The 462,922-nt window shown below is 34.8% G+C and overlaps 77 protein-coding genes, 5 long non-coding RNA genes, 3 other non-coding genes and 8 pseudogenes across 123 annotated transcripts; 44 read left to right on the top strand and 49 right to left on the bottom strand.

Annotated features, from left to right (window-relative positions):
- Positions 1-5,271: 5,271 nt before the first annotated feature.
- On the bottom strand, positions 5,272-7,928 carry LOC111211403. 3 transcript variants are annotated; one of them, XR_007329206.1, is made up of 4 exons: positions 6,929-7,928; positions 6,425-6,532; positions 6,253-6,351; positions 5,272-6,163 (listed from the first exon to the last, which is right to left on the bottom strand). It is a non-coding gene; the product is annotated as an uncharacterized LOC111211403 (long non-coding RNA). The 3 variants fall into 3 exon arrangements; XR_002662454.2 differs by having other exon boundaries at positions 5,272-6,351; positions 6,929-7,201; positions 7,358-7,928; XR_007329205.1 differs by having other exon boundaries at positions 5,272-6,351.
- Positions 7,929-13,653: 5,725 nt separating this feature from the next.
- LOC111211965 (glutathione synthetase, chloroplastic) lies at positions 13,654-16,204 on the top strand. The gene is made up of 9 exons (XM_022713317.2): positions 13,654-14,005; positions 14,160-14,329; positions 14,406-14,612; positions 14,680-14,802; positions 14,891-14,971; positions 15,056-15,136; positions 15,215-15,284; positions 15,372-15,826; positions 15,925-16,204. Exons 1-9 carry the CDS (start codon positions 13,724-13,726, stop codon positions 16,046-16,048), a joined length of 1,593 nt encoding a protein of 530 aa, XP_022569038.1. The 5' UTR covers positions 13,654-13,723; the 3' UTR covers positions 16,049-16,204.
- Positions 16,205-27,344: 11,140 nt separating this feature from the next.
- On the top strand, positions 27,345-29,044 carry LOC125574957. Of its 2 annotated transcripts, none has more exons than XM_048769698.1 (7): positions 27,345-27,765; positions 27,853-28,071; positions 28,145-28,231; positions 28,301-28,447; positions 28,539-28,565; positions 28,652-28,747; positions 28,827-29,044. In XM_048769698.1, the coding sequence occupies exons 1-7, from the start codon at positions 27,517-27,519 to the stop codon at positions 28,836-28,838; spliced, it is 837 nt and encodes a 278-aa protein (XP_048625655.1). In that variant the 5' UTR covers positions 27,345-27,516; the 3' UTR covers positions 28,839-29,044. The 2 variants fall into 2 exon arrangements, with proteins under 2 accessions (XP_048625655.1, XP_048625654.1); XM_048769697.1 differs by having other exon boundaries at positions 28,823-29,044.
- Positions 29,045-29,270: 226 nt separating this feature from the next.
- Positions 29,271-32,452, top strand: LOC125593281 (probable protein S-acyltransferase 17). Of its 2 annotated transcripts, XM_048769695.1 has the most exons (10): positions 29,271-30,334; positions 30,418-30,511; positions 30,745-30,839; positions 30,926-31,093; positions 31,169-31,241; positions 31,331-31,383; positions 31,482-31,573; positions 31,665-31,717; positions 31,803-31,928; positions 32,023-32,452. In XM_048769695.1, exons 1-10 carry the CDS (start codon positions 30,186-30,188, stop codon positions 32,296-32,298), a joined length of 1,179 nt encoding a protein of 392 aa, XP_048625652.1. In that variant the 5' UTR covers positions 29,271-30,185; the 3' UTR covers positions 32,299-32,452. The 2 variants fall into 2 exon arrangements, with proteins under 2 accessions (XP_048625652.1, XP_048625653.1); XM_048769696.1 differs by lacking the exons at positions 31,169-31,241; positions 31,331-31,383.
- A 1,795-nt stretch (positions 32,453-34,247) lies between these two features.
- Positions 34,248-38,257, bottom strand: LOC111200876. Of its 2 annotated transcripts, none has more exons than XM_022692313.2 (3): positions 38,110-38,257; positions 37,700-37,773; positions 34,248-37,604 (listed from the first exon to the last, which is right to left on the bottom strand). In XM_022692313.2, exon 3 carries the CDS (start codon positions 37,601-37,603, stop codon positions 34,385-34,387), a length of 3,219 nt encoding a protein of 1,072 aa, XP_022548034.2. In that variant the 5' UTR covers position 37,604; positions 37,700-37,773; positions 38,110-38,257; the 3' UTR covers positions 34,248-34,384. The 2 variants fall into 2 exon arrangements, with proteins under 2 accessions (XP_022548034.2, XP_048625651.1); XM_048769694.1 differs by lacking the exon at positions 38,110-38,257 and adding an exon at positions 37,973-38,089.
- A 4,875-nt stretch (positions 38,258-43,132) lies between these two features.
- Positions 43,133-46,608, bottom strand: LOC125593280 (annotated as a pseudogene).
- A 1,023-nt stretch (positions 46,609-47,631) lies between these two features.
- On the bottom strand, positions 47,632-52,865 carry LOC111200873. The gene is made up of 5 exons (XM_048769693.1): positions 52,477-52,865; positions 49,445-51,145; positions 48,621-49,184; positions 48,391-48,551; positions 47,632-48,302 (listed from the first exon to the last, which is right to left on the bottom strand). The coding sequence occupies exons 2-5, from the start codon at positions 50,082-50,084 to the stop codon at positions 47,925-47,927; spliced, it is 1,743 nt and encodes a 580-aa protein (XP_048625650.1). The 5' UTR covers positions 50,085-51,145; positions 52,477-52,865; the 3' UTR covers positions 47,632-47,924.
- A 4,391-nt stretch (positions 52,866-57,256) lies between these two features.
- On the bottom strand, positions 57,257-61,941 carry LOC111207761 (hyaluronan mediated motility receptor). 3 transcript variants are annotated; one of them, XM_048769689.1, is made up of 5 exons: positions 61,613-61,941; positions 58,887-61,463; positions 58,213-58,743; positions 57,980-58,113; positions 57,257-57,894 (listed from the first exon to the last, which is right to left on the bottom strand). In XM_048769689.1, the coding sequence occupies exons 2-5, from the start codon at positions 61,330-61,332 to the stop codon at positions 57,487-57,489; spliced, it is 3,519 nt and encodes a 1,172-aa protein (XP_048625646.1). In that variant the 5' UTR covers positions 61,333-61,463; positions 61,613-61,941; the 3' UTR covers positions 57,257-57,486. The 3 variants fall into 3 exon arrangements, with proteins under 3 accessions (XP_048625646.1, XP_048625647.1, XP_022561817.2); XM_048769690.1 differs by having other exon boundaries at positions 58,887-61,408; XM_022706096.2 differs by lacking the exon at positions 61,613-61,941 and having other exon boundaries at positions 58,887-61,604.
- An 891-nt stretch (positions 61,942-62,832) lies between these two features.
- Positions 62,833-67,326, bottom strand: LOC111208020 (CAP-Gly domain-containing linker protein 1). Of its 2 annotated transcripts, none has more exons than XM_048769691.1 (5): positions 67,185-67,326; positions 64,517-67,054; positions 63,770-64,348; positions 63,510-63,673; positions 62,833-63,426 (listed from the first exon to the last, which is right to left on the bottom strand). In XM_048769691.1, the coding sequence occupies exons 2-5, from the start codon at positions 66,891-66,893 to the stop codon at positions 63,052-63,054; spliced, it is 3,495 nt and encodes a 1,164-aa protein (XP_048625648.1). In that variant the 5' UTR covers positions 66,894-67,054; positions 67,185-67,326; the 3' UTR covers positions 62,833-63,051. The 2 variants fall into 2 exon arrangements, with proteins under 2 accessions (XP_048625648.1, XP_048625649.1); XM_048769692.1 differs by having other exon boundaries at positions 64,517-66,929; positions 67,185-67,257.
- A 2,788-nt stretch (positions 67,327-70,114) lies between these two features.
- On the bottom strand, positions 70,115-72,966 carry LOC111207762 (FRIGIDA-like protein 5). Of its 2 annotated transcripts, XM_048769688.1 has the most exons (4): positions 72,670-72,966; positions 71,729-72,560; positions 70,965-71,646; positions 70,115-70,882 (listed from the first exon to the last, which is right to left on the bottom strand). In XM_048769688.1, exons 2-3 carry the CDS (start codon positions 71,847-71,849, stop codon positions 71,135-71,137), a joined length of 633 nt encoding a protein of 210 aa, XP_048625645.1. In that variant the 5' UTR covers positions 71,850-72,560; positions 72,670-72,966; the 3' UTR covers positions 70,115-70,882; positions 70,965-71,134. The 2 variants fall into 2 exon arrangements, with proteins under 2 accessions (XP_048625645.1, XP_022561818.1); XM_022706097.2 differs by having other exon boundaries at positions 71,729-72,966.
- A 1,749-nt stretch (positions 72,967-74,715) lies between these two features.
- On the top strand, positions 74,716-77,113 carry LOC111207763 (protein CANDIDATE G-PROTEIN COUPLED RECEPTOR 8). The gene is made up of 6 exons (XM_022706098.2): positions 74,716-75,183; positions 75,903-76,094; positions 76,205-76,367; positions 76,468-76,570; positions 76,664-76,745; positions 76,819-77,113. Exons 1-6 carry the CDS (start codon positions 74,902-74,904, stop codon positions 76,894-76,896), a joined length of 900 nt encoding a protein of 299 aa, XP_022561819.1. The 5' UTR covers positions 74,716-74,901; the 3' UTR covers positions 76,897-77,113.
- LOC111207764 lies at positions 76,816-78,184 on the bottom strand (annotated as a pseudogene).
- Positions 78,185-78,305: 121 nt separating this feature from the next.
- On the bottom strand, positions 78,306-82,574 carry LOC111207876 (sodium/hydrogen exchanger 1). Of its 4 annotated transcripts, XM_048769687.1 has the most exons (15): positions 82,288-82,537; positions 81,838-81,945; positions 81,555-81,752; positions 81,344-81,462; positions 80,873-80,970; positions 80,693-80,752; positions 80,559-80,605; positions 80,279-80,473; positions 80,152-80,198; positions 79,989-80,055; positions 79,812-79,912; positions 79,490-79,730; positions 79,352-79,414; positions 78,922-79,005; positions 78,306-78,833 (listed from the first exon to the last, which is right to left on the bottom strand). In XM_048769687.1, the coding sequence occupies exons 3-15, from the start codon at positions 81,705-81,707 to the stop codon at positions 78,501-78,503; spliced, it is 1,608 nt and encodes a 535-aa protein (XP_048625644.1). In that variant the 5' UTR covers positions 81,708-81,752; positions 81,838-81,945; positions 82,288-82,537; the 3' UTR covers positions 78,306-78,500. The 4 variants fall into 4 exon arrangements, with proteins under 4 accessions (XP_048625644.1, XP_022562059.1, XP_022562061.1 ...); XM_022706338.2 differs by lacking the exon at positions 81,838-81,945 and having other exon boundaries at positions 81,555-81,837; positions 82,288-82,574; XM_022706340.2 differs by lacking the exon at positions 81,838-81,945 and having other exon boundaries at positions 82,288-82,569.
- Positions 82,575-88,018: 5,444 nt separating this feature from the next.
- LOC125593276 (probable nucleolar protein 5-1) lies at positions 88,019-91,102 on the bottom strand. Its single transcript, XM_048769682.1, has 8 exons — positions 90,956-91,102; positions 90,173-90,272; positions 90,047-90,088; positions 89,780-89,959; positions 89,338-89,703; positions 88,773-89,270; positions 88,567-88,701; positions 88,019-88,482 (listed from the first exon to the last, which is right to left on the bottom strand). Exons 2-8 carry the CDS (start codon positions 90,248-90,250, stop codon positions 88,171-88,173), a joined length of 1,611 nt encoding a protein of 536 aa, XP_048625639.1. The 5' UTR covers positions 90,251-90,272; positions 90,956-91,102; the 3' UTR covers positions 88,019-88,170.
- Positions 91,103-91,798: 696 nt separating this feature from the next.
- Positions 91,799-93,693, bottom strand: LOC125593279 (late embryogenesis abundant protein 47-like). The gene is made up of 2 exons (XM_048769685.1): positions 93,181-93,693; positions 91,799-92,899 (listed from the first exon to the last, which is right to left on the bottom strand). Exons 1-2 carry the CDS (start codon positions 93,547-93,549, stop codon positions 92,759-92,761), a joined length of 510 nt encoding a protein of 169 aa, XP_048625642.1. The 5' UTR covers positions 93,550-93,693; the 3' UTR covers positions 91,799-92,758.
- Positions 93,694-93,831: 138 nt separating this feature from the next.
- LOC125593278 (pre-rRNA-processing protein TSR2 homolog) lies at positions 93,832-95,275 on the top strand. Its single transcript, XM_048769684.1, has 5 exons — positions 93,832-93,959; positions 94,037-94,252; positions 94,394-94,485; positions 94,574-94,681; positions 94,928-95,275. Exons 2-5 carry the CDS (start codon positions 94,057-94,059, stop codon positions 95,150-95,152), a joined length of 621 nt encoding a protein of 206 aa, XP_048625641.1. The 5' UTR covers positions 93,832-93,959; positions 94,037-94,056; the 3' UTR covers positions 95,153-95,275.
- A 111-nt stretch (positions 95,276-95,386) lies between these two features.
- Positions 95,387-97,536, bottom strand: LOC125593277 (bifunctional L-3-cyanoalanine synthase/cysteine synthase D2-like). Its single transcript, XM_048769683.1, has 10 exons — positions 97,437-97,536; positions 97,233-97,293; positions 96,961-97,128; positions 96,597-96,860; positions 96,366-96,503; positions 96,228-96,279; positions 96,069-96,148; positions 95,908-95,967; positions 95,743-95,823; positions 95,387-95,659 (listed from the first exon to the last, which is right to left on the bottom strand). The coding sequence occupies exons 2-10, from the start codon at positions 97,269-97,271 to the stop codon at positions 95,570-95,572; spliced, it is 972 nt and encodes a 323-aa protein (XP_048625640.1). The 5' UTR covers positions 97,272-97,293; positions 97,437-97,536; the 3' UTR covers positions 95,387-95,569.
- Positions 97,537-99,448: 1,912 nt separating this feature from the next.
- Positions 99,449-102,254, bottom strand: LOC125593275 (bifunctional cystathionine gamma-lyase/cysteine synthase-like). 4 transcript variants are annotated; one of them, XM_048769679.1, is made up of 10 exons: positions 102,225-102,254; positions 101,549-101,608; positions 101,287-101,454; positions 100,852-101,115; positions 100,626-100,763; positions 100,495-100,546; positions 100,151-100,230; positions 100,018-100,077; positions 99,848-99,928; positions 99,449-99,715 (listed from the first exon to the last, which is right to left on the bottom strand). In XM_048769679.1, the coding sequence occupies exons 1-10, from the start codon at positions 102,237-102,239 to the stop codon at positions 99,626-99,628; spliced, it is 1,008 nt and encodes a 335-aa protein (XP_048625636.1). In that variant the 5' UTR covers positions 102,240-102,254; the 3' UTR covers positions 99,449-99,625. The 4 variants fall into 4 exon arrangements, with proteins under 4 accessions (XP_048625636.1, XP_048625637.1, XP_048625638.1 ...); XM_048769680.1 differs by lacking the exon at positions 102,225-102,254 and adding an exon at positions 101,881-102,079; XM_048769681.1 differs by lacking the exon at positions 102,225-102,254 and adding an exon at positions 101,957-102,078.
- Positions 102,255-103,099: 845 nt separating this feature from the next.
- Positions 103,100-105,184, bottom strand: LOC125593274 (probable transcription factor At5g28040). The gene has a single exon (XM_048769677.1). The coding sequence runs from the start codon at positions 104,596-104,598 to the stop codon at positions 103,414-103,416; it is 1,185 nt and encodes a 394-aa protein (XP_048625634.1). The 5' UTR covers positions 104,599-105,184; the 3' UTR covers positions 103,100-103,413.
- A 177-nt stretch (positions 105,185-105,361) lies between these two features.
- On the bottom strand, positions 105,362-106,609 carry LOC111211530 (40S ribosomal protein S24-1). The gene is made up of 5 exons (XM_022712696.2): positions 106,442-106,609; positions 106,219-106,260; positions 105,962-106,132; positions 105,644-105,730; positions 105,362-105,571 (listed from the first exon to the last, which is right to left on the bottom strand). The coding sequence occupies exons 1-5, from the start codon at positions 106,511-106,513 to the stop codon at positions 105,542-105,544; spliced, it is 402 nt and encodes a 133-aa protein (XP_022568417.1). The 5' UTR covers positions 106,514-106,609; the 3' UTR covers positions 105,362-105,541.
- Positions 106,610-107,290: 681 nt separating this feature from the next.
- LOC111211558 (probable serine/threonine-protein kinase WNK9) lies at positions 107,291-110,080 on the bottom strand. Of its 2 annotated transcripts, XM_048769675.1 has the most exons (8): positions 109,805-110,080; positions 109,669-109,706; positions 109,320-109,547; positions 109,029-109,249; positions 108,788-108,945; positions 108,172-108,577; positions 107,745-108,044; positions 107,291-107,650 (listed from the first exon to the last, which is right to left on the bottom strand). In XM_048769675.1, the coding sequence occupies exons 1-8, from the start codon at positions 109,880-109,882 to the stop codon at positions 107,607-107,609; spliced, it is 1,473 nt and encodes a 490-aa protein (XP_048625632.1). In that variant the 5' UTR covers positions 109,883-110,080; the 3' UTR covers positions 107,291-107,606. The 2 variants fall into 2 exon arrangements, with proteins under 2 accessions (XP_048625632.1, XP_048625633.1); XM_048769676.1 differs by lacking the exons at positions 109,669-109,706; positions 109,805-110,080 and having other exon boundaries at positions 109,333-109,473.
- A 10,613-nt stretch (positions 110,081-120,693) lies between these two features.
- On the top strand, positions 120,694-122,160 carry LOC111211547. Of its 3 annotated transcripts, none has more exons than XM_022712716.2 (2): positions 120,694-120,950; positions 121,094-122,160. In XM_022712716.2, exon 2 carries the CDS (start codon positions 121,098-121,100, stop codon positions 121,983-121,985), a length of 888 nt encoding a protein of 295 aa, XP_022568437.1. In that variant the 5' UTR covers positions 120,694-120,950; positions 121,094-121,097; the 3' UTR covers positions 121,986-122,160. The 3 variants fall into 3 exon arrangements, with proteins under 3 accessions (XP_022568437.1, XP_022568435.1, XP_022568436.1); XM_022712714.2 differs by having other exon boundaries at positions 121,061-122,160; XM_022712715.2 differs by having other exon boundaries at positions 121,044-122,160.
- Positions 122,161-122,532: 372 nt separating this feature from the next.
- On the top strand, positions 122,533-125,133 carry LOC111211543 (30S ribosomal protein S1, chloroplastic). Its single transcript, XM_022712711.2, has 7 exons — positions 122,533-122,905; positions 123,593-123,868; positions 123,937-124,017; positions 124,098-124,379; positions 124,464-124,574; positions 124,660-124,746; positions 124,918-125,133. Exons 1-7 carry the CDS (start codon positions 122,603-122,605, stop codon positions 125,026-125,028), a joined length of 1,251 nt encoding a protein of 416 aa, XP_022568432.1. The 5' UTR covers positions 122,533-122,602; the 3' UTR covers positions 125,029-125,133.
- Positions 125,087-126,680, bottom strand: LOC111211544 (craniofacial development protein 1). Its single transcript, XM_022712712.2, has 3 exons — positions 126,405-126,680; positions 126,148-126,321; positions 125,087-125,706 (listed from the first exon to the last, which is right to left on the bottom strand). Exons 1-3 carry the CDS (start codon positions 126,570-126,572, stop codon positions 125,347-125,349), a joined length of 702 nt encoding a protein of 233 aa, XP_022568433.1. The 5' UTR covers positions 126,573-126,680; the 3' UTR covers positions 125,087-125,346.
- Positions 126,681-126,888: 208 nt separating this feature from the next.
- Positions 126,889-128,452, bottom strand: LOC111211535 (rRNA-processing protein fcf2-like). Its single transcript, XM_022712702.2, has 6 exons — positions 128,304-128,452; positions 127,862-128,120; positions 127,722-127,782; positions 127,571-127,648; positions 127,354-127,466; positions 126,889-127,157 (listed from the first exon to the last, which is right to left on the bottom strand). Exons 2-6 carry the CDS (start codon positions 128,086-128,088, stop codon positions 127,052-127,054), a joined length of 585 nt encoding a protein of 194 aa, XP_022568423.1. The 5' UTR covers positions 128,089-128,120; positions 128,304-128,452; the 3' UTR covers positions 126,889-127,051.
- Positions 128,453-128,649: 197 nt separating this feature from the next.
- LOC111211536 lies at positions 128,650-129,179 on the top strand. The gene is made up of 2 exons (XR_002662529.2): positions 128,650-128,876; positions 128,966-129,179. It is a non-coding gene; the product is annotated as an uncharacterized LOC111211536 (long non-coding RNA).
- A 1,257-nt stretch (positions 129,180-130,436) lies between these two features.
- On the top strand, positions 130,437-133,297 carry LOC111211533 (protein PHR1-LIKE 1-like). Of its 5 annotated transcripts, XM_048769671.1 has the most exons (8): positions 130,908-131,059; positions 131,134-131,228; positions 131,374-132,078; positions 132,177-132,253; positions 132,340-132,385; positions 132,518-132,578; positions 132,663-132,732; positions 132,831-133,297. In XM_048769671.1, exons 3-8 carry the CDS (start codon positions 131,448-131,450, stop codon positions 133,050-133,052), a joined length of 1,107 nt encoding a protein of 368 aa, XP_048625628.1. In that variant the 5' UTR covers positions 130,908-131,059; positions 131,134-131,228; positions 131,374-131,447; the 3' UTR covers positions 133,053-133,297. The 5 variants fall into 5 exon arrangements, with proteins under 5 accessions (XP_048625629.1, XP_048625631.1, XP_048625628.1 ...); XM_048769672.1 differs by lacking the exons at positions 130,908-131,059; positions 131,134-131,228 and adding an exon at positions 130,437-130,818; XM_048769674.1 differs by lacking the exons at positions 130,908-131,059; positions 131,134-131,228 and adding an exon at positions 130,456-130,557.
- A 1,514-nt stretch (positions 133,298-134,811) lies between these two features.
- LOC111211548 lies at positions 134,812-137,383 on the top strand. 2 transcript variants are annotated; one of them, XM_048769668.1, is made up of 4 exons: positions 134,812-135,211; positions 135,299-135,555; positions 135,638-135,887; positions 136,370-137,383. In XM_048769668.1, exons 1-4 carry the CDS (start codon positions 134,977-134,979, stop codon positions 137,254-137,256), a joined length of 1,629 nt encoding a protein of 542 aa, XP_048625625.1. In that variant the 5' UTR covers positions 134,812-134,976; the 3' UTR covers positions 137,257-137,383. The 2 variants fall into 2 exon arrangements, with proteins under 2 accessions (XP_048625625.1, XP_048625626.1); XM_048769669.1 differs by lacking the exon at positions 134,812-135,211 and having other exon boundaries at positions 135,458-135,559.
- A 754-nt stretch (positions 137,384-138,137) lies between these two features.
- LOC111211539 (ankyrin repeat domain-containing protein 13C-like) lies at positions 138,138-140,857 on the bottom strand. The gene is made up of 3 exons (XM_022712706.2): positions 140,617-140,857; positions 138,750-140,360; positions 138,138-138,679 (listed from the first exon to the last, which is right to left on the bottom strand). Exons 2-3 carry the CDS (start codon positions 140,229-140,231, stop codon positions 138,302-138,304), a joined length of 1,860 nt encoding a protein of 619 aa, XP_022568427.1. The 5' UTR covers positions 140,232-140,360; positions 140,617-140,857; the 3' UTR covers positions 138,138-138,301.
- Positions 140,858-141,230: 373 nt separating this feature from the next.
- LOC111211540 (serine/threonine protein phosphatase 2A regulatory subunit B''beta) lies at positions 141,231-144,674 on the bottom strand. Of its 2 annotated transcripts, none has more exons than XM_022712707.2 (13): positions 144,279-144,674; positions 143,857-144,093; positions 143,656-143,761; positions 143,327-143,426; positions 143,118-143,223; positions 142,936-143,026; positions 142,720-142,861; positions 142,465-142,612; positions 142,289-142,398; positions 142,053-142,209; positions 141,844-141,969; positions 141,602-141,753; positions 141,231-141,532 (listed from the first exon to the last, which is right to left on the bottom strand). In XM_022712707.2, the coding sequence occupies exons 1-12, from the start codon at positions 144,438-144,440 to the stop codon at positions 141,613-141,615; spliced, it is 1,626 nt and encodes a 541-aa protein (XP_022568428.1). In that variant the 5' UTR covers positions 144,441-144,674; the 3' UTR covers positions 141,231-141,532; positions 141,602-141,612. The 2 variants fall into 2 exon arrangements, with proteins under 2 accessions (XP_022568428.1, XP_022568429.1); XM_022712708.2 differs by having other exon boundaries at positions 141,231-141,527.
- Positions 144,675-147,764: 3,090 nt separating this feature from the next.
- On the top strand, positions 147,765-149,206 carry LOC111211537. 2 transcript variants are annotated; one of them, XR_002662531.2, is made up of 4 exons: positions 147,765-148,229; positions 148,347-148,805; positions 148,894-149,019; positions 149,130-149,206. It is a non-coding gene; the product is annotated as an uncharacterized LOC111211537 (long non-coding RNA). The 2 variants fall into 2 exon arrangements; XR_002662530.2 differs by lacking the exon at positions 147,765-148,229 and having other exon boundaries at positions 148,236-148,805.
- Positions 149,207-150,248: 1,042 nt separating this feature from the next.
- LOC111211553 lies at positions 150,249-152,640 on the bottom strand. Its single transcript, XM_022712723.2, has 4 exons — positions 152,242-152,640; positions 151,327-151,521; positions 150,814-150,995; positions 150,249-150,740 (listed from the first exon to the last, which is right to left on the bottom strand). Exons 1-4 carry the CDS (start codon positions 152,528-152,530, stop codon positions 150,432-150,434), a joined length of 975 nt encoding a protein of 324 aa, XP_022568444.1. The 5' UTR covers positions 152,531-152,640; the 3' UTR covers positions 150,249-150,431.
- Positions 152,641-153,134: 494 nt separating this feature from the next.
- On the top strand, positions 153,135-154,099 carry LOC111211534 (sec-independent protein translocase protein TATA, chloroplastic-like). The gene is made up of 2 exons (XM_022712701.2): positions 153,135-153,528; positions 153,779-154,099. Exons 1-2 carry the CDS (start codon positions 153,232-153,234, stop codon positions 153,908-153,910), a joined length of 429 nt encoding a protein of 142 aa, XP_022568422.1. The 5' UTR covers positions 153,135-153,231; the 3' UTR covers positions 153,911-154,099.
- A 1,525-nt stretch (positions 154,100-155,624) lies between these two features.
- Positions 155,625-156,992, top strand: LOC111211531 (uncharacterized protein At2g34160). 2 transcript variants are annotated; one of them, XM_022712698.2, is made up of 5 exons: positions 155,625-155,960; positions 156,084-156,126; positions 156,381-156,443; positions 156,536-156,600; positions 156,693-156,992. In XM_022712698.2, the coding sequence occupies exons 1-5, from the start codon at positions 155,802-155,804 to the stop codon at positions 156,819-156,821; spliced, it is 459 nt and encodes a 152-aa protein (XP_022568419.1). In that variant the 5' UTR covers positions 155,625-155,801; the 3' UTR covers positions 156,822-156,992. The 2 variants fall into 2 exon arrangements, with proteins under 2 accessions (XP_022568419.1, XP_022568418.1); XM_022712697.2 differs by having other exon boundaries at positions 155,647-155,960; positions 156,084-156,132.
- Positions 156,993-161,417: 4,425 nt separating this feature from the next.
- On the top strand, positions 161,418-163,823 carry LOC111211538 (GRF1-interacting factor 1-like). Of its 3 annotated transcripts, none has more exons than XM_022712704.2 (4): positions 161,418-161,881; positions 162,888-162,964; positions 163,045-163,129; positions 163,211-163,823. In XM_022712704.2, the coding sequence occupies exons 1-4, from the start codon at positions 161,801-161,803 to the stop codon at positions 163,574-163,576; spliced, it is 609 nt and encodes a 202-aa protein (XP_022568425.1). In that variant the 5' UTR covers positions 161,418-161,800; the 3' UTR covers positions 163,577-163,823. The 3 variants fall into 3 exon arrangements, with proteins under 3 accessions (XP_022568425.1, XP_022568426.1, XP_022568424.1); XM_022712705.2 differs by having other exon boundaries at positions 161,450-161,881; positions 163,241-163,823; XM_022712703.2 differs by having other exon boundaries at positions 161,452-161,881; positions 163,208-163,823.
- A 3,390-nt stretch (positions 163,824-167,213) lies between these two features.
- LOC111211552 (glutamic acid-rich protein) lies at positions 167,214-168,322 on the bottom strand. Its single transcript, XM_022712722.2, has one exon. It carries the CDS (start codon positions 168,253-168,255, stop codon positions 167,842-167,844), a length of 414 nt encoding a protein of 137 aa, XP_022568443.1. The 5' UTR covers positions 168,256-168,322; the 3' UTR covers positions 167,214-167,841.
- Positions 168,323-171,183: 2,861 nt separating this feature from the next.
- Positions 171,184-172,365, bottom strand: LOC111211556 (annotated as a pseudogene).
- Positions 172,366-172,761: 396 nt separating this feature from the next.
- Positions 172,762-174,258, bottom strand: LOC111211555. Its single transcript, XM_022712725.2, has 4 exons — positions 174,120-174,258; positions 173,540-173,623; positions 173,380-173,456; positions 172,762-173,292 (listed from the first exon to the last, which is right to left on the bottom strand). Exons 1-4 carry the CDS (start codon positions 174,256-174,258, stop codon positions 173,083-173,085), a joined length of 510 nt encoding a protein of 169 aa, XP_022568446.1. The 3' UTR covers positions 172,762-173,082.
- On the top strand, positions 174,250-176,264 carry LOC111211557 (AT-hook motif nuclear-localized protein 14-like). Of its 2 annotated transcripts, none has more exons than XM_048769667.1 (4): positions 174,250-174,413; positions 175,082-175,219; positions 175,456-175,711; positions 175,831-176,264. In XM_048769667.1, exons 2-4 carry the CDS (start codon positions 175,127-175,129, stop codon positions 175,863-175,865), a joined length of 384 nt encoding a protein of 127 aa, XP_048625624.1. In that variant the 5' UTR covers positions 174,250-174,413; positions 175,082-175,126; the 3' UTR covers positions 175,866-176,264. The 2 variants fall into 2 exon arrangements, with proteins under 2 accessions (XP_048625624.1, XP_022568448.1); XM_022712727.2 differs by lacking the exon at positions 174,250-174,413 and adding an exon at positions 174,737-174,928.
- Positions 176,265-193,273: 17,009 nt separating this feature from the next.
- Positions 193,274-193,873, top strand: LOC111211550 (annotated as a pseudogene).
- On the top strand, positions 193,684-194,934 carry LOC111211549 (protein LIGHT-DEPENDENT SHORT HYPOCOTYLS 1-like). Its single transcript, XM_022712720.2, has one exon. It carries the CDS (start codon positions 194,204-194,206, stop codon positions 194,780-194,782), a length of 579 nt encoding a protein of 192 aa, XP_022568441.1. The 5' UTR covers positions 193,684-194,203; the 3' UTR covers positions 194,783-194,934.
- Positions 194,935-198,760: 3,826 nt separating this feature from the next.
- LOC111211551 (biogenesis of lysosome-related organelles complex 1 subunit 2) lies at positions 198,761-199,458 on the top strand. Its single transcript, XM_022712721.2, has 2 exons — positions 198,761-198,936; positions 199,023-199,458. Exons 1-2 carry the CDS (start codon positions 198,850-198,852, stop codon positions 199,314-199,316), a joined length of 381 nt encoding a protein of 126 aa, XP_022568442.1. The 5' UTR covers positions 198,761-198,849; the 3' UTR covers positions 199,317-199,458.
- Positions 199,459-200,403: 945 nt separating this feature from the next.
- LOC111211554 (kunitz trypsin inhibitor 6) lies at positions 200,404-201,226 on the top strand. The gene has a single exon (XM_022712724.2). It carries the CDS (start codon positions 200,503-200,505, stop codon positions 201,127-201,129), a length of 627 nt encoding a protein of 208 aa, XP_022568445.1. The 5' UTR covers positions 200,404-200,502; the 3' UTR covers positions 201,130-201,226.
- A 1,538-nt stretch (positions 201,227-202,764) lies between these two features.
- On the top strand, positions 202,765-203,599 carry LOC111211559 (kunitz trypsin inhibitor 6-like). Its single transcript, XM_022712731.2, has one exon. It carries the CDS (start codon positions 202,841-202,843, stop codon positions 203,447-203,449), a length of 609 nt encoding a protein of 202 aa, XP_022568452.1. The 5' UTR covers positions 202,765-202,840; the 3' UTR covers positions 203,450-203,599.
- A 1,675-nt stretch (positions 203,600-205,274) lies between these two features.
- LOC111211560 (ER membrane protein complex subunit 6) lies at positions 205,275-206,780 on the top strand. Of its 2 annotated transcripts, XM_048769666.1 has the most exons (6): positions 205,298-205,421; positions 205,599-205,604; positions 205,783-205,881; positions 205,975-206,170; positions 206,278-206,297; positions 206,554-206,780. In XM_048769666.1, exons 3-6 carry the CDS (start codon positions 205,784-205,786, stop codon positions 206,582-206,584), a joined length of 345 nt encoding a protein of 114 aa, XP_048625623.1. In that variant the 5' UTR covers positions 205,298-205,421; positions 205,599-205,604; position 205,783; the 3' UTR covers positions 206,585-206,780. The 2 variants fall into 2 exon arrangements, with proteins under 2 accessions (XP_022568453.1, XP_048625623.1); XM_022712732.2 differs by lacking the exon at positions 205,599-205,604 and having other exon boundaries at positions 205,275-205,421; positions 205,777-205,881.
- A 2,392-nt stretch (positions 206,781-209,172) lies between these two features.
- On the bottom strand, positions 209,173-211,418 carry LOC111211541 (probable WRKY transcription factor 48). The gene is made up of 3 exons (XM_022712709.2): positions 210,694-211,418; positions 210,448-210,591; positions 209,173-209,847 (listed from the first exon to the last, which is right to left on the bottom strand). The coding sequence occupies exons 1-3, from the start codon at positions 211,278-211,280 to the stop codon at positions 209,376-209,378; spliced, it is 1,203 nt and encodes a 400-aa protein (XP_022568430.1). The 5' UTR covers positions 211,281-211,418; the 3' UTR covers positions 209,173-209,375.
- Positions 211,419-213,079: 1,661 nt separating this feature from the next.
- On the bottom strand, positions 213,080-215,425 carry LOC106349470 (annotated as a pseudogene).
- Positions 215,426-220,505: 5,080 nt separating this feature from the next.
- LOC111211532 (probable prefoldin subunit 3) lies at positions 220,506-222,588 on the bottom strand. The gene is made up of 6 exons (XM_022712699.2): positions 222,325-222,588; positions 222,183-222,240; positions 221,992-222,063; positions 221,247-221,366; positions 221,043-221,144; positions 220,506-220,881 (listed from the first exon to the last, which is right to left on the bottom strand). The coding sequence occupies exons 1-6, from the start codon at positions 222,471-222,473 to the stop codon at positions 220,792-220,794; spliced, it is 591 nt and encodes a 196-aa protein (XP_022568420.1). The 5' UTR covers positions 222,474-222,588; the 3' UTR covers positions 220,506-220,791.
- Positions 222,589-228,698: 6,110 nt separating this feature from the next.
- LOC106365853 (calcium-binding protein CP1) lies at positions 228,699-229,715 on the bottom strand. The gene has a single exon (XM_013805359.3). It carries the CDS (start codon positions 229,547-229,549, stop codon positions 228,923-228,925), a length of 627 nt encoding a protein of 208 aa, XP_013660813.2. The 5' UTR covers positions 229,550-229,715; the 3' UTR covers positions 228,699-228,922.
- A 9,233-nt stretch (positions 229,716-238,948) lies between these two features.
- On the top strand, positions 238,949-239,650 carry LOC111206506. The gene is made up of 3 exons (XR_002658772.2): positions 238,949-239,157; positions 239,247-239,287; positions 239,415-239,650. It is a non-coding gene; the product is annotated as an uncharacterized LOC111206506 (long non-coding RNA).
- On the bottom strand, positions 239,557-244,738 carry LOC111206505 (probable serine/threonine-protein kinase SIS8). 2 transcript variants are annotated; one of them, XM_022703524.2, is made up of 13 exons: positions 244,196-244,738; positions 243,102-243,540; positions 242,097-242,712; positions 241,983-242,023; positions 241,839-241,907; positions 241,672-241,772; positions 241,480-241,558; positions 241,245-241,343; positions 240,741-240,809; positions 240,589-240,638; positions 240,417-240,498; positions 240,183-240,277; positions 239,557-239,986 (listed from the first exon to the last, which is right to left on the bottom strand). In XM_022703524.2, exons 1-13 carry the CDS (start codon positions 244,576-244,578, stop codon positions 239,857-239,859), a joined length of 2,253 nt encoding a protein of 750 aa, XP_022559245.2. In that variant the 5' UTR covers positions 244,579-244,738; the 3' UTR covers positions 239,557-239,856. The 2 variants fall into 2 exon arrangements, 1 of the variants encoding a protein (XP_022559245.2); XR_002658771.2 differs by having other exon boundaries at positions 239,810-239,986; positions 240,183-240,288.
- Positions 244,739-247,999: 3,261 nt separating this feature from the next.
- Positions 248,000-251,587, bottom strand: LOC111197906 (ATP-citrate synthase beta chain protein 2). Of its 2 annotated transcripts, none has more exons than XM_022703194.2 (16): positions 251,384-251,587; positions 251,003-251,113; positions 250,823-250,925; positions 250,678-250,743; positions 250,474-250,597; positions 250,259-250,393; positions 250,109-250,169; positions 249,951-250,027; positions 249,718-249,873; positions 249,518-249,646; positions 249,304-249,436; positions 249,100-249,227; positions 248,911-249,016; positions 248,751-248,827; positions 248,608-248,678; positions 248,000-248,525 (listed from the first exon to the last, which is right to left on the bottom strand). In XM_022703194.2, the coding sequence occupies exons 2-16, from the start codon at positions 251,100-251,102 to the stop codon at positions 248,165-248,167; spliced, it is 1,827 nt and encodes a 608-aa protein (XP_022558915.1). In that variant the 5' UTR covers positions 251,103-251,113; positions 251,384-251,587; the 3' UTR covers positions 248,000-248,164. The 2 variants fall into 2 exon arrangements, with proteins under 2 accessions (XP_022558915.1, XP_022558916.1); XM_022703195.2 differs by having other exon boundaries at positions 251,264-251,498.
- Positions 251,588-254,435: 2,848 nt separating this feature from the next.
- Positions 254,436-254,504, top strand: TRNAK-UUU. Its single transcript has one exon. It is a non-coding gene; the product is annotated as a tRNA-Lys (tRNA).
- A 38-nt stretch (positions 254,505-254,542) lies between these two features.
- LOC111206364 (basic leucine zipper 1-like) lies at positions 254,543-255,398 on the bottom strand. The gene has a single exon (XM_022703023.2). The coding sequence runs from the start codon at positions 255,064-255,066 to the stop codon at positions 254,647-254,649; it is 420 nt and encodes a 139-aa protein (XP_022558744.1). The 5' UTR covers positions 255,067-255,398; the 3' UTR covers positions 254,543-254,646.
- Positions 255,399-256,229: 831 nt separating this feature from the next.
- LOC125592290 lies at positions 256,230-256,823 on the bottom strand. Its single transcript, XM_048767080.1, has 2 exons — positions 256,685-256,823; positions 256,230-256,540 (listed from the first exon to the last, which is right to left on the bottom strand). Exons 1-2 carry the CDS (start codon positions 256,821-256,823, stop codon positions 256,230-256,232), a joined length of 450 nt encoding a protein of 149 aa, XP_048623037.1.
- A 20,863-nt stretch (positions 256,824-277,686) lies between these two features.
- Positions 277,687-282,476, top strand: LOC106365857 (beta-D-xylosidase 1). The gene is made up of 7 exons (XM_013805364.3): positions 277,687-278,307; positions 278,905-279,183; positions 280,036-280,205; positions 280,291-280,388; positions 280,619-280,963; positions 281,049-281,462; positions 281,571-282,476. Exons 1-7 carry the CDS (start codon positions 277,840-277,842, stop codon positions 282,158-282,160), a joined length of 2,364 nt encoding a protein of 787 aa, XP_013660818.3. The 5' UTR covers positions 277,687-277,839; the 3' UTR covers positions 282,161-282,476.
- Positions 282,477-282,671: 195 nt separating this feature from the next.
- On the top strand, positions 282,672-284,765 carry LOC106362608 (protein trichome birefringence-like 4). The gene is given in 6 exon segments (XM_013802481.3): positions 282,672-282,979; positions 282,981-283,316; positions 283,462-283,657; positions 283,725-283,921; positions 283,993-284,151; positions 284,343-284,765. Coding segments are annotated over 6 exon segments (1,344 nt in total). The 5' UTR covers positions 282,672-282,884; the 3' UTR covers positions 284,704-284,765.
- A 147-nt stretch (positions 284,766-284,912) lies between these two features.
- Positions 284,913-286,519, bottom strand: LOC106390016 (cysteine--tRNA ligase 2, cytoplasmic). Its single transcript, XM_013830386.3, has 5 exons — positions 286,289-286,519; positions 286,094-286,148; positions 285,644-285,761; positions 285,372-285,469; positions 284,913-285,302 (listed from the first exon to the last, which is right to left on the bottom strand). Exons 1-5 carry the CDS (start codon positions 286,309-286,311, stop codon positions 285,135-285,137), a joined length of 462 nt encoding a protein of 153 aa, XP_013685840.2. The 5' UTR covers positions 286,312-286,519; the 3' UTR covers positions 284,913-285,134.
- Positions 286,520-302,281: 15,762 nt separating this feature from the next.
- On the top strand, positions 302,282-303,173 carry LOC111206255 (splicing factor 3B subunit 4). Its single transcript, XM_022702737.2, has one exon. It carries the CDS (start codon positions 302,399-302,401, stop codon positions 302,918-302,920), a length of 522 nt encoding a protein of 173 aa, XP_022558458.2. The 5' UTR covers positions 302,282-302,398; the 3' UTR covers positions 302,921-303,173.
- Positions 303,174-306,969: 3,796 nt separating this feature from the next.
- On the top strand, positions 306,970-309,728 carry LOC111206125 (COBRA-like protein 9). The gene is made up of 2 exons (XM_048769664.1): positions 306,970-307,767; positions 308,244-309,728. Exons 1-2 carry the CDS (start codon positions 307,212-307,214, stop codon positions 309,674-309,676), a joined length of 1,989 nt encoding a protein of 662 aa, XP_048625621.1. The 5' UTR covers positions 306,970-307,211; the 3' UTR covers positions 309,677-309,728.
- Positions 309,729-311,573: 1,845 nt separating this feature from the next.
- Positions 311,574-313,026, top strand: LOC111200447 (protein DEHYDRATION-INDUCED 19 homolog 7-like). Its single transcript, XM_048769665.1, has 4 exons — positions 311,574-311,745; positions 311,839-311,978; positions 312,379-312,456; positions 312,568-313,026. The coding sequence occupies exons 1-4, from the start codon at positions 311,706-311,708 to the stop codon at positions 312,889-312,891; spliced, it is 582 nt and encodes a 193-aa protein (XP_048625622.1). The 5' UTR covers positions 311,574-311,705; the 3' UTR covers positions 312,892-313,026.
- Positions 313,027-318,258: 5,232 nt separating this feature from the next.
- LOC111206387 lies at positions 318,259-318,857 on the bottom strand. Its single transcript, XM_048767079.1, has 2 exons — positions 318,434-318,857; positions 318,259-318,373 (listed from the first exon to the last, which is right to left on the bottom strand). The coding sequence occupies exons 1-2, from the start codon at positions 318,745-318,747 to the stop codon at positions 318,259-318,261; spliced, it is 429 nt and encodes a 142-aa protein (XP_048623036.1). The 5' UTR covers positions 318,748-318,857.
- A 164-nt stretch (positions 318,858-319,021) lies between these two features.
- On the top strand, positions 319,022-320,075 carry LOC125592289 (annotated as a pseudogene).
- A 3,328-nt stretch (positions 320,076-323,403) lies between these two features.
- Positions 323,404-325,244, bottom strand: LOC111197957 (protein DETOXIFICATION 55-like). Its single transcript, XM_022703106.2, has 2 exons — positions 325,097-325,244; positions 323,404-324,987 (listed from the first exon to the last, which is right to left on the bottom strand). Exons 1-2 carry the CDS (start codon positions 325,160-325,162, stop codon positions 323,557-323,559), a joined length of 1,497 nt encoding a protein of 498 aa, XP_022558827.2. The 5' UTR covers positions 325,163-325,244; the 3' UTR covers positions 323,404-323,556.
- Positions 325,245-336,879: 11,635 nt separating this feature from the next.
- On the top strand, positions 336,880-337,663 carry BNAANNG33040D (FCS-Like Zinc finger 15). Its single transcript, XM_013863257.3, has 2 exons — positions 336,880-337,173; positions 337,258-337,663. Exons 1-2 carry the CDS (start codon positions 336,959-336,961, stop codon positions 337,445-337,447), a joined length of 405 nt encoding a protein of 134 aa, XP_013718711.2. The 5' UTR covers positions 336,880-336,958; the 3' UTR covers positions 337,448-337,663.
- Positions 337,664-341,919: 4,256 nt separating this feature from the next.
- Positions 341,920-342,563, bottom strand: LOC106435588. Its single transcript, XR_007329204.1, has 3 exons — positions 342,506-342,563; positions 342,356-342,420; positions 341,920-342,222 (listed from the first exon to the last, which is right to left on the bottom strand). It is a non-coding gene; the product is annotated as an uncharacterized LOC106435588 (long non-coding RNA).
- Positions 342,564-350,999: 8,436 nt separating this feature from the next.
- Positions 351,000-353,260, top strand: LOC111213901 (mitochondrial thiamine diphosphate carrier 2). The gene is made up of 6 exons (XM_022715736.2): positions 351,000-351,523; positions 351,733-351,849; positions 351,948-352,059; positions 352,149-352,276; positions 352,362-352,514; positions 352,595-353,260. Exons 1-6 carry the CDS (start codon positions 351,383-351,385, stop codon positions 352,961-352,963), a joined length of 1,020 nt encoding a protein of 339 aa, XP_022571457.1. The 5' UTR covers positions 351,000-351,382; the 3' UTR covers positions 352,964-353,260.
- Positions 353,261-354,535: 1,275 nt separating this feature from the next.
- LOC111213902 (LRR receptor-like serine/threonine-protein kinase RGI2) lies at positions 354,536-358,696 on the bottom strand. Its single transcript, XM_022715737.2, has 2 exons — positions 355,681-358,696; positions 354,536-355,167 (listed from the first exon to the last, which is right to left on the bottom strand). The coding sequence occupies exons 1-2, from the start codon at positions 358,547-358,549 to the stop codon at positions 354,653-354,655; spliced, it is 3,384 nt and encodes a 1,127-aa protein (XP_022571458.2). The 5' UTR covers positions 358,550-358,696; the 3' UTR covers positions 354,536-354,652.
- A 1,091-nt stretch (positions 358,697-359,787) lies between these two features.
- On the bottom strand, positions 359,788-360,735 carry LOC111200465 (putative defensin-like protein 165). Its single transcript, XM_022691669.2, has 2 exons — positions 360,615-360,735; positions 359,788-360,531 (listed from the first exon to the last, which is right to left on the bottom strand). The coding sequence occupies exons 1-2, from the start codon at positions 360,664-360,666 to the stop codon at positions 360,338-360,340; spliced, it is 246 nt and encodes an 81-aa protein (XP_022547390.2). The 5' UTR covers positions 360,667-360,735; the 3' UTR covers positions 359,788-360,337.
- Positions 360,736-362,934: 2,199 nt separating this feature from the next.
- LOC125593272 (probable pectate lyase 20) lies at positions 362,935-367,030 on the bottom strand. Its single transcript, XM_048769663.1, has 6 exons — positions 366,779-367,030; positions 366,310-366,375; positions 364,234-364,876; positions 363,693-363,796; positions 363,448-363,586; positions 362,935-363,348 (listed from the first exon to the last, which is right to left on the bottom strand). The coding sequence occupies exons 1-6, from the start codon at positions 366,859-366,861 to the stop codon at positions 363,127-363,129; spliced, it is 1,257 nt and encodes a 418-aa protein (XP_048625620.1). The 5' UTR covers positions 366,862-367,030; the 3' UTR covers positions 362,935-363,126.
- Positions 367,031-378,149: 11,119 nt separating this feature from the next.
- Positions 378,150-379,880, bottom strand: LOC106428121 (protein LATE FLOWERING). The gene is made up of 2 exons (XM_013868869.3): positions 378,993-379,880; positions 378,150-378,895 (listed from the first exon to the last, which is right to left on the bottom strand). Exon 2 carries the CDS (start codon positions 378,863-378,865, stop codon positions 378,326-378,328), a length of 540 nt encoding a protein of 179 aa, XP_013724323.1. The 5' UTR covers positions 378,866-378,895; positions 378,993-379,880; the 3' UTR covers positions 378,150-378,325.
- A 182-nt stretch (positions 379,881-380,062) lies between these two features.
- Positions 380,063-380,959, bottom strand: LOC106428135 (sm-like protein LSM5). 2 transcript variants are annotated; one of them, XM_048769662.1, is made up of 5 exons: positions 380,779-380,959; positions 380,542-380,665; positions 380,352-380,424; positions 380,216-380,252; positions 380,063-380,185 (listed from the first exon to the last, which is right to left on the bottom strand). In XM_048769662.1, exons 1-4 carry the CDS (start codon positions 380,813-380,815, stop codon positions 380,217-380,219), a joined length of 270 nt encoding a protein of 89 aa, XP_048625619.1. In that variant the 5' UTR covers positions 380,816-380,959; the 3' UTR covers positions 380,063-380,185; position 380,216. The 2 variants fall into 2 exon arrangements, with proteins under 2 accessions (XP_048625619.1, XP_013724335.1); XM_013868881.3 differs by having other exon boundaries at positions 380,063-380,252; positions 380,779-380,949.
- Positions 380,960-384,195: 3,236 nt separating this feature from the next.
- Positions 384,196-386,551, top strand: LOC106428143 (protein SULFUR DEFICIENCY-INDUCED 1). The gene is made up of 4 exons (XM_013868888.3): positions 384,196-385,219; positions 385,362-385,574; positions 385,770-385,925; positions 386,024-386,551. The coding sequence occupies exons 1-4, from the start codon at positions 385,079-385,081 to the stop codon at positions 386,432-386,434; spliced, it is 921 nt and encodes a 306-aa protein (XP_013724342.1). The 5' UTR covers positions 384,196-385,078; the 3' UTR covers positions 386,435-386,551.
- A 2,722-nt stretch (positions 386,552-389,273) lies between these two features.
- On the top strand, positions 389,274-391,133 carry LOC106428132 (cyclin-dependent kinase inhibitor 3). Its single transcript, XM_013868879.3, has 3 exons — positions 389,274-389,738; positions 390,578-390,754; positions 390,841-391,133. Exons 1-3 carry the CDS (start codon positions 389,407-389,409, stop codon positions 390,908-390,910), a joined length of 579 nt encoding a protein of 192 aa, XP_013724333.1. The 5' UTR covers positions 389,274-389,406; the 3' UTR covers positions 390,911-391,133.
- A 3,286-nt stretch (positions 391,134-394,419) lies between these two features.
- LOC106428129 (cytochrome B5) lies at positions 394,420-395,473 on the bottom strand. Its single transcript, XM_048769661.1, has 3 exons — positions 395,241-395,473; positions 394,944-395,010; positions 394,420-394,850 (listed from the first exon to the last, which is right to left on the bottom strand). The coding sequence occupies exons 1-3, from the start codon at positions 395,325-395,327 to the stop codon at positions 394,582-394,584; spliced, it is 423 nt and encodes a 140-aa protein (XP_048625618.1). The 5' UTR covers positions 395,328-395,473; the 3' UTR covers positions 394,420-394,581.
- Positions 395,474-396,108: 635 nt separating this feature from the next.
- LOC106428188 (60S ribosomal protein L13a-4) lies at positions 396,109-397,839 on the top strand. Its single transcript, XM_013868944.3, has 4 exons — positions 396,109-396,478; positions 397,151-397,267; positions 397,358-397,445; positions 397,542-397,839. Exons 1-4 carry the CDS (start codon positions 396,207-396,209, stop codon positions 397,683-397,685), a joined length of 621 nt encoding a protein of 206 aa, XP_013724398.2. The 5' UTR covers positions 396,109-396,206; the 3' UTR covers positions 397,686-397,839.
- A 235-nt stretch (positions 397,840-398,074) lies between these two features.
- On the bottom strand, positions 398,075-400,520 carry LOC106428112 (protein XRI1). Of its 5 annotated transcripts, XM_013868861.3 has the most exons (10): positions 400,432-400,520; positions 400,308-400,341; positions 400,166-400,193; positions 399,678-399,736; positions 399,499-399,612; positions 399,265-399,407; positions 399,016-399,182; positions 398,894-398,931; positions 398,737-398,820; positions 398,075-398,662 (listed from the first exon to the last, which is right to left on the bottom strand). In XM_013868861.3, exons 3-10 carry the CDS (start codon positions 400,183-400,185, stop codon positions 398,388-398,390), a joined length of 900 nt encoding a protein of 299 aa, XP_013724315.1. In that variant the 5' UTR covers positions 400,186-400,193; positions 400,308-400,341; positions 400,432-400,520; the 3' UTR covers positions 398,075-398,387. The 5 variants fall into 5 exon arrangements, with proteins under 5 accessions (XP_013724315.1, XP_048625615.1, XP_013724317.1 ...); XM_048769658.1 differs by having other exon boundaries at positions 400,308-400,485; XM_013868863.3 differs by having other exon boundaries at positions 398,075-398,659; positions 400,308-400,485.
- A 3,328-nt stretch (positions 400,521-403,848) lies between these two features.
- LOC106428145 (retrovirus-related Pol polyprotein from transposon RE1) lies at positions 403,849-405,120 on the top strand. Its single transcript, XM_013868891.3, has 3 exons — positions 403,849-404,655; positions 404,735-404,890; positions 404,979-405,120. Exons 1-3 carry the CDS (start codon positions 403,924-403,926, stop codon positions 405,063-405,065), a joined length of 975 nt encoding a protein of 324 aa, XP_013724345.2. The 5' UTR covers positions 403,849-403,923; the 3' UTR covers positions 405,066-405,120.
- On the top strand, positions 405,101-406,767 carry LOC125592288 (annotated as a pseudogene).
- Positions 406,768-406,937: 170 nt separating this feature from the next.
- TRNAK-UUU lies at positions 406,938-407,009 on the top strand. The gene has a single exon. It is a non-coding gene; the product is annotated as a tRNA-Lys (tRNA).
- A 591-nt stretch (positions 407,010-407,600) lies between these two features.
- On the top strand, positions 407,601-409,853 carry LOC106428144 (RPM1-interacting protein 4-like). The gene is made up of 4 exons (XM_013868890.3): positions 407,601-407,863; positions 408,240-408,659; positions 409,029-409,211; positions 409,588-409,853. The coding sequence occupies exons 1-4, from the start codon at positions 407,654-407,656 to the stop codon at positions 409,618-409,620; spliced, it is 846 nt and encodes a 281-aa protein (XP_013724344.2). The 5' UTR covers positions 407,601-407,653; the 3' UTR covers positions 409,621-409,853.
- Positions 409,854-411,934: 2,081 nt separating this feature from the next.
- On the top strand, positions 411,935-414,514 carry LOC106428104 (E3 ubiquitin-protein ligase COP1). Of its 2 annotated transcripts, XR_007329203.1 has the most exons (5): positions 411,935-412,171; positions 412,270-412,668; positions 412,762-412,902; positions 413,049-413,827; positions 413,933-414,514. XR_007329203.1 is itself a non-coding variant. In XM_013868850.3 (3 exons), exons 1-2 carry the CDS (start codon positions 411,935-411,937, stop codon positions 412,648-412,650), a joined length of 618 nt encoding a protein of 205 aa, XP_013724304.2. In that variant the 3' UTR covers positions 412,651-412,668; positions 412,762-413,033. The 2 variants fall into 2 exon arrangements, 1 of the variants encoding a protein (XP_013724304.2); XM_013868850.3 differs by lacking the exons at positions 413,049-413,827; positions 413,933-414,514 and having other exon boundaries at positions 412,762-413,033.
- Positions 414,515-418,118: 3,604 nt separating this feature from the next.
- On the top strand, positions 418,119-420,618 carry LOC106428087 (FHA domain-containing protein FHA2). The gene is made up of 3 exons (XM_013868833.3): positions 418,119-419,112; positions 419,887-420,044; positions 420,238-420,618. The coding sequence occupies exons 1-3, from the start codon at positions 418,566-418,568 to the stop codon at positions 420,445-420,447; spliced, it is 915 nt and encodes a 304-aa protein (XP_013724287.2). The 5' UTR covers positions 418,119-418,565; the 3' UTR covers positions 420,448-420,618.
- LOC106428088 (retrovirus-related Pol polyprotein from transposon RE1) lies at positions 420,535-426,237 on the bottom strand. The gene is made up of 10 exons (XM_048767077.1): positions 425,464-426,237; positions 424,728-425,402; positions 422,370-424,478; positions 421,886-422,038; positions 421,754-421,809; positions 421,404-421,494; positions 421,195-421,261; positions 421,056-421,111; positions 420,908-420,961; positions 420,535-420,820 (listed from the first exon to the last, which is right to left on the bottom strand). Exons 1-10 carry the CDS (start codon positions 426,235-426,237, stop codon positions 420,707-420,709), a joined length of 4,149 nt encoding a protein of 1,382 aa, XP_048623034.1. The 3' UTR covers positions 420,535-420,706.
- A 2,630-nt stretch (positions 426,238-428,867) lies between these two features.
- On the top strand, positions 428,868-429,454 carry LOC106428120 (annotated as a pseudogene).
- A 1,600-nt stretch (positions 429,455-431,054) lies between these two features.
- BNAC09G02470D lies at positions 431,055-432,232 on the bottom strand. The gene is made up of 4 exons (XM_013868883.3): positions 431,993-432,232; positions 431,684-431,923; positions 431,425-431,598; positions 431,055-431,325 (listed from the first exon to the last, which is right to left on the bottom strand). Exons 1-4 carry the CDS (start codon positions 431,999-432,001, stop codon positions 431,263-431,265), a joined length of 486 nt encoding a protein of 161 aa, XP_013724337.2. The 5' UTR covers positions 432,002-432,232; the 3' UTR covers positions 431,055-431,262.
- A 4,576-nt stretch (positions 432,233-436,808) lies between these two features.
- On the bottom strand, positions 436,809-437,860 carry LOC106428089 (uncharacterized protein At5g48480). The gene is made up of 2 exons (XM_013868837.3): positions 437,384-437,860; positions 436,809-437,269 (listed from the first exon to the last, which is right to left on the bottom strand). The coding sequence occupies exons 1-2, from the start codon at positions 437,671-437,673 to the stop codon at positions 437,056-437,058; spliced, it is 504 nt and encodes a 167-aa protein (XP_013724291.1). The 5' UTR covers positions 437,674-437,860; the 3' UTR covers positions 436,809-437,055.
- Positions 437,861-438,168: 308 nt separating this feature from the next.
- On the bottom strand, positions 438,169-440,617 carry BNAC09G02460D (protein PEP-RELATED DEVELOPMENT ARRESTED 1, chloroplastic). The gene is made up of 9 exons (XM_013868840.3): positions 440,216-440,617; positions 439,619-439,774; positions 439,477-439,545; positions 439,227-439,397; positions 439,011-439,154; positions 438,774-438,932; positions 438,623-438,688; positions 438,476-438,535; positions 438,169-438,377 (listed from the first exon to the last, which is right to left on the bottom strand). Exons 1-9 carry the CDS (start codon positions 440,534-440,536, stop codon positions 438,333-438,335), a joined length of 1,191 nt encoding a protein of 396 aa, XP_013724294.1. The 5' UTR covers positions 440,537-440,617; the 3' UTR covers positions 438,169-438,332.
- Positions 440,618-440,653: 36 nt separating this feature from the next.
- Positions 440,654-440,725, bottom strand: TRNAK-UUU. The gene has a single exon. It is a non-coding gene; the product is annotated as a tRNA-Lys (tRNA).
- Positions 440,726-442,309: 1,584 nt separating this feature from the next.
- LOC106428167 (fimbrin-2) lies at positions 442,310-446,452 on the top strand. The gene is made up of 14 exons (XM_013868916.3): positions 442,310-442,566; positions 442,679-442,852; positions 443,681-443,922; positions 444,004-444,175; positions 444,260-444,298; positions 444,381-444,449; positions 444,534-444,650; positions 444,778-444,989; positions 445,085-445,231; positions 445,298-445,497; positions 445,578-445,735; positions 445,818-445,914; positions 445,994-446,085; positions 446,177-446,452. Exons 1-14 carry the CDS (start codon positions 442,480-442,482, stop codon positions 446,330-446,332), a joined length of 1,962 nt encoding a protein of 653 aa, XP_013724370.1. The 5' UTR covers positions 442,310-442,479; the 3' UTR covers positions 446,333-446,452.
- A 143-nt stretch (positions 446,453-446,595) lies between these two features.
- Positions 446,596-447,510, bottom strand: BNAC09G02440D. Its single transcript, XM_013868917.3, has one exon. It carries the CDS (start codon positions 447,294-447,296, stop codon positions 446,802-446,804), a length of 495 nt encoding a protein of 164 aa, XP_013724371.1. The 5' UTR covers positions 447,297-447,510; the 3' UTR covers positions 446,596-446,801.
- Positions 447,511-454,700: 7,190 nt separating this feature from the next.
- Positions 454,701-457,405, top strand: LOC106428141 (probable aspartic proteinase GIP2). Its single transcript, XM_013868886.3, has one exon. The coding sequence runs from the start codon at positions 454,778-454,780 to the stop codon at positions 455,987-455,989; it is 1,212 nt and encodes a 403-aa protein (XP_013724340.1). The 5' UTR covers positions 454,701-454,777; the 3' UTR covers positions 455,990-457,405.
- Positions 457,406-459,567: 2,162 nt separating this feature from the next.
- Positions 459,568-461,642, top strand: BNAC09G02420D. Its single transcript, XM_013868899.3, has one exon. It carries the CDS (start codon positions 459,770-459,772, stop codon positions 461,480-461,482), a length of 1,713 nt encoding a protein of 570 aa, XP_013724353.1. The 5' UTR covers positions 459,568-459,769; the 3' UTR covers positions 461,483-461,642.
- Positions 461,643-462,922: the final 1,280 nt, after the last annotated feature.

Below are 462,922 nucleotides of genomic sequence, written 5' to 3'. Positions count from 1 at the left end.
TAGAAACACATTATATCTGGAGGATGCTGAAAAGATCCTGACGCTTAAGCGGCCATACGAATGCATATACGGCAATAGCTCGAAGTAAAGCATAAGTTTTCTCGACGTCGAAGTTTTCCTTTTAATGATATTAGAAAGTATTCTGGCATTGGCCTTTAGATTATGCTATGTGATCATTAGCGAGAATAAGCAGTGGCCTCGATGCGAGCATTATCGCTCATGCCTGTGGAACAAGAGTAGAGGAACCATGTTTGTCTTAAGCAACCTGTGGAACTTGTCTCATTTCTTTGTCTTGACTTCCCAATGTGATTTTGTCTTCAGATGCTAATGGCAGAACCGATTTGAACATTGACCATGTTGCAGTTCTTGAATGAGATAATTACAATTATGATGCAACTATAATTGTACTGAAGGGTTGTCAATGCAAATTCTGTTGTAACTATCTATGATGATGTAACTAAACATATATATTCAATATTTTCAGCTTTGTTTTTATTCCTCGTACTTAAACTGGTATAGGAACAAAAGTAAACCAACGTGACTATTAGTAAAGCTTCTAGCTTCCTTGAATGCTTGAGCTTATTCCAGGAGGTCAAATTCAGACACATACACAAAGCCATGCAGACAAGCTGTAAGAGATGCTATGTTGTGATCTTATAACTGATAACAGCTTAAGATTCACAGTGATATGGTGTTCTTTATTTGGATACAGTGGGGAAAAAAATCAAGGAGGTTCTTGAGATCAAGCAATGAAATTTTGCATGTCCAATTGACAAGATGGAGATGCCCCAAATTGATCTGGAAGTGTTAACACTTAGTTTGATTTATTAGGGATATGCAAATACAAATTCACGTTTCCAGAAGTCTTGAAGATAAGAGACGACATCAATGGGTTGAAGGTGATTAAAAGCAGTTTCTATTATTTTCGTAAAGGTCCATCAGAGCACTCCCATCAATGAACTTAGAGCATCTGCATCAGTGAATTCCATGGGGAATTCACACAGTTTTCGAAAAAAAAATATTAAAATAAACAAAAGAAGTGAACTTGTCTCTGAACCCGGATCATCACTGTAGCGCGGGTCCTACGGCACGTGGCGATCCGCGATTGGTCCGATTAATTATTTTTTTTTAAAACAAAAATCAAACAGAAAAAAATAATAAAAAATACTTTGTGAACCCCTTCTATGGGTTCACTGATGCAGATGCCCTTATCGGGGGGGGTTCACACAGATTCCAAAAAAAAAAGTATTAAAATAATGTACAGTGATGAACCTGCCTCTTCCCAGTTCTCTCCAGTGAATCTGCGTCCCGCGAGTTCATCACTATTTTGCGGGGTCCATGACACGTGACGGTCCGCGATTCGTTCGATTTTTTTTTTTTAAATCAAACAAAAAAATTAATAATAAAAAATTATAAACTTGAACCCGAAAAAGGGTTCACTAATGCATCTTAGCTACCTAGCAAATTAAATTAAAAATCGTTTTAAAAAATACTCACTAGTTTTAGAAGCATACAAATTCCGTAATAGTTATTAAATGAATTACAACTAAATCCACTTGCATTATAGTGGAATTTGATGTACAATCAAACTCTAATTTTTTTTGTCATCAAGAAACAAACTCTAATTCATCTATTTTATTACAATAACAACATGACCAGTTAAAAAAAGTATTAAAATAATGTACAGTGAACCTGCCTCTTCCCAGTTCTCTCCAGTGAATCTGCGTCCCGCGAGTTCATCACTATTTTGCGGGGTCCATGACACGTGACGGTCCGCGATTCGTTCGATTTTTTTTTAAATCAAACAAAAAAATTAATAATAAAAAATTATAAACTTGAACCCGAAAAAGGGTTCACTAATGCATCTTAGCTACCTAGCAAATTAAATTAAAAATCGTTTTAAAAAAAACTCACTAGTTTTAGAAGCATACAAATTCCGTAATAGTTATTAAATGAATTACAACTAAATCCACTTGCATTATAGTGGAATTTGATGTACAATCAAACTCTAATTTTTTTTGTCATCAAGAATCAAACTCTAATTCATCTATTTTATTACAATAACAACATGACCAGTTAATAAAAGGATGTGTCCAACTAATTATTATTTTTTATTTAAAGATAAAACAAAATATATCTAATTAATTAACAGTTTGCTCCTATTACAATATTATACATTTTCGTTTGATTGTGGACATAATGTGTTTAGTGGCTGCCATACTTTCGTTGATAATTTCTAATATAACCGCCTGTTCATATAACCTAATATAATAATCCTATTAATAATTAAATGATCATGTGACTTTTCATTCACATTAGATTTTTTTATTTACATTCGGTCAAAATTTACAAAACTCATTTTTATTTGCACGACAAATTATTATGTGTAATAATAACGTTATATAAATCATTATATATGATCAAATCATGAAAATTTAATAAAAACATATAATTTTATCTATTTAATTACTATAAACAAAATTGTAACTAAACTTTGTTATTTTTTTAAAAACATATTAATAACTGTATAGAAATAAAGTATAAAATTAATGTGTGAAATAACTATGGCACAAGTGTATAGCTATACAATATCACAAATTCAGTACAATTATCAAAACCTCTTACTATAATTTTTTTGTAATAGACGAGGGCACTCGGATCCTCGAGCCGGGTCTTGTCGGGTACGGATCCTTTGGGTCTTGTATATTTAGACCCAATAGGATAACTAGAATTTGTCGGTTCGGTTTTTTTTCTGGATCGGGTTCAGTCCTCGTCCTGTCGGGTTCGGCCAAAAGAAAACCCAAAAACACAAAAAAAAACCAGAAAATATTTAAATACCCTGGATTTTTCTGTTATCCGAGTTATATTTTTGAAAATCTAAAATTTAGCCGAAATCCAAACCATTACCCGAAAACCAATATCTGGAAATATTCAAATACCTGAAAATATCTGAAATTTTACCCAAAAATTTGACCCAAAGACATGAAAAATACCTGAAATCTTATCTGCTATCCGAATTTATTTTAAAAAACCTAAAATTTTACCCTAAATCCAAAACCATTCCCGAAAACCCATATTCGATACTTAAAAAATACATGATACCAAAAAATACTGAAACACTCATATATACCTAATATATACTAGAAGTTTCGGGCCCTCTTCGGGTCTTGGGTCTCGGATTCGGATCGGTTCGGATCCAAGAACCGCGGGTCCTCCACAGCAAGATCCAATAGGATTAAAAAATCGGTTCGATTCCTATTCGAACTGGAATTTTTCGAGTCGGTTTCGGATCTGATCCTCGAGTCCGGATAAAACGTCCAGACATAACAAAAAAAATACAAATATAAAAATTAATTTAAAAAAAAAGTAAACAAAAAATATACCCGTCCTAGTTATGTAATTAAAATTCTCTATTAAATAATACCTCCATAGTCTCTCTTTCCTCAAGTTTTATCAACTCCTCTCTACATTTTGATCATCTTTATCTGTTTTGTGATTTTTTTTTAATATGCGAAAAAGTCTGGATTATCCATGATATAAGAATACATCAAATGAGTCATCAAAAATTATTATTCATACTAGGTTATTTTACCGCGCTACGCGCGGATTTGGTTGATCAAATTAAATAGGTACATATATAATATGCTTAAGAAAATTATGTTTAAAAGTAATAAATTAAGAGTCATATTTTGATTTTCTTAGTGATCTTCACGTATTTGTATCTTTAGATATTGTGTTATGTTGTTGCTAAAAAAAGGTTTTGTGTTGTTTTTTGTTCTTAGAGACAAAAAAAAACTTAGTCAATTATTTTGTGGTAAATAATTTACATAAAGATTATTTTAAGGGAAAATTCTACAAAATACTTCAACTAAATTTCATTAATTGGTTTAATTATTTTTGTACTATTAGTTTAATACTTCAAATATTTTTTTTGGTTCATATATATATTCATTAATTTTTAATATTGTGCTCATTTTAATATTCAAACTATGTTACTTGAATAAAAAATATTAATAAGTTTCAAATGAAATTTATAAAATTTTCTAAATTCAAACCAAATATTAAAAAAATTCTATTTTGAATTTTAGCAATAAAATCAACTAAATTTGGATAAATTTAAGAAAAATTAGAAAAAAAATATTTTGATTGGAAAATAAATGAATAATATTCATTTTTTAAGTTTCAGTATACACATTAAAGTTGATATTAACTAAAATTAAAAAAGTATAAGATTATCCTCAATTTAGTTTATTTTCCTATAAATTAACATAAAATTACAAATTTTAAGATTTGGTTTTGAATTTTGTAGAGTTTTTTTTTTTAGTTTTGTTTGAGACTTTTTAATAATTTTCTTTAAAATGAGCATATCTTGAATATTAAAGTGGACATAATTTTAAAGTTAGTGTATTAAAATGAACAAAATAATTAATTGAAGTATTAAACTTGGTTGAAAATAATTCGAGTATTAAAAATGTAACAAAGTTTACTTAAGATACTTTTATAGAATTTCTCTTATTTTAAATCTTTTACAGTTGCAGACTTACATTTTAGTCTTTACGATCAAAATAGAAATTAAAATTTATGAGAACAGTAATCAAAATATATAGTTGTGGATACAGGAATTCGTTTTATGTAAATTTTTTTTATAGAAATATAAAATTATATATATTTTCCGTGCAGATAATATTTTATTTAAATCATTTAAAAATTGAAAATCTGTGAATGTTTTGTATTTAAATTCTGTCAATCAAAATTATGTTTTCTCATTTTTGATATATAAAAGCCAATTATATTAATAGTTTTGATATTTCTAGAAGATTGACTTTTCTTTTGGTAAAAAAAAATGAAGAAATGTATTTAAAGCATCTTATTCTAAACAGTATATATTAGTTTTATGAAGGTTTTGTTAGCTAGCTAGTTATTGTAATCTTCCTAACCACATAACTATAACACTTAGAAGATAAGTGATAATATAAGATGCTATTAGAATCCTCAGGTTCATCGAAGGTTTTCTTTTAAGAAACGAACCTTGAAAGTGTAAAATATAAATGAACATTTGATCTAATAAAGTTCCATTACTAATTTTGTTTAGGGTAATAATTGTAAATTACAATAAAATAGAAAAGTTTAATGTTCGTAGTATTTTGTAGTTATAGGATATTAATTGCTAATAAGGCTAAAAGAAAAATAAAATTAAACTAATATCTCTAAGCATTACATATTGCAGTATAATGATAATAGATTCATACTGTTTTTTTTTTCTTATTAAGATAAGCCATAAACTGTATTAATTAGCCAACACATATATGATCCTAGAAAGCACATACAATAAACGATATATGATTGTTGTAAAAATAATGCATAAGTGTATTAAAATCATTAGAATCTTGTTTTACATTCACCAAGCTTTATCTTACATCCACCAAGCCTCTCAAATCTCAGTGCATCAGTTGAACAACATTCTCCAGACTTCATCATATTCCCAATCTCCCGCCTCGGTTCACCACTCTCCAGATGTCGATACCCCTCTGTATATATACTGCCAAAAAGACTGGTTTCAGCCCCTTTCAAGCATCGCTTGTAACTGAGTTCGAGCTTCAGCAGAAACACAAAACCTTCACCATCCTCTGAGGTTGTTGAGGTCTGTCGGAACTGAGGAGAAGCAGATGACCACAATGTCACAGTGTTTGATAAATTGAGCCACGTGCTTCTTTCCCAAGTTCCATCACACTCACTGCATTCTGAGTAAAACCATATCTCAACCAACACCACTGACTAATATCTATACTGGTCTTGGAGATATGAATCGTACTCCGTGTTGTTGCTTCCACTATGAGCCACCAAAAATCAGCCTATAGAGACTCACTTGTTTTCAAGGAGGGAAGCATGTTAAACTTGAGAAAGATTGTGTTCAACTCCAATGTCATTATGTCAAGAAGATGATCCAAAGAGTGCGTGCTTGAATAAAACGCCAAGCGCCTTGCAGTGGATGCCACTCATCTTTGTCTCAATGAGTTGGTGTGAACGGTGCCAATGCCCTTTCCATCTTAAAAAAGTTCAGTACTCGCATCAAACGTACGATAGCTAGGTCATGTGTGAACACAAACTCGTATGTTTGACCATCACATTGGCGTGGTCTAGCTATACATGACAACCCAAATCCCTACATTAAAAAGGTATAAGATATAACTCAGTTCTATATAACAACTTAGATTTAAGACATAGAATGGCAAGGTTTTTCAAGGATCATACCAAATCAATTGCATATCAATATATCCAGAACAATACTCTCTCACCAGAATTCGTGAAAATTTGGAAACATTATCTGCTCAATTGATCAAAACAGGTCCGCTGCAAAATATTGATATTGACGGGTTAAGAGAAGCTCAAAGAAGTGGTGTCTAAGAAATAAGAAAACACATACTCATGCGATTGCACATGAACCAAAAGATGCCGCATAGTTGCTATCTCCGCTTCGTTAAGGATGGGACGCTCTCATGTCCATTGACCAGCTTCATGTGTCCAACAACATCTATTACATTGTTCACAAAGAGTATAAGTTAGATGGCTCCAAAATAAAATGTCTAAGTTTTTATCATCACATGAAATTGAAACAGAAATCCTATTTATGCTAAGCTACGCTTTGATGCTCGACAAAATCAAAGGGTGAAGGTTAATAAGTTGTGTTAGTTAACAATACAAACCATACTTCATTCATCGACAGGTTTCTCTTCCAAGAGTTACTTCAGAGAATGATTATAAATAATATTAAGACAAACCAAAACTCTTTAAAAACTTGAACAAATTACTTCACTCTACTTTAAAAAGAATAGAGATTTAATTATATAAGCAGGAAGAAAAGCTAAAAACTGCACCCAATCATAAAACCATGGAACTCAGAGATGTATTGAAAATTTAGAGATCTCACCGTAGAGGTCACATTTGAGATCACATTTAGCTTCAAAATCCTCATATGAATGGAAGCGTAAACGGTCTTCGTCAAAGGGGACGGGACTGTCATTAAGAACCGACATGATAGAGTTCTATGAGAAAGAAACGGTTACGCTATAATAAGCAACCCGGTGCACCGTTTTGTTTTTGGATCCGTAGAAGGTCAAGAGACTGTAAACTGATCCTTGTTTCATGTCAGGCAAATATTTTTTAACACATCCTGATGGAATGAATCCTTGAATAACAGTTCCTTGAAGAAGATGTAAAAATTAACATAACACAGAAGGAAAATATATAAGACAACCATGTTTAACAATATATTAAATCAGTGGAAACACGACCATGTTTAACGATATATAAAATCAGTGGAAAATATAGGAAACTAAATTTTGGAGGATTCACGAACCTGTTCGTCGATGAGGAGAATTTCCAGACCAATAAATGTTTTTTTTTCAGTGGGTTTCGGAGCTCCCAGAAATGGATTAGACGGTAGCATATCTGGGTTTCGTGGGGACCTAGTGATATAGCTCTGAAGAACATAACTTCCTGATCATTGGCCATGCTAGAGCTTGAGATCGATTTGAGGAGATTTGAGTGTTTTGGTTTGTAGCAAAAGAAAGAAAAAACAGTAGTATATAAAGAATGAGAAAGGGAGGGATGCGAAACGAAATCATAAAGAGTGAAGTTAACAAAACTATTGATTGATAAGAAGTGAGATTGCGGTAACGGAGGTCGCAAGAACTCGAAGCGGAGAAGACGAAGTGTCTGAGGGGAAGGCGATAGAAGCTATCATCGTTTCAGAAGTTAGGGCTATTGAAGTGGGCTCTTTTTTGGGCCAGAGCTAAGTAGTTTAAAGCCATAGAAGAAACTCAGAATTGAATAAACAATGTGTAAAATAGCTTATCCCTAATTGGATGATTTTTTAAGCTTACGTGTCATAGCTCTCCTTTGAGCTTATTTTGCTTTTAATATTGTAAGATTCTCTGACAAAATATTTAATGTTTCTGACTGTCTATCTAAATGATTTTATAGACATATGGGTATCAGTGTTACAAAGAAAAAGTGTTACAAAAAAAACATATGGGTATCATGTTTCCGAAACTAATAATTATATTATTGAGGAATTCACATTATTAACTAAAGATAATGAGTGATCAATCAGGAGCGGATCTAGAAACATTTTCTGTCGGGGTCACAGTGCTAAAAACAACAATAATTAAATTAGATTGGAGGCACCTTTTAAATTTTTCCATAAGAATAGTTTTGTAGATAAACTAAGTTATTTAAGCAAAAATAAAGAAAGAATAGGGGGCACATGACCCCATACCCATCCACTTCCGTCCGCCACTGTGATCAATGTAAATTTGGATTAATTCTACCATATAACAATGACACTAATGCAAGCACACTAATGAAAACACATGTAAATTTGGGATTTGTTACTTACATATTTGAGGTTTTTTCTTTAAATACCAGAATTGGACATATATTTTCTGTTAGATTCATTACTTTTGTATTCTGAAATTTAATTTTAATTTTATCATCATATTGACGTAAATGTTAATTTTTGCTATTTTATAAGCATCCTTTTTCTAGTTCTTATTCGCAACTAATGATTTCAAACTATGTTATCAAACTAGTATTGTTATCATTTTGTTTTTTTTCTTATATTTTACTCGGATATTGCTTATTTTTTGCTTATATTGTGATTATTTTATTATTTAGTCTTATGTGAAATTTTAAACAGAAAATAATGAATAACATTCATAAGTTCTTCCATTAAATTTATAAATTTTGTTGAGTACTTTATATTTTACATATTATATTGAAATTTGTTGGGTACTTCATATATACTAGTTTCTCCCTCGAGTTTTTTTCCTCATATATTAATTTTTGGGGAATTGCATCATACATCCATCAAACAAATTATAATTCACCCACTACCTAAAAACCTTGTTTTTTTCAATATACACTGCACACATTATAGATTATTGACATATTACCCTTCTCAATCAACTGATGAAATCTACTAACAAAAATAATTAAAAAATATATAACAAACTCTTAGCCACATCTTTTAATCCATCACCACCACCGCCACGTCTCTACTCCACTGTCTCTCTTTCTTCTTCAGATTATCAACAAAATCATACATTTTCTTCTGTCACATAATTCATCTCTTTCAATACTTCACCAAAAGAACAATCAATTGTTCTAAAGAAGAGACAACGATGAAGTCATAGACGGTGAGCACACACAATACCTCTTTCATTTCATTTCTTTTTTTAAAAAAAATCTATTGATTCTCACAATCATGCTTTTGTTTTCGTTTCTGTTTTTGTTTTTGTTTTTGTTTTAAAGATCTACTGGTGAAGAACAAACAACAATGAAAGCGTAGATGGTGAGCACACACAACAACTCTTTCATTTTTCTTCTTCTTTTTTTTCTTAAATCAATTGATTTTCACAATCATGCTTTTGTTTACATACTTTGTTTTCGTTTCTGTTTCTGTTTTACAGATCCAGTGGTGAAGAACAACAACGGTGAGTCAGTAAAAGCATCATCGTGTCGGAAAAAAGAGAGGAGATGAAGACGATCTCTATATGGTAGTGAAGAATAATGATGGTGAACGAAATGAATGTGTATCAGCCTGTCTAAAAGAAAGAATTGAAGAAGATGAACTCGCCGTCTATACTATATTTGGTGAAATGAATAGGATAGTATATATTCTTAAGTATAGCTACCTATGTACGGTTACCATACTATTTGAGACATATTTCTATACTACTCCTTAAAAATGTAATAATATGTCATGTTTTTAAATTTGATAGGTCTCTTCTTTATCATTTTGTGTGATTGATTGTAATATGAAATTCATTTTTCGAGTGTTGGACAAATTTTATTATTTGGAACATTCGTTTACTATACTACTTAGACTATATGGAATATAAGATATGCAACATGCTAACCAAGTAAATGTGCTTTCAAATGTTTAATATTGAAAAACAAATTATAAATTGTATTTGGATTTATAGGTTACTGCCTAGGGTTTAGATTTACTAAGTACAGGTTTGGGTATAGTAAACCATATTATATACATTCTATTTGGGTTTATACTTCCTTGATTATGGTTTAGCTTAATCTATTTATTTAGGTTTAGGGTATATTTGGATTAGGGTTTAGTTGCTAGAATTTAGGGTTTAGTATTTAGAAGGTGAAGGGGTATGGTTGGAGTCAACATTAACTTCTTTCATGCAATCATAGACATTTTATAGTTTCACCAATATGTACTATGTTATTTATTTTGTTCCATTCTATTTGGGTTTTGTGTTTATATTTGGGTTTAGGGTTTATATTTGAGTTAGGGTTTAGTGATTAGAGTTTAGGGTTTAATATTTGGAAATTTATGTTTGGGTTTTGTGTTTATATTTGGTTTTAGGGTTTATACACTTTTTATTTTTTTTAAAATTATGTTTCTATCCACTCATTCTACTGCATATAGTAAATAAATATGTTGTAAATAAATTTGTGACATGAGTTCTTTTACGTGATGTGTTTGTAAATAATAGTGATTCATTATTGACCGGCAATAAAAAAAATTTGGATGGATTAAATTAGTACGTGGCTGCACGTGTTTCTATCAAATAAAGTAGTATTAATTTAATCTTCACCCTATGTTATTTTGACCAAGTCATATCTAACAATACAATACAGGAAGAAGGGGCATAACCGGATAATAATTGGCATAAATGATAGCTATTACATTACGTCAAAATCAATGCCACTCACTTAATTTTGATGCCAAAGTTTGTTATTCAGCTAATTCACCCTTAATTTTTTTTCCACCTTATCAGTTATCAGTGGACAAAAACTTGTTGACAAAGAACAATAGTGGCATGACAACTCTTGTGTTATTTAATCAGACGTTATTTTATTTGTATAATATATGAACAAACGAATTCACAATTCATTGTAACGCCAATATTCTAGCTTTTTATACAGCAGCGTCCTGGAACGCGATTTTGTTGTCTCGTAGTTGCGGTTTGGTCATTAAAGCCTGTGATTAGTCAGTCAATCGTTTGAAACTTGCATCTGCGTTTCAGAAGCTTATTATGACACGTTTACAGACCAAAACAGAAGCAGAAGCACATTGAGATACAGTGCTCCGCGAAACAGGGAATCTTATCCGCCTTAAACCCCTCTCGACCGAAGTCGACGAACAGACAAAAGATCCTCAGATGGAGTTTGAGATCAATCAAAGCTAGTTTTTTTTTTCTTTTTCTTTCTGTGCGACATCTTCTTGGTTATCGAGAATGGCGCTCGTGAGGAGGCTTCACACAGTTCCTTCCTTCTTTGTTGAGAGCAGCTGGATCAAGAGAATCTTCTTCCCTTCTTCTTCCTTTAAATGCGTTTCAGGAAGATTCATGGTTCCATTGCTTCGCTTTGACTTAGAACTATGAATCATTGGCAAAGTTTCAATTTAACGCAAAAAGATTCAATCTTTAAGCTTCTTTCTCCTTTTGATTTAGCTTCCATTGCTTGGCTTTGGTTTGGTAATAACTTAGCTTAGCTGAAAAAAAGGAATCAACTTTTATCTTCTTCACATTTGATTGAGCTAAAAAGGAATCAACTTTGATCTTCTTCATCGTTTGTTTTCCAGTTTTCGAAGTGGAAGTGAGTTGTATTGGATTCAGAGTGGAGATGATATCAAATTAGCATTCTTCGCTTTGTCACGCTTACGTTTCTCATTTTTGTGAATCCTTTCTCCATTGGTTTGACTATGATGTAGTGCTTTTGATTAATGTAATTGACATGTTTCAGTTCCTGACACTTATGGAAAAAACGTTTATTCACGCTTTATATGAGCGCTACAACACGCATTTTCTTTTGAATTGTAGATGTTTCACAAGGAGCGGTTGGAAAAGAACAAAAGAGGATTTTATACGAGAGGATGGAAAAGAACAAAATAACATGTCAAAACTCTAAATTTCAGCTAAGAAGTGCCTATGCTACCGCTAAGTTAAGAAAGACTGGTTATTCTAAGAACATATTCTATATAGAAGCACTAGAGTTATACAAAGAGATATTTACTTCTCCACTTGGTTGTGGTTCTTATATGTGAATATTTGTACAAAATCATCTTGAGTTAGGTACACATGTTTTTCATCAGATTAACATTATGATGGCCAATGGTGACAATAAGGAAAAACGTAACGGAAAGGATGTATTCAGTAAGCTTTCGAACGAAATGATCATCAGTTTTTAGTATTATAAGAGACTGTGGTCAAGTATTGTTCAATGTTTGGTTTCTTTTTCACTGTAGGCATTGAAGAACGAAATTAAACAAAGAGAAGCAATGTGGGGTACTGTTTACGGGGAAATGGTTGAGGTGGTGATCAAAATCAAGACTTTACAAGCTAGACTGGTAAGTGTTTATACAATACAGTTGTTGAATCTGAAGCTAGACTGGTAAGTGTTTATACAATACAGTTGATAAAATCCAGCCTGCCCTTTGATTTTTTTTGCTAGTCAGTATTCTCTATACAAATTGGCTTTCTTCTACTCTTCTCTTGCAATGTAAGACTGAATGTTATCTGATTAGGCCCTAGAGCTGCGAGGTAAATCATTAATAAGTTCAAAGACAATCAGAAAGAAAAAAAAAACAGTTTTCTGTTTTTTTTTTTTGTAGTTCCATTAACAGAGAAAGGTTTTTGTTTCTATCGCTTACATTTGATCTCTTCTACTACATTTGATCAGGCAACAAGTGTAACATACTGTCTTTAAGTAGTGGGACCTTTTAAAAGATAAGAGTTGTGATGTGGAGGAAAACTAAAAGACAAATTTTCTTAATATCCAAAATGTCCCCAGCACTTCAATATTTTTTGTCTGGCATCATTGCGTAGTTTATACCCCCAAATTCAATTTGTATACAACTAAGAATCCTACAGATAAGAAGACAAATTTGCTCTTACCTACATAACCACCATGAAAAATAAAGGTTTTAAATGTTGCCAAAACAGTAGTTCGGTTCTTTAGTAGATGTGGTTGGAGAACAGAATTTTCTTTTGAGTTTATTATTTATTTAAACAAATGGACAGTATTGAAAAAGCATCTCTAACGTGACAAATTTTATTATACTATTTTTTGTCGATTCATTTTATTATATTCTAACATTGTATTGCATGCAGAGATCCGTAGAGGCTTATCCGGAAGGTTGGCCGCCTATCCTAGATCTTCCTTCGAGACCTCTATCAACGACCAACCAAACCACCCGCTTGTAGGAAAATACTTTTAATGCACACAAATAAATAATTTTATAAAATACTCAATTTATTTAAATAATATATACTATACATAATTATTACATACATTAATAAATATAATAAATTTTGATTAGAACTATATTATTTTTTTGTGATTAATTATTTTTCATAATTTTTATCCAATCTAAATTTAGTAAACATAATTAAAAAAAATTTAAAATTCACAATATATCTTTATTACCTAGTAAAAGTGTATCGAAAATGTGAAGTGTGTCTTTTCAAAATAAATTTTTAAGAAAATTGATAATTTTAAAAATGAAGGAAATACATACCTTTAAAAAATTAAAATCAATTAGTCAAAGAATTTGTTCTCAAATTGATTTATTTGACAGATTGAAAGAGATCTCATATATTATGTTATTCGTCGAAGAATAAAAAAAGGGGGAAAAAGTCATAAGTGATCTTAGTTTGACGGAGATGTGATCTCATCTTCCAAAAAGCTTTTGCAAATGGTCGGTGGCTGCTCTTCCCTGTCTTATTCTTCCTCTTCCACTTTCATTGCCACTACTACTTTGTCTTCTTCCCTTAAACTCAATCCACAAAGTTTCATTTTCCATTTAAATCTGAGAAAGCCTGCGCCTTTAAGGTGTGCGAGCTCACTAATGATGGAATCACCGAAACCCATTCTCGATTTCGAAAAGTTCGACGATGGGTTTGTTCAGAAACTGGTCTACGATGCTCTCGTTTGGTCTTCCCTTCACGGCCTTGTCGTCGGTGACAAAACTCATCAGGTAAAGTTCCTGTCTTTTGATGTTGGGTCTTGTGTTCCGACAACGTTTGATGTAAAAGTCAAAATCTTTGAATCTCTACGAGTCGTTTTGTAGCTGATTGATTGATTGATTCTTCTTGATCTGAATCAAGCTTATAGATAGTTTTGATTTACAGAGATCAGGAACAGTTCCAGGGGTTGGGATGATGCACGCGCCCATCGCATTGCTACCGACTCCATTCCCTGAAAGTTACTGGAACCAAGCCTGCGAAGTTGCTCCCGTCTTCAACGAGTTGGTTGATCGTATCAGCTTGGATGGCAAGTTCATACAAGATAGTCTCTCCAGGTTTTAGCATTTGCATTTAAAAAGTAGCTGTCTTTGTACAAACCATCTTGATTGATTTCTCTTTATGTTGTTGTAGAACGAAAAAAGCTGATGTCTTTACATCTAGACTTCTTGAGATACACTCCAAGATGCTGGAGAGGAACAAGAGAGAGGACATTCGTTTGGGTTTACACCGGTCAGATTATATGCTTGACGAGGAAACAAAGTCGCTTCTTCAGATAGAGATGAACACTATCTCGTGTTCCTTTCCAGGCTTTGGTCGTCTTGTTACCGAGCTACACCAGTATGTCTCCATCTTCTGACTGCATCAAGTTAGGTAAAAGGTTACATTTTTTTTTCTTTGTTTGCAGGTCATTGCTTAGATCTCATGGGGATCATCTTGGGCTTGACTCTGAACGTGTACCTAGAAATGGATCAACGTTCCAGTTCGCTGACGCAATGGCTAAAGCTTGGTTGGAGTACAATAACCCAAGGTTAGATCCTTAACCAAAGAACCAAGAACCAACTAACTAGTTTCCAATGGTTTTTATGTTTAAAAGATTGAATTTTTCTTTGCTTCAGAGCGGTAGTTATGGTCGTTGTGCAGCCGGATGAACGCAACATGTACGATCAACATTGGCTAAGCAGTGTCTTAAGAGAAAAATATCCTTTTTTAATCAACTTAAAGACTTTTTAATACTCTATGTTTGTGCCTGTGTTGGTAGTTCTTCCTTAACTTCAGAACACGCACAATATTGTAACTATCAGGAAGAGTTTAGCAGAAGTTGAAACTGAAGGGCGTGTACATGAGGATGGAACCCTTACTGTGTAAGTAGTTTGTCTGTTTTCAAAAGCATTGATTCTTGAGAAAACTATGTTTACATATAGTCTTTTTGTTGTTGGCAGTGGCGGCCAAGCAGTCTCGGTGGTTTATTACAGATCAGGCTATACTCCCAGAGATTATCCGTCTGAATCAGTAAGTGAACTATCTCCTCTCTCTCATCTTGTCGCTTGACCTTTTTGTTAAGGAAGTTCTGAATTGATATTGTGATTTTTTTTGAAGGAGTGGAATGCTAGGTTGCTTATAGAGCAGTCCTCAGCTGTTAAGTGCCCTTCTATAGCTTATCACTTAGCTGGCACCAAGAAAATCCAGCAAGAACTCGCAAAACCAGGTGTTCTTGAGAGGTTTATGGACAACAAAGATGACGTTGCTAAGCTGAGGAAATGCTTTGCTGGGCTATGGAGCTTGGACGATTCAGAAATCATCAAGAAAGCTATTGAGAAACCTGAGTTGTTTGTTATGAAGCCTCAGAGAGAAGGGGGAGGTAACAACATATATGGAGACGATGTGAGGGAGAATCTTCTGAGGTTGCAGAGAGAAGGAGAGGAAGAAAACGCTGCGTATATCTTAATGCAGAGGATATTCCCAAAAGTGTCAAACGTGTTCTTGCTGCGAGACGGCGTTTACCATAAAGATCAAGCTATATCAGAACTTGGAGTCTATGGAGCTTACCTCAGGTACAGAGTAGAAAGAATAACACTTTTGGTCATGTTTAAGTTCAGTCTCTACTTGAATCTGTAGTGGCTTAATCTTTTGAGCAAATGAAACTGTGTAGGAACAAGGAGAGAGTTATAATAAACGAGCAGAGTGGTTATCTGATGCGCACAAAGGTCTCGTCATCAGATGAAGGTGGTGTTGCTGCTGGTTACGCCGTCTTGGACAGCATTTATTTGAATTGAGACTTGGATCATCACATTCAACAATTGTCCTGATTAATTCATGTTTATGCTGGTTCATTTCCTTTTTTCTTTAGTCTTCTTGCATGCTTGTTAAAGATTTGTGTATTGATTCATGAAGATCTCTATAAGACAAGAGTAGACAAAGCTCTTCTACCATTCTTCTTAAGATTTGTTAGATGGTATATGTTTGTAAACTAGTTTACTTATGTATCCACTGCATACTAGTTTACAAACATCTACACACAAATACTTTACTTTTAATAGAGAACTAAAATGTTATATTTCCAAATTTTCCTAGTTATTTTTTTTAAACGACGTATTCGACCAAATCAGTTAAAAATATTTCATCAAACGTTTGTGAATGACTGATTAGGGTAAAATTTCCCGTTTTTTTTTCTGTTAATATTCCTTAATGACACATGCATAATTTACAAATTTTGCCAAATTATTAAAAAAGCCAAAGACTTTCAAGAGATTTAGAATATTTCATTTGTTGAAATTTTTAGAACTTATTCATTTTTCATGTCTATCTTTTTTTCCTATTTCTAATAAGGTTAGCCATATATATAGATAAGCTTAGTTCTATCTTGAACTTAGAAAAAGAAAGTCAGAAAGAACAAGTTTTTCGGTTTTGTGAAGAAACAATATGAACAATTGCATATATGGTGCCATGGCGTTTGGTATAACGTTTGGTATAGGCAGCTTGATCGTTCTCTTGTATTGTGGAATTAGGACATGGATTCGGCGTCGAGGCAACCGTCTACAACAAGTTACGCGCTATTCTGATGGTGATGCATAACTATTGTTTTATTTTAAATGATTTTATATTTTTTTAGATTATTAATCCATCGAATCGCATATCGATAATGCAATGCTGCAATATGTATCACTGAACAGTGAAGATTTTCAGTTTATTTAATAAAATTATATCTTTGTGTTTACATACGTTTGCAGTGTGATACTACATGATTACTAGTGTTTTTTTTTTGAGCAATTACTAGTGTATATATTGGTGAATGTCATTAGTAAAGAAGTTTGTGAAACTTTGAGATAAAGAAGAAAGCTTGTTTTACTGAATTTTCATTTCATGCTTTTTCCTCTTTTTCATAAACGATTACATATGAGTTTATTTATACAAGAAGAGGAAACCCTAAAGGTTCAATCCACATGGCATGATCCTATTCTTCTTGTGCATCTAAGGCTGAGAATTGGTTGTACAGTTTTAACCCATTCTCCCTTCTGACCTCTTGCGTCATCTGTACTTTGCTTTCTCTTCTCTTCTTATCTTCAACTTCAAAATCCGACCGTTGCGCGGGTAAAGCTTCCTCTCTTGGGCCTGCGTTCCTTGTCTTGGGTCCTATCTCCTCAAGGCCCACTTTAACTTTCCCTTTTATATCCATTACTGCAACTCTGTCGTTTTGTACCTCATGACTCTTAATAGTCCCCCTCAAACTTGGTATAGGTGGAGAACATATGCCAAGTTTGAAACGCAAGTTATCGAAGGCATGATATGGGAGCGACTTTGTGAAGATGTCGGCCAGTTGCTGAGATGCAGGCACATGCTTGACCAGAAGGACTCCCATTGCTACTCGCTCCCGCACATAGTGATAGTCAAGCTCAAAGTGCTTTGATCGTTTATGAAAGTGTGGGTTAGCTGTGAGATGCACCGATGACAGGTTATCACAGTAGAGCTCTGGTGTTTGGAGAACTGGAACTCCAAGCTCACGCATAGCAGAGCATACCCAACTAAACTCTGCAGCTGTTTCCGACAAAGATCTGTATTCAGCTTCAGTTGAGCTTCTGGAGACCGTGGGTTGTTTCTTGGAAGACCAAGAAATGATGTTGTTGCCAAGGAATGTGCAGAAACCCCCTGTTGATCTTCTTGTGCTTGAACAGCCAGCCCAGTCACTGTCACTATATGCCCTTATTGTGAAGTCTGTGTCTTGACTTAAGTTAATGCCGAGCTTGACAGTTCCTTTCACATACCTCAGCACTCGTTTGAGCAGATTAAAGTCAGAGACCGTTGGAGCATGCATCTTCTGGCAAACATATTTGACAGAGAACTGAATATCTGGTCTTGTTAGAGTAAGATACTGCAGCTTTCCTGCAAGACTCCTGAAGTAATGAGGGTTCTCAAACAATCTGTTTTGATCTGGAACTTTGTTTAGTTGTATTGGCAAAGGAGTTGCCACCGCATTGCATTCACTCATCCCTGCAACAGCCAGAAGATCCAATGCATATCTTTCCTGAGATAGAAACAGTCCTGCGTCATGAAACATTGCCTGAATTCCCAAGAAGTAACGCATTTGTCCAAGATCTTTCATGCGAAACTGCTTGTGAATATCTTCAAGGAACCTTTGCTGCGCTTCTGAGTTATTTCCTGTAAGAAGCATGTCGTCTACGTAGAGGAGGAGCATCATGACGTCTTTTCCCTTCGAGTAGACAAACAGAGACAGGTCCTTTATACTGCAACGAAACCCAAACTCCAATAGATATGAACTGAACTTGTCGAACCACGCTCTGGGTGACTGTTTAAGACCATATAGGGATTTATGGAGAAGACATACATGCTTTGGGTTATCTTTGTCTACAAATCCCGCAGGTTGTTTCATGTAGACCGTTTCAGTTAGCTCTCCATGAAGAAAAGCGTTGGATACATCCATCTGTTTGATGTTCCATTTCATCACAGTTGCTGTGTGCAGTACTAATCGAACTGTTGCAGTCCTCACTACTGGGCTGTAGGTTTCCCAGTAGTCCACTCCTTCTTCTTGACCACAACCTTGAACTACTAGTCTTGATCTCAGCTTTTCTACTTCTCCTTCTGCATTCATCTTGATTCGATAGATCCACTTGCTCCCTAAGACGTTCATCTCAGGCTTGTAAGGAACCAAAGACCATGTTTTAGTAATCATGCAGTTATCATACTCTTCTGTCATGGAACTGTTCCATCCTGGATGCTGTAGCGCCTCTGCCACAGTCTTAGGCTCCTCACACTTCACTTTCGAAGTAAGGAGAGCATATCTAGGATTCGGCTTGGTTATACCGGCTTTAGATCTCGTTACCATGTTGTGCCTTGATCCAGTGGGATTCTCTGTCTGAGACCCGCTTTCTGTAGGTTGAGCCGTTGGTGATAACTCTGAGGTTGATCCAGACCTTGAGCTCTCTTCTGTTTCTGATGGTGATCTTGGCTCATTACCCACATTGATTGGTGATGATCGTGTTTCAGATGTTTGATTCTGCATTCGTCCAGTAGAAGGTAACATTCTTGTGACCACTATACTTGGTTGATGAGTTGAAGTGGTTTCTGAATGTTCAGTCTGTGTTGGTTGAGAAATATCAGACGTGTTGAAGCTTTTATACCAAGCTCCCATCAGAGGAGTGATGTGTGGTGGTTGCAGATGCTTGTATGTGTTTGAAAATGGGAAATCCATTTCATCAAACGTAACATGTCTACTAAGGTAGACTCTTCCTGTTGACGGCATCAAGCAACGATACCCTTTGAACTTGTCGCTATAGCCAAGAAACACACACTTCAAGGAACGAGGATCAAATTTGTTTTTGGCATAGTCCCGTAACGTTGGATAGCACGCACACCCAAACACCTTCAGAGCTGAGTACACAGGAGCTCTCTTGTATAAAACTTCAGATGGACTTCTGGATTCTGACAATGCACTGTGAGGTAGCAAATTGCTCAGGAAGTTGGCTGTGAAGAAGCTCTCAACCCAGTACTTGTGAGGAAATTTGCTTTGAAATATCAGAGACAAGCCGACTTCAACGATTTGCCTATGTTTCCTCTCTGCTAAGCCATTTTGTTGTGGTGTGTGTGGACAAGACATGAGTTGTTGGATACCATTTTCTCGCAGATGAAGAAGGAATTGGTTACTTATAAACTCACCACCCTCATCACATTGAAAAGAACCAATTGTAGTACATAGCTGATTCTGAACTAAGGCTTGAAAAGCAACAAAAACATAGAAGAAGTCTGATTTCTTCTTTAAAGGAAACATCCAACTAAATCTAGAGTAGTTGTCCACAAACACTACATAATACTGAAACCCTTGGACAGAGGTAACAGGTGCAGGTCCCCATAGGTCGCAGTGGATCCGTTCAAGAGGTCTTGAGGCAGTGTACGTTGATGCAGGGAACGGAAGTCTTGCACTCTTGCCCAGCTTGCACGCTTCACACTGTGACTTGGAGGCTTTATTTATTGAGATAGTCCTAGTAGATGATAGATGCTGGAGGAGGTGAGGGTTGGGATGCCCCAGACGTTGGTGCCACACTTCATCACTTGCCGCAACTTGCTTGGTAGTGTAGAAAGCCTGGACCGCTGGAGCTCTCAGTCTGTATAACCCGTTAGTGTTTCCTCCCCTGAGTAGAACCTTCTTGGTTCCCTTATCATAAACAAGGACATTGTCACAGTCGAAGTTAAAACCACAAGGAAAGTCCTTGGTGAATTTGGATACAGATAGTAAAGGTTTTGCTATCGTCGGACAAACCAAGACATCATTCGTTGGAATGTTACCTGAGGAGGAAGCGATACTTCTGGATCCGGTATGAGTGATTGGGAGGAACTCCCCATTGCCTACCATAACTGAGTCTGATCCATAGTATGGCTGAGAGTTCTGAAGATGTCTTGGAGAGTTTGTGACATGTGCTGAAGCTCCTGTGTCTGGAAACCACTCATGGCCCGTCGCCTCTGTGAAATCTGATAGTCTGAGCGCTGCAAGGGCTTGATGAGCGTCCTCCGTTTGGTATGAGTTATCGAATCTGTGCCAGCATCTTATGGCTGCGTGTCCTGGCTTGCCACAGATTTGACACACTGGTCTGGAGTCACTATCTGCAGAGACAGAAGATCTTGAAGATGATGCTGACGAAATATGCTGAGGGAAGCCTCTTCCTCTTGTTGAGAAGAAGTTGTGTCCTCTGTTCCGACCTCTGTTTCTTCCAAAGAAGGGTCTTCCTCTAGTAGTATTAAACGCCAGGTGGGGTGTAACTTCAGTATCCTTTTGATAACTTTGGAGTCTGTCATCAAAGGCTATCAGACGAGGGACTATATCGTCAAAAGTAGGAGTGTTCTGAACATCCATTGAGCCTTCAATACTAGTCTTGATGGGTTCGTAGTCTCTTCCAAGCCCTAACAACGCCGCAAATATCATCATACGCTCAGGAACCGGACTTCCTATGGCATAGAGTTGGTCGTAAATGTTTTTAATCTCTCGCAGATACTCAACCATGGGAGTCTGCTTCTTTACGGTTGTCTGAAGCTTACGTTGTAGTTCAAAGAGACGAGACGAAGAAGCCCTGTTGAAGTGACTGTCCAACGTACACCAGATCTCTTGAGAGGTGGTGCAGTGAAGCACTATGCTTTGGATCTCCTCAGAGAACGACCCCAAAAGCCATGACTGCACCACTTGGTCTGTCTGAAACCAGAGACTATGGTCTGGATTTGGTACTGGAGTGGTGTTGCCGTTGATGGTCGGAGCCATGATGGTCTGAACCGGAGACGGGAGAGAGCCGGTGACGAAACCCAGGAGACTTTGGCCATTGAGAAACGCTTCAAATTGCCTCTTCCAAAGGATGTAGTTCTTGTCTGTGAGTTTTACCGTAACGGAGTTGGTGATCTTTAACGAGGGTGGATTGTAAGGGTCCATGGATCTAGAGTCCTAGTGCTCTGATACCATAAAGAAGTTTGTGAAACTTTGAGATAAAGAAGAAAGCTTGTTTTACTGAATTTTCATTTCATGCTTTTTCCTCTTTTTCATAAACGATTACATATGAGTTTATTTATACAAGAAGAGGAAACCCTAAAGGTTCAATCCACATGGCATGATCCTATTCTTCTTGTGCATCTAAGGCTGAGAATTGGTTGTACAGTTTTAACCCATTCTCCCTTCTGACCTCTTGCGTCATCTGTACTTTGCTTTCTCTTCTCTTCTTATCTTCAACTTCAAAATCCGACCGTTGCGCGGGTAAAGCTTCCTCTCTTGGGCCTGCGTTCCTTGTCTTGGGTCCTATCTTCTCAAGGCCCACTTTAGCTTTCCCTTTTATATCCATTACTGCAACTCTGTCGTTTTGTACCTCATGACTCTTAATAATTAGTTTATGTGTACTGAAAGCAGGGCAAGCATAGCAGTTATTATTAACGAATTAACTGAAAACTTTACGAACACCCGAATAGTTCCAGTAACCAATGGTTGATATGTTACTCAACCAAAGTTGTTTCATCCAGAACCAATGGTTCATATTCGCTGCTGCTAATAACCAAAAAAAAAGTCTCTAACTTTTGAGTCCCATTTGATGAATACTTCATCTGAATCAGTATTAGCTTTACAGATTTGTTGCTGAATGGTTATGTTGTTTCATAGTGTGGGACTAGCTCAATGTTCACACCCGCAAAAGTATATAGTCTTCTCTGGCTATTACAGATGCATAGATTTTTAAGTAGTTTTTGTCAAATTTTTTAGTTTTAAAAAACTAGATCTTGATAAGTGCATCCGCAAATGTTATTTTTATATAAAATATTTATGTTTACATCCTAATTTTTTTTGATTAAGTTGTAAATATTTTGATGTCATTCTTAACTTTATAATATTTATGTTTATGTGATTTATTTAATATTATTAAAATGTTTTTGATACAAAAAAATATTATAGATGTTATTCCACATATTTGATAAAAATATATAGAACTCTAAATATTAGGATAAACATGTTGAGAAGTATGAGTGTGAGAATATGGTGTTTCGTACCTTTAGTTGAATGTGTATATATATAGTTTTCATTTTAGGTTTTATGCTCTACATAAATTATAATGTATTAGATTTTGTTTTATGATTTCAGTTAATCTGATAGATATTATTATAGTATATGCTTAGAATATCTAAATAATAACCGATTTGTTAGAGCTTAAATTAATTGGTTGTAAATAAATATTTTCCTTTAAAACTATAAAAACGATATATTACATGATTTTAAACGTTCTAAATATATTCAATTTCCCATTATTATTATTATTCGGTTTGTATTGTTTATAAAGAATATAATAATTATAGATGATTTAATAAATATTTTTGCTTCAAATATATAAAACAACCGATTATGATTATTTTGATAAAGATTCCATACAAGATATGATTTTAAAATTTTGATTGTCACACATACTAATCAATAAATTTGGTTTAACTATTGAATGAACATGTATTTTTAATCTAGAATTATATAGACCATATGAATGGTTGATTCTAAAAAATATATTGAGAGGTTGTACTAATTTTGTCATTAACATACATGAGAGACAAATCATTGATATGGAACTTATCAGATTCATCATCTTATAAATGTTATCTAATGTGAATTATAATGGTCTTGGTTTGTTTATTAGAAAATGAAATGACCGGTTGAATGACTAAGTTGTATATCTTACGCTATGTATGATAGATGAATGACTTGATAAAATACAATAATTGGTTTACATTTTGGTTTAATAAATTAAAAGAAGCAGTCATTCTAAATGTCATAAACGGATCATATGTTAATGAGTAAAGGATTTAAAGCACATAGAGTCATATTTAAGTTTTGTTGTTGAACCCTATAGCAGATAATATATCTATTAAATCTTTTAAATTAACATTGTAATATTTCAAGTTTAAATTTTGTATTTAAGTTTTGTGTAATATCCTCATTTATATTATAAGTTTAGTTAAATATGAATTTTTTTGTTAAGATATTATTAGGTAAATAAAAACAAACATTTAATAAATTATGGAATGATTCAAATAAAAAATTCACACATAAAATAAGTCATGATTTTTATTTTAATATTTTCTGAAAATCATAAACATACTAAATATTGTAGTCACTTAAATAATAAACTCAAGTACATTCAATATTGTATAAGGATGATGTCTGTTAAATTATAAAATATGTATAGTCTCAAATCATGAATCATAATTTTTATTAATGTAAAATATACATCTACATTTACATTTGATGATTCTAAATACATTGCAACTAAAATTTCTGAACGCTTGACACGTTAAAATGGATCACAACAGGATATTCTCGAAATATTCTATTAGGTGTTATACGTATAAAAAAATGAGTAAACATAATAATATAATTAAACTAAATTAAGCTAGATCAAAATATATTAGTTAAACTTTGTATGGAATGTACAAATTAAAAAATCATACATAAAGAGTCATGATTTCTATTTTAATAGTATAGTTTTGATATAAAAAATATTATATATGTTATTCCACATCATCTAATAAATTGAAATATAAAACTCTAAATATTAGGATAAACATATTGAGAAGTATAAGTGTGAGTACAGTATTTTGTACTTTTAGTTGAATGTGTATGTGTATATATATATATATATATATGTATAATATTTAGTTTTCATTTTAGGTTTTATGCTCTAATTTTTTTTTTAATGTATTAGATTTTGTTTTATGATTTCAGTTAGTATGATAGATATTATTATTATAGATACTATTATTATTATAGTATGTGTCTAGATAGCAGCCGATTTGTTAGATAATAAACTAATTGGTTGTACATATTTTCCTTTAAAGCTATAAAAACAATTTTGTATTAGATATTCCATGATTTTAAGCGTTCTAAATATAATAAATTTCCCATAATTTTTATTTGGTTTGTTTGTATTGTTTATAATCAAACAATAATTATAGATGATTTAATAATTATTTTTGCCTCAAATATATAAGATAAACGATCTTATGATTATTTTGATATAGATTCCATAAAAGATTTGATTTTAAAATTTTGATTGCTACACATACTAACCAATAAATTTGGTTTAAATATTGAATGAACCGTTCTTTTTTTAAATCTAGGATTATATAGACCATATGAATGGTTGATTCCAAAGAAAAAGATTGAGAGCTTGCACTAATTTGGCCATTAACATCCATGAGATACAAATGATTGATATAGAATTTCTCTGATTAATCATATTATAAATGTTATATAATGTGAATTATAATGGTCTTGGTTTGTTTATTAGAAAATGTAATAACCGGTTCAATTACTAATTTTTATATATTATGTTCTATATAATAGATAGATATTTGATAAGATATAATAATATAATATATATAGTTTTTATTTTAGTTTTATGCTCTAAATCAATTTTAATGTATTAGATTTTATTCTATGATTTCAGTTAATCTGGTAGATATTATTATAGTATATGCTTAGAATATCTAGATAGCAACCGATTTGTTAGAGAATAAACTAAATGGTTGTAAATATTTTCCTTTAAAACTATAAAAACATTTGTATTATATATTACATTATTTTAGCTAGGTGTTCTAAATATATTCAATTTCCCATAACTATTATTTGGTTTGTTTGTATTGTTTATAAACAATATAATAATTAAAGATGATTTAATAATTATTTTTGCCTCACATATAAACACAACCAATATTACAATTATTTTAATATAGATTCCATAAAATATTTGCTTTTAAAATTTTGATTGCCATACGTACTAATCGATAAATTTGGTTTAAATACTGAATCAATCGGTCTTTTTAATCTTGAATTGTATAGACCATATGAATGGTTGATTCCAAAGAAAAATATCAAGAGGTTGTACTAATTTTATCTTTAACATCAATGAGAGACAAGTGATTGATATGGTACTTATCAAATTTATCATCTTATAAATGTTTTATCGTGTGAATTATAATGGTCTTGTTTTTTTTTAATCTGACGTGGCATACCTATCCATTGAGGATATTCAAACTTTTACTATTGGAAAATAATAAATTTTTCATTAAATTCTTTCAAATAAAATTACCATGAAATCCACCAAAACTTTAAAAATATTTAATAGAATTAGTAGATATACTTTTTAGTTAGTTAATCTATTAGAAATTAATTAATTTACAAATTTCCTATTCTTTAAGAAGTAAAGTATCTCTACAAATGTTGTATTCTCTAAAAAGTAAAGGAAGAAAAAATGTTAATTCGAGTCGAGTGAATACAACATTTGTTTTATTTTCTAATTTTTTGTTGGTAAAGGAAGGACAATGGCTTCTATCTCTTCTTATTTAGTTTAAGTAGATTAATTAATTTTTAATAGATGTACTAAATATTTTAAGTACATTAAGTAGATTAGATAACTAAAAGTATCTCTATAAATATATTTTAAACATTGGTTATAATTAGAGTTGAACTGATAAGTTTATGCTCAAAATATATTTGAGCGATTTTTGAGCGATTTCTATCAAAAATGGATGAATAAATTGAGTATTAGAGATCCTCTCTATATTTTAACGCCAGTCACGACACTATACCAAAAGTTGAGTTTGAGCCAGAGCTTCTAACCAATAGTTTCAGATCTTTTCAACCTCCCTGGTACAACCATGCTGATGAGTCGAAGTGTTTGAGGGGGTCAAAGAATGGCTGCAGACACTGAGAAATCTTGGAACACCACTTGCATGCCTGAAGAACGACAAAGGAAATTCCATTCTTCATCTTGGTGCTAACTGGAATGATCTTGAACTGGCGAAGAGCATTCTCTCTGAATAATCCATGCCTTTTATTGACTTCAAACTCAAAGGAGCAACTTTAGATTCATGTGGCGGCATGTGTTGGTCATTTAGCTGTTTTTAAGGTTCTTGTTGCGATATTAACTTTTATTTCGGCTAAAGTGTCTGATGAAGAGAGGAGGAGACTGAAAGGACATAGATATACACGAACCATTGTCCCTTCGGCCATTCATTACCAATGAGTGGGGATAAATATTTTGATATATAATATATTTTTGTATAGAACCTAACTCTTTTTCAATATATTTGGTACTAAAGTTTATTTTCTCCTTTAGCTTCTAATATATTATCATATTAGAATCATGTACTCCTTCCATTTTTTTTATTTGTTTCAACATATTAAAAACATTAAAAATTATCATAAATACATTACTTTAAGGTTTATCGATTTTCAATAAAACCAAATAAATAATAGTTCTTTGTATTTATAATTTATTTTATTTAAATTTATAATTATTTTCTTTAAATTTATAATTTATCACTGATTCACTATTGTTTTCAAAACATTTATTTTATACAATTAATAAAGGACATCCATTCAGGTTGTTGATAAACGTTGCTGGGTTGTAATATATAGGGTTTTCACATGGGCCAAGCTACGTTTTTACCGGGCTTTAAAACTTTATCATGGCCCGATCAAATTCGTTTTTGTACTGAAGGAGGCTAGCATGTTACATGTAGCAGTTATTAACGATTAACTGAGAACATCTGAATAGTTCCAGTACCAATGGTTGATATGATACTCAACGAAAGTTGTTTTATCCAGAACCAATGGTTCATATTCGCTGCTGCTAATAACCCAAAATAAAAAGTCCCTAACTCTGAGTCCCATTTGATGAATACTTCATCTGAATCAGTATTAGCTTTACAGATTTGTTGCTGAATGGTTATGTTGTTTCATAGTGTGGGACTAGCTCAGTGTTCACAACCGCACAAGTATATAGTCTTCCCTAGGGGTTGTTACAGATGCATAGTTGTTGGTTCATCTGAAACAGCGTTGTCAAGAAGAAGACAAGTTTTGGAGCTAGTGGATTCAGAGTTGTCTAGCGGAAACGAGAGAGCTGCTTTGTCACTTGTCAAAGATCTCCAAGGAACACCTGGTGGGCTTCGTTGTTTTGGAGCAGCAAGGCAGGTATATACTATGTAATATTAATGTGATTCCCCCTTCTATGGATCTTGGTCCCTTTGGAATGCATCATTTAGTTTCTTAAGCTTCTAGGTGCCTCAGAGACTCTACACATTGGATGAGCTGAAACTGAATGGCATCAACGCAGCTTCACTACTCTCCCCAACAGATGCAACACTTGGTTCCATTGAAAGAAACCTTCAGATAGCTGGTGTCTCAGGAGGGATAGTTGCATGGAGAGCCTTAGACTTGAGCTCTCAACAGCTTTTCTACATCTCTCTTGGTCTCTTGTTCCTGTGGACTTTGGATTTGGTAACTCAACTCAAAACTCTCACACACTTTGTCTCTTCATAGACCATTAATGATGCAAGCCTCTTATCTATAGGTCTCGTTTAATGGCGGAATCGGTAGTTTGGTTCTTGATACAATTGGTCACACGTTCAGCCAAAGATACCATAACAGAGTTGTTCAAGTAAGACCTACATTTTCACTCTACTTATCAATCAGTTCTCATTGAACTGAGAATCTTCTACAATGCCAGCATGAAGCAGGTCATTTCTTGGTGGCCTACTTAGTCGGTATCCTCCCACGAGGATACACGCTCTCAAGTCTTGAAGCTTTACAGAAAGAAGGTTCTCTCAACATTCAAGCTGGCTCAGCCTTTGTAGACTTTGAGTTCCTTGAAGAAGTACACACACAACCTCTCTCTTTCTCTTTCTCATTCTCATTCAAAAATCCAAAGCTTTAAATACTTTGTTTCTCAAACCTGAAAACCGCAGGTTAATGCTGGCAAAGTCTCAGCCACAGTATGTTTTTTTCTTTTGCTTTTGCTTAGTTATATATACACTTTTCTGAACTCCACAGCGCTCTAACAAAACGAGTTTGTAACCAGATGCTGAACAGATTCTCATGCATTGCACTTGCTGGTGTAGCAACTGAGTATCTCCTCTATGGTTATGCTGAAGGTGGTCTTGATGACATTAGCAAGGTCCCATTTCTTTTTACCCAACTCTTTTGATATCATGAAGAAAAGTGTACATGCTAAATGGTATTTGTGGTGTAGTTAGATGGTTTGGTGAAGAGTTTGGGGTTCACACAGAAGAAAGCAGACTCGCAGGTGAGGTGGTCAGTACTCAACACTATACTGCTTCTACGTCGCCACGAGGTGGCTCGATCCAAGCTTGCTGAGGCTATGTCCAAGGGAGAATCTGTTGGCTCTTGTATCCAAATCATCGAAGATTCTATTGACCCTTCTGATATCTAGAAAACTTTTTTTTTTTTTTTACCATCTGAGTATTATTATTTAATGGACAAAATCCTGAAAGCAAGGCCATACAAAAAGCCAACAGAACAAGTCCAAAGCCCAACCGAAAAAACCAAAAAACAAGGGAAAAACATAAGGGCAAAGCCCAAAAACGAAACCCACCCAGGCTGCACCAATTCACCCAACACGTCGAAAGACACTTGTTAGAACCTCAACAACAAGGTAACACGTGTCGCCATTTCCCTTCGTCTTGTCCACCTCCGGAGAAACACGAATTGTTTCGCCGGAACCTCGCCGGGAAACACATGCAACTTCCCATCGTCTTTACCGACCGAACGTCTCCACCGGACTAAACTTCTCGAAACCACCGGAATCACCTGGGACCACCACGACGAAAGAAACCTCCAACGACTATGTTGGAAGGTAGGGAAAATCCATCGTCTTCAACACATACCTTTGTGCTCGTTCTTCAGAGAGCTTCAATCGATCTAAATCGAGATTTCTTCCAGGAGCCAAACCACTGAACACAAGGCATAAACTTCTACCGCTTCAGATCTGAACCCTAAGCTATTCAAAACCACAACCCTGGTTTCAGCCGACATCACCAGAGTGAAAAGTGAGTCGCTGGAATTAACAAGCCAGCTATATCGTGTCGTGGGAATCACTATATGCCGGAACCAAAGCCTGAATCTAGGGAAACCTTCACCGGAACTATAGACCGGTGAGATAAAGGAATGAAACTCTTTCTCTCAAAGAATCATCTCAAATTGATCAGAAAATCAAAAAGAGAGATTGAGTTTTCTCATCATCTGTTTAGTGAAAGATTTTAGATAGAGAACGGAGTCTGATATCTAGAAAACATAAGGTAAAGAAAGCATTTTTTGGTTCTTTTTAATACACATTAATAAAGGTTCAGACAACATTCATTAAGACATAAAAGCAAAAAAAGTCTTGCAATAGTGTTCTTTAAGATTCTATTCAATATCTACAAAATTAAATAAAAAAGTAACCTTTTTCCCCAAAACTCAAATCCCTAGATTATTGGAGAAAATTTCCCTAGAGAGAGGGATAAAAAGATTTCGACTTTCTGATTCGAATCCACAAATAGATCAAAACCCACATCGGAGATTTCTTGTTTTCTCGGAGAAAGTTGAAGAATTCTATGGAGGTACAATGGGTTTTGGTGTGTCACGGGATGGTGACGTTAACGGTGGTCGTCTCCTTCCTCTGTGGCCATTCGCCTGTCTTCAAAGGCACTCCCATTGGATGGATTCACTACTTCCTCACTTTCGGCGCTTGGGATTACTTACTGTACATCTCCTTTTACTGCAACTATGTTTTGTGTTGTGAATAGGGATTGGTGATCGTGCTGTGTTGTTGTTGTCTTGATGTAGGAGGTTTGTTGAGTTTGTGTTTGGTTCCAAGGGTACGGACGCGGTTCTATCGGTTGAGGGTTTCTGCTGTGACCGGCCTAATCCTTTCCTGCAAGTTAGTGTACTTCTGATCTTCTTGCTTGGTTTATTAGTGAGCACATTGAAAGCTATTGTTTTTTTTTTGGATTAGGATCAGTTGAGTGATACAAGTAGCTAATTTATTGGTGAAAGATTTGATTTTGATTTGAGTTCCTAGCTCTGAACTAGTCTTATAAGCAATGTGGAATGCAAGGTTGAGTTTTTAAGCTTTGGAAACATAGCTAACTAGTCTTGTTTCACATGTTGCAGATCATATACCTGTTGATTCTTGGATCAACATACTTTATAACTGTGAAATCTTCATTTGCCTATATACCTGGATATTACATCGGCGAAGTTCACAAGTAAGTCATTTGGTTTCTCTTTGTTATCTTCTTAAAACTTTGTATGATAACACCAATAGACTCATTCAGATTTTGTTTCTTTGTAGGTATATGAGCTTTGGGGCTGTTATGATTGGCGTCCTGCTTTTCCTGTTGACAAGCTTTTGTGATCCAGGGACTGTTAACGCTAAGAATGTTTCGCAGTATGTTTCCGCTTACCCTTATGATGATATCATTTACTCGGAGAAAGAATGTCCAACGTGTAAAATACCAAAGTGAGTACATTCAAAACCCTCTAGGCTCCCTTGCTTCGAGTTATGTTGTCTCTGGACAGTTTGTTTCTCATTCAGACCAGCTAGATCCAAGCACTGCAGCATCTGCAACCGTTGTGTGGCGCGGTTTGATCATCATTGTGGTTGGATGGTTTGTACAACAGCCCCAAAGCTTTAAAATGAATCTCTCTTTAACTCTACTTGTTGATAATGTGATTGATACCAAGCTTCATGTTACAGAATAACTGTATTGGCGAAAAGAATACCAAATATTTCATGGCCTTTCTCTTATGGTGAGCTCTCATTCTAATACTAAACCAGCCTTTAATTGGATACTACTTTGTAATAGTTTATATTTCTTAAAATTAAATGTTTCTTTAGTGTTTTGTAGGCATTTTCTTCTCTGTCTCTACGGAGCTGTAGCCATTGGGTTTATTCTTGCTGGGCGAGTAAAAGAACTTCGCATTGTACATATTTTAACCAGTAAGTATCATACCAGACCCTTGTCCTCAACTAGTATCTTAAAGCTTTTGATATCTGAAGCTGTTTGAATATGGATCCTCTCTCTTTACAGCCTATTACGGGATAAAGAACTCTTTCCGCAGCTTAGCTCCACGTGTTTTACAGGTAAGTATCAACTTAATCTTTGTCTCTTTTGTTGCCTACTTACAGAGTAATCTAATTTTGCTTGTGTGGTTTGTATTCGAAACAGTGGCTAGTTGGTACATACAACACCCAAATACTTTTATTGGTGTTTTTCGCCCTTATTTCTCTCCTCCTTGCTGGCTTCTTCGGCTACCACCTCAATCTCTGCTTAACCAACACAACAACTAATGAGGTAAAGTTTGTCACCTCTTGGAGAATTATCAAATCTTGCCCATAGTCATCACTCTATGATATCTTCCTTTTTGGTTTTGTTTGTGTGATGACAGAAATTCAAATGGAGAGAGTACACAAGTTTGCAGAAGAAGATAAGCGAAGCAAAGGCAAGTGCTGCTGCTCTCAAGGCAGGCATGAGCAACACCGAGCTGGAACGTCCAGCAATGAGCAAATGGAGGGGACTTTGGAGAAGATCTGAGGCCAAAGCTGAGTCCATCGTTGCCAAACGGAATATGTATGATAAAGGAAACTTTCAGAACATTTCTGAGATTGTTTTCCCATTATCTTCAAGACAAGGTTTCCAGAAACCATATCATAAATCTGAATAGCTTTAGTCTGTATGTAGTTGAGATCGGTCCCAGTTTAAAACGTTTTACACATCTACTCAACTTCGAGAAAAAAGGTTTATTGAAACTATTGTTGGTTATACAGATCTTTGACAATCATCTTCCACATAGTTTCTTATATTCTTTCATACAACAATACTCCCTTCTCAATCTGTTTTACATGCTTCTAGTATTCACCTTGATCAGAGTATTATAGCCTAGTGTCAATATCCATAGTATCCAACCATATATTAATTATTTTCCAGTTTATGATTGATTGATTATTTGTTTCGGTTACATTTCTTGATCTCTTTCGCAAGGATTAAATATCACTTGATTTATTCGATTGATCAAACACTTTTATCTCTTGATTATATTATATATTCAGTATGTTCTTCATGTTTTTAATTTAGCATCATGCTAGAGTGAATCCATGATTATAATATTCCAAGAGGTCCAGAGTTAAATCTGTGATCTTAAGAGTATGATTAGTAGGCATGTGCATATAAATCGAGATTCAACATCAAATAGAAAAAATCGAATCCAAAATTGAATCGATGTTAACAAGTATCTAAACCGTTGCTATTTTTTTGGAATCCGGAAAATAAACCGAATAAGAATTGAATCGAAAATCAAATGAGTATCTGAATATCCACTAATTAGCAGTATATGTGTTTAAAAGTAACATATTCTAATATATAATTTTCTGCTGAAGAAATCAATATTAAAATAACAATAATATATAATCTCTTATTTTTTAGGTCGATCTTTTTTATTTATGAGTAAATTCATTATTTCTTAAAAAGATTTATAACTTTGTGACGAAGAAGACGGGATGAGGCAGCTCACTTGGTAAGGATCCTGTGGGCCAATTGTCATGCTCACGGGTTCGACGCCAGGCGGAGGCGAACTGCCTATTCTGTCACCAAATGCGGTACTGGGTGTTGGGCCTTGTCTCCAGCCCAGGTAAAGCCCTCCCGGGTGAAGTGGACCGCTGCTTAACCGGGCGCAGGGGAATGATCCACGTAAGTGGAGAACCCCTGGATTATTCAAAAAAAAAAAAAAACTTTGTGACGGAGAATGAAATACTAGTCTTTCATTTGGAGCGTCCATAGGATAATATGAAAGAGTGTGCAATCCGTTAAATCGATCAACGAATGCTGTTTTTGTATGTGACCATGATGGATCATATCCTCTCCATATGGCAGTAGAAAATAGTCATATATACGTTGTTAGAGAGATTTTATAAGGCTGTCCATTTTCAAAGCACATGCTCAACAAAAAAGGTTAGAACATTCTTAATGTTACAGTTAATAAAGACGAATTTAAAATTCTAAGTCATTTGATAACGTATGAACAAGCAAACTATATATCTGGCTAACGAGCAAGATTTGAATGGGAACACACATCTGTATCGTCACATTCTAAACTAGACAAAATATGTTTTGGTAACGTACTTTTTAATCATAACGATGTTTGCTCTCATTAAATCAATTACTCGATTTGATAAAAAAAAAAAAAATTCTCTCTTGATTTTATTATATTCAGTTTCTTCTTCATGTTTTAATTTAGCATCGCATTCTAAACTAGACAAGATATGTTTTGGCAACGTACTGTTTAATCATAAGATGATTGCTCTCATTAGATGAATGGTTGGATTATTTGTTTCAGTTTCTTGGTCTCTTTCTCAATGATCATCTCATTTGATTTACTCGATTTTGATCAAACATTTTTTCTCTCTTGATTATATTATATTCAGTCTCTTCTTCATGTTTTAATTTAGCTTCACATTCTAAACTAAACAAGATATGTTTTGGCAACGTATTGTTTAATCATAAGATTATTGCTCTCCTTGGATGAATGGTTGGATTATTTGTTTCAGTTACCTTTCTTGGTCTCTTTTTCAGTGATTCCACCTCATTTGATTTACTTGATTACTTGATTCCATCTCATTTGATTAGATAAAACATTCTTCTCTCTTGTTTTTATTATATTCAGTCTCTTCTTCATGTTTTTAATTTACCATTACATCTAAACTAGACAAGAAATGCAAGATTAACAAAAAGAAAGAGACTTCAGCTTCTTTGAGTTAAAGACCAATTAGTGCTTTAGAGTCAAGCTCCCACCATTGGTAGTCTCCACTTCTCTCACGTCTGAACGCTGGAACCTGATGTGAGAATCTATTCACTTCCGTCTTTGGAATGTCTACACAACCCGCCACTGTCTCCACACACCTTCCGTAGAGAAGCTTGTTACACACTTTAGCAGTCAATAGCACCACTCGTATGCTCTGCTCGTTGGTTTCAACAACTTCCACAATCTCAAGTTCTTCTTCTTCAGTCTCAGAACAATCTGTAGTGTTCCAGTTCTTGTATAAAGCCCATACCTCACCTTTTCCTGGATACACTTCGTATCTGTTTATACCTTTCTTCACAGCTTTAGTCTGATGTGAGAAGCTGCTAGGTACAAGGACATCTGCTGTACCTGTTTTCAACTTAAAAGTGCCACAGCACAGGGGATGTGTCATGAGATTTGGAGGACGGCACAGCTCTAGAGGTGCTACGTGTAGCTTGAACTCAGGACTTGTGTCGATTCTCTTAACCTGAGCATACTTTCTTGGCATCATCCCTTTGTAATCATTGCAGTAAATAGCCCATATCTGACCAATCTGAAATTTGTCCTCGGATCTCTGGTTCTCAAAGTTATAAGTGTTTTCTTGCCTGGTTGTGCATCTGGATGGCCCATGAGTCTCTGAAACTGAGGATTTTTCAGCACGATTCAACAAACCATTACCTCTGGACTGAGACAATGACTCATCATTTCTCCCACGCTTCTTTGAGTTCCCTGTGGCTTTGTGTGTTTTCCTGATTCTCGAGGAATCAGCTGCAGTCACGACCTTTGCAGGTTTCTTCGGTGTAGTCATCGTCTCATCAGAGAAACAAAACACATCTGGCTGTCCGCAGGACACATCATCGTTAGCAATCTTCTTCTCAGCTTTCTCTTGACCTGGACTTGAAGTTGCTTGGTTGTTTGTTTCACTCAGACCACAAGGGTCTTTTCGCAGTTTCAAGCCATCCACTGCTTTGACACTCTTCTTGGACTTCTTCACTGAGTTCATTTGATGAGTCAAGCAGATTCCTTCAGATGCTTTGGAGGATGAACTGTGATTGTCATTGATTTTTTGACGTTTCTTTGCCTGCGCTTCAACCTTGGAAGCCTCATGAATAGAACCACCGGATTTACCATTCGCCATTTTTCTATCCAACTCCACATCAACTTTAGACTTTACAACCTGGAACATCTCTTTTGGTAAAGCAGCAGTGTCTAATTCGAAGCACCCAGGAGGAACACCTTCTCTCTCCCTTCCAGTCAATTTGAATGAAGGGACTTTGTGAGAAAATCTTAGCATCTCGTTTGGTGGAATCTGAAGTTGGAGAAATCCATACTTCACATTTCGTCGAAACAGGGAAACAAATCCTTCCACTTTTCCCAAGTAAGCCACTTCAACGCCATCCACATTATTAAAATCACACAAAACTTCAACTAAGTCATATTCATAAGTTCCTTTATCTGAGCTACCATTCCAACTGCTATCCCAGCCTCTGAAAACTGCCCAAACCTCTCCTGCTCTTGGATAAATAGCGGTGTTACTGTCACCAGGTACATGAAGCATCTGACAAGAGAATATCAAACGGTCGTCTACCTCCTGTGACTCCCTATCTTGGAAAACTCCACAAGCAATGGGAACAGAGTTATCGTTATTATCTTCTAAGGGGTCAAGCCACGTAATACACACCTTGAACTCAGCTTCAGTCACTTTTGTAATACGAGCATAAGACCGAGGCATACCATCAGTGGGATCATACAGAGACCACACCTGGTTGACTGCAAAGGAGCTTGTTGCCAGTTCAAAATTATGAAAGTCTGGATCAGGTGAATCATGCGTAACAGGCTTGTGGTTGTTGTCTTCCGTTGACAAGCTTTCTTGATATCCAGAATCCACACTTTTATTAGGCTTTCCATTAAAAACACATGAAGGCACAGAAGAACCACCAGAATCAAGACGTTTGGATGATCCAACGCCTAACTTTTGTTTTTTGGTAGTTCGCTCAGATTTTAATCCAACTTTTGAGCTTGACCTGTTTCTGTGAGGGCTTAAAACACCATTACTTCTTCCCTTCTCTCCGCCAGAAACCTGCTGCCTTTTCCTTGAAGATGTCCTCCTACTATTATCCTTTGAATCTGTTCTAACCTCAGTCGGCTCCTCAACAATCTCTCTCCTCTTTCTTTTGCCCTTGTTCACTGAGGGTGCTTGACTAGTCCTTGAAACTGATTCATCAGGGACAGATCTTGATGCAACCTTTTCCGGTTCTGTAACCTCAGGTTGCGGCTTCAAACCATCAGCTTTGGGTAGATCAGCTGTCTGGTCCATCTTCTCCTCACCTTCCTCGGATTTACTTGGTTCAGTATCATTCTTCATCGATTCATCCTCTATTTTGGGTTTCCTTACTTCAGCATTTTTCTCACCTCCTCCATTCTTCTCGTTGAATTTCTCTTTGGCAGATTCTTTCTTATCAACCTTACCTGCTACACTTCCTGGTTGAACACCAGTAAACTCCACGTTTTCACTCACAGGTGTGTTACAAGTCCCCTGATTTTGAACTTCTTTCTGACTAGCGCTCGGTTTAGGCGGCACTCCATTAAACCCAACGTCGTAAGCCATGAATGATCTTTGACAACGGGAACAATACATTTTGGAGTTCACATACTGTCCCAAGTACTTATACTTATAGCCACAATGCTCGCAACACGTCCAAAACGTTTCCTTCCTAACAGTACTGTCACCACCACTCTTTGCAGTTCCAAAGTTTGCACTCCACTGTCTGCTAGCAACCTGTGAATTGATTCTGCGCTTGATATCATACTGACTCCGTTTCTCCTTGTCGGCAAGCAACCTGTTAGCTTCCCCAACCAGCTTGAAAGCAGCCTCAGCGCCAGCGAACTGGTTTTTGTCAGGATGGAGAAGCAAGGCGAGCTTCCTGTACTGCTTCTTGATTGCAGCATCGTCGGAAAATTGCTTGACTTGAAGAATACCGTACCAGTTCTCAAGACCGTTGATTTTCTTGTCGGCGGAGCAATGTACATCACACACGGCTAACATTTGTGGTAAGCTCTCAAGACCTGAGAAGAGCCTCTGAGCCTTCACTACAAGCTTCTGAGCCTTGGGGAAGTCACCTCTCAGCATCATATTCTCTGCTAAGGCCTTTGCCCTAGAGGCCTCTTCCTTGTTACACTCCATTATAAGCATTCTGCAAACAAACAAAACCATTGCAATGTCAATTCCTGAATCCTGATCTGCCATTACAAAAAAAAATAGAGACTGTGAAGACAGAACTCAGCTGACCAGATAAGAGACAAGAAGTGAGAGATTTTTAAACAATGTACTCCACCCTTCATAATACAAACAAACCTCTGGACCTGCAAACAGAAACTCAGCAAGTAAGAAGAAGAAGGAGAAAGCATAAGTCATGTCTGGTTTAATTGCAATGCTGAGATCTTAAAATAAAGTTTTGATTTTTTTTTTCTTTTTTCTTCAAAGCAGAGCAGATATCATCAATAGAATCTAAGCAGAGCAGAGGGTTTCGTTCTCTAAGAAGCCCAGATTGAAAGCTAAAACCTTTTTGCATCGACGACGATGACACACAACAACAACAACAACAACTGTGAAACGAGAATTTTCCTAATTTCCAGTGATAGGCCGCAAAGATAAACCCTAATACGAGGGGAAACAAGAAACCCATAAGTTTAACATACCTAAAGGCTTGAAGCTCGAAAGGCGGATTGCTCAGGAGAAGATTAAAAGAACCTAAATTTCGAGTGAAGAGGACAAATCGAGATAATGACAGAGAGAGAGAGAGGGAACTTAAGACGAAAGAGTTTAAAGGTCGTCGCTCTCTGTTTTTTTTTTTTATGGAAATAAATCATTTTTTACCTTTTTACCTCCTACATTTACTTTACTTTTTTCTTGACACGGTTGTAAGATCTTTTATTATCCAACTAGTTTTAATGAAATTCTATTTTTGATAGTATTACAGTAGAAACTAGTTGGATAATAAAAGAATCAAACTGGTAAAGTCAAAAGAATTAAACTGGTACACTAGATCCTGATTTTGAAGCAAATTGGGAGTAAGGGGGCAGCCATCAAATAGATGAAGAGATTGAAGACCATGAAGATGCACAAATGGTCGATTCTCGGCAATACATGGAAGACTTTCGAGATGAGATTGCAATGAATTTATGGAATTCTCGTAGATAAAATTTATTATTATTTAGATGGTGGTTTTCCTTTGACTATTTTTTTTTATTTTAGATGGTTTTCTTTGTTTTGGATAAATTTTATAAATTGTTATACTTTTAAATTAACATAAATTTTTTTTTACAGCTACAACACATTTTATTCAATCATGTTTTATTTTACAAAAGTACAACCAATAATTTACAGCTACATTTATCATAATTACAGCAAAAATCTCTACAGAAAAATATACTTTAGTAAATGTACAGCTACAGCCTAAACACTTATAATATAAATTTTACAGTAAATTTTTTACAGTACAGTCCAACCAATCACTTCCTATAATTGTTTACTAAAACTTCTTTAAACATGTAGCATATAAACTATGAGCGTATAAATACCGTATAACACTGTATAAACGATGTATTTGCACCCATCCAAACCATCACTGTATTATTCTACCGTACACTAAAAACCAGTACAATGTACTACTGTATAGTATATATACACTGTATATACGGCGGTACCAACCATATTTTAGAACACTGATTTGAATAGATGAAAAAATGGCAAGCCCAATCGGAGACTATATAAAATGACGAAGATGAAAAAGTGGCAAGCCCAATCGGAGACTGTATAAAATGATGAATAAACAACCCCCTATCCTTCATTGGATTTTGGAAGAAGCGGAAGAAATTTTTTTTTTGGGTCAAACCGGAAGAATTTTTTTGTTATGCGACAATAGTAACGATGGTTAAGGGAAGTATATACAAAGGTGTAATCAAAATCGTAGCTTATATTGATCGATAAATAGCCAGCATTGTCTTACGAATTCGGCTGCATTAAATTCCAAAATCTCTTGAAATTTTTGTGTTTAAATACATAAATATACATACATTTCAGTTTCTATATTGAGTGTATTTATTTTGATTAAATAATAGTTGACTTGGCGTAAATGATACACCATCTTTTCCGTCTAAAAACCACCATTATTGACTTTCAATGCTCTTCATAATCTAAAGTTCGGTTAGTAATCAACATTATCGACATTCTTTTTTGTTCAACATGATTCTTTTGTTGCCTAAGAAATTGTTTACTCTCCATAAACTCTGTAAAGGTTCTGATTTGCATGCAATCGAAAAATCTTGACAAGTAACTGAAATGGCTCCTCTTCTAAGACTTGTATATGGTAGAGCATATAAAACACAAAGATACTTAGGTATATGAAGGAGTGCTGAACGCTTTAAAAACACATTACATTGACGACAACAACAACAAAACTGAACTGAACACTAAAGTATCTATGTCAAACAGTAAAGAACATGGTTTCTATATAACGATGATGGCAATGTCAGACACTGAAAAATCATGATTAGTGAATTCTCTTGATGGTGGCGTAAAGAGCTTAGGATGGTCTCAAACTTGCTTTGGCAACGATTCTTTATAATGGACTATGATGGCATTTGAATCTAGAGATTCCATGAACAAAACTATGGCATGAAGAGATTTCATAACTAAATTTTGAAGACATTAGCTCATCTCAACAACAAATTAGTTTGTTGTAAACCACTTATGGGTGCATATGAAGTGCAGTTTCTCTTAGAAAGGTAAATTTAGTCGGTCTTTATAAAACATTGAACAAAAAAATAATTGATCAGATTTTTTTGTTATTTCTAGTATTGATTTTTTCAATAGAAATTATTGCTAGTACTCTTAGAGTGAGTACATCTCTGCAAAGCTCAAGTCCAAGCAAGATGCGCAAATAAGCAATGTAGATGTTGTGCATTAGTGATTAGGAAACTCCTTAACTATTAAACTTTGAAGCAATTGTGTTAAAATTAAAGAAGATTTATATACCGGTTGATGCATAATGGTATCAATGAAACTATGAAACCAAGATACACAATGAATCAGATATTAACGAAACTATGAAAATGATGAAACACAATGAAAGGACGATACAAACCTCCTTTGTCAACGATCCTTTTTTTTGTCAACGGTTTCATTTCATAAACTCAAAACAGAATACTTCAAGACCACCAAAGTTTGGAGACAGCACACATTGCATAAACAACAACAACTAAAACGAAGATTGTGCAAAGATTAAAAGAACATGATAGCGGAGTGACGAGATGGACAAGGTTCCTGACGAAGTAACCTGTAATCTCAATCAAATCCAACCCTGTGCGCAGGGCAAAGAAGGGGACGATGAAGTCCGAAAGAATCTGAAGACTTGAGGGTCCAGATGATAATGTTGAGTGAGGAGCTTCCTGCGGCATTCCATCCTTGGCTCGTAATGCAGAATTCACAATTCATGTTCCATTAGCCGAACAATTCAGGAAGTTCTCAGCCAACTCAGAGGCGCCCAAACACCTCTTCCAAAAGATTGATTGTTGTGAGGTGAACCACCATCGCCAAATAGACAAGCCTGAAACAACATAATCCATAGCCACAAAGACAGAAGTCCAGATAACAGCCTCATAATGAGGTAATAACCTGGTTCTATAAAGAGTAGCATCCTCATACTGAGGTAAAGGGAGCTTAAACCTGAAGCTCAAAGGGTTTGTAACATCCTCACTACAAGGTAAAGAGCCATTCAAAAGCAGCATAATCTCTTGTGACAGCAGGAAGCAAGGGGAGATGGGTCTAACAACATGTAACCAAGGTTTCAAATGAAGGATAGGCGTTGACTTAGAACTGCACATAGCAGTAGAGAACTGCACTCCAAGAGGTTGCGCTGAGGTAATAATAACTGCATACAAAATACACACCACCGCCAATATTTTAACTTTCGAAGTCCAGTCCTCGAGGACTTGAAATGATGAGCCATGAAGGGAGGTAAGCTTGCAATCAGTTAATGTCAGTAACCCCAAAAACCTTGCAACTAATATCTCAACAACCTCTTGTTGATAATATGGCAAATCCCGTAAGGGTGACTTTAACGAATCATGTTCCACACAAGAAACCAAGTTTCTCGGTTTTGACACCGGAATTAGTTGGAGGAAGGAGGAGACCTGGCTAGTGGTGAGAGAGCTGGAGAGAGCGACTTCAGCCAGTAAAGGATTCATCAACAGAGGCTGAACAGATAGCATACCTGCATATGAGCAGAGAAGCTTGAGCGAGAAACTGGTAGAAGCACAGAGAAACCATGGCATCAGAGCTTTCGGATCTCTCCGATGGTGAGGAGTGGTGAAGGACGACGAGATATGGTGGAGAAACGCACAAACTAGGAGAACCGGTGGAGGGTCGGGAGGGACTGGAGGGACAGAAGGATTCACCGGAAGCATCACGTCGAGATCCGGATCTGGTGGTTCAGTCGGCAGGAGAGGAAAACCAGATGAAACAGCTTCAGGAGACTTCATTGACAGAGAAGGGGAAAAGCTTCGCGGAAGAACGCGAGGCGTCGACATCAACGGAGGATAGGCTCGTGGTTAAGAGACAGATGAGCAAGCATAATCCTCAGAGAAGAGGTAGAAACTGTAATCGACAGTATAAACCTAGCGACGAGGAAATGGAGAAAATTTTCGGTCAAAGTCACCCGTGAAGAATTTTAGATCCAAGATCTAGCACAGATGAAACACCTCACACGAACACTGACACCGTGAACCAGTAGCCCTCAACATCAGGATTCCAAAAGCAGAAGAAAATTCTGGTCGGGAAGTTGAAACGGTGGCCGCCGGTATAGAGTCGCGGTGGGGACACGGCTGAGCTGCGGAGGAAACTAAAGCCTCACAGGAGTCTTTCTCTCTATTTATTTCCTCTTCTTTTTAAGTTTCGTTTTTGTCAACGATCCTTTATAATTGATTATATATGCAAACATTTGTATCCAGAGATTCGATGAACAAATTCATGGCATAAAGAGATTTCAGAACTAAATTTTAAAGATAACAGCCCATATCGACAACAAATTACTTTGTTGTAAGCCACTTATTGGTGTATAGGAAACACAATTATTCTTATAAAAAACTAGTCAGACTTTACAAAACATTGACCAAAAAACATAATATAGCATATTTTTGTTATTTCTAATATTGATTTTTTCAACAGAAATTAGTATGTGTTACTATTAAAAATAAGTACCGCTAATATTCCATAAAATTATTATTATTGACGATTTTTTTAATTGATCTAATATTAAAATCATAACAATTTATATAATTTAATTATGAAACTAAAATTTAGTGGTAAAAAATATATCAATCATTAAAAAAAATGACAAAAAATTCTCTCATTTGAAAAACTTTTTGTGAAAAATCATTTCTCTTTTTCTTTCTTATTTTACCCTTTTTGTGAGACTATTTAGTGATTAGTAATGCTAATGTTCTAAGATCAGGGATTAAACTCTGGACGTCTTGGAAACTCTAGTCATGGATTGACTCTAGCGTGACTGCGTGAGCTTACTGACTTGAACGTCAGAATGTTACTTTATGACCATTTGGTATCTATGCAACATCAGTGTTACATTATCATGTCAACTAGAAAGATCTGTTGCAATGATTACAACATAAAATGTCTGATTAGAAAGAAAAAAAAAACTGATGCAGTGATTAGTACATAAAATGTCTGATAAGAAAAATCTGCTGCAAACAACAAAAAGAAAGCACCCACAAAGCTATAATACATTTAGAAATGATTCCTGTGATAAGGATCATACTGTTGATAATATTGTTGATACTGAGGAGGTCCCTCCGGTCGTGTCCACTGGTTATGATTGTAGTCAGAGTTGAAACCTCTGCTGTAATGATCCACCGGCGGCCAAGTCAATCTTTGATTCAGGGAAGAGCCATGTTCAGGAAAGTGATTGCTTGTGTAAGAAGCAACATGTACTGAGCTCTGACTTCGCTTTTGTCCTCTCGAACCCGGTTTGCTAGCAGAGGAGGAAACAGCCGTCGTTGAATGTTCCAAACGTGTGTTGTTGCTGCTGACAGAACCAACCTCTCCTAAACTTGGTGGTTCTGCCGTATCAGACACGTTTCTTCTAAGCTTCAAAAGCGACTTGATCCTCTCCTCGAGGTCTTCGAGCTGAAACTCTGATTCGAGTTTGTGACACGTTATGCATTTGATGCCGGCTCTTAAGGACCTGATCTGCCTGTCTATTGCGGCAACCTGTAAAGTCTCCACTGTTATTACAACATAACTCTCTTTTGAGTTGAGAAAAAACAAAGAAAGGACATGAATCTTTTACCTGTGATGCAGGTTCATTCTCTGCGTCTCTAAACGCCTTCTCTGCAGCCTCCTTTGTAATCCTCAATGAATCGTTTATAATAGCAGAAACAGGATGGAACTTATGTAACATACCAAATGAGTATATGTAGTTAACTGCCTTGAGACGATGCCCAGTCTTTATGAGGTCTTGAATGAAACCTGTTCACAAAGTTCATGCATGTTTAATACTACCTCATGTTCTTTAAAGATAATGCATCATTTTTTTACAATTATCAGTTTTCAATAATGTTTTAACCAACAGTAGTTCAACCAATTCAATTAATTTTTTTGAAGTCTACAATTTCTTCTAGAAAACATAAAACATATATCTTTGCGAAACAATTTTTCTTTTTAAAACATCTATCTTAATAGAACGGAAGGAGTACTATATATTTTTCACAATTGTGGGAGAGTAAAGAGAAGAGAATCACCTGTAATGGCGTTGTCTAAACCAAGAAACTGGCAAAGATCAGGACATGCAGTGTGCCAATAAGAGGTGTCCAGTAGAGTTAGAAGGTCACTGGTCTTGAACTCTGACACTATCCCATAGATACCTAGAAACTTTAGGAAACAAACTACTTCTAACTCATCACTCTTATTCTTTGTAATCTTTTCTCTCCAGTAAACAGCAAGTTTCTTTGCATCCCCTTTTACTGGATGTCCTATTTGAACAGGGAGCTTCTTCAGCTGGTCCAACAATAAGTTGCAGCTATCTGAAGTAATCAGCAGCTTGAATTGGTAGCTCCCTTCAAGGTTTGTAGGACATAGAGACATGGATGTGTCTAGAACTAGCTTTGCTGGATTTGATGTGCATCTGAAAGCATTGGAGAGTTCATGCTCTAGAGGTCTCTTTTCTAGTTATAGAGATGGAGCCACAGAGATTGTTTGGCTTAGCTTTATAGAGATGGAGCCACAGAGATTGTTTGGCTTAGCTTCAGTGCTTAAAGGATGAGTTTGATTGGCATCTCCTGATTCACCAATCTTATCCCCTGAAGGAGTTATAGGCTCAGTTAATCTTTGTCGTTTGGCTTCATGCTGCTTCTGTTCATAAGGAGTGACAGATTCAGCTTTAAGTTTCTCTACAGCATTGGTTGTGTTCTGTCTCCCCTCAAGACTTTTATGAACTGGTTCCATTGCTCTCTTGGCTGCTGATTCGCCGTTCTTTAATAGACTCAGCTTATTAAGAATCTTAGGAGGGAACATATGCTCAGCTTTCCTCTCTTGGATGCACTCAAGTGCCATGGTTGCATCAGCTTTAATCTTCTCCCTCCTCGCTTTCTACAACAAGTCAACAAAGCTTGATCAACTTACACATCATAAGCCATAGAGAAATAAAGAGAGAGAGAGAGAGAGAGAGTTTAGCTTCTTTACCTGCGCCTCCATTAAGTTTACAGTTCCAAAAGGAACTCTAGCAGCTCTATCTGATGAAATCAAGTACTCATGCAAAAGGGCTCCTGGTCTCCCTCTTGGACAAAGCTTGTATAACCTGAACTCACATATGAATCTCAGTACTGCTAAGTACTCTTCCTTGTTCTTTAGAGTTTCAACCACACCTATTCACAAAAACGTTTCAGCTTTTTGGGAAACAACTAAAAAAAGTAGTCAAAAGTCAAGTAAGCATTACCATAAACACTATGTTCTAACTCCAGAAGCCGAAACAGTCTCGGCGCTTGATCATACAGAAGGAAACGCTCCAAAAGGTTTAACAGCACTTCACGAGTAGTCACAGAGGCCAAACCATAAGCAGCCAGAAACAACAAGCAACATAGCACCAAAGATTCATTGTTTGTGTTAGATTTTGCCATGCTTATCCAGTTAATACCAAGCTGAGTCGCTTCCTGGTCCACCTCCCATGTGATAGGTAGATTCATCTCTATCAGTTTCTCCAACAAAACGATGCAACTTTTAACAACAACACTATCATTAAAATCTTTAAGAGACGCTTGTATAGCATCCAAAACAATCTTTGCCGGGTCCAAACATGGAATCAATCTCGCCAAGGCTTGGTTTCTCTTGACCAAATCGTTTGTAGACATTGCAACACTTGAGCAGCCAGTGTCTTTACCCAACAGTGAAACAAGTGGCTCAAACTCATGTCTCAGATCTCTCTGTTGCTCTAGTTCCTTCTCCATGGACTCGATTCTCTTTGTAAACCCTTCAAACTCTGCCTTCCTTGTCTCCAAAGCTTCCTTGCATTCCGAGTGAAACCTCACCTCCATCTTCTCAAACTCATCCACTTTGGCTTCGAACGAGTCGTGAACCGAAGAAAGCTCCTTCTCCTTGCTCTCGAGTTCCATGGCTCGGCCATTGAGTGATTCCTCACGTGCTTGTAGCTCTTTGGCTCGCCCTTCGAGAAGGCTTTTCGTGGAATCGAAGTGCCCTTCGATCTCCTTCCATTGAAAGGAAAGGAGAAGAAGAGAATGAGCGCTTTCCTGGAGAGAATCTAGGGTTCGGTGAAAGTTGTGTTTGCTTAGATCAACAAGCCCTAGACTACTCCTTGCCTTCTCCATCAAGTCACCCATAAAAAAAAAAAACAAATCAAAAGAAACGAAACCTAAAAACTCACAACACGAACGAACTTGATGATATGAATCTTCACGTCTGCTTTTGAGTTTTTAACTGCTGTTCTGTCTTGTGGCTTCTGTGTGTAGATAATGATGAAAAGAAGCTAGATAATATATTTGTTTGGATTTCCAAATCAATTTAGTACGTATTATATTTCCAAAATCAGTGATTTTTAGTAATTCATTTATTTTGTTGACTTACTAGAGTATCCCGGTTAACTTAGATTAATTATCGGTTAAACTTCCTTTTACTAAACCGTGTGTATGAATACAGATTAGGGCCGGCTGTTCAATATGGCAAAACGAACCATACCAAACCGAACCAAACCGAAATAGATAATATGGTTTGGATTTGGTATATACCATACAAACCGAATGAATATGATTTTTAAAAAACCGTATGATTTGGATATGGTTCGGTATATAACCGATAAAACCGAATAAACCGAATAAAACAGATCAAAAAATATAAACATGTAAATATGTATATATTTTTTTCTAATAACTATTACCATAATTTTTACAGTAATAAAAAAGTCCTGATTTGTAAAACACTTGAACTATAATTAAATAACAATTCATCGCAAACATGTTTTTTATTTTCTTAGTCTTCTTTTGATCTTTTTGCTTTAATTTAGCATTGACTAAATTGAAATAAAGATTATAAATTTGATGATAATAATTAGTGGAAATTCTTCACAATTTTTTTTTATCTATAAACGAATAGAGTTTCGTGTTTAATAGAAGAAACATGACTTTGATGAACGCTAACTATGAAAGAATAGAAAAACTTTTCTTCTGTGCTTCGTGCTTCTGTTTTATTTTTTGTTTTTTATTTTTATTATCATAATTTTGAGCTTTGATTTTAATTATAGATTTGATTATCTTATTAGATGATAGAAATATTTTTTATTTTTGTTCTTTTATTTAAACTTATAATATTTTTTAATAAATGAATGTGTTGACAACATGACTCTAAAATTCATATAATATGATCCCAAAATAAAGAATTATGTTTTTTTGGTATAAAACTGAATAAATAAAAAACCGACGGTATATAAACCGACCGAAGTAAATATGGATTTAGAATGGTAGTTGTATTTTACTAACCGAAATACCGAAAAACCGAAAAAACCGAACCGATATCCGGATTGAACATATTACAGATCGTAAACTGTGAAGTAATGAGAGAGTATTTCAGTTGTATAACAACTTCTTTAATAATTCGTGTTAGCCACTGGTTTGATTTGAATTAATCCAAGTATCCGCACACTGAGATTTATGTTTCAAAAAGTTTACAGATCATAATAATATGAAGGAGACGACATCAATGTAATACACAACTTTTCGAAAGAGCTTTTGTTGCATTTTAATAATTAAAATTCAAGATCTTAACTGCCTCCCAAATTCCATAACAAAAAACAAGTGTATTGTAGTGGATTCATCAAATTCCATTAAGAGAGAAACCATGGAGCTACTACTAACCAATAGCTGAAACCTATCAAGCCTAAAAAACAAAAGATCGTTCTAGCTAGCTTTATAGCTTAAACTTGATACAGAGAGCACTAGAATCTGCCAAAGCCTGGTGGTCGATTGAAGCAAGGTCTAATCACCGGCCTAGAACCCTCAGGATCCTCCACCACCCTTGGACGTTTAGAACCAGCTTGATGTGAAGATTGACCTTGGAACTCAGTTGAACCACCAGCTTGATACGTTTCTAACGGTTGATCTGGTGCCGCATCAAAGCTTGTTGGAAGGCTAGGGTTTGAGCCATCAGTGGCAATGCATGAGCTTTGAAAGACTGTGTCTGAAGGTGATTGAACTGGAAGGTTTTGAATTTCTCTAGGAACCATAAATTTGAAGATAAGATCCACAGGAATGTCAATTTCAAGCTTGAAGTCTTCAATGAGTTCCATTATGTCCCTCATTGTAGCAGCATCAGCCTATAAGCCAACATAGGTTACAAATTTAACCATCAAAGACAATAATATACAGTTTGACAAGAAGAGATGGATTGAAGGAAGCTTTAACCTGTGATTCATATCTTCTATTTTCCTTGGCTGAGAGTCTGAGATTGATGATCTGTTCCTTCAAGAACTCCAGTGGAGAAGAGTTGTTCTCCACCTTGAAGTAAAGCATAAACCTGATTGCAGGAATATGCATGGCTTTGTTTAGTAGCTCTGTGACAAAATCTGTGGAGATATAAAGAGTACATCATAATCGTTAGTGGTAAGTTAACAATTTGTAGAAGTACAACTTACTTGGGATGGCATGAGTGAGACCAAGAGATTCAAAGAGTTTTGGAGCATGTTTGAAGTGAGCAACACGCGAGGCAAGCTGTAAATTTTGATCTGGTGTAGTTAGTTTCACCAGTCCAAACGCCACGATGAACTGCAGAAAAGCCCAAGCCTCGAGCTGCGACTTTTCAACGCTACTTCCCATCATCCTAGCCCATTGAAGTGCTACTCTTGTTGCATCATGCTGTAGACCAGGATCAGTAGAGGGTGCAACACGTGCCAGCTCCTCCAAAAGGGGAACCAAAGTCTTAACTATAGGCTCTGCTAAACTCAACTCCCCTCTCTCACTAGCACCCGTGAGTGCCTTCTCGACAGAAGTTAGAACAAACCTGCCTGGATCTTTAAACATTGGAAGTTCAGTAGAGACTTCATTCAGCGAAAAAGAAGTTGAGTCCTCAATGTCCCTAAGAACATCATCATTAAGCAAATGAGATGAAGCTATGATCTGTTGGACATCCGGGGAGCAAGGATCACTACTATGGATGATTGGTGCTTCAGGCCTAGCATCCAATGATAGCACATTGTTGACTGCAAAGAGAAAAAAAAAAACATCAATAAGCATCATAAGACTAAAATAGAACTCAACTGTTATTTTTTCAAAAAGGTCTAAAGTTTTGGTATTGTTTTGCTTGTACCAGAATCAGATATCTAGATTATATGGGATCAGGTATAAAGAATACAACAAACACAAAATCGAGAAAGTATCTCTATGTTACTACTAGAGACACAATTGATTTTCAGAGATGTTACTTGAACAGACATAGAGGGACAATCTAGGAAAAACATACCAGGTTTCTCTGGTGACCTCTCTCCACTTGCTGTAGGAGGCACACACAATTCTTGCCGAGCAGAATCCCCATTTGGACTACCATCTTGTGTTTCCTCCGTATGCCTTGTACCATTTGTGGGACCACCTTCACTAATCCTTCCATCATTAGGCTTTGCTGCGGAAGGCGCAGTAGATGTTGTAATGGCGCCATCCGCATTGTCATGTCGAAGCATCCTCTTAAGTTCGGCTAACTCGGCCCCAACCAATTCCTTGAGAGAGGAAGTCACTTGGTCAAAATGGTCTTTAACACTTAGGGTATATCCTGCAAACATTGACACAGCACGTTCCTCAAAAGCATCCGTCGCAAGTCGTAGGAGGCTTTCAACATCCATTGTAGAACCACCACTACCACCATCACCACTAGGCGCATGGGTTGGTTGACTTCCACGCGGTCCGTCCAAACAATCTTCAACACCCATTGTAGAGCCACCACCATCACCACTAGGCGCAATGGTTGGTTGACTCCCGGCTGGTGGGAAGGTCGGTCCGTCCAAACAGTCTTCCAAGGGATACTTAGGTTTCTTAGCTTCGTTTGCCTTAACACCCCCAAGCCAACTGTTAATCTCGAAGGGGAAGTCCTCCTTGATAAGTGAGACCATTTGAGAGACAGATAAATCGTCAACTTCATCGTCAAACCGTTCTATGTCATGGTCTGGACACAGTATAGACCGCACTGATGCCTGCACATTTTAAAGTGGGTCAGCAGTTAAAAAAAAAATGTAACACAGCAACATAACATGAGGGTAGTGCTAACGATACCTGGCCAGTTAATTCCAAATTTTTGGTGGTAACAACATTGATTTTTAAACTGCTACCACACACTCCTTTGACAATCTCTTCAATAGTTAGCTCTTCATCCCCAAGTTCAGAGTCCCCTCCAGGTTCAGCTACAATCTGTGGGCAGCAGCAAGCAGTAACAAGGATAATGGCATGGGCAAACCCCTGAACTGCGGTCGTGTCGTTCGTATACTGCGCAGGCGTCCGAGCCTTCACGCTACGAACTGTTAATATAAACGATTCTCGACCCCATGGGTATTTAAGAAACGCGTCAATGTCCCCGACCAACTCCACAACCTCCGGTCTCACCGGGGTTGCCATACATGTCGGGCAGAGAATGCCTTCCACCAAAAGCAACAATGCAAGACGCAACCGCGTGTCAGCGTCTTTGTATTTCTCACCCATAGCAAGACGGTTTATAATCCACTCAGGGGTAATCTTATCCTCGCTTCCGAACAAGGATCTCCAAACCGCTCCATCACATGGGACACATTTGCCCTTCTTCTTTCGGTGTACCCCCATTGAGTTTCCAAGGCATGTGTTGTTAGTAGCCTTGTAACAATTAAGCCCTGTGACTAATGCATACTCTCCTATTCCAAAACGGATGGGCTTCCCTGCAAACGTCCACCACAGTTCGTATAGTTTGCGCGTTACCAACTGCCTGCATAGAAGCTGGTGGACGAACATAACGGAGAATGTATGCTGTCTCATATGAAGTATTTGGCGGAACTGTGAGTCAGCCAACATCTCCTTCTGCTCTGTGGATATGCATTGGTTAATCACCTCGATCCATCTCAAGTTGAAATAGCTGTTAATTCGCTTGCGCCCACTCGGTTCAAAACCTGTGTGAAACAGTCTTTCCGGTAATTTTAACTCTTCCATCCTACGAAATAATACAACAAGATTAGTAGGGGTTTAAACGTGCATAGTTCAATAGGACATGCAAGTATCATTTTTTTTGTTCTATTGGACATGCATAATAAAAATATAGGGCAATACAAGTATACAACCATGGTAATTCAAATAACAGTTTCACATGCAGCTAAAGACTTATAGTATCTTCCATATAACTTATAGACGAACAATTTCAACTCACAGAAGATATATAGACCACCAACCATACCGATCATTCCATTATATATTACATAATATGGCATGCAAATCACTTTCGTAAAGTAAATTGGACGGGTTTGCAGGAACAATGCAATACAAATTAAGCATGCATAATAAAATATAGGGCAATACAACAATGGCAGTACAAACCTCAATCCAAAAGATACTGTACAAAACCCACTGTACAAAACCCAATGCAACTTTGCATGCATTACAAAGTACTCTATAAATTAATATTCAATCAATTATTAAACACAACACTAATAATTTTTTTTCGATCTCAAGTTGGACCGGTTCAAAATGACATAAATCGATAAGATAATAAAATTATATTTTTAAATTTTTTTATGTTACTATAAGTTTCCATTAAAATCATAAATTAATAATTTATATAGATATATACATTTTATATATGTACGAACAAATATTCACAACAAAAAATTATATTTTCTTAACAATTTGATATATTTTAATAATATTTAGTGACATTATATTTAAAAACCATATTTAAGTTCTATAACACATATTTTATATACATCAAATACTACAATAAAATAATATAAAAATTCAATATTTTAATATTTAATTAATATATACGGTAAAATAAATTATTATTTTTATTTTATAAAAATATTCTGAAAAAAATCTAATTTTAAAAAAAAAAAAAATTTATAAATTAATAAAATATTATAATTTTAACATTATTAACTTATAAAGTTTTAAGGTATTTCATTGGGTCTATAGCATAGAATCCTATATGTGCGTAATGCCTAAATAACAGTTCCACATGCATCCGAAGACTACTATCTTCAATATATATAACTTATAGACGACCAATTTCAACTCACATAAGATATATAGACCACCAAACATACAGAGTGTCATGACTCCATGCTATATTACATAATATAGCATGCAAATCACTTTCGTAAAGTAAATTGGATGGGTTTGCATGGACAATATAATACAAACCAATGGTTACGCCGAATTCTATTCTACGTTATCTAACTTACATAGTATATACTAGGGTTCAGTTAAAGGAAGTTATGGCTACACGTCACCCCACTTTTGTAAGTAAATTCACCTGACGATGTTGCTAACCTTTTTTCGCAGAAAATCTTTTATTTGATCCGGTTCCGTTGTTGTTCGGCGAGATCCAGATCTGACTGTAACGCTAGGTCTCCTCCTCTGTCTATCTCCGATTCTGAACTCGAAACCAGTTGAGAGCACAATGTTCCTTCAGCAACCCTTAGACGGAGCCGATATCTATCCCGCAACCTCCGTCGACCTTCCCGTCGCCTTCGGTTTCCACTCCTCCGCGCTTTCGATTTCAACAAGTTAAACCTAAAAGTCTTCTTAAGCTCTTCGCGCTTCGTGCCTTTCTCTCTCTCCTGTCTTTTCGTATTCTTTTCAACACGGTTTCAGTTCTAGCTCCAATCAGCGTGCGAGTGGGCAGTAGAGAAAGAAAGGGTAAAATAGGCAGTTTCTTCTGAAATATATATCATACTAGGATTATCTCCCGTGCTATGATATTATTTTTATGTAAATATTTATTTATAAAAATTATAATGTATTTATAGAAATTATAATGAAAAAAGTAAATATATTTTCTTTCTTTGAATTATCACCACACAAATAATAAACACCTTCGAGCAAATGGAGATTTGATTTAGTCCATTATGAATATGTTATTGACATATTTTTATTTAAGTTTACCTTTTTCTTTTTTTGACCATATGAGTTTTCCAATATCTAAAGAAAAAATATTAAGTAGGTTAGGAGAGAATTTTTTCATTAAAAAGAAATTTAACATGATGCAATTTTAATTTGAGCATTGAAGAGTTTGACTCTTTTTAGTTTCACTAACCCTTTAAAAAAAGTTCTAATTTTACTAAACTGGATTTCTAAGCTTCATTTGCCGAATAAGTTCCACTCAATCGTAAATTTGTTTCTTTCTTTTCTCAATACACTAAAGGAATCAAATAAATTTAGCTTAAATATATTTTCTTATCTCCACTTTTGTTTTAAATTTTTTTTTATCTTCGTTAATGACAAAGCTTTGATTTGATATTCTTTTATTATAAGTTCTGAAAACACTCAAGGGCTATTTCTAATCTAAAATATGCAAAAAAAAAATTATTTATTTAGAATAGGAAGAAACTGAACTAAATTAAGAGTAATCATAAACATTTTTATTTTGCATTAGTCAAAAATCTCAATCCAAAAAACGAAGAATATGAAGTGATGAATTTAAAACTATTTTGTTATTTTCTCTTTTACTTTGGCTGGCTTTCCATTTCATGTATCCCTCTTTTTGTGTCTGTACATGTTTTCTTCTTCCTTTTTAATCTGTAAAGTTTCCTTTTATCTTTTTAATATGAATTCCTTTTAAAAAAATGAATCTATGGAGAAGAAGAATGAGATAACGTAGCAGAGGAGGAGATCAAACAAATAGTAAATAGTAAAATTAATAGATGGAAGGTTATATGGAAGATACAACAGTTTTGAATCATGATCAATACTTTTGAACGTGGTGTTTATGGTTTTTCTGAATGTGGTATTGATAATCCGAATTTTTTTTTGGGATTTAATTATTGGAAGTTGAGAAAAATTGGAATCGAATTTTTTATTTTTGTATTGACATTATTAATTTTTTTATACATATTTCACATGTCACTTTTTGATTCGCCAAACGACTTGCGTTTTATTATATAATAGATACTACCTATTGGCTTCCTATGTACGCTCAATTATAGTTTTTGGGTTATACAACCCTTATGAAATGCTAGTTTCAATAGTATAACTAAGAAAAATTAACCAATTGTGCTTTGTTTGTCAACTATTGGAGATATATTGGAGAGCAAGATGTGTATCTTGCGAACCAATTGTTATGGACCGTTGAGGTCCAATTATGAAGTGAAGCCCAAAAAGTCAATGAAATCCAAACCGAAGAATATTATATAAATACACTTATGATAAGGATTAGTTATTTTATATATATATATATCATAAGATTTAGATAAGTTCTATTCTTAGTTGAGATAGGTCTAAGTCTTGTGTATATATATACAACTCTCTTGTAAGTCACTAAGACACAACACAATAATATATCTATTCTATTCTACTTTACATCAACCATATCTTCGAAGTTACAATTTAGATACCAATAATAAATTTGATTATATTAGTGAACGATAACAAAATATTTTACATATATCACAAAGTTAGAGATATTTTGAAAGTATAAATTTAGTAGACTTAAACCAAATATTGACAAAAAATAATATATTATATTTTTGTTATTTGTAATATTGATTTATTCAACAGAAAAATATATATTTACATGTTACTCTTAAACACAAGTAACGCTGTAATATTCTTAAGATCACAAATTAAAGTCTAACATGGATTCACTCTGGCGTGATCAGTAAACTTACTTACTTGAACGTAATTACGTAAAGAGTGTTACTTCATGACCATTTGGTATCTTACGCACCATCAATGGTTACATAAAATGTTGATTAGAAAGAACTTGCAATGATTAAGTCATAAAATGTCTGGTTAGAAAGATCTGATGCAAACATACTGGGATTTTAGGTATTCAGATCAGTTTCGGATATGACCCATTCGGTTCCGGATAAATCGAATATAGAAAAATTATATCCATATAGGACCCAGTAATGTTTTGGTGCAGATTCGGGTCAGTTCCAACCAATTTTGGGTAGGTTCAGATAAACCCATAATTTATTTATTTATTTATTTTATTTATTATTATTCTATTTTCTTAACAACTATTGTATATATATAGTTAAATTGAAATGAATAAAAAACAAATCGAAGAAACTATAAGTTTGCCATTCAAACCTGAGTTCGGGACTCAGAATGTGGAAAACCATGCTTTTAAACATAAAACTCGGTTAAAGTGGCTACTTGGTTTTACCCGGAATCAAAGCAGTACCCATGAATAATCATGACATTACATGTTGGGTAAATTTACTATATCTGAAACCGATCCGAACTGGTCCATTTTGGGTCGATTCGGATAACGGATAATGGGTTCCGGTTAAAAAGTCCTTGTGATGAGGATCATATATTCATATTGTTGATAAAAACAGGTGATATTGAGGAGGTCCTTCTGGCTGTGTCCACTGGTTATGGTTGTAGTCAGAGTTGAAACCTCTGCTGCAATGATCAACCGGCCAACTCAGCCTTTTATTCAGGGAACATCCATGCTCAGGAAAGTGGTTGCTTGTGTCTGAAGCAACGTGTACTGAGCTCTGACTTCGTTTTTGTCCTCTATTCTTCTTCTTTATAGTCGAACCTGGTTTGCTCGCAGAGGAGGAAACAGCTGTCCTTGAATGTTCCAAACGTATGTTGCTGCTGGTGACAGAACCAACCTCTGCTACACTTGGTGGTTCTGCCGTTTGGGATTGCTTGACTTTCAAGTCAGGTTTTGATCCATCAGATCAGGCAAGTAAAACATTTGCTTTAAGCCACAAGATCTATTTCAAAGTTTGAAGGCCACGTTACAAGGAATATTAGTTTGGTCAAAACGTTAACTAGTTTGATTTGAGTTAACAAACCATTGTTTTATACCCTTCTTGTCCAACATAGTTTTTTACTTCAACCACACTCGATGGTTTCTTATGCACTTTTGTATCAGTAATATACTGTGTATTACTATATATTATTGGTATTTATATAAAAGTCCACATCATTTTAATTATGCTTTAAAAGTGACTTGATCCTCTCCTCGAGGTCTCCGAGCTGGAACTCTGATTCAAGTTTGTGACACATTGTGCATCTAATGCCGGCTCTTAAGGACCTGATCTGCCTGTCTATTGCAGCAACCTGTAAAGTCTCCACTGTTATTACAACATAACTCTCTTTTGAGTTGAGAAAAAACAAAGAAAGGACATGAATCTTTTACCTGTGATGCAGGTTCATTCTCTGCGTCTCTAAACGCCTTCTCTGCAGCCTCCTTTGTAATCCTCAAGGAATCGTTTATAATAGCAGAAACAGGATGAAACTTATGGACCAAACTGGCAAAGATCAGGACATAGAGTTTGCAGATCATTATAATATGAAGGAGACGACATCAATGTATTCACAATGATTCAAAAGAGCTTTTGTTGCATCTTATATATTAAATCAGAAGTCACAACTTTGATTCATGTACGATTTTTAAAAAAATAGATCTAATGAACATATTCCTAAAAAGTCATGTTACATTTAATCTATAATCTTATCGCTTAAATTTTGGGCCTACCAGAAATTTTTATTAAGCTATCAATAATTAGATTTAAATAATAGATGATCCATTGGATTATAGATAGTATAAATTAAATAGATATAATTTAATATTGTAATATTATACCTCCATATGTTAAATATTTAAACATTTGTCTATGTTAACTTTTAAAATTATAAAAAAAAAATTTAAATAAAAAAAAATCATATTATCTAACAATGATTAATTTTTACTATCTTAAACCAATGAAAACAAATTTTAAACTATATAGTTTATTTTAAAAATTAAACAAAAACTAAATGTTTAATTATTTATTCGATAACATAAATCTATGAAGCGAAAAGTTTAATTTTTAAAAAACTTTATAAATTTGTGAAATGTTACAATATCTGTGAATATGACAATAAAAACATATTTTACTAATCTTTATATATATAGTTACGATTTTAATAATGAAATAATAATCCGAAAATATATATATAGAAGAAGATACAAACACATGTGAAAGTTTAAAACAATCTATTTAATGAAATATACCGTACACTTATTATGTTTTAAAAATTGATAGACACATATATTATAATATATACCATTTTAGAATTGAAAACAAAATATTTATATAAAAATAAATGAAAACAAAAACCCGTGCGGTTGCACGGATCGAGATCTAGTTAATAATTAAAATTCAAGATCATAACAGCCTCCAAAATTCCATAACAAAATCCATTAAGTGAGAAACCATGGAGCTTACTAAACCACAATAGCTGAGAGTTATCAAGCCCAAAGAAACAAAAGATCTTTCTAGTTAGTTACTTCCTACTACTTAGCTAGTTATAGCCATAAACTTGGGACAGAGAACACTAGAATCTGCCAAAACCTGGTGGTCGATTGATGCAGGGTCTAATCACCGGGCTAGAACCCTCAGGATCCTCCACCCCCCTTGGACGTTTAAAACCAGCTTGATGTGAAGATTGACCTTGGAACTCAGTTGAACCACCAGCTTGATACGTTTCTACCGGTTGATTTGGCGCAGAACTAAAGCTTGTTGGTAGGCTTGGGTTTGAGACATCAGTGGCAATGCATGAGTTTTGAAAAACTGTGTTTGAAGCCTGCATATGCGCTGATTGAACACGTTGGTTCAGAATTTGAAAATCCCGAGGTACCATGAATTTGAAGATAAGATCCACAGGTATGTCAATTTCAAATTTGAAGTCTTCAATGAGTTCCATTATATCCCTCAGTGTAGCAGCATCTCTGTTAGCTTCAGCCTATAAGCAAACATAGGCTACAAAGTTAACCATCAAAGACAATATAGAGTTTGACAAGAAGAGATGGATTGCAGAAGGCTTTAACCTGTGAGAGTCTGAGATTGTTGATCTGTTCCTTCAACAACTCCAGGGGAGAAAAGTTGTTCTCCACCTTGAAGTAAAACATAAACCGGGCTGCAGGAATACACATGGCTTTGTTTAGGAGCTCTGTGACAAAGCCTGCGGAGATTAAAAAAAGAGTTTGATCTTTGTTAGAGCAGAGAGAGAGTTAAAAAAAAAACACAAAGATGACAGATGTATTGTAGAAGTAATACTTACTTGGGATGGCATGAGTGAGACCAAGGGACTCGAAGAGCTTTGGAGCCTGTCTGAAATGAGCAACATGCGAGGCAAGTTGTAAAGTCTCATCTTGTTTAATCCCTTTCACCAATCCAAACGCCAGGATGAACTGCAGAAAACCCCAAGCCTCAAGCTGCGACTTTTCAACACTAGCTTCCATCATCCTAACCCATTCACGTGCCACTTTGGTTGCATCAGACTGTAGACCAGGATCAGTAGAGATACCAACACGTGTCAGCTCCTCCAGAAGGGGAACCAAAGCCATTAGTATAGGCTCTTTTAAACTCAACTCCCGTCTCTCGCTAGCATCCGTGAGTGCTTTCTCGACAGAAGTTAGAATAAACCTGCCTGGATCTTTAAACATTGGAAGTTCAGTAGAGACTTCGTTCAGCGATAGAGATGTTGAGTCCTCAATGTCCCTAAGAAGAGCATCTTCATTAGGTAAATGAGAAGCCACACTATTGTTGATTGGTTCTTCAGGCTTCACATCCAACGATAGCACATTGTTGACTGCAAAACAAAAAAAACAATTCAATAAGAATCACAGGACTCAAAATAGACCTTTACTGTTATATTATATGGGATCAGGTTATAAAGACAACACACACAAAACTAAAAATGTTATCTTTATGTTACTAGAGAGACAATTGTACCAGGTGTTAGAGCAGACGCAATCTCAGCTGAAGCAAGTTTTTCATTGTGTTTCTCAATCAACATCATGAGTGACTCACAATGCACACTCCTTTCCTTAATTTGCCTTTGAATGTTCTCCAACTCCTTGTGTTTTGTTTCCATCCGTTGGCAAGCCTCCATCATGTCGTTATTCACGGACATGACCGCCTGTTCCCTCAAGTCAATTTTCTGACTAAGCACTTCCAACTCTTTCTCTTTGGACACAAGCTCAGATGACCGTGTCTCAAACATCTTCTCACATTCCGCAATCTTGTCTTGAACCAGCGTGAGATCTTTCAACTTCCTCTCAGCTTCCTCATCCAACTTCCTCAGAGTCTCCATCTCTGCGCTGACCTGAGCATGATATCTCTCAAGCTCAACAAGAGTCTGTCTCCACGTTTCCATTATCACACTAAGCTCATTTTCCTTTAATATTTTCTCAGCCTCACACTCTTCCACCAATCTCCTAAGCTCAGATAGACTCACTTCCTCTGCATTGGACTCGGCTAGAGAAACCTCAACCTGGTTCTTGATAAAGTTTAGTTCTTTCCTCTTTGCTTCAACTTTCATCTGAAGCCCATAAGACTTCCTCTCTAAATCAACAAGCCGAGCTTCAGCTTCTTCAACCTTTTTAGCTCTTTCCTCAAATGCAAAGCTTTTATCTTTCAACTCAACCTCTTTAGATTGCAAGTCTTTCAAGCTGTCTTGAATCTTTTTCTTGACAGAACTGAGCTCAGCAATAAGATCAGTAAGTGAGCTCTGAACCTGATCACGTTGTTTCATCTTAGCCTTCAACTCACCTGAGCATTCCGTGATCGTCTGGTTGATTGAACAAACCTCTTCTTGTTTCAACTTGAGTTGTCCCATAAGTTCCTCAATGGAGCTACTCAAATGTTGCATCATCTTCTCTCCTTCCTCAACTTGTTTATCTCTCTCAGTGAGTATTGATTCTACAGACTTCAACTCCTTCTCTTTGATATCCAGATCTTCGAGGCAATCTCTGTATCTATCCTTCACAGAGCGAAGCTCTTTCTTCTTTGACTTATGCTTAGCAATGCATCTTTCTAGATGTCTTCTAGTCGAATTCAGGTTTTTCTCTGTCCAATCCACTTTGCTCTCTGCTGAATCTTGTTTCTCAGAGAGCTTTTTAATAAAAGCTTGAGCTCTTCCCAATGTCTTCTCTTGAAAGACAATCTCCAAGGATAGCTTACGGATAGCATCCGTTATCTCATCATGTCGCTTCTCCTTAGAAACAAGTTCTTCACTATGCTCCTCAATCAACAACTTGAATGACTCACAATGTGCACTCCTTTCCTCAATTAGCTTTTGAACGTTCTCCAACTCCTTGGCTTTTGATTCCATGTCATTATTTAGGGATATGACCGTCTGTTCCCTCAAGTCAATGTCCAGACTAAGTGCTTGCAACTCCTTCTCTTTAGAGACAAGCTCAGATGACTGTGTCTCAAGCAGCTTCCGCTGGGAATCTAATTGCTCTTCCACTGATTCTAGCTGCCTCCCACATTCCTCAATTTTATCAAGAACCATTGTAAGATCCTTCCTCTTTCTCTCTATCTCCTCTTCCAATTCTCTACTGTGAGTTTGAGTCCTTTCCCAAAGCTCCTTTTCTGCGCTGACCTTAACATGATGCCTCTGAAAATCAGCTTCCATCTCTCCTAAATCTTCTCGTTTACATTCAAGCTCATCCTGAGTCTTAACCAGCTCTGAGGTGCTTGTTTCAAACAGCTTCTCACATTCCACAAGCTTCGTCTGAACCAACGTGAGATCTTTTGTCTTCCTCTCAACTTCCTCATCCAACTGTCTCCTGTGAGTTTGAGTTCTACTCAAAACCTCCATCTCTGCGCTGACATCAACATGGCATTTCTCAAGACCAGTCTCCATCTTTGCTAGCTCTTCACCTTTCAAACCAAGCTCAACATGAGTCTTTCTCCAAGATTCCACCATCTCATTAAGCTGACTTTCCTTTACCATCTTCTCTGCCTCACACTCTTCCACCAATGTCCTAAGCCGAAACAGTCTCGCTTCCTCCGCATTAGACTTGCCTAGAGAAATCTCCACCTGTTCCTTAAGAAAGCTAAGCTCTTTCTTCATTGCTTCAACATCCATCCGAAACCCATCAGATTTCATCTCCAAATCAGCAACCTTAGCTTCAGCTTCCTCAACCACTTTAGCCCTCTCTTCAAGTGCAAAGCTTTGACCTTTCAACTCAACCTCCTTGGACTCTAACTCCCTAAACCTCTCCTTTACTTTCCCTTGGACTGATTCAAGATACTCATTCAAGTCTTTCCACTGAACATTAAAGACAAGTACGTCGGAAACATGAGCGTTAACCTTGTCCAACGCCTTACGAAGACCCTCACCCCTCACCCTAAACTCGTTCACCACGTTCTCCTCCTTGATCTCCTCCATCGTTTTACACTTTCTTCAAACCCACGGAAGAGTTTCCAAAAATAGCAAAAAAAATCGGACGAGAACCGAACAAACCCTACAAGCCAAAGCTCCAAACTTGAGAAAAGGGAGAAGCAGAAACAACACAAACCCTAAAATTCCGTAGAAAACAGAGGAGGGTTAGTGAAAATGAGTTATAAAGGAAACAACTTTAATCGAGAAAACGAGTTTGAACCAACAATGGGAAGAGAAATTGTATCGTCAGTAAAGCTTCTGAGGAGAGTGAAGAGAAAGGAGAGACCTTTTGTTTAGTTGTGCGAAGACGACGACTAGAATCAACGAACGGTGTTGTGTCTTCTCTTCTTCCTTCTCTTACAGTTTTTTGACAGAGACAGAGTAATTATCAATCGGTTCAATTTCTACTTAACCAAATTGACAAAGAAGCAAACTTTATACATTTCCATTTAATCAACAAATTTAAACAAAATTTATTAATAATCAACTCATTGATTAAATTATGTATAAATTTATTTTGTCTTGACATGTCATATGAGATAAGTTACAAACATGACATGCAGCATTTTCCAATACATCTAAAGTATAAAGTTGCTTAGAATTAAAGAAAAAACCAAAATTATTTTGTATATTTATATTCATTCATGATTTTTCAAAATTTTATCGGTAATGTTCATTTATAAAACTTTGTACTTATCATCATATCAATTTTTCCTACTACATTTATAAATCCACAAAATCAAATTATACAAGAAAACTATGAAAGTATATATACATATTTAAGATGAAAAACTGAACTAATGCAATATGTATAATTCAGTATAATCCAAAAATGATATCATGAACAATCTAAATTAGTATGCCAAAAATCAAAAGCATAAATTCAAAAAAAAAAATCAATATATTATTTTGCTTCAGCACGAAAATACTATGGTTAGACTTGGAGAAGTAAATAAAATCCATTATACCTAAGCAATAATAAATCATACATGTAAATTACAAAATAGTTAAAATTAAAGTTAGAATATTAATAATTTTATAATATATTTATTCTGGTCGACCATTTCGATCTTTTACTAAAATCAAGTTAATATATCTTTATTAGCTTCAGTTCACTTAGCAAGTTTTTTTTGTTTCAAAACCCAAAACTATATCATGTGCATTATGATAACGATATTTAAACTTTTTTACATATAAATGACTTGTATTTCCTATTAAATGTCATAGTGAGCAAGAGAATACTAATGTCCTTAATGTGGTATGTTATGTCATCATGTTTACTTTACATAATGGTGGGAGAGAGAGTAAAGAACAAGGAATCATCACCTGTAATGGCAAAGATCAGGACATAAAGTTTGCCAATAAGAGGTGTCTAGTAGCGTTAGAAAGTCACTGGTCTTGAACTCTCTTGCAACAAACGACTTCAAGTTCTAATCACCGGTCTAGAAGTCCCTCAGGTTTGCAGATCATAATATGAAGGAGACGACATCAATGTATTCACAACGATTCAAAAGAGCTTTTGTTGCATTAATAATTAAAAATTCAAGATCTTAACTGCCTCCCAAATGCCATAACAAAATACAAGTGTATTATACAAGAGAGAAACCATGGAGCTACTAACCACAATAGATGAGACCTACCAAGCCCAAAAAACAAAAGATCTTTCTAGTTAGTTACTTCCTACGAAGCTAGTTATAGCCTTAAACTTGATACAGATAACTAGAATCAGCCAGATCCTGGTGGTCGATTGAAGCAAGGTCTAATCACCGGTCTAGAACCCTCAGGATCCTCCACCACCCTTTGACGTTTAGAACCAGCTTGATGTGAAGATTGACCTTGGAACTCAGTTGAACCACCAGCTTCATATGTTTCCACGTTAACAGGTTGATCTGGTGCCGCATCAAAGCTTGTTGGATGGCTCGGGTTTGAGCCATCAGTGGCAATGCATGAGCTTTGAAAGACTGTGTCTGAAGCCTGAACTGGAAGGTTATGAATGTCCCGAGGAACCATGAATCTGAGGATAAGAGCCACAGGAATGTCAATTTCCAGCTGGAAGTCTTCAATGAGTTCCATTATGTCCCTCATTGTAGCAGCATCAGCCTATAAGCCAACATTGGTTACAAAATTTAACAGTTGGTGACAATATACATTTTGACAAGAGATGGATCAAAGCAAACTATAACCTGTGATTCATGTGTTGTTCTCTTTTCCTTGGCTGAACGTCTGAGACTGATGATCTGTTCCTTCAAGAACTCCAGCGGAGAAAAGTTGTTTGTCACGTTGAAGTAAATCATAAACCGGATTGCCGGAATATAGATGGCTTTGTCAAGGAGCTGTGTGACAAAATCTGTGGAGATATAAAGAGTACACAGCATAATCATTAGTGGTAAACTCACACACACACACACAAAGGAAACAAATGCATTGTAGAAGTTCAACTTACTTGGGATGGAATCACTGAGACCAAGAGACTGGAAGAGTCTTGGAGCCTGTTTGAAGTGAGTAACACGCGAAGCGAGTTGTAAATTCTGATCTGGTTGAATCCGCAATCCAAACGCAACAATGAATTGCAGAAAAGCCCAAACCTCAAGCTCTGACTTTTCAACACTAGCTCCCATCATACTCACCCATTCACGTGCCACTTTGGTTGCATCAGAGTGTAGACCAGGAGGATCAGTAGAGACTACACCACGTGCCAGCTCCTCCAAAAGGGGAATAAAAGTCTTGACTATAGGCTCTGCTAAACTCAATTCCCCTCTCCTACGAGCGCCAATGAGTGCATCATCGAGACAAGTTAGAACAAACCTGCCTGGATATTTAAGCATTCGAAGTTTAGTTGAGACTTCATTCGGTGAAAAAGAAGCTGAGTCCTCAATGTCCCTAAGAGAATCTTCATCAGGCAAATGAGGTGAAGCTATGCTTTGTTGGACATCCAAGGAGCAGGGATCACTACTATTGATGACTGGTCCTTCAGGGGGCTGCTCTTCAGGCTTATCTTCCAATGATAGCACATTATTGTTGACTGCAAACAAAATTCAAAAAACCATGACAAGATTAAAAATACTTGATGGCACATTATTAAATGTGTTGTAGTGTTTTGCTTGTAACAGTATCACATATGAGACCAGGTTTGAAGAACAATTTAACCACAACACACATTGATTTTTGAGACATTAGTGAGAGAACATACCAGGTGGTGCTAGAGCTGATACTCCAAGAGCTTTGCATAGACTAAGACCATATTTGCAAAGGAAGTCCACATCAAAAAGACTTTGGACTTGGTCAGCATCAAAAGCATATGCCAAACTGAATGCAGCAAGAAAGTTTAGAAACTCCAACACCTCCACTGGATTCTCTGCCTCAACCAGAGTTATGTTCTTCCATTCAGTGGCAAACTTGAAAGCTTCTCCTTTTACTTCGGTCGTGGGGTTTGGTGACATATCCATCAAGCATTCCAGCAAGCAGATGCTACTCCTTTGAACATTCTTTGGATCAAGATTTGTTGTAGCTGATGTCCTTTGGTGAGAAGCGTAGAGCCTATTTACTGTGTCTAGCACAAGCTTTGCCGGGTCAGAATATCTTTTAACAGAAGACAAGACATCGAGATGAAGCTGATCACGTTTCTTCAGATGCCCACGTAAGAGTAACTGCAAAGTTTTCTCGTCGCATACGTTAGCGTCTCGTACAAGGTCAACTCGTTGAACCGTGTTGCCGTGTTTCTTTGCTTTCAGCTCAGTTTTCTTAGAGGATTTTGCCAACTTCTGTTCTGTTGATTTCAGTTTCTGAGCCTTGTGATCAATCCTTGCCTCCCGAGCACTAAGCTCTTTCTCTTTCAGTTCAAGCCCTTGAAAGTCTTTCAAGCTGTCTTGAATCTTTTGTTTGACAGAGTTAAGTTGGCTTTCTGTTGACTTGAGCTTAGCAATAAGATCACTAAGTGTGCTTTGAACCTTATCACGGTGTTTCCTCTTAGCCTTCAACTCACGGGAGCATTCCTTGATGGTCTTTTTGATTGAACAAACCTCTTCTTGTTTCAACTTGAGCTGTCCCATAAGTTCCTCAATGGAGCTATTCAAATGTTGCATCCTCTTCTCTCCTTCCTCAACTTGTTTATTTCTCTCAGTGAGTATTGATTCTGCAGACTTCAACTCCTTCTCTTTGATATCCAGATCCTCGAGGCACTCACTATATCTATCCTTCACAGAGATAAGATCTCTCTCCATTGACTCATGCTCGTCAATGCAACTTGCTAGATGTCTTCTAGTCGAATCCAGTTTTTCCTCTGCCGAATCTTGTTTCTGAGAGAGCTGCTGGATAAAAACTTCAGCTCTTTTCAGTGTCTTCTCTTTAAAGACAATCTCCAAGGATAACTTCCGAATACCATCTGTTATCTCATCCTGTTGCTTCACTTTAGAAACAAGCTCTTCACTGCGTTCCTCAATCAACAGCTTGAGTGACTCACAATGCACACTCCTTTCCTTAATTAGCCTTTGAACATTCTCCAGCTCCTTGGCTTTTGATTCCACTCGTTGGCAAATCTCCTTCATGTCGTTATTTAGGGACATGACCTTCTGCTCACTCAATCCAATGTCCAGACTAAGAGCTTCCAACTCTCTCTCCTTAGAGACAAGTTCAGATGACTGTGTCTCAAGCAGCTTCTGCTTGGAATCTAGTTTTTTTATCACCGATTCAAGCTCCTTCTTCTTTCTTGATACCTCCTCTTCCAGTTCTCTACTGTGATCTCGCGTCCTTTCCCAATGCTCCTTCTCTGTGATGGCCTTAACGCGATGCCTCTCAAGCTCGGCTTCCATCTGTCCTAAATCTTCTCGCTTACATTCAAGCTCATCCTGAGTCTCAACCAGCTCTGAGGAGCTTGTCTTAAACAGCTTCTCACATTCCTCAAGCTTGCTCTGAACCAATGTGAGATCTTTTGTCTTCCTCTCAACTTCCTCATCCAACTGTCTCCTGTGAGTTTGAGCTCCACGCAAACTCTCCATCTCTGCGCTGACCTCAGCACAACACCTCTCAATATCAGTCTCCAACTTTGCTAGCTCTTCACCTTTCAAACCAAGCTCAACATGAGTCTTTCTCCAAGATTCCACCATCTCACTAATCTGACTCTCCTTCAACATTCTCTCTGCCTCACACTCTTCCACCAATCTCCTAAGCTGAGACAGTCTCGCTTCCTCCGCATTGGACTCGCCAACAGAAACTTCAACCTGTTTAGTAAAAAAGTTAAGTTCATTCTTCCTTGCTTCGACTTCTAACCGAATCCCATCAGATTTCATCTCCAAATCAGCAACCTTAGCTTCAGCTTCTTCAACCACTTTAGCCCTCTCTTCAAGTGCAAAGCTTTGACCTTTCAACTCAACCTCCTTGGACTCTAACTCCCTAAACCTCTCCTTTAATTTACCTTTGACTGATTCCAGATACTCATTCAAGTCTTTCCACTGAACACTGAAGACAAGCACGTCGGAAGCATGAGCGTTAACCTTGTCCAACGCGCTATGCAGACACTCACCCCTCACCCTAAACTCGTTCACCACGTTCTCCTCCTTAATCTCCTCCATGGCTTTACCCTTTCTTCAAACCCACGGAAGAGTTTCCTAAAATAGCAAAAAATAATCGGACGAGAACCGAACAAACCCTACAACCCAAATCTCAGCCAAAGCTCTGAACTTTTGAGAAAGAGAGAAGCAGAAGCAACACAAACCCTGAGATGGCGAAGTTTCTGAACAAAACAGAGAAGGGTTAGTGAAAATGAGTTAAAAAGGAAACAACTTTAGCTTTGAAACAACAACGGGAAGAGAAATTGTATCAAACATTCAAGCATCTGAGAAGAGTAAAGAGAAAGGAGATACCTTTTGTTAGTTGAACGAAGAAGACGAGCAGCATCAACGACTGTGTGTCTTCTCTTCTTCCTTCTCTTACAACTTTTGACAGAGAGAGTAATTATCTTCTCTTACACGTTCAGATTAAATTTCCCTTTTTTTCAATTATTAGAGAAAGTGTGAGTGTGTGTATGTGTGAGATAAACCGAATAATCTCTGTTTTTACTTTATCGGTTCGATTCTACTAAACCAAATTGACAAAGAATAAATGAACTTTATTGATTCATCGACTAAACCAGCAGCAGTTTATTCTATTTGGGTTTTTTGGCCACATAACCATTTTCCTCAGATATTTTAAATGTAATATTGTAATCAATATATATATATATATATATGTGTGTAATTTATTAATCAACATATTAATTAAATGTAGGATGTATAATTTTTTTTTTCTGACATGTCATATTAGATAAGTAATAATCATGACATGCATGCTTCTCTAATATCAAATCGGTCGACCATGGTGATCTTCTAGTAAAATCAGATCTCGGCAAGCTTTCCTTTGTTTCAAAACCCAAAACTTAGAACATGCAAGTGCATTATGATAACGATATATAAACTCTTTTTTTTTTTTTTGGTAAAAGGATATAACGATATATAAACTCTTTCACATATAAATGACTTGTATTTCCTATTACTAATGTCCCAATTAATAATGTGGTATGTGGTATGTTATGTCATCATGTTCACTTTACACACCTCGGGAACTGTTAAGAGTTTTTATTGACCAAAGTTGTAATGATGGACATTCATTTTTTTTGTTTGAGAATGGCTTTTTTCTTGAATACTTTTCCCTATTTTCTATGTTTAGTGATTAAAAGACAAAAATATATGTATTTAATATGATTTTAAATATATTTACAAAAAGTTGATTTAGTCATGAAAGTGCATTTAATTAACCACAAGTTTGACTATAATCTATTAATGTTCTTCATCATTGTAGGAAATCTGATTTATTATCATTTATGAAAATGATTTATTATCATTTATGTAAATGATTGAAAATTAATTTACAAAAACTTAGCATATTGCAAATGGAACAATTTAATTTAAAATTTTATAAGAAAGTAGAATTTGTTGTTATAAATTCGTTTATATAACGGTTTTTCATATTACAACATAATTAACAAGTGCTAAAATCAATAATCAATTTGATATTGAAAAATGTATAACTAACTCTAGAATCGAACAAAAAAAATGCTCAACAAGAGGAGCTAATGATTTACCAAAAAAACAAACAAACAAGAGGAGCTAATAAGGGTCGACGATATATAGCAGCAACGAGAATGTTTGGCCGAATAATACCAAGCACATGTTGAAGTGGACATATATTAATGTCACATAACATGTCTATTTTCCCCCACATTATTGTCTAAATGAGTTTTTTTGTACGTGTATGTGTGAATTTATCTTTCCTCACGTTTTGACATTTATGTCTTACATAAGCATATGGTTTCCAAGCTTCGAATGCTCACATGTCTTAGCAACATCATAGGTAGGCTCCATACTCTATTGCTTCCTCCTCCAAAGCCATTCATAAATTCAAAGCTTTCTTTTTAATAAATTACCATGTATAATTTTTTTCTGAAAGCACACTTAATTTCTACAACGGATATATGTATGTTTCAAAAATAAATTACAGAAACAATTTAAAAACTATAAAATGAGAACGAGTAAAACTCTTTGGCACCTGTCAGAAGTGACGACCATTTTATACATGAAAACTGGAAAATTCCAAGACACATCCAGAGCCTGCAGTGAACATATCACTTGCATGTATTTGACTTAGTTGGCTTTTAAGCCAAATTATGTTTTTGTTTGAATTATCGTTTGAATGGGTCTGGTGCAGCATAGCTCATGCATAGTCACATGCATAGCTCAAGCCTCATGTACAGTTTCTATTAAATTATTGCTATACAAAATTTTCTTTCAAAAGTAGAATAAAAAGCCTTATAATGAATGTGGCGTGTAGACAAAAGAAAAAAAAACATTTACATATAAAAAATCACTGGCATCACGAGGTAACCTAGTCGTCATTAGTCAATCCCAATTTTCATTGATTTATGTCTAGGATACAGTGTATCATCATTGGGGTCGAGTGATTTTGTTAAGGTATCTGATTAGAAAATGCTATAGTATAAAGGGAAGTGGCAAACTGATCATATAGTATAACTACCTCTAGACAAATTAAAACCATATTAGAGCATCTGCATCAGTGGACCTTGAAGGGGATCATAATTTTAATTTTTTATTATTTTTTTATTATTTTTTTCGTTTGATTTTTTTTTTTTTAAATAAAAAATAAATAAGCGGACCAATCGCGGACCGCCACGTAGCGTGGGGCCCACGTTACAGGGGTGAACTCGTATCAGTGGAGAGAGCTCACACGAGCTGGGTTCACAATTTGTAGATTATTATAATAGTTTTTTTTTTTTTGGAATTCTGTGAACTTTATACATGATCCCTTAATGCTGATGCTCTAAAATATACATAGAACAGAGTTATGGCATCTCGTATCTGCAATCTCAAGCTTTACAAGCTCCTGGAGATGTAGATTGTTACCAAGGTCAAGAAGTGTACTGTATTTTTGAAAATGGCATCCAAAAGAAGAGGAGATCTATATACAAAATAGTATGTAATCACACATTTCATGTTACTTGCACCTCACGTCACTTGCTGCGTATTCCTCAATGTTTTATTTGCTACAAAGAGGCTCCCTGTCATATTATATTCTTTTTTTTTGCTCCTCAAGATGTTATCATGATCACATTAAGGCCTATTAACTACCATAAAGGTCTAATTAAACCTCATTGTTTCACCTAGACAGATTACTATCTCAACCTTCAAGAAAAACTCTCACAGGTTAGTGTGTGTTCATGATGGAGCAAAGAGTTATGAGATAAGGACAAAAGGACAAAAATACAGTCTCAGACACTTTCTCCACTGTCTCTTGCTTGGCCTTGAACCACATACATACCTCACGTTACATTATCAAGTCTCTGTAACGCAAAATTCAAAACAGGCTAAAAATCTCAATGAAAAACGAAGTTCAAAATCAAACGTACTGCACAAGATATCGCAAGGCGAGCGTGGATTGAATCATAAGCTAGATATTTATGATTCAAGGTCACTGACAGGTTTCAAATCCAAGCGTGTCTGATGATCATAGTATCAGAAAACATAGACAGCATTGTGTTACACGTTAGCTACAACGTGAAGACAAGTTACAATAATAAAAAGCTGTTACTTCTTAGTTACTTCCTACTACTTAGCTACCTAGCTTTATAGGCCATAGACTTGAGACAGAGAGCACTAGAATCCGCCAAAGCCTGATGGTGGATTGAAGCAAGGTCTAATCACCGGTCTAGGACCCTCAGCATCCACCGTTGGACGTTTAGAACCAGCCTTGCAACAAAGCAGTTGAACCACCAGCTTGATACGGTTCCGTACCAAAGCTTGTTGGAAGGCTAGGGTTTGAGCCCTGAGTGGCAATGCATGAGCTTTGAATGACTGTGTCTGAAGGTGATTGAACTGGAAGGTTTTGAATTTCTCTAGGAACCATGAATTTGAAGATAAGATCCACAGGAATGTCAATTTTCAAGCTTGAAGTCTTCAATGAGTTCCATTATGTCCCACATTGTAGCAGCATCTCTGTTAGCTTCTTCAGCCTATAAGACACAACATAGCTTACAAATTTAACAACTGATGACAGTATACAGTTTGAATGGAATGGAGCAAGCTTTAAATAACCTGTGATTCATATCTTCTATTTTCCTTGGCTGAGAGTCTGAGATTGATAATCTGTTCCTTCAACAACTCCAGTGGAGAAAAGTTGTTCTTCACATTGAAGGAAAGCATAAACGGGATTGCCGCAATATATAAGCCTTTATCAAAGAGCTGTGTGACAAAATCTGCAGAGATTAAAAAAGCTTTGGAGCGTGTTTGAAGTGAGCAACATAAGAAGCAAGCTGTAGAGTTTGATCCGGTTGAGTTTGTTTCACCAACCCAAACGCAACAATGAACTGCAGAACAGCCCAAGCCTCCAGCTGCGACTTCTCAACGCTAGCTCCCATCATCTTGACCCACCAATGTGCCACTCTTGTTGCATCAGACTGTAGATCAGGATCAGTAGAGATTACAACAACACGCGCCCGCTCCTCCAAGAGGGGAACCAAAGACATTAGTATAGGCTCTTCTAAACTCAACTCCCCTCTCTCGCTAGCATCCGTGAGCGCTTTCTCGACGGAAGTTAGAACAAACCTGCCTGGATCTTTAAACATTGGAAGTTCAGTACAGACTTCGTTCGGAGATAAAGATGTTGAGCACTCAATGTCCCTAAGAAGACCATCTTCATTAGGCAAATGAGATAAAGAAGACACACTAATGTTGATTGTTTCTTCAGGCTTAACATCAAATGATATCACATTGTTGACTGCAAAGAAAAACAAACTTCAATAAGCACATCACATGACTCAAAATAGACCTCTACTGTTACTAGAGACACAGAACTGTACCAGGTGCTAGAGCAGGCGCAATCTCAGCTGAAGCAAGTTGTTCATTGTGTTTCTCGATTGGCTTTTGAATGTTCTCCAACTCCTTGCGTTTTGTTTCCATCCGTTGGCAAGCCTCCATCATGTCGTTATTCACGGAAATGACCGCCTGTTCCCTCAAGTCAATTTTCTTACAAACCACTTCCAACTCTTTCTCTTTGGAGACAACCTCAGACGACACCTTCTCACATCCCTCAATCTTGTCTTGAACCAACGTGAGATCTTTCAACTTCCTCTCAGCTTCCTCAGAGTCTCCATCTCGGCCCTCACCTGAGCATGATACCTCTCAAGCTCAGTCTTCATCGAATCAAGCTCAACCTGAGTCTCACTAAGGTGACTCGCCTTTAAAACTCTCTCTGCCTCACACTCTTCCACCAATCTCCTAACCTCGGAGAGTCTCACTCCCTCTGCATTGGACTCACCTCGAGAAATCTCCACCTGATACCTAAGAAAGTTTAGTTCTTTCCTCTTCGCTTCAACTTCCACACGAAACCCATCAGCCTTCCTCTCTAAAGCAACAACCTTTTTAGCTCTTTCCTCAAGTGCAAAGCTTTTGTCTTTCAGCTCCACCTCCTTGGACTGTAATGCCAAGATCCTCGCCTCGGCGTAAGCGTAAGCGTAAACCTCATCCAACGCTCTACGCAGACCCTCGCCTCTCTCCCTACAGATGTTCAGCTCATCCATCGCCTTACAGTTTCTTCAACTCCACGGAAAGAAGTTTCTATAAATAGTAAAAAAGGAGGAGAAAACCCCAAATACCTTTCCGAGCAAAGAGAGAAGCAGAAGATCATAAACCCTGAAAACAGCAAAAGGGTTAGTGAAAAATGAGTTTTTTTTGTGTAAAGGAAACAACTTTAATGTTGAAGAAACGATTAGAAGTGAAGCGAGTGAGAGAAAGGAAAGACCTTTTCTGTTTGTGCGACGAGCATCAACGACGGTGGGATTCTTCTTCCTTCTTTTACAGGTTTTGAGAGAGACGACGAATAAGTGTGTCACTGTGTCTGTGTGAGCACCAAACCGAATCAACTAAACCGGCATCGGTTATTTCCATTTGTGTTTTTGGTTAATGCAATTGACACATTTTTTAATTTGTCTGACATGTAATAATCATGACATGCAGCCGGTCTAATCTCAAATGTCAATTCAATCTTTCTTGTAATATCAGATCATATAAAAGCTTCGCTTATATCATATATAATATTTGTCTTTCTTGTAGGTTCACTAAAAACTTTTCTTTGTTTCAAAACCCAAAACTAGATCATATATGCAGTATGATAACGATATTTTAACTCCTTTTTACATATAAATAACTTGATTTTCTTATTGGTGGATGGTAGAGTGTCATGCTGGGTAGAAATTTCTAACCAATAATAGTATGGAATATTATCATGTTTACTTTAAGCTACCCTGAGAACTGTTCAAAAAAATTTGTCGAACATGCATTTTCTTGAAACTATTCCTTTTTTTTAGAACTCCTTATTTTACTATGTTTAGTGATCAAAACAGAAAAATATATGTATTATAATGGTTTAGAAAAACGAGAGTAATCATAGCTATACAATGTTATAAACCTCTTATATACAGAGAACAGACGTATAAAATGTTGCCAAACATTAATTTTAGATCAATAATTTATGAACGTCCATTTAGCCAACAAATAATAAAGAAAAATCTTATAAAGCTTGGAGTGAAGAATTAAAAAAAGTTGATTTACTATCCTTTATGTAGATCACGGAAAACAAATTTACAAAATATTAGCATGTTGCAGATATAACCATTATAGAACTTTTTTATAAAATAATAAAAATTAGTTATAACAATTTTTATATTACAACAACTCCATAACAGCATTGTTGTGAACACAGTCTATTTTCTACAGTAGTGAAGCAAATGCATAAGAAACACAACTCAAAATAAGTCATAACAATGAAAATATACAAATAGAATAAACTATGTTTAGTTGGAGCTCTCTTCGCCATATGTATAAAAAGGAGAGGAAAAGAGGAAGATTTGTTAATCTTTTACCATATGCATAAAAAGTATGTTTAGTTGTTGTGGTTAACCATCTTAACCTTAATATTATTAAAAAAAAATTGATACAAAACATTGGAATATAATATAGTTATACGAACTTAGGTGGTGGATTAGGTATTGCGGTTGATCATCATGATGCCGCTTGTGGAGGAATCACATCTTTAAACTTGATAGGAGCTGAGCTCAGCTACCGCTGTGTCAGGTGCAAAAACATTACAGCGTATAAATATGAGCAAGGCAACAATCCACATAACTACTGCTAATTAATTGATATATAAGACGCACAATATTAGAGAGATGATAACATGAATGTATATATACCTTGATGGCGACTGAGGCATGGTGGTGGTGGTAGTAGTGACATCGTGAGGTGATGACATTTTCTGTAATTAAGAATCAAATCAATGAATAACAAAAGGCATTTAAGATGCCATATAAATTTCTCAATTCTTAAGTAAATAAACTTTACCAAAGGAGCATCAAGACAGGGCATGGTGGAAGTAGTAGCAAGTGATGACATTTTCTGTAATTAAGAAACAAATCAATGAATAACAATAATTTAAGAATCAAAATCCATGAATAACAAAAAGCCGTAGATGACATATAAATTTCTCAATACTAAAGTAAATAACTTTCACCATAGGAGCATCCAGACAGGGCATGGTGGAATTGGTAGTAGCAAGTTGTAACTCTCTCTGTAATTAAGTATCAAAATCAATGAATAACAAAACCCGAAATTTTTTTTGCATAACGCAAGCCTCAAGTACCGTTTGTATTAAATTGTTACTACTACTACAAAAAAAAAAAAATCAAAAGTAAAAAATGCGGCGTGTAAAGAATTTAACACCAATGTCTTATTTGATACAAAATAGTAACTTTCTGCGTATTCACCAACACCAATGTCTTAATTATATTCTGTTTTCTCCTCTATGTTTTCATAATTACGTTAATGCCCAATAACTATCATAGTGTTATAATTTAAACCTCATTGCTTCGCTCTCTGGTAAAAAATAAATTATAAGTTGCAATCACATCCAAGATTCCACCAAAATTTCCAAAACCACTCACTCTTCTTCTGATTCATACACCCACCCGTTGATGAGATGCGATTCCTCGAGGAACTACCGCTGTCTCCTTCTCTGATTTCACACCTAAACCCTAATTCAACCGCCAAAGGCTACGGCGGCGGATGGGTCGATAGGTGCCATGGGTTTCTCCACAACACGGTTCTCGTCGCTGCTTCTCTCTTCTTCGTGGCGTACCTAGCTTACGAGGCGAGGAAGAGCTTCTCCAAGCTCTCGAATCGGAGATCTTTCATCATGATCGGTTACTACGGCTCTCTTTGGCTCGTTAGCTTGCTCAATCTTGCTTGGTGCTGCCTCCAGGTTCGTTTGGTTTTCGGATTCAGTTGTTGGGTAGTGAAAAAGATCAGAACTTTGATTGAAATTGGATGAGATTGTTCGAGAGTAGTTTAGGGTTGGTGGAATTCAAATTTAGAAACTTTTTGGTCTTCAGTTGTTCATGGGCACTGGTCTTAGCATGAAGAATAGTATGTAATCATTTGATAGTATTTGGATTGATGTTTGTTAGTTGAATGAAAAGACCAGAACTTTGATTGAATTGGGTTATGACGACTATTTTAAGGTTGGTGAGACACAAATTTAGAAACTTTTTGGTCTTGAGCTGTTCTTGGGCACTGATCTTAAGATGAAAGTGTACTACTTTGAAGGAATATACCTGTGATCATTTGATAGTTCTTGGATTGGGAGGATCATATGTTGTTATATCCTTTGAGCTTTTGATTTAATTATATCACGTGTATTGTGTTTCCTGTTTGGTTTTTTGCATGTTGTAGGGGTGGGAGTGTACTGAGTTTAGGATGAAGTTCTATTACTTGGAAGGAATATACATGTAATCATTTGATAGTAACTGGATTTGTGTTTGTTAGGAAGATCATAACTGGAGCCATACATGTAATCATTTAATAGTAACTGGATTAGTAACATTTGCTAGTAAATGTTATACGCACAGTTTTTGATTTGGTTATATCATCTGTATGGTGTTTCCTCCTGTTTGGTTAATCTGATTATTTTGCATGTTATAGGGTTGGGAATGCACTCCTGGGAAGGAAGTAGCTTGGAACCTGTTGACTTTGTTCACAACATCTGGAATGCTGTTCCTGGAAGTAAGCTTGGTGGCGTTTCTCTTCCAAGGAAACTATGCAAGCGGCGCAGAAGCGTTAACTAGAACTTTCCTTATCTCAGGGTTCGTTATAGCTCTCGATTTGCTTCTCAAGGTATCACATCTTGTCTACTCTGATACCTTCTGAAATCGTTGACTTGTTATAGCTGAAGTTGGTTCTGTCATCATCTCCTTAATCCTTCCGGTTATTATGCTTTTTCTCAGGCGATTTATGTCTTTGGATTTGGTGTGTCATTGTTCATTGACAACAATGAGAATGTACAAAAGTACAAATGGGGATTATGGGTCATTCACAAGCTTTTACTCACTGGCGTTTATGGGATGATATTTTCGATGTACAACTCTAGCTGGAGAGAAAGATTACCTGGTAAGTTACTTCATCAGACGCTTACATCTTCACTAGCCCATAATTGCCTCTCACTGGTCGCTTATTGTTTCTCATCCTTTGTATCTTCTTGATTTGACAGCAAGGCCTGCATTTTACAAGTACATAACCATCATGTTCGCCTTGTATGGACTCTACCTAGTTGCATCAGCGTTTTCTGCAAACGGCGCTCATTTTGGATTCTGGTAAAACCTATCTATTACCATGCTAACAGAGAACACTGTCTTGCTTTTAACACCAAAGAAAGATAAACAATAAAAACTCAAAACTGAATGCAGGCTGTATGGGGTCATGAGTGTCTGCTACCACGCGTTATACCTTCCTCTTCTTTACGTTACTTTTCTCGCAGATTTTTTCCAGGTAAAAACCTCACCATCCCATTCATTCATCTTCTCTCTTGCTCTCATTCTGATGTGAATGGCTTTTGGTGCAGGAAGAAGATCTAAACTTGGAGAATGTATACTACTCAGAGATGAAGGATGCTGGCTTTTTCGATGCTGATTGGGAATAGAACTTAGAGTAGTTTCTTGATCTTCCGAAACTGTGAATAGAAGTTTGGTACGAACGCGTAGGAGTCAAGGTACTGCCGCTTTTTTTCAAGGCTTTAGTTTTCACTTGTGCGTTTATGAAACTGTAGTATGTGTGCGTTTGTACTCTTGAATAAAACATATAACATCAAGGTTCTTTGTTTCTCAAACTGAATAATCTAAAAGAAAGCATTTGTAGTAGTCGTCCAAAGATTGACACAGTAAACCACTAAAGCAAAGACATACAAGCATGCACACTTGAGAAAAGACGAGAACAAAGACACACTTAAGCGGTTTTCTGTTGGATGAGTTCTTCAATTAGTTCAGCAGCGTGCTGGACTGTTGCAATCTCCTTTGCTCTTTCTTCCGCCATTGTTATCCCGAACTCTTCCTCCAAACCCATCACTATCTCAACCTGCAAAAAAAAAAACTCTCACAGATCAGAGTGTGTTCATGATTGAGCAATGAGTTATGAGGTAAAGAAAAAAAAAGACAAATGGATGGAGCAGTTTAGTGGGTACGGTGTCAAGAGAATCAGCAATCAGCTCCAAGTTCGGTAAACTTGGTTCCTGCTGTTACTTTTTGATCCTCGGCGAGAGACAATTGCTTCTTCACAATCTCAAGACACTTTCTCCACTGTCTCTTGCTTCACCTTGAACAACATAAACACCCCAAGTTACATTATCAAGTCTGTAATGCAAATATCAAAACAGGGCTCCAGAACTCAATGAAAGGTGACGTACTGAACAAGATAACACAAGGCGAGCAGGGATGGAACGTTGTAGAGTGAATGAGAGATTAGTCTTTCCATTGTTGAAAATGGAACCCGGTTTCTGAAGACAGAATCTTCTTGTTGTAGCCTGTTTAGTTCAGAGAACAAGAAGCAATGATGGAGTTTCAAGACTATAAGTACAACTATATAAGCTAGAGATTTGTGATTAAAGTCATTGACAGATTCAAATGCAAGTGTGTCTGATTGATCATAGTATCAAAAAACGTGACACCATTGTGTGTGTTACAAGTTACAACAGTGAAAACTAGAAGAAGAATAAAAAAAAGAGAGAGAGAAAGAGATGTACCGAGACACGAGCTTGCATAGAGATTGAGGAGCTCAAACTTGTAGCCATTATCGATCTTCACGCCTGATCTGATCAAGAGAGAGAGAGATGGCGGATTGTACAAGGGAGTGTGAATGCAGTGGTAGCTGTGTACTATACTCGGATGTATTTATACAAAGTTGGTCCACCAAAAACGACAACGTATTAATGCAATCACTGATTTGGACTCTTGTAGTGGTAGTTATTCGGACAACAAAGAAAAGCCTTCATCTTTTTATTCCAATTGGCGAACTAAACCGGTCCGGTCAAGTTCGAATCAGTAACAAGATTTCAAACACACATCAACGAATGTATAGTTTTGTTCCATCTTACAAGTAAACAAATACATTGAATATATACATTGGCAATCATAACCCTTTCAAAGAGTTTGCTTACTGCTCTCAAAACGTAGGTGACAGCTCAGCTCTCTGTCCTCACAAAACAATATTACAAATAAATAATTTACATACTTTGAATCACACACACTTCTCTCAAGCTCTACTGAGATCAGTAGGAGGTTCTCTCTCAGTCGGAGAGCCAGGGACGAAGGGGACAAAGCCACGGCCTCCAAACACAGGCCTCATGAAGGAGTCATCAAACTGTCTCCAGTAGTAATGCACTGTCCTAGTGGGCCGTGTCAAGAAGCCACGTATACTATCTGGCCTAGGCACGTTGTGGTTCCCTGCAAACTCAATGAACGAGTCTTGGTCTATCAAAGGGATCTGGATGGACTTTGGCGTGTTGCCATCAGATAAAAAGCTCGTGGTCGCTTTCTGGTGCGGCAATAGGAATCTTATTAGCGGTTTTGTCAACATACCAAACACCTGTAAACAAACAGTTCAAAGAGAATCATATTTAAACCAAATCAAATTAAGGATGTATGTTAACATCTAGACTCTAGAGATAACTTACCACAGTGCTAAAGAGACAGACGGTTATAGTACTGGTGATCATGATTGCATTCCCTCGCAAATCCGTTTTCCCAGCCCTTGTAAACTGCAATGTGAAGCAAGCAAGTGTTATAACTCATGATTTGTGCCACTGAAAGCTTCATAGAGTATTAGAGTTGTTGTATTCAAATGTGTATAGTCTCCGGTTTACTATAAAACGAGTCTAATTAACATGGCTATGTTTCATGCCAGATTCTCCCTCCTACATATAAAAGGAGGTTTATGTAACTGATTCTGTTGAGAGATGAATAACAGACTTTTTCTCACATTTCATAAGAGTGATTTTCGTCTGTAACCAGGTTAATTAGACTCGGTTTATAGTAAACCGGGCTATACACATTTGAATACAACAACTCTAGTATAGAGAGCAAGTAAATAGATAAAACTTATACCTTGTTGTATGCAAGAGCCATTGATACAGCACCTCTCATGAGACCAGACCACCAAATCACAACCTGGAGGCGATATAAACAGATGAGATTCAGAAGAGTTATTTGAATCCATTAGTATCAAGTAGGAATGATTCATACTTGCATCTTGAAGTCTATTTTTTCGCTTTGGTTCTTCTTAGCTAAGTTTGAAAGAAACGACAAGGGAAAGACAAACGCTGCTCTTCCAAGCATGAGCAAACCTATTAGGATTGAGCTCACTGCCACCGATGTTCCCGGGCTGTCACTCACGGATCTCCACTTGTCAATGTCCAACGCATCCATTCCCACATACAAGAAGATAAACGTCTCCGCAAGAAACGACAACGTTGCGAAGGCGTGCCTGTGTCATGTAAAATGCAATCAAATAAGCATTGAGAGGTACACTACAAAGTGTTTTTGAACTTAGTGGAGGCTTTAATACTTGGTAGTGATTCTTGAGCTCTCGGTGACGTTGTGCCAGGTGTAATGAGACATGACAATCCCGCAGAAAAACACAGTGAGAATACCACTCAAGTCGAAAAGCTGCAACCCCAAAACAATATAAGATCAGTATACTTTTGTCTTTGAATGAAATTCGTGTTTGGAACTAGAATCAAACCTCAGCAAGCATGTAAGAAAGATACGCCATAAGCATCATGAGAGCAACCTCTCGGTCAGTGGAGTGTCTGAGACATGCCATGTGGGAGACATCTACTTTAGACCAAACATGGAGAAATAAAATAAAATAAACAGTCGCATATATTAAGCTGAATGTTTTTTACCTTCCGAAGTATAGCTTTTTGATGACATATGCACTTATCAGACCAGTCTGTAAAATGAAATCACGAAGGTTGTAGATGGTGTGAACACAAGAAAGAATGATAGAGAAGAAGAAGAAAATGGACTTACCGCAACACCAAGCAAGGTGCTGAGGAGAAACAGATAGAAAAAGTTCCCAAGAAGTCGAAAAGCAGCTTCATGGTTAAGGTGGGTGAGGTCAAAGCTCTGAATCGCGTTGAAGACAACAACTGATGTGGCGTCATTCACAACACCTTCTCCGAATACAAGACTGTAAAGCAGAGGTGTCTCATCTTGGTTCAGAACCTATAGTCACAACACGAGAGGAAACGAGAACTAATTGGTCCACTTTGTGTTATGAGGTTTGTGAGTAGTTTCAGCAACACATTACCTGCAGTGTGCAAACGGAATCTGTTGCAGCAAATATAGCACCGATTGCTGCAAATCAAAACACCAACAAGAAACAAACTTAAGTCCCCTGGAGTGAAAACCGATAAAGCAAAGCCACTGGTTCAGAGATGTTACCAAGATAATCACCCAAGTCAAAGGTCCCAATGTCCAGTTTCTTAAAGAACTGTGTTACACCTGTTTCACACACCACCATATACAATCACTAGATATACAGCAACAAAACAGACTGATGATCAACAGGATCTAATCCGTAAGCAGCTTTCAACGGCCGAACAAAATGGGAAGTAAGGTTACCTAGTGTTATGACAGTGCAAGAGACAACAGTTCCAATAGCACCAAAGAGCATAATAGTCACAAAGTTGCGGAAAAACTGTTTCTTTTTCACTTGAAATCTGAAACAGACAACAATAGAGATAAAGTTATCTTTCTGACAAATATCTAGAAAGGGCTTAGGGAAAATGAAGCTGAAAAAAGTAAACCTATGACAATGACAAAGGTAGGACCATCAACGTGCACGTGAATATATCTAACTAATTGACCGTACTACAAAAGTTGATGTATGACATGTGCTCATATAGAAGCAGAACCTAAACTTTCTAATTAACACCTGTTTCCATTAACTAATTTTGGTGTAAAGTCATGTCTTTTTGAGTAATACTCGTGTTAGTTATTCATATACCTCAATCAGAATTCTATTGCACAAAACCATACCAAAGAAGTTCATACATTACAAAAAGATTAAAATGGATGCAAAAAGAAACTGACCCAGCATTGAATATAATGGGTGGCAAAAGATATATGAAGAAAAGATCTTCACTGAAGACCAGAAGATGTGAGCTTTTGCCATTACTAATCAACAAAATGACAACACCAGTAGCCAGCCCCTGCAACCAAAAAAACGTCATACAAGATGATTAATCATTCAGCTACCTGAAGTTTAATGAATCATATATATAATACGCAGTGGAACACTTACAATCAATAAGGCGGTGATGGATTCGTTCATCCATCGGTTCTCTTCCAGAAGATGGCCAAGGACAATACAAGCACAAAGAAGTGCAACAAAGAGATTGAGTGAGACCACAGAGGCGTGATCAGAGGCCGACAACGAATCCAAAAGTGGTGTCATCTTATAGATATAGATCCACCAACTTCTTTTTGCACTCCCAGATTACTATCGCCGATCAAGTAGACAACAAAAGTTATCCACAGACATGAACAGATTACAAGTCCAAGATTCAGATATGGATCAGCAAAACCTTTGAAACAAAGTCCGGTGTGTTAGTGTAATGAAATCAATCCATGTGGATTATGCTAGTCAATTACTCTATTTGAAATCACTCTAGATTATCATCTTCCCCTGTATACTACTCATAATTTATCAAGAAAAGAACAAGCTTTGTTTAGACAAAGGAAGAAACAGAGGTGAGACTAAAAGCAGAGATCAGTGAATAGCTGTAATAATGAATCAGCTTTGAGTAGAGCTTCTTTTATAGTACATTAAAAACATTATTAAAAAAAAAAACGCAAAGGGTGTTCAAGAAAGGCTAATCTATTAACGGGGTATGCCAAAAGTTTCCATTTTTGGTAAGAACCCATCTAAGCATGACATGAATTAGGTTGAAAGCTCAGATCTTTTTTATTTCTTGTTTCCCAGCAACAAACAAACACACAGCTTTAGAAATAATAAGAGAGATAGATTGCTTTACCTCAAAGCTTTTTTGGAGATCGAAACTGAATTTTTCGAAGCTCCGAAGCTAAAAAGCCTGAGGAGATTCTTAAACGATTGGAAGGAGATATAGAGAGAGAGAGAGAGAGAGAGAGAGAGAGAGAGTCAAAATGGAATCAGAGCACAAAAAAAAACAGGACACAAAATTACGTACGCGACTGTGAGATTTTTTATACGAATCAAAATTTCAAATAGAGACTAGAGAGAAACGTGTACGGTCCTGCTTCGAGCTGCTAGATAGAGAGAATTTTCTAATTTCTTATTAACACAGTAGAGAGAGAGAGAGAGAAACAGAGTATTATTCTCTTCAGGTCAAACTAGCACAAATGATCGAATCTTGACCGTCGATTTAAACTACTTTCTCTGATCTAAAGAGCTCTTAGATGTATGGGGTTTATTATGGAACTTACTGTAGGTGATAGGCTCTCATTACTATATATTTTTCTCTTTAGTGTATAATATGCATGAATTTTTAGTAAGATTAGTTGTAACTTGTAACTCATAGTTTATCAAATAAGTTTAGTGCACTTTTTTTATTAAAATAAAAATATTGCATTTTATTTTTCATAAATATTAAATCAAACAAGGAAACATGAAACCTATGAAAAAATGAGATGATTTCTCCTTTTTAATATTTATTTTAGTAATATATATATATATATATATATATATATATATATGTGTTTTAATATAAGAAAGTAGAATTTTTGTACACAACAGAATGGAATGAAACTTTTTTTACTATTAAAGGTTACTTAATATTTTTTTACAATTTTATGGCATCATCTTCTTAACATCTCTGATGACGCTACCCACTTGTTCAATAATGACGTTATCAAATATGCTCCACCCACTAACCACGCTTGGTTATAAACTGATTGCATAGCTTGTTTATAGTATAATCAGTGAATTTGTTCATTTTCTTTTATTGAATAAACTGTTTTGAAATCAAATTTTCATATTTGATATATATTCTCGGGGTTAATATGAAGTAATTGATTCTTTGATATTTCTTGATTAAAAGTTGTTATTTTAGTCATTATTTCTCTTGAGTTAATAGTTGAATAAGACGATGAAGTTGACGCGATTTTTGGTTTAAAGAACTTTCTAATCGAAGTTGCCATGATTTTAATCTCATTTTAAACTTATAAAATTTACTAACCGTTTTAGTTCGACTCAACTGCTGGCTTGCCAACGGTCTTACTGCCACTTTCGGATTTGCTGCCTGAAACACATGTAGTAACAGAGTTTCTTTAGACGGCGATGTCGTTTTAGTAGGTTTAAAATATATTAAATTCAGATATCTTGATTATTAAATTTTTTAGAACAAGTTGCATCGTTTGGCTCTGATACCAGTTTTAACTTGTTAATTGTTTTGATTTTATTTAATAATAGGATTTAATGGAAAACTTATGTTGGCTTATGATAACAAGATTGTGATTAAAACTTACTTTATTGATCTTGATATTACAACCTTTGATTACAGAGTTGTGAGGCTTAATAAAAACTTAAACTTTTAGGGATTTCTAGAGAGAAGGAAGAGCGTTTTTAGAGTGAGAAAGATCTCGTAGAAAATGCTTGTGCTCTCGTTGTTCCTTATGGCTTCGTTTTTATAGGCGAGGCTTGCATACTGGTTGCTTGCTACGTGTCGTCGTCTGATTGTGCCGACACTTGGTTGAATACGTGTCATGTCTTGGGTGACTGATGGAGACTTTTTCCGCGTAGCTTCAAAGTCTTCATGTGGATCCCATGCTTGTCTAGCGTGCTTGATTAGTCTTGATGTGGGTTCCTTTTGATGGTGATGTCTTGGATGATTATACAGATATACTATGTATTATTTTGTGCCTAATACAAAATTATACAAAGTCGAAAAGAAAATAATTTACAGAGTCTACTAGGATATTTTTAGAACAAAATTTTAAGCTATAGACAAATTATTGTTACAATTTGGGTCTTATAGAGATCCATTACTACCTAGAATAAGTCCTTATCACTCGAGGGCTTCGTTTTCTGAATACCGCACTGGTCGATCCAGTACGAACTCAGAAAAAGAAAGCATAAATCAAAATATTAGGCAAGAAGAACCAATTAAATTTAAAGCTCCAATAGCCGAGCCTCATCAAGATATGTATCCAACTTCACCAACTTTATCAGACTTTAAATCAATAAATGTTATAACCAAAACATGTGAAATAAACAAACAATATATAAAGGAAGACATTTATTCAAAACAAAATGAAGAAAAAAGGAAATGGTATTTTAATACATTCCCTAAAAAAGAAACTATATTATATCGAGAAAATTAGTATAATTTTATGATATTCAAAGAAACAGACATTCCATTTTTCAAATGGTTTGAAAGTTATGCAAATGCCAACAATATAAATTATCCATTCAAATCAATTAATGTAAATTCAACATTGAGCCAAGTTTGGGAACAAACGGATGGAAAAAATATAAGATCAATCCATCCACCTCTGAAAGATATAAAAATAAATATTGCAAATAGACAAGTTATTGCAACCCTGTTTAAGACTGGAGCTAATAAAGATGATAAAGATTCAATTCATATGCAAGATTTAAAATCAATATATCAACAAAACAATTATCAAAGCCAAATATTACACATAATATCTAGACAAATAAATGAAATAGATATAAAAATAAATAATAACGAGACTAATAAACAAGAACAACATCCATTCTCATCCATAACTCCACCAATCTTTAAACCAATGAATATGCAAGTAAAATTACCAAATAATCCAATTTTAACATCAATTGCAGCTAAACTAGATAAACTAGACAAAGACAAAAATATAAATATCATAGATGAAGATGATAATGAATCAACTTCAACCACAGTATCCGAAGACAAACCAATAATAAATCGAATAAAAAATAAATCAACGAAACCATATTACAAGAGAAATACTCCACCAGATTTATTATTTGAAGAACACAATAAATATTCCGCAAACATGTATTCTGGAGACGGAATATATGAATGGAATATTGATGGAAGATCAGAATACGAAATAATGAATTTATTGCAAGAAATGGGAATGGCCAATATGGCCTATAAAGCAAAAGGAAATGATGATAAGCAATCATGTGTTTTATCAATAGTAGGATTTAATGGAGCATTAAGATACTGGTGGAATAACTCACTAGACAATGTTACTCGAGAAGCAATTATTAATCATACTGATACTAAAACAGTAGAAAATAATGAAGGAGAAATAGAAGAAGTAGAAATACAAAACGCAGTAGAAGTATTAATACATACTATAACTATGCACTTTATAGGAAATCCAAAAGAAGAATTAGAAAGCAAGAAAATAATCCTAACCAATTTAAGATGTCCAACATTAGGAGATTTTAAATGGTATAAAGATGTGTTTATAATAAACATATTTCAAAGAAATGATATTGTACTCAAGCCTTCTGAAAAGAAAGATTTATATCTGGATTACCAACTTATTTCGCAGAAAGAATAACAAACAAATTAAAAAAATACTCAGGAAGACATCCAATCCCTTGGAATTCAATAACTTATGGGCAGTTATTTGCATTTATTAAAAAAGAAGGATTAGCAATATGCCAAGACCACAAAGATAAGAAGAGAAATGAAAAATTCAAATGTAAAACTAATATGGGATCATTTTGTAAACAATATGGATATAATCAGCTCAATCCCCCATCAAGATCTAAAAGAATTAAATATAAAAATAATCAAAATAATTATAGAAGACCTTATCAAAAACATAACAGTCACAATAAAAAATTTAATAAAAAATCTAATGATCAATATTATTCCAAAAAACAGAAAACCTTATAAACCAAATGATAAACAAAAAAATGTATGTTGGAACTATAAAAGACGAGGACATAAGTCCTCAGAATGTAAAATGAAAAGAAAATTAATGAAATATTTCATGACCAACCTGATATTCAAGAAAAATTAATAAAATTATTAATATCAGAGTCAGAGTCGTCCGACGAATCAAATAGTGAAACCTCAGTAAATGAGATTGATAATATAAGTAATTCTTCAGAAGAATCACATGAATTATCTGACAATTTATGCAACTGCAAATTAATTAATGTCACATAGGACAACGATAAACAATTCTTATTAGAAATAATTGATAAAATAGACAACCCCGATATCAAAAGAGATTATTTAATAAAACTAAAAGAAATAATTAGTAGGAAAAATGAATTACTGACTTGTAAAATCATTAGATTAATAATGCCGAGTTTGCTCATATATGGCTAGGAAATATGTCACAGCCATATACGACTTATGGTGGTTCTACTTCTACCATATTCATTTATCAATCATGTATATTCAGAAACAAACATAACAATCTAATATCTTCTCGTGATTTTTTTTTCTCGTGTCTAATTCACCTAACAATTGTCGTAATGCTGTTCTTTGATCTAAACAAATTGAAGAGGGGATCCTTCAACCAAACAAAGAAATATAAAGAGAGATCATTGATCCGCAATTATTGAGTCATTATTTTTACTGTTAAAGAAAAACATATTATAATCAGACCAAGATTCAATCTACGTGAGGATAACATAAAATGGTCTTAATCCAATCATACGAAACTCCAAAATCTGTCCACGTCGTAGAAATGGTCTTTTAAAACGTTAAAATATATATTTTTCGTTAAAATATAAAATATATATTGGATTTTGATTCCTAGTTTAATTATACAGTTGTTCAATATTTAACGTGCAAATTAGTGCCAAGCAAGAAAGATGATTTATAACGTAGGCAAAAATATGGATATATTAACATACTTAATTATACAGTTGCAAATTAGTGACAAACAAATTGTTTTCATTATAAAAAAAAAAAAATTTCATTATCACGGTTATCATACACAAATGAATTGACTCTTCCAGTATTTGAAGGTCATGTGGTTGACAAAAAAAAGGTCATGTGAAATTTATGTAAGAAAAATATATGATGTCAAATAAAGCAGGGCCAAGCATAAAGTGTTCAGTTCTTTTCGGAATTACAGATCATGAAAATGCATCATCTACACATTCAAATAGACGATGATTTTACCTATTGATGATTTTTTTTGGACAACTACCTATTGATGATAATCCTAGTCTTTCTGTAGTTATACTGTATACTTATACTTATAATATGTCCACAATAATACATAATATAACTATTTATAACTTGTTGAGGGAAAATTAAAACTAAAAAGGCTGCTGTATACTATGGTATAGTGGCGAAGTAATTTAGAAAAATGAGAACCAAGTGGTCTTGACCTAGTGGTAAAGGACTCACAGCTATGAATACCGTCTTAGGTTCGATTCCTCTTGGTCACCCGGGACGTCTTAAATGGTAAAAAAACGCGGATCCTGCGAGTACCGTCTTGTGTTCGATTCTCCTTGGCCACCCGGGACGTCTTAAGTGGTAAGAAAAAACGGATCATGCGGACTTCGCAGTTATTAGTCCTTGGACCTAGAAAGCCTTTGGACTAATGCGGAAAAATGAGAATGATTTTATGAACCCTTCTATCCTGAATTTTGATTCTTGTTGGGAACAAAGTTTTGACACATCCTGGTAGTTGGGGTCGATGGTCTTATCTCAATTGGTCCATGCGGAAACATGTTGAAACTAGGTATACAAACCTAACTCCATGGCCATGTCTAACCTACTTTTATTAAACCTTGTTAGATACTTTAATAAAATTCATTAGAAATGCAAGTTTCTGGGGAAAATGACTAAGCCTTACACAAATAGATGATCAGTTCTTAAAAGTTTCAAATAACACCTAAGGCAGAAACAAAAAGACAATAAACGCACTCAAAAAAAAAATTTAAACTCTCTTCAAGCCTCACTCTTCTTTTTCTTCTTATCCTTCTTCTCTTTCTTCTTAGCAGGCATTTCGGATTCTTCTTCCTCGTGCTTCCTCTTCTTCTTCTTCTTTGAAGGCTCCTCGGTTTTGGGCTCTTCGGTCTCAGGCTCTACTTCAGCCTTCTTCTTCTTAGACTTCTTCTTTGATGGCTCCTCAGTCTTGGCTTCTTCTTCCTCCTCTGCATCAGCCTTCTTCTTCTTCTTCTTTTTATCCTTCTTCTCTTTCACACTCTCCTCAGCTTTGGAAGTTTGTCCAATAAGAGAATCCGCAGCAGTGTTGTAAGTCTGCAACCAAAAACAACAATCCAACTCAGCTTCACATCCACAGCTTCAGACATTTACATAAAACAAAGTTCAAATCAATCTCACCTTAGCAGGAGTGATCAGACCACCAGATCCACTCTTCTTATCCTTATCATAAACCTCAACCTTTGGTTTGCCCTTAGCTGAGCCAGAGAGACGTCCTAGATCTTTCCCTTCAAGACTTCTCAACCTCGCTTCAAGCTGTGTCCAAAAACAACACACAACATGGTCAATAAGGTTGTTCAGATCAACAAGACAGAAGAAAACGTTACCTTCAAACGGTTCTCAACTCCCATACTGTTGTCCTCACCATCACCAAGCGCATCACAACGGATAGCAAGCGCAGCTTTCGCAGCAAGCGACCGCGAGATTTTACCCTTGTGCTTAGGCGCAGCCTGACCAACCACAGAGGCATGGTAGATCAAACCATACTTAGGAGTGGCGTGTTTGGTCTTTAGCGCTCTGAACAAAGCCTTCTCAGCTCCAAGAATCTGAATAGTGCTCCCAGGCTGCTTCGAGAGGTTCAACAAACTCCCACCGTGAGAGATTAAACGAGCACCAACAAGCTCACCGACAAGACTAGTCAGGTTCGGAGCGATAGTGTTCATCCTGCTCTTCAAGTAGTCATAAAGCTGAGCTCTGTACTCAGCAAGAGACAGAACCTGATCACAAAGCTCCCTGATGTGCATCAAATCAAGGTCGCTGACTTCAGTTCCCATGGAGATCACAGCAGCCTCTTTAAGCTCAGCTTCAACCTCATCAGCCAGTATCTGCCATAAGTGTTAAAGGCTTAGGATTCATTGAAACCAAAAATAATAGACAAAGGCTTGAACAAACCTCAGAGAAGTCTAGCTTCGCTGCATTGATTCTGTTCCCCATTAGCTTCACAGACTTGGCATAGAGGATGTTGTCGCTGATGATCTTGGCGAGCTCTGGGAAATGCCAGCCGTACCATTCACGAACCCTCATAGCGTAAGTGTTGAGCTCCTTGTCAAGGTCGTCAAGCAGACCAATCGCTTGGATGATCATGGTATCAACCTTGTCGGAGCTGAACTTTAGCTTGTATCTCGCGAGGCTGTGAGACAGCCCCAGGCTCATCGGAGCCAAGTCTTGGTCTCCCAGTCCGGAGATGAGTTCGGTGAGCTGGCTTCTCACTCCTCTTAACAACTCCATGACAGCATTGTTGTGGACACAGTCTATTTTCTAGAGGAGTGAGAGCAACTGCGTCAGAAACACAAACTCATATAACAATGAAAGTATACAAATAGAATACACTAACAAGTTTCTCCTTGATGATGTTTCCGAGCTTTGAATCAGCAACGGCTAAGGTTTCACCTTCGCAGTTGGCTTTCAGAAACTTGCGGAGACCCTTGCTGGGAGTTCCTTCAAGGAGCTTGGCAACGGCCTCAAGAGCTTCGGAGGTGTTGTCAAACTTGTCAAAAGCCTTGAGCTTTACCATCTGTAACCAACAACACCAAAGCGTTAGTTACTACACAGAAGATAAGAGCCAAAGAACTATATATATCCAAAAACAGAAGAATCACACCTTTCGGGCAGACTCTGCAGACGAGAACACATTACCCAAATCCTACAAAACACGAATAGTTTTAGATAAACAAAGACGGTATAACAAAAAAGAAAAGAAACTTGAGAAGGTGGAGATGGTAATAACCTCAACGTTAGAGAGCTTTCCTTCATCTAATACTTTAAATACAGCGAAACCAGCTGGCGTCTCAAACAGTAGGAGCATTGTCGCAAGCTGGACTCAACACCTGAAGAAAATAAGATTGAAAGCAAACAAATTATATCAGCTAAACGTACTCTTATAACTAACATTTTGGGAACTAGAGCTAATGAGCCAATAAGAAACAACTTTTAAAGATAAAACTCTTTTAGTCCCTTTTCTTAGTTTACATGCTATAATCTTCGGAAAAAAAAAAAGATAAGTTCACTTAAAATTATAAATAGATAATGTTATGGGAGCTAAAGCTAATGAGCTAGGTAGAATTTTTTTTAAAGAGGGAAATTTTTTTATTATTTTTCTTAGTTTGCAGATTATAAACTTCATGAAAATACAGGAAAAAAAACAAGATAAGACAGGACACGAGTTCAATTAGAACTACAGAAAAAAAAAAAAAAAAAAAAGACAATGGTTTGGGAGCTAAAGCTAATGAACTAGTAAGAAAAAAAAAATTAAGTTGGGAGCTAAAGCTAATGAACTAGTAAGAAAAAAAAAATTAAGGGAGAAAGTCTTTTAATCCATTTTCTTTGTTTACATGTTATAATCTGAAAAATACAGGAACAGCAAGTCAGAGACAGAACACGAGTTAAGACAGATGATGTGATTCAAAATCTCTAAAACACCAAACCATGACCCCAGTAGAACTATACTAAGACAAAGACCAATAACTTGAAGCCATGTAGGAGTACATACAGGGTGAGAAAGATTGAATACCTGGGAGGATTTAGGAACAGCGGAGAGACAGCGAATGAGAGAGAGAGAGAGAGAGAGAAACTAGGAGCCGCGAGTTACCTAGGGTTTAAGATGTTCTTATAGTGGATGAAGAAAGGGTATGAGTTACTCAGTACGCTGCGTTTTAATGCCAAGTGCCGTTTTTATTTTTGTAACCTAGGGTTTTTATAAAATCCAGCGTGTTTGGGCTCAAACCTCGGCCCATTAAGTGGAATCCTGTCGAGTTAGTTAATCCGATAAATGAAAATGCAGGCCCATTTTTATATAGTCAACGGATGAAAACTTTTGAATAAGATTATAGACACTAGAGGTTGTAACTCAACAATGTTTCTTTGGTTCCAGGTTTGATTCTTATCTTAAGTCTCAAGTTTTGACATGGTCTACCAGGGATCAATCAAGAAATAGGTCTTGATTATAGGGTGGTTGTTTAGTTTCTAGCATTTTGCACTTGTGGATGTTGCAGTTCTGGTTTTAAAGGGACACAACACTCAAGTTACATTATCTTAAAACATCTAAGAACTTTGCCTACATGTTTTTGTGTGTGACTATTATTATTACTTGTTTGTTTAGTTATATTCCTGTGTTCTGTAATTCTGTTTGTAATGCGAGTTACATTTTTTTAATAAAATATCTGAATTTAAAGCTTAAAAAAGTTTAATCTTCGACAGGAGAGAGATGATATCATAACATTTTAACCAAAAACAAAAAAACAAAAGATTTAATCTTCGACCTTTGTAACTTATTATGCACTTCATTCTGATCTTCTTAGATACTTGTTGGCATTAATGTGGCTTACTTCTAGTTCAGCTAGGTACAATTAAAAAGAAGTTTCAAAATCTTATATTATTATACACATCAACATATATACAAATAAGCTAGTTTACATACTTGACAACTCGATACCATTAGTCACGTGAGTCTCAAGAAAGAAAAGAATGGGTATCACTTGGCTTGATTAATCCGAGCAGCTGCAGCTACAGAGGCGGCCACACCGGTTGGGTATGTTGGGGAAAGTCACACGGCGCAGCGGAAATACTAATGGTCGTGTTCCCCTGACCTTGTGTGAACCTGTGAAGAAAATACTTCGACGATGGCAGAATATAGTATAAGCGGAAACGTAAATGAGACAATCACTTTTACGTGGAAAACCTCCTCGATGTGAGAAGGAAAAACCACGGGACCGTAGTCCACTCAACAATCCACTATATAAATATGTGTGAGTACAACCACGTCCTCCCTGTTCAACAACCAGAACATAACAGAGACACTAGCTTCAAAGAGCTATCTCCAACACAAACAACAACAAGAAGAGAGCAACACAAAGCTTCAAAACCGGCAGCAACCAAACGACCTCAGCTCACAAGGATTCCGGCATCCAGAGACTAATCCAACCGTACAAATCCAATATAAACAAGTCAACAATACCTCCGCCAAATTTCAGCTCAAGAAGAGAAGATCTCACCGTCGGATTTACCAAACACCCAAGACTGTTCCGTTGAAGAACTGTGACGACCAGCTTCACTAAAACTCCGACAACAGAAGATCCAACCGTTGAAATCCAAATCCCTTCGGTGAATCTCTAACCCACTAACTGAAGAAGCTTCCCACAAAATATCAGCCCGATCAAATTCCGTTTGATCCTCCAAAACCAGTCTTGAAATAGCCTGACGAGTTTTCTCCTCCTTCTCTCTTCTTTCTCTCTTTTGTCTCTCTTTCTAAACTCTATTATTGTGAGTATACAGTGCAAAGGGGAACATCACTAGTTACTTAAGGTCATGAAAATTATTATGTCTCATGCCCACTTGGTTCTCTCCATCTAGGAGGGACCCAACAGGGTAAATAGTGAGGTGAGGATCGTTCCTCATCTCCGCACCTGTCACTCCCTCTGCGTCCTTCCTCGTGGCGGGTTTGTCTGATAGTAACTTGCTTCTTGCCCCCCCCCCCCCAAAAAAAAGGACAAACATGGTTAGAGCTCGGACACAAACTGTAGACACTGTACACAATCTATCAAGACATTGGCAAGATTAGTTCTAAGATTTAGGACTTAGGAGACCGTAAATATTTTTTAATGTTAACTCTTAATAATAATTTTTTTTGATAATTTGGGGGATATATAATTACTTTTTAACATTTGTAGCCAAGATAAATGTTTCATCCGGTTGTACCCATAACGGGTCATGAACATTAGATTCTAGCATTATACTCACAGTGAGAACAACCGCGAGCGTAGTCTTGTCGTCCTCGGAGTTAGCTCTAGCATTGAGAGTGGCAGCAGATTGAGCCGAGGCGGCAACACCACCGGGCATGATGTTGGTCCTTCCCGTGGCTCTAACCTCAGCCGCTTGTATCGCGGCTGCATCACTCCACTCTACCGGTTTATTCCCTGCCGTGAGAACCGTCGCGTCTAGAGCCTCTCCGATCGTTATGGTTACTTCCGATGCCGGTGGATTTGCTACCACCTTTTCCTTTCTTACTTCTCCCTCCGCCGCTTCACTGCTTTTCTCCGTCGCCGGAATCTTCTCGGCCTCTTGTTTTACGTCATAAGTTATAGGTTTCTCAAGCTGCTCTACGCACATTTCTTCTTCCTTTATGAGGTCAAACCTAAATTCTCTCTGTTCCTTGTATACCACGCAAACACATATATGTAATGTTTAAAAACTTTATATAGTTTTTGCACGAGCCATTCAATTCTGTGATCCTTTTACACAATCAGAACAAAGGGTTCTCCTTGACTTCCTCTCCTCAAATTTTCCCTCCCAACAAGCCAATAGAAAACTGACACGTGTACAGTTTAATAACACTTGGTTCGGTTTAGACTAAACCGACAATATGCTTATCCGCCGGTTAAGCTTAGTCGATCAGTTGGTTAGGGTATTAACTAGGGTTCCAAAGTTTCAGCTTCATTAGAAACAATCACTTCATTTACTCCGCCGTGACGTCGCCGATCCCAACCTGCTTAGCTCACCGTCTCGCCGGCGTTTAACAGGTGTTTCTTTTAATTCTCAAAGCTTCCACCTTTCCTTGTCTCGTTTGAATCTGTTGTCTGAATTTGGAATTTGCTAGCTCATTACTGATCTCGGAGAATGGAATCGAGACCTAGTGGACCAGTGGTGTTGACGGCGGAGGAGAAGGCCGTTCTGAACGAAGGAATTGGTTTGATACTTTCACGGTGGACAGCCATGAGAGCCGCCGTCGATAACGGCTGGGGCGGCCGAGATTCTCATCTGAAAGCTGAACGCACCGTTTCCAATGTTCTCGATTACTTCATCCGTTTAAAAGGTTTCATCTTTTATAAAAATTCTCAAATTAAAAGTTTCGGTTTTTAACCAATCAATGCAAACTCGGTGTGTTGTGTTCTCTATTAAAGATGATGATGACTTTCTGATTACTCCGCTCTTGTGTGTTCCTTCTTTCTTGTAGATCCAACGATGGGCTTTGATGGGTTAGCTGATATTCTAGAGAGTGGTCTTAATGAGCTTAACACTGTGGCTGATGATGGAAGCCTTGAGGAGGTATAGATTGGTTTTTTGGATATTGATGTTAGTTTCTTGTTTTTTTTGGGTACTGATGGTGTTTATTTTCTTGTGTTGCTACTGATAGGTGACAGAGACGTTGCTAGATTTGTATTATGAATGCCTCGAAGGCAACTACCAAAGGGTTGAGAAACTGAGGGTGACTAGCTCTCAGACTAGTGCAAAAGTTGTCAAGGTTTGTAACTGTATTTTCTCAGACATTCTATCTAGCTTTATATTGTGTATATATGAATCTGAGGGGGTTGACTCACCAATCCTTAAGCTCATGTCAGAGCCACACATGAGATTTATATTATTAGATTCCATAAATATTGAGTAGTCCTTTGGGTGATCCATGTCTTTTTCACTTCGTTATTTATAGAGTTTTGGTGATTGTGAAAGTATTTCAAATTATATAAATGAGGCTTTCTTGGTATTGCAGGTTTCAAACGGTAACGATGAGGATGGGGATGATGAGGAGAGCGATGATGAAGATGATGATGATGAGGATACACAGATGAGCAATGATCAAAGCACAGACATGATGGTGGATGCAGCTGAGGACTGCTCAAACGGGAAACCAGAAGCCATGCCGGTTGATGAACCAAAAGCTGATGATGGCTGGACGGTTGTTCCAAGTAGAAAAAACAAGGGCAAGAGGAATTAAACAGTTTCAATGGTGTTATGTGTAATGTTAACAGTTTTGGCTTGTTTTGTTTTTAAACTAAAATATATATAATATATTGTTACTTTATAAACAAATTCACAAGGTTGTGTTATTGTTTTCACATACTGATTTGCTTTAGGTTCATTGTTGAAGACACTAGAGAAGGTCACTTTATAACCTTTCTGGGAGTAACCAATCCATCTCAAATCTTGAAAGCAATAGTTTCTTTCACAATTTGGTATCAAAACGTTATACTTTCTTTCGTGCTATTTATTCTGTTTTATTGATGTTCATTTATAGGATGAAGATAAACATAAAGTATGCACATGAATATGCAACTTCATAGATTTTACAAATGATCAGGAATAATCAGACTGTAATCTTGTACTACAACCAAACCGAGTCACAAATGGCCACTCATTCAACCGGCAAATTCTCTGCTTCAAATCTAACAGAATCAAACAGTTTGGTTGATAAATAACGTTCTCCTCCACTGGGAAAAAGCACCTGCAAAAACCAGACAAGAACCGGAACATTTAATAATCTAACTCAAACGTTTATGGTAAGTCAAGAGACAACAAAACCTTTACCGCAATGAGTTTCCCTGCGTTTTCTGGCCGCTTTGCAACCTTCAACGCAGCAGCAGCTGCTGCTCCAGAGGATATTCCCACCTGCCAGATTATCTCACTGATCACAATAAACTCCTAATGTTTCATAGTTTCATACACCGAGAAAAGAACGTTAGCGGAACATACCAACAATCCTTCTTTGAGAGCAAGAAGCTTTGCTGTTTCAATAGCTTCCTCACCAGTCACCTGAATCAGAAAAAAAAAAAAAAAAAAAAAAAAAGAGATTGCAAGTCTCAGAAACATTGTTTCAAGATTCAAGAAAGTGTTGATAAATCTTGGCTACTTACTTGAATGATTTCATCAACAATGCTTAAATCCAAATTGGCTGGGATGATACCAGCACCAATCCCTTGGATCAAATGTCGACCTGGTTCAAATGCATTATGATTAGAAATGCAAAAGCTCTTGGGAAATGAAGACAAAGGAAACAATGTTTCTTGTCTCACCTGGTTCTCCTCCACTGAGTACTGGACTCTCTGTAGGTTCCACAGCAAAAACCTGTTGCTCAAGAATGTAACAAAACATTATTATACTTTTCTTGAAAACCGTCATATTTAAGGTTAATTTTCAAGAAGTTCTTGCACCTTAATGTCTTTATTCATCTCCTTGAGGAACCTCCCTACACCAGTAACCGTTCCACCAGTTCCAACACCAGCAATGAAAATATCTACTTTCCCTGCTGAGTCTCTCCATATCTCCGGACCAGTGGTTTGGTAATGAATCTGCAAGAAACAAATCATTAGAGCGAGAGAAAGAGAGAGAGAGAGAGAGAGAGAAGACTCAAAGAACATGGACTTGATGTTATATAATAAAACCTCAGGGTTTGCAGGATTTTCAAACTGTTGTGGAACAAAACCACCAGGAGTTTTGTTTAGTATCTCTTCAGTTTTCTCCAACAGTCCTTTAATGCCTATGCTCATGTCTGTGAGATGAAGCTCTGCACCTAATGCTTTTAGAATGATTCTCCTCTCTAAGCTCATCGTTGAAGGCATCAGGAGAGTTACTTTATAGCCTCTTGCTGCTCCTATGCATGCTAAACCGATCCCAGTGTTACCAGCCGTTGGCTCTATCAATGTACTCTTAATCAAGAAAAACAATGAACTATATTAATGATATATGGACATAGAGAGAGAGAGAGAGGTTATATTATATTGTTTCTTTAAGTTGTTTTAAATCAACCTCTCCAGGCTTAATCAAGCCTTTGTCTTCTGCATCTTTTATCATACTATAAGCGATTCGGTCTTTGACGCTAGAGCAAGGCTGCATCATCTCAAGCTTAGCAGCTATTCGGGCTACGCAACCGTCAACAATTCTGTTCAGATACACCATTGGTGTGTAACCAATCAACTGTACAAAATGGAAAGAAACACACAGAAAATGCTTTTAGACATGTTCTTTATTGCAAGAAAGCAGATTGATTCAGAGGAAGAAAAACAAAACTAGAGAGTTACTTCAGTGACATCTTTTTTTATCATGCAACCATCTTCCATGTTGGTCCCTCTTTGATTTGACCTGAGATTCAAAGAAGAAGACACACAATCCCCAAAAACTTAACTTCTATGTTCTCTAAACAAACTCAAAGTAGCAGGAACAGAGCATAGCTACTTCATGTTTCAATGGATTAAACGAAAAATAACCCAAAAATAGAGTCTTACCGAAAAAAAAGAAGTCAACCCTTTTATAGTTTGAAGGATAGAATCAGTGATGAAGAGAAAATCAGCCGATGATTCTCTAAATCCACACCAGACTGTATATATATTACAGACATATTCAAATAGTAGGCCTGGGCATTTCGGGTATGAGTTCGGTTCGGTTCGGGTACTTCGGGTTTCGGGTAGTTCGGATAGGGGCTAGAGGATCCATTTAGTACTTGACCTAATTTCGGTTCGGTTCAGTTCGGATAGTTTCGGGTTCGGTTCGGTTCGGATAGTAAATGTAGGAACCGGAAAATATCCGTAAAAAGTTCGGTTCTCATTTGGATCCAGTTCGGGTTCGGATAGTTTGGGTAGTTCGGATAATTTAGATAAAATATTGGTTATTTAAGGTAAAATATCAAATAATTAGGATGATTTAGATAAAAAAATTGGATATTTCGAATTACTTTAGATATTTCGGATAAAACTATCAGGATAATTTTGGATACTTTCGAGTAGTTTGGATACTTTATAATAATTTAGTTATCCTCAACTATTTTCAAATATTTTTAATAGAATTTTAAATTAAAAATATATATTTAGTGATGTTATATGTATATATAATTAATATTTTTATATATTCGGATATCCGTTCGGTTCTCAGTTCGGTTCCGGTTCGGTTCGGTTATTTCGGATATAAAAATTTAGGAACCGTTCGTATATTTGAAGGTATTGGTCTGGTTCCGGTTTCGGGTATTTCGGTTTTGTTCCGGTTCGGTTCTTCGGTTCCTGTTATTCTGCCCAGACCTATCAAATAGTATGGAGTGGTTGTACATTCAATATAATAATTATGTGTATATAATATGGTTAAATGATTTGTTAGTGATACGTCACATGTGACCTGTGGTGCACACTGCAGGATGTCAATGAAGTATTAATAAGACGAGTTTGGCACGCATAATTTTGAGTGATAAAATAATAACGTCCAAAAGTCTAAACAGTCAACATGTGTTTGTTTAATGTCAAGATAATATCTCACACTATTATTTAAAATTTTATTGGCATTATGGTCTTTCTAATACTAATAAAATCACTAATCTTATGTAATCCAGTTTGGATTCTAATCAACTCGGATAATAAAACATAAATGGTCAACTATACCAGCTATAAGCAATCACATGGCTTCAATCGGTGACCGTGAAAATGAAAAAAATATACAGAAAAAAAATGAACAAATTTTCATTTAAATAATTGAATTGAAAAACAAAATCAACATCGAGGAACAAACGTTACTTATCAATTTTAGAAGAGGAAAATACTTCTTCATTGATTCATCTATTTACGAGGAACATAGAAGAATGTGGTGGGGTCCATATATAATAATTTGACAAAAAAAAACAATTTAATTGATATCAATTTTGAGAAACAATAAATTCATCATAATTTTTTTTCATAAAAAGTGGTCACCAATTAAAATCTATGTCGCACATCTACACAATATTAAGTACACAAACTATATAGTTAACGTAAAATGTGTTATATAATTATATTTTTATTGCTAGAAAAGTGGACCTAATATTTGGAACTCAACAAGATCAATCTGAACCAAATAAAAATGGATTATAGTCAATTTAACCAATTAAAATCAACAAAAAAAAAACATTTTCTATTTGAAAGGGGTCAGTTTTCTGTTTAAAAGTGGCTGAGTTTAGGCTAGATTATCGAATTAGAATGTCCAGTCTATTTTTCCAACAGCAACAAAATATAGTTATGATGTTAAGTACATAACGCGTAGTTACATGTATGTTATTTTAAATATATAATTCATGTAATTATTGATACGAATATGTGTGACTGAACTGTGATGATTTATTCCTACAATAAATCTGTAACAAATTAAAAAAAAAAGTTCTTAGCTCAAGATGTGCATATTTTCTTTTTCAAAAAAAAAAAAAAAAAAAAAAGATGTGCATATTCTTTTCGTTTGATTAGATTTATGCGATACGAGATGAAGCTACTTAGGTAGATTAGGATCATCTTTAAACAGTTTTAGACCGGGGGGACTACAGTGGGAAGAGTTAATGAAGAACAACTATAATGATTCATCATCTAATATGTAACTATTACAGATTTTACAATGATCTGCAGTCAAACCGTAATATCGTTACCAACATCTCTCACCAAAACAAACCAAACCACACATTTGGCACTCAATCGATCGACAAATGCTCTGCTTCATATCTGACCGCCTCGAACAGTTCTGTTGATAAATAACGCTCTCCTCCACTGGGAAAAATCACCTGCAAGCAAATCGATAACCGGGATAGTTAACTCGGTTCAATTTCGGTTTAGAGGACCTATTTTAATCAGTTTATTAAATGGGTCCATTAAACTTTGGGCCCATGTGGTTGAGGGCCGACAGTTCTGCTTACCACGATAAGTTTGCCTGCGTTTTCTGGCCGTTTAGCAACCTTTAATGCAGCGGCTGCTGCAGCCCCTGACGATATTCCCACCTACAAAATAAATAATCATTGCGTTTATCATAAACTCCGGTTTGTTGTCAATTTCCGGTTTATAGTGACAAACGTTAAACCAATTGTACCAATAATCCTTCTTTAAGAGCAAGAAGCTTGGCTGTTTCAATAGCTTCTTCACTTGTCACCTGAATACAAAAAATATTGCAGTTCTCAAAATATTGTTTCATGATTTAGAAGTAGATAACCTATTCTACTTACCTGAATGACTTCATCAACAATGCTTAAATCCAAATTGGTTGGAATTACACCAGGACCAATCCCCTGGATCAAATGTGGACCTACAAATTATGAAACCAATTCATATTATTATGTTAGAGATAATCAAGAACTCGAACTTCTGACAAGAGAGCAGTGCCGGTTTTGCGCATAGCAAATAAAACATTTGTCTAAGTCTCCAAAATTGAAGTAGCTAATATCTATAAATTATTCTGTCTTCAAATATTAATAAATACATGTATTGATCATTTAGCTTTCATTTTATAATTTATTTAAAAAATTCCTAGAATCTCAGGGCTAGCAGTTATGTTTTCTTGTTTCCTCACCTGGTTCTCCTCCGCTAAGTACTGCACTTTCTGTAGGTTCCACCACACAAACCTATTGTTCAAGAATGTAACAAAGTTAACAAACGGTTTTTACAGTTGTTTCCATTAGATTTAGTAAAGTTTTTTTGCACCTTAATGTTTTTGTTCATCTTCTTAAGAAACCTTCCTGTTCCACTAACCGTTCCACCAGTTCCAGCACCAGCTACCAAAATATCTACTTCCCCTGCTGAATCTCTCCATATCTCTGGACCCGTTGTTCTGTAATGAATCTGCAAGAAAACAATAGTTGGATTCTCAAAACAGAAAGAGACAAACAAAGAGATTTGAAAGAAGAGAGGATGATATTGTATATAGAACCTCAGGGTTCTCAGGATTTAGAAACTGGTGTGGTATGTAACCACCAGGAGTTTTGCTTAATATCTCTTCAGCTTTCTCCAACATTCCTTTAATGCCTATGTTCATATCTGTAAGATGAACCTCTGCACCTAATGCTCTCAAAATGATTCTCCTCTCTAAGCTCATCGTTGAAGGCATCAAAAGTATCACTCTGTAGCCTCTTGCAGCTCCTATGCTGGCTAAACCAATCCCAGTATTACCGCCGGTTGCCTCAATCAATGTACTCTAGAAAATGGAGAGATTATAATGGTTATTTTGACCATAATTTGTAACCACAAGTGTTTAAGTACAGGAGAGTGTGTGAGTAAATTGTATAAAAAAAGAAAAGAAATAAGATTAATAGTGTTTATATATATATATATATTTAATAATAAATTAATAGTGTTTATATTAAACCTTTCCGGGAGTAATCAATCCTTTGTCTTCTGCATCTTTGATCATACTATAAGCGATTCTGTCTTTTATGCTAGAGCAAGGCTCCATCATCTCAAGCTTGGCGGCAACACGTGCGACGCAACCGTCAACAATTTTATTTAGGTACACCATTGGTGTGTTACCAATCAACTGCACAAAATGCAAAAACATATACATAGCTGTTTAGATATATTCTTAATTCAAAGAAACAAAAATGATATAGAAGAAACTGGAGACTATTTACTTCAGTGACATCGTTCTTGATCATGTACCGTTCTTCCATGCTGGTCTGTCTTGAGAACTCCTGCAAGAATTGTAACAATGTCTAAGCGTAAAGCAGAGTAAGTATTGTGTCAGAACTATTATAAGTTCCAACTTGGAACCCCAAAAGTAGATGAGAGACAAAGAAACTACATAGAGAGACGTTATTTCTTGAGTAACAAAGAACATAACAAGCTCTGAGCTCTTTAAAAGCAACGATGAACATTGAAAACCAGATAATTTGATACCAAATATCAACAAAATGGAAGTGAGATGTTACTAGTGTGCCTAAAACAAATCAAACATATCACTTACAGAGCAGAGCTAAATGATACTTTTATGGGTAACGGATAAACCAGAAAGAAGCAAGAAATATGTAAACAGGTGGAACCTTTCAAAGTTCTAACGAATGTATCAATGAAAGATGAGACAAAAGACCGCAAAGTCTAAGACCACATACATACATATATATATATGTGTGTGTGTAGATTAGTATTGAGTGGTTGTACAATGGAATAGTATTATCTTATGTATGGTTTAAAACTTTGATAATGAAGGGAGAAAAAAACACAATCAAGTCTCAATCTAAATAATTATTTTTGTAATACAATCTTTAAACTAACTCTTGACCTCACATACAAACAGGAAAAAAACATTACCAACAGTGTTAACATATTCTTTTGTAGTTAGCTCTGAAATTTGTTACTTTCTAGTTTTGTTTTATTATAAATGAAATAATCTAAAATTCTAGGAATCCGTTTATAAAGAAAAACCACTCATAATTCTAATTTTGAGATGGACATGAATTGTCATTGAAGATTTCTTTTATTTTGTTCTTTTCAGTTCAATTATTGAGGAGAACTGAAAAATGGAGGTATGTTGTAATGCTAAGAACCCATGTGGTGAAGACCACTCGTATGTGAATAGTGAAGCATGAAGACAAGTTTGTGCCCATTACGAAGTTCGAAACTGACATCTAAGGCGTAAGTTTGAAACTGACATCTAAGGCTATGCTTCAATGGAGACAACATCTACTTAAGGTTGTCCTTGAATGGAGACAACATATATGACTGTGTTTGAGTGGGTACAAAGCTGCGAGGCAACCGCCTTTATGTCACGAGCCACGCTTTTTTTTCTATTTGTTTTTAGAGAGAATAAAAACAACAAGAACGAAACAAAAGTCGTTTCAAACATTCTTTCTTTATTGTCAAGATTGCATCTAAGTTTATCCACCCTTTCTCGTTCTTTAGGAGCTATGCAAACGTAATCTTTCTTCTGGATACTCAAAAAGTGTGAATGTATTTCTATTTACACCACAAACACAATACAGATACAGTCTCTTTAACGTCAACCACTAAAAGAAAATCTAAAGAATCGCTCTATTGACAGAGATAGGGCATAGGTCCCAAGTTCGAGTGTAAGGCCACACCAGTCACCAGCATAAGGTGATTAGGATTTTGGAGCCTCGGTTCAAAACCTTCTCAAATACATATAACAAAAGAATACTACTAGACTAGCAACTGCAACACAGATCAAATCCCAAGAAAGATGTGTCAATTGTCCATTAGATATTACATTCATACATGCATCACACAAACATTATTTGCTTATTTTCTTTAATTTAAATAGCTAAAGAGATTTTTTGTTTTTATTGAACTAGTGACTCTACCAACAAAAAAACTATAATCTAATAGACTAATACAAAGCTTATGCACAACCCCACCATCATTCACCCCTCGTGGACAAAGATCCAATCAAGAAAGAAAAAAAAGCCTAGAGAGATCTCATCATCATCAGAAATTTACTCAGATTATATTACAAGAACTCATTACAGTCTTCCTTATGCATTCATCTTCCACTGGGCATTGTCTTTAACTCATGCAGTGTGGCTCTAATCTGCTCTTGAACCAATTCTAATCTCCTCGAGTAAACTTCCAACTCAAGAATCTGCTGTCTCCTCCACCGTTCGTCCCCTAGATTCGGCATTAGCATTGGGCTTAAAACACCCATACCATGACCACCACCACCTCCTGGATACACTCCCACCGCAGCCATCATCATCCCCGTTGCTCCATTCATCATCTCCTTGATCAACGGCGACACACAACTCTTCACCGTCTCTTCTATCAATCCCCCTAGACTCCTCCCATCACTAAACTCACCAAAGGCAGCTACATTCTCATTGGCACCAGCTCCACTCGCCGTCGGCCCATCAGACAGAGAGATGGGCTTGTTGTCTTCATCGATCCTCCCTATCCTTGACCGCGATCGTTTCCTACTCACCGCCACTTTCTTCTCCAACACGTTATCAGAATCAACGTCCACATTGGTGCTACTAGGTTGTTCCTCTAAATCTATCACATTGTTATCTTCGAACCCTATGATCTTCCCGGTTTGGTTCCAAATCTTCCTAGAGATATCAAACGTGGCTTGATCATGAGGGCTCTTAAAGAACACATCTTTCCCCGAACCGATCTTACTCATCACGTTCCTATACTTCTTCTTCAGCCGACGAAGCTTCTCCACGAGCTGGTTCTTGCTGAACTCGACCCGGAGCTTCGACTTGATCAGCTCGTAAAACGGCGCCGTATCGGGGGGATGCGAGCTGGTGCTGCTGCTGCTGCCGCGGTGGCACGTGACGTAGTCGAGGAAGCCGCGGAGAAGCTCTATCTCGTCCTCGTCGGTCCACAGCCTCTGGAAGAGGCGCCTGGAGTCGTCGATCGGCGGCGGCGGTGGTCTCAGGTGGACGACGATCTCCGTCGCGCGGCGCCGCTTCGGATCGGAATCGACGGGAAACGCGGCGGCGGGTAGGGTGGATCCGGAGGGGATAGCGACGGTTACGGTGTCCTCCGCCGTCGCGGAAAGTAACGGAGAATTGAGGTCGGCGGCGGCGGAGACGGCGGCGACGTCTGGCTCAGGCATGAGCTGCTGATCATCGTCGGAATCAGACTCTCCGGCTATTCCTCCGCCGCCGGCGCTGCCGTCTTCCTCCATCTCCGGCGATTCAACGGCGTCGCGTTCGTCGGATGCCATCTCCGGAAGATCGCAAACGCTTTGTTTGTAGGTGAGATCGAATCAGGAGAAGAACCAGATCCAAGATGTAGGAAGAGGAATTGGGTTCACGAGGAAGGAATCTACGACACTGGCGAGGGTAGTTTCGGTATTTAGGGAATGATTATGACTGGGCGTTGCAGACAAGTGGTCCAGAGACACTCGTTCCCGTGCTGTTGTGGTTTAGTTGAACCCCACTTTGATCCTAAAAGTCAAAACTCAACCGCACACTCAGCTCACATAAAAAAGCGATCTTCAAACGTGATTCTGTATTTGAATGTTCACAAACAGTTCTAATGTTCTATTGTGATAAAATGGTTCTTCAATCCGGCTCACCTTAAATAAAGAGTGTTCGTACTCTCAACCTTCTTCAAATCAGCTTTAAGCAGAAGTACTTGCTAAGCGAGTGGCACTACACTAGACCATGCTTCATATTTCTTTCCTAAAGTGGTATGAAAACTTGTTGCAGGCTCATAACTATGGATGGTGTTTACCATTTTCTTGTCATATGACATTTTCAAGTTAGCTAATCACATAGGTCGTTTAACATTTTGTCTACACAACAAATAATATCCCAAAATGTTTTCTATTGGGAAACTCTTGTAATCAGAACAAACATTATGTGTCTTCAAACATCATATATAAACAATTCAAGGCTATTTTGCTTTAAGCCCCTATGGAGCAAATTATGCTGGTGTGCTTGGCTATGGGAATTTTGAGAGGAATTAGCCCAAGGAGACACAAGAGTTTTCAAACAAAATGTATTCAGCAAAATCTTTAGCACATATGATTCTCTAAAGCTTTAACGCATAATGCAAACCGAGACAGAACAAGTGTGACAATGAGTAGCACAACAAAATCGAAATAAAGAAGGGATGATGCACAGAACAAAACCCAAAATGCTGCCGTTGTGTCTTCTAACAACTCACTTCTTCTTGGGGTCACCAGCCTTGGTCTACACACACAAACAGAACCGTTAATAAAAAGGGCAATAAACAAACAACTGCAAAAGTTTAAGCTACCTCACCTTCTTAACACCACGGATTTTCTTGGCCCTGTTCTTCCTCTCCTTAATCTGTTTCCTCGATTTCTCAATCTTGGTGTCAAGTCCATTCTGTCAAATACAATTGACAATCATTTTAGTATGAAATCGCAACATGTCTCAATGAAAATTCCAAAAAAAAAGATCTCTGTATTGCCCACATCTTCCCACAACAAAACCATTATAGTTTTATTAGCAAAGCAGGCAAAATGAAGCACCAAGAGCATGCTAGACTAAAAGCTAGACCAAGAGCCTTAAGGAACAGTGCTATCAAAGATGGTAAGATGAGGAATTAGTACTCACCCTGATGAGCCTGTACTTGGGCTCGAACTTCTTGGCACTCTCGACATTGTCATAGATCAAACCAAATCCAGAAGATTTGCCACCTCCAAAGTGGGTCCTGAACTTGAAAACAAAGATTGCGTTTGGGTCCTTAACCTCGTACATCCTTGCCAACTTCTCCTTCAGCTCAGCCTTCAACAAAAACAAAATCATAAAGCTTCTCAACGCTCCATGAACTGCATAGCTGACACGACCATGGAAACGTAAAAAGAGCATACCTTTGAAACATTGGCTCTCCCTGGGTGAAGAACATCAATGACCTAACATTCATATAAGCCACCATCACTAACTTGTAACACAATCAAATGAGTAAAAATGGATCAACTTTCAATAGCTTTCTGTGTTTAGAGTTTGTGCATTTGTTGAAATGTAAGCAACATGGAAGATTCAGGTTGTTACAATACTAAAACATTAGACCTATGTAAGGGATGTGAGACTCACAAACTGCTTCCTGGAGAGAAGCCTGTTGGTCATGAACTTCCTGGTCCTGATGGTGACTGCTTTCTCCGCCATGGCTGCTGCGATTCCTCCGAGCTGATGGTGACTCTCGCTGCGGCTTCTGAAGCATCAGTCAAAACCCTAGCTGATGATATATAAGCTCTCATTTTCATTTTTTTTTTTTTTTTTTTAGATTTTGTTTTCTTACTGGGCTCTTGTCTGATGGGCCTTATTCTTTCTAATGGGTCTTCTTAAGTCCAATGCGTGGAAGAAAAATTAAAGTTGTTTGGGTACATACAGATAAAACTGATGATTAAGCCCATTGGGCCTAAACAGAACTACTCTATTTTACTTGAAAATTTTAGTTTTGTTTAAATCTGTGTTGCACGTGTAAATCCTATTATGATTTCTGTTATGTTAAAAGATAAGTTTTGTCTCAAGCATAGGTTAACTTATTAACATCAAATGCATTTGCGTTACGAATTTATAAAAATAATTTAAGATAGACTGGAGATGTATTGAATTTGCAGACGTTATCGTTTGGCGGGTGTGAGCATCGGCGATAAGTGTGAGCATCGGCGATAAGTCGTGGTGCAATGGTGTAGGAGGTGGATATTGTCGTACTATGGGCAGCTCAGCAGCGAAAATTCCCGATCATTGGACACTACTTGGATTTACATGTGTGCTTATTCAACTTGATTAGTCGTGCATATTACTTTGTTTGTTGTCGTAGGTTGTCCTGGAGTAGGCTCTAGTTGCCGCTTTCATGTGGGTTCTTGTGTTTGGAGATTGTAATATCATCCGCCAGTTTATATATTAAAACATGTATGTTTCTTTGAAATAAAATCGTAATTTTCATGTAAAAAGGAAAAAGACTGGAGATGTATTTTTTTTCAATATAATGCAGTCATGACTTAATGAGTTACTGTAATTTCATTGTTTGTCAACATTAATGTAAATATTCAGTAAGAAGCATTATTGTAAACATTTCTACATATATATTAACCCAGAAAGCTTATGAAAAAGCATCAAGAAGGGTAGATATATATATGTCTCTTGTTGTTTCTTGTGAGTAAAGCTTTTCCAACGTTCGATGCTCATCTTGTTTAACATCTCCTCCCGCTAGATTTTTAAGGTCTTGATCCTTGAGTCTCCCGTACTTCATTTTTCAGCAGCTGAATCCGATTGTTTCATAGGGTAGCGAGTCCTGGTCTATGAAAGGTGTCAAAAGAGAAAGGATCTGGATCCTGGAACCACACACACACATATATATATATATATATATATAGTTAGTGTATCACGTTACTTGCCCTACAAGAAAACGCCTCTTCTTCATCAGTGTGTTTTAGCTCAGAAGTAATCTCATCAAACCGTCCATGCTGCATCACGTTAAAGTCCATGACCGAGGCGCAGTTGCAGAAGATGCTCTCAACTTCGAGGCCTGATCTCCAACCCGGTATCAAAGAAGCAATCTCTCCATCGATCATGTCGGCTATATTTGTCACATCACAATCGTCCATCTCCAGCTCTTCAACCATCTCTCTTGCAACGCTTATTGCTGTGTCAGTTTCCATGTCAAAAGGGAAGTATATGTTCCTCACAAGCCCTGCAAAAATTGTAAATGAAATGAAACTCTTTTTAGTCTCTAATAAAGCATGAAAACTTCCAGCTAGTCTCCTCTGTTCAAGAACCGACAAAGATTGTGTCCTTTTGGTTTATAGAGTGTGACAAACCTTCCTTGTCAGCGATTCTGAGTCGGAGGAACAGTCCATCACCGTTGTCTCTTCTCTTCCCTGTTATACTTATATGGACATTGTCAAACTTCTTATTATACTCTTCTGCACAGTCTTCATGATCACCTTCTTGAAACTCGAAGACCTCTGTTCCATGTAACTCCACCGTCTCATTTCCATTATAAGCCCATTGGTTTACATTATTGTGGATGTAGTAACCGTTTGAGTAGTGAGTATGATCAAAATAGTTTTCTTTGGTTTTGGATTCACTTTCATCACTACAAAGAAAATGGTCGTTTAGTAGTTCACGAGCTGAGAGCCTAAGGGAGGCACTGGCCAAGCACTTCTCTATAAACCCTCTAACCTCGTGATCCTTCACCTTGTCTAATGAGTCTGGTTTCTTGCCCTGAGAAAGAGAATGTTAACAGTCTTTAAACTCAACAAAGTCTTGTGACAGAAAATATTTAATCCCAGATGATAGCGGGTTGATTCTAAGGACATCGACCCACATCAAAAGTTATAAGGGATCTTAAGTAATATATAATAGAGATAAATCAATCCACTTATCGCTAAATGGTTCTAAGTTGTAAGTCCATCTAAATTAATCGATTCTCACCGATATAACTCTCTTGTAAATCTGAGCAGGGTGAGTACACTCACTGTACGGGTAATCAAACGTTACCATCTCCAAAACGCACATACCAAACGAGTATATATCGACTAACTCGTTGTATTCTTCTTCATAGACTTCAGGAGCCATGAACTCTGGTGTCCCTAAGAGGGTAGGAAAAGACTTTCAGCATCACAATCTTGTTATAAAGTTAGTAAAGCACACGCAATGAAGTATTATTGCATACCAACACAACGAGCAGCGTGGGAGTTTTGTAAGATAGCAGCAAGACCAAGATCACCAATCTTGACTTCTCCTTGGTTACCGTTAACAAAAATGTTGTCACACTTGAGATCTCTGTGAATCACTGGAGGGTCATGTGTATGTAGATAGTGTAAGCCTCTCAGGATTTGTCTACACCAATGCTTCACCGCTCTTATGTTCACTCTCTTGTGCTTTAGCCTATACCTGCACTCACCGGAGTTTATGAAACCAATAACATGTGTTATGATTCAGTAATCAAGAGAACATAACTTACTGTCTTAGGTTACCAGAAGTGAACATTTCAGTGATAAAGTTAATGTTTCGATTCTTGGTATCAACCCAAGAAGTGTAGAATTTCATGATGCTCTTGTGTTTTAAGGTTTTGAGGAGATGTATCTCACAGTACAGCCTCTCCAGTTCCTGAGGACTCTGCAAGAAGTCATAGAGCTTTACTTGGTTCCATGCTACTTCTATACCTTCATACTCATCAAATCCTCTGTAACTGCAAACCCCAAATAACAAAACCCCCAAAAAAAAAAACAGTTCTCATCTATGAACTGAATCTAAACTAGTTTAAGCCAACAGAGAATAAAAAATTTAATATAGAGAGCTTGGACTCTTACACTGTCTTTGAAGACCCTTTACCAAGAACTTCACTGTACTGCAACAACAAGAACACACAAGAACCTCAGCAAAACAAAAGAGATCGATGATCAACTTATTGAGACTGACAGATTAGAGAGAGAGAGAGAAAGTTACTCTGCCATATCTTCCACTAGGATCATATTCAACAAACTCAGAGTAATCTTGTTCAAGATGACTGAGATGGTTCATCATTTCCCTAGGCAGAATATAAAAAAGAGCTATACATAAATGAAAAATATAAGGAAAACCCCACAAAGATAAAAGAGAAATATTTGTAGTAATGTTTTCTGTTAGTTATAATCATCTTTGTTCCTCTGAGATAATAATTAGTTAATTAAGCAAATAAACATTAAACTCGTGTAAATAAGATTCTTTTCTTTCTTCTTTTCCTCTTTTGCTTTATTATATTTTTTTCTTCAGTTGTTCTTATAGAGAAACATAACTATCTCATGAATGCTGTAGGTAAGCAAAGGCAGTTGCAAGAAGCACAGAGCGTGGTCCAAACGTGAAACTAATGCTTTATCTTTTTCTTTCTTTCTTTAATCTTCAAGGAATAAATGTTGGATTAAACTATATTTCCTCAAGATGTACATCTACCCATCTTTATATATATTAAAATACATTTTCCTAAGATATCTACCCAGCTTTATATCAAAAGATATACTGTATGAAATAAACGAAGGATACATGAAATATCAGTGCACAGAAAAAAGGATACATGAAATATTAATTTTTTTTATGTTATTATGCCTATTAATAACTACTATTAATGCAAAATGGTTTGTATTAGTGTGTTGTATTATCACTCAGATTTAAACTCGTATATTGCATATTATTGATCAAAAATATATCTGTCTTAACTAGAAAATTATATTATGAGGTTAGTATATAATTAATGAACTTTTAACATTAATGAAACTTTGATGTAAATATCAGATAAATAATACCAAAAATATAGAATTTATAAAACCATCTCTCAATTTTTATTAGATAGCATTTTAAAAATTGTACATATAAATTAAGAACCATTTTATTATTCACATTTTCTAAACAAAAATTCATTGATTACTCCTAATTACAATTCGACAAATAATGATTTTGACAGAAGAATACCAATGATCATATAACATAAAATTAATAAATTTAACACTAAAATTAAAAACTTCATCTAATTTTGGAAAAAAATGTCTCTAAATTAAACATCAAGTAGTAAAAAAGAAGGAACAGTTTTCGAATCCACATTATAGAAAGATGGTTACGAATTAACAGTGTAATTATTCACTTTTCTAAATGTCCTTCACTAAATGATATAATTTGTAACTCTATGTTGTTACAAAGTATAGGTTAACATATTTTACCAAAAAAAAAAAGGTTAACATGTTCTCGAAAAAATATTATAGGTTAACTTAATTAAAAGATATATGCATAATATAAGTTTCTACTTTCTACGGAACATTATGCAGCTAAGTTTTTTTTTTTTTTTTTGATAATCCAGGGGTTCCCCACTTACGTGGATCATTTCCCTGGGTCCGATTAGGCAGCGGTCCACTTCATCCGGGAGGGCTTTACCTGGGCTGGGGACAAGGTCCAACATCCAGTACCGCATTTGATGACAGGATGGGCAGTTCCCCTCCACCTGGCGTCGAACCCGGGAACATCACAATTGGCCTCCAAGTTTCTTATATGAGTTTAAAAAGATGGCAAGTAAGTAAAATCTTAGAAAGTTTTTGTTAGATATATTTACGATTAATTACCTTTTAGTGAAATGCGATAATGGAATCACGTCGGTAACACGCTCTGTCCAACTACTACGAGATGTTTTTGTAAATTGTTTGTTTATATTAGTTCATTCTTGTCAATGCTAAACTTTATCGTAAATGACAAAGTAAATATGATTAAGATAAGCATCAAGATGAAGAAGACACTTTAGACTTTACAGATAATGATAAATTAAACAAGCAATTTATTTTGATGATACAATTTTATAAAAATGTTATTCCCTCTGTTCCACGGAACAAAGATAGACTTTTTAATATTTTCACGCATATTAAGAAAACACATTAAACTGCCATAATAAATTTATCGTTTTCTATAATTTTCAATTTTCAATAATTTTTAACCAATAGTAATTCAATAAAATCAATTAATTTTCTTGAAATTTACAATTTCTTCATAAAAAACACAAAAAATACATCTTTCTAAAACAAACTTAAAAAAATAAAAAATCTGTGGAGTACTATAGTTTGTTCGGGCTTTGTTTCGTGACTCCGTTGGCGATTCCATGGTTGTCTGCGTACGGAAATAAGTAGTCATATAGTATGAAATGACCAAAAGCAATCAAACCACTACCACCAACCCCTTTGTCACCACAATCATACTACTTATGGGTTTATTAATCATCAAGGTTACATTAGATCTATTGGGAATGGTAAAGACTAAAAACTCAAATATACACTATCGTATAGAAATCTCATTTATTTTACCAAAAAAAAATACATATAAATCTCATTTCATTGACTGGGTCTTAAAAAAACTTCCAATAAAGCCGTTGTGGATGTGGAAATTCACATCAAGTAAGACTTCTTCCCTCTTTAGCGATAAATTCGGTCATTAAACTTGTCTAACGTAAAAGTGCAACCTGTATGTTTACTTCCAATTATTCAATATGTCAATTAATACTTCAAGCAGCGTCGAGGGAATTGACCCATTAAACAAACAGAAATCTCTTTGTCTGTAAACATTTTCACCTGAATCTTCATCATTTATTATACTATTAACATGTCGTGGTGATCAAGCATGGAAGAGTACAAAAAAAAAGCATGTCACAACTAAGAAGCATTGAGCGACGACTTGTAAACTTAGGATCACTACTCCTAATTGACTTTTTTTTTTTTGTCACGCATGTGCGTTTGAATATTAATGTTGATAGCAAAGACAGTATTAGTATAAATCACTTATAATAGTATCATTTTATCTTGCTTGTTTTTTTTGTGAAACTTATTATCTTACTTGTTGATGAAATATTCGCAAAGTGGGTGGGACAAGAGATGAGTCGTTAAAAATTATAAATCAACAAAAGGAAATGAAATCACAAGAAAATCAGATCCCCATTAGGTTAATACTTTAGTACAAAATCAGGACCTTAAATTTCACGTTAATGTCGGTCGATCGGTTCTAAAGCATATTGATAACGTGTATTAAGCAGATACAAGAGTTTATCATCGATGCAATATCACAATATGACCTGCCATATGTGTCTAGATTTTCACGTAAACCAATCAACGCATGTGCCTAAATCTTATGAAAGGTTCGTTCGTTATTGTTAATTTTTTTCTTACTGATTAATATATTTCATGCAGTATGGAATCAGCTACCGGGTGAAATTATTATTTCAAACATGTAGATATTTAACGGTGTTATGAAAAGAACTGGAATTTTATTATATCGCAGGAATTTAAATAAAGCAAAATTTTATACCCGTAGATAGGAGATAACACTGATAACAATAGAGAATTTGTTATTAAGAAAGGAGAAGAGATGGTGTAATCGTGTTTTTCAAATGATCGAAAAACTTCGTATTTATAGAAGAAAAATCACTGTGCAAATAGTGACAGTGGGACCCACATCTTTTATTATTTCAACATATGTGTGCGCCTCTTTGTTTGAAATTAAGTTTTCGTAACACTCCCCCTTGGGGACCAGTGTCACTCTCCGCTCTCGCTTAACGTCTTTGTTGCCTCGTTAAAAACCTTTCCAGGAAAAACCCAATGGGAAAAACCATAGTAAGGTAAAAAGAGTACAACTACGTAAGCTCCCCCTCGAATGAACAGTCATAGATCCTTCTGATGGCGCATCCCAATGTTATGGATGTGTTTTCTGAATACCGAGGTAGGGAGTGATTTTGTGAAGAGGTCGGCTGCATTGTCGCATGATCGAACATATCTTACTTCAATCTCTTTATTCTTCTCGAGCTCTTGAGTGTATGAGAAGAACTTCGGATGTATATGCTTCGTTCTATCGCTTTTGATATATCCTTCATTCGTTTGAGCAACACATGCCGCGTTATCTTCATATAGAATAGTTGGCTCCGTATTTTCGCCAATCCCGCTGCTTGAACAGATGTGTCGGCTCATTGATCTCAGCCATACACATTCTCTACTTGTTTCATGGAGTGCAATGATCTCAACATGATTTGAAGAAGTAGCCACAAGCGTTTGTTTCTGAGAACGCCAAGATATAGCAGTGCCTCCGATCGTAAAAACGTATCCTGTTTGCGATCGGGCTTTGTGTGGATCTGAAAGATATCCTGCATCTGCAAAACCAACCATTTGACCTTTTGAACTTTTAGGATAAAACAAGCCTAAATCAATGGTCCCTTGGAGGTAACGAAAAACATGTTTAATCCCATTCCAATGTCTTCGAGTTGGAGATGAGCTGAATCTTGCCAAAAGATTCACAGCAAATGATATATCAGGCCGTGTACAATTTGCAAGGTACATCAGCGCTCCAATTGCACTTAGATATGGTACTTCCGGACCAAGTATCTCTTCTTTCTCCTCAGGTGGTCGAAATGGATCACTTTCAATATTAAGTGACCTAACAACCATCGGGGTGCTAAGAGGAGTTGATTTATCCATGTTAAATCGTTTCAACACTCTTTTAGTGTATGTGGATTGATGCACAAATATACCATTTTGTGAATGTTCTATTTGTAGGCCAAGACAATACTGTGTCTGTCGTAGATCTTTCATCTCAAATTCTCCTTTGAGATAGTCTGATGCCTTTTGTATTTCCTTTTGAGTTCCGATAATGTTAAGATCATCAACATATACCGCGATTATTACAAATCCGGATATTGTTTTCTTGATGAAAACACATGGGCATATAGGATCATTCACATATCTTTCTTTTATTAAATGATCACTGAGACGATTATACCACATACGTCCAGATTGCTTTAACCCATATAATGATCTTTGCAATTTTATTGCACATAACTCTTTAGGTTTGGAACTTAATGCTTCTGGCATTTTAAATCCATCAGGAACTTTCATGTAGATATCAGTATCTAATGATCCATATAGATAAGCTGTAACAACATCCATGAGACGCATCTCTAGATTTTTATCAGCTGCTAGACTCATCAGGAATCTAAATGTAATGGCATCCATAACTGGAGAATACGTTTCTTCATAATCGATTCCAGGTCTTTGAGAAAAACCTTGAGCCACTAGACGAGCTTTGTATCTCGTAATCTCATTTTTCTCATTTCGCTTTCGAACGAAAACCCATTTGTACCCAACTGGTCTCACATCTGCAGGTGTGAGCACAATAGATCCAAATACTTTTCGTTTATTAAGCGAATCAAGTTCAGCTTGTATTGCATTTTTCCATTGTTCCCAATCATGTCTCTTTTGACATTCATAGACAGATTTTGGTTCTGGATCATCGATTTCTTCATTTATTTCACTTGACACAATATATGAGAAAGCATCATCAAGGTCATTTTGTTCATTTCTATTCCATATCCTTTTATTATGGATGTAATTAATAGAAATCTCATGATTATCTTTCGATTCATGATGCTCTGATTCATGATGCTCTGATTCATCAGAATCCTTATCATTTATTTCCTCCAAAATATTTTCTGCTATTTTGGGTGCATCATATATTTCAGCTTTCTTCTGTTTCCTAGGATTCTTATCCTTAGAACCAACAGGTCTACCACGCTTCAGGCGTGTTTTTGGCTCTCGTGTGTCATCCTCCTTTTCTTGTTCATTTGGCATTTTGATACGAGCAGGAGCATTTGCAGCTGGTATATGAGATTTAGTTACCGTCTTGGTATCTACAAATGCATCAGGTAGCTGGTTAGCTATACTCTGTAAATGCATAATTCGTCGAACTTCTAGTTCTGACTCTTTAGTGGGAGGATCAAGATATAACAATGATGGTACACTCCATTTTATATCACTTCCAACATTTTTGTTTTCTCCCCCTAGAACTGGGAATACATTTTCGTCAAAATGACAATCAGCAAAACGTGCTGTAAAGACGTCACCAGTCTGTGGTTCTAGGTATCTTATAATTGATGGGGAATCAAAACCAACATATATTCCCAATCTTCTTTGTGGTCCCATCTTTGTACGTTGTGGTGGTGCTACAGGCACATATACCGCACAACCAAAGATTCTAAAGTGGGAAATGTTTGGTTCTCGACCAAACGCTAACTGTAGTGGGGAATACTTATGGTATGCACTCGGTCTGATCCGAATGAGTGCTTCTGCATGCAAAATGGCATGTCCCCATACAGAGGTTGGAAGTTTTGATCTCATGATCAATGGTCTTGCAATCAATTGCAGACGCTTAATTAAAGATTCAGCCAAACCATTTTGCGTATGAACATGAGCAACCGAATGTTCAACTTCAATTCCCATTACCATACAATAGTCATTGAATGCTTGGGATGTGAATTCACCAGCGTTGTCTAGTCTAACTCTTTTAATAGTATAATCAGGAAACTGTGTCGCAGTTTGATTATCTGAGTTAGAAATCTCGCAAATGCCACATTTCGAGATGATAATAGACAAACGTGTGACCATCTACTGGATGCGTCAATTAATACCATAAAATAGTGGAATGGTCCACAAGGTGGGTGTATAGGTCCACATATATCGCCTTGAATTCTTTCAAGGAACTTTGGTGATTCTTTATCGATTTTGGTTGGCGATGGCCTTACGATCAATTTTCCTAGAGAACATGCAACACATGTCATTTTATTCCCTTGAGAAATCTCCTGGATTTTCAGTGGATGACCATGTGAACTTTCTATGATTTTACGCATCATTGTAGTGCCTGGATGGCCAAGGCGATCATGCCATAATGTGAACTCTTCTGGGTTCTGTTTTACTAAAAGATTTGATTCGGTCTCATCGATATAAGTATGATGTAGTCCCGAAGGAAGTTCTGGAAACTTTTCAAATATGTGTTTTCTGCCACATTTCTCAGAAGTTACATACATGTATTTCTTTCCATCCTCAGTTGCAGACTGAGTATCATATCCGTGAAGATATATGTCTTTAAAACTCAACAAATTCCTTTTAGAACTTGGAGAATATAGAGCATTATTTATGGAAAATTTTGTTCCATTCGGTATAGTAAAGTTTGCTTTACCAGTTCCTTCAATCACGTCTGCAGGACCTGATATTGTATTGACGACAATTCTTGTCGGTTTTATATTAGAGAAATATCTCTTTTGTCTCAGAATAGTGTGCGTTGTTCCACTATCTGGTATGCATATTTCACGAATCCGTTTCTTGGATTTTGCTCCATTAGCATTATGATCCATTTCTGAAATTGTCATAAATATAAAAGAAACATAAAATTCATTCATATAAAGAAAAAGACACAATAATTATACAATAAGATGACGTTAAAAACATCATTATTTGTTTAAAACATGAAATATAATAATTATACATGGTAATACTAAAATTATTCAATACTCTTATCATAGGCATTTCGATTCTCTTCAGGAGTAATCTAGTCCAGATCATTAGCGAAGTCGGAGGATTCAAGGTATGAGGTCCCTTCAACATTTTCCGTGAGGTTCACCTCTTTAGCCTTTCCTTTCGTGGACTCTTGATATAACTTACAGAGATGTGAAGGAGTACGACAGGTACGGGACCAATGTCCTTTACAACCACATCTGTAACACACTGTCTCACGCTTCTGGGTGGTATCCTCTTGAGTTTCTTTACCCTTGGAAACTTGCCCGGGTCTAACCCACTTATTAGATCCCCTCCATTTGGGATTGTAATTTTTTCCACGTTTGTTGTTGAAACGGCGGCCATGACCTCGATTGGCATGGTTTCTTCTTTCCGAATTTTCTATCGCCGTAGCATTCACTTCAGGGAATGCTTTGGCTCCCGTAGGCCGGGAATTGTGGTTTTTGATTAAGAGCTCATTGTTCTTTTCAGCTAACATGAGCGCAACCATCAATTCAGAAAATCTCGTGTACCCGCATTTTCTGTAAATTTCGGGTAAGAAGTGAAGCTGTTTGTGGAAAGTGATGTATGTTTTATTCATCATTTCTGCCTCAGAGACAGGATTACCACAATACTTCAGGAGTGCAACTATCCGCAGGACAGCGGAATTGTAATCCTCAACCTTTTGAAAATCTTGGAACCTCAGATTTTTCCACTCTTCTAGAGCGTGAGGAAGGTTGATTTGTCTCTGGTTATCGAACCTTTCTTTTAAAGTTTGCCACAGTTCAGCTGGGTCCTCGACGTTTGCATAGTCGTGCGTTAGACTTTCATCTAAATGCTTCTTCAGGAAGATTATCGCTTCGGCTATATGTTCGGGTGGTGATTTGTTACCGATTACAATTGTTTCGGTTATCTTTTTCATCACCAGATATGGTTTCACTTTTGTGACCCACCCGACGTAATTTTCGCCAGTTATTTTCAGGGCCGGGAACTGGAGTTTCTCGATGTTTGCCATTTGTAATTCTAAAACACAAAATAATAATTTTATTAGAACTTCATAATTAAAAACCGTTTACATTAATCATACAAGCAATTACAAGGAGAAGCGATGTAAAGAAAATTAAACCGATATTCATCTTAAATTCACTCGGAGTAAATTCTCCAACGAATAAACCATAAATAGAAACACAAATAAAAATGGCACATAAAAACAAAAGTGCGCGAATCATTTTCTTGAAATGAAAAATCGGAGGAGAGCGATTTGAAATTTTTGAGAGAAGATGAAATGTTTTGGATGATGAAATGGAGTGAAAATGAGTTGTATTTATAGGTGAAAAATACTGTTCATAACCGTTGGAGAAAGGGGAAATTTTTGAAAAAAATTCTTTGTGACCGTTGGGGTTAAATCGAGTGCACCAAAAATTAGTCTGAAAATATCGTATTAAACGGTCAATCAAATCTATAAAATTTCATAAAAGTGAAAAATTATGACAATAAAATATTTATGTTATGACAACAAATCATGCGACGGCTCAGCCGATCAATGCAGAGTAATAAATAAATTATACGGCGGCTCGGCCGACCAATTAATAATAAACAGAATATAAGGCGGCTCAGCCGACCAATAAATAATAAACAGAATATAAGGCGGCTCGGCCGACCAATAAATAATAAACAGGATATAAGGCGGCTCGGCCGACCATTAAATTACTAATAAATAATATAGGCGGTATTCCGGCCATTATAACATGATATAAATAATAGTAGAGGCGGTATACCGACCATTATAACAGGGTATAAATGATACAAATAAATTTTACCGAATCGAAGAGTGATCGTGCTGATAACGTGTTATGAAAAGAACTGGAATTTTATTATATCGCAGGAATTTAAATAAAGCAAAATTTTATACCCGTAGATAGGAGATAACACTGATAACAATAGAGAATTTGTTATTAAGAAAGGAGAAGAGATGGTGTAATCGTGTTTTTCAAATGATCAAAAAACTTCGTATTTATAGAAGAAAAATCACTGTGTAAATAGTGACAGTGGAACCCACATCTTTTATTATTTCAACATATGTATGCGCCTCTTTGTTTGAAATTAAGTTTTCGTAACAAACGGTAACTACAAAAAGTTATAATTAATTTATTTTTTCAGTCACCAAAAATATTTGGTTTTCCAGTAATAAAAAATATTTTATTTTAATTATGTTATTCATGTGCACCACTTTACATGTAAAAGGAATTAAAACAAAGGTATACAAGAAAAGGCCCAGAAAGTCCAAGAAAGATGACCCCAAAATTGGGTTGTAACGCATGACAACTACTCTATAGACAAGAATACACGTGAATACCATTTCCTTCCATACTTATAAAACCAAAATTACTTTCTTAGACATTTTTGATAAATAGGTTCATGGAAATGGCTTGGTCAGAAATTTTGTTTATTTATGTTATCGGTTTACAAATTAATGGATTTGGATCTATCGACATAAACATGGTAATTAAGGCAAACAATATAGTTTTGGTTTGAAAGCCAGTTCTCAAAAGAAAACAACATAGTTTTGGAGTTTTGTAACTAAAACACATTATTCTAAATCGGAAACACATTAAACTATTCACCATACGATCTCTGGACTCCGGATCCAACCAAATGACAACGACATAGCTTTTTATTAAAATATTAACAAAAAAAAAAAACAACAACTAGAGAGAGATAGAATTAAAGGGGCTAAATTGAGAGAGAGATGATGGTTACTATCAATAGTGTTTTCTTATAAATATCATTTATGTACGTAGATGGAAGATGGAAACCCTATGTATGCTTGTATTTATTAATAAAACTTATAATAAATGATGCCTAGTGTCTTAAAGTAATGCATATGCGCAATGGCCAAAATTACAAGACCAAAATATGTTTTTTGAAAAACTAATGTAATGGCGTCGTAGACTTACATTTATAGAAATCGTGCTTGCATTTTTGTATGTTCGATTGACTCATTCCAACTCTGAAGTTATTAATTATTTAATTTGCCTCAGTACCATATCTTGGATCTTTTTGCCAAGACAGCAATCTCAGAGCTGCCTAACCATTGCTGTCAAACTCATTTTATACGTTGTGATCTAACTAATTTGGAAAGAAAGGAATAGTTTTTTTTTTCAAAACTCTTCATTCCTTCTTAGATTAAAACTTCTGTTTAAGTGTTGTCTTTATTCTAGTTTCAAATATTTTTTCTTTAATTTTATGTAACTGGTTGTTTAATCTGAATAACTAAAAACAGAAAAAAACAGTATAAATCTTAACATTTTTATCCCAAAAAAGTGTGCCAAGAAAATTCAAAAATCACACACAAATACAATATCTGATCTTCAAAGATATGTGAACCCAAATTATCAAAAAATAAATAATTCATACAAAAATAGCAAAGTCTTCATTGTCAATATTCAATTCTATTTGTTTGTTTGGTACAGTTCTCTCTGGATGTCAATTTATGCCCGACTCAATTCTAGTTAGGTTTTTATTACACGGTAATAATAGCACTGAGAGTGAAAGGAGTCTCCTTTTTGTCTCTATCAGTCGTCTCCATTTTCAGTTTTTATCGAAGAAAAAAATATTCTTCCTTTACTTTGGCGATTTGCTTCCTCCTCTCTCTCTCTCCTTACTCTCCGGCTTTATCAAAATCTCTTTTCCTTGGAGACAACGGATCCAATCAACGAGACTCGTATGAGGATTCTTCAGATTCCGACGCGTTCTTGATTCATCCGTCTCTTCAGGTAAACAAAAGTTCACTTTTTTCCTTCTGGGTTTCTTCCTCTCGACCTTATAGCTCCCGTCATTGTCTCAATCAAGTTCATCTGTGTTAAAAGTCCTGAGCTTTACGCAGTTTGCCCACCAAGTGTTCGTTGAAATTCCGCAGAGAGATGAAGGATTTTCCTTCTTGCTTTGGTGAAAATGGAGTCCAAGTTGCGGATTCATCGTCTTCAAACTCCGGGAAGAACGCTCAGAATCTGGTCACTTGCATCTACCAGTGCCGTATTCGAGGAAGGACTTGTTTGATCACTGTGACGTGGGCCAAGACTCTGATGGGTCAGAGTGTGACCGTTGGTGTTGATGATTCTTGTAACCAGAGCCTCTGTAAAGTCGAGATTAAGCCCTGGCTTTTCACTAAACGAAAAGGGTCCAAGAGCTTAGAGGTTTATTCCTGTAGCATCGATGTTGTTTGGGATCTGGCGTCTGCGAAGTTTGGATCAGGACCTGAAGCTTTGGGAGGATTCTACGTGGGCGTTGTTGTAGACAAGGAGATGGTTCTGCTTCTCGGTGATATGAAGAAAGAAGCTTTCAAGAAGACGAACGCTTCGCCTTCCTCTAGAGGTGCGGTGTTCGTCGCCAAGAAAGAGCATGTCTTTGGTAAGAGAGAGTTCGCAACGAAGGCTCAGCTTTGTTCAGATGGGGTTAGAATACATGATCTTGTGATTGAGTGTGACACGAGCGTCACTGATCCTTGTCTCGTTGTTCGTGTGGATGGGAAGACGTTGTTGCAGGTGAAGCGTCTTAAGTGGAAGTTTCGTGGGAACGATACAATAGTTGTTAATAGAATGGCTGTGGAAGTTCTGTGGGATGTTCATAGTTGGTTATTTGGGATGCCTTCTTCAGCGGGAAACGCAGTGTTCATGTTCAGGACTTGTCAATCTTCTTCGGATAAGAGCTTGTCTTTCTCACAGGACATCATAGCAACAACAACAACAACGAACTCCAAGTCTCAAAGTTCTGTTTTTTCGTTGATTCTGTATGCTTGGAAGAACGAGTAGAAAAAACCTTCAAAGCCTGTTTGTTGATTCCTTATCAACATTTGTTATTTATATCATGATTAATGAGTTGATTCATAATTGTTTTCTGCAAATATAATCTTCCTTGCACAATGCTGGAACATGATCTCTGTATACATGAGTTACTTATGTCATATAGAAACTGTTTCATTCTTCAGGTTGATAGTGCGTATACAAGAAAGCTGTATATTTTATTATCAATCTTTCTTGTATATATTTCCAAATATGTTTATTTGTTTGAAAATATAAACAACTATGCATTATTTGAAAACATATTAGTATGTAGTATTTTTTCTATAACTATTCTTAGTAACATATACTACGATAAATATTATTTTCAAATAGTTTTTAAATAAGATAAATATTAATTATTCAGTTCTCAATTTTTCCTCTGGCCCATGGCATAAACGTCGCGCTGTTTAGATGGTTAATAAACGTCACGTAGTTTACTCCAACGTGGCAGTTGTTTCGACCGTTCGATCAAACTGAGATAGACCAAGTCCAGATCATCATCTCTCTTATCTAACTCGCACGATAAAACGCAGGAAGAGCCATAGAAGACGAAACAGACAACCCTCTGAGTGGAGTGAAAAAAAGCTATGGCGTCTTTGGCTCATCAATTCACGGGTCTGAGATGCTCTCCACTCTCTTCCTCTTCTAGGCTAACGAGAAGAGCCGCCAAGAACTTCCCGCAGAACAAATCCGCCTCTGTTTCTCCAACGATCGTCGCAGCGGTTGCGATGTCAAGCGGGCAGACGAGAGAGAGGCTCGAGCTTAAGAAGATGTTCGAAGACGCTTACGAGCGTTGCAGAACTGCTCCCATGGAAGGCGTCGCCTTCACCGTCGACGATTTCGCAGCTGCTATCGAACAATACGACTTCAATTCCGAAATCGGCACTAGGGTTTGTCTCTCTCTCCTTTGCAATATCTTTTGTGGGGTTTGAGAAAAGTTTCGAGCTTTGAATTGTAATCGTTGATTGAGTTCGAGCTGTTGTTCTTGACCAAACTAGTTCAGTTATGTTCTACTTTACAATATCTTTTGTGGGGTTTAAGAAAAGTTTCGAACTTTAAGCTGTAATCGTTGCTTGAGTTGGAGCTGTTGTTGTATAGACCAGACCAAACTAGTTCAGTTATGTTCTCCTTTACAATATCTTTGTGGGTTTTGTCAAAAGTTTCGAACTTTGAGTGTAATTGTTATTTGAGTTCGCGTTGTTGTTGTATAGACCAAACTAGTTCAGTTATGTTCTACTTTACAAAATCTTTGTGGGTTTTGAGAAAAGTTTCGAACTTTGAGCTGTTGTTGTATAGACCAAACTAGTTCAGTTATGTTCTCCTTTACAATATCTTTGTGGGTTTTGAGTAAAGTTTCGAACTTTGAGCTGCAATCGTTGCTTGAGCTCGAGCTGTTGTTGTATAGACCAAACTAGTTCAGTTATGTTCTCCTTCACAAAATCTTTGTGGGTTTTGAGAAAAGTTTCAAACTTTGAGCTTTAATCGTTGCTTTAAGTTTGAGAAAAACTAAGATGATAAAACGACAGCGTTTGGTTCTGTTTGTGTGATCATTTTGTGGTTGTGTGGCATTGTTTCAGGTGAAAGGGACGGTGTTCAAGACCGATGCAAACGGTGCATTAGTCGACATTTCTGCGAAATCGTCGGCTTACTTGTCGGTTGAGCAGGCTTGCATTCACAGAATCAAGCATGTGGAGGAAGCTGGTATAGTTCCCGGTATGGTGGAGGAGTTTGTCATCATTGGTGAGAACGAGAGTGACGACAGTTTGCTATTGAGCTTAAGGATGATTCAGTATGAACTCGCTTGGGAACGATGCAGGCAGCTTCAGGCTGAGGATGTTGTTGTTAAAGCTAAGGTACGGTTTTGGAACTTCTTTGCTTCTCCTTTGATCTCTCTGGTTAACAATGTCTAGCGATTGGATAGGTTATTGGTGCTAACAAAGGTGGATTGGTGGCTATGGTGGAGGGTCTTCGTGGGTTTGTGCCGTTTTCTCAAATATCATCGGTTAGTACTTTGTCTCAGAGCTTTTAAGTCAAAACACACAAAACCTGATTAACGATGTGTGTTCTTCTACATTTTATTAGAAAGCAGCAGCTGAAGAGCTACTTGAGAAAGAGATACCTCTCAAGTTTGTGGAGGTTGATGAGGAACAAACAAAGCTTGTTCTCAGCAACCGTAAAGCTGTAGCAGACAGCCAGGCTCAGCTTGGAATCGGATCTGTGGTCCTCGGAGTTGTTCAGAGCTTGAAACCCTATGGTGCATTCATTGACATTGGCGGAATCAATGGGCTTCTCCATGTCAGTCAGATCAGTCATGACCGTGTCTCGGATATCGCCACTGTTCTTCAACCCGGTGACACTCTTAAGGTCTCTTTCTACCATAAATGTTCTTAAAACTCTATTTGATTTGAATGTAAGTGCAATGATACATAACTTTATAATGTTTAACAGGTTATGATACTGAGCCATGACCGTGACAGGGGAAGAGTAAGTCTTTCCACAAAGAAGCTGGAGCCAACACCTGGTGATATGATTCGCAACCCAAAACTTGTTTTCGAGAAGGTAAACACTATTTACCACTGAAGTACTCTCTGAGTTCCCTCTATCTCTCAATCCATTTTACTAATTTTTCTGTTGTTGTCTCAAGGCTGAGGAGATGGCTCAGACGTTCAGACAGAGAATTGCCCAAGCAGAAGCTATGGCACGTGCAGACATGCTTCGCTTCCAACCTGAGGTATGACTCTATCCACTGGCCTTGCCTCGTTTACAGCATTGGTTCATTTGCAAGAACTATGTTGTTGGGTTTGGTTTGTTCACTAAATTGGATTGTGATCAATAACCGGAGAAGCTTTGGTTTTGGTTGAGGATAGTGATAAGTTAATGTTGTTGGTGTATGTTTGAGCAGAGTGGACTGACGCTGAGTTCTGAAGGGATACTAGGACCACTCGGATCTGACTTACCAGATGATGGAGTCGATCTCACCGTTGGCGACATTCCTCCTGCCGTTGATCTTTAGATCCAAATGCTTTTTTTCTTTCTTTAGACAAAAACACATCTTCGAGCTTAATGTAATATGTATGTTTCATCGACATTTCTATTGCAATGTTCAAAAAGTTGATTAGAAAGCTTTTTGCTCGAGCTGAACTGACCACAACCCGGCCTCAGTTGTATAGCAACAACAAAAGTTGTGTGAAAATGATTGGTAAAGCTGGTCAAGGTAAAGTCTATCGATGGATGGTTTTGTAAAGATGCATGATGTAGTTCATGTGGATATCATCCACTACATCAAGAAAACAAGAATATTTACAGCCGAGGACGAAGAGTCTTCACATTTTTAGACATCATCGAGTCTTCGCTTGGACTGAAGAGCTAAACGAGCGTCTCTCTCTTTCTCAAACTGTCTGTAATCAGCTCTCTCCAAGAAAGAAACTTTGTCAAGATACTTGTCAGAGCTCTTCTTGTACTTATCCAGCTCATCTTCAACACCTTTGTTCTCCTCCTTGTACTCTCCCCAGTCTTTCTTCGTCTTGTCCAAAACGCTCAGCTTCTGTTTCTTTTTAATCTGCTCAAGAACCGCATCAACCCCTGAAGTCGCCCCCGCAGAGGATGAGGAGGAGGAGGCTTCCTTTGAACCCGCTTCCACTAATCTCTTCACTTCGATTTCTTGACCAGCAAAGTCTTTGACCTCAGTTATCTGCAATTCACAAGATAACACAAACATTGTAGTTGATACACCATCCACTTCCTTAATACTAACTCAAACTCAAACAAAAACAAGCTTTAACTAAGGTTTCAATCGAGTACTAACGTAAAGACCGAGACTTTAATCATACACAGTCCACCCTCTTAGCTCAAAACAGCTGAGAGAACTTAGATTCTAACGTTACCGAGACAAAGCAGAGTCATATTAACTTAAAGACAGAGACTTTAACCATTACACAACCCATCCTCTTAGCTCAAAACAGCTGAGAGAACTTAGATTCTAAAGTTACCCGAGGCAAAGCACAGTCATATTAACTTAAAGACAGAGACTTTAATCACACACACTTCACCCTCTTAGTTCCAAACAGCTGAGAGATCTTAGATTCTAACCACACAGAGTCAAACACACACAAAAAGGTCATTTTGTTCTGACCTCAATCTTGCCACGGCTCGAAGCAGCAGCAGCGGTTGCGGTTGCGTTTCTCACAGCAACTAGAGCGGCAGCAGCAATGCGCTTAGCCTCCTCGCCACTAACCGAAACGCTATCTTCCTTTTGTACAGCTTTGTCCCTCTCCCTCGCGTCAATACCAAGATAGCTTTTCCAGTTCTGTGAGTCGAAAGGATCAAACTTTTGAAATCTAAGACGATAGTGTGTGATAAAAAGAAGAGTGCAGGAGAGAAGAGTCTCACGCTGTTAGGTGATTTTTTAGCGGGAGGCGAAGAGGTTGAGGTCTTTGAGACGAAATTGAATCGCTTGTTTGGCACTCCTTCGTTCATTCGCTCCCAGATCTCCGAAACTTTCTTGGATACACTGCTCGAACCAGTAGAGTTTCTCTCTGATTGCTCAGGAGACGCCATGCCTAGATTCGTTACAGGGAAACGAGTTGAATGTTAAAGTGTTCGTATCTCTCACGATAGGGCTCTTGATAGAAGTGGAGAAAAGATGAGAAGAAGAAGAAACAGAGGAGAAGAAGAGAGAAGATAATGGGCTTAATGATAAATAATAGTGAAACGGCCCAACAAGGCCCATATTGATACTGATTTTCCTGTGTGATATTACACAGCTATTGCACCTCAAAACAGTAATCAACGAGCAGATTCCTATGCGACCCCAAGGCCATGGGTGTTTTATTCTCTTGTACTAGACAATAATGTTTAGTTAAGTTAACCACCAGATCAAAATACTCTTTTATGATCTATTCAATTTCCATCAACGCTGTTTAATCATCCGACAGGTAGACAAACAAAACCAATCCTTCAAACCAAGGCTGTAAAACAACAACAGTATGTCATTACAAGGTAAAGAGATCATATTATTCTCTGATAAATGCAGCAATTCAGTGCCTTCTATGTTTTGTTTTCTTGGAGTCGCTTCCCTTTCTCTTCCACTTCTTATCCTGATTAGATCTGTTCTTCTCTTCAATCTCCCTCACTTTACGCTTCCTGTGAATACAACCAACACAAAATCACTTATAAACTAAATGAATCACAGCGAGGTTTACATGGATTTAACTAGATGAATAACAAACTAAACGTTATTCAATCAATTAGCCTAAGACATGCAGTTTTTTTTGTAATTCTTATGATATAGAATCTAAGCAACACACAGTTTCTTAATAGAACAATGGAAGTAACTTGCCTGTACTGAGAAAATTTGGGGTCTGACACCAAGTCCTCAGCAAGAGTTGTTTTCCTATTCTTCTTTGTGACTCTATCAAAGTACTCTTGTGCTGGTTCAATTACTGTACCAACCTGGTTTTTAAAACAAGAGTTGGTGTTAAGACAAAAAGAACAAGACCAAAAAAAAAAAAAAAAAAGGTTATTGTCTTGATAAAGTTTGGAGCTCAGAGACTTGCCTGGAAATACTTTTCAGCTAGTTTCGAAGAGGAAGCAACTCTCTTGTAATGTTTCTTAGGATCCATTACATTCCTCAACTGCACGCAAAAAAAAAAGAAGATCAAAATTAGAATTCAAGTTTTGAAAACCATAATCAGAGAAACACATTACCTTGAGTAACTGAAGGTCTCTTTTCAACTCAGGAGTCATTGTAGGTGCAGGCATATCAAACCTATCCACAACAGCAAGTAACAACGTGAACCTCTAACCAAAATGATTTCATATAAAAAAAAGGGTAAGCAAAGATTTACCAGTTAGAACCAGTGGTGTCTTTGAGTTGCTTTCTCATCATCTTGTTGACTTTCTTTGGATCAGTAGGCGGGAGACAAAGACCATCAACGAGCTCAGACTTTGACGTCCAGAGAGAAGAACCACTCTCAGCAACTTTACTCGAGCTGGAGCCAGTTTTGGAGTCTAAAGCTAAGCATGGAAGCTTTGGTTCCCATTTAAGACCAATCAATGGTTTAACCTCCGACATTATTATCTAAACTGCAGTTGGTGGTCTGACCACTAGAAACAAAAACACGACACTTGTTCAGAATCGATCCAAAGGACAAGCGTATACCATTATTACACACGATTAACGATTTGTATATATAATCAAATCGAATAAAAGTAAAAAAAAAAAAAAAGAAGAATCCAAAACAGAGAGTTCAGAGTAATCACACAGGAGTATGAAAGAGAAACACGTACAAGAAGCAGGTTCGGAGAAGTCGTCTGTAGAATGCTACTTCGGTTTGAGAAAGAGGATAGAGCACGAAGAACAAAAAAGCTTCTGACGCCGGTAAAAGCTTCACCGCCGCCTAATATGTTGGGGAAAAAAATAGGGTTTAAGCCTTGAGGTTTAGTAGTTTTATTGTTGGGCCAATTAGTGGGCTTGAGTCATTTTGTTCTGGGCTGTGAATCCTAAATATAATTATCCATCGACATCACCTAAGCTATTTATTCCAGCATCTTTATCGGTGTCTCTTAAGTTCATCTGTGAGATAAAAACATATTTAAAATAAATCAAAAATAGGAAAAAAAAGAAGGAACGTGTTTTATTTAAGGACAATAAGAGACGTTTTTTACTGCCACATGTTTGATATTTATTGGTTTAAAAAATATGTTGTTTTTTTTATTTTATTTTCGTTTTAAGTAAAAAAATGGATTTCTTCTTCCTCTCAAAATCGACGCTCTAGACAGTATTCTCTGTAAATTTGGGTTTGATTTTCGCAGTTGCAGACTTTTGTGGTGTTTTCAATCTGAACCAGACCTGTTCTTCAAGTGTTTTATTTTATCTCTGTTTCTGATTGATTGAATAAAGCTTCTGGTCGTTTTGATCAGATTTTGTTTTCTGATTTGTTAAAAATCAGAGTTTAAAGGAGTTCGCGGTGAAGATTGAAGTTGTGAAAGGATGGTGATCGAGGAAGGAGTGCTCGAATTGGTACAAGATGTTTGAAGCTCAATGTCACGATGAAGACGAAGGAGATGTGGTTAAGAGACCCCAATAGGATTGTACCAATATAGGATAGAAAATTACATGTTTCCAATTACGTCAATTATATAATATTGGTTAAGAGACCCCAATAGGGTTGTACCAATAAACATGCCCTTAGACCATGTCCAACGGCGGATTTCACCCGGTCCATAAGACAAATCCTTAAGCATAATTGTAATTAAATACTATTATTACCGATAAATTGACGAAGGATTGGTCCGTCGCAGCGGACTTAAGGATTCAATCCTTAGCAACGTGTCACGTGGTGAGTGGGTCGATTTTGTCTTTGGTTTGTGTAGGGTCGAAAAAAAAATCATTCTCGAGCCAAACCGAAAAAAAAAATTCTTCTCGAGAGAAAGGTGATTTCGAGACGATTTTGCTCGATCTCTCTTCCTCGGCTCGTGTAAGGTAAATCGAAGCTTTAACTCGTAGATTTATCGATTAGAGATCACTCTCCATCTTGTTGGTTCTCGGATTTCGACCGATTTGAGAAAAATTTCAAATTAGGGTTTCAAAAATATTTGGGGATAAATCGATTTCGGGATTCTTTGGGGGTTTAGATAGGGTTTCGAGAAGGAGAATCTTCCAGAACCTCGGAGGTCCTAAACGAAATTCTTACATTGTTCAATGATACATTTTCCGACCGCAATGATCTTCGTGATAGGCAAACTCATGATCGATTGAAAATATTTGGAATAAATTTGGTAATCAAGATTAATAATTAGTTCTCTTTGGAATAGTATTCAATCATTGTATCTTTTTTTTTTAATAAATTAATAAAATTTCAATTTTAATTTTTTTTAAAAAATATATTATTTTATTCCTAAGGACTCTTTATTCAGGATCACCATTGGACGAATATTTTAGATCCGAATCCTTAACTATTGAAAAAAAAAAAAGCTTAAAATATGATTAAGGACTCATGTGGGAGTATCACCATTGTATTTGGTCTTAGGATGTCTGCATCAGTGGAAGAAATTCAATAATCATTGTTGATGGCCGCCTTATTTTTCCATCTTCTGGAATTTCAGTTAAACTATTGAGTTTTAAATCATTATCATTGACATCTTCTTCTTTAAAAAAAAAGAGTCTAATTGAGCAGAGCTTTCATAACCAGAATCATTCAGTGCTTGAGAAAAACAGAATGAAAGTTAATTATTAAACGATTAAGTGGGGCCCGTCTACAACAGGGATAAAATAGTCCTCGTACTCCACTAAAATCTCAGCCGTTTGATAGATTCACGAGTGCAATCCTGCGGTGATAAGTAAACCAAAAAAAAAAGAACTGGGGACAACAAAAGACATAAAGCAGAAGAAGCAAAGTACTTCTCCTCCTGATGGTTTAGAGAAAAAAAAAGGAGTTCTTTTTTTTTTTGTCAAATACTAATACTACTAATAAAACATTAAAGGGCCCCTTGTGTTTTTTTTATTCCGTTTCGATTTTCGTGCAGCCTTTGCTCACTTCGAGTAAGATTCTCCTAAAAAAATGTTTGGTTTTTTTTGTGTTACCTTTGTTATGATTCAAGGAAGAGAGTCTATGTTAAACTTATCTATAGCTTTAAGTCCTCTAGATTTGTAAATCTTTTGATTTAAGTGAATTTGATTTTGAATGTCTTTTTAGTAAATGAAACCATTCTCTTAGATTGTGTTCTTTGAGTTTACAATATTGCTCATGTTGGCTCCTTCTTACACGTCTCTCTGCCTCCTCAAAAGCCTTTACCTCTTTGTGTAAGTGGGGCGTAGATTTCATTCCCTAAGCACTGATTCCATATCTTATGTAATGTCTTTTCACTATCTTGATGTAGATGCCTCATCATCTCCATGATCATATATCTCTTAGGTTCATAGGTTTCTGAATAAAGAAAAAAAGCACATTAGACTTGTCCTCTCGTTTCTTTCTTCTTTTCATTTTAGTGGGTGTTTGTTTGATGATTGAATGAAAATTCTCAGTTTCTAAGGGTAGAACAAGGTGAGAAAATGGTCTAAATCAAAATAAATAGTTGAGAATATTCCTGAGAGATTTTTTTTTTTTTTTTTGACTAGGGAAAAATAGATAGAATCAGAATTGTTATGCGAAAGGAATTGGATTCAATGGTTCATGTCCTCATTACATAAGAGTTATATTTAACTTGCTGAATGTGAGTCTCATACTCTCCTTATTATTCATTGCAAAGCTACTTTACACCTTCTGAACTTAGGCTACTTTGTGGTGTTGTGCTCTTTTTTCAATGACTCTGGCTAATGATTTTGGATACTCAACCGCTATGTCTTCATCTTTCTCAGCTCTACATGCCACTGTAGAAGACAGATACCGCAAGTTTCACAGCTCTTTCTGGGGTTCATCAGGGCAGGAGCTGATGAACAACCCTGTGCCCTGTCATGTGGACAACTCTGGTGGTGGATATTTGTTTTCATCTTCCTCTGGATATTGCAATGTTTCAGCCGTCTCAGCTCATGGAAGGACTTCCCAAACCCACCCACCTGTCTCCACCATGCCAAGTGACAGATTGGCTATGCAGTCTTCATTGATTAATAATCATCAGCCTCAGGAGTTTTCAGATCCACTTGACGAGTTCTTTGATTTCTCTGACCATGTTTCTGCTCCTAATCCACAAGAAGATGGTAGTGGAGTAAAGTTGGTTTCATCCTTGGAGCTTCGAGAGAAAAGCGAATGGCAAACTTGGGCAGATCAGTTGATGTCTGTTGACAATGGTTCAGAACCGAACTGGTCTGAACTTCTTGGAGAACCAAGTCCACACAATCCAAACTCACAGGTTCCTCAGCGTTCACATGATTTGCAACAGATACTGACACCACCAAGGCAAGAGGTAATAGCTAACCAGCAGCATCAGGCGGTTTCCTCGGAAGAGCAGCTCAGCGGTAGAAACTCATCAGCTAGTGGAGCAACATCTAAACAGCGCATGCGTTGGACACCAGAGCTTCATGAGGCGTTTGTTGAAGCTGTTAATCAGCTTGGTGGTAGTGAACGTGCGTGAGCTTTCTTCTTCTCTTTGTTCCTCAAAATAATATCTCAAGGCTGTTAACTCTAAACAGTGGAACTTATTATTTTCTTGACTCCACCATAGGAGCCACGCCTAAGGCTGTTTTGAAGCTCTTGAAGAACCCTGGCTTGACCATTTATCATGTTAAAAGCCATCTGCAGGTTTGTTTCTTAACCATATGTTCATTTTTTATTTATTTTTGCTTCTCTGCTAAGCTTAGCTTCTTTCTCATTTGCTACCCTCACAGAAATACAGAACAGCTAGGTATAAACCTGAGACTTCAGAAGCTACAGGTAATATATACTTTTACAGAATACTTGAGCTATAAACCACCTAGTCTTTAGAGAGAAGGCTATAGTGTTAAAGGCTAACATGTTACAAAGTGGGTGCGTATCTTTGTATAATTGTGTTTCTTTCTTTCACAGGAGAGCCTCAAGAGAAGAAGATCACATCCATTGAAGATATCAAATCCCTTGACATGAAGACGTAAGTTTCAGTTTTCTAATTCTGAATGTTACAGGGTTAATTAAGTACTTATATGTTTAATTTTGTCACTCTTTTCTTTACTAGGAGCGTTGAGATCACACAAGCTCTAAGGTTACAGATGGAAGTTCAGAAACGTCTCCATGAGCAGCTCGAGGTAATGGTTTTCACCTGCCTAGCTGCTATAAAACTAGAGTCATGGTCCTATATATAGCATGACTATTGTCTGATGTTGTGTAATTTATATGCCCTCAGATCCAACGGTCCCTGCAGTTACAGATCGAAAAACAAGGCCGATACCTTCAGATGATGTTTGAGAAACAACAAAAGTTGCAAGAGAACAATGGCTCTTCCTCAGAGCTATCACCAAAGCAATGTAATGGCACATCTGCTGAAGTCGAGTTTGGTCTCGAGGCACAAGCAGTGAACCAAACTGAACCTGCTTCATCATCAAGGAAACGGACCAGAGAAGATTAGTAGATTAAAAATATGCTTAAAGTTGATTTGTGGAAAACCAAGAGATGCAATAACTCCAATTTTGTTATAAGAACAATTGTTTCTTCTTAGCTCTGTGTTTTGTTCTGTTTAGGAACACAAGTGAAGTGGTTAAGATGATTACAGATGGCTCTCTTGTACATAAAAAATGTTGTATTTGAAATCTAGCACTATGGATTAATCTGATCTGATCTGAGAAGATGCTATACATAATTATGGTTCACTTATCAGCAGGTTTGTTTGGTTTGTCCTATCATCCTATGTGTATACAATGTGCTTAGGATAAGCTATCACACCTTTGCCCAAATGTGTTTATGTTCTCTGGGTTGTAAAGATCATTATGGTATAGAATAGTTCTTGAAGCTTCATTGAATTATGTAGAAATTAGACATACAAGTTGTGTAACAACACCGTTCGTTCGCATGATTGACTTTGTAATTTGTATATTACCAACAAAAAGAAAGAACACATGTACACTTGTCAGTATTTTAAAATTTTGTTTCGTTATATTTTTTTGGCGTTTGGTGAAGCAACTAACTACGTACGATTACTTCAGTAGTTGGCAAAGTAGAAAATGATTTGAATATAAAGTTTGATGTAACAAGAAATTATAATTTATAATCCCGTGTTTCATACTAAATATATATATATTTTTTTTTTGACAAATACTAAATATTAAAGTTATATTTAGGGCAAAGAAGACATGCTTATCATACATTTATTATATTTAAAATTTAGTTTGTTATTAATTTTGTTTTGGCGTTTGGTGAACTAATTAATTACAAATGATTAGTAGTATAAAGTACGAAATTTACTAATCTTATTATTAACATGTGTTTTATACTAAATTTTAAACTGAAGTCATAGTAAAAATACTTATAATACAACAAAATGTTGTGTGTTTATACTAAATTTTAAATTCAAGTCAAGTAAAAAAAAGCTTATAATAAAACAAATTGTTTTTAAAAACAGACCAAGCTTTAATCAGTGTGGTGATATATTTCTAATAGTAGTACTTTAATAACACAACACAACCTCGCACACATTGTTTAAGAAACCGCACTTTGAGGTTAGGCTTTTTTAATTATCCATGAAAATGTCATGTCTACACATATTATCTTTCTTGGTGTATATTCTTGGCTTGTACTGAGTGGTTTTGTGTTATGATTCTCCGCCTCTTTTTCGGACCAGCTGGTAAACAATGCATTTGGTTCTTTCTTTCTTCATAATCCAAGTGTCGTTTGTATTCATCTTTCTTATCGAAATTCATATTTTCATAGTCTTTTTTTCTTATAAGAAAATTGCTTTTCTCAGTTCAAACATTGTGTTAAAAGATAATTGAATTTAGATACGATCAACGGTTATGCTCTTCTCTCCTTTAATATCTCCATAATTGTTGTAACAAATCCGTTTCATGTGTTTATTTATTTCATTTTCTTATATCTCTTCCTCATTTCTTTAGTTTCTGATTAAGTAATTTTCAGTTTGAGCTTATTCAGCTCATTTTCAGGCAGACTGGATATTTCCAGAGAGGTTCATCATCATGTTTTTTCTTTTCATTTGGTTTGAGAATTCTAATTGTTTTAATTTTGTTGTTTTCTATGTTGCAGAGAGATAGCAAATGGACCACTTGATGAAGGAGGAAACAAACATGTTTTGATCAAAGCATCTTGATCTCTATCTCTTTTCTTTTCCACACAATATTATCTTAGAAAAGTAAAAAGAAAATATCATGTGATTTGTGGTTGATAGTTGACAAGTGTGGCTATAAAAGAAAGTAGTTTCCAGAGAAACTTAAATATAGTTAGGAAGAAAGTAGGATTTTCTTGGGAAAAGGTTTCAGTTACAAAGAGAAGTAAGTAAAAGACAAAGAGAAAGAACAACAAGTGGGTTTTGGAAAAATCAAATGGTAGCAAAAGAAAGTAGTATAAGCATGAAGTCATTAGAGAGACTGGTTTCAGATAAAGCATCAAAGCTTGGAAACTCATTTCCATGTCAAATCTGTGTTGTTGGGTTTCTCTGTGGAATCTGTCTCACTTCACTCTTCTTAGCTGCTCTCACTTCCCTTGGCACCTTTGGGCTCACTGCCTTCTCCTTCTCCTCTGTTTTTCCTCCTTGCAATTCCACTTCTCAAGTTACCAGTAAGCTTCAAAAATGTTTGGTTTTGGTTAGGTAACAACTACTTGTGTGTGTGTTTTCATGTAATGACAAATTGTTGTTACATGCAGATATGGATGCAGTCATAGACAGGAAAGTCAAATGGAAGAACAAAGCTGAGGCAGAAGAAGACAATGATGATGATCAGATGAAACTTTTGGTCTCTGCTTGGGACAACTTATTACTAAACAATGAAGACTACTTCAAGAAACAAGGGATAAACAAATCTGATGTCCCAAACGCTCCACATTTGGAGAATTGTAAGGAGAGGACAGGAGTTAGGGAGCGTTTGGATACACCAATGGCCAATCAGACATTTCCTTCTTGGGTATGCTTTCTTCTTCCTCTTCTTTGTCATCTTCAAGAAACTACTATGATGAATGAATGATCACGAAGGAACCTTGTTTCAGATCAATGGAGGAGATGAAGAGAATTATCCATTAACAAGGAGAGTCCAAAGAGATATATGGTATCATCAGCATCCTCAGGACTGTGCAAACAAGAGTCTCAAGTTCCTTGTAGCTGACTGGGAAACGCTTCCTGGTTTTGGAATAGGAGCTCAGATCGCTGGAATGACAGGTCTTCTCGCAATAGCTATAAACGAAAACCGAGTTCTTGTTACTAATTACTATAACCGAGCAGATCATGATGGTTGCAAAGGTATGTTCTTACATGTCAAAGATAGCAACACCTAGGCTTGGAGGTTCGGATAGTTAAATCTTACCGAGTTAAAATCCGAAATAAAGTTTGGTTCGATATTCGGTTAGTTCGTTTTCTGAAATCTTACCGAAGTTTTTGATTTCAATTATATTTTGGTTTAATTTTGTTAAAATCTAGAATAAGTTTGGTTAATTTCGGTAGGATTAAGTTATTTTGATTAATTCGATTTAAAATTTGGTTAGTTCAGGTAGTTTGGTTCGGGTTTTTGGTATGGTTTGTTTATAATTTTTTTTTAAAAAAAAACTAAAGTAACCTATTACCGACCCTAACCAAAAACCGAACATTTTTTTAGAAAACCTACCAAATCGAACCGAACTAAACGAAAATTTTGGTTCGGTTGGGCGGTTCAGTTCGGTTCAAAATCCCAGCCCTAGCAACACCCTAGGCAACCTCTTCTTGATCCATTTCCTATTTGGTTGCAGGTTCTTCTCGGGGAAGCTGGTCTTGTTATTTTCTACCGGAAACATCGAAAGAGTGTAGACAACGTGCGTTGGAAGTAATGAAAAAGAAAGAAGCGTGGGACAGTGGGCTTGTTACAGGGAAACAAAACTACAGCAGCAAGGAGATTTGGTCAGGGCGCATACCAAAGCTATGGGGTCAGCCTTGGAGTTATATGAAGCCTACTACAGAGATCAACGGGACTTTGATCTCAAGTCACAGGAAAATGGATAGGAGATGGTGGAGAGCACAGGCGGTGAGATACTTGATGAGGTTTCAAACTGAATATACTTGCGGTTTGATGAACTCTGCTAGACATTCCGCGTTTGGAAAAGAAGCTGCTGAGATTGTTCTCTCTGCAGGAGACTGGAGAAAGAACAAGAAGAAGCAGATTAGGTCAGAGATTGAAGAAGAAGTGTGGTCTAATCACAAGCCGTGGGTTCCAAGGCCACTGCTGAGCGTGCATGTGAGAATGGGAGATAAAGCTTGTGAGATGAGAGTTGCTGCTTTAGAAGAGTACATGCATTTAGCTGACCGGATCAGAGATAGGTTTCCAGAGCTCAACAGGATTTGGCTATCTACAGAGATGAAGGAGGTTGTGGAGAGAAGTAAAGATTATGCTCACTGGAGATTCTATTACACGGAAGTGGCGAGACAGGTTGGTAATACATCCATGGCTGACTATGAAGGTAGCCTTGGGAGAGAGATGAGCACTAACTATCCTCTTGTTAACTTCTTGATGGCATCAGAAGCTGATTTCTTTGTTGGAGCATTAGGCTCCACTTGGTGTTTCCTCATTGATGGTATGAGGAATACCGGTGGTAAGGTCATGTCCGGTTATCTCAGTGTCAATAAAGACCGGTTCTGGTAACTTCATAGGATCCATTATGTACATATTACATAACTGATACCAGCTTTAAGACTCCTACAATCCTTGTTTCTTCATCTGTTTGTACAAAGAGTTTTCAGTGTATAATAAAGGTTTAGTTTACAAACAATTCAGAGCAACTGCGAACCAACTGAACCTATTCTTAACTGGCTACAACATGTGAAGTAGGAATGAGAGTTCGAATATTCAGTTTGAGTTTGTTTGGATCATTCTTTGTTTCTTAGAGATTTGGGTCTTAAAGATTTGGATCCATCTAGATATTTGTAAATTTTTTGTTTGGTTTCTCGTCGGTTCCTTCGGTTTATGTCCGGTTCAGTTTTAAATATTTTTACTTATAAATACTCGGAATTTTTTTGTGAATAATTCGGTTCTAGTGCAGTCTTCTTTCTTTTTTATTGATCAACAGCGGTTCTAGTATAATCTTTTTTATTCAAAATCCGTCAAAATTTAACCAAAATCGTTATATTTATTACAAAAATGCTAGTGGAGATTGCAAACAAAAATTCATTACAACTAAATCATAAATTAGAATATAAAAAATAGAATACGTGACATCATCACCTTGGATATTCATGTTTTTATGTTGAATATAATTGTTTTTTATTGGTCGGATCCATTCAGATCATTTATTTTTAGGTTTTTTATTGGTCGGATCCATTCAGATCATTTATTTTTAGGTCCGGATATCAGTTCTTTTCGGTTTAGTTTCGTATTTTTGGACATAAGAATTTTAGACCAATCTAAGTAGTTGTAAAGTTTCTGTTCGGTTTCGGTCAAATATTTTTACGTCTGTTTTGGTTGAATATTTTTGGATTGGTTCTAATTTGGATTTTTGGATCTAGGTAAAATGTGCAGCCATAATGTGAAGTGAAACTTGAAGATTAACTGAACAGTGCAAAATGGCTGTTCCTTATATCAAAACACGTTCCTTAAAAAAAAATTCACAAACAATTGCATACTACAAACAATAATACAACCAACCTCTTCTCATCTAAGTTTTACACCCTGTTTCTTCAGGAATGTGCAATTATGCATCCGCTTCTTGATTGGAACGGGAACTCGAGGAGCCAGGTTTTGGAGCACCGTGCTTCCTGTTCTTCCTGATCCTAGCTTTCTTGGCTTTCATCCTGCGTTTCTTCTCAGCTGAGTCTACCCATGTGTAATCCGACGGTATGAGGAAAGGGTCCACTTCATCGTCCCTGTACTTGTTACTCTCGCAGTCACTTGCTTGGCCTCCACCGCGAGCACCTTTCATCCACGACACCCATGACGAATTATCTGATGACTTTGCATCATGAAAAACGGGACTAGAAGGAGGCGTTGAGAATTCCTCAGATGGTTGGAGCTCTTCAAATTTAGTAAAAGTGACAAGAACACGGACTGTTGGTATAATGGGGATTGCAATCTGCACAATCAGCAGAAACATAAGATAGGCTTCAAAGGGAATCCATAAAAGGGGTCAAAAGAGATTTTACCTTAACAGGGAATGTTCCTGTTGGTAGTTTTGTGGTGAGAAGCTCTCTGAGCCTCCTCACTGCTTTCACCTTATTAGCTAATATGTCAAGAAGAGGAAGAAGCTCTTCTGTCTTCAGAGGGAAGTCAGGTGTTAACCACAGCACAGGTCTTAACCCTTTCTTGTACTCACTTTCACTCTTCTTCTTCTTGGCATTGCCTTTGTTGTCCTTTGTGGTATCATCACATCTCTGGCTTTTCCCTTTCTCTGATCCCAACTTTGAGCCTTTCTTAACCTTTGTTGCTGTATTATCTTCACTACCACCATCATAACCAGGTTTTGAGCCTTTCTTATTCCAACCAAACCACCCTTTCTTCTCCTTGAGAGAACCACCATTCTCCTGGTGATGATCATTCTCTTCATCTACCTCCATCAGCAAAGCAGAATCCAACTGCTTTCTCTCCTCAGAGGTCAACACATCCTCAAACCCATCGTTCTCTCCACCATTCTCCATTCTATCCCCATCCCTATCAACAGCAAACATCTCCTCATCACTCATAGCACCCGGAACGCTTCTCGACTTCACGCTCACCATCACATGCATCATGTCATACACTTTAGCTTTCCAGCTCCCAACGCTCTCCGTCCTCTCCTGCCGTCTCCAGTTCGCTTGAGGAACCAACTCAGCTTGCGTCACATCAATGCCAGGCCTATACATGTTAGTCTGAGACATCTGTTTCACCTCGTTAGCAACTTCCGCTTCCGTCGGCTGGGCCCCCGCCCCTTCCAGGGCGTTGGTCACTTCTTTCTCCTTGTGAGAAAGAACAATCAACGCCCCGGGAGGCAGCGACACCTTCCCGTCACAGGAAGCGTAACCGTCTCCCAAGAAAAGGAACGTCTGGTCTGATCTTTGGATACGGAACCCATCAAAACCTGCTAGAGTCATGTCAGCGCGGAGGTTGCACCCGCGCTTCCATATCCTGTAAGTATCCGAAGGAGCTATACGGCCAACAAAAGGAATCACTGAGCTTTCGAAATGGAACGTGATCTCCATGTAGAAGTCACGGATCCTAGAAGCAGAAGCCGTTATCCTGGGGAGCCTCCTGCACCATTTGGCCCACGCTAGAGGCTGGTAATGCCTTGCAATGATCATTGCAATGGCCTCCTCTCTAGTGCACACTGCTTCCTGCAACGCGCTCCAGCCGTTCTCGTTCTGCAGGCTCCAGTCTGCGCCGGCTGACATTAGAATCTCGGCGCAGACTGGATCACGGAGACGGACCGCCAGGTGGAGAGGGGTTTCACGGTTAGGGACGTCGCGGCGATCAATCACTGCAGTTATGGAATCAGCATTGGACTCGGCTTGTAAAGACTCTGCCTCGCTGGTGACTTCGCCGGGTTTGGATAAGGTGGGGAGGTTTGTGACAATTCGTTTAAGAGCAGTATGGTCATGAAGGACAACAGCTAGGTGGGCAGGACTGTGAGTGTATTTAGAGTAATCTTCCATCTTTATATCTACACACTCAAGAGAGGTTGTTGCTACACTTTGTTGTTCTCATCTATTCTCCTTCAACTACTAACATGTAAAGTTTTGACCTTTAACCAATGAGCTCCACACCAAGCTAACCTATAGACTCTGGAGAAAAGAACCCATCAGTATAATTTGCAAGATTGAATTGAAAGTCTTCAACTTTAGCTGAAACAAATCTCAAAAAGTAATGCCCTACATAAGCTAGCTGTTCCAGTGTTTGATATCTTATAGCAAAAAAAAAAAAAAAAAAAAAGCTTAAGTCTTTATGAGAGATTCAAGAGAAGCATTCATGCCTCTACTTTTTCCCTTTTCTACATATTCTAATTCATTTGATTCTTGGTGAAGGTCACAAGATAAGAACCTGAGGAGAGAGAAGGGCTTGAGGAATCCGAAACTGGAGCCGCTTGACTCCAGAGGAAGAGAATGTGAACGGTTGATAATGATCGTCCAGCGGCAGTTCGATCTAGCGACCATATAAGCTTTACTCAGATCTCTCTCTCTCTGTTTGGAACTTGGTTGGTGCCATTTGGTTTATGCTTTACGGTTCTGTCATCTGTGGAGGGAGGGAGTAGTGATTACCCTCGGATTCGGAGTTTATTTACGACTTTGCCATCTGATTTTAGATTTACATTTACAGGGTGGCTGTTTCAGCTTTCTATGTTCCAATAATAGCTTAAGCATTAAGCCCATCACTCACTTTTAGTATAAGTGAATCTGAAAAAATGGTTAGGATTGTAATTGCTGACTAAATAATGCATTCAGTTACAACAGATCTCAAGAGACAAAAGATAGGTTGTACGGTTTTGGACCGGTTCTCTAGAGAGTTAGGACAAAGATCCTTGTGGTTCCCTTCATTGTCTTGTGAAATAAAATCATACTCTTAACCAAATATGAGCACATGTGATAACACTATAAAACAACTAAAACCTGAAACTACTTTCTTGGATTCCCCTCAAGACAGAACCAACCAACAAAGAACAAAAAAAAAAAAACATTGCATTATTGGTTGGTTTCCACATTGTCTCAACTGGAAAAAAATGATGAAAAATTAACACATCTACAAAGTATAGACAAAATCCATAATATAGAAACGTCAGCACAGTGAAGATGTAAAACAAACCCCATGAGCTAAAGGATTATTAATAAATAGAGAACTATGTATAGTTTTAGATAGAAATTATAGAAAATAAAAACTATGGTTTCAAGTTTCAACATAGAGGATGATCTCCAAAGATACTTCCCACTGTTGAGGAGGCAATGACTTTGTATCTTCTGTTCTGCATGATTTAACCAATCAACATTTGCACAACCTTTAACTTCAAGAGCGAGAGAGAAGAACCCTTTACCTCTTATGAACTCAGAAGGGAGACTCCAGGGACTCATCCCAAGCCTCAGCACTTCCATTGGATGCATCTTCAACATCTTCTTCCATCGAAAGCCTTACGTACTCTCTATGTGCAAAACGGTCCCACTCTGTCAATGTTGGGTTCTCACGCTCCTGTTTCCATTTCACCATTTTTGAAAAAATATTATAAGTTCCCCCGGATCAAGCAAGCAACAATGTTTTAATATCAGACAAGACTAGTACCTGACGAATGAGGAATGGATCCCGTGTTTCAAACGCCATAAACTTGTTAAGATTAAACAGGATGTTGAATACGTTTCCAGAGAGCTTGGAGCCCTTCAGGTCTTGCAGCGTTACATGGCTCTCGTTCTGTGGAATGAAAACAAGAAACAGTCAAGCATAAGAAATATAATAAACCACACTATCATCATCAAAAGACATATTGTTTGAACCTCTGGTCCGATCATATCAATCATCTGACATAAGATATCCTCAAAAAGAACAGCCTCTTGCGCCATACACTCCATTCGACGCAACTGCTCCTCATAAAAGAACTGCATCTCATTTCGCGTAATGATCCCATTCCCATCCAAGTCTATGCAGTTAAACCTGATACAGTCTATATGTCAGATAAAAAAAAGAAAACACTCTAAATGCTATCTGTCTAGCACATTACGCCACAGCTTACCAGTATTCAAGGCTAGGCTCTGACGACTTATCTTCTTCCGCAAGTATGAAATACACAAAATCCTCATACCCCATTTTCCCTTCAACTTTGCTAGTAAACTTCCTTCCAACCTGAGTAGAAAACCAATTCATTATCCATGAAGCTCTTTTAAAGGATCAAGATCTTTTAGACAAAACCTGGGAGAATATTCTGTCAACAATCCGGAAAGTAAGAGCATGGTTTCCATATCTCATAAGGTTTTCTTTGTCAATAAGGAAATCATGATCCGTATCCAGCTCCCAGAACTTGCAGTATATGACATAGAAATGCTCATATGAGAAGTACCTAGTTGCCAAAGTTAATAGAAAAAGTGTTTAAATGTCAAAATGAAGTGAAACAAAACCATATATACAACAATAGCACAAACTGTTTTTTTTTTTTGTTTCCAGTACCTCAATACTTTGTTGATGTCTTCTTCTTGATCAGCATGAATCATTGCATCAATTAAGTTTCCTCTTCTAAGCTCCCTAAAAGTAAGTCTCCCATTTCCAGATCGATTTATGTAGTAAAATATTCTGTAGGTGACAGTTTCAGCTGCTCCAGCAAAATACAAGAAAAAATGAGATAAAAGGATACTAACTAAAGTGTATACTAAGTTGAGACTTAACCATATCTTTCTTGGAACTCAGGTGTGGTTTGCAGGAACTCTAACCCAGGATGTGTAGCCAATAGTTCTTTAAGTAGTGGTTTGAAATCATCCTGCTCCAGAAAAAAGAAACAAAAGTTAAAGAAAATGCAAACTTATGAGCATTGGCAAATTAACTCGCTAAATATGCCACTAAAAAATTACCTTAACAATGTAATTCTGATTTTGCTGCTTTAGTATCTTAAAGATTTGTGTAGTTGTGTCCATTATCAGCATGTTCCCGTTAACCCAATAATCAATAAATGCTTCTCTGCAATAATCAAACATTAAGAGACAGTTATACTCGGTTGTTACAATGACCATCAAACTCATGAGCCAGGAGGCTTAAAGTGAAACCATATAGAAGCACATACCTAGTAACAAAACCAGTGTTGTTGACATCGATCTTCCTGAAAAGTGAAGTGGAGAAGAAAGATGGGAGCTTGCAGATTTCTCGAGTGACTAACTTGAACTCTGAGTATGACAAAAAGTATTTAGAGTATATAAAGCAGGCCCGTGTAAATGTTACCTTTCAATATTATCAATGTTTAGATGCTTTATATGGAATTATTGATTAGGCGCTTTATATGGAATTATTGATTAGGCGGACGCCTAAACCATTTTTTGAGCTACTAAATCGGTTTTGGACACTTAGACCAATATTTAGAACACTGAATATTATTAATGATGACATAAGAGTTACCTTGTATCTGCAATCCATCAATGTGACCATAGAAAAAGTGGTTGATTCTAAACATACACTGCTCTTTCATCTCACTTGGTGGTGGGCGACCATTTTCAAAATAAAACTGCATTCACGTTTCTTACTTGCATTAGTTTACATTAAACAGACTAATCAAATTCTTTTTTTTTTGAAGAAGAAGAAGCAGAGTCAAAAAAAAACCTGAGGCATAGGCTCTTTAGCAGGCTCTATGGTTGTTGGTTTCAGCGAAGAGCCTAAGTTAGAAAGGCCAGCTCTCTGCCTCGTCATACGAGGTGAACCGCAGCTCCTCGGCGAAAGCGGAGGAGCAGCACTTCCCGCAGGAAACATTGATGGTATAGAATTGCTGGCGGCAGAACTCGAACCAGTTGCAACATTCAAAGTAGATCCAGCCAACGCATCATGAAGCAATGATGCAATCTAAGAAAGAAAAAAAAAAAAGCAAAAAACACACAAAAAGTTTGAGACTTTGAGATTCAAGTGAATGAAAGAATCAAACTTTAAAAAAAAAGAATCAAACTTTACATTAATCTCCAATTTAACAAAGGCAGTTAAGGCAGAACAGAGTTGAGAGAGAGACAAGAAGTGGAAATGTCTGTCTGTACCTGTTGATGAGCTTGGGGAAGAGAGAGCCACTGGTCGAAGAGGCTCTGTGTGAATCCAGGTTTTGAGGTCAGGACGAAGGAAGACATCTCTTGTAGCTGAAGCAAATCGGCGTCAACGCGAGACATGTCTGCTCCGGGAACAATCGCATCAACCATACTCATTTTGATTATTCTCAATCGAATTAAACACACTACGAAAATAAGAAAGAAAATTAAACTGAATCGAGCGAGCTGCAGATCTTCTCGAGTGATCGGGTATGCAACAGAAAAGGTAACAATCGTTCGTTGTTCGCCGTGTGGAAAGAGAGCGATCCCAAAAAATAGAAATAAAATAATGTTTCGTTGACTTTTAAAAATAAAATAAAAATCATACAAGATGGGATGATCTATTCATTCAGTTTGATGTTAGATCTGTTCCGGTTCTTTGTATAGTGTAGTTAGGGCTAAGATTTTTAACCGAACCGAACTGAACTAAAATTTTGGTTAGTTCGGTGAGACGTTCGGTTCGATTCGGTAGGTGTACAAAAAAAAATTTGGTTTCTGGTTTGGTTCAGTTTGATAATTGGTTAGTTCAGTTTTTCAAAAAAAAAAATGAAAACCAAATTTCAAACCGGATCAACCAAATTCACCAAAATTTTGAATCGAATTAGCCAAAATAACCCGCATTTAGCCGACTTCGAAATATAATCAAAACAAAAAATTTGGTTAGTTTCGGTAAAAAAATTAAAAACCAAATTACTATCAGTATACCAAAACCAAACAATTTTTTTACGGTTCAATTCGGCAAGATTTTAATCGAACCGAGCTTCCCAAAAACTATATTACCCGAACTACCCAGACCTGCAGGCCCAAGGGTAGTAGACGTCGTCTTAGTTCATTATGTTACGAATGCAAGCAAATATCAATAGGCATGGGCAAGGAGCGGATATCCGGAAAATTTGCAGTATCAGTGATCCGCATCGTTCCTGATGAATATCTATGTTTGTGATTTGCTTCGATCCAGAAAATTCTGGATATCCGGAGTATACCAAAACCAAAAAATTAAAAACCAAATTACTATCAGTATACCAAAACCAAACAATTTTTTTACGGTTCAATTCGGCAAGATTTTAATCGAACCGAGCTTCCCAAAAACTATATTACCCGAACTACCCAGACCTGCAGGCCCAAGGGTAGTAGACGTCGTCTTAGTTCATTATGTTACGAATGCAAGCAAATATCAATAGGCATGGGCAAGGAGCGGATATCCGGAAAATTTGCAGTATCAGTGATCCGCATCGTTCCTGATGAATATCTATGTTTGTGATTTGCTTCGATCCAGAAAATTCTGGATATCCGGAGTATACCAAAACCAAAAAATTAAAAACCAAATTACTATCAGTATACCAAAACCAAACAATTTTTTTACGGTTCAATTCGGCAAGATTTTAATCGAACCGAGCTTCCCAAAAACTATATTACCCGAACTACCCAGACCTGCAGGCCCAAGGGTAGTAGACGTCGTCTTAGTTCATTATGTTACGAATGCAAGCAAATATCAATAGGCATGGGCAAGGAGCGGATATCCGGAAAATTTGCAGTATCAGTGATCCGCATCGTTCCTGATGAATATCTATGTTTGTGATTTGCTTCGATCCAGAAAATTCTGGATATCCGGAGTATTTTAAAATATTCAAGGATTATTTGTTTCGATCTGCCAATTATATTAATTTTTTTTAAAAATAATATATATAAAATTAAAATTAAATAAAATACTTTTAAAATATCAATTTAAAACAAAATAATAATAATATCATACTAACAAACTAACAACTTTTAACAGATTTTAAAGCTGAATTCAACATTAACAAGTCTAATAAGAAAACTCATATGTTAACATTTGATTCGACATAAAAATTAAATTGGATATGCAATAACCCAAAATAATTTTTTAACACAACTTAAAATTAAAAAATAACCAAATTATATCATAAAATATGTATATATAATATTTTATATATACATTTACATTACATATCTATAAATATATGAATCTGGCTTTTCCAAAAATAATATTTGTGATTTGCTTCTTTTTTACAGATATCTCATTTTGTTATTTGCTTTGATTTGAAGCTTTATGAATATCCTGATTTTTCGGGTCGAATCGAAATAAATAACACACCTGATCAAAATTTATCAAATCATATGAAGTCACAAAACGACAGTCTTGGTAATTACGTAACAAAGACTTTGCTTTTTATTCTCATATTGTTATTAGTTCAAACCTTCATGAATAACAAATCATTTTGTACAACAACAATACTTGGAAGTAGGGGGGATTCCAAAACCAATACACGAACCATCTTTGTATGCCTTATTCAAACAAATGGTTTTGCACTCTTTGTCTCCAAGTTTATCACTGCAAGGATTGAAGCAAAGTGTACTCGAGGGTTCGTCCTGTGCAAATGTGCCTATTTGAAAGAAAAAAATAATTCCTTGATAAAGTCGGATATTAACACAACAAACACAATTATTTATGATGTATTTCATAGCCATTGTTCTATACAATCGAATATTCAGAAAGCTTTTATGAAAACACTAGGATTTGTATCATAGATTCATAGTAGAAAATATATGCTCAGTAATGTAATTTTTTTGCAAATATGTATAAATACCGGGGGTGATATCAATTGTTTGACAATGAATGGAAGAAACCACCATGAGAACGGTGAGGGTGAATGCAATCAACATTGTTGAAAAATTCATCTTCATGTAATATAATTAGATTTCTAACACGGCTTATATAATTCTTGTTATGTTTTTTTCTTCTTTTCTGCTTATTAATTCGAAAGAATGTGTTAGTCTATTTATAATTGTACCAAATTGGTTTTGGTCATCAATCATGTTTATAACCATTAATTATGTATATACTCATACAATATATATAAGGTATGGTCAATTGACCATATATTTTCAGATGACCACAAAGTTTTGTGATATAATTATTGATTATGAATCTAAATTTAAAATGTTTCCTTTTATGTTTTGTGATATAATTATTGACAAACAAGTCAGGTTGCTGATTTGGTGAGAAGCACGTTCCTGCTATGTTTTCGTCATAGAAAGCTTTTTTAAAAACCTAAATTAATATTGTGGAATTAGATATATCAAATTTACTTCGTATGTATAAGTTCAATTTTGTTTTTTGTTTTTTCTGAATAACTGCCATTGAGATGTGGCTCCACAATTGCTCAAAAGTCAAAACAGGGCACATCAACTATACAATGGTATTTCTCCCATTCTCAGCTTTTAACTTATAGATCAAAACATGATAGAGCTTGTAAGGATGATGGGTGACTATGAAATAGAGCCAAAACTCAGTTATCTCACAACACCTTTCGATTTCGACCAAGCAAATCCTATGTTACGCTTTAAATAGCTTTCCTCTCGCTGGTTCCATTTACTTTTGCTGGTTTGTATAGTAGTACTCGCTTTCGTCTCTGTTTTTTTGGGCTATCAGCGAATATTGTACATCATCATCATAACCTTTTTTTACTATTTCGTTTTACATCAGTTTTATACCTTCAAATAGACATTTGTTTCCGTTCTTCCTAATATCTATAGAATCCAAGGTGTCACTGATCTGATTTCTTTTAGGACATCGATTTGTTTTGACATTTCTGTAAGTGAAACATATTCTCGTGTATAGAACTATAGAAACCTATAGCCGGTAACTGAACATGCTGAAGTGCCCACACTTGTTGAGCCATAGAACATTAAAAGTGTTTTCTTGACCTTCCGTTTTGTTTTTTTTGTGTGCACATTACAAGGGAAGTGGACAAAGATATCATAAGAAGATAGCGTTTTGGATGTGAATGCTATAATTGATACAACATTCAGTTTAAGATAGCTTTTCAAAATACCCATGCTATCTTTGTATTTTCGGATTCTAAAAACTTTGATTTAGATAGCGTAAGTATCACTGAAATGCTGTGTTTAATTTAAGGGGAATTTTTTTTTCATTTCCCGGTTACTCTCCCTCCCAAACTTTCCAGATTCACTCTCAAATTTTGATCTCTCTTGTTTCAGATCTATTATCTTCCCCGGAGTATCTTCTCTCTACATATTCATGTTATCTTTCAGAGTTCCAAGCAGGCTAAGATTAAACTCTTCATCGTTCTATTTCTCCTTCTTTCAATACAAAACCCTAATCTCAATCTCACCATCTCTCCTTCTATCCGCGTCTCATATCCTCTCCTTTTCTTTTTCTCAAATCAATTGAAAATCCAAAGGTTCGTACTATAACCCGAATTTCACTTCTCTCTACACTCTTTACTCAAATGGTGTCCGCCACTCTATCCAGAACCAGCCTTGAACATCGCCGAGAAAGGCTTCCCAATCTCTGCCTATAACCGAACAACATCCAAAGTCGACGAAACCCTAGAACGCGCCGCCGTCGAAGGAAACCTCCCGGTCTCCGGCCAATACTCCACACGCGACTTCGTCTTCTCGCTCCGAGTTCATTAGCAGATCTAAAGTTTCCAGATTGTAATGTTATCTGATCTGTTATTCATGGATGCTTCTTCTTCTCCCAATTGTACTGTGTGTAAAAAATGTCTTTTTGTGAAATGTGCAGGTCCTTTTATGAAGGGTCGTGGTGTGGGTGCTTCTGGAGTGGGCAGAACAAGATTCCTATTGCTGCAGCATCGAAAGGCAACTGCGAAGGGGCCCTGCCAAAACGTTGGCAACGCTTCAAAAACAAGTAAGTACAGACCCCTTTTAATTTTTCTCAATTTCGTTAGTACCTTTGTCTAGTATTTTTATCTTTGAGTTGTTTTCTACTTTGATATTTGTTTCTGTTATTTTCTTCAGGATGGAGATGATTTCAAGGAGAGTGTTGAAGGAGACTGACTTTAGCTGTTCTGATGGCATAGCCCAAAACAAGGCAAGAAGTTGTTTTGTTTGTTATATTTTCTTTTTATTACTTTTGTAGCGAGTGACAACACAATAAGATTGTTAGTTGCTGTATTTAGAATCTCCAATTATGTATCTTGCAGGAAACAACCGTGACGAAAGCTAGGCACTAGCTTGCAAACTGGCTTGGGAATTGACACTGCGGTGGAGATGCGAGCAGCATGGTCGTGGTTTGGAGCAGCGCTAGGAGATAGAACTTTAGGTTTAGATGCTTGTGAAAGTGGTGATGGAACCGTTGAAGGACTTGGAAGTGCAAAGCCAAAAGAAATAAGAAACTCCTCAAGCTTAGTTTCGATATCAAATACAATTTTGGTTTATTTTTTGTTGAGGTTTGCTTATTTTGTAAAAAAATTTGATATTAAAATATTTTTATTTTGTAAACAATTTCTATATATATAATTTTTAATAATTTTATTATAGCAATTATTATCCGCTATTATAAGTTATATAATTGCATAACTAATAAACACTATCAAACTAATATTTTAATATTGCATACAGAAAAAAGCTATCTAAAATGCCCGAAAAAAGATTGCGGGGTGGGGGGGGGGGGAAGATACATCGTTCGCCATAACGCTGCGCTATCTTGTAGTGGTGTAAACAGAGTTAAATGATTGGAACTTTTCGCTGTGTGTGTTTCAGGTTCTTCTATGCTTCTAGTGCATGTATGTATCCAGAGTTCAAGCAGCTGGAAACTACCAATATGAGCTTGAAGAAATCAGATGTCTTGGCCTTTAGGGTTCAAGTGTTTTTGATTTGAGTAGCCTCTTATGCTATTGATCTTATAGTGGTCCTTTCACAATATTTTCACCACAATCATCTTGATGTTGTGGTATCATTTCTTCACATTACTATCAATAAACAATAGGCAACTGGACATTGTTAAATATTAAGAATCCTACACTGATTAAGAATAAGATTTTAACTATAGAAGTCACATGGCACACTCTCCTTTACAAACTAGTTTTTGTGGTACTTTCTTTCTGGAAGGTTTATTCGGTTTGGTTGCGCGTCTTATTATGACATACCTTCAATATATACATCTAAAGAGATTCCAAAAGTAACCAACACATAGCTGCTGAAATCATCATGTATCATCCATATTCAGCAATAATTTCAATAAGACCAAATAGCAGAGACAACTGGTATGCGACTGAAATTCTCAGATATACAATAATTTAACTCAAACATTATGTGAATCTAGAGAGTGGTCGCAGAATATACCGGCGTGGATTCGAGCAACTCCGCAAATCTCCCGAGTATATCTTGTAAAGCATCCATAAACTCCTCTTCTGCGGATGCTTCAGAGGTTTCTTTATCTCTCTTAGTCAACTGAGATTGTATTGTCTCGTAGAGAAGAGCTACTGATTCGTTCTCTGAAGATAACGGAGGCAATCCCAACTCCTTTCCGTTCTCTATCATCAAGTTCTTTATAAGATCTGCTCGTCCTTGGTTGTCTTTCACCATTTTCTCCACGAGACACTTGAGTGTCTTCTCGTCTGCTAGAATCTGAGAATATAATTTGATCGAGCTAGTCAAAGATCCATGCTATGTTATAAGCAAGGGAGAGCGTGTGGCTAACCTTACGAAGCTTTGACCCATTGAAGATCTCGACGTTCTGGACGATGGTGATTGGTTTCTCATGAAGGACGTCTGCTATTTCTTGTAGAATTGGTTGTAGTAGTTCTGCAAACTGTGCTTGTCCTAGCTCTTCATCGCCATCAGCATCGTGCTTCTTAATGATGTTTTCTAAGATGGGAAAGTCTGTTCCAAACAAACTTAACGGAGTTAAAACACCAGAATGGGAATGAACGAAACGATTCAAAGGGCAAAGGAATTGCTGGAGAATGGAGAATCAAAAATACATCATGACATACTATATGAGAGTTGACTTTGATCACTTGAGAAGGAGGAAACTACAGAATAAATAAATACATGAAAACTAAAATTTTGTAAATGATTTACGAGGTTGATTTTGCATTAGACTAAAACACCAATAGTCACTGCTATAAACTGGTTTCAAAAGGCTGCTCACATAATAAATCCATGAACTTGCTCAAGATGGTAAGTGTAAAAGGCAAAAGAAAGAAGAAACCTGAGAGTGGAGGGACACCCATCTCAGCACCCATGAGCGAAAGAGCTTTTCGAATCTGTCTCTTGGGAAGCTTTCCTTTATCTTCTTCATCCAAATCAGTGAAGAGATTCTCTGCCAACATTGCAAAATCATCCTCATCTTCCAAAATCAGCTTCAACGTGCTCCCATCCAGAATTGAAACCACAACTGGAGTATCTGTAAGAAAAAAATAAACTCTACAATCAAAATTGAGATCACAACTAGAACATCTATAATAAAAAAATATCACTCTACAATCACAACTGAGACCGAGCATTTGATTCAATCAATCTATAAACAAAGCCTATTCTCTTTTTTTTTTAAATGACTAGGAGGTTCTGTGCTCGTAGACATCGTACATCCTCCTCTAGGGTGAGATCCAAATCATCTTAAATTCACTCTCCTTTGGAGAAGAGACTTCTCCCAATGGTACTTGAACCTATGACACCTTAGACACCTACTAGATAATCTAATATTCTAACCACTAGGCCGACTCCTTGTTGGTAACAAAGCCTATTCTCATTCTTACAACAAAAAACGTAGGCTAAAACCAAGCGAGTACGGCCCAGTGGTCTTGAGGGAGCTTCGGCCCCAATACAGTTCGAATCCCGCTGGCCACTGGGGGCAAAAATTAACATCCAGGCTTCCTGGCAACCGAGGTGTACTCCGTAGGCTGCCACAGACACTCGCCGCTAGTCTGGATCCACCTCACTGGGGGGCCAGGATACATCGGGTTACTCGAAAAAAAAAGAACTTAAGCTAAACTCTATGATCAACATCAATCAACGCACACATGATCCATTCCGGCTTAAATCTATTTGACCAGATACGATTTGCGGAGTGAATTCAATCGCTGAAACACAATAGCGTGAAGGGGGGAAGGGATGATCCGGTTACCTGTAAGAGCATCGGCGACGGCTGAGACGAAGACTCCGAGTTTCTCACTCGCTTGCTCACGGTTAAACTCCGTAATTCGGAAGCTGACGTCATCTCCCGCGGAGACTCGGGAGATCGCAGCGTCTTTGATGTGCGGCGGCAGTGAGAGCCCCGAGAGAGATTCAGAGACCTTGGATTCGGAGATTTCGAGAAGCTGAGCTCCGGTGACGCCGTGCTCGAGCTCCGGAAGGTTGAGATCGATGGATCTGAGCACCGCACCGTCGAAGATCGTCACTCCCGCGTTCGACATTTTGCTCAGAGAGAGAGAGAGAGAGAGAGAGAGAGAGAGATCACCTGTGACTTGAGAGGCTAGGCGACGGTGAAAGACCGTTTTTAAAAACTTTTTTTTTTTTAATTTAGTCAACGGAAACGCTGACTCGCTGTTCTTAACCTTATAGATAAGGCCCGATATTACGGAAATATTACGTTATTGCCATTATGGGCCTGTTATAATGGGCTGCTACACAGCTCATTATGTGAAAGATGAAGAGCATGTTTCTCAACAACATATTTTAGTATCTTAAAATTATTGATCAAAATCTCACAAATATTGCAATTTGTTTTTAAAACTATTATTTTCTTTCTTCACTTTTTTTTTTGTTTTTTACAATTTTAATTTTTTTTTATTAATGAAAATTTCCCTTAGAAATTCACCAGTGATGCTCTAAAAATTCTCAATATTCTTCATGTAAACAAAACAAAATAAAACATTGTGTCTAATTTGAAATTTTATATTTTCTCTTAAAAAGGAGTTTTTGAGTTTTAATCTGATGTCAAATTTTATAGCATTATTAGAAGAAGGAAAAAACTTATGTTTAAAAAATCAGACTTTATTTTTTATTCTTATTTATTTTAGATGAGAATCTGAATATCTGGATAAAATGAAAAAAAAAACAGATAAGCATTTAGAACCAGAAGAAAAAAAGAAAAAAAAAATAGTTTAGAGCAGTTATGGCGACATCTGTTGCGACTCTATCTTCTCCTCCACCAGTTTCTCTGCCTCTCTCGTCATCTCGCTCTTCCTTATTCTCCAACTGCTTCACAGTAACGACCCGACCAAAGACCCGTTCTCTGGTGGCCCGAATCCGACCGGAGCAGAGGAGAAAGGCACTCACTTGCAATGCCCTGTTTGGTCTCGGTGTCCCTGAGCTTGCCGTGATTGCTGGCGTCGCTGCGTTGCTTTTCGGACCCAAGAAGCTTCCTGAGATTGGTAAAAGTATTGGCAAAACCGTCAAAAGCTTTCAACAGGTTTGGTCATTCCATAAACTGATCCAGTTTTATGTTTCAAGTTCTTAGTTAATTGTTATGGGTTCTGTCTGAACTGATGTCAACGTTCGGAAAGATTGGAACTTGAATAGAAAATTGCTGGTTATTGTTATGGCTCTTGGTTTCTTCTCAAGATACTTAGCTTCTGCTTGTATGTTTTGTGTTCCTTTTAGCTTTTGTCTTGCATTGATGAAGAACTTGTGGTGTTTTTGTTTGTTTGTAATGGATGCAGGCTGCAAAAGAGTTTGAGTCTGAGCTTAAGACGGAGCCTGAAGATTCTGTTGCTGGCTCATCTCCGGTGGCAATGAGCAACAAGGCAGAGGAGAAAACTGAGGTTTTGTCAAGCTCCAAGGAGAATGTATGAAGAATGATGAGGCTTTAGGATTTGCTTCTTTTTTTTTCATGTAGCTACAACGGTTTATGAAATGATTTTAGATCAAATACTCTTGTTGAAGGAAGCAGAGTAGTCTTCCTGTAAGAATTGGCTCCATGGTGGTGTTTGAATCTGTAAACCTCTTCTTCTCAAGAAGGCAGAAAAACTTGCAAACCAGTACAGAGAACTCTCAGTAAACCAACACGCTAGAACTGAGACAAAAACTAAAACAAAAACAAAAACTCAGGACACTCTAAGATCTTGTTCTGGAGATTACAATTCCAATCTGTAGAACAAGAGTAATTTTGTCTACATGATTTATTCACTGAGGTAGCTTTTATCCCTCTCTAACCCACCACTACGTCTTGCCTGCACCATTTTCACCGCCTTTACTCAGCTTCTTTACTGTCTTCCTCTCTCTTTCTGGCAAGTCCTCCCAAACACAGCAGCAGAGACTTCTTTTTGAGCGATCTCTACTTTGTCTTCGCCATCAGCCTCATCATCTTCACTCTCTTGCTGTCTTTTGGAAGCTCATCATTACTCTCTTGTTTGAGAGACTCCTCTTTTTCTTTGAGACTCATTTGGTTAATCCTATTTTAATATTAACATTTTTGTTTGAGAGCCTCAATGGATCCTTCACCAATGCAGTGATTGCTCTAAGGCTACTCTCTTGTTTGAGAGACTCCTCTTGTTCCCTCTGCACAAGTATGTAGAGAGAGCCATTACTCTCTCTATGTTTCATTTTACTTTTCTATCTATTTTGTTCTTCCCTCTTCAGAGAGATCCTACTTGGTAGGATTCTATATCTCTGTCCTATCTCACCAACTAAAATAAAATAAAACAAGTGTTTCAAGTTGAAACTTAAGAGTCACAACGTATACACACTCATTAATGAGACTGCATCACAGAACATGCAACAGCTTGTGCCCAATGCCTTAATCTTTGTTTCACTTGTTGAGGTTTGTCCCCTGCACAACTCAAATTCACAATGATTGCTCTATGTATATTTCTATTAACCATGGGAATATAAATCAACATTTAAAAGTAGGTAATGGAATAGCTCTTTTACCTGAATCGGTTTTTGGGCTACAAGGTATGCTGCTTGAGGAAGCATAAGTAGAAGACAATGAGCCATCTCCTCCATCACTGCTACGCCTGCTACTAGGTGAAGGGGGAGGGGAAAGCTGCCTATTCATTTATACAACACTTGTGAAGTATTTTTTTTTTTAAATTCTAAAATAGTCTTGAATCACAACAAAGATTTGAGATTTTTTTTTTTATATAAAATGATTTAATGCCATGGTAAATGGTATAAATAAAAGAAAATATTTGAAAATAATAGATTTATTTTCTTCATTTATTAAAATTAACAAAAATGTTTAGGAAATTTTTTTGTATTTTATTAATGGATTTTCCGTTCAAAAAAAATACCATTTATTTGAGTGGAATGGAATGGTTATTCCATCAATTATACACAAATACAAACAAATTAGAAGAAAAAAATTCCTAAACATTTTTGTTAATTTTAATAAGAAATGAAGAAAATAAATTTATTCTTTTTATGTACTTCATTCATCTTTTCACATCCACTTTTATTTTATTTCACTAATTTTATTTTATGCTTACCATTTTTATAGTTTTGTAAATAATTATATTTATGGAATCCTCAAAAGTATATTGTGAGAAATGCAAAGCATATACTTGGAACTTGGAAGCGAGATGATCCGTTTTAATCTCGTATACTCGGTCAACGAACAAACCGGCAACGAACACTCTTCAGCTCTCTTACAATCGCCTCGAAGCGCTATTTACAATGCTTGCACGTACCAAGAAAAAGAAAGTTTAGTTAAATCAAAAAGATCGTGATCCCAATTGAGATTAAATGGCGATGGAAATAGCAACTCCGATTCATGCACCGGTTACATCTCCGGCCAGCAACCTCATCATATCAGCAACAACGGCCGTGGAAACTCAGAAGAAGAACAGGATTCAAGTTTCCAACACCAAGAAACCCTTATTCTTCTACGTTAACCTCGCCAAGGTAGTGCAAAAATATCCGTTAATTTATCACAACAACGGTTTCTTGATGTCCAAGCAACCATATTTTATATATGAATCTCGTGAGTGTAAAAACTGATCATTTATTCATGTGTATCTGATGCAGCGGTACATTCAACAGCACAACGAGGTTGAGCTTTCTGCACTTGGTATGGGTAGGTGTCAACATGGCCGGATTTAAATATATATATGCATTTTAAGTCGATCTTAACAAAACTCTTTTTCGACAATTGTATAATAGTTTTTTGAAATTTAGTGGCGTCTCATATAGTTGTGCTCAGAACCGACATTGGGTTTCAATTAGAATCATTCAATCTTTAGTCTCCCTTTGTTTGTTTTTTTTTGGACAAAATGTATCCCTTTGTTTATGTGTGTGTTTAAAATACTTTTTGAGTATTTGCAGCGATCACAACAGTGGTTACTATCTCAGAAATTTTGAAGAACAATGGACTTGCAACCGAGAAGAGTAATTAAGATTTCTCTTATTTTTCATTAACATTGTTTCATCCTTCTTTTTTTGTTTCTTGAAATTTTCATTTGTGTGAAACAAACAAACAGAAGTTCTGACATCGACAGTCGGAATAAAAGACGAGAGCAAAGGGAAGATAGTTCAGAAGACAAAGGCCAGTTTTTCTTTCTTTCTCCAATTGCTAAGCTAAGATTTTAAGTATTGTATTGTCGGTTTCATTCTTTTGCTTCTGACGTATACGTACAGATTGAGATTGTGTTGGCGAAATCAGACAAATTTGATTCTCTGATGACTCCAGCGCCGGAGGAGGAGGCGGTGGCGAATATGGGAGAGAAACCAATAGAAACTGAAGCTCGTGAAGGCAAGAAGGAGTGACCACCTAAACAAATTTCGAGGATTAGTATCATTTTCTTTATAACTATAACAAGGAAACTGTTTGTGCGACGACACATAAAAAAGAATGCTTTCTTATTAACTCAAAAGTGAAATTTTATGGAAAGACAATGAAATGTTATGTTGATCATATTTCATATACTTATTTGCGAAGTGAATTTGGCCTTAGTTGATAGGTGAATATTGTTGTACTTGTACTTCGTAAATATTCAGTCTCTTTTAGTTCATAGCTTACTTCTAATTAATTATTTTGTCTTTTTTATTTAGTTTATATTTTTCTTCAAAAAAGTTTACACGAGTTACATTTGTTGAACAATGTAGAAATTTGAAATTTTATAACAAATGAATATAATTTTAAATCTTATGAACTAAAGATTGTTATTAGTAATAAAAAATTAAGAAACAAATGTATTAAAAATTAATGGAAAATGAGAAAAGATATTGGAGTAAAATACATACTTATTTTGAGTTTATTTTCTTTTAAAAAGAAAATTGACGGAAATCACTAGAAATAGTGTAATGGTCCTTCATCTTCAATGGACTTTTATTTTAAAGAAAAATATAAAAAATGAGGGAGAACCATGTTCCTATGGTACTTCATTTTGAAAAAGAAAATAAGTTTAAAAGTAGTATTGTCTAACATTTGAGGAATAGTATTCGCAATTTTGTTTTAATGTCAAATCTTTTTATTTATAAATAAATCCTTACACTTTATATAGTTTTATTTTATATCTAAAATTTAATATTTGTATTTATATTTTAACAAATTATTAATACTTTCATAATACAATTATAAATTAATATAAATCATGGTATACTCTTTTAATATTTGAGTAAAATTTGTATAAATATAACGAATTTTATTAAAATTATTAATAATATAACGTATTTAGAATATTATTTTGAGAAAAAAAATAAACGTAACTATTGAAGATGTTCAATGCATTTCTAAATACTATAAAACATTAACTTGGTATACAAAAGAAAAGAGTGAGGAAATTAGGTTAAGTGGTTCTTGTTTTTATTAGAACTCAATAGTACTGTCACTTGCCTTTAAGCATTTCTCATTATTTTAAAAAACCGACAGTTAACATTTAACAATGCTTACCAAATTTTCGGCGAGAAAAGATATAAATTATACGTGGACATCAAATGTTTGACACATCGGAGTTATGTTGTTATGGACTTTTGCAGTAAAATGTGTCTTTCTCATCTATTTTCCGTGCTCACCTTTAACTATATTCTAAGGATTTTATTTGCTGTTGATAAAACGGTAGTTTTTCATGTAGTTTTAATAAATAATAAATATTTATATATTAATTGCTATCAAGAAAAATACGAAAATATTTTTTTGGTAAATACGGTTAAATATCAGTAGAACATTTCTTTTCCTATAAGACTATTAAATACTATTCTCTATGTTCTTTAAAGTTACATATTCTAAATTTTTCACACGTTTTAATAAAACACATTAAATTTACATATTTTTTTGTGTTTATCTTTTTTTCATAATTTTAAGCCAATAAAAATTAAACTAGAATAATTAAGTTTTTTGAAGTTTGTAATTAGTTAATAAAATATGCATAGGAAATGTAAAAAATAGATTTTTTTTTAAACAAATATTTTCTTTAGAATATGTAACTTTAAGTAAGTTACGGTTGAAACTTGAAAGCAGGTCTAATCTATTAGGGGGCTCGCCTTCGAGCATCTCTCAATAGTACTGTCACTTGCATTTAAGCATTTCTCATTTATTTTCACTATATATTGCAAAGCATGTCAAATCTTGATATGACGTCATAAATCTGCACAACTGACAAGAAGTGTCATTTGGATGGAAGCGGTCTTAAAAGACCGACGCGCTGATATTCTTCCTCAACGTGGTTCCCACCTTACACGTTCAACGTTCATTTATTGTTAGTGGTAAATTGTGGCAGGTACATGTTTTCTGACCACAAAATCTCTCTCGGCTCAATAGCTTACTTTTCAACTTTTCATTACTTATCTTATTCTCCAATATTTTGGTTTTTTTTTTGTCCACTGATATTTTGGTAATTAATCGTTTAAATATAGTAAAACAAGTTGCAAAAAAAAAAAAATATAATAATTTTTGCTATATAGTAAGCGTGGAAACACCACTACTTATTATCTATGAGGCACAATTAATCGAAAAAAAAAACAATTCATTTATCCCTGCAGATTAATTTAATTTTAATTGGTAATACTATAGTTTTGGCTACTAATATTTAATCAGGTAAACACTAAAAGTAGAGCCTCCGTGGTTCATATATGCAGAAGGAATATCTCGGATCCTTATTTTGGTATAAACGAATAAGATAATTTTGTTTTTAGCTACATCTACTAGGGGGGCTTAACGTGGAATTAATATAAGCACGTAAAGATCATTTAGCTGTTAAATCTTTTTATTTTGACAATTTCCGACCATCGAAACGTACTTCAAGAACTCGAGTTAAAGATAATGCGAGAAATTTTTATACTCCAAAGCATTTTAAAACTTTAGAGATCATTTGGCCAAACGTCATTAATACCTAAATTTCAAACCAAGGAATTCGGTTAGGTTTTCTTGCTTTTCCTAAATTATAAATTAAGACAACTCAGTTACAAAAAAAAAACGCCCTCTAAAAAATAAATTATATTTTTGTTCAGTTTTAAATTTAGTAATATAAAATTAGCCTATTATTAGGAAATTTTATATACATTCTATGACTCACTGACTAAAATTTTTAATAACTAGATTTATATTTTATTATAAATTGTATCTTTATATTCACAATGTTGAGATCATCCATATTGAAACAGATGAAATAGTATAATTATTTAGCGCTAACACAAGTTTATAACATTAAAATACAGTTTAAGAAAAACAAAATTAAAATATATTTTAATATAAAAGGGAGAACATGCATATTTTAAAAACCTAAGACAGTTGAAATAAACCGACAGTAAATTTAAAAAGGGAAATTTTCGAAAATAGAACAAAAAAATAGCATGGTTGTCCACTCAATATAATACCATCATTAAGTTGTCTTTTTAGTATAATTTTTTTTATAATACCAAAACTAACCATTGATTAATCAAAGTAAATACATTAAACATAATTTAAAAGCTTAAATGAATTTTAAAAAGTTTAATGAAAAGGAAAACAATGTTTTAATTCAAAAGTTTATATTTTTATTAAAAAATTTAGTAAAACTAAAAAGTTCACAAACGTTTTAAATTTTTATAAAAACAAAACTATGTAAAACGTTTTTATAATGTTTATTTAACTTTTTATTAAAAACTTTCTTAGAAAGCTTTATTTTTATTTTTATAAAGTTTATTTTTATTAAAGTTTATTAAAAACGTTTTACAAAGTTTTATTTTATTTTTCTGTTTTAAAAACGTTAAAATTAAAAAATTTATTTTTTATTAAAAGTTTTAACAAAAAAGAGAAAAACATTTTTAAAAAAAAAGTTTAATAAAAAGGAAAAAACGTTTTTGACAAGGTAAATCGACCTATACACATTTTAAGGAAGTTCGAATATTTTTAGAATATTTTCTTAGTTGAAATTTCCTTAATTTTCGCAAAAAACATGTTTTCTTATCTGTAGAAGACACATTCTACATTGTGTAGAACAATGACAAAAGTTCAGAATGCAATTTCTACCTCATGTAGATGTACGAGTAGTGTTTAGATTTTCCATTCCGAGAATTTTAGAATATTTCATAAAGTAGAAACTGCATTCTGGAGAAAAGTAGATATCTTTACAATTAGTAGAATTTGGATTCCTCATATTTAGAATTTTAATTAAAAGTAGATTGTTCGTTCTAAAAAAAGTAGATGAACTTGTATAATCTAGAATTTGTTTTCTACTAACTCGTTTTCTGTAGAAGACAAAATATACTTTTGGTAGAACATAATTTAAAAATTTTATTTATTAAGTTTTTCATCTAAACAAAAATATCATTTTGCTGCGCGAATGTTTTATTAATTGTTTATATTTTTAATAATTTTTTTGATTCATGAAACTATTTATTTCATTAAGTTTCAGAAATAGAAAGAGTAAAAGGAAGAAAGAATAAACAAAAAATGATTTTATACCAAATAGACAACCATGTTATTTTTTTTTTTTCTGTTTTGACTTCAAACTTCAAACCTCAGAGTAATAAAAGAATTAAATGATACACATATATGGAGATTGGAACGTAAGCAAAGGTCTCATAGATATGTTTATTGCAGGTCTATTAGGTTGAGGTTCTTATCAGTCTTTTAGTTTTTAACTAAAAAAACTAAAAGACATCTCTTATATCTTTTATTTAAGAGACGTCCTTTATCTTTTTAATTGTAACTAAGAAAAACTAAAAACTGTCTATTAAATAAAAAATATTAGAGTCGGCTCTTATCCGAAAGTGAAAAAAAAAACAAAACAAAAAACAAAAAAAATGTCAAATCATGAATTAAAAACCCCAAATTAAGAATACCCTTTAATCATGGTACAAGAGAATTGCAGTAAAGATGTTCTCACTTTCTCTATAATAAGCATGATTCGTCACGTGATCTCCTCTTCTTTCACAGGGACACAGAAAGGATGAGACAGAAAGAAACCAACAAAACCAAACCCCAAACCCAAGAAAAGGAGAAACAAGACTCTCTCTCTCTTAAGAGACTTCACTGTCTCTCTGTCTTTTAACGCAAAACGACTTTTTGTGGAGGAGAGAAAGCGAGGTATAACACACACAAGATGCACATCTTCAATACTTGAAGAGTTTTCTATATACACAACGAGTGTGTGAAAAAGACACAATACAAAAAGCTTATATCTCCCCTCTCTCTTTCTCTGTCTGTGGGTGGCTCTTCTTTTACCTTTGGGTTTAGTGGTGGGGGTTTACTCTATAAAACATTTTGCAACATATAAATATAAATAAATAAGAGCAATCAGGTTTTATATATAATAGCAAAAGAAATGCAACAGCACCTGATGCAGATGCAGCCCATGATGGCTGGTTACTACCCCAGCAATGTCACCTCTGATCATATCCAGCAGGTTTTCTTCTTCTTCCCATTCGTCTGCTACTTCTATTATATTATCTTTTCCTTGTATCTATGCTGCTTCTATTATATTTATCTATTATCTATGTTGTTTTTTGAAACTTTTATCCATGTTTCTTTGTATTTTAAAAGAACCAGAGTGATGAAATTCTCGCTTGTAAGAGCCCCAGAGACCCCTTTATTTTGCTTTCTCAGACTCTCACAACATATTTAAACGATGGTTTTCTCAAAAAAAAAAAACTAAACTCATATTTTGATTATTGGGTTCTTTGCCATGTATTTTATATTGATAAATTAGTTTTAGTTATACTATTTCTGTTTTGTAATGTTTCTATCTTCTGTATTGTGCATAGCTTCTCTTTCTTTTAGCATGTCACTAAATGATTATTTCAAGTTTTTCTTCTTGTCCAGAGAGCTTCGTTGTATCAATTTTACATCATTTTTGCCGGTTTAGTTAGAAATCATTAGTCTAAACCGAACAAGCTTGAAAACTTTTATGTAAATATAAGATTTTTTAGGCCTATATGTCTTTCCAAAGGTTGAAGAGATTCTTTCTACTGAAAAAAAAGTTTTAGGGTCCATCTGTTTGCGTTCTTGAAACATGTAATGAAAATAATGCGCCAGAACAGACAAATCTAGGGAACAGAAGCTTTTTCACATTTCATGCTTTCTTTCTTTGTCGTGTTTTTCGTGGAAGTTTCATAGATGGCAAAAACCACAAAGCCATTTATGTGAATGCGGTGGTCCTGTTTAGATTTTTATCATTAGATCTATCTATGTGTTGTATTTGCAGTCCAAGTGTTCCTTTTCTTGCTTACATGACCAGATATACTTTGTGGTCCGAACTACATCTGGTCCTAATCTCACTTTTGTGGTCATCCTCAAATCTTTTCTAAAGAAAATCTTTCATACGCTTTTGTCTTTTCATATATGTCTTTATTCCAACAGTTAAATAACTCTCTACTGATTAGTGAGGTGATGATATTATTATTAAACTATAGTACTTGGACGAGAACAAATCGTTGATTCTGAAGATAGTTGAGTCTCAAAACTCGGGAAAGCTCAGCGAGTGTGCCGAGTAAGAGCAAAACAAATCTCCTTTGATTTCATTTGTGTTATATAAGGAAATGATCTAATGGTAAAACCTAATGATTACAGGAACCAGGCAAGGCTTCAACGCAACTTAATGTACTTAGCTGCTATTGCAGATTCTCAGCCTCAACCTCCAAGCGTGCTTAGCCAGGTAAATCATAATAGTTTTCAAATTTTATTGTTTTGAAATTGAAACAAACTCATTGGTATTGTTGGATTACATACATAGCAGTATGGATCTGCTGATGGTGGGTTGATTCAGGGAGAAGGAGGGTCACACTATTTGCAGCAGCAGCAACAGGCAACTCAGATGTCTCGGCAGTCTTTAATGGCGGCTCGATCTTCCATGCTGTATGCTCAGCAGCAACAGCCTTATGCATCTCTTCAGCATCAGCAGTTGCACCATAGCCAGCTAGGGATGAGCTCAAGCACCGGAGGAGGAAGCAGCGGTTTTCATATCCTTCAGGGAGAGGCTGGTGGTGGGTTTAATGAATTTGGCCGTGGGAAGCCGGAAATGGGAAGTGGTGACGGCAGAGGAGGAAGCTCCGGGGATGGTGGAGAAACCCTTTACTTGAAATCATCAGATGATGGGAACTGAAAGATTGTGAAGTTAGTGTGTGTTTTGGCTAAGTTGCTTGTTGAAGAAGCAAAGAACTCTTATCTACTGTGGTTTTTAATTTTCTCAATGTTTGTGCCCTAAAAAGTGAACTCTTCGTGGTAGTGTACCGTGTAAATCTGCTCGCTCTAAGTTGTGTTCGTAATCTAGTATGTTTTTCTCAAAAAAAAAACAAACTCATTGGTATTGTTGGTTTATATACATAACATAATAAAAATATTTAATTTTAGTGTATAAAAAATAATTATTATTTTTTGAAATTTGATATTTATATTAATTTTATTATATTATTTGGTGTATCCAATATATATTGCATAGAACTTAAATGTGGTTTTAGATATAATATTACTAAATCTCATCAAAAATATATTAAATGTAAGAAAATATAAAGATAATTCCATTGTGAATAGAAAACAAATAATATAATAATAGGTTATTACTTATATAAAATATGTTTACAGATATATTATTAAATTATAATTTTAATGGGACCATATATTTACATAGAATTTTCCAAAAAAATATTATTTTATTATTTTATCGATTTGTGTCAAATTTTGTACCGGTCTAAATTGGGTTCGGCGAAATTTATTAATTTATAGAGATTATTAATTTACCGTGTATTAATTTATAGACGTTCTACTGTAGTACTTCGGATTTTAGAAATCCGAAAACTCAGAAAATGATTAAGAGAACATTTAGAAAAAATGAAAGATGTATCAGACTCATTAAGACATCTCCCAGCCCACTCTATTTTTTACTCTAAAATAGAGTTTAAAATAAAAATGTTCCAATGAAATTAAATTTTTTTACTATATACACTACAAGAAAACAGCGGTATTCTGACGGACATTCCGACGGAAAATGAAATCCTCGGAATTTTCCTCGGAATTTCCTCGGAATATACCGACGGAATTCCGAGGAAACATCAATCCGTCGGAATATTCCGAGGAAATTCCGAGGAAAAATGTGTTCCTCGGAAAAAACCGACGGAATTCCGAGGAAACATCAATCCGTCGGAAAATTCCGAGGAAATTCCGAGGAAATATTATAGGGATTTTACAAAATTCCGAGGAAATTCCGACGAACTAGTGATCGATCGATGCGTTTTTGGACATATACCCATCGATCGATCACATTGTTACGCTTTGGTCCATCTTAGTGATCGATCGATGCGTTTTTGGACATAAATCCATCGATCGATCCGTTTATAAAAAAACATTCGAGATTTTGAAACCCCAAACACTAGTTCCTCGGAATTTCCTCGGAATATTCCGAGGAAATTCCGAGGAACACTTGATATCCTCAATCGATCGATGGGATAATCTCATCGATCGATCACATTCTTACGGCCCGATGCATCTACGTGATCGATCGATGCGTTTTTGAATATATATACATCGATCGATGCGTTTATAAAAAAAAATTGACGTTTTGAAACCCCAAACACTAGTTCCTCGGAATTTCGTCGGAATATTCCGAGGAAATTCCGAGGAAGAAGAGGGTTTCCTCGGAATTCCCTCGGAATATTCCGAGGAAATTCCGAGGAAATAGGGTTTTTAAACCGCAAAACACCTATATAACCCTTATTAAGGGTCTTACGTTCATTATGAAGTCAAAAATTTGTTCCTTACCCTATAATAAACACTTTTCCGATTGTATGAACGAAATCCCCACAACATAAGAGAAACACTTATACACTTTAATGAACGGTAAAGGGAATACTTACAATTCGTTTTGAAATTTTTTATTCCATGGTTTATGCTCATCTATACAAAGAATCCTCAATGGTATGCATTACAATTGTATAAGAAATGAAATACGGCAAAAAAAATTGATGTTTTGAAACCCCAAACACTAGTTCCTCGGTATTTCCTCGGAATATTCCGAGGAAATTCCGAGGAACACTTGATATCCTCAATCGATCGATGGGATAATCTCATCGATCGATCACATTCTTACGGCCCGGTACATCTACGTGATCGATCGATGCGTTTTTGAATATATATACATCGATCGATGCGTTTATAAAAAAAAATTGACGTTTTGAAACCCCAAACACTAGTTCCTCGGAATTTCCTCGGAATATTCCGAGGAAATTCCGAGGAACAATATAAATTAATAGAAATACATGCACAGGATATTTTTTTCCTCGAATTAATGAAAATATTCCGAGGAAATTCCGACGGATATTTAAGTGGCCGTCGGAATTTCCTCGGAATATTTTCATTTAACCGGGCAAACAAGCCGCCAAATATTTAGCGAAAATTGAAATTGAAATACTGAGGGAATTCCGACGGAAAATATCCGTCGGACCCAAGGTTTTATAAACTTGAAACGCATCTTCTTCCCCATTTCTCTCTTCTTCCCCATTTCTCTCTTCTTCCTCTCCGGCGATCTCTCTCTCCTTCCGGCGTTCTCCACCTTCTCTCGCGACGATCTCTCCGGCGAATCCTTTCCATTCCCTTGCAAATCATGTAAGGACCCTATCCCACTCTCTTAGGTCCTATTTGTTAGGTTTTTAAGTAGATTTGATGATTTTAGAAGGTTTTTGATATATTTTTGTTAGGGTGATTGGTTAGGATTGTGATTTGTTGTGTAATAGGTTTAGAATTGTGATTTGGTTGTGTTGAATTGATTTAGAACTTTTTTTATAAATTGTTCATTATTTTTGTATTTACAAAACGTTTTTTCTATATAAATTCGATTTTACAAAACGTTTTTTGTATATAAATTCGATTTTTGGATTTATAAAAGATGATTTCATATTTATTAAAATATTTATATTTATTAAAACTAATTTTGTATTTATAAAACATTTTTTTGATTTATAAACACTATTTTTTTTATTTTTGTATTTATAAAAACTATTTTTAAATATACAAACCGTTCTTTGTATATAAATTCGATTTTTGGATTTATAAAAGATGATTTCATATTTTAAAATTAATTTTGTATTTATAAAATATTTTTTTGATTTAAAAACACTATTTTATTGTTTTTTGTATTTATAAAAACTATTTTGTATTTATAAAAAGATGATTTCATATCTATAAAAATATTTATATTTATAAAACTAATTTTGTATTTATAAAACATTTTTTGATTTATAAACACTCTTTTATTATTTTTTGTATTTATAAAAACTATTTTGTATTTATAAAAAGATGATTTCATATTTATTAAAACTAATTTTGTATTTATAAAACATTTTTTTATTTATAAAAACTATTTTATTATTTTTTGTATTTTAAATATGTTTTCTATTTCAATTTTAATTTTATATTTTCGAATTTCAATTTAAAAAAATAAATTTATAATTTTTTTTTTTAATTTTGGAAATATTCCGAGGAAGTTTATCCCTCGGAATATTCCGACGACATCTTCCTCGGAATATTCCGAGGAATTTCCGACGAACTTGTGGTCCTCGGAAATTCCGAGGAAATAGGGTTTCCTCGGAAATCCGTCGGAAATTTCCGAGGGATTTCCGAGGAAATATGAATTTCCGAGGAGTTATTTCCGAGGATTTTTTTCGTCGGTATGTCGTCGGAATAGCGTTATTCCGACGACATACCGACGATTTTTTCCCTCAGTATGCCGTTGTTTTCTTGTAGTGATAATAAAGTAAAAAATATCTATATATAGAGTAAATTGTTTATTTTTTGTTCATCAATCTATTTTTCACTTTAAAATAGAGTACTATAACTCAACTCTATTATAGAATCACTATATTTTAAAGTGAAAATAAGATAAACTATTAGAGATGATCTTGGGTTGCTCAGATATTCAAGTTTGAAGTTACAGATCATACAAATGCGATCTCTTATGACTCAAGAGCTGAGTTTAGTGTTTCTTTTTTTTTTGCAAATTAAAGGTTGGAAATTGACTAGCTAATGCATATGAACACTTAATTGTCTCCATTTAGTAATTCAACATCACATTTAAAACTTATGAAATAATAGAAAAAAATGATAATGGTAAATGTAATAGCAAGTTTTTTTTTTTTTTTTTTTTTTTTTTGATTAACCTGGAGGGACTTCCACCCCCAGGGGCCAACCCCTCGGCGCGAGGCGGACCATTTGGTACTATTGGGAATTAGATACCCAATTGTCTGGCCAGCGCATCGAACCCGCATGTTCCGTATTGGGGTTTTTTATTTCCCCTCAAGACCATCTGGGCCAGCTACGCTGGTTATGTAATAGCAAGTTCAAATCAGAAATACAACAAAGTGATCAGAAGATAAAATCTTATTCTTCAAATGCTTCAGCGATCATGGAAATGAAGGCACTAAACTTACCTCCCCCTTCTTCGTCCCCACCATCATCTCCTTCTTCCTCCTCCTCCTCCTCCTCTTGTTCTTGTTCTTCTTCTTCCTCCTCCTCCTCCTCCTCCTCCTCCTCCTCGTTTCCACCGCCTCCGTGGTGACCCTTAGGCTTAATCTTCTTGAGGGTGGCTCCAAGACCAACCATGGCTGCAGCTATCTTCTCTCTCTTTGATCCCTCTTTCTTCTTGTCTTCGTCTTTCTCATCTTTTGAGTGATGGTGGAGGTGGAATATTCCTCTATGTTTATGGGATTTTTCTTTCTTTTTTTCGGGTGATGACTCTCGGATGCCTCGTTCGACATGAGCAGTCTCCACGGTTTCATGCAACTGTTTCTCCATTTCTCTTACTCTTTTTGCCTTTGTGTATTTTTTGTTCTTCTGAATCGTGGGTTGAGGTCTCTTGTGTTTAACATGCGCACTTATAATAAGCACAGTTCATGGTCCACTACTTGATAATTTATTATGATGTCAACCACTCTAGTGGGTAATGATTAATGAATGCAATGTTGGCACCAACGCTTTGACTTCCATCCAATCTTGACCGAGCAAAAAGACTACAACAATAGTTAGTGTTTTTTTATATTTGAACATGAGTTGAATTAGTCTTTTAAAACAAGCTAGAGATTACCTGCACGCCCGCGCGGGTGTTAATTTTTATTTTTATAAATTTATATTCTTTTTTCATGATAAGTATTATATATTTATATGTGTTATAATATAGTTAATTGTATAAGTATTTAAATATTTTAGGTTTTTATACATCCGAATCGAACTCGAATCAAATAGAGTAATATGATTACTTTTGGTTATTTGGTTATTTTAGGTTAAGTTTAGTTTAAATTCAAAATACCCGAACTGAATCAGTTAATATTGTTACTTTTGGTACAAATATCCGAACTGATCTTAGATACATTAGATTTTGGATATTTGTAGGTTTCTATATATCAAAACTAAATTCATCTTTACTTGGGAAGACCCGATTCGAAGCCCACATGAAAATTTATAATACCGGAATGAAGCATAGTTTCAAAACTCAAAAAATCTGATACCAAAAAGAAATAAGTCGTAGCTGAATAGGTACCCGAATGTCTATGTCTAATTGATTATGTAAACATAAAAAAACCAAATTTGTTAACCATTTTGAATTTTTGTCACAAATAAAATATTTTCATTCAAATATGTCAAACTATTATAGTTAATATGTAAAATAAATGCTGTCAAAATATTAGAGTAAATATAATTAATGAAGTATAATTAAAAAGTAAGAAAATAAATGCAAGATAAAAAAAAAATTGAAAACAAAACTAGTAAATGATTTCAATTTATTTAGTAAATATAATAAATGAAGTGGTTATAATTGATTAAAATATAATGAAAATCTATTAAAAAAATCACTTAAAAATAGGCAAATATCATTTGTAGTATGATATCACTTTGATTGATTTCATACCTAAAAAATATGAATTGCATTTCGAGTATCCTTGATTGTAGGTATAAGAAAATCGGTTGAACATAGCATTCAAAATGTTTTAGCTATATTTTGTTAACGTTATTAATATAATATTTGTCATTAATGGCAAACCATGTTTTAGTATGTAATTTATTCTGGAAATATTAAACAGAAAACATGTTTCATATTCCACATTTGTAATCTATACAAACCGACATGACATTTGATTGTATGTACACATATAAAATTATATATATGATCAACAGTTCCATGTTAGTATTTATGTTAGTATATAATCTATTGTTGTTGGTTGAACAAAAAAATAATAATCTATTGTTGTTAGTACCTAAACTATTTAATATTTTTTTCAAATTCAACGTAATTTTAACTCGAGTACAATAATTTAATTCAATTTGTGATGAATTAGAGTTGTCTAGTTTTCTGATAAGTTATAATTTAGGTTTACATATGTTTTTTCTTTGGTAAAATAAATTCAGTTGACCAGACAATTGATTGGCGTTGGTTAAAGTTTTCGAAGATGGTTTAATCGTAATATATGGTTCAGTAGTTAAATAAAAATTGAAATGGTTTATTTTAAGTATTAATCATGGTTTAGGCCAGTGGCATTAAAATGTAAATATTCAAGAAAAATCAGGGTTAAGATTTATTTGTATTCCTGTTTTAATAGTTTAGATGGTGTTTTTTTTTTTTCATTTCTTGCTTGCTAGCATTATTTTAACTCAGAGGCGGCTATGAAAATTTAAAGGCTCCAAACAGTTGACAAAAAAAAAAAAAAAGGCTCCAAACAAAGCTGACCTTTTCATTAATAGTTGTAACATCTGAACAAATAAAAATAAAATGAGTGTAGACCGGTGGTGAATGACTTGGTTCTCTAGCAGCAATAGATGACTTAGTTTGACTCAAAGTAACGAGATTTTCTTACAAAAAAATGGCCTCAAAGTATTTTTCGTATGTGAAAGTCCTCTTGGACTCTGCCTTTCATTCCAAATCTAAAGACCCAGTTCTAAATGGGAAATGAGACTTGGTCAAGACCCAGTTCTAAATGGGAAATGAGACTTGGTCAAGCAAGCATAACTATTGAATTAATATTAAATATGATAATGATGACCTTCATCCACTTGGATTTGGATATATGGCTCTGACTATAAAACACTTGTGGGGATAATATATTAGAGTAAAACAAATTTTCAGCTGTATTACGCTGATATCATCCGATCAAGAGAAAAATGTTTTTAGTCAATTTAGAGCAAGTCAATCCATTTGAACTTCTAATGGACTTTTATGATTAAATTAGTAGTTAAAAAATGATTTGAAAAGTTAAGAACTTTTGTTAGTGCAAATAATTTTTTTTTTCTCCAATAGAAAAACTTGTAAGAATTCTTAAATAATTTTTTTTTTAATAAGTAGAATGACTTAAAATAAAAACATACATAAATTTTTTAATAAAAATAAAACACAAATATTATCAATCCTGCAACAAGTCAATTCTTGCTCTAGTCATGCAGTTTATGTTGCCTGCATGCTGATATGTTCTATTTCTTCAGATATCATCAATGATGCATGATGACTTAATTGCAGAGTGCAGGAACAGATGCAGTAAGGCAAGATGATGAAGCAAAGTTTTTTTCTTTTAACTATGTAAAGAATCTCAAATGACTCAAATGACAGTAAATGGAGTCATGTTTCATCTTAGTCATACGATTTACTTATAACCTTCACGATTTTCCAGTAGGACGTGAATAGTTCAGTTCCAAATTCAAGCTTTCTTTCTTTTATTGATGTTTGCAAGACAATAATTCACACACCAAACTCTTTACCAAGTTTTTCATTAACCTCTGTGTTCAAGAACCATACAAAAACAGTGAAGAGGTTTACAAAAGCATCCACAAGAGTACATACCCCTGATGATGATGATATAATGTGCACCAAAACCCAAGATCAACATAATGTATCTCTACTACCGGTAGGTAAACACCAAACTTGCAACTGTCATAAGATAAACATATAATCTCCCACCTTTTCAACATTTCGCCCGATACATACCACAAAACAAAACCCATTGTGGCGATTGATACATACCCTTATCAGACAGAGACCATTCCTCGACATTAACCAGTTCATACTCCACAAGAGACAGATTGTTATCCTCTTTCAACAGGTTCAGTAACCTCAACACGACCCCATTTTGTCAACAACAAGCCTCATCGACCCCTTGAACATATCAATCTTCACAGTAGTCCCTGGCTTCATCAAGTCCACTAAACAAACCCAAACACACAGAAACTTTTTAAGTATCAAAAAAATAGTTAAAGTCATCAACTTTAAGTAAACCCATCTAACATCACATCCTAAAGATTCAATCTTTATTTCACAACGACTCAAAAGATTCAATCAAAAGGTCTCACCTTGATCGTTGCGAGCGGTGAAGAGGATGGAAGCAGTCTCGTCTCCGACCAGACACTTGGCGATCCGATTGGGTCGGAGGTGAGAAGAAGCGGCGTTTGGTTTCTGAGGAACGGAGGTTTGGCCGACGACTTTGACGGTCAGGGTATGTCCGCTCGTGCCTAGTTTGAGCTGATCGACCTTGAGGAAGACGGGAATCGAAAGCATGAACAGTTTGTGCCATAGACTGCAAATACTGTTTATCAGTGAACTTCCCAGACGATCGTCGCCGCCAGGACCTCCACCTACTCCGGATTAATCATGTTCTTACTCCACAATAGCTTAAAACTGAGTAATACATTACTCTATTTTTGGTTTCACTTTTCTCTTTCCTCTATTTTCCACCTTGTGTTTTCCTCCCATTAACTCCACTTATATTTACTCTCATTTACTCTATTTTAACCGGTCACACTCTATGTTTGGTAGTGATAATTAATAGTTGTTGGTGAGTGATATAGTAAATGACTATATACACAGTTGGACAAAAAGACTATATAAACATAAATGCATTGTATTCGTTTTAATGCATATACTGGTTTTGTTCTCTAACAAGAAAACTGAAATACTTTTTGAACAAATTAAAAAAAAATGTGGTTTATGCAAAATCAAAAAATGGTAAGAACGGAAAAACAGCAAAAGCAACAGTATTTTTTTTTTTTTGTAAATGCCACAAAGCTATAAACCCATCTTATTCAAAATTTTGAAATCATGATCACGAAATAGTCTCTAGTCACTTAATTTCACAGCCTTGCTCTCCAATCGCATACTATGCATGAGCTAACAAATTGCTAAATAATAGTAATTAATGTCTCACTTTTCCTTTTGTATTTGTGGATTTGACTGTTAGTTAGAACATAAACATGCCTCTTTCACTGCTCTTGTCTTAGCCGCTGAGAAGATGATTAACCCACAAACCCATTAGAATCTCTTAATGAATATTTTAATAATTAAATGTAACTAAGAGCTCTAGTTAAGAGACACAATAATTTTTCACTTCAATGCTAGTTTCTTATTTAGGGGTTCTTAGAAACAAAAAACAGACAAGAAAGCAAATTAGAAACAAAGAAGTTGCAGAAACAATCCCAAATGAAGTTACTGCAGCTGAGAATTGCAGGAAAGAGTATCCTAACATTTTACCGTAGGTTAATGATTAATCGTCTCTACATCCTAGCTCCATAAAACTAATTGAATCTACTGGAATTACTTCTTATTATAACTATGTTATGATGGAACTACTAATCTAGATGATGATTCTAAACTCTAATGAGAAAGACCAGTGCTCTCTGTAAACAAGATAAGTACGAGAGCAAACATAATAACTCAAGATACCTTTTATCGATACAATCTACACAAAAGAACTCTCTTCCACAACTCAAACAGCTAACCAAATCCTCACATCCTCTGGTTCCACACCAATGGCACCTCTTCTTGGCCTTAACCAATTTTTCATTGAAAGGAACCACCTTTACAGAAAATCACACAAAAACAAAATTAAGAAACTAAATGTGTATACAGAAAAGTGTAAAGCTTTAAGTTATTTTCTCAATTACCTGCATTTTCCAAAAAGGTATAGGTTCAATATTCTTAGACCTGAATCTTCTCTTAGTCAAAGAAACAGGTTCTTCACCTGCTTTAACATCACAAGGAGAAGGAGATGACACATTGCTTGTAGTCGGAGAAGGTGGAGAAATAGCCAAATTAAATCCCTACCCTTTAAAGCCATTGGCCATCCCTGAGCTTGTATTGGTGTTGGCTCAGTAAATCCCAGCTTAGCAATTGCGTTGAAAATGTTATCTATCAAACAGATAATCAAAGAGATAAGTCCACAAAATTAAACCACTAAACCAAAAAAAAATAATCATAACTAGAGAATGTTAGGTGAACAAAGCAGCATACTTGCACTCACTAGAGGGAAATAGCATCGAGAATCTTATCTATCAAACATATAATAAAAGAGATAAGTCTACAAAACACAACCACTAAACCCACAAGACATGAACTGAGAAAAAGTGTTAAACAAAGAAGTCTATATGTATGATAAAACAAAGCTACCAGCTCGGATAATCCATGAAAAGATACAATCTTTACACAAAACCCTAGCTTAATACTGATAAAACATGCAATCTATGAAACTATGAGATCCGAAACAAGAGAAAATTTTCCCAGATTGGAAAATCAACGATCCAATCAAAATTCTCCAGAAAATAAAAAATCAATTAAAGTCAGGATTTGAGGATATATAAACAAAAAGATCTCACAAAGAATATACAAAATCAAAATCGGTACTGACCAGTTTGGCGTTGATATTCTTGTTTCCAGTGGTGGCCATGTTTGTTAATCTGAAGCTCGGGAAATCGAAAAAGGGAGAAGATAGAGCTCACAAGAGACGTCACAAGAGAAGATAGCTTATGTTTATTGCCATTTTTCATTTTTTTTTTTTAATTCTTATTAAACTAAGAAAAGCTCTTAAGAGCTCCGGATAATCATGGTCTAAGAAGCTGACATCTTCTGCTACCAATTCCACCGCCAGAGAACGGAGACGCCGTCGCCGGCGTCTCGCCTCCGTCTAAATCCGGCTCTTTCGGTGCGCAAGTCTCTCACTTTCGGGACGATACAAAAACCCTTTACGATTTTATATCAAAATCCGATGCAAAGTATTGAACTTTGTGTAATTTTGATTCATTGATCACTTGTTTGATCTTACTTAGCTTCTAACTCCTTTCTAGGGATGATCTGCAAATGATATTACAAATTTTGGTATATTACTCTTTCTTTTTATGTATGTACCTTTCTTACTCTTTGAGTTCCCATAGACACTCTCTGTACTTTCAAATGTGTCATATCTTGGAGCAAAGACCTTGTTTTGAGGATACAGTGAAGAATGTGTAGATTCTTGTTTTATAAGACTGCATATTTTTCTCTCTTTTTTTTGCTGGAAGTTGTCTCTCTGATTGATGGCCTTTGTTTTCATGAGTACAATGACAATGATCTGGTATTGGCTGATGCTTGCATGTTAAAGATTCAAATCAGTTTCTTTGATCATTTGGTTACCCTCTAGTGTAGAGTGGGCAGAGTTTTGTTAATATAACTCCTGGTGAGGTGAGTATTTTTTTTCTCTCTGTAATACTATTTTAAAGGCCTGCTTTTGAGGTTATGATTTGGTTAGGACTGTGAATTTATTGGTTTAGAAACGCAATCTAACGTCACTTGAATTCGAGTGTTCTTATGTAATTTTTGGATTTAATTTGATAGGATGTGGCCCAGAAAATTATATTTTTTTCGCTGAGCAAAGCAAGCATGAGTTATGCGTTCTTTCGGCATCTGGTGCCATCTCTAGACTCTAGTGCATCCTTGTCTAGCCTAGCAACAGGAACCAGTGTATCTGATCAGGTGATTCTCTTGTTTGCTGTCTATTCCCTCTAAACTTGTCTTATAAGTTTAATTTACATGTTTGCTAGCTATCACTAAGTTTAAAAACTTCTTCTTTTTTTCTAGTTTAAAAAAACTTTTTTTTAGTTTAAAAACATTTGCATGTGAATAGAACGTTTTGCCCATTGCTTAATACCACAAAATTTGTCTAAGCTTGTCTCTGGTTTTCCTTAAAAGTGATTCTGGGTACATTTCAGCTTGAGAGAAAGAAAGATGGAAGAAGAAATGGTGTGAAAGGAGATGATGCGTCGAGAACTGGAAACTTGTTACCTTCTCCTACTGGCGCAGAATTTTTGCATGGCTACCATCCTGTTATGGAACATCCAAACGAAGAGCATCATACTATGACTAGTGGCGGTGCATTGGGTGGTGGAGCTCATTTCATGAGGCGACCACCTCAGGTAATGCACATGACACCTGCCCGGCCTTCTGAATGGGGCTATGATTTGTCAGGTAAAGAAAAGCTAATTATGTATATTGTTTTCTCGTTTGTATTATTTGGGCATCTTTGGTTACTTGTATTCTTAGCTTACTAGTTTGGACTATTATGGTGGGGATGTTATGTTGTGCAGGAATGAGAGGAAATGGGTTATCAGAAAATGGTTGATTAGTAATGATTCAAGTTTCTGAAGAAAGCTGTTAATGAAAGTTTAAGCATGAATCAAGGTGAGAGTGGACTTATCATATCATATAGTGGCCTTAAGGGTTTTTTTCATTGCAAAGGCAGAGAAGAAAACAGTGATGCTTTTTGTTCTTTGTTCAGTGTTAAATATTATAGTAACTTCACATCCTTTTCTGGATTCTATTTCCTTTCAATCTTTTTTGGCTCTTTTTCCCCTGTAATCAGTTTTTTTTTACAAAAGGAATTGCTCATTTTATGAAATACTGTATAGACAATTTGTTTTGATAAGTGGCTTTTTAAGTTTATGCCTATTCTTGCTTGTAGCAACAGATGTGGCGGCAAAGGGTATTTGATATGCCGAATGTCCAAATTGTTGTTTCACTATCCACAATAGGCATATGTCAGTTTTTTTCTTCTTTTTTTTTTCTTTCGAGGATATTTCTATAAGTTCTTCATGTATCTCAGTCTTATAATTGAGCACTGGATGATTACTATGGATATTAATAATACTTCATGTTTTTACACGGCACCTGATGTTCTCGTTAAGTACATGATCTGTTTTATGTAAACGCTTAAGTTTATTCTATGTCAAGCTTTATACTTGTAGAAACGTGTGATTTACAGATCAGGTTTTAAGTGTTGATAATGACAAGTTTGATTGACCAAAACATATTTTACGGGCAAGGTTTGATAAAATTCTAGTAACACAGTAAAAATGGTGGATCTAAAAAAAAAAAATCTTAAAACGTTCTTATCATATTTCGTTATCATTTTCTTGTTTGTCAACAATATTGTGCTACTTGAAACATTTGTTTGTCGTGCGGATAGGTCGTCTTTGTTACGCCTGCGTGTAACATCTTTTCTCGCGTTTCTGTCATACGTTGTTTGTTGCTTCCTTCTTTCGCAAATGTATAGATAGGGTACACATGTGATGTGAGCATAAAAGTTACTTCCATGTCAAAGTTACACATGTAAGTGAACCACATATGGAAGTTTAATAGACCATTTATCCTAAAGGCATAGATCCGAGTTCGAATACTAAAATCAAAGATCCAAATACTCTAAATTTTTCGGATATCCGGATCTGTCACAGACCTTAAAAAAATATATCACTAATTAAAAATAATATATTTTATAAAAAAATTAGAACAAACACCCAGGTAAGTAGGTCAAGCTCTAGTTTATGCTTACATGCGTATCTATCTATAGAATTTATTAAACACCTTAACCGCCCGACGATGAGTACATATATTTCTACGTAACTCTCGTTCAATGGTGTTACACTACTGCATTTATATGTACGGGACTCGGGAGTGTCAAGTATGTAATTATGTATATGTGATGTGTACAAATACTTTTGTTTTGGCTGGGAAAATGTCGGTATGTCTTTAACATACAAAAATCTAAGCTTAATTTATTAAATAGTACTACTAAAAACAATCAAGTGATTAATGCACCCTGAGAGGGAAACAAGAAGGGATGAAGAGAATCATTATGCCATGTGAAGAGTCTATAAATATGCTTCTCTTTTACCAAATATGGATCAATGGTATTTTGCTACAAATAGGAACGACAATTCTGAATATTGAAGAATAATGGTCTTGGTTTAACCAAGAAAGGTCTTAAAAGCTTAACCCTATATAGATCCATGGTAGTATGACATTAAAAGGGCTTTAGTTTCCAAATGCTGGAACTCTGTTCCCCGTACAATGTTCTATCTAAAGGAAAAAAAAATTATTTAAAATCTATATTATAATAGTTGAGTTTTTGTTCGCGTCAGTGTTTTGTGAGCCTCATTTTTAAAAAGTGTGAAAAAGTGTCAAGCCCATGACTCGAACCCGGGTTATTGAGATATAAACACCAATATTTATACCACTAAATTAAATGATACTTTGTACATTGAAGGCCGAACCTGATATATATTTATGAAAGTTGGAAGCCCTTGCTTCTTCGGCTTCCTCTGAGGGTCGGGCCTACAAGTGTATTATGGGTTTCATTTTTAAATGAGATTCATCACGTTATATGAAAAAAGCTCAAGTTTGCAACATATTGTAAACTGTTGTCGTTTAACATGAGTTTGAGCTCTTTTCATCACTGTCTCAAACAAGTCTGAGATACAGAGTTGCGCCGCGTGTCTGTTCGTAATCTATTTTTTCACCGGTGAAATCTTCATGTCTCCATCCTAAATCGCTTGATCATAAATGTTTCTGATTTGTAGCCCCTCTGTAAACCCTATATATATGATTCTCATCTTTGATGAACCAAATCTGCATATCCACAAAACTCATTGATTCTTCTTAGCTTTAACCATCTTCTAGAAAATATTTCTCTCTGCCTCTCCAGTTTCTCAAACCGGCGTCCCGGCGTCCGTCACTCAACCTTCGAGTCTCTCCGTCTTGGTCGTAGTAGTCAAAGCATAGCCTCTGGCTTCCTCCGCCTTTGGGATTCCCTGAACTTCAAGAAAGACAGAGAGTTTGTGGGAATCACAGTTCTCTTCCTTGATGAAAAGGTAAGTTAATTTTCGATCTATCACACTTATTTAACATAATTATTTTAATTGATTTCCTGATTCTTTGTTGAATAATACTATTTGCAGATTTCTTGATTCATGGGTTTACTCCCGTCGGACGTGCTAATCATTACATGCCATCTTTGAAAGCAGATTCTATTCTGAAAGTTGATCGTTTTGAGGTTGCTATGTGCTCAAGCATGTACAAGATAACTGATCATCGATTCCTCGTTCGTTTCATCTCACTAACCATTATTGATGAAGTAATCACGGGTGCTCCCGAGATCAATCTCCAGTCAAGATTAGACTGTTTGGAATCTCCAAGTGATTGCGAACACAAACCTAGAACTTTCAGGTATATTATCATATTGCATCTGAGTTTATATTATGTTTCGATATCATAACTGATATTTAAACTCGCAGATGTGGTTGGGAAAATCCGTTATGTCCAGGGCTCTGACCTCACCAAAGAAACAACTCGAGTAGTCATCCATCTCCTCATTGATCCGTAAGAAACAATCAACACATAATTCCCTTTATATTTGTTGTCTATATTGTGCTAACATCAATAATCTAAAATATTTTCTACCCAAGATTTGTGGTCGTCTATTTATCTTTCTTACTTATCAATCTAATTTTATACAAATCTTTATTTTACAGTGTAAAAGAAACCACAATAACCCAAACAATCAAAACACCAAAAACTAGAATCCCAAAAAAGACGAATAATTAATGATCACCTCTTTTTTTTCTAATCTTACAAATAAACTTCAAAACAAATATACCAAACCAATCAACTCAACTAAAACTCAACGACACATACATTGAGCCAGCTAAACAAATACAAACTACACAGCCAGATATTTAACAATTTACAAACTTACTTTCGCAGATGCTTACGAAGAAGAAGAAGACGAAGGCGACAACCAACATCAGTGAAATTACCTAAACAAAAAAGCAGAGTAAGTTACAAACTCTGATAAATACAACTAACAATGATTTTTGTTTACATATTATCCATTAAATAAAAGAGAAAGAAACACAATACCAGGAGATACAAGAGACAATCCCAACAGACACAAAGGCGGCAACAACATCTCCACCTGCTCACTCTTCTTGTCTTATGAAAATAGCTTACATGCTTAATGTCAACAGGCCAATGCTATTGTCTTCTTATAAGAAATACATATATTCGTTCAAGGCCCAAATACTAATTGTCACTAATTTTATAGTTATTTTTACAAGTCTTCATGTATTTGTTTTAATGGTTCGGTAAAAACAACAAGTTTAAAAATAAAAAAACATATAACCAACATAATAAGAATACAAAAAATTATTACTTAGTACACACGACTTACACAACTAAGTTGGAGAAAAAAATCCAGAAACAAAAGGTACTCTCAACAACCTTAATATAATGTGTGTAATCTCAACAGTACAAGTAACAAATTAAAAAGACAAGCAAACAATAAGTCTCAGTGACATAACAAGCAACACCACGAACTATATCAATCACATTACTAACACAGTTTAGTCCTTCATAAATGGAGAACAGTGCATACACAGTTCATCATCACAACTCTAACCCTATAACAATAAAAAAATTGAAAAACAATGATCAACCTAAAACGTAAAATTCACAACTACAATAACCCTAACAAATATTGAGATGAAACAAGAATTCTGGCCAAGCGCGGAAGCAATACCTCTAGTAATGGTACAATAATTCACTTAAAATAATAGTACATTAATATATGACAATCTGATTATAATTTCTAGTAATTAATTGAGGGTTTAGTGTATTTACACATTATATATGCAATAATTAGCATTTGAATTCATATTTTAGACCTAAAGTAGAAACACTAGAAGAATCGAGATTAACGGTGGTATCTTCAACAAAACTGAAACATGGTTAAGGAGCAACACATTTAGCCAACAATTCACATGTATGAAGAATCGAGATTAACGGAGTTTGTATACGGCAAACCAATAAACGTCGACGTTGGTGTCAAATCAAACCACTGTTGCTTCTTGCTTTCCACTGACAGAGATGGATTCCTAATTGCGTAGTTTCTCACGCGCTATTTTATGGCTCTACCTTTCGTTTAAAAGGCGCCCATGTTTGATGTTTATTTTATTATTATTATGATTTTTTTTTTGATTAACCTCGGGTATCCCAGGCCCATGGAGAGGCCCAGACTAATCCTCAAGAGGAGGTGCAGCCCACGGATAGACCCTTTTTCCGGGTATTCAAATGGGCTCTAAAGCATAGGTCCATATCCGTGTTAGGTGACCAGGATAATTGTGACTTAGTTTCGTGCAGCAGGTGAATCGAACCTGAAACGTGTTGGCGTCTCAGTCCCGTCTCTTACCACTCGACCGCGATCACCCCGGTCTATTATGATATTGTTATTGAGGTTTGAGGTTAGCGATTGACAATTCCATTTTGATCATTCGACTCTGATCTTGTATGCCAAACTTTTCTTGGATGATGGTAGTATCTTTGTAAATTATTTGAAAACGTAACATTTTTTTCAATACGTTTATTTGTTAGAGATGTCTCACACATGTAAGATGAGATGAAAGTTCGTAAACCTAATTCACAAACATGAATGACTCCATTTCTTACTAAATAATATCAGATTAAAAGCCTCTTTATAATCTAATCTTGTACAAGTAACTGTAGAAAAAACATAGACCAGTTCAATTTACATTAAATTGATCCAACTAAAAAAGTATAGTTAATTCAATTTACTAAGTATATATCGAATATCATTTAAGTATATATCGCATACGAATCATTGATTCAACTGTTTACAAAAAAAAAATCATTGATTCAACTTAATTCCATGCAACTCATATTTAATATATATCTCTGTGTTCTTTTTCACATTTTTTTAATTATGAAGTTTTCTACCCGAAACTATAACATATAGAATTTAAATGGTAAATATATATAGAAATTTTGTTATTATCAACTAGCGGTTTTAATCGTTATCATTTTTAAATTTTATATATTAAAACAGAAGTCATAACCTTGATTCATATATGATTTTTAAAAAAATGGACCTAATGAACTTATTTCTATAAAGTCATGTTTAGGGGTGTCAAAATGGGCCATGACCCATGGGTTGATCCAACCCAAGTTGACCCATTAACCCAAATGAACTGTTTATTTTTGATCCAATGGGTTAATAAGTTAATAGGTTAATGGGTTAATAGGTTAATGGGTTAACATGTTAAATATGTCTATTGGGTTGGATCAACTATGACTCATTTAGTTTTCAATTAAAAAATCATTAATAAACCCAATTCTCTTCCAAACCCAAGATTCAATTTTACTTTCTCTATCGTTGCATCGAACTGATTTCGTTTTTTCCGCCAAAATCACAAAAACGCGTTTTCTCGCCAAAATCGCAAAAACACGTTTTCCCGCCAAAACCAAAAAACATGTTTTCCCGCCAAAATCGCAAAACACGTTTTTTCCGCCAAAACATCAAAACGTGTTTTCCCGCCAAAACCCAAAAATGTGTTTTCCCGCCAAAACCACAAAACGCGTTTTTCTCGCCAAAATCACAAAACGCGTTTTTCCTCCAAAACCGAAAAACGCGTTTTCCCGCCAAAATCGCAAAACGCGTTTTCCTGCCAAAATCGCAAAACGCGTTTTTCCGCCAAAACCGCAAAAACGTGTTCTCCCGCTACAATCACAAAACACGTTTTCCCGCCAAAATTGCCAAACCCCGTTTTCCCGCAAAAATTGTGTTTCCACCTAAATCGCAAAAACGCGTTTTCCCGTCAAAACCGCCAACTTGGCCTTAACTTAAAAATGGTTCATTATAAAGATGTTGGGTTGATGGGTCAACCATTAACCCATCTGACCCATTTAATTTAATGGATCATGGGTCAATCCAATCCATTTATTGAATGGGTTAAGTTGACCCATGAACCATTAACAATAAACCCATTTGGGTTATGGGTTGGGTTGACCCGTTTGACCCGTTTTGACGCTCCTAATCATGTTACATTTAATCTCTAATCTTATCATTTAAATTTTGGGCATACCAGAAATTTTTATTGGACTATCAATAATTAGATTTAAACAATAGATGATCTATTGGATTTATAGATAATATAAATTAAATTGATATAATTTAATGTTGTAATACTATACTTCCATATGTTAATTATTTAAATATTTGTCGATGTTAACTTTTAAAATGATTAAGATTTTTTTAAAAATAACAAAAATCATATTATCTAACAATGATTAATCTTTACTATCTTAAACCAATGAAAAAAAAAATTAAACTATATAGTTTATTTTAAACATTAAACAAAAACTAAATGTTTAATTATTTACTCGATAATATAAATCTATGAAGGGAAAAATTTAATTTTTTAAAAACTTTCTAAATTTGTGAAATGTTACAATATCTTTGAATATGACAAGAAAACAATATTTTACTAATCTTTATATATATAGTTACGATTTTAATAATGAAATAATAATCCGAAAATATATATATATATAGAAGAAAATACAAATACATGTGAAAATTTGAAAACATTTATTCAATGAAAAAAATATACCGTAAACTTATTATGTTTTAAAAATTGATAGATACATATATATTATAATATATACCAATTTAGAATTGAAAACAAAATGTTTATATAAAAATAAATAAAAACAAAAACCGCGTGGTTGTGCGGATCGAGATCCAGTATCACTTAAAGCCTTATGTTTAGGTTTTGTTTTAAAAATAGAATTTCTTAAACGTTTTAAAATCAGCTAGCAACTTTTATTCTTTATTATTTTCTGTACAAACATGTGCAAATACTAAATCTCAATATAACATATCCTCTACAAATCTAGAGCATAATAAATATTATAGAAACAATTCATGCCATCAAGTCTGATAGAAAACTGCTAGTTTAACTTTCCCCGCGTAATATGTCGAGTTAAGCTTTCATTCGTAAATCTTCTAAACTTTGGCTGGAATATAAGCAAAATGTTATAAGATAAACTTTGAAATGATCCTCCACCCCTTTACCAACTTAAGCACTATGATCATCTACTCATCAAGCACTATGATCACCCACTCATTTACCAAATCAAGCACCATCTTTGATATTTTATGCATTGTTGTTCACTATAAATACCATCACTCATCTCACTCTTTTGTACACCAAAAAAAAAACAAGAACAAGAGTTTATAATCAAAGAACCATTACATCTTCTTCTTCTTACTTATAATAAACTCTCTCACTCATAGTAGTGTTATTTGCTTCCTACGGGTATTAAATTCTACTCTTATTTAAATTTCTCGATACTATAAATTATAAGTTATTTCATAACACGTTATCAGCACGATCACTCTGCGATTCGGTAAAATTTATTTGTATCATTTATACCCTGTTATAATGGTCGGTATACCGCCTCTACTATTATTTATATCATGTTATAATGGCCGGAATACCGCCTATATTATTTACTAGTAATTTAATTTATTTATTGGTCGGCCGAGCCGCCTTATATCCTGTTTATTATTTATTGGTCGGCCGAGCCGCCTTATATCCTGTTTATTATTTATTGGTCGGCCGAGCCGCCTTATATCCTGTTTATTATTTATTGGTCGGCCGAGCCGCCTTATATCTTGTTTATTATTTATTGGTCGGCTGAGCCGCCTTATATTATGTTTATTATTAATTGGTCGGCCGAGCCGCCGTATAATTTATTTATTATTCTGCATTGATCGGCTGAGCCGTCGCATGATTTGTTGTCATATAACATAAATATTTCATTGTCATAATTTTTCACTTTTATGAAATTTTATAGATTTGATTGACCGTTTAATACGATATTTTCAGACTAATTTTTGGTGCACTCGATTTAACCCAACGGTCACAAAGAAAATTTTTCAAAAAATTTCCCCTTTCTCCAACGGTCATGAACAGTAATTTTCATCTATAAATACAACTCATTTTCACTTCATTTCATCATCCAAAACATCTCATCTTCTCTCAAAAATTTCAAATCGCTCTCCTCCGATTTTTCAAGAAAGATGATTCGCGCACTTTTGTTTTTATGTGCCATTTTTATTTGTGTTTCTATTTATGGTTTATTCGATGGAGAATTTACTCCGAGTGAATTTAAGATGATTATCGGTTTAATTTTATTTACATCGCTTCTCCTTGTAATTGCTTGTATGGTTAATGTAAACGGTTTTTAAATTATGAAGTTCTAATAAAATTATTATTTTGCGTTTTACAAATGGCAAACGTCGAGAAACTCCAGTTCCCGGCTCTGAAAAAAAAAACCGGCGAAAATTATGTCAGATGGGTCACAAATGTGAAACCTTATCTTGTAATAAAAAAAAAAATATAACCGAAGCGATAATAGTCGGCAACAAATCGCCACCCGAGCATATAGCCGAAGCGATAATCTTCCTGAAGAAGCATTTAGATGAGAATCTAACTCACGACTATGGAGACGTTGAGGATCCAGCCGTATTATGGCAAGCCTTGAAAGACAGATTTGATCATCAGAAGGAAATCAATCTCCCTCACGCTCTTGAAGAGTGGAAATGTTACAAATGTGGATGTAAAGGACATTGGTCCCGTACATGTCGTACTCCCCCACATTTGTGCAAGTTATATCAAGAATCCATAAAAGGAAAGGCTAAAGAGATGAACCTCACGAAAAACGTTGAAGGGACCTCATACCTTGAATCCTCTGATTTCGCAAATGAGCTGGACTAGAATACTCTTGAAGAGTACGGAAATGTTTCTAATAAGACTGCTGAATAGTCCTCATTTCTAATATATAATAATTATGTTTTTCAAAGAATAATGTTGTTTTAACAAAAATATATGTATAATTATTGTGTGTTTTCTTTATATAATCAATGAATAAATTTCACGTTTCACTTTTATTTAATGTTTATGATAATTTCAGAAATGGATCAAAATACTAATGGAGCAAAATCCAAGAAACGGATTCGTGAAATATGCATACCAGATAGTGGAACAACGCACACTATTCTGAGACAAAAGAGATATTTCTCTGATATAAAACCGACAAGAATTGTCGTCAATACAATATCAGGTCCTGCAGACGTGATTGAAGGAACTGGTAAAGCAAACTTTACTTTGCCGAATGGAACAAAATTTTCCATAAATAATGCTTTATATTCTCCGAGTTCTAAAAGGAATTTGTTGAGTTTTAAAGACATATATCTTCACGGATATGATACTCAGTCTGCAACTGAGGATGGAAAGAAATACATGTATGTAATTTCTGAAAAATGTGGCAGAAAACACATATTGGAAAAGTTTCCAGAACTTCCTTCGGGATTACATCATACTTATATCGATGAGATCGAATCAAATCTTGTAGTAAAACGGAACCCAGAAGAGTTCACGTTATGGCATGATCGCCTTGGCCATCCAGGCAGTACAATGATGCGTAGAATCATAGAGAGCTCACATGGTCATTCACTGAAAATCCAGGAGATTTCTCAAGGGAATAAAATGACATGTGTTGCATGTTCTCTAGGAAAATTGATCGTAAGGCCATCGCCAACCAAAATCGAGAAAGAATCACCAAAGTTCCTTGAAAGAATTCAAGGTGATATATGTGGACCGATACATCCACCATGTGGACCATTCCACTATTTTATGGTATTAATTGACGCATCCAGTAGATGGTCACACATTTGTCTATTATCATCTCGAAATGTGGCATTTGCGAGATTTCTAACTCAGATAATCAAACTGCGAGCACAGTTTCCTGATTATACTATTAAAAGAGTTAGACTAGACAACGCTGGTGAATTCACATCCCAAGCATTCAATGACTATTGTATGGTAATGGGAATTGAAGTTGAACATTCGGTTGCTCATGTTCATACGCAAAATGGTTTGGCTGAATCTTTAATTAAGCGTCTGCAATTGATTGCAAGACCATTGATCATGAGATCAAAACTTCCAACCTCTGTATGGGGACATGCCATTTTGCATGCAGAAGCACTCATTCGGATCAGACCGAGTGCATACCATAAGTATTCCCCACTTCAGTTAGCGTTTGGTCGAGAACCAAACATTTCCCACTTTAGAATCTTTGGTTGTGCGGTATATGTGCCTGTAGCACCACCACAACGAACAAAGATGGGACCACAAAGAAGGTTGGGAATATATGTTGGTTGTGATTCTCCATCAATTATAAGATACCTAGAACCACAGACTGGTGACGTATTTACAGCACGTTTTGCTGATTGTCATTTTGACGAAAATGTATTCCCAGTTCTAGGGGGAGAAAACAAAAATGTTGGAAGTGATATAAAATGGAGTGTACCATCATTGTTATATCTTGATCCTCCTACTAAAGAGTCAGAACTAGAAGTTCGGCGAATTATGCATTTACAGAGTATAGCTAACCAGCTACCTGATGCATTTGCAGATACCAAGACGGTAACTAAATCTCATATACCAGCTGCAAATGCTCCTGCTCGTATCAAAATGCCAAATGAACAAGAAAAGGAGGATGACACACGAGAGCCAAAAACACGCCTGAAGCGTGGTAGACCTGCTGGTTCTAAGGATAAGAATCCTAGGAAACAGAAGAAAGCTGAAATATATGATGCACCCAAAATAGCAGAAAATATTTTGGGAGAAATAAATGATAAGGACTCTGATGAATCAGAGCATCATGAATCGAAAGATAATCATGAGATTTCTATTAATTACATCCATAATAAAAGGATATGGAATAGAAATGAACAAAATGATCTTGATGATGCTTTCTCATATATCGTGTCAGGTGAGGTAAATGAAGATACCGATGATCCAGAACCGAAATCCATATATGAATGTCAAAAGAGACATGATTGGAATAAATGGAAAGAAGCAATACAAATCGAACTTGATTCGCTTAACAAACGAAAAGTGTTTGGATCTATTGTACTCACACCTGAAGATGTGAGACCAGTTGGGTACAGATGGATTTTCGTTCGAAAACGAAATGAGAAAAATGAGATTACAAGGTATAAAGCTCGCCTTGTAGCCCAAGGATTTTCTCAAAGACCTGGTATTGATTATGAGGAAACATATTCTCCTGTAATGGATGCGATCACATTTAGATTCTTGATGAGTCTAGCCGCTGATAAAAATCTTGAGATGCGTCTCATGGATGTTGTTACAGCTTATCTATACGGATCATTAGATACTGATATCTACATGAAAATCCCTGATGGATTTAAAATGCCAGAAGCATTAAGTTTCAAACCTAAAGAGTTATGTGCAATAAAATTGCAAAGATCATTATATGGGTTAAAACAATCTGGACGTATGTGGTACAATCGTCTCAGTGAACATTTAACAAAAGAAGGATATGTGAATGATCCTATATGCCCATGTGTTTTCATCAAGAAAACAACATCCGGATTTGTGATAATCGCGGTATATGTTGATGATCTAAATATTATTGGAACTCAAAAAGAAATACAAAAGGCATCAGACTATCTCAAAGGAGAATTTGAGATGAAAGATCTTGGACAGACACAGTATTGTCTTGGCCTACAAATAGAACATTCACAAAATGGTATATTTGTGCATCAATCCACATACACTAAAAGAGTGTTGAAACGATTTAACATGGATAAATCAACTCCTCTTAGCACCCCGATGGTCGTTAGATCACTTAACATTGAAAGTGATCCATTTCGACCACCTGAGGAAAAAGAAGAGATACTTGGTCCGGAAGTACCATATCTAAGTGCAATTGGAGCGTTGATGTACCTTGCAAATTGTACACGGCCTGATATATCATTCGCTGTTAATCTTCTAGCAAGATTTAGCTCATCTCCAACACGAAGACATTGGAATGGAATTAAACATGTCTTTCGTTACCTACAAGGGACTATTGATTTAGGCTTATTTTACCCTAAGGATTCAAATGGTCAAATGGTTGGTTTTGCAGATGCAGGATATCTTTCAGATCCACACAAAGCCCGATCGCAAACAGGATATGTTTTTACTATCGGAGGCACTGCTATATCTTGGCGTTCTCAGAAACAAACGCTTGTGGCTACCTCTTCAAATCATGCTGAGATCATCGCACTCCATGAAGCAAGTAAAGAATGTGTATGGCTAAGATCTATAAGCCAACACATTTGTTCAAGTAGTGGGATTGACAAAAGTACGGGGCCAACTATTCTATATGAAGATAACGCGGCATGTGTTGCTCAAACGAAGGAAGGATATATCAAAAGCGATAGAACCAAACATATACCTCCGAAGTTCTTCTCATATACTCAAGAGCTCGAGAAGAATAAAGAGATTGAAGTAAGATATGTTCGATCATGCGACAATGCAGCCGACCTCTTCACAAAATCACTTTCTACTTCGGTATTCAGAAAACATGTCCATAACATTGGAATGCGTCATCAGAAGGATCTATGATTGCTCAATCGAGGGGGAGCTTACGTAGTTGTACTCTTTTTACCTAACTATGGTTTTTCCCATTGGGTTTTCCTAGAAAGGTTTTTAACGAGGCAACAAAGACGTTGAGCGAGAGCGGAGAGTGACACCGGTTCCCAAGGGGAGTATTACGAAACTTAATTTAATACAAGATGGATGATCAAGGGGGAGTGTTATAAGATAAACTTTGAAATGATCCTCCACCCCTTTACCAACTTAAGCACTATGATCATCTACTCATCAAGCACTATGATCACCCACTCATTTACCAAATCAAGCACCATCTTTGATATTTTATGCATTGTTGTTCACTATAAATACCATCACTCATCTCACTCTTTTGTACACCAAAAAAAAAGCAAGAACAAGAGTTTATAATCAAAGAACCATTACATCTTCTTCTTCTTACTTATAATAAACTCTCTCACTCATAGTAGTGTTATTTGCTTCCTACGGGTATTAAATTCTACTCTTATTTAAATTTCTCGATACTATAAATTATAAGTTATTTCATAACACAAAAATCATTTTGCCAACAATGATTATATGCAAAACTAGGCTGATTAGACTTGTAATCGATATACAACACATCTTTTCAAAATTACTAATTTTCCTAACTATTAGTTTTATACAAACTCAGACTTTTTTTTTTTTTTTTTTTGTCAGCTACCCATCTAAGCTAGATCAAGTGGAGGCAGACAAGCCGATCCTCCGAAGAGCACCTCTGTCTGACCGGGTCTGATCTATATGGGAGAAAATATAGCCTATGTTCCTTGCTTCCTTTGCTAGTGCGTCTGCCCGACCATTCCTACTCCAAAGAATATGAAACAGGCTCACATCCTCGAAGTCTTCCTGTAATCTTTGGTACATCTCAATCTCTGTCGCGAATGTAGGCCAGTCCATCGGGTTAGTAGTCATGTCCACTAGATCCGAGCAATCTGTCTCGAACCGTATCGAGGTTATCCTCATGTCTCTCATACATGAGGTTGCCCAAAGTAAACCTTCCATCTCAGCATGCAAAGCTGAGATGCTCCTACTGCATGCCCGCAGTCCAAAGTACTCAGAACCCATTTGATCCTTAAGACTCCACCCTAAGCCACTAACATTGCCATTACTGATCCATGACGCATCAATTTGACATGTAGGGATTCGGGGTATCCAAGGGGGCACTGGGGAATCCTCCATAGTAGGAGGATCGCCATGATCTTCGTTAGCTTCCTCCTTCTCATTAGCATTCCTCCAACATTCGGCTTTGAGGGACGCGTGTTGGAGAGTGTCAATCGGGGATACGACTTTCCCATTAAAGAGTTTGTCGTTCCTTGCCTTCCAAATGTACCAACAGATCCATGGGAAGGTATCGAATTGTGGTCTCGATGGAGCCACCTCTTTTCTCCTCCAAAACAAAAAGTTCATGTTTTGGTATATAGATGTACTCGGGAAGTAACCCGGAAGGGACGGATAGTCCGATAAAGCCCAGACCTGCAGGGCTGGGGGACATTCAAAAAGAAGATGATTAATCGACTCCACTGGGCCATCACATCTAAGACAACTCCTATCGGTGCCCAGGTGTCTATAAGTGAGCCTCTCTGCTGTCGCCACACATCCCGAGATAGCTTGCCACAAGAAATGCTTCATCTTACTCGGGGCCTTTATCTTCCACACATGGCTCTGAATGCTCGTGATACTCGGTTCTATAGCCCTTTCATGAGTAAGACTCAGCTTGGTTGATCGGAGTAGGTCGTAACCGGTTTTAACTGAATACACTCCTGATTTTGTGTAGTTCCAAACATATCCATCCAGAGCAAAAGAACGAGAGGGTTTTAACCCGAGTACCAATGGAATATCGTCTGGCTGGAAGAATTCTCGTAAAAGCTGGATATCCCACTCCTTGGTATCATTCCTAATAAAGGACTGAACAAGAAGCTGGGGAAGTCTGTATACAATGTGGTCAGCAGGTCTAAGTGGTCGAGCCACTGAGTCTGGAACCCAAGGCTCACTCCAAACTCTCGTATCTCGAACCGTGCCGATTGTTTTTCGTAAACCCGAAATGAGTAGAGGTTTGGCTGCCATAATACTACGCCACCCATAAGATAGTGAGTATATTCGTCGATCTTCCAAGGGGGATGAGTGATTGTAGTATCTTCCTTTTAAAACACGTGCCAGTAAGGAGTTCGGGTAATGGATAAGTCTCCATAATTGCTTTGCAAGAAGTGCTATATTGAAGTCATGGAGATCTCGAAAACCTAGTCCCCCCGAATCTTTGGGGGTACAGATCTCGTCCCATGCTATCCAATGTAAACCTCTGCTGTTTTGTTTTGAACTCCACCAAAAGTTGGAAGTTATGCTCTTTAGTTTATCAATAATGCCTTGTGGAAGGAAGTAACTCGACATTACAAATGTCGGAACTGCTTGAGCCACCGATTTAATTTGAACTTCTTTTCCTCCTTTGGAAAGGAGTCTCGATGACCAAGTGTTGGTTCGTCCATTAAGCTGATCTTGTACAAAGGAGAACACTTTCATCTTCGAGCCACATATTTGTTCTGGTAATCCAAGGTACATTCTCATGCCTCCTTCAGAGGAGAAGCCTAAGACATCTTTTATATCTTGTTTCCGAGAATACTCTACTCGGTTTCCAAAAAACATCGAAGATTTAGACGCATTTAGTCTTTGTCCTGATGCCTTCCCATATATGTCTAGAATGTCCATGATCTCTTTGCATTGGCTTAATTCCGCCTTGCAAAAGAAAAGACTATCATCTGCGAAAAGAAGATGAGAGATTCTCGGGCTCGCCCTCGCAACACGGAGGCCTACATTCTTCGTCTCCGCTTCTGCTCCGTTTAAGAGCGAGATCAACGCCTCCGTACACAAGATGAACAAAAAGGAGAAAGGGGGTCTCCCTGTCTCAAGCCTCTCCTCGGTAAGATTTGCCCTCTTGGTTGTCCATTAACTAAGACTTGATATGTGACCGACGTGACACAACACATAATGAGGTCAACCAGTCTCTCATCAAAGCCCATCTTCAACATCAAGGCTGCTATAAAGCTCCATTCCACTCTATCGTAAGCTTTGCTCATGTCTGTTTTAATAGCCATAAATTCTTCTCTACATCTCTGGTTCGTCCGTAGGGCGTGAAAGTTTTCTTGTGCTACCAGGATGTTATCAGTAATCAATCTTTTAGTTACAAAAGCGGATTGTGTCTCTGAGATCAATCGCGGAATAACCCTCTTAAGTCTCTTGCATAGTAGCTTAGATATAATCTTGTAGCTAACATTACAAAGACTAATAGGTCTGAACTCAGTCATGTCCCGAGGTTTCTTCTTTTTAGGAACGAGGCAGATATTAGTCTGGTTCAATAATGGGTCGAAACTGCCTGTCGCAAAGAAATCTTGTACAAGTCTAATAATATCTTGATGCATCTCACGCCAAAATTTTTGAAACAAATTACTAGTCATGCCATCCGGGCCGGGTGCTTTATTTGGGTTGATGTCAAAGAGAGCTCTCCTAATTTCATGTTCCGACGGTTCCTCTAAAAGTAACCTATTATCAGCATATGACAACAAACTCCGACTTAATCATGTATTATACACTTACTTTAAAATTGTCAAGTATATAACCATAAGGGATAGGACTTTCGTCGTTTAAAATAAATTGTTGATAATCAGTCTCTTGAAAACCAATCTTGTAAATGCAGTTTGAGAAAACCAGCTACAAAAAGAAATACACTTCGAGAATCGAGAACACGAAGGTTTAGCAAATATTCACTCAAGATAAATTTCTGTAGAAGAGACGAGCGCGGCGATCAAACAAAACTGTAGACTACTGATTCGTCGCTACCAAACACTAATAACTAAAGATCTCGGCAATGATTTTTCCAACAACCAAGTTTTCTAAGGTCGAAGAACTTCGATATTAAACGCCAAATATCTTCACTAGCCACCGCATTTCAATTTATTGTTGTTCAGACATTTTTTAATAATTTTCTCTATGAAATATATACGTAGTTTGGTGCTAAAAATTACTGTCGGTTTATTGGAAAATTTAACAAGATTACTAATACCGCTGCTCAACTGGAAGCTTTTACCATTGAGAAGAAGGTTTACACTGTTGAACTTGTTAAAATCTATGTCCAACTCTATATTCTCCGATTAGTATGATATTTGTTCATTTTGGGTCTAATTGGCAAGTTCGCATGAATTTACTTTTGGTTTTCTTCCCAAAATATTTAGTACTATTAGAGCTAGAGATCTCTTTATATATTAAACATTCTTTGTCTAATTTTCTAATGAGCGATTTAGTTTGTTTTCTCGAGTATATATAAAACTTTACTCGGCTCGAGGCAAACAACATACAAATTTAATTACGTGGCCATGGACACCAACGCGTCTTGGATTGTCAACAAGGAGGTGTTGTTTGTTTTCCTTTCTGAATAAATCTAATCGAAGAAACGATCAAGTTAAAAAAAAAAGTGATTCTGAGTTTATAACCCATAATTACCGGAAAAGAAAATACAGTATATATTTGTTAATGAGGTCGTTTTCAATTAAAAATAATAAAAGCGATGGAAGTAAACAAGAATAATGCGAAAACAAAGTAAATAAACGCAACGCAATGCATAAAGTAATGAATAAAATTAACAATAATAAAAAAATGAAAATGTGGCTGCAAATTGCTGGCAAAGAACACAGACTCTTCCTCCTCATGTCATGTCAATGTTCAACTTCAAGTTCCCCACTTGACCCATTGGTCACTCTCTGTCTCTCTCTTTACCTATGAAATTACTCTTTTCCCCGCTGTGTAACACTCATCCCCCCTTTCTCCTTCTCTCTCATAGGTTGTACTCTGCTCAGTCTTTCTCTCTCTAGATGACCTTCTATAATGCTTCTGCTTCTGAGTCTTGAAGCTACTTAACACACTCTTGATTCTTCTTGACAAATGTGATTTTGTGTATCACCTGTCTCTCCATCGACTCCCAAAGTAGAAAAACTGGAAAAATAATAAAATGGAAAAAAAATCCCACTTTTGATCTCTTCCACTTATTATTATATACCCACTTCTCTCCTCTTCTATAAGCAGCAACAAACTTCACTTCTCTCTCTTTCCTTTTTCAGTTTATTCTCTCTTTGCCTCACTATTTCTACTCATGTGTTTGCTAGATTTGATTTACCAAAGTTGAATATATTCCTTATATAGTATCATTCTCACCATGACAAGCAGCTAAGTCCCTCTTTCTCCCTTTCTCTCTGGTTTATTAATGATCTAAAGAGCCCTAATAATCTCTTTGATCCATATAAGAAAAGCAAAAACCCTAGTAAACAAGAAACAAAGATAAGCTATGGAATTGATCTCTCACCAAGCAAACAGGAACCCTAATACCTCCACACAATCGACACCTCCTGCCTCAAGCCGCTACGAGAACCAGAAACGCCGTGACTGGAACACGTTCTGTCAATACCTCCGGAACCACCGTCCTCCGCTCTCTCTCCCTTCATGCAGCGGGGCGCACGTGCTAGAGTTCCTCCGCTACCTCGACCAGTTCGGGAAAACAAAGGTTCACCACCAAAACTGCGCCTTCTTCGGCCTCTCTAACCCTCCCGCACCTTGTCCTTGCCCTCTCCGACAAGCCTGGGGCTCACTCGACGCCCTCATCGGACGTCTCCGTGCCGCTTACGAGGAGAACGGTGGCCCTCCCGAGGCAAACCCTTTTGGCTCACGCGCCGTCAGGTTATACCTCCGTGAAGTCAGAGACTTCCAGGCCAAAGCTCGCGGCGTTAGCTACGATAAGAAGAGGAAGAGAGTCAACAGGCAGAAAACGCAAACGTTACCGCAAACGCAGCCGCCTCTGCCGCTACAGCAACAGCAACCACATCAAGGTCAGTCTGTGATGGCTAATTACTCGGGTGCAACTGTATGATCATATATATATATATATCGATAAGTCTCTCTACTTTTAATGTATTGTTTCGTATTTGCTTATATATGTGTGTTAATGTAATGACTTCTCTACGTTATCCACAGATGATGTTGTCGTTTATGAATACGATAAATTAAGATCAGTCACGCTAATGTGTTTGATCCTTTATGTTTTGAAGATTTATTTTTACTACCATCAACTTATTAAGGATTATAGGTTGTTTGCTACCTGGTACAGTTAGGGTTCATATGTATTATGTTGATATTTTTTATGATCACTGCAGCTGCCTTTATATATAATTCTGCTGGACTTTAGGGGATATGTTAATAATCATTTATTTTCCATGCGATGATTGGAAACATTTGTATATGCTCATATCATTTCAATAATTTAGATATGAATCTGTATATGAAAGACATAGATGCTATATATTTACCTGAATGTGTTATGTACAAGATTACTTAATGTTACTCAGTGTGGTATATATATACTAATAATGCGTCTGATTGTTAGAATCAAAATCCTGATATGATGGCAATAACATTGTGAGTGAAACAACTTTGTAAATGTAGCATGATTATCCTCGGTCTTTTAACTGGGGTTTTTAGCTTCGAATAAGAGACGGTTCTTAGTTTTTCTTAGATTTTAACTAAGAAAGTCTAAAAACCGTCTCTTAAACACGAGGCCGAAAAATGTTAAAAAAATGTCAAATCATGAGTTAAAAACTCCGTCTAAGAGCTTAGACTAGGGTTAATCATGTTTCCAGATACTGTCATATGAGAATATCAGATTGGTTGTTGCTAGATATTGCCTATTGTAGTCCCAAAAATTGATGAGCAAAGCCATCTCACATGTTTTCTCATTAAATTCGTACTATTGTTTTCTTTGTCTTGAGTATGGATTCACTGTTTTGACTTTCAAGGTCACCTTATAAATTATTGATTCTACTTCTTTCAATGGATTAATTCATGTATAATTTTTTTTTTTTTAAATGATTTCACTCAAGATAGAACATTAATTAGGAGAATAAAAATCATGACTTAAGTGACAAGGTAATGTGTTAGAATATTGGCCTAAATGACTATTAAGATAAATTTCATTAGAAAGTTTTCTTCTAAACCCACATTTACGAACCATTGTCTGCAAGCTTAGCTTTCATTTCATCTATACGCGGAACCCAAAGTCAGCAAGCCTAACTTTCATTTCATCTATACCCGAAATGTAATTGTATCTCCGCTTGTCTCACTTGTCAATAGTCATGACCAAATAATATTTTACAGATTAAAGATAAACTAAATAAACACAAAAAGATAAACTAAAATTATTAAATTTTAGTATATAATTAAAACGATAAAATATTTGGTAATATCATCAAAACATATAAACTAGCCTAATATAAACTATAGTGGTCAAAGTTCTTACATATGTTTTCAAATATACTACTTAAATGTTAAAATGGTTAAAGTGCACTATAAAATTGGCAAACTCTTACTTTAAAATGAAACTGTTCAAAATATGCCTTACTGGACTGAAATTCTTTGTTTTGTTACTTTTGCATATGCTTTTTCCAGACGCAGGAATTTAATTGGTTTGTCAGATGTAGATGTATATAATTATCAAAAAGAAAAACCGTAATAAAATTTGTTTGAGAATGTGATAACCTAAACCTAAAATGGATCTATATTTAAAAGTAAACAATAAACAAACAAAAAAACAAGAAACCATGCACCCAAAGATTTTTGGGATTGGATTTCTTTTCACGTGACATATTTAAAGAATCAGTTTTTTGTGCATAGAGGAATATGAAGTTTCACCTACCATATAGAAATACAGATAGATATCAATAATTAAAAAAATAATTATCCTAATAAATTATCCTTAGAATTTACATATTTAGGGAAAATCAAACCTCTTCGATAGACACAAATAGGAATTCCCAAACAGCAGACAGGTTGGTACGATGTTCTCACACTTCACTGAAGTGAACGGTTTCGATTAAACATACTATCAAAGAAGTGCGCCCGATGCTTACCACGTCTTCACCGGCTTTACTCCAACAGTGGTCCCGGTTAGAAAGCCAATCGCACGTGGAACCGAGTAAGTTCTGTCCGGCTCACTGTACAATAAGATCGTCTGGACCCACTTTTATTTTTACTTATTTTACTTAATTTTATATTTTACAGAAACAAAACTTTGATTAGAAAGATTTGTCATCGCTCACTCACCACCACCTCTTTTACTTTCCCAGATTTGGGAAGGGGCCTAGGTATAGCCTTTTAGACCTACTGATAATTCGATTAGTTTCATCCATGTCAGTAGATGAAATTAATGCATCATACTTGTATTTTATTATTAGTAGTGGCAAGAACATATATACAAGACTACTACTATGGTTATATAATAGTATTATTTATGCTACTTCATACATTTTTTAACAATCCATATAATAACTCAGCACTATAATTAAAATTTACTTCCAAAACTCAAAAATGATCAAAGATCCTTCAGGTTTTTCTAAGCTCCATTTTCCTTGTCTTTTAGGACTTCTTATATTATCACCTACATATTCCAAAAGTGCAAAGTTGTTAATATATATTTTGGCACAGTAGTTGCTAAGAGCATCCGCAACGGTCCATTTAGACGAATCCTTAGCGCTATATCCTAGGCGAATCCAGATAAAATAATATTATCAAAGCCCAATTCGGTAAGGAGCAATCCTTAGACAAGGAGTTTAAGGATCAAGTCCTTAGTGACGTGGCCGCGTCTCATTGGATGGAGGGAAATATGTATATATGTGTAAAGACTCCTAATCGGAAATCACTATTGGACACACTATTTTTACTAGAATATTTAACTATTCAAACAAAAAAAAAAAACTAAAATAGTGGTAAGGACTCCAAGAAGGAGTCCACTGTTGCATATGCTCTAATTAGAGCCTCTTCTTCTGTTGTTGCCTGCATGATAATGCAAGATGGGTCAATGAACCTTCTAGTGACTACTGGGGTAAAAAACCATAGGCCAGGGGAGGGAAACCCACTTCCCTCAGAGCTTGCTTATGGAGCAAATCGAGTTGAACTATACCGGTACGTAAATTACTTTCTTCTTTTTTTTGAACACGTACTCTTTTGTGCACGTAAATTACTTTCTATTATTGTTTCTTTTGTGCACGAAATGTACCAATATCATATGTATTCTGAAGTCACGGCCTTTATATTTCCAGGAGAAAATTGTAGTACTGTAAAAGGCTAAAAGCTTAATCAGTCACATTTTATCAAATGTATCGGGTTGAGATCAAGAATTACTCCACTCGTACAGCACTAAATTGACCTACTGTTTTGTTGTTTCACTATAACATACACAGGTGTAACTTCTGTCCAGCAATAACTCGATTCCCTTGGCACAATGATCCACTTAAGGTAACTAAATAGCTTGTACAAGCAAACTTTTCAGGTATTTGAAGAGCGGTTCCAACGCAAATCCTACAAAATAACATCCCCAGGATTCCAAGCAAATCTCTTCAGGTAATATTAAGTATCTTTTCTCTGATGTACACTACACAGACTGTGTTTTGAACTGGATGAATGTTTATGTTGGTAGGTACAACTAGGGAGCATTGATCTGTACAGGATCCACCATTTGTGAGAGACGGAATGTTACATCATACATACTTGATACTGTATGTATAACTATCACATAATCATCACCATTCGTGAGAGAATTAGCCTTTGTTGTATAAATGTGCACGTGAAAAATATTGTAATTTTCAAGGAGAAACTTCATGAGACCAAACAACAGCTCTATCTATCTCTTGTCCCTTTGTGTCTTGTATATGTTTCTGTCAATAAACCATATTTTGAGCGGCAAAGCAAGTCAAGATGGTGAAGAAGCGTATTCTCTTTTAAAAAAAAAAAATATTTGAGCTATATAATGGGCTTTTTGTTTGTTAAAAAGCTCTTAATGGGCTTCTTGTTCTTATTGGGCTTTAGAGAAGTCATGAGACTGTTTCTTCTTCTTCGACGACAACGGAAGAGCCCTTTCTGTGTGTTCGAGAAGAAGCATCTCTCTCTATGGCGGATACGCGCGGCGATGATCTAGCTGAATCGCTACAGAATCTCTTCACGAGTGTATCATCCATGGTGAAATCCGAGCTCCAGGTGATGAAAAAAGATCCGAACTTTACAGATTATAAGTAATCCGATTGCAGATCTGAAATTGAGTCTCGTGGTTCGTTTGGAGTCAGGGAACGAATAATCAGCTGGATCTGTTGGAGAAGATGAACCTGAGAGTCGCCGCGGAGTACGATGATTTGGGTGACGTGGCGGCTGGGCTGAGAGTTTTCGCGGAGCAGATGAAGTCGAAAAGTGGAGGCTTGGATGAGTTCGTGGGACAGATGGACGCGATCGAGAAACAGGTGTCGGAGTTTGAAGCTGTCATCTCTGTTCTCGATCGTTATGTCTCTGTCCTAGAATCCAAAGTCCGAGCTGAGTGTCGTCATCATCAACATCGTCGGTCTAACGAGACTGTTACGGAATGATTCACCATTATAATAATTAAGAGTTATCTGAAACGTTACTGAAACTTTGTCTCCTTTCAGTTTTTAAGTTTAACCAAACTGTAATTGGATTGACCAAACTCGTTTCATTGTGTCTGAACCAAACTATAGTTGTTGCTTCTTATGACCCAACCAAAGAACAGCTCTATCTGCCGTCTCTTGTCTCTGTTGCTGTCTCGTTGAGTAGCTCAACCACGGGCCATTTTTCAATCGAGTAGCAAAGTAGCTTATGGGTCTATAATCAGGTGGGACAAAAGATAAATCAACTAAAGCTAGTTTTGCTTAAGCTAATAATAATATAACAGAAGCTAGGATCTATTACTCAATGGATTCCAATTTTGTGTTTCTTGAATGTAATTTAAAAATTGTTTATCAGTTTATAAATAGCTTTGTGACTCTGTTCTATATTGTGTTTTATTTTAATATCATAAAACATGCAGTCATTATTCTACAAAATGTCTTCTTTTTTTTTTCGTTTACAAAAGAGACGACAATCAAAGATGGTATTCTACACGTGTCATCATGTCTTAATTTGTGGTTATCCTTTTTTTTTTGAGCAACTTTCGTGGTTATCCTTCTAATGGAGAAATACACTTAAAACATAGTATCTTAATATTGTTATTTTATCTTTGGTCAATTAGAAAGTCTACTCGCTCCATCTCCTTAAGCGTGTTTATTTCTCAATTAGTGACTTTGACAGAAACTCATGTCCTTGTTATCAGTTTTGGACTAATTTCTAACGATAGACTGAAAAAAGTCTCAGGAAGATATATAAGTAAATATTCAAAAGATGAGTACTAGTTAAGACATTCAAAAGATGAGTACTAGTTAAGACAAAATCCACCCGTATTCTAAGGCGAAAATATTTTCTTACGAGTGGCATTCAAACCCTTATCTTCATAAATGCTAGTACGTAACTATTTAGTATTTAATAAATTATCTTAAACTGGGAGTAAAGTGAAAACAATACTTCGAATGATATATAAAAGATAAGATATTAAGTGTTGACCCGTATTGTAAGGAGAAAAAATAAATAAAGGTTTGCAAGCCTAAGAAGCAAGTTCAACACGCATGTTACTGGTGATGTATTTGAAACTTATTTTTCTCTCTATATAAAGGAACTCAATATATACGAGAATATATAAAAAAGCAATAAAAATCATAAAACATGATGAAAACATCTCGATTGATAATGATATCTTTCTTGCTCGTTGCCATAACAACATCATATGGTGTTGTTGGCGAAGGGACCGACGTAGTTTATGATGCGGATGCGCAGCCTGTTATGGCCAACGTTCCCTATTACATCAGCTTCATGACGTACGATTACAAGATGTGGATTTGCCGTGTGAATATGGGATCTAATGATCCCAAGTCATGCCCACAACAACCGGTAATGATCACTAACCCACCTGCAGATCTTCCCACACAAGTTATGTTTCTATTACCATCATCAGCATCAAATAACACCGTTCACGAATCAACCGAACTTAATATTAAGTTCATAAGTCCCGGTCAATGCGGTGAATCCGGGTTTTGGAGAGTAGTTCAGAATAGCACAACTTTAGAAGGTGAAGTTGTCCTGAACGGGTGTAAGTCAAATAATGATAGTAAGTTCTTTATACATAAAACTAATGAATATTACGAATTTACTGTCGGAGACAACGACAATGTAGATCCAACCACTATCAGTTTATCTAACGAACCAGTTGGTAGACAAAAGCTGTTAGCGAAGAGGTTTGCTGGAGTGATGGAGGTTTACTTCTACCGGAATATGCCTAAGGAACAAGTTTAGTTTTTTTTCATGTAATGTTTATTTCAGTAACAAATAAAACTTGTTGTAAAACATGATATATTGTACGTGAAAGTGATGTAACTTTATATATACACAATTTTCGAAATATATATTACTCAAATTTATCTATTTTTTGGAAGTTACTAGATGCAATTTCTAGATAAATTTAACTGACGAGTGAATTAAAACTTCTTCTAAATAGTAATTTTTTTTGGAATGTTACTAATTAATGCAATTTCCAAATAAATTTAGTCTGTAACTGGTAAATCAAGAAAGGAATACGTGGAATAAAAAGGAATGGAATAAGATGAATGTAATGCAGTAGAAAAATGGAATGGATTCATTCCATTTGTTCCTTATCAAAATTGTTTTGGAATGTTTTGCTTTATATTTTGATTAAATTTTTTTGGAATTGATGAAATTAGCATTCCATTTCATTCATGTTAAATGGTAAAAAAATTTATGGAATTAATGGAATTGATCATTCCAAAGCATTCCATTCCAAATATGGTCAATCCAGTTGCAGCCTTAATTGACAGAGTAAATTATAACTTGTTGTAAAACATGATATGGATTACGAATCTACGAGTACGTATCTACATGATGAACAAGCCAACTGCAGTAACATTTTACTCATCCGTTGACCATCACTTACCATGATTATTTAGAAAGAACAATGACTACTTGATATAGCGGAAGCTTTATAGGATAGTACTAGAGATTCGTTGATTCTTAGAATATCCGGAAAACTAGGATAATCACAAGGATCTTATTTAGTCTAAGAATGCCTAACATCAATATCTTCTTAAATTCGTTGAGATCACCTATGATCTACCGAAAACAAGGAACAAAAGAGAAAACTCTCAACTTTTATTAATAATCAATCAACTGCATACAAACTTAAGCCTAAACGACTATATATAAGAAAACCATAAAATCCTAAAATAATAAAGATAATTATCTAAAAAACTAATAAAATAAAAAATAAATATTTGGAAATACTGCATCACTACTTAACCCCAAATACAATTATTCATCGGCACCGCACCTGTTGGTTTAAAATTTGAAAATCACGAAACTTAGCATTTGTAAAGTTGTCTGAAGCGTATTTAATCATTTCTTAATCAGTTGGTAGCTTTGACGAAAAGTATCCACTGATCCATAACCAGATGGCGAATCCAAGTGGTTTTTCTTTATGCACAAGTGGTAAAAAAATACGAGTGGACGATATACCATAAAAATACAAAGTATACACATAGGTTTTTAATATTTTAAGAATTAGAACAACTTCAATAAGAATATTTAGGGGAATATCTCATTCTTACAAAAATATGAGAAAGAATAAGATAATATCTCGTTTTAATACTCTATTGTCATGTGTTGCTATATATATAATCTAATATTTTATAAATTATCAAAGGTGAGAAACACAAATTAAAACCTCATGAATGATCCGCATTGCAAGGAAAAGTCAACGTTTATAATATTTATCCATAGTACATTCGCCCATGATCCAGATCCATATTGTAAGGAAAAGTCAACGTTTATAACTTAAGATAGCAAGTTCGAAATGCGCAAGTGGACTAGTATTGAATTCCATCATTTCCCTAACCTCTTTCTATAAAAGGAACTTAAAAATCAAAACAATATCACACACACACACACACACACACAAAAGAAGCAAGAAAGTGAGAAATAAACAAACACAAATATGACAACATCACGATTGATCATGATCACTTTCTTGGTCGTTTTAACAACAACATCATCTGGTGTTATTGGAGAAGGGAACGACGTAGTTTATTCCGCAGACGCAGGGCCAGTCTTGCCCAACGTTACCTATTACATCAGCTTCATGTCGTCCGACTACAACATGTGGATTTGCCGAATGAATGCGAGATCAACAGATCCCAGAACATGCCCACACCAACCGGTAATGTTCACTAGACCAACCATAACACCAACGCCTGTTATGTTTATATTACCATCATCAACACCAGACAGTACTGTCATACGTGAATCAACTAAACTTAGCATCAAGTTCGCAAATCCAAGCCAATGCGGTGAATCAGGGGTTTGGAGAGTAGCAAATGGTGAAGTAGTCCTTAACGGAGTTGAGTCAAGGGAAGATAGTTTGTTCTCAATCCACATGACTGACTCATATTACAAGTTTACTATCGGTGAGAGTGTCTATCCAGACGTTTATGCAACGAGTATCAGTTTATCTAACGATAGATATGGTAAAGATAGGTTGATAGCGAAGCAGCCTTCTGGAGAGATGGAGGTTCTTTTCTACCAAAATTATCCACCTGAATATTAAGTCACATATTTTATTTTTACCTGGGGCTTTATTATGTAATATGTTTTCATTTCAAAACTAAATAAAACTTTTTGTAACCATATGATGAATACCCATGTAATGTTTTCATTTAAAAACAAAATAAAAACATGTTGTTAAAACATGGTCTAGCTAGTTTTTCTTATCACCAGCATGAATACGTGATAAATGAAGTACCGCATAATTTCAAATTAGCACGATTTAACCCATCAAATGTTTACACCAGGAAAATTAATGAAAATATACACTTTTTCTCGTCGCAGAACTGAATGACTAAACCATTCGTCCTCAGCACTAACCAAAGAACAGCTCTCTCTCTCTCTGCTGTCTATTGTCTCTGTTGCAGTCTCTTCGAGTAGCTCAACCATGGGCCAGTTTTAAATTGTGTCGTAGCAAAGTAGCTTATGGTTCAGTAATCACTAATCAGATGGACAAAAGACAAGTCAGCTAAAAGACAAGGATATATTACTCAATGGATTCCAATTTTATGTTTAGTGAAGGTAAATAGGTAATTAGAAAATCTATTCATCTATATTATTAAAATAAAAGTACAAAAATAAATTACCCCTTAGTTTTCCAACTTATTTACAATTATATGCCACTGAAGTAATAAATTTATCTACATTATAGTATTCTTGTCTTTTACAGTTTAATTAATGCATTTTCCTAAATTGAACTACAATAAATTAAGTAAAATTTAGTTAAAGAATATTTCCTATAATCTAGCTAGAAAATAAATTATAATTAATCAATTTTAAAAATGTATATTATTATGGGTTGTTTATTTATTTTTGGTATATTAACTATGTCAAAAAGACACCATAAAATATTATAAAGATACATAATATGAAACACAAAAATGTAAATAATATATTGAATTATTTGATTTAATAAATCAAATATAGCCATTGATAACAATTTGTTTTATAGTTTTTAACAAGATAAATTGAACAAAACAATTATTATAAAATTAATTAAGCTATATAAAAAGGAGTAATATGATCAAGACATATTTATAGTTGTTAATTATTTTATATCTATCATTTTCCTATCAAAATTTTTTAGAAACGTCATAATTTCATAAAATTGTAAAACAATAAACTTTAAAAATTTGGATTAAAAGGTGACAAATTATGAAACTATAACAATTTAAATCAAATTGGATTATATATCGGTCATCCATCAGTTCAATCGGTTAGTCTCAGGTTTTAGTGATTTTTAAATATGATTATTTTAAAAAACCTATATCGAATTGTCGGATCACCTGATTAACCGATTAGACCGTGGGTGGGTTCGTATCGAATTCAAAATCATTGATTTAAATGCAAAAATATAATAAATACACAAAATTCTTCCAAATTAACAAAATATTTGTTCAGTTATAAGTGAAATTTTTCGTCATAAAATAATCCCCGCTTACAAAGCGCGGATCAAAATCTAGTATTCATTAATTTTACAGTCTATTTATAATAGTTTTGTGATTTTTTTTTTATTTCTCATCTGGCAAAGCATGTTTTAGTGCTATCATTAATTTGTATATATTTTTTTGCATTCTAATTTTTTTTTAATTAAAAGCAAAAACATGTACTGATAATGTTCTACAAATTAAAATGTCTCTAACTTTTTCACAACAAATTTTATATCAATTAGAATTTAGAACAAATTAAAAAAAATATAAACAACTTATTAGATCAAAGTTTGCAATTCTATTCAGTTTTTTTTTTATTCTCTTACTAATTATCTGTAAATCCGACTATGTTAGACAAAGTATTTATTTATAAGAATCTTTTTTAACAAATAAGTTATATTTTCTCTGTTAAGAGGCTTTGAATGGGCTTTTAGAAGATAGCTCTCGTCTTGTTCTTCTTCCTCGCCCTCTCTCAAATTCGCTCATACTCTCTCCTCCAAAGAAAGCAAGCTACTTTGATCCATCTTCCTGATCTCGTTTCTAACTGTAAGTTTTGTTATCCCCTTCTTCAATCTTTGTATAGATCTCAGAATAGATCAGAATAGAGTTAAGAAGAGATCGGTTGACCACAGTTGCATCGACGATGAGATCGATAAACTAGATCTGTTTGTTGTAAGAATCTTACATAGATTATTATGTGGGTTTTGTTCGTAAAGTCTTTAGATTTGCTGGGATGTTATGGAACCGTTACATCGATTAGAAAGTCCTAATCTTTCAGCTCAGTTCAATACAAATTAGGTTTTCGTGTTATGGATTTGTCAGAAAAACAAGTAAAGCTCTTTCCTTTCTACAGACATTAGGTGTAATTTGAAGTTTTTGTTGTCTGATTTGTGTTGCTTAGCTCTCAAATGGGTTCATCTGAGAAGAGGTCAAAGGATGTCATGAGTGACATACCAACCTTCAGTGGAGAGAATCTGCAGAAGAATTTGAAAGTTATACAGAACAGGTCTCTGATTCTCATTACCGCAACTCTCTCTAGTTTTTTTCAAAAAGATGATGATCATTCTTGATTTGACTATGCTGTGTGTCTTGTGTGCAGCCGGACGTTTCTGTCTATCATAGCTGGAGTCCTTGCAGGGATAATTGGATTCACAGGGTTGACTGGTTTTGTGTTTTACTTTGTGGTGATGTTGATTACATCTGTTGGACTCATGGCTAAGGCAGGATTCTCTGCAGACTTGTACTTTGATTCATGGAACCGTGTCCTTTTTGACGGTTTTCTTGGTGGACTCATGGTATGCCATCATTTTCTTTTCTGACGTATTCTCAGTTATACGTGCTTTCTATCAACATGTCAAGCTCATACTAATGACTGTCTTGCTTTTATCTTCTTTTTTTGCAGTCGTTTGTGCTGTTCTGGACGTATCCTTTTAATCGCAATCTCTGGTGGTGTTTTTATGAAAATGTGAAAACGTTGATCCTGGTTTGATTAGCTTTATGAATGGTATAGTGTAGGTGAAAGATGATAAGCTTCTTAAAAGCTTGGGATTAGTCTCTAGGTGGCCTTTATGGTTTTAGTAAGCTTTAGCTTTGTTTGGAGAAAATGATAAGGCTTAATATGCACATTTTGAAAACAGCTCTCTGTTTCTCTCAGTATGTTTCCTTAATGATGGAGTAGATTTGCTTATGACTTGGTGCACATATTCTGAGGGATCTTCAGCTGGAAATGAAGATGGTGAAACAACACACATGAGTTTGGTACCTGCAGAAGATTGGACAATGTTTCTCTGCCTCTCTTTTTGAACAAACAGATTATGAGTCTAGTACTTTGCCTTTGTTTCAGTTATACTTGACATCACATTAATTGTGAAACCTTTGGATTGACTAGTTAAAGTATTTTAATCACCCTTTCTTCAAATTCAAAGTTCTTGAATTTTTTTTTTTATCGAAAGTTGCATATCTGCCTGCTACAAATACAAAAGCATGTTTCTCGATGGCTAAGTAGACAAAATAGGCGGCTAAATAACACTTCATCATAAAAGTTCCATATCCATAAGAAGATAGAGAGAGTCATTCTTCTTCACTTTTTAAGGCACATCCGCACATTTATCAAATCAAAAATCAAAAACTATTACACAGCTTTCAGCTTTGTTGGAAATCAAATTAAATTCCAAGTTATGATTTTCTTAACAAGTTCCCTTAGGAAGCAAAGGAACGCAACTATTTAATAATTCCAAAATCATTTAGTTAAATTCTCACTAGGCCGAAGTTTTAATAATCTCAAATAAAATTGTTTTGCTTGTTCATTAGATTAATTCTCCATTTCTGACTTCTTTTCATGACGATGATTTGGGCTTGGTCCATACCAATACATATGATTCTTGGGGCTATTTTGAAAAGTTTTTTTTTCATGAAATTTCAAATTTATTGAACTATCAAAATGTTATTTACATATCAACACTGTATGAACTGAAGCGCTATGCTAAATGAAGTCTACTGCTATGGGTTAACTTCAAACCATTTTCTCATTAATCCCTCTAACTTATGATTATATCTATATTTGAGTGAGCTGATTCTGTTCTTCATCGCCTTGTAGATAAGCTTCCTCATGTTATCTGTAGAAACTCGTGGTTGTTGATGCCTTCTAGCGTTCCTCTCTCTCCAAATATGATAAACCGTAATCTGGAACAATAGTCTGGCCAGACATGAGTCCAAACTTTTCACTCCAAGTCTCTGCAACCTTTGTATCGTCCACTGCCAGTCCGGATTGATCCTTGCACCTATAAGCTGCCGAGCCAAACTCTCCCAGATCGTATACGAATAAGGGCACGCGAAGAAGAGATGATCTCTCGTTTCATCTCTCTCCACATTTTGAAAAGTTTTTATAGGTCGATAAATCAAAAATACGAGGCTCGGGTTCGAACATTAAGTCTGGCTCAACTTGTTCAACTTATTTTACTGTCAACATTTAAGATCGAACACAACCGGCAGCAATAATAGACTAATGTGTATGTATGTACAAGTATATGTGTCATGTTGCAGCTTGACGTATTAAAGAAACGTATTGATTAGTATTAACTCTCCATAATATACAAAGCATGCTTTGTTTTTATACTTAGTTGGTGATGGAGTAGAGTTGATGACTAGCCTGTTAGAACTCCTCCTGTTTCTATTTTTTAGTGTTTAAACGACAGTACATTATGGACATTACTAACTCTATGCTTTTTGCATTTACTTTTATAGTATTTAATATCGGCCATACATCACTTGCGTAGCTATCGCCTTCCGGAAAAAGACCTAAAGCACATATGCACGCATATATAGCTATATGCACGCATATATAGCTATATGCACGCATATATAGCTTCATGCAGAAACTTGATGATATATATATTTGTACATATAGGTGTGTGGGTTTAGGTTTGCGGTTTGTTAATTAATGTCAAAGGATGACTTACACAAAACGGGTATAAGAAATATAAAGACATTAATATAATTATATATAAACAATTCAGTTTCTTATTTTGTATGTAAATACTTTTTAGAAGAAAACTTATGCTAGATACAAATACTACTTGCATTTGGTTAAGGGAAAGGAGAACTAAATGAATAATGTTGATTATGTTAAAATATGGTCCATAGGGCCATATCTCCAGCAAATGGTGGGTCAAGCACGCATGTACACAAAAATGGTGTGCTTATCAATCCTAGTAGTCTTTTTGAATATTATTTGTGATCATGGAAGACTAACATAAAAGTCGCCGCGAAGAAAACTATAAAAGAGACTTTGAGTTTTAAGGCCAAAAGACCTCTCTTGAGTCTTATATAGAGATGAATATGAATTTACATTTATCTGTATACCAAAAGCTAATATGTAGCGTTCATGTGACCAAAGCTATTTATGGTGTAAGCTATTTCTCGTAATTGTTGAAACTGTAGTGCATATTCGTTGGGGATAAATTGTGTGTGTGTGTGTGAATAAGTAAGGGGATAGTATAATCGTTATGAAACTTGAAAATTGAGCATATATATGAACATTCAATTATTATGAAACTTAAAAATTGATAGAACAATTAACTGTAAACTTGAATAAAAATGAAAGCCGGAATAGTTGATAGCATGATTACAAATTGAATGGTATGAAAGGTCTATATAATTTAACCGAACTCCAAAGGCATACTCATACTCCTAGATACATAACCATAGAAAATGTATTTATTTTATTTTTAGATTTACACCCTCCTCTCTCCATATATATATAGTCTTCAAAGAAATTGTACATTTTTGTTAAAACTCAAAAAAAAAATATATATATACACTTTATCACATATGCTACAAACGTCTGTTCCTAGTTAGCATAGGTTATTCGATACTAGATATTGATGACGAAAGCCAGCCAGCAATATCGGTGTAATTATCTATACCGGCCAAAAATTCCCCAAAAACATATCAACCGATTCCGGCCAAAAAAAACAATTGCCCCGGCAAAAAAAACGTTGTTCATATTCTATCCTTTTCATTGGTTCTGGTGTCAATAGTATTCGACATGATCTGCGAAGGAAGAATATCTTGAAGTAATCCATGATCTCTAATGGCCGAAGTAGTTGAAGTAGAAGCTAGTGACACATCATAACTAAATACAGGGAATGATGATGATCCTGGATTTGCGAAAGTGCCATCTGAGGAGCTTTGATTGATCATGCTTAGAGAGTTGTTGTACATGCTACTGTAGGGTTGATGATGCTGCGTCAGCAAGTAGCGTGGCTGAGGGATAGAGAATGATGATGATGACGCCGTGGTTGCACCATGGTTGAGGATTGGTGACGTAAACATTGCTATGTGTCCACGTGTCATGGGGAAAGGGTGAGTGTGTTGACCTTCGTAGGTTGTCATGACGATGTAAGGATCATCAGACGATCTCTCCACTCGCTTCTTCACTCCACAACCCACTGTGGTGCAACGGTAATAGCTTCTACACATTAAAAGACTTGATATTAAATAATTATATATATATAAATTAAACGTGTTTACTATAAAATTTGGGGGAAAATGAAATTTGGACGATATGAGGAACAAACAATTAATCTCGAGATCTAAGATGAAGTTTGGAACAAGTAACACAAATCAAGGGGAGAAAAGAACACAGAAACCTCATGTAGTGGAATAAAAGAAAAAATATTTTTTTTTTGGTAACTTAAGTAAAGATATTCTTGGAAAAGAAAATTAAAACATTTTGGACCTTACACACGCGTATTAGGTATATATAAGTCGTCTTTATATATTATCATAGTGAAAATTCATATAATATGAATTTAGAGTCATGTGATATGCATATAGACACATAGACCCGGCATGTATAGAGCACATTGAATCTAGGGCTCATACAACATCTGGCAGATGCTATATGAAACAAAAAACGAAATTCATGTAGAAATTGTAGATGATTCTTATCAATAGGAAAACTGGATCTTGTAAAGTATATTACTTATGTATATCAAGTATATGTAAACATAGATGCATGAACATATACGGATCTAGCTAGGGCACATGTATACAGAGTAATATATATTACCTGGGATAAGGACTGTTTTTTACAGCTTTCTGGCCGTACTTTCTCCACCTATAACCATCGTCAAGATTATCAATATCGCTCCTCGTCAGAAACGCAAACCTGGCCTCTCTTGCCTTCTTTTGGTTCTTCGTCTTTGCCTTCAACCTAGTTCAAAACATAATGTTCACACAAAAATTTAACAAAATCCAAACCCGATCCAAACATAAATAATCAGTTAATAAAATGGAAAGTTAATTGTTTACTTACTGGGGCTTAGTATCCTTTTGCTCTTGTTGATCTCCTTCTTCTGGATCTTTAAGAGTAACCTCCTTATCAGTATTATCGTTTACAGCTTCCTTGGATGAAGAGGAGACTGAGGTTGAGTTTGGAGATGTCGTTGCTGTATTCACAACTTCTGATGACGTAGCCTTTGTTGTTGAAGGTTGAGACAAGGGTAAATCCGTATTAAAGAGGTTGGTATTGTTGTTTTCGAGAGGAAAGGCATCGAATGAAAAAGAAGAAGAGTTAGAGGATGAAGCAAATTGATGGTGGTCTTGTGAGAGCAAGTCAAGAAAAGGATTGGGTTCTTCTAAATAAGAATAAGGAAAAGGTGATGAAAGTGGAGCATCGAAGATGCTTGAGAGATTGATGTTGTTAGCTAGCTCCAACTGATGATGATGATGATCTGATGACGTATCTAGATTCGCCATGTGTGATGATGGTGCTCCTTGTAAGATTTGTTGCTGTTGTTCTTCTTGGTGCTGGATCTTAGTCTCTGTGTTCTTGGAACTGTTGAGCAGCTCCTTTTGTTGTTGTTGTTGATGATGCTGATCCTCTTCTATCTTTTTCTCCATGCAATAGAAAAGATGGAATCTCTAAGAGGATACTTTATAGAGTTATCATCATCATTGTCATCTTCAAATGAGAGAATTTCCCTTTAGGTTTTTAGGTGATTTGATGATATGTTTTTCATTTTGTAATGTGATTTGAGATAAGAAGGGGGGGGGGGGGGGGGGGGGGGGAGAGAGAGAGAGAGAGAGAGAGGTGTGAATATAGCTTTTGTGGAGTTTGGGTTCTTCTGGAAAACAGGTTGAAATCAGGAGGTTTCCCATTAGTTTTGTATTATTATTTTACGTCCTCTCATTTACCCGGGCAAGAATATTTAAAAAGTAATTAAAATGATACAAAAATATATATAATAAAAAATTTAAAATTTTTGGTACCGGTAAACGCCAGTCATGGAAGACGTACGGTCATGAACGGCATCGTGACGGTGCCGTCCTTCGCCGGAAATTTAATTTTTGTCCCTTCATTTCAGTTAATTTCTTCTTTACTCGCACATTGTTTCGTGTCTCCTCGGCATAGTTACAGTTTGGTCTCTCATTTTATTATGGTCCAAATATTATTCGGAGTTTACATTTCTTTTTTACTACGAGCGTAAAAAATGTAACTCTTTGCAAATGGTTGGTGATGGGCTATAAGTATGTGGATTTTGAAGGTAACAATTCAATATCAGCTGGATTCTTAACGTGAAGATCAAAAATGTGAAGCTTCAACGGTATATTTACAAAATTAGAAACCGAAGAAACATATTTAACTCTACTTTTGCAATTACAGGAGTAATTTGTGTGCAGTGGGGATATATGCTAGCAAGGGGGCTAAAACAGTGGACCGAAAGATATGAGTGGCGCGTGATAGAAGATACTTACTCACTCCATTTTCTTAATATAAATCGTTTTAGAATTGTGCACATGAATTAAGAAAATCATTAAATTTTTATATTTTCTAAACGAAAACATCATTAATTATTTATTTTACCACAAATTAACCAATAATAAAATAGAAGTTATATTATCAATGGTCATATAACATTAAGTGTTAATAAATTTTACATAGAAAACCGAAAACATCATATAATTTGTAACATAATTTCTTTTTAAAAACGATTTATATTAAAAAAAGTAGGGAGTAGAATATAAAACGAAAAAGGTGTGCCACATGTGATTCATTGCACCATTAATTTTTCAATTTTATTTTAAGCTCCGGGCCGCTTTCCTTGATTTGAACTTTTAACGGCAAGTTGTCTTTTCCATTAAAACGTTTTTTACGAGAAAATAAAATAGTATGTCATTCTGACATATAAAATTACTTGACATATTGTCGCCGATTGCACACATTAACTTTTTTCTGAAAAAGTTGCACAAGTTAATTGAATATATTTGTTTTTTTACTGAAATTGAATATATTTGTTTGTTAATTTTCCATTAACTTTAGTAAAAATATCAAAGGTTAATTTAAAGATCAAAAGTAAAGGCACTACTACTACTATAATTAAATAAACATGATCACTAGTATAAACGCCCATTTAATAATTTTTTAGTGTATTTAAATTATTTCTAACATATTTTGCTATATTCTTCTAAAAACAGGAATTTAAAAAACACAGTTACAATAAAGGAAAGCTGACACAAAACATACGTCAGCAGAGAGTTTGCTTCTTCTCCGACAAGTCACCAGTCACCAAATCCTCTTTAACTATTTATTGAACCATGCCTCCACCATTTAAAGCCAGTTATAATTTTATTGTTAGCATAAGAAAATAAATCGCAGCATCACTTTTAATTTTTTTTCTTGGTTACAATTTCATTTTCATTTCTCTATCTCAAGTTCCGTTTCGTTTAAAAATAAAAATTTATGACACTTTTGTTGGGCGGTGGGTTACACGCTTTTTTCATTACACTACCTTTCGTGTGTGATGGGAATGAAGTGTCATGGTCATGGACCCGAGCCATCTCTTGTGAGCCAAAGCAGTAAGAGCATCATTATCCCTAAGAGACACTTAGAAGCTCTTATTCATTTTTTTAATATTTTTAAGTTAGAAAAGTGAATTTAAGAGATTAATTAAGAGATGAGAATATTTGTGTGGTCCAATGCAAGCTTTTTATTCAAAAGTTCTTAAAAAAAATATTAAGAACAAATTGTTTTAGAGCAAAGGAAGGACAAAGGAGAGGGAAAAACAAATTGTTTTAGAACACTTTCATCACGAAGGAGAAGGATAACAAATTTGTTATAGAACACACATATACACAGAGAAGAATCAGTTGAACCTGCTGAATGAGAAGGAAGGAGATGGTCCAGACGATCTGTAATGGTTCCAGAGCTAGAGCAAGAAGGATCCAACAATATAGCTCGAACCTGAGATAATCAACCACACGCAACCAGTAATCAAGCTCGGATTTTGCAATATGAGTTCACGAAAGAATGATGAAGAGACAAAGGGATATATATCCATACCTCAAGAGATCTGCAGCTTCTTCTGCATTTGGATTGGTTGCAGTAGATATTCGCTTTCCACCATTCTCTTAAGAAGGTTGTGCATCAATATTGTTTCTGACTCTCTCATGGATCCCCACAAGCTGAGGTTTTGCTTCCATGACAACACCTATAAACCAGCCGAAACAGTAAGTATGAAGTAGCCTTCATAAGCAGAACTGAGAGACCAAATTAAATAGATACAACAACTCAGTTCCTGGTTCTCTAATTCACAATGTGTATGCTTTAAAGTACCCTAAACCAAGCTTCTACAAAAGTTAACCTTTCGCGTACAACTCTTTAATCATGTGAACCTAAACATGAGGATAAGAATGGCACTGGCTGCAGGACTTTCTTTTGTTGATACACAATTAACATCATCAAAAGGTGAACCTTTCATTCTTGAGATCAACCAAAATGCTACAAAGATGCAAACAAGTTGTGGATAGAGTACCTTTAGGTTTAGCTTTCTTCTTTTTACTGGGTCATACGCTTAGCATGCTCAGCATCTCTAGCAGTGGCTTCTTCATCAGCTTCTGTATGGTTGTTTAGAAACTCTGGTGGCCCTGATATCTGCAAATATTTACACAGAAGTAAAGCAAACCAGTTCACAGACTTGCAAGGCCAATGAACTCTAGCAAGTTTTCACTAAAAAGTTCAACTTTATGGATCCATCTAACAAATTTTAATCCAAAATAAGAAATCATTCAGTTCCTGCAGCGAATCTAGTCAATAACTCCTCGAAATTTGATATGGATTCTGAGAAAGAGAGTGATGATAACCTGAGAGAAAACGCCATTAGCTGAAGGAAGGCCAGAGTCTCTAGCGGAGTGGGATGCATAGAAATCGAACACTGAAGAAGAAGAAGATCCGTATCTCTCAACGCCATGGTTCCCATCTTCTTCGTCGGAGTTCTCGTAATCCTTCTCCTCGACATCTTCTTCTTCTGGGTCGACAGATTTTATATTTTTGTTCGAGAATGGCAGGGAACTGCATCTTGAGATAATTGCAAGTGCAGATCACAAGCAGCACCACCGTCAAAAATGAATGGAATTTGGTCTGAGAAATTCGAAATTCTCTGTGGGGAAAGGAAGAGAGAGAGAGACGAAGAGACGAGCAAGAGGCGCCTCCTCCGTAAGGTTTCCAGGAACCGACCTCTTAGCCCAATTCTTTTATTTTTAATTTTTTAAATAAATTTGGGCTTAAGAGTTCACATTAGAACCAGCGTTAAAGATGGTCTAACACCGTAAAATTGTATATCAAGCAGCTGTTGATATGACGGCACATGGTTTATCGAAAGGCCAAAATATCAGAAAGGAGAAGGTTATCATAGGCATGTGTGTGTGTTTTACGCGGTATTAGCTGTTTTATTATCCCTACCCTCATGTCGGTTGCTTCTGTATCAAGCCACTCTCCTTTCTAGTATTGTTTTGCCCCCTCGCAACACTTTTTCAGTAAGTACGTTACTTTTTTAACCTACCATAGGTTAATGATAATGGACCGTTGATAACTTTATATGAATGATTAATTATACTAATTTATAACACTCGGAGAAAGTTATGAAAACGCGTGATCAAATCCTACGATGCTAGTGCTTACCCCCAAAAGAATGCTACAGTGATACGTACTTACCAAATTCCAATTAATATGTAGACTATACCCATACGTACCATATGCACGTCGGCATGTGTGAGGTTTTCGTGAATGTGCAATGTTTTCCAGTACGAAATAATATAGTGTAATGCAATGTAGTGTACCGTCCTAAGAAGATGATATATATATATACACGTATAAAAATGAAGATGATATATGTAGGTATTAAAAAAACATAATGGAAACCTAATCGCACTAATATAAAAACTGGGTTTGACATGGTCAACTTGTAAAAAGTGTAGTAGCCGCAAACTGAGGAAGTACATCCATACAGTCGCACTTTCCTACGTTTTCGTTAACAACAAAAAACAAAACAAATTGCGAATACAAATACTTTAATTGGGACATAACTAATTACATACTCCATCTATTTTAAAAATAATTGTATTAGTTAAAAGCTAATACTTATTTATTGTCGATTATTCTTTCTCGCAAGGCGGTATGTTAAAGTGTTTTACGAAGGAAGTATATTCATTAATATTTTAGCTTTACACGCATATATATATATATGTAAGCATATTGCATTAGTTAGACTAAATGGTCTAGTCCGGTATGATATCTTCAAAATTTTAGTGCTAACTGTTTAGAACTATGTTTGTGTATATATTTATGCTAGACATGTAGCATTTGTGCGGTATACATGCAAGTGTTGTGCACATGGTTGAGATCGGGTTTTGTTAAATTTGAATTGTAGAGTTATTATATCGCCGAGAATAAAATTATTGCTTCTATAGCTAAAAACAAATAAGTAAATAGATATGATTGACCACGAGACCAGATCTAAGAAAATGTATATTTTAATATGGGTTGCTAGTTAGAGTATGATTATTGAGAAGTTATTAGGGTGGGTTCTTAGGTTGAAGTTCTCAACGGAATATAAGAAACCGTCTCTTAACTTTTAACTAAAAAAGTTAAGAACCGACTCTTAATTATTTAAGAACCCTAACCTAAAAACCCCTAATAAACATGCTCTTAACACGAAGTGGTCAAAGGTCAAAGATGATCAATTGTTCAACCAAGCTTTACGCTTATGGCTGTGATATAAACTTACACTAGCTGATATGTAATAAACCAATATACTTATTGCCAATTAATCTTAAATTTAAAATTATGACAAACTTAAATTTAACATCACATCAGTCTTATTTTTATATCTAATTAAAATGATCTAAAAATTTATTATATGTTTAAAGTGAGATTCCGTTTGAAATGTACCGATCAAAATTATCATTTTGAAAAAATATTAAAATCTACATTAAAAATTTAAAGGTACTGTAAAAAGCTTATACCAATCTAATTATCGATACTTGATTTTAAGTTACAAATACATGATAAATCTGAATTTTAAAAAATTATCATTAATCAGTCAATTTCATAGTCGGATTTAGAGTGCAATGTTCTAACCTATAACCTATTCATAGGTATCTTTCAAGAAATTAATATTATTTTTTTTATCTTTCTCCTTTTTGAATATTTTGATTATTTTCTTTATCATTCAACGTTATAATAACATGTTTTAACGTTATGTAAAATAATTAAATTTGTAGATTAATAGGTCGTAAACGCCTACAAATTGTATTATTTTAAACCATACTTAAAAGTAGTGAAAGGTGGTGTGCCATATAGTGTTGACACCTGATGTTTTAGGGTTATTAATTACAATCCCATCAAGAACAAAAATTATTATTCTAAATTCTTGTTCACTTAACCTTTTCAATATTCTTTTTATTTTTCTTTATTTCTATTGTTATTATCATTTAACGAGGAAACATTATATTCCAAGTTTCTCTCAAGTCTACTCGAAAGTAATAGTTTAATTAACTGTGTATGTCTCTGCTTAAAAATTTAATTGGTTTACAGCTAAGTATGTTTACTTTCCGACGTTAACATATTATACATATATGTAGAGATATTGTCCATCTGACTTAATACATTGATAGAATATCCTTTGACATTAATAATATTCAAAACTCAAATGCTGAACTGAAAGATTAAACTTGGAAAGTCTTGAACGTATTATGCCACTTGTCAATGCTGAAAAGTAAGAGTTAGCTATCGTCGGTCGAAGCCAAATGAGGCAGGCGTACGTCTGTATGATTACAAGGTGCATACAGGGCCGGCTGAGGAGGGGATAAGCGGTGCGACCGCCTCGGACCCAAACCCGTGTCCTTCCGTATATTAATAGTTAAGGGGCCCAACTTTTTTAAGAAGTCTATATTTTTATATAAAAAATTATAAATATAATAAATAAAATTGAAAATGGTCCAAAAATATTTAATATGCATATAGTTTTATTTTCATCAAAATATACAAAATATTACTGATTAAATTTTAAAAACATGTTAAACATTATCTGAATATAAATCTTAGAGGGTAAATTTTTTTTTTTTTTGCCCTAGGATCTATAACAATGTTAAGCCGCCCTAGGTGCATATATAAAGATGTATTCATTTGATTTGAAGCTTGATGTATTTTCTACAAGTCGGTGATATTATATGAAACTCGCATCGGAGCAACCTCTACTTAAGAGTTATAGAGAGACTGGCGACGCTCAAATTTAGAATAGCATATGAATGAGACCAAAACATTATATGAATTGAGAAAAATATTATTGTTAGTGTTAGTGGAACATCTGAGAGAAACTTAGATACCAACCTACATCAAACGAGACAACAAATTAAACTAAAATAAATTGATTCCCTCTGATCCGATTTATTTTTAATAAAAAAGTGTAATCTTTGTATATGATTTTGGTATATATATCAAGTATCTAGGTTAATGATAGACTATAAGAATGAATATACTATATATAGGTCTTTAATCGATTATTGTAAACTAAAAGGTATATGGAGAGGGAGAAGAATAAAGGTCAAGATCCGTTCTGCGTGAAACGCAGGAGGGAAAACAACATGTTGACGAGAGAAACAGAGATTTCTCACGTCGAGTGAGAACATATGCCGATGATAGCGGCTTTGGTGATTTTGAGTTTTTAATAAGTTATATGTATTCCCTATTTAAATAGCACTATTAGTTTAATTGTGATAGGGCGTCCAAGATCAAGAATATCACAAGAATAAAAAGTCAAATTTAAGAGAGATGAGATGATAATAAAATGAAATATTGTAACGTTAAACCCTAAAACGCGTTTTTTGGTCACAAACAGACAAACTCACTTTAGTTGAGGGGACAGACAGCTACTTCTCCAAACAAAAATAAAAAAAAGAATCGCCCTCGTTTTCCGTGTACATTTCTCCATCTCTCCTATTTTTAGATAGCGAAATATTATCGACATTTATTTTCTTACAATTCTACAATCTATTTAAAAGAATATAATCTTAGACATAATTATTGCTACCTTTTATTTTTTAGATTTCTTCTTCTTAGTTTTTAAATAAAGTCACTGAAAATATTACAAATCTCTTGCATAATCTTAAGCTTATCGCTATTAGAATAATGCTATCATATCTTGATTCGATTTTATATATACATAATATAGTAGTCTCATAATAATATTAATTATGAACATATGTATTATAGTGGATCGTATAAGTCTATAAGGAAGTCAATTTGAGTCAATTCGAATCCTATATACGAACACGGAACATCTAATGTATTCAACGTTTGAATAATAAAATCACAAATTCTTTGAAACGAAAAGAGGGTATGAAAATTCATGGCCCCTATATAAATGAAGGTTGTTAAACCAAAAAAATTGTCTTTTGTGGGACACCTATAAATGCATTTACATCTCATTATCAACATAAACATAACCTAAATCTTAGTATTAACAAAAATATAATCACGTTACACAAAGACCGATATACATCACTTTTGGGACCAATACTAACAAAAATATTATACTCCCAAACTATTCTTTTTGTAACCAATTACCAATATACATCAATGTTGGTATCGTTTATAATCATTAGAAGAACAGGGTTTTTCGAATTTTAAATCTACACCATATACTATAGATGTATATTGCTATGTAATAGTATCGTTGGCATAGAATGTGGTTTCAAGAGGAAATAAATATATTTTGGAGGTAACCAAGAAACGAAATGAACATACATGCAAAAGAAAGTGAAATGTGGACCATCATTACATGACATGATATTACTTACATTACATCTGACTAAAAAAGCGCTGAACAATTTATATATATATATCAGTGAGACAGGGACAAGAATAAACGTTATTATGAGAAAAATGAAATCTTAATTTTTCTCATTTCCATTTTTTTGCTGACGCTCTTAGCTAAGACTAGTTACAATGGGCTCGTTGAAAGTTTTTTTCAACGGTTGAATAGCCACAATGAACCTGTTGAAAAACGAAATTTGGGCTCACCAGATTAGTTTGGCTCATTCTCATCCACACAAAAATGAGAAAATTTGTCGATGCTGATTTTTTTTTTGGTTTTAAAAACAATAAACATGATTGGTGCAAATGTCCGCAAACTATTAGTTGTTCAGATTGCATAGATTTTTTATCTCATCAAAATGTTTGAGATCAATTATTTTATATTATATAATATTTTTTTACAAAAAGTTATATATTAAAATTTATAATTTTTCGTACTCTATAAATAGATACTTGATTTAATAGATTTCGTCATAGAAAAACAAAATCTGTTTTGACTATAATATTATTATTATTCTATTTTGTGTCAAAAATGAATCAAAACAATAACTCTTTCGCAAAACTCCACAAATTATCTTTCTAATTACCAAAATCCTAACAATTATCAATTTCAAAATCAAAATTTTATTGTGAGTATTTGAAATTTTGCAATGTAATTTGTTTTAATAATATTTGTTTAAGTATTATTTTAAAAATAATTATTTATGAACATAAATTAAAAATTATGTCATTTATTTTTTTAAAGTTAACCACAGTCAAAATTATTATTAATATGTAGTTATTAATTTAAAAATGAATTAGAAAAGTGGGATAGGGTGTTGAATTTTACTAAAAAAAACTATTGTAGAGATGAAAAATAAAATGGTGTTGAATAATTACGTGGAAAAAGAGAATGACATTTCCACGTAATAATGGTGTTAAAAGTAGAAAATTAGGGTGTTGAAAGTTTTAGATAGTCTAAGATGGAACTTACATTTCCAAGAAAACATATCTTATTAGTAACACTTCTAAGTTAAGTAGAACATGATCAAGACCACCAGACTCTGCAAATAGTTTGACATACACAAATAGGTCTCAAAACACTCCAAAAACACAAGAGAAACGATGATCACAAGGCTAATGTTCTATTCATATGTTCATCGCAGAAACAAAACTTCATATGGGTAGCAAAAATCACAGTTACAAACAACCGGTTAAGTCAAACCGTGCTGCATATATCATAATACCTCCAATTTAACGATTGTAATTTGAAACTGTGATTCATGCGTCTGCAGCAGCAATAGCAGTAGGGGTAACTTGTTTAACCCTCCTTTGATGAACATCATAGTTATAAATACGCGCTATAGTTACCTGTCCAAGTCACAAAAAAAAAAAGAAAATCCAAGTCAAAAAATATTCTAATCTTTACTCAATCTCTATTGTATCTACGTTGACAGTTACATAAAAGTCAATCCAGACCTTATAAAAATTAGACGCTGACTCAAACTTGAAAGAGATAAAATATAATGTACCTGAGTAACTGTGACTTGATCCCTCAAGAACTGTAAATCAGCTACAAGAACCTCCAGGCTGGCTTTAGCATTTTCCAGATTGTTTCTCAGAAGGGCTGTAGCCTGTGGGAACAACAATAGATTATAAGAACTTATTCTAGGGTCCCTAGTGCAAGAAGAAACTTATAACGTGGAAGAGAATGTGTTTTCAGAGTAGTAATGGACCTCTTCACAGGAATATTCCAGCATTACATTTGCTCCTAACCACAAACAGACTGAGTCTGTGTCCTCGATACAGGCCCGTGAATATATTCCTTCAGACACTTCAAAATCGGCTAAAAGCGACTGCATTGTAAGAAAATAAATCCATGTGAGAACAAAAAAATGATGAAGAGCACAAGAATCAGTACTAAGTGAGTATTTTCATATAAAAAGCTGAAACATCTTGCATATATCTATGTCTCCGTTGACAGTGAAGATATAACTATGTTCCGAGACACAACATGTTCTGCTGTCACAATCAAACAACTCTTAAAAGATGTCTCAGTTGATTCTTCCAGCGAAGCTAAAACTATGTTCTGCGACACAACATGTTCTACTGTCACAATCAAACAAGACTTAAAGACATAAACCACAGGGCCCATAAGCACAAGAAAACTGATTGGTTATTTAGCAGCAATCAACCTCAATCTAAGAAAACAAACTTTCGCATGCAAGCATGCTTATCAGGACTTTCAAAGAAAATGTTTTCAAGTATGCGGCAAGAATCAAAGCACAACCAAGTTCAACCTTATGAAATTAAAAAGTCAGTATCCAGGATTCAGAAATTCAAGTAACATTTACATTCATTCACCATTAAAATAGCAGCAAGACACTGATCACAGAATCAAAATCAAACGTAGAAACAGACAAGCATTTATACAAAACCAGTAAAGAAAGGCTAGATTGTTGCAAAAATTAAACAACGAACCTCACCAGTACCCTTCCTTGCTTCTAAAGTGGCAACGACCTCTAAGCACTTCTCAATATCTGGGATCTTAGCCTGCCAATAGATCAAAACTGTTACGATAGCACAAAGTGTAAAGATTAAGAACACAACTTGTATCATCATACATAAATAAACACACTTATATACTTAGAAAATGACAAGAACATGCATACTTGAAGATCCCTTTGCTGGGCAAGAAGCTTCATCTCAACAACTTTATATTGCTGAAGCCTAAACAGAGGGGAAACAAATCACTATAAGCTCAATCACCTAAAGGGCACAAAGCTCGATCACTGAAAATGAGAAAGGAGTAACCTTTCTTGATGGAAGGCGAGAGCAGAGTTCGAATCGAAGCCTGACTGAGAGAGATAAGTCTCCACATCTTGGATGAATTTCGCGGCGGGAATCCCTCTTCTCTCACTCAAATCATCGCCACCGCTACCACTCGGAGAAGACGAAGACATCTGCGCCAGCGGAATCGAATCGAATCGATATCTCCGTTTCTGATTTGGGGATTTAGGGTTTTCTCAGGAAAGCCTACGAATCGAATCAGAATCGAATCGAACTGGAAGTAGCAAAACGACATCGTATTAATAATTTTGAAGTGGGCTTAAGGCCTCGCTCGTAAATCATGATGAAGTAATACCCACTAATATTAAAGACGAGAAGTCCATACAAATCAAATCCTTGTTGTTTGACAGTTTTCTAATAATCCACGAACCGGGCCGGTTTAAATCTGGGAACCCATAAATTCTTACACCATGACTACCCGTGGTTTTTAAAGGGGTACTCAAGGGAAAATGGTGAATTAATTAAATCCAAGCAATATTAAAGGGGAGTTATCTATCTTTAATGGGGCACTTTGACAACCGATTTTAAGCGTGGGTTTTGAACCACCTGTCAGCCCCACAGAATTTTTAATTTTTTTTTCTTTTCTCGCCGTTTCGTCTCTTCTTGTTTACTCCGTCACATGCGAATGATCGAAACAGACGACGAACGACGACTCTCTCGGTTGAGTCTCCTCCATATTCTCCGTGAGAAGATGGATCGACACCCAGCACCGACGACGGCTCCCTCGGTCCTCACCGCTCTCCTCCGTTTTGTCGTGCTTTCTCCGCCAGAGGAAGGATCGAAGTCCACCACAATCGACGATTCTCTCTGTCCTGATGGCGTATACTCCGTCTGCTCTTGTCTTCTCCCTCATAAGAACGATCTAAAACCACCACAATCGACGACTCTCTCGGTTCTGATTGTGTCGCTTCCGTCATCTCTTGTCTTCTTTCGGTCCTTATGGCGGCTCCTTCGTCGGTTCTCGTCTTCTCAGAGTGAAGAATGATGAAAACCCACCACTGACGAGGACTCAATCGATATTCAAAGCGTCTCCTCCGTCGGTCTTTCAGCTCTCGCTCACGATGTCTTCAGTTTGGAGATCACTTCCCGCGTATGTATCTTTCTCACCTCATCGTTCTGCTTTCAATTTCATTGTTCCATAATCAATGTTTTAAAAGTTGTTTAAGCTAGCAAACTGGTAAAGACGATCATATTGTTTGTCATAGTATAAAGATTTTAAATTTGCCTCTGTAATTTGGGTCTGTATTTAAGCTAAGAGATTGTGTTGAAGTTGAGAAGAGATCTAATTCAATAAGTTCATTGTCTTGCTAATATTGACAGGGACTTTGAGCTCTCCTCCTACTGAAGTCACAACCCGCAGGAGTGGTTATTGAATTTGGTGGTTGAAGACGATGTGAAGAGGCTAACACTCTATGAGCTCTCGACAGCCAAACACTTCTTTAGACTCTCGGTAAGTATGCAAAACGTGATATCAGTTTGGATAGTAGTTAGGTTAATAAATGCTTGTTAGGTTGTGGTTAGTGTAAATGCGTGTGTTGAATGCTTGTTAGGAGTGTGTGCTTAGGGTAGTAAAGAAGTTAGATATATGTCTTCTCATCTCAACTCAACTCAAAGAGTTGAATGTGTGTGTTGAATGCTTCTTCTCTTTTCATGTATAATACCCGGTGCTTTCTCTCTTTCTTTTCATCTTCTAACATAATCTCCCTCTTTATTCTTCTTCAAACACGTTTCTGCTTCTTTCTCTCTTCTCTGGTATTGTAGAATATGGATTCTACGAATCCATATACTCAACCCTTCAATTTTGTTGATCTGTTACACAGTCAACAAGACAGTGTACCATTTCCTTATGAGGGTTTTTCAGAGGGTGGGGATCTTAGATCATCACAACTCCCTGTGTTCAGTACTCAAGCAACTGAAACTTCAAGTTCTGCGAAGACTCAACTACACAGCGCAGAGAAAGAAAGAAATGGTCTCACTCTGATGATGTAGTGCTTATTAGCGTCTAGTTAAACACCAGTAAGGATCCGGTAGTAGGCAATGAACAGAAGGCAGGTGCATTTTGGAAGCGCATAGCAGACTACTTCGCAGCTAGTCCGAAGGTGGAAATAAGTGGAGCACGAGAGGCTATTCAGTGTAAGCAAAGGTGGCAGAAGATGAACGACCTCGTGTGCAAGTTCTGTGGAGCCTATGCCGCTGCAACAAGACAGAAAACGAGTGGTCAGAGTGAGGATGATGTTGTTAAAATGGCCCACGTGATCTTCTACAACGACCATAAGATTAAGTTTAATCTTCATCATGCTTGGGAGGAGCTGAAAAACGACCAGAAATGGTGTGCTCTTGCGAGTAGTAAGATAGATGGACCACAATCATCAAGCGCTAAGAAGAGAAAGTGTGAGGATGGAGGGGAAGAGGCAAGCTCTCAAGCAACTACGAATGGTGATCACCCAACCAAACGGCCTCCTGGTGTATAAGGCTGCGAAATGAGTAGGTGGTAAGAGAAGCAAAGTTGATGAACTGGGTGTCTCCGAGTTTAAGGGAATGTGGTCTATCAAAGAAAAAGACTTGGCTGCTAAAGAAATACTTAAAAAGATGGGTCTACTCGAGAGTCTCATTTCAAAAAAAGAGCCCCTAACTCAGTTTGAAGAAGCTCTAAAGGAGAAACTAATTACAGAGATGTTGGGTAATTAGTGTGAACTTGTGTGTTCTGTAATGTGTGTTCAGTCTTTAGATGTTTGAACTCTATTTGTTTCTTTGGTCTATGTTCCTCGGTTATGTGTCTTCAGTCAATGTATGATATTGGTTGTTTCAATGTTAAGTGTTTCTATGTTCTTGTTAAAGCTTACTTATATTGTTAAAGCTTACTTGTTCGAAATGCTCTGTCTTTAAAGCTTAGTTGTGTTGTTGATAAAGCTTACTTGCTTACGATGCTCTGTCTTTAAAGCTTAGTTGTGTTGTTGTTAAAGTTTACTTATTCACGTGTGCAGGGAGACAATGAGACAATGAGAGAAAGAGAGAATGAGACAAACGACACTGACAAGAGTAGTCACGATATGAAGAGTAGTCACGAGGTGCAAGAGGTCACAAGATGAAGAGTAGTCACGAAATGCAAGAGGTCACAGGAGATGGCCGTATGTGTCACACGCCATTGTCCGTATGTGTCACAAGATGTATTTATAAAGTCTATTTTGTAAAGTCAGAAGAGTGAAAACAATGAGTTTGTTGTCTATATAAAGTCTATGCTTGTTATTCACCAAGTTAAACACAAACGATTCATGTAAAGTCTATGCTTGTTATTCTTTCTTTCTATTATCTCATTCTCTCTTTCTCTCATTGTCTCATTGTCGCAAACACACAAAGCCTCCTTGATCATTCTCTCATTGTCTCATTGTCGCAAAACACAAAACAGAAAACCAAAACCAAAACATTTTCTCATTCGCAAGCTATCACATTCTTAATATCTCATTCTCTAATTCTCTCATTCTCACCATACAAAAACCAAAACATTTCTCATTCTCACCAAGAAAAAACCAAAACATTTTCTAAACTCTCATTGTCGCCTTCTCACCAAAAAAAAAACCAAAACATTTTCTTAACTCTCATTGTCTCATTCTCACCAAAAAAAAAACCAAAATATTTTCTAAATTTTGATCACATATATGGCATCTTCTTCTCATGACACCTTTGAGGGAGCAGATGATGAAACTTTTGATGAATATTTTGATCAATATTTTGATCAAACATTCGAGAATTTAGCCAATCATTATGGTGATCAAGAAGTCGAAAGAAAAAAAATAAAAAAAAGAGTTCATATCGAAAGAATCGTGAAGAAGGCGATCGACGTTTATGGAATGATTATTTCAGTGAAACTCCGACATATCCTGAAAATCTCTTCCGACGACGATTTAGAATGAACAAATCATTGTTCATTCGTATTGTTGATCGACTCTCCAATGAAGTTGAATTCTTTCGACAAAAGAAAGATGCTCTCGGAAGGCTTAGTCCCTCTCCACTTCAGAAGTGTACGGCAACCATTCGTGTCTTGGCCTATGGTTCTGCGGCTGATGTTGTTGACGAATACCTACGACTCGGTGCAACAACAGCTCGGTTATGTGTGGAACATTTTGTGGAAGGAATAATATATTTATTCGGTGATGAGTACCTAAGAAGACCATCACCGGCTGATCTTCAACGTCTACTTTATATTGGGGAGCAACGTGGCTTTCCCGGGATGAAAGGGAGCATCGATTGTATGCATTGGGAGTGGAAGAATTGTCCCACCACTTGGAAAGGTCAATATTCACGTGGTTCGGGTAAACCCACAATCGTGTTAGAGGCGGTTGCTTCGTATGATTTATGGATATGACATGCGTTTTTTGGACCTCCTGGTACCTTAAATGATATCAATGTTCCCTTTATCGCTCACATGTTTTTGATGACATAATAAAAGGTCAAGCTCCGCAAGTTACTTTCTCTGTCAATAAAAGAGAGTATCATTTGATTTACTATCTCACCGATGGTATTTATCCGAAATGGGCAACTTTTATCCAATCTATTCCAATACCACAAGGTCCGAAAGCTGCTTTATTTGCCTAACATCAAGAAGCTGTCCGAAAAGATGTCGAACGTGCTTTTGGAGTCTTGCAAGCTCGATTCGCCATTGTTAAAAATCCAGCACTTTTTGGGGATAAAGCTAAAATTGGGAAGATTATGCGAGCATGTATCCTACTCCATAATATGATAGTAAAAGACAAACGAGATGGATACACTCATTTTGATGTTTCAGAGTTCCAACAAGGAGAAGACACCGGAACTTCACATGTCGATCTCACGTATTCTACAGATATCCCTTCAAATATCGCCAATATGATGGGTGTTCGAACAAGAATTCGTGATAGAAAAATGCATCAACAGCTCAAAGCTGATTTGGTTGAACATATTTGGCGTAAATTTAGACGTGATGGAGACAACTACTAAGCTCGGATGTTTTTCTAAATTAATCTCGATTATTGTACTAGTCTTTATTTTTATCTTTTTTTTTAATATCTATGTTTTAAATGTTATCTTTTAATATGTTTGAATTAATAAATAATTTTATCTTAAAAAAAATTAATTTTTTTTCCTTAAAAACCTCTAATTAAGAAACTCCCATTGGACCGTTCCAAATGGAAGTTTCTTAACTATGGTTCTTAACCCCACTTAAGTACAGTTAAAGTATTAAATAATCACTAAGAAATACACTTTAAGTATCAAGGGATAAACATGCTCTTACCATTCGACAGTTTGGTTCGCTTTGATTCGGAGGCTATACCGGCGCAAAATTTAAAAAATTATGTTTGGCAGTAAGAGCAGCACCGACAGTGAATTTCTAAAAGTTACTATCTAAAATCATAAGAATTCGGAGTAATGTTTAACATAATAAAATTTTCAACTAAAATTTATTTTGTTTGTAAATTATAAACCATTTATATCATGATATATGATAACACAGGTTCTAAAAGAGCTTTCGCGAGTTCTATTTTGAGAATTTTACCTGACACTCTATGTCTTTTTGTTTTTATTTAACTATTTAAAAATTCTAATAACCCTATGAAAAAGTTGCCGTTACGCATGTTCGAACCGGTTCTTAAATTACGGTAAGTCCCTCACCCCTAAGAACCTCTATTAATCATCATGGTCTAATAATAAGGAAATAAACCCACGAACCGGCCGGTTTACATCCCAAAGGCCAGAAATTGTTACAATTACTTGAAACAACTATATATATATTCACGTTGTCGCTTTCAGATCCCAATCCTCATAGGATGTTAGGTAGTGGCTAAGAACTGATCCACGCACACTCTTACTTTTTCACAGAGAGGGGCGTTACTGCTAGGCTAGCAAAACTATGTGTGTATCAAACAAATGGGTGAGAAGATCCGGTCGTATGCATTTAGAAGAGCAAAGCACGAATAATAGTTTGACTACTAATCAATAGTATATAAAAAATTTATATCTTAAAATTTATATATAAACTTCATACAAATGTTGGCATTTACGGCGGATGTTTCTGAGCTTTTAGCTCATGGACAACTAATACTCTGGCGTTTAAAGATATAGGATATGAATGGTGACCAAGGAACAGAGATAAATTATCCATTCCTTAATGTTTCTGAAAAAAATCACCATTCACAACGAATAGTTTTTCGTTCTCATTTCCTACCATTTTTTTTTGTAGAAAAATAAAAAACAAAATTGTTCCTTCTTAAATTTGAGAAAAAACAACTATTTTCTTTCATTCATGCAATTTTATTCCTCTATGTTTCTTTCATATTCGTTCCTCTTATTTTCCGAATAGTCACTAGTCGAATCCATAGTACAGCATTTTTTATTAATGTGTCAACTAGAGGAGCTCCTCAATCGCAAAACCACAGATATACCAATTGTTACAACAATTTTTTTTTTTGTTTTTTTAATTCATAAAGACAAAAATATGGACGGACACAAACACCCCGGCAAACAGACAAAACTGAATTACTGACAAAAGTTCTGAAACACGAGTGGTGGAAAAAAAAAAACAGAGGTTTCAACACCCGAAAATCTTTAACAAACCGTCGTACGAAACGCCACCGTTTGAATCGCCACCGCCCAATCTAATCATGGCCTTGATCTCTTCGTCGTTAGCAGCCAAACCAGCCGACTCCATGTAACTCTTCAAATCTCCATAGCTCAACCTCCCATCACCGTCCTTATCCATCACCTTGAACACATCCCTCATCAACCCGTCACCAGATCTGCACCCATGCGGCGCCGTTTCAAGAACTTTCTCGAACTCATCGAACTCCACGAACCCGTCCTTGTTCGCGTCCGCCACTGATATCATCGTCCCGATCATCATCATCTCGTCTTCGTCCTTGTCGGAAGAAGATCTCGGGATCCCGGCGTAAAATGCTCGGAGATCGTCGCTGCTGATCTTGCCGTCGCGGTCCGCGTCGATGATCTCGAACGCCGGTCGGAAATCGGGGTTCGCGGCGGTTGAGGAACTCGCAAGCCTACCAGAAGGACACATCTCTCTCTCTCTTGCTCGCTCGTCTCTCTTCTCTCTGTCGTTTGAAACTTGTCGTTTGAGATTGTGAAAGAAGCTTTGAGCGTTAGAGACGTGTGGGAGCGTAGGGGGGTTATATAAGGGGACAAGGCTGGAATGTGAAGGCATAAGTTTGACTTTGACTCTTTAACTAAAGCTTGCATTGAAAGTTTTGTTTCCCTTTTCTTTTCTTTATTCTTTGATTGTTTAGTTATTATAATATAGCCAGAGGTACATTTAAATGTATTATAACCACAGATATTACATTTATATATAATGTAGCCATAGATATTATTTATTTATCATATACTGTATAATAAAGCCATAAATATAAATATAGTAGAAGTGAGGGTATAGCCAGAGTCCAGAGATAATATATTATTTATCAATATATAGTATAGCCAATAATAAAGTAGAAGTAATGGCGTACAGATACTTTTGTATAAATTATTTTGACAAGTTTGTTAAAATAGATATATTCAGATTTGGGCTAAGTGCCATAGATATTACTATTAGAAAACAAATCCGGCAGTTAAAATCTTTATTAAAAACTAAATTATTTAGTATTCATAAAATTTATATTTTAATAACTACATATTTTTATTTAATATTTCCATTTTTTATTTAAGTAGTTAAAATAATATTATGGGTAAGTAAAAATACTTATTAGGAATAACTGGTTGAAACGCAGCAGTTAAAATCTTTATTAAAAACTAAATTATTTAATATTCATAAAATCTATATTTTAATAACTATATATCTTTATTTAATATTTCCATTTTTTATTTAAGTATTTAAAATAATATTATGGGTAAGTAAATATACATTTTTATTAGGAATAACTGGTTGAGACAATGACAAAGATCGAAGAAGCTCGGTATCAGGGACACCAACCTTTTTGATTAGTCTTTGTGAATTTCTTAATCTGCGGGATAGCTGTCTCGACACGAGATATTTTCTACCTTTTTATTATGTAGGGATTAGAATTAATACCTCTCTTGCATGTCTACCATATCACCGAACGTATTCTATAAATATGACAAAGCAGAGGGTGTAGAATCATCCACTAAAGCAAGCTATGAAAAGAATTGCTTACAGACAGTCAATATATAGTACTTATGAAATCGATGATATTGATGAAGTTTATTTTCATATATTTCTTCTTATAGTTTGGGAGTCTTCGTGAAACAAGTATTTTAGATTAAGGAATCCGCTAAAATGGATTCAGTTTCTATCTTTTACCCATCTTGGTATCTTTAGCACATTCAACCATCGAACCAGAGACCAAAACACGACAACAAAACATAATCCCCTTAACTAATACTCCCTCCGTTTCATATTGTAAGTAGTTTTAGAAAAATAATTTTGTTTCAAAATGTAAATAGTTTTCGTATTTTTAGGTAACTTTTACATTTATTGAATACAGTGTGACCAATCAAATTAAATAGACTTATTTTTTATTGGTTAAATTATATATAACCTTTTTATTATAAAATACCTTTTAAAAACATAATAATTTTTTTTAATCTTCGTGATTTTAACCAAAACTACTTATATTATGAAACGGAAAGAGTAGATCCTAGTTGGGGTCCCTCGACTTGTTGCACAGTGTAATGTTCCTTGCCAACCATTCAATTCAAAATATGTTATCATCTATGTATAATTATTTTGTGCCTAATACAAAATTATACAAAGTCGAAAAGAAAATAATTTACAGAATCTACTAGGATGAATCCCAGATTATTTTTTTTTCGACTTTGTAAATTATTTTCTTTTCGACTTTGTATAATTTTGTATTATGCACAAAATAATTATACAGAGTATATCTGTATAATCATCTCACACATCAACCATCAAAAAAGACCCACATCAAGACTAATCAAGCACGCTAGTCAAGCATGGGATCCACATGAAGACTTTGAAGCTACGCGGCAAAAGTCTCCATCAGTCACCCAAGACCTAACACGTATTCAACCAAGTGTCGGCACAATCAGACAACGACACATAGCAAGGAACCAGTATGCAAGCCTCACCTATAAAAACGAACCCATAAGGAACAACGAGGGCACGAGCATTTTCTACGAGATCTTTCTCACTCTAAAAACGCTCTCCCTTCTCTCTAGAAATCCCTAAAAGTTTAAGTTTTTAAGCCCCACAACTTTATAATCAAAGGTTTTAATATCAAGATCAATAAAGTAAGTTTTAATCACAATCTTGTTATCATAAGCCATAATAAGCTTGTTATTAATTCAACTATTAAATAAAATTAAAACAATTAAGAAATAAAAACTGGTATCAGAGCATTAAGATGATTAGGATACAAATCTTAGATATTTCAGATTACTTTGGATATTTCGGATAAAAATATCATGATACTTCCGAATAGTTTGGAAACTTTGTAATAATTTAGTTTCCTTAAAATATTTTTAGATACTTTTCATATATATTTAAATTATAAATATAATAGTTATGTTTTATGCATATATAATTTATATTTTTATATGTTCGGATATCCGTTCGGTTCTTGGTTTGGTTTCGATTTGGTTAGTTATTTCGGATATAGAAATATATGAATTATTTGGGTATTAATTTGAGGATTTTAATCCGGTTTGGTTTTGGGTATTTCGGTTCCGTTTTTTGGTTCCAATTTTTTTGCTCATGCCTACTAGAAGTAATGGTATACAAATACTTCTGTGTAAATTATTTTGACTAGATTAAAACAGACATATGTATTCAGATTTGGGCTAGAGGCCCTAGAGTGCCATAGGTATTAATATTTAATATTAGTATATTATATTTCTAAAAAATAGGGAAACAAGTAAATAATGAGAATCTTTTTAAAGAGACGGTTACGAATAAATAAAATTAATGTTCAGAGAAATTGAGTGGCATGTTTGGATTCTGTAAGAGAAAGTACGTAGTGCATGACATCACCGAATTTGGAAGCGAAGTTGAATTCCAAAAGTCTCTCCTGATTCGAGGAGAGAGTTGATTGTTCTTTTTCGTCTTACGATGATTGGGCCTCGAAAAGTTGAAAATGTGCGAGCAATTGCAGCCGCTGTTTAATGGACCCACACCAAGAAGGCATCTATCTTCCTTTTCCATCACTAGAATCTTTTTATTATGCTGAGTGGAGGACCAAAACTTGCATAATACTTCTCTTAATGTATTCTTATAAATTTAATTACATGTCATTGACCAAAAAAAAAATACATGTCAATATCTTTAGGTTTCTACTTCTCTACCATACGCACGATCATTTGTCTTTTTAACCCATAAGGATCCTTACATATTATTGCTCCTGGTCAAATATACTTCTTTTCTTTCTTAGAACCACACAACTAGGTCTGGGCGTTCGGATATCCGTTCGGGTTCGGGTCGGATGCTTCGGATTTTCGAGTTTTCGGATGGAGAGGTACAGAACCCGTTTGGGTCATTTTATACTTCGGATCGGGTTTACATTTTTAAGATTCAGGTTATTTCGGGTATAACCGGACTGTGTAACAAATAATAATAAAAATTCCATGTATCCTTGATTTGACCATGTGAGACTAGAAACAATACTGTTGAAGTTAAAAGATTGAACAACTTAATAGAAGATTTATAATCTTTCTGATTTGTTATTACGTTGAGGAACACGAGCATGTATTCTTTTTCTTCGTGTATTTTCTATTTGTATTATCTTGAATAGAAAATGGTAAAAAAATCATCTATTCATAAATCAAAATCAAACAGAAATCAAACACGGATAATCATGAATGTTTGAGCTCATGTCTGTGTCAAGAGCAAAGATAAAACAAATCGCAAATCCTACTTGTAATTAAACATAAATCAAAATCGCAAAGTATAGTGATTCATACATGTAATCGGTCATAAAATGAGTTTAAGTATGTACTGAACATATACGTTGAAAAAAGAGAAGACAAAAAGATGAATGAGAATGGAAGATGTAAAATTAAGGTTAGTAATATATATATATATATATTTGGGTACTTCGGATAATTGGTTCGGGTATCGGATATAACCAATCGGATACGGGTATCCGGACTGGTTGAATCCTAAACTCGTTCGTCTTTTTTTAATTCGATTCTGTTTTCGGTTCGGGTTTTTCGGATCGGTTCGGGTTTGGGTTTCGGTTAATATGCCCACACCTACGCACAACCATGTGAGTTAGACGATATCACAAATAAATGTATTCTCATTTAACTTATCGTAGAAACGTGTCACAAAAAGAATCACAAGGTTTACATGCTTTCCAATATCCTGTCTTTTAAACCAAGCTTTCTTAGTTTTTTTTTCTCCATAAATTTTTTTGGAAGGTCGATCTATTTTTTATACTGTTTAGTTTTAATTCATAAGAAGACAAAGTTCAAATAATCATCTTTGAAAAAAAAAAACTAAAAAAAATCACGAATAAATGACATAAGCTCAAAATAGCATATACATAAAAGTAGAACCTGCCAAAGATTGAGATAATATCGACTAACAGACTAGTTTTTGTACTAATTCTCAAAGCGTAAACCTTACTGACCATGCTCCTCATTGAGTAGTTGTTGTGGCTAAGGGGAACATGACGAGCCAGAGGACTATGATATCTGATCTCTTACGAGTGGACAGAGCCATAAATATTTTTTACTGGGGTCAAAAATAAATAAATAAATAGTTTATAAATTTCAAAATTATATTATACTTTACAATACACATATATTATTTCAATTTTATTATATTGTAGATATTTTATTTTACTAAACAAATAATATAACCACCTAAAACCAAACATCACTATAATTTTTAATAACATTTAGATAATAGTATTATTTTCGAAATTGATGCATTATCAAGTAAAAATAAAATAAAATTAGCTATTGTATTCAAATTATGAATATATATATATATATATATATATATCTTAAACATAACATATCTAATTAAATATAAACATACAAATATGATTATAGGGATATTTTTTTTCGAAAAAGGGCTTTGATTGGAGGGACTTAAGTAAATTGGAACATATAAAGAACTCTAATATAAATATGTTTTATTTTTTTAGTTTGCAGTGACTAATAAAAAAAACTGAAAACAAATAAAGAACTAGCAAACAAATAAAACAAGTAATGTAAAATAGGGGTGGACACTTTACCCGATATCTGAAGCCACACCCGAACCCGATCCGAAAAAACTGAACTGAAATCTGAACTGAAGTAGCAAAATATCGAAACGGGTATTGTATTTCCTTTCTTTAGTCTTTACATTATTCAATGACGGTGTAATTCCCTATATATAAAGGCTCCATATGTTTATGAATAAGACATAAACATACATATTCTATTCTTTTGTTTCACAACAATATTTTCATTTTCATATTTTTGAACATAATTTCTTTAATAAGACCATAAAATGAATTGTAAATTCATGTAAGAATAAAACGAATACCACTAGTCATCCAATAAAATGTAACAAAATTTACTTCCAAATCTTCCAAAACGTAAAATGCAACAAGCTATTCACATTGTTGAAATCACAACAATAACAAAGGTATCATTCTCGTTTTCAAGGACAAAGAACTGGGTCTGCCTCGGGCACAATTTTATATATCCTCTCTAGCTCAGCTCGCTAAGCACATGACATGACGTATTCAAAACGAATTATGACCTTTCGTAATGAGAGAGAGAGAGAGAGATTATCGATCGAGCTTAGCAGCTTACCAAAGCTTCTTCTTGTTAATATTCCATCTCACAATCCTTTGTATTCTTTCATATTCAGATTTCAACTACAGCATACTATACAAAAGATATGTGAATATTACAAGATTAGGTATTTAGGAACATTCTCATTTAACTTCCTGTGAATAAAATAAAATAATATGGTTGAGAGACGACTATAACGAGCGCAGAGTTGTTTCAACTAGAGGACTGTGTACCTTGTGATACATTTTTGAGGTCGTGTTGAGGTTTTATTACGCGTTTTGAGCAAGAAACAAACACAACATCCTTGACTCTAAACACACCTGCACAAAATCATCCAATAAAATGTGAACTAACTATCAATGATCTAGAACAATATCACGTGTTTAACTAATACTCACAATGTCCCATGCCACTGCATATATTGTTTTAATAGATTGAATCAGAATTTTGGTCCCCGAGTTCAAAGGAAGTGTAGTATTAGCCGAAGAGATAAGACCTGTTTGAACCGAAAATGGTATGTTTGTCGGATTCATACAATGAAGAATTTAAGAAATAGATTTCTTAGATTCTTGAGGGTAAAGAGAAATCAATATAGAAATCAAATGGAGAAAGAACATCAAAAAGAATTTATTGATTAAAGATTATATTACATGTATGATTACTAGTGTAAATAAATCTAAGAATCAATAAGTTCTTTGTATGAAGTGTTTAATATGTAAAATGAGAGAAAAAAGATCATTTGCTAAAGAGATGTGTCCCTTTATTTATACAAAGATATGTCTAGGGTTTTATAACCAAATGGGCCTAGTTCCTTGTCTTATGGGCCTTGCTAGAGGATCAAGATCCACCCCCAACAATAAGCCCCCCAAAGTTCGTTGAGAGAGACGAAGTCGATCTCTGTGAACTTTATGAATAGGGTTTATTAGACAATGAACTAGACACATTCATGCCTATGACGGTTTAGGCGAGTTTATTTCGAACTTGTGCCTAATAAAAGGCGAATTTGCTTTAAACTCGTGCTTAGCGAAAGACGAGTTTACTAAACTCATGCTAAGACGAAGGCGAGTTTACTGAGAGCTCGTACCTTGTAGAAGGAGAGTTTCTGTAAACTCATGCCTTGCCAAAGACGAGTTTTTGTAAACTCGTGTCTAGCGATAAGCGAATCGACTGCAAATTCATGCCTAATAAAAAGCAAGTTTAATTTAAACTCGTGCCTAAAATCATGTTTACCGAACTATTGCTGACCCGAAGTCTCACGTTGAGATCGTGTGTGTCGAGCAGGTTGTTGGCGTGTAAGTTCGTCATGCTGTAATAACATTGATGAACGCGCTGTGGAGTTGCGAGGTCTGTAATGAGCTCGTGATTGGCGGCGATAAAATCAGCAGGAGTTGTGCGGACTGTGATCACATCAGCTAGAGCTTGTACCAGAGTCTGAGCTTGTCAGTCTGTCTCACAATCGATTTTGGGTTACAAAGAAAAATATGACGATTATCAGATTTTCTATGACCATAAAAATAATATGATCAAAATGTGGAATACGTGTGTATCTCGTAGTGTTTGATATGTATATAAAAGCTAGAAAAATAAACACGTTACATGTGTATCTCGTACTTTCTAAACACGTTACAAAATACGTTACGAGACACTTATCTTTGGCATGGAGAAAACGTGTTTCGAGGTGAGCCCGGTGTTGTGGTCGTGTCTCTTGGGAGAGCTTTCTTGAAGTAGAATCAAGAAGTTGATGCCATAACTCCACTGCAGTTCACTTCAGTCTTTGATCTCCTTGGATACTGATTCTGTTGAAGCAACGCCTCTTGATGGCTATCACGCCAACCACAATGGCTGCAGCGGCGCTTACGGCTATCAAGGAAGAGATACTAAGGAGTATTCTTTCATGACCCCGTTGGAGAGCTGGTAGTCGGCAAGGCAATGACGGGTTGAATCTGAACTGAGTTTAAGGCGTCTCGTTTCCATCCGAGTGATGATCAGAAGCTAAGCTCGTTGGTGGAGGTCTCGCCATGACAAAGAACAGAGCTCATGTCGTAAATAGCATCCTCAGAAGCAATTTGGAGATCATCGCTTGATTCTATCGCTTCCATTCCAGCCAACGGTAAGGCTTTAACCTCCTTCAGAAGTTTGGTGATATCTTTGAAACGCGAGGCAAGGAACTGCTTGGCTCCATCAGTTAGAGGCTGCACTGCTTCAGCCATTAAGACGCTGGAGAGAGCTCCACGATCATCATCCCGTTCATCACTGCATCACCAGTGATTCAAAGATCTCAGGTTTGATGGCGAGGCAAAGGCTGAAACAGCTTTCTCTTCCTGTGCCTGAGCAATTCGTTTCACAGAACCTGTAACTGAGCCTTGCACTTTGCAGAAACCTGAATCTCCTCTAACGCAAGCTGAGTTTAAAGCAGATAAGCATGAAGCTTCTCTTGTTCACACACTGGTGCCTTCTCTTCTGGTAACCGTAACACGGAACAAGTCAACAAAGAGAAGCAAAAGGATGAGAGTTGGGCTTCTGCTCCTTTGGGTGGAAGACTAGGCTTCTGCTCGTTTGGTGGAGGATTGGGCTTGTGGGCCCAACACATGCTTGACCGGAGTTTACGGTGAACCAAAGCAGAATCACGACTGCTTCGATGAACCGAGAACGCTGAGATCACACCTGATAGAGCCTGAAAGGTCGCGTCTCCCTTTCCCTTTGACGAGAAGCTCGATGCCTTTGAAGAATGGAGAGCTCAAGCTCGATGCTCTCTCCTGACGAGCTTTTCTTGGATATAAAGCTCGTACCTTTAAAGCTCTGGTCAGGAGATGAGGGACTCTTTTGGAACACACACAGAAGCGGCGGCTCTGGGTCGTCACTTTTGCGCAGATGCGGGCGAGATGCTGTCACTTTCACCGGCGGATCCCGGAAGCTTCACCGGCGGATCGAGGCGGAAGCTTCACCGACGGATAGAGACGGAGCTTCGCCGGCGGATCGAGACGGGAACTTCATCGGCACGTCTATGAGGATCGAGATTACAAGCTCTACGAGGATCTTTGGTGGGTACGTCCAAAGCAAAGCTTTGTGGTTGGTGAAGAAAGCTTTGATCTTTGACCGATCAATCTCCTCTCCTCCGTAGAACCAAAGCATCTCCTCTCCTCCGTAGAACCAAAGCCGTGTTGGTGAAAGAAACAAGACGACATTGTTGTTTCATCTTTTTTTTTTTTTTTTTTTTTAAGATCTAGATCTAAAATTTTTCAAGTTTGATATGCTATCAAGATAGTTCTCTTTGGCCCCCTCCTTCTAGCGCCAACTGTTTGAACCGAAAATGGTGTGTTTGTCGGATTCATACAATGAAGAATTTAAGAAATAGATTTCTTAGATTCTTGAGACTAAAGAGAAATCAACATAGAAATCAAATGGAGAAAGAACATCAAAAAGAATTTATTGATTAAAGATTATATTACATGTATGATTACAAGTGTAAATAAATCTAAGAATCAATAAGTTCTTTGTATGAAGTGTTTAATATGTCAAAATGGAAGAAGAGAGATCCCTTGCTCAAGAGAGATATCTCTTTATTTATACAAATATATGTCTAGGATTTTCTAACCAAATGGGCTTAGTACATTGTCTAATGGGCCTTGAGGGAGGATGTAAATCCACCCCCAACAAGACCGTGGAAGGAACTCGGTCACGATACAGAGACGCTGAGGAGATGTCACAGCTCCCATAAACAGTAGAACATTTGGATAGTCTTTTAATCAACGACGATACCTTCAGAATAAAGCAAGTACAGCAGCATAGTTACTTTCATATAATAACAGAAAGGGCCGGATGAGGAGTTGAAGATTATAAACATTGATTTAGGCCCAGCCCTTGTATATATACGTAGCTAGGGACTTATTCAAAAAAAAAAAAAAAAGGCTTCAACGTAAAAAAGTGTTTTGGGAGGAGCTAGGCACAGCAATGAAACGAAGAAGACGTTTCGGTGAACGTTTCCCTAGACGGAATACGATTGCGGCTGCTTATAGGCCCTGTTCTGATACTGAACCGTTGGAAAAGGTTAATTTGCTTTGCTTTTATATAAATAAATATTTACATATAGCGATGGAGGAATTTCAGCTTTTGTTATTTAATTCTCAAATTTACAGGAAATTTTACCGAAAAGTCATGTTACTACGCCTTCATCTAGGTACTCTCTCTATCTCTAATATCTGTGTATATAATCAGTCCTGTATATAATATCTGTGTAGCTATTCTGAATTGTTGGTTGCTGCTCATATATGTTTGGAATGTTTTTTGTTTGTGCCTGACCACAGCATAGCTAAGCAAGAAGAAGAAGAAGAAGAAGCTCGCGATGATCAACCACAGCCTAATACATAAAATTTTTTAAAAAAAAAACTTTTTATTTATGTTATATGTGATTTTGAGAACAATAACAAAGGCATAGGCATCATCCAATAAAATGTAACAAAATTTACTTCCAAATCTTTTGATTCATCCTCGTTCTTTTCATCTGTACAAGCAATTCTTTCAAGGAAAAAGAACTGGGTCTGCCTCATGCATAACTATATATATCCTCTCTAGCTCAGCTCGCAAGCACATGACACATTTGAAACGAACTTACCTCTCGTAATGAGAGAGAGATTATCAATCGAGTTTAGCAGCTTACCAAAGCTTCTTCTTGCTGCTTTCTCTTCATTCACCTTTCTTCTGTAGCTAAGCTTCTTCTTCAACGCCAATCAGATCCTGCTCAGGGTTTTATTTTTCCTTGAGGGAAGAGTTGTCTATGGATGCAGCACGGGTTGCCTGAAACTGCATAGTGTATTTCCTTTGAAGCTCTCTTAGTTTCTCCATAACTTGTTGGAACGTCGGTCTGCACTGTGGTTCACTGCACAAAATATCTTACTTGCGTTAGCTACTGCTTCAAAGACGTATTAGTCTAAAATAAAAATACAACTGTGAAAGAACATTAGAACCTCTATCAGCTAACTGTTTTGGCAATCAAAGTTAAAAACTATTCAACCACAATCAAAACCAAACACAACTTATAAAAGTTTTTGAATGTGCAATGTTATATTACGAACCTATGCCAGCAGCTTTCCATAAGAGAAATCCACTGAGGATCAACATCCTTTGGAACTTCGAGTCTCTGGTTCATAAACCCCACAGCTCCAATCACCTGCAAGTATTCTAAATAAACATCTCTTTATAAAATGGCCTTGTATAGCTTTAAGATATGGCCAAACTATAGTATTTGCTAACTCTCATTTGGGAACAATTCTTTTGAATTTTCTTTTTCCTAATTTCGGAAGTTATACCTGCATAGCATTTAGATTTTCCCACGGAATCTTCTCAGTCACAAGCTCCCATAGTACTACTCCGAAGCTGTAAACGTCAGACCTGAGTTTAAAGAGAAGAAGCATTGTTAGAGAAGAAAGGTAGAAACTAATGAGCAAAGGAACTTAACCAAGCACCAAAATGAGAGTCTACTTTTCATCAGCAGCTTCATTTCGAAGAACCTCTGGTGCCATCCATTGAGGCTGCAAAACAGGTAAAAAAAAGGCAATTGAATTCATAATGAGAAGAATTATCTTCACCAAGAAAAAGAGGAATCATTTTGGTAAGAGACTTATGTTGAATACCGTTCCTCTTCCTGTCTTCGTAGTGAGGTATGTCTCATGCTTAATACGCGAGAGACCAAAGTCAGCAACCTATTTGAGATGATACGGTAAGTTAGCTATGCAAACAGAGCCATATTAAGTTCAATACTAGTTTCTACTTCTGCTATTAAAAATGCGGTTTATGAGTTTATATTGAACACAAGTTAAATCAAATACCCGCGGGTCAAGTTCTAGTTAAAAATTAAAATCATAGCCTCTCTTTACATTTTGCTTTATGTTAGAACTTTCCAATTCTGACACAATGGAATTACTAGACCAAATAACATTATTGTTGTACCTAAGCTAATATTATCAAATAAATAAAATGAAATAAAATCGAAATTCCATTAGACATGCATGTCCTATCATTCACTGACAGCATTTGTACGTAACCTCCATAAAGTTACCAAAGACATGATGGATACCTATTACTTGTCAGGACTCAGGATTAAAGGAACTATATGGATTTAATATTGGAAACAATACCTTCACTGTCCAGTTTCGATCAACCAGTAGATTTGATGACTTCAGGTCGCGGTGAATGATGGGTGGACTACAATGGTGAAGATAGTTCATGCCACGAGCCTGTGGGAGTAAGTACGTAAATAAAGTATGCAACATGTTGGATGAGATGTACGGTGACAGAACCAAAGAGTTGAAAAAGAACGATATGCACAACAATGTGGGCATACAACTATCAATGATCTAGAAAATTACTCACAATGTCCGATGCCATATGGATACGTCGCCTCCAGTCCAGTTTTGATGTGTTCCTCTGCAGCAAACGGAATAGACTTCCACTGCATATATAGTTTTAATAGATTTTTGAGTGAGTCAGCATTTTGGTCTCGGAGTTTAAAAAGAAAAAGCATAAAAGGAAGTGTAGTATTTAGCCAAAGAGATGAGACCGAACCGTGGAAGGAACTCTGTCACGATACAGAGACGCTGGGGTGATGTCACAGCTCCCATAAACAGTAGCACATTTGGATGTCTAAGTCTTTTCATCAACGACACCTTCAGAATAATACAAGTAAAGCATAAGTACTTCAAAATCATAATAAAGCAAGTACAACATAATACCTCTTGTCTAAAAGATGTAATGATCTCTTCAGAATATTCTTGTTTGGAGAACACCTTTACAGCCACATCCTGCAGTAACATTAGCAACTCTCATAAGAATCAACAATGCAGATTCTACATCATCAACAGAAGGCAAGAACGTACAGATCCAAACCATAGACCGTGGTAGACAGTTCCACATGAACCTGTACACATAAAGAGAAATTGTTACAGAATGTTATTACCATTGCAAAATGTCTTGAAGGATAGATTCATCACCTTGCCCAATTTGTTCTCCGATTGTCAAATCCTCCCACAAGATTTCATAGTCCAAGCAGTCACTATCCATATCAACCTTGTTCATAACGCTGCTGCTAGTACTTCCACAGCTGCTAGCACTGCTCGTGCTGTTCACATTAACAGGGGAAGACCAATACCCGCCCACAGCCTCATTACTAGCAGCCTTATTACTCTGATGACCTTCTTCCTTCTGCGGTTCGTTCTGCACCCAAGGCCACACCGAATGACCACGCCTCCCTTCCAAACCCTCTTGCTCGTTCCCTTTCCATGGCCATGACAACCCTTTCTTCGCCATCCACTCTTCAGCTTTTGACGCAAGCGTCTTAGGAATCTCGTTTTCATCGCTTGAATCTCTGAAGGGCTTTGAAGAAGAAGACTTGTCATCGCTGCGTAGGAACACACCGAAAGGAGACTGGATAAAATCTCCCCTCGCTGTGCTAGTGCTAGCGCCTGCATCCTCCTTACGTTCAAACAAAGCAGCTTCGAAGAAGCCTTGATCTGAATGATGACTGTCCCCACTTCCACCTTCATGGTGTGCAGAACTATTATCACCTGCTTGCATCTTTGACCTGACCTTGTTCCCCACCTTGGACGCCTGTTATTTCAACAACACTGTTCAAACGATTGCAACCAAGTTTCTAAAAATCAGTCTAGGCGGCAACTCAGTCCTATCCGAAACGATTTTCTTAAAATCCGATTTATACCGATTTATACGATTCAAATTGGTTTAAACTGTCCTATATCGATTAAAATCGGTTTAAAGTTGTCTAAATATGTGAAATTAAGCAATAATATTGCTATAAATCTACAAATTTGTCTAATTTCTTCTGTTTTGTATATCTAATTTTCATAATTCTTCATACTAATTTTATAACTCAACTTAAAAACTAAAATATGTCATATAATGTATTATATATAAATCAATAATTTGCTAACGGTATAAATAAATAAATAAATATGAGAATATTCAAATTAAAAACTAACCAAATCTGATATCTTGGATTTAATAGCAACTTGTATAGGCTGCTGAGAGTCAAGCCCAAGTTTCGACGCAACAGCCTCTTTGGAGTCGAGACCAAGCTTAGATGCAACTCGGCTAAAGCTTGTTCCCTCTTCTTGCCCTCTTGTCTTGGCTTGAGAGACTCTCGGGTCTTGAAAAAGAGCCGCGTCGTTTGTGATGCATATGATCCCAATAAGAGAGCCATCGTCATCGTAGAAAGGAGACATTGTGGTCACTACCGAAAACCTGTCTCCTGCTTTGTTCTTGACGGGAAACTCGCCGGTCCAGCTCTCTCCGCAGCCGCAGCGGCGAGTGATGTTCTGTGCAACCGCGGCGTCTTGGTCATCTACGAGAATATCGATCGGGTCCTTCCCGAGTGCTTCTGCTGCTGAGAAGCCGTAAAGCTTTTCCGCCATTGCGTTCCTGGAACAAAACCGTGCAGTAGAATTTTGAATCTGAATATCAGTTAGGACACATGAGGTACACAGACGCTAAATCGTTTCTATTACAGAAGCAACGAGTTATGAATCTGAATATCAACTGGGACACATGGGATAGACTTACACTGGATTGTTTCTATTACAAAAGAAACGAGTTATGAATATGAATATCAGTTGGGAGTCTTGGGACACATAAGACAGACAGATGCAAGATTGTTTCTATTACAAAAGAATCGAACTCAGCAAAAAAAAAAAAAATTATCATAATGTAACTAATTTAAAGAGTTCATAAACTATATGAATCAAATCCACAATCATCTCTGACACATCAGATCGTCCCAGACACTAGATTGTTTCTAATTACAAAAGAATCGAGTTCAGCCACAAACCACCATAGTCTAACTGCTTCAAGAGTTCCCAAACTATAGGAATCAAATCCACAGTAATTTCGGACACATGAGATATAGACAAACACTAGAGTGTTTCTATTACATAAGCATCATAGTCTAACTACTTCAAGAGTTCCCCAATTATAGGAATCAAATCCACAATCATTTCGGACAGATGAGATAGACAGAACATTTATATTGTTTATTGTTTCTATTACATAAAGCATCATAGTGTTCAAGTACACTCACCAAAAGATGATTTGTCCGTTAAGATCAAAGACATGAACAGCTTGCGCCATAGACTGCAGAATATTCAAATACTGTTTCTCCGTAAACTTCCCTCCTCCACCAGATCTTCCCTCCTCGCCGCCGCCGCCACCGCGGCTCTCCTTACGCAGCGGGGAAGCGTGGCGAAACGACGCCGTCCCGCTCTTCCTCCACCTCGGGGCAGCACCTCCTTCGCCGCCACTGTTTCTCCTCCGCTGCGGAGACACTGAATGCGAGCGCTGCTGCTGCTGCTTAACCTCGGCGGCCGAGACCTTGAGCCTAGACATCTCGCGCTTCAGATGCTCCTGGCTCTCCTCCAGCTCGCGTATCTTCTTGAGAAGCTCCTCCGCGGGTGGAGTCTCCATTTTGGGGACGGAGATCGAAATCTGAAGTCAAAGAGAGAGAGAGAGAGAGAGAGAGAGAGAGAGTTGAATCGGAGGAGATGATGATGAATCACGGCGAGATGGTTTGTTGTTTGTTATTATTATTATTATTTTTTTAATGTTTGATCGCTTACTATGCTTTCTTTCTGAGACATTATAAAACTATATACTATTTATTTAGATTTATGGAGGCTGCTTTTCTATTAGTGGGGTGATAAATGATCAGTTTCGAATTGATTTAAGTTTGGCTGCTTTCTTATTTTTCTCTACCAAATAAAGAAAAATACCAGATTAGATGGAAATGGATTTATTTGTTATACCGAAGAAAAAAGGGCCTAACTTTAATAATAAATAATTAATTTTTCGTATAAAATAAAATGAATAAGAATATTTTTAAATTTTTTGAAATTAAAAAGACAAACTGTTGTTGAACCAAAAAAAAAAAGACAAACTGTAAAAATTTGATTAAAACATTTAAATTTTTCTTGGCTGTCCATTTATCTAAACCTTTTGTATTTTTTGTTACCCATGAAGAAATAGTAATTTAATAATTTGAATATCCACTATCATTTTTTTGTTTAAGTTTACAATATCTACTAGTATTTGTTAAAACAAGGTATATTTAAAATTAAAAAAAAATTATTGTATTTTTATTGGGGAGTAATTTCTTTTAAACATACACTATTTATTTCTTTTTTTCCAAAAAAATTAGTTATAATTTGTATATATCAGGAGTTTCCTATGCAAAATTTCCAAGTGTATTTTTAATACTATTTTTTTTGTAAAAGATATATTATATATATTGAATTGAAAGAGCAATCACTACATGTAAGTTCTCTCTATCAATACAGACCCCACGCAATTTATTTTACATGCAAACCCATTCCATTAATTTCTCAAGAAAAAGGTTATCTTTTTGGTAAGGTCAATTTAAAGTCTCCTATTGGTTGGACTTTGGTTCATTATGGGTTCTATGACCGGTACCATCATATCATCGATGAGAAGTTACTTTTTCTTTTCCTTGTTTATGTCATTTCATAACCACTTCCGTTTAATAAACTTTTAGACCATGCTAACTTATATAGTAAAAAAATAGACTCTCGTTAAAAGATAGCATAGTTAGATTTACTGTAAATATACTTACTAACTAGGTGTTGTAAGAAATTTTTTAAATCAAATTTATATTTAAAAATAAAATTTATTAAATATTATAGATTTTACTATTTTTTTAATAATATTTAATATAGATTTGATATGTATTAAATCAATTTGTATAAAACTAATAAAAATGATATAAAATTGTATAATTATCAAAAATTTAGCCTCAACAATATTTATAAATTTTGTAGATATATAAGAAACTAATGATCTTACGATTAGATATTTAATTTTTTAAAAAAATTGTAGAAATTTTTGAAAGCTTTGGTAATACAAATTGTATAATTATACAAAAGTAATAATATTTCAAAATTTGAAATGTTATATATGAATATATTTATTTATAGATGATGTATGAGCTATTACCATATTAAAAAAAGTTTACCAAAAAAAAATATCAATATTAAATGTAATATATGAATTATTACCATATTCTAATAAGTTTGCCAAAAATATAAATCAACATTAAATAAAATTATTCAAATCATATTTTTTCGGAAGTCATGTCATCGATTTTAGTAGCCATGTCATATTTGTTTTGTGAAATTGTTTGTATAGATGACATGTGGCAAAATCACTTCGCAAATATAGTACAGGAGATTAATGCAAACAATATACTCATAGGTAAATATGTAGGACATATTCTAAGTTTTTCTTTATTTTTTATTTTTATAAACTTGATTAAATATCGATTCGTCTTAATGTTGTTCAATCTCGATTGGTGACCCAGCAACATTATCGAGGTTAGCTTTCATATGCACGTTAACGTCGTTGTCACTACAACGAACATGCTTGATTCACACAAAGAATACACCTAAATTAATCAAAATCTCGTGATCGCGGTGCATCTGAGCCCCTGTTGGTTCCAAATGTCAACTCTTTCTCTCACTCTCTCCTTTTTAAAATAATAGTAATTATAATACATAATATTAATTTGATCCAAACTGGTTATAATTATAAACCGAAATGGTTAAAAGTTACATGGTACAAACTGAATAAAACAGAACCGATAACCTTTTTACCAGCTACCTTATGTAAAAATGGAAACTTAAAAGGCATGGCAGCAAACAAATCGTCGTTACGTGTCTTAAAATAGAAACTTGGACGGAGTTCTTAACCTAATAAAAGATAAGGTTGGATGTTTGTTTTCTTCATATAATGTTTAATTTAGACAGGCAAAATAAAAACCTAAACACTTCAAAAATCAGAACATTAAATATCAAAAGTTGTTTCATGGTTCATGGTTGTAATACAGCCACATGTTTGTTAGATATAAATAATCACGTCGACGCATCTATATCCATAAATAGAGGAGAGGTTATAGATTCTTTGAGTTGGTATTGGACTGCAAGTTGAGTTGGTAGATAACCAACCATTCGAACAAACAAAAAAACGAATAAGATATAGAAGTCATGAGTCATAATATCAAGTTTTGATACACTTCCAGATTATTATATAAACTTTATCTTGCTTACACACGAGGAGTAATATCTAGTATACAATAACCATAGGTTTTATATTTTGCTACAATACAACCAAATAAACATGTTTTAGCTAAGCTATCCGTATGTGTTCAAAAAAAAAAAAAAAAAAAGCTAAGCTATCCGTGTAAAAGAAGTAACATCCAACTCCGCTGAATTAATTGTTTAGTGTTCTTAATGTTAGCTGTTTTGGACCGACCTCACATCGCAGCTCACTACATAGTATATGATCAGCTGCAAAATAATAAACTACTCATTTGATGCATCTCCAACTTTTCATCGAGTAATGAATAGGGCACATGGGTCAGAGCACCAGCATTAATGAACCCCCGGCTGGGGTTCATAATTTGAATTTTTTTTTTTTTGATTTTTTTTTTTTTTTAAAATAAAAATAAAAATAAATTGACCAATAGCGGACCGCCACGGAGCGTGGGACCCGTTGAACAGTGACGACTCGGGTTCATACGGAAGGAGCGTGGCGAGACAAGATCATTACTGTAACATATTATAATATATATTTTTTCTGGAGAAGCTTGTGAACTCCACCGAACCTCCAATGCTGGTGATCTTAGTACTTAGTAATACGTTTTCCATTAAATAATAATGAAATATAAACATTAATTTCTTATATTTAATTAATGGAAGGATAACTTGTCATGTAAGTCCAACAAGGCTAGCTAGCTAGCTACCAAATTTCATATGGAAGATCGTCATAACATCCCTATCCAGACACTACATAGAATTATAGAAAGTAAGAAGACCAATTGATAAAAGTTCAGATAAATGGAAAACAAAATAAAAGTAAACATAACATCACAACAAAAGAAACAGAAGAGCATAGATATGCATTTTTGGTAACATCTCTCATAGAAGAATGTAAAAGCTAATTATTTGGAATTAACAACAAAAGAACAAAGCTGAGATGAGTTTCACTTGGTGTACAACACATCTTCCCATGGGTGACGGTACAATGGCTGCTTCAACCTCTTCTGATCAAAGGTGTGTCCAATCAAACCGATGGAGCGAGCAAGAACAAAGAGACCGTTGAGATAACCAATCTGAACAATCTCATCGATCTCTTGCTTAGTAAACATCCCACTTCCAGCTAAAAGGTCCAAGAAAAGAGATCCAATGGCTCCATCAACGTTGAGGACGAGGTTGTTCGCCTTTGAGAGCGTGTAGCTTTCCACTGTTACTGCGTACTCCATGTACTTCACTGATGGGAAGTTAGACCTAGCAAATTTCTGAAGCAGCTCCACTCTCTTGTCTCTGTTGTCTCTGCTCTTGATCCTATTCAAAAACAAGTTTCAGACAAGAGATTCAGTGGGGACTGGGGAGATTCTTTTCTTTATTACAAGAAGTGATGTTTTACCTGTGTCCGATCCCAGGGACTCTGATTCCCTTCTTCTTCATCCCCTCAACGAACTCATAAGGTGTGAGATTCTGAAACAATTAACTAGTTAGAGATCAGATTCATGCGAGTTGCAGTTGGTGAAAAAAATGAGAGTCTTTTACCCTGTCACAAGCGTCCTTGAAGTATCTAGCAGCATCATCAATGGCACCACCAAATCTAGGGCCAATGGTTAATAAACCTGTTGAAAAGCTTTTAACAGTCTTAGAGATTGTTGCACAGTTAAAGAAAATATGGAGGTGGGAGAGATGTTGAGTGACTAACCAGAGACAAGACTTGAGACAAGGTCTTTGCCTGCTCTTGCTGTCACAATGGTGTTGTGAGCGCCCGAGACGCAAGGACCATGATCAGCACACAGCATTATGCATATCTAAATTTTTGTGACAGAGAAACAAAGTTAATCTCACTACGCAATAGTATGAGGGAGATAGATTGAGATGAGAACGCTGATACCTCAATGAACTTTGTACAGTAGCGTGGAAGACTACGCTTGAACCATAGAAGGGAAATGACATCGCCCACTCCTAAGCCTTGTTCGATGATTGAAGACATTGGAACACCAGCATAGCATGGTTCCTCCCCTACAAATTAATGTCAAGTATCAGAAACATTGGTTTCAACTCAGTAGACTATATGGTTTTGTTTCCATGACAATACCTCTGTCATCAGAAATGGTGGAGATGATGTGAGTAGGAGCCCTGACTTTCCCACTCTTGATTGCAGAGCTGAGATCCTCAGGGATCTGTGGAGGAGTGACTTCCTTTATAGGAGAGACCTTTCCTTCTTCAACCTTTTTACAAGGATTTGGAATGTAACACATAAGATTCCAACAGATGCGAGCTAGCTAAGAACAATAGAAGGGGAAACTGACCAGTTTCTCAAAAGTCTCTTTGATTGCAGATTCGAGAGCTTCGAATGAAGTTGGAACAATGGCTCCAGCATCCATGAGAGCTTGGTTCTTGGCTTGTGCAGACTCCATCTCCCCACCACTTTTGGCACCCTATTCACAATCATGTTTAATGAACAATTTTGATTTGAACAACAGACAAAGAGTCATTTCATGCTACTTACTGCGTGACCGAACTGTACTTCAGACTTGAAGAGCCGTGCACAAGTCCCACTGACCCAAGCAACAACAGGTTTATTCACTTTCCCCTGTTTCAAAGCCTCAACAAGAGAGTATTCATCTCTTCCTCCAAGCTCTCCAAGTACAACCATCATTTTTATCTGCAACATAGCTCTTTTAATTAAGAAGGAGAGTTCCAGCGAGCAACATGTTAAACAGTTCTAAGTATATAATATACCTGTGGAATGTTGTTAAACCTTAGGATGTGGTCAGACAAAGTGGATCCTGGGAACACGTCTCCACCAATAGCAATACCTATTAACAACAACATCCCATAAAACAAAATCTTCAGTTTCATATCTCATTAGCAGATTATTTAACATTTGCAAAACTCACCTTCATAGATCCCATCAGTCACACGAGCAACAGTATTGTACATTTCATTAGACATTCCACCCTGCAAGAAAAAGAAAGACTGATGAATCAAAAAACTCTCAACCATCACATTGAGAGCTTTAGACACAGATTAGAAGATCAAGCACATACAGATTTGGAGACAAAGCCAACAGATCCAGGTCTGTACAGCTTGCACTGGATAATGTTATCAATAGTTCCTGCAGTGTCACCAATCTTAAATGCACCAGCTTGAATACCTCCAACAGTAGCCGGTCCAATAACAACCTGCAAACAAAACCCAAATCAGTCTCACAAGACCAGTTTACAAATGAAATCTACTCATTAAACCCACAACAGTAACACACCTTGTTGTTTGCACGAGCATAAGCAATCAGCTGCTTGGTGTCTGACTCCGGAACACCTTCTGCTATAATCGCCACAACTTTAATAGTTGGCTGCTTCAAAGCAGCCATGGATGACGCAGCAGCACTATGAAGGAGAAACCAATTAAAACAAAACCATCACAAAAGAGACAAACGCTAAGTTTATGAAGACAAAACAACACAAACCTCCTGAAAGACGCAAAGTTGATGAATACATCTGCAGTTGGATGCGCAGCACAAGCTGCCTCAATACTGTATAAAAAAAAAAAAAAAAAAAACAAGTTAGAAACTTTTTGCAAGCTTCTCTCAGATTCTATATGATGGTACTTACGCGGCGTGAACGGGGATAGCTATCTCCTCCTGTCCGAAGAAGAGCTTCTGAAACCCTTCAGAGCCAGGGTTGATGATCCCAGCAACAGAAGGCGTTTCACGTCCTGTTAAAAAAAAAAAAGCAAATGATCTCATTGATCCAAAACCAAAACCAATGTAGAGTGATCTGATGATTTTTTACCACAGAGGAAGTCGAAGTCGAGCATTCGTTGGACAGGAAGCTGCTTGTAGTTGTAGAACAAAGCTTGCGTTGTCCGAGAAAAAAGCTGTCCCGTTGCCATTTTCGAAAGATCTGAAACAGAGTACCCAAAACAGAGCACCAAAACAGAGCAATGGTCAGATCCAGAGTTTGGTTACATGAATCAATGCAGATCTCACACTCGTTTGCTACATTAACGAATCTAGAATTGAAAAGACATCGAAAGTTTCGAGCTTTACGCACTTTCCTCGTAAATATCGAAACTTTGGAATCAGATCAGAATCGACACAGATCTAAAAAAAAGGTCACGACTTGTTCGATCCAGAGGAGGAAGAGAAGGTTTAGGTAGTTAGGAGAACGAACCTGGTGACGACCCGAGTCGAGTGAGTGGGGGAAAGAAGCTAATAAATGGTGGTAAGGGAGAGGAATGGTTAGAAGACCATTATTATAGAAGGATGGTCTCTCTCTCTCTCTTTCTCTCTATGCGATCATGTGGTGGTCTTATTGGTGGGTAGTTGGATCACAACTTCTTCTTACCCAAACATTGATTTTTATCTCTTCTTGACCAATACTTAATGTGTTATTAGTAGCGGTGAATATAAATTAATTTGTTTGTTAATTAATTACAGAACATATTAAAATTGTTGAGGAAAGACTTCTTGGATCACGTGATGGTCGTTATAGTGTCGCCGTTCTTGTTAAGCATGGCTTACCCACCTTGCTGGTGGTATAGGGCTGTTTCGGATCTTGTCTTTAAGACTCAGCAACGTTTGATTCAGCTTCAAGAATACTTACTATTTTGATTTGGAATACATTTGAGTGTACATTATCCAATGAAGGCTGTAAATGGTAACCATGGATGGAATTAATGAAATCAAAATAGATGGAATGAAATTAGTTTAAAAATAGAATAATTTCATTCCGTTCATTCAAAATCAAAATTTCAGAGGAAAGTTTAAGAATATTTTTCTTTGTATATTTTTTAGAATATGTGAAATTGATGAAATGAATATTATATTCTATTCATGTCAAATGGTGAAATTTTTTATAGAATTAATGTCATTCCAAAAATCAACTATCCATTTGCACCCAAAAAGTTATCTCTAGTATCAACTTTACAGTTACATTTTTAACAAAGTCAATCAACTTTATAATTTCATTCCTCAGTTGATATATAACCATTTTACTATGGCTTGTTGTTAACCATTACCAATTATGTATGTTCTTGCCGAGTCTCACGAGACCATCTGACCGTCAATATGAAAGGTGTTGACTCTCAAATAGACCGACTTTAGAAACAGAATATTTTATTGAGAAGTTATGATATGAAGGTTTGTTTTACTAATCAGAAGCGTCAAATTCTAATTCTATTAACATGGCATAAAAAATTTTTCCAACAAAACTAAACTAGAAACATAAGAGCACCTCCAATAAGGTTCTACCCATTAGAGTTCTTAAAATGTATATGTGTATATGTATATGTTATATATGTATATATGGTAGAATCTCCGTTGGAGATGCTCTAAGACATCTCCAACGAGAAGTTTTCACCGTTAAACAAAAAAATTAAGAGAAAGACGAAAATGGAATTCTCAAATGAGAATTTTTTGAAAGTCTCTATATAACTCCATCAAGAACTTATATCAATTCTGGTTCAATTTTTATTTCTAAAATAAACTATTTTTCACATTATATAAGAATATTAATTTTTTTTGTTTTGTTCAGGCATCCCAAAAAAGTATCTAATGGATGAGGATGCCTAATATAACCCTTTGTGCTAAACCAATAGTTATTCCAACGTATTATGCGATGAAGTTTCTCTAAGTAAGAGCATCTCCAAAAAGAAACTCTATTTTGAAGTTTCCAAAACTCTATATTTGAAGTTTAAAGTTGTTCTTCTCCAAAATCAAAACTTCAAACTCAACTTCAAAACTATTTGTATTTTATAACAGAGTCTTTATATTTGTCATAACTAATTTGAATTTATAAAACTTTTGTAAATAACTAGCACATATATAAACATATCACAACAATATTAATTAATGAAATATTCTATTAAAATATAAAAATTTAAATAAAAATAACTTAATTAATATTAAACTTCAAACAAAATACCATATTATTCCATAAATGATTTTCGTAATGCATATATGATTTATTAGTGCATTTCGAAGTAAAAATGACTCTCCTCATTTTTACTTTGTTGAAATCGGGTGATATTGATACTTGTAAATATATCAGATCAGAACAAGAACGTAAAAGAAAAACATAAAATATTGCTAAAAGACTAATTTTTTTCGATGATATTAATACTCATGAATATATTCGATATGAACAAGAAAGAATTGTACGAAAAAGACATAAAAACAACAACAACAACCATCTTCAGTTACACAAAAAAAACTGAACAATATTTGAAAATTTTGAAAGTTCCAGATCAAACTTATCTGACTACTAGTGTTGTTGTAATATTTAAATTTGTGTAATAGTTATGTCTTCATGTAATTTTTAAAAATATTTTTTGTTAAGTTTCTTTTGTATATTATTGTTTTCCTAGTTAAAATATTTTAAATCTTATTTTAAAGTTTTATTTAATTTTACGTGTAAAATTTAAATTTTGTAAAAAATTTTAAAATATTTATGAGATATAATTTTTTTAAGGATTAAAACAATAAACAAGAAAATATTTATGAAACATAAAGGTGATGTGTGATTGTAGGGACCAATATGCAAATAAAAATATGAAACTTCAAATTTGAAGTTTTGAGTAGTGAAACTTCAAATATAGAGTTTCACTTTTGAAGTTCTTGTTTGGAGAGCAAAAAACTTCATATTTAAAGTTATAGAGTGTCTTTTGGAGATGCTCTAAGTACACAAAACAAATTTGTTTTTGTTTGAGTTTGATCGAGTGGTTGAAAGGAGTAAAGTGCGCGACAATGTGAGAAGGTTTCTGGTAGTTTTCTGGGACCAGTCATGCTCAGGGGCGGATCTTGGATATATAAATAACATGGGGCACAAGGTACTAAATAGCAAAACTACAATAGTTATAGTTGATTTTCAACCAAAGGTGCATGGGGCAATGAAGACTAAACCACCTAAATTTCTAGGTTTTTCAAGTGAAACTAATGAAAATTAAAATTTCTGTACGTGGCACTTGCCCCACCTAGTTGTAACCTAACCTGGTCATGCTTGGACGTAGTTATACCATTTGTCCATTTCTATAGAATTTTATCAACAAAAGTTTTGAGAAACAAGAGAACGTAAAGCTGGGCTATTTCTCAAGTTAGATTGAAACTACATTCCCTATGGTGGCATTCAAACATGATCCCGATACCCGATCAATATGTCTCCTAGTTCATTATGCTTGCAACTTTACTTTGAAACATTTAAATTTAAAGAAATGCTTAGAACAACAGCCGACTTAGCTCAGTGGTAGAGCGCGTGACTTTTAATCCCGTGGCCGTGGGTTCGCCCACAGTCGGCGTTTTATAATCTTTTTTTTACCCAAAAAGATGTCTAGAATAAAGTAAAAACAATTGTATCTCCACGAAGAGGAGAATATTGTTCAATATGAAAGATACAAATCATAAAATGGTCACAAAAAGCACAAACTAAACACGCGAAGCTCATGTCTTGAAGGACGCAACTGGTTGCAGAGAATCAGAACCATACTGCTGCCATGGTCTACGCCTACAGTCTCCATCCGCGTTTGCCTCCTGTTCATCGCCGCCACTCTGCGTCAGCGTTAAGGAGGTCGTGGCCATCATATTCTCTAAATCTCTAACGTAGCTTAAAAGCCACGTCTTCTCCGATCTCAAACCCGCGTTTTCCGACTCTAGCGAGTCAAGCCTCCGTCTCGCCACTTTGCATCTCTCGCTGTACTCTTTGATTCGTCTCTCAAGAGTCGAGATCTCGTGGATCGTGTCTTCCATCATCTTCTGTTTCTTGAGACGTGATCTCCTAGCAGATTCGCGGTTTGACAACTTGCGTTTCCTCTTCTTCTCGTCTATGTCGGAACCTGAACTTGTCTTCTCAGCGTTTGCCATGTTTTGTCCTAATACTTTGCGAGAGAAAAAAAAAACAAGAAATAGAGAAAAGTGTTCAAGAAAATACGTAAAACCAGTGAAGAATCACGACAGATACGGAATGATAAACGAGGAAACGAGAGAATTGGTTGAGATTTCTCATTTCATCATGACTTTGTCCATTGACATTTATCGTTGGTCAATTAGTATTAACTCTAGAATTATCAGACAAAGATCTCAAGAACTTAAACAAGAAGATGTAGGACGACTTTAGAGAGAAATTAGAAGCGAAATAGAACAAGGAAGAAGATAAGGATAAGATCGAGGAGATGTTGTTCGTCTTAGGTTGCCCGTATTTATAGATTAATACTATATATTAAAATATATATATAATTTCGAAAGGTCTCTCTGTTAATTTCAAAAGATTATCCTATAAAAAGGTTAGAAAATTAAATGGATATAGGAGATTCTGGTCAATAACATAACAATTTTGCTCTTTACCTTTTTGGATATAACAGCTAAATATGTGTTGGTGTTGTTCCTTATAGGGCGAACCAGTAACTACCATTTTTAGCTTTTGCATTTAGACTATTTTTGTCACAAGTCGTATGGTAACTCTAGATATATCCAAGAAAGCTGGATTCTGTAACATTCCATATCCTTTGTCCAGATTTAATACAAGTTACTTTTCTGCAACTCCAATGAAAATGGAACACGGTTAACTAATCTCTGAACTAAAGAAAGGTTTGGAACTGTAAAGTACATGTCAGTGGGTGTGTAGTAAACGGCAAAAGTACAAATATTATGCTGTGAAACAGTACTTTTTCTTTTCTCATCAAATACTTTCATTCACCAGCAAAGTTCTGGTACACAGTTTTATTTTCTTCAATCTGGTACCTTAGCCACATTGGCACTACAAAATATAACTTAGGAACGCTAGACACAAAAGTGAAAGACTCCTTTGCTATTCTGTCAGCTGCTTTATTCCTACCTCTAGGATAGTACTTCACTTCAAAACTCTGAATCTACAACAGAGACAAGTGGATCACCTCAATGATTGGCTGCAGAACCGGCCGTACTTCCTCACTCCCATTTATCATCTTCACCAAAGGGAGGGAGTCAGATTCAAAAATGATGCTCTTATAACCGAAACCCGCCATTATTTATGCGCCCCATTTAAGTGCTTATGCTTCTGCAAGAATGGCTGATGCCGCTCTTGTCACATCTCTCGCCCCTGCCCACAAAACATTACCATTCTCATCCCTGCATATCCAACCTAAGCCGCTGATTTCTCTGTCTTTATGCCACGCGCCGTCGCTATTACACTTCAGCCAACTCTTAGGAGGAGGAACCCTACGCTTATCTTGGTTAATGTTTATGGGCCGCTTAACCTCAGTTCTTTCAGCCTCACTTCTTTCTACCGTTTTCCTTCCCTGCCATTCCTCAGCATCCTCACTTGCCTTTGTTAGGACACTTCTCGCCTCATACTCCTTCCCTTTAAAGAACAGCTCATTCCGAGATTTCCACAACCGCCACAACAACCATGGAACTATGGCTTATTGCACATCATCTATAGGGTATGCTTTTTGGATACTGAGTACGTGATAGATATTAGAGCATAGAGACTGATTCTGTATACCTTCAGGAGGAGCTGGAATTGGAGAGATAGCCCACACTAGTCGAGCAAAAGGGCACCGAAAGAGCACATGATTTACTGTTTCATCTTCATTTCCACATCTGAGACACCCAGCTTCTTTTGATATATGCTTGCGCGCCATGTTCCCTGCCACAGGCAGAGAGTTGCTTATGCATCTCCACAGGAAATGATGGATCTTCAGGCTCGTGTCAGTGCCCCATGCTAGTTGATAAAGGCGGTCCAGGCTCGGTTGGTCCTCCTCTACTGAGGTCAGCTTGTTTAACACATTTGTCTAAACCCAATACCCGGACTTCACCGTGTAGGAGCCCGTCTTGTTGTAGTCCCATATGTAAACGTCCTTGCTGCCCTTTCCACAAGTCTTGATCCTCATGATTCTCCGCATTTCCTGCTCCGGAAATATGCTTGACAGCAGCTCCTGATTCCATTCTCTCCCTTGATTAATCAACAGGGCGTTAACTTTTAGATTATGAGAGGACCGATGTCTCAAATGAACGCTGTCCCGTCTTATTGCTTGAGCTCTTCTTGCCGGTTGTTGATCAATCCAGGAATCTTGGAACATCTTAGTATCTTATCCATTGTCAATCAAGACCTTGGCCCCTTGTTCAGTTTTTGCGCAGCATGGATGCTTCTCCATGCATAGGAAGATCTCGAATCTAAACTCACACTGAGAGGTTCTGACTTGGCAAAATACCAGTTTTTAAAGATCCTTGTAAGAAGAGAGTCCCTATGAGATAGCATCCTCCAGAACTGCTTCCCTAGAAGTGCCAGGTTGAAAGCTTCAATATCTCTAAATCCAAAGCCTCCTCTATCTTTTGGTTTGCTCAATTGATCCCAACTTTTCCAGTAAATTCTTCTAGACTCTTTCTTATTCCTCCACCGGAACTCTGACATGATTGAGACGATCTTCTTACATACTGTTTTGGGAAGAAGAAAGCACGACATCGTATATGTGGGTAGAGCAAGAGCAACCGCTTTTAGCATAACCTCTTTCCCTGCTGGAGATAGGAAACGTGCTGTGAAACAGTACTATATTTGCAAAATTTTATTATTCTATTTTGTTATATATTTAATTACTTTTAGTTATTTAATTTTAGCCTTTATATGAAATAATCGTTGCTAAATCATTAGCCAAGCTACAAGCTACCACATAAATACTGGTTAGAACATACATCCTAGTCCTACATCTCGTTTACTTACTTTTTTTGTCATCCTCGTTTACTCAATTGATAATAGATTGTATGAACTAAATTCTTGGGATTCTTTTTTTTTTTTTTTATCTACGGATTCTTGTATTTATATGTATCATTTTATCAACATTAAAGAACGGCAAAACCATCTTAATTGTTAATGGAACAAAAATTATCACATTCAGAAAGAACACACGTAAGCTATATCGTTAAAATACCATTCGTATTTGAGAGTTAGCACGTGGATCAGTGACGACTATTCTCAATGCTTAAAATGGTTGACAATTTTATTAAAAAAGAAAATTATCAATCTTAAAAGCATATTTTGTAATGTTCCATTTGATTTTTCTTTTGTGCGTGTCTTATCTCATATGACTTTCAAATGGAAAACAAATTAAGAATGTGAAGCAGTGTTTTTAAAACCGGATCGACCCGATGGTTGGACCGGATTCAACCATGAACCGGATATATAACCGAGTTGAGTCTAATAATCGGTTCAACCATAAACCGATCACGTAGTCGGATTGGATCTTAAAGTTATTAAACTACTAAAACTATCAAAAATCTATAAATCATCCATATGAACATAAAATTAATTTATATTTATAATGTTTTATGTTTAAAAATTATTTATATTTAATTATGTATCATATTTACTAACATTATTTTAAATTTATATACTGAAAGTATATTAAACCAGATTATTGAACTAGATTTGAGTCAAACCATATTGAACCGTGGCTTAAAAATTTTCTGGTTCAGTTCCCGATCCGGTTTTAAAAACACTTATGTAAAGTAACCAGGTCTCATATATCCGTAAGTTTGTTCGCAAGCCAGCCTACTTTTTCGAATGAAAATAATAAATAAATATATTATTATATAGTTCAAAATGCATCATTCTTATCTGCTCACAGATGAAACAAAATATCTTTAGATGCGAACGTACTCTCTCAACTAACATTTTGAATATATACATGCACTTATTGGTTTACTTGTTTATGATTTTTAGGTCTTCAAATTTTGGTTTCCATCATCTTTAAAAATTAAAATAGCAGATATGCACCCATTTTTTTGCTTTTGCTGACTACGCTTATTTTTACTCAATTGTATGCAAGTTTTTTTTTAATTCGCAAGTTGCAACCATGCAACCACATATGGATAAAAGGCATACGTTTTTTTGTTAATAAAGGTTTTGGATAGTATTATTTTTTGTTTGGCATTTTTGTTTCCTGTCAATGTTTTTCATTCTTTTTTCTATAGACTTAACCGAAACTTGTATCTTAGCAAAAAAAAAAAAAAACCTGTAATATATTCTACATATAATAGAATATATTATGATTGAAGGCATTAATGCAAATCAAAGGAAAAAGAAGAGAATAACAAATATATAAAATATAGAGAGTGAGTGGACTAAAACTCACGAAATAGTAAAATTTATTATAGTAAAAACGTGCATCATTTACGTCACTCCTGTGGATCATACCACTTATTTAGAAAGCCTGATTACTTATATCTTCCATTATCCATCCATATCTTTCTCGGTTACGATCACTTAACATATCTTTTAGTTGTTTTTTACATAGAGAAGCTTGTGAATATGGAAGGAGTTGAGGTTTTCTCTGAGGCTGCTAAGGGTGAGGTCGCGGTTGAATTCTTTACCAATCTTTTCAGATCCTCCAATCCCGCACCGTTCACAGATTGGTTTAATGGTATGCAGCCTAGAGTTTCTTGTATGATGAATGAAGATATTACCCGCCCTGTTTCAAGGCTGGAAATTAAAGAAGCGGCCTCTCAATTAATCCTCAAAAAGCTCTGGGGCCGGATGGTATGACAGGGCTTTTTTTCAAGAAATTTTGGGGGGGTGATTGAAGGCCAGGTGATAAGAGAGGTTCAACGGTTTTTCGAAGAGGGTAGACTTTCTAAAGATTGGAATTATACCCATTTGTGTCTGATACCGAAAATTCCATACCCGGAAGTTATCTCTGACTTAAGACCCATTAGTCTTTGCTCGGTGGCGTATAAAATAGTTTCCAAGATTCTGGTTTCAAGACTCCAACCGTGGCTTCATGATCTGGTCTCACCAACTCAATCTGCTTTTGTTTCGGAAAGACTTCTATCGGATAATATAACTATAGCTCAGGAGTTGGTTCATTCTCTAGGTGATTCAAAAGGGGATGCTGCAGAGTATATGGTGGTAAAGACTGACATGTCAAAGGCTTACGATAGAGTTGAATGGGGATACTTAAGATCACTTCTGCTGGCTTTGGGTTTTGATCTGAAATGGGTCAAATGGGTGATGAAATGTGTTTCTACGGTTACTTATTCGGTGCTCATTAATGATCAACCTCATGGAATGATTACTCCGCAACGAGGACTGAGACAAGGAGATCCTTTATCACCTTTTTTGTTTGTCCTTTGTACGGAGGGATTAATCCATTTGATGTCTAAAGCAGATCGAGAGGAAGGTCTATCAGGTTTAAGATTTGGCGTGCAGGGGCCTTCGATTAATCATCTACTCTATGCAGATGATTGTCTCTTCTCGTGTAGAGCTAATAAGGAAGAAAGTGTGATATTATTAAGGATCCTCAAACGCTATGGAGAGGCCACGGGTCAACTCATTAACCCGGTTAAATCGTCCATCATGTTTGGTAAATGTGTTTCAACTGAGGAGAAAACAAGAGTAAAGCTGATATTGGGTATTTGTGTAGAAGGAGGGGAGGCAAAATATCTTGGACTTCCTGAAAGTATGAAAGGATCTAAAGTTAAATTGTTTTCCTATGTTAAGGAAAGGATGTGTAGAAAGGTTTCAGGATGGTATGCAAGGACTTTATCCCAAGGAGGTAAAGAAGTTATGATTAAGGCTGTTGCTTCTGCCTTACCTGTTTCAGCCATGTCTGTGTATAAGATGCCTAAAAGCCTTATCTCGAGTATGCATGGACTTTTGGCAAATTTTTGGTGGAGCTCTGACGAGCAGAGAAGGAAGATACATTGGTTGAGTTGGGAGAAGATGTGCCTACCAAAAGAGAATGGTGGAATGGGCTTCAAAGATCTGGAATGTTTTAACCAGACTTTATTGGCTAAACAGGCTTGGAGGCTAACTCATGATATCGACTGTCTGATGTCTAGAGTTATGAAAGGGAAATATTATGAAGATATTGACTTTATGGAGGCTAAGTTGGGTGGAAGGCCTTCATATGCTTGGAGAAGTATTATTTACGGTAGAGATCTGTTAAAACATGGCATTAAGAGATCGGTGGGGAACGGCCAGAGCATTCGCGTTTGGTCTGAACCATGGTTAGAAGATAATGACGGTGTATGCAGAGCTCCGATAAGAAGACAAAGACAATTGGATGTGAACTTACGGGTCGCAGATATTATTGATCATCCTTCAGGAAGATGGGATAGCAGAAAATTGAAAGATTTGTTTGTTCCTCGAGATGTTAGGATTCTGTAACGACATCAACCTGTTCTGTCAGAGCCTGATTCATGGATTTGGAGATTTTCAAGAACTGGTATTTATTCGGTTAAGACTGGATATGATCTAGCTTTTTCGAAAAATCATCAGGAGCTGTTAACAATACAGAATATGAAACCGTCTTTAATTCCTCTCAAGATGGAGGTGTGGCGGTTCCTAGCACCTCCCAAACTCAAAGTCTTCATCTGGAAAGCCTTGTCAGGAGCAGTTTCAGTATCGGACAGTCTGGAAGACAGAGGTATGAAATGCGATAAAGTGTGTCAAACCTGTGGCAAGGATGGAGAGTCAATTAATCATGTCTTGTTTGATTGCACTTTTGCAAGAAAAGTATGGGCATGTTCTGGCTTTCCACACCCAAATCAAGGTTTTCATGATTTATCTCTCTTTGCAAACTTGAACTACTTGATCTTGACTTGGAAAAGAATGAGTGGGATGATAGATATCACACGTTGTTTTCCATGGATTCTTTGGTATCTATGGAAGAAGAGGAATTTATTGATCTTTGAGGGGACTCTGTTCCAGAGTGATCAGCTCTGCAATAAGGCCAAGGAGGAGGCAGATCTGTGGTATGAAGCGCAAGATTTAGAAGATACTGGTGAAGCGACTCGTTGGGAGTCAGTGGTGCAAACAAGTGTGGAGAGGAGATCTCCCTCAAATAACATGGATAAGTGTGAAATTAGTATTGTCTGGGGGAAGAAGAAACAAGTTGCTGGGGCTGCTTGGGTTTTGAGTGATTCTAGTGGGCATGTCCTGCTTCACAGTCGACGCTCTTTTGGACTTGTGAAATCAAAAGATGATGCTCATTTCTTGGGTATGCTCTGGGCGGTTGAAAGTATGATCAGTCATAGACGCCTAAAGGTCTACTTTACATTTGAAGGAGGTGTTCTTGTTAAGGCAATTAACAGGCCAAAAGCGTGGCCCTCTTTCAAGTCTAAAGTTATGGATATTAGGGGTCTTCTTATGAATTTTTTGAGATGGCAGGTTGTCTTTGAGCCTCATACTGCGAATAGTGGAGTTCGACTTATAGCGGAGAGTGCTCTAGCAGATAGAAGATTTCAATCTTACGTTGCCATTGGGTATCCTAGTTGGTGTCCTTAAGCTTTCGTTTTTGGTATTGGATCTTAGTATCGGTTTTTGTTAAAAATGATTCAGTTCTGAGTTGCTTGTATCTGTGGTTGGATCTTTGTAACTATTTGGATATATAAATCAATGGAAATCTTTTAGAGAAAAAAAAAAAAATCTTTTAGTTGTTTTTTTTAATATATATTTTGATGGTCTTTTTTATTTTTCTGGTTACTTACTTTTCATGGTTGATTCACAATTTCAGAAGCAGCAGATAGCATAAACTATTATTCTGCTTGTCCTCGTTCATACGTGTACTAAAAGTTATTTAGGAGTATGCCACTCGTCATTTATTCGTAAGAATTATCGTCTTCGTCAGAGTTTTGTATACGTACCATGTCCAATTGTCCACTACTCATTGTTTGTCCGACATCATCCAAATTTGCTTAAATAATTTGGCATCCGCTATTCCGTTGATGCCACATGACAAATAGAGTAGGTTGCTTGACGCTTACGTATCTTTCTTTAATTAGTATATTTTCATATTTCTGACAAAGTTAAGACATATTTTTTCCCAATACTGTCCTGTGTTATTTGTAACCATTTAAATCTGTACTAATAAATCTTGAAATCAAAGAAAATAAGATCAAATGTTAAAAATTTGAATACTGCAAAGCTGCCAAATATTCATTGACGTCTGGATACATTTCCAAATGACCAGCGTCCAGCGATATTAATTCTTGTCAATATGTTGCAAAACTATTTTGACATGTATTAAGCATTAGTAAAACTTTGCAATAGTATGTTTGTGTCAATAGAAAAACTTCCTCCAATTTATTTGAAAAATTCCGTGCTCTTAACTCTCTATTTTAAGAAAGAAAAAATTAAATAATGTTACCAAAATGAAAAGAAACATTGTTCAGTCTTGCGTAATCTCTCCAATTCGAGCCACTCTACATTATACAATAGGAAATTATGGATGCAAACTACATCATTGCGTCCATAAAAGGATATAATAGAATTTTATGTCATTGTGCATATCGCTCAAATTAGTTAGGCTAACTATATTTATACATAATATTCTTGAACTGATCCACTTGACCAAGCCTATATCGCATTAAATATTATATGATTTTCTACAAAAAAGTTACTCATTCCGTTTCATTTTAATTATCGTTTTAGGTTTATATACATATTAAGAAAACATATAATTTTGTATATTTCTAAAATAAAAACACAATTACATGTACACCTAACCATATTTTAAACAATAGAAAAATAAATTGGATAATCTTATTAATAAATTTTGCATTGAAACTTTCAAACAACACTTATTTTGAAACAATTTTTTTTCACTACAACGACAATTAAATCGAAATGGAGGGAGTATATGATTTTTTCAAAAAAGAAGATTGTGACAAGAATTGTAGAGAAAGTTAAAGTTGGTGACTTGAATTACTTTAGTGCTGGAATTTTTTACCCTGAACCGAGTTCTTCAGATCCGACTCGAAATGAACCGGTTCAGATTGGTCTCGGAAATATCCAATTTACTACAGATCCAATCGGATACCTGTTTAAACTGAAACTCATGTTTAAAAAATACAAAATTGTATTTCTTGAAAGTGTAGAATCCATGTTCGAGAAGCAAAGTAACACATAGATTGCCACTCGACTATTTTAACTATGTTGTAAGTTTTTCATATTATAAATATATATATGATATTAGATTAATTTTGTATAACAAAAAATAATTATAAATAAATAAATATATATATATATAAAAATATGTTTGCCTCCCTCCTGTTGCGCCACCCCAGCGCCAGGTAAGAAAGTCGACTTCTGTGCTATCGACACGTGTCCCTTTATTAATACTCACAGTTTCATTAAAGCTGTATCAATATATATGAGCTTCGTGATGTTTTCCTTTGGGCCTGAGCTTTTGTTTGTCAACATATGTCGATCTCAGCTTTTGTTCGTCTTGGTCACTCTGCTGTCTACGAAACCTTCCCCAACCCTAAGTCCTCATTTTGTTCGTCTTTAACCTAGCTTGCATCGCCCCACCACCACTGCACCGCCGCACCACCGTCCCACCACCGCTGCACCGCGCTTGACATCACACCACCACTTATCCTTCCCGTTTCATCATTATCTTGGTAGATCTGTAAATAAAACAAAAAATCAAATACAAATATTACAACGAGAAGAAGAGAAAGAGAGACTAGATAAGAGGAAGGGAAGCGAGATGACATGTGGTAGTGAGGTGGTAAATCCAACGCAAAGCTTGACCAGAGACGAGTCTGTCGCACCTCCTCCGTAGCTCATGCGCTTCACCTCCTCCGCCGTGGGTCCTCTTCACCGTCTCCGTCGTGGGTCCTCTTCACTCTGACTCGCGTCAAGCTTCGTCGACGAGGCCTTCATCATGGTCGAGACAGGGAGACTTGAATCTAACATGAGTTGGGCTCTGTCAATTTGCTCTTGTGTTTCTACTGAATTAAGCGAGAGAGAGAGTTGAATTGTGAGACATAAATGACTTAGATGAGAAAGATTGACTTAAGCCATAAGATTAAAAATATCAATGGCCAGAAATAACAATTTTAATTTTGATAGATTGACCAATGAAAAAGAAGGTAGAGGATTCACAAAATAATGATCTATATAGCTTTTAGATTAAAAACAATCAATTATTTAATAATAGTTTTAGATTTTATATTTAGGAGGGAAATGAGAAAATGAAGGCAATTATAGTGGAGCCAAAAATACTTATGAGAGAATGAATGGAGTCAAAATAATTAATGAAAAAAAAAGATTTTACAGTAACCAAATTTATACATTTTTAATAGTCTAATATAAATTTCTAACCAATTATAATTACTAACCAATTTTTTATATTTTTAACAACTTCTTACCTATATACTCTTTATCATAAACCACAATCTCTAAAATCTAAACCATATACCATAATTCATAACTAAAATAGTAACCCAATATTTTCATTTTAACATCACAAATTTATACACTTTTCTTAATCTTATGTAAATTTCTAACAAATTATAATTTACTAGAAAAAAACTGACATATAAGAAATTCCAGTTATAACAAACAATGTCGGTCTACTATATTAGGATGCCCTAAGCTAATTTCTTAAAAAGAAAATTCATACAATATTAGATATTTTTGATGTTTTGGTTTAACGAATGGAGATATGTAAAAAATGCAAGAAAACAAATAAACAAAGAAAAAAAACTAAATCAAAGTGACTACAATATATTCAGACCAAATAGATTTGAAACCAGAAACCAATTTATATAATATCTACGACATGTATTTTTATATTTTATCTAAAACCATACATATATTTTTTAATATAAATCATATTAAATTGTATAAACTAATTTATTTTCATTAATGATTGATGAATATAATTTTATTCTTCTTTCTTTGATTTCTCTGAAACAGAGTCAAGTGAAAAAGATAAGACAAGTGCATCAGCCATATACTTACTGATCCCGACATGTTTTTTTTTTAACTAATGATCCTATCATGTTCATAATCAACAAGCAACAAAGAAGGCACGCCTTGCATAGGTTGAAGAGGATAGATTCTTAGTGTCGTCTCCTATGGTAATGCTTAGGCATAATTGTTGCTTTTTATTTACTTCATCTGCTGCTAACTATTTTCAACGGACTATAAAGACAATCGTATTTTGGAATTCATTATCATCTTTGGCCACACGTCCGTGAACTATTATGTTTGCATTTTATTTTTGCATGTCAACATTACAAACTAAAATCGTTAACCATAGTAGCTACTGAGATGTCATCTATAATATGTGTGGCCTCGGTTACGTTTACGACTGTCTCAAGTTTTGTCCGACCAAAGGTTGAGACCATAGAGGAACATGTTTAAATTAAACATAGAAATAATTAAAATCATCTAAATTTCATACATGCAACTTTTACATAGCTAAAAAACACTTTCTATTTTTTTGCCCAAAAAAACACTTTCTCAATTTTCTTTTAAAATAGCTTAAGATGATCTAAAATTACATCTAAATGGTACGAAGTATTAAATAAATATATAATGCTAAATAAAGTTATAAAAACATTAAAAGATGTTTAGTAAGGAAATGTATCTCTTTGAAATTTCCCAAGTAAATTATAAATAATTATATAATCTATAGTGGAGCAAAAATTGAAATATGTAAGGAAGTTGGAGACATTCATGCACATCATTTAAACAAATAAAATCACCACCAACACACAGACCATAGTAGTCTAAACACTTTTCGTTTTTCATGGTTTTTTGCCTTGCTTTATTTCAGTTTTCTGTTAGAAGAAATAAACTACATTCACATAAAATGAAAATGTGTTCTTACTAAACAAAAACCACAATAGAAAAAGTTAAATGGTACAATATCTTAAAATATATTTAACTACAATTACAAATCAAAAAAGTTAAATTGAGAAACATGAACAAATGCCAATCATAAATTTAGAATTATAAAAAGGGGTTTTTGCCAAAACTAACCCACAACTTGATTTTAACTCCAAACCTATACCCAAACTTGAATCAAATGCAAAACTAACCTAAAAGCCTAGTGAAATTACAGCTCAGCCCCTTGTGACCAAACAAAAAAACAGAAGCCATTTTTACGAATATAGCCCTAGTAAATCGTCTGAGTCGTCTGAGATGTTGGAAGTCGTCTGGACGACTGAAGTGTAAGTCGTCTGGTACCGGTTTATTTTAAAAATAATTTATAAATCTTGTAAAAAAATATTTTGATGCGTGAAAAATAAAAATCAAGTAATTATAAACAGTTTTAAGTGATATAAATTAAGATATGATAAAATTGATTTGTTTTGAAGATAGATGAGTGGAAGTAGTGAATCATGAAATACTTTGGTTTAGGAGTTTGGCAAACATATGTTGTAGTATTGTATGTATTGTTAGGGTTAGATTTTGGAAAACTAAAATGTTTTTTTCAAAAATTAGTTTTCACCTATATGTGTTTATTTATGTGTATAGTAAACACTTTTCAAGTTTGATTTGATTTTATGAAGTCTTTAATTAGATAATTAAGTTTAGGGGTTATGTTTAGGGTGTGGACGACTTATATTTCAGTCATCTGTTGAATAATTTACTCGGACGACGTATATTTCAGTCGTCTGTTGAATAATTTACTCGGACGACTTACATTTCAGTCGTCTGGTGAAGAAATTAAAACAGATGACTTACATGTAAGTCGTCCAAATATTCCCGCCTAAATTTTTTTAAAAAAAATATTTTCCCGCTTAAATAATTTAAACCAGACGACTTACTTGTAAGTCGTCTAGAAAGTCTTTTATTTTAGTTTCCCGCTAAAAATATTTAATTTCCCGCTAAAAATATTAAACTCTTCTGGAGGACTTACATGTAAGTCTTCTGTTTTAATTTCTTCACCAGACGACTGAAATGTAAGTCGTCCAGGAAGTCGTCTGAGTCAAAAATATTTAACCTAATTGGATTTTTTGTCTCCCTATATAAAGAAAAATTTACACATTCTCTCTCCTCCTCTCAAATGGCTGCAACAAAAATGTAATGCTCATCATTCTAAAACTCTCCAACCTCTCTCTAATCTCTTTGACTTGAAAACACCAAACTTTATATGAATTTTTCAGTTTTGTCTCATGTATTTCTTACTAATCTATCTCTTTTGCAGGTTTTTAATCAAATGGTACTCATCTTCCACTAATTTAAAGGTAAATCTATTAATTTTAGATATGTATTTTTGTGTGTTCTATAAATGTAGATTTATCTAATCTTCCACTCATTTTCTCTATTTTTAAGTCATTTAAACGTTTTTGGATATGCAGGTTTTTCAGATCTGGATTTGATATGCAGGTTTTTCAGATCTGGAAGACTTCTTGGACGACTTACCTGTTAGTCGTCTGGAAGTCGTCTGGACTTCTTGGAAGTCTTCTGACAAAGTCGTCTGGACTTCTAGAAAGTCGTCTGGACTTCCAGGAAGTCGTCTGGACTTCCAGGAAGTCGTCTGGACTTCATGGAAGTCTTCTGACGAAGTCTCCCTTTCATAATAGATCTGAGCGTTTTGGTAAGTTCTTATGTTTGATTTTTCTTTATTTGGTAACTTCTTGTTGTATAAAGTTCTTACTTTTTTCCCAAACTAAAACTCTCCAAACCCACTCTAATCTCTTTGACTTGAAAACACCAAACTTTATATGAATTTTCCAATTTTGTCTCATGTCTTTCTTACTAATCTATCTTTTTTGCAGGTTTTTAATTAGATGGTACTCATCTTCCACTAATTTAAAGGTAGATCTATTATTTTTAGATATGTATTTTTGTGTGTTCTGTAAATGTAGATTTATCTAATCTTTCACTCATTTTTTCTGTTTTTAAGCCATTTGAACGTTTTTGGATATGCAGGTTTTTCAGATCTGGATTTAATATCCAGGTTTTTCAAATCTTGAAGACTTCTGGGACGACTTACCTGTTAGTCGTCTGGAAGTCGTCTGGACTTCTTGGAAGTCTTCTGACAAAGTCGTCTGGACTTCCTGTAAAGTCGTCTCGACTTCCTGTAAAGTCGTCTGGAAGTCGTCTGAACTTCCTAAAAGTCTTCTGACAAAGTCGTCTGAACTTCCTGGAAGTCGTCTGGACTTCTTAGAAGTCGTCTGGACTTCTTAAAAGTCGTGTGGTCTTGTCTACTCAAGTGGAATCCAAGCTTGTCTTTGTAGAGGAATGATCTATAATAGTTTTGTTTGTGGTCTGTTTTGTGAATTGCATGTCTACTCTTTTAGTTGTGAATTTTTTGTAAAATCAGTAATAATGTTTTCCAAGATGTATTAAATGTGCTAACAATGTGTTTACACATTTACAAATCAATGAAATAATAGACTTCAGTAGCCTTTTTCTTATCTTTGGATCTCTCATATGCAATAATAAACTCCAATGGCCTTTTTCTCATCGTAATAAACAAGAATGTTGGTAGCTTTATATTGATACAACATTTTAAGAAGCATTTTAACCCTTCTTCCAACTCATAACAATAGTCATCATTATTGTCTATAACAATAATACTTAAGAGATGGAAACAAACAATAGTAACTAGTCAAAGCATATCATATTTTATTATAAGTTTACGTTGAAAAACTTAGTCAAATTTAGTAAAACTAAAGGAGAGAACATATTTTGTAAATATGAGTTTTACATATCTTGAAGTTACTTATCACTCTTAAAAATACAAGTTATTCAAAAACTAACGTAGAAGACTTAAAAACTAGCTGAGAAGACGCAGACGACTTCAATCTAAGTTGTCCAGACAACTAAACTATACGTCGTCTGGTCAACGCAGAGGTTATTTTTGCAATTGACTTTGAAATCTGTTATTTCGGACGACTGAAAAATAAGTCGTCTACTATTGTTTGGCTAAAAAAAAACTCCAAAAAAGCTAGACGACTTACATTTCAGTCGTCATAGGTTAGTTTTGCATTTGACTGGATTATTTCAGAAGTTTGACTTTTCTGGACGACTGACATTTCAGTCATCTAGTGAAAATTAAAATAATAATATTTTTAAAAAAGTAGACGACTTACAGTTAAGTCGTCATTGGTTAGTTTTGCAATTGAAAAAAAAAACTTCAAGATTTAATTATATACAGACGACTTATAATTCAGTCGTCCACGAGACGACTGAAATGTAAGCCGTCCAGGATTTACGAGGTTTGACCAGAATCTCGAAAAAAAATCCTGGATGACTTACAAGTAAGTCTCTTGTGGACGACTGAATTATAAGTCGTCTGTGTATAATTAAATTTTGAAGTTTTTTTTTTCAATTGCAAAACTAACCTATGACGACTTAACTGTAAGTCGTCTACTTTTAAAAAATATTATTATTTTAATTTTCGTCAGTCGACTGAAATGTAAGTCGTCTGGGGAAGTCAAACTTCTGAAATTATCCAGTCAAATGCAAAACTAACCTATGACGACTGAAATGTAAGTCGTCTAGGTTCTTTGGAAATTTTTTTGAAACCAAACAAAAACAGACAACTTAACTTTCAGTCGTCTCAGGTTACAGATTTCAAAGTCAATTGCAAAAATAACCTCTGCGTTGACCAGACGACTTCCAGGTAAGTTGTCTACAGCCAGACGACTTCCCAAGTAAGTCGTCTGACGAACAGATCTGGAAAAAAACTTGATGTCATACCTTAAATTGGTGAGATAAGTTCCTTAGCATACATAAGGCTTCTCCAAGCATACAGAATCACAAACGAAAGTAACCCACCCAGAATCGTTAGCTTCTATGACTCTATGAACCATAAAAAATTTAGAATCAAAATCTTGGGTTTTTTTAGCTCATTGTGGAGAGAAAGTGAGAGATATGTTGTGTTTAGTTCACAAGAATGGAAAAAAAAAGAAGGGTAAATCAATTTTGGGAGCATTAAGAGCTTCAAGTTGGTTGTTCATGGTGGTTGTGGTATTGATGACAATGGCAATCTTGTAATTACTTGAAAATGATGAGGGTGAGAGAGTAAAAATGTCATTTTCGAAAAAAAAAAAAAAAAAATTGATGGCATTTTCGTAAATTATATGAACTTGTGGGGTGAATAGGGCAAAACCAATTTAAAAAAAAAAAAGGTTAGTTTTGTGTTTGACTTTAAGTTATAGGTCAATTCTGCAAAAAACCCTTATAAAAACATACAACCAAAAAATTATGTAAACCACATCCAACATATATAATATGTTATACGCCACAATCTTTTAACATCGACATAACCATCAAAATCAAACATAATAAATCTTAACATACATAATCCCTCAACGCTCAAACATTCTTACAAACCATACATATTTTAGATACTTCTCTTACAAATGCTAACATAAAACACATGCAATAAAACTATATAATAATATACTTATATATCACACGTAAAATATATTCCGACCGTAGGGCGGGCCATCCCTAGTAATATAATATAATATTTCAGATTTAAAATTGCATATCCTAACCATTAGATTCGGTTGGAGCTGATACGCATACGAATTGAAACATTACTGGATCCTATATACAATAGATATAATTTCTCTATATCTAATTTACCCAGAACTAAACATATCCTAACCGACATCGATCCAAATACCTAAAATTCATCCCTAACTTGAATTTAAAAGATTATCATATGTTTCATGTTTACTAATAATTAATCGCCCAATGGGTAACTCATAAGAAATGAATTTCGTAAGTGATTGCATAAGTGGCGAGATAAACTCAAGATCTTTAGCAATAGCGTGAGAAAACAAACTCGTTATTAGCAATTTTTCTAGGTCGAGTCTCAGTTAGACATTTAGATGGAACACCTTAAGTACAGTATAAGGTTTGTCGTGTATTGAACCACATAAATTATTCAGAGATATAGAACTCAACAAGATGAACACATTGTGAAGCAGCCGAGTTCCATATATATATGTCTTTGGGGAAGGAGACTGGAGTAAAGAGAGCTTAGAGTCTTTAGTAGTCGAACTCCATATGTAAAGATAAAACATGCATCATGTATGGATATTTGCAAAACAAGCCTCTGACTTTACTTAAAGTTTGTCTATCTCTGGACTTAACATGATTGATAGACTTGTAAAAGTGGATACTTTTGGAATTTTCTTGTGGGTTTTACAACCTTCTCCAAGAGCTATTGAGCTCTGAACACTAAAGGAGATTCTCAAATTCATCATTGTGTTACAACACAAAGCCAACAATGGCTGAGATAAAGAAAAAAAGAAACAGTGTGAGTTTACTAAAACCATTTCAACGATGTTTATTGTTGTTGTGCCTCTTGCTGTTCTTTCTACTGCCTCTGTCCATCAGAATCCTCAGATGAAGAAGGCTCCCTATACCCATTAAACAATGTGCCTTCTACAATTGATGGGATAGTATGGGCTTTTGATGGAGGCCGGTTCCTAAAAGCCCAGTAATGTCATCAACAGCCGATTCTATTTAATGAGGAAGCAAGCTTAGAAACTAATTTTCATTTTGTAAATAATTTACATGTGATGTCATTCTTACCTTTTTCTAAATTTGTTTTCATATTCTAGACTTTTTGTCGGCACTCTAGACTTGTTATCACAGTAGGCTCTCGGGCCCAGCCGTGGCCTCGTCATTGTCTTCCAAACTTTTTCTTCTAAAATATGTATTAAATTATAATTTATAGCCTACTAATATCGAAATTAAAGTGGGAAAAGATACTGCCTTCTAGAGATCAAAGTCCACACTGATCGGTAGTCTTTATATAAAAATATAACTCATCCTATGATCTTGATAGTTCAATTTTTCTACAAGTTCTTATTAGAAAATTCTAAAAATTTATACATATATACAGAATATGATTAGTTGAGATGAGTTGTGCGGATAGAGTAGAGTGAAAGACAATCCGGAAAAAGGGAATGTGTAATTTTTTTTTTTTTGATAAAAGGGGAATGTGTAGTTGCTAGTTAGACATAGCTGTCTAATATAATTGGAAGGTTGGAAACATAAGACGCATTCTTGCATCAAAATCACCTACGTTGGCAAGCTAATCAACACATTAATTGTATATAATAACTAATATTAGTACATACCTAAAAATGTATGCATTCATTCATTTTCTTTTGAATAAATTTAAAATTCATTCAAAAAAATATATGCATATACGAGTATATGAATAAGGATACATTGAGACAGATATTGTTAGTTGGCGATGCCTCCAAGCAAACCACAAACCTTTTTATCCTTAAACTATAGCTTTTCCTTTCTCCGTTATTTAGTGATATATATCTTAGTATAAATTTCTTTCAACTCTTTTTTTTTGTGGGTAAAAAAAAATTCGTTTAACTTGTATATGTATGTCTAGAGATATTACTCATTCATCATTAATGCGATTGTTTTGTTTATTGATAAAGATGAGTTGTATATCCGCCACATCTATATCGCTCGTTGCATAATTTTTTTTCTCTACATTTCGGGTTGCATATCTTGCAATATGCATCACTCTATGATACGAATTCAGATTCAATAATCGAATCTTGAGAAAAATTATATGCTCAAGCATATTTTATGATTCTATGTGCAACCATAGATTTATTGGTTGGTCAGATAGATTCAAAGTATTTTTTGACTTGTTCGCTTAATTTTCCAAAGCTTTTTATTGTTATAAAATTGTAGTCAGTCTAACATATTCAAAATATAAACGAATCATTTGTTCAAAGTGTTACCAATTGTCGTTTGTTTCCATGTTTTTTTTTACTTTTTTTTTTGCCGTGGAGTAGAACTAATTGTTTAGGTTTTGCAAATTGTCACAAACTCTTTGTAAAACCTTTTGTTCGTTTTTTTGAAATGATATTTATATACGTACAGGGCCTGCTTAGACAGGGGGCAGCGGTGCGACCGTCCCGGACCCAATCCGTTGTCCTCCTATTTCTTAATAGATAAGAGCCCGATTTTTTAAAAAAATATATGTATTCTTATATTAAAAATAAAAAAAGGGTCCATAATTTTTTTATATGAAAGTATTTTTTTATTTCCATAGATTTATTTTTTTAAAAACATATAACTATCTGGTTTTTTAAATAAAAATAATAGTTTGGAAATTAAATTTTTTTTTTTTTACTCTATAACTCATGACACCATTGAACCGGCCCTGCTGTATATGTAGCAAAAAAAACTAAGCATTTGTCTCACCAGATGAAATAGATACGAATACATCGACAGTACTATTTTCTGAAAGAAAATGATCTATTTGGTAGATTAACACGAACTGACGTGGATTGTGGGTGCTGACATGCATGGCAAAAAATTTCTTAATCAATTTGACCCCCAAAAGATCAATTACAGAAAACGAAGTTAACGGAAATAGACACATCGAATCATATATATAAACTCTCCAAAAACATTTAACAACACCCAATAGCCAACTTATATATAACAGTTATATTTGAACAAAAAAAATAAATATAACAGTTATATAAATATATATTTGAACCATATTGCTACCAAGATGTTGGACGTCTAGTGTTAGTGTAAGAAGCCAAGAAGGCTGGATCCTTTGTGATTCCAGATCTGAGAAAGATTGTGATACTAAAACTCAGAACTTCCACTATTAATTTTAAAAGAACTATATTTTTCGTTAGTTTTTAAATGTACGTACGCTCATATATCATTTGCTAGAAAAACAATTAAATACTTATTTAGAACCCTAGTGTTATTTTATTGGTTCAAATGTACGTTTACTTAAACTGCATGCTGTTCAATGTTCACAGGATCGAACTGATTTGTTTTGTGCAAAGAATTATTACAAGCCAACTTTAGATAGAATACCAGAAAGTATCTTGTTCCAAAGTTCTTATACGTCTTAGATCTGTCTATCCAAAATTTTACCTTACTACTTTTTACGAGTTCGTATAAACTGAAAATATGTTTAATACTTATAATAGATTTTATGATAAAGAAGACATATATACTTACACGAGACTTCCATGTAAAATAATCAATGCGTATGCGTTATACCCAAACTTCAATCATCTTAGACTGTAATTAATTTTCCATATCATTAAACAATTCAATTTGCGTATCAAACAACATATAATAACTTTAATAACCATGTAACTGTGAAATTAAAGCTTGTAAGTTTAATTTTATGTAAACACAAGAACTAATAGTAATATTAGACAAACCAAACATTAAATGAAAATTTAAATGATGCTGATCGTCGGTTTTTATGATCGATGTCTAAACCCATTTAAGATGATGGTGTATTGATGTTCAATATGACAACTGTCTAACCCACTTTTTCGAATACTGATTTTTTTAAAAAAAAATTACAGTGATTTTTTTTTCTTATTTGCACGTATCAATTGCTAAATCACCAGCGCATTCCCTTTAGTCTTTAGATATCTTTAGATAATTACTTGGTTTGCATATATATTTTATGGATTTTTATTTATTATCTACCATTACGTTAAATGAATTTTGTTAACTAGAAACTTAAATACTTTTCAAAAAACAGAAGAATATACGAAGTTGAACGACTTATAATACGTAGTTCAACTATATTTCATTGGGGTTTACAGTCCAAAATGTTAGTATAATAATTAGTATACGGTGTGGAGAGTCATACTGGAATAATGTTAGTGCATTTTTATTTTTCAAAAATAGTTAAAAATATATATCTGTAAAAAATAACAAATTGCTGATTTGTACATATAGACAAAAATATTAACTGCTACATCTGGAAGAAAAGAAGTAACCAAAGTGAAATAATGAAGACTCACGAGAGTATTTTTTTTCGTTGGCCATCACGTGTCTGCAAACTTTTTTGGTTGCTCAGACCACTTGTTTAATCATTCGACCAATCCCATTTCAGATTCCTATTTTCATTATTTATTTTATGAAGTTTTTACTAAAACATAATTATATTTTTTTGTAAAATAAAATAATTATAATTGTTTCCTCCCCCTAGTTTTTTTCGTTTTGGCTTTGTTTGATTCAACCTTACCAACCGTGTGTGTGATATGTTGTTTTGTCTTAATTAGGTAAACTAATATTCTGGAGGTAAAATAGTTCAGAAGCAAAAATATGATACACACATATGAGGAGTGGAATCTATAAAAAAGGAGAAGTACAATACTATTTGTCTCCATTTACTTATCAGATTATATACCCTATACTATATATAAAAATAAATTGTTCCTATCTTCTTAATTAAAAATTGTATATCATGTATTCACAAATAATAGGTTGCTATATTACGTTCATCACAACAGCAGTACCTAGCTGGTTGTATTGGACCACGACTATGTAAAATAATCCAAGAAACAAAAACAAACGTAGTTTAAGTTCATGGGTCACTGTTTAATTATTGACGTATGTATAAAAATGTTCAATAATCAATAACCATCCGGAAAGAGAAGTGTGGGTAACATGACTGGACGTTGAATGACTATAAATAATTAGGTGGAGAGTCGAGAGTCGACACCCGTGATAACCTTCTCTCTTTGTCTCTCAGCTTTATAAGGTCTTACGTTTCATTTTTCATGCATATATGTATAAGGTTGTATACATATAATGTTATAATGTTATGATATTCTTCGTTCTGTTTATTTATTTCTTCATCTTTTCTGACTATGAACTTGTTCGCGTTGCTTTTGTTCCCATGCCTGTGCAGCAAATATATTATTAGATGTTACCAAAAAAATATGTTTTCTTTTTATTTCTAATTCTACCTAATTAAAATCCTCATAAAATTTCATTTGACTATGAATAGAGCAAATAACGAAGATTTTTTTTTTTCGTTTTGTGTTTAGTTATTGCCGGCACCGTGAAAGAGTTTTTTTCTTCTTATTTTCGTCTCTTGTTTTTATTTATAGATTTGTTGATTTTTTGAACATTTTAAGTGACTAAACACAAGGTGATAGTGGTGTAACGGTGGCTTTTCTACGGATCTACCGTGTTGCAACTTTTATTAATCTAGAGATATGTTAGGACCGAATTTGGTGAGCCGTACTTAGAGCATCCGCAATGGGAGTTCTTGGAAGTTTTTAGGTAAAAAATAATTAAATAATCAGTGGATCTTACCAAAAACTAAAGATTTACATTTGGCGATCCGCGATTGGTTGATATATTTTTTTTTTATCTGAAAAAAAAATAATACTTAAAAAATCAAAATACACGTTTTCTAAGGACTCCTCTTTGGGTAACACCATTGCGGGTGCTCTTAGGACATGTGCATCGGGGGTTTTTAACAGTTTCTTATGGGGGAAACCACAAAAACATAAAAATCGGTAACTAAAAGCGTCAGTTAAGGATTGATGTTTGAGTGATCCTTGTACTGTTTTGCGGGCCCTACGACACGTGGCAGTGCGCGATTAGTTCCGGGTTTTTTTTTTTTTATAAATCAGATAAGACAGAAAAAAAAAATTAGAAACCTATTTTGAATTTCACCCGATAATCATGGTCTTAAATCTACATCCTAGTTTCTTTGGACTACCAAAGTCCTTTATAAATTATTACCTTTAAGATATGTATGTAGTGGATGTGATATCTGATTTCTCCAAGTTACGATGAAACTGAAGTTATAATTCTACCATCATTAGTATTTTTTAGTGGACTGTTTAGAAAGGAAAAAGAAACTCACGTTTTAGAAAAAAGAGGAAAACAACCTATTAAATATTTTTAATCATTTTTTACCTCCCCCCCCCAAAAAAAAAACTCATCTCTTTTCCGTAACCTGTTCAACTTGATTTTTTGTATCTTTATCTAATTCTTTGTTCACAGCAAGAGTCTCTTATCCTTTGTAATCAATTTGGCTAAGAAGACTTAACTTAAAAAAGACTTATCTATAAATACCCCATTCGCTTTCTTTCCCACGAAAACTATAATAACAAACATCACATATGTTACATATAATCAACACACGCATACACAAAACACAAATATATAAGATGTCTTGTAATAACAGAGAATTATTAATCGGCAACAAAGTCGTAGTTACATTTGTATTTCTCTTATGTTTGGTTCACTCATCAGAATCACTTCGGCCACTGTTTGCATGCGACTCGGCAAATGAGTTAACCCGGACACTCCGGTTCTGTCAGGTCAATATACCGGTCCGCGTGAGGGTTCAAGACTTGATCGGACGGCTCACCTTGCAGGAGAAGATCCGCCTCCTCGTCAACAATGCCGCCGCTGTGCCACGCCTCGGTATTGGAGGCTATGAGTGGTGGTCCGAGGCTCTCCACGGCGTTTCTGACGTTGGTCCCGGAGCTAAGTTCGGTGGTGCGTTTCCCGGTGCCACCAGCTTTCCTCAGGTCATCACCACCGCATCTTCCTTCAACCAGTCTCTATGGGAAGAGATAGGACGGGTGAGAATAAACTAGGAATATTATTTAAATTATTAATTTTTTATATTATGTAAATTATAGAATATACATTTTAGAAAAATGAGAATTATAAATTTTGTGAGTTCTTTACGCGAAAAAACGAAAACGACATTGACACTTTTTCACAAAAAAAACGACATTGACATCGCCATCGTAGCTGGCAGTACACTAGAGTATGATTAGCGGGATGCTCTATATTCGTGTATTTTATTTATTTCCATGAAATTTATAATTCAGATGATTTTTTATCAGACTACGACATGAATATAAGTCAGACATGTATTGTACGCTAGAAAAATGGATAGATATGATTATGTTCCTTACAGGTTTCATAGATTATACGCCATGGATAATACGTAATATATATGTTACACTGTCTGCAATATTTAGTAAGTAATACGATTATGGGCAAGTTAGCTATAACCACACCAGTGAATAAAAAATATATTCTATATACGGACTGGAGAATATATATTTCTTTTCAACAAAAACAAAGGTGTATGAAGAAATATACTAATTAGAATTGTCATGGTTTTTTTTTTTGAACAACGAATTGTCATGGTTTAAAATAAATAAAAGGTGGTGTCCGATGAGGCAAGAGCTATGTACAACGGAGGCGTTGCCGGTTTGACGTATTGGAGCCCAAATGTGAATATACTGAGGGACCCACGGTGGGGCCGTGGCCAGGAAACTCCAGGAGAAGATCCTGTTGTCGTCGGAAAATACGCCGCCAGCTACGTCCGGGGACTTCAGGGAAACGGCCCCAACCGCCTCAAAGTCGCTGCATGTTGCAAGCATTACACTGCTTATGATCTTGATAACTGGAATGGCGTCGACCGTTTCCATTTCAACGCAAAGGTAACCTTAAAGACATTTGTATATATTTATATCTAACAATATTCATGTGCGTTTTGAAGTTTTGACTTAATGTTTAATTTTCAATTTTGTAATTGATGAGAATTTAGAAAGAAGTGCTTAATTTTGCTTCTTTGTTGGTCAAAGAAAGCCAAACTTCTTAAAATTAGTATTTAGACATTATAAGGCTTATAATTGTCTGGATATAAAAGAGTACCGTGAGTCTCTGTTTTTCTTGCATCTTATTGGTTTTAAGTTAATAGTGTTTCTGTTTAGAAAAAATAGAAAAGATGAAAATAAATTGTATTTTCTGCTGAAACATATAAGTTTATATATTTCCTCAAATTCGCAAGCTATTTTCTATTTTATGTTATTTATAGCTCCACGTTATAAGATGCGACTCGATTCGTTTTCTTGCAAGGCTTATCGTCTTTTATCTCGTTTCATGTTCAGATTCGTTCAGTTCCGAATATAGATCATATCTACGGAACTATAAATAACTAACGACTAACGATTGACACAAACAAAACACTTGCCTAATATTATATACCAGCTAATAAGCCAATAGGCAGCGTGACTTTGACCGATGTGGCATATGCGTAGTCTTATGTTACAGTAGTTGAGAATCTTATCCTCATTGGTCATGTGGACCTAGGACAAACCTACTTGTCTTTTATCTTGTTCTTCAAATTAATATATACTTTAAATTATATCATACCAAAATAAAAGATTCGTTTCTTTAGCTAATAAACTCAAAACATAATATAATCTAAAAGAAAACTCATATGAATGATGTGTATAACTTGAGGTATATAATATGTTTATGTTTATTTAATAAGTTTATGATGGATATAGGTCACCCAACAAGATTTAGAAGACACATACAATGTACCATTCAGAGCTTGTGTTTACGACGGAAATGTCGCGAGTGTTATGTGTTCGTACAATCAAGTCAATGGAAAGCCAACTTGTGCTGATGAAAATCTCTTAAAGAACACTATTCGTGGTCAGTGGCAACTCAACGGGTAAGATGATCAATAGTTATCATAGTCAATGATTCATATTCATTTGATAACTTCTCACACATCAGCTTAATATCACTGCATGCAGGTACATTGTATCAGATTGTGACTCCGTCGATGTTTTCTTCAATCAGCAACACTACACGGCAACTCCGGAAGAAGCCGCTGCTGCCTCAATCAAAGCTGGTAAGTTATTTTTTCCACCGTTGATGTTAGAATTCAGTGACCTCTTGGGGCCATAAATAATTTAGTAGAAGTTTTCATAATATTCTTATAACAATTTAGGAGTCTATATTCATATATATATTAAATTAAACAAATTTGGGGGTTCAAGACCAATGTTTATGTGTCTAGAACCGGTTATGTGCACAATGATTGTTGATCATTTTGATAAAGAAACATCATATCATTTGTAGGTCTGGATTTGGATTGTGGGCCGTTTTTGGCAATCTTCACTGAAGGAGCTGTGAAAAAAGGATTGTTGACAGAGAACGACATTAATTTAGCACTTACCAATACTATAACGGTCCAGATGAGGCTTGGTATGTTTGATGGTAATCTTGGCCCTTACGCTAATCTTGGGCCTAGAGATGTTTGTACTCCAATCCATCAACATTTAGCCCTTGAAGCGGCTCATCAAGGAATTGTTCTTCTCAAAAATGATGGCCGTTCTCTTCCACTCTCTCCTACGCGCCACCGTACCGTTGCCGTGATTGGACCTAACTCTGATGTCACTGAGACCATGATCGGAAACTATGCAGGTTGTTAAGATAATTCATTTTAAAGCAATATTATTATCAGTTACATAATACTAACATTGTTTTATTACAATTTTTGTTTTGTAAGGGAAAGCTTGCGCTTATACGACACCATTACAAGGAATCTCAAAATACGCGAGGACACTTCACCAAGCTGGTTGTTCTGGCGTGGCTTGTGCAGGAAACCAAGGGTTTGGTGCAGCGGAGATGGCGGCACGTGAAGCAGACGCAACGGTTCTTGTAATGGGATTGGACCAGTCCATAGAGGCAGAGACAAGAGATCGAACCGGGCTGCTCTTACCGGGTTACCAACAAGACCTTGTGACCCGTGTGGCTCAAGCTTCTAAAGGTCCAGTCATTCTAGTCCTTTTGAGTGGTGGACCCATCGATGTATCATTGGCTAAGAACAATCCACGTGTCGCTGCCATTATTTGGGCCGGGTATCCGGGTCAAGCCGGTGGAGCTGCCATTGCTGATATAATATTTGGTGCTGTTAGCCCTGGTACATTCTTGATCTAGTTACATATTTCTTGGGTTTTGCTTAGTATCATTTAGAATCAATATTGAAATCATAATTGATATACTGAATATTTTGTGTATCTTATGATAGGAGGAAAACTACCAATGACATGGTATCCACAAGACTACGTGGTAAAAGTTCCAATGACGTTAATGGCCATGAGAGCATCTGGAGATTACCCAGGAAGGACCTACAGATTCTATAAAGGTCCAGTGGTATTTCCATTTGGTTTCGGTTTAAGTTACACTACCTTCACTCACAGTTTAGCCCAAAACCCACTAGCCCAATTATCAGTTTCACCTTACAAACTCAACTCTGCCATTTTCAACTCCTCATCTAACTCCATCAAAGTGTCTCATGCCAACTGCGAAACGTTTCCAAAAATGCCTATCCATGTTGAAGTATCAAACACAGGTGAATTCGACGGAACACACACGGTGTTCGTCTTTGCCGAGGCTCCGAGAAACGGGATAAAAGGACTGGGTGTGAACAAACAATTGATAGCGTTTGAGAAAGTTCATGTCACGGCAGGTGCAAAACGGACTGTTCAAGTCGATGTTGATGCTTGCAAGCATCTTGGTGTAGTGGATGAGTATGGTAAGAGGAGAATCCCAATGGGTGAACATAAGTTACACATTGGAGACCTTAAACATACTATTTTGGTCAAACCACAACTTTGACGGAGACATATAAAAAGAAAGCAACAAATAAGGAGAACCTCTTAACAAAGTGTCTCTCTCTCTCTCTTTTGTTTTTTGGGTGAAAGTGAGTGTCTCCCCCTTATTTATATTATAGATTGCTTAATTACTACAGAGAAGTTTCAATCTGTATAGAAGCACCAAAGGTCGCTTCTTGAATTTGCGTTTTTCTTGAATTTTATTTTCGTGTCAATTGCCAAAGATATTGTAACTTGTGGGACGTGTGGCTCCCAATATATAAAAGGAGCCCTTGTAAGAAGTTCAAAACTAAAGAAAAATGAAATGAATGACAAATTTGATACATACCCTATTTATATTTCTCTCAATCTTTTTTTTGGTTTGTTTTATGCATGGAGTTATGGAATCTTTGTATTATATAACATGTATTGATAATAAGTTTGGATAGAGTGATATTATTTGTAAAATGTTGAAAGTAAAGAAAAAAAAAAGATAAATTTAATATATACAGAAAATGAAGATAAATAACAAAATTTAATATGTACAGAATTGTATTTCAGAACTATAATTTTAGTGGACAGTATATTTAGTACAGACGTAAAAATTTAAAGGAATATGATTATGAGTGAAAAGCTGTTTAATTTCCAACCGTTGGGATCTTCCTTTTCCCTCCAAAAAGATCAGATCATATTGCCTTTTCCTCGGAAACAGAGGAAAAAGAGAAAAAAAAAACAGAGGAGACGTTTCAATGGCGGATCTAAAGAACCTCTTCCTCATCACGAAGCACCAGATTTTTCTAACTTCACTCTTCTTTCTCTCCCTCTTCCTCCTCCCTTCTCCCAGTTCTCTCTCCTTCGCTGATCGTCTCCAGCTTCACCTCTCGTCTTCTCACGGCCGCTAACTTCTTCTCCTCACCTTCTTCCACTTCAGCTTCTTCAGACACAGCCACTCTATACACCGTCTCTCCAAGAAGAATCCGAGTCAAGAACGAGTTCAAGAAGATAGAACTAACTTCTTGCGACATATTCGACGGAAGCTGGGTCTTTGACGATACTAAACCGGTTTACTCTCCCGGTTACTGCCCTTTCGTTGAAGATAAGTTCAACTGCTTCAAGAACGGTAGACCCGACTCGGGCTTTCTCCGTTATCGTTGGCAGCCTGACGGATGCTCGATTCCAAGGTCGGTTTTATTAGACTAAATAGATAAACCGGTTAACTAAATAGATAAACCGGTTAATAGTCTAATAGGTTTCTTGATTTCAAAGTTTAATTACGATTCTGCCACTCCCTTGTGACTCATGTTTTGTTATTGAGTGTGTGTGTAGATTCGATGGGAAGAAGATGCTGAAGATTCTGAGAGGGAAGAGGCTTGTTTTCGTTGGAGATTCGTTGAATAGAAACATGTGGGAGTCTCTGGTTTGTTCACTTAGGTCAGCGTTGGAGGACAAGAACAGAGTTTCAAAGGTTTCTTGGAGAAGAAGTAATCTTCAGAACGAAGGGTTTTACGGTTTTAGATTCAAAGTAAGTAATGTCAACTCTCTGTTATGGTTTTGGATTAGTTGATAGAGTTTATGTTTTTTTGGTGAAGGACTTTGGATGCTCTGTAGACTTCATCAAGTCACCGTTCCTCGTTCAAGAATCAGAGGTTTTAGATGGTTACGGGAAGAGGAAAGAGACGTTGAGGCTTGACGTGATCCAAGGATCGATCAAGAAGATATACAAAGACGCAGATATTATTGTGTTCAACACTGGTCACTGGTGGACTCACCAAAAAACATATGAAGGGTATGAACAACATAAAGGTTAACTTTCTTTCTATTTTAGTCATATCTCTGAAACGAGTTTTTAATCTTCAGGAAAGATTATTACCAGGAGGGGAATCGAGTTTACGAGAAGTTAGGAGTGAAAGAAGCTTACACGAAAGCTCTTCATACGTGGGCTAATTGGGTTGATTCCAATATCAACATGACAAAAACTAGAGTCTTCTTCGTTGGTTACTCCTCTTCACATTTTAGGTAAGTTTAGTTTCTTGGACCACAAGCAAATATCGTTTTAAGGTTTTAGTGTGTGGAATAGTTTTATTTTAGCGCAAGCAAACTCGGTTTAGGGTTTCGTATGTGTAAGAGTTTTAATTTAAACAATCTTTGTTTAGTGTGTGGAAGAGTTTTTTTATTTTAGCTCAAGCAATCTTGCTTTTAAACTGTAGAAAAGGGACGTGGAACGCAGGAGGGCAATGCGATGGAGAAACAAGACCGATACAAAACAAGACGTATACAGGAGGGTATCCATGGATGATGAAAGTGGTGGAATCAGTGATCTCGGACATGAAAACGCCTGTGTTTTACATGAACATCACGAAGATGACTTGGTACCGAACCGATGGTCACCCTTCGGTTTACAGACAGCCTGTGGAGGTACGAGGAAGTTCTCCAGCAACTGGAATGTTCCAAGATTGTAGCCACTGGTGTCTACCCGGAGTTCCAGACTCATGGAACCAGCTTCTTTATGCTACTCTGCTAGTTTCACGTGGTTCCTTGCCTTACAAGTCGCTTGGGACTCTCTTGTGAGATGGTATGAATATAGTTTAACTCCACTAACAAAAATAGCGACGGAATTAAATAGTTCTAGCTAGGTTTTTGTTTGTTTTGTGTGTAAGAGCATCTTTATCCATAGAACCCATTAGAGTCTCTTAATCATTTTTTTAGTAATAAATTTGTGTTAAGAACTTTAGTCAAGAGACATATAAATTTTTGTCCTCCATTGCAAGTTTCTTAAATAAAAGTTCTTAAAAAAAATTGAAACAACTTGAGAAGTAACATTTGATCTTGTGAATACACTTTCATTAAAAACAAGGAAATGAAAAACATGATTAATGCATAATTGATGGTATCTCTTGCTCTCAGACTATGATCAATACTCAAACCCTGCTACAAAGGCTGATGTCTCAAACTCAACATACAAAGGCTATACATATCACGTAACTTAAAAGTTCTGCAATTCACCAAAGAAAATTCTTCATCCCAAGGCCATAGTCTAGTGATTCTCGCTCACTAGCCCGTGTATGTTCCATCCGCTGACCTGACAACTTACCATAGTCTAGTGATTTGTCGACAGAGAAGAACACATCGCCTCCTTCCATAACATACCCACAATCATTCTCAATAATCTGTAACAGGAAAGAAATCATATACATAATTGCTGATTCCAACTCCATGTTGTATCAAACGAAACATACCTTTTCAATCATCTTAATGATGTCATCCATATGTTCGCTGAGTCGAGGCTGGTCGGTGGGAAGGAGGCAGTTGAGAGCACCCATATCAACCAAATACTCTGCCACAGAAGCGTTTACTCAACTCTAGCGGGTTGGCAATAGACATATAAGTATATGTCTTCCCCCACACAAAAAAAATGATAAGACTACATAAAACTTATAACATATAAATGTGAAACAATGAACTATCAGAGAATACTTTTGTGAATTTTATCCGAAAAGCCAAACTTTACCCTCTTGGTCAGTCACTTGCAATGTTGAAGCCGCAGAATGATCCTTGAGGTCTAAGAGAGTGCTGTTGATACGTAAAGTTCCCATAGAATGTCGAGCACTAGCTAGATCAAACCATCCCTGCCAAAAGAAGACATTTTTCAACAAGTTTATTAAGGAAGAGTCTCTAATCATAACAGTGAAGTAGATACATTCTAAAGTTATTTCTCATGGCTTCCTAAGCTATCTAATCAACCAGAGCACAAGAATCTGCCAAGTGTAGCCAACTCATACAAAAAGCTAAACTTTGAAATGATAATGAGAACCAGTTAGCCCACTAAACGCAGCCTAAGTAGCATCTTGTTTAGATAGTAATCATCGAGAGTAGACAATAGAGAAACGATCACAATCCAATCATGTAGGTAACAGAGTCTAAGAGGCAGATAGTTTTAAAAACAAGGAAAGGTACTTACTTTCTTCATCATCAACGAACTCAGGAAGAAGATCACCTTCCTCATCGATCTTCTTCTGCAAAACCCAATTCATATAAACAAAAAAAGCACAAAACTTTCAGCATCAAATGATTGGACCAGAAACAGAGGATAACAGAGTAACCAATTGCTATCTTCTTCATTCTCATGAGCTAACTGAGAGAGAGAAAGCTAAACCTCTTTGAGAAGAATGGATTCATGAAACAGGTCGGTGGCTTCGTCAGGTCTCGCGGAGAAGCTGTTCATCAGTCTATTCTGAGCCTGAGAGATAATTGAGACGAAAACGTGTGGAGAAGTGACTCCATTTTGGAGGAATCACGGAATCACGAGAGGAGAAGAAGCTACAGCAGAAGGAGAAGAAGCTACAGCAGAAGGAGAAGAAGAGCCGTCTCTTGTGTATCCTGATTAAGAGATGTTTCTTATGATAATTGCTATTTTTCTTTTTTTTTATTCCTAATTAAATTAAGAGACTCTGTTAAGAGCCTTGGATAATGATGTTCTTATAAAAGCTTATTTCTTTCGGACGCATATTCGTTTGTATTAAGTTAACGTACACTTTTTTTTTTGGTAAAAAAGTTAACGTACACTTGATTGGCAATGAGTTAAAGTTCCAGCTTGTGCCATGTGCACCTGTAGATACACATGATCTTGATGGGGGTTCGCACCCATTCCGATTATACCAACATTTTCTCTCGTTTTCACTGGTAAATCGCGTGACCAGTATTTTTTCAAAGCTAATCGTGTAAATATTTTTGTGAGTAAATATCCTAGCTTGTTTTATCACTCTCTTCTTAACTTATATTCCTATAATCGTATTAATTCATATCAAACTACGATGTTTTAAGTACGTTGTGACAACGGTCCACGATACAAAACAAATTTCTTGATTTCATATCCTTTGGACTTTCGCATTTGTGATTTGTTTTTGGAGGATTTATCAAAACTTATTGTTTTTTTTGCAATTGTTTGTGTACATATTTACATTACATTATTACTAATTTGTATTTCTCTATAAAAATGCAAACCAAAGGAATCCATACTTTGTGAATTCGAATGTTCTCATCAGTTTAAACAAATCCGCATAAATGTTAGTTTTGAAGGATATACAATTAATGAAATCAGAAGGTCAAGTTGATTATTATGTGTAAAAATGGCTTAGAATTCTGATCTCATCAACTTGTATATCCCGCAAAACTTTTGTTCATGGTTGATCTTCGAGGGTATTTATTCCTGACGTGTAATTTCCCTACGGCCATAGTCAGTCTGTTCTCATAGCCGCTTTTAGCCTGTGTTCTCATTTTAAGAATCACTAGATTTTGACCCGCGCCTCCGCGCGGGTGCTGGATTTAAATTTTGTTCAATATAATTTATAAACCATTTATTTTATAAAATGTCCATTTATATTTTTATGTTTTGTAAATTCCATTTAGAGTAATATATATGATTTATAATGTAAAAATGTTATATTAAGAGCTTTTTCAATCTCTACATAATATTATATCTATAATTCTATAACTTGATGCAGTTTGATATAAGTGTAAGATTCATATATTAACTTACTGGGTTTTTTTTGTTTATTTATTTAAAAAATGTTTAATTTTTTTTTGTTGTAGTTGATCATGAATTATTATTAGTTTTATGATATTTTATTTTCTTGAAAATTGTATTGTAGCAGATTAGAATCTATATTATCTATTATATATTATAGTTTCTGTTTTTATTTTCACCACAAAGAAACAACAACCATAAATCTACTTTATTTTATTTCAATAATTAATATGTCAATTATTTTTAAATAATGGCTTAAACTAAATAATAAAGTGAATTGGGTCATAAAATTGGGCTAGAGTATATAAAAAATTAGTCTATCAATTATTTAAAGAATTGGGCTGGTCCAACTAATCCAACTAATTACTCCGGGAAAAAAACGTATATGCTAAAAGCTCAACTACTTTTTTGCTTTCTCCTAAACTTCTCCGTCGCCCCTTCACTGTCTCTCTCTTTGACACATGCAAACTGATGTTGCCTCTCTCTTTGATCTGATCTCCGTCTCGATTATGACTCAAAAAACTGATCAAATACAAAATCGGAGGAATCCTAATCCATAATCATCAGATTGTTCATCGATTTATTCAAAAAAAGGTTAGACTGTTTATATTCTTTTTATTTAATTGACATTGTGAACGATTAGGTGTTTTTAATCATAAAAATTGTTCAAATCTTTTTTAGATTTGGCATCTCTAATAGTAGATTGGCCATCTCCGTTAAAATCTTTGAAGATTAGCATGTAATAGATAAAGTCAGTGTTAATTTGGAATCTTTGTGTACATCGAAACTCAATTATATGATGACAAGATATTGGAATCATTGCAAGGTACCGTAAAGAAGAAAAAGGAGATGATTTGATTAAACGCTTTCTATCGAATTATGACAGAAGCAAAGCTGGGTTTCTATTTCTCTTAAACGATTTCTGTTTGGTAGGTTCTTTTTTTTCTAGTTTCTATTTTGAATATTCATTGGTTGTTCTGTCACTTCTATAACTCACAAAAGAAAAAGGCAACTTTGATTATTTATAGTTGATAATGTTTTTGTTTTTTTTACTTGTGTTCCAGAGATGATCCTAACGAAGCATTATTCTCTATTCATAATTTTACTAAGAGCATAAGCAGCGGGTGATAGTTCAGGTTTACATCTCTTAAAACTCTTTCTTTGTTCTTTTGAAATTATTATGTGTTTACTAAAAGCATGTCTTATCCTTTACACGGTTGATATGAGACACATAGTAAAGGAAAACAAAGACTGAAACAAACGAATGAAAAGCATAAACAACTTGTCTTGCATATCAGGTAGTGTATCTTCACTTTCGTTTAGTAATTATTTGTGAAAAAACTGACATGTTTGACTACAAAAGATTCAATGATCAATCTATTTTTTCTATGTTTTTGTATGCTTTCAGGTGATGAAGGTATCATTGATAAGAATTGGTCATGTTGGAGAAGAAAGATCAGTAACCGTTGGATCACAAATATCAAATAGAATTGCCAACCTTGCGAACAAACCAAGGTTAGTATAATTTAAAAATGAGTAGTTCATACATTAATCAAGAAATAGAATCGTTTAGGATTGTGGTAGATGTACGGGTGATTGCTGATGGCATGTACTTCTTATTTGCCTTACGCTTGTTTGTTTCATTTCTTGATTGACTTGAATGGTTGTGTTTGATGTAGTATTTCTGAAATATTTTAATTTATATCAATGCATAATTTTGATTGTTAAAGTTCCAGCTTGTGCCATGTGCACCTGTAGATACACATGATCTTGATGGGGGTTCGCACCCATTCCGATTATACCAACATTTTCTCTCGTTTTCACTGGTAAATCGTGTGACCAGTATTTTTTCAAAGCTAATCGTGTAAATATTTTTGTGAGTAAATATCCTAGCTTGTTTTATCACTCTCTTCTTAACTTATATTCCTATAATCGTATTAATTCATATCAAACTACGATGTTTTAAGTACGTTGTGACAACGGTCCACGATACAAAACAAATTTCTTGATTTCATATCCTTTGGACTTTCGCATTTGTGATTTGTTTTTGGAGGATTTATCAAAACTTATTGTTTTTTTTGCAATTGTTTGTGTACATATTTACATTACATTATTACTAATTTGTATTTCTCTATAAAAATGCAAACCAAAGGAATCCATACTTTGTGAATTCGAATGTTCTCATCAGTTTAAACAAATCCGCATAAATGTTAGTTTTGAAGGATATACAATTAATGAAATCAGAAGGTCAAGTTGATTATTATGTGTAAAAATGGCTTAGAATTCTGATCTCATCAACTTGTATATCCCGCAAAACTTTTGTTCATGGTTGATCTTCGAGGGTATTTATTCCTGACGTGTAATTTTCCTACGGTCATAGTCAGTCTGTTCTCATAGCCGCTTTTAGCCTGTGTTCTCATTTTAAGAATCATTAATTCAAAAGACCAATCATACCCTTTGTTCGTCACTGAAAAACATTATTAAGACAAAAAATGTACTGCTCGCTATAGGTACGGAGTTCAAGTGTATATGATATTAGTTAGATGCAGGACATGCCGGTGATTGATTTCTCAAGTGCTCATATGCAAAACAAAGTGTATTTATGTCAAAAGGTCAGATTTAAGTAAGTTGGTGAGAGGACCGCAGGATCCTTTTTTTTTTTTTAATGTACCCTGCATGGCCATTATAATAAGAGCATGATTAACCCGGGGTTCTTAGAGTAGGATTTTTAGCGGAAGTTAAGAAACTGTTTCTTAACTTTTAACTAAAAAAGCTAATAACCGGTTCTTAAAGTCCTTATTTAAGAACCGGTTCTTTATTTTTTTAGTTAAAAATTAAGAAACAATTTATTAATTTTTTTCTTTTTGGTCGAATATAATAACTTACCTCTTTATACGTTTTATTTATATCAACGGACCCTTACCCGTGGACCCAAATTAAATATATAATATTTTTCAATCAATATAGTTCAAAATAATGACAAAAAGTACTTTAATACATATGGTGAGCTTTTGTTAAAGTATATGCGTATATTAATACCATGATAATCTGTTCCGGAAAATTATTTAACAAAAAGTCACCATAAAAAGAGGAAAAGGGTTTCTCAAAAAAGAGGAATTTTTTTCAAGTATTATATATTTCCTCTGAACTTTTAAAAGATTGATATTTAAGAATTTGCACACCTATTAATACAAATTAAATACATACTTTTATTTCTTGGTTTTTGTTAGTTTTATTTCATTCTCAATAAAGTTCTACCATTCTTGAAGATTTTAATTTATGTTTTAGTTTTAAGAAAAACATTAATTAAAAGTTGAACATCAATTCTTTGAATACAAGAAAGAGAAAACTAAAACATTAATCTATATTATTAAAATAAAAGTACAAATATAAATTAACCTTTAATTTTTCAAATTATTTACAATCATATGCCATTGAAGTAATAAATTTACCTACCTTTTAATATTTTTGTCTTTTATAGTTTAATTAATGCATTTTCCTAAAATAAAGTATAACAAATTATGTTTACTTATTTAAAAGAATTTCCTATAATCTAGCTAAACAATAAATTATACTTAATCAATGTAAAAAATGTAACAAAATTTAATTATTACGGGATGGTTATTTTTATTTTGGTATATTAACTATGTTTAAAAAACATAAAAGTGTTATAAAATACATAATACAAACCACAAAATTGTAAATAATATATTGAATTATTTAATCGTATAAATAAAATATAAAAATAGATAACTATTTTATTTTACATTAAACTTTTGATCCATAAAAAATACATTTGCACAAACACACGGGTTATATTTTTAAAATATGGTTGTAACAGTTGACGGATCAAAAAATAAAATAAATTATTCATTATAAATTATAAAATGATTGTGTTTAAAAATATATTAAATAATTATTTAATATATATGAATTTTAAAAATGTATATTACCATTTATATAAGATAATTTTTTTTTTGCTAAGCAAAAACGAATATCCGTGCATCCGCACAGATCAAGCTCTAGTTGTTTTTATATTAGATGAGTATAATCCTTATACTCATCATTATACTCATCTAATTAATAAAACTAACAAAAACTAATATTAGATGAGTATAACGCTGAGATTTGCCTAAGATATAACACGACAGTAAATATGCTCAATGAAAATCGGTGAACATTTAATAGATTGTTCGTGAGAGACAAGAGGACAAAAAGAATTTAGAGCAGTGCTTTAAATGGCAAAGCTTTTGCTCGTTGTTACTAAAGAGACTCGTGATATCTACGTGACTGGCTCATATATAAATGTAATGTCATCTTTTTGCCCTTCATTTTCTACATTCAATATTCTCTGCATTAAAAAAAAACAGTTTAAAAATATTTCAAAAGAGATACTTTTAGATTTTCAATCTATTTTTTATTACATAATCGTGAACTAAACATTTCAAAAAATTAATTGTAATCATTGAATTTTATTGGGTAACAACTGTATGAAATAATTAATTATAAAATAATATATTTATAATTTAAATATAATATATTTTCTTATTATGGGTAAAAACTCCAAACATAAATCTTTTTGAAGTAGAAAATGTATTTATTTATAATCTTTGATATCAAAATTTATTTTTTTCTATGCGTATGAGCCCAACACAGTGATTTTATTTTTTCAAAGTTACAGAGTTTTTTTAATATGACGAGAAAAATGAAAATGGAAGGTGTAAACTATAGTCAAATCACAGTTTAAATGTAACTATTCGATTAAACTATGGAAATAATATATGATTTAGAATTTCGCAGATATTGTGTTATAGTTTACAGTTTACATTCTAATATATATATTAATGTAGTATATATGAACATATATACTCATATATATAAATGTTCATCTCATATACATATGTATATACAATCTATCACAGGGACCTCGGCTGAGGTGCCCGCCATCACGACTTCGAGCCCCGGCCACAGCGGATTTAACATCTCTTCCGTTGGGGCGCTGGACCCCCTACGGGGGATAGTTGAGAATGTTGCTGCCCAGATACCAGAGTTATAAAAAAAAAAAAAAAAAAAAAAAAAAAATCTATCACAGGGACATTTATTTCTACTTTATGTATTTTCATATGTATGAGCAAGTGGAAGGTGTCAGCGTTCATATTATATTCTTATTAATTAATTAACACAAACATAAGCATGAGCCAAAGTATTATTTAATTTAATTATGATTTAATTTAATTTTATGTTCATTGTATTTTAATGTTGTTTTTATTTGCTGACATTTCTCAATATTTTATTTTATTTTCAAAAAAAACATTCAATTTAAAAAACAAAAACAAAATACAAGATATGATTTGTTAGATCACTTAGTTTGATAAAGTTGGATATGTGAAATAAGCAATGAAAGAGCTCTAAATCCTAAGGAGAACTTTGTACAACTCTTTAGCATTACCAAAATAAGGATGATATTGATTTAGGAACATCAACCCCTAGCTTCCCTTTCCCGCGAACATCTTCCAATCCATTTCTTGGTATTTCGGAGTAGGCTTGATCATCCTACCTTCTCTTCTGACACTAAGATTGCCGAAAACAATCTCATTTCTTGGTACATTTTTTCAATAGTTAACCCTTATATATACACATTCTATTCACCTAATGGTCTTTTATACCTTCTTCCACACCTTTATTGTTTGTTTCCAAGTCTGTAAGCTGAGCTGCTACGGAAAGAACCAATGGAAGAAAAAAAAATCGGATAAATATAGCAAGACGCACGATTAGCACCAAACTAAAGTATTAGTAGTACATTGGACGAAAAGCTCATGAAAGTCGTTGGAATTCTGGATGGTACAGGAATTAACCGATCCATATATGGCTATTATTCAACAATTAAACCAACAAACAATTATATATGGCCAGGCCTACCACAGATGAATACATGCCCACTTGTGAATATGGTCCAAGATCTTCCACATAAACGTATCATATTTAACATGTTGCCCAAAAAAACGACTCATATTAACATATATAGTCATTGCCGCCGAGCACTCTACTATTCATAAGACGTGTTCGTTTCATTGACTCATGTTCATTTTTCATACGAAGTTGCACTAATGTTCTTTTCCCTACCAATTTCTTATTTGAGTCCGTATAAGCAGTCTTATAATTGTACATTGCTCTTCAATAGAAAGTGTATACACAATAATTTGTTAATTATACCCCAATGCCGGCTTAGCACATGTGCTCAAGGCACATTTGCACAGGGTCCTTTGTTTTACCTTAATAAATTAGGGTCTTATTAGCTAAAAACTATAAATATTAGGGCCTAATTTTTAGAGTTACTGCAATATAGCTAAAGTCTGGAATTTTTTTTTTTTAATTTAGCACAAGGTCTTAGCACTATTTGGGCAGGGCCTGTTATACCCTTGAACTCTATTTAACCTAATTAAGACCTCTTGAAGAGATTTGTACTTAGCGATCAAGATACATTCATTAAATACATATACAAGTTGGTATATATGTGTACAGCTACATTACATTTACATGTATATATGCAAGTACGTATGTAGGTATAACAGTATACATAGTAATAAATATCTTGTAAGGCACGGAAAAGGGTGGAGAGAGCGGCCAAATGTTAGAAGGAGCTGTACGTGGAGTGTCTATTGTGCGATGGTTTTGAGTAGGCCTGGGCGTTCGGGTACCCGTTGGCGTTCGGATCGGGTTTTTCGGGTTTTTGGATTTTCGGGTTTACGCTCCTAAATCCCATACTAAAATTTTATTAATACGGACCGGGTTCGGATAATAACACTTCGGGTTCGGTTCAAAATTGTATTGCGTCACAAAACCCATAAAGTAATCATATATCATCGTACGAATTCGGGTTATATCGGTTCGGTTATAACTGAAGTAAAAAATAAAATTTTTGAAGCAAAACATAAAGAAAAACATCTAAATTAAATAAAAATTAATCTATCACACATAAAATTGATAAAATAACAATAAAATGTTAAATCAAGAATCAAAACAAACATCATTTATAAACAATAAGTATGTATGAGTAGACTTTTTATTTCAATGAGCAAATTATAAAATATTATTTATAACTAATTGTGTACTTAAATAATTTATTATAATTTTAATATTTATTATTATATCATATTACCACAAATATTGAATTTAATAATTAGAATACTTATATATATTTCAAAATATTTATATTGACTATTAATTTCGGATTTTTCGGGTTACCCGTTCGGGTTCGGTTAATAACATTTCGGATTCAGATATTTTTTGTACCACCCTACAAGACCCGTTCGGATATTTTTACATTTCGGGTTGGATAACGGGTCGGACTTTTTGGTTCGGGTTCGGTTCGGATTTCGGGTTCCGGATTTTATGCCGAGGCCTAGTTTTGAGGATGGACACAATACATAAATTTTAATCTGCAACGTGGTTTCATTCATTCACCTATCCTACGTCGTTTTCAAACCTTAAATCTCTCTTTTCCCTTTTGTCCCCTCTCTCTATATTAATCACCTGGATGGTTTCTTCTATTCACTCGTCACCTTTTCTCGTGTAGCTCACCCAAGGGTCCAAAAAGTGTCTTTTTAATTATTTCTCCTTTCTCGTTTTCGAGAGAAGAGATTGATAAGAGATGGGAAGGGCTCCGTGTTGTGAGAAAATAGGACTCAAGAGAGGGAGACCGCCGAGGAAGATGAGACCCTAACTAACTATATTCAAATCAATGGTGAAGGTTCTTGGCGGTCTTTGCCTAAGAAAGCTGGTATGTGTATTTTTAAATATCCACATTTTATCCGCTAATTAATTCTTATCTGATCCATATATATATATTATTAAAAGAGAAGTACCCATTTGAAAATGTTCTTACTTCATTAATTAAACTACCTATTTTTTTGCTTGTTTTTTTCAGTTGCATTTATGAAATATTCTAAAACGAATAAAACTACCTAATTTATTACTTTTCTTTTCAGTTAAATTAATGAAATCTATATTATTAAAAGAGAAGTATCCATTTGAAAATGTTCTTACTTTATTAATTAAACTCCCTATTTTTTGCTTGTTTTTTTAGTTGCATTTATGAAATATCATAAAACGAATAAAACTACCTAATTTATTACTTATCTTTTCAGTTAAATTAATGAAATATACTTAAATGAATTTAAACTTCCTATTTTATTGTTTGTCTTTTTCAGTTACCTTAATGAAATATCTTTAAATAAATTTGGACATAATGTCATTTTATCAACCAAGTAAACTCATGAGTTATCCTTACGTGCATAATTTTAATAATAGAGATTTTCAAAAACGTGCATCAGTAAAATGTTAACTAAAACATGCAGCACTAATATATAACATGCATCAATAAAAATAGAATTTGACTCATACAATTGTACGGATATTATTTTCAGTTGATTAAATTTAAAAATAATTATTTATTCAAAAAATATTTAAGAATGGGTATGCTTTAGAAAAAAAATGGTTTTATTTGCTCATAACTCATTTGTCATTTGCTAAATTGTTAGAAATTTTTTTTTAGCATAATATAACTCAGTTGTCATTTGCTAAATTTATGGTTTTTATTTATATTTTTTATTAATTAATTATAATATTTTCATTTTATATTTGAAACATAAATGAATTAATTATATTATTAAAAGAGAAGTACCCATTTGAAAATGTTCTTACTTCATTAATTAAACTCCCTATTTTTTTGCTTGTTTTTTTTTCAGTTGCATTTATGAAATATTCTAAAACGAATAAAACTACCTAATTTATTACTTATCTTTTCAGTTAAATTAATGAAATCTATATTATTAAAAGAGAAGTATCCATTTGAAAATGTTCTTACTTCATTAATTAAACTCCCTATTTTTTTGCTTGTTTTTTTTAGTTGCATTTATGAAATATCCTAAAACGAATAATATACAGGGGATATGGTTTTGAAAGCTCTCAAATCAACCATCGAACTGATACATGTCATTTTAATGTTTTTAGTCGTATACTTAATGAAAACTTACATTTTTGTAATTTAAAGTCGTTTTAAAAAATTCAAAATATAACATATAAGAAAAAATCTAACATATAAGAAAAATATAACATATAAGGTGTCCTCATTTTTCTATTTTAAAGTCGTTTTAGAAAAAAAAAATATAACATATAAGGTTTCCTCATTTTTGTAATTTAAAGTCATTTTAAAAAATTCAAAATATAACATATAAGAAAAAATCTAATTTTTTAATTATATGGTTAATGTGATTGTTTATTTTTTTAATAATATAAAATTAAACAAAAATGAAGATGGATGCAAAAATTGTTATCAAATCTTTATTATTCATAATCATTAATTTTCATATATATGTAAATCATATTAGGTAATTCTGTAGCTTTTATTTAAGGAAAGAATACACACTTCTTATATTTTAGGTTAATATAATTTTCATATATATGTAAATCATATTAGGTAATTCTGTAGCTTTTATTTAAGGAAAGAATACACACTTCTTATATTTTAGGTTAATATAATGTTCTCTAGTGGGACATTAAACAAATTATGATATAAAAACCTTATTTTTTTCATCGAACACATTCTTGAAAAAAATGAACAATATTGTTTCCGCAGTTAAATTATTTTGACTTTTATCTTCCATATGGTTTTGAAAGCTTTCAAATCAACCATCGAATTGATACATGTCATTTTAATGTTTTTAGTCGTATACTTAATGAAAACTTACATTTTTGTAATTTAAAGTCGTTTAAAAAAAATTCAAAATATAAAATATAAGAAATTCTAACATATAAGAAAAATATAACATATAAAGTGTCCTCATTTTTGTATTTTAAAGTCATTTAAAAAATATATATAACATATAAGGTTTCCTCATTTTTGTAATTTAAAGTCATTTTAAAAAATTCAAAATATAACATATATGAAAAAATCTATTTTTTTATTATATGGTTAATGTGATTGTTTAATTTTTTTTAATAATATAAATTTAAACAAAAATGAAGAAGGATGCAAAAATTGTTATCAAATCTTTATTATTCATAATCATTAATTGTCATATATATGTAAATCATATTAGGTAATTCCGTAGCTTTTATTTAAGGAAAGAATACACACTTCCTATATTTTAGGTTAATATAATGTTCTCTAGTGTTATATAATTATGAAATAATGTGACACCATTAGATTAAACTATATTTTATATTAGATGCTCTAGAATTCTTTGAAATGAAATTTAGAAGGCATTTAGAGTGCCACCTAAGATTTGAGGTTTTTTTTAATTAATACAAAATTAAGGTTCTAATTTTTCAAATGCTTCTCAATTAATATATAGGGGATATGGTTTTGAAAGCTCTCAAATCAACCATCAAACTGATACATGTTATTTCAATGTTTTTAGTCGTATACTTAAGGAAAACTTACATTTTTGTAATTTAAAGTCGTTTTAAAAAATTCAAAATATAACATATAAGAAAAAATCTAACATATAAGAAAAATATAACATATAAGGTGTCCACATTTTTCTATTTTAAAGTCGTTTTTAAAAAAAAAAATATAACATATAAGGTTTCCTCATTTTTGTAATTTAAAGTCATTTTAAAAAATTCAAAATATAACATATAAGAAAAAATCTAATTTTTTAATTATATGGTTAATGTGATTGTTTATTTTTTTTAATAATATAAAATTAAACAAAAATGAAGATGAATGCAAAAATTGTTATCAAATCTTTATTATTCATAATCATTAATTTTCATATATATGTAAATCATATTAGATAATTCTGTAGCTTTTATTTAAGGAAAGAATACACACTTCTTATATTTTAGGTTGATATAATGTTCTCTAGTGGGACATTAAACAAATTATGACATAAAAACCTTATTTTTTTCATCGAACACATTCTTGAAAAAAATGAACAATATTGTTTACACAGTTAAATTATTTTGACTTTTATCTTCCATATGGTTTTGAAAGCTTTCAAATCAACTATCGAATTGATACATGTCATTTTAATGTTTTTAGTCGTATACTTAAGGAAAACTTACATTTTTGTAATTTAAAAAAAAATTAAAATATAACATATAAGAAATTCTAACATATAAGAAAAATATAACATATAAGGTGTCCTCATTTTTGTATTTTAAAGTCATTTAAAAAATATATATAACATATAAGGTTTCCTCATTTTTGTAATTTAAAGTCATTTTAAAAAATTTAAAATATAACATATAAGAAAAAATCTAATTTTTTATTATATGGTTAATGTGATTGTTTAATTTTTTTTAATAATATAAATTTAAACAAAAATGAAGAATGATGCAAAAATTGTTATCAAATCTTTATTATTGATAATCATTAATTGTCATATATATGTAAATCATATTAGGTAATTCCGTAGCTTTTATTTAAGGAAAGAATACACACTTCCTATATTTTAGGTTAATATAATTTTCTCTAGTGTTATATAATTATGAAATAATGTGACACCATTAGATTAAACTATACTTTATATTAGATGCTCAAGAATTCTTTGAAATGAAATTTAGAAGGCATTTAGAATGCCACCTAGGATTTGGAGTTTTTTTAATTAATACAAAATTAAGGTTCTAATTTTTCAAATTCTTCTCAATTAATATATAGGGGATATGATTTTGAAAGCTCTCAAATCAACAATCGAACTGATACATGTCATTTTAATGTTTTTAGTCGTATACTTAAGGAAAACTTACATTTTTGTAATTTAAAGTCGTTTTAAAAAATTCAAAATATAACATATAAGAAAAAATCTAACATATAAGAAAAATATAACATATAAGGTGTCCTCATTTTTCTATTTTAAAGTCGTTTTAAAAAAAAATATAACATATAAGGTTTCCTCATTTTTGTAATTTAAAGTCATTTGAAAAAATTCAAAATATAACATATAAGAAAAAATCTAATTTTTTAATTATATGGTTAATGTGATTGTTTATTTTTTTTAATAATATAAAATTAAACAAAAATGAAGATGGATGCAAAAATTGTTATCAAATCTTTATTATTCATAATCATTAATTTTCATATATATGTAAATCATATTAGGTAATTCTGTAGCTTTTATTTAAGGAAAGAATACACACTTCTTATATTTTAGGTTAATATAATGTTCTCTAGTGGGACATTAAACAAATTATGACATAAAAATTTTATTTTTTTCATCGAACACATTCTTGAAAAAAATGAACAATATTGTTTCCACAGTTAAATTATTTTGACTTTTATCTTCCATATGGTTTTGAAAGCTTTCAAATCAACTATCGAATTGATACATGTCATTTTAATGTTTTTAGTCGTATACTTAAGGAAAACTTACATTTTTGTAATTTAAAGAAAAATTAAAATATAACATATAAGAAATTCTAACATATAAGAAAAATATAACATATAAGGTGTTCTCATTTTTGTATTTTAAAGTCATTTAAAATATATATATAACATATAAGGTTTCCTCATTTTTGTAATTTAAAGTCATTTTAAAAAATTTAAAATATAACATATAAGAAAAAATCTAATTTTTTATTATATGGTTAATGTGATTGTTTAATTTTTTTTAATAATATAAATTTAAACAAAAATGAAGAATGATGCAAAAATTGTTATCAAATCTTTATTATTCATAATCATTAATTGTCATATATATGTAAATCATATTAGGTAATTCCGTAGCTTTTATTTAAGGAAAGAATACACACTTCCTATATTTTAGGTTAATATAATGTTCTCTAGTGTTATATAATTATGAAATAATGTGACACCATTAGATTAAACTATACTTTATATTAGATGCTCTAGAATTCTTTGAAATGAAATTTAGAAGGCATTTAGAATGCCACCTAGGATTTGGGATTTTTTTAATTAATACAAAATTAAAGTTCTAATTTTTCAAATGCTTCTCAATTAATATACAGGGGATGTGCATCAAACTTTTGTTTTACCTTAGATAATGATCATGCGAAAAGAAAACTTTCAGACTTGAAATCCAATAAGACGGTATAAATGGGTTCATTGTTGAATTATGTATACATACAAATGTACACTTCAGAGGGCCTAGCCCAAAATAATGTGTCAAAAAAAAAACTTTTCAACCAGAGAATCTAGACAGTCTTGAATCTTGTTGGTACAATTCTGTAAATTGGGCCGATCACCAATATTAGGACTTGACAATAGTAGGATCTTTATCCAACTTCGATCCCTACTTATTACTTAGTCAGGACTTCCGTCATCTTCACGTCTACACTTGGAAAGTTGCCATGTCACAAAGCAACAAAGAAATGCAAATACATTGACGTGTGGAGGCTTGCAAAAGACTCAAGCCCCACTATAACGACTACCACCTTGTCTTTTATCGTTGAAAGATTCTCTTTTACTTCCCCCAAACCTACTTGCTGCTCCGTTGCTCGTCGACGTGGCCGCTATGAGATGGCTCGCAGTTAAACCGGGACCAGGGATATTACTGTCGTTTCCATAATCTTTAAAATTAAAATGACGCATTTGCCCCCACATCTGCGTATTTTCGGTGCTTTTATTACAAGACCTTCAGTTAAAAAATTAACGTGTCGGCGTCATCTTTTTTTTTTCTTTTCAGTTTTCAGGGTGTTCAATCCGGATATCGGTTCGGTTTTTTTCGGTTTTCGATATTTCGGTTAGTAAAATATAACTACCATTCTAAATCCATATTTACTTCGGTTCGGTTCGGTTTATATACCGTCGGTTTTCGGTTTATTCGGTTTTATACCAAAAAAATAATTATTTAGTTTGAGATCATATTATATGAATTTTAGATTCATATTGTCAACACAGTCATTTATTAAAAATATATTACATGTTCAAATAAATGAATAAAAAAGTAAAAATGCTTCTACCATCAAATAAAATAATCAAATCTATAACTAAAATCAAATCTTGAAATTTTGAAAATAAAAATATGAAACAAAACAGACACATGAAAGAAAAGTTTTACCACTCTTCTATATTTAGTGTTCATTAAAATTATGCTTTTTCAATTGAACACGAAACTCTGTTTGTTTACAGATAAGAAAAAAGTTGTGAAAATTTTTCATTAATTATTGTCCATGAAATTTATAATCTTCGTATTAATTTAGTGAAGACTAAAATAAAGAAAAAAGATCAAAAGAAGACTTAGAAAATAAGATGTCTGAATTGCGATGTATTGTTATTTAATTATAGTTCAAGTGTTTTACAAATTAATGTTCTTTATTACTATAAAATTATAGTAATAGTTATTAACACAAATTTAACTTATGTAACAAATAGATTTTCATGTATTGTTATAAAATAGATACATATTTACATGTTTCTACTGTTAATCGGTTTTGTTCGGTTTATTCGGTTTAATCGGTTATATACCAAACCATATTCAAATCCTACGGTTTTTATAAAATTATATCTATTCGGTTTATATGGTATATACCAAAACCAAACCATATTGTCTATTTCGGTTCGGTTCGGTTCGATACAGTTCGGTTTTACCATATTGAACAGCCCTATTTTCACTATTTATTTTATTATTTATTTGAGCCACCTTTTTCTGCTGAATAAAAAAAAATACATATTTAAAAAATTTCTTGATAAAAAGAAGAACACTCCTCCTCTGAAAGTGCTTCTTCGTTCTTTCTCACGCTCTCTCATCTTCTTAACTCTGTAGATTTCTGACAATGGAAGCAAACCAAGTATACGGTTTCTCTACACTTGTTGTTATTCTGCTACTGTCACTGACTTTGACAGTGACATCAACGGACGAGGTTGTTTCCTGTACAATGTGTTCTTCCTGCGACAATCCTTGTAATCCCGTCCCATCATATCCTCCTCCTCCGCCTCCTTCTCGTCCACCACCGTCACCATCCACTACTACCGCATGTCCTCCGCCTCCTTCTCCTCCCAGCTCCGGTGGTGGTGGCTCTTACTATTACCCTCCTCCTTCTCAGTCCGGTGGCGGAAAATACCCTCCTCCTTACGGTGACGGAAAATACCCTCCTCCTTACGGTGACGGCGGTCAAGGTTACTACTATCCTCCGCCGTATTCAGGAAACTATCCCACGCCGCCTCCGCCGAATCCCATCGTCCCTTATTTCCCGTTTTACTATCATACGCCACCACCAGGTTCTGGTTCAGATCGGTTTATGGGTTCTAGTTCTATTATGTTTGCTCTTTTAGCCATGTTCCTCTGTTTAGCATAACGGTAAAATCGTCGGAGTTCGCCGGAAAATACGAAGAAGTCGGAACAATGTGGCAGATCGGTAGATCTACCATAGCTCTTTGAAGGTTGTAGATATAATTGATCATGAAAACCAGATGTTGGATCAAATGATTGATTATCTTTTACTTTCTTGAATCTGTATAACTCTTTTTCTTGAAAATTTGTATTTAAAAGTTTATTGTTAATTAACTTTTTAATTACTGGATATTCAGAAATAAATAAGTGTTACTTTCTATGCCTCTTTTCTTATAAACTGTATGATTGATTGGTTAGTTGTTCTTCTAGTGGTTCACACTCAATTAGTTCATCTTAACGCTATTTTTGTCGGTTGAGCTTAATTGCTCTTTAATTAACCACTTCCGTCGTCTTTTTATGACTAATAGAAGTATAGTCAAACAAATTACTGTAACAATACTAAAATTAATCAGCGAATTGACGGCCAGTAGTATTTGTATATGTTTAATCATTGTATTAGTTTATAATATTTCACATTTGATTGGCGTCAAAACAGAATATATTACAATAACTGTGAAATCGCACCGTTGGAAATTCGTAGTACACATGCGGAAAAATCTTATAGCCAGCTTTACTCCAACACATATCTTTACGTATCTAAATAAATAATACGTTTCCCCTTTGTTTGGCTGACAACGGGACATTTATAAATTATAACTACATCACCTTCGTTTTGAACTTATTAAATTAAGCAGTAAAACCTACAAAATAATTTTAAAAATATGAATACCATTATAATAGAATTTAAGAGAGATACTGTATAGGTAGTTAGATCTATAGGTAATAAACTATAGTTCTAAAACCCCATTGAACCAAATAATAACATTTACACCAAAACAAACAAGAAGTTAGAATAAATATTCTGTTACAAAAAAAAAGTTAGAATAAATATTTTTGTATAGGTAGTGGCAATTAACCAAAAAGAAAATGATTGATGCAGTCAGACAAAGATCAATGGTCTGTCTCTACAATTATTGTGGTTTCTTGTTTAGTATTGTTGAGTTGAGTGTAGGCTTGAGTTAGGGGATGATAACTGGTATAATGTTGCAGACATGCTGATGCGGTTAAAGTAGGTCAAACGGAAGCATGCGAGGGTAAACTAATTCAGAGATATAGCTCCAATTGGTTAATGTAGTTGTCAGAACGTTAACTAGGTGAGGTGCTGTTGTTTGGTTCAAGTTTTAAAACAAGACCTTATATATATTCCTTGTTAAGATGATATATAAACGTTTGATCTTGCATTCTTTTTGTGTTCAAATGAAATTTTACGTGGGAGTTTTTGCGGACAGGTACGCTGGATCTACACTGAATCTAAGCAACAAATATTTGGGTTTGACACCTCATAATATATCCAAAATTTTAAATATTTGGGGAAATATAACATTACATCTGTTCGGAAGGAGCTGTGAGAATTCAAATCCTTTCTGCTTCAATTTTTCAATTTACTTTATAAATGAAACAGCATTGATTTATGAGTTTGGAGCAATATTTATTGATAAACTATAATTACTGTATGTCAAAACTCAAAACTATTAAGAATATTATTCTATGTGCAATATTTATTGATAAACTATTATTACTGTTTGATCAAAAAAAAAAACTATTATTACTGTATGTCAAAACTCAAAACTATTAAGAATATTATTGTACTAGGATAAGATCCGCGCCTTGCGCGGGATTAAGTTATTATTTTTATTATATTTTGGAGAATGAAACAATAGTTTGGCTTCATTTGGATTACGGGTGTTCAACCCGGATATCGGGTTAGTTTCGGTTCGGTTCGGTTTTTTTCGGTATTTGGTTAGTAAAATATAACTACTATTCTAAATCAATATTTACTTTGACTTTAGTCTTTCACATACTTTTGAAAGATTTCAACTGGACGACTAAATTGATCAGCCAATCTTGTTGCTTTAAATCATTAGTGTTTATATATATATATTATTTAGTTTGAATATTTATTAAATAAAAATTCATATGCGTTATGTTTTATGATCATTTGTAACTTATTATAACAAAAAAATAATCTATTGATCACAAAATTTTCAGAGTGGGAATATTCAAATTTCTAATAATATATAGACATTTTGAAAAATTCAAATATAACATATAAGAAAAAATATAAATGTTTTTATATATTTAATGTGATTTTTAATATCTTTCAATAATATAAAATTAAAAAAAAGAACTAAGACACAAAAATTGTTATCAAATATTTATTATTCATAATAATTAATTTTCATATATACGTTAATCATATTAGGTAATTTCGTAGCTTCTAATTAAGGAAAGTGCAAAAAAAATTTTGGTAGATTATTTATCAATTAGATAGTTAGTTTAATAAAAAATATAATGTAAGTCAAGATGGACCAACCTATTTTTCTAAGAATAGTATATTTTATATAGTCATTTATTAAATGAGAATTTATAATCATACAGTTCTATGATCATTCATATCATTTTATAACTGAATATTTAAATAATCGATAACAAAAATTTCAATGTGAAATCTTTAATAAGTTTATAATTTATAAATGTTTTTGAAAATTCATTGAAAGTTTTAATATTAAAATATTTATGTAATCTTATGGTATATAGTATAATCTATATATATATATATATAAATATATATGTTTTATTATTAAATGATATTTTTTACTCATATGGTTTTAAAATAATGTGTATCTTCTTATAATATTAAATAAAAGTTCATATTAATACAATTTTATGATCATTTGTAACTTATTATGACAAAAAAAATAATCTATTGATCACAAAATTTTCAGAGTGGGGATATTCAAATTTCTAATAATTTATAGACGTTTTGAAAAATTCATAATATAACATATAAGAAAAATTATAAATATTTTTATTATATATTTAACGTGATTTTTAAATATATTTTAATAATATAAAATTAAAAAAAGAACTAAGATACAAAAATTGTTATCAAATATTTATTATTCATTATAATTAATTTTCACATATACGTTAATCATATTAGGTAATTTCGTAGCTTTTATTTAAGGAAAGTGCAAAATATTTTTTGGTACGTTATTTATCAATTCGATAGTTAGTTTAATAAAAAGTGTAATATAAGTTAAGATGAACCAACCTATTTTTCTAGGAATAGTATATTTTGTATAGTTATTTATTAAATAAGAATTTATAATCATACAGTTCTATGATCGTTCATATCGTTTTATAACAAAATATTTAAATCATCGATAACAAAATTTTCAATCTGAAATCTTTAATAAATTTATAATTTATAAATGTTCTTGAAAATTCATTGAAAGTTTTAATATTAAAATATTTATGTAATCTTATGGTATATAGTGTTTAATATATATATATATATTTATTTATTTTATTATTAAATGATATTTTTTACTCATATGGTTTTAAAATCATGTGTATCTTCTTATAATAAAAATGTTAAACCAATTGATCATTAATTTTTAACATAATAATTTTAATAGTTTTAGTCATTTATTGTCGTTTTTAAAAATTCAAAATATAACATATACGAAAAAATCTAAATTTTATTTTTATAGCTAATTTGATTGTTTAATTTATTTTAATAATATAAAATTAAACAAAAAATGATGGAGGAGATATACATTGTTATCAAATCTTTATTATTAAACTCATTAATTGTCATATATATATTAGTCATTTATGGTAATTCCGTAGGTTTTATTTAAGGAAAGAAAATATCATATCATATCATTATATCATATAGTTTGACCAACTTATGTATCTAACAACATATAAAAATCGAATGTGAACCTACTTATTTTTCAATTGAATGTAATTGACTACCTAATTGAGTGCCACCTATGCATTGAGGCATCTTTTAATTAATACAAAATTGAGGTTACATCTTTTCAAATGTTCCTCAATTAATATATAAGGGATGTTAAATTAAACTAGCTAGAATGACACCCCTAGCCCATAGTATTTAAACTCTATTGAATAGATGTTGGCGTATTGTTGGAATGATCAAGTCATGCTAATATTGTGAAAACCAATAATTTTTAATTTGCGTCCACGACTACACTATTCTCTACAAAACCAACCTACCAACGTGCCTCGCACGAGTTCCAGACTTAAAACATATCTCGACGTGCGTCCTTGTATCCTACAACGTTATAACATAATCTCCTAAAGATTATAGACTCGTTACACCATTTGCCTTCAAATAAACATTTTCTTTCTCAAAGAGAATCACGCTTACCATTGGAGAAAGCACAATGGGGTTTCTCCTTCCGATCTTATTAGGAGTTTTCCTCTTATTCACCGCTACACCACCGTCCTTGTCTCAGCTCCCTCCGGAGATAGACCCTCCGGCTCCGGCGCCGATTTCACCCTCAGAACTTTGTAACGGAATATTCCTCTCCTACACATTCATTCTCGGCCGTCAGATCCCTCCAAACGACACAACCGATCAGCCTTATCGTTTCGAGTCAGTACTAACGGTTCTCAACAACGGCCGTGAAGAGCTCAAAGAGTGGAGAGTGTTCGTTGGTTTCCAACATCACGAGATCCTTACTTCCGCCACCGATGCGATCATCGTCAACGGGACAGATCTTCCTGCTCCGGTAGGAAACGGCACCATCTTCGCTGGCTATCCTGTTTCTGACCTCAAAACGGCCATTCAAACGGCTGGAGACTTAAAACAGATGACGGCTACGATTGAGCTCGTAGGGACTCAATTCATGGTAGCTCCTCCGGCCATTCCACTGCCATCCAATATATCGCTTGTTAACGATGGTTGGAGCTGTCCTGAGCCTACCGCTACTCCTCTAAGTAATTGCTCCAACCAATTCCATTCTTTCTTACGTTTTTCTTTTGATATTTTATATAATATTCTGTTACTTTGAATGTCTTTCTAACATAACTCACCTGTTAGGTTCGTTTTAAAGATGTTTTACCTTTTTCTACTTTTATTTTCGTTTAGATTATTTTAATGCTTTTTCAGTCCATTATGCCAATATTTAAGTTTATATTAATTGACTACACAATAGTTTTGAAATATTATAGTCAAAAAAATATTTCTGTTTTGTTGACAAAAAACATATATACTGTATATATAGATCGGTTTTATACATTATTTTAGTCTTTTCGAATTTACTTACATTATTGAAACTTTCTTTACCGCGATTTTTAACGATATGATCATCTAAAGACCATTGCTTTTTAAAAAAGAAAATTTGGTAGTATGCTGTAAAAATTATACTGAAAAGATTAATTTTCTGATTGTAACAAAATTTATTGCCCATTAGGTAAAAGACAGATAACGACATGCTGCATAAGAGACCCAACATTTGAAGTCAACACAACAACCATCACGGACAAGTTCCTTCCACGACAACCCGGAGACTTGACCATAATGTACGACGTGATCCGAGCCTACGACCAGAACTACCTAGCCGAAGTAACCATGGAGAACCACAATCCACTAGGCCGGCTCGACCATTGGGAACTAAGTTTCGACTGGATGCGAGAAGAGTTCATACAAAAAATGCAAGGAGCGTATCCAACGGTCGTGGATGCCACAAAATGCATCTTCGGTCCACAGTCCCAAATCTACACAGGACTAGATTTTGCCGACGTTCTCACATGTGAGAGACGGCCCATCATTGTGGACTTACCTCCCACCAAAGCAGAGGACCCGGTTCTAGGTAAAATCCCTTCTTGTTGTAGAAATGGTACGATCTTACCACGTACCATGGACCCTTCAAAATCAGCATCAGTCTTCACCATGCAAGTCGCCAAAATGCCTCCTGATTTTAACCGGTCCGCGCTATCCCCGCCTCAAAACTGGAGGATCAAAGGAACGCTCAACCCGGATTACTCATGCGGGCCACCTGTTCGGGTCAGCCCGACTTTGTATCCGGATCCGAGCGGTATGCCCACCAACAAAACGTCTTTTGCCAGCTGGCAAATAGTATGCAACATCACACATGCCAAAACGGAAACACCAAAATGCTGCGTTTCCTACTCAGCTTTCTTTAATGACTCGATCATCCCTTGTAACACATGCGCTTGTGGTTGTGTTTCGGAGACGCGACGCACGTGCAGCGCCGAGACTCCCTCCTTACTCATCCCTCCAGATGCTCTTCTCGTACCTTTCGAGAACAGAACATCTCTTACAGTTGCGTGGAACGCACTCAAACACAAAACCATCCCTAATCCAATGCCGTGTGGTGACAACTGTGGCGTCTCGATAAACTGGCACATAGCGACAGACTACAGAGGTGGCTGGACCGCGAGGATCACCATTTTCAACTGGGGAGAAATCGATTTCCCTGACTGGTTTCTAGCGGTTCAGATGAAGAAACCAGCCATTCGTGGATTCGAGAAAGCGTATTCGTTCAACGCGAGTCTCTTGAGTATAGAAGGAGGTGTTAACAACACCATTTTCATGGAAGGTCTTCCCGGTTTGGAGTATCTTGTGGCTGAACGTGATGAGTTAGATCCAAAGAAGAATCTTAGGGTTCCTGGTAAGCAACAGTCTGTGATACAGTTCAGTAAGAAACTTACACCGGGGATTAATGTGCCGGAACGTGACGGATTTCCGGCGAAAGTTATATTCAACGGTGAGGAATGTTTGCTTCCCGATGTGCTTCCACTTCCAAGTGGTGGAAGAAGAAATGGGTTTGATACTATGGTTTTGTTGTGTATGGTGATTTTTGTTGTGGCGTTGGTAATTTAATTGTGATCTTTCTAGAATTTATATAATGTGATTTTCTTGATTGATTAGTTTGTTTTGTAAAATAAAATTGTTCAGTTGACAAAAAAAGAAAAGTAAAAATAAAATTGTTCTTTTACTCAGTGTGGCTTTGAAAATCAATATTGTAGATTTTAAGTTTTGCTTCTTCTTTTTTTATTAGTACAACATTTGACTCGCTCACTCTTTTGTTATTATATTTCTTATCGATAAAAGATTTTTGGTTTACTGATTCGATTTCAGGAAATATTATTGGTTTGGAATTTTTTTTTTGATTACCCATTCATCTTCTATTAAAATATTATAACTATTTTAAAATTAAATAGTTCTATAAAAATTATGATGACTATTAACTTTTGTTTCTTAGAAAACCCATGTTATAAAAGTTCTCAACTTATTTTTTTTCACAAATTTGTTTTAAAGAAAATATTGAAAAGAATGGATACTCATCTAAAATTCGTTCAGAGTATCCCATATGAGATTTTTGTGGATGAGTATTTGTGATACTCATTCTTTTAAATACTATTGTTATCTTAAATTTTGAGAAAAAAAAACTCTTTTTTGTGCACAAGTTTTGTTAGAAACTCAAAGTTGAAAACTCATGCAAAGTGGTTGCTCTTAACCACTAAAAATTACGGCCATGTTATGGGCCAAACAAGCTACAATCAGCCACTGATTTTAGCCATCATATGATATCAACACGTAGTCAGGCAAATTTGCATCCGGTAGGATGCTTACCCCTTTAAAAAAAAAAAAATTGATATTATTGTTAGATTACAAGACTAATACAAAGAACTTAGACTATATTATGAGACTCCATACAAAATCTTCGATTGTATTGTGAGATTCCGTATAAAATGTTATATTGCAAGATTACCTACACAGTTGTACATTTAAGATAAATATTGTAACTGTTTAAACATTAGACGATAAAAATGCAACAAATTAATCATTTCATAATATTCATAAACGCTCCATCGCCATATAATAAAGACTAGAAATAAGCATACTGGTTCGATTAGTTTACCTTTTGATAAATGAAAAAACTGCCAATTTGAACTAAAATAAATTACGCCTCTGTTCGATTTATTTAAGTTTTTTTTTAAATATAATTTAGTTATCGATTTGGACCGAGTAAACGAGTTTTTAAAATTTTCAGTTATTCAATTAGCTCTTTCAAAATATTGGTAGAAATTAAAATAAACAAACTAACTTAACAAATGAGTGAATCAAACAACTATTTCTAAAATCTTTCGAACTGAACTAAAAACAAATTTTATTGGTTCGACAAATTCAATTTGGTTTATTTCCGCATACCTAGCTAATATCATCTAAAATGTTATTATTAATATATATATCAATGAAACATTGGTGAAAGTATAATAAAATAAAAATATTTTTTTAGGATAGAACAATTGTTGAAAACCAACAACAGAAAAATCAGAGCAAAGTAAAAAAAAGTCAAATCTTGAAAATCAGGGGAAAATCTACACAAATTTCTTGACACAGAAACAAAAAGGGGAAAAATGAAAAAAAAAATGCACACAACTAAGGTGAAACACTAATTCGATCAGATTTTTATTATTAATCAATTAGAATTATTAATATTGTACCATTAATTCTAAAAACCTCAAAATCATTTTGTAAGAGTTGAAAATCTTTCATTCCAAGAAGAAATATGCATTTTCCCCTTATTCATGACATATAGCCTCTATAATTTATGTAATTATAGAGAAACTAATAATATACACAAATTGGATAAAAAGGTATTACCAAAAAAATAACTTGGATAAAAAGACAAAAGGTCACACACGAGCCACAAAAGGCACATGTGTGAAACTGAATCGCAACAAAGCCACTTGTTAGTGTGTTTGGTCAACACTGTAAATACTAATAAAACCGAATCCACCCACGAGTTATCTCATCTCACAGCTCTTCCTTCCACTCTCTCTTTCACTCATTCTTCTAGGGTTAGCTAATCTATCTTCAATTCTTTAATTTCTTTTAACAAAAAATGGAGTCTAATTCGTTGATCAATTACCCCTCTCGATCAGGTTTTATTCTGTTTTGGCTTAATTAAAAGTACATGGGTTACATATATGTAAAGTTACCTTCTTTCTTTTGACTAATTTAACAAATGGTGGCAGATTTGTGTTTGGAAGAAGATGTGAAAGGAGAAGAAAATGTGAAAGCAGAGTTTATCTGCCCGTTCTGTGCAGATGAGTTTGATATTCTTGGCCTTTGTTGTCACATTGATGAAGAGCATCCTGTTGAGGCCAAGAACGGGGTAAATCATCTTCACACTTTACATGGTTGGTTCTTACATTGATTAGGGTTTGTGTCTGAAACTTGCCTGAAATAGAAAGGTTACCTTTTTAACGCTTTACTTAGCTTAATTAAGTGAGAATTGAGCTCCGTTTAGTAACTTAGGTTCCTCTTATGTGTTATCTTTGATATAAGAACAGAGTGTTCAAATGATTAGATGAAACTTGGTTCTTATTTTCATTTGGTTTTAGTCTGAAACTTACCTGAAATAGAAAGGTTTCTTTTTTATTCACTGCTTAGCTTAATTAAGTGAGCATTGAGCAAAATTATCACACCATTAGTATGGTAATAACTTTGGTTCTCTTATGTGTCTATCGTTGATGTAAGAACAGAGTGTTCAAATGGTTTTGTCTTTTGACTAGGTTTGTCCTGTCTGCTCAAAGAAGGTGGGATTAGACATCGTTGGCCATATTACAACGCAACACTGCAACGTTTTCAAGATATCCTTTTTGAAGTTTGGATACTATGTTTTTTGTTTTGTTCTTGTTCTTACCATCATTGCTGGAGTTTGGAGGGTCGTTTTGGTACTCCTTGATGTGTTAAGAGTTTACGTGCAGCGAAGGAGAAGGTTGCGTAGAGGTGGATATAGCTCTAACTATCTTACACTAAGAAAGTCTCTCGGAGTTGGAGGAGCTTCCACTTTCATTCCCTCATCCAATCTAGATTCTGATCCTTTGCTCTCATCCTTTATGTTTCGTCCTCCTTTGGCTAATGAACTTGTCATACCCATCACGGAAGGAGACTCTGTAACAAAAGTCTCACCTAAGGACACCTCTCAAAGGTTATCACTTTCGAATGAAGATCAAGAGAAGGCAAGAAAGAGTGAGTTTGTGCGAGATTTGTTGTGGTCAACCATGCTTGAAGACAAGTTTTAATCTCTTACTAGTAATGGTGAATCAAGAGATGTATGTAGCAGAGCGTAGTAGCTTATGAGTGTATGTACGTTGTCAGAATGTACTTGTTGGAGGAACCTTAATGTGCATATTCAAGAAATGGAACTTCTTCCTCTACTCAAGACTCAAAACTAGTCAAAGCTAAAAACTTTTTATTACTAAAACATGTTAAAGATTGATATATATTATATATAAGCCGTTGACAAAAAAATATATTATATATAAGCCAAGCTGTGTTTCAGTTCAGCAATCAAACTCTTATCACAAAACGTGTTGCATCTCAAGCCATTTGTCAGCAGCTTGTTGGAAAGAAGACATCTTTTGGCACTCTTGAGCTTTGTTTTGGTTCCATACCGATACTTTGAGCTTATAAGATGCAAGTCCAAAAGTAGGCAACGGTAGCTTTATGGATAGTTCCATCTCACTACAACCCATAGAACCTGCGCAATACAATCACAGACTGTGTAAGATACACTATCTTGTTAACATCAAAAGCATAGGTTACTAACTTCTGAGGAGATGGTGTCGAGAGAGAAAAAAAACTTAGTTACAAAGTTCCATTATACGAGCATCTCTTTAATTATCTAATTTTCAGAATCTTCTAAAAAGTGATTCTATTAAGATTCCAGTACTTCTATAAATAGAAATTCTCATACATACTAATAATATTTAGAACCTTCAACAATTATTATGCAGTAATCAAGAAAATGTGTTTTCTTATAGAGAAGAATGAAGAAATGTGTTTTCTTGTTTGATTCATGATGAAAAGTAAAATATTTTAGAAGAAAAAAATATGGCCAATAGGTGGGAGAAGTGTCATTCAAACCAGATCTCCGCATGTTTGGTATGACCAAGTAGGATAAGAATATCATTGTTGTTCTGAGTTCCATGGTTTTATAGTTTGCGGGAAATTTTGGAGATGATGTGAGAGTAAAGCTTAATGAGAAACACATTGAATTAGCATAATTCTAGGCTTATGTTGGTATATGTACCCTTCAATTCCACCAAGGTATGTATGTACTCTATGGAATTTTTATTTGATTATCTATAGGAATGATATCATTTGAGTCTTATGTGTTAGTTTAGAGTAATTAAGAAATTCAAAACAAAAGAGCAAGTCCCACTGAGGATGAAAACTATGTGTGAACTTAAGTAAGGGTCGGTTTGAACATGTAATGTGTATTTGACTTGATATAATCCTTCTAAATCTCAAGAAGAATGAATAAAATAATTTTGTTTTTCTTCTACTACTAGATCAGTTTTGTCAACTCAATTGCCACAGTCAATGGTGGTGTACACATGTTAATCATGTGGTTATAAAGGCCACATAGCGTATTAAGGATATCATGAAAGAAAAGCACAATGACAAGAGTGTTGTTGATGTGAAAAGTCATCTATATATATTTGTCAATGTCCTGATTGGCAATTCAAATTTTGATTCTCAAGAAAAATAAAAGACAAACTGATTCATAAAGCGAAAAGTTTTGGATCTAAATTCAAAATTTCAGAAGAAAGCTAGTATGTGTGATTCATCTATCTTATTGTCTATTGTTTCTAGAAAAAGTACTTAAATTTGTTTGTGTATCTAATTTTGTTTCACAAGTGACAATTCATAGTCATACAGAGCTGTTTTCACCAAAAAATTCTATGTAAAGCAAAGAATAGATGTTTTAATTGAGAAACTGCATGATGCGGATGCTAGGGAAATATTGTACATTGATAGTGCAAACTACTTTGTTGTAAGTTTATCCGCAAACATATATCTTTACATCACATCAACTCGACGTTTGAAATTGAGAGAGAACTATTATCACACAAAATTGAAAAGCTTTTACTTGATGTTTAGATGAAAACACTAATTCGATCCAAATTTTTATTATTAGAATAATTAATTTTGTGACATTAATTCTTAAAGCCTCAGAATCATTTTGTAAGAGATTGAAACTTTAATTCCAAGAAAAATATTGACCTATCCATCAGATCTATTTAAATTTGTATCATAAAAACTTTCAATTTCGCTAATGTGGCATGTAAATGAGGTGACATGTCAGTTTCTTTCTTTATTAAAAAATATTATTTATTTATTTATTTATTTATTTAATATAAGTAATTAATAAGAAATAAAATAGGAAACATAAATTAAAAATTAGAAAATAATAGAAAATTTAAAAAATCAATTTTTTATAAGAAATTAATTTCGAACATATGACCCCACTAAAAGTAACACTTTCGTCATATCACTATTAATAATTAAATTTTATTAATTTTAAAATATTTTAATTTTGATATGTTCAAAATGGTGATATGTTCGAAACAATGGCAATTTTTGACATGTGGATGATAATGGATTTGACGTCATCGTCATTGGAAAATGTTACTCTTAGTCGACAGAAAATGTTATTGTCAATATTGATATGTTCAAAATTATTTATTTTTTGAAAAACAATTAGAGCTTTTATATAATTTTACAAAACTTTGCAAAATTTTCATTTTTAAAAAAATGAATAACTTTTAAATTTTAAGATTTTTTTTAAAAAATCGATTTGTAAGATTTTCTGTAGTTTTTCTAATTTTAATTTATGTTTCTTATTTTATTTCTTATTAATTAAAAAATTAAAAAAAAAACTAACACATCACTTCATTTACATGTCAACATGTCACATTTTTGATTTGGTGAATAAATAAGCCAGTTTGAAAGTTTTTTATGACACAAAAACCAATTTGAAAGTTTAATATACTAGCGAAATAACTTAAAGTTTAAAGTATTAGTATGTGTCACTTTAAAAAAAATTATGCGATTTTTCCCATTTTATTTTATTCATGACATAGCGTCTATATTTTGTGTAATTATAGAGAAACTGGACATTATAGATGAAGAGAAGACTAGAAAGAGAGCTTTTCTTTTTTTTTTTTTTCATACGAAAAGCTCATTGTAAATGAAGAGAAGACTAGAAAGAGAGCTTGTGCGGGACTTGTTATGGTCAACCATGCTTGAAGACAAGTTAATCTGGTGAAACAAGAGATCATTACACTAGTCTTGATGTATGTAGCAAAGCCTCTTAGCTTGTGAGTGTATGTATATTGTAATAGAATGTACTTGCAGAAGCTTGATGTGCATATTCAAGAAGTGGAACTACTTTTTTCTCCACTCAGCACTCAAAACTAGTCAAAGCTAAAAAAACTGCTCATCATAAAAAAACTGTTAAAGATTTTTATATAAGCCATTATGTGCTTTCAGTTCAGTACTCAAATTGTATTGCAAAAAGTGTTGCATCTCAGCATTACAACATCACTCGCAAATTTCACTATATGAGCTCCTCAAATCCTTGGTCAAGGTAAAGCAAAATGGGAAGATTAGGCTACAATTCACAAAGCATCTTCAGGAAATGAAACAGCAGACTTCAGTGTAAGACCAGTTTTTGAACTTAATCTTACCAAGACTCCTTATGTGCTTAATGCAAAAAAAAAAGGCCATCAACGTCTTTGCTTTCTTTCTCTATTTGAAGAAGAAGAGAGAGAGACACTGCCGTGCGACAGTAGTAATAAAAGAAACCTTCGCTTATGGCAGCGAAAAAAATTTAAGATTGAGGGCATCATTTACTATATCATAGACATAAACCATAAAAATTTGAGTTTATACGATGAAAGTACTATAATAGTTTGGATTAAAAAAACATGAGCTTATAATTAACAAATACATAGGTTTCCTAAGTAACAAACAATGTAAGCAATTGTTAAAGAACTAGAATAATTAGATATTGGTGATTATAGTTGTGACTGTATTTTTGAAATATTTAAAAAAGTAGGTAAAATTGTATTTTTGTCCGATTATGACATAAAGCATTGAACAATTGAATTATTTTATCTTAAAATTAGTTATAAAATTCAATGATAAATACTTGATTAATATTTTTAATAAATATAATTTTTTTATAATTACTATTTTTGTTTATTAGTTTAGTTACTTATATGTTTTTCTTCTATTATAAATTATTTTTATTGTACGATTTTTTATGGTTTGCTTATGGCAACCATAAATGCTCACGGCTCTGGAGAGAGGGAGTAGTCTCAAACAAAATCCCTAAAGTGATTGGTTTAGAGAGGAGTGGAGTCAACCAGGGCTTCCGTAATCTTTTTCTCCAGTTCTTTGGGCTTAATCCACAATAAACTCTGCTCATACAGCAGCTTCTTCCTCGCTTTCTTCTCATCTTCCTTTTTCTCAGCATTTTCCTGAACTCTTCCTGGAAGATTTTGCGTTCCTCAGCTATAACTTTAGCCGCTTCTGTAATTCTGTCAAAAACGAAAATTGGTAATAATATCTTTACATTTTACCAAAATTTTTTTTCCAATCATCTCTCTCCACCTTATCTCTTGAAGACGACTCAGTGAGATCTGATTCCCCCGGAACTCGGACGGCGCGTGACAGCGCATACCGGCGTCCGGAGGGCCCTCCTTCTATTGCCCTTCTCGCTTTGCTGCCGCCACTTCACCAATCTTCTTACCTTCGATATGCACGGAGTCGTGGGCTAGGGTCTGCACCGGTGAGTGCTCTGCTGCAGAGGCGCTTCTTCTCCGGTGTCTCTCCATCTCTATGTGGCTTCGGCGAGTGGGTTGAGAGTTTGGTGGTGGCTGTAGTCGGGTTTTTGGGTTGGTTCGAGATTGATTTTTCACGGTTTGATCTCGTATAGCTTCCCTCTGTCTTCGAGTGGGAGGGTCGGCGTGGCTTCTCCGGGCAATGGCGGTTCGCCATTACAGGTCCAAGGGGTCGTTCGGCTCGGGATTGAGTTTCTCGGCTCTCGTTGTTTCGTCGAGCTCGGGTTCTCTTTCTATTGGCGTGGTGTGTGCCGGTGGATCCTTCTACCACGGCGGCGGGTTGTGGGTTTGAACACGCAGTAGGGTTGGTGCTCAAGCTCAGTGGCTGGCTCGCGCAAGGTCTAGCTCGCGGTTTAAAGGATGGTCGTCTATGTCGTCTCAGTGGCCGTGTGCTCTTCCTCCTCACCTCGAACCTCCTCTTCGCGGTTCATGATCTGTTTTCCCGGCTTGATTCTATCGGAAGTCGGCACCTCTTGTAGTGTTGTCGAATTAAGTGGGTTTCGGTTGGAAATTAGCCTTGTTCTTCATTCCATACTTGCATCCGGGCAAAATAAAAGCTCGGTTTAGTTGTTGAAGCTGTGTTAGGTCGCTGTTATTGCTGTTTGTTTTGTGGTCAGGTGATTTGACGCTATCGGCGAGCTGTTCTCAGGTAGGTCATTATCTTTAAGAGCGGATTCATCGGGGAGGCCAAAATTACCGGGTTCCGACTATCGGTTGAACTTGGTTCATCTTTTTGCGGCAAGTTGTTGGTGTGGATTATTCGTCTCTGAGACTGCAGTTGTGGTAGTGTGTTTGTCTGGCTTTTGCTTCTATATTGAGTCGTTGTTTAGTTTTTTTTCTTGTTTTCTGTTTCGCGTTATTCTCTGTAATTCTGTCAAAAACGAAAATTGGTAATAATATCTTTACATTTTACCAACCAAAAAAAAAAAACCTTAACCGCCTCTCCTCGTTAGCAGCTCGTTCAACCAGCAACCTCGCCTCATCCTTACGCTGCTTCTCAACACGAAGCATCTCAATCTCGTGAATGTAGTCTTTACGGTACAGACTCACTTTCTTGGCGTAGTCTCTCCTGAGCTGCGCAAGCTTCCTCTCAGCCTCTCTGGGGTCTTTCGGGGGTATTGATATAGCTCTCTGGCTCGAAGAAGCTGTGCGTCTCCTGGTGGTGACTGTGGTAAGTCGCTTCCGCAGAGAAAGACCTGAAGGGAGGGAGAGAGTAGCCCCTTGTCTCATCACGAGGAGCGACATTTTAGTGAGTTTTAGAGAGAGACAGCGCAACAAAACAGACGTGATTAGGCAGCGTATCGAACCGATATAGTTAACCGGTTGTTATGAGAAAATTATTTTAGTTTTTTTGTTGAAAAATAACATTAATTTAGAGAAAGATTTAAAAATATTTTAGTAAGGGCCCATTTAACAGTTTACTTTTAAAAGTAACAACCAAACTATTTTTTATCCTAACGACTTGTTTGTATACAAAAAACTCAACCTAAAGCGATTTCTTTTGGATTCAAGACCCTTAAAAGAGCTTTACAAGACCCGGTCACTCTTGGGATTCACAGAGACTTGCCTCTACGTGTGCTTACAAAGTCATCGTGATGAGGCTACCTGGTTCACCCTCTGCCGGAGGCCTGATAAAACACTAAAAACCGGATCAAGTGGGTACGCAGTTGGCAGTTGGTGGCAGTTGGTTCTAATATCTACAATATCGCCTTGCCCCCGTCCCTCAACTCCTTACCTAGAGTCTCGATACTGGATTGCAAGTCTCATACGTGGGTAGAGGCTCCAAGTTTGCCGGTTGAACTCTCTTCACTTTCCACCAGCGTCCTTGGTGATATATGTAGCAGGTATCGATTCCAGTTTGAAGAACTCTTTCGAGGTGTTCGATACAGAAACCCAAAGTTGGGATTCTGTGTCGGGATTCTGTGTCGACAAAAAGAAAAGAGATTTTTATTTTTAAGGAAAAAACTGTATCTATTGAGGGAAAGTTCCATGCGGTGTCTAACGAAGAGGTGGTTGCTTACGATCCCAAGGAAGGTAGATGGGAAATGGTCGGGGAACGGATGGGTTGGTGTATGTTTTCTGATGCTTATTGCGTGATAGGGAACGTTTTGTACTCTGCTTATGACGGAGTGTTCAGATGGTATGATACTGAGGAAAGAATGTGGAGCTTTTTGCACGTTTGGTTGGACTACCTAGGATCACTCGTGATAGAGGGATTCGATTGGGTGATTAGGGTGGAAAGATGATGGTTGTGTGAGATCAATTTGGTTACCATAGAAGCCGTTACAAGGAGATTTGGTGTGCGGAGATTGCGCTTGAAAGGCGGCACGACGACTTTAAATTTGGGGGAAAGTTGAGTGGTTCGATCGACTGCTTAAAATCAAAATCCACACATATTATCAGGTTGAGAAGGTTCTTTCTACTACCGTCTGATGAATGAGCGGAACGCCTCTTCTTTTAGTTTGATACTATCTGTGTTATTTGTGTTAAGCTTATCTATTCGACTGTGATCAGTGTACTTATTTATTTATGCTTTTGTGACCAAAACTTAATTAATAAACGTCTTTGGAGCACATGCTTCTTGTGATTGACTTGTGGTCCTTCACACTCGTTTTAAACATTAATTTATTGGATATGTCAATTTGCACACACCACGCAGATCAAACCCTGCGAGCTTCTATGCTAAGGTTGAAGTATGTATTTAGCCAATTCTGCCAAATGTTCATTGTTTTGAGTCAGAATAATATGATTGAAAACCTCTGTTCATATGATTCAAATTCCCGTTGATAACCCGCCAAAGTTATCAAGCTTTACCTCAGCGTTTCACCAAAGAACCTATAAGGCTGCCTTTAAAGTAGATGAACAATTAATGAAGGTCTAAGGGTATGAAGACAACTCAGTTTTAGAAAACCTAGCATTAGTCTTGTTGGTCGGTAACTTTTTAGTAAGATCTGAAAGTCTCTTAATAAAGGAAAACAATTAGCTGCACTTCTCGAATGCATCTATGGGTAGAACTGAAGAAGGATAACTTCAGCACCATTTCATATTCTTAACAAGTGACATAATTTGAGATCACACATTTTATTTTGTTTAAAACCTTCAAATTATCAAAACCTTTGTCACGGAACCAGGATCATAGCAGCACTTAAGTAATTTGTTTACAACAAAGGAAACAAAACATGATGTGTCACCCTCCTGGGCCCCCACCCATCTCCTTTTAGCTTTTCTCCACTACACCTAAATAGATTGTTCGCTAATACATTTAAGCTTACCTTTTCTCCTCTTCCTTTTCTATAAAATATTTAAACTTATGATACGAATGGTGACCGATGAATAAAAAAAAACAATTCATTTTTATAACATTTTTAAAAGATTTTACCAGTCATAAAAAATAGTTTTTTCATTTTTTTTATTCATTTTATTGTAGAGAAATATAGAACAAATTTGTTCTTCATTAGATATGATAAGGAATCATTATTCTTCGTCATTCGTATATTTTTATTCATTTGTGTTCTTTTCTTATCCGTTCTCGAAATTCTTGTGATGATTACCAATTAGACCCTTAGTTGAAGTTACCATTGCATGCATCTTCATTAATTAACTTTCTCGGCTTCTCATCTAATTGAGGAAGTGCTTTGAGTCTAGTTTTAAACATTCAATATTTTCTCATACATATGATCTCTAACCACGAGTTTTTCTTTGCTAACAATTTGTTCTTCTATCACACAATTTATATTTTTTATATATCTTCATGATAATATTGCCTTATACTATTTGAAAGTGCTTAAAAAATATGGGAATGTGATATTTGTGCGTTTTACCGCACTAACCTACTAACTTGAATAATTTCGCTTTGATCGGACAGACGAACACAGTTTATTCCCCCTACCAACTTGTACATGAACTTTAGTTTGGATTTAATTAAAAGAAAATGAAAATAATATATTTCCATTTAAAGATATTGCAAGTCGAATAAGAACTTAAAGCTTTAGTTGTTGTGAAAGATTATTAAGGTGAAGAAAAGAAGCGAGAAGCCAGAAGGACACTATATGATTCCTATTTTGGTATGACTACACATGCACATGTGTTCAGGCCAATTAGTTCTTGTTTTCCATGTGGTTCGGTATCTCTATATACACTCACGCACCCAATATATATTCACGTCATGGTCATTGCCAATCGAATTCATTAAAGTCCTCATCATGCAATCCATGATCCACCCACTTCAATAATGCAAAATCTTCAGCAATTTTTGTTTCCATAAAGTTTTACATTCTCTATTTTCCAATAATGACACATAAACGTATATAGGATATCACGTGGGATATGAATATTTTCGAGACAAATTATGTAAATAACTGTAAATAACAATGTTCTAAATTGGAGATGTAAAAAAAAAAACAATATGTTTTAAATTGGTATATATGTAGCATAGGCTAAGAGCCGGCATTGGAAGGAAGCCAAAGAAGCTTAGCTTCAAGTCACCAAAAGATTAACCATTTTAAGGGTTTTATATGGACAGAATGTTCTCACGCATAGTGGTTTGGATGGTGTTGTAAGGGTTACTCTAAGAAGTTTATAGGCCACATTTTTAAGTATCTTTCTAGCCATATAATAATTGAAGCGGCTCTGTATAAATATATGTTCAGGCGGAAAATCAAATTATAAACGAAACGATTTTTCTAAAATATTGTTTTTCATTGATAAACTGTATGATGCAGAGTCTTTAGAGAAATATTGTACACTGGTAGTACAAAACACATTGTTGTCAGTTTATCCTCAAGCATTTCTCTTTGCGATACAACTCAACGTTTGAAATTGAGAAATATAACTATTTTCACATAAAGTTAAAAAGCTTTTACTCTTCCTTGATGTTCAGATGGATGAGATCTCTGTTTTGGGGGAGTCAGAAAGAGAAACTTACGGTGTATATCATCTGCAAAGTAAGTTACTAAATGTGAAGAAATCAATCAAGGATAAGATCAACAAAATTAGAGAACTTCAGAACATAAAAACCGCTATCGGATGGAGATTAAAACATGTCATGATCATGCCAGATCAAGATGAAGATGGTGCCCATATCAAGGGGCTCTTGATCCATTTCTTTCACCGCAGTTGGCCCTAATTGTTAGAGCTCAATCCCCATTTCCTAACTGAATTTAGGACACTTATTGTTAAGGTAATTGAACTTCTTTCTATATTCTTGTAGTGTGATTGACATAGTAGAAAAACGAGTGTTAACAACTTCACTCCCTAATTATATTGTACTCAGCTTAAGCCCATGCATAGAGATGGAATTGGAGCTAAGTCGCTTTACTTAATGTTCGAGTACGGTGAATGGAAAAACCAAACATCTAATCAAATCTTCAATCCATGATTGTTTTTCTCTTTCTTATATATATGTTTGATACTTTGGTTTTCTGGTACTCCAACGTGTAAGTTCTCATCTCACAGGTGAGCATAAGATTCATTTTTTCTTAACCTTCTCAAGGAGAAATACATTTGATAATCTAATAAATCATTTTCAGCACTAGTACATTCCCAGTGACTTCTTCAGTATCAAGCACACAAACTCCAAACCTAGGAAACTTCTTGTGGGGTCTTGGATTCACATATCTGGCTTACATTGCTGCGTGGATAGCTTGACCACTGAAGAAACCTATCAAATATGACCATCAGATGTAGTTTTCAAAAAACAGATCTTTCCTATGATTAACAACAATACAATAAGCTATCAAAATACCTAAACTAATCCTTGGATACATCCTCTGAACTGTATAGCTGCTTATTTCTCTGTTAAGCCCATTTTATACTTAGCGGTAACAAACTTCTAATTTAATTGCGCAACTATTCTGATTTAAAACACCTAATAAACCATAAATCTCTTGGAAAATAACAATAAATGAGTAGTAAAGTAATTTTGTCCAATTAACACAGTCAAGTGTTTTATATATGTATCATGTAGATGTGTTTTAATATATATGTGGAAAGTTTTAGAAAAAGAAATCAATGAAACAGAAATAGAGATAGTATGAACAACAACTGAATATTCTGTTAGTGTAGACCTTCTTCGCATTTGACGATAACTTGATCGACATCAGGTAAGATGACGTTTTTGCCCACCAAGTCATGAGCCTTTAAGGACTCTTTGTTCCAATCTGTCTTATACACAACGGTCAAAATGGAAATTGCACAAACAATCTGGGCCCCAAGTAAGCCATAGCATAGGCCCATGAAGTCTAAGCCCCACCTAAAGGCTAAAACAACAGCCACTGGTGCTCCAACAACATAAAAGGCGTAGAAGTTAATCTTGGCTCCTACACGTGGCCTCGCACTGCCACGTAGGATCCCGCAGCTTGTGGTCTGAGGACAGTTGGCAAGCTCACAAGCTCCTATCACCGGAAGAACCGCCGCCGTTAGCTCGAGGACAACTCCGTCCGACGTGAAAACTCTCCCCCAAGCCTTTCTCCCCATGGTAGTCCCCACAAGCCCAAACACCGAAACGGCCACGGCGGCTCCGATGGCTACTGCCGACGCCGTCTTTGCCTTCTCCGGACGTCCTGCTCCCAACTCGTTGCTCACCCTCGTGGAAACTGCGGCGGAGAGCGCCGTCGGGAGTGTATACATCAGTGACGTTGTCTGGATCACGATGGCGGCCGCTGCTAGCGCCACCTTTGGCTCCGGGAGATAGCCGGCGAGGATTGTCATAAACTCGTACCACCACCACTCCAAACAAACCGCTATACAGCTCGGGACCGCAAGTTTGACCAGCGTTGACCACACCTCATCATTACCGAAGTCACTCGAACCAGACATGTGTACCAACGGCGTTTTAAGACTGGTTTCGTCGTTGTTATGTTCTTCAAAGTATATGTAGCAAAGGAGAAGCGACAAGGAGATGAAGTTGGTGAGAAAAGATGAGGCCGCGACTCCAGCGACGCCGAGAGAGATGTAAAACGTGAAGAAAGCGGTAACGGGGAGATGAAGAAGGACGGAGACTAACGTGCACCACATCAAAGGCCACGTGTTGCCTTTACAACGCAGGTAGATACGCAAAGGATGCAGGAAGCTATTAGCTATAAGATCAGGCAAAGAGAAGGCGCAATAGAGAGATGCGACTCGTGTGATGTCCTGTTGTTGTCGGAGGATTAGCATTAGAGGTTGGAGGTTAAGCCAGAGGAGAGAGATGGGAAGAGAAGCTAAGATGAGGAGAAAGATGGTTCGCTTGAGGGTCAAGGAAGCGAGTTGAGGGGTTTTAGAACCGATGGCTTGACCGCAAAGTGGTTCCATACCGGTGGCTAAACCGGAGAGGACAGAGTAACCGGTTATGTTGGTGAAACCAACGGCTAAGGCTCCTCCGGCGAGCTCGAGGCTTCCTAGTCGGCCCATGCACACGACCGATGTCATGTTCTTTAGGTAGTTTAGTATGCTCATGGCAGCTACCGGGAAACTTATGTCCCAAATTTTCTTCATCTCCTCCACAACCTTTTTAAAATATAAAGTGAAATAATATAATTAAACTTTATGAGAGATATCTGAAAGACTCTGACAAGGAAGTATACTGGGAATAGATATTTTAGATAAAATAAAATACCTCAGGCATTGTCTGCTTGTACTTGTGTTGGAGATTTATGAGACGTGAATCTTCTTCGGCCACCATTGTTAGAGTTTGTTTTGATTGAGATGAGAGGTTTTGAAAATATGAAAAGAAGAAGCTCTTTTATAGAGTTTTTCTTTAGTAACTTGGTTGAGTTGATTCCTAGGCATGGTGGGGATTTTATAAATATTTATTTCATTATTTGTTTTCCATTTTCTTTGTGTAGAGTGTGTACATTGTGGAATTATAATCTGTATAAGTATAATAGATACAAACTTAAGCATAGTTTGAGGAAAAATACATACAAACGGAATTAAATAAAATCACCCATTTTAATGAGATTTTCTTGAACACAAAAAAGTACGAATCCGAATCAGATTTTTTTTCGTACAGAGGTGTCACATAAACAAACGAATATATAGGTAGGTAGCAATTTCAAACACCAGAGAATAACAAGAACAAAAACTCAAATCAAATCAAATTTATTAACAATATGCTGAACCAGCTTAGTACAAAGTTCCATTATATGATAATCTCTTCATCTAATTTTCAAATCTTCTACAAGTAATTCTGTTAAGGTATCGAGTTAATTTTTCTCATGATTAGAAATATCTCATATATATATATATATACTAATCTTTAGAACATTCAACAATTATTATGCATTAATCAAGAAGATGGTGTCCCAAATAACGTAAACGTCTCTTTGGTTTGAATCTGCAGACGAAAGTAAACTAGCATCACTTTGTTTTGCTAACCGAGTATGCATTCTTATAGAGAAGAACGGATAAATGTTTTTTGTTTGATTCGTGATGAGAAGTAAAATATTTAGAAGAGAAAATCATTTTATGGTTTTCTTTTGAAACTGGACATAGTCTTGAGTTTTGAAATTTAATATTTATGGTTGCATATAACTAACAGCGACCTTTGATTTCCATTTTCATTGGTAAAGATATTTGTGGAACCCAAACTAAAGATATAAGTAAAAATTGATATGATTGGTCCATCAGTCTAGAAAATGAAACTAGTTAGAATTAGGTATAGCGCAATGTGTTGTCTCCCTCTCACTGTAGTTATCAACCTAGAATCGACTTGAAAATTATGTATACCTTTCCTTTCTCTTTTTTCTTTGCCCTTTTCTTCTTATTCCCACTCCACTCTTTTATAAGTTAGAATTAATGACATTTTACATCATGTCTCTGCTTACGTGGAAACATGATCATCATGACAATTGAAAAACTGAAATATATATAGCCCATTTGTGAGGTTTTCATAAGATATAAGAGAATTTTGTTGACCTAATTTTCAAAAAAACAAATATATTGAGAATATGATTTTAATTTGGCCCTTATTTTTACTACCTATGATATTCAGCAATAAGTTTGAGTGAATCTAGCATATTGTTGTTATTGATTTTTATTCTTTGACAGTTTAATTTACTCTATATGTTTAAGTTTTTCAGCCTTTAATTTGGCCCTTATCTTTTTCGTTTTTAATGATACTAACCATTTAGCAAAATAAAATAAAATAAAATAAAATACATATCATTTTTAAAAATTATTTACCAAGTTGTTAGATCAATTTATATCAGCTAAAACATTAAACAAGATTATGAAACTTTGAAGAAGTATAATACAAATATAAGTTTTCTCTTTTCTTATTTTAAATTATATACAAATATGCTTAGGCCTAACAAGTCATCTACTAGTCTGGAAAGAACATGTTTTTCTCTTGAAGAAAGAGTAAGAAATTTTTTATAATTATCAATATTTGAGTGAGAAATTATTAAGTCAGATTTTCATATCATTTCTACGAATTCGAAAGTCTTATTTTCAGTACCCGCTAGACATTATTTGTAAAGTGAATTTGACACATGTCCTCTCTATAATCGTTTTCACTAAATAAATATAGCAAGGCATAATAGAAATGATGACATAGTTTATGGTTAAATGTGATATGAACAGTTACATTTAATGTTTATTATATTTTTGGTAAACTTTTTAGAATATGGTATTAAATTATACATCATCACTAAAGTAAGTCTATTCAAATATGACACTAAATGATATAATAATAAAATTATAAGTATTTTTACAAATTTCGAAATACTATTTATTTATATTTTAATAATTATACAATTATATTACTACAAAATATTTTCAAAGTTTTTACAATTTTTTTTAAATTATATATCTACAAAATTTTAAAAATATTGTTTAGTTGTACTTTTTGATAATTATACAAATTTTATATGAATTTATTTTTCTAATTTTATACAAGTTGATTTAATATATTTTATCCATGATAAATAGATAAAAAATCTATCTAAATTTATAATTTTAAATATATACATATCTATTCTTAAACATAATTTAAAATAAAAAAATTGCTTATTTTATTTTAATTTTATGTTCAATTAAATTAAAACTTATATTAAAATATTGATAAAAAATAATAAAATCGAAAATGATAATAAATTTTATTTTTAAATACAATTTAAATTTAAATGTTTATTACTGCACATAGTTTATGAAAAGACCTAGTATACCAATAAAACGCTATTTGACCGATGTAATGAATATACTCCAACATCGATATTCACTGTTACAAAACACAAACATCCTTTTCAGTTTTCACACACATGATCTTGCATGCCTTTAGACGATACATTCTACACATGAATCTTGTATACTTATGTGCGTGTGTTGTAAATAATTTTCAAACAAATAAAAATGCGTAAATAATGACTGAATCATAAATACGAACACAAGAAAGTTGTGAAAATCGTGGGAAAACTAATTGAAAGAAAAAAGAAACACAAGTAGTGAAGAAGAAGTACATATAGATAGAGACAGAGTCGTGATGTTCTGTTCCCAGTACAAAGGAAACATATCATCTATCCTTCCCTCACTAGTATAACTTCTTCTCTTCTTTTGCTTTCCGGCACGTGCCTATTCCTCTTACTTCCATCTCCACCGTTGGTCTCGGTGTTTATCAATCTACACGTAACACATGCATAGACATATGCCTAACCTAGATGTGTCTATGCATCCTTTAGTTTGTGATATAATTAGCTTTGTCCACTTCTTCATGATCTCCAGTAGGAAGCCATCCGTTGCTTCCTCGCTCATATATATTACCAATCGCTTTCCACTGTTTCACTTTAATTATTGGATCACGTAGCTGTTCACTATTCATTGTAGTTATGTTTCCTGTACTATGATTACTAATCAATTAGTTGAATAAGTTACGTATTCTAGGTTATAGAATTCTATAATAATGTTCTATTCTTAACTATTATATGTGTTAAATGAAAATATGTATTATCAATGATAAAGTATGTTTTTATAGACCCACGGAAAAAAACGCATTTAGTGATATAAAATAGAATGGTTACCGCACTGTATAACCCAAATTGAATATTTTTTTACTAATGTTAAGAAGAGTCATGTCATATGTTAACAAACTACCATGTAAACTGTTTAGGATGAAATCCAAGCTCAATCTGGCAAAATAATATCAACTTTGTTTCCAGCTAGAATCAAACTTAAAATATACAGGTTCATGCCGTACATATATATATATATATATATATGCCGGGCCGAAATATCACATGGAAAGTATTTATCAGTTTTAGTTACAGAAATGTGTTACGTCAATGGTAGATACATTCTCCTCTTTGTCAATGTATATTAAAAACATAATACTAATATGAACATTGGCGTCCTATGGGGGGTGGGATTTGTTTTTCAGGCATGTCCATTTGGAAATTTGGAGATGTGTGTGAAACTTTGACTCACTACGTGTCTTCAGTAATGTTCAACATTTGTATACATATTAAGATGGTTAGGCTTTTTTTTAGTTTTTTTAGTTTAAAGTTATTATATATCCTTTGTTCAGGTATATTATTGTGTCTGGAAGGATTAGGAGTCGTAGAAGGCAGGGTAGGAGTAGTAACAGGGTTCGTAGAGGGCACAGGAGGAGAAGTGGGAGTAGTTTCGTTCGTAGTATCAGGAGGAGTAGTCATAGGTGCAGGCACAGCTGGGGGAGATGGCAAACTCCCCTTAGATTCATCAGCAGGTGAAAGCCAATCATCAATTGATGCATCATAGTAGTTGGTAGGTGGTCGAACGTAATCATCAGAGTCGACTCCAGGAAATTTTGACTCGGAGAAAATCACGTCTCGACTAGTGAAAAAATCTTGTGTATCCAAGTCATATAGATTCCATGCTTTCTTGCCATATGGGTAACCAACAAAGATACATTTTCTGCTACGATTACCAAACTTGTCTTTATCTCTGGACCGTCGGTGTGCATAACACAAGCATCCAAAAACTCTAAGTCGATCAAAATCTGGTTTCTTGTTAAACAAGAGCTCGTATGGTGTTTTGCCATGTAAGACCTGTGATGGCGTGTGATTGATCAAGTGAGCCGCCGTTAGTATGCTCTCGCCCCAGAAAGTGGAAGGTAGGCGTGCTTAGAAGAGACATGCTCGCGCTACATTGAGTATGTGGCGATGTTTCCGTTCGATGCGGCCGTTTTGCTGAGGCGTGTCGACACATGAGGTTTGATGCTCAATGCCCTGTTTCTTGAAGTAAGACGCAAGACACATAAATTCAGACCCATTATCAGTCCGTATCTTCTGAACTGCTCGATTAAACTGGCGTTGACAAAGGGCAAGGAACTGCTGTAAAAGACCAGAGACCTCTGACTTCTCAAGCATTAAATAAATCCATACGGCTCTAGAGTAGTCATCGACGATGGTTAAAAAATATCTTGCTCCACACGAAGATGGAATACGGTAAGGTCCCTAAACATCACAGTGTATCAAAGAGAATGGAGAAGAAGTTTTATTTGAACTATCAGGAAAAACACAACGGGTTTGTTTGGCCCTAAAGCAAATCTCACAAGACGTAGCTTGTTCTGAATCAAAAACTAAGTTATCTAAAAACGGTAAGGAAGATAAAACACGGAAAGATGGATGACCAAGCCGTCGATGCCAGAGTTCTGAGGTAGAAGAATTCTTCAACACAGTTCGGTGGACACTTGCAGCTGTGACTCCAGTAAAATAATAAACCCCCTCACGTTCTTCACCCGTTCCAATCAGGGTCTTCGTAAAACGGTCCTGCAATACACACAAAGTATCAGTAAATATAGCTATGCATCCTGTTTGTTTGAGTAAACACGACACTGAGATCAATGTGCAGTTGAAATCAGGAACAAATAACACATCAGTCAAGTAATAGTCACGACTGAGTTTAATAGTGCCCTTCTTCTGTGCTTTAGAATATCGTCCATCAGGAAATCGGATTGACGATGGTAGTATGTCAACAACATCGATTAGAAGAGACATGTTTCCTGTCATATGGTGCGAAGCACCTGTGTCAATGATCACATCACTCAATATAGGTTTACCAGCTAGTTTCTCAGTAGAGATGCTAGAATTTTGCTGAGAAGATTGAAGTAGATGAATGATTTACGAGATCTGGTCGTTGTTGAGATTGTTTAGTGGTGCAGACGTTGCATTATTGGTCACAGCTCGGGTATGATTAGTACGACCACGACCACGACCTCTGTTTCCAGTATTAGAGAACCGGCCTCCACGTCCTCGTTGGCCAGAAAAATTTGCTCCAGTAGTCTTTTGTAGTTCATACCACCAATCAGGGTATCCGTGAAGAAGAAAACATTCAGTCTGGTCATGACCTGTTCGAGAACAATGAGTGCAGAGTCTGTTTGGATCACGGCTTCGAGGAGCTACTGCAGTTGGTGATGAGTCCTGTTTCGGTGTCTCAGAATGGACAGAGAATCCAATAGCGTCATTCTTAACTTCTGTAGTACGAGCGGAATTGTTGTGTTGCTCTTCCCGAATTATGCGTGAATAAACATTGTTCATATCAGGTAGAGGATCTTCATCAATAATCTGAGATCGTATAGTTCGAAAACGAGATTCATCGAGTCCAAAGAGGAATTTATGAACCCGAATCTCTTCTCGTTCTTTTTCAATATCTGGTGCAGCTTCGCAGGTACACGCACGAGTTGTCGCAAGATTGTCAAGCTCTTCCCAAAGTTTGGTAAGCCGATCATAATAGTCTATAACAGATTGGCCATTCTGTTGACATGAACCAATTGCATCGCGTAACTGATGGATCCGAACTCCATTGCGGACAGAGAAGCGACGTTGTAGAGTCTCCCAGAGTTTATGAGCATCCGGAACAAAGGTTACTGTCGAGCGTATTTTAGGATCAATGGAAGTTCGTATCCAACCAACGAGCATAGAGTTCGTTGCAAGCCATCGAGAGAGGTCAGGTTCAGTCGTTGGTTTGAGTATTGAACCATTGAGAAATCCAAGCTTCCGTTTGGCTTGAATTGAGTTAGAAAGTTCAGTGGCCCCTTCTGTATAGTTATCACCGCGAAGCAAAACTGAGGTGATGAGAGCTCCAGGGTTATCAAATGGATGAAGGTAGTACGGAGAAAAATTAGAGAGTTCTGGAGTAGTAATCGCCGGAGCTGGCGTAGAAGATAAAGTAGAAGTAGTGTCCGCCATATTTCTTTAGAAACACAGCAAGAAAAAATCGTTTTTAGGTCAAAGAATCTTTCTGCTCTGATACCATATAACATAATGAATGTAGAAGTAATAGTTTTGTGTGTTATTATGTACGACCAATAGGCTCCTTATATACAAGGTTGAGAGATCCTAATCTCATAAGGAGATAGAGTAAATACATCATTATCAAGACATTAATAGGATTTATCTAAATCTCCTAGTAGTTATCATATTAAAGGGTTAGGGTCAATCCACTAATTACCAATTGGTTTTAAGTTGGAAGCCCATAATAAACCCGAATCTAACATCTTATTAGAGCGATAAGATCCTTTGACCTAATTTACTACAACTACTACTACTATACCGATGTTGGGCCCTCTGTGGATGTTATTCCCACATTGTCCACGCTTCAGACCTAGATGTCTGAGCGTGAGGGAGGGTATTGATGAGAAACATCCCACATCGAAAATATAAAAATTAATCTACTACTATATAAAGGGTTAGGGTCAATCCACTCATTACCAATTGTTTTTAAGTTGGAAGCCCATAATTAAACCCGAATCTAACATGGTATCAGAGCCCAGATCCTAATAAGTTAGACCCCTAATTAATATTAACCCTATCCGACCAGGTATATAGGTCGTAATTGACTCGCTCGACCGAGTATAACTGTCTTAAAAAGTTTCCGAGATTTCTGGCCGATAAGAGCCATCATCTCGAGGAGGGGTATTAAGGGATATGTATCCTACATTGGAAAATCAATGGGACATTAAGTAATATATAAAGGGTTAGGGTCAATCCACTAATTACCAATTAATTTTAAGTTGGAAGCCTATAATTAAACTTGAATCTAACACATAAGTGTACTATTTTCTTGATATGCTAAGAGGATGGGGATAAAACTGAAAACCTGTTAAAATCATCTGAAAAGACAAACCATAAAATAATTTGTATAAACTGTTTTTTTTATAACTGTTATGTGAATGATATGGTGAAAGTGAATTCTGTATATTTATATGATTTATATTTTTTGTTTCCTTAACATGTTATGTAAATTAGTTTCCCACATGTAAGAATTCACATCAAGAACATTCTCGTTAAAGTTTGTTCCTATTAGAATCAGTTTGATGAATCAGAAAATCACGACCATGTTCTTTCCCCGACATTTAAGTTTGATATATCTACCATCTCTGCTTTTGTTTCATCCGTAGTCCCACTTGATTTAATTGAAATCAAAGCAAAAGACTTTTCTGCATAATTCACATTCATATATTAATCACTATAGTAGTTTGCGATTAGTTCTTTCTACACCTAAGGAATGATTTGTAAGTGTTTGCACAACCATTTTATGTCAAAGTATAGTAAGATAAATTATAAATAAAACCATACGTTAAGTGTGACCGGTTCTTTATTTGACTAATCATTTTTAAAATTTCAACAAATATATGACTTCGTGTCGATTTTAGTTAACTTTGCATGATGACACACAATTTGAAAGCATGAAGATGTATGTGATGCCAAATATAATATTCAAAGCTTGAGATTTGGTTTGGAAACAAAATGTTTGAGATTTGGTGAATGTTGATGGATAATAATATTAATATATATATTATTAAAATAGAAGTACCCATTTGAAAATGTTCTTATTTCATTAATTAAACTTTTTTTTTTTGCTTGTTTTTTCAGTTGCATTTATGAAATATCCTAAAACGAATAAAATTGTCTAATTTATTACTTGTCTTTTCAGTTACATTAATGAAATATGCTTAAATGAATTTAAACTTCCTATTTTATTGTTTGTCTTTTTCAGTTACCTTAATGAAATATCTTTAAATAAATTTGGACATAATGTCATTTAATCAACAAAAAAAACTCATGAGTTATCCTTACGTGCATAATTTTAATAATGGAGATTTTTAAAAACGTGCATCATTAAAAGGTTACCTAAAACATGCAGCACTAATATATAACATGCATCAATAAAGCTAGAATTTGACTCACACAATTGTACGAATATTATTTTCAGTTGATTAAATTTAAAAATAATTATTTATTCAAAAAAATATTTAAGAATGGCTATGTTCTTAAAAATTATATGGTATTATTTGCTCATAACTCATTTGTCATTTGATAAATTGTTAGAAAGAAAATTTTAGCATAATATAACTCAGTTGTCATTTGCTAAATTTATGGTTTTTATTTATATTTTTTATTATTTAATTATAATATTTTTATTTTATATTTGAAAGATAAATGAATTTTCTTTCAAACAATATTTTTGTAAATGTATTTTTTAAAAAATAATCAATTAAAATTGTTATTATCATTGAATATCATTTTGTTTGACATAATTTGAGTTTTCGTTTACATCAAAACTTATCATATTTTAGGATAATTTTAATTTAAAATGTAATTTTCATATTTTTCAAACAAATTCTAAAAATATTTTTTAAATATTTTGTTATAATTGTTAAAAAAAATATTGAGTTGCATTTTAAATAAAAAAGTAAAGATATTAAAAATATTTTAATTAAAATATGTAAAATTTAATATAGTTTTAAGGAAATTGTCAAAAAAAAAAAAATTACACATAAAATAATGATTTTTGTTAACTGGGCGGATCATTATTTATATGATATCGCACACGAAAGAAAAATTTCTGTTTTTTAAATTATCTAATTAACTCTATGCTTATTTTTTTATATTTTTTATATAATATCACACATTCGTAAAAAAAATAGATAGTTTAAGATGCAAAAAAAAAATATGTACTTAATGAATATAATACGAACGAATATTACAAATACATCATTTAATAAAATAAATAATTAAAAACTGAAAATTCATATCTGCGGCGCGCGAGTCAGGGTCTAGTATCAACCTTATTCATAGTTAGACATTTCTCTAGATATAGCACTTAAGCCCTCTTTTTTGTTATTCACATATCCGACATTTATAGATGTGCTTTCTAGACTCCTACACAATGCTATGATTATTGCTATTTGAAAAAGAAAAAAAAATCTATAATTGAATATATTATTATGTATATAGGCTATTATTGCCCACCTTGTGGCTTACCAATTTTTCTCATTTAACCAATTTCGGGTTGATTTCATTCACCCTAGGTCCATAACTAATCAAGCAAAAATTGATGGAAAATCTTGAAATGGCAAAGAAAATGCCAAATGTTAGGATCCGGATTTGCTGACTTTTTCCATAATTACATTATTATTATTTTTGAACAGAAACTTTTTTTTGAGCACCATTAATAAATTGCCAATTGTTTTGAGCTGTGAACATAATTACATTATTTTCTTCTGTTTACTTATCAATAATTAATTAACCCTAGCAAAAAAAAAAAATTATCAGTCTTCACTCTTCAGATAAAAACAAATACGATAAAACGAATGAAATAGAAAAGCAAAGGCAATTTGTGTAAAGTATACGACAGCAGTTGGCCCCTAATCTCTGAAATAATTGGCAACCATGCATGCAATATTGCAATTAATCCACATGTTCAGTCATAAGTAAACTTTTAAACTACTCTGGGATTTTTAAATAACATTTAACGAGATCAAACTTGAAAAAGGAAACTAAAAGACATGTAGATGATAGGTAATTAAAAGCTCACTATTTGTAGTTTTTCTTACAAAAAGAAAAAATCTTATTTCGATTAGACCGACCATGCAATGCCGCATTTTCTATAATTCTATTTAATTTAGGGTAACGAAATTCAATCTTAAAATTAATGGAATTCCAATTTGTTGCTAAGTCCAGTTATAATACTTCACAAAAATAAACGAGTTAATGAATTGAAAGTCCACATTGATATCAAAATCCCAAATTAGAAGATTAAATTCACCAGAATCATATTTGCAAGAATATCCACGTGAAATTTTAATTATGTTGATGTGTTTGTTTAGAGTCATAATGTTTAGTAGTCTAATCGTCAACAATAAGAGTGATGCTTTTCGCAACCATCCTTTGCTTGAAGTTAAACCAACAACCCCACCACAATATGAGAAGACAGCATAATTCGAAACAGAAAACCATGTTAAGTTGTAAACGTACAGAATAAAAGTATATTTCAAAAAAATGTTCAAGAAATATATTAAAAAAACTATACCTAACACAACCTTTTAATTAATACTTTAAGCTGGACAGAGTGAGGGAGGAGAATGCAACAATGTTTCTGAAGCCGATCTTACAAAGTTTTCACAAACTCTCGAAAGAATACACATCATGTTTGGATACGCTGTGATATAAGAATATAGTCTGTGAAGGTGATACAAAAATAGTGATAAAACCCATAAAAAGAGATGCTGAAAAATTCTATAACGCGACAGATTGCTTAGCAAAAGAATTTCTACAACTAAATACTCAAGTCGTATTCTTTCTATGTCCCCAGATGTATTGACCAAATAGACCTCAGCAATCAGATGCTTAATGAAAAAAAATGCAAAGCAGATGAAAAATAAAATAAAAAATCAATTGATTGAAGTAAATCAAGGCTTGGGCCTTTAATGAATAACGTGTTTATAGGCTTTAACTATATGGACCATATAAAAATTCTGACCCACTTCAATCACCCTTTTGTTTCACTAAGTTGCTGTCCCTGGGTAGCATAAAACTAGAAGGAAGCAGCTCTTGTTATCTATATAGATAAATGTTCTAAAAATCGCTAGACGATAGTTGGACGCCTCGCAAAAAATTATTGTTTATGCGGGTGCTTAAACAGATTTTTTGAACGTCTAAACTGAATTTATTTTATAAATTGATTTAAAAAAATCATTTCGTTCATATCCGATTTACCACGGGTGTTTAGACACCGCTTGGACCGATTTTCAAGACGCTATTATAGATTAATCTGATTCTTATCATGGTTGTTTTAAATATAATACACTTAGTTGAAAATTACTTATGAACTTAAGTAAAATATCCACAACAACAACCACGATGATCTATGATTTTTATCATCAAAAACTTATTCCACATTATTTGATAGAGATATACGTATGTATCCCAAAAAAGAGTCGAAATTTTTTTAAAAAAAACTTAACAGAAATCTACCACTATCTTCTCTTGTAACAAAAAGGGTAACACACGTAATGAAGAAAGAAGATACACGTGGCGAGTATAAAGCAAAAGATATCAAATCAATCGTCCTTGCGTAGTACACTCGTAGGTCCCACCTATCCATCCTCTCATGCATTTTAAAGAAAAAAAATACTTTTTGCATTTTCATCTTCCAAAACTTCTCCTTCCTCTTTCGCCATTAACATCTGAAATTCTCAGAAGCTTTAAGTTAGATAATAATGGTGGGACTAAGTATTATTTTGGAGTCGACTAACAACAACAACAACAACAACACTCTCAGTACTCCTAAACCGCATCAAGTCGTTAACAAATCCGCCGTCATGGTCTCCTCCGATCTCCGCCGTGGAAATTGTTATCTGAGTTCTGGGTTTCTCGAACATTGTTTTCTCTGCAGAAAGAAGCTTCTTCCAGCGAAAGATATCTACATGTATAAGTAAGTCAATACAATCCGGACTTTTTATTACACGATCTGTTTTTTTTTTTTTGTCTTTAATGTTTTTGTTTTGAATGTTTTCAGAGGTGATAGAGCGTTCTGTAGCGTGGAGTGTAGATCGAAGCAGATGACCATGGACGAAGAAGTAGAAGAAGAAAGCTTGACTAGAGAGAACTGTTCGTTTACGGCTGTTAATACGACGACGTCTGACTCGTCTTCAGGCGGTCACCGTCGGGATCCGGGGAACCGAGCAGGCGGCGGTTTCGCTTTCTGAAACAGAGAGAGAGAGAGCACTACAAACTGAAAATCGTGATTTGACGTTTTTACCCTTAGGCTTATTTTTGTCGTTTTGTTATATGAGATGTAAAAACCTGAAGGGTGTTTCGGTATTTCGAGTTTGCATATCTATGGAAGCCCCTAGTTTTATTATTTTAGTAGGTTGGTTGGGAAGAATATTTTTAATTTTAAAGTATTTATTTTCTTCTGCTGATGCTGACCTTCTTGCATGCACTATCAACGCAGAGTCGCTATATTTAATGTTTGATGGAACTTTAACTTTAAGTAGGGAGTCCATGCAACTTTATTTTTACAATATCAACTTCAACGAAGATGAACCTCTCGGGAACTTTTGTGAGAAAAGGGATTTTTATAATACTGGTTAGTGATAGACAATGATGATCTAATCCACAAAGCGACAAACAAGAAACGTATTAAAAATACTAAACATGTGCTTTATTATTTAAAAATACTAAACATATGCTTTATTATTTAAAAATACTAAACATTTACTATACAAATAAATATATTCTCTTGGTTTCATGCGAATGCTACAACGTGTGCGAGATTCTTACCTCTTTAACCCACATGAGTTATCCAATGGAGTATTTATAATCACAATGAAATGTAAATTAGAATTTCTACTTAGGATTTCAAAGAAGTGATAGTGTAATATTCGTTCTTTGAGAACAAAGACATTTTACCTACTTACTTTGTTTTGTTCATAAAGGAAAAACATCGTCTTTTAGTGTATCTAAAGTAAATATTACACAACATTAGCAATTTAGTATGTGTTACCATAACTAACTTTCAGTCAACCCAATATTTTTCCAAAATATTTTTCTGACTCAGAACTTTCGTTTTATAAACTACTATCATCGAAAGTTTATGTGATTTTATCAAATGGGAGGATAATTACAATTTTATATATATTGCCATATAAATTTGCAGATAATTTGCAGATAAAAATCCTCCAGTAAAATTAGCACTTACTCACTAGATTCTTAATTTTATTTAGAGCATTTTCAACCAGCACTCTTATTTTAAAGGATAAACATTTTTAAATAAGGGCATGATACTCCAACGATCATCTTCAATTTTCTTTTAAAATTATATTTTAATCCTCAACCTTGTTAATAATTAACTACAGTCACTAAATTTTCATAAACAAATAAAATATACTATTTGGAAGATTAAAATAAAATATTTATGACAATTATAGTATTAAGTAGTCAAATATATAAAAGTGTTAATAAATTATTTTGAATCACTTTTTTTTTTCGAAAATATAATGATAAGCACTAGAATATAGTATATATGAAATTATACATGCGACTATGAAACATATATATTTATCCGGACTAAAAAAAGAATTGAATTGTGTTTTGAAGGAGTGAATAATACACTTTTAAATTTTAGGATGCACTATTTATCCTCTTAAAATTTAAACAAATAATAAGTTGTTAGAATGCAATTCATAAAAATGGAGATGCTCTAAGTTGTTTTGGAAATATGAGCCAAATTAATTTTGACATTTCTTTTTTGTTTTGAATGAAATTAATTTTGACATTTCACCTTGTCTTTGTGTGAAATGTGTCCCATGAAATGCAATTGAGTGGAACTCCATATTCATAGGATCCGACTGTAAAGGGACCTCACACCTGTCTCTTTCACTTACAAAGTGGGTTTAAATTGTCTTGGTGGGGTTCAATAGTTCTATGATCAGCCTTTGATTTAATTCAAATAACTAGAGAATCACGTCTTTAATTTAGCCGAACACACCCAATGTCCTTAAATTAATGCAGCCCCTTTCCAAAAAGATAACACCTGGCTAACATTCATTAAGAATGGCTCTTATTGCATGTCTGACCTTTCTAAGTACTGGAATAAGATCAAACTAAATTATACAGCCTATAAAAAGCTGATGAACTCATCTAAATGCAATTTTTAATTAACATATATCTTTGGAAATTGTGAGTTTGATTTTAATTAGTATAATCCCAACTATTCATTTAAGAGCATCTCCAAAAACAATATATTTTAGAGTTTGTAAAATTCTATGTTTTAAGTTTTAAGGCGTTCTTCTCCAAAACCAAAACTTTAAATTTAATTTAAAAATTATTTGTAATTTTTACTATGGTCCTTATATTTGTCATAATTAATATAAATCCATAAAACTTTTACAAATAACTAGCACATATATAAAAATACTATAAAAATATTAATTAATAAAATATTATACTAAAATATAAAATTATAAATAGAAATTCATAATTAAATATTAAACTACAAGCAAAATATGATATTATTGCATAAAATTATTTCCGTAATGCTCCATCTTCGGTTACAGAAAATTTGTTTGGACAATATTTTAGAAGTTGTAGAGAAAATTTACTAGACTATTAGTATTGTTGTAATATTTAAATTTATGTAATAATTATGTCTTCATGTATATTTTTTTTAAAAAAATTAAGTTTCTTTTGTAATATTCTTGTTGTCTAATTATAGTTTTAAAATATTATAAATCTTATTTTAAAATTTTTATTTAATTTTATGTGCAAAACTTAAATTTATATAAATAAATTTGAAATATTTAAGATATACAAAAGTATTAAAGATTAAAATGATAAATGAAAAAAATACTTAAGAATTATAAATGTGATGTGTAATTAATTATAAGGACCAAGATGCAAATAAAAAGATGAAACTTCAAATATAGAGTTTTGAGTAGTGAAACTTCATATTGAAGTTTCACTTCTTAAAACTCTAAATTTGAAATTTTGAAATTTATTTTTGGAGAGCAAAAAACTCTATATTTGAAAGTATAGAATTTTTTTTGGAAATGCTCTAAATATGAAACTTTCCAATTCTCATGATCAAATCTATGGGTGGACATTATTTTCTTCGTATTTAAACATAAAGTCGAACATCACAATAAAAATGTAAAATAGGTAATTCAATAATTTTTTATTCAACTTTGATATAAATATTATAAATATACTTTTTGGTTTTTACGTTGATGTATGAACATTTTTTATTTTATTTTTAATTGTGTTTTTTCTATTGATTTAGAAGTAAACTGTATAAAATTATATTTAGTTATTTAGTTTAAAAGGTTAAATATCTTAAATCTTGATATTATTAATATATTAAGTTAATTTAACTAAAAACACTTTGGCTTTTTGGTTCTTTTTAAAACCGAACCATTTGAATTGATAAAATCTTTAACCAAATAGTTTATATATATATTTTAGTTTGGTTTGGGTTGATTTAGGTTCAGTTGAATTGGTTTGGTTCATTTCATTTTTTTGTCCACATTCAAATTGGATAAGGCTGTTATATTAGTGAAAGTGAAATTTTTTTTTAAACTAATCATTCTAAAAAAGAAAACTAAGGAAAGTAAGGAGGCCATGTGTTCCTCACAACCTGTCATTCCTATTCTTAATGCAAATTCCACCTTTCTCTCATTTTAATACTCAAAATGTATACCGTAGCATAGACTCCATAATAAAATAACAAATCACTAATGTAAGTAAGACCGGTTTTTGATTATATAACTAACAGAGTTTATCGACAGTGTTAACATGTTCATAAGCATTAGCCCTAACACAAAACTTTGTAGACATGGGAGTGAGCTAACTTGCCATGAAGACTTGCAGTTCAAGGAACCCAATATGTTATAGAATCTTCATAAGAATCCTACCCAGTTCTTCTTTGCTAAGCCACTTCCTTCTTCTTCATCGTCCTCTTCTGCTGATATAGTTTCATCAGAATCTAAGTCTTCTATCTGGAATATCAAATCAGGGAAGCAATTGTTCTCCTGTTTGATCATGCATCAGTATCGAAGAAACACCGATCTATGACTGCTTGCACGATATTTACCTTTTGCGCTTTCATCTAAGAAGAGATAAGGAACCGTGAGACTCTTGCAAGATAGTATCCCACGTGCACCTGGGGGAACTAGACCCCTCTTCCCCCACTCCTTCAATTCCTCCATTTTCATTCTCGAGCAATCTCACATGCACAGAAACATTATCCAAAGAATCTCACAATCCACCAAAAAACAGACAAGAACTAAAGGGTCTAGTCATCAATGAGGTGGAAGCAAAGGATCAAGACATGGGTGATGAGATGCAATGCACAAAGCATCCATTCACAAAGAACCTAGGTGGTATATGTGCTCTCTGTCTCCAAGAAAAACTCGGATAGCTCGTCACTTCCTGTTTCCCTCTCCTCAACCAACTCTCTCCCTCTCCTTCCTTCGGATCTAGCTCTGCTGATGTTTTGAAATCCGAACAGTATTGTAGATTTGGATAGAGGAGCTTAGGATATATACTTTGGCTCCTTTCTTCTGTTTATTTGTCTTTTTCTATTGATTATTTTTTGTTTGTTTTAATCCTTGTTTTGTCTCTCTAATATTTACTTAGAAGAACCAACTATCTTGCTTTATGTTTTGATTATGATGTGTTGTTAATTAGAAGAACCATCTATCTAGCTTTATGTTTTGATTATGATGCAAAATAGCCAATAGATTGTATTATACAATAGAAGAAAACGACTAAATCATGGCAAAAGATTTCTCTAGGAACAGTTTTTTTTTTCTTTTTTTTTCAAGTATAAAGCATCGCAGGTTTTTTTTGAAGTTACAAAACATTGGAATATAATATAGTTATACGAATTTAGATGGTGGATTAGGCATTGCGGTTGATCATCACGATGCCGCTTGTGGAGGAATCACATCTTTAAACTTGATCGGAGCTGAGCTCAGCTACGCTATGTCCGGTGCAAAAACATTACAGCGTACATATATGAGCAAGGCAACAATCCACATAACTACTGCTAATTAATTGATATATAAGACGCACAATATTAGAGAGATGATAACATGAAATGTGTATATATATACCTTGATGGCGACTGAGGCATGGTGGTGGTGGTAGTAGTAGTGACATCGTGAGGTGATGACATTTTCTGTAATTAAGAATCAAATCCATGAATAACAAAAGCATTTAAGATGCCATATAAATTTCTCAATACTAAAGTAAATAAACTTTACCAAAGGAGCATCAAGACACAGGGCATGGTGGAAGTAGTAGCAAGTGATGACATTTTCTGTAATTAAGAATCAAATCAATGAATAACAATAATTTAAGAATCAAAATCCATGAATAACAAAAGCCGTAGATGACATATAAATTTCTCAATACTAAAGTAAATAACCTTCACCATAGGAGCATCCAGACAGAGCATGGTGGAAATGGTAGTAGCAAGTGATGACCTTCTCTGTAATTAAGAATCAAAATCAATGAATAACAAAACCCAAAATTTTCTCAATCGCGTTTTACAGAGATATACTATATGAAAATATATTAAGAGTATATAATAACCTTAATCTTTAATAGGGCTCGTCGGCCGGCGGGCGTAAGATGATACTTTTTACGCTGTAACATATTGGGATGTCGTCGTCTCTCCCCTAGGTTTCTACCTATCTTCATCTCGTTTATCATTATTGCTCTGCCTCCTCCCAAAATCTTTTCACGGTTCTTCATTGTTGAAATCCTAGCTGCGTGTGTATATATATACAAGTGATTTGGGCCTAAACCAATGTTTATTAATCTCCAACTCCTGATCCGTCCCATTAACCTGAGGTTTATTTACAAAATGAAGTGGCGACCAAATCATAAACTAATGGAGATGTATTATTGAACATCTTTTATAAAATATTTTATAATTGCTTATTAATACATGCATTACTAATAAAATATTATAATGGTAAATTATTATTTATGTTTGCAGACTATAATCATCATTAATAAATAAATATTAGATAACAACGTCACTTTTGAATTTAAAAACATATTAATGAACTATTGGTCCAACATATTAATGAATTATTGGTCAAACATATGAAAAATTTAATAAAAAACTATTTATATTTGATGTTGTAATCAATAGTTGAATTATCTCTTTATTTACAAATTATAGTTGCTTTTGTTTCTTTGTTTGTGTGTGTGAATCAATCTTTCTTTTGATTTAAAACAGCGGAATACAAGAAGGGTAATCTTACAATTTGGTTCTTTATATCTGAGAGGACAAAGATTAAAAAAAGACGGCGAGAAACAAAAACGTGTTGATCACAATGGAGGATACTAACATTCAAAAGCAGTTACGAAGAAGATTAAAGTTAAAAATGGTGTAGTTGGCTACAAAACCACACTAAATTACTTCGTTGGCAAACAACCAAACCGAGCAAGAACGAACTGGTTAATGCAAGAATGCTGGCTTGAGTCTTCTGGCCATAACAAGACCGTATGTATTGTTTCTTGTTTTCCAAGTTATGCAGATTGTGATAGTTTGTATTATGTTAACCTTTTTTTTTTGTTTTGGTTTGTGTATGAAGGTGGATTATGTGCTTTGTGTAAGATTTATCTGAGTCCAACGGCAAAAAAGAACATGAAAGAAGAAGATGTTGAAGAATTAGAAGAGGAGGCTATGCAGCCACGTACTGTTGAGAATCAGCAACCGCAACCGCAGTTTTATCCAACCCCAACCCCGTTGGTTTCACACCAACCATAGCCGCAGCCGCAGTTTTGGCCAACCGAACTGGATTCACGTCAACCGCAACGTCAAGATAATGAGTATCAAGAACCGCTCCAACCACAGCCTCTTAATACTACTATCTATCAACATCAATCGCAACGTCATGATATTGCGTATCAAGAACCGCCCCAACCACAGCCTCTTGATACTATCCATTATCATCAATCACATCAGGTGCAGTTTTGGCAAGCAACAATTGGGTCACATCAAATGCAGCTTCATGATATTGCGTATCATGAACCGCAACCTCCTGATACAGTTCAGGATCAGCTCCCACAGTTTTGGGCAGCCCCTTTGGATTCATATCCACCGCGTTGTCATGATATTCAGTACTCACAACCGCGGCCTCTTGATGCTATTGAGTATCAATACCTGTATCAATCAGGTCCATTAACAACATATGAAAACGTGATTGAGCCTTGTACTCAAGACAAGTCAAATGGTGATATCAAAAAGGTATGTATGTTTAAATAGGGTTTGCAAAGTTGTTAAAATTGTAGTCCTGTATTTAACTTCTTGTGTTTCTGTGTGATAGGTGGATCATGCTCTCAAGATTCATTTGACGCCAAGGGGAATAAAGAGAGAAGCAGAGGAAGAAGAGGATGAGAAGAGGAGGAGGAAGAAGAAAGAAGGAGGCGTTGAAGCATCAAAAGAAGATCTCGAGTAGCTGATCAACTCTCATCAGAACTCAGACGATGATGATTCTTTTTTCACTGGCTTCATTGATAACACCTACTACATATAGACATAGAGTCGTTCATCAATAACTGTTGTTTGAAGAAATCTTCAGACGAGGACTGAAGAACATTACACACTCATCTCATCTGTCTATGGAGATTTGTTCATAACTTCTTCTTCTTCTTTTTTGTTATTTCTTGATCAAGCTGTTTGGATAACAATAGTTTGCTTACGGGTTTTGTTATCAATTAATCACACTGTTCTCCAAACCAAAAGATATATATTCTTCCTATCTTCATTGCTTTCCATACCTTTTTTTTCATAGTCTGAACGAAGACAGTATTAAACTACTCTCTGCTGGTGTGGAGTGAAGCTAAAGAACGCATGGACTTCACTACTCTCTTAATGACATTAATATAATAAATCAATAACAATCCATAATATAACTATTAAAATAATTTTAAAATTTTGATAATTAATTGAAATTCATAGTTAATTAATTAATAAATAAATAAATCGGTTGTTTTAGTTGATATCAATATTAACATTGACATCATTTACAAGTTGATGTAACTATTTATAATTTTAACATCATTTATTAATAAAATGATACAAATTATTTGCATCACCACTTTGAGATCATTTATTTAAGTGATACAAAATCTCTTTACATCATTTATAATTAATGCAAAAATACAAAATAAATGATGTTAAACCACTTTTTTTGTTGTATTGTAACGATTCTAAAGTCCGCTGGATCATGATTTACACCAATTCAACATTGTAGTCAGTGGGTATTTTTGCATTTTCGATATCTAAATAGATTTGAATGGGAGACATGGTTTCAAAATCTCTAAACACATTGGCTTGTGGTGGTGCCTCTGGATTCATTTCAAAGAGTAGTTGTAAAAGAATTCTAAAAATTCATAATATTGAACTTGTTAATCAAAATCAAAATATTATATGAATTATTTTGATGATATAGTCAATAAAATCATCTGATAAATTTCATATGCAATTATTTACAGTTTCCTTTTTGTTATTTGCTATTATTACATAACTAAACTGAGATTAACTTAAACCAATGTATTTTTGTCGTTTACCAAACTGATTGTACTATTTTCACACGGTTTAACTAAATACAAAGATTGAAGTGATTTGATTTACCTCAATGTTAAACTAAATACAGAGATTGAAGTGATTTAACTAATTACATTAATTTAAACCAATGTATTTCTATTTTCACACAATTCAATCTAGCGATTGAAGTTGTTTGATTTTTAATGAGTCGTTAGATGATTTTATATGAATTGGAGAGTTTAATATGATTTTGTTAAACCACTCTAGAATCTTATCTAAAACCATGTGATTTGGATTTTTTTTATAAAATAAGAAACTTCATCCAAACACTCTAAAATCACTTGAAAACTTCAAAACCTTACAATTTAAAATATTTTCAATAACAGCGGATTTTAAGGTATTTCATAAAATGTTAAGTTCAATAAATAGTAATTTTAAATGAATTTTTAAAATTCACGTTTTAATAACAGTATATTTGACATTTTAATACAAACCACCTCAAACACTCATTTGAATACACCCCCTTAGATGTTAGTTTTTGTTTGAGTTAGATTTAAGAATATTTTGATGTCACTTTTTAGTTAAAACTAATAGAATGTGTTAGAGCCAACTTTTTAGTCAAGTACATGTAACTTGTTAAAACTATTACTTTGTGGTGATTTTCTTTTTGATGAATTGGCTGATAAAGTTTACAAGTTGATATTCTATGTTTCTGATGCAAGAGAAATGTTGGATTAGCGTTAAAAAAAGAGAGAAATGTCGGACGATGAAATGTCAGAGGATGAACTGTCAGAAGATAAACTTGTGGACAAGCCACACATAAGACCGTGGCTAATTAAATAGATTTTAAATTCGTTTTTTTTTATTTTTGGCTAATTTATATAATTTATTCATTAAGGATATAAATGATATTAACCATGTTAACTTTTAATGTGAAACCTTAAAATCATTTCGTAAATAATAGTATAGATAGATATCTCTTTGTAAAAAAATTATGTAAATTTGTGTACAAACTTGTAGTCGAGTGTACAAGCTTCTAGCTTGATCCATTTTGCATGTCTGCTTTGATGTTCTTTTGTTGCTGTTGAATTGGCATGTCAATGACCACCATAAAGTCAGTTCTTACTAAATTTTGTGTGAAAATCATACATGTCTCTACTTTTTTATATTTATTGTTTTTGATATGATGCATGCAGATTGACATGGCGTCTTCAAAAGGGGAAGACCAGCAAAGATCAATGTTTAAGGAATGCTTAAATCGTGAAGCATGCGTTACCTAGAACCGTCAAAAACTGACAATGAGGTCTGGACACAACTGGAAATGGTTTTTCCGTTATCGTTTTCCATGCCAGAATATGAATCAATATTTTTTTATTATATGTTGAAAGTGTTTCTATAGTTTTTTCTAGAAAACCCTTCTCTACATGTTGTTCGTGAATATGTGGTTTATTGTTTATGAAGTTGGGATTCAGCCCATGTTATAGTGTATGGACCAATTTGAAGACTTATAGGATTATCAGTTCGGTCCTGACATGTATGCAAGATGAATTTATGCCAGATTCCATGAGATCATTATGCCAGTAGGCATCTCAAAGCTGATACAGCTAAATACAAGGAGCTTACGTTAAGATAACACACGCTACACTTGGTTTGGGGAAATGATAACATAACCAATCAGCAGGGCCAAGCCCAATGAAACATTCGCCTTGAGCCCCCAAAAATTTTGAATTTTTTTTATATGTAAATAGGCCCCCAATTTGTAAAAAAAATTTTTTTAGGCCCCCAAATTTTTGAAATCTTTACTAAATGGTCTTGGGCCTCCAAACTCTCGGGGCCGGCCCTGCCAATCAGTACTTGCTTTAGCATAAACTAGGACTATCTCTAGTTATGTACATTGTTTTACCATATAATATAATCTTTGATGATGTTTTAAAAGATTGTTTAGCAGTTTTAGTACTTATCTCTAATCTACTAATAATAGCAATCCCAATTAATTCCAAAGGTTGTGTCTTTTCATAAAAAAACTGAAATCTACTAATTTAAGAGTTGTATCTTTTCATTATAAAAATTGTGTCCTTTCATAAAAAATGAAATGTATTAATTTTGAGAATTGTATCTTTTCATTATAAAAATTGTGTATTTTCAATTAAAACTAAGTTTTATAAATTTTAAGAGTTGTGATTTTTCATAAAAATGAAATATTTTAGTTTGAAGAGTTGTATATTTTCATTAAAAAAGTTGTTTATTTTCGTAAAATACTGAACTCTATTAATTTTAAGAGTTGTGTATTTTAGGAATCTCAATTAATATTAAAAATTGTATCTTTTCATTAAAAATATAAATGTATTAGTTTTAAAATTTGTATCTATTTATTACAAAAGAGTTGTGTCTTTCATAAAAAAACTGAAATGTTTAGTTTTAAGAGTTATATTTTTCATTATAAAAAGTATTTAAAATATCTTAATTTGTTTCATTTTATAATTATTAGTACTTTCTATATATAATAGCAAACCAAAATTCTGTATTCGGTGACATCTTATTCTTTTATAGGAAAAAAAGTTTCAATTTAACGGTCAAATTTTTCTGTTTTTATGATATAAGGGATAAAAGATATTTTTGCTATGAATATTTATGTCATCAAGAAAATAATATTTGGCAACTCTTCTCTGAATAGTTTCCTTTTTGAACAACACATTCCATTTAAAGTAACAAACGTACCTTTTCATAGTTTAAAAAAAAGCGAAGAGTTACACTCCGACGGTCATAATCGTCTGTTTTTTTATCCAAGGGTTTTATTTCTTTTTTTGCTTAAATTTCTTATGAGTTATGTCTTCTCGCAACTCCTCTCTGAAGAGTTTTCATCTCAAACAATACATAATTTCTTCTATAGTATATGATGTACCTTTTCGGGTTCCTATATATTAAACTTTTCAAAGCAGATTAAAAATATATATATATATATATATATATGTATATATATATATGTATATATATATACTTTGTTTCTTTATCTCTTGTCATAATGCTGTTCTTGTGGGTCTGCATTTATATTCATCTTCCATCTTATTTTCTATCTTTTTTAGTTTTCCTTACGTATTTTAAAATCGTGAAGGTATGTTTTTTGGTAGATTGTTTAACTTTACTTAATATAGGAACTGTTAACTTATAGTGTAGATTTTTTAAAAAAAATTAAATAGCAGAATTAGCAAATAATTTTTAAATCAAGAAAATAAAATAAGTAAATTATAAGACGCCACGTTAAAACGTCTTTCTTCTTCTCCCTTCTGTCGAAGTAACAGCCCCATTATTGACTTGTTGATAATTGAAATCAATACAGTGAGTTTTATCACTGGTTTTTGATGGCTTTTGAGAAGTAGGGAAAGGAATAAAAAGAGAGTTATGGAGCATTTCCCCCTTCATCGATGTGGTCATCGGCCGGCAAACGTTTTTTTCTTCTTGTTAGTTTGTAATTGAGTTTTTGGTCGTATGTTATTAAGTAATAATGTTGTATTAAAAGGTGCGTGTGTAAGAGTCTTGATCTCTTAGATTAAGGGTCATGTCTCTTCTTCACAACCTTTGATCTCTATATATAGATCAAACATGATCTGTAGAAATTACTGGGTGTGTATGTGAACAACAATAAATTAACAAAGTTAATTTTCTTTCATACTCTGTTTCTTAATTATGACCAATTTCGTCTGCTAGGCTAGGCATACAAATCGTCAATTTAATGGTTAGTTTTAATGTATAAAATAATATATACTTAATTGATATTGAGTTTTTAATTGACATTAGTAAGAGAAATCCAAAAAATTGTTAACAGTTGTGTCTTTTCAACTCAACGGTTGCATTGATATAAAGAAGTTATCAAAATATCTAAGAATATGTGTTTTCATTTTAAGAATTGTATTTGTTAATTTTTTTAATAAAAAAATGCCTAAAATGTATATTTTATAATAATGTATATTTTCATCTTAAAATGCAATAGTTTTTAATTAGTAGTGAATCTATGCATGATATATGTAATTGTGTGTATTATCAATAGATTAGGAAGCAAAAATAAATATGAAAGGTGTGTCTTTCCATCCTAAAAATTGCACTTGTTTTAAAGAAATTGTTAAAATGCATTAAAGATTCTTTTCATAAAGATGTTTCCTTTCATGTTAAAATTACAATAAGCTCTAAGAGATTCTAAAAGAAAAATGAGAATGTGTTTTCTTTTATCATTGTTAAAATGTATAAAAGGTGCCTTTTGATAAAGATGTGAATTTTCATGTTGAAAATTACATTAAGTTTTAAGAGATTGTAAAAAGAGTATGAGAATGTATCTTTTATCATAATTAGGGAGTCAAAATAAATGTGAAAGGGTGTGTCTTTACATCATAAACATTATATTTGTTTTAAGAAATTATTAGAATGTATTAATAGATGCCTTTTTATAAGATGTATCTTTTTATGTTAAAAATTATATTGAGTTTTAAGAGACTCTGTTAAAAATATAAGCATGCATTTTTATCATAATTTTATAATTTTTTAAAAAGTTATCTTTTTGTTTAAAGATGTGTTTTTTTATTTAAATACTGCATAAGTTTATAAAGAATTCTCAAAATGTCTCAGGATATACATTTTTATCCCAAAATTGGCATAAAGTGTTAATGAGTTATCTTTTAGTTCATTTTAATATCTATTTTATATGCATTTAAAAATATTTAATTTGGCTAAAAATATTTAGATAATTTAATTTTGGATAATTTAGTTATTTTATAATATTATACATGTATAAACCATTGCAACTATTAGTGATGGTAGTCGTTAGAGATGAGAACTATTACAACTAGACTAAATCTTGGAACTATTCATAGTGGTTTACTTTGGAATAATAAAGTATGGTTTATTTATTTTTATAAAATGAGTCCCCATGCGATATCGCACAAGTTTCTTACCTAGTATAAGAAAGAAATAAAGGCGAATATCACATGACTAGAGTTGGGTCCCTTTACAACTCTCTATCTAGACGTTTGCTGTAACTCTGACCTCTAATTTGTTAATATTCTTTTAAAAAGGTGGTTAAAGAACGCATTAAACTATGTGTTATAATAAAGTACTTGATCACAATCATTTTCATTTTGGGCGGTTAGACTTCTATCTTCCAATGATTCTTCTACAATGGTCATAAGCCGTCGAAAGAGAAAGCTAATACTAGTCTCAATACTCACACCATTCAGAAAAAAATGTTTTAAGGCATGTCAAAAGAGAAACCTTTTAATAATGATTGTTTGCTTTGGGTGCGTCATGAACTGATAAACCGACAAAGCAAGAAACAGTGCAAGTGGGAGTTCTGTAATAGAAGTGGGCGGACTTAGTTATTCGTTATATCGTTGAGAGAGAAAGAAAGCTCTGAAAGTTTCCATTTTTTTCTGGTAAATTTCGGAAAGTTTCCATTTTTATGTTTTGGTCTAATCTCTTCATATCTTCTTTGTTGCTGTGTGAATTGATGAGAGGGTTTCTGGATTACTTTCTTTTAATTGATTTTAGCTTGTAGAAACGAAGAAGAAGCCCTAGCAAAAAGAAAAAAATGAGTCACAACATGACGGCGGTTGATGATGATCCTGGGCAGATTAAACGTGCCCTTATTGATGCTTCCGCCGGAGCTATCTCCGGTGCTGTCTCTCGCACCGTTACTTCTCCCCTTGACGTCATTAAGATTAGGTTTCAGGTATCTCTCATTGATAAAGCTTTGCTTTATCTGAGAATATTTGAGTTGAATGTATTAGTCATTATTGTTTGTTATTGTTGTTGCTTAGGATACACTTGTATTGTGGCCGCCTAATGTTAGATTTGTAGCTTAGGAAAGTGATTAGCTTTATCTTTCGAGTTATCCTGTTTAGAGATGGCTGAAGAAGAAACTGAATGTTGTGGTTCCAGGTTCAACTAGAACCAACAACTTCATGGTCTGTGGTCCGGGGCAACTTGTCTGGAGCATCCAAGTATACTGGAATGTTTCAGGCAACTAAAGACATTTTTAGAGAAGAAGGTTTCCGGGTCTCTCTCTTGAACACTTTCATCTCCTAAAACAACCATTCAGGTCTGTGAGCATTAGTGGTTGCTGAGTATTGTTCTCTGCTCTGATGCTCTTGCAGGGTTTTTGGCGTGGGAATGTGCCAGCTTTGCTTATGGTCATGCCTTATACTTCAATTCAGTTCACAGTACTACATAAGTTGAAATCTTTTGCATCTGGTTCTACTAAAACAGGTAACATTCTTTAGATTGTAATTTGGATATCAATGTATTTTTTGTCTTTCTTAATTGTTAGCTTGTTGTAATCTTTTTGGAATTTGCAGAGGATCATATACATTTGAGCCCTTATCTATCCTTCATCAGTGGAGCTTTAGCAGGATGTTCTGCTACACTAGGATCTTATCCTTTTGATCTTCTTAGGACAATACTAGCCTCACAAGGGGAGCCTAAGGTTTTGTCTGCATTGACACATGAAGCCATTTTAATATAGTTTAAGCTGCTGCATTGTACTAACCATATATGAAACCTGTCTACAGGTGTATCCAACGATGAGGTCTGCATTTGTCGATATTATCAAATCTCGAGGTGTAAGAGGATTGTATAATGGACTAACACCAACACTTGTTGAGATTGTGCCTTACGCTGGCTTGCAGTTTGGCACTTATGACATGTTTAAACGGTGGATGATGGTAAAGATCATATAAATTATCTTTCCTGTGTTGTTTTCTTAAAACAGTCTGTTTATTTTTGTCATTTGATGTTTCACTAGGACTGGAACAGATACATGTTATCCTCCAAAGACCAAATAAACGTGGACACAAACCTTTCCAGCTTCCAGCTTTTTGTTTGTGGCCTTGGGGCTGGCACTAGCGCCAAAGTCGTCTGCCATCCTCTTGATGTGGTTAAAAAGCGTTTTCAGATTGAAGGTTTACAGAGACATCCGAGATATGGAGCCCGGCTGGAGCAGCGTGTATACAGAAACATGTTAGACGGTCTTAAACAGATTCTGATGTCTGAAGGGTGGCATGGTCTGTACAAAGGCATTGTGCCATCAACTGTGAAAGCTGCTCCTGCTGGTGCTGTTACCTTTGTGGCCTATGAGTTTACCTCTGACTGGTTGGAATCAGTTTCTTGGTAGAGATTTTACACTCTTTTTCACATTTTTATATGTTTTTGTCTCTAGCGTTTCTTATAGTCTCTGCCCTATTCATGGGTGTGTTATCATATGATCATTGGTTATTGTGGGTTATACGAGTAAACATCAAGTGTTGTCGGCAGTTTTGAAAGTTTCTAACAAGTTTAGCCGATTTTGTAGAGTGAGATTGTTGAACTGTGTAGTGAATCCAAGTTATCATGTGCACATGTTTCTCAAAATAGGGAAAAATACCATGGATCTTTTTCCAGTATTTGATAATACAATTGTTGAATTTGACAAGATATTTTTTTATCATTTCTTACAAATTTAATATATAAATAGATATACCACCTTATTTACATTTCTCCTTTTTATTATATACAAATATACTTTCTAAAAATATTGATGTTTGCGGTATATATATACACATAATAGATCTTCCATATTTGTAATTATTAATAACAGATATATTTCTAATGTTATTTGGATAGTTATACAGACATCTTGGTCAGAAGGTTTAATATTAAATTATTTGTTATTAAATAACATTTAGTCTAATATTTATTATATATCAAGACCTATATAAATTATCTGAGGATTTAAATACAGGCTAAAGAATGATATTCAATTTTTAAAATTTGTCACTAACCAAAACAAAAGGCAAAAATGTCATTAATACTTGACTAACATTAAAACAGACTTTTACCAAAAAAAAACACATTAAAACAGATCTTTAAAACAAATATTCCTAGTTTAAATTGAAGTATAAAGATTTTACAATACCGAAATATTAAATTTATGGATACTAATTTAATTTTTTGAATCAGGCCTATGATTAAGATTTCCGAATTGATGCTATATCAGGAGGAGCTTTAAATTTCTAGAACCACTCCAAAAACCTCCATATAAAAGGATTCACAAGATATTACAGATACCACAGAACAAGTTATAAGAAAGAACAACAAAGAATGGGTATTCAGAGATCGACATACAATTTCATTGTAGTTTCTATCATTGCCATGTTATTAATCACAGGTAAGTCAACTAGCACAATTTGTTTATATAGTGTCTATAATTATCAGGACATGATCCACGATTTTCTAGTACTTAAGTTTCAAATTTTTGGAAGAGCATAAAGAACGTTCTTGCTCGTGTAATTTTTTTTATTTAAGGAGTTTAGAGGGTTTATAATATTGATGATAATATATGTTTTTTGGTTATGCATAAACTATTTTCAGGATCAGAAGCTAGATCAGGGATAAATGCTGACTCTGTTTGTCCAGGGGTATGTCAACCCGGAGTTGAACCAGTCTGCAGTACACTCTGCGGTAACTTAGGGTATCCTCAAGGCTACTGTGAAGGCTTAACGTGTTGTTGCAACCAGTTCCCCTCCCCCCCCCACCCCCACCTCCCTAAACCCTTAATTAATTGATATTGTTTGTTAACTCTCGGTTAATGGTATTTTATCTTTTGAAATAAATATTAATAATGCTTTCTCATTTAAACACTTATAAAGTAAAACGTTTATGTAATATTTTCATAATTATTATGTCATGAAAACATTAATAAAGTAAATTCTAGATTATTGTTCCGTTTATATTTCTTGGTTTAAAAAGACAAGAGTTTATCACAACCTCACATAGATAACTTTAGAAGTAGAGAACTTGTTCCCTAAGAAACATAATTAACAATCTATTTCAGATTTGGTCTAGCATTAGAAGTAGAAGAAGACGAAGAGTATAGCAAAGAAGACGCAGAGAAACTCGTGCTACTACTTCTCAAGTACTTAGCCGTTTGCTGCATAGTAGAAGAAGACAAAGACTCATCTCTCCCTTCTCCGTTGTTATTACAACTCCCCGAGCAACCATTATTCCCACCACCTTTCATCGGTTCCTCTCTTTCTTGACGTATCTCACTGAGCATAGCAGCCACATCTTTCATTGTAGGCCTGTCTTCAGGTATCGGGTTCACGCAGAGAAGTGCAACTCCTAGCGTTTGCATCACCTCTTCTACTTCTGACTCTGGCCTCGCTTGTAGTCCCTGGTCGATTACTTGTATATCTCTGATCTTCTTGACCCAGTCTACTATGTGAAGTCCGTCTGGTATTGTTGGATCGATCGGTTCCTTCCCTGTTAATACCTCTAGAACCACGACTCCGTAGCTGTACACATCGCTCTTCTCTGTTATCTTCATTGAATATCCATATTCTGCATAGTACAATAGTCAAACAAATCTATTATGCCCGATTGATATATGTTGCTATCAACTTGAAATGGACATGTAATTTGAAAAGTTTCAACCAAATAAACGAGAATGTATTAAAATGTTATACTACTCTTATCGTAGAGTATATACGAGTAAAAAGATTTTTAAAAATTGTTAAAAATTGTTATAATCTTTTCAACCAACTTATATGTTAAAAAGATTCATGTTCTAGAAATAAAAATTGTTTCAAAAAAAATATTTTAAGGTTTTTATGCAATTTTATTATGTTAAATTGTAAACTTAAAAAAATTGATTGTATTTACTGAATTCTTGTTAGTTAAAAAATTATAGTTGCATAAAATAATGCATTTACAATCATAATTTAATATGTTTTTTTAATGTGAAAACTCTCAAACATACATATTTTTGACAGAAAGAGTGTTAAACTACTAATAAGGATTACAATAATGATTCAAGTCAGTGAACTAGTATCAAAATATAAATTTCGAAAGTACCTGGAGCTATGTAACCATAGGAACCAGCAATGGTTTTGGAAGAACGAGCAAAGTCGCCATCATCAACAAGCTTAGCAAGACCAAAATCTCCAATGTAAGGCTCAAAATCGGGGCCAATGAGAATATTATTAGCCTTGATGTCTCTATGAACAATGGGAGGAACACAATCATGATGCAAGTAAGCCAAACCCTGAGCTGCACCAAGTATAATCTTGTACCTAACCTCCCATCCTAAGCTACATTCGCCACTCCTCGCGTGAAGCAAGCTTCCTAAACTACCATTCGACATATAATCATACATAAGAAGTCTAGTGTTCTTGTTCCAGCAACATCCCAAGAACCTGACTATGTTCTTGTGTCTGATCGACCCAAGTGTCTTGACTTCAGCTGAGAATGAGTCTCGACCTCCTGATGTCTTGGCAACCGTCACCGTCACTGGCCAGAGCTTTTTCACTGCTATGACTTCTTGGTTAGGCATCTCTGCTCTATACACCACTCCAGAGCAGCCTTTCCCTATAACATTACCTTCTACCAAACACTTGAGTACATGTTCCACTGTGAAGCTGAGTTTCTGGAAAGGTGTGAACTGCCATGTCCATAGGTTCTCTCCCTTCTCTGAATCATTACCTTCCTGAATCATTTGCCTTGCGCGTAAAACCGCTAACACGCCTAGTACTGCTAGAACCGCTGTCACGCTGATAAGCAATCCAATGGCTATCTTGAGTCTTTGTGAGTGGGCAAAATCTCCACCGTGCTGGGTGTTCAACAGTGTGCTGTTACTGACAAAACAAGACCTTATACCTTTGGAACATAGTCCAGAGTTTCCTTCCATCTCCTCTGCTACAAGCTGTCTGAAAACCTTACTGTCTGGAAGATAACCAGAGAATCTGTTGTGAGAGATGTTCAGAGAAACTAAGTTTTCTAGACCGGACAACGCAAAGAGGTCCCCTGAAAGCATGTTGTGAGAAATGTCCAGCACGGATAACCGGTTAAGCGCTGAGATCCTGGCTGGGATAGAGCCATCTAATGAGTTCCAGCTCAAGTTCAAGGCAATGTCTAGATCTTGAATGTCAAAGAGTTCTTCTGGTATGCCTCCAGAGATGTTATTGCTGCTGAGATCAAGAAGCTGAAGATTCATGCAATGACCTAGAGACGGAGGGATCTCTCCATTGAAGGAGTTCTTACTGAGGATGAGCCGGTTAAGCGAAAGGAGCTGACCAAGACTATCAGGAAGCTTGCCAGTCAAGTCATTTGAAGAGACATCAAGTACTTGAAGCTTTGTTAAAGAAGATAAAGAGAGAGGGAGGGAACCTCTAAGAGTGTTGTTACTCAAGTTTAGCATTTGAAGTTGTAAACAGTTGCTTATCTCCCAAGGAACTGGACCGGAGAGACTGTTTTCAGACAAGTCTAGGAAGCTAAGGTTCTGAAGAAGCCCTATTTCTCTAGGGATCTCTCCGGTGATCTTGTTATTGACAAGCCTTAATCTGACAAGTGAAGTGCAGCTTCCGATCTCAGGTGGGATAACACCGGAGATGGAATTAGATATAAGCAAGAGCTTGGTCAGATTACGAAGCTGGAACAAACCAGGAGGTAAAGCACCAGTGAGAAGATTCTGAGACAAGTCAAGAGCTTGAAGATTCTGACAACCAGCTAACTCGGTCGGAATATTCCCTTCTAGCTTGTTCTGCCACCCCAAGAAGATGTTAAGCTCCTTGAGCAATCCAATCTCCGGCGGAATTAAACCGGAGATCTGATTAGCATCAATCTGCAACTGAACAAGCCTTGTGCAGTTGCTTAGAACAGAAGGTATTGACCCTGTGATGTTGTTGCTGCTAAGCATAAGCTCTTGGAGATTAGACAAGTTACCAAAAGACATAGGTATGGTTCCTGAGAAAGAGTTCATAGAGAGATCAACGGCGTTTAAGCTTTTGATGAATCCAATCTCTTCAGGGATGGGACCGTGAAGATCATTTTGCCATAGAAGCATCTTCTCTAGGTTTTGAAGTTGACCTAGCTCTCGTGGAAGCGTGCCAGACAAGCCATTGTCGTATAGAAACATATTGATAAGCTCAGAGCAGTTTCCAAGCTCTTTAGGGATCTCTCCTGAGAGCATTGTTGAATAGACTGATATAGTCTCGAGCTTGCTTAGTTGACCTAACGTGACTGGCAAGTTGCCTGATATTTTCGTGGCCGCGAGCCCTAGAACCGTTAGGCTCCCACAGTTTCCGATCTCCTCTGGGATCTTCCCTGAAAGCTCCGAGTTTCCTCCGGCTCTAAGGCTCTCGAGCGTCGAGATCTTCCCGAGCTCGGACGGGAGGATCCCTGATAAGAAGTTGTCGAAAATATCGAGATTCTTGAGAGACACGCAACCTCCGAGTTCAGGTGGGATCTTTCCGGTGAGGCCATTGGAGTTTAAGATGAGCTCTTGGAGGTTCTTGAGCTTCCCTAGAGTCGAAGGTATCTCACCAACGAGGCTGTTTGAGCTTAAGTCGATGACTCTGAGCTGAGAACAGTCTCCGACGTCGGAGGAGATACTTCCGGTGAGATTGGTGTTGGAGATGACGAGTTTCTGAAGTGAGGTAAAGGTAGAGATGTTAGGAGGGAAAGGTAAAGCTAGCTGAAGAGAGACGACATTGATCTCTGTAACGAGGTTGTCGGAAGAGGAGCAAGTGATGTAAGGCCAGTGACATGGGTCTGAATCAGAAGGGTTCCAGCTTGAAAACGCTGTCGGTGGCGGAGAGTTCGAGCTGCGAAGCCAAGAAACCAACGCAGCGACTTCGTTGCTCGATGCAGAAGCCGAGGAGATGAAGAAAGGTAGAAACAGAGAGAAGAAGAGTGTAACAGTTAAGACCTTTCTTGGAATCGGCATTTGTTAAGACAAGATTTGTTTTCCCCTTTGGCTCTCAAATCCAAAACCAGTCTTCTCGGTTCTGCATCGATTTTGAGTCTCTCTCTCTCTTTCTCTCTCTCTTTGGCGTAGGGTTTAAGGGAGCTTTCACTTTAGAGAAGTAAATGAACTTCATATGCTCTGTCTTTTTCTTTTACCTCGAGGTTCTGTTTTTATCTGAATAATCAATTACTGTCATTAACTTTTTCTTTAAAGTATGTTTGCTGAGACAACCGTCTAATGACAAATAGTCCATAGATTAAACTTACCGTTGTTAGTTTTGGCATCTTTGGAAAATAATGTATTATTTATGTATATGTTTTAGCATTTTTTTGACCCATAAGAAAAATGTTGGAAGTATTAAAAACGACCAAGAGTTAATAGTTTTGTTACCTTTTTATGCAATTTAACTAAAAATACAAAAACTGAACTTGAAAAACTGTAATTACAAGATTAAGATAGAAGAAAAAACGAAGGGCATGTGGTTTTGCATAGTTTTCCTCAAATGAGTCAGGATTGTGAGTTGGTTTGTTTTCGAGACCTGAGCCAGAGCGTTTAAGATTCTTCCTCGTTTGAAGTAAACCGCGTCTATTATTGTATTAGTATAATAACGTTTCATTTATTAAGGAAAAGAAAAACAATTGGTAATGATAATAAGTTTTGAATATTGATGGATTTTGTTATCACAATGTATTACTTTATTTCAGTGTCATGATCTTTTTAGAAGAGAAAAAACATTAGTTGTAACTTTTTTCTCGAATATAATGTATTTATAGACAGGGCCAGCTCAATAGTTTCATATTCCTTTTTAAACTTAATATTGATTTCAAGTTTTCAATAAATATTTTTTCTTTAAAAAGATACTATAAGTAGTTTTTATAATAAAAATTGTGATGGAAACAAAAACATATTCATTAAAAATATCTTTTTGCCTCTTTTTTATTATTTTTAAAATAAAATAATATATTTTAAAAAAAAATCAGGTCTTTAACTATTAAAGAATCGGAGAGACATTGGATTGGATCCATAACGGTCGCATAATTTGTCCCTCCACTTAAAGGCGCTCTTGTTTACAGACAGACCCTAATGGATTTTATTACTATATGAAATCTCGATATTGGGTTTTTAGCAACAAAAAATGGATATTGGGCTTCAGTGCATAATATTATGGCTGGCTAAATCTGTTTCTGAATGTTCAGAACCTAGTTTGAAGCTTTTCTAAAATAGTCTAGAAATGTTAAAATGTCTCCTAAATGACAAAGGGTGTGTCATGCTCATACAATTTTTTTTTTTGGTAAAATGCTCATACAATTTTTGTCAGAAGGAATCTGTTTTGAGAGTATTGATTGAACTTCAAGCAAGTAAACCTTTATGAATGGCCAAAGTTAACAAGGGAAACCAACGAGATAAGCAAACATCATTGTGTTGATGTAATCGCATTACTGGTGAAAGTAAACAAGAAGACGGAATACACTTTCCTGAGACAAAAGTGCCTTTTTTTTTAACAACGAGACAAAAGTGCCTAATTGTTCGTAGTCTGTTATTTCCTTGCTCGCACAAGATATATGTGATCTTTTCTAGTGAGCATTGTCACGCACATATATAATTATTATATGGGACTTTAGATTGGCTTGGATCACAGACTCACAGATAATTTAAGTTGTAAGTAAAATTATAAATAGGGTTATCCATAGAAGAGTAAATTAAACTTTTTTTTTTTGTAGATTAAAAAATTAAAGTATAACTTTACATCGTAGACTGTTGTAGAAATCATGGTGCTTGACAATTGTAAAAACAATAACAGGTATAACTATCAGAGCCTGGTGGCTTCTCAATGCAAGTTCCGAACCCTTTTAACGTATTAAAACACACTTGCCTGCACTTTGCCAACAAACATTCTTTCCCTGGCATAAGTTCTTTGTTGCATCTCTTTTGAGCCTCAGTTTTAGGAACGACCAGTAACACTGTAGCCAAATTTTAAACAATTTAAATACAACTGCTTCTATATCGACATAGTTATGATAATATAAATAAACAGACAATTTACCTGAGAAGAGAACCATCAAAACCATAAAATAAGAAACAAATTGCTTGGACATGATGAAAGTGTTTTTATATGTTTTTAGTATTTCTTAAGATGTATTGTAATATCTGTTTTTTCTTTCACCAAGAATCTGTCTTATATACTACTCCACCTCAGAGTCAAACAATATCATGGTAATAAAAATGTATCAACTGAAACAATATGTATTTAATAAAATGTATTTAATTTAGCGTTTGGAATTATGGTCATTAATTATCTAACTAAACATAATTCAACTAATAGAAAAATAATTTGCAGAATATAACGTAGTATCATACAGTATAAAAAGCAATAAATTTTATATTAAAATTTGAAACATCATGTAATTTGAAACAAAAAAAATCTTCAAAACATCATCTATTAAAAACAGAATAAGTGTTAAATGTCTTGACAATTACAGTTCTGAATATTATTTGTTGACTGAAATTTTCAATTTTCATGTCTTTTGTTGACCATCATGATAAATGCGTTGTTTTAGTCGTAACTCTAATTACATGTGTTTTTGTGTATGGGTGTGAGCACAAAATAAGTATAATCTCCGTTTAAAAAAATACTAGTACCATTTCTCAAGGAAAATTACATGTGACGGCCACAGGTAGACACATCATCAGTTCATCACTATCGACCACAACACTTCCATTAGACACGGCCAGAGCTGATGCAGACCCTTGAAGATGTTTGCGCAATGAGTTAAGTGTGTTCAGGCCCAACTCTTCACTCGTGTTTTGGGCTGAGACTGAGAGTGGTCTTCTTTTGAGACATTCTTGGTTGAACTGCAGGCTTTGCCAACAATATTTCACAAAATCAACAGATTTATCGAACCTGAATACCCAAGATATTCAAGTAGTCTAAAAATTACATTGCTTAAAACAAATTAAATTAATTGAGGTAGTGTGACATGTTAGGAGAAGCGTTTGGTAAAGCAATTTTAATGAAAGAGAAGCAAGCCATTGGCCAAACCTATCTTATCAACAACATAACACGACATTGACAATGATATTAAGGCCCATTCTTTAATTCACTCTCATGTGCTTGCTGTCTCCTCTCACGTGGTTTCACCACCTTCACATCCGCTCTTATTCCCATCGAGACGATAATACCCCACACCTATCAATTATTATTAGGGATGTTCTCGTCAAGCACCAAATGGGGTTAGTCTGGTTCACATCTTTTTTAATTCCGGTTTGTGATCTCTATGGTTTTGTCGGACTTAGTCATGCCCAACCAACATGTACCAGACTTAGCCTAATAAAGGCTACTGGCCAAGCTTAGATCTAATAATAACATGCCAGACCTTGGCCAGTCGACGAGGACTTCACTAACATTATGCATTACAATCAATAAATGTCACAGCATTCCACAAATAACTGCTATGTCTTGGACTCTTGTTTATACTCCTTGTTCTAAAACGCGGGCGCCTAGCGAGTCGGCTACCGGTTAGGCGTTTGACGGATGTTCACTGCCACGATTTGATCAAATTGGCTGAACTAATCGGGAACCCGATTAATAATTTAAAAATCGAATTTAAACCAGTAACTATTGGACTTTTGAGACATAATGCGGCCCATAAAATAGGCCCAATTGTCTGTAAAAATAAGAATCCTTCTCTATGTATATATAGGAGACTCCAAGACTCGTCACAGACATAAGTAGCCGATGTGGGACAAATATAAGTCAATTTTAATTTTTTTTTCCTAATTCGCGCTTATTTAATAAAAAAGAAATGATGCTTCATCTAAAGCGTCGAACACTCTACCTGTTACAGCAGCAAATGCTTCCCGAACCGCTGGACTATCTCGGTTCTACATTAAGATTTCACATGTTTTAATATATATATGTATATTTATAATTAAAATATATAAAAACTAGGCTCCGCGTATACCCCGATTAATCTCCGATTTTTTTATAACTCGTTAGGCCCGGGATCACCGCCCGACTAGCGCCTAGCATAGTTCCGAACAGGGTTTATACTTCTTCTGTGATAACATTTTTTTGTTATACAAATAATTTATTTTAGCATTTCAACGCATTCTATATTTATTATAAATTAATTTCAAAATTTATTAATTGTGTAAATAATTTAATTTATTTCAAATAATATTAATTAAATAGATATAATTAATTAAACCTAAATATACTTTAATTATATTTTCTTAACTTCTGTGAAAATATCAAAATGTCACTTATACAAGAGAGGGAGTACTTGTAAAACCAATGAATTGGTGAACTTCAAGTTTATGTAATCATCGTTGTGAGGAGATATTAAGATGAGATAGTAAGGAAGAGTTCCAACTTTGCTTGCCTTTTATAGATACATCAATCAAAATATAAGATGGTGGTACAACAAGAATATAAGCATACAACTTTTATAATACAGTTGAGGCAGTTTTTTTAAATCAAGCCTCGGACATTTCAATAGTGTGCTATTGCCACGTATAAATGCAAAGAACCCCAAAAGAAAATTAATTAGTAAGTGTTAACACCGGCGACCAGCTCTGCAATTAAGAGCACCGGCATTGGAGGTGATGACGCCGACAAGGGAAGATGATTTGGCTGCTAAACTTGAAGCTCTAGCGTAACTAGCTCCAAGCCCTGATCCAGAACGTGTGAAGAAAGCACCGTTTAGGAAAAGGTCTCCTTCTGATCTCCAGTTCCAGTGCTTCCATTGCCACTCCCCTGCATAGTCTCTCTTTGTCACCTGCCCACACAGAATAGATCCTATCAGCAAAACTGTATAGGAACCCGCAGTGATAACTTGTGTTCCTACAGCTTTTGATGTTTGGAAGAAAGTAAGCACCTCTTTAGCAAACCGGTTGCTCGGAGCAAGATATCTGTTTCCCTGGCTGTTGATGGTGGGACTCGCACTGCCACCAATTGCATACATTTCCCAGTGCGTGTAGTCATTGTTAACTACATGGAAATATCCATGCCTACACCTGGAATTAAAAAAATGTTCATTCTTTAATCTTCTAAATCTAACAACCTACCCAATGAGACAAATCCAAATGAGGAGTAACATCCTAAACCATTCAAAATATGTACCTTGGCATCCTCTGGATAAGGCCCTCACCAAAATGGTTGTAAGCAATAGTAACCTGCATCACTTTGTCCCTTGTGTAGGTGTCACTATGCCCCAGCAACATAACCTGTCAAGCAAGTTCCTTTATCATTACTACCAAAACCCAAAAATCCAAACCGTTCTTATTTCTCTGAATCCAAAAAAACTTAGAATCTAGAACCCATTGAGTACATGAATCTCCAAAATACGATTTAGATACCTAAAATATTAGTTATAATTAGTTTTAAAATAATAATATATTTTTGTAAACTAAAAATATTCAAAAAACTGAATTCCCCGAATATTTTTATCTGAATTATATGAAATTATTCAAATTACCTAATATTTTAATCTGAACAAACTGAACTATCCTGATATTTTATCTAAAAATCTGAATTATCCAAAATTATTCCAAAAACCTGAACCAAACCGGATTTATTTTGGGTATCAGCTAGTTCCAAATTTTTTTTACAAGAACCGAGAAAACCGGGAAAAAAACTCCAACAAACCAATTGAAGCTTTTACCTCGTTGTGGTGGGTGAAGTAATTATTGGAGATAGTAATAGCCGTGGAAGACATCACAGCATCAATAAGCCCATCAGCACAACTCGAAAGCGAGTTATGATCAATCCAAATATGACTCGACCCAAAGATCGAGATCCCATCGCCATCCGCCATCGTCCTCCACCCGTAATGCGACGGGGAGCTTCTCACCATCGCGTTACCCGTCGGCTTGCAGTCATGTATATGGACCCCGTGGATGATGATGTTCGTCACGTACTGGATCGTGACGCACGCGCCGTTGGCGATGTGCACGTTGGCGCCGCGGCCGTCGATGGTCTTGAAGCTGTTCATGATGAGCTCTTCTCTCAGGGTTATGACCATGTCGCGCTTGAAGACGATCCAGAGCGGCTCGTCCTGGATCACGGCGTGGCGGAGGGTCCCCGGGGTCGGGTTCACCGGGTTGTCGTCGCCCGGGTCGGAGACGACGTAGTAGCGGCCGTCGCGGCCGCCGATCGCGTTGCGGCCGAATCCGATCGAGCAGTCGGCGAGGTGCTTGCGGCGGAGTTTCCATTTGCGATCGCAGCGCCAGCAGTCGTCGATGGGGTTGCCGGTGGAGCAGGAGAAGTAGCCGAGTCGTCTCCGCTCTGTGCTGTTACGGGTGCTCCTGAAACATCAAAGCCGGTTTAGTCGAACCGAAATAATTGTTTTATAAATTAATTTGATATGATTAACCGAGATTAAACCAATAGTTGTTATTAGGTGGGCCACTTAATGCGTCGGTGGGAACGTTCTTATGCATTGATTGGCGCAGGAATTATTTAATTTACGAATAAAAGTCATATCTTTTTAGTTTCTAGAAGCAAAACAAAAGAAAATTGTTAAAATATTAGAGAAACGAAGTTGAACTCCAAAATACTCTCAGCAATTAGCTTAATTGCAACATTTTTAGTATTTGCGATCAATACAGGTTTTGAGATTTTGGAAATTACATATAGTTTAGTAAGAATTTTAATCAGTTTTTTTAAATATTAATTGTATATATACAATCTGTATAGTTTAGTAAGAATTTTAATCAGTTTTTTTTTTAAATATTAATTGTATATATACAATCTGTAAAATTCTGAAGATCTTAAATCAATATTTTACTTATCAAAAAAATTCACTTATCAATATCTTAAATTTCTACAAAAAATTAAGCTAATGTATCACGTGTTTATCTCCGTGAATCCGTGATGTTCAAAATGATAATAAGTTTCACATAACTGCTTCTGTATACTATTGGTGCCAATTGAAATGGTTCTAAAGAACACTACACGAGGCATTTGCATGGGCTGGTCGCAGTTCACTATTACTAACGATTAGGTGTTTGTTGGAACATTTACACATGCTTTTCTCCGAAACAAAAACATTACACGTGTTCTTTTGGACCAATGTGTCTAATAATTCCATAAGATTTTTCGCAAGCAATAATATTTATTACTTTATATTTTTCTTGTTTTATTTCAATGATGCAACTATATGATCTGGTGGCATTGCATTTAATGAGAAAATCTCACCCAAATCTATAACCAAATGAGCCCATCCATGTACATCAGTACATGATGTTTTGGTGTTTGGTCCACCGCCAGAACTCTGAAACGCTCGGTAAGGATGAGCATAAAGAATTTATCTTAACTAATTATTTTCCTACACCATTTTTTATCTTTCGCCTTTCACGTACATACTACAAGTATAAGTTATCTCGAATTGCGTCTATATCTCGAGGTGTGGTGTTTTCCCCTTTGACCAGAATGTATTAAATTTCTTACAGAAGTGCCATGTGAGTACTCTGCTCCACATAAATACAACTTACCAGTTTTCTGAATTTTTTCCTTAATTAATTCCAATAGAAAATCAACACGAATTTATCCAACCAAACGTGTAGGTTAAGTGTAGTTTATTGTTTTATACTAATAAGTACCCAACTGCAATTGAAGAAACAGATACGTACCTCCTATTTAAGAATTAGCAAACAGACATTATAATTACTAGTATGCTAATAAAGCTAAAACACAACCAACTGTATATAGGGTTTTTTGAAGCAACAGAAAAACTCACATGTCCACCATGGCAGCTACTTCGTCTGGATTATCAACTGCATGTTCATGCCATGTTTCATTAGACCTGAAATCAATTAATTAATTCATTAATTACAACAGAATTACATTTACTATCTCTAACCCAACATGAAACAACTCAATTATAAAAACTATTTACTAAGCCTCGATCGCTAATTCATTACTAGTATACAAATTGAATTGTTGCATTGGTAGTTAGTAATAAAACATTGGTGTTTGAGACACGGATCTGTACATGGTCGATAGAAAGATCCTGAACTACAAGAATTTTGAGATTACAAAATCAAGTTATGCAGATCAGTAATTCAAAGAAAAAGAGTTGTCGTGTTCTACCAGAAAATTTTCAGTTGCTGCTGGAGATTCAATGCTACGTTCTTTGAACCAGATCACGTAAAACAATTAACCCCATACTGAGCTAAGAAAATTTCGATATAATAACAATTAATCACCTGGTGGAATCGACGCCAGTGAAGAGCATTGATGATAGGAGTAATGCAGAAGCGAAGAGGACAAGTACTTGGGTGATACCCATTGTTCTTCCTCTGCTCTGTGGTGTTTCTTTGTCTCTGTCTGATGCAGAGGCTTTTGTCGGTCTATTGTATTCCAAGAAGGAAGGAGAAAAGATGAAAAGAGTTTAAGAAGGGCTCTAGTGGGAGGTGTTGTTTTATAGGAGAAAATGGCCGGGACATATTCTACTAGAATAATGTTTGACCTAATTAATTATTTTAAACAAAATATTATACAACTTCATTAAATTGATTTTGTTATAATTATGACAATAACTCAAAAAGGCCGCATAATGAAATAAATATTTCACCATAGTTGTAGAGATATTTTACACAATTCATAATGTCCGTGATGTGACAAGAGACAAATGATACAATAACAGAAAGATAGGTTGTACAAACTGTTAATCAAAGTGGAAATTTTAATGATAGTTGATGTTATAATTGTAAATTTTTCACATTTTTCATATGTTGTACTTACTAAAACAATATACGTTTCACATAATATAAAGTTTAGTATCAACCAAAATGTATACTTCTATTCTGGGAAAATACGCTAAATGGACAAAGTTGGGGTACTATTTTTAATTGGGATCTGTTTTATTTGATTAGTTATTATTACGTTCGACTAATAATCATAGATGAACCACTTCTCTGTTTGTTCTATTGCCTAATCATATCCAAAGTTTTAATAACCAAATAACAAAACAAACCGAGCTTTTTCTACTTTCCAATTTTCATCTCCTTGCTATTTAATTTTCTCATTGGCATCCCTCTTTCTATCACGTGCGGTAGGCCAGGTATATCATGTGCCGGACGGCTGTTCATTCCGACACGTTCGTCTCATAAAAGTCTCCACGTTATTGTTTAACATAAACACATGTATATAGAAATCTTCTCGTCAGCGGCGAATGTCCGGAAAACACGCCGGTGATTAGCTCAACGTGGCAGATTACAAAATCAAACCCAATCAAACTTGCGTGTATTACCTTGAAGACCCAATCATCGTCGTTTGCATATATTTTTCCTACTGTATTTTTTTAAGAAAACGTTAAGATTCGGCCTCTGTTAACTATAACCGTACATATTTATACAGCTACATAATGGATTTTTATAATAAAAATGGTTTCTACCAAAATGGACAAACATACAGGCTTTTGAAAGAAGATAGAGAATTAAGCAAAAGCTTACTATGAGAACCTAAAACATAATTAGAATATTTAAACCAAAAAATTATACTTAGATTAGAGGTGAAAATACAGAAGCAAATGATCAAGAGTTCTTTTCTTTTAGTTGAAGAGTCTATGACCTCCTCGTCCTCTTCTGCCACGGTTTCCACAGTCTCTCACCGCCATGACAGCTACATGATGGTGCCAAGAAAGAAAAAGTTAAAGGATGTAAAGCAAAATTGATTTAAATAAAGGTATTATCAACCGCTAGAATATTTCTCATAATTGTAGTAATGAAATAAATAGAGAAAATAGTAAAGAAGAGAAACGCAAACGAACTTAATTTTTATGTTAAAAACTCAAAAGCATGATATTTTGTGTCTTCTTCTTATTGGTTTCTTTTTTTATTTGTACTAGGGATTAACCCGGGCTACGCCCGGAATTTTTATTTTTTTTTTCTAATTTAAGTTGTTAAATTATTTATATTTAGGTTATGATACATATTTATATAAATGTTAAGATGCATGTCATAATTAAAATTTATTTTTAAATTTTAACAAGTTAAATTAACATATTTTTTACTATTTATATATTTTTTTGTAATTTTGTTGGCTATCTAGTTATCATATTTAGCAAAACTATCTGTTGAGTGTTGGAATAAATGTTTAAGATATTTAATTAAACTGCAAAGTATTTTCGGATCGACCACATGCTCGACAATCGATCGATCCGTAAAAAGATGGTCGATCTCCTTGGCCAGGTAAGTACAATTTTAGCAAAAATATCTTTGATTTTCAAATATTAAGTATATAACTATTCTTTTGAATATTTTTTTTGAATTGTATTTTTTGATTAAATTATTGTATTATAATGTTTATGTAAATATTTTTTGTGATGTTTGAATTTGTGCTGTTAGTTTGCTTAACCTAGATGATATTGATGTTTAACAATTTTTTTTTCTGGAAATAGAAAATAATGATATATCAAAACGTATCTAATACTTGTTAAATGATATTATAATGTAAATTACATCCATTATTTGAAAATAACCATTTGTTGTTTTTATTTTTTTTAAATCAGAAATTATTTTTATTTAAAAACATTATTCATATATAATATAATAGTTTAAGTTTGGAAGATTAATCTATATATATAAATTATGTATATTTTTTTTAAAAAAAAATTAAGATATTATATATTGAGTAACTGAATAAAAGCTGAATTTCTTATCTTGAAAATGAAACATTTATATTTTTGTCTTCATGTTATACTCACCAGTCCAGCATTGATATTTATAACTCAGTATGTTTTTTAAAAAAACTTAGTTTTAAGTAATAAATGAATTTAATAAATTAAATTCATCACCTATAATGTTCTGTAAACTATATTTGAAAATTCTCTAAAATTATATTTTAAGCATAATATTACTATTATTTAATTTAAGTTATTTTAAGCATAATATATGCTAACCAAACTTAAATTATATTTACAATAGGACCATCCTAAACCGGTTTATAAACCAAAAACAATATTAAACCAACATGAACCAATACCTGATTTGGCGAGGAAAGAAGTGTTTCGGGATAAACGCTTGAATGGTTATTAACTGTAATGGTTTGATCATGAAAGAGTAATATGAATATTAACAATAAAATTATGGATTAGATTAATTTAAATTTGTAAGAATACCTTTGAGTCTATGAAAAGCAATTCAATTTCCATGAATAAGTTTGGCTTTTGGAAGTTGCGGGTTTTCCAACAATGAATCCACCTAACAAAAAGTTCGTTGTTATAAAAAATCTCCTTCAAGGTCATTAAAGGTTTTTGGGACGGCAAGAGTTGATGGTGGAACCATTTTTTTGCTCGAGTACTTTGAAGTTTTCCTTAATAGTGTGAGGTTGATGTTGATGGAATAATGAATTTTATAGGGACTTTCTTGTTGTAAAACTATACATTTTTATTTTTTTTTGTTTAATGTGGTATTTCCATTTTTATATAATTTACTACCATTTTAAGATAGATGTACATTTTAAGATAGATGTTTAAATCTTAATGTACTTTTTCCATTTTTAAAAATGTTTATTTCCATTTCTTATATTTTTTATTTACGTAATATCTATATTTATATTTTATATTTTAAAATAGATATTTAAATCTTAATGTACTTTTTCCATTTTTTTTTAAATTGTGTATTTACTTATATTATATATTTTACATTTTAGGATAGATGTTTAATGCTTAATGAACTTTTTCCATTTAAAAAAAAAAATTGTGTATTTACTTATTATTATATATATAATTCACATATTATATATTTACATTATTTACTTATTATTTATTTTCCTGTATATGTATTTCCATTTCTTGTCCTTTTTATTTACTTAATATCTCTATTTTACATTTTAAGATAGATGTTTAAATCTTAATGTACATTTTCCATTTTCTTTAAATTGTATATTTCCATTTGTTATACTTTCTATTTACGTAATATCTATATTTTAAATTTTAAGATATATTTTAAAATCTTAATGTAATTTTCCATTTTTAAATTGCGTATTTACTTATATTATATATTTACTTATTATTTATTTTTCTTTATATTGTGTATTTCTATTTCTTATACTTTCTATTTACTAATAATTTTATATTTTAAGATAGATTTACATTTTAAGATAGATGTTTAAATACTAATGTACTTTTTCCATTTTTTTAAATTGTGTATTTCCTTTTCTTATACTTTCTATTTGCGTAATATCTATATTTTACATTTTAAGATAGATGTTTAAATATTAATATACTTTTTTCATTGTTTTTAAGTTGTGTATTTCTTTTTCTTATACTTTCTATTTACTTAATATCTATATTTTACGTTTTAAGATAGATGTTTAATATTTAATGTACTCTTTCCATATTTTAAAAATTGTGCATTTACTTATTATTGTATATATAATTCATATATTTATATATTTATAATATTTACTTATTATTTATTTTTTTATATATTGAGTATTTCTCTTTCTTATACTTTATATTTATTTAATATCTACATTTTATATTTTAAGATAGATGTTTAAATCTTAATGTTTTTTTCCATTTTTAATGTAAAACGGCAATGTTTAATAGAAGAACTTGGACAAATAGTCAAATAGATATATTTATGTTTTTTTTTTCTTTTTTTATAAAATGGTAGTGTTACATTATGGAGATAAGCCATTTTTTTTAGTGAAAAATGGTAATCTTACATATGCTTAATGTAGATTTTCCATTTTTTTATGTTGTATGTTTACATATTTTTGTTATTTTTAAATGTAAAATGGTAATCTTACATATGTTTAATGTAGTATTTCTATTTTTTATGTTGTATGTTTACATATTATTTATTATTTTCGAAAATATATATAATGTGTTTTTTTTTACAAAATGGTAATGTTACATTACGGAGATAAGCCGTCTTTGTTTTAGTGAAAAATGGTAATCTTACATATGTTTAATGTAGTTTTTCCATTTTTTATGTTGTATGTGTACATATTTTTGTTATTTTTAAATGTAAAATGGTAATCTTACATATGTTTAATGTAGTATTTCCATTTTTTATGTTGTATGTTTACATATATTTATTATTTTCGAAATTAAATATAATGTTTTTTGTTTTTTTTTATAAAACGGTAATGTTACATTATGGAGATAAGCCGTCTTTTTTTTAAGTGAAAATGGTAATTTTACATATGTTTATTGTAGTTTTTCCATTTTTTATGCTGTATGTTTACATATTATTTATAATTTTCGAAAATTAGTAATATTAAAATGTAAAACTATATTTTATGCCACGTGTCATCTTTCGGGATAAGTTTTTTTGCTGATGTGGACGCTCTATAGAGCCTCAAAAGGTCCCTTTTATTAGTAAGGAAGGTCCCTTTTATTAGTAAAGATTATTTTTCTTTATATTGTGTATTTCTATTTCTTATACTTTCTATTTACTAATAATTTTATATCTTAAGATATATTTACATTTTAAGATAGATGTTTAAATACTAATGTACTTTTTCCATTTTTTTAAATTGTGTATTTCCTTTTCTTATACTTTCTATTTACTTAATATCTATATTTTACATTTTAAGATAGATGTTTAATATTTAATGTACTCTTTCCATATTTTAAAAATTGTGCATTTACTTATTATTGTATATATAATTCATATATTTATATATTTATAATATTTACTTATTATTTATTTTTCTATATATTGAGTATTTCTCTTTCTTATACTTTATATTTAGTTAATATCTATATTTATATTTTAAGATAGATGTTTAAATCTTAATGTTTTTTTTCATTTTTAATGTAAAACGGCAATGTTTAATAGAAGAACTTGGAAAAATAGTCAAATAGTTATATTTATGTTTTTTTTTCTTTTTTTATAAAATAGTAGTGTTACATTATGAAGATAAGCCTTTTTTTAGTGAAAAATAGTAATCTTATATATGTTTAAAGTAGTTTTTCCATTTTTTTATGTTGTATGTTTACATATTTTTGTTATTTTTAAATGTAAAATGGTAATCTTACATATGTTTAATGTAGTATTTCTATTTTTTATGTTGTACGTTTACATATTATTTATTATTTTCGAAATTATATATAATATTTTTTTTTTACAAAATAGTAATGTTACATTATGCAGATAAGCCGTCTTTTTTAGTGAAAAATGGTAATCTTACATATGTTTAATGTAGTTTTTTCATTTTTTATGTTGTATGTTTACATATTATTTTTTAAAAATAAAAATGTAAAATGGTAATCTTACATATGTTTAATGTAGTATTTCTATTTTTATGTTGTATGTTTACATATATTTATTATTTTCGAAATTATATATAATATTTTTTGTTTTTTTACAAAACGGTAATGTTACATTATGGAGATAAGCCATCTTTTTTTTTAAGTGAAAAATGACCATTTTACATATGTTTAATGTAGTTTTCCATTTTTTATGCTGTATGTTTACATGTTATTTATAATTTTCGAAAATTAGTAATATTAATATATAAAACTATATTTTATGCCACGTGTCAACTTTCGGGAGAATTTTTTTTTGCTGATGTGGGCGCTCTATGGAGCCTCAAGAAGTCCATTTTATTGCTATTGTATATATAATTCATATATTTATATATTTATAATATTTACTTATTATTTATTTTTCTTTATATTGAGTATTTCTCTTTCTTATACTTTATAAGTAGTTAATATCTATATTTTATATTTTAAGATAGATTTTAAATCTTAATGTTTTTTTCCATTTTTAATGTAAAACGGCAATGTTTAATAGAAGAACTTGGACAAATAGTCAAATAGTTATATTTATGTTTTTTTTTTCTTTTTTTATAGGTAATGTTACATTATGCAGATAAGCCGTTTTTTTTAGTGAAAAATGGTAATCTTACATATGTTTAATGTAGTTTTTCCATTTTTTTTATGTTGTATGTTTACATATTATTGTTATTTTTAATGTAAAATGGTAATCTTACATATGTTTAATGTAGTATTTCCATTTTTATGTTGTATGTTTATATATTATTTATTATTTTCGAAATTATATATAATGTCTTTTGTTTTTTTTTATAAAACGGTAATGTTACATTATGGAGATAAGCCGTCTTTTTTTAAGTGAAAAATGGTAATTTTACATATGTTTAATGTAGTTTTTCCATTTTTTATGATGTATGTTTACATATTATAATATTTTTTTTTACAAAATAGTAATGTTACATTATGGAGATAAGGTGTCTTTTTTTAGTGAAAATGGTAATTTTACATATGTTTAATGTAGTTTTTTCATTTTTTATGTTGTGTGTTTACATATTATTTTTAAAAAATAAAAATGTAAAATGGTAATCTTACATATGTTTAATGTAGTATTTCCATTTTTTATGTTGTATGTTTACATATATTTATTATTTTTGAAATTATATATAATATTTTTTTTTATAAAACGGTAATGTTACGTTATGGAGATAAGCCGTCTATTTTTTAAGTGAAAAATTGTAATTTTACATATGTTTAATGTAGTTTTTCCATTTTTTATGATGTATGTTTGCATATTATAATGTTTTTTTACAAAATAGTAATATTACATTATGGAGATAAGCCGTCTTTTTTAGTGAAAATGGTAATTTTACATATGTTTAATGTAGTTTTTTCATTTTCTATGTTGTAAAATGGTAATCTTACATATGTTTAATGTAGTATTTCCATTTTTTTATGTTGTATGTTTATATATATTTATTATTTTTGAAATTATATATAATGTTTTTTGTTTTTTTTTATAAAACGGTAATGTTACATTATGGAGATAAGCCGTCTTTTTTTAAGTGAAAAATAGCAATTTTACATATGTTTAATGTAGTTTTTCCATTTTTTTATGATGTATGTTTACATATTATTTATAATTTTCGAAAATTAGTAATATTAAAATGTAAAACTATATTTTATGCCACGTGTCATCTTTCGGGAGAAGTTTTTTTGCTTATGTGGACGCTTTATGGAGCCTCAAAAAGTCCCTTTTATTAGTATAGATTCTAATATTACGATAAATATTTAATTTAATATTTAATTTAATATTTCTATTTCTTATATTGTGTATTTAGTTATTATTTATTATACTATACATTTTTCAGATATATGTTTAATTTAGTTTTTTTATTTCTTAATTATATATTTACTTATTCTTTATTTTTCTTATATTGTATATTTACTTATTATTTTTTAATGCAATGTTTCTATTTCTTATATTGTTTATTTACTTATTATTTATTTTCTATTTTTGAAATAATAATGTCACGTGTCATATTTTGAGAGAATTTTTTTCCGCTGATGTGGACGCCCTACGGAGTCTCAAAAGGTCCCTTTTATTAGTATAGACTAGGGATTAACCCGGGCTACGCCCGAGATTTTATTTTTTTCTAATTTAAGTTGTTAAATTATTTATATTTAGGTTATGATATATATTTATATAAATGTTAAGATGCATGTCATAATTAAAATTTATTTTTAAATTTTAACACGTTAAATTAACATATTTTTTACTATTTAAATATTTTTTGTAATTTTGTTGGATATCTAGTTATCATATTTAGCAAAACTATCTGTTGAGTGTTGGAATAAATGTTTTAGATATTTAATTAAACTGCAGAGTATTTTCGGATCGACCACATTCTCAACAATCGATCGATCCGTAAAAAGATGGTCAATCTCATTGGCCAGGTAAGTACAATTTTAGCAAAAATATCTTTGATTTTCAAATATTAAGTATATAACTATTCTTTTGAATATTATTTTTTTGAATTGTATTTTTTGATTAAATTATTGTATTATAATGTTTATGTAAATATTTTTTGTGATGTCAGTATACTTAACCTAGATGGTATTGATGTTTAACAATTTATTTGATTCTGGAAATAGAAAATAATGATATATCAAAACATATCAAATACTTGTTAAATGATAGTATAATGTAAATTACATCCATTATTGGAAAATAACCATTTGTTGTTTTTATTTTTTTTAAATCAGAAATTATTTTTATATTAAAAACATTATTCATATATAATATAATAGTTTAAGTTTGGAAAATTAATATATATATATATATATAAATTATGTATATTTTTTAAAAAATAATTTAAGATATTATATATTGAGAAACTGAATAAAAGCTGGATATGTTTAATGTAGTATTTCTATTTTTATAAAAAATGGTAATCTTACATATGTTTAATGTAGTATTTCTATTTTTATGTTTAATGTAGTATTTCTATTTTTATGTTGTATGTTAAAAATAAAAAATAAAAATGGTAATCTTACATATGTTGTAAAAATAAAAATAAAAATGAATAAAAATAAAAAATGGTAATCTTACATATGTTTAATGTAGTATTTCTATTTTTATGTTGTATGTTTACATATATTTATTATTTTCGAAATTATATATAATGTTTTTGTTTTTTTTTATAAAACGGTAATGTTACATTATGGAGATAAGCCGTCTTTTTTTTAAAGTGAAAAATGATAATTTTACATATGTTTAATGTAGTTTTTCTATTTTTTATGTTGTATGTTTACATATTATTTATAATTTTCGAAAATTAGTAATATTAAAATGTAAAACTATATTTTATGCCACGTGTCATCTTTCGGGAGAAGTTTTTTTGCTGATGTGGACGCTCTATGGAGCATCAAAATGTTAGTTTTTCCATTTTTTATGCTGTATGTTTACATATTATTTATAATTTTCGAAAATTAGTAATATTAAAATGTAAAACTATATTTTATGCCACGTGTCATCTTTTGGGAGAAGTTTTTTTGCTTATGTGGACGCTTTATGGAGCTTCAAAATGTCTCTTTTATTAGTAAGGACTAAGGATTAACTTTATGTTATATGTTTACATATTATTTATTATTTTCGGAATTATATATAATGTTTTTTTTTTACAAAATAGTAATGTTACATTATGGAGATAAGCCGTCTTTTTTTAGTGAAAAAATGGTAATCTTACATATGTTTAATGTAGTTTTTCCATTTTTTATGTTGTATGTTTACATATTATTTTTTAAAATTAAAAATGTAAAATGGTAATCTTACATATGTTTAATGTAGTATTTTTATTTTTATGTTGTATGTTTACATATATTTATTATTTTCGAAATTATATATAATGTTTTTGTTTTTTTTTTATAAAACGGTAATGTTACATTATGGAGATAAGCCGTCTTTTTTTTAAAGTGAAAAATGATAATTTTACATATGTTTAATGTAGTTTTTCTATTTTTTATGCTGTATGTTTACATATTATTTATAATTTTCGAAAATTAGTAATATTAAAATGTAAAACTATATTTTATGCCACGTGTCATCATTCGGAAGAAGTTTTTTTCGCTGATGTGGACGCTCTGCGGAGCCTCAAAAGGTCCCTTTTATTAGTATAGATTTATATTTTTAGTATAACTTACAGTGTTTTGTCTGGGAAATATAAACATAATAATTTTATAAATAGATATTATTAGTTCAAAGGCTGTAATAAATTATTGTTCATGAGTTTTTAAAATTTAATAATAAATTAAACAATATTTTTATATATATATAACAAAGTTTTTTAGCACAACATATATACTTTTTATCAGGTAAGATAACTTCAAAATATTCATGCATTTAATATATTTAATAATAATAATAATTATCAAATCAGTAAAATTCGTTTTTAATTTATGATTAATTATATATTAGCAAATCTATTAATCATTACAGATAGCTATGACTTTAACCGTTCTAATATATAAATTTAACGCAAGAAAGAAAAATTATTTTACAAATAAAAGTATAAATAAATATAAACTCAAAAGCATGATAATATCTACTATTTTGGGGGGGGGGGGGGGGGGGAAATAGTATCTACTATTATTTAATAACTTTCATATATAATTTTAAAGAAAATAGTTTAAATGAACAAAATCTCTATTTTCAGAACTAGACACACAATTCAGTCGGTTCATTAATTTCCACATGTTGGACAATGGACAGTGATTAGGCTTCCAGACTGACCAACATTAATTAGCCAAAATAATTTTTGCAATATGCATAGATGTTCCGTGATATTATGAAAACAATAATGAGTTCGGACAATAACAGATTATGTCATGTGTGAGTGTTCTTTTCCATTTTTTTTTTTGTGACATCATGTTCTTGATTTTCCTTTCTTCATTTAATACTCCCTCTGTTCCTGAAAGTAAGATTTTCTAGAGTATTCACGCTTATTAAGAATTTAATAAATGTTTATAATTTAAATTACTTTTTACTTTATTATACACTTTCCAATAACTTTCCACCAATGAAATTTAATCAATTCAAATATTCTCAATTAATGTTTCTCAAAAGTATAAAAAAGTACCTTAACAATATAGAAAATCTATCTTTGTGGAACAAGAAAAAAATCTAAAACATCTTACTTTCGGGAACGGAGGTAGTAGTAATTTACTAGATAATAATTTCGAGCCAAAAGAAAAACCCAGCTAAAATAATTAAGTCTGGTATCCACATGAGGATTTTTTTTAACTATCCTTTGGCAGCTTGAAAATATTATCTTCTACATAGTGTAGATTAGCTAGCTTTCTCGTGGCACTATAACCATTATAACATATGCATCGGGATACAATAAATCTTCGGATTCTGTCCACGATAGGACGATTCTCATGCATGAAAGAAACATATACGTAGAAGTACTGTCACGTGTGGAAACATCTTTTCCCGCTAATGTAACAATAAATCCTAAGATTACAAATGGAGGGAGAGATCAAGACACTGGCTTTGACCATCCTCACTATTCACCACGTTACAGTTATGATCCAAAATTTGAACACGTTTTTGACCAAGATACCCTCCTTTGTTATCTCTACCTTGATGGGATGACGCCAACACGACATGTGCACCGTTGGATCTGAAGATTGGAAGGTCTGTATGAGAAGCTTGAAAGCATCCAATGGACGCAGAGGAAGGATAGCTTAAGATGGTCAAGTGGTGTGGTCCGTGTGGAGATGGGGAGGATAAAAAGACAGGTAACGTGTGAAGCAAGACATTGTTGTTGACAAAATCGTAAGCCCTTTTTGCTCTTCTAGCAGCGGTTCTCTCTTTCTTGTGAGCATTCTGGTGGCCTCCTAGGGCTTGAGAACTATGGAACTTTCTAGAACAGAAGAGACATGGGAATAGTCTAGATGAAGATGTGTCTTCGTCTGTCTTGTTGGCTTCTTTTGTTGGCATGATCTGATCTTCTTCTTCCTCCTCCTCTTCTAAATGATGCTGATGATCTTCTTCCATTCTATGTTACCTCTACTACACCAAAAGAGACTAAAAATAAGATTAGATTAGTTTCCAATAAGTGAACCAAACAACTTGGAGAGCCAATGTGACTAAATGAAAAGGGTATATATGACTATTTATATACCTTATGCTGGAGACCTAAGAGATAATGTGTGTTGTGGGTTTGAGAAGTTGAGTTTAAAAGGGTGATGGAGAAGATGAGAAGTAGAAGAGAAGCCAAGTTAGATGGTGTTTGAGAAGCGTTGGAAAATGTGAAGAATCTGAAACTGTGAGTGGATTCATTAGTGCTATTACTGTTAAGTGTTCTGTTCTGAGCAGAGCCAACTTTGGGAGCAGGTTCTTTTACAATTATGGGCTTGGGAACAGAAGAGATAAGAGTCAGAGATAAAGAGAGAGAGAAGAGAGAATTGGTGAAAGTGGTGCATGTTGATGAGATGGAGAATGATTGGTGAGAAAGAGACTAAAGAATTTGGGAAGTGAAACTTCTTTTTCATCTGTCTTGAGATTAGCATTTTTTGCTTCTTCAGATGGAATTCATATGTGTGCTATTGGCCTTATCATAACTTCCTACTTTGTTAATGTTGACCATGTCTTTAATGAACTTGCTTTGAACTTTGTATTTACATTTGGGATTAGATAAGAATCATAAGATTAGTTCGGATTGAGAAACGTACTAACAAATCACGCATTGGTCTCTTAAACAAGGTTTGGGAAAGTGATGCCAAATTGGTGTAAGAAAAAGGAAGGATGGGTGATGGGTAGTCCATAAAGACCGATGATGGGTACTGACTGCACCGCCCACTTCTCCCTTGCAGCAACTTGTCTCCACCTAGTTGGCCACTTCTCATTCACCAGCCAAAATGGTAGTAAGTCATTGGGATTTATATTTATGGATCTGTCTCAGCCCATTTAGCTTAGATTCTAGTATATTATTGTTATTGCCATAGTCGGCGTTGGTTTAGCTTATCTAATTATCTTATATTCGTACTGATTCAGTATAGAAAAAACAGATGGAGTCTCACAAGCGCGCTGCAGCTGAGTTCGCGTCTGCATGGTACAAGTGAAATGTGAATGCAACATGCACTGGTATGAGAGCTGCATCTGTTTTTGAGAGAGTACACTCTGTTGATGACTACTAATCCAAATGTACGAATGTCTAAAAGAAGCAACGGTCAATAGAACAACGCAAAGAGAAGTTGAATAAGTAGAACCACTGAACTACTGAACTTCAATAAAACAATTTGTCACTATGAGTTAAGAAATGATCAACTAGTAACTTTGTCTTGTGAACAAAAGAGTTGGATCAAAAACCAAAATTACATTTTTCCATCCTCAACATAACTAAATCTCATTCTACGTCTTCTGGAGCTCCACCTGGCACCAACTGCATACACAACATTTTTTCAGTACCGGTTTATTAGCATTTTGACGATTCAAAATGGTTTAAGTGTTCATAATCATAAATCACATGGAAGTGACATACAATGGCGATGTTGTTGCCATTGAGTAGAATCTGATCAAGCTTCGTTACACGGCTTCCTTCTGCTGTGATCTCACTGCACGATTTAAAGACACGAAGATATGATCTCCTAAACCGGATCAACCCAATCGATTAACCGAACTAAACCGATCATAGCAAAAAAAAAAAAAAAAGAAAGCGAGAGGAGACTTACTACTCGGTGACATCCTCAAGGACCATGTTGACGTAAACGTCGAAGCCTTTGAGAACCCCAACGAGCTCCTTGTCTCCTTTCATTATCACCCTTATCTTCGACCCTATGCACCTGTCTATTAGCTCTGCAACCAAGAAACAGAGACCAGGTCTTTTTATTCAAGATCAAGTTTTTCGATTTAGTTTTGTAATAAAGACAAAGAAGTGAGAGATGTTGAAGGAAGAAGAGTAGAGATACCTGATGGAAGAAGCTGCGACGGATTGTTGCTCGCCATTACGATGGATGAGCGCACTACGGCGAAGTTGAAGAAGCGATTCGATTTTTAGGGTATCTTTAGTCGACGACAATCAATTTGCAAGAAAACCCTCAAACTATCTGTTTTTTGCAAGACGGACTTTCAACTATAGAAACTTGTCTATTTAACCTTCCATCTAATTTAAATGTATCAACACTTCAGCACCGCCGACACCAAGTAATGTAAAAGTAAAAATAAATGTATAAAACCCTATTATTGCATAGTGATATTATTATTTTTTGTCATGAAATTATCTGCCTTTTCTTTTCCATCTAGTTTATTAAAGGGTTAAAACCCAAAGGACCAAACCCACAAAAAACGATACAAAGATAAAACCATAAAGTCCAAAACAAAAGGACGAACTAAAAAAGAGACCACTTTGGGCCTTAAGCCCATCAACCTAAACCCGGAAAGCGCCACTTCATTCACGTGTGTTACATGGACGGGACAAGTGTTCAAGACCTCACCAGCGAGAAACACGCGTCACAAGGCCGCCACATCACCGAAACCCAACACGAGGGCACGTGTCCGAAGATCGGAGCCACCTCACTTCACCGGCATGCAAATCACTGTCGCCGCACTATTCGGACATCCACTGGAGACATCATCTTCCGCCGGAGTCATAGAAAAGACGCGACCATACTCCACCATGAAAGCCAGCCAAACCCGTTGAAGACTATAGATCTCGAACCAAGGATCTACGCTTCTAAGAGTACATCAATCATCTGCGATCGATCCAAAAACAACATGGATTCTCAGATCGAGAGTCGATTGGGCAAAGGGGAGATCATAAGCGTAGATCAGAAACTGATTCCGGAACAACCCGGAGAGAAAACCAGCGAAAGAACAGTGCTATCAGAGCCACCGCTTCCCGGAGCGAAAGCCGGCGAAACCGGTGCTGTCAGAGCAACCGTTTCCCGGAGACGAAAGCTTTCGACAACAGTGTAGAAGGAATCACCGCTTCCGAGAATCAAACTCGATAACCGGAGATGGAGTTGTAGAATCTCCGATTGAGGTTTTTTCTCATCCCTTCCTCTGTGTCGGATTTAGGAGAGAGAACAGAGCAGAAGGAGAGAGAAACCTTCCCCTCATGCCTATTATCTTATTTGCATAAAAGTGTACATAAATATCTTATATCCATATATCAATCCTCCCTGAAAATCAGTGTAGATGTGTGGTTCTATTCATGAAATTATCTACCTACTACATGTGCTACTGGTCTGAGATTTGGGGATTTAACAGAAGCATCTAGAAGAGTACTAGGTAAGTGATAATAGAATGTTTTAATGTCACACATGAACTCAATAGATCATTTTCAATAGAACACTATTTTTTTCTATATTTTACACTAAAATAAAGTAACTATATTATAGAGTTGAATTTGCTCTAATGGTTTACTTTATAATAGAGTTACGCTATAATAGAGTGAAATATAGAGAAATATTTTTTTTTACTCTATATTCCTCTATATTTACTCTATAGAGTTGGATTTGCTCTAATATTTTTGTACTATATATCCCTCTATATTTAGAGTAAAAAAACAACATTCCTCTATATTTCACTTTATTATAGAGTAAACTATTGAAACAAATTCAACTCTATTATAGAATTACTCTATTTTAATGTAAAATATAAAGGAAAATTAGTGTTTCATTAGAGATGCCCTTACGCTGCTTCAACGATCCACTTTGAAGAACTTTCTCCATTATTGTATTGAAGATTTTGGCACCGAATGAAATTAGTATGATTCATATTTAGGACCGGCCTTAACATAAAACAATCACGGTATACAAATTGGATGATATATGTTTTGGATAGTTTGGAAGTCGGATGATCCATATGTATTAAGCATGTAAAATTTGAAGGCTAAACAAATGTTTTATCCGAATTTGAATCAACTAAAATTTGGAAAAATGTTTTGAAGGAAACAAACAAGTTGTAAATATTAAAATGCCAAGCATCCACACTCTAAGAATGAATCAATGTTTCTTAGTTAAAAAGGAAGAAAATAAAGTTAACTGAGAAAGCAGAGAACGTGAATAGACCAAAACGACCTAAGACCATCTCCAATGTATTTCTTTATTTTTTCCTCTATAATAGAGGAACTTTATAATAGAGGTGAGTTTCTCTCCAATGTATTCCTCTATTTTCCCCTCTAAAAAAGATTATTCTTAAGAGATTCTTTTTGAATTTTACAATTAACACCCTTTAACTTATAAATGTTGAAAATTAAATCATTCATTATATCTTTTGGATTTTTTTATAAAAGTGCAATATTATTTAATTTAAACAGTTTGTTACAAAAACATTAAAAAGAATAATAAAACAAAGTATACATTATCTAACCATCATTATGGAGATCCGAAAGTAATTTACCATAATGATAAGTTATTTTAATATGTTGTATTAATTAATATTTAAATAAATATGTTATCAATATGTAAAGTTTATGTAGATTTTTTAGTAATTAAACTAATTAATAATTTTAGTTTTAAATATAAAATTTAAGTATTATTTGTTAAAAAAATAGACTTTCACATAAAATAATATTATTATTTATTTATTTTATTTACTTATAACTGTAAAAAATTAAAAATATTATGTAAACAAAAGATAATTGGGTTTTATATGTAAAAACAATTTATTTCTACGTAAATATGTATTTTAATTATAACCACATAAAGTTAAAGGACTATTGTATAAATAAAAAAAATATGTCTTTATTATAGAGGAATGCCTCAATTAAATAGCAATCTCTATTTTAGGAGAAGAAATATAGATAAAATGAATTAGATTTTCCTTTATTATAACATATAGAGGCAAATATATGGATGAATTGGAGATGCTCTAAGCAATCTTGAATCTTGCGGAAAAAACGTCTAGAGTCATGCGATCTCCCCCACTCTAGGATAAAAATTGACTAATGGCTACACCTCAACTCCGTGGTCTTATCATTGTTGTCTCTAACTGTACTGTCAATGTTTTGAGAAGTTATAATCCATTAAAAAGGAAAAGAAAATGCAAAAGTATCAGTCAGCTGTACTAGAAAGTATAAACCCAAAATATAACTCTTCTGACAGTAACTGATTACATATTGTTGTATTTGGGGAGTGGAAGGGTAAAATTTTGCCTTATTCTTGTGATATTTCACAAAATCCAAAAAGGCAGTATTGCCCCATGTCATCAGTGTGATGAGCGCGATTCCTTCAAGTGAATACTGCCTCACTGATAGTCTAGATTCATTGGAGCTGCACTTATACACAAAACGTTTGGGGTGACTATGATTATATATACCTCGTTATTGATGTGGTAACCACTTAGGTATTTTAATCATTTATCCACGAAAATTGATTCAATGGTTCAAAAATGACGATAGGTCATTCAAATTAGATGAAGATTGAATATGTCATGCACCACTTGGTATATAATCTGCTTATAATGTGCTATGCTATTACAGTACCTTTCGACATATTTCAAATGCTATGTATAAACAGCTAGAAATAAGAGTGTACATGAACATACTGCTTTTTTTCTAGTTTGGAACATGAATTGTGATTTAGCTAAGAAACTTAATTATGAAACAAATTTAGTTAACCTTAATTATATTAAACGATTAGACATGTATTAGTTATATAAAACACTTTAAAATTGAGAAACTTAATATGCGCGTCTATATTTAGATCTTGCAAGTATATTGTAGCTAGTGTTACGAGATTTGGTTAATTTATAAAATAAATATGAAATAGCATGTCATAACACGTGATAGTATTAGTACAGTTGTGAACAAGCAAATCAAACACGAAAAAAGTAAGAAAATTTTGAAGAAAAACACACTATTAACGTAAATATCCGTTTTGCTGAACAACATGCAAACGCAAAAGGCAGTGTCTAAGGTAAATCGATAAGTTCAGCTAAAAATGTTTGCCTAGCTAGACAGTTAGGATTGACAAGGATAAGAACATCGAGAGAAAGAGTCTTTTTGGAACTTATAATATAAATCAATAAGAGATATCAAAAATGTAATAAAAATAAAGAAAAGAAAAGATGCAATGGTAAAAAGGCACGTTTTGCTGTGATACCTCTTCATGTGTCGTGCCAGGTCCCATGAACAAAGACGAAATAGAGTCTTAATTCATTTGTCCCAGTTACAAACGTACACATATATAAGACATAGTTCAGAGGTTGTCTCTCCCACCCTGTCTAAAGACATCTGTATACTTCAATATTTAGCGAGAGAAATAGATGGAGAGAAGCTTGAAGAAAATGAAGAATAATAATATCAACTCAACATCAAACAATATGATGAAAGGCAATGAATTGTTTCATGTGATACATAAAGTTCCTTGTGGAGATACTCCCTACGTCAAAGCCAAACATGCTCAGGTACATATTTTCAAACTTTGTTTTATTTTTATTTTTATAAGAGCACACTGCATGCTTGCTCATATACATTAATGTATATTCGAACGTAAGAGTGAATTCAAATTATTAATAACACTAAGAGTGTAATATTGTTGGTTTGCAGTTGATAGAGAAGAACCCGGAGATGGCAATAGTTTGGTTTTGGAAAGCCATTAACACAGGAGACCGAGTAGACAGTGCTCTCAAGGACATGGCTGTTGTAATGAAACAACTTGACCGTTCCGAAGAAGCCATCGAAGCTATCAAATCATTTCGTCCTCGTTGTTCCAAGAACTCTCAAGATTCACTCGACAACGTCCTCATCGACTTGTACAAGGTCTTACTATAACCATACATTTATCGACTTACTTGCACTCTAATATTGCATGCAATTATATAGTCTAGTGAATCTAGGCCATGAATCAACACATGTTATCATAAAACTCACATGAGATGATTTAAACTATAAACTAATCATCAAAAGAATATGTTATCTTAGCACTCACATGACATGATTTCTTATAATGAATAGAAATGCGGGAGGATGGAGGAGCAAGTTGAATTGTTGAAGAGGAAACTAAGACAGATCTATCAAGGAGAGGCTTTCAACGGTAAACCCACCAAGACCGCTAGATCACACGGCAAGAAGTTTCAAGTGACCGTTCAACAAGAAATCTCAAGATTATTGGTAATTAATGCTCCACTATGATTAGTGTCTAATCTAATTTATGTTATGTTTCTTTTTCCACGGTGGACTGATCGATTTTAATTTGAATAAATATAAAGGGGAACTTGGGGTGGGCATATATGCAACAGGCCAAGTACTTGTCGGCAGAAGCTGTATACAGAAAAGCCCAAATTGTGGAGCCAGACGCTAACAAATCTTGCAACCTCGCCATGTGCCTTATCAAACAAGGCAGGTTTGAAGAGGGAAGAGCGGTTCTTGACGATGTTCTCGAGTCTAGGGTTTCGGGTTCGGATGATTGTAAAACAAGGCAACGAGCTGTTGAGCTTCTGAGTGAGCTAGAGACTTCACTGCCACGTGGGCGAGATGCTGAGATGGAGGATGTCTTGGGAAATATGTTGGACGATGACTTTGTTCTTGGGTTTGAAGAGAGGACAGCCACTAGTTTTAAGTCTAAGAGACTGCCAATTTTTGAACAGATCTCGCCGTTTATAGATCAATTAGTTTGCTAAGTATGCATATAGCTTTCCCGTTCGCATGTTTGATGGATTGGACAATAAGCACTATGTTCTCTTATGTAACTATGTATATACGACAATAATAATAATGTCTTGTGGGTGGGTCACTCGTAATTGCTTGATGGCTGACGCTGGTGGTTGTCTAAGGTTTGGGTTCATTCCATTATAATCAACTTTGGAGACATACTTGGATATAAGTTCGAACCCATATCCTTAAATCGAAAATCAAATATGGTTGCATTGAACTAGAATAATTGAATATCATATGGTTGCATTGAACTAGAATAATTGAATATCATATGGTTGCATTGAACTAGAATAATTGAATATCAAAAGTAGTTTAATCAGAAAAAGTTCAATAAAATAGTTATAAAATGATAAAAATGTTTAATTAGATTAGTTTTTTTTTATTTTAACCCATCTTAAGCATATAGAGGAATCACTTTTTACTCTGTAGGCATGCATGTTCATGTTTGTAAACATGGATATGCTGGAACATAAACAAACACATTGATATATTTTTGAAAGACATAACAATATAACACAACTTGTGATTTATCCAAAAAAAAAACATTGATGGGTTTCTCAAAAACAATGAGAAGCCAGGTCATCAAATCACCTTTATATAATCCTAACATGTAGAAGTTATTTTTGCAAATTAGATAGATTTTCACTACAGTAACACATATAGATTCTTATTAAACCCATCAATGTTTTTGGATAGATCATAAGTAGCGTTAAGCCTCAGAAATTCAGCATTGATTCCTAAGTAAGAAATCACATCTTATGGAAGTACACAAGAAAACTCTTAAGCAGCAAATAAAGTGAATTGTGGTAGCAAGATCATTCTATCACTTTAACAGGCTCCTTGCAAGAAAAGAAAGAAAAAAGAGGATAGATCAAATTTGATTGAGGAAGAGAGACCCAATTAAAAAAGCCCAAAAAATTGGATAGATTCTTATTAAACCTATCAATGTTTTTGGATAGATCATAAGTAGCGTTAACCCTCAGAAATTCAGCATTGATTCCTAAGTAAGAAATCACATCTTATGGAAGTACACAAGAAAACTCCTAAGCAGCAAATAAGGTGAATTATGGTAGCAAGATCATTCTATCACTTTAACAAGCTCCCTGCAAGAAAAAAAAAAGAAGAGAGGATAGATCAAATTTGATTGAGGAAGAAGAGACCCAATTAAAAAAGCCCAAAAAATTGGATAGATTCTTATTAAACCCATCAATGTTTTTGGATAGATCATAAGTAGCGTTAAGCCTCAGAAATTCAGCATTTGATTCCTAAGTAAGAAATCACATCTTATGGAAGTACACAAGAAAACTCCTAAGCAGCAAATAAGGTGAATTGTGGTAGCAAGATCATTCTATCGCTTTTAACATTGCTCCTTGCAAGAAAAAGAAAAAAAAAAAGATAGATCAAATTTGATTGAGAAAGAAGATGCCCAATTAAAAAAAGCCCAAAAAATTGGTTAAGGCCACGACCGTCTAACCCAAATTTGTGTTACATTTAAAGAGGGTGGAAAACAAACAAAATGAAGAGACTAGTCAAAGGAAATTGAGATCATATGATTTGGGAATACAACATATCATACTCAGTGCCGGCCCTGGCAAAAAGCTAAGGAAGCATCTGCTTCCGGTCTTTAAATTTATAAAACTATTTCAGGCCAAGTTTACAATTAAAGATACACCAGCTCGACTGGTAAGTTTATTCTTCATTTGATTCTCAGGCAACAAGTTCCACGGTAGAAAATGTAGGCCACGACCATCGAATCATATGATCTCAATTTCCTTTGACTAGTCTCTTCATTTTGTTTGTTTTCCACCCTCTTTATTTGTTTTTAAAATCGTGAAGATGAGTCATAACGAGTGTTTGATCTTCAAGGGTTCGATGAGTATACAAGAAAGGAGACAAAGATTATATATTTGTGAAAATATAGTCATGTGCAAACAATATTGGTGCCATTATGGATTAAACATATAACATTAGACCAAAGGGCCTGACTGGTTTTCCGGCTACCATTCGCAAACACAATTTTTACCGTTGGTAGCGGTTGTTGGCGTTTTGCAACAATCAGTCAAACCGATCTAAACCACTTCAAACCGTTTTAAACCTCTTAAATTTAGAAACTGGTTCCAGCTAGTGTTTACGGTTGCGTAGTGTTTACGGTTGCGTGAGGGTAAACATTTTTTTTCTTTTCTTAAAAATAATATCAATATAAATACAAAAATGAAAATAAAAATTTTAAAATTTAAATTGAAATAATAGAAATACTGAAATATATCTATTATATTTTAATTTATATAATAAAATTTTAAAATAAAATATAATATTTATTATAATATTATGATGTTTAATATTTTTATAATTATATAAAATGTAAATATTGTTAATTTATTATTTAAACGTTGTTGTATTTGGTGGTTAACCAGTCATAAGTATCTCGTAAACACACAAATTTCTAACCGTAGTACCAGTCGTATAAATCTCTTAAAACCGCGCAACCACCCGCATCCACAAACTTCTGCAATCACAACCGCTACGGTTATACCAGTCAGGTCCGAAGTAATCTTTACCGTTTAGAGCCATCATGTAGATAAGTTTTGTGTTAGCTAAAATATAAAACACTAAGTATAAAATATGTGTGTACCAAATTGCTTAAGAATATTCTTAAGAAAAAATACAACAAAAAAATCTAACAAATTGGTACACGGACGGATATGGGCTATTTATTATATTAAGGCCCTGAAGAAAAATAATGAAGAATTTGTGGGGTTTTATTTAATTAAAAAATAAAACAAAATGGTGAAACCTTGTTTCTCATTTTCTTTAATTTGTAACCCCACAAAAAAACTCGAACACCCTCTCCATTGTTCTCTCTTCCCTCCTCGAAGTCTTTTCCCTCCCATTCTCTCTTCCCGCTTCCGACCTACTTTCGCCTCTCGAGTGTCCGAAGATGGGGAAATACATTAAGAAATCAAAGATTACCGGTGTTATCGACTCTATGGAAGCCACTGAAGCAGCATCTTTGGGCGTTCGCACCAGAGCCGCCGCTAAAACCCTAGCCTTGAAGAGGCTTAATTCCTCCTCCGCCCTCGACTCCTCTTGCTATCTCCAGCTCCGTAGCCGCCGTCTCGAGAAACCCCCGTCGCTGGTTGAACCGAAACAGCTTAAACCGGGGATTAAAGAGTCTGGTTCGAAGATTGACTCGGTTAACTCGAGCGTAGCTGGTTCGGGTGATGAATGTTTTTGTGGAGAGAACAGTCCTGAGTTTCAGACAAGACAAAGGTTCGGTCTTTTTGTGCCCTAGCTTGCTTAAAGTTACTTCCTTTCTTCTGTCTTATGAAAAATACATGTTAGTTTTTGGTTTGATTTATTTTTTTACTTAAAGCTTGTTTTACCCAATATGTGAAGAGCGTTATTAGGCTTGTCTGAAACTTTGTTAGCTTTAGTCGTACAACTAAAAGTTTAAGTCTTTTTTTTTTTATATATATCTGATGTTTGGTTCGGTTTTGTTTAGGACTTTACTCTGTTCTGATATGTGCTAATGTTGTGATTACTGCTCACTATCGGTTTCTTTTGGTGTAAAGATTAGAACTTTCAGAGTTATTGTTGTCTGTTCCATGTGTACCTCATTGCAGAGGTTATATATGTAACAAAACTATTTTCTTTTTATATATACATGTAACTTGGTTCATGTTTTAGTGCATATTAGTTTCGAAGTGATATGCATTAAGCTGTGATTTGTTAACACATGGTTTATGTTTTTTACAAAAATGGTTGTTGTGTAAATGTCAGAAGCTTTTAATATGTAAAATCATATGAAAAATTGACATTTTCCTCATAAGTGTAGTGCAAGTACTGTAGTGTGAGGTCATGCTCATGGGACCTAGTAGGTTTTTTGCAAACTTGGGGAATACTTTTGTAGTATTCTCTGTTATTTTGGGGTAACTTCTCTTAGTAGAGGACAATGTGTGCTTTCACTTCTCTTTGTTATTTATTGCATATTGTGTAATCCCCATGGGACCATATACTCTCAGCAAGCTTTTGTTTTTTTAGTTAAATCAAGCTTCTTTTATTTCTCTGAATGTTAAATTGAATTTTTCTAATGATTATTTTTTTTTCAGCACAAGGGAGAGCACGCCTTGTAACTTTGTTGAGGATCTGGAGATCATTGTTACACCAGGGTCTAGCACAAGGTCGATGCGTACACCAACGAAAGATAGCACGGTCCCAACCATTGGTGAACTGGAGGAGTTCTTTGCCTATGCAGAGCAGCAACAGCAGAGGTTATTCGTGGAGAAGTAAGGATGTTTTTTTATTTGGTTTGTTTTGTTTTGCTGCATTACTAGAGGATGAACACTCATGTGTTTCAAAAAAATATCTTCAGGTACAACTTCGATATTGTGAATGATGTGCCCCTCACTGGACGCTACGAGTGGGTACAAGTCAGTCCATGAAGTTCAAAAGGAAGCAAGCTTTTGTGATATGGTGTGAAGTAAGAATGTAATGAATTAGACAGATTAACCGAACATCAAAATCCTTTAAACAGGAGTGTAATCTTAAAAAGTAATAATGTGGTTAGAGAACAAGTTGGAAAGTAGTTTTAGGGACATGAACCTCATACCATTTGTACTAATCTCTTTTGAGGATTTAGATGCTTAGTGAATTTGTTTGCTCATCTTTTTTTCCTGTTGAGTCTTTTTTTCTCATGTTTTTATTCAAAGCTATGCGTATATGTTGATGATGATGTGTGTAAGCATGTAGTGTGAGAAAATGATTCAGATGTAGACTTTTAATGGCTCAAGAAACCTATAGGAGGGTTCACGTGTGGACTTGCTAGCTGAGTTCTTACTCTGAAATCTAAAATATATATACTCTTCATTCAACTACACAGATTGGTCCACTCTTTTTCTCATGACATGATCCTGACGCATGATCTACAGCACGTGAATGTGTTTCTGTGTGAATGAATAGTTTAAGGTATATATAGGCCATGTTCGTTTACGTGTCGCGCGACCTGCGATCTGCGACTAAAATTACGTTCGTTTACGTGTCGCGCGACTTGCGACCTGCGACTTGCGACCTGCGACTAAACCTGCGACCTGCGACTAAAATTATGTTCGTTTACGTGTCGCGCGACCTGCGATCTGCGACCTGCGACCAGTCGCGCGATCAAAATTTTCTTAATTTTTAGTCGCTGTTTTTTCGGGCGACTTAAATGGGAACCCGCGACTGGTCGCGCGATCAGTTGCGCGACATCAAAACGAACAACAACCTGCGACTTGCGACTTGCGACCAATCGCAGGTCGCATATTACGCGACAGCAAAACGAACAACAACCTGCGACCTGCGATCAGTCGCAGGTCGTATGTCGCAGGTCACGCGACATGTAAACGAACACGGCCATAAATAATTTGTGTTAAATATTATTTTAATTATAAGTTAATACTTTTATACTGCAGTTTTGAATTATGAAAAGCGAAAGAAACAGACAAAACATGAGACAACAAATATATTAGAGTATCTCCAACCCACAACACTATTTTAATGTCAAAATCACACTATTTTAGTGTAATTTCAACACTAGAAAAAGTTCTCTATTGTTTTGGAGTTGAATTGGAGATGGCGTTAGAGTGTTCATCGAGAAGATCTCTGTTGTTTTAACTTTTTAACGTCTCTCGAAAATTGGGCAGCACCATGTGATGAAACTGTTAAATCTTATCTCGAAACCAATCATTGTTCTTTGTTTACTTTAATCACTTGAAGTGAATGGGTTGAAAGTGAACATACATAGCTGCATAAATACATGCACGTAAGGTGATTTATACACACGCACCAACACGGGGTGTGGTATGATATGATCACGGGCCCGCTGACTAATACGAATCCCGTTTTGGGATACTTAGATTCGCGTATGTCATCTCTTTAACCAATGCACACTTGGGAGTATCTGTATTCAGCTTGTTCAATGTTTTGTTTGAACCTTTAGTACTATTTGGTACAAGATAAATGCCAAAAGAAGGACCACTGACTACGAAAGGCTTTTGACTTTTTGTTCCTTCTTTTCAAACTCTCGTTCGCTCTCTTGCTTAATCCTTCTGAAAAGCACACAGTCATAGCACTTATGCATGTCAATATGAGCAAGAGGACGACCGTATAGTTTGTTTAAGTAGCATTTTCCAACCTTTTTTTTCTAAACTATATAAAATATAATAATGAAAAGATTTTGCATGAAGCATAATCTTTATTTTGCGCCACGTCTTTATTTAATTTCCAACTTTTTTTGCTAAAGCATGTTAATTTGTTCAACTCTTTGAGCAGCCTTCTTGAAACTCTTTTATGAGATCAACTCTTGGTGACAATTCTAAACTCTTTCGTTGCACCAATAAAACTTTAATAAGCTATTTCTTCATTTGGTGCATGTTCTTCAGTAAGCTCTTACAAAGCACAAATCTATATTGTTTTCAAATGCTTTCAGAATGTAACTGAACTTGCCAATTTCAATCGGATTACACCGATCTATATTTGAAAATATAGGTCAGAAAAAATTAAAATGGTTGGGTTAAACGAGCTTTAGACCATCTCCAATGACACTCTATTTTTTCCTCGATAATTTACACTAAAATTAGAGTAACTCTATTATAGTGTAACTTTTGCTTTAAATAGAGTTACTCTATTTTAATGTAAATTATAGAGGAAAAAATAGAGTCTCATTGGAGATGCTCTTAAGAATAAGGTGATCCAATGTCTAGAATGAATTCAATCTATATAAATATAAAAAGATCAAAATATGTGTTGCATAGGATGCTTGTTTGTACTGTATGTTATGGTTGTAAGCCCACAAAAACTTTTTTTTCTATTGGAGAGGAGACCAGACAGACAACAATAATGACAATCAAAGCGTTAAAATGCAGGAAGCAATCGAATAACGTGCAAGCAGACAGATTATGCGTTCATTAAGGGTCTCTTTTTATTCCATGTCTATTGTCTTCTTTTAATTCTACTTCTAACACCAAATATTTATTGTATTTCACAAGTGGACACTCTACATTCCTATTAGTATCTTCTTGACGCTAGTAATTTCTATAAAATATTCCATGTTTAAAAAAAAATACTCCTTCCGCTTATAATTGTAAGTAGTTTTGCTTAAAAACACAAATATTTAGGAAGTTGTAATTTGAAAAAAATATATCATTTTATCAATTAATTCAACCAATTATAAAAAACCCAACATTATTTCATTGTTCACACAATATCCAATAAATGAAAAGATGCATTGAAATATGTAAACTATTTATATTGTGAAACAAATTCTTTTTGCTAGAACTACTTACATTTGGAAAATGAGGGAGTATATGTTATATAATTTTCAAACATATTAAAACTTATGGATGACTTATACCACACCATTGATCTCTATCTCAAAGTAACTTACTTGCTTTGTAAGACAGCTCTACTTTGCTTATCTTGCTGATACTTATGTTTGGTTTATTCTATCAGGCACATGAAGGGTTATCAGATCAGACAAGAGGCAGGAGCAAACGCTGCTCGTTTTCTACTACTATGCGCAGCTTAAGCTGAGAAGCTCCTTGTGCTCTCCTTTTTCAGACGAAGAGACAAAGCCAAAGTCATGGTGAATCAATAGTGGAGCTCTCAGCGCAGCAATGTCGCCTAAAGACAACTATGCGTCTCTGAGGAGAGCAAACAGAGAACTGCAACTTGAGTTAGCTAGGTTGAGAATGAGACTTAACGATCTAAGAGAAGGGACATTGAAGAGAGATATGCAGAGGACTCATTCACGCAAATTCAAAGCAGTCTTTAAAAAACAGAGTCAAAGGTGCTGGAGATAACTTGTGCAAGTACTGATTAGCTCAGTTTATTTTTTTTCTCTTCTCTTACCTATTGCTGCTTTTTTTAAGTGAGTGTTAAGACAAAGGCTTGAGAATAATAGTCTGCGAGTGAGTGATACTCAAGTTCAACCATGTAATATAAGACAAACAAATGTAGCTGATCCACTTGATTTTCAAAAAGAGAATACAATATTTTGAAGTCTTTACAAGACAGACAGATAGATATAAAGGAGGGCAAAGAGTGTAACCAGACTCAAAGACCCAACCCAATAGAGTCCTCAAGAAGAAGAAGGAGTCTTGGTGTAAGAACGGATACCGAGAGCCAAGCCTAAGATAAGAAGAGGAACAAGGAACTGAAGGATCTTAACGAGAAAATCCGAGCTCTTGCTCTGGTCAGACTCGGTCTGCTTAGGAGAAGGAGGAGGAACAAACTTGGTTTTGGCTGGGACAGCGGCTGTATCAATATCACCAACATAGTACTCATCTAGCATAGCTTTAGCTGTCGAACTGTGTCCCACATCCTCAAAATCATCCGTCGCGTCTTTCCCTACCCAAAAAAAAAAAAAAAACAAAACACATTTTTGTTTGTGTAATGAATTTGCTAAAAAAACTCACAAGAGAAGAAACATGTGAGTGTTACCTGTAGAAGTCAAGATGACCTCGTCACCACCAGGATGGTCGTCCAAGAACTTGGTCACATCATAAACCTATACACCACCATCAAAATTATAATCAAATAGACATGGAGAGTTAGTTTCTTCTTAGGCAAGAATCAACAGTTACATTTTGAATTAACTAATCCTAATTATCAGTGAATTATAGCTAGCTAACGAAGATTGATCAGATCTAAGGTTACGTTACATGCAGATAGTGAGATTGAAAAACTCCAAGATCGTGAATCCAAAGAGTGATAAAGAGAGAGTGGAGTAGTGGGAACCTTGCCGTCGATGACGATCCAGCAATCCTGGGCGGTAGTGTGCTGAGAAACCTCCGCCAAGGTGTAAACTTTGCCGTCTCCGCCCATTCTTCGATCAAACAGAAAACAAAACTCAAAAGGGATATGGAATCTAATCTGTTATGGGCCCTTTCACCAACCGCCTTTTTTACCCTGTCACTGTCAGTATAGGTGTGTGGTGAAGTGATAGGGTTAATAATTAATTAGCTTTTAGAGACCTGGCGCCTTGCTAATAAATCTCATTTAGATATCCTTCAACCTTAGCTAATCATATCGTATTAATCAGCATATTTTTTGTCAGCATAAATATTTTTTAATTATATATGGCAGACCAAAACAATTTCATTCATATTCAAATAACAATTGTCCAAAAACTTGCTGTGGTATTTACAACAAACTAATTAGAAACTGATAAAAATTCAAAATAAATGTCTAAAATATTAGAATGGAGGTCGCTTTCTCGTCTAATGTAGATAAATTTAAACGTTGTAAGAACTTCTTTCCTAATTTAATCATTTACCTTGCAATAACACACACATGCGAACTCAATATACAATGCTTGCAATGGTTTGGATATTTGAACCCTTTTTAATCGGATTAGATTTTACTGGAAATAAAAAAAAAAAGAATTGCAAAACCAAGTTCTTATTCATGTATTCACTTGTAGAATCCTACAAACTTTATATTTAAAAAACTGATGAAAATGTTGTTGATATGAGTTATATAGCTTGTAAAACAATTCCTACCCGACGATCACTAATGGGCCTTTATGCACTGGGCAAGACAGCATATAAATTAATTACTCGGCCCATTAAAAAAACATATTCGGAAAGAGACGAAAGTACCCTCAAAACCCTTAGGTCAAAACACAGACTTGCTGTCGGATATAATTTTCGCGAGCCGCTTCTTTGCTTACTACACCACAAGGAAGAAGAAAAGCACACAAAAATGGTGTCGGGATCAGGCATATGCTCGAAGCGCGTGGTCGTGGACGCGCGTCACCACATGCTGGGGCGCCTGGCGTCGATCGTGGCCAAGGAGCTGCTCAACGGGCAGAAGGTCGTCATCGTGCGGTGCGAGGAGATTTGCCTCTCCGGTGGACTTGTCCGACAGAAAATGAAGTACATGAGGTTCCTTCGCAAGCGTATGAACACTAAGCCCTCGCACGGGCCCATTCACTTCCGTGCTCCCTCCAAAATCTTCTGGCGTACTGTTCGCGGGTTCGTTATATCAATCTCTGTGTGCATTTACGTCAATGTGTATACGTCACTGGTTAGATGATTGTGTGTGGTTGTGTGATGTATTTGGAAGGGTTTAGATGTGTGAAAGTTTTGGTCTTTGAAGTGGTTTTTTAGCTGAATTAAAGTGTTTGGGTGGTTGTATGATGTATTTGGAAGGGTAGCTTGTGTGAAAGTTTTGATTTTGAAGTGGTTTTTGAGCTGTGTGAATGTTTATTTGTAATTGTGTTATGTATTTGGAAGGGCTGCTTGTGTGAAAGTTTTGGTTTTTAAAGTGAATTCTTTAGCTTAGTGAAAGTTTATATGTTGTTGTATGATGCATTTGGAATGGTTACATGTAAGTTTTTTATTTTTCGAAAGGGTTTTAGCTGAGTGAATGATTCTTTGTGCTTCTAATATATTTGGAAAGATTGCTTGTTTGAAAGTTTTGGTTTTTGGTAGTGATTTTAACTGAGAGAATGAATGTTTCTGTGTTGTTGTTGTATTTAGAAGGTTGCTTAAGGGAAAATGTATTGGCTTTTAAGTGATTTTTAGCTGAGTTAAAGGTTTGTGGTTGTATAATGTATTTGGAAGAGTTGTTTGTGTGAAAGTTTTGTTTTTTTTGAAGTAATTTTAGCTGAGTGAAAGCTTCCTTGTGTTGATTTGATTTTGCAGTATGATTCCACATAAAACGAAGCGTGGAGCTGCTGCACTTGCTCGCATGAAGGTTTTCGAAGGTGTGCCTCCACCATACGACAAGGTCAAGAGGATGGTTATCCCCGATGCTCTCAAGTTTGTCCCTTTTTACCCTCTTCTCTTCCCTTTTCACAGACTTTCTACTTCTCTATCGTATTTGTAATCATCCGTTTTTCACTTTGCAAGGGTGTTGAGGCTTCAAGCTGGTCACAAATACTGTCTGTTGGGTCGCCTTTCTTCTGAAGTCGGGTGGAACCACTACGACACCATCAAGGTATGATGCATCTCTTTCTTTCTCCAACCTTTATGAAACATTTTTTAAGCTTTATTAGTGGTGTTTGATGTAATTATTAATGTGGAATTGAAACAGGAGCTGGAGGCGAAGAGGAAGGAGAGATCTCAAGTGGTATACGAGAGAAAGAAACAACTTAACAAGCTTAGAGCCAAGGCTGAGAAGGTTGCCGAAGAGAAGCTCGGTGCACAGCTCGAAATTCTTGCACCTGTTAAGTACTGAGAGAAGATCATCATCATCATCATCATCACTAGTAGTGTTCTGTCTTCCCATGTTTTTGAACCGACCAATCATACTTTATCATTACTTAGCGTGTTGTATGAGATTTTGTCCTGATATTATCTTTCTTGAGTTCCAATTTATTTCTTCCCAACTACTGATATTAACCAAAAGGGCCTACACGCTAAGAGAATCATAACAACTCTCTGTTCCACGAGATCAACATGACATGAAATCAAATCCGTATTTAAGAAAAATTACAGGTTCACTTGAATTCGAAGATTATATTTGACGTGATTGATATTTATTGATAGTTTGATTGATTTGAGTACATCAAATACGTTTTCACGTGACTTGTGTCAAAAGCGGGTCTCACATGACAGATATTCAAATATTAAAGACGAATTTATATACACAAGGTTGAAAAGCTCAGAGAGTTCAGAGACATACATGAACAAAGTTTTGGATATTAAAAGTTTCCTACAACATTTAAGAACTAAGAAACTTTTTATACAAACCAAAAAACATCCTACCACATAATATCAGATCCTTGATCAGTTCCACTTTCTTACAAAAGATACCAAAATGAAAACAAGAACTTGATTCATAATATTAGCCGCTGTACTTTGATTAAAGACCCTCCTTGACTATTGAAGGGCCTATGAGAATAAGGCAAAAAAGTTTAGATTTTCTTTAACTTAAAGTTTAGCCTCTCGTTCTCATGATCGTGATGCTTCCTTTGCCACCTTCAGTGCGGATTTTAGTCTTCCCAACAACTGGTTTCCCTGAGAACGCTGAGGTTTGGATCACCGGAGCCTCTTCCTTGTCTTCCTTTGGCTTAGCTGGTGGAGTTTGGATTTTCTGGTTGATGTCCTTGAGAGTCATGTCTCCATGAACCCCACACGGTTTGATGAACGCAAATGGGTAGATAATAGATGATGGTAGCTTTGGAGCCGGCCTTGCAAATGACTTCCTACCTGCTATATACATTACAATGATGTTTTTGTTTTCTTCATTTTGTGTGACGCAAAAACGTTTAGTATATTATTATTACCTTTAAAGATAACATTTGGAGAAGAGCGAGTCGCTGGCCTCCTGACTTCTCTGGTTTCTGTTTCTGGTGGCACGGTTAAGTACTCTGCACCCAAAACACACATGGAGTTTATAGAAAGTAAAGCTAGAGATAGAGCAAAGTCAAAGAAGAGTCTGACCTGAAACATCTATCTGGACCTCAGGGGAACCAAAGCTTCTGAGAGAGAAAGAACAGCAAATAGTAATCAGTTACTGAAAGCAAATAAGAGACTTAAACACAAAAAGAAACATGGAAACGTACAAGTCATCAGGCAGGGTTTGAGTCTCGGGGTCATTCAAGCAATCAGCGTACCACTCCTCTGCGTACAGATCAAGTCCCTCCAAGCGTGAGGCAGATGCGTCTTCTGAAAACCCTTGTATAAGCTGAGATCCTTCGGGTAAAAGCTCATCATATGCTTCATCTCTAGCCTAAACATTCATAGAAGAAACATCAATCAGAACACAAAAGAAACCATTACCAGAGAGGTCTGTACTGAACTGATGTACTCACGCTTGATTTAAGGATTGAAGAGAAACACTCAGAGCTGAAGAGGGATGTTTCCATAGGCCGGTCTTCGAAGTGCAACATCCGACGCCTCTTTACAGCAGAGCGCGTCTCACTCTGCTGCACTTCCATCTTCTTGATGGTTTCATCTGAATCCCCAAACTCATTAGCTTATTAGAAACCGTCATGAAAATAGACATCTGAAAAAATCAAAAAAAATGATAAAAACTTGATTCCAACCTGTTGTGACATGATAACCCAGCTCGCTACAGGCCTTGACCGGGGTGGAATCATCATCAAACATGTAGGAGTGGTCTTCTTGGTTTAAAGTGACTTCAGTCATGGTCACATCAGCTGGAATCAGAAGAACGATTTAGTCACAAGTGCTGTAAGAGAGTAAAATAATGGCAAGAACTTACGGAAAGTAGACTGTGGTGGGTGATCATAGCTCTGCGTTTGCCAATTCCATGAGGGGCCACTGCAAAAAAAAATTAGACATCAGTCACATGATCAAACTCAATAGTACAATTACATGTAAAGAGTGAAGACTAAAAAAAATCTTAAGCAGAGACCCATAAGCATACTAACCAACAACTCAAACGATTCGAAATAGAGAAGCACAATGTAAAACATCATTCTCCACAACATCACAGCCTAGTTAATGATTGAAGAGCCAAACATAGAGCACGGTTAAAACAAAAAAGGGGGAGACTTTGGAAACTTGGGAGCATTGGTAAGCTAAAACCAAAGTCCTAAAGACGAGAACTTGATGAAACATTAAGTAACCCAGAAATGAATCAGACCACTATGACTCTATATTACACTAATCAAATCAATCAAACCAAAACAGACCCATCAAAATCGAGATGAACAAAACAGCAAAAGAACAAAAGAGAGAGAATGTTACCCATCTTCTCCGTAATCCATCTGAAGAACTAGCCGTTGCCCAGAAAAAAAATGAAAAAAGGTAAAAAAATCAATACCAATTTAAAATCGAAATACATGCACGCGAGGTATGGAAGACGCAGAGAGCAGTTCATATCACTGACCTCTCGAGATATGTGCTTACTGCTTTCTGCTTACCTTCACAGAACAAAGAAAATATTAAAAGAGGCGACTTTATTATCTCTCTCTCAAGGAAGACACTAGTCAAATATTTATGAGAGAAAAGACCATTGCAAAGCACGCTTCCTAGTTTCTCTAATCTGTCGTCGTGCTTCCTCTTTTCTCGCGATTTTTTTTTTTTTTTTTTGCTCCTTAACTCTCCAATTATCAATTTATCAATAATCACTTTTTAGATTTATTAATCTCTCACTCTCTCTAACGGTGTTAACTCTCTCTCAACTGCCACGTTATTTTTTTTATTGTCCATCGTTAAAATATAATCAGATTCTATTAGTCAATAGTCAGTGATGACTAATGGTGAATTAATGACGATGTCGACTTATCCTTGAATGCATTTTGTATAAAATCATTATCCAATTGTGTACTCTCACATTATTCAACTGAAGGCTTCGAATGGTAAAAGCAGTTCAAACGGGACAGATCATGCAGATCAAACAGGACAAGTGCAGATCAAGCAGGACAAGTGCAGATCAAGCGGATCATGCAGGAGAGAACCAGATCAAACCGATCAAATAATTTATTATAACTTATGAATGACAAAATCATTTAAAAACTATATATCATATATTAAAACAATAAAAATGACACCTAGATATCTAAACAAATATCTTAGATGTTATAGTATCACCCGAAATACCTGTAAATGTTTTATAAGATGCTTATACTTCTTTTATTTTCTTATTTAAAAAATTAAAAATTATATGACAAAAAATAATAAGTAGAAAATAATAATTTTGTATTGTTAAAGTTGTAAATAAAATAAAAATATTATATTCATAAAATTAGATAAATATATTTTTAAAGTTATGTGTTGTAACAAAGTTATTTATTGACCAAACAAAAAAAAAAAGCAGCTCAACACTACCAAATGTTGGCGGGTGAGATCTGCATGCAGATCTCCTGCTTTTTCCACAAAAAAACAAAAAATATTGAACTGCATGCAGATCTCCCGCTTGAACTGCTTTTACAAACAGAAAATAGTGAATGGTAAATGCAGTGCTCCCGCACTGCATGTGCAGGAGAAATGCACTTGTCCCGCTCCTCCATTCGGACACTGAGTATATAAGTCACATATGGACAAAGGTGTTAAAAATTGCAATAAATAATCATAACGTTTTTTTACCATAAATAACTAAAAATGGTAGGTAATATCATATAATAAGTCTTAATTTAAAAATAAATATTATGCGATTTAGGAAACAATAATTTCATGGGCCTAAAATAAAATTTTAACTAAGGCGTATGGGCCTAAGTTATATAAGCAGAGTCCATGCCTTACTAACTCACCAGACTAACGACGTTAATGTCACGTGGATATTTTTAGCTAGCACGTGATCTTCCCTTAAAAATTAACTAAACCGCCGTTAATCACTGAACTTCGTTGAAAACGCACGCTGGGATTTAATCGCCGGAATGAACTGTTGTTTACAAGATACTCAGCCAAAGATCAGAAGGAGACCAGAAGCTGGACCAGTGCAAGTTAGTTAATGGCTTTAAAGGTGTTGATTTGGGTCTTCTCTTCCTATAGATGAATATTAGAACCAATCGTATGTGTTGAGTGACATGTGAACTAGAGTTCATAAAATATAAGCATTAACTGACCATAATGTGACACCCTTCGCCTCCAATCCAGAGAACAGCGGGCCACCAACAATATCTCGTATAATAAAAGCCCATATATCCAATTACACTCACCCAAAGCCCCAAATAAAAATCCGAATAAAAAGTCCAGTAGCACCGATCCGTCCAAATATCATATACTCATATGTCTCACCTGAAATGGAGAAGAAAGAGGGGGTGAGTAACAGGGGAGTCACTCAGTGAGGTATGGGATACTAAACCCGAAGTCCATGGACCCGAACAGAATATTCCGAATAAATATAATTTAATCCTAACACGTTGCAAACACGGTACCTAAAGTACCCAGAGATCAGACAAACTGCCCACTAACAGGCCAAAAACACCACCGAATATGTGCTCGGTAACACACGCCCGTAGATGATTTATCGACCTCCCCGCCTTGGCACAACAGGTCGCCTACGCTGTGCCGCGTCAGACACCACACCCAATGTAGCCGATACACCCATGGTCGGCTTTCATCCAAATCACATCAATATACTATATATATATATATTATCAATTATAAATGAATAAGTATTGTTGAACTATCTATAACCCTAGTTCCAGTTTAAGCAAAGAACCTATAAACTAAACAAGCAATGACTCAATTTCACGCAGACGGAAACACATTAGAAATAAATTATAATTATTTGTGGTACTAAACCGTGTAAGAGAAGCTCGAGAAAATAACCTCACGTTAGCCAATATCGAATCGGAAAATGCTCGGGCACGGAGAAGACTCGATCCAACAAGACTCGCCTAGGGTTTAGAATGAATTACTTGACAAGCAAGTAACATCTAAAGTGTCACATATGTTCCCTACGGAAAACACAATCAAGGCTATGACTCAGAGGTTACTTGCGATACAAGGAACAACTAATGTTACGCTTAATTACCAAACACGTGATGATAAAGATTTAGAAACTTATCATGGGATCATGTCATTCACGTTCGGCACGGCTTGGATCACGGTAATGGGCCTTAAACTTTTGTGACTTCAACTTACGGCAACGGCATGGATTGGTGTTAAACGCCACAGCTCCAGTTTAGATCGTGCCTCCTCCGCATCTCTCGGTTAAGATCTCAGCCATGACGAGGGTTGATAAAGGTTCTGGCGCGGCAAGGATCTCAGTCCCTCCTCCGGTGAGATGATCATGACGATGGTGATTCTCTGATGACAACTATGACGAACGGTGGTGTTGTGGTGGAACGGCAATGATCACGGCATGTCTCTCCGGTGGACTGTGATGACTCAAGACGTTGAGCCATGGTGGTTGGTGATGAGAAGCCTCGAGAGTTGCCGCATAAGGAAGATGGCGGCTAGGTTAATATGAGGAAAGAGATGCGTACGATGATATATATATATTGCACGGTTTGACCAAAAAGTAAAGGGGAGGATTTTAGTTATAATTATAATTGTAACTAAACCAAACCAAACCGGTTTTTGATAAATCGGGTCGTTACACATAAATGTTTAACTGATAGGTTCCTGGCTACAATTAAATGTACGTGGAGCGGTGTGTATATAGTCTTTTCATCTTCATTCACTAGTTTGCAGTATAATACAGTGCTTGTTGTGTCTAGTCTTTTCATTATCATGCATGAGACTGATATATAGTACAGTCTACAGTGCATCCTATCTCTAGTATTTAATGATCTGATCAGTCAGATTGGGTTAATGAGCGAAGGGTTAATGTAAGCATTGGAAGTGACGAAGGTTTTTGAGTATATTGAGATTTGTGTATACGTTCTTTGTTTTAGATTTACCCTAGTACGATCGCCTCATTTGTAAAAATATTTATTGTATATATTATCATGCTATTCTAGATATATACTCATATACACTACAGCACTTTTCTCTCTCTTTTCTCACTTTCTCTTCTCCTTGGCCACTAAACTAGATCTATTGATTCCTCTCCTATGTCAACTCTCAAGACATCATCCTCCTCCGCTAAAACAGCACTGGTTTTCAACGCCATGGACCCTAAAACCCCCTTGATATCAGTCAACATGGCGAGCATCACCAAGCTCACCACCAACAACTACACCACATGGACGCTTCAGGTGCGTGCTCTTCTCGAGGCCCACGAGCTTCACTGTTTTATCGACCAAACAGAGAACACACCATCAGCCACCGTCGTCACCAACGGCGTAGAGAAACTAAATCCTCTCTTTGCTCCATGGAAAAGACAAGACATAATGCTTTACAGCGCTATCCTTGGCACCTTGTCTCCTAACGTGCAACCGATCGTTTCTAGTGCCACCACTACAAAGGAGATCTGGAACATGCTTGCGGGAACATACGGGACACCCTCTCATAGACACATCAAACAGATCAAACAAGAACTCAAGCGCTCTGTCAAAGGCACACAAACTGTGGATGAGTACATGAAGAGTATCATCAAAACGGCAGATGAACTTGCCGTTTTAGGTGCACTGGTGGAGCATGAAGATCTTCTTGACATCATCACAGATGGTCTTGGAGATGACTATCGAGCCATCGTTGAGATGGTTAATGGTCGTGACATCCCGATAACGCTAGATGAGCTCCACGAGAAGCTCATGGAAAGGGAACATACCCTCCTCACCACCGGTGTCTCCTCCTCTGCCTCGAACTCGTCGACTCATGTTACTGTGAGTGTGAAGGGTCAGGTATGTTGAATATTTACATCATCGAGTTTAACACATGAGACTATATTATATACACATGAGTATGTATGTGTATATATAGGACGAGGAGGAACATAGAGTGTTTAGGATGAGAAGGAACGATAAGATGAGTAAAGTGATGGAACGGTATAATGATGCGAGAGGTGCGGAGTTGGGAACATATGTTTTCTTATCAGAGGGAGGCTCGATGATTAATAAGGATAAAACACCTGATGAGGTATGTACATAGATTTTTATCATATATATATATATAGACTTAATTAAGCCTTTCTAAAAAAATGATATTGGTTTACTGTGTTTGTTAGATGGAGATTAAGGACGGAGATCAAATTGACGCAATGCTGCATCAACACGGTGGGTTTGGTCCATCTTCTATAAAGTTTTTGAGTTGAGTTTTTGTGACGAATGTATTAGGACACAAATAGCTATGCAAGAAAGAAGACAAGATCTGTTTATTATGTACCAAGTTTCGAATTGAAATCAAAAGCTGCAAACTTTTACGAAGTATAACAAAACAGTTGGAGAATATAATATATATGTTCGACGATTAACACATATAAACAAACTGAACTATTATCTCTTCCCGCTCTTAAAATGTTTGATTAGCACAAAGTATTTTGGGTTTTTTTTGTTGGTAAGCTATTCTGTGGATCAGAAAGAAAAAAAGATGATAGGAAAATGTTTTATATAATTGGAAGATGAAACAATTAACAAACAACAGAATGTTTCCGGTTCGTTTACAAGCAGGCAAACTGTAAAGAACCGTCTCAATGGAGGTTCCGGGGACTTCTCCTCTCACGGGTGACAACTCACGACGAGGAAGAGGTTTCTTCTTTCTCTCTTCACTCGGAATCTTCCCCATCTATTTGAATCAATCCTTTGTTTCTGAATCTCCTCGTGTGGCTAGTGTAGCTGATTCTCTGATTTGTTAAAGTTTAAGCAGATTTGCTTGCTACTGATGAGTGTATTAAAACCTTATTGCTTGTAGGGGAAGGCAAGATGGCGATAAGTGGGAGCATGATCTCTTCAATGACGACAAGCCTCGGCTTTCAAGTATATATGTTTTTAACTCTCAGGCTTTTACTTTCTCTCTTTTTGTTGCTGACTCTGTGCTTATTGACTAAACCAAGATCGCAGAGTTGACCCTAAAGATCTCCGCTTGAAGCTCCAAAAGAAACATCATGGCTTGCAAACTCGACTAGGAGGAGCTAGTTTGGATCTGCGCCAAAAGCTATCTGGGATAAAGAATCCACAACCGAGGAGCACTGGTAACCTTCCAAATGCTATAAGAGAGGATACTAGACCAGCTGTAATGAACGTTTCTGGTGAAACCAAAGCAGCTTCGAACAAAGCTATCAAGAAGAAACCACAACAGGTAAATATAATTCTCCATTTTCTCCAACTATATGACATATAGCATTTGACTGAATGGCTGTTTTAGCAGCACTAGTTCTTAGTTTACTTTTTCTTTATCTTTTGGTTCAGGCTGATACGTCGGTTCATAGCTTCCTGGAATCATTGGGTCTCGAGAAATATTCAACCTCATTTCAAGTGGAAGAAGTATGTAAATTTATTTACTTTTAAATTAAGTTGCTGCGTACTCTTCTTATTTGTGTTCTTTTTTTTTTCTTCCAGGTTGATATGGATGCTCTAATGCATATGACAGATGATGACCTCAAAGCTCTCCTCATACCAATGGTAAAAATCCATATTAAGCTGCCACATGATTTGTTTTCACCATGCTTTTAATTTTAGCTTGCCTTACTTGTTTTGTAGAACAACAGTCCTTAAGTTCAGTAGATTCATGATACGATTGGCCACTAATAAAATAATATGTATAATGCATTCATCACCATGCTTAGATTTGAGTTCTCTGTTTGACATCTATTTGCTCTGTCTTTACAAGGTGTGTTCGTTTTTGCTTTCAGGGCCCAAGGAAGAAGATACTTCTTGCGTTTAGGTTTGCTTCAAGCTTAGGGTGAATGATCGTCAGAAAGGAAAAGGATCATGCACTTGTGCTTGTCATTGTCCCTTTTCTTTCTCATATGTATGTCAAGAGACAAAAAGTAGGTAGAGTTTTGAGATTAAAACAGTTGTAACACAGAGAAAAGCACTGATATTGAAAGATTGAAAAGGAATGAGAAAATAAATTAAGCGTTTTGAGCTTTGGATATTACTTCTCTTGATGAACCTTTTAGAAGCACTGGGGACAATTCATCGTTTAATCTGGTCTAAGTTAAAAACAAAAGCTAGAGTTAACACCAGCCGTCTTAGCTCAGTGGTAGAGCGCGTGACTTTTAATCCCGTGGCCGTGGGTTCGATCCCCACAGGCGGCGTTTGCTTCCAAATACTTTTAAACCTCCACTAGGTAATTTGCCGCTTTGTCCTTGGTTACATTTTCTTTTGATTTTGAACAGCTAGATTATCAGCAAAAAGTCCAGCCAGGGTATCAACTTTTGTTCAGAAACCATACCTGAAAACGAAATCTATAAGCCCGGAGCTAAATTAAAGCAACAATCAACTGAAGTGCTCACTAACAATGCCCTATGGTTCTGTTTAGAAGCAAGAAAAAATAGAGAAACACTGACCCATCAAAGAAGCAGCTTCGAGGAAATGGGTTCTCCAAGGATCCATGGGATTCAAGCTTTGCACCTTTGTTCTGAAACTTTAACAAGGCTCATGAGATTGGAGAAGAGGTTCCAACGATTGTTTTCATAGTGGCGGGAGTCCTTTCCCCATCAGGCTTTGCACCTGGTCAAGGCTTTAATTGATTTTTCAAGAATTTACATATTTTTTTTTGTATTTAATTAAAATATTTTATTCGTCTAGAAATATAAACCAAAGCCAGTTTGCGCGCCGTCTTTGGAGTTGGTGAGTATCGACGACCATTTGGGATGTTTGTCTGATGTTGGACGTATGTACCTAAAACACGCGTGAAGCACGTCGTTTTGTTAGACATATTCATCAATCATTCGTCAAAATGCAAAGCAGGTTAAGTCAACGTAGAAACAGTCGTTGTTTTACCCAATCACAAGAAATACAAGTCAACTTTTATGTATCGTCAACGCCTTCGTGTAGACACGTCTCTTTATATTTATGCATCTCTCTCTTTCTCAAAATAATCTTTGTTTCAGAGCCATTGAAGCAGTTCGTCTTTTTTTGGCTGCTGGAGATTAACAACATGGCAGCAGTAAGTCAACGGGTCTAATATCTTTCTATGTGTTTTCCTTTGTGTGGATAGATAGTTAATATCAAATATGCCTTTTAATCTATGTTACTAGATTCCTTTCTATCCCTAAATCTGCAAACTTAACATGTTAAAGATCGGAAGTTTTTTAGAATGTGCATGCATGACTACGAGAATTTTCTGATGGACTCTTATAACATTTTGTATGTGTATACGAACTTCACGATTCTTATTTTGTTTTCTCAGTCTCAATATGTTTAATGGGATTATGATTAGCATCCATAGAGATTTATGGTTCTTGCGCCTTAGATTTATGTCTCTTGCTTGCAATTTAATGCTAGTCTTCTAAGACATTTCTTTTGGTTCCTTGTGGTTACAGAATCGTCCACACGTGCCCAAGTTCGGAGACTGGAAGGAAGATGTTCCATTCACGGTAGTGTTTGATAAAGCGAGTAGGACGAAGCAAAATGCAAACAAGTCTAACCCCAACGAGTATCCAAATATGAATCTAAGTCCTGCGCAAACTCCGAATCATAGATATGACCAACCACCAAACCACAATGTACGACCAAGACATGAAAGATTCAGTAGCAGAGAAGAAACCGAGTTCAGATCGTCTCCTGCACACAATGAAAGATACAACAGAGTCAGAGCTCCTCCTCCAGCAGAAACGTACAACCATCAAGCATGTGGTGGAGGTAGGTCACATGGAAATCCATCGGAACCAAATAGACGTCAACCACATGAACCTCCAAGGGTGCAACCGATACCCAATCTTAGAGGTCGGAACAGTGAAAGGGTACGTACACTTTTATTAATTAACCGAGAATATTTCTCTCGAACAAGAACTTTTAGCCGGTCGAACACGGCTCTCACTCTAAAAAAATATTAAAAAAACATATAAATTGGAATCTATACAACTTTAAATTTTTATTATAGTACTGAATTTAGGTCATTTTATTTCAAAAGAAAATCCAACTATTAGTTTTTAAAACTATATCATTATTCGTTTAATATGATGATAATATTTTTTTTGAATATGGCATATAAATAATTTGAGACGGCAGTGTGTCAAACACTTCCAACATGATATCATTTTTACCATTTTTGGTAAAATAATTTGTCACAATTCATCAATATATCGCTAAATAAATTTATCTTCCCCAAGGTCGCAATTCCGCCGTTTCCAGGATCGGGTTCGGAGAATCAGAGTTACACACTCATCTTTGACAAAGTGAAGGAAGACAGGAGACAAAGTGGGAATGTGAAGTCTTACAATGGATCTGCTCATACCACCCCGAGTCGACCACTCAACGACCAACACCACCAACCGCTACCTTCTAGTCCCAAGGTATTTATATTCGTTTTTATTGTTATATTTTCATACAATTATTTGAGTAACTATGCAAGCTCTGATTAAAGAGTACAGCCATGCTTGATGCATCAAAAGTATATATCATAACCTACTTTTCATTTATAATTATTATATTTTTACATGATACACAATTAGTCTTGACATTCAGCGACAAGCTAGCTTACTATTCCTTGGCTGTACTCCTTAATCACCTACCTGCCCTATATCATTAAATGATATTTGGTTGATCCGAGTACGAGACATTGAAACATTTTCATATACTTTTCAGCAAAAAAAACCCTCACATGTATATCATCATACGTAAAATATTTGGCAATCTAACATGACGCTCATGGTAAAATGTGATGTGCAGAGTTGCTGCTTCCCTCCATGGGGCCGAAAGTGAAGCAACTGAAGATAATTCGTTTCTTCTTTTTCATCAAATTCCTTGTTTGTTGTTTGCTTCTGCATAATTTTTTATTTGCTGTTACGTACTCTCTTTTGTGTTTATTTTTTTTATTTCGATTGATAACACCACAATTTCGTCTCTATTATTGTTATATGAGTTGCATGGTAATGCTTTAGGCTAAGTACATTGCAAACCGGGACACAAGTACATGCATATATAACAAACAGTACGTATGATTTGTCTTCATATAATATCTATATTAGACTTATGAAACTTGTAATATAGCTGGGTTTATATATATATAGCCTTGTTTGTCGTGCTAATACAATTTACAATTGAGGTTCAAAGGTACATGAGTGAGTGAATGACAAAAATGTACATGAAATGTTGCGTCCGACTTTCAATATTCAATAATAAGTTAGCTACTATACTTTATTTTTACAAAATATATATTTTCCCTTTTATTTTTGTAAGTGCATGTATTATACATGTTTTTTTTTTTTTTTTTTTTTGGTATTATACATGTTGTGGGACAAACTTAGTTCCTCATTTGAAACTAAAGCAACTCTCCAGCTGGAAGATATATATCAAGAAGAGTGTTAACCCGGAACAATAAGTTAAGCTGGTTTAGTAATAAAACTAACTCAGGAATTGGTCGAGAATAAGACCTGATTGGTAAAGCTAACAAAAATGCAGTATTATGTTACAAAATTTATATGTTTTTTGTTAATGTATTTATTAAAATGATTGATAAAGCAGTAAATTATTTTATATATAATTATCATATAAAATTAGTGTATGATATATAATTTATTTATTTTAAAATAATATAGATATATGATATTTATAATATTTATAGATTTTATTTTTATTGTTACTATTGAAATAATGTATTATATTAAATTATACATTTAATTGAAATATTTTTTTTTAAGAAAAACGTTTTCAAAAATAAATTTCAAATATAATTTTCAAAATTAAATTTTGAATATAAACATAAATTAAGTATTATAAATACAATAAATTAATTATATTAATTATTTTTAGTTTTTATATATTTTAAATGTAAAACGCAAATTTGAAGCGGAGTACAAAGGTTGGATACTCGTTCCATTCGGCGAGCTTTCTCTCTCATTTCTGTTCTCTCTCTAAAACCTTTCACAAAGAAGAGATAAAGCTTTCGTTTTAGTTTGTTTGCGTGTCCTTTCTGGCCACGATTCCCATCTATCGGGCTCTTGACTCTGGGTTGAGATGGCTTTTATAGCATCTCATCGCCGGCTTAGATTCCGGGAAGTGATGGTTCCAATAGCATCTTCTTCGCCGGCTACCCTCTGGAGTTTTGTCTCCAGGATTCTGTTCGATCGCTGCTTCGGTTTTGCTTTGTCTCAACTGATTCTTGATCTACTCCATCGATTGCTCTTTCCTATCCCCTCAGGAGGCCGTTTCATCTTCAAGCTTATCAGTATCATTAAAGATGTCCGATCAATCATGGAGAAAAATCGATGTTTTTTTAGATCGATTGAACTTAGATGCTTTCCTTCACGAAGCGTTCGATTTTTCAGATTAGCCTCTTATCGATAGTGATTTCCGGTGAGAGTTGTTCGGTTTGAGCAACTTCTTATTCGGCTTGCTTCTCCTTTTCGGTGGAGCTCCGTCGTCGCGGTTCGTCTTTGACACCGGAGGAAGATAATGGTCTCTTACCTTGACGCGTGTCTTTTGAACGCAGGGTGTTCGTCCACGTGTAGGTGATGAATCTTTTTTCCCCTACGATTTTTTCCGTACTCCGTTCCTATTGAAAAAGAAAAAAAAAAAAAGCGGAATAGGGAGAAAAAAACCATGCCGTTTCGAACTTGTGGGCCCCCACAAGACCACAATCTCTTCTTCAACACGTGTCACCACCGCATTGGTACAAAGACCGCGTGCCTTCTTCGTTTCCGTTTCTTCACCTTCCTTTGGGTGTTTCCTCAATCCTTCAAAAACCCTAATTACACTAAAGAGATTTGCTTTCCTCTAATCCCTCTCCGGCCATCTTCTCCGAGCCAAAATTCGCCTCACTGTGAGCACCTCGAACCTCGAAATCGAATCAATCGAAGAGTTCCTTCAGGTACCTATCTCTCTACTAATCGTTTGTTATTGATTACGGATGATGATGACTCTCGATTTTCGAATTATCGATAAAGTTCATTTCTTTTGAATTTGAAACCGCTGAATATCTGTCAAAGTTTTGTATAAGTTTCAGTCACATAACGTTCGAGGAGTTTAATCAGAGATTGTGTGTGTGTGTGGCGAACACTTACTTACAGGTACAAAGATGAATACAAATGAGTGGAGATCAACTCGAGGGATCAGACGGAGGAAAGCTGTGTTTGATCTTAATGTGGCACCCACTGATCTTGAAGGGACCTCAGCCTCCGTAAGAGCAGCTCCCATTGTGCCTAGCTGTGATCTTCAAAGAGAGTCTGTGCCTTCTCACCCTGCTCCGGCCATGATTGATGTAGATGCTATTGAAGATGATGTCGTTGAATCATCCGCAAGTGCTTTCGCTGAGGTATGTCTGTATGTATGTTTGCTCCTTGTTGCAGTGATGGATAGGCTGTGTTTTTTGTAAAATGCTCACACGTTTTGTTTTGTTGTTTTTTATTCCAGGCTAGAAGTAAATCAACAGGTGCACGTCGGAGACGGTTACTGGTTGATGTAGAGTCAGGTGAACGGGTGAGTGCAGGTGGTACGACTAGATTGACTCCCAACAAACGGAGAAGGGTTCCTCCTAATCAACCTGTCATCGACTGTGAGCATGTGCAGAGTGTGTGTAGCTCAAAGGCTCCACCTCCTCCACCAGAAGAGCCGAAATTCTCTTGTCCAATTTGTATGTGCCCGTTCACGGAGGAGATGTCAACGAAATGCGGTCACATCTTCTGCAAGGGATGTATAAAGATGGCAATATCTCGCCAAAACAAGTGCCCTACTTGTAGGAAAAAGGTGACTGCCAAAGAGCTGATTCGAGTCTTCCTTCCAACTACTAGATGAACATTAACACCCACCTTTGTAAGGCTTTACTAACGATAGTTTCTTTCATCTAACGATTATGTGAATAACTAGATTTGGTTTAGTAAACAGGATAATGGTTGTGTGTCACAGGTCTAATGGTTTGTCTTGACTCTATCCTCAAATTCGCGTTGGAACATTGGATGGACTTCGAGGAATTGACGTTTTAGTTTGAATGTTTCACTTTGTTGGAAGAAAAAAAAAACTTCATTGGTCAAGAAGGCCATATCATTGGTAATTGTCAAATTACTAGTTGTTGTCTTATGTAATTTAGATCTTTGCAAACCTCAGTTGATGCCTCTCTCTCTGTTACTGATCTTACTATGTGTATGCTAATTCTCATCTGCATGCTGATATATGCGTTATCTGTGTGGTGTCAGTATGAGGCAAATAGTGGGAGCTAGACATGGAGTTTATTAGAATATCGTGATCTGGAACTAGAGTGTAATGGTAGCAGAAGATATAGAGTAGAAAAGTTCCATTCTTAAACCATTTTTAATGTTTAGAGGTTTTTGATCCATGTATCTTTACGGCTAGATCTAAACTATTTGTAAATTAATTTTTGAAAAAAAAGATATATTTTATAACTAAACTTATGATTTTTTTTAGAGAAATTAGGTTCTATATACATTGTTTTAGTCAAAATTAGGCAAATGCCCTCTACATTATTCAACTCTTCGTAATCCAATAATACCCCTGTATCTTCCTTCGTATTTGTTGGAAAAAGAGAAAACTAAAAATCACTTTTACAAATTAAATTGAAATCCCTAAACGCTGTGATGAGACAAATCCAGATTTGCATCAAAAACATAAATATATGACGATGGTTGTATTGGCGGATGTAGGAAACTAATTAGTTGGGGGCACAGTGATTTTTTCCATTATGATTAATTTTAGAGTGGAAACATTTGATAAACTTTATAGTATTTATGGAAGAAGTTTTTTAAACAGTTGGGGGCATGTGCCCCCGTAGCTGTTGTCTTGCGTCCGCTTATACATAGAGATCAATCTATTCTCTTTTTCTTCTCCATCTTTGGGTTTCATCATCATCACCGACACCTTCTCTCCACCGCAAAGCTGAGAGTTTGAGTACACTGCAAAACCGCCGTAGCTTTTGATAAACCCACTACATCTCTGCAAGATGAATTCTTCTTCAAAGGTAAACACCCTTTCCTATCCCTCTCCATTTTCTTACATGATGTGGATCTTTCTCCCATATATCCTAAATCTTCTAGAAATTTAAAAGCTTCTTGGAAAAATACAGAGCTTACTGGTTGGTGTTCGTCCTCCTCCACAACGGCCATTACCTGCAATTCTGGAGCACCTTCTCTTACACAGTCATCACAATGTTTTATTGGATATCTGTTTTCTTAAGATGCTAACTGATCTTGTTAATTTTGTTCTCTTCGTTTTTTGCCTTTATTTTACTACTGTATTCCCAACTACATATACTTACTGTACATTGTTTTCAGCATAAATACTGCTGTATTACTAACTAAATATATAAATTGCAGTTAAACGTTTTCGTAACCCTTACGGCCTTACCACAACCTATTTTGGTGATTGCATTTCACCATTTTTATAACGCATACATAGCCATTGTTTAACTTTTCGTAACCAGTACACCAAACATATTCATAGGTTTTAGCTTTTATATCATTCGGAAAAATCACCAATAATGATTTCAATTTCGTATCAATACCATTAAATTAGGAACATGTCCAATTTGATAATAGTTTGGTCCAGTGGATAAATGAAACTGAACCTTATAATTATGATGTAATTGGTGTTAGTTGAGTACGCAAATGTCCGCTATAGAATAATGTTCTTGACAGTTTTTAATTATTGTGAAAAAGAAGTGGTCCCGATTATTGTGGAGTTAAAGTGGAGGTTATTCGATATGTATTTAGCTTACAAAAGTAGTTACAATTATATAATTAGATAAATATATTTAAAAGTAAGTTCATTGGCAAAAAAGGTAATATGCCAAGGGTTTGTAAGGGCAAAAAATAATGATGATTTTGTTTTAATAATATTGACTATAATTATATCAATATTAAAAATAAAAGAAAAAACCATGTTTAAACTTATAGTAAACTTTTAAAATTTAAATTATTAATTTCTCATTTCACATGAAAACATAATTTAAACAATTTTATGACAAGTTAGAGTTACGACATACAATAAAAAATACATTTCTATTTATGACAAGATTCTGTAAGTCGTTATTTTTTATATCTTTGTTTGATGTTAAGTGTATGGTATATGTTTAAAAGAATTAACACTCTAAGGGTAAGAGTTCGGGTTTGATTCCGACTATTCAGATATTGTTTTTTTGATGAGAGATTAAAACTCTATTTGAATATTTATAAATTTTAGTTCGGATTCGGTTTTGATCATTGCGGGTTCAGTTCGAATACATGTACTCATTTAAATTATGTAAAATATTAAAATCCAAATATATCATGTATTCTATTAAATCATGATTATGACATATTGATATATGTTTAGTCCAACAAATTTGTAACCACCATTTTCATTTCATAATGATTGGAATCCACTAGATTATTTTGTAACCACCGCTTTGATAACTTACATAAGTGGTTTCTTTTGTTTCATGGTTACATAGGTAACATGGTTTTTATTTACATTGAGTCAAAATTTACAAAACTCATTTTTAATTGCATGAAAAATTACTATGTGTAATATTATGTGTAAATATTATTATCATTATATATGAAATCAAATCATGAAAATTTGATGAAAAACATATAATTTTATCTATTTAATTGCTATTTGATTACTAAACAAAATTGTAACTATACTTTATTTCTTTTTAAAAAATAACTATTTAAGAACAAAGTAAAAAATTAATGTACGAAATGGTTATGGCACAAGTGTATAGTTATGCAACATCATAAATTCAATACAATTATCATAACCTCTTACTAATCATTTAAAAAAAAAATATTTTACATAAATATAATTACAATAAAATACACAAATATGGTTACAAAGAAAAAAAATGAAAATTAAATTTCTAAAAAAAAATGTAAAACAACAAATATACAAAAGAGCTGGTCAGAATCTAAAGATGATTATGTTATTAGTTATCCCCCATATACATCCTATATTGGTATGTACATGACACGGTATAATAGATCAAAATTACAGCAACAAAACAAATCTTTAACTACGTTCAAATAGAGCCGTAAACTGGGCGAGCCCATGTCCATTAGTCCATATCCATTTGTCTATTTATTGTTTGCGGACAGAGAGTGACCATGTCCATTAAGAATCATGTCCATTAAGTACCATACCCACTAACACCCATATTTTCATGGGCTGCCATGCGGTCCATAATGACCATATAAAAAAATTTAAATTTAATTTATAAGCCTACAATTATATATACGAGTTCATAAAATTAAAATTCATCCATAAATTCAAAAGTACAACAATACATAAGTTCATAAGTACAACAATTCCGGTTTTGGCGGGAAAAATCGATTTTGCGGTTTTGGCGGAAAAACTTAATTTTGCGGTTTTGGCGGAAAAACTTAATTTTGCAGTTTTGATGGGAAAACTCGATTTTGCAGTTTTGACGGAAAAACTCATTTTTTGCGGTTTTGGCGGAAAACTAGATTTTTCTGATTTTGACAGAGAAACTCGATTTTTCGGTTTTGCCATGGGGTCCATAATGACCATATAAGAAAATTTTAATTTATAAGCCTACAATTACATATACAAGTTCATAAAATTAAAATTCATCCATAAGTTCATAAGTACAATAATACATAAGTTCATAAGTACAACAATTTCAGTTTTGGCGAGAAAAATCGATTTTGCGGTTTTGGTAGGAAAACTCGATTTTCCGGTTTTGGCGGAAAAATTCGATTTTGCGTTTTGAAGAAAAACTCAATTTTGCGGTTCTGGCGGAAAAACTCGATTTTCTGGTTCTAGCGGGAAAATTTGATATCAAAATTTAAGCGAAAAAATCGATTTTACGATTTTAGCGGAAAAACTTAAATTTTAGAAACCCTAGGTTTTGTGACCATTGGACAGTCCACGTCCTTAAAGCCCAAAACCAACAAAGACCATTTTCTTAATGGTCTTCCACATTTTGTCCAATAAAAACCAATGGGAAAAATGGGTTTGTCCATATTAAGCATGTTTGTATATAGACATGGACAACCATTGGATGGCCCGCCCATTTGACACCTCTACGTTCAAATAGTGGTAAAAATTAAAAATGCAAAAAATGTGAGATGTTTTTATTAGAAAAAAGATTAAAATGTATTTCAAATGGCGGATCAGAATCTAGTAAAATATTATTTAACAACTAAGAATGATATGTACTCCAAATGATTTTAATGATTTCAAGCATACATATTGGTGTTCTTAGCCACTACTTTTCTGATTATCATTTTTCTATTTTATTACCCAATATTGCCGTTATCTGTGTTTTGTAACCTTTACTGTAAATGATATACTGCCCTACTGATTACTACAAATGATATTAAGGAATGTATTTGTCTTACTGATGGTTCATCTCAAATAAGTATTCATTTTTCCATTCATCAAGTAAGGATAATCATTGCCAATAACAACATAAGCATATATAAAAGAAAAAAAAACATAAACATATATATATATATATATATATATAAATATAAATTAGAAATATTTTTTCATCCCCTAATGAGGATATTGTTTCAAATGGTAATAGCAAATTGGCTAGTAATGTTGCTACGGATGTTGCTAAATTAACATACAAAATTCCTAACTAACAATTAAGAACAGGATATACATACCATCAGTAACCTCTAATTTTTGAATTATCGTAAACATAGTTTACTACCTACTATTGTTTACCATTACTCAAAACATCTATACATTTTCCCATCATAAATACTACTGATTTTAGCCTATAATTCTACAATTAATATGTAATATTCTCCGTAGCCTAAAGCCATATATGATGTCTATCAATATAAACATATCACAATATTGGTTAACAACTAAGAATAACTACTAATGATTCAAATTACCATATACACTATTAGTTAAACGCTAACATTGATATATGTTACTTAATTAACAACTAAGAAATGTGATATCCTTCCTACCGATGGTAGCCTCTAATATTTGAATTATCCGATAATATAGTTTAGTACCTACTCTTGTCCACCATTACTTTCCCATCATATATACTAATGATTTTAGCTATTATAGCTACAAGATCAATATGTAATACTTTTTTTGTAGCCCAAAGCTATAACTAATGCCTTTACCATTCCTTTCGGTAGATCAGTAACTCTATTAATTGTATAATATAAACATATTACAATATTAGTTAACAACTAAGATTGATATTACTAACAGAGTGTATAATTTTGTTATTTTTCAACAAATCTTCTAGATTTTGTCTAGTGAAAAGCGCAAACACCAACCACAATCGCGTGGTTTAAATTCTACGTAGTCACAAATTTAAAAATGAACATGTGGCTACCACTTTAAAAATCATATCACATATTGCTATTTTACTAGAAATGTGGCTTATACATAGGGGTAGTATTGAAATACCATTACCTATTTGTTACAGTCTTCAACCGTTCTAGAGAGAAAGTGGTAGATTCTTAATATTGACTTATTTTATCTCACACTGAAATTGCCACTGATAAATCAATTTTTGGTTATCCTATAATCCGCCCATCTCGCAACTTTGATCCGTGAACCGAACCGGATTGGGAAAATCAAACCCGGTCCTTTCTATCCAAACCTGGGATAAGCTAATCCTCTCACCCAAACACACACACCTCCTCCCTCTCCCGAAACCACGATCAATTCAATTCAATTCAATTTCAAAGCCAATTCGAAAACGAAACTTCCTCCTCATGGCGACATCCATCGAGAGCAGCGACGTGGAGGTTGGATTCGCGAAGCTCCAGGGCGAAGACTTCGAGTACTACATGCAGACGTACTCAATCGTCCTCGGCCGCAACTCCAAGAAATCCACCGTCGACGTCGACCTCTCTTCCCTCGGCGGCGGGATGAACATCTCCCGAAACCACGCGCGGATCTTCTACGACTTCACGCGCCGCAGGTTCGCGCTCGAGGTGCTGGGGAAGAACGGGTGCCTCGTCGAAGGCGTTCTCCACCTCCCGGGGAACCCGGCCGTTAAGCTGGACTCGCAGGACTTGCTTCAGATCGGAGATAAGGAGTTTTACTTTCTGCTTCCTGTGAGGAGTATCCTAGGTGGGCCTAGGCACGTTGTTTCCGGGCCTGTTGGGCCTTATAATCAGTATCCTGGTTCTGGTTCAGGAAAGAGAGGCGGGAGGGGAAGAGACTACTTTGAAGAGGATGATGATGATGATAATGTGAGGAGGAGTGGGAAGAACTCAAGGAGAGAGGGGTATGGAGGGTCTGCACCTGCTTCAGTTGGTATAACTAATCTTTTAGCTTGATCACTTGCTTGTAATGATTAATAGGTTTTGAGCATTGCTCTGTAGTTCTATACTTGAAAGAGTTTTGGAGCTATTGAGTTGGTCATTAGTGTGGATCAATGTTCGAAACACTGCTAAGCTTTAGATCGTTCTATATGGGATTATTGATTAGGCGGAGCGTCTGGACCGATTTTCTTAACGTCTAAAACAATTTAAAAAGAAATTAGTCTAGAAAAATCGTTTTGTTTAAGTTTCATAGGCGGCTATGCCGATTTTTGTTTTTTTTGAATTATACAGAGGTATTAATGGCTCACATAAGTGGTCTAGACTATGTCCACGTGTCGGTCCCCCCTTATCCCTGGCGATCAGGGATAAGCCGGAATGTTAATTCCCAAGTGGCCGGGATTCGAACCATGGTAGCTTCACCGTATTCAAGCCCTGGTTTTTAGAACCTTGGTGTGGATCATTTGAACCCAACATGGCTTATTTTGATTAGATTGTTGTTTGAGTATGATCAGTCACGACTTAAGAATGGGTGTATGGTTCTTGTTTTGGTTTATTGTTGGGTTACATCGCTTACTCTAAGAAAAGTTTCATCTTTTGATACAAACTTACTTTGAACCATGATATATAGTTCCAGGCGTTTGAATTTTACTTAATTTGTGGCTTTTCTCTTTATATTTGGATTAGTAGTGGGGCCATTGATTCCGACCTGAGTTAAGATCATTATTTTTTATTTATTTGGGAGACTGTATCAACTTAATGTTTGCAGAGAGGAAGGGAGAGGGAAGAACAAGGGCGGATAGGGAAGCTGATGATCAGCAAGTTTTGCAGCTTGAGGAAAAAGATGTTGTGTCATCTGTTGCCAATGTGCTTTCTGACTCGTGCGGTCCAGGAGAGTATATGGCTATGGAGAAGCTTCATTCCGTGGTTAGTTCAATACCATCTCTTCTTTTGGATTTTTATGTTCGGACGAATGTTTCTATACATTTAATAAACTTGGCAAACATATACTCTGTTCCTACATTTTGCTATATAACTGAACCTTTCTTGTGGTCATAAAGTTTAGAATCTCCCATTGTGGTGATGAGGCATCATAACTGTGTCTATATATCTATGACAGATACTGGAGAATTACGGGAACATATGGCACCACAGTCGTGTGAGGAGATACCTAACACCTGAGAACTGGGCAGTTCCAGAAGCAAAGGGTAAAGCATGGTACGGACTGCTGATGCTGCTGAGGAAATACCCAGAGCATTTCGTTATCAACACTAGGTCAAAGGGCAGGGTCACTCATGAGTTTGTTTCCCTTGTCTCCCTTCTCTCCTGAAACCACCACATCCTTTTATTTTATTTTTTTTTCCTCGAACATCAAATGATACCACATCCCATCATGATTAAAAATCATGTGCTTTGGTTAGTGCAGGAAGTTTCCTACTTTTTTTTCTGTAAATAAGATAGTGTCAGAGGTTACTTTTGGATGGTTCTTCTCTTATGTTTAGATGGGCTTTAACTCTGAATATGAACTATACAGAATATAGTCCTGGATTAGCACAGTGTTTACAACAATGGGTCTCTTGAAAAGGGACTTATGATGAGGGCTGAACCAACTGTTCTTCAGGAACTCTGCACAACTGTTCTCGAACACGCAACGCCAGTTGAGATGCTTCCTTGTCCAGTTTCAGCGCCTGTCTCCGCAAGCTCTGTTATAAAAAGAATAACCACCAAATCATACAACATACAACTTTCATAAACCTTTCAAAATGTAATGTTGTGATCTTGTTTCGTACCTCAGAAGCCCATAAACAGTCGCGTTTCTTACGTGGGATTATGTGAATGTGCGTCTGAGAAAATGCATAAAGAAAGAGAACTGTTAACAGAAACTATCCCTCCTCAGGGGGATTAAGAGAAACATAAAAAAAATCAATATGTGCATACGTGAAATATCACTTGCCCAGCTGCTGCTCCGTTGTTAACCAGCAAGTTAAATGAATCTGATGAGAATTAGAAATCTTGGTTCAGTGATGAATCTACCAGCAGTAATGCTGATGTTTTTTGAGAATATACAGAAACATACCACTATCTGTAGCTTTAACAATGGCATTACTGATGAGAGGCACTTTGGAACACATGGCAGCAACTACCTGCATACTCCTTCGAGGAGACCTATTAATCAAAATCTTATGCGCGTAATACATACTTCTCAATACAATAAAAAAAACTTTCACACAGGAAGGACAAACAAATGAAACTAGCAACTACTCAAAGGTAGGACGAGGAACTTACTGAGGGAGGAGTTTGCTCTAAGGTTGGATAATGTAACTTTGGAATGATAAGAGAGTGCCTGAGAATGCCCAGATTAAAAAGTTGATAGCTTCTAGAATTCAAGAACAACAACAAAGGCAAACCATGTTCACAATCCAATCCACTAACCAAAGATTCAAAAACCAAACCGCACTAAGTATTGGAGGGTTTAAGCATAGTCTTAATCGAAATTCAAAAAAATTGCTAGGCGGTAACTAAATGCTTTATACGAAATTATTATTTTATTTATAGGCTGCCTAACCCAATTTTTTGAACACTGGTCTTACTACATAGAATGACAGCACATTAAGAGAGAATGAGATTTTGATTACCCATGAATAAGTGGGCTCGTATCCAAAATGCACAAGCACGTGTCATCCTCGTACAACTGCTTCAAAAAAAAAAAAAGATTAGTTAGTTTATGTTCTGTTATGTTTTAAGAAACAGGAAGATAAAGTTTAGACCTTTATACATGGAGACTCGCCACGGACAATCTTGCAGAAAACGCAGTCGTTTTGGAGATTGGATGATTCAACCTTCTCGTCTTCTGATGAACCTGAGGTACAATCGGAAGCCCCGAGAATGGAGCCACGTGTCTGAAATTGTATGTATTTCCTCTGTCAAACATAAACACGATACAATCAATATATACACAAGGTTGTTCTACGGTTCCACTATACAAGGGATATGGTCAAGTAACGAGATCCTAGAATATAGGAACATATCGTTGAGCATATTCTTTCACCCTCCCTCAGTCTTATCGTTGGGCCTTCTAACGGAAAGACTGGTTTTGAATTCGTTGAAGAGAGACGTTGGAAGACCTTTAGTGAAGATATCCGCGAACTGAGAAGAGGATGGAACATGTAGAACTCGGACCTGACCCATTGCGACCTTCTCACGAACAAAATGTATATCTATTTCTACATGTTTTGTTCGTTGGTGCTTTACCGGGTTGGTGGAGAGATAAACTGCGCTTATGTTGTCGCAATACACCAATGTGGCTGTGGAAATAGGACATTTGAGTTCGAGAAGAAGGTTCCTTATCCAGCAGGTTTCAGCTACGACATTTGCAACTCCTTTGTATTCAGCTTCGGCACTAGATCGTGAAACTGTGTCTTGTCGTTTTGATGACCAAGATACTAGGTTGCTGCCCAAGAAAACGCAGTAACCGGAGGTGGAACGTCGAGTGTCGGGACACCCAGCCCAATCTGCATCTGTGTAGGCAGTGAGGGTGGTTGTGCTGGATTTGTAGAGCTGTAAGCCGTCTGTAATGGTGCCTTTTAGGTAGCGTAATACCCTTTTCAAGGCATTGAGGTGAGAGGCCCGTGGGTCATGCATGAAGAGACAGAGTTGTTGCACCGCGTACTGGATGTCTGGACGTGTTAGAGTGAGGTATTGGAGCGCGCCGGCGAGACTCCGATAGAGTGTTGGATCATCAACTTTGTCGCCACTGTCTTGAGATAGCTTTGATTTGAGATCGACTGGAGTACTTACAGGGTTGCATTCTTGCATTGAGGCACGAATTAGAATGTCTTTTGCGTAAGCTGTCTGTGATAGGAGCATGCCATCGCCATTGTAGTCAACCTTTATGCCAAGAAAGTATTTGAGTTTCCCGTCGTCGGACATCTCAAATTCTTTCTTCAGTAAGGTTGTTATATGTTGACGCAGAGCCGGAGACGATGCCGTTAACAGTATGTCATCGACATAAAGGAGGAGATAGGCAATGTTTTTCCCTTTGCTGTAGATGAAAAGAGAATTATCGCTGGAGCTTTTTGTAAAACCCAGCTGTTCTACATACGAAGAGAAACGACCATTCCAGGCCCTTGGAGCCTGCTTGAGACCGTAAAGGGCTTTCTCCAACTTCCATACATGATTTGGCTTCGACTTGTCGGCCATACCTGGCGGTTGATGCATATAAACGGTCTCATCTAACGTCCCATGCAAGAAAGCATTTTTGACGTCAAGGTGATGGACCTCCCAGTCGCGTTGCAGAGCTAGGTGGAGTACAGAACGGATGGTTACTGGCTTCACAACGGGGCTGAACGTCTCATCGTAATCCAGGCCCTGCTCTTGTGACTTACCGTTCGCCACTAAGCGCGATTTGTGGCGTGTAACCGTTCCATCTGCACCAAGCTTATGCTTATATAACCACATAGAGCGCACAATGTTAGCATTAGGTGGACGTGTAACTAGACTAAATGTCTTATTCTTAACCAGAGCACCGTACTCATCAGTCATTGAGGGATTCCAGTTTGGATCTTTTAAAGCTGTTAGGTGGCTTTTTGGGAGAGGAGAAATGGTTGAAGTGTGGAGGTTGATGATAGTTCGCTGTTTTCGAGTTCCATCTCTGCTCCTAGTAGTCATTGGATGACGTGTAATAGGAGCTGAAATAGGTTGAACAGTCGTGTGAAGGGGTGGTGCAACAGACTGTAATGGAGGAGGAGATGGCTGAATTAGGATATTTTTGAATGTTGAGGATACCTCAGACGTGTCGCCCAAGAAATCATAAGACTTTGGAAGTGAGATGGAATGAGTTTGAGATAAAGGAAATATTGATTCATCAAAGACCACATGACGAGAAATAATGATTTTTCTGGTCTGTAGGTCTAAGCATCTGTAGCCCTTGTGGCTTGATGGATAGCCAAGAAACACGCAGGGTGTGGATCGAGGGGCTAGTTTATGGAGAAATGAATGATTCAGGTTGGGGAAGCATAAGCAGCCAAAGGTTTTTAGGTGATGATAAGAGGGTTCTCTCTGGTAAAGGGTTGTGTATGGAACACGGTTTTTAATGGAAGCTGAGGGTAGTATATTGAGTAAGTGAACAGCAGTGTGTAGTGCTTCCACCCAGTAAGAAGGTGGTAGGCGAGCTTGGAAAAGAAGTGTTCGGAGAGTGTTATTTATGGTTCGTATCATTCTCTCGGAACGTCCGTTCTGTTGAGAAGTATGAGGACACGAGAACCGAACAACAATACCGTTTGATGAAAAGAAGTTTAGGAAGTTGGTATTGTTATACTCGCCACCATTATCGCATTGAAACGATTGGATAGAGGATTTGAACTGCGTTTTCACAAAAGCACAGAAGTCAGTGAACTTTGAAAAAACTTCAGATTTCTTTCTTAGGGGATAAACCCATAGAAAATGAGAGAAATGATCGAGAAAGAGGACATAATATCGAATGCCACTGTTACTTGTGATTGGCGAAGTCCAAATGTCGGAATGCACCAGCTCAAAAGGAGCAGAGACAATTTTATTTGAATCAAAGAAAGGTTGTTTTAAGTGTTTACCCAATTGACATGCTTCACAAACAAGTGGAAGTTGTCCTTTATTACAAGAGATGGAATTAGAAGAAATTAAAGAACGCAATGAGCCATTGTTGACATGGCCAAGGCGTTTATGCCAGAGAGAAGGAGCAGCAGCAAGGTAAGCGTGCGGAGTGTTTGCCAGTTTATTGAGTTGTTGCGGAACAGAGTAAAGATCCCCTGAACTGTCACTGCGGAGCAGTATCCGCTTGGTGCTCAGATCCTTTACAGAAAAACCAAACGGGTCAAATTCAACCGAGCACCAATTATCATTAGTAAACCGACGAACAGAGATAAGATTCTTGATGATATGAGGAGCAACAAGAACATTTTTCAATGAAAGAGGACGAGAATATGAAGCTAAAGAAGTTGAGCCGGATGAAGTAATGGGAATTTGAGAACCGTTTCCGACTTTGACTGACATTCCGGTGCTATTTTTAAGAACAGAATTTAGTGTACCTGAAGACGATGCTAAGTGAGCTGTAGCACCAGAGTCCATATACCAGTCTGCAGCGCCTGGATCAGCAATAGTCAAGGTGTTGAAAGCTTGAGCAAAATCGGTTGTTGGTTGGTATTGTGGGTCAGCAACTAGAGCTTGTTGTTGCTGTTGTTGACGTTGAGGAGCAGGGCCGAGAATGCCTCTGTTTGCTTGCTGAATCCATGGAGTAGGGAATCCAGGCCACTGCATCATTGGCGGTTGATAGAACGGTACCGAGTAATGCGGATTCCAATTGTTGTTTTGCCAGTTGTTGTTCCAAGAGCGTTGCTGGTTGTTGCGTCCACGACCACGGCCTCGATTGTTTTGCTTCCTGTTCCCATTGTTGAAGCGTTGAGGTTGTTTTTTCTGTTGAGACTGTGAGAACTGTCGATGAGGAAGCGCTGTCTGCAGTCGCTGGGGCCTTAGTAGCTTTCTTGAGTCGTGTTTCCTCGTTGAGAAGCATATGTTTCGCTGAGTCAAACGTAGGAAAGGGCTCCTTGTGTTTGATGACATTGAGGATGTTATCAAATTTCTCGTTCAAGCCATTCAGAAGATACATCACGAGTGTTCTGTCAGGTACTGGGGCGTCGAGATTGGCCAAGAGATCTGATATGGATTTCAGGGTTTGACAATACTCTTGCACCGTACGGTCTCCAATATCCGTGGTGCGCAAGTCATGGTCGAGTTGGATTGCTCGAGCTTCCTTATTGTTCCTGAATTGGTTCTCAACTCGGAGCCAGATGTCGCGAGCGGAGCCACCAGTTTGAAACGTGCTGCGGAACAATGGTTGAGTCAAGGTTCCGTATAACCATAGCTTGACCAAGCCATCCTTCTTCTTCCACGGCATGTCATCATCGTTTGCAGGGAGAGAGGTGCCTTCGATGTGACCGATCACGTCAAATGCGAGACAGTGAGTGAGAAACAACTCACGCCAGGCGTCATAGTTGTGATCTTCAAAGTCGAGGGTGATAGGGATATGGGTTTTAATGTTCGTTACGCCAAAGGCACGGTCGAAATCAACGGGATTTGGTGCGGCCATTGACAGAGAACTTTAGAAGAGAGGGATGGTAGAAAGAAATTTAGAAAGAAAGGGAAGAGGAAGAAGATTAGGGTCTCAAGAGCTTTAGCTCTGATACCATGAAATTGTATGTATTTCCTCTGTCAAACATAAACACGATACAATCAATATATACACAAGGTTGTTCTACGGTTCCACTATACAAGGGATATGGTCAAGTAACGAGATCCTAGAATATAGGAACATATCGTTGAGCATATTCTTTCAGTGTCGGGTACGGAGAAGATGGGTTGAGATGGGAACAGAGGATCGCGAGCCTTCTAGCTTCCATTGAACTGAACAAAACGATTCTCTGATAGCAAACAGCGAGGATGAAGATTGAGAGGATGGTGGTGTTTTTGTTTTATCCACAACCATCCATGTGATGTGATGACTCTCTGTCTTCTCGTGTTGTTCATTAGGCAACTCGGATATAAATATAATCCCATAATATGGCTTTTACATTAGGCAACTCAGATATAAATATAATCCCATAATATGGCTTTTACATTAACAATTCATATTTTCATTTAAGCATAGATTATAATTTCTGCGTGTTTGTAGAAATAATATCACTTTTTCATGTTTCTAAAAACTTTGAAATCTCTATTATTGTTGTTTATGATATTTTCAATTTTAGATTTTCGAAAAGTATTTTATTATATTATACAATATAAAATTTTATTTTTATTTTTTCATATATGATTTTATTTTTTCAAAATTTAGAACAATAAAATTTTTAATAATTAGAATTAATTTTTCATTGCTTACAATTTATTATTATTAACTAATAATAGTACATTAAAGTTTTTTAAAGTAAATCTTTTTGAAACTACTTTTTCAGAATAATTTTTTTAAAACCTAGGGAATACATTTGAATGTTGTAAACATATATTATGATAGTGATTTATGAATGTATCTAATAAAAGTATACAACCCATGATGATGTTGGGTATCAATGTGATTCCTCTGAACCCTCTTGAGGCCAATAATTCCATACTCCTCGGCCTCCTATAAGCCTGTTATATGAAAATTAAGCCTTAGTATTGTTGTTTTTTAATATATGCATGAATGTGTGAGTCTTTGACATGAGATGTCTTATGTATAGATGCAACTGTTTGGTTTATTAATACCCAACTTCTAATATCTATATATTATATGAAGTTTTCAGTAGATCGATGGATAAAATTGGGTGTTTCTTTGCTTTATTTGGGTGCTTATGGACCAAATTAGAAGCTTTTCACCGGAGGATGTAACATCATGATTATTGGAAGGTTCTTAAAGTAGAGTTTTTAGCAGAATATAATAAGCTGACTCTTAACTTTTAACTAAAAAAATTAAGAATCGGCTTTTAAATAAGAGTTTAAGAGACGGTTCTTAACTTTTTTAGTTAAAATTTAAGAGACGGGTTCTTATATTCCGTTAAAAACCCCTAATAATCATACTCTAAAGAGTTCTTTATAAATGTAAAATGAAATAAAGAGAGAAGTAGTCGATATTGCTTTAACATTGACGTTTGACTGACACAAGAAGCAATCAGATTAATATCCACTAGGTTAAGACCCGCGCCTTGCGCGGGATCAACATTATATATATAAATTAGTTTATGTATTAAATACTTTTACATATATATATATATTAAGTAATTAAAAGTCAGTAACTATTAAATATATAATTAAATTGGTGCGAACATATAAATCAATTTTATTAATCCAAAAAATATTTTTTTTTTTATATTTGATAGGATATGTTATTAAATTTAAATGATACTAACATAGATAATATATATTAGTATATTTTTAATATTAATGTCTATTAAATGATGATTTATACTCATATAGTTTTTTTGATCATTTGTATCTTTTATAGAAAAAAATTTAAATTACTGATAACAAAATTTTCATTGTGGGATTAATAGTTTTACTAATTTATAATTTTTTTAAAAAATAAGTTGTCAATGATCGTTCAAAACTTTTATCAAAAAAATTATTCAAAGTAAATTTAGAAACTAAAATATTGTATTTTATATGGTTTATAGTTTAATTTAAAATGATATATATATATATATATATATATATATTGATCATAAAATTTGAATGTGAGACTTTTAACAGTTTTAGTAATTTATAGCCGTTTGTAAAAATTTAAAATATAACATATACATAAAAATCTAATTTTTATTATATGGTTATTGTGGTTGTTTAATTTATTTAATAGTTTAAAATTAAAAAAATATGATAGAAGATACACTATTTTTTATCAAATCTTTATTATTCAAAATCATTAATTGCCGTATATACTTTAGTCACATTAGGCAATTCCGTAAATTTTATTTAAGGAAATAATAAAGTACATTAATGATGAATTTATTGTTAGTTTAATAAAAAGCTTATTATATAATTAGATGGACCAACATATTTCTCTAATGATTCTAAGAATCATTATAACGATGACATGTGGATACAAAAGAAGTTGTAGTGTTTCTCAAATAATATATAGAAGATACTCAACATTTTATGCTCCATTCATATTGAGCCACACACGTGATGGTGATGCCATCTTGGAATCTTCCAGCTATTAAGATTTTGTCACTAAAAAGTAATAATATAACAATGTCTAGTGAGCTCACAAGTTGGCCAAGTCCGTATATGTATACTACTTTGATTGATCACAAGTACTTGGCTACTATATAATAGGCTTATCCATGAAGTATGTCCAAACCAATCTAACTCGAGAATCTTATACGACTTCTGCTTTTTACGTTACAGCCAAAAGAACTTCATAGGGAAGCTCGACACTGGTGCTGGTCTTATACACTACAACGTACCTAACGTAACTGAAACTGACCCCAAAACGTTTGATGATGAAAATTGGGGAACTCTTTGATAGAATTAGGTCAGAGGCAGCGTTGCGTGAGAGTCGAGGTTTAGGTAAAGGTAAGACAAAGCTAACACCGGTTGTGACACTTAACAGTTTGGTTCATTGCACTAGGGACTTGAGCCCATTAGATTGCGATCAGTGCTTTGCAGCTGCGGTCGGGAGTTTCATGACGGCTTGCCATAACAAGAAGGGATGTCGTGTTTTGTATAATAGTTGCTATGTCCGGTACGAGTTTTATCCGTTTTATTTCCGTCTTGATGGTTTGGTTAAACCCAATACAAGTGTTGGCACTGTTTCCTCCATTAGGCTATCTCCTTAAGGGTTAGGGCCATAAGTATATGGCCAACACAAGAAAAAGTTTGATTTCAATGAACACATATGTGAGCTATGTACTTTCCACAATAAAATTAGGGTTTTTTTCCTTTTGTTTCTTCTTTCGCATGTAAACAATTAAGTTACAAACTTACAAAGTTATAGGTGTTACATTCCTATCATGCGTACAAAGCATTGATAGGCATATAAAAATTTTAACAGTGGCATGATGTCCTATCCTATCCCCGAAGTAGAAAAGTATAAGCTAATTTAATCAAAAGCTAGTGGCATGATGTCTTTAAACGTGCTTTAGACTTTTAGTTTTAGAGTGCAACATTTTAACGCCTTCTTTTTCCCTAGTGTGGGTCTATTTCTAAAGCTTTAAACAACATCTGATAATCATAATTCAACTACTTTTCTCTTATTTGAACGCGTAATTTTCTTTTGTTTTCTGAAAGATAGTAAAAAGATGAGAAAATTTCACAAGGAATTTCAAAGTTTTATTTTTTTGAAACCTGGATTTTTATATTTGTAACGTAAGAAGAAAGAGACGGCTGTCGTAGTTCCTTTAGAGTGAAGCCTAACATCTATGTGAGACTTAAACGTTGTATGACATCTGGTTTACTGGTTAATTATTCTGTCCAAAACAAAACCAAAAACATTTGGTTACCTAATCATAACGGGGCTGCTTTTATGAAAGGCATAGTACAGTGTATATATAAGTTATTGAGAAATCAGGAGAAAAATGCAAAGGAAAAAGTTTGAAAAAAAAATGCTAAGGAAAAGGAATGATTTTTAGATAGAAAAAGGGTTTCGCTACAAGGAAAAGGAATGAAAATTTGGTATTGTTAGCATATCTCTACAAGGTCGTCTATCAATAGATATCCAAAATATGTACCATCAGAAATTCAGTATACCACAGTGAAAGTGAAAAAGAAATCGAGGAGGTTTAGACAACGTTGGTACTAAAAGTGTCCAGTGGAAAAACAAAAAGAACGAAAGGATACCATATTAGCTTAGGGTAGATACCAAGTTTATTTTCAAGCAATTCATAGTATATGGGTTTGATAGAAAACATAAGTGTCAAAAAAATAGTTTTATATTCTTTTTAAGTAGCCGCTAGTTAATTAATATGTAGGAGAAGTTTTAATTATCACTTCAAATTTAAAATTAAATGTCTCCAAATATGATTAAGTGGATTTACTGAAAATTATCTGCCTGAATTCCATAAATATTACTAAGAATCTATCATAAATATACTACTAAATTCCATAACTATCATTGTCCTGCCGATCATTTAGATCCACTATCTGGTTTTCAGTAACTACTAATTAATCCACTCTTTTTCAAATCACATATAGGAAAAAGGTAGTAGCTCTGCGGCTCTGCCATAAGTCAAAACTATCCGAGCGAAGCTAAGCTACTATTCAACATTCCCCTCCCTCCTTAGCCTTTAACTCCTTTGCTTTCCCATCCGTAAATTAATCTCACCAAATCCTTTAACACATTAGAGCATGATTAACGGAGTTTTTTGCTTTTAAATTAAAAGTTAAGAAACAGGTTTTTATATTCCACTAAGAATCTCATCACAAGAACTCCCATTAACGAGGCTCTTACAAATTTAGACACTACTTTCAAAAACATAAAGAAGTTGCAAAATAAGTCTTAATTAACTAATATACATAATACAATACGGCTAACCACATTAGCTTAAACCACGCATGATTTAAAAATACATACATAATTGCACGAGCAAACGTTTTCTAATACTATTATAACCAACAAAAAAAAAAGGAAAATAAAGTGTTGTCTGACTCAATCTCTCACGCTTGTTGGCAAAAAACACCTTGAAATGCACCCAAGCCCACCTCCTCTCTTCTGCATTTTCGAGTTATAACATTTTCAAAATCAATCTTTAAAACCTATATTAATTAAAGAGGATTTAAGATGAAACAAGTAATGAACTGAGAAAAACACCTTTGTTGATTTGGCGGAGAGGAGTTGAGGGGACACCTTGTACAAGTCTTCGTCAACTGGCTTCGGTGCCGCCATCCTCCGCTTCTCCACCGGTGTTGGACACCTCGTCGCCTCGTTCTTGAAGTTGTGTTCCTCCTTGGAGGTATCTCTCTTTGGCTCCTGGCCCACCCTAGACTGAAACAAAAAAAAAACACATTTCACGGGAACATATTAGTTCGCGGCGTTGTTAATTATATGTGGGAAGTAATGAAAGAAGTACCCTGCGTCGAGGTAGGACGATCACGGCGGGAGAGACAAGGTGGTGGTGGTGGTGGTTGTCGTAGAGATCATCTTCCAGGTAAAGATCGCGATCTTGAGTGTAAGGAGCGTAGTGGAGAATAGCAGGTTGCTGAGTGGTTGCTGTCTCGAAGCACTGAGTGAATGGAACGGCGTCGTTCCAGTTCCCGCTTCCAAACGCAGGCGCGTCTCCCCTCCTGCAGTACTCTCCTCCACAGTATTCCTGGTGGAAGAAAAAACGGTTAACCTTTGTACATAAAAGAAGAAGAATAAGAAAGGGAAAGGAACTTACGTAGTCCATGTCTGTTGTGGCTAATAAGTTTGATGATGTTAGATGTTTGCTTTAAGTAATGTCGAGCAAGAGAGAGATTGGGTCTATTAAATGGCCAGATGGGTTTCTTACTTGTCTCGACGCTTAAAGTCTATACTTGTAGGAGGTAGAGTAGAGGGACTGCGTGTGTCTAATAAGCACAGGGAGAAAGAGAAGAAAAGAGAGTAGATTTTTAAATTCTCTAGGGTCAGTGAAAAAATTAGCTAGCTACTCTTCTTCTTCTTTTCTTTTACATTTTAAACAAAACTATACTGTTTGCCCAAAAAAAAAAAAAAAACTATACTGTTTTTTTTTTTAAGAAGTGCTCTTTTTTTTTTTTGAAAAACTGTTTTTCTTTTCTTATTTCCTTTTATGCAGTGTGTTCTGTACTCTGTTTTTACTTTTTTATCTTTCAAATGTTTTATCCCTTTTTAGCTTTGTTAGCTTTAGACTTTGTTTTTATATGGGGTTAAAAACATTTTTATGTTCATGGTTGACAAACCAGAAAAAAGGAATGACCGTTACTTTCATTTACAAAAAAAAAAAGAGTTATTAAATTAACAAGTATTATGGCCTCTAAAGCTGACTTTTACACTCAATTTTATTGATTCTATAATATTTACCGTTTTGTGTTGGAAAAAAACATATACTCCAAAATTTTCATTTAGTGGTGCAGAAAACATTTTATGGACTTCATTGGAATTGTCCAATTTGAAAAACGAAATGTTTAAGAAAGTTAAAGTTTTAGAGACAAAAGAGTGAATAAAAATGAGCTTTAGGAAGAAGGGGCCACATGCAACATTACCCCTCTGTTATGAAACTCTGTGCTCTGTGCAGTGTGCGACCAACATTGACGATTCAAAGCTTATAAAATTCTATCTTTGTAATAAATGTCTTTATTTTAAATTAGTTTTATCAGTAGTTTTATTTGACAGAGGACAGGTGGGGTTAGGTCAAAATTACTGCAAGTTTTCGTACCAGCATAATTCAATTGCAAATGCTCAGCTCATTGCAGCCTTTCAAATTGAAAAAGCAGTTAAAACATTTAGTATATCAACGGAATGGCCTTTTACCGGTGTAAATGACTCCTAAGAGCATCTCCAACCCTTCCCTATATTTGCCTCTAAATGCTATAATAGAGTAAAATCAGCTCCAATCCACCCCTATTTCTTTCCCTAAAATAGAAATTGCTATTTTTTCCTCTATATTTAGGGGAAAAAATAGCATTCCTCTATAATAGAGGCAAACTTTTTTATTTACAAAATAATCCTCTAATATTTTATGATTGTAACTAAAATACTTATGTATGAAGAAATACAATTCTTACATATAAAATCACACCTTTTTGGTTACGTACTAATTATTAATTTTTATAACTATAGTTATAATTAAAATAAAAAAATATTATTTATTTAAAAGTCAATTATAATTAAAATAAAATAAAAAATTATTATTTTATTTAAAAGTCAAAGACTTTTTATTTAAATATTAATCAATGCAACATATTAATATGGGTTATTACTTGGCCGATGGTATATATCCGAAATGGTCAACCATAGTGCAAACTATTCATGAGCCAGTAGGTCCAAAGAAAAAATATTTTGCAGCACAACAAGAAGCATGTAGAAAAGATGTAGAACGTGCATTCGGAGTTTTACAATCACGTTTTGCGATTGTGAAAGGACCGGTACGTTTTTGGAAAAAAAAGTACTACATGATATAATGACTACATGTATAATTTTACATAATATGATTATTGAGGATGAGCGTGATCTCGATGCACCGATTGGAATTGGAAGAGAAGCTCCACCTCCGGAAGTCCAAATACCAGATAATGAAGATAACCGATTCCAAGAGTTTCTAAGTCGATTCAGAAAAATCAAAGATAAAGAAGCTCATTTCTCACTTCGTAATGCATTAATTGATCATTTATGGGAAAAATTTCGTAATAATGATTGTTAGATAATGGTACTTTGTTTTATTTTTTTTTTGTCTAATGTATTTTTGTAATAAAATGTTTAATTTAAATATTTTTGCAATATTATGAAAAAATTTCAAAAAGTATAATGAATGAGTTAATTTTAACATTTACAAGTTAGAGGTGTAAAATGTAAAATAAAAAAAGAATCTTTCAAGAATATTCCTTTTTAGAAGAAAAAATAGAGGAATACATTGGAGAGAAACTCACCTCTATTATAGAGTTCCTCTATTATAGAGGAAAAAATAGAAAAATACATTGGAGATGATCTAATTCTATTACTATCGTTCTATCAAGACAACCCATCAAATCTGAAAAATATAAATTGTTTTTAAAATGAGCAATCAACGGAATGTATTTTTATTTTTTAATAAAACTTATTTTGGTCATTTTATTCATTGAATATTATTTTTATGAAAATAAACTAAAAAGCCTATTCTAGAAAATTTCTCTTTTAAAATATCAGCTATTAACGATAAAAACAAAATATTATAACTAGTGAACCATCGAAGAAAAATATGTTTTTTTTTTGCTTAAAGAGAAAGATGTTTTAGACCAAAGAATCATCGTGGATATATATGACTAGGGATTCAAATTATAAATTTTAAAGAAGAGTTATATTTTCCATAACATTTGTGAGCAAGTGCACTAAAGTAAAAATCGCACGAAAGCTTAAGTTACAAAAAAAGAGGTAAAAATCGCATTTTAAACTTTTGCTTCAAGAAAAAAAATTGCATTAAATATTGCGTACTAACTGATATTCTTAGAGCATCAACATCGCGGTTTCTAGGGTGAAAATTCTAAGAAAAGTAACGATGGTGGCCCCACCAAAAAGATAAAATCGGTCACAGAAATAGCCAAAGAAAGATCGAAGTTTTGCTGTTTCTGGTACTGTTTGCGGACTCCACTGACACGTGACGGTCCGCGGTTGGATACTTTTAAATTTTTTTTTTTTAAATCAAGAAAAAAAAATAATAAGAAACCCAAAAAAAACGGTTTAGGGATAATCTTGCGTTGTGGTAAAGTAGCTAACTGTTGTTGACAATGAAAAAAAAAAGTAGCTTGCAGGTTTTTTAGTTAAAAGAAAAAATGGAATTAGGAATTTCTTAAAAGGCTACGAGGATTGAGGTAAACCACCCCCGCCTGGGAAAAACATCTCATATTTGGACTCAAATCAGGCCCATTATAATTTTCTTCTTATTGAGAATTTATAACTTTTTGACAACGTGTGATTAATGCTGTGAATTTTTCCATTTGCAGTAAAATGATAGTAAATTACTAGCGCACTACACATTGCTTAACGGATAGTAATGGTGGTCGTAGAACCTAAAATATACGCTAAGTATTTGATAGTGATCGGAATTTGATCTAAGGAAGACAAATGATGTAGGCAACGATATCTTCAGAACACAACGATGTTAAACAGTTTTCATTAGGTGAAAATGAACTTTATTGATGAATAAGATCGAATACAATGAGTTGAACTATATCGAGTGATACAAACGAGAACCGTAAAGAAAAGGGTCTAAGATCGAGAGGAAACAAGGTTGATGTTAGTGTGTAACTCTCTCTAGGGTTTTCAACGTGTGGTTCTTCAGGTCTCTTCTCCTTTCTTTATAGTAAGTCGACTTCGTGATCTCCGTAACTGCTCCGCGATCTCTGGGACCTCGACTCCTTCGCTTCGAGCTCGATTGCTTGCTAAGGGCTTCGGTTCCTTAAGGCCCATAACTTTGATCGCGGCCCATTAACGTTTTGACCAAATTGGGTCCAACAGTGGTGATGACTACTTTAGCCGAGAAGTAAGTAGAGATTGATCTGTGGAATGACCGAGGCCGAGTTAAATGAGTGCAAACCAGTGGTGAACAACTAACATCCCAAGTTGTGATATATTGAAAAAGTTTAAGAAAATTGATTTGGCGCCTATGTTATCAAAGTTGACTTACCTTTTTCATCATACATCCGTTTAGAACTCCAGAGTTAAGCGTGTTTGGGCTGGAGTAGTGAAATGATGGATAACCTATCGGGAAGTGATTCGCGATACCGTACGAGTGAGGCCAAAGCATGGAGAAAGATCGAGTGGTGATTGCATGGTCAATAAACAATGATTCTGAACTTTGGAAAATTAACGGACCGACTGTTGGAACGGGATGGGACCCACGGACCGAAAGAACGGGCGTGGGTGGCCCATTAGCCGTGGACGGTCGGAGCGTTCCATAAACTCTAGTGATAGTACAACAAGCCCATGCCCATCGCAGCTCTGCTGCAACGCCCTACAACAAGCTGACTACATTTGTCTTTGTGACGTCAAGAACTCTCTCCATGGCTCGGTTCTTTCGGTATTGAAACCAACTCGCTGTTGGACTCCTCAGCAAATGTAGCCCTGGCAAGCTCCCCAACTTCTTAAGCACCTTCAACTTTTTTCTCGTCTAAAATCGTGTGTTAGTGTTTCTTTAATTAATGATCAACAATAATGAATTTTTGGCGTGTTGATATCAACGTAAAGTTTCTGTCCAATGGCGTCTACGGGTTAATCACAAAAAAATAGTCGAAAAGCTAAGATAACCAAATTGAAAACTTCACAAGGCCCAAAGCCGCATTCAAAGATTTGTGTGGACAGGAGAAGGACCACATCATGACAATTTCCAACATGGAAATAGATAACCCAAAAAAAACAATTTGCACACAGTTTTCAACACACTGACACCGAACGAAGATTAATTACTTAATAATCACAATCAACAATTCTTCCCTTATTCTTATATAGCTTCTTATCTAATCTTCGTATCCAACCATTCATTTTAAATTAGAATACACATCAACTGAGATACGAATGGAAAATAGTTAAGCCACTAATAAGCATAATCACATTAACATCCGATATTTTTGTTATTTCTTTCACCAAGTTTATGTCAAAAGGTGGTGAAGAACAAAAGTCATTTTAGCCTAATCAATCCGGTTTACTCATACCGGAGATTCCACAAAAGACAAACTAATAAAAAGCATAGGATAATAATATTAAAAAGTTCGTTCAGAAACCGACGAAATGATCAGATCCGACGGTTAACAGTTAGACCTCTTTGTTTCCTTCCTTCTCACTCTTCTTCGCCGGAGCAACAAAGATCCACGTGAACCCGAACGGATCCGTCACTTTCCCCTTGACTCCACCCTCCGAGACCTCCTCCTCCTCCTCCTCCTTGACAGCTCCAGCCGCAACGGCCTTCGCAACGGCAGCTTCCACGTCATCGGTTTCGAGGATCGCAGGCATAGTCCCCGTCTTCGCACTGTTCAATGTTACAAAAATAAATGCTCAGATCTGAAACGAAATCAAAACGCTAAACGAGCAAAGCATGTAGATCCGATCCAGTGGCTTAACATGAAGAGAGGAGAAAGCTTACTCAGGGCCAGAGTTAACGGATACGTCAGAAACGACTACGGTTGTTCCGGCGAGCTCGAGCTCGGAAGAGACGAGGTGAGGGAGCTCTTGGTCAGCCTTACGCTTGGGGTAGAGAGAGCGTCCAGTCTCCACGGCGCCAAACACAGCCTTGTAGAACGCAACAGCGTCACCGACCTTCTGTGCTTCCACAATCAGCTGAGGCTTGTACGCCGTGAACGTAACGGACTTCTCCACCGCCGTGGTAGCACCGTTAGCAGCAGCAGCAGCAGCAGCGACGTCTTCCTGAGCCATTGTTTTAGAGAGAGAGAGAGATTCGTTGGTTAGTAGCTGAAGAGAGAGAAGAATGCAAATGGCGTGTGTAGGAACAATCTAGAGTCTGTTTGTTAGTGTAGAGATATTTATTTTGTTTGATAAAAAAAAAAGATATTTATTTTGTAAGCGGAGAAACGGAATCGTTTCGTTCACCTGACGCGGATTCTCTATAACAATTGCTCTCACGTCCGTAAGATACTTACCCTTGCTTTTTCACTTATTTACGAGCGCATGCCCCTATTATCCTTAGAGAGGGCTATTGTTTCTCCTCTCAATTAAACCGCCTAGGATTTTTCATTTAAAAATCAATAAACGAATGTTTGATAAAAAAAAAAAATATCAATAAACGAATATTATTTTTAATAAATTTTATTTTGGCTGGAATCAGATACTTTCCTTCCAGGCTAGCTATCAATGATTCTTTATTCTTTAACTAACTAAATAATTAAAGTTTTCACGTTTGATGGATGTGCATAGTTAATGCATCTCGGGGATGAGGATGTATACCAAATTGAAGGAGATGTGCACAACGTGTGTCATATCAACCAACCAAGTTACAATTATTATATAGTGAACAACATCTATGGACGGACACAACATCTAACTTTCCTTGCTGGTAACAATGAAGATACTACTAGCTAATACGCAATTTCTTCAAGAACTTGGAGCGTCTTCTCGTGTACCTGATGAAAAACAGATATATAAGCTTTAATGAATGCAACAAAAAGAAGAGAGACATTGTATGCAACATATTTGGTTGTTTATTTTTGAAGGAACTCACCCATTCTAGATGTTGTGCAGTGATTCCAGATGCATTACCCGAATATATGCTGCCCATTACCTATCAAGATTGAATTGAAAACATCACACAAAAATGGTCAACTACATCTTTATGGACAAAAGCTAATCGATCAATGTTGGGACACACCTTTGTGACAGTCTCTAGAAACATTCCTGGCCTTACTGGTAACGGTTTTTTTCCTGTAAAGCTTCCCTGGATCGCACATCAAGTAGGCCAAATTAGAAATGAAGACTTACCATTGGTTCAGTGGCTACAAAACATGTTGGTTAATACTTACCCTTCCATTTAATCCACTCTGTCTTCTTCCTTGGGTAGAATCATCCTCTTCATTGCTAAGATCATCTGCACCTTCATCTTTCCCTTGCATTACATTCTTGATCATCTGCTGCACTGTCTTTCCTGGTTTGAGAGCTACCAATTTGGTTAAGAAATTCACCTGTTCAAGGATAATGCAACAAGTCAATTATTGCTCAAAACACCACATAATAGACATAATAGTTAGTGTCTCACAAACCTCTGATTCAGGTAGAGTGGAGAAACCACGGTCATTTCTCTCATCGAGTATACCACCTCCCATCATGTTCCTCGCTTCCTCTCTGATCAAAACAAGCCTCGCTAGTAGTTTCCTATCAGGAACAACCGGCCTTGTCTCCATAGTCTGCAAAAATTTCCTCATACATGTTCACTTTGTCCAGACACGTGATCTCGAAATACAAATGTATATATATACCTCTAGCAAGTCATCAGCTTGATTAGCTATGTCATTCAGATTAGCTCCGGGTAGATGAAGTTTAGTACCGTCCTTGCCTTCAAAAGCCCCACCACCTGCAGCTACCCTACGCAGCAGCTCTTGCCTACTCTCTTTTTTAGGTGTTCTACAGAGTAAACCAATCACTTGGACCTAAAATAAACAGCAAAACACTCAATGAATGACGCTAAGTGGAAAGTCTTGAAAGCAAAAGAAGAAACTATTTACTCACATGAGGAGGACATTTTTTAGTGAGATGTGATAAGACTGTCTCCTTGACAACCTCTAGCAAAGACTTCCTCTGAGCTCAAAAAACAAAATGTTAATTGCTTTAAGGACAGTCTATTCAGAGACAGAACACAGAAAGGGTTTACCTTGTCGTCTTGGTCTTTGTCAGCGAGTTGAATCATGTAATCAAGAGCCATCATGAACCCAGACTCCATTTCATCAACTCTTTTCCCTATAACTCCTTGTGCAGCCAATTCAACAGCAACGTTCTCAGATGCTTCATTCATCTTCATGTCTTGCAGCTACACACGCAAGTGGCGCTTCACATGTCAAAAACCATTACAGAACCAATAACTAACGAGTAACACATTCTATTACAAAACCTAAACGCAGGTAAGTTGTTCGACGAAATGCCAAGCTAAGGATAACGATAAAAACGCAAAGCTCTACAGCATAAAAGGTACTTCACATGTCAAACCATTGCAGAACCAATAACTAACGAGTGACAATTCTATTACAAAACCTAAACGCAGCTAAGTTGTTCGACGAAATGCCAAGCTTAGGAAAACGACAAAAACGCAAAGCTCTACAACATTAAAAGGCATTTCACATGTCAAACCATTGCAGAACCAATAATAACTAACGAGTAACAAATTCTATTACAAAACCAAAACGCAGCTAAGGTGTTCGACGAAATGCCAAAAGCTTAAGAAAACAACACAAAATACGAAACATGAACTTACGAGGGTTATCATCTCTTCGAGAACGGAGGTTACTTGTTCGCCTCCTTTAAGCAACGCCTCGTACTCAGATGCATCTGGCTTGTCCTCGACGTTAGTTTTACTCTGATGGGTTCCGTATCTTTCGAAGAGCTCCTCGTCGGTGTATCCGCCTCCGACCTCGTACGGGGCGCAGAATTGAACTAGCCGCTTCGGTTTCTGGGTTTGGTTTGGACGGAACGAGCAAAACGAGAAAGGAGATGAGGAGGTAATCGATGGAATCAGAGACTCTCTTCTCGAAGGTGATGGGGAGGAGTGAAAGCGAAGGTGAAGAGATTGTAACATAGTTTGAGGTTCTGGGTTTAAGCAAGGGAAGAAAGGAGATATGATGAAGAGTGGAAGAAGCCGACGAGGATAAGTATATAAATGTTAATTAGAACAAAAAAAGAGAAAAAATATAACCGCCGTCTGTGGGGATCGAACCCACGGCCACGGGATTAAAAGTCACGCGCTCTACCACTGAGCTAAGACGGCTTACGTGCTTTTGCTGTTTTACAATTATTAATGTATAAGAGCAAACAACTTTTTCAAATAATAAAAGATTGGTTATTAATATACGTTTGATACACAAAATCAGGTTTCAATTATGAAAATCTTCAGAGGTGATCAGCAACCATGTGAACGAAGCATGGATGGGGTCCAAATGACATAATTGTGTTTTATAATTCTTATTACAGGTTGAGTGATCATATTAATGATGCCATGTAAATCTTCACCCAATGGATGTAAGTTTTATTGATCAACTCACAATATGAAAAGCCATGTATTCATTTTATAACTTGTAATCTATCTAACCCTGGTTCAAGGTAAGATATAATCGCTCATCAACATGATTTATTTAATTTTCTTGAAGTGAGAAAGCAACAAAGCATGGCAAGGATTGCTTGATATTGGCTCAATTATTACAAAATATCTCTTTATCTCCCATTCACTATGTCTGGCATATGCTTTATTTCCTAATCTTCTTTTAGGTGTAGCTTTATAGTACACCCATTGCAATCAAACAGTTTCTCCATGCCTATTTATAACATACACGTTATCTTATAACTATGGTTTTATATACAATTATTAGCAGTTGGGGTAGCATCAGACCACCTATGTCTCGCTAGATAAATCTGATATGTTCACTTTAACTACCTAAAAGAAATACCATAACTAATGCATTTCTGGCATCCTCCAATTTGCTCAGTCACTTGTATATATGTGGATTTTCTTATGAGAATGTTTTTTTTTTTTTTTGCATTCTTCCATATGTAAAACATATTTTAAAAGAAAAGTTATATGGAGTTTTTGCAACATTTCTGATATAAAAGATGTGATTAACTGTCATAGATAACTAGAAAATTTGAGTATGAAAGATATTTACTTTGATTCAGCTAATAACAAAATAATTAAAATTTGCTTGGGGAACAAATATGGTGTTGTTTTAATAGTGTGACAAACGTATAGATACATATGCATGTGTATATATTTTTATTACTACTATTAACTATGAGTGCATAGAAACTTTTGTTATGTTTTGCTGATTACAGTTACCGAAGAGTAAACTTATTTGTTTTTGGTATGTGAAAAGAAAAAAGTGTTATTTGGTTCAACTTTATTTTTTATTATTTAATCTAATTTATAATTTTCTTCTTATTTTCTCTATTTTCAATTGCTTTCTATTCTTACAATTACCAGTCACAGCTAAAATGATTTCTTTTTGAATTCCTAACAGTACCACAAAAAATATTAAAGTCAAATAAGTTTGAATTTAATGAACTGGTTTGAATCCACCCTTTGGGGTGAATAACAACTTACTCGAAACGACCGTTACATTTGGCTCCAACTAGTAATTAGGCATCACTCGTGACACAAAAAAAAAAAAAAAAAGGCATCACTTTCGCAATCCCTTTTTTACCCTCACGAGAGTCACGAGGAATAGCCGGCTGCAAGGTCTACAATCGCCAATTCGCTAAAATCTCAGACGACAAAATGGGCCCCACACACGCAAGTGAGATGGGCCCCTCACAGGTCACAGTTTCTCGCCCTCACAAATTAAAAGGCGAGAGTGAAATTTAAAAAAACGCAAAAAGCTCAAAAGGGCAATTTCGTCATAATTTTGAATTTCTTTTTTCTCTCCCCTTCCCACTGCCAGCTCTGCTTTAGCTTCTCTACTTCTTCTACGTTTCATAGTCACAGAGACGGATAGAAGAAAAATCAAGTTTAGCTCGAGAAAGTATATAAAAATGTCAGGCTTCGTCGGGATCCTGGTATCGGATCCATGGCTACACAACCAATTCACGCAAGTGGAGCTCCGGAGTTTGAAATCTCACGTGCGTATCTCCGTTCCGATCGACTGGATCATCATCATCACCAAAACTCCATGCGAGTCTTTTGATTTTCTCATTGATTTTGTCGATCTGATTCTAATCAATTCTGTAACAGTTCACGAGCATGAGGAGGGAGAGCGGAAAGCTTACGGTGTCAGACCTCGCGCCAAGGATGGGGAGATCAAAGGTGGTTGGAGATCAGAACCTCACCACTGAAGAAAGAGCGGCTCTGATCCAAAGCTTCCATCCGAACCTCAACGATGAAGTCGATTTCGAGTTTTACTTGAGGGTCAGTATCACAGATCTTTTGTGTTGGAAGATTTCTACATGTTCAAAAAATCACTAGACGGTAACTAGGAGAGTATTAGCGGATGACTAGATGTTGCTTAGACCAATCTTTATTAAAAAAATCATTTAAAAAAATTGTTTCGCCTATAACCGATTTGCTGCATAAACTTGCAGATTTATCTTAAATTTATACTGATGTCAATGTTCTTAAAATCGCTAGTCGATAACTAGGAGAGTATTAGCGGACGGCTAGTTGTTGCTTAGACCAATCTTTAGTAGAAAAATCATTTTTAAAAATTGTTTCGCCTATTTGCTGCATAAACTTGTAGATGTATCTTAAATTTCTGCTGATGTCAATGTTCTTAAAATCGCTGGGCGATAACTAGAAGAATATTAGCGGACGCCTAGGCGTTGCTTAGACCCGTCTTTTATTAGAAAAATCATTTTTAAAAATTGTTTCGTCTATTTGCTGTATAAACTTGCAGATTTATCTTAAATTCGTTCTGATGTCAAATGTTCTTAAAATCGTTAGGCGATAATTAGGAGAGTATTAGCGGACGCCTAGACATTCCTTAGACCAATCTATATTAGAAAAATCATTTTTAAATTTGTTTCCCCTATTTGCTGCATAAACTTGTAGATTTATCTTAAATTTCTACTGATGTCAATGTTCGTAAAATCGCTAGGAAATAACTAGGAGAGTATTAGTGGACGTCTAGATGTTGCTTAGACCAATCTTTATTAGAAAAATCATTTTAGGCGTTGCTTAGACCGATCTTTATTAGAAAAATTGTTTTGTTTATAACCGATTTGCCATCCAAACTTGCAGATTTATCTTAAACTCCAAGCGCATGTGAACGCCATAATCGGAAGCGGCGCCAAGAACTCGTCTGCGTTTCTCAAGGCAGCTACAACCACTTTGTTGCATACCATCAGCGACTCTGAGAAGTCATCTTACGTCGCTCACATCAATAACTACCTCTCTGGAGATGAGTTCCTAAACAAGTACCTCCCTATCAACCCTTCCTCCAACGATCTATTCGAAGTGGTGAAAGATGGTGTTCTACTTTGGTAAGGCTTCCCTCTTCCTTACTCGGATTCTATACTTCATGAAATGTTTTCTTGATGGCTTTATCTTTGATGTGGTTGTAGTAAACTTATTAATGTGGCGGTTCCTGGGACGATTGATGAAAGAGCTATCAACACTAAGAGTATGCTTAATCCATGGGAGAGGAACGAAAACCATACGCTTTGTCTTAACTCTGCCAAGGCCATTGGGTGTACTGTCGTTAATATAGGAACTCAAGATATCATTGAAGGAAGGGTATGTGAAACAGTTACTATCAGTATCCTTCACATTTTTTTGTAATGGTTATGACTTGAACATTTTTGTTTCTCTCTGTTTCAGCGTCATCTTGTGCTCGGTGTGATTTCTCAAATCATCAAGGTGAGTCTCTAATGCTGCTACTGCTGTTTGTTTTTTGATAAGACGATGTGTGATTAATCTTTGTTGTGACTGTGATGTTTAGATACAATTGCTAGCTGATCTAAACTTGAAGAAAACTCCACAGCTGGTGGAGTTGGTTGATGATAGCAAGGTAAATACTACTCATTGTCCTGTAGTCTAAACAAACATTTTCTTTATAAATAATGACTTTGTTTCAATTTTTTGGGATCAACAGGATGTGGAAGAGTTGATGAGTTTACCACCTGATAAGATCTTACTGAGATGGATGAACTTTCAGTTAAGAAAAACTGAATATAAGAAAACTGTCACAAACTTCTCCTCTGATGTAAAGGTAACTAATAATATCAAGTTATATAAGTTCTCCAGTTGGTTGGTTTATATAATTTATTTTCTAGTAAGTGTTCTATATAATCTTTTATAGTAAGATGCACATGGCTTATGATATGGTTTTTCTGCAGGATGCTGAAGCTTACACTAATCTATTAAACGTCCTAGCACCAGAGCACAAGAGCCCTTCAAAGTTGGCAGCCAAAAACCCATTTGAGAGAGCAAAAAATGTTCTCGAACATGCAGACAGAATGGGGTGCAGGAGATACTTGACCGCGAAGGATATTGTTGAAGGCTCCCCGAATCTTAATCTTGCTTTTGTAGCACATATCTTCCAGCACAGGTGAAAGAAACACTTCAATGTCAAAGTGTATTTAGAGAACCTTTAATTATATCCCACCCTTCTGTGAAGTTTAACAAATGATTTTCTTTTGGCAGGAACGGGCTCTCAACCAAAACAAAACAGATATCTTTTCTGGCCGATGACACTCAAATATCAAGAGAAGAAAAAGCCTTCCGGTTTTGGATTAACAGCTTTGATAGTTCTATGTACATAAACAACGTCTTTGAAGATCTAAGAGATGGGTTAGTATGAAAAACGTTAAATAGAGCGTGGAATGTGTTTTTTTAACACTGAGTTTCTGGCAACAGGTGGATACTGTTGCAGACACTCGACAAGGTGTCACCAGGAATTGTTAACTGGAAAATAGCAAGCAAGCCTCCGATCAAATTGCCATTCAAGAAAGTAGAAAACTGCAATCAGGTTGTGAAACTAGGGAAGCAGCTCAAATTCTCTTTGGTTAACATCGCTGGTAACGACATTGTTCAAGGAAACAAGAAGCTCATACTAGGTACTTTTCCCAAATCCTATGATTATTGTGTTTATTAATGGTGAACATTAACATTGGAATACTAAAACAACTTCTTCCAGCATACTTATGGCAACTGATGAGATACAACATCCTGCAACTCCTTAAGAACTTGAGATCACATTCCAACGGCAAAGAGATAACAGACGTTGATATATTGGAGTGGGCTAATGCTAAAGTGAGAAAGAACGGAAGTCAAACCCGTATGTTCAGTTTCAGGGTAAGTAACAACGCAACCATTGTGAGATAAAAATACACAGAACCGACCTGTGTTAGTGACAAATGATGACTGAATATGACAGGACAAGAGCTTGTCCGATGGGATATTCTTCCTGGAGTTGTTGAGTTCTGTGCAGCCAAGAGCCGTGAACTGGAGTCTAGTTACAAACGGAGTAACTGGTAATTAACTGTTAATGTTCATATGTTCACGTGTGTTTGAATATACTTAATTTTAATAGGGACACTTGCTAATACATAGATGAAGAGAAGAAGATGAATGCAACTTACGTGATTAGCATAGCCAGGAAGATGGGTTGCTCCATATTTTTACTCCCAGAAGACATAACTGAGGTACTTTGATGCCCCTCTCTCTTTTATTCCATTAATAATATAATCACTCAACAATATCAAGAGTATCTGATGTATATTATGTACAATACAGGTGAATCAGAAGATGATTCTGACGTTGACGGCGAGTATAATGCACTGGACTCTCAAAGAACCTCTTCAACTTATTAAGCCTACCGGATCTCCGGATAGCCACAATGGAAGTGGAAGTCTACTCGACGATTCTACCTCTGATTCTTCACTGGAATAATAACTTATGTTTTGTGTCCATGGTGAAATTATATATATTCCAAAAATTCTATATATGATGATGCTTTTCTATGGGTGAAGAAAAACAATATTGGAGGAATTATATAAGTATTTGATACCACGTTGAATGTATATTTTTCTATATGTTCATTTACACAAAACAGTGTTCACATTCACATTCAACAATTGAAGTACACTAGGAAAGCAAATGCATTGCACACACTGTAAATAATCTTATTGGGATAAAGGAATAAGATTAGAAAATGGGCAAATATATATCATACAATAGATTATGTATTATGTTACAAGGAGAAAGAAAGATGCATGACAAAGTACAAAACATCAAAACAAAAATTCAAAAAACATTTCAGGTCACATGTGATGAATCTGGACATCTCAAACAAAACTCTCCAACACCTTCCTTCCAACTTACAGACATGGCAAGTTCCACAAATCTATTACATAACCTATTACAATGCCGACAAGAGATTCAAACTCGGTAAAACCAAAGTCCATACCTTCTCAACAACAGCGACACAATCTCTCGGAGTCTCGAACAGAGACATGGGATACCGCTTGCGAACAACTCCGACATCGAAGTATATAACGCCGGAGCTAGGTATGTCCACACGGATCCCTTTAACCGGAAACCACAGGAAGAGATCCTGCGCCGATACACCCGTCAAGCCACCGATGCTTCCGTAGCCTATCGTCCCCGTGATGTTGGCTTCGTAATGTATCTCGCTCTCGTACTTGGCCTTGCAAGATTGGTTTAAGAAAACCGAGAAATGTCCTGTCGCCACGTCGACGTTGAACTCCTTTACGCCCTTTGGTAATAGCCCCATAGGCAAGGCGTGTGCTCGAAGGACGTCGTATATCGAATCGTTCTCCTCGGCGAAAACAGGGATCGAGATCGCAACGGTGGCGATGAGAAGAAGAAGAAGAAGCTGGAGAACACTGTGCATCGCTTTGTTATCCTGATTAGGGTTTAAACGGTGGAGAAGAAGGACACTGATGACAAGCTTGAAACGGAGTAGATCAGAATTATTTTTAAGGCGGAGGTGTGATCGTCTGCCTTCTGTGTTCTCCTTGAAAACAAATCATCCAATGAAATTGCACCACGTGTATTAGGAGACTGTATGGAAATGTGAGGGTACATTTATGAGATCTGTCACTCCTGGTCTGAAGGATGATTGGGCCTGGACGCTGGAAATTTAACGGACCGTGTCACATGGGAAGTGTGTGTTATAGGAATACGATACGCTCGTAAACTGCGCGTGGGAAACAAGCGCGACGTCCCTAATGCTTTGGTTAGACTACCTATTCCTGAAGGCGCGTGATTGCAACTGCTCGTTTTCTGAGAGAGGGGAGAAAGCTTATTCTGACAAATGGATGGATCCATACAACGATTCTCTCTAATCTTTCACCTGCGTGCGTCTCTGGAAAAGATTGTCTTGTCTCGAAGTAGTTATATAAAACCTGTACTTGGCAGCTGGCCATGAATGAAGGAGGTGTACTTTTTCAATGGCAGCTGGACTCATTCTAATGTTCTAAAACCTTTCTCAAGAACTCGATAGTGATTCCTGGTTTCTTGAAATCGTTTAGACTCTAGGAAGAGCGGAAATGGTATAAGACATGGTGTTTAGGGAGACCATAACAGGTAGATATTTCAGCGTTTGGGGTTAAAGGAAGCTGTTGCCGAGGAGTAGAAGCAGTTAATGTTGGAGGAGAATCTAGCACTCCTCCACAAAGCCCATCGAATAACGGGATTCGGCCCATTAGCGATAAAAGCTCAAGCATAACCAGTCAATTGATCGATCGATCGACCCGTGAATATGGTCAACCGAATGATTTGGAGAAGCCTCGGCTCGGTAGATCCCCGTTCAGCCCGAAGGCCCATCAAGCGTAGGATCTGGCCTGGGCCTCTAGGGCGAACGAAAGATAAACACACGAGAGCTATAAAAGGACGTTGAAGTGGAAAGAGAGAGGGATCCGAAAACAGAGACAAACACTTGGACGGCAAGATCTAGGGTTTTACGACCAATCGATCTCTCTAATGTTCTCGTCAGAGTCTTTCTACAAAGCTCAGACCTTTCTTTCTTTCCAATAATCTTTCTGTAATCCCGTTCGTTATCACATACTGATCAATAAAACGTCTTTGAAAGACCCACCATTGAGTTTAGTTTCATTTCGTTAGACCTAACCAAACTCAGATTCAACAGTTAAGTTTAGTTACCAAGGGATTGAGATTGAATCCTCTTGAGCATTGTCAACTTGTTGTTGCTCTGCGCGCATCGATTCTCAAAGAAAATGATCTAAATGTCTTGCAGATTCGTCTCAATAAGGCTTTGTCTATGATCCTATAATCATGATATATATAAAAATAATCGTGATGTAAAGTTGCTTCTATAACTTTAAAAGAGTTCACTAGAGCCAGAACCTTGACAAAAAAAAAAGTTCACTAGAGGCAGAGCTGTGACTACCATTTTAGATGTCCTAAACAAATAATAATATTGCCCATTTTTATCTACAATTTCAAATGTAATTTTAAAAACAAATATACAATTCATTTCTACACAATAATTGCTAATGATTCATTTATTTGATTTATCCCTTATATACTAAAGCACAAGTCACATGACCAATCAAATCATCAAATTCTGCCACATAATTATTGTTCACAAATATAAAAAAAAAATCATTTAAAACAAAATGATGATTAGAAAAAAAATGTAACTACCACTATCTTCTTTTTAATTCATCCACGATTTCTTTTCCATACTCATATCCTATTTTCTTGAACTTGACAAACAATTAACAACGAAACGCCCCATTGAAAACAGAATATGAGTGTCTATACTCCAATTTTAAAAACCGGAGTCAAAATAGCACAAAGCTTTCTTTCTAAAATTCATCCAAAACCACTTCGATATCACGATCTCTAAACCGTTTCGGCATCTTCTATTGTAACACTCACGCTGAACTTCACCTTTCCTAGCTCTCCCTAGACTCTCTTGGATCATTTATTCATCTACTTATCTGATTCATCGATTTTAAGTAGTTTCATTTGGTAGAGGTTTAGACACATCTCTTCATCTCAATTCGATCGTCTAATATCTTCAACTATTTCATTTTTTTGCAGAAACAAACCGAAGATGCCATTAGATTATACTCACGTTTCCCAACTGAATCTTTGAAGAAAAAAAATTCTCCGATCTTGCTATATGTTTTGGTTAGTGCTTAATCATCCAGTCATTATTACTCCAGTGTGTTCCTGTTTATGTTGTGGTTAACATAGATTTTTTTCTCTGCTCTGAAAGTATTGGTGTTTCTAGGGTTCATCTTCACTAAAGTAGGAAAGATACTATTCAATGTCTCCAAACCCATAAACGTTCAATACATGAATCTCTATAGACTCTTTGTTGTACTCAAAACATTTCTAACATATTGTTCAGGCATTAGAAGCAGATGAGACGTTACAAGAAAAAAAGAACAGCAAATGAGCTCTCAAAGAGTCATATAATTCTTCTAACATGGAGCTGCAAAACCACCTTTGAATGGAATTCTTCTAACATGGAGCTGCAAACCCACCTTTCAGTGGAGTTGCTAATTCCCAAAGTCAGATTTCTTCAGTCAATGTAAATGTCAATTAATAATATGCGTTTGTGATTGTATAAGTGTCAATAAATCTTGAAAATTTTACGCAAGGTGTTAATTAAGAATATATTTCTTTCCAAATGCCATTATGATTAGAGTATTTAACAAATGTTTGATGTTTTAGTCATATCTAATGTATGATGTATTATTTTGATTCAAAAACTATAGCAGCATGCTTACATAGTAAGTATCACATATTTTCAAACGTACGTGTAAAATAATTTTGATTACTCAAATTATTTTACATTCTTAACTTTTGATTTACTTTCATAGAATGATGTTTATGTCTTACATGCTGTTTTTTTCTTTACTGTGATTGGATTTGTAAAACTGTTTTTAAACTTTGATTTGTAAAATTGTTTGTAGATTAAAATGTTGAATGAACTACTGGACTTTAGATGCTAAAGACAAATTGCTCATATTCATATACATGTTAAGAATTAGCGGAAAAAAAAGACTGGAAGGGCAAGACAGAAAGAAGTAATTAAGAAAGTTTCAAACCAATAATTGTATTGAAGTCTTTAAAAAGAATATTTGTATTGAACAATGTAATTTATATCAATATATAAGAAATTTAAACAGATCTAACTTAATTTTCATGTCTATGGTTAATTAACGATAATTGTGTTAATGTTTTTATGTTTACTTTTACTTTGTTTTTGCTAAGTTTTACACATGGGTTTACCACAAAATTTTTACACACGAAAACTATGTGTATATATGTAACTAAAATTTATTTGTAAGAAAGAATAATTTCCGTGCATAGCACGGGCATCACTAGTATAAAATAATACAGTATAATTCTCAAATCAATTAAAAATTGCTTAAATTTAACTGCCATAAAGTAGACAAAAGTATTTAAGAAAACAAAATATAACAAGTCTAAGTTTCCACAAATAAACATTTCTTCTATCGAAATAAAAATAAATAAATAAACATTTCTCTTCTCAAAGACAAGTTCAATAGCATAAATATTTTTGAAGTTGCATATAAAACTATATATAAAATATGAAAATCAGTTGAATGTTGAATCCATGCAAATCAGTTATGAGACACTCATGATCATTATTGTTCATCCCCTGAACTATATTTGCGAAGTGATTTTGCCACATATTCTCTTTACAATCAATTTCACAAAACAAATATAACATGGCTACTGAAATTGATGGCATGACTTACGAAAAAATATGACATGGATAATTTCATTTATTGTTGATTTATATTTTTGACAAACTTATTAGAATATTGTAATAATTCATATATTACATTTAATATTGATATTTCTTTTTGGTAAACTTTTTTTAAATATGGTAATAGCTCATACATGATCTATAAAATAAATATATTCATATATAACATTTCAAATTTCGAAATGTTATTATTTTTGTATAATTATACAATTTGTATTACTAAAACTTTCAAAATTGTCTACAATTTTTTTAAAAATTAAACATCTAACCGTAAAATCATTAGTTTCTTATATATCTACAAATTTTATAAATATTGTTTAGGGTAAAATTTTGATAATTATACAATTTTTATTAGTTTTATGCAAATTGATTTAATATATATCAAATCTATATTAAATATTAGTAAGAAAATAGTAAAATATATAATATTTATTAAATTTATTTTTAAATATACATTAGATTTAAAAAAATTCCTTAACACCTAGTCATCACGTTAACTATCATTTATAAAATATACCTAAGTTAATTTGTTTACGTACGTAATATGATCCATAAGCGAATGTTTGATTATTATTTTTATTAGTGTGCATGGCTCTGACTAGAGCTTGAGGGTTATTCCCATTGATCATTAATCAATTAATATCGTTGTGTACATGTCCACAAGTTTCACAGAAGCAAACTAAAATTTCAATGTTATTTTTCTAATAAACTACAGTTGATATATTCACAATTCAAACAAAGAACACAAATTACTTAATCCTCCACATTGAATGGTTCTGCATCTAGTTTTGTTGAAAGTAAAAGCAAACATACAAGGTGAGGTAACCACAAGGCGGCCGTACACAATGACGTTTAAATATCTGAAGGAAATCAAAGTAATGTAATTATGCATGACCACTGTTCCAGTCAGAGGAGATACTATAATATAACCCACTCTCTGCGGTTGTGTATATTATTTAGAAGGTAGTGGAGGTAGAAAAATGTTTATAAAATAATCGTACCGTACCAATATATACAATGTACAATATAAACTCTATAAATTAATAATGTTGGAATTTTAAAATTTTATTAATTTATAGAGATATCAATTTACAAAAAATTTCTTATTTAGATTTTTTATTTTAAGATATATTTATTCTAAGATAAGAAAAATATTTGATTTTAGTACATTAATTTTTATTTTTTGAAATTGACATTTATATTAATTTTATTATATTATTTGGTGTATATAATATATATTGCATATAATATTACTAAATCTCATCAAAAATATATTAAGTATTAAAAAATATAAAGATAATTTCATTGTGAATATAAACTAAACAATATAGTAATAGGTTATTACTTATATAAAATATGTATACATATAAATTATTAATTTATAATTTTAATGGGACCATATATATACATAGAATTTTCTAAAAAATATTATCTTATTATTTTATCGATTTGTGTCAAATTTTGAATCGGCTCAAATTAGGACCAAATTTTTTTTATTAATTTATCGAGTATTAATTTATAGAGGTTCTACTGTATATATATTTCACTAAACCGTTTTTTAGAAAACACTATGACGAAAATACCACTACGTTTTAAAACCAAGTACGTTAGTTTTCAAAACAAACATATTGAAATAATGCTTTTCAACCAGACTTTTATCAAGCATTGTACATGCATTAACCTCTAAAATTTCTCAACAACATTTAAACCACTTACCCGCCTTTTGGCAAATATATGCCAAATATGTTATTGGATTTTGACGAAGAAAAAGTGCGCATATGGTTTTCATATCCTGCTAAACTTTCAAACAAGTCTTCATTATACAGCCTAACTTTCAAAGCAGACAACAATTAAACCACATACACGCCTTTTGGCTGATGTATGTTATTGGAGGGATTTTGACAATATATGCCAAATGTATGTTATTGGATTTTGACGGAAAAGTCCGCATATGGTTTTCATATCCTGCTAAACTTTCAAACAAGTTTTCATTATTAAGCCTAGCCTAAGACTATCTCCAACCCCTCTCTATAATAGAAATTTCTAAAATAGAAGAAAAAATAGAAATTGAGTTTTTGTTCAAATGTCTTCCTCTATAATAGATGAATGATATATTTGCCTCTAAATATAGAGAAAAAAATTGCATTCCTCTATTTATAGAGGCAAATATAGCATTCTTCTATTATAAAGGAAGACATTGGAGCAAAAACTCCATCTCTATTTTTTTCTCTAAATTTCTATTATAGACATTGATCGGAGATGCTGAAAGCAATTTTCATTATAAAGCCAACCGATCATAGTTTGCTATGTTTAAGCAAGCCACTTTGTGTTTATTATATTTACCACTCTTCATTAGGAGTATGCAAATTGACAAGAGGCTACAGCCTACACATATATATACACATGCTACTAGATAACGTCTAGGTGAGCTAAACTTTGAGAAAACTACAAAACTTTCAAAGTATACATCCTTTAAACTTTAAAATTATTTGCTCGTTTATATTATCGAATATCACGTTCCGTATTTACATTATTGATAATTATTTTTGGTTACTCTACCATGAAATTTTTATCAAGAAAAAGAAAACACAAGTGTATAGTTTATGTTTTTTTTTCACGTTGACCATATCATCAGTTATTATTTTTAATTTTTTTTTTCATATGCATATAAGGTTGGTTTATTGGTTATAGTCTGGCATCCAGGCATTAAAACATTTTTTATATATCTAGTTGTAGTGGTACAATCATACCGTTGAGTTGACATCTTCTTACATATTAGCGTGTAGGCCTGGGCAAAATAACCGAAACCGAAGAACCGAACCGGAACCGAACCGAAATACCCGAAACCAGAACCAGACCAATATCCTCAAATACCCGAACGGTTCCTATATTTTATATCCGAAATAATCGAACTGAACCGGAATCGAACCGAGAACCGAACGGGTACCCGTATATATAAAAATATTAATTATATATATATATATATATAACATCACTAAATATATATTTTTAATTTAAAATTTTATTAAAAGTATCTGAAAATAGTTGGGGATAACTAAATTATTATAAAGTATCCAAACTACCAAAAAGTATCCAAAACTATCCGGATAGTTTTATTCGAAATATCCAAAGTAATCCGAAATATCCAATTTTTTTTTATCTAAATCATCCTAATTATTTGATATTTTACCCTAAATAACCGATATTTTATCCAAATTATCCGAACTACCCGAACTATCCAAACCCGAACCGGATCCAAATGAGAACCAAACTTTTTCCGGATATTTTCCGGTTCCTACATTTACTATCCGAACCGAACCAAACCGAACCCGAAACTATCCGAGCCGAACCGAACCGAAAATAGGTCAAGTACTAAATGGATCATCTAGCCCCTATCCGAACTACCCAAAACCCGAAATACCCAAACCGAACCGAACCGATACCCGAAATGTCCAGGCCTATTAGCGTGTGTGACATCTATAAATCCAAAAATGTCAAACCATAATTCCCTATATATACTTGTTTTCTTCTTCCTAAAGCATATCCATATCTCTAATCCTAACACTTTCCAGCAATTGAAAAAAAAAAACTCTCAAAAGATGGATAAGTACTGTCTACTCCTCTGTCTCCTTTTGTTTTCCTCTTATAGTCACGTCTCGGCTTATTATCCATCCAAAAATACCCTAGTGTCCAGCGTGACCAAGAACCCCATCTTACCTATCTTCACTTTCACACTCAACACAAACGAAGAATATTTCATCCATATCGCCGGTCCCTACCTCGTTCGCAGCTGCAATGATGGTCTCCCTCGCCCCATCATTCCATGCGGCTCCTCAACATGTGCTCTCACTCGCAGAGTCAGCCCCCACCAGTGTCCTCCTACTCAGAACGCAATCATAAACGGAAGGTGTGCATGCCAAGCAACCGCCTTTGAGCCGTTCCAACGTCTGTGTAACTCAAACCAATACACCTATGGAGATTTTTCCATGTCTTCCCTAAACCCTAGATCTCCCTCGCTCACGTTTAACAACGTGAAGTACCTTTGCATCCCCAAGCCGTTTCTCATAGACTTCCCTCCTGGTGTTTTGGGCCTTGCGGGGCTTTCACCCACGGCTCTCGCCACATGGAACCAGCTGACCCCACCTAGACTCGGGCTCGAGAAGAAGTTCGCGTTGTGTCTGCCTTCTGATACGAACAAAGGTGCTATTTTCTTTGGTGGAGGTCCGTACAAGCTCGGAAACACTGATGCAAGATCCATGCTCACGTACACCCAATTGATCAAGAACCCTAGAAGACTCAACAATTATTTCTTGAGGCTCAAGGGTATTTTCGTCAACGGAGAAAAGATCTTGCTTGCCCAAAACGCTTTTGGTTTCGACGGCAAGGGTGACGGAGGCGTGACTCTAAGCACCGTAACCCCTTTCACTACGTTACGTAGCGATATATACGAAGTCTTTACTAAAGCATTCTCAAAAGCCACGTCGGATATTCCACGTGTCAATAGCACAACACCCTTGGAGTTTTGTTTTAAGTCAACGGAACATTTCCAAGTGCCTCAGATCGATATGAAGTTTGCTGATGGGAAGATCTGGAAAGTAATTGCCGCAAACTCGATGAAGAAAATTACTGATGACGTGGCTTGCTTGGCTTTCCTCAATGGAGGAGATGCGGCGGCGCAGGCGGTTGTGATCGGAATGCATCAGATGGAGAACACTTTGTTGGAGTTTGACGTGGGGAGATCTGCTTTTGGATTTAGCTGTTCTTTGGGTTTGGTCAATGCTTCGTGCGGTGACTTTCAAACAAAGCCATGAGAAAGTCCAATGAACTTGATGGTTGACATTCTCTTGTGATTGTGTTTGTTATTGATTAATGTTTTTAGAATACTCGCTTCAATTGTTTTGTAATTTTCTTCTCAAGTGTGTGTTTTAAAATATTCGTCAATAAAGAAATTGTAAAATTGTCAAATACAATAGCACTAGGTGATAACCCGCGCTTTGCGCGGAATGAGATTATTATTTTTGGTATTTATAAGATAAAAAGACATAAAGTCTGTTATGTGGACATCGGTTTGATTGTATGTTGGATTTTGTTGTATTTTACTCTATTGAAATATAAGAACCATTCGAAAGTCTTATTTATTTTGGTTTGGAGAATTCACAAAAGTGCTGGAGGTTAACGATGAAAAATATTGTAGAAGAAGTCTTATAAATAAAAAGCTCAATTTTATTAAGACACATAGAGATAAAACTGATAGTACGATTTAAATCTATTGCCATAAACTAAGTTTTTGAAATATATGCAAATCACCTATTCATAATTAACTCAATCACGCATATTAGCAAAATAGGCAACCGTCGTATAGTAAACTTGAAATAACCGAACTGAAGCGTGGTTTATCTTCGTTGATTTCAATAGACGTTCCACTTCGGAACCGACCGGTTCGATTCGGTAAACCCACAATCAGAAGTTCCAACTTGGAACTAATAACAGTCGCGTATGAATATATCTTTTTTTTTTGGTTTGTACGTGGCTCTCTTAGCCATTCATCTACAACAAACTGCACAAGTGAAGAAAAAAAAGGAGAATCTTCTAGTTTAGCTTAAAAGCTGTGTGTTTATCCTATAGATTTTGTACCGATTATCAACTCTGTTGCAGAATCTCCATGATCTCATAAGACTTCGACCCTTTTTGCCTTCGCATGCACCGCCTCCATTAATTTGTACGTGATAATAAAGAATAAACAGTATGCTTAAAAGAACGTATGGTAGGTAAGAGTGTGCTGGCCAGCCATGCAAACGTAAAATTATTATCATTGGCAATGTAAAAATGTTATCATTTGTGTTCGTGAGCTTGACAAAAGAAAGGGGAGAAGAGTTCGTGAGCTGCAGTAGTTTATAATAACGATAATTCTAAGCTTGACGAAACAATGGGAGAAGAGTTCTCTTTTTGACAGTAATAATCAACAGCTACACACAAAATGCAAAAGAAGTCGCCTCACAAAGCCGATCTAATGAACCGAAACTTATAGGTTCTCTTCTCCTCTTCAAGACTTCAACAATGCACTAACGGATGCGTTGGATTTCTCACAGGTTCGGTCGAGAGACACAGTTCTTTTCATCTTAGTTTGTGTGACGTTTGTCCACGACTAAAGTCCCCATCTGAAGAACCTTGCCGAGAATAACCTAGATGGATCGTCGTGTAGGCTATGCGAAGAAGGAAGAGGAGACTTCTATGTTCATTAGACTAACAGATGTATTGGATTTCTCTTTTTTGTCTTAAAACACAGTTCTTTTCATCTCAGTTTGCAATTTATAATCTTTTTTGTCTATAAAAATTGCCATCACCTGATGTCTGATGAGATATGTTGAAACCTCGAAGGTGTGAAGAAGATTACAAACTGTTTAGAAAGTGTTTCAATCCTCAGGCTAGTTTATAATCAAAAGCTCGTTAAGAAGATCACACAAAAAAAAAATACCAAGATGCTCCAAAAGATGGAAAAATAAGGAAATAAATATGTGAGAGTGTCTCTCTAAACGACACGTGTCAATATTGGTGTGAACACATTAATTGCAATGCTCCTCTTTTAATATATAAGAGATGTTGGGCAAATGAAACACCATAACTGCACCATGTGCTGGTATACTTTAAGGGTCATTTGAATTAAGATTAAAGTTAAACTAATCGCAGTTGAAACATATTTTTTCGTAAAGTCTTAGTTTAAACATAAAAAAATTATACGCAGCTTAAAAAGCGTTGATGGTGGATAAAGTATCTGAAATTTCTGATCTGACTTGATCGTAATTTTTTTTGGATGAAATTTCAAATTTATTCATCCTTTTTGGGAACTAACATTTACAAAACAATAATTTGACTATTTTTGACTACTTTTCTATGCTATATGTAAGCTGGAAAAAAATTGAAATGAAATCCCATCTACATGGTGAGCAAGAACCATCTCTGAAAAAGCCCTGCATACTTATGTCCTCCTCTATATTTGAGAGACGAGATGCGATTTAGCATTGTCCTATCTATTGCAGCACGCATGGTCTCAACTGTCATCCAGCTTGTGTGGTGTCGCCTTGCATTATGTTCTCGAGACATGATAGATAGTCATTTGAAAGAGCATTTTGATTAGGATGGTGTCTAGCGTACCAGCTCGTAGGGACTGTAGATGATCTAGCGTCAGCTGCCAGTCCGGGTTTGTATGAGGGCCAAGGATTCGATTTGCCAAGCCGTGCCAAACTGTGAAGGAGTAAGGACACGCAAAGAACAAATGATCCCTTGTCTCGTCTCATTCTCCACATAACGTACATCCCTGTATCATCCCCCAAAAGCGCATCCTATCATCTGTTGATAGCCTGTTCTTGATTGCAAGCCAGGTGATAAAGGAGAACCTTGGAACCCCTTGCGCAAACCATATAACTTTACTCCATCCCACGGTAGCCTTCCTCGCTCGAATCTGTTCCCAAGACTTGATCTTATTTTGTAAAACATTATATCCAAAGTTTTAAATATACATTTGTACAATTAGCAAAACAATATATCCAAATACCATAACTACAACATGCTCGTATATTTGAAGTGTGTTTTGAGTTATATACAATTATTGTGTCATCTCAATTTAAAAACAAAAATTGACACACATTTAAAAAGCGTTGGTATAAAAGGTTATATACAAATTTTGGGATTCTGATATAATTTGAGACTTAATTTGAAAAATGAGATATTCAAATTTTTTAGATATAAATCTGGATAGCTAAATGCCATCAGTTTTTAAAAAGAAAACAAAACAATAAAAAGTACGCGATTAGTTGTAAAAAATATTAGAACAACATATGGTACTATAAGCATCTTTGTATATTTACTTAGTTGCTTTTGTAATATATATATATATATGTATAGATGTTTAGTTATATTTTTTGTAATTAAAAAATTTAGGATGACAAAAAAAAAGTAATTACAAAATTTAATCTATATATGACTAATAAGATTTAAACAACCTAGATACCGCCATTATTAGGTAAATGTTAGTTATAACTTATAAGTATAGTATGCATGTTGTTCACAAAAAAAAATGATTATTGATTCAAATATTAAGTGAACTTTAAACAAAAATATTGAGTTAGTGCTACAAAAACCACAAAATATTGAGTTAGTGCTACTAAAATATTGAGTTAGTGCTACTAAATATAATGGTATATCTTTTTAGTTTTTTCTTCTTTATATCCTATTAAAATTCATTATTGAAAAGGATTTAAAATTCTGATATATCTACTTATTAAGAAACAAATTTCAGTATCTTCTAAAACCAACTAGAATCTCTGTATACCATCAATGGACGTTAAACGTTTGGTCATGTTCCTTTACGGATCCCAAAATAGAGGATTTTTTTCTAAAAATATCGAATACACTTGAAAGAAGGCCTATCAGTTTTAGTATATATAAAATAAAAATATATTTACATCTATTGTATATCTGCATAACTGTAATTCGACGTCATCAATGGTCTTATCTTTTATGTATCCTTTTCTGACATAAAATTATATTTATATACATGCATAGAATGAAAAATGAAGCACACATAATCGTAAATGATTAGCGATACATACTTCAAACCTCTAATTTTTGTTCTTTTTCTGTTTACTAACCAGTTGTCATGGGCGCAAACTCAAACTAATGGTCTACCTGTGGAAACAATCTTTACATTTCCTGGTCCTTTGCCTACTACGCTTCCCGATGAGGGAGATTTTGGTAAAGGGATCATAGACTTGGGAGGTCTAGAGGTTGCTCAAGTCTCCATCTCCAACTCAACAGCACAAAGAGTATGGAGTACATATGAAGGAGGAGGAGACAACATGGGATTCAGCATCTTTGAACCTATAAATCTTCCTCCTAACTTCTTCAAACTCGGCTTCTATGCACAACCAAACAACCAGAAGCTTTTTGGTTCGATTCTTGTTGCAAGAAGCGTAAATTTATCTAATTTACTACCACCAGAAGACTACTTTGAAGTCGGTAACACTACATCGCTGGATATCAAACAAGACGGGCCTGCTTATGTTTGGCAGCCGGTATGTCTCAATGGATATCAAGCGGTTGGTATGTTTATCACTACTTCTCCTGAAAAGCCACTTCCAACACAACAATACACAAGTTGTGTTCGATCCGAGTTTACGGAAGCGAGTGAAGCTGATGCATTGTTATGGGCGATAAACGGAGTTAGTGTTTTTAAATTGAGACCGATCATCAGAGGAACACAAGCAACAGGTGTGTACACAGGAACATTCAGTTTTCAAGGACTAATTAGTTCTACTCCTCTTCCTCCTTTATTCTCCTTAAAAAATACAAAACTTGACATGTACTCTTGCATGCCAAGCGAAGCTCAAACTAGGGTTTTGTTTCAAACCTATTCTCCTTTGATATATTTCCATCCAGACGAAGATTTTCTTCCTTCCTCAGTGGATTGGTTCTTCACCAATGGTGCGTTGTTGTACCAGAAAGGAAACGAATCAAACCCTGTCCCAATACAACCAAACGGTACAAATCTTCCACAAGGCGGTTCTAATGATGACTTGTTCTGGTTAGACTACCCGGTCGATAAAACCCAGAAAGAAATGGTTAAAAGAGGAGACTTGAGTAGCACGAAAGTGTATCTACACATCAAACCAATGTTTGGTGGGACTTTCACCGACATTGTCGTATGGATATTCTGCCCTTTCAACGGTAATGCCAACCTCAAGTTTCTTTTCATCAAGAGACTCTCTTTAGGGGATATAGGCGAACATATAGGAGACTGGGAGCACGTTACTTTACGTATCAGCAACTTCAACGGCATGTTATGGCGCGTTTACTTCTCTCAGCATAGTGGAGGAGCATTGGTGGAGGCGTGTGATCTTGAGTACGTTGATGGTGGAAACAAACCAGTGATATACTCGTCGCTTCACGGTCACGCAATGTTTCCAAAACCTGGACTTGTGTTGCTAGGCAATGATGGCAATAACGGAATAAGAAACGACATGGCAAAAAGTGACAAGGTGTTGGACTGTGGTTCGGGGTATGAAGTGATTTCAGGACTTTCAGGCGTGGTTGAGCCACCGTGGATTAACTATTTTAGGAAATGGGGACCTCAAGTACGTTATAACATTGACAAGTCTCTTGAAGGTTTCGCTAAGATTTTGCCGTGGTTTATACGCAAGAGTTTCTATAAACTTATTAGCAAGATTCCTGTTGAGATACTTGGTGAAGAGGGTCCAACCGGTCCTAAAGACAAGTTGAGTTGGACCGGTGATGAAAAATATTATTAGGTGGTGTTATTCAATTATCTATTTCAATAGAATTTAAATCTAAAGGCAATTCACTTGTTATTTGATTATAAATTCTATTTTAAAATCTAGTGTATTTCAATGAATGATTTAAATCTAGCTTTTAAAATCTAGTGTTATTTAGATTGTAAGAATTTAAATTTTTTTTTTTTGTATTTTGGATTGCTTTCAAATCATTTTTTTATGGAATCTCATGAATAATTAAATGACTGAACTTAAAATCCTATGCATACGTGAAGAAATTTTAAAATCTATCAACTTAAACTATCTTAAAACTTTAAAATTTGATAGGTAAGTAAATATTAATAACTTATTTTAAATCACTAATTGATTAACACCCTAATTTATTTAGTTTAGATTGTTGCATTAATCTATATACAATATAGTTATATGCATTTTACACAACCAAAAGAAATCTATCCAGCAGTAAAATTTTCTAAAAAAATTGAATAGCTGAACAATAAATTTTAAAAGAAAAACATAAAGGCAAAGTACAATATAAATGTATTACGTAACTCATTTGTTTTTTTTTGACAAACTTTTTCAATTTGAAGCACGAGAATACAAAAAATACAAGCCCAAGGCCTTAGTGTTTTGTTAGTTACCCCAATAGTTAGAAAACATTTAGACTTCTATTGGTGACTATATTTTTAGAAAACATTATCTTAGCGAAAACATCCATTTCATACGTTCAATTCATACCCGACTTATGTAACAGTGCCAAAACATACCTAAACATATATGGTCGTGCCAAAACATACCCGACTTATAATTTTTTGGCGAAATCATACACCAGTCGCCACATCAGCTGCGATGATTAATCAAGAGTAACACGACTCCAACATTAGTATTTAATTTGAATAATCACAACAAATATATAGCTCTTATAAGGACGGTTTGTGATAGAATCAAAATATTTACGAATATCTCTCTTATATAAGATTAAAATTTAATTAATTAATTAATTTTTATTAATTTTACTAAATAATAAAAAAAATATAAAATTTTACATTTGTAAATTTGTGCACATCCTCGTAAGCAAAATTAACTGACATAGCATCCACGAGAACAAAAGTGGATGATATGACAACTGGTGTGGCGACTGATGTATGATTTCGTCAAAAAATTATAAGTCGGGTATGTTTTGACAAGACCATATAAGTTGATGATGTCGTCAAAAAATTATAAGTCGGGTATGTTTTGACAAGACCATATAAGTTCAAGTATGTTTTGACACAACCATATAAATCGGGTATGAATTAAACATATCGTGATATGTTAGGTATTGAATGGTCGTTTTCCCCATTATCGTACTCTATTCTTCTTATTCTCAATGTTTGAGAATGAGTGTTTCTTATTCCAAGCCCAAGCAAATTAATCTTAGGTCAGAACTGACCAAATCCATCTTGAAAATGAAGATGG

Source organism: Brassica napus, chromosome C9 (genome assembly GCF_020379485.1).
Source record: "Brassica napus cultivar Da-Ae chromosome C9, Da-Ae, whole genome shotgun sequence".
NCBI lineage: Eukaryota > Viridiplantae > Streptophyta > Magnoliopsida > Brassicales > Brassicaceae > Brassica > Brassica napus.
The sequence above is the reverse complement of the archived record's forward strand: the minus strand, read 5'-3'. Positions and strand labels throughout refer to the sequence as shown.

What these genes read in the sequence shown, in the direction of transcription:
- LOC111207763 (XM_022706098.2), top strand. Translation starts at nt 74,902, where the DNA reads ATGCGATTCCTCGAGGAACTACCGCTGTCTCCTTCTCTGATTTCACAC. An exon ending in CTCTCGATTTGCTTCTCAAG is followed by an intron (nt 76,095 to 76,204) that starts GTATCACATCTT and finishes GCTTTTTCTCAG; the next exon opens with GCGATTTATGTCTTTGGATT. An exon ending in CTGGAGAGAAAGATTACCTG is followed by an intron (nt 76,368 to 76,467) that starts GTAAGTTACTTC and finishes TTGATTTGACAG; the next exon opens with CAAGGCCTGCATTTTACAAG.
- LOC111211533 (XM_048769670.1), top strand. Translation starts at nt 131,319, where the DNA reads ATGACTCTGGCTAATGATTTTGGATACTCAACCGCTATGTCTTCATCT. An exon ending in TGAGACTTCAGAAGCTACAG is followed by an intron (nt 132,386 to 132,517) that starts GTAATATATACT and finishes TTTCTTTCACAG; the next exon opens with GAGAGCCTCAAGAGAAGAAG. An exon ending in GTCTCCATGAGCAGCTCGAG is followed by an intron (nt 132,733 to 132,830) that starts GTAATGGTTTTC and finishes ATATGCCCTCAG; the next exon opens with ATCCAACGGTCCCTGCAGTT.
- LOC111211560 (XM_022712732.2), top strand. Translation starts at nt 205,784, where the DNA reads ATGGGTTCATCTGAGAAGAGGTCAAAGGATGTCATGAGTGACATACCA. An exon ending in TTGAAAGTTATACAGAACAG is followed by an intron (nt 205,882 to 205,974) that starts GTCTCTGATTCT and finishes TCTTGTGTGCAG; the next exon opens with CCGGACGTTTCTGTCTATCA. An exon ending in GTTTTCTTGGTGGACTCATG is followed by an intron (nt 206,171 to 206,277) that starts GTATGCCATCAT and finishes CTTTTTTTGCAG; the next exon opens with TCGTTTGTGCTGTTCTGGAC.
- LOC106428087 (XM_013868833.3), top strand. Translation starts at nt 418,566, where the DNA reads ATGGCGACATCCATCGAGAGCAGCGACGTGGAGGTTGGATTCGCGAAG. An exon ending in GTCTGCACCTGCTTCAGTTG is followed by an intron (nt 419,113 to 419,886) that starts GTATAACTAATC and finishes TAATGTTTGCAG; the next exon opens with AGAGGAAGGGAGAGGGAAGA. An exon ending in TGGAGAAGCTTCATTCCGTG is followed by an intron (nt 420,045 to 420,237) that starts GTTAGTTCAATA and finishes TATCTATGACAG; the next exon opens with ATACTGGAGAATTACGGGAA.
- LOC111197906 (XM_022703194.2), bottom strand. Translation starts at nt 251,102, where the DNA reads ATGGCAACGGGACAGCTTTTTTCTCGGACAACGCAAGCTTTGTTCTAC. An exon ending in AACTTTGCGTCTTTCAGGAG is followed by an intron (nt 250,598 to 250,677) that starts GTTTGTGTTGTT and finishes TCTCCTTCATAG; the next exon opens with TGCTGCTGCGTCATCCATGG. An exon ending in TCAAGGACGCTTGTGACAGG is followed by an intron (nt 248,679 to 248,750) that starts GTAAAAGACTCT and finishes TAATTGTTTCAG; the next exon opens with AATCTCACACCTTATGAGTT.
- LOC111211553 (XM_022712723.2), bottom strand. Translation starts at nt 152,530, where the DNA reads ATGTCGAACGCGGGAGTGACGATCTTCGACGGTGCGGTGCTCAGATCC. An exon ending in GGGTGTCCCTCCACTCTCAG is followed by an intron (nt 150,996 to 151,326) that starts GTTTCTTCTTTC and finishes TGTTTGGAACAG; the next exon opens with ACTTTCCCATCTTAGAAAAC. An exon ending in ATGGGTCAAAGCTTCGTAAG is followed by an intron (nt 150,741 to 150,813) that starts GTTAGCCACACG and finishes TTATATTCTCAG; the next exon opens with ATTCTAGCAGACGAGAAGAC.
- LOC111211534 (XM_022712701.2), top strand. Translation starts at nt 153,232, where the DNA reads ATGGCGACATCTGTTGCGACTCTATCTTCTCCTCCACCAGTTTCTCTG. An exon ending in CCGTCAAAAGCTTTCAACAG is followed by an intron (nt 153,529 to 153,778) that starts GTTTGGTCATTC and finishes TAATGGATGCAG; the next exon opens with GCTGCAAAAGAGTTTGAGTC.
- LOC111211547 (XM_022712716.2), top strand. Translation starts at nt 121,098, where the DNA reads ATGAAGGATTTTCCTTCTTGCTTTGGTGAAAATGGAGTCCAAGTTGCG.
- LOC125593275 (XM_048769678.1), bottom strand. Translation starts at nt 101,754, where the DNA reads ATGTTCTTTGTTACTCAAGAAATAACGTCTCTCTAT. An exon ending in TCAAGAACGATGTCACTGAA is followed by an intron (nt 101,455 to 101,548) that starts GTAAATAGTCTC and finishes CATTTTGTGCAG; the next exon opens with TTGATTGGTAACACACCAAT. An exon ending in CTCTTAAAGAAGGATTATTG is followed by an intron (nt 99,929 to 100,017) that starts GTACAATTGGTT and finishes TTTATTTTGTAG; the next exon opens with GTGGGAATATCGTCAGGGGC.
- LOC106428167 (XM_013868916.3), top strand. Translation starts at nt 442,480, where the DNA reads ATGTCAGGCTTCGTCGGGATCCTGGTATCGGATCCATGGCTACACAAC. An exon ending in AGTTGGTTGATGATAGCAAG is followed by an intron (nt 444,450 to 444,533) that starts GTAAATACTACT and finishes TGGGATCAACAG; the next exon opens with GATGTGGAAGAGTTGATGAG. An exon ending in ACTTCTCCTCTGATGTAAAG is followed by an intron (nt 444,651 to 444,777) that starts GTAACTAATAAT and finishes GTTTTTCTGCAG; the next exon opens with GATGCTGAAGCTTACACTAA.
- LOC111211539 (XM_022712706.2), bottom strand. Translation starts at nt 140,231, where the DNA reads ATGGAAGATTACTCTAAATACACTCACAGTCCTGCCCACCTAGCTGTT. An exon ending in CAGGAACATTCCCTGTTAAG is followed by an intron (nt 138,680 to 138,749) that starts GTAAAATCTCTT and finishes CTGATTGTGCAG; the next exon opens with ATTGCAATCCCCATTATACC.
- LOC125593279 (XM_048769685.1), bottom strand. Translation starts at nt 93,549, where the DNA reads ATGTGCGTAGAGCAGCTTGAGAAACCTATAACTTATGACGTAAAACAA. An exon ending in CGCTCGCGGTTGTTCTCACT is followed by an intron (nt 92,900 to 93,180) that starts GTGAGTATAATG and finishes GGGGGCAAGAAG; the next exon opens with CAAGTTACTATCAGACAAAC.
- LOC125593276 (XM_048769682.1), bottom strand. Translation starts at nt 90,250, where the DNA reads ATGCTCCTACTGTTTGAGACGCCAGCTGGTTTCGCTGTATTTAAAGTA. An exon ending in GAGTTGAGAACCGTTTGAAG is followed by an intron (nt 88,702 to 88,772) that starts GTAACGTTTTCT and finishes TTTTGGACACAG; the next exon opens with CTTGAAGCGAGGTTGAGAAG. An exon ending in GTCTGATCACTCCTGCTAAG is followed by an intron (nt 88,483 to 88,566) that starts GTGAGATTGATT and finishes TTTTGGTTGCAG; the next exon opens with ACTTACAACACTGCTGCGGA.
- BNAC09G02440D (XM_013868917.3), bottom strand. Translation starts at nt 447,296, where the DNA reads ATGCACAGTGTTCTCCAGCTTCTTCTTCTTCTTCTCATCGCCACCGTT.
- LOC125593277 (XM_048769683.1), bottom strand. Translation starts at nt 97,271, where the DNA reads ATGGAAGATGGTTGCATGATAAAAAAAGATGTCACTGAA. An exon ending in CTCTCAAAGAAGGATTGTTG is followed by an intron (nt 95,824 to 95,907) that starts GTATGTTCCGCT and finishes ATAATCTGGCAG; the next exon opens with GTGGGAATATCCTCTGGAGC. An exon ending in ACGCAGGGAAACTCATTGCG is followed by an intron (nt 95,660 to 95,742) that starts GTAAAGGTTTTG and finishes TGGTTTTTGCAG; the next exon opens with GTGCTTTTTCCCAGTGGAGG.
- BNAC09G02420D (XM_013868899.3), top strand. Translation starts at nt 459,770, where the DNA reads ATGATTAGCGATACATACTTCAAACCTCTAATTTTTGTTCTTTTTCTG.
- LOC111211554 (XM_022712724.2), top strand. Translation starts at nt 200,503, where the DNA reads ATGATGAAAACATCTCGATTGATAATGATATCTTTCTTGCTCGTTGCC.
- LOC111211544 (XM_022712712.2), bottom strand. Translation starts at nt 126,572, where the DNA reads ATGGCGTCTCCTGAGCAATCAGAGAGAAACTCTACTGGTTCGAGCAGT. An exon ending in CTAAAAAATCACCTAACAGC is followed by an intron (nt 126,322 to 126,404) that starts GTGAGACTCTTC and finishes TTCGACTCACAG; the next exon opens with AACTGGAAAAGCTATCTTGG. An exon ending in CGAGCCGTGGCAAGATTGAG is followed by an intron (nt 125,707 to 126,147) that starts GTCAGAACAAAA and finishes TGTGAATTGCAG; the next exon opens with ATAACTGAGGTCAAAGACTT.
- LOC106428188 (XM_013868944.3), top strand. Translation starts at nt 396,207, where the DNA reads ATGGTGTCGGGATCAGGCATATGCTCGAAGCGCGTGGTCGTGGACGCG. An exon ending in TTCTGGCGTACTGTTCGCGG is followed by an intron (nt 396,479 to 397,150) that starts GTTCGTTATATC and finishes TTGATTTTGCAG; the next exon opens with TATGATTCCACATAAAACGA. An exon ending in GTTATCCCCGATGCTCTCAA is followed by an intron (nt 397,268 to 397,357) that starts GTTTGTCCCTTT and finishes TCACTTTGCAAG; the next exon opens with GGTGTTGAGGCTTCAAGCTG.
- LOC111213902 (XM_022715737.2), bottom strand. Translation starts at nt 358,549, where the DNA reads ATGCCGATTCCAAGAAAGGTCTTAACTGTTACACTCTTCTTCTCTCTG. An exon ending in CTATGGTTACATAGCTCCAG is followed by an intron (nt 355,168 to 355,680) that starts GTACTTTCGAAA and finishes TGTACTATGCAG; the next exon opens with AATATGGATATTCAATGAAG.
- LOC111211548 (XM_048769668.1), top strand. Translation starts at nt 134,977, where the DNA reads ATGGTAGCAAAAGAAAGTAGTATAAGCATGAAGTCATTAGAGAGACTG. An exon ending in TTCCACTTCTCAAGTTACCA is followed by an intron (nt 135,212 to 135,298) that starts GTAAGCTTCAAA and finishes TGTTACATGCAG; the next exon opens with ATATGGATGCAGTCATAGAC. An exon ending in AGATCATGATGGTTGCAAAG is followed by an intron (nt 135,888 to 136,369) that starts GTATGTTCTTAC and finishes ATTTGGTTGCAG; the next exon opens with GTTCTTCTCGGGGAAGCTGG.
- BNAC09G02460D (XM_013868840.3), bottom strand. Translation starts at nt 440,536, where the DNA reads ATGTTACAATCTCTTCACCTTCGCTTTCACTCCTCCCCATCACCTTCG. An exon ending in TTCTAGAGACTGTCACAAAG is followed by an intron (nt 438,536 to 438,622) that starts GTGTGTCCCAAC and finishes CAATCTTGATAG; the next exon opens with GTAATGGGCAGCATATATTC. An exon ending in CTGCACAACATCTAGAATGG is followed by an intron (nt 438,378 to 438,475) that starts GTGAGTTCCTTC and finishes GTTTTTCATCAG; the next exon opens with GTACACGAGAAGACGCTCCA.
- LOC106365853 (XM_013805359.3), bottom strand. Translation starts at nt 229,549, where the DNA reads ATGCCTTCACATTCCAGCCTTGTCCCCTTATATAACCCCCCTACGCTC.
- LOC111211531 (XM_022712697.2), top strand. Translation starts at nt 155,802, where the DNA reads ATGGCGATGGAAATAGCAACTCCGATTCATGCACCGGTTACATCTCCG. An exon ending in GCTTTCTGCACTTGGTATGG is followed by an intron (nt 156,133 to 156,380) that starts GTAGGTGTCAAC and finishes GAGTATTTGCAG; the next exon opens with CGATCACAACAGTGGTTACT. An exon ending in AGATAGTTCAGAAGACAAAG is followed by an intron (nt 156,601 to 156,692) that starts GCCAGTTTTTCT and finishes GTATACGTACAG; the next exon opens with ATTGAGATTGTGTTGGCGAA.
- LOC111211541 (XM_022712709.2), bottom strand. Translation starts at nt 211,280, where the DNA reads ATGGAGAAAAAGATAGAAGAGGATCAGCATCATCAACAACAACAACAA. An exon ending in CAAAAGGATACTAAGCCCCA is followed by an intron (nt 210,592 to 210,693) that starts GTAAGTAAACAA and finishes GTTTTGAACTAG; the next exon opens with GTTGAAGGCAAAGACGAAGA. An exon ending in AAAAACAGTCCTTATCCCAG is followed by an intron (nt 209,848 to 210,447) that starts GTAATATATATT and finishes TTTAATGTGTAG; the next exon opens with AAGCTATTACCGTTGCACCA.
- LOC111200465 (XM_022691669.2), bottom strand. Translation starts at nt 360,666, where the DNA reads ATGTCCAAGCAATTTGTTTCTTATTTTATGGTTTTGATGGTTCTCTTC. An exon ending in TTTGATGGTTCTCTTCTCAG is followed by an intron (nt 360,532 to 360,614) that starts GTAAATTGTCTG and finishes ATTTGGCTACAG; the next exon opens with TGTTACTGGTCGTTCCTAAA.
- LOC125592290 (XM_048767080.1), bottom strand. Translation starts at nt 256,823, where the DNA reads ATGGCGCGCAAGCATATATCAAAAGAAGCTGGGTGTCTCAGATGTGGA. An exon ending in AATTCCAGCTCCTCCTGAAG is followed by an intron (nt 256,541 to 256,684) that starts GTATACAGAATC and finishes TGTTCTTTAAAG; the next exon opens with GGAAGGAGTATGAGGCGAGA.
- LOC111206255 (XM_022702737.2), top strand. Translation starts at nt 302,399, where the DNA reads ATGGAAGCAAACCAAGTATACGGTTTCTCTACACTTGTTGTTATTCTG.
- LOC106428089 (XM_013868837.3), bottom strand. Translation starts at nt 437,673, where the DNA reads ATGGCTCAGGAAGACGTCGCTGCTGCTGCTGCTGCTGCTAACGGTGCT. An exon ending in TCCGTTAACTCTGGCCCTGA is followed by an intron (nt 437,270 to 437,383) that starts GTAAGCTTTCTC and finishes AACATTGAACAG; the next exon opens with TGCGAAGACGGGGACTATGC.
- LOC106428141 (XM_013868886.3), top strand. Translation starts at nt 454,778, where the DNA reads ATGGATAAGTACTGTCTACTCCTCTGTCTCCTTTTGTTTTCCTCTTAT.
- LOC125593274 (XM_048769677.1), bottom strand. Translation starts at nt 104,598, where the DNA reads ATGGCATCCGACGAACGCGACGCCGTTGAATCGCCGGAGATGGAGGAA.
- LOC111211555 (XM_022712725.2), bottom strand. Translation starts at nt 174,258, where the DNA reads ATGAAAAATGGCAATAAACATAAGCTATCTTCTCTTGTGACGTCTCTT. An exon ending in ATGGCCAATGGCTTTAAAGG is followed by an intron (nt 173,457 to 173,539) that starts GTAGGGATTTAA and finishes ATGTTAAAGCAG; the next exon opens with GTGAAGAACCTGTTTCTTTG. An exon ending in TACCTTTTTGGAAAATGCAG is followed by an intron (nt 173,293 to 173,379) that starts GTAATTGAGAAA and finishes TTTTCTGTAAAG; the next exon opens with GTGGTTCCTTTCAATGAAAA.
- LOC106428132 (XM_013868879.3), top strand. Translation starts at nt 389,407, where the DNA reads ATGGGGAAATACATTAAGAAATCAAAGATTACCGGTGTTATCGACTCT. An exon ending in GAGTTTCAGACAAGACAAAG is followed by an intron (nt 389,739 to 390,577) that starts GTTCGGTCTTTT and finishes TTTTTTTTTCAG; the next exon opens with CACAAGGGAGAGCACGCCTT. An exon ending in CAGAGGTTATTCGTGGAGAA is followed by an intron (nt 390,755 to 390,840) that starts GTAAGGATGTTT and finishes AAATATCTTCAG; the next exon opens with GTACAACTTCGATATTGTGA.
- BNAC09G02470D (XM_013868883.3), bottom strand. An exon ending in TCGTCCTACCTCGACGCAGG is followed by an intron (nt 431,599 to 431,683) that starts GTACTTCTTTCA and finishes TTTTTGTTTCAG; the next exon opens with TCTAGGGTGGGCCAGGAGCC. An exon ending in TCTCCGCCAAATCAACAAAG is followed by an intron (nt 431,326 to 431,424) that starts GTGTTTTTCTCA and finishes TCGAAAATGCAG; the next exon opens with AAGAGAGGAGGTGGGCTTGG.
- LOC111206364 (XM_022703023.2), bottom strand. Translation starts at nt 255,066, where the DNA reads ATGGCAAACGCTGAGAAGACAAGTTCAGGTTCCGACATAGACGAGAAG.
- LOC111211549 (XM_022712720.2), top strand. Translation starts at nt 194,204, where the DNA reads ATGGAATTGATCTCTCACCAAGCAAACAGGAACCCTAATACCTCCACA.
- LOC125593272 (XM_048769663.1), bottom strand. Translation starts at nt 366,861, where the DNA reads ATGGGTATCACCCAAGTACTTGTCCTCTTCGCTTCTGCATTACTCCTA. An exon ending in ACTGGCGTCGATTCCACCAG is followed by an intron (nt 366,376 to 366,778) that starts GTGATTAATTGT and finishes AATTGATTTCAG; the next exon opens with GTCTAATGAAACATGGCATG. An exon ending in GCAACCGGTTTGCTAAAGAG is followed by an intron (nt 363,349 to 363,447) that starts GTGCTTACTTTC and finishes CTGTGTGGGCAG; the next exon opens with GTGACAAAGAGAGACTATGC.
- LOC111211557 (XM_048769667.1), top strand. Translation starts at nt 175,127, where the DNA reads ATGAGTTATGCGTTCTTTCGGCATCTGGTGCCATCTCTAGACTCTAGT. An exon ending in GAACCAGTGTATCTGATCAG is followed by an intron (nt 175,220 to 175,455) that starts GTGATTCTCTTG and finishes GGTACATTTCAG; the next exon opens with CTTGAGAGAAAGAAAGATGG. An exon ending in ATGGGGCTATGATTTGTCAG is followed by an intron (nt 175,712 to 175,830) that starts GTAAAGAAAAGC and finishes TATGTTGTGCAG; the next exon opens with GAATGAGAGGAAATGGGTTA.
- LOC125574957 (XM_048769697.1), top strand. Translation starts at nt 27,517, where the DNA reads ATGGTTATGTTGTTTCATAGTGTGGGACTAGCTCAGTGTTCACAACCG. An exon ending in ACCATAACAGAGTTGTTCAA is followed by an intron (nt 28,232 to 28,300) that starts GTAAGACCTACA and finishes CTACAATGCCAG; the next exon opens with CATGAAGCAGGTCATTTCTT. An exon ending in ACTTTGAGTTCCTTGAAGAA is followed by an intron (nt 28,448 to 28,538) that starts GTACACACACAA and finishes TGAAAACCGCAG; the next exon opens with GTTAATGCTGGCAAAGTCTC.
- LOC111200876 (XM_022692313.2), bottom strand. Translation starts at nt 37,603, where the DNA reads ATGCTTATAATGGAGTGTAACAAGGAAGAGGCCTCTAGGGCAAAGGCC.
- LOC106365857 (XM_013805364.3), top strand. Translation starts at nt 277,840, where the DNA reads ATGTTACATATAATCAACACACGCATACACAAAACACAAATATATAAG. An exon ending in GTTTCCATTTCAACGCAAAG is followed by an intron (nt 279,184 to 280,035) that starts GTAACCTTAAAG and finishes TGATGGATATAG; the next exon opens with GTCACCCAACAAGATTTAGA. An exon ending in ATTTGGTGCTGTTAGCCCTG is followed by an intron (nt 281,463 to 281,570) that starts GTACATTCTTGA and finishes ATCTTATGATAG; the next exon opens with GAGGAAAACTACCAATGACA.
- LOC106428112 (XM_013868861.3), bottom strand. Translation starts at nt 400,185, where the DNA reads ATGGATTACGGAGAAGATGG. An exon ending in GGGTTATCATGTCACAACAG is followed by an intron (nt 399,408 to 399,498) that starts GTTGGAATCAAG and finishes TTGGGGATTCAG; the next exon opens with ATGAAACCATCAAGAAGATG. An exon ending in CAAACCCTGCCTGATGACTT is followed by an intron (nt 398,932 to 399,015) that starts GTACGTTTCCAT and finishes TTTCTCTCTCAG; the next exon opens with AAGCTTTGGTTCCCCTGAGG.
- LOC111211540 (XM_022712707.2), bottom strand. Translation starts at nt 144,440, where the DNA reads ATGAGTATGGTTGATGCGATTGTTCCCGGAGCAGACATGTCTCGCGTT. An exon ending in TTCCCCAAGCTCATCAACAG is followed by an intron (nt 144,094 to 144,278) that starts GTACAGACAGAC and finishes TTTCTTTCTTAG; the next exon opens with ATTGCATCATTGCTTCATGA. An exon ending in TTGATATGATCGGACCAGAG is followed by an intron (nt 141,970 to 142,052) that starts GTTCAAACAATA and finishes TTCATTCCACAG; the next exon opens with AACGAGAGCCATGTAACGCT.
- LOC111207762 (XM_022706097.2), bottom strand. Translation starts at nt 71,849, where the DNA reads ATGATGGAGGCTTGCCAACGGATGGAAACAAAACGCAAGGAGTTGGAG. An exon ending in TGCGCCTGCTCTAGCACCTG is followed by an intron (nt 71,647 to 71,728) that starts GTACAGTTCTGT and finishes TTTTCTTTGCAG; the next exon opens with TCAACAATGTGATATCATTT.
- LOC106428143 (XM_013868888.3), top strand. Translation starts at nt 385,079, where the DNA reads ATGGAGAGAAGCTTGAAGAAAATGAAGAATAATAATATCAACTCAACA. An exon ending in TCCTCATCGACTTGTACAAG is followed by an intron (nt 385,575 to 385,769) that starts GTCTTACTATAA and finishes TATAATGAATAG; the next exon opens with AAATGCGGGAGGATGGAGGA. An exon ending in AAGAAATCTCAAGATTATTG is followed by an intron (nt 385,926 to 386,023) that starts GTAATTAATGCT and finishes ATAAATATAAAG; the next exon opens with GGGAACTTGGGGTGGGCATA.
- LOC125593278 (XM_048769684.1), top strand. Translation starts at nt 94,057, where the DNA reads ATGGAATCGAGACCTAGTGGACCAGTGGTGTTGACGGCGGAGGAGAAG. An exon ending in ATGATGGAAGCCTTGAGGAG is followed by an intron (nt 94,486 to 94,573) that starts GTATAGATTGGT and finishes TGCTACTGATAG; the next exon opens with GTGACAGAGACGTTGCTAGA. An exon ending in CTAGTGCAAAAGTTGTCAAG is followed by an intron (nt 94,682 to 94,927) that starts GTTTGTAACTGT and finishes TTGGTATTGCAG; the next exon opens with GTTTCAAACGGTAACGATGA.
- LOC111206125 (XM_048769664.1), top strand. Translation starts at nt 307,212, where the DNA reads ATGGGGTTTCTCCTTCCGATCTTATTAGGAGTTTTCCTCTTATTCACC. An exon ending in GCCTACCGCTACTCCTCTAA is followed by an intron (nt 307,768 to 308,243) that starts GTAATTGCTCCA and finishes ATTGCCCATTAG; the next exon opens with GTAAAAGACAGATAACGACA.
- LOC125593281 (XM_048769695.1), top strand. Translation starts at nt 30,186, where the DNA reads ATGGAGGTACAATGGGTTTTGGTGTGTCACGGGATGGTGACGTTAACG. An exon ending in TACATCGGCGAAGTTCACAA is followed by an intron (nt 30,840 to 30,925) that starts GTAAGTCATTTG and finishes GTTTCTTTGTAG; the next exon opens with GTATATGAGCTTTGGGGCTG. An exon ending in TTCATGGCCTTTCTCTTATG is followed by an intron (nt 31,384 to 31,481) that starts GTGAGCTCTCAT and finishes AGTGTTTTGTAG; the next exon opens with GCATTTTCTTCTCTGTCTCT.
- LOC111213901 (XM_022715736.2), top strand. Translation starts at nt 351,383, where the DNA reads ATGAGTCACAACATGACGGCGGTTGATGATGATCCTGGGCAGATTAAA. An exon ending in TTAGAGAAGAAGGTTTCCGG is followed by an intron (nt 351,850 to 351,947) that starts GTCTCTCTCTTG and finishes ATGCTCTTGCAG; the next exon opens with GGTTTTTGGCGTGGGAATGT. An exon ending in ATCTGGTTCTACTAAAACAG is followed by an intron (nt 352,060 to 352,148) that starts GTAACATTCTTT and finishes TGGAATTTGCAG; the next exon opens with AGGATCATATACATTTGAGC.
- LOC111211552 (XM_022712722.2), bottom strand. Translation starts at nt 168,255, where the DNA reads ATGGAGAAACAGTTGCATGAAACCGTGGAGACTGCTCATGTCGAACGA.
- LOC106428088 (XM_048767077.1), bottom strand. Translation starts at nt 426,237, where the DNA reads ATGGCCGCACCAAATCCCGTTGATTTCGACCGTGCCTTTGGCGTAACG. An exon ending in ATAAAGGACAACTTCCACTT is followed by an intron (nt 424,479 to 424,727) that starts GTTTGTGAAGCA and finishes GTGAAAACGCAG; the next exon opens with TTCAAATCCTCTATCCAATC. An exon ending in ACTGTTTATGGGCTTCTGAG is followed by an intron (nt 420,821 to 420,907) that starts GTACGAAACAAG and finishes TTTTTATAACAG; the next exon opens with AGCTTGCGGAGACAGGCGCT.
- LOC111208020 (XM_048769691.1), bottom strand. Translation starts at nt 66,893, where the DNA reads ATGGAGGAGATTAAGGAGGAGAACGTGGTGAACGAGTTTAGGGTGAGG. An exon ending in ATCAGCTCTAGCACCACCTG is followed by an intron (nt 64,349 to 64,516) that starts GTATGTTCTCTC and finishes TTTTGTTTGCAG; the next exon opens with TCAACAATAATGTGCTATCA. An exon ending in GAACAACACATGAATCACAG is followed by an intron (nt 63,427 to 63,509) that starts GTTATAGTTTGC and finishes GTTGGCTTATAG; the next exon opens with GCTGATGCTGCTACAATGAG.
- LOC111211530 (XM_022712696.2), bottom strand. Translation starts at nt 106,513, where the DNA reads ATGGCGGAGAAAGCAGTCACCATCAGGACCAGGAAGTTCATGACCAAC. An exon ending in TTCTCTCCAGGAAGCAGTTT is followed by an intron (nt 106,261 to 106,441) that starts GTGAGTCTCACA and finishes TATGAATGTTAG; the next exon opens with GTCATTGATGTTCTTCACCC. An exon ending in AAATCCGTGGTGTTAAGAAG is followed by an intron (nt 105,572 to 105,643) that starts GTGAGGTAGCTT and finishes TTGTGTGTGTAG; the next exon opens with ACCAAGGCTGGTGACCCCAA.
- LOC111200873 (XM_048769693.1), bottom strand. Translation starts at nt 50,084, where the DNA reads ATGGTCTCACTTATCAAGGAGGACTTCCCCTTCGAGATTAACAGTTGG. An exon ending in GAGGTCACCAGAGAAACCTG is followed by an intron (nt 49,185 to 49,444) that starts GTATGTTTTTCC and finishes TTCTCTTTGCAG; the next exon opens with TCAACAATGTGCTATCATTG. An exon ending in TCTCACTCATGCCATCCCAA is followed by an intron (nt 48,552 to 48,620) that starts GTAAGTTGTACT and finishes ATATCTCCACAG; the next exon opens with ATTTTGTCACAGAGCTACTA.
- LOC111211532 (XM_022712699.2), bottom strand. Translation starts at nt 222,473, where the DNA reads ATGTCTTCGTCTTCTCCGAGTGGTAGCGGTGGCGATGATTTGAGTGAG. An exon ending in CTCGCCTTCCATCAAGAAAG is followed by an intron (nt 222,241 to 222,324) that starts GTTACTCCTTTC and finishes CCCTCTGTTTAG; the next exon opens with GCTTCAGCAATATAAAGTTG. An exon ending in ATCAAGTCACAGTTACTCAG is followed by an intron (nt 220,882 to 221,042) that starts GTACATTATATT and finishes TGACTTGGACAG; the next exon opens with GTAACTATAGCGCGTATTTA.
- LOC111207876 (XM_048769686.1), bottom strand. Translation starts at nt 81,707, where the DNA reads ATGACACCACTTTTGGATTCGTTGTCGGCCTCTGATCACGCCTCTGTG. An exon ending in TTGCACTGTCATAACACTAG is followed by an intron (nt 80,753 to 80,872) that starts GTAACCTTACTT and finishes TGTGTGAAACAG; the next exon opens with GTGTAACACAGTTCTTTAAG. An exon ending in ATTCCGTTTGCACACTGCAG is followed by an intron (nt 80,474 to 80,558) that starts GTAATGTGTTGC and finishes TTGTGACTATAG; the next exon opens with GTTCTGAACCAAGATGAGAC.
- LOC106428144 (XM_013868890.3), top strand. Translation starts at nt 407,654, where the DNA reads ATGCAAAGCAGGTTAAGTCAACGTAGAAACAGTCGTTGTTTTACCCAA. An exon ending in GAGGTCGGAACAGTGAAAGG is followed by an intron (nt 408,660 to 409,028) that starts GTACGTACACTT and finishes ATCTTCCCCAAG; the next exon opens with GTCGCAATTCCGCCGTTTCC. An exon ending in CGCTACCTTCTAGTCCCAAG is followed by an intron (nt 409,212 to 409,587) that starts GTATTTATATTC and finishes TGTGATGTGCAG; the next exon opens with AGTTGCTGCTTCCCTCCATG.
- LOC106428145 (XM_013868891.3), top strand. Translation starts at nt 403,924, where the DNA reads ATGTCAACTCTCAAGACATCATCCTCCTCCGCTAAAACAGCACTGGTT. An exon ending in CTGTGAGTGTGAAGGGTCAG is followed by an intron (nt 404,656 to 404,734) that starts GTATGTTGAATA and finishes GTGTATATATAG; the next exon opens with GACGAGGAGGAACATAGAGT. An exon ending in AGGATAAAACACCTGATGAG is followed by an intron (nt 404,891 to 404,978) that starts GTATGTACATAG and finishes TGTGTTTGTTAG; the next exon opens with ATGGAGATTAAGGACGGAGA.
- LOC106428104 (XM_013868850.3), top strand. Translation starts at nt 411,935, where the DNA reads ATGAATACAAATGAGTGGAGATCAACTCGAGGGATCAGACGGAGGAAA. An exon ending in CCGCAAGTGCTTTCGCTGAG is followed by an intron (nt 412,172 to 412,269) that starts GTATGTCTGTAT and finishes TTTTTATTCCAG; the next exon opens with GCTAGAAGTAAATCAACAGG.
- LOC111211558 (XM_048769675.1), bottom strand. Translation starts at nt 109,882, where the DNA reads ATGATGAACCATCTCAGTCATCTTGAACAAGATTACTCTGAGTTTGTT. An exon ending in CTAGTGGAAGATATGGCAGA is followed by an intron (nt 109,707 to 109,804) that starts GTAACTTTCTCT and finishes TTGTTGTTGCAG; the next exon opens with TACAGTGAAGTTCTTGGTAA. An exon ending in CAGAATCGCTGACAAGGAAG is followed by an intron (nt 108,045 to 108,171) that starts GTTTGTCACACT and finishes CAATTTTTGCAG; the next exon opens with GGCTTGTGAGGAACATATAC.
- LOC106390016 (XM_013830386.3), bottom strand. Translation starts at nt 286,311, where the DNA reads ATGAATCCATTCTTCTCAAAGAG. An exon ending in AATCCATTCTTCTCAAAGAG is followed by an intron (nt 286,149 to 286,288) that starts GTTTAGCTTTCT and finishes TGGGTTTTGCAG; the next exon opens with AAGAAGATCGATGAGGAAGG. An exon ending in TCATTAAGATGATTGAAAAG is followed by an intron (nt 285,303 to 285,371) that starts GTATGTTTCGTT and finishes TTCCTGTTACAG; the next exon opens with ATTATTGAGAATGATTGTGG.
- LOC106428135 (XM_048769662.1), bottom strand. Translation starts at nt 380,815, where the DNA reads ATGGCGAGCAACAATCCGTCGCAGCTTCTTCCATCAG. An exon ending in GTCGCAGCTTCTTCCATCAG is followed by an intron (nt 380,666 to 380,778) that starts GTATCTCTACTC and finishes TCTTGGTTGCAG; the next exon opens with AGCTAATAGACAGGTGCATA. An exon ending in ATGGCAACAACATCGCCATT is followed by an intron (nt 380,253 to 380,351) that starts GTATGTCACTTC and finishes TTGTGTATGCAG; the next exon opens with TTGGTGCCAGGTGGAGCTCC.
- LOC111206505 (XM_022703524.2), bottom strand. Translation starts at nt 244,578, where the DNA reads ATGGAGACTCCACCCGCGGAGGAGCTTCTCAAGAAGATACGCGAGCTG. An exon ending in AACGGACAAATCATCTTTTG is followed by an intron (nt 243,541 to 244,195) that starts GTGAGTGTACTT and finishes GTTTTGTTCCAG; the next exon opens with GAACGCAATGGCGGAAAAGC. An exon ending in CGAAGACAGGAAGAGGAACG is followed by an intron (nt 240,639 to 240,740) that starts GTATTCAACATA and finishes CCTGTTTTGCAG; the next exon opens with CCTCAATGGATGGCACCAGA.
- LOC111207761 (XM_048769689.1), bottom strand. Translation starts at nt 61,332, where the DNA reads ATGGAGGAGATCAAGGAGGAGAACGTGGTGAACGAGTTTAGGGTGAGG. An exon ending in TGCGTCTGCTCTAACACCTG is followed by an intron (nt 58,744 to 58,886) that starts GTACAATTGTCT and finishes TTTGTTTTGCAG; the next exon opens with TCAACAATGTGCTATCGTTG. An exon ending in ACAATCTCAGACTCTCACAG is followed by an intron (nt 57,895 to 57,979) that starts GTTAAAGCCTTC and finishes GTTTGCTTATAG; the next exon opens with GCTGAAGCTAACAGAGATGC.
- LOC111211543 (XM_022712711.2), top strand. Translation starts at nt 122,603, where the DNA reads ATGGCGTCTTTGGCTCATCAATTCACGGGTCTGAGATGCTCTCCACTC. An exon ending in ATTCCGAAATCGGCACTAGG is followed by an intron (nt 122,906 to 123,592) that starts GTTTGTCTCTCT and finishes GCATTGTTTCAG; the next exon opens with GTGAAAGGGACGGTGTTCAA. An exon ending in TGCTTCGCTTCCAACCTGAG is followed by an intron (nt 124,747 to 124,917) that starts GTATGACTCTAT and finishes ATGTTTGAGCAG; the next exon opens with AGTGGACTGACGCTGAGTTC.
- LOC111211551 (XM_022712721.2), top strand. Translation starts at nt 198,850, where the DNA reads ATGGCGGATACGCGCGGCGATGATCTAGCTGAATCGCTACAGAATCTC. An exon ending in TGGTGAAATCCGAGCTCCAG is followed by an intron (nt 198,937 to 199,022) that starts GTGATGAAAAAA and finishes GTTTGGAGTCAG; the next exon opens with GGAACGAATAATCAGCTGGA.
- LOC111211535 (XM_022712702.2), bottom strand. Translation starts at nt 128,088, where the DNA reads ATGTCGGAGGTTAAACCATTGATTGGTCTTAAATGGGAACCAAAGCTT. An exon ending in GAGACCTTCAGTTACTCAAG is followed by an intron (nt 127,649 to 127,721) that starts GTAATGTGTTTC and finishes TTTTGCGTGCAG; the next exon opens with TTGAGGAATGTAATGGATCC. An exon ending in TAGCTGAAAAGTATTTCCAG is followed by an intron (nt 127,467 to 127,570) that starts GCAAGTCTCTGA and finishes TTTAAAAACCAG; the next exon opens with GTTGGTACAGTAATTGAACC.
- LOC111211538 (XM_022712703.2), top strand. Translation starts at nt 161,801, where the DNA reads ATGCAACAGCACCTGATGCAGATGCAGCCCATGATGGCTGGTTACTAC. An exon ending in CCTCTGATCATATCCAGCAG is followed by an intron (nt 161,882 to 162,887) that starts GTTTTCTTCTTC and finishes ATTAAACTATAG; the next exon opens with TACTTGGACGAGAACAAATC. An exon ending in CTCCAAGCGTGCTTAGCCAG is followed by an intron (nt 163,130 to 163,207) that starts GTAAATCATAAT and finishes TTACATACATAG; the next exon opens with CAGTATGGATCTGCTGATGG.
- LOC111211559 (XM_022712731.2), top strand. Translation starts at nt 202,841, where the DNA reads ATGACAACATCACGATTGATCATGATCACTTTCTTGGTCGTTTTAACA.
- LOC111206387 (XM_048767079.1), bottom strand. Translation starts at nt 318,747, where the DNA reads ATGTCGCTCCTCGTGATGAGACAAGGGGCTACTCTCTCCCTCCCTTCA. An exon ending in AACGAGGAGAGGCGGTTAAG is followed by an intron (nt 318,374 to 318,433) that starts GTTTTTTTTTTT and finishes CGTTTTTGACAG; the next exon opens with AATTACAGAGAATAACGCGA.
- LOC111200447 (XM_048769665.1), top strand. Translation starts at nt 311,706, where the DNA reads ATGGAGTCTAATTCGTTGATCAATTACCCCTCTCGATCAG. An exon ending in CAATTACCCCTCTCGATCAG is followed by an intron (nt 311,746 to 311,838) that starts GTTTTATTCTGT and finishes AAATGGTGGCAG; the next exon opens with ATTTGTGTTTGGAAGAAGAT. An exon ending in AACACTGCAACGTTTTCAAG is followed by an intron (nt 312,457 to 312,567) that starts ATATCCTTTTTG and finishes TTAAGAGTTTAC; the next exon opens with GTGCAGCGAAGGAGAAGGTT.
- LOC106428121 (XM_013868869.3), bottom strand. Translation starts at nt 378,865, where the DNA reads ATGGAAGAAGATCATCAGCATCATTTAGAAGAGGAGGAGGAAGAAGAA.
- LOC111211965 (XM_022713317.2), top strand. Translation starts at nt 13,724, where the DNA reads ATGGTCGGTGGCTGCTCTTCCCTGTCTTATTCTTCCTCTTCCACTTTC. An exon ending in CTTGTTACCGAGCTACACCA is followed by an intron (nt 14,613 to 14,679) that starts GTATGTCTCCAT and finishes CTTTGTTTGCAG; the next exon opens with GTCATTGCTTAGATCTCATG. An exon ending in AGCAGTGTCTTAAGAGAAAA is followed by an intron (nt 14,972 to 15,055) that starts ATATCCTTTTTT and finishes ACTTCAGAACAC; the next exon opens with GCACAATATTGTAACTATCA.
- LOC111197957 (XM_022703106.2), bottom strand. Translation starts at nt 325,162, where the DNA reads ATGGTGGCCGAAGAAGATTCACGTCTCATAAATCTCCAACACAAGTAC. An exon ending in ACAAGCAGACAATGCCTGAG is followed by an intron (nt 324,988 to 325,096) that starts GTATTTTATTTT and finishes TATTTTAAAAAG; the next exon opens with GTTGTGGAGGAGATGAAGAA.
- BNAANNG33040D (XM_013863257.3), top strand. Translation starts at nt 336,959, where the DNA reads ATGGTGGGACTAAGTATTATTTTGGAGTCGACTAACAACAACAACAAC. An exon ending in AAAGATATCTACATGTATAA is followed by an intron (nt 337,174 to 337,257) that starts GTAAGTCAATAC and finishes GAATGTTTTCAG; the next exon opens with AGGTGATAGAGCGTTCTGTA.
- LOC106428129 (XM_048769661.1), bottom strand. Translation starts at nt 395,327, where the DNA reads ATGGGCGGAGACGGCAAAGTTTACACCTTGGCGGAGGTTTCTCAGCAC. An exon ending in GGATCGTCATCGACGGCAAG is followed by an intron (nt 395,011 to 395,240) that starts GTTCCCACTACT and finishes GGTGGTGTATAG; the next exon opens with GTTTATGATGTGACCAAGTT. An exon ending in GGTCATCTTGACTTCTACAG is followed by an intron (nt 394,851 to 394,943) that starts GTAACACTCACA and finishes TTTTTTGGGTAG; the next exon opens with GGAAAGACGCGACGGATGAT.